Source organism: Melospiza georgiana, chromosome 1 (genome assembly GCF_028018845.1).
Source record: "Melospiza georgiana isolate bMelGeo1 chromosome 1, bMelGeo1.pri, whole genome shotgun sequence".
Classification (NCBI taxonomy): Eukaryota; Metazoa; Chordata; class Aves; order Passeriformes; family Passerellidae; genus Melospiza; species Melospiza georgiana.
Window position 1 is genome coordinate 98,704,095 of NC_080430.1, and position 470,102 is coordinate 99,174,196.

The following is a 470,102-nucleotide window of genomic DNA, read 5'->3' on the forward strand; positions in this document are numbered from 1 at the left end:
AGCTAATTAATTTGTAAAGAGAGACCTGTTGGCACTGGAAGCAGTATTCACATTCATCAGATACAGCCTTCTTATTAAAAGAGCTGTTGAACTGCTTAAGGCTGGCTGACCCTCTCTACACCTGTCTAATCCAGGTGTCTTCCAGTGTCTGTGGAGAATATTTGCCTAATGGAAACAAGATAATTTCAGGGCATATTTTTGTGACAAATGTCTCAGAGATAAGTATACATCTGCTTCCTTCTGGTGATGCCTTAGGTTTTAGCTTTTATATTTTTCAGATTCTGTACTGCTTTAGTGTGTGGTTCTGAGCTTTATACTAAGGGATGGTAAGATCTCTTCATAGAGTAGGTAGACAAAACAATTCCTTCTCTAGCTTGGGACCAAGGACAACCAACCCAAATTTCAGGCCCAAGAGCATAAACAACATGAACTGAAGGGAGAAAAACAAGAAGGATGGGACTTCATAAGCTAAAGCTATAATTGGACAATTAACACCCATATGCTAAAGGACCAGAACTTATAAAAGTCTGACCGGTTGTGACTGGTTTTGTGACGATTGTAGCTGTGACGATTTTGGTTCATCTTGGGTGTAGCCCTGGCTGGGCTCTTGTACTGCCCAGGGTGTATCCACTGAGGCCTTTTAATAAACACCTACTTTATTCTTTAATTCCATCTAGCCTCTGTTCTAGATCAGCCTTCACAAGGCATCACAGGCAGTGAACAAAGCAATTGGCAGATACTGGGACACTCTCTCCTCTGCTCCTGACAACAGCAATGGGAAGGTATATATAGCCAGGTGGCCTTTTTGCTGCATCCTAAATCCAATAGACAGGAATTAAATTCCTAAAAAGCTGCAAGCAAGAAAAAGAAAAATGAACAAATCATAAAGCAAATGCAAACTAAAAAACAATAAGACAAAAAACCTTCCAAAATGTCATCATACAAGGAAATGCAGATTTCTGTTCCACAAAGTGAAGAAGAGAAACACTGTCTAAGAAAAACAGTGCTAGCTCTCCCAGTGGCCACCATTACATTATTCATTAAAATGTCAGTGTATTCTTCCTCACTAAATATAGGGGTTTGGAACATTTAAATACTATCTGTAAACAGAATGACTTTTTAATGAAAAAATTAAAATTAAAACATCATATAGTTTTATCACTGTTTCATCCAAATATGCATATTTTACATGAAATTTGCTACAAGTTATAGACAAATGTGTGAACTAAGATGGTGAAGAATTCAGTACTGAATAAAAATATTTTTAGCCCAGCATGTGTCATATATCTCGTATCTTTAGGATACTATTAATAAAATGTTCCTATATGAAACAAAAAAAGGCATTGGCAAAGATCAAAAAACCATAATTTTTTGTCATTTACACTTTGAAAACCAATTCATTGATAATAGCAGAAAGCTTTCCACATTTTCCTGCTCATGAATACTTCAGATTATTAACATCCCTTAAAAGTGCCTATATTTGTAAAGAAATCCTTGGACAATGCATGCCATCAAACAATTGACTCCTTTAGGCAGCCCTGGAAAAATTAGAGTTAAAAGAAGGTGTAAATCAGAGACAGGTGAAGACAGGCTTAGTGGAAATATTTTCCTTGTATTACTTATACAGACATGTATACATAAATAATAATAAAATTTAAATAAATATATATATAAGCCTATAGTGCTGATGAAACACAGCTGCTAGGTTAGTTTTGCCTTTTTAAGCAGCATTGATAACAAAGCTTCAGTGTTCTAACATATGACCTCTTCTTCACTGAGTGCAAATGAAGTTTCTGTGGTTTACATTTACCATGTTAACCTGGTGAAATTATGATCAGAAAAAAAAATGTAGTAAAAATGACAGGTTGGCAGCTCTGCTGGGTGTCATTCTATCAATGTCTCATTTATTCTTCCAGGCTGCACATGGCAGTACAGTGACAGGGTGCATTCAGCTACCTGCAAATGAGCCCATTTCCCCTCTGCTCCCTGTCATTCATTGCCTACTGCCACTGAGGCCTGCAGAGACTTCATCTTGCTAATCATCAGCTCTGTGGTTAATTCTGGAGGCAGAATACAGTCCATCTACCTCACTGCTTGGCAGCTATTCTGGCTTAGCTGTGTGACATTAGCTAAAACTTATTTTTGTCAGTTCACTAAGAAAATATCACTAGGTGAAGGCATGCATATGGTTACATTTTCAAACTGACTTCTGAAAAACATTCTCAGGATATTTGGAAAAATGCCTGTTTCAAAGACAGAACTGAAGATTAGTACAGAAAATAGGTTTTCTGCATACACTATACAAGTGCTACAGGTGAACTTGAGTGTGATGGCTTTGAAAAAATGCTTGCAGGGTCCAAAAAAAATCTAAGTGTTGCCACTCAAAACACACCAGCAGACAGTCTTCAATTTTTAGCAATTCAAAATTCAAAGGCAGATATGAGGCTGAATAGGAAAACATGTAGGGAATAAAACTGAATGACAATTATATAAAACTGAAATTGACAATTATATAAAAAAAGTTATATCAATTTACAGATGAAATTATCAGCAACAAATATCTTTAAGATCTGCAGTCATTAAAAAATGTACATATTTTCCCAAGACTCTTTAGTTATCTTAACAAGCTCTGAAAGCTTGCCAAAAAATTGAGAAGTCTCACATTGTTCATGATACTGTCCAAGAACATTCAGGCAATTACAGCTCTTGCAGATGTCATGATGTCAGATTTGTGGGCAATGACAAGCCATGTGATTTTCTGCTGCCTTCACAAACACCAACTGATCAATGTGCAGTATTAATCTCCAAAAGTTTCTGTGCCTGTATAAAAGCATGCAGTAACAAATGAAACTGCAACAGCAATACTTAGAGTCTGTCAAAAAATGGTATTGCATATACCTAGAGTCCAAGATCCAGTTTCAAAGCCTAGAAAAATCACATGAGAAATCTAGAAATCAAATCTGTGTTAGGGAAAATATTTATGAGTCTATAGAAAGTTATTAAAAATAAGTCTAAATCTGCAATCCATGCATATACCACTTCAAAACTGTGTTTAAGATAGAAATACGAATATTTTTATAATTTTTATGATCTTGATTACAGAAGTTTTTCCCAGTATATTTCTTTTGAATTGATCATAAGATAGAGAGCATCTAACGCCATTGTCAAATATTTCAACGGATGACTATTGTGTTTTCAACAGTTTTTCAAAAGCTAGAGAAGTTGAGAACGTAAAGTATATAATTCCAACTGCATCTTCAGTCACATCACTGCTGTTTGAGTATTTCTTTTGAGAAATTGTGCCTTACTCAAGCCAGGACACAATTTACACTACAATAGTTGCTCCAGTAATTTTCTCCCTCCTGTCATTTCTGCCTGATGTGAATTCAAAGCGTTCAAAGCACGCAAGCCCCATGCATGAAGAGAAGGCCACCTCTCTTTTGTGTGATGAGAACCATAATTTTGAGAAATGTGGTAGATTCTTGAAAAGACAAGAATCTTGGTTGGAAACAGAATCTCATTTCCTCTTTCTTTGGCACCATTTTTGGTTATTTATTAGGTCTAAAGGAAGAATAACATTAGAAAAAAGCACTAAATGTGAGGCAGTAAGCACTGCACTCTTTTTCTTCTGAAGTTAAATACACAGAATAATGGCCAAACTTGTGAAAGTGACTAGGTGGCTGTGATGTGTAGGGTAATGACATGAGTTTGCAAAACTCACTTTCTGAAGTAAATAAAGAGTATTACTTATCTTGTGGATACTATTATTGCTAATTAACAGTGATAACATTCAAAATTATATTGAGCTTTATTAATGTCACCCAAAGTTTTTGCAAGTCCATAAATTAATGATACAAAATGACTACTCCATAAGCATTTTAAGAAATTATTTCCTGTTTTGACTGAGTCTTAGCAATTTAATTACAGTTACATCAGAATAAAAACAAAATGTCATAATGTGGGCTAAAATGTGAACGTCTTCCAGATCCAAAACCTTATTACTTAAATGTTTTTTTCCTTTGCAGTGATGTACAGCATTAGTATTAGTAGAAAAGAGTAACCTCTATGAAAACATTAGTTCTCCAGAATATACTGTTTCCCAGAACAGTAGAGCATCTTCAGATGTTTAATATTATCCAAGCAATAAACTACAAAAGCAGGTCCCTTTAGAATAAACTGTCTTTATGAAGTAAGCGCAGTAAACCATGTGGTAAATTAGATAAAAGTAGTAAAGTACCTTGATACAAACTAAAATGCTAGATATTTTAATCACATCAAAGATTTTATCAGTGGTTTATTAATTTTAAATGACATAACCATAAACTTGTTCATAAAAAGGAAAATATATGCGGCAATTATGTGCCCTGAGCCAAAACTCCTGTGCAATGCACTGTGCCCTCAAGTGAAGCAAAGCAGTTATGTGCATTAGGCATTGCATTGCCAGCTCCTTCTGTGAAGTGGATGCAGATTCAATTCATGGTCATTTAATCCAGCCTTTTCATTTTGGGGAAAAAAAAACCCAAACAAACAAACCTAACCAAACCAAACCAAACAAAAAAAAAAAAAAAAAAAAAAAAAAACCCAAAAAAAACAAAACAAAACAAAACAAAACAAAACAAAACAAAAAACCCCCCAAGACATGCCAATTCTTATTACCTGTGAAAAGGTAATTAAAAATCAGATGAGAGTAAGAAATGCCTTTCCAGGGGCACTGATATTGTTGCCCCCATGTGATGACCACAGCCACTGCTGGGGCAGAGCTGCTTTTCCCTGTCTGAGTGCCCTGTCCTGCCCAGAGACCACAGCCCCTGCCTCGGTGGGTCAGTGGGAACATCCCTGCCTGTGCTTCCCATGTCTATGGGCTATTCTCCATTAATTTGCCTAACCTGTTGGTTTTGGCTTTCCTGGTATGGTCGGCACCGATAACCTCCTCTGCCAACAAATTCTGCAAGTTCACCTGTAAAAATGTGTTTTTATAGGTTTTAAACAAACAACACAGAAGAAAGATTTTCGTTTTGCAGTTTATGGTAGACATTTATATTGATATTGACTGACTCACCAAATACAATAATCTGTATGAAAATAAATTATATAACTAGTATTTAGATGTAACTGCTTTTTCTGCACCACTCTATGAGTCAATTGCATATCTGCATATGCAATTTAGCACAGAAGATAGATCCAGTTAAAGGGAATATTAAACAGGAAAACAGAGAAATTAGCCTCACTAGGGAAGAAAATATAAACACTAAATTAATAATATCATAAATGAGCTTCCAAATTTGCATCTGCTCTGCTGCAATTACAAACATTTGTAACACGATTTCAATTCGCTGTTTTGTACCTGACGAAGAAGCAGTAAAATTCAGGAATTTACATCAAAGTATCTGTTGAGATCGTGTCACAAACTTTAAGATAATGCAATAATTGCATGCTATTTCAAAAGAAAAAAAAAGGGTTATACATGTGTCTTCACTGGCATTAAAAGAGAACCTTTACAAAACTGCTATCATCCTACTAATTTCAGGAACTTGGTAGTCAGTTAAAGCAATGAACACACAGCTACTTGTATACGTCCAGGTTGTCTTTACTGTGCATGTGCAATAGTTCCACTACTGCATATATATGTAACTAATAGTTGGAGTTTTGTTTGTGGGTTTTTGTTGTTGTTTTGTTTTTTTGTTTGCTTTTTAAAATTTCAGATGTATTTTTTTTATACTTACTCATCAGTAAATATAGAAAATATATACATTGTTTTACCGATAGTAGCAAGTGAACAGAAAAGGATGAGAAAGCTTGGGGTGAGAGCAAGCAAGGTGGGCCTTCAGGGCAAGAAATGATAATTTTAAATGGACTGAAACAAATTGAGAGGCAGATTGAGAAAAGATTAACATACAAAGATAGTTTTCTTATGTGGGGAAGATCTCATCTCAACTCTCTTGTCCATTTCTACCCCCTCCCATTCCCAATACTCTGATCTCTTTGCTTTCTCTCCTTCCTTTTGGCAACCTTCTTTCAGCTGGCACGTGACAAGATTAATTTTAACTATAGCAGTCAGTGGTGTTGTGGTGTTTGGGCATCATAGTCCCTATCTGGTGTTCCTATCAGAGAGGTACTGGGAATTTACGGGGTTTTTTGCATCTGACATGCCCTGATGTTTCTTTGTCCGATTGCTGCTCCAGATAGGTGAAAAGCTAGACAGCAGGAAATTCCCAGGGAATTGGAAGTTGCAACAGTTAAGCTCAGAAGTACAATAAAGATATTATCGCTAATGGTATCAAGTCCCTGTCAGATAGAGCCTTTGATATGTTGATCTTCAGAGAACTTGTGGAATGTAAAAGGACAGAAGTCAGAGCAGTAAAGAAGAAAAAATATGTTATGAATAGACAGCTTTGAAAAAAGGATGCAGAGATGATAAGACTTCATCCTGTAATGAATGAGTCACAGAAATAATAAATAAAAAGAAGACTGAAAACTTCTTAAAAAAAACTCAGAAAAAGTTTTTTCAAGCTCCTCTCTCTGTATGACATTTGAAATAAGGGAAATTTAAAATTACAGCGCATCTTATATTGAAAGTGCTAAGAGATGGTTTTTGTAAAAGAACCTCTACAAAACTGTGAGAATTACATTTGTGCACCTGCAGTCACACACATAGATGCACATCAATATCCACGGCGTGTCCACCTTTCATCAGTTTACTGGGATGGAACCCATCGGACACAGAGAATATAAAAATTAAAAAAAAAATTATTTGAATTATAGAAATCAAGCTTGTGAGGAGTCAGTAGGCAGCTCTTTAAAGTTCATCTTATGCAGAGTGCAGTAAGGAAAGAACAAGGGACAATGTAAATGAGACCAGTGACTAATTTTCCCACTGGTGGAACTCCTACACATTTTAACTGCAGATCAGTAAGAATACACTTGGAAGAAAAGATACCCATGTTAAATAATGCCAATGGAGAGGAAAAAGTCCAACTGGCTTCAGAAGCAGTTATGGGAATATACAAGCTAAAGGGAACAAGCAGGTAAGAGGGAAAGCAGAGCTGCTAGCATTAGTCTAAAACAGGAGATGCAGACAGAGGGATTCAGTGTTCCCAGTAATGAGAGACCAATCTTCCTCTATTTATGTTGTCTTATAATGCCAGCAATAATTACTGAGCCCATCCTCCCCTTCTTTTCATTTTTAATAGCCAGTAAACTTTTTTTGTCTCTGTGTGTGATTTAGTTACTATTTTATGGGGATATTCACTTTTCCCTTAATATATCACCCTTCTATTTATAAAAATTAAAATATTTAAATTGAATATCAGTCTTGAGCCATGATAGCATAAAATGTATTGCCCCAGCTGATACAGCAGACCCCTGGATCAGTTTTGGGTAAACAATCATCTCTTTTCTGGTCTAAAACAAGAACAGCAAAACTGAAGCTGCTTTTCAAAGTTAGGAATATTTCTTAAAGATTAACCAAATTAGGCCATCATTTAAGAAAAACTGACCAAAATGGCTACAATTACAGTGCAGGAGTATACTGGCAATGGAGAGTGCTTGTGTCTCCTCTATATAACGTTTTGTAGCCACAAACACCAACATTGAAGACAGTGTAAGAAAGCTTTTGTTCAACGTAGATTGGCCATATTTAAGAGGTAAGAAGGACCCAGATTGAACACTCCCATAGAGGTGAACTATGTAGCTCTTCCTCCTGAAGAAATGTTTTTATTTTGGGAAATGCCTGCTCCCTTAATTCCTTCTTCTTGCTGCAGAAATGAGATACTAATCCATTTTATTATTATCACAAGTATTACATGGGGTCACACAAACTTCCCACCAGTCCTATTTGAGGAAATGTGAGTAGCCCAGTGTGCATCTGGTTAGAGCTCTTCATATTTCATTGAACAAGTGTATCGTGCACAGCTAAAAGGAATTTTTACTTAGTAAGTGATGCTTCTCATGTAATTGCTCTTGATGGATCCATGCAAGCTCAGCCTCCTGTGCTAAACAAACCCCTGTTGCAGCAATCACAGTGCATTTATAATTAGCTTAATAAAGTCCCTTTGTTATATTGTTCTGCAGATAGAAATACCGTCCTGCAAAATGACAGACGGTTTTGAGTTGCAATTAAGAATTTAGCAAAATCTTGATAGAGCAGATGGAGGACATTAATATGAGTTTACTATGAAAGAGCAGCACAGGGATGGTGACCACATGGAGAAACAATTAGCCATAAACTCAGAGGGCAGTGACATATATCCTTTGGAAAGCATTTGCATGTGCTGCACTGCACCTTTACATTTTTGTTGGGTGCTGATAAAAATGTAGTTTATTGTGCAATACATGGCACAACTCCCCCCGCTCTCATGACTATTATAAGGCCATCTTCTTTTGTGAACCTGCAGTTATGTACAAAAAAATTCACAAGCATATACACACAATGTCTATCATTTGTCCAGCTATCATCAATTTATTTTTTTCAACTATGATGACAAACACAAATTTTCAAAAATAAGATCAGCCCTCAGATCAGCTGAGCAACAATGTACATCCATCTTTAGTATGTGCTTAAGAAATTCCTTTGTGAAATAGCCTCGCATTATAGACAAAGCAATGTAGTCCTAGAGTCTAAGTTACATAAAATAGAGAACCCAAACCCTCTAATGATTAACCTCCCACTTCACCCTCTCATCACTTTGTTTTACACGAGTCAGCAAGAGCTATTTCCAGAGTGCCGGCAGACACATCAAAGTGGCATCAGCAAACACTCCATTATCACTCTAAATGTAAATTGTAAAACAGAACAATGGTTTGGGTTGGAAGGAACCTTAAATACCATCTAGTTCCAACCTCACTGCCATGGGCAGGGCACCTTCTACCAGAACAGGTTCCTCAAAGCCCCATCCAGCCTGAACCTGAACACTTCCAGGGATGGGACATCCAGACATCCACATAATCTCTGGACAACCTGTTCAGTGTCTCATCACCCTCACAGTAAAGAATTCCCTCCTAACATTTAACCTAAACCCACCATCTTTCAGTTAGAACTCATTCTCCCTTGCCCGGTCACTACACGCGCTTGCACAAAGTCCCTCGCTATCTTTCTAGCAGTATCCTTCCGTACTGGGATGAATAAGTCATTCCCTGGCGCAGCTCAAGGCTATGTCCCCTCATCCTGTCATTGGTTAGTTGCCGGAGAGGAGAGGCGGGTCCCACCCGGCTACTCCCCCCGCAGGAAGGCGCAGACACTGCGAGCTTCGGTTCCCTCTGCCGCCCCCCGCCGCCATCCCGCCCCGCAGGCCCGGCGCCCGCGGCGGGGCGGGAGGCGCGGGGCCTCATGGGAACTGTAGTTCTCTGTGCTCCCGCCGGCGGGCCGCGGGGCGATGAGAGTTCCCGGCGTGCTTCGCGCGCAGCGCCGGGCGGCGGGCCCGGGGCGGAAGCGGGCGGACTACATTTCCCGAGGTGCTCGTCGGGCGGCTCCGGCCGGGCGGGCCGGCGCGGCGGTTGAATGCGGCGGGCGGAGCGGCGCGATGGAGCTGGCGGCGCTCGTCAGGAAGCTCGGTAATGATGGCTCCTCTCCCTCCCGGGCCCGCCGCCTGCGGCCCAGCGCCGCTCTGCGGGAGCCCGGCCGCCCCTGCCCGGCCTCCGCCGTCCCTCGCCGCTCGTCTGCCTGCTGCTATTCCACTCCGCTCCCCGCGGCAGGCGCGGAGGGGGCGGCGGCGGCGGCAGCGCTGCCCTGGGGGGACACTCTTCCATAAGGAAATGCCAAAGGCTTCCCCTTCGAACACGGTGCCTTTCCATTCAGGGGGCTTGGGTGGCTTTTTGTTCGGTTGGTGACTTTGAGGCAGCTTTACCCGCCACATACTCTGGTAGAAGTTCCGCTACGAGGTTAAATCCATAGAGGCGCGTTTGGCACCGGATTGTGTCAGTATATCTTATTAATGTCTCACTGCTTTATAACCATGCAAACACTTGCTGAGGTTGTCGCTGGTGACTGCTAATCGTATTTGTCTTCCTGGTAGGCATGATACTGGCAGCTTGTGAGCTGGCTGTTTTTCACTGCCTCTCTGGCAGCGTTCTGTTGATCCAAATAAGAAAAAAGTTATGTCAAATAATTTTATGGGTTTCTTAATCACTTTTTTTTGGGGCAGGTCATGAACTGACAGAGATAAGAGAGCGATCTTTGAAGGCTATTCTGTTTAAACTTGACCACAACTTGATTTCCTATGCTGATCTGGTCCACGAGAAAGCGCTTTTTCGTAACCTTTTGGAGTGGTTCAATTTCCCAGTCGTACCAATAAAAGAGGAAGTGTTAAATTTTGTGAACAGTTTGATCAAGGTATGACATACTAACATTCATTTATTTTTAAACTGTATGTTTTTAGAATACTGAAGCTAAATAAAGCTGGATATTACTTGACTTTGTATCTCCATGTGACGAGATTTTCAGAGTGTCTTACAAAGACAGCAATAATGCAGCCACTGTGTGTAGACCAAAATGATAACAATTTCAGCGACTTCAAATGGGTGAGAGAACTGAGAAAAATAATTTTCTCTGGGTTTCTGCTTCAATTTCTCAGCTTCTTCAGTTTCTTATCTAGTGCTTAATTTTTAACTCGGAGCATGATTTGCAGCTAAGCATTTGCATTGTTCCTGGAAAGTAAGGATTTGAACATTGTTGAAACTAATTTGAGAAAATGTTACAGAAACTTTAGATCGCTCCGATTTTTACATGCTTGTGTTTTAATCACTAAACTGCAACTATGCAGAGTTAAAAAACCACCTATCCTTGATACTGACAGACAGATGTCAGGGTTTAACCCCAGCCAGCAGCCAAGCCCCATACAACTGCTTGCTCACACCCCACCACCGGCACTAGGTGGGGAGAGAATGGGATGGGTAAAAGGGAGAAGACTCATGGATTGAGACAAAGGCGGTTTCGTAGGAAAAGCAGAAGCTGCACGCACAAGCAAAGCAAAGCAAGGGATTCATTCACCACTTCCCATGGGCAGGCAGGAGTTCAGCCATCCCCAGGGGAGCGCAGCACCCTCACACGGAATAGTGACTTGAGAAGACAAATACCATCACTCCAAATGTCCCCCCTTCCTCTTCATTTCACCACCTTTGTAAACTGAGTGTGCTGTTGGAACTAGATGATCTTTAAGGTCCCTTCCAACCCAGGCCTTTTTGTGATTCTATTGTATGGAATATCCCTCTGGTCCTGGCTGTGTCTCCTTCCAAACTCCCCTGTACTCCCAGATCCCTTGTCAGGACAGCAAGAAAGCCTTTGGTTCTGTGTAAGCCCTGCTTAGCAGTAACAAAAATATCTCTTTATTATCAACCCTGTGTTCAGCACAAGTCCAAAACACATCCCTGTGCCAGCCACTGAGAAGAAAATTATCTCTACCTCAGCACATTGGTCTAAATGAATAAAGGCAAAATATAACATAAGGATTTAAATTATTTTCTGTCTCCCCCCTACTCCTCTCCATTTTCTGCACCCATCCAGACTCTTCAAACTAACTTTGTCAGTTATTTGTCTTAATGTAGCATCCAGCTGCTGCCCAGAAAATGGTTGGAATTGGTGCAGTGGAATTCTTCTCTCAGCTTCGCTCTGATGTGGATCCAAATTTGCAGGCCATAATTGATGGGATTGTGGACAGACTGTTCTTTCTTTCTTCTGAACTCCCTTCTGGTTCTTCAGTATGTTATCAAGCTCAGTCTCAGCCTTCAGTAGATCAACCAGGTAAATTACCTCTTTTGAACTGTAATTTATTTTATATTAAAATAAAGCAAATGAAAAGACTGTGAGAAGCTGATGTTTTCAGGCATAGAAGGCGAACTACTCCTGAGAGATCAGTGAAGTGTGTGCTAATCAGATTCTGCCAGAGACAGAATGTGACCTTAGCTAAATCACCTGGTGGCATTCCTGTAATGGAATTCCATATCCATTTCCTCAGTGTAAAATATCTGTTTTCTATAATGTACAAAGAGCATGACACAACTTCCAAGGAGAGCTTTATGGCAGCAAGTCTGTAGCAACTTCAAATAAATCTGTAATTTAGCCAGTATGCTTTGCTGCTGTTCTTTGTATATTGGGCTCTAGCTTGGAAAGCAATTTAAGTCCTATGAGAAAAAAAAAAGAAAAAGTAAAAAACAATAGTTGATCCTAATAGAATGATTTTTTGCAACTACAGTAGCTGTATGCTCTATGTACTTGGTATTGGATAAGCATTTGTCATAGAAGAATACATAAACTTTCTTTAAAATGTCACATTATGTGTGAAGTGCATCTGTTACCTAGCTCATTATCTGTCTGTTATAATGATTTACATTTCCTCCTAGATGTAGTCTAACCCATTTGGTTCTCCTCTTCTGCCTTAAAAATTTTGGAACAGAGTTTGAAGGAGAAAATTACATATCATATTATATTACCTCCTGCTTATTGTGGGAAAGACAGTGCTGTTACACAGTGTGTGTAGCACTAATGACCACACCCCTGTCCCTCATCTCTGCAGTCACAGAGATAAAAGCAATTTTTTGGTGGTTTCTGCACCTCTCTAATGCTTGGAGATTTAGTTCACTAGACTTATGTGCCTGGTGATTAATTTTTAATATTTTTTCCCTCCTATGCCCACACAGGGGCAAAATTTTACTTATTGTTTCTACTCTATGGAGAAGAATAGTCTTCTACATGTACATTCTTAAATTATATCTTTCTGAAACTACTCAGTTGAGTTACTTATACTGTAAATTGTATGCATGTGTGTATGGAATAATCCTTATGCTTTCTAGCAGGAGTGTTGTATTTTTCTTTCTGTTTCAACTTAAGTTACTGGAAAAAATGACTATAAACTAATAACCTGGCATTATCTAGTTTTATCCTTTGAACCAAATATTATGGTCTGGAGAGATTGCTTTTACTGTTAACATTTCTTGTGTATTTTTTTATACAGTTTGCATATGAATGACATGAGGCAAAATACATTTATACAAGAGGGCAGCTTTCTAGGTGACCTAAGAAGACAGAGTTTGGTAGAAAAAGATTTTAAGTAATTAATTTAAAAAGTTAATTTTATTACTACCGAGGTAGATTAAAGGAAAGCCATTTATTTGGATGTCAGTTCTCCATCAGGCTGTGTAATTGTTTTTGCTATTGTTTGGGTGGTGTGCTAGTTAGTATAAAAAAATGGAGAAAAACGAATATGATTTAAAAAAAACCCAAACATTGGCACACTCTTTTTACTCAATTTTTGTGATCATCTGAGACCATTTTATCCTATTAAGGAAACTGCTTTAAAACTCAAGGGCAAGGGGGAAAAGCATGAAAATATATTGAGGAGTTTTTTGTTTGTGTGCATTTTTTAAACTTACCCCTTTTTTTTTTTATTTTAGTTCTGCCTCAAGAGGAATTATTCACTGGATATTTTTGTCAAAGTAGAAGTCATCTGCGACAGTTAGAAATATCTCCCAAAAGAACAATTGGTATGTGTAGTTATAAAAGAATATGTTAATTACAGAAAGAACTTAGAGTTGTAATTTAGATGGAATTCCATTACAGATGTGGATAGCAAAATTGGCTCTTCTTTTTCCATTTGTTACTCTGTGAAATCTTAACACCACAGAAGCTACAATTATAATGCTTATAAAAATGACATTCATCTTAATAGATATTTCCCTTTTCCAGAAAATAGTGTAGCTCTTTGGAATATTTAAAGTACATTAGAAAGTGCTACAATTTTAAAAATTATTTAAGTTGCCACAGTTTTCCAGATGATCTGTGTTTCATAATCAGAAGTGGCTTAAAGGATTAAGTACATTTTATTTCAAAAAAACTTAGTCTGAAATACCTTTCTACTTTTTAGAAAACTGGTTTAGGTGCTAGGAGAGTCTTTGCTTTGTATTTAAATGAAAACCAGTGTTATGCTTTGATTTTTTTTTTTTTTTGTCAAATGATATGGAGTGTTTCACTGACAACTGCAGATCAATAATACTTTGGCAAGTCTTTGCCCATACCAGTATACTAGTAGCAGCTCACAGGAGAGTTTCTTACTCAAAATACACTATGGTGCTGAGATCTAGATTTTAAAATGTGGCTTTGAAGTTACTGTAGGTAAATCACCAGTTGAGTTTTTAGTAGTGGATCAACTATCTTAGGAATTGCACAATAATTATGACAACCTTTTAAGTTAGAAATAGCTTTAAAGATATTTTCATTACAAAGTTATTATGTGTCATAATTTTGTAAGAAAAATAATTTCTTCTGCTTGAAGAGTATAATTCACCATGAGGTGAATTTTCCATTTTTAGAGATCATGCTAATGGATAAAATATTCTTTATAGCAGATAAAAAAATTATGATTTTATTGAAAGCATGATGTGGCAGATTGAGTATCCTTCCACTAATATGTTCATTATTTGGTAAAGCTTTCTTCAATAAACATATTTCATTAGGATTTGGTATGACCTTAGTGATGTTTTGGTATTTCTGAAAAGTCTAGAAGATTTGAGTTTGTGCAAGCCTGTGCTTACTAAAAGATATCTCTGTATAAGATAGTATATTGTTTATAGGTCTTTTATTTTGCCTTGAATGTACACAATATAATATTTCTATCAAATATATTTCAAGACATCCGCTCTGTTTTTTTTGCAGTGAAATGTTTGAAATTTTCCACCTTTCCTTGGCTAACTCTGACTTCAACAGATAGACATGTTCTTTCATCAAATGAAAGGTGCAGTAATCGAAACATTACAATTTGCTTGTAGTTTTTCAGGATTAATGGCAATAAGTTTCTGTCCTCCTGCATCATGAGGTTGTTCATGTAAATAGCCCAATAAGCTTATTTTTGATAAATGGTCATAAAATCTAAGCTGAAGCTGGGCAGTATCACTCTCCATTTTTTGTGTTTAAATCAGTGTCTTTGGGTCTTTTGTTCATGACACTTCAGTCTGTATTTTAAATTTGTTAAGTGGATCAAAGATTTCTTTCAGCTAATAATAGAACAAGCTGAAATAAAATAATTATTTGCTCTACCCCCATGACCAGTTGGTAGGAAAATCCCTACTTTCAGTAGTAGCTTTAGGCCAATAAGTTTAGGTACAGGGCCTTATCCAAGCATTGAGTCATTCCAACTGTCTTTCTGCAGTGACTTTTTTTTTTTCTTTAATTTAGAAAAAGTGTTCGAAGTGCCCCAAGGGAGAGTTCTGTAGTTGGGATTCCTTATGAGTTTTCACAGAACTCTGATAGAGTTCTAGCATCGTTTTTTTTGTGTGTGTTTGTTTTTTCCTTTTGAAAGATCTCTGAAGCTGGAGAACCTGTTTAATATTTAATTTCCTTTATGCTGGAGTATAGAAGAGGAGCACAGATTTGTAACACTGGACATATTTGATTTTTTACAGTGATTTCAGAAACAGTGGTTTCTGAAACAATTGGAAAACGTGAAATAGACTGTCCTGAAGATTCTTATAATTTACTAATGTTCATCTTAGAGAATAGCTAATAAATTTCTCCCTTTTATGGAATTTCCCACTTATGTAATGCAAGTGCTTTGAAGTTATACATGAACCTTAGTAATGAAAGAAACTTTCTTACTGGTATGAGTTATATTATTTGCTATGTACCACTGAGATAATCACTAGCTTCACAGGGAATTTCCAGTAGTTCTTATTTTAATTTCAAATTCAGAATCAATAAAGTTATTTCTCTTCTTGTAACCAAATTTTACTTGTGGGAATTGAGTTTGTTCTTTGTTGTATATATAGCTAAGGAATAATTCAACTGAAAAAATGATATGACAATAGAATTACAGAGATTTTTTTCTTTAGATTCTTCAGTGTTGTGATGATAACTTTCTTGTAAAGACTTGTTCAGACTAATAATTACTGGTTGGTTTTCTTTTCATTTTAATACATATTTAAATATGAACTTGTAGCTCTTTGAGAAGTAACAACCAAAGTTTAATTTGGAGTACATGTGAGCTTCTTCAGGATGTGATTATGCAAGATTTTCCTGCAGAGATCTTCCTTCAAAGGCCAAAGATTGTACAGGCAAGAATTCACATAAAGTTTTTATTGGTATAAGCGGTGCCAAGGATGAATTGATGCAAATGATTCAATTTGCATCAATTTTGTTTTAAACAAAATAGTTAAACAGAAGTACCTTCATGCTAACTCCAGGTGCACAGGAAAGGGACATTGTCTATATATTGCAGTTTTAAAGTTTTTTGCTTCTAACAATGTATATTGTAATCACTAATTAAGTATTTTCTGAAGGAATACTTTGTTTCTTCTGAATAAGATAATTTGTGTGGCTGTTGTCTGCACACCCTCTAATGGGCTCCCATAATGAAAGTGGTGACTTTATTGGAAATATCATGTGAAACTTGGCTTCTTCCTTAGGCCTGGTAGTCTTGCATTCAGTAATGAAACAGTGATTGAGCCTATTTATTCTTTGCTGTGATTTTGAATAACACTTGGAAACATTTTCAAACTATATTTAGTGTAAGACTTGCTGGCATGGTTGTTCATGATGATGATTAATGTTCAGGTCTTGATGTTGGTGGTTTTGTCTTTGCAGAGCCTTTTGTCTCTTCTAAACTTGGCTTTTGGAGGAGATGGGAGACACCAGTTGGCTTTGCAGGCTGTGTCATGCTTGCAACAGCTCTGCATCTTTTTGAGAACTAGGCTTAACTTCCATAGAGATCCAAGTTTTTCTTCCTCAGAGCAAGGTAGGTATTTGTAAGTATTTGAGATACTGTTGGTTTTACTACAGATAAGATTGTGTAAAAAGACAGAAAAAACCAAAACCAGAACCTTATGGCAAATGTAATCTTGTGAAATTGTTTTGGTGTTCTGTGCTATTAATATTAATTTAAAAACTTGGAGTACTTGCATTGTTTTAAAGTACTTATTCAGTTTTACTTTCCTGTGATTCCCCATTAATCAACTTCTCCCAGTATCCAATTGTTTGTATGTCAGCAGGGGAGGGATTTTTTAACTAAAACTAAATTAAATCTGTAAAATAAAAGTGGGCAAAGTTTCAGAAAAGCTTTCAAGTTATTAGTACTTAACAATGTAGTTGCTAATTTCATAAGCTCTGTGAACTTTTTTTTTATACTGATGGCTAAAAATACTTTAATCATTGTTTTTAATCTTGCAGTCATGAGGGCTGCTTCACAATGCTCTTAATGCTTAAATGTTGTAGCTTTAATGGTGTAGATTACTTATAATGTTCTTCTTGTTTCTATTCTGTCATCTGAATTGAGTCAAAGCTTTGTTTCTGTAAATTGGTAGTCTGGTTCTCTTCATAAGATTGCCCCTATATTTGGTGTCTTAATAAATGGTACTGGCTGTTAATTCAGTTATAACATCAAGTCCAATAGCCTTACCCAGACACTGTGTTTCTATTCTTCAAATTCAAGATTTATGATTCAGCTGGAATCTTCAATGGTGTTTGCCTTGGAATTTGGTTTCCAAACTCTGCTACATGCAAGTGATCTAGGTCATCAGTATTTACGTGGTGTCTTCTTCCATATCCTGCCTTAGTTACTTTTACTGTTTACAACCTAGTATCTTTCAGAATTAATGGATACTTTTAAGGGAAAATGTGTTCTTTGTGTTACATAAAGGCACAGCTTCCCAGAATTCATCTATATCTTACTGTCAAGAAGCAAGGGGTGCTCCTGGCTCTCAGAATCCCTCACCTGGAAGCAGCAGTCCTCGGCCCTCTGTGATTGGACGGACAGTTCAGCGTCCCAGAGGAGATGGCCAAGATTGGGATGCAGTGTCTTCTAGGTGAATGAAACAGGAAATAACTTACACTTCAGTTAAAAACATTTTAATGGAGGATTATATTATCAGCTCCTTGTCAGTATGTGAATTGATGCAATGGTTTTGGTAACTTGTGAAGATTCAAACCATGTTTATGAATTAAACTTTTCTTGAAGTGGTGTTCAGAATGCATAAAAACATTGTCATGTTTTGTACCCAACCACCATTTTAAACAAAGTCTCTTCCTATCAACTGTTATTGCTTGTGCATGTATTTGTAAGACACAGAAGAGCATATATTCAGTCTATTGCTGGAGAGTCAGGGATTTTTCTTTTTTTCAGCAGATGACCTCATAAGTTCTTTTAAGTGGAATGGCCATTCTGTAGGTAACAGTATATAGTATTGTCAAAAATGCTATGCTGTATAAAGATTTCTATTGAAGTCTTTAAAATTTGTTGTTAAATGTGACAACAAATTTCAATTCTATAATATTTGTGTAAATATTTGACTCTTATAAGAAATTATAAATAATCTGTATACCCTCAAAATGTAGAAGTTTTTGTGTGTTTTGTTGCTTGTGTTTGCCCAACTTAAAGACTTAAAGCTGCTGTTCAAGTACCAATGTCTTCTAGTATGTGGGATTTTGAAAGTCCTTGTAAATCTGTGTTGTTGTTGGTAGTTCATTTGAGTCTCTGTGATGTATGTATGGGCTTAGTGATTGAATACCTCCTAGGTATTCAAATAGCTGTGGTGAGAATAGCTCAATTGTAAATACATCTTGACAGTCATATTAAAAAGTTACTTTTATTGAAGTCTAATATATTGATTTTTATCAGGTAACTAATATGGCACTGCCAATGCATTCCAGGCTTTATGCCTTCTAGGCCCTGGCCATTTTCTGAAGCTGGACAGTTAACAGTTTAATAGCAGCTGGTGTATATTGTGTAAGAGAGTGATGGCCTGGCTGTCAGTCAAGAAATGAAAGCTGCATAAGAGTAAGTACCAGTTCAGGCAGTGATGAGACTTCTAGAAGCGAGGAAGTGCTAGCTAATAGAGTCAATTTAGGAGCTGTTTATGACTGCACACCTTTATCTTCTTGCATCCTGAGTGCTGCAGTAGACCTGCTCACTGCCCACGAATCTCATTTCTTACAAAGCTATAATTTAGCCCAGAGGTAGCATAAAGAACAGCATGATGTTGAATAGAAGATATGATAGAGAGAAGTGACAGTAGTGTTGTTTGGACATTTCTGATTTTGATAAGGAAGAGCTGCTTTTAGTGAATCTTGTCTTTTCTTATATTATTGTTATGTAAATTTGTTTATTGCTATTTATTTGTATATTGTTATTCTATATGTAACTCTTCTTTTCCTTCTTCTTTAATCTTGAGACTCTTCAATCTATCTGTTTGTCTGTTTCAAATTCTGCCTGGAAACTTAACCTTTCCTCTTCTGAATTGTTTTTGTGATTGATACCTCTCCTTCATTTTCCTCTGGTAAGTTCAGCCAAACCCAAACTACGTATTGGTGAACTCTTCTGTTTTGATTGTAGCTTTTCTGTTGACTTCTTAATCAGTCAGGATTTAACTTCTTATACATTTTTACATCTTTTACATTTCATTAGACAATAGAATGTAACACAGTCATACTACAGCTTCTTAGGCTTGTTTAAAAATAAAAAAGGGAACCAACCAAAACCCAGTTATTAGTCATACAGGTTTTTAAAGGATATCAAGATTGCTAAATATTGTTTGGGATAAGAAAACTTTAAAAATATGTTCTGATTTTTATTAATTATAATGCTGATAGTGGAATTGGATTATTTTTAAAAATTAATACGGTTATGAACTATATACTGTTCATAATATATGAACCATATATACTACATTTAATGATATATTCATATACCATACAAATTTTTCTTAATTTAAAAAATGTCTATAATTTAATAGCATTCCATATACTTTGTAGTATATACTTGATTACATTTAAGGCTTTTTTGGACAAGGAAATACTTCCTGTTTTACAGTGGATGTGGTAGTCCAAAGGAGTAAACAGAGCTCATACTTCTTAATTTTCTTTCTAAGGATTCTTGTGGCTGGCTATATAGAATGGATTTAATATAGTAAGTATAATTCAGGCTGAAATTTGATTTAATAACTTGTATTGCTTCAAGCAACTGATAGATTTTGTTAAAAAAAAAAAAAAAGAAAAAATAATTTCGAATCAACTGATATTTCTCATGTGATATTGTGTTCGTTGCATGTGTATTTCTTCCAGTATACAGTGCTAAGTGATTTTGAAGATGATTGCCAAAACATTTGGCATTCACTTGTGATGCTACCTGTTCTGACATTTAAAAAACCAATGAAATGAAATCTCCCTCTTCTTGCAACACTGGTAGATAGCAGAGAAAGTTTGGGATGGGAGGAAGGATATGCTTAAGGCAGGAGTCATGAAAACACTAAATACTGGTTGTAACAGCTGTACATATATGTTTTCTCTTTGCAAGAGTTAATTATGTTACTTTTTTTTAAATTTCTGTTTTAAGTGGAAACAGTACTCAAGCAAATGCAAACTCCAGAGTCTCTCTGCATTCCCCATTTGACGTAGGACATACTGACTTACCAGATATTGAAAATGAGGACACTTTGGAATTACAGATGAAGCAGCTTAGCCTTCCTCAGTTCTGTGTTTCCATCTTGGAAAATGCAATACCTCTTCTAAGAACAGGTAAGAAAGTTTTGAGTTAGGTGTTTAACTTGCATATCTTTCCCATCCTTAATACAAGATACTCTTGAGAAGTTGGTCAATGAGGTGACTACCTCAAATAAATAAGGCACAGGTGATTACTGGTGTGCTGTGGCTGGTTGCAACACATCTTTTCTGGATATCTGTTCAGGTCACAAAGCTTGAATCTTCTGATTGATTTCCAGAATTGCTGCAGAAGTTTTAAGTGTTTTTTACTGACAGTGGCAGGAAATCAGTGTTTGGTGGAAAAATGGTGTGTCAGGGTAAAATGTCATTCAGGAAGATGGAAAAATAACCACTTTTAACCAGAGGCGTTCTCCAAAGGATCTGTTTAAGCATAGAGTTTTCCTCCTGTTCAAGAACTAATAAACAAAAATTCTGGTGAAAGGCTTGTTTTTATTCTTACAAATGCAGTAACAAGTGGTTTAAGGAACATAAGTAATGTTAGTCTAATTGCAAATTTTATTTTATAGAGGTTCTAAATTGCAAAGCCCTTCTGGAGGACAATCTTTTTGCTCCAAGGTTGTCTAAAATGGTATTTAGCTGTAAAATGTAATGTAATTCAATATAGGTATTGTTAAATGTGGTCAGGGTTTCAAATATAGGAGCTGGAAATGTGCATCTCTCTATGGCTAGAGTACTAAAAGCTAGAGGCTTCAACTTATAAAAATTCTATGAAATGTGTATGAAAATTATTTAATTCTTTTTGTTTTGTTATAAACCAACTAAAATGAATTAAAGTTTTGTTTTCCCCTTTCATAATAATGGTGTTTAAGTATTAATTAGTCACAAGCACATTCATGACTTCTAGCATCTTTTATTTATAATGTAAAACTGCAGAAAATGTATTTTCTATCTTTTCGATTTCTGGTGCCTGTCACTTCAAATCTGCAGAGTTTAAAGACAGTTTTTCTACATTTCAAGGTTCTTTCTTTCAATCTTATAATAGAATTAAAATAGTTTTACTTTCTGGAAAGGTGAACTTTGTTTATCTTCCCCTTAGGTTTTTTACACTTCTTAAACTCTCCTTGGTGATATTTCTTCATTCTTCCACTATGCTGTAATGAGACACAGATTGTAGAGAAGCTAATATTTTTATCCTGTTCCTGTTGATCTGAAAGCCTGTGATCTGGAGGCACACTGTGAGACAGTGTGATATTGTGAGACAGTAACACACAGTTTCTCATGTGGTTATATTTTTCAGTTGTTATCTTTAGTGAAATCAACAGGCGTTTTTATGAACGTTATTATCAACTTCTATGGTATAGTGTAGATTTTAATCTAGATGTTTCAATTACTGGGTAAAGGGAAAACCAGTAAGCTTATTGTAAAATTTGCTGCCTTTTATTTTGCAAAATGATGTGTATTTTAGTTAAGCTTAAATTCTGTTCCTTGTGGAGATGTTCATTGAAATTTTTCTTCCTTTGTGCTGATCTGCCTTGTAAGTCATTACAGAAATCAGTAGTAGTGTTGGGCTTGTTTTGGTTTTGTGGGGGTCGTTTTGGGGTTTTTTGCGGGATTTTTGGTTAAAATGGAGAGATTTATTAAGTTAAATTGGCCTAAAGCCAATGGAAAACAGAACTTCTGTGAGAAAAGTAAAACCAAGCTTTCAAAAAGACTGTGCCATTTTCTGTCATTTCTCACCCAAAGCAGGTCACTGAAGCTACAAATTGCAGAAGCTGTGGTCATTATCACTACACATCTAGTCACATACAGAGATAATTTTTTTTTTCTCAAATATATCAACAAGATTTCTGCAGTGTGTAAAATTTACAAGAGATAGAAAAATCCACAAAGAAATTAATGCTAAATTATAACAAACAACTAGAACTTTATCTTTTTTAAACAGATTTTGTTTTGAGCATTTTGAAGGATGCAGAATTTTTATCTTAGTTAAAAGATACATTGAAAATTCAATGCTGTTGTGTGAAATCCATCTATGATTTTAAATAGAAACATAGCATCAACAAGTAACTAAGCCAACAGTTGCACTACATTGATTACTTAAGGGAAACTGTCACCGTATGGTTCCTTAAGATGTCAGACAGTTTTGGCATCTTCACTTGTGTGAGGTTGAAAATATTTGGTCTGGCTCCAGATATTCTGCCTTGTTCTTCATAAAATCTTCTAGCTCCTGTTTTCTCATTATCTGGGTACATTAGGAGGAGGTTTATATTAGCAGTAAATGTAGGCTGTAGATTTCTAAGCTCAGGCCAAGCTTCTTTGTGGCCACATATTCAAGCTTAAGATTGTACAAAGGATAAAAGTTACTAATGGACCAGATTAGCCTTGTTATTAAGAGACACTCAGAAGAAGAAATGAAAATTAATAAATACCAGCCTACAAGCAAAGGGGAAACTGTTACAGAGAATTGTGCAAGTAGCTCAAGTGGGTCTTCATCTCTCTGTTTTTTAAAAGATCTCAAACAAAATAATCTTTGAAGGAAGTCACTCCTATACCAAAAATGCAGATCAATGGCAATAGGTAATATATACAGAAGATTTGTAACACTGCTGTCTGGATGGGGGAAATTAGTGACTTTATTATGAACTTTAAAAAAGTTCAGTAATCAGATTTACAGCTGTAGTAAAGTTCACGATTGTTTTCTTAAATAATTTTGCAATAGGTTTTAAGGAAATTCATATTTTTTTCTAAGTATACAATTGTTTTAATCTGTTGTGACTTTGGCTAGTTGTTTTCTTCTCTGATTCAGAGCTATTAGTTGTTGAGGATAGTTAGCATTAGTTATGTAGAAGCATATAGGAAAATTAAAATACCAGAATTCCATGTGGCAAATAATCTCTTGTTTACAGTGGTGTCTTCTGAATATCAAAACATAATATTTTGTCTATATTTGAATTTATCCTCTCATTTGTGTAGGCAGTAGGAGAGTGACAATGGAAGTTCTTGAATTGCTTGTTGATAACATGTCCCTTATTGGTGATGCTATTTCTGAAAATGTTTGGGAGGATGACAGCCTTTTTGCATTGGAATTGGTAAGATTCTTCAGGTTTTGATCAGCCATATTTGTCTCCTTTGAGAAGCTTCTGACACCTTCTGCAGCAATTCATGTAGCTAAGCTTCTGCTGAGCTGTGCATTTGAAAATTTTAAGTAGTTTTTTACTAGTTCTATCGATGACACTTTTTAAAATGTAAGATCTTTTACCAGACAATACTTGGAGTTTCACCTCAAGACAATAAGCAGCCATTGAGAGAAACACATGTAGGGGAAGGGAAACTGAGGGAAAAGCACTGACTACAAATGTTGGACACCAATTTGATGTACATAACAACTTCCCCTTTCTTTACTCATTATAAACTATCTGTTTAAAATTAGGGAGATAACTGTCCAGATCAGTACTGGAATTCTAAGATACGTGCTATCCATTTCCTACACATTTCCCTGCACAAATTTCAGATATCTTAAAAATGTTGCTTAGCTGGGAAAGAAAGGAGAGGCCTTTTTGGCCCAGAAGAGATTCAAAGCATTAAGGTGCTGTTAACTAAATATTTTAAGTTGCTGAGCACAGTTGAGAGTTGTTATATGAATTGTAAAATTAGTGAAAACAGATAAAATTATTATGACTTGCTCTTTTGAAGAGCAAGTAAAAGCTGAAGCATAAGCTGGCATGGCTCAGGCATGTAACAAACATACCAGAGTTGCAGACTGAAACTTGTTTGAAGACTTGAATTAAATGTGCTCTTAAATGCACTTGACTTATTAGAATTCGTGGAAAATACCACTGAATATGCAACAATAACAGCTGCAATATTAATTAATAAAAATATTGCTTTAGGCTGTCCTGTTCTCTATTTTATAATTGTTAATATTTGAATTCGTAAGACCTATTGGTGAATAAGAATTTTTTCTTTTAATTTAATCTTCCAGTCTGTGAAAATCTATTATAATTGATCAGCATCACATCAGTGCTGAAGATTACTTGCAGAACGTTTAATCTCAGAAGCTTAATATCTCTTCATCTACTTGTATTATGATCTGAATCAGTATATTTCATTGCTCATAAATATGTTTACCATACTGATTATTATTAGTAGGATAATGTTTGTTTCCAGGCTACTAATAAACAAACCCCTTCAAATAAGGTGGGTAATAGTACACAGTTATATTGATTTTTTTAAAATAGGGGAGAGAATGAAAAATGTTTTGCTGTTTCCTTTGGAAATCAATAGGGATAAAGACCTCATTGATGTTTTCAAAGTTACTGTGAATTGGTTTGGGAAGGGTTTTTTTTTTTAATTTTAAGGTAAAGCTTTATTATCAGGTACAAAACAGGACTTAATATTTCCTTATTAAGACTGAACTTCAAAACAGGTAAAATTTCAGAAGGTAAGAAGTGTAGTGAGCAGAAATAAAGGTGGTTGGGGGAGAGAGAAAAGTGGGAGAGGAAAGGGGAAAGAGCAACCAGGAATGGGTAATTATTGAGCAAAGTATTCAGAGCTAATAGTGAAAGTTGGCTGAGGTCCAGGACTAATGCATAGGTGACAAATACATTTCTATGTATTTTGCAGCATTTATGCAGTTTTAGCTTATGTGGCATAATTGTGCTGATGATGCTGCAGGTGCTGTGTAAACACTGTAAATAAACAGTGGTGTTTCATTTTTTTCTAATTATTGTATTTCTGATTTTGTTTTCAGAGAGACAAATTGCTTCTGGTCTTGGGTTTGCTTGGAGAAACTATATTATATCACAAAAGCAATATAAGTGCAGAACAGCCTAAGGTGATGCTGGTGCATCACAGAATGACATTTATTAGTATTTCACTCTTCACTGTTAGGTTGCTCCAAGTACTTCTCCCTGTAGAAAAGGTATGTCATCACTAATTATGAGTGATTGTCTCTTGGTTTTGCATTTTAAGAGGGCAGTAAGAGATTCTTTCCTCAGGGATGAATACTGAGAAAATAGGCCCTTGGACAGAGAAATTAATCTGATTTTCACTGGGTGAGATATGATCACAGATGGCAACTTTGTCCATTTTTCAGTTACCAGTGTATTCTGCAGATTACAAATCTTAAAAAAAAAAAGAAAACAGAACATTTTTAATACAGTTTTTAAATGAATTTTTGAAATTCAGTATTCTTTTTCCTCCCGTAGTGTTTTTTGCTGATGTGATGTATGGTTTGCAAGGCTTTGCTGCCCCCTGCTTTTTTGTAGTATGCATGCAAGTAAGAGTAGCATTATCTAACATGTAAAAATCATCACTCTTATTCTGATGGAATGTAGTAATCAATTACATTTTGTAAATTGGAGGGATTTTAACTATTCTTTGCTTCCAGTGCTCTTTTAAAATTCTGTTGTAGCTCTTGCAGTTCAGGGTTTTTTGTTGTTTTTTTAGTGGGGAGGTTTTTGTTTCTTTTAATTTCAGTTGTGTTGTGGTGTGCTGTGCCTTTTTCCAATACAGTTGGGAAGGTCTGATGAAGCTTTTGTGAGATGGAAGGTGTTAGATGTGTAAACCTGAATCAGTTTTAATTTTTTGGACCAGTTTTTAGTGGAATGTAGATTTTTCTAGACATTAGTTAATCAGATTAGAAGATTAATTTTCAGTTACAGGGTTTTTGTCACAAATATTAAGCCTTGTACCTGAAAATAAGTGTAGATATACAAATCTAATGACTTTTCATAGTTTTTGTCTTTTATGTTCTTGTGTACCTAATGCAGTTTCCATTCTGTGTATAACAGTTCGAACAAAGTTACTGTATTTGAGGTCAAAATATAAGTTGAAAGCAGGTACACTTGCAATTAAAAATAAAAGAAAAAACCAAAAACAACAAGAAAATCCCAGTCCTTAGTTTGCAATATGACCATGTGGAATTGTAGACAGCTTTTTTAAATACAGAAATAATTGTGGTTTGTGTACTCTCTTGCCATCTCGTGGTCAGACAGTGAATTAACTCCAGCCAGCAGTGTGCCGTGCCTGGATCATACACAACTTTTGTGACTGGCTGCAGGTCTGATATTAGGAGTGACATCTAAATAGCTATCACTTTTAATGAAGAAAAAACAGTTCTTCAGATAAAACTCATTTAATGAAATGTGTTTTCCAAGTTTTAAGTAGCAGCAATGATGATTGGACTTGTTGAATGACTGGAAGTGCTATTGTTGGTTTTACTGTATTTTCAGGCTGTTATTCTGACAGTTGCTTTCTTTTTCAAAGGCGAGTAAAGTTACGCAAAAGAGTTTGCTGAATGCTTTGTTCCTTCTCTCACTGGATATGTCATTCTCCTTGGAATACCCAAGCATGCATGAATCCATTGCAGCCTATCTGGAGCAGATGAGTACTGAGAACTACAGTATTTATAAGCAAGTTTCAGAAGCTGCATATTCGATTGAATGCACTTGTAGCTTTATGGTTGAAGTTCATAAGGAGGTGTGAAACTTTATTATATAAAATATTTCCTATAGTCAAATTTCTTTGTTTTCTCTAGTAAAAATTCAAGTCTAACATAGCAGAGGAAGATCCCCAAGTATAAGTATTCTGTATGATGCAAGGGGTAGTTAATTTATATTTATTTTCATTAATACTAGTCATGGTGTTGGTAAAAAATCTTATCTGAAGTGAAAACAAAGAAATAAACAATTGGAAATGGGCACGGCACCTTTTATGGGCAAAGAAAGAAACAGCAGCAAATACTCTGCTTGTTTGTACAAACAAATGCATATATATCAATATGTGTCTTGACATATAATACATGTTTATTCATATAATACACTAATTATTTTATATCTATTGAAATATATAGTGGGGGTTGTATGTATGTTGTCCAGGAGTAAAATATATGATTCAGAAAATTTTAAATCCCCCCAAGTACTTTGGCAATTGAAGCTTTAATAAACAACTACTAGACTGGCTGAGGTTTGTATTTCACTTTGTTATGAAGACAACTGCTTTATTAGTTAAGAGATTCTAGCACAGTATTGAAATATTCTTCTCCATTATCCAAATGGATAAGCAATTTTGCACAATAGTGGTTCCATTGATACTGATACAAATGAATAACATACAGAATATAAATATAGTGCTGTCTTAAATCAGAATTAATCTGTCCTTTGTCTAGACAGGTTCTGAAGTTAATAGAAGCAATACTTTGCTCAGAAAATGCTCTTTACAATGAAATTGACTCCATCAAATTTAAATGGCTCATGTTTAATGTATTTGGTAACCATTATGATGAAGACATAGGTACTCAAACTAAAAAAAAAATCTAACTTGTTTATTAACAGTGGTATGTTTAAAGTTTAATAGTTAAATCTTTTATTATGCTTCTTTCACATAAAATGCATTTTGATTAAAAAATAGTAATTTGAATAGCGTTAAAGTGTTCATGCACTGAAATGTTAGACACATTATTCCTATTGAGTTTAATAGAAGTTTATTTGGACTCAGCAGCTGAAGGGCTTTCAGCTCCCCAGACGAGGGAGCTAAATTTTTTTTTGTTGGAATGCATTGGATTAGTTACTTATAAACTTCTCTGTGAAAGACTGAACAAAAACCTACTTAGTATTCAATTATGATAAATTTGGAAATATTATGCAGTAAAACTGAATGCTTTAAATTTTACTAATTTTGTTAGTTTTGTTCTTTCTCTTCATTTTACTTCACAGGGGGACAAGAATCTTTCTGAATTACTAGAATTGGCAGATCAGGCTTTGAGTAGTCTACCCTTCCACCTACACTTTCCCTTGCTTCAAGAATGCATTCACATATGCTCCAATATGTGAGTATATTACTATTTAAAACTCTGCTTGAGAAAATGTGATTTTTCTTTCTTTTTTTTGAGGATAAAGTTTCTCAAATAGGAGCTCACTTCTCTATTCCTTGTAGGAACAATTATTTTCTTTTTGCCATTGAATGGGCTGATTTGTGCCATTCTGTGGTGGTTTTCTTGAAAACAATTTCACTTGCTAAAAAGTTAATTGTATTCTATGTACAAGCTTTTATGATTTTGTGTGTAAAGTATGTGATTTATAAGGAAGCTATCTCAAACACTTTGAATTGTCTTTCAGTTTTCTTGAAAATCCTTTGCCTTGAGTATATTTGTATCGTTTACTTTTATTTTACTTTCAGAAATCCTAAAGGACTTCCTTTATTGTAGGTGCTTTATATTGCAACATGGCATCTCATTTATTAAACAGCCTATTTTTATTGCTTTTGCAATTTTTCCATGTCTCTAGTTAGAGAATATGTTACCTTATGGTGCCTGAAAAAGTTCTTGAAGAACAAAAATTTAATTATATACTGATTCAGAACTTGACTTTAGGGATTTTTTTCCAAAGGAGACTGCATTTGAGAGCTGTCCAGTAAATGTTCTAAATGATGAAATGTATAAATGTTTTTCAATGTTCTAATACTTTTAGAATTTATCATTGTTTGGTTGATGTTTCAGGCAATAGTAAATTAAATTTTTTAATTTAATTTGATATCAATTCCCTTCACGGTAGTGAGATGGACTTTAACCTCTATACTGAAAAAATTCTAAAACCACAGGTGTTTTTTATAATCAGATATATGGTCAAATATGTCTACTGAAGCTCAATAGAATTTTGTGTTTTCAGATGAACATCAATGTATTCTGGGCTCTTAATTTTGATGAGAGAGTTTTGAAAAACTGTGATCTTTGATTACCTACATGTTTAAAAGAATAAAAATAAAAATATGCAGACACAAAGACTGATACTATGATTTTGGCAAATACGTCATCATCTCTGAAATTTTTACTGTTTTTCAGAATGTATACCATTACAGGAAGTATTTTTCAGAGATTATAATGAAATGTAACAAGAAAATTTCTGTAGGCATCTTTAGGTACTGTGAAATAAATTGGTTTAATTAACTATTTTTCATTTTTAGTTGGAAGTCTGCTGAAGCCAACTCATTGCTTCAGGTGGAGAGTCAGAAGTTGCTTCTCCATCTATTGTCTCATCCTTTGTTGAATATAAAAGCTGAAGCCTATCACTGCTGTTTGGAAGTGGTTAAGGTTTGAATTAATGCTTACTTAACACTCTTGGTGTTGCACTCAATAATGCATGTTATATGGTTTTGTAATTAAAACCTTTTTTAATACAAATTCTCTTTACTGTGTTATATGCTGAAAAATCCGTGTAAGCCTGGGCTTGCAGTTTGCTGTTACATTCTTGGTATTAAATCTACTTGTTTAGGTTAGACTTCAGGTACTGCACTTAAAAATGATATGTAAAGAACATATAAATCCTTATATATAGTCCTAATATTGTTTGTTGTTTTGTTTTCCTTAGGGTTTTTTCCCTGTTCTGGAGCTGTATTTTGTGTATCTTGTTTCGTTTTTTTTTACATAGGTATTTTGTCATGGCCTTAGTTTTTTGTAATGATAGTCCAAGAGATAAAGACCATGAACTTCCTTGAAGTATGGCATGAACTTCCTAAAGATGTGGCTGTACCCTATGCTGGGAATGGCAATGTCGTATTTATCATTTTGGGTATTCCCTAATATTGGCTCACAAAATAAAAATTATTTTTGTATTTTGATGTAATACTTGAATGAAACTTTAATTTCCTATAACAGATATAATCTATACCTAGTGTGCTTGTAGCACAATCCACAAATGTATAAATATGCCAGAGCTAGTCTCTCTAAAAAAACCCTATCTCCACTGAATGGCACTTGTCTCTTTTTGCAAAATTTTAGCAGCCTGTTTTACATTTTTCTTATTTTAATCTAATGCCAAACATTGTCTTATTTAATGTAATATACAAGTTTTCAAATTTATTTTCACAATTATTCAAAATCAAAATTATTTTCTATTTCTTAGTCCTGTGTAGTAACAGGAGTTTTCAATCAGTGATCCAAACAGATTGTGTTTGTTCCAGGGCTGTCACGTTTAGATTTCAAAACTAGTCTTCCAAAGTGCGTGGAAAAAGTCTTTTACTGCATGACAACTTCAGTCTGTCTATAAAACAAGATGTGGTAGTGGAGACTGACTTGAATTTATAACTAACCAACTTTATTTTTACTGAAGGACTGTCTAGGCATCCATAATATTGCGAAGCCCGTGAAGTCAGTCTGCCAGGGAGTGCATTTTCTTCTGCACCCTAAAGTGTTGTATGAAATCTGCACGTTTGGCCTTCAGGAAGATAAGAGTGAGGTACGATGTTTGCTGGCTGTGTTTGTAAGTTGGTGTGCGCGCAGAGTAGGTGTTGATATTCTCCATAATGGTCTAATGCTTACCTGAAGTTTTGACCAAATATGGTCTCTTGCATACAGAAAAGCTACGCAGATAATAAGGTTGTAGTAAATGGAAGGATTTTTTTAATACAATTAATTCAGAGACAAGATAATATTACGTGAATAGGATGCTATTAACTGTAATAAAGACCAATGAAAAATGAAATAAGATTTTTTTTACTTTTTCCTGTAATATTCAGCCCTAGTAAAATGTGTGCATGATGAAAAAGTGCGTATGGTGCTTCACATTTATGGGAAAAATGAACTTTGAAGTCTCAAGTTTTGTAAAAGTGGAGTAACCTCTGAAATAGCTGAGGAACAAAAAGACACTTTAAATCTGCAAGTCTTTGCTGTGAAATTGTATTTCACCCCCACAAACATCTGTGTTTAAAAATAGTTACCGGAGCATTATAGAACCATTCTATAATGTTGTAGAATAGGACCAAATTTCCGTTGAGTTCATTTATATGCATGACTGCTTAACATATGTCCACTAGCCTTTAGAGCTAAGTAGGGAGTTCTGAGAGGACAATAAAGTTACTTATGTTTTTTATGACAACTCCTTTATAGCTGATCTATAACATCCCTACAGTCAGAAAGAACATTGACTACCAAATTATTTATGTTTTTAGCTTCTTTTCTGGAATGAGATTTTTTTAAATTCAGTACTATGCACAGTTCTGTTTAAAATTGATTTTTTTAGATGTGAGCATTTTAAAGAGAGAAATAAAATGTCTTTGAGAATGTATGTTATGTTTATGCTTTGAATGTAATTTATCTTCTGCAAGGAAGGCACTTATTTTGGCTACTATATTGGATATGTTATTAAAAAGACTGGGAGTTTTCTATATTAGTGGTTGTTCAAGCAAAAGAAATTGATTTCAATTGATACTGAATTAAAAGAATCAGAGCTAGTGCCTATTTACAAATTTGTCACATTTTGTTTTCTACCTTATAGTGCATTTTTATTATATTTCTAACAAAATAGATAAAGAACATAATATCCAAATATTTTTTAATTTATATTACTTCTTGCTGTATAACTGCTGCTTAAGTGTTCATAAAGTATCAGTTCAATCTTTTAGACATTGAGAAAAAAATTGACAAGAACCTTGTATTTCAAGTTAGGCTTGATATTTGCTATATGATTCTATAAAGCCAGTCTTTCTCTAAAGATAGGCTAGAGCGATATTACTAAAGCCTGTCCTTGTTGCCTGGGGTGAGAGGATTTTTAGCTCTGGCAAAAAATGCAGGGTTTTAGCTGCTGAAGGTAGGTGTTTTCACACTAATATATAAGAGTTAATTCTGATAAGCTGGGCTTTTTTCCTGTGTTCCCATTGCATTAATAATCTTAGCTTGTAAATACTCTAATATTACATGTTATGTAGATTATATACTGGATACGTTAATGCAGTGTAAGCGCTGTATCATATGGCTTTTCTGGTTTTGATAGAGAACTTCAGATGAGTTATGATACAGCTTGAAATATTCAGTAGCCTTTTTAGTTTGATTCTTTGCTTTAGGAAAGTGAATTGGCCACATAACAGGCTTTAAGTCTCTTGCCTTTCTGTGTCTTCAGAAGCATATCATAGACTGGGAATAAAATGCCCCCGAAAGGCAAGGTCAGGAAAGAAAAGAAACAGAATTTCTTTTACCTGCAGGATACAGGGACTGATGGGTGTAGAAGTTTTAAGTAATGATTTATTTTATTTCAGAAAAGACAAACCAGAGTTCTAAGGAGAAAATGATTATGTGCTTTTTAGGCATAACTATTTGTGTGTTTTCACTTTGAGGCTTTTCGAACCACTTAATATGGAGTTGAACTGATAATTTAAGTGTAGCATTCTGCAGTAGTAATATTTTTTCTTTGAGACATTTTTGTATAACATTTCCAATTTTAGCATTGACAAACTGACTTAGACACATTGGTGGTTGCATTAATCATTTGTTTTTTTTGTTATTGAGCAGGTCAACTCTACAGCCAAGGCCATTCTAATACATCTGTTGCAAGGACGGTTAATGATGGAAGTATTGACTTGGAACAAATTTATTGAGGCTCTCTGTCCTGTAATTCCTGTTTTACAGGTACTTCTAAGTGCTTTAATCTGAATTTGATGTATGCAGTCATGTATATCAGGTCAAGTAGCAGATGGAAAATAGATAAACAGTAGCATACCTACAGATTTGTTCTATTGGGTGTCAAATGGAGAAATGTTTTATAGGTGTCCTAATATCAGTAAAGTTTGTTAGTACATTGAATCTGTAGACACATTTTAGCCTGGTATTACTTGTGCATGAAATTTGAAATGTTGTAGCATAAATGAGCCAGTACTGGCTGGGGCTTAAAAGGTTTGAAGAAATGAGGGCATAATGCAAGTACAGATTAAAGCATTCCTAATTACTGAAATGTCCCCCGTGTCTTAAATTTGAAAACTGTAGCTTCTCTTTAATAATAGTTTTCTGACCAAATACACACAAAATAGCAATCAGCCTAAGCTATTTTTTTAGTATATTTAGATACTGGGTTTTGGTGGTTTTGTTTCCAATATTATAGAAGTATCCCTTAAGCTTTAATCTTTATATTTCCAGCAATGTACAGATTTGATTTTCATTATTTTTACTCTCAACTTGATCTAAATTGAACTTTTGCCTTTCTCAGTTGGATTTTCAGCATAATTGCTTCATCTGGATTCTTTACTGTTCTTCTACTAGTACTTGGAATTTCCTTAATGTGATCTGCCCTTAGTCTTCCAGATTAGATATTTTGCTGTGTTTGCCTGGTCTCTGTTTTTTTGCCTTATTTCTCTCTTAGTTAATTAATTCAAGTATACCTTTTGTCTTCATTTTCCCCAAAAAATCACACTCAATAATTATACCAACTTCCTTGTTTCCCTGCTGTGTGTTCATTAATTGCCTGCACCTCAGTATTACCCTAAGTTGCAAAAGTAGCTTGTATAACTTTATTCTGTATGCTAGTTGCACAAAAATCAAGGCAGAAATGGGGAGAAATTGCAAATAAGACGGGCCTTGAAATAGATGGCTCAGAAAGAAAAAATATGTAGAGGAAATACACTGAGAATTTGAACGAGAAGGGAGAAGGGTTATTTCAGCACTTTCTCAACCCATCATTAGAGCTTTTTTATGTTATGTGCATATATATCTTACAAATGATTGATATTCAAGATTAAATAGTTAATAGATTTAATAGGGGATTTAATATAAGATGTAGGCTAAATGTGTGAGAAATTTTTGTGAGTAGAATTTCCCTCTGTTCCGTAGCCTATAGTGGCTTTGTGCAATAGATACCAGAGTAGGGTATGCCAGAGGACTGTGTTTACCAGATGCATATAAAATGCATTGTATTTTGCTCTACTTGCAAAATGTTTGCAATATCATTACTTGATATAACTCATTCCCTTTTGTCTGTGTATGCAAATGCTTTGCTGAAGATCTGAAAATAGATAGAATGTAATGTTTTAAAATAACTTCCTTATAGGGACTAAATTTTGTTTATTGAAATGGAAACTGGCCTTACAGAGCAGAATCATGTTAGTAGATTTAATGGTGAAGCTTTGAGTCAAAGCACCTCTGAACCATGTAAAGAAATCTTTAATTTATATGAAGGATCATTTATTTTTAATTTTTTTTTCACAGAGGAATAATAATCTGCAAAATTTGAATGTTTTCTTAAAAATAACTGCATAGTTCTTTAATGTTGCTTCTTCTGCACCCTCCCTTAGACCCTAAAATGGAATTAATTACCTTGTCTACTTTGCTAAGTTAATAAGTGGATTTTTATAATTCTGGAAAATTTTGTTTGTTTTTTGTTTCACTTAGGGTTATGCTGACACAAAAGATACTTTAGGTAAATGCATCCTCTCTTTGAGTGAAACAACCTGTGACAAAGGAGAGGGCATTCTCCCAGGAACTCCCAGACTGCAGGCTGCTCTGCGCCTTCTCTTCTCAAAAAAGCAGCTGTAAGTAATGCTTTGAAGCTTTTCAGCACATCTCCTCATCTTGATGACAGTAATGTCTTCTCCTAAATGTTATGCTGTGTCTTGATTTGAAAGGTTAATTAATCAAGTCTGAATTGAATTACACCCCACATTAACTTTTAAAACAAATCAATTTCTAACTATAGTGCTCAAATTTTCCAGTATGAGTGCTTTATATATTTACTTGAAGTATTTTTTCATTTAGGGTTCGTTCTGTAGCTGCTAAACATTTAGCATTCCATGTTCTTAATGAGGAAGGGGCAAACCTGAAACGCCCGTGCCTGAATGGTAATGTCCTTTCCAGCATTTCAAACTTATTTATTATAGAGGGAGCTATGGAGCTAAAATTGGATGATAAAATGAACTCAATAATTAAGGTTAGTAAACTCTTTCTAAATTTTGCTCTTCTACCTGTCCAGTCTCTGAGTTTCCACTTTCAGAAGGTTGCAATATTTCATACAAATTGCCTTGCTTCATAAAAAGAAGTCTGTTGATGTATTCTTTCTGTGTGCACTCAAACAGAAGTTCTTGTGCTACCATTTGCAACACTAAGAAAAAAAATCATTCCTTTTTTTCTTCTCTGCAGAAAAGATTTGATTGCAGAGAATCAGGCGTAGTCTGTTCATAGCAATTTCATTCTGCGTAGATAGTCTGATTTTTTTTTCTAGATTTTTTTCTAGATTTTTTTTCCCCACAAAACCAATTTTTACTAAAACAGGAACAAATAATTTGTAATATGAAATATTTTAAAACAGATCGCAAACTTATGTCTGTGTTTACTTAATATTTCTGCTGTTGCAAATTGTAAAGCAAATCATGAGTGTATGACTCAAGGAAATACCTCGCTTCTTTTTTCTTTCTGATTTCTCATCTCCCTTTTATTCTCCTTTCTTCATTCCCCTCAATACTTTCAGATTAACAATATGATAAGCAAATTCTTAGATGCTTGACTCTATTGCCATTAAAAAGTCAGTCCCCTTTAAAGCATGTTCTAGCATTTCTGTTTAGTCTCAAAATTTTGTCGTCCTACATAAATTGGGCATTATTTGTTAGAAGTCTGCAGCTATGATGCACTAGAAACTGCTTGGTTTTCACATTCCACAGAAGTTATTAGAGATTTGTTTTAAAAAGATTGTAACCTAATCCATTCCTCTTACATGTATGTAGGATCTAATCAAATACATTCTAATAAAGAATTAATGTATTTTTTCTTTTCTGCTTCCTGTTAGGAAATTTGGCTGGTTTCCTTGTTTCATGGTAGCATACTGGATGCAAATCTAATCTTGTTTTACTTTTAGGCAGAAACTGTTGAAAAGCTGTATGATATTTTGACTTCTGATGCTGTTGACCTAGTTTTACGGAAGTCTGCAGCTGAGCAGCTGGTTGTTATTTTAGAAGGTAAAATTCTTCAGAAAATTTGTATTCATGTGCTGGTCATTTGGGAGCTTGAAGTTCTGTGAGGTTGTCTGTATGCTTGTGCTAAGGGTCCTTTTTGTAATTTTTATTTTATTAATTTTGGTAAAAAGAAATGATTAATTGCAACGCAAGTAAGCCATCTTAGAGCATTATTTGACTTGGTGCATAACTGTTGAGTTTCAAAGACAGCTTGATGTCTTTATATACTCAAACTCTTATTCAATAATGTTTTCTCCAAGGAATTTGGATTCTAATGAGAGCACGTAAGTTCTTTACCATGGGAGGGTGAAATCTTGGATAATATTAAAAATACTGTTGGAAAAATTGCCACAAAAATGAGGAAGTGTACTTTATCTGATATAATATATGTAGTTATGACTGCAAAAAATTTCAGATGTTTCAAAATTGAAACAAAGCATAGGATGAAATTGTGAATAAAAAATACAGTTTTATCAGGACAAGTTTCATATGAAGGATCACTTTTTAGCTATTAAAAAACAAACAAACCAACCCAACCAATTTTTGCTGTTTATGTTATTGAATATTCTTAAACCAGCTACTCTACAGGGTGATATCAGTGGAAAATACTCTCATGGTGATTAAGTAAATACCATTTTCAATTCCATATTATACTGTTAAAGTGTTTTAAAATATTTGAAGTGATATCCTTGTTTGACTAAAATTGAATTACAGTGGGATTACTGTAATTTTTCAGTGTAAAATTCTTGTGGGAATTTATGGAATATATTTAAGAATGTGTTGTTCAAGAGGCTCCTATAGTCAGGTAAAAATACTTTGAGAAGGCTTGCCTTGCTAGAGATCTATGTTACTGTTGATTGATTGGCAATATTAGAAACTTACTGTAGATAGCAAAAAGTTTGTACTCTTATTAAACAATATTGATATTAAGCATTTTTATATTAAATTTGTGTGAAACCAATCATTCTTGCTATCTTTTGCTTTTCCTACAGATACCAAAATGCATGGCATTCTGAAAAAGTTAGGTGTGATAGAAAAGATATTGGCCTACCTTAATGAGTGTGTACATGTGGATGGCAAGGTAAAAGTATTGTTAGAGGGTCTTGTGCAAGCATTGCACAGTGTGACAGCAACAGAGTCTGCCTTTTTCTAGACTTGCAACACTGGTCTCTGTGCATTAATGCTGCACTGAATACAAGTGGTTAATAACAATTATAATTAAAATGTGTATTTTGTTCTAGTTTTGATAATACTAAGATTCTCTTAGTGGGAGAAGATTGGTTTCCCTACCTGTGAGAAAACATATCCAGAGAATTGTGTACAGTGAGGTTCTGGAATGTACCAGAACTTCCCTGAAAGCTTTCTCAGTAGAGTGTTACTAAGCTTTCTTAACAAAAGAAGGTTAATGACCATTAAAAAGCAAAATGTTATGTATAATTGTCTCTAAACTTAAATTCTGAAGCAAATTATAATTAAAAATGAAATGTAATTGCATGATGTCCTATTGTAAACAATTCAGATTAAATTTCAGGTATAAATAAGTTTCTGACCAATAGAAGATCACTTCACCAGGGAGGGTCTCTTGGTGTAGATGATGGAGCTTTCTGTTTTTGTAATATATGGGTAATCTGATGCTTGATTTTTATTTTTTTTCTGGAATTTATTCTTTGAAATCCTTTCATGCAAGCACATTTAAACTATAGTAGGTGCTCAATGTGTAACTTTAGTGGATAAAGTTTTTTGGCTTCTTGCATAGTATAGTTACTGCATTCCAGCAGTTAAAACCTTGAGGTTTTTTAAGAAATCATGAGAATTTTTGTGTAGTAATGACTTTTTTTCCAAAAATGTTCTATAGAAAAGAGCTGCTTGATATTTAGTGGACTTCCTTTTTTCTTTTGGTCAAACTAATGAAAATTACTTCTTCAGAAATAGCAGTTTCTTCCCCCAGATTATCAGTATCTAAGATTATCTCTATAGCATTAAAGAATATTTTGTCTAATTTATGATTTCTTGTATAGAAGTACTTCAGTAAACTGCTCTAATACAGTTGAAGAAATTGAAATATTGGGTTCCTCAGGTTTCTGAATGTTGGGTTGGTGGTTTTTTTATGTCAGTTTTATTGTACCTTCTTTAGAGAGAGAAAGTAATGCAACTGTTGTTTTGGTTTGGGTAGTGAGTAGATATTGCTCAGTAATAAAGAAGGACAAGCATGGGAAATATATTGCCCTGAGCAGATTCTTCATAATCCAGTAAGGGTCTAGGGTGAACTTTATAAAGGGCTAAAAATAGTATTTAAAAGTTTAAGTTAATCCAGGAAGGCTCAGGCAACAACTCTCTAGGGCCTGTGGCATTAGGACACTGTCCTGAGGGAATCTAGTCCAGATCCTTGGTTCTCCCCTTGAATGATTTTTTTAAAATTTAATCATAAAATCGATATCAAAGAAAAAAAAAAATCTTACAGGTTCTTAGAAAAGTGGCCATTGAGGAAAGAAAATAAAAGAAGTAGTAGAAATAAAAATCAGCATCTAAATAAGGCTTTATATATAACTGTGCAAAAGATATTTTTTCCATACTAAATAATTAGCGGCTTTCATTCATGTGGAATGAAAATAAAATGTATTTATTGATGCTGTTTGCAAAACAAATTTTAAAGACAGAAGCTTATAGGCAAAGTAATGATACTGTGAAAGAAATACTCTTCTCATTCTTAGGAGCTCTGACTTTGGTTGTATTTTTGGCCGTTGTTAGTACTTTAACTTTTAGGAAACTGCTTTCCATTCTTAGGATCTGACTAACTGGGACCCAGAAAATTAGTGTGATATAATAAAATATTTGCATTTGTTTTAAATTAATAAACTTAGATGGTTGTAAATACCTGGTGTTTTTTTAAATCCTTCAGCTTACATATATACTTCTTAAAATTGTGTAATTTGAAAGCAAATGTTATAATTCTGTTATGAAGCCAGCGACCAATAAAATTACCATCAATTAATAATAAAATGAATCAACAAGTAAATATTTTTTTAAGAATATGAGATTGTCATCTAGCTGAAGTGTGCTTGTCTAAGGAAGTTCTAGGCTTCTCTTTCACAAATGATGGAATATATTGCTTGATAGTGGGACAGTCTGTGTTAATTGTATCATTATAAATTATACTGATAGTTGTATTTATTCAGTCTTTTTCTCTGTTCCTGTAGCTTATGGAATCCTTAGTGGTACCATGTCTGATACTCCTACGCAAAATTGTGTGTGCTGACCCAGCTGTTCGCCTGTCCCTAGCACAGCAACCTTCTCTACTGCTTTTGCTGTTCAGAGGTGAGAATTGTGTTTCCACTGTAATACCCCTGTCAAAAGATGGTTAGATACCTTCTTAAATACCTTCTTAAGAACTTTGGATCACTTCATGGTATCAGATTCTGATATTTAAAACAGAAATAACTGTGTGCTAGTTTTCCCATATTGTGGCATGTGTTGAAAGTGTTGGCAGGAAACTGTGGAAAGCAGTTACTTTTAACTAGCGTTCTTCTATGTATTATTAGTTATCAGTTTTTTCTAACATGTTTTTAAATTTCTTTATTCAGTTTCCCTGATACTCCAAAGTGATCGTGCTGTTTTAATTGAAGCTGCAGTATTGCTTTGTCTTCTGTTGTTTGATGAAGTAGCAAGAACAGAAACATGGTATGAAAATCCACTTATTCAATAGCATATTGTCTAGACAAATTTTAAGTTTTTAATAGAAATAAATTTTTATATATCTGCAGACGAGTTATGCCCCAATTTTTATAGATACAAAATTGCATACTTATAGTCCAGATTGTTTCAATAACTGAGTTACATGCTCTGGAGGCTTACATGGCATATTTTTGCACTCTGTGTCACAGACATCTTTTGTGAAAAATCCTTTCTTTAGGATTTTTCCCCTTTCTGAGAAGCTGTGTCCTCAGCAACAAAATGTAAACAATGGTTATCTGCTGCTGTGGAATGCAACAGGAGGATCTGTGATTGGTCTGGGGTGGATGTTTGAATTTACTGACCACTCACTGCAGAGCTGTTCTTGCTTTCTGCCTGGACACAGAACTTTGTTATTCATTCCTTCCTTTTCTGTTCTTAGCTTAGCAAGTTTCTGAGAGCTTTTCTCTCTATTCCTATTAGCATAGTAATAATGTAATATATAGCATAAAATAATAAATCAAGCCTTCTGAACATAAGGTCAACATTCTCGCCTCTCTCTTCACCCTGAAAAATCCTTGCAAGCCCTGTAACATTTTGAATACCTTAGTGTTAATTTTATTTTTCAAAAAACCTTGATTGGTCTGTAATCCATCTTTTCCATGAATGGATACTACACAAATCAAATATCTAGCTGTAGACATGGTTTTTTAACTTAATTAGAATTCTTGTATTTACTTTTGCTTTTAACTGTTGCAATTGTCTTTAAAGCAACAGACCTCAGCTTACAGTATTTTATCATTTAAAAGCTGCATGTGTGTGCAAAAATGTGCTTTTAGAATTCACATATGTGAAATATACTGAAAATACTTATAATGTGTGGTTTTTCTCTAACAGAAAAAAGGAAACAAGTATGTGGAGTTTTTAATGTACAGTACATCTTCAATAAGCATTCCATATGTGTGTGATTTAAGAAATATCTTAATATTGGATAATTATGAAGAAATACTGTTTATTAATACAAATTATTCACCAATGGGTTACTTAAAGATTTGGCTAAAGAGAGAAATAAGGAAATAACGTGTGTAGAACTAGGAGAAAATAAAATCTTAAAATAGAGCATAATAATTATGACTTAATCTCTTGCAGGGCTGATGGCATAACCAGTAATAATACTGAAGCACCTGCCTTCAGTTTACCTGTTGCTGTTGTTAGAAGGTAAATGTGGGTGCTGGCTGGTTAGTTGGGTCATTGGTTTTGGTTGTTTTACAGTTAACTGCTGATTTCCATTTGCTGTCCTTCCTGAAGTATGGAAGTGGTAGAATGAAGGGAAGCCTTGATCAAAGCATTTTTATGATGATGAAATCAGTGTTTTTAAATAGGGAATTTTTTTCTCCATGTCTTTGTTCTCTGTAAAAGAGTTTCAAAAACTTTATTTGCAAACTTACAAGCTGATCATAATAGAGCATTTAATTTAAAAATGAGCAAACAAATAAATTCTCACCAACCACTTTCAAAAAAATTGTTATTGTTATTTGTGTATTTTTAGGTACCATCTCCCAGTCAGGATCACTGCTCATCATGTAGTAAGCCCTAATACTGTCGTGGTGCCATTGTCTTCTGAGTGCTTGGCTATGAAACCTGTGGCAGATATGCTTAAGATGGCTTGGAATCTGTCATGGTACCATGGCATTGAAAATCTACTGCAGCTGGTAAATTATGAGAAGGAAACAGAAACGTGAGACATTTTATCTTTCATTTTAAGTCCCAATATATCTCAATTAAATTAGTGTTTCATGAAGTTTAAATAGCTTTTCAACTTCAAACAGCAGTTCAAGCTGTTACTTGTTTGAGAATGCTGTCATTTAAATGTAAAGGATCACATCCCAAGAGGATGAAGGTATGTTGTCACAGCTAATGTTTTACCTAAATTGCATTTTTACATGAAGTCTGGAACTTGATCTAACTTTTATTGATAGTCAGGCTAATTCCAAACAATTTTAAATGAGCTCTGTGGCTGTTTTTCTTTATAGTCATTAGTGTTTCTTCGGGAACTGACATGTTTTTCGTACTATGTAGACCCCCAGCTATAAAGTTCCATGACTTTCTCTTGTTTTTTTTTGAAGGTTTAGATTTTAAATAAATATTCTTCTTAATGGTAATATTAAGAATTAGTATTTAGGTGTCATTTTTCCAAAGAACTCAAAACAGCTCATGATTTACATGCCATGGCGTTGTTTTTGGTTTTGTTTTAATTTTTTGTTTGATTTGGTTTTTTTTAAGGATTAGCCAAGAAAGAATTGGCTAACAAAAATGATGCTTTAAGTCAATTTCTGTTTTATCTTCTCAGTTAAGCAGGAAGGGGAAGAAGTCAGCACTCTCTGAAACAGTTTGTAAAGATACTGTCTGTTAATAATTTTTCTCTATGCCTTTTCAGATTTTTAGACTCGCTAAAACTTTCCTCAGAAGACATTCTTATATTGAAAATAACTCACACAAACTATGGACTGCAGGATTGTCTTAGTTTGATCATTCAGGCAGCATCCCACAGGGATGTTAGAACTGCTCTCACTAGGCTTAGCTTCTATGTCCTGAATGACAGACTTGCATTAAAATGCAGTTCTGGGCCTTGTGGAGCAGCTTTGAAAAGCTTTGTTTGGCAGAAGGCAATGAACAGGTAAGCTATTGACTACAATAATCTGTTAAAGGTTGTTAAACTAAAATGCTAACATTTGTACTTTTTGTATTTTAAATTTAGGGAATTGGTTGTCAATGCATCTCTGATTCTGATATATATACATATCTATATATATATATACACACACACACATCTATCTACCTATCTATTATATATCTATATATTTGTATATTATATATATATATCTGGACTGACAGGAACCTTAGGCAGGTCAACAAGGGGAAGTGCAGAGTCCTGCACCTGGGGAAGAGCAAGCCCATGCCTCTGGGGTGAGCCAAGCTGGAAAGCAAACTTGCAGACAAGGGCCTGGGGGTCCTGTGGGACATCATGGTGAAAATGAACCAGCAGTTTGGTTTGCAGTAAAAAAGGCAAATGTTATCCTGGGCTGCTTTAGGGGCAGTGTTATCAGCAAGTTGAGGCAGGTGATCCTTCTGTTCCATTCAGCACTGGTGTGGAGCTCTGGGTATTTTGGACTTGCCAGTATAAGAGAGAATCATATGGAGCACACATACTGGAGAGAGTCCGATGAAGAACCATAAAGATGATGGAAGACTGGAATATCTTTCCTTTGAGTAAAAGATGAGAGGACTAGGACTGATAAATGTGGAGGGAAGAATACTCAGAGTGAGGATCTTATCAATGTGTACAAGACCCAGAGGAGAAGCTGGGGCCCGACTCTTTCCAGTGGTGTCCAGTGAGAGAAGGAATGGCCACAAACTGAAACACAAGAGAATTCCTGTGAATGTCAGGAAGCACTTTTTTACTGTGAAGGTGACCAAACACAGACACTGGTTGCCCATAGAGCATCTCTGTCCTTGGAGTTACTCAAAAGATTCCTGGACACTGTCCTGAGCAGCCAGCTGCATGTGTCCCTTCGTAAGCAGGGTGGCATGAACAGGTGACCTCTGCAAGTCCCTTGCAATCTCAAAGATTATGTGATCTTCCAATTTATATAAACAAAGCCATCAATTATTTAAAATTCTATATTTCAAATAAGGGCTACTTGAAATGCATAGGTAAACGTTGCTATTATTTTCAAATGCTAATATTTAATAGATAATTAACTTTTTATTTCCTATGTGACCCTGCTCAGATTTCTCCACAGTTTACTAAACAGAATACCATTATTAACATATGTAAATAGATTTAAAATTTGCATAACTACTTCGCATAACAATAAAAACATTAACAGTATATTGTATATATTTGTGTATCATGGGCCAATACTGTGCCATATTTGCTATATATGTAATATACATATTTACTCCATATAATTTAACATTTGCAGTTATAATTTAACTCCAGTCCTATTAGCCTGAGATTTTAAATATTCTTTTATAAAGGTGCAAGTATGAAAGCTTTTATTTGTATTGCAGGTTTCTACAAGTGCTTCCAGCTTCAGTGGAGGATGAAAAGCTTTTAGTAGATGTCCTAAGATTTTTAAACAAATTGCTTAGAGAGCAGAAATCAAATCTGGAGTCAGACCATCTCAAGTGGATCTTGAAATCATTGCTTAAAAATGTAAGAATGGCGTTGTGTATATACTTGTATGATTTGATTGACCACATAATTGTACTTGCACACACGTGTGCGTTCCTGCAGAGCTGCATGAGGGTGTGCTTAGCTACCCAGCTGTGAATGTATTACCTCTGTAACATGGAAGAGCATCCATTGTCTTACAAAGGTGTACTGTGTTAAATACACTCTGCATGCACTTGCATTTTCCCATTTGCAAATACAGTCTTAGCGTTTGTGGAAAAATGTTTGTAGACTTAATTTCAATTACTTATAAGACTACAGGTACTTCAATTTATATTGCTACCTTGGAAATCTATAAATTGTTTTAAGTATGACCCATTCAATACATTAATATAAAACCTTAAAGCCATTTGATATGAAGTCTTTCAAGCAGCTAAGAAGTCCAAAATGCAGCCTGAACTAATTTTGTTACTATGTTTTCTGGTTTTTTGTGATCTGTTTTTTATTGCTGGCTATTGCTGTATTACTTTTGAGTTTTCTTTCATCCTTCATAATACACTGTATTCTTAATGCCAGGATATTTGAAAGGCCTTAGCAGTAGATTCTTTTATGGCATTTAGTAGATTCAAGATTCAAGTTAGTGGTAGGATTATAGGAATTATAAGAATTTTTCTCTAAACTTTTTGCAGTTGCTTCTTACTTAAGTAATCATGGAATTTCTGGTTTATAATCTGTGTGATTTGCATTTTCTCAACAGAAAAAAATTTGCTTTAATGAAGGCATTAAAAGAGGATTTAAACAATGCATTATGTGACTGTATTTTTTATTCTTTTCTTTTAGCAGCCAAAATCCCTTACGGGCCTTCTGGTGCGACCAGAATCCCAAGTGCAGGATGAAATGGATGAAACACAGGCTGCTGTCAGGCAGCGACTGGATAAAGAACTCATTCGTCTTTGTAACCTCTTGTTAGTTTGTTCCATGTCTGTGACTGACAGGTACAGTGCAAATGGACCTGCCTCTGTCATTTTGACCAGGCATCATAGCACCTATTGCTGCTGAATTTTGGTCACAATTTGAATGTTGTTACATCATGGCCCAATTGCTCTGAACCATGAATATACACTCTAGAAATGAAAATCAACATTGGATATTCCTTTTGATTGTAAAATCAGGAAATTAACCAGGAAATTTGAAAGAGAATGTGCTAGTGGTCACTTTGCAAATGGATAATTAAATTGATTGTATGGAGGAGATTTCGCTGCTGCAAATTTGCATGAGCAAATGGTGACTTCATTGATTTTGTAGCATGTATTTATAGCAAAGTAAAGCATTGAAATAATGGAAATAGCAATAAATGCTTATTTTCATTGAACTCCTTTTTGGACTATTTGCAACAGCTACTTTTAGCATGAAGCTCCAACCTTTTTCTGTCAATTGAGCAAATACAGAAATTTAAATTATTTTTTCTTCAAATTTCTCATAAAACTTTTCGCACACTAAATCTCTCCATCCAAATGTATCTTAAGAGCTAATAAAATTTCACTTTAAGATAATATTTGATTGTTTAGTGTCACAATATACCTTTGTATATATTGTGAAAGTATTTTCAAAATGATATCTTATTCATTATTTCCACTTGGTTGGTTTTTCTAAAAGCTTTGACAGTGGGAAAAAGGCATATTATAGAAATCCGTGCTAGTTATGTATCTCTCACTCCTGTTTGTTTTTTTTTTTATGTACTTAATTGCAGATTTATTGTTTTTTACAGGAAATGTTTTAAACTTGTCTCTTGAATCAGAATGAACATAAGTGTAACAGGCCATACATTTAAGAGTTGGACTTGATAATCCTTGTTGGTCTCTTCCAATTTAGAATATTCGAGACACTGTGTGATTCTGGAACTACTGAGTTTTACAGCTCTTCTCAATGTGTCATCCATTGTCCTCAAGCTCTTGCTCTTTGTTTACCATGTTCCTTAATAATGAGTTATATATCATTTGTCTTTTTTAGTTAAGCTACTTCATTGTAATCAGATGCAATGTTTTCAGAACCAAGGAAAAGCTAGAAATGTCAAATTTGATTTCATATTACTCTTTACATAATGTAATATTAAGTAATTGAGATGCTGAGCCTCACAGGCTAACAGTAAGAAGAATCATCCATTGGCCTTTTTCAAAATGATTCTTTGTAGCAGCTTCATATTGATGGTTCATCTGTTTTGTTTTTTACAATTAAACCAGAGAGAGCTTGGAACTTGCTGGCTCATTCAGAACAGAGCTGGCTCTGAAGCTGCTTCAATGCTTAAGGCTAACAGATGCACCACATTTTTATGGACTCCCATCACTGGAGAGAACATTACAAGGAATGGTTCATGTTACTGCACTTCCAGGCTGGAGTACCTATTCTGCTGCAGTTGATCCTGTCACAATTTGTAAGAAATATTTAACAGGTCTTCTTGAGGTGAGTAGCTTAGGCTCTTACTTAGCTTTTGGTTTGAATGCTGGTAAAAAATTGTATAATTACTGATACTATGCTTTTTACAGTGTACTTTTAGTGAATGTTGTCAGTAGCCATAGGTGTGGGAAAGGTGGTTTTTCCTGCTAAGTAAATAGGAATGATATGGAGACTAGATTGAGTGATGTGTGTCTGTAGTTGTGAAGATTGGTTGTATTGCATGTGCTTTCATCATTGGTTTAAGAGGTAATACAAAGTGACTGTAGTTTTAAGCAAGATAAAAAATACATGTGGTGTTTTTAATAACTGAAACTCCAAGAGGAAAAATCCAAGATAACTTCCCCCCGGCAAAATCCACATATGAAAGGTGGTCTGGGAGAAGATTAGATTGTTGGGTAGGTTGTTAACACAGAGAAAGCCAAAAAGAGGTAATTGAAGCTGCTGCAGTTGTTTGAAAGACAGAATTTAATTCTTATTTTCAGTGTTCTTCTATGTTTTCCAAGTGCCTGGATGTGTTAGACAGTTCGCTTTTGCTCCTAAAACAATGTCTTTTGAAAACTCCAGTCTTCTGAAAAGGAAAAGCATAATGCTGTCTTTCTGTTTAACAGAATTAGCATATTCAGTAGTACACTTTTAAAAGTTTTTAGTTCAAATACCAATGCATCTTATGAAGAAAAGATAAAGTGTTTTAGGGGCCTTAACTTACCAAGGTTTCTTGAGTAGAAGGAAATAAACATTTTAGACCTGTTTGATTAGATGAGATCTGTCATTTGAAGTGTAGACTAAAAATGCCACTAAGGTTATAGATGTTGTCATGCAAATGAAAGAATATTACTGGAACAATTAATAATAAGTATTATGGCATGCAATGAACTTGTGTGTGTAAGCTCTTGTTCAGAAGAATTAGGCAGTTTTATTTGGCCTAAATATGAAAGTAAATGTGTGTTTCTTTTGGAGAAGAATGGAGAAAGTGGGTATTAAAAAAAACTTATGTAGGCTGGGATACTGAAAGGAAGAACAAGAGCAAAAATGCAGAGGTTTAAATCACTGTGTTTTTGTGGAGAAAAATAAATCTAGAAGTGTATCTTCTAAAGTGATAATTTTTTTAAAAAGTACTTTGGGGCATATTTTTTTGAAAGCAGTATGCCTTTTAATATGTCTGGTTACTTATTTGGTCAGACTGTTTATTTTATGTTAGGATCCACTGACCTTTATTTCTGTTTATTAGCATTTGATATAGAAAACTGATAAATTTCTTCAAATCACAATGAAGTATATAAATGACACTTTCTCTTGAACACTGAATTTTGAAATGAAAGTTTATTTTTAATTCCAAACATAGCAAAAGAAAACCTGGGTACAATAAATGAACTGTCAGCTCCTTGAAAAGAAACTTTCAGGTTCTATTCAACTTAGAGCTTACTGTTAAACTTGACTATATTTTTCATTTGAATAAATCAAAAACTACAGTTGTTCAGAAATTTAAACATATAGGAACCCATGACATGACCAAATGACTCTAAAATAAAGAAATTCTTACAATTCAACTAGAAATCTATCAACTTTCATAAGTTTAAATTATGATTTAGTGTGTAAGACAGTTTGTACTCTGTTTGTGTGCTTTTTACAGTAAAGCTGTTATGAACTTGTTCCCCCACTCTTAGGTCATCTCATCATTTTATGTTGAGTGGGGGGGAAATGCCATGTCCTTCATGGGAAAAGGTGTGACAAAAAGCACAGTCCTTTGCTTGCTTCACTTGTCTCACGAAATGATGGCTCAAGCCAAGGATATGGTGAGTGCATTCCAGTTGTCCTTATCACTGGTGAGGGCTATGCACAGAGATTTTAACTGCTGAAGTTCAAAGATAACTTTCTGTCATGGTTTAGGAATGGTCCTCTCCAACTCAGAGTTTAGTCCTGCTAAAACCAGACCAACTTTTCCTTCCCTTTCAACTAGACAAAAGACAAAAAAACCCACATTGATCTCATTTGGTCTATAGTCTTAGATAAATGTACAGGATAGACTATAGTATACAAAATGAAATTGGTTTGTAAATAATTCCGTGGATTTTGAAAGGCCTTCTTTCAGAATAAGTGTCATTTCCTTTTTATAAAAAAATGAAGCATTGGGATTTTCTATAGGATGAATAAATTTAGAAATTTATAAAATCATTATTTCTTCAGTCTCACAGACAACAGGCTTTCTAACCCATGTTTAAACATTTATGTACATAGGATTTTCACAATTTGTGTGTGTATATATATGAAAGAATATGTACATACATAGAAAAAGGATTGCCAGATAAAAGGAGCTATCATTATATACTAGCAAAATTCATATTGTGCTTTGTGTTCATGTACATGTTTGAGGGCTAAATTTGTCAGTTTAGTAGGATAGCCTTTATCATGAAGGAGTTGAAGCAAATTCAACAATTAAGTATTATTTTAAAGAATTAAAATCCAGTCTTCCTAATATCTGTGATAGCCACAAATGAAAACCTTTATGATCAAGCATGCTTGTAACTAGAAATTGCAGTATACCTGCTTCTCAAATTCCAGGTGTCTCTTTCTTCAGCTCGCTACTCCTTTTTCAAGATACTAGGTACTGGAAGAGTTTATTAAAATTGGGAGGGGACAGAGCTTTAAGTACACTGCAGGGAGACAGCAGGCTCCAAAGACTTCAATCATAAATGCATAGATGAAGGTGTGGACTTGATTTTTTTAGTATCATTGCTAGCATAATGATAAATTTTATTTTCTTGTGTTTCTAAGTCATACTCTGTGTTTATGGCAATTTTACTGTTGAGACTGTACTAATAATTTTTAGTCTCAAAGAAATTTTAAAACCTGGCTGTTGTTTACAATCATGTGATTTAGTGTCAAATCCTTATGGAAAGACAAATACAAAATTATCCTTCCTCTGTGTAATTAGAGTTACATCAAGCTGTTTTAGTAGTTGTTGGTAGCTCACACTGTTACTACACTGGTATGGATTGAAAGATTTATAAAATAATTTCTTAATTTGTTTTCTGTTTTCTAATCAGGACTGGATATCTCTTTGGTCATTGCCATATGATAGTGGTGAAGAACAAGTTCTGTCTCATCTAGGTCTGGCATGGCTGGTTCCTTTATGGGTAGATAGAGATCCTGAGGTTTGTTACTGTGGTATTAACTTCATATCTTATTTTGACCCTTAAACATTAGAAAATTTTTGATTAATTAATGTATTTAATAGTAGAACTGCTGTTCCGAATTATTTAAAATGTTACTAACTCTATCCTAAATAGCAGTAATAATACAGTAGGGAGAGTGTTTCCATATAAACATCATCTAAGAAATCCTTCCTTATATCTTGTGTCTTGTGCTTTCATTAGTCACTCACTATCATGATTCATTGGCAGTTTTCCTTGTCATTGCTGTAACTTAGCTGCAAAGCAGAAGCATTTACATGATCTAAAAATTCAGAGCAAATGTATTTAATGGAATCTGTTAAATTATGAGTTTGCTAAATGGACTTATTTTCAAGTGGTAAAATATGAAAAATATTAAAGACTATCTTGCTTAGTTATGAATACTTAAAAATAATTTTGTTTATTCACTTTGCAAATAAACACAAAGTGAATTTAGTTGTGATTGTGAGTAGAGAGCAAGAGAAATATAGGAAATGAGGTTGTTACTTTTGAAATTGTTCCCTTAAGCTCCAGATTGAGTTGATACAACTTAAAAATAAAAAAAGTATTGCTAATTACTGTAAGAAATACCACTTTTTGTTGTGCTTGTCTGTACTAGGTCAGATTTACAGCACTTGGAATAGGATCAGCTCTTACATCTCTTGAAATGGGATGTATTGCCTTAGCAGAAAGCTGCCAGAATATTTCAGGAGGCCTGTGGGGAACGGTGATAAACATCCTTCTGGATCAATCGGAATGTAGCATGGTTCGCAGGGAGGTATGTTTCTTGTGTCCTTCTGCTGTTGCAGATTGTCAATTTGTAGATTTTGATTATGGAGAAAAAAGATTTTTTATTTTTTATTGTATATATCTATTATCTGACGTTTCACAGCATCTGCTGCTTTGTAAGTTAAACGCTACCTGATTAATATAAATGTTTAGCTGCTTATTTAGGAATTGCATAAGAAGGAGCAAATACAGATTACTTATTTCAGAACAGAAATGTCATAAACAATACAAGTGAACTCATAAAAACTTCTAAAGCTTACTCAGTAAGATAAATAAGTTGCTAAAGCGTAACTAATCAGCCTGATTTTAATCGCTGCTTTGTAACATTTATGAATGTTTTGGTACAAACTCATCACCTGATCTGCAGTAAATATGTGTTCATTGCAGACATGAAATATCTAATTTATCTAGGCACTAAGGTTTACAGGTGAGAACTGAAGGTCTGTACTATGGTAGAACTACACATAGCATTGCATATTGATGAATTTAAGATCTGTACATTTTATTTGCGATTTTTTACAGCTCTAGTTATAAAGTTTTCCTTCTGTTCTAATCAATAAGAAATAAAAGCTCTGACACTTGGTGACTTGTTTTTTTCCCAGCTCTACTGCTTAACTAATTTTATTTTCCAAAGTAATATTTGAAATTGTCTCAAAATGCCTTTGATAATATGTCCTTCGTTATTTTATTTAACTCCAAATTATTGTCTCTTAATGATATTCTCTTAAAATTCACATCATTGACAAAAGATTGACAAGATATAAGAAAGGGAATTTCAGTCCGTACACAGACATGTGAAGTGTGTGTAATATAAGTTAGAAAAACAAACATGCTGTGTATTTATAAAAAGGAAAAATATATCAAACACGTCTCTGTCCTAATGGGTTCACCACATTGTCCCAATTATTTTTTAATAATTAAAAACCCCAAAACATAAGGACAATGTAGTGACTAATTATAAACAATTATCTAGGTTTTTCTGTTCAGGAATTTTTGCCCTAGTACTTGTAATGCTTGTTCTGTAAAATTGACTGTGCTGGAAGAGTGATGAAAGTATTTTATAAATAAATTTGTTTCCTTGTGGTTTCCATCCCATCTTTTCCTTGTCTTTTTTTATACCAGCCAGCTCTTGGCCCATGCTCTAATGACATCTCTTGTAAGAGAAGTTTGAGGGCTTTGAAGTTATATCCTTCTAATTATTTTTCCCAGCATGAACATGAGAATTCTGTGTATTTCAACATATATCTGAAGCAGTGGAATAATATGGAGACAGTGCTCTTCAATCTGATGTGGCTTTTTGAACTGTGATGGCTAGATGGCAATATTGATGCTTTTAATTTCTTTCAGGCTGCTTTTATTCTACAAAATCTGCTTGTGATTCCAATCCCTACAGAAGACATGAAAGATTGCATTTGGCAAGTGAGTGACTATTAAAGTGGATAACAAAAGTCGTGGTGTTGCAGAGAAATGTCATTCAATAAGAAAAGTTGTGTCAGAATGCCTGTATAATATGAACTTAAAAATTACATGTCTAAGGTTACATTTTGGAAAGAGAAATAAATGAATAGACAAACTTCTCTCAAACTTTCAGCAAGCTCAATAAAACAACCAAATTTAGATTACATATATGTTGCATTTCATGAATGTATCTTTGGGTTGCTAGGACACTTGCTTATTTATATGGTATATCGTTAATGCTTTAGGATAGTAATTGATAATTTATTTTACTCAAACTTGAAATGCAGGTAAAAGATGATTTGAGGTGCATGAGGAAGAGGAAATTCTGTTAATGTGATGTTTATGAAATGTTTTGACAGAAACATGAAGCAGTTTGTCACTTAGGTCAATTTAAATGCTTCTTGAAGACAACCACTTTCTCAAAGCAAAGGGAACTCTAGACTGGGTTGCTCGGGGCTGTTTCCAGTTGGATTTTGAGTTTCTCCAAGAATGGAGACTCCACAGTCTCTCTGGACAACTTGTTCTCATGTTTGCCTACCCTCAGAGAGTTTTTTTCCTTAGGCTGAAATAGAATTTCCTTTATTTTAATTTTTGCTCAATGCCTTTTCTTCTGTCACTGAATACCAGTGAGAGGAGTCTATCTCTCTACCTTCTCTTATCAGATATTTTTTAAATTGATAAGATGCCCTGGAGACTTTTACAGTTCTGTTCTTGAGTCAGTCATCTTATTTTACTCTCAGCAAGTCTGGTTCATTGCACATCAGGATATTTAGGATATTAGCTTGCAATTTTTAAATTTTTTTGTGACCTTCATATCTGTTTTTAATGTCTGTCTTGTTCCTTTCAGTGTTTGAGATTACCTATATGGGAACAGTGTATATTAGTTTTTGAAGAAATTTGCAGACGCAGCAATATTATTTTTAATCTGTTCCTTTCTGCAAAAGATCAAGTTAGTGCTGAAAGGTATTCCAGCTGTTTTACTAGGATAAGTTATCTATGATTCAGCTGCACCCAAAATTGATTATGCTATTTCTTGGAGTCGAATTGTACAGAATGTCTCATCTTTTCTTTACATGTAATCATAAAAGAAGATGTGGAAGCAATTTTACAAATCTGGCCCTTGTTTCAGTCTTACTACTTCTAATTTATCAATATAAACAGTACTTGTCTAAATTCATAATAGTAGGGGATAACAACAGGGCAGCCATTGTAGCTTGTCAATATAGACTCTATTAAAAGTTGCTTTTTAGCCTTTTATAAAAAAATTCAATTACTATGGTGAGGTGACAAAAATTGAATCCAGTTGCACAATTCTGGATGAATTCCAGTGCAATTAAGAGAAGCTTTGAGTCAATGTGATTCTTATTAAGAACTGCATTTAATGGAAATTGCTCATCACTTAAAAAGCGTTCATGCTGAAAGATGTTATCAAACAACACTTCATGGTTACTGGTAAATTAAAACTGTTCAAAAGAAAAACAACAATTAAAACTGTAACATACCACCAGGATAAAATTTTATATTTCAGAGTAACTTTTTTCCTTTGTACTGAACAACGTGTTTTGTCTGTTTCCTTTAGAGCCAGGAAGAAAAGGAGAGCTATTAAATGGATCTTGGTGAATAGTAGGAATACAGTGCTATAGCCAAATTAGAACATTACTATTTTATTCCTTAGGCATATAGGACTGGGAAAAAAAAGTAGAAATAGAGTTTGCGGGCCAGTATCTTCATGAGAATGTCTCTAGTGTTACTTTTGTCTAGTTGATCTGCTTTATAATATTTCATTTTGCTATGTTACTTAAAAAATTTCCTACGCTGCTCTTTAGTCATGAGTCAAGCCAGCCTGTGTAAAGCAGTCTAAGAGTGCAGCAGACTGTGTTGTATAAAGATTGCTGAAGTCAGAGCACTCTGTCAATGTAATTGATGAGTAACTCTTTCAAGGCCCCCCATTGTACAGTAAAGTATCTGGCATGGCTTTTGAAACTGGCAAAGACAATCCTGGGCAGTAAAATTTGGAATAAATTTCTCAGCATTTCCTAAGTTTGCACTTGTCATAGTCAATACAGTCACTGTTGCTGACAGTGTATGAGTAGAGTTTTATAATTCATCATAAATAGTTTACTTGAAATGCTGCATTCTGCCTCAAACTGTTCATCATATCTCATTCTCCACTAGCTGATGTAAAAGGCAAGTAGTGAAAGTAGTTTTTGTATTACAGAAACCAAATAGAATGAGAGTAACGATCTAAAATTTTGGTGATAGCTTCTCTTGTAATACAAGATAGTATTACTTATATTTACTTATTACTTATAGTATTACTTATTACTTATAGTATTACTTCTACTGTATCTGGTTTTTGATTTCATTTTTTTTTATTGGGAAATAAACTTCTATCCAGTGTAAATGAAGGGTTTGAGGGAGAGTTCATTGAGGATAAATAGTGTTTTTAAGTTACTTATTTTCAGTTGATCCAGTTTGATTCTGCTCTCTCCTGACTGCCAAAGGAAGTTTATAATTAGCACTGAAAGTTTTTCTTTCCATAATTTTAACTAATTTATTTTTGAACTACTGCAGGATGCCCTCTAAAACTGCCTTTCTCAATGTAATTGATTTGAATTTTTGAGTTCTTCTGCCTTCTTTGCTTTTCTAATTTTTATGGTCAGTCTAAACCAGATTATGTGTAGCTTAATAAAACTTTTTGGGTTTTGTGTTAACATGGAAAACTCTGAAGAAATGTTTAACAAAGGTAGTCAACCTAAGCTGTTTATTTGAAATATGACTACAATCCATTGTCTTAAGGTATAAATCCACTGCTCTAGCAAGTTTTCCTTGATGTCAGTATTTAAAAAGAAATAATTGAAAACCATAATTCAAAGAGAATTGATTTTGGTTATGTCTTGTTTTCTACAGTATCTTTTTTCACAGAAGATTGACATAGCTAGATGTAGTATAATGACGGTATACTTTAGGGCAGGAGGACTTTTTCAGGATATTTAGTCTTATCTAAGTGTTGTTTTTGCCTAAGGAAAACTTTTTCATTGCTTAGTACCTGTAAGTAGAAATAAATGAGACATGAAAATCGTAAAGTCTGGTACATTTACTGTCTTGATGCCACTCATTTACAGCTTTTCATGAGTTCTTACTTAACTGTTAGCACACTTATCAGGACACTAATAACTGTTTGATTTTGCAAAGTCATGACAGCTTTTGTAAAATATAATGATTTAGCTCAACGTTAAAATCTTAATTTCATTTTTGGAATTTATTAGTTACAGCCTGTAAACCAGTGTACACACATATACACAGCATTAGCCCTAGTTAGGGTGGATTTTTCTGACAGTTCATTCTATATAAAACATTTCTTTAAAGTAATGATGTCTGTGAATTTAATGTCTTCAGGGTCCTTGTGTGCATGATGAAGAATCTGGCCTCTCTCAGACAGGAATACCTGCCCTTAAAGCCCTTTTGTATCACTGCCAGTTCTATGAACATGTGAATCAGATGGTGAAACACTGTTACCTGGGATGTTACATGTTCGATTTGAGTTCTTACAAGGAAGACAAGCTCAGCGTAGAAAAAGGTGGTGTAACTGGTAAGTGATGTTGATGTCATCTTCTGGTGCTTGAAGCCTACTTAGAGTGTTGTTTTGAGTAACTTACCTCCAGTAATTCTGTTCCCCTCTATATAAGAGGGAAACATAATGTATATAAACCCTGTACTTAAATGTGTTGTGAAGTCAAAAGATTGCTGTGAGGATTTAAGTAGATAAGTCTCTAATTTAACATAGCTCAGAAAAGGTTCTGGGCTGTTATTTACATCTTCAGAAAGTTGAAAATGGAAAAGACGTAATTGGTTCTGCAGTAAATTTTCTTGCAAAATATTGGGGATAAAATACTTTTAACAATTTCCACTTTATGACATCCAGTCAACTTTCATACAAGGAAAATTTGGGAAAAATAAATAGATTAACTTTACTTAGATTCCTGTTTCTTCATGTGTTCAGCTTCAAAGTTACATGAGTAGGAATGGACTCTAATAATCTGCATTCTAAGACATTCAGATATATAATTTAATTCCTAGACTGATGAAATGTAATACTCAGATTGAGGTATTATTTGTATGTTTTTAACCTGTATTCCCTTGGAATATCTCAGCTCTAACTTTTATATTTACTAACAATTTATTGAACAATATTTCTAAGGCTCACTGTGATGCATTGTGGAGACACGTTTCCTTGTCCAAATATATCTGATGATTGTAACTTTAGAAAGCTAGGGGATTTTTCAGAGATCAATTAGTAAAAGCTGTCACAGGGCAGAAAATTAATGAGTGGGTTTTTTTCCTTTTCTTACCTATTTATGTGGGCCTAAGTTTCCATATTTCCATCTTTTAAGGCTGCTGATTTAAATAGTTCTTTTTAAGTCTGTGTCATGAGTGAAGAGGGAGCTTCAGACCAAGTTGTTTAGAGAAGCCCTGCCACTGAGTCCCAAGGTGCAGGAAGGACCCCTTTGCTCTTTAAATGTCTTCTTAGAGAGGAACCTGTCTGCAGCTGGATTCAAACCTAGACCCAGACTTTTTCAGTGGTTTAAATCTAAGGAATTGTAGAGATGTGTTTCAGCCTTTGTCTGACTTTATGTTGTGAGATTAAGGGTTGCAAACCAGATATATTTATATAAAAATGAATGACTTACTATGATAAACAACTAGATAAAAAGATTGTAATCAGAATTATTTACTACACAGTATAGAAGGTAAAACTGCTAGTGTAGTATAATGTACTATATGAAAGGAATTATGTTAAAGCAACTATATTAAAGCTGGCAAAAAAGAAACAATTATTAATAAGAGATTGACAGTACTCACCCATGAGAGTTTAAAGTGATTGACTGTCAATCATATGTCTCAGGCCAGCTGGGCCTTAGGATTTTTAGATAACAAGTGGCAGACATGATAAAGTATCCTTCAACTCTCTATCAGGATGTTTAACTTTTGGGGTTGATGAGTCAGGCTGGTTTAGTATAATTCAACACCGAAAGCAGCATGACACCCCCTCTCAGTTCACCACTTAGAGCTTTGCAAATTTATGTATTGTTTGAGTTGTTTTGCACATTCCAGGCTGAGCATCCTGCTGGATTCTGCATTTGATAAAGCTTTTCCAGAGGCATGAACAGAAGAGAAATGTTACTTCCCCAGCTAAGTTATGACTTTATGACAGACCCAAGGAAAAGGAGCATTCTTAGTTAACTAACTGAGAGAAATACCTTACCATACACAAAATTCCAGCCATAAAAATCCTCAGTTTCTTCAGTATCTGCTTTATTTTATCTATAAGTGTAATTTTTCAATCCAACCCATTTTGCTGCTCCCATGGTTCTCATATGTGCCTTTTGGTAGTTCTGTGAGCTCCTGCAATGTCGTATCTAATAGTAACTGAAAATGTAGAATGGTAAAACTTTTCAGTGAGCAATTGAGATAGATTTTATTCAGAGTTTGCAAAGCAAAGCCAGAAAATGCAGTATTTCAGGAATAGGAAATAATATTTTTGTTTCTTTAGAAAGGGGAAAATAGGACCTAAAGCTTATTAGGTTTTTCCCTATGTAATTTTCTCATATTTTTTAGGAATGTATAAAAGTCATCTTCAATGTAATGTTAAAAATAAGATCATTAGTTCAGTTTAGTAATTACTGAGGATATATATAGGACATCTACTTTTGTAGGTTTGCACTCACAAACGGTGTAGTCTAACTTTATTCCTTGTTATTTTCTTTTCTAAATATATGACAGCTTCAAAAGTATTACTGACAGATTTGTGCTATAACATTTTTGGCACTTTTTATTCTGAAACAGATTGACTTAGTAATTCTGCCTTTGTTGTGTTTATGAATATGGGTCCTCTTGAAACGAGTTCTCTTAAAATGCGAATTTGAAGTTTTTTCAAGAGAAGGATATCAGTTTATTATGTGTTCTTTGAGACCCTAGTATAGTGCTTCAATACTTTTGTACTCTTGTGTTTTAACTGAAATGAAACTAAAATGTTTAAAATGACTGAAGGCTATGCAACTGCAGTTTGAGTGAAGTGTATTTTTTTCTAGACTACTTTGTTTCACTGAAAATCTTTTATTTCTATTTATTCGGGTAATTTGATTTGTAAGATTTCATAGATACAATGTGTGAAAACTTGTGTTCTGAGATCTTCAGAAGGATAGATGTGCTTGGCAATTTTTTCACTGAAACAGTCCTTTAAAAAGCTTGTTGCAGTAATTTTGATTCTTTTTTTTTTTTTTTTTTCCCTATAGATTTTGATGATTCTCTCAATCTTTGGAAGGCTCCACCTAGTCAGAGAAAATCTTCACATTCTCACTCAACATCTGAAACTATGGTAACTTGAAGAGTAATTATTAATTTTAAATATAAAGTTGTTTGTGAACTGCTTTCAAGAAAATTAGCGCTCTTAAAATTGTTAAAAAAAAACTCTGGCAAAACTCAAAACCTGAACTCAATCAGAAATTAGCTGTGAAATTAAGTTGAAATTTACTCCAATGTAGCTTTAATATGCTGCAAAAACCCTTTTGTGATTCTTAACCTGAGCAAAAATAAATAAGGCAGCTTGCCTTGACTAGCTAAATGCATAAGGCTGTATTGAATTCTCTAGCTTCCCACAACAAGGCATATTCTCTAGAGATTACTGTGTAATTGGCTTTATTGACAAAATGCAGTTGTCTCCATTTCTGGTTGTCACTTCTGTTGCTTTTATCCAAATTGTCTGTTCAGAGTGAACCTGTGTTTACACAACACGGCTACAGAACTGGATCAATCAAAGCCACATAAATACATTGGGTATTCTGGGCCATAATAAACCCTGGATTCTGAAAATGCTTTTGTAGAAGTTAAAAGTGGCACAAGTGCTTGCAGACGTGGGAAACTGAAAGCAGGTGACTGCTTAAAAAATTGTTTCTGACTATGGCAATGAAAAGCTGTACACGTGTGCCATCTTTGATGGCAAATGCAGGAGGCAAAATTGAAAGACATTCTTTCAGTTCTAGAGTAGATTTGTAATATTAGTTCAGGCTGTGGAGAAAGCTTTTGTAACATTCATTAGTTACCTGATAAAAATCATGTATTTTTTGAAGATTGCAGTATAGATCCAAGAAAACTGACATGTTGCACTGAACATGAAGCTTTAGTTTCATATTCAAAATTAATTTCATTTATGAATGACCATCTGATATATTACTGAATCCAGAATATCATTGTTTAGAAATTTCTTTTCTCCTAAACATATGCATGTGTGGATTTGACAAAGGCTGATAAATCACAAGATCCTATATTTTTTTCTTGACAAAAATTTCTCTGCCTAATTTTGCTGTGAAACATAGTAAAAATAAAAACTGAAAAACTAGTATTAAAATTTTGTCTCAAAAGTATTACACAAGTATAATTTCCATGTTCTTGTGATTCTCTGTTATAAATTTATTCCTGTCTAGTACTGATAATGCTATCTTCCATGTTTTTAATAAATGAGGAAAAAGTGCACTTTAGTTGTAAACTTATTTCTCATTTTCAGAAATTTTATTAATTAATTTTATTTTCATTAATGAAGAACAACAACCCCCCAGCCCCTTAGGGTTATTTTATAAACAAATATTCAAATTTGAAGATCAAAACTAAAATAAATGAAAGTGCATGTAAATCAGGAAGTATATGCAAACATGATTGCTCCTTAAAAACTATTTACATAAGAATCTCAGATTTTTAAAAAGCAGTTGTTCCTAGATCACTTTTTACTGAATAAATTGAGTGCCTCTTACTTAGAGGAGTGAAAGTTGACCAAATTTCATCTTGTTTTGTTCACATTACTTGAAGACAAAGTTAAACTGCAGCAATTCTTATCAGGGTTTGGTGTCTAATATACTTAAAATTGTGCTTGAGTTTTTATGAAGAATTGGAAAAGTTCATAGCGTTAAATTTCTTAAGCTTCAGTAGTTAAAAAAACGAAAAAAAAAATTTGGAATCTACTAGATCAAATCAATGTATCATATTTTTTATATGTAAAGTGGCAACATAGTTTACGCAAAGACTTTAGCTCTACTATTCCATTCACCAGACACACAAGTAATTATGAACAGTGGAAGGTACAGGGTAGTACTAAGCTACACTAATTTATATCAGTCTTCCACATATTGTAGACTTCATACTTGCTAAGATTAGGCTCTTACAGCTAACCATGTGAGTTTTATAGAAGTTTGTGTTTTGTTTTGTTTTTCTTCTTTCCCTGACATGTACGAAGATTCTTAGTCCCACTAAGACTTTGATTGTCACTTCTGGAAGTTAGTTTAATTTCCCTTTGTCCTTCAGTCCTTCATGGGCATTTTTAGCAGCTGTAAACTTCATTTAGTTTTTTTTATTTACTGAGTTTCTTACCTTTAAAAAATGCCAGTGCTGACAAGACGTCTTGAAAATTTCCAAGCTGCAAGATGTAGAGATCTGATGTTCCAACGCCACTATAAATTAGGAGAAGAAAGGTGGATGAGCGTAACTTTGATGGAGGCTGATTGTAAACTCTATTTCAGAGAGCAGTTAGCTAAGTGTGTATCTAGTGAAATTAGGAAATCATTCTGAAAACTTGTCCTGAAATCTCAAGCATTTGTAATTTACTCCTACATTACTTCAAACTTTTGGGTCACAGTTTGGCCCAATTTCTGTTTCGATGTATGAATAAAGAAATATGTTTGTGAAGTCATTACAAAAAAAATTTGTAGAAGTTTATTGCTCTATGTTGGATGTTGATGGTGCCGGGAAGATCCTGTTACTCCAAGGCCACCAGATGGCGTGCTTTCCCCATCACAGATGGAAAGGAATCTGCAGGTCTCACTGAAGGGTCAAATGTGTTTTAGGGTGTGTGGCACAGATTTGATGAAAACACCCAGAAATACTTGAGAAAAAGCAATCAAACCAAGTAGATTGTTTCTATTGAAAACTCTTCTCTCCTGTTTTAATAACATTAAAAATTTGATCTAGATATGTCCATATTGTTTCCTATTCCTGACATTCTCTGAGATTTCATGTAGCCAGTTCTTTATTTGAGCTGTCTGCTATCATGAGCTGATTTCACATAGAGCCATATGACCGTAACTGAAAGTTGCAGCTAAATTACTTTTTGGCTTTATCTTTTTTCCTCCATCCCCAATTATTTTTTCCAAGTTTGCAGAAATAAAATTGTTAAAATTAAAAAGAGAGTCAGAAATTTTACAGAAACCATAAGTAAAGTTTTGTTTGTTTTATAGAGTAAAGAATTGTCATGTAGGGATGAAAAAATCAATGTTCTGGTGTAATAGAAAAGACAGCAGAACTGGATTGTCTGTACTATGTTAACTCACATGCACTGTATTTTTTTATCTTTAATATCCCAGTGGATTACAGATTTTTGTCAAATTTATCTTTATTTTTCTGTGAACTGGAATGTGGATACTGCAAAAAGCCTATCATTCTGAGATTATTAATAATCTTGGTCTTTTATGGAATAAATAGTTTAAATGTTAACTCAGGTTATCATTAGAGAAGACAAATTCTTACTCTTGTTTTAACCAACATGTTTGGTTTGTGTTTCATAGATATGGTAAGAGATCACCCATTTGCATGGAATTCCCGACTTGCTTTACATTGCATAAATATGCTAGGGTTGTTCTGTGTCCAGGATATCTTAGCAAAATGAGCAGTTAGTTAAAAACTTGAGCTAAAAATGATGTGGGTTATAGATCTACAGACATCTCTTAGACAGCTTTAAGTCACGGCCATTCTTTCCTATGAAATCATCTTTGCTATTTTCTATAAAAATGTGTGCTTTATTTTCTGGAACTGTGGTTACCAGAGTGTTATACAGTTAAGTGATTTAAACCTTTGAAAAGGGAACTGAATAGAATTAATCACTGCAAGCCTATTAAGGCAATGCCAGAGGGATTTTTGTACTAGAGGTTAAGAAAAGACCTTTTATTCCTATCTAGTAGATAAATGGCAAAACCCTCACATTTCTCCTGTGTTTCCACTCTGACAATTTTTGTATTCTTTTGAATTAGTTCTAATCTGCACTTGTCGTCTCCCTCTCCACACACACAGAACCTTTTCCCCTATTACATCCCCTTCCAAAGTTTCACTGTTCAGCTGCACAATGCTTCATTGCTCCCAGGAACAATATGGTAGCAGTAGTAAATATCCTTTACTAAATACTGTGTGCTAAACTTGTAGTTCATCCTTATCAAAGGTGACTTAGACAAGTGGCAATATCTTTTCTTTTTTTTCCCTGGAAGGCGGAATAGTGTGGAAACAACTTCATTGTATTACTGTATATTTTCTGTTATGACAGAAAATTTTGGTGTTTAACCTATTTCCCACTGTGATGCAATTAACAATAAATGTTCCATCAGTGCAGGAAGATGATATTTTTCTAACCAGCTAAAGCTTTTGCTGCCTTTTTTTTTTTTATGTAACTGAGAACTATTTATTTTCTTGACCAAAGTATTTAGAGAGTCTTAGAAGATAGAGAAAGAACAGTTGTATCAGAGGTAACTGATACTTTTTGCTAATATGTGAAAGGCTGTATAATTCATAATTATATCTGTAAGATGACTCTCAATGTAGTTAATATAGTTACTTGTTTCATAAAAACCATATGGAATGATAGAAATTGCATTTTGGGTTTGGATTATTTAAGGAAAAGTGGTCTGGTTTTTCTCACCTATTAGAATGCTTGGAATTGATGTGTAGTGCTGAAAAAATGCAGAATTTGCCATGTGTCATGATAGATTAGCTTAATATAAATAATGGATTTTGGTAATTATTTAAATTAGCAAGCATAGAACTTCAAGTAACTTTTTTTAAATTGGCAAATATGCTTTTTAGTTGTGCAATCAAAATAGGATTTGAATTTCAATCACTCAGTACAGCTTGGTACTGCATTTTGCTAATAAGAAAATAATTTAGCCAAGCATTTTCCTAGTGTTTATGGGATCCAAGCTCTCTGTGTTTTGGACACTATGTGCTCTATATTTTGGACACTCTATGTGCTTACTCTCTGAGTTCTATGTGCTCCCTGTGTTTTGGACACACCCCCAGATCTCACTGTACCTTGTTTTATGTGTTACAATAATCCTCTGACTTTTCTTGAGGAATGACTGAGCAGATTTAAGAAGAAAGACTCGTGGTTGTAGGATGAACAATAGTGGAACCAGAGGAAAATGTGGGAGAAGAGGAAGTGTACAACATGGTGGTTGCAAAGATACAATGGCTAGGAACAGAGTGATCTGTGATTTCCTTCCCTGCACCTTTTTGTCTGTTAAATCACTTTTAACATTTCCTTGTGTAAAAATATATTCCAACTGTTGGAAACCTTTGAGATATTTCAGTCTTCCTTAGAAAGCTCACTGTGAGGAAAATTCTAATAACACCCTTCCAGTTCTGACTCTGTTGGGATTTCATTGGATTCTCCTACATTCTGTATTCTCTGCTTTATGTAGTTATACTCTTGAAGAAAACTGTCTGATGTGACTATTGCATCTAGAAAATAAAAACCAGAAGTGAAAGAGTGACTTAACATGATAGATACTTGTCCTGTGCTCTGAAACAAGTTACAGGTCTTCTTGTGTCACAAAAGCACATAATTTAGGTGGATTCTGGGTCTTCTGATCTCAGGCTTGTGGTTTTAAACACAGTAGCAAGAGCATTAGGAGCTTTTGAAAACACACAAAATTCATAATGTGAATAGTGCAAAATGGGTAGGAGGAGCATGGTATTCTGTCAGTAAAGTTATCTACTGTCATTTAAACATCTCATAGCTACACTATGAAATGAATACATTTAAGGATCACAGGATTAAGGTTAAGAGAAGTACCCAGAGTTCAAAAGACTCAGGGATATCAACTTTGACTGATGACAAATGCACTTGTGATATTTTTATCTGAGTGTGTCCTGGTACAAAGGGACAAGTGCTGATGTTCTCAGTAGAGCAAATAGTCCATGAAAAATTTGAGTTTAAATGCTTCAGTAATGTCTTTCTATCTTTATCCAAATGTAGGTTGAATCAATGATATGGATGAAAAAGAAGGATGAAGAGAAGGAATTTCCAGTAACATGGGCATTGATCAGTTCTTGACTGAAATCTTTCAGACCGTTCATATTGCCCGTCTTTTAATAGTTTCAATTATAGGGGTTTTTATCATATATATACACACACATAGTGGATAAAATCTAATCAAATTTATTTTGAACAGTAATATGTCCATTGTATTTGACTTCGTTGGTTATGATGTGTTTTTCTCCCTTCCTAAGCAGAATATAAATAAAAGACTAGTCTGTAAAAGCTGGAATCAACTGGTTTCCTTTTTATGGCTTTCTAGGTTCTGTCTGCATCACCATCACTGGGGAGCGTTACTGAGCGTCAGGCAGCAGTTCCAGGCTCAGCCAGTTTTATTCCCGAAGCTGTGGTTGATCGGCTTACGGCACAAGGTAAGTCAGGCTTGAGTCTTGTACCTGATGTAAATCCAGTGTGTTCACCTGCCCATATTTCAGTGTTTGTCCATGCTGTGCATTGTACAGCTTGCATGTTGCTGGAGCAGTTGATGTTTCTAGTGGTTGTTTTAGCAGACAAATATTAAACACTTCCTTTCATATGAAATTTGACAGAAGCAAGTGAAAATGGCAGCGCTTGAAATGTAACTCAAGACTTAGGTTCTCTTCCTGGCATCTAGTCGTGCTTTCAACACATCATGGTAGAGCTGCCATAGACATACATAGGAGTGTGTATGCACATACATGCACAAAGATCTGTATATAATTCTCTTTATATGTAGAAGCATAAGAATTAATATAATATAAAATATATTTATAATCATGGATGTAGAGAGAGCTGTGTACAAATAAAAATATTTTTCTTTTCAAGAAAGTACTGGTAATTTGTGTCTTTCCAAATTTGCTAGTTATCTTAATTTAATGCCTGGTGGAGGGAGCATTTTATTTGGGAACTATTTCCTGTATCTGATTTAATCTTTTGTTTTTTTGGGTTTTTTTTGCCATTCATTCCTGAATATACAATTTAAATATAGAGAGGACTTGGATGTTTTATGAAAAATACAAATAAACTTGGTTTATATAATGACTGTAATTTAATATTTTTGTTGTTTTGGGTTTTTTTTTTATTCAACACACTTTAGGTCAAAGTGATACAACCATAACAGAATCTCCAAGTCAACATGATGCTCCCATGTCTGCTGGTCTATCTAAACAGCGTGCTGTAGTCACACCTGCCCTTTTGTCAGCTGTTTGCAGCCTTCTGCACAATCTGCTGGTTGTCATGCCAAAAGATACTGGAATTGCCCTTCAACAAACACATTTGCTAACAACTCTCAGCAGGTATGAGATCAATAACTGTTGAACTACAAACAAGGTGTAGCAATAGAGGCTTAAAAAATCTTCAAAGGAGATCTACCCATGTTTCTTACTAAAACTATTAAACTTATTGGTCACGTCTTGCTCGTGAAATGTTCAATTTTTTTTTAATAAAAAAATACAATCAATTGAAGAAATGAATCAGAATTACTTCTTTTTTTTTTTTTTTTTCGTAGAATAGGTAGTCATATTGGTGATTCCATTTGTGGTGTATGTCTTGTATAGGACTACTGTGTTCCTCTCATGATGTTTTAGGGTTTTGTCAGGTATTTGCAATTGCATATCATTTCAGCTCATTTTGTTTTTCTTCTTTGAATTGTATCAAATATTTTGAAGAGGAGCCAAGGATTTTCACGCTAAAAGAGAGTAAATAGAACGTGCCAAATTTGGATGATGAATCCTAGTATTTTACTTCCTTTTAAAAGGAAGAACCACTTCAAAGAAGTCTTCAGATTGTATGCCATGTTTCCATTTCCATTGTAGCCAATTCTTTTGTCCTTAAAAAATGTTTGGAACTCCTGAAGTGTAGCATGAAAAATTAGTTCATTTTTTGGTAAAAATTTTCAAGAGCATTTGAAGTTGCTTTTCATAGTGCAATTAATAGAAAAAACGAAACACAGACAAACAAACATAAAACCCCAACAACCCTGGTGTGAGTACAGCTTATATTATTACAGAGCTGTTTATTCTTCTAGAGGAAAGAAAATAAGAAATCAAATAGAAAAAATTGATTTTTGCCAGTGCAGTAGCAGCTATTGGAATTTATATTAGTCTAGCTATTTTGAAACAATGTACTGCTGCTATAGATGCCATTGCACTAGACTACTTTAAAATAGTGGAGTTTAGCAGTAAGAGCATCTTACCTTATTTCTAGTTGGTTTATTTATATTATTCTCTTCTATGGAATGTTAAGTTAATAGACTGTTTAATTACTTAACCATATTTCTAACCAATATATTTTGTTTTAGTCTTGTTAGTACTAATCTGGTTGAAAGATACATCTTGGAACTGAAAGCTCCATTGGGTCATCAATGTCATATGGAACATGTAAAAGCTCAGGTCAGAGAAGCATTTGTTACTTCCTATTTTTTTTAAGTTATGAATTCATTTATGTTAGCATAATTTATCTTCATTAACATAGTCCAGACACACTGTTATAGGCCACATTCATGTGAATCTTTGTGCTTTTGACAAAGCTTAAGTGAAAATAAACTATTTTATTCAACCCAGAAGAATTAATTTCTGTGTTAGGATTGTAATTGGAATGACCAAACTGAAAATGAATTGTCTTTTCAAAGTATAAGTTAAATTTAGGCATTGAAGAAATTATGTAATAGAATTTTTTTGTATGTTACTGAAGTATGAGCCAGATATAGTTACTGACACATTGGATATTTATCTGTAACACATCTGGCTGCATTGCTTTGTCTCTGATCCTGCAGACACTTACATAGTTCTCAGCTGATTTGATGTATGCAAACCATATAGGGTTGCTGCTGATAGAACTACCTTTTTATCAAATTTAATTCTGTATATACAATGTATAGAATATGCTGTTTCATGCCACAACCATTTTGTATCTTCTGCTGCTCTGAGTTCAGATTTACTTGGAAGTAAATTACTCTTCTAATTAAAGAAATGTGTTTCTGCAGAAAATTTATGAGAATAAATAAATAAATAAATATGTCAGCTTCTGTTTCTAGGAAGACACATGTATTCTTCAGTATTAATGACCATTTTTGTCTTTTCCTTTGTGACCATCCAATGAGTATGCTGCTGTAAATGTAGCAAGAATCATGACCTTCTCACAAGGAACTTTTGCTTTGCAACTAGAAAATTGATTGCACATATGTGTTTCCAGTCTAGGGATTCTGTTTCATCTTCTACAGTAAAAATTGAGAGAATTTTAAATTCATGTTCTATTATTTAAATGGTTTTTATTAAAACATTATGAATCAGTTAAATTAATGTGAGTAAACTTAAAATAATGTGGAAGGTATAAATATATAGCTTTATTTCATATCTTTCTACAAATATTTAACAGGTCTTGTTACTACTTCAGTACTTGTCATCTGTGTCCAGGCTTCTAAAATCATGTTTATTGGTGGACTCTGATCTTGTAAGCCAGGATGAACTGCTGAAACCTCTCTTAGGGAATACCTTCAGGATTCTCACCATACGTCCCAAAGCTGGCTTAGGTAATGAAGTACTTTGTTTCCTTTATAACCAGACTGAGGCAGGTCTTCATTTAGGTACCACCTTGAGGCAAATGGACAGGCGTGGTCAGGCTCAGCTTTCCAGGTCTGTACATATTTTTAAGTGGTTTGATTTTTTCCTGTGTTATCTTTTCAGATCCTGAGTTAACGTCTGTACTTCATGAGACGTGGGTAGACTCTTTCAGCCTCGTAGCTACATTACTGTGGAAAAATGGCCAGATATCTTTTCCATCTGTGACAGCAGCTCTTGCAAATCACTGTACAGCAATAATTGGTAATGACTATTCCTGCATGTGTTTTTTTTCCTAGCAACTAATAAACAAATAGAAAAGAGAGTCATTACTTTTAGATGCTGTTAAGTATTTACTAATGAGATACCCACAATGAAAACCAATGTGTTCAAAGCTTGACTGACTTGCTTTGTTTTCTTCACATGTATGGATGAATGATTTTAGTTGTAAACCTTAACCAAATGTGGCATTTGTTAAATGATCCATTAGCACTTAATTTTTACCCCTTCTTTCTTTTTAAATATCTTGCATAAAAGGAAAGCAAAGTTTTGAGGGGAGATAAGAGATATAGAAATCCAAGATTATTATACAGGAGTTTGTTTTGTGCATTTTAATTATTCTCAGTTAGGCAAAATTCTGTGACATGCTTCAATAATGAAGTATGAACACAGTCCAGACAAGCTTGTGCATGTTAAGAGATCTACTGAACCGAAATCCAATTGCAAATAAAGCAGCTAATGCATACTGTTGGTTTTATGATGTATGCTGTTGATAAAATAAGGAGAGTTCAAAAAATTGCTGGACAAATAAGGGATTTGAGTGAAATGGAGATTGCTTTTTTTGTTTTATAGTCAAATGAATGCAGAGCAATTAATTCACTCAACCATTATAAAACTCAAACTTTTCTTTCTTAGATTATTTTGAAGACTTATAAGATGCATAGAATTTGTAGAATTCCTTGTACGGTGCACAGTATAACTGCTTCTGGGTTCATGTGCTTTCTTTGATAAGTCTTTCTGTGTTCTAAAGTATACTTGAGCTTTATTCATAATGAAATGTAAAAATTTTCATTTTTTTAACCTTTTAGATACCATTTCTGATTGTATTCATCTGTCTACCACATATCCTGCTTTATATGTGGCTAGTTTACAGTTCCTCTCTGTCCTTTTGAATGAGGAAGGAAGAAAACAGCTCCAGGATAAACAGAGTGTGTGTCAAAATCCAACTATTAGCTTTCTTCTGGATCACACTGAAGAATGCCAGGCATCAGTAACTCAGCTTACTGCTTTAATTATTCAGGTATTTGAAATTTGACAGTGTGATTGTAGGATATACTTTTGCATTTTTTATTCTTTTACTTCCTTTATATTTAATCCTTCTCTTATTTACAGGTTGGTAGAAGTAAGCAAATTATATGTGAAATTTGTGTCTTATTTTCCCTCCAACTTAGTTCTTTTACCTATATTCTGTAATTTATGTGCAGATTGTCACTGTAATAATCATAGCGATCTATGATTAGAAGTGTAGTTTTTTTTCTGAATGATGCACATTATATAAAATGTCACTTATGATTTCTGTTGTTCTGAAGTCATTGCCTTACAACTATTTTTAGGAAGTATCTTATTACTATTTTACTATGTAAAGCATATTTTTTTGACATTAATTGGTTGTATATTGGATGGTGTGAGCAAAAGATTGCTCTCTTGGTATTCATCTCCTCTCTTCCTGTGGATGCTGAATTCTTGTTGAATAACCTTACTCCTACCAAGACTTGTCCTGGTATCTGTCACAAGCTTTGTGCTTCTTTCCTGCTCTGCTGCAGCACTGTGGCTCTATTGTATCTATTGGGGCATGGTGCTCTGTCCACTGAGAACCTGCTGTTTTCCAGGGAGGAAAAACTTCCCAGTAGGATCTTTCTTGGTCACTCTACAGGCCACCTACTCAGAATTCTCTATGTCTTTGGCAACTAACTTCAGATAATTTCAGGACACAGTGTTTTCCTGTGAGGACATGATTTTCAGGGACTCAAGCAAAACAGGGACATTTTGTTCAAATCCCATAGTTTGCTAAATATCCTGTTGGGTTTTTGTATTAATGCTTGCATATGTGCCTGGAACAAAACTTCTTGGCTCTGGCACAAAAAGTATGGTTGCATAAGAGTATGTCTGATAAAGACATGTTGTAACATTCCTCTGATTTCATACAAGTGTACATAGCTGCTTATCAATCCGTGCCAGGGGACCGTTCTTGTGCTGAGAGCAGAAGTTGATACAATGAAAAATGAACTGCAGCCAGTCAATGAAAGAACATTAGACATAGTTTGAGTATTGTAAGAGACATCAGCTTTTAACATGCTTTTTAACTCTTCAGAGATGTAGATGGACATTGCATTTTGTTCATAAAAGAGTTCAAAAGATAGCCTATGCTCTCTGGGTCCTTCCAGGGCTGCTATGATCTCCTGGAAAGGATAACAGAATTAGGAAAGAACCACCTTCAGTTTCTTAGGTCAAAGTGCATGTATTTATTTACACCCCCTTACAGTGATCATTGAGAGGACAGTGGGATGAGCCCATGGGATGTAAAGTAACGTATTGAAACAACAAACACCTAAACAAAACTGCCATTAAAAATGCAAAAAACAACCCAAAAGATTCTGGACTTTCTTCAGGAGAAGCACTTTTAAAGAGAAGCAGTCGAGCAAATAATTGGCTAACATAGAAAGGGAAGAGAGACTTTTCAAACAAACAGTCATCTCCATTAATCATCTTAAATACATGAAATCTCCAGAATAGCTGATATATGCAGTGGCAAATGCTAATTTAATACCCAGTGTACAGGTGTGAATATTAGTAGACCAGGTCTCAACTTGGAATTCATTATCACATACAAGAAATCTAGTAAGTGCACATGCTGACTTTGAAAGGCTTTGGTTGTTTTGTGTATGCAAATGCTAATCTTTGTGTATGTGTGCTTAAGATTGAAATAAAATTAAGAAGGAAATCATAATCTATATAAATCTATATATAGTCTCTCAAATTTTGGCCCTCACATTTTTTTCCTAGATACAAACCTTACAGTATACTAGAAAGACTGTGATCTCCCCTGCAACTAAATTAGAGTAGGTGAAGACTAACATAGCCAGATTTATGGGACATCTTAAATTTATTATGCAACATAATTTCAAAAAAATAATTCAGTATCTACTCTCATTTTAATGCTTTCATTATATTTTAAAACTATAGAATCTTTTGACACGAGGCATTATAAATTTCTAGAGTTATTTTTTCCATTCAACTGGTAGTTAATTATTAATTAATTCTTAATTACTTGTGCTCCCTATGCTTGACATAAATTTTCTTTTTTTATTATGAACTGCAGTTCTTTATGGCAGTGTAAGAAAAAATGCATAAAGGAGCATGCTTCAAGAAAGAACAGAATTTTGCTAGTGTTCAAGATAAAATTTAGAAAATAGTAAGATGAAATTAAAACTTTTGAAAAAGATACAGATATAAGACAACTCACCTTAATTATTGGACCAGTTCTAATCTGCCACATAATACTTACAGGAAAATACCCAAGAGGTTGATAGGAAAACACGTTTTCTGTTTCTAAGGTATAAATGAATATTAAGAAAAAGTAAAAACATTTAGAAATTTATTAGGGCCAAAGCCTTTGAATGGGTAAGTCACAAATCTTCATCTTAGGCTATGCAAGATTGCTGGAATTCAAAATTTTTTTCTTTCCTGGCTTGTGTCAATTAGTTTAAACTTTAAGCATTTATTCAAACATCTAAATTTTTTAATTTGAAAAGAAACCATCTCCTGTCAGAACAGAAAAACAGTTAATTTACTTCAAACATTCTTGTAATGCTGTTAGATTTGAGATTTCACCAGATCTAATAAAAATTGTTGTAGTCTAAATGTAAGTTTCTTTTTTGTTGGTTATAAACACAGAACTCAGTCCATGCTTTGGTGCTTTTATTTGGTGTCAGTTTTCCTTATCAATGAAGGGTTGGGATTTTTCTAATTATTAACTTACTATTCTATATCCTTTGACATTCTCACCCCTAGTTACTGTGAACAGTTCAATAAATTATGACCTTAGAGCATACATTGATATTTTATTGGAAATTAAAATTTGAAAAAATTATTAGTCCATTAATACATGGTGTATGTGGAATTAAAATTTGTGAGATATGGATAGGTACTCATGAGATTTCTGTCTGAAGTATTAAGGTTTGCTTAAGATGTTGTATTTTTGGCTAGCTTCAAAATATGTTTTTCTCTTTACTATGATCCAGCAACTATTCTTATTTTCCAGTATTTTTCTGATTGCAATGGATGGTATTTTCTATTATCTTGGATGCCAGAACTGGCATGGTGTTTTAGGGAAAATTGCTGGATAGATAAAATTCTGTAGCGGATAATATATGAAGCACAGAGTGCTCCTTGTCTTACAACAACTATCTTGTTATATGACTCCAAATAAATATTCCTTTAAAAACAGAGATTATACTTAGGTTATTAGAAATATGGTGATGCTCACAAAGGCCTCGCAATAAGACAAGCTGCCATTTTTCAGTGGTTAGTAAAAGTATCTAAAATAACTGTCAGTGATTTTTTTTGGAAGTAATTTCACTGTATTTAATCTCTTCATCATTATTGTGTAGAAGGAAAGGGAGATTGCACTAAAGACATATCAGTGAGTTGTCTGCACTACCAGGCCTATTCCTGAATATCAGGAAAACAATGGAATGCCAGGATTTGGAATCTAGGCCTTAGAAAAGTAGAATGGTAAGAAAAGAATAAGAGGCGTGGGCTTAGGAGAAAAAGAAGAAAGATTGAATTTTAAAAAAATTAGTTTAAAAAAAAACCAAAACACTTTGCAGACTGATTATAAACATGAATATAGGGAGGGAGAACTCTGTTTAGAAATATAGCGATAAATCATCCAAATGAAAATATAGATTCTGACAATCTATTTATAGCTGTGAATGCTGCTTTTAATATGGTCACTTCTTCATTCAGTAATGAAATTGCATTTTTGTAGGACTGTGAAAGAAAATCTTCAAAGGATGTGCTGAAAGAAGTTGCTACAAATGCACTGTTATCACTGTTAGCTGTCAGTAAAAATGCCCAGAAATGTGCTTTGGAAGGTGAGCATTTCAAAATGTATGTTTAATTATATTTCAATCAAATGCTTGCAGGTGTTTTACATATAACCTATAGATTGTAATTTTTTTTTCAAAGCAGAAAACCTAGGTTTCAGTGGCAGGGTTGTTTTGGATTTTTTTTTTCAGATTTTCACTAAGAAATCGTATTAATAATTAAAGTTTCAGCTGCAGATGAAATATTATGTTATAGCCAGTTTAAAACCCTGTGGTGAAGTCACAGGTCTGTGTTGGAATAAGAAGAGACCTCTTAGCTTTTAACTACTAATGGTATATTCATCCATTAGAAACTGGAGGTTTTTCACTGGCAGTATCTTCCAATACTTGTGTTGGTGAAAGTATACCCTGTGTTTTTAGTTCTGGCTGTCCCTGAACAAGAGGAGACTTCTTTTTCTCAGCTTTGTTCTTCCCTGATTCTTTGGTCCCATTTTACAGTTTAAGTAGGACGTTCTTCCCTTCAGAGTAGTAAACCAGCTTCTAATCACAGGCTTCTTGTGCCCTCTAGAACATGGGAGAACGGTGAATTTGCATTTCTCATGCATCATGTGTTTTATGCCTTTTGATTTGTCCAAGTGCACTTTGTCTTGGGTGCTTTCCTGTTTTTTCCACTCTGTAACCTACACTGACATTGATAGCTTAGACAGATCTGTGCAATGTCTGATCCCAATAGTGATAGAAAACTCAACTTCAGGTCTTACCTTTTCTGCTCTTTCTTTGTGTGTATTTGTGTGTATTTTTTTGTGTGTATTTCTTTGAGTGTATTTGTTCTGTACTCAGCCCTTACTACAATCAGGCCATTTCTTCTGTTGATGACTTACTAGATCATCTAAGTTCCAGCTTCCTGTGGAGGCACTTCCACTGCAGGAAGTGCATCATTCTGTGCTAGAGCAGCATCAAGTTGTGCTTGCTGTTGTGCAGACAGACCTTAGAAAAGAGGAAGGCAGCTTCTGGGGCTCAAAGCAGTGTTTTAAAGATACCTGCAGCTCTAGCATCACCTGTGTAGTTCTTAAAGACTGCTTTGAGTTAAAAATGCAAAGTCCTATACCTCAAAAGTACAGCAGTAGAGGCTGACTGGAGAGCTGAAAAGAGGGCCTGGTAGGGAGCAAACTGAATGTGTGAAGGCTAACAGCATCCTGGGCTGTATTAACAGGAACACAGCCATTAGATCAAGGGAGAAAGTTTCTTTCCTCTACTTACCACTTGTTAGACTAAATCTAGAATAGTGCATCCAGTTTGGATCCAGTACAACAAATGTCAGCAAACGTGAACGCGTTCCCCAGAGGGCCATCAGGGTGATTGTGTTCACTTGTCATTAGAGAAGAAGCTGATAGAGTTGACTTATGTTCTACCTGGAGAAAAGAAGGCTTTGGGAGGGCCTATGAGCTTTTGAAGAAGTTGGAGATGGGTTTCTTACAGCAGTGCATGGTATAGGAGGATGGAAAGAATGAGCATAAATTGAACCATGAGTGTCAAACTGCCTGTAAATAAACATTTGCCCTTTGAAGGCACTAAAGCACTGCTAGACATAGTCTGCTGTCTCTGTCTTTGGACATTTTCAAGACGGTGCAGGCTAAAGCTGCAGGCAAACCTTGCCTGCTTAGAGCTTGCTCTGCTTTGAGGAGAAGGTTGGGTATATGACCTGGAGGCCATCTCTTCCAACTTGAATTATCCCATTATCATGGAATCATAGAATGCATTGGGAAGGGCCTTTAAAGGCCATCTAGGTCACGCCCCCCCTGCAATAATCAGGGACAGTTTCAATTTTGTCAGGTTACTCAGAGCCCTATCCAACCTGTTTCCGGGGTTGGGGCTTCCACCATCTCTCTGTACAACCTGTTCCACTGTTTTACCATCCTCATTGTAAAAAAGTTTCTTCCTCACATTTAGTCTGTCCTCTATTAGTTTAAAACCATTACCCCTTAAAAATAGGCCTCACTAAAATGTTTGTCTCCATCTTTCTTAAGCTTTTCCTTTTAAATTGAAGGCTGCAACCAGGTTTTCCTGGACCATTCTTGTCTCCAGGCTGAGCAATCCCAACTCTCTCAGCCTGTCCTCATAGATGTATCAGATCACTCTCAGTATTATTTTGATCTGCCTCTGGACTCGCTCCAACGGGTCTTTTCTCTGCTGGGGACCTCAGAGCTGGCTGCAGTGTTGCAGGTAGGGTCTCACCAGAGCAGAGCAGAGGGGCAGAATTTTCTCCCTTGCCCTTCTGGCCACTCTGCTTTGGATGCAGTCCATGATACACTTGGTGTTCTAGACTGTGAACTCACATTGCCTGGCCATGTCCAACCTTTCATTCACCAGTGCCCTGATTACATCTTGGCAGGGCTGTTCTCAATGTTTTTATCTCCCAGTCTGTATTGATAGTTGGGATTGTCCCAACCCAAGTGCAGCACCTTGCACATGACCTTGTTGAACCTCATGAGGTCCATCTGGACCTTGAGCTTGTCTAGGTCCCTCTGGGTGGCATCTGAAACCTCAGATGTGTCAATTGCCCTGTTCAGTTTGGTGACACCTGCAAATTTGCTGCAGATACACTCAATCCCACTATGTTATTGATGAAGACATGAAACACTATTGGTCCCAATATGGGTCCCTGAGGGACACCACTTGTCACCACTCTCCATCTGGACATTCATCCATTGACTGCTACCCCCTAGGTGTGACCATCTAACCAATTCCTCATCCACTATGCAGTCCACCTGTCAATTACATAACTCCAATTTGGAAGGGTGTTGTAAAGGACCATGTCAAAATCCTTACAGATGCCCAGACAATATCTGTAGCTCTTACCTTCTCCACTTACATAATCACTCCATCGTCTTGTAGTGACTTAAAGACTCTAGATCCAAAGAAAAGACCCTAACTCTACGTTTTGCCCTTAAGGTCACATGAGTGGTTGCTTTGCTTTGTCTCACAAAGGATGCAGCAAATCTGCTGTTGTTAGGGAAAAGTTGGATAAAATAAATTGGTGCTTTAATCTCTTGAAGTTTCTCACTTTTAAGCAGTATCATTGAAGATATCCTGAAGAGTTATTATTTATTATCTGCTCCACCCAAATCATCTTCCCCTCTCAATCTTACCAGTCCTTCCTTTGGGCATTCCTCTCATGGGACTTTGTTGCAAGAGGCCTCAAATGTATTCTTGCTTCTTGAGAGCATTCAGGTAGATGCACTTAATCTCAGCAAGCGTTTGCTACTTCCTGATATCAAGTAGAGAACAAGAAGATCATTGCCAGAAGGATACTTTGGTTTTTAATATAACATTTTTGATTGTGAATTATAAATGTAATTATAAATGTTTTTTGTCTTCCAGCTGACCTGATAGACAGCTGTATAGAAAACATGAAGCACATCCACGCACAGCTGAATTTGGATTCCCTAAAGCCTGGGAAAGCACAGAGAAGAAAGGTAGCTATAAAACCAGAACACTGATAGGATAAGGCACTCCCCAGCTTTCTTTTGTTTGTTTTTCTTGAGGCAGATAGTGCTTGCCTGTGTCCTGGATGAGACAAAAGTAAATGACAGCTTGTAGTGGATCCAGATACTGGAGCTTCTATAAAATTCAATGATGTTAGAACTTCTACCAACTTAATTATCTCACACACTCTTCCACCCAGAGGTCTCACTAGTCTCAACTACCTTTTCCAACACAGAGATGACTGCTACTTCAGGAATGTCAGACATAAAATCGCCTTGGTTCATACTTTGCAGCTGCCCAGCCCAGCTGGTTGTTCACTGGACAAAGCCCCTGGGCATGTCCTGGTAGTTTTTTTCCATGCCTCTCTCTGTTCCTCAGGATCTTCTCCCATTTGCCAGATTGTTCCTCCAACTAGGATCTTCATATTCTTCTTTTTGAGCCCATTTCTTTCTGTGAGGGACAATCTTTTTTGAGGAATTCTTTTTTCCACTAACTTTTCTGTCCAGAACTCCAAGTTTCCATTTGCCTAAACTCAGTAGTCTACATGGAAGTACAACATGATCAGCCTCTGAATTACTGGTTTTGTTTCATGTCTTTTCATGAATTGTAGGATTCAGGATTTCCTACTTTTAGTCCAGGTTATCAGAATAAGCAACTAGTCCGTCCTGGCTGAAAGCAGCAAATAGCAGGCTGATTGAGAGTTCAGAATTCACTTTCAGACATCCACTCACATACGCATCTCATCCTTTTGTAATCTGTCATATTTGTAATTCATTATATTTGTCTTATAGCAATATCAGAGTATTGTTTTCAAACTTAGTTGGACTTTCAGTCTTGACTTTATGGCCCTATCTAACACAGCTAATTTTCTCCATCTTGTTTCCACAATAATATTTTTTTGTTTTCCTAAGCTGTTTTTTTCAGTGTCTTTCAACCAGTGCTAGCTATGTTGGTTTTGTCTGTTCTTGCATCAGTCAATCTCCCTCCCATCCCAAAACTAGTTCCATTCTGCTTGTGCATCTAAATAATAGCTTTTTTACTTTCCTATTATCTGGCTTTCAGTATTATTTTTTTTCTCTTCTCCTTCAGAGTTGGTCTGGACATCTCAGATTCTGTCATCAGACTCAATTGTCCCTGATTTTTTAGCTTCTTTTCAATTTTGGGTCTTTTTAACCTCCTACTTGTGGTTCTTCCACTGCCTGCATTCCCAGTAGTTTCTCTCCATTCACAGTTTATTTATTTAGCTTTTGTTTTTCAACCTGCCTTCCAGTTCTTCCAGGCTCTCATGTCACCCAAGTCTTCTTTACCACATATAGACATAAATTATGTCTTGCCATGATACAACAATTTCATAAGATTTTTGTTGCAATTTGCATGGTCTTTTGCCACTTTCATCTAAGAGAATTAATAAAATACAGGCAGTAACCTCTGCTGTCAAGTTTGATATCTTGTCCACTCCCACATAAATCAGAAATTGCTTGTAGGGTATTTCTGCATTGCTTCAGCTAAATAGTATTTTTCTCTGAGGTTTTGATACAGACATTAGCCTTGATTTGTGAGAGTATGAAATTGTGCTTTATAACAATGAGCTCTTAAAAAAATTTGAGTTTGACCTTGAGATTTGAATGAAATTGGAGGAAAGAAGCCTCTGAGAAAGTTCAGAAAAGCATCTTATGTTTAATTGAAAATTCTTTGAAAGATTGGCAAAATATTTTGTGACAGATTTCCTGCTTAGCTGGGACTGTAGGTTGTTGCATCATATGTAAGTGTGCTGTTCATCATGTGGTACATAATGACAGTTTCATGTGGGGGACACTGAGACATTGCTCTCGTGGTAGATTTAGCAGATCATTCACAAAACTGTCACTTCATCTACTTCAGAGCGCAACTCTGAGAGGAAAGTTCTTTTCTTTTCTCCTTTCTCTGACTCTTAACTATTGGGAAAAGTGTGTTTACCTAGCTTCATTCTCAGGTCAGCTGAGGTGTTTTACTTGATATTCCTTTTCTTTCACAATAATTAGTGTGATGCTAATAAAGAGCATGAAAAGTATTTAGAAGTAGTCAAACTTTCAAAAATCATGTCAAAATATTATTGTAGTAAAAAGCAAGATATCCTGAAATAAATACATCTAAACAATGCTATTGATGCAATCCATAACTTTTTTCAACCTCTTAGAAGTTTGTACACTAAATATGAGTTGTAGCTTGTAGCATTTTAATACTATTTTACTTATTAACTAAATTAATACATAGAGAATTCCTTGAAAGAATTCTTGTCTTAAGAGTCTTGTCTTAGTGTTAGCATTTTATTTGACTAGTGGTGAGACAATCCAGTTATAAAATATATTTGTAATAATGACTTGTATATTTCTTCCTGATCTACTACACCTGGCTTTCATTAACCTTTTTGCAGTGGGCTGTACTGCAGAGTACTTCATCTCTAAATGGCATCAAACACATGATTTATGATGTGTAAGCACATCATTATTTATAAGCATGCATTGTTTCTTCACCTTGTCTGAGATTAAGTATGAGTCCTATTTTACGTTTTTGTTCCTTTATGCTTGATAAGACAGGAATAGTATCCTGTGGTGAACAAGCTTGTTGAAATTTGGTAACCTTTCAGAAGTGGTTTAGTATGTCGCCCTTAAAGGAGTTAGGGCAGCCATCACTGCCCTGTAGTGTCACAGCTCTGTCAAGAAGGTAGATTCTTAGATTCTTTGTTCACTTGTAACTTGAATCTCAGGGTAGCACCTCGCTGTCCGAAGGTCTGTGTTTATTTTTGTAATAGTCTTATCAGGTTGGAAGTTATTTATAGCTTCTATATTTATAGTTAAGGATAGGAAATTAAGATCCTGGGAATATAAGGATGGATTGGCCTGACCTGCTGTAGAGATCACAGAATAGTCTGAGTTGGAAGGGTCTCCCAAGGATCATCAAATCCAGTTCTTAAATGAATGTCCATATAGAGGTCAAACCCACAACCTTAACATTATTAGCACCATGCTTCAACTGAGCTCATCTCAGAGTCTGAAAGACAGAGCTAATTTAACCTTGTTTTCATCCAAGGAACAAAAAGAAATTCTTCTAGGGAATGATTCATTTGACTTGTTTTAGACGTGTGCTTTAGGATGGAACAAATACTCAGGAAGGTTCCACCTGTTCTTTATTAGTTGTAAGAGAAATGGAGCTCAACCGTACAGATTTCTGCTTTTGGTCACATTGGTGCCCTTAGAAATAGTTTCTGTGGGTTATGAAGAGAGATAAGGATAATAGGTTACTGGTTATAAATGTCTTTAGTAAATGTGCTTGAAGCTAGCTGAGATGAATTCTACGTGAAATCAGAAGAAAAGTGCTGAGCAGATGTGACCCAAACACTGATACCTTAGATTTGCACTTCTTCTTTTGAAATATCTTTCCTCCTTGTACAAAATTCATTCTGTCTTACATTGATGATCTTCAATTATTTTTCCCTGGATAGGAGGATTACCTTATCAAGGAGTTAAGGTGTTCGATGCAGCTCCTTAGAAACTGCCTCTTTCAAAATGAAGAATGCAAAGTAAGTATTTTTATACTGAAGTAATATGAACACATTTAGTTACTGAATGAAGATATTTTTTTTTTACTGCTTTGAAGTTATTTGCAAGCTGGCTAAATTTAAACTTTATATTAATGGCAAGAAATACTTCTTCATTATTATTATTCCCACTTCCTAAGAATACTTCACATATCTATTAGGAACTTAGTGTTCATGTGGAAACATCGTCTCCCAATGGTTTCAGATGGCTGTTATCTTTTATATCCACTTCTGCTTTTTGTAAGTCAATAATTATAATTTTCAAAGCATACAACATGAAAAATGGATGGGGAGAAAAGTGTGGGGCCACCAGAAAGGTGCATGGAGATACATTTCAGATCTTAGAAATTTATTTCCTCTCTGTACCTTTTTTGCCTTTCTGAAAGACAGGAAAACCCCAAAACCACCCCAACAAAACAAGCAAAACAAAATAAAATCTAAAAAATAATTTGCTATTTATTTTTCTTTATCTGAATGAAATTGTACTAATCCTCCAAAAGACAATTTTGTTTTCATGTCTGTGTATTATAAAATAATTTTTCTTGTCAAAATCTGGAAAATCTTTTCATTTTATTCTTGTGGTTTTTTCCTCTGTTCTTTTCAATTTCTTTTCAACTTCCATTCTACCTACTTGTTTTTTCCATGGGGAAAATACTACATTACTTGTTTTCACTCTATCCTGTGTTTGTTCTTTCTGATCACTGCTCTTCCTCTTTCTTATTGCTGATACCATTCACACATTTATTTCCACTTTCCCAGTTTAATTTTTCTTGGCATTCTGTTACTTGTGCTGTTTATACGACTTGGGATACTTTTAGCAAATGCAGTGGTAAAAGTACAAGATTTCCTGACTTACCAGGAGTACCCCTTTTCCAGGGCATGTATACAGAACACTTGGGGCTGAATAAGGCATATTCCTGAAGTCCCCATAACTTGGTTGTGCCATAACCACAGCTAAGATTATTGTGGAAAGTTTTTCTGTTTTTGATCAGGATCTGCAGAAAGAATTGCTTGGAGGATTGAAGGAGGTTGATAACTGAAGATTTCTATCATTTGCTCTGTATACAACTGCACTCTTGTATTTCCATGCTTTTTGAATTCCAATAATTACTTTAGAAGGAGTTGAATAAAACTTTAGAGAGCTCTTGAAAAAGAACACTTGGAATGAATAAAACTTTACTTTTGTTTGCATATCTTTCAGTAATTAAGATATGTGCTGGTTTGTACTGGCGTAGAGTTAAATTCATTGGTGGTTGAAATGATGGTGTCGGTTCTCTGTACAGTCTTTTAAACCATAAGATAAAAATATGGTTTTCTCATTGTACATTTCATTTTCAAAGGACTGATTGCATTTGAAATTCTTCCTCATATTGTTGTAGATGGCAGCACTCAAAGCTCATCTTGTTCCTGTTCTGCATTCTCTGTGGCCGTGGTTTTTAGCAGATGATTCCTCAATGGAAATAGCTCTGCATTTGCTTTGTGTCTACACTGCAAACTATCCTGCAGGTATGAAAGTCACTATGTGGTGGAATACATCAAAGTATTTTACCAGAATAATTAAGACAGAAAAGCTTAATAAAGGGAAAAGAATGTTTATTGCTACCGTGAGAGGAAAGTAAAAGCACTGCTCCATCAAAGCCCATCAAGAGTTTTGATTTTAATACATTCCAGACTTTTGTTCAGATCTGGTCCAAGCTGTTGAGTTTAGCAAGAGTGCAATTGTACTAAAGGATTAAATAGCATTTAATTCAAACCATTACGTTTGAAGGTTTTGCTGGATGTCCTGCCAAACTGAGTAACATACTATAGAAGTACTATTCTAGGAATTCTTTAATAGAGAACAGTGTATCAGCACTTTGTATGGGTTGTACATCAATCCTTATTGAGAATAATTCTGGTTTTGAAATAGTCAATCAAATTCAATTTTGTATTAAGTTTCTTCAGTTTATTTATGCCTTGGACTCAGTAGCTTGCATTTGTATATTTTTCATAAGAAATCTCCTTTTAATTTGATCAAACCTTTTATTTCCATTGATAATTATCCCCACTACTAGAAGCCTGAACTTTCTTCTAGCATGGATTTTTTTCTTTCCTTATCCTAGTTATTTAGATTTAGCAAATCATAAATAATGATTTGCAAGTAGTTTAAAGAGACACAAAAGTGTCTGTTCCTTTCTCCCTGTCAGGATACCATAACTGTTAAAATAAATAGTTAATGGTTAAAATATGACTATTTTTTAAAGTTAATGTTTCCAGACCTTAAATGAACTTGCAATTACTTTTTTCGTAAAGAATTTCTTTAATATGGGCTGAAGAAGTGGATTAGTCAGCTACAGAGTGAAAAATAAAAATGTACTGTCCTGTCCACGTGCAAGAAATCAAGCTGACGTGACTCTAGGCTGCAGTTCTATTTTCCTTGCTGATAAGAGCACGTGCTCTCTGATCAATCATGTTTTTTCCTTCTATTGGGAATAGCTGGCTTATGGGGTGTCCCAAATTTACCTACTCTGAACTGGTTAACCACTCCTCTTCAGTGTAGTCAGAGAAATGCATGTAAATATTTGTCACAGTTAAACATTGTTTCATTTTTGTTTACTTTTGCTGTGTAAGAAATTACCTGTTGTTGCTGATGGCCAGTGCCACTAAAGAAAAGCACATATATCTATATTTGTGCAGAAGGCATTTATCTGTACTGGGTCAGGCTGTTCCCTGCTGCTGTAATAATTCAAACTTGTAGCTCTGTAGCACAGGATTGTGCATTCTTCTGTTGTACAATGTAGTGACAGCTGCAGACAGCGCTTATATTTCTCAGAAAAATATTCTAAGAAATTCATATTAATCCTTTCAAATTATACAGAGACCTCTTTTTCTGAGACAGTTTCAGAGGATCCCTTCAGATTCAACCTCCAAATACTTGTATAATTAGATATATGTTCTGGCTTTTAAAGAGACTTTCTGAGATGGAGCAATAGCTTCTATTTAACAGTAGAATCACCTCTTACATTCTAGAACAATAGAACAGTAGACTCCTATTCCACTAAAGTGCTACATTCAGCCACAATTCTATTCATAGCATGTCTGATTGACTTCATTGGGGTTCAAAGAAAAGATACCTAGCAAATCCTTTGAAAAGTTCCATCTCAGTGTTTGAGCAGTTGCACTGTTCTTACTATAGATTTTGCTTTTAAATACATATCTGCATTTCTAATATGATAAATGTCTCATTGCTTTAAGGTTGTGCTTCACTTTGTTGGGCCAGTGGTGGACAATCATCACTTCCCTCTGCACGAAGTGCAGCTGGCAATTCATTAATGCATTCCATCTTGAAATTGGCTTCTCATGTGTCAAATGATAACAGCCCAGTTCAGCAGGTGGTCTTTTGTCTAATATCTAACCTTGCTCTGTCTCATGACTGTAAAGGCATTATTCAGAAGGTAAGTAAATGGTTACCTGTATTTTAGCAATGGATGCAGTTTCCTTTCTCATGAACACTCATATTTTAATATGGAGTGTCCTGTGATCATATAGACATGCATCTGTGGGAATCAAATCCATTGTGTCTTCTCAGTTGTCATACTGTTCCCTAAGAGCAGAGTGTAATTCAGTCATATTCATAGTCTAGACAATTTTTGCTACAGCTTTTTGTAAGTTCTCTGTTTCAGTGGGTTGTACCATTTTTAATACCCACATATATTGATAGCAATCACTAGTGGATCAAGCAAGTGAGTATGCTGTAGAACAAACTGCATGTGAATGATCAAGAAATTAAACATTGTGTGAATCATTAGGTATGCTCTGGAAACATAACCTTTGTAAAAGTTCTAAGAAAAAAAGCAATGATTGGATGTTGGATAAAAAGCTATTCTTAGTACACAAACGTATGTAATGTCTTTTCCTTTTTATATGTTGTATATAGAATGATCCTTACTCTGTTTTATGAAATGTGCTTTGAAAAATCTGTTTCCTTTAAACTTTGATCATTTAAATAAATTCAAACCTTGAGAAAGTCAACTGTAGTACTGATGTGATAAGATGAGCTAACTCAGTAGAAATTATAAAAAGTGAGTTTATTTCTAGCAACTTTTGTAGTAGTTGATTAATTGCAAAAATTTGTTTTGATCTCCATTAACAATGTTCTGGTCTTGGACCTAATTACCTGTTAGAAATGCAGGGAGAAATAAATCTTTTTGGGATGCTAATTATGAAAAGCACAGTCATACCATTGCAAAGTTGCTAATACTCAAACTTTTTGAAAGAAACAGAGTTTGAGATCTCTTCTGTAGTAGCTGTTGTATTCTGAGAATTGTTGTTGCTTTTATGCTCTTCAGAGTTTCACTCTAGTGGGATAGTACTTCCTTCTCTCTCTTGGGCTCTGCTTTCATAAGTGTAAGCAATGCTGAATAACCAATTCCCTCTGTGAAAATTAAATTACCAATGTTATATTCACATGAAGAAAACCACAATGAGTTTGTATGCTGGGTTGCTTGCTTTCAACCAGATGCTTGTGTATATTGTCAAGATTCAGTGAGCCTGGGAATATTTAGTAAAGGACTTTTTCATTAGAGGAATTAATGTCAGAACGCCTCCCTCTTGCAACAGGGGAATTGATTTTCATCTTCTCACAATCTCCTTAAAGTGGAGGCGAAGATGAGATAGTTTATGTCATATCAATGCACAGTTCTTTTTCTTAAAAGCTTACAAAAATAGAGGACATTGCTCTGGCTGGCAGTGAAGGGAGGAGTGGTGCTGTAGGTTCTTACAAGTCACTTCCAACTCAAGACATCCTGTGATTCCTTTAACATTTTTCAGTAGGATGCAATAATAAGTAAGGAATCAAGTATGCATTAACAATAGTGCATTGATTCACTTAAAATGTCACTAGCTTATTTTTGGGTAGAAACAATGAGTGCAAAGCAAAAAGCTTATGTAGTGTGGGAATTAGTCTTTAAAGAAGTATATTGTGTTGGATCAACTTTTATATATCTACACTGCATATTATTATAGAAGAAACTGTATGTTACCATACCAACTTTTTAACCATGCAGCAGATTCTTTTTCTATGTAATTTTTTTCAAAAATTGTTGACTTATAATAGGTTGCCTTTAATGTATAAATTTAATAATGCTAGGTCAAGTATGTGGATTGGAAGGTCAGACAACAGCAAACAAGCCATGGAATACTATAAATTCTGAAACCCTTTTTCTTCCTTCTAACAGAGTAACTTCCTGCAGAACTTTTTATCTCTTTCATTGCCAAAAGGAAGTAATAAAAATTCTGGTAATGTGTCTACTCTCTGGCTAAAGCTGCTACTGAACATATCTTTTGGAGAAGATGGACAACAGATGGTTATGAAGATAAATGGCTTTTTAGACCAGATCATTGAAATGTGTAAATACAAGCACAAAAGCAGCCAATATCTAGCACTTCTTATTCTACATAACATATGTTTTAGTCCAGCTAATAAACCGAAGATATTAGGTAATGGTAAGTATCTGAAGGGTGTGCAAACTGTTTTTCTCTGAGAATATCATGGCTTCCAGAAGACTACATTTTCATGGTAGTTTGGGTTACTGACCAAGAACTCAATGTTGTATCTTAGAGGAGCATTTTTTTAAAAAAAATTAATTTTTAGAATTGCAGAATACATATTTTGGCAGAGAGACAATTACAGTAATACATAATAAAAGGAAAACCAAATAAATAGTTTTCAAAAGCAAATCAAGATTCGTTATTAGGCAGATCATTTGGATATAATAACCAATTATGAATGAAAGGATTTTTGCAGTTTTCTCAAACTGCTAGTTTTTCAGGGAGGGTTGAAGGATTCTTTGTATCTGTCCATTTGAAGTAATTGACGTTCCTATCTTTCAACTAGACAAAACTTTGTTAGCTTATGCAAATAATCAATGTTGAGACAAACTATTTTATATCCTGTCATGTACAAAAAATGTTTATGATAGTGATAAAGTTGTGTCATGGCATATATATTTAATGTAACAATATGTTCAGAACTTTTTTTTGGTTGTTTGTAGAAGGTATGTTTCCTTGCCTCATTTAATTGCAGAGAGAATGCTTCTGTCTTTGTTTCAAATTCTCAGCAGGTTTTCCATAGTGTCCATGCTTTTTATTTTTCTTAAGATTTGGATTTACTGCCTTAATTAAATATACATTATTGACTTACATAATCTATGAATTTTTGTTGTGAAGTGAAGAAGCAAAGTGGAAGAGTTTGGCTTCAGAGCAATTCTACAAAATTAAAGCACCTAAAGTGAGGTGGCAAATATTTTTCATTGGTTGCAAATCATGTGCATAATAAGTATGAAGGGAAATAAAAAAGTCTTAATATCCATCCTGATGTGGCTCTAATTGTGGCTACTGGGAGTTATAAAACAGTTTCACAGTTTACTTAGTCCCTTAGCATAGCTGATAGCTATACATAATGTTAATGTTTTATTACTGGTGGCTTAACTTTGTAGCATTACTTGGTTTTGTTTTGCTATATTGTTTTTAACACTTCTTTCAATGTACTGTGCTGATTTTATGAGCATATTGAAATTTAATCGATAATAAAGTTTCTGTAATTCCTCTGCCATACCAGTACTAGTCATAAAAATAAGTATACTCCAAGCATCAATCTACTGAGGCATGTAAATATATTTGCATTGCTCTTGATTATATTTTCTAGATGCATTTGGTTTCATGTTTTTTTATTTGTCTCATTAGATCAAGCAATTGCAGTACTGTCTGCCTGTTTGGAAAGTAACAGTCCTGCTGTTCAGAGAATAGGAGCAGCTTCGCTTTGGGCTTTGCTTCACAACTATCAGAAGGTTAGTATTTAAGAAATCTGTGAAAAAACTGTAATGTTATACTTTTATGCTGTAAACAATACAGTAATCTCTAAGTAAATAATCATAAAGTTTACAATAGTCATTCTGTTTTATTTTGATTGCATAGCTGCCGAGGCTGAGAGATTAAAGAACATGGTATAGAAGCAGTTTGTCCTTCGTAATTTGTGACTTCTTATATAAATGCAGTCTATATGGTGATACAGTTATATTAATTCTAAAAATTCCTACATCTCATGATCTGATAAATTATTGTAATTTTTTAAACTTTGCTATTAAGGAGCGATCATGTGGGCAAGAAATCTCATTGTGTTTTGTGTGTTTGTGTGTACTACAGGCAAAAGTAACTTTGAAGAATCCATCCATAAGGAGAAGAATAGATGAAGCTTATTCTTTAGTGAAGAAAAGTAGGTCTTATTTCTACTTAATGCCAATTCTTAATTTTTCCATCATTAAAGCATTTCAGTTTATATCATCACAGTAAGTTTTTGTTGTGCTACAAGTTTTTGAAAGGATACTTTTTCCCTAAAATCACAATTAGCAATGTGGCTTATAGTTAGGCATCTTATAAATAGAGATGGAGAAAAATGCCTTAGGTGAACACCTTAGATAATTACCAAGGTTAGTTTTGAAGTATAGGTCTGATCATGCTTGCAATAAAGAGCCTTTTCACAGTCCAGTTGTGTGAATCTTTAAATCTTAAATTTAGTGATAAGAAAAATTGTTCTTTTAGCAATGACTTTGCCTAACTGTGCTCAGCCTCAGGATTCTCTCTTGAGCCACACAGAGATGGGATCAGAACAGAGCAGTGTTCCCACATTAAAGCATTCTGGCATGGGTTAGTGATATTCTGAAAGCTTCACATTTTTGCTTAAGTAACTGAACATAGCTCTTGTTTGAATGGCTGCAGTACAATAGATTCAGCTGAAGAACATTCAGTATGGAAAGTGTTCAAACACTGATCTGGAGCTTCAGTAGCTAATAATGGGTTTATTGGTTGTTAGTCACATCAAGTTAGTCTAATCTTGAAAGGACATGATAATGTCTTTTTAAGCTAATGAGCTTTCCTACTAATTTAAATTGTTCTGGATGTACTCAAATAAGTTTATTGATTAAGGGGCTTATCATACAAGGTTTCCATAGTATTTGCATAACATATTTGCCACAGACTTTCTCTCTACATTGACCATTGTTGGTATCCTAATAAGGAGGAGGTGTATTTTTGATATAACATCTCATAATTTTTCCTTAGAATAAAATTAATTAATTTTGAGAATGTACTGTAGTTTCAAATTCAGCCATTACTTAGTCAACCCTTAAACATAACAGTACAACATTTCATATACTGATAATATATTAACAAGTTTGTATTGTTCCTTACAGCAGAACTACCACGGATCAGAGACTTTGCTACCTTGTTGAATCAACAAGGTAGAAATATGTACCTTTTACAGATTAGCACCTCATAACATTAATACCCATTTATTTATGTACTGCTGTAGAACATGAAGGCCCAGACTGAACTATTGATTTTTAATTCAATAAAAATTTACGTATCAAAATAAGGAATAGAAAAGATTTTATGCAACTGTCATTATTATGGTTTATAGTTCTGTAATATGTCATCAATATTGTCACTAAAACATTCCTGCATTAAGGATCCCAACTAGTCTGTGCTTGTAAAACTTTGATCACTTGACAGTGATAATTGGGCTAAAATGGTAGGTTGTTATTCTGAGTACACGTGGGGAAATATTTCAACATGGCTATTGTTATTTTACTTTTTCTGCTTTGTCATACCCAAGAGTAAAACCAAAACAGATTTTGCAACATAAAGTAAAAGTATGTGATTTGTTACTCATTAATACAGAGGTTAAGGTCATAAACCAGTATGAGTTCTTGCAAAGCATTTAATGCAATCTTTGGAAAAGTAATTGTGTATTAAGAATCAACTAGAAATTCAAATCTTGGGGGTTTTTTTTCCTTTCAGGTTCTCCCCAGCCAGAAGAAAATGAACTACATGCCTACCATTTAAAATGCTTAGAGAATATAGTGCAGCTTCTTGATTGTTAATGGTCATCAGTCAACTTCTCATGTTGAAATTGAATAGCTTGTTCAATGAGAGCCTGAAATTTGAAGAAAGCACTTCTGATTCACAGATTTGTGACAGCAGCAGATTTGCTGTGGAAGAAATTTATGAAGCCTTTGAGGAAGGAGTTCATCTCTTTGAACCAAAGAAATTGCACTGTTTCTGGTTCAAACTGTTTGTACTGTAATCCCAATGGGAAATTATAATTATGCTACTATGTAAAGTATGTACACAGAAGAAGGAATGTACAGGGGAAAAGATTTGAAAAATGAGTAATTTTCTTAAATTATGCATTGAAATTGTTACTGTACAGTGTTAGAATTTCTGGTTTGGATTGTTCTTAATAAAGGGGTTTTTAACTGAGATCAGCATTTGCTGTGAGTGAAGTGGAATTTTTAAGATTGCAGGTGTGCAGAGTGTATGCTCAGATTAAAAACTGAAAATGGTGGCAATTGTGGTGTGTTATACATATTAAATGCAGAACAGCAAGGTGTGTGTTGTGGTTTTGAAGAAGATTTCAGTTCAAATTGCTGCATGTTTTTTAAGATGCTAACAATTGAAAAAGAGCTCAATTGCTGATATTAGAGGTGACAGTTATGCTAACATAGCAGTTTTTTCAGGATATGGGGTGTGTGCATCCGTTTTAGTTACATTACAACAACGTAGAAAATATTTGAGTCAAAATCTGTTGGTTTCTAAAGACTTGGAATCTTTTGCTTGGGGCAAATTCTGCCCTCTCTTCCCCCCCACTATTATCCAGGCCTGTGTGGCCTTTGAAGTGCTACTGTGTAACTATTGCTCCAACTTTTTCAGTATTCTATGCTGAAAGAGATTGAGGGAAAAAAAATACATTGCTCTCTGAGCACTACTGTTTTTCTGGCCGTGCTTATGGAATACCTAACAGGATGTTCTAATTTCCCTCAACACTTAAAGCTTTTATTTTATGTCAGAGTCAGATAGAAGGGAGCTAATTCAAAGCAAAACCCAAATAACATCTCTAAGAATTATAGCAAGGCCATGTCTACCTGTAATTAGTCTTTTCTTCTTAACCAGGTGATGAAAGTATTTTCTGCTGACAGAGGGGATTGTGGTTTATTTGTTTAGCAGTGCTTGTAAATTATGTGTGACTGGATATAATTCAGCTGACCATAAGTGTGATGCTTATGGCTGGGTTGTCATTACTAGAAATGTAATTATTGGCTTATCTCCCATCCCTCCACCAAACAAAGAGCAAGCATGGACCACCAAAACTTGATTCTTTTCCACTTACTGTGTTGTGTAATTACTGTATTTTGCTAGGCAGTTGTTAAATGCTGTCATGCCCATCCCATGGTATTTATTGTAGAACACTCAGCTGCAGGGCAGGAGACAGCTCTGCAAGTCAGCATTTGCTGACTGGGCTTGGAAGTGTGAGGTCTTTTTCCCTCAGACTACCAAGTGCTAAGTCTCTTCAGAGACTTGTGTTTCAGCATACTCACCCCAATGCTCTTTCTCATAAATCAGTCACTAAGTCAAAGTGCAGATTGTTTGCCATTTTTTCTGTTTCAAAAGGACAAAAAATGAGAGCATTCAATGCCAAATGAATTCTAACGAAAGTAACCATTCTTGCAAGGATGGCAAGATCTCATTCAAAGCATGGATACACATGGATCTCATGAGGAGAATGAGGGCTGCAGTTTCATGACTTCCATGAAGTGCAAGTACAATATAATAAGGCCATAGAAGATCTGGATGCTTGTTTTCTATTAAACATTTCTATTTTACTAAGCTGTGCTTGTTCTTGAAGAAACTATTCACATTGAAAAATCTGGGCAAATTGCTAATACATTTGTTGTTACAGTAAACCTTAGTGCTGTGCTTATCCCAAAATGAGTTATTTTCTCAGTATTCTGCAACAATTTATAGTTGTGGGAAGCAATTGTAGCAATGTCATAAGCAAATACTTATATTTGATGTTGCTATTCTGGAAAATCAAAGCAATTTTTAAACTCTGAGGGCTAAAATCTATATTCATATTGGGAATAAGCTTTCTTCCTTCAAGATTAAGGAAAGGGCTTTATGTCTTTATTTAAAGGACAGCACTTCCTTCCATCAAATTTTCTCTTGAAAACTGGGAGCATAGTGGCTGCATCCTGCCTTCCTGCACGTTAACAAAGTGAGTTATAAAATGTAAATTACTCTATATTTCCTATTCACTGGCACTTAGACTACCATAAATAGCCTCACAATAACCTTTAGTCCTAATTGATTTCATGAAAAAGGATTTACATATTTAGACTTCATTCACAGTTAATTTCCAAGTTTTGGAGATCCATCTATCTTGAAGGATGGGGTATTTGTCATGTTTGTGTTTTCAAAGAAAATTAAACCCTTAAATACCTTCAAATTCTAAGAACTGTAAAATAATTTTTTATCTTACAGAGGAAAGTGCAATTAAAGTGGAGATGGATTTCCTGAATAAGCTACAGAATTTAAAAGGCAATATTCAACTTTCATCTAGTTTCCCTAATAAAAGGCACAGCTATGCAAGCTAGGAGTCTCTTGAAAATCCTTATCCAAGAGAATTCAATTACCATTTGTGCTAACTGCAGATATATCATGCTCTTACTTGGTTGCTTTATCTTTTATGATAAGCTTGTAATCAAGAAAGAAGTTATTAAATTCAAAAGAGGTAAGCGCATAAAATCCACTAATAATCAGGCTTTCAGATTCTTTTTTAAGATGGATGTGTCATCTAGTGCATGTTCGAAACTTCCACAGAAATAATTTTCACTTAAGAGGTATAATATTGTAGATTAAGCTTAAATAATTTCGTTTTGATTGTGTGTGTTCATGCAAATAGAGGCATTTAGTCATGACTTACTGATGAAGTTTTCAAACCTTTCAGTAATAGGTTCTCAAGCCTACTTGAAAATCCTCAGGAAAAATACTTCATTTATGAGAAAGGGACTATTTTTTGCTCTTCCAGCAATTTGGACTTGCGGATTCTCCTCACTCAGCAACTGTGCATCCCTGGATGATGTTTTTCATTGATTCCCCTCCATACCAAACTTGCAAATTACAGCAATTATGGGCTTGTGGCAGCAGTACTGGCCAGACTGGGGAGGGGAGTTTTCTATACTTGAGACTTCAGCCCAGCTTTTTTTAAGGCTTTCCCTTCACAGTAAAGTAGAAGCTCTGTGACAGCTTCTAAAATCTGCTTTTCCTTCAGAGAAATGTTTTAATGTCTTCCAGGGGAGAAAAAACTGGTTAGCAGCCACACAAGGGTTGCTGTCCACTGGGGATTCTGAGGCTACTCCCCATTTCACTTGAGTTTTCTTCTGGTTCAACTCTCCAAGGTGGCTCCTAAAGTAATCACTTACAGCTCCACTGCTGAGACAGCAGGCGTGCTGCCATTGCTTTAGGATAGAGAAGGAGTTGTGGTAAATACAATTTCACAACCCTGCAGTCCTTGTAGGCTCCTCTTTTGGCTCCTGGGTTGCCCTATGGAAGATGTGCACTCTACATTTATCACCTCATCATCATCAACTTTTTGTGATTACCTAACTTCATTCAGGACTTCTGTGTGGTCTCTGAGCTTCCTAAGATCTGATTAGTCTCCCTGTGTTGTAACCCATGAGGGTTTGGCCCCACTATTGAGGGTTAGTGTGTGCCCTCTGGCCTCCATTCCAGCTGTTCTTGGGCACATCTTTATTTTTATAGCTGGTATTTTAGGTGCTGAACATTAGGTAGTAGGGATTTTATAATTAAGTTTGGTATTCAGGGTTTGGTTTCCTCCACTCCTCCTCCAATCAGCCACCACAGCCTTTAAAAAAAATTTAAAAATTTGAAAAACTGGTTGCATTTTCACTGGAAGAAAAGAATTCTTACAGCACCCACTTTCATGCATCCAAAATGGAGTCTCAGTCTGTGTTGAATTTACAGCCAACCTATAGGCTTAGGCTCACAAATGTCCTCATTCCTCATAAACAAAACACATAGACCTGCTTTGAATGGTCAGTCTGGATGTTGTGTCATCATTCCAGCTTCTTGATTGCTTGCCAACAGGCCTATAAATAAATTTGTATGTTGTTAGATCCCAGTCCTTAGCATTTACTATGTACATGTAAGTCTGCTAGGCAGAGCACAGGATGGCAATTCCCAGTGCTTCACATACAGTAGGCAATACATGATTTAGTGCACATATGTGACTTGCAAATTTCCACTGTTGTTGCAGATCTTTCTTTAAAAACTCAGTTTTAGTAATGCTTTCTAATTGAGAATATCTTCAGAATACTGACCTGGAGTTCAAATACAAATGAGGTCAGCAGCAACAGGGGGAATGTGTTTAAACCCAAAGCACTGTCCCTCACCAAAATATCCTTCACTAACCCTAAGTGGCAGTGCAGAGCTTCAGAGAGATGGAGCAGAACAGGAGATGGGGAGGATGTCCTCAGCCTGTGGCCTCTATCTTAAACATGCTGGGAGTTACAGGCTTACCTGTGTCTGTGTTTTAGATCCAGGGGGTAATAAAATGCATGTTATCGGGAGCTTTCTGGCCAATCTAGATATGTCTGCTAACTGAGTTTAACAACAAGGTAATAATTCCTCAGTTTATTTTCTGTGTTATGCTGCATCACAGGCTGCCACTGACTTCAGACACCAGTTAGTTATCTGAACAAAAAACCCCAACAAAACAAACAAATGAACCCAAAAATAACTCCTTTGAGAGGATACATTGTCATCTGTCATTGTCACCTTGACGTCTAGGTGAGTTGACTCTCAACTGGAGCAACACCAATCAATGTGCAAGTGTCAGCATAGTAGTGCTCATCACATAAATAAAAGCTTAGTCTTGTGGGCAAGCTCAAAATTATTACTCTTCTGAGGTGGATTTCACCAAATCAGGATAAGGAAAATTGTCTTTCTTCTTGCTTTCCATTCTAGGACTCTGTAACTGAGGATTTGCAGAAGGACTTTCTCGCATTGCTGTGGCAGCTGGAGAGTGACTCACTCCTTCTCAGCCAGAGTTTTTCTTGCCCATTAGGATATTTTTCCAGAAAGATGTCTTTCACAGTTGAGCAACAGTACCTGAATAAAAACTTTTAGTTGCTTCCAATTAAAACTACTTTATCTAAACTTCAGAGCCTTCCTGAATCTGGAATTTGGTGAATGGGGGTTGCACTGCATTGATCTTCAGAGGTCTCTTCCAACCCTAGCAATTTCATGATTCTGTGAGTCCTGTAGGTCTACTAACAGGCTTTAGTGCCTATATGATTAAATGCTCTGCAATTTCAAAGTTTTTCATAAATGGCAAATAACTGTGAAGTTTCAAGGGCTAACACAAGCCCTGCTCTTGCTGGTAGCAGCAGTGTTACTGGAATTGTCTTTTTTTCTGAAAGTTTTGGTGAGATTTTTCATCTGTTTGTGTAAATTAAGACATCAGCTCCTCATTAGTCCACAGCTCAGGAGACTGTTCCTTAGAACCTCTGGTGTTGCTGCTTCATGCCTGCAAGATGTACCATTTCCAGCATTAAAAATAAGTTTAAAAAAGGAATATTAAATTCACCTGCATGCTGGTATCTGACCTAATAACTGCTACTCTGGAGTGAAAAATCTTGCATTGTCCAAAATTATTCTGCAATAATTAAAGGTTGGCAAAGAATCCCTGAAAAAAATGCTTATTAATAAAAGAGAAGGAGTGGAGCCGTACAGCAGGAGGTTTTGCCAGCAGCTGGCACAGCCTGTGGGGAGCTTTTGGGGTTCTGTGCAGCCTGTGGCTGTCTCTCTGTCTCAGGAGATTTATAGGAGAAAAATTCTCTCTGCTCACTTTGGGTGTTTGTTGACAGTAATTTGCCATTGTATTGTTTCTATTTATTACATTTATAATATAATAGCAGCAGTCTTCCCTCTCTATTTTGAATAAAACATTTTTACACAGTTTTATGGGGCAATATGATTGAGGTGTCACAAGAACACCTTAAATTCTGTTTTTAAAGCTAACTTTCTTAGCAACAGAAATTTGCATACTGTAAAAATAAAATGATAAAAAAAAATGTAGCACAGCAAGCACTGGATTATAAGGATTTGTATTCTTCTACTGAGTCTCTATGTGGTTAAACATGCAGTTTAACATTGTGAGATTTCTCCAATATGCTTTTCAAAATATAGTATGACAAACAGTGAGCATGGAACTTTTTATTTTTTTGGAAGTAACAACAACTGATTTTAAGAAGCAAATGACCATAAAAATCAATAAAAAAATCTAACTTTATGCGGTGTTCGACTAGGCCCCAGCAGGGGAAACATTATTGTATGGACAAAGTCACTAGGGAATATAGCTGGAATTGAGGTCAAAATGTAATCACCCAGAACACAGCTCTTTGGGATGGATTATTTTATTCTCTCTCTGGAATGAAATACCTTTTAATGGTAACAAATCTCGTTATCCTGTGCTGAGAGTGTATTTGCCATAATGTATTAGAAGAAAGATCCTTAACAGCCTACGCACTTTTTCATATGATTATCCAAAATGTTCCATGCTTTCTCTCCAACGTGCTATAATAACTTTCTTTTCAGTTAGAGACAAAATGGCCACTTGGAAGGAGTGGTAGGTAGTAAGTGCTAAACTAAGTGTTTGAAATCTAACTAAAACTGAACATCTAAAGAAACAGAAAAGAAGTGGTAAGGGAGAAAAAGAGAGAAAAAGAAAGATTAAAACAGGTAAAATAGCCTGGTACTGTAGAAAATCAGTTCAAAGGGCCATAGCTATAAACACCTGTGAAAACAGCAGTTCCCTGTGCTGTCATAGCTTGTTTGAATTTCAATTATTTAATTGTTTTTAATTCTTTTTTTTTTTGGTGTTTAGCAACAACCTAAGAGATGTTCCACTGCCGCTGTTCTAGAAACTTTTGTAAGCTCTTATGGTGGTTTTTTTTTTTTTTTAAATATCAGTGTAACATTATTGATAATGCCATTCTTACAAATGTACCACAAAGAGGTGGCTTCCATGTGTGTGTTCAACTTCTTATACATGAATGAAACAGTGAGACAGGCTGGCTCCTCATGGCTGGTTCTGTCTTGTCATCAGTGCATGTTATTGCTGCATTCCAAAGAAGTTCATTTCTTCATACAGAAATCCCCCCTCCCCCACCAGAAGAGGTATAATCTATGTTTTGGTGAAGTCATTGGAAATTCTTGGTAATGTTAAGGGCAAGATTTCTTTTAGTTTCATTTAATTTTGATTCCTGGTATTTTCCTTGCATATGTCAGTACACCAACCATGACAGCCTTTTTTCAAATGCAGTAGAAGGTCATGTAAGTGTCAGAAATTTCTGTTAGCAGAAGTAATTAATACTGTCAAAATCTTTTCAGAAAAGAAAACTGAGCTATTTAAGATGCTTTTAGTGCTACTCTTCCTGTACAAAGAAAGACTAATATCAGAATGCCAGAAAATTGTGTCTGTGTTCTCAGAAGTACTTATTCACCATTTGCTGAATTCATTCAGCAGCCATTTTCTATATATTATTTTATATGTATACATTTGAAGCAGTAGAATTTCTGCTTCACTGAAAGGGGGACACATATGCATTCGTCTCAGACTTGGTAAAAAATGAAGTTGATTCAGTTGTGTAAAAAAAGGTCCATGGAGACTGAGAAATAATGTCCAGGAAATATCATTTACTGTTCTCTACAACAGAAACAAACAAAACAGTACACAAAACTTTCAATCCCAGAAATCCAGGAACAAAATTCAGCTATAAAAACACAGTGTATCTTTCATTTTATGTTTTGAAAAATAACAAAACAAAATAGTAATTCTGTATAGTTAAGTTTCCCATTATAAAAGGGATATGGTTTGCAATGGATACAAACGCTGATGCAAGTAAGCTGAAAAATGCAATTTTGATCTTGGACCTCTGGATCTGGGATGTTAATTTGAATAAACCAAATACCTGGATATGTGTGATTAACAGCCTAACGTGCATGAAGAGCCCTCTCCCATAAGATATTTAGGAATTAACTGCCTGCTAAGTCAAGGTCTCTGGTTATTTCTGATCAAACTAAATGCAGACAACCAGCTCTTTAAAACTATCCTAGCAAGGTTTACCTCAGATTATCTGTTGAAATTCCTGTCTGTCTAATGCATCAGATTATTCTGGTAAGCCTTTGAACACTCACACATCATAAATTCAGATCACTACCTTTTAAAATAAATCTCTTTCACTTTAATAAAAAACCCCACAAAATCCACTAAAAATAGAAAGATGAAATTGTACAAAAAGAAATATCTACAATTTTTCCACTTTGAGTGATTCAAAATCACAGACTCATTTAGGCTGGAGAATACCTCCAAATCATCAAGCCCAGCCTCTGACCCATCACCATGCTGTCGATTTGACCGTGGCAAGTAAGTGCCATGTCCAGCCAGTTCTTGAACACTTCCTGAGATGGTGACTCCACCACTTCCCTGGGCCATTTGTTCCAATGCTTAATAAGCTTTTCCATGAAGAAATTCTTCCTAATATCCAACCTGAACCTCCCCTGCTGCCGTTTGAGGCCATGTCCTCTCATCCTGTCACTTGTTACCTGGGAGAAGGGGACGACCCCCACCTGGCTGCACCCTCCCTCCAGGCAGCTGTAGGGAGTGATAAGGGCTCCCCTGAGCCTCCTTTTCTCCAGGATAAACACACACAGCTCTCTCAGCCTCTCCTTGTTTTGTTTAGTCTCTAGAAGTCCTGTGTGTTGTATTTAAACTGACAGGAGTTTCACACAAAATTTCAACTAAGGGGAGTTCAATTCAACCATCAAAACAAGAGCATAATACATTTGACTGATGGCAGCATCAATATGTTAGGATAGTCATGTTGGGATAGTTGATAAGCATTTTTTTGAGCAGAGATGCCACTTCACAGGCATTGTAGGATTCCTATGGATCGTAGATGTAATTTCAAAAAAATCTGTCACAGATCAGTGCCTCTTGTTGTGAACATACCAGTGAAACAAAAGATCTATGCAGTCACAGTAATTCAATTTAAAAGTTAAATCTGCCTAAAATAACTTGTGATGATTTTTCAAGGGGTGCTCTGAAGCCCTATAGATGTAATTAAACTTTCAGCTTCTTAGAAATCGGTGAACAAAATTACAGGCTAAATTTTGGAAAATCAAGAAAAATCTCTGATATTCCTTCTCAAACTGAAGACACTAATTGAGCATATGACTCACCACAGCTTTATGTCAGTATAAATATCATTGATTTCTTTGGAACTACATTAGCATAAAACAGATGTAATGTGTTGCAGTGGATAAGGCAGGAGTTTATGGCGAAATTATGCCACTTCTACTAAAACAAATGATTGCAGCAGATATTCCTTGGCTCCATTTATTCACAGTTGACTGTGATACCTTTCTTGTAAAAGCTCTACTGTTTTGTTTGGCTTTGTCTAAACAAATGAAGTTCTGCAAAGCAACAACATGCATAAGAAATATCTGTTCTAGGTTTTAGTAGGAAAGGGAATATTACTTGAGGATTGTTATTTAGCAGTGTTTTGGGGGTGGAAAGATAAAGAAAAAGCCCAAACTAAAGCCAAAAATATCCAGTTTAATTCATTATGATACAACACAATTTTGATTTCTTCTTTGGATTTTGTTGTTGTTTTTTTTCATTTAATTGCATACATAAAGATTTGGTAGGATATAGTTTTTTTTACATACTTTCTGTGTTGTTCTTAAACCCTTTCCACGGTTTAGACTGGGCAGCATTTAGTTCATGATTCATTCAAAAGTTTCCTAGCAAATGTTTTTTTTTTGTTTTCTGTTTTGAATATCTCTAAGCAGGACAGTTTTAGGAGGAGAGTTCACTTGTTTGTTCTGAAGAATGCCTTTTTCAAGGAGCAGCTTGAGTGGTTGGCTTTGTACCTCTTCCAACATTTAAAGCCAGTCTAAAATGAAAAAGTGGAAAAGAAAGAAGTGGCCATGCATTCTGCCAGGGCATTTGTCTGGAAACCAGGATATTTGTGTTTGGCATTTGGTGTTTGGGGTGGTCTTATTTGCTTTTCATTTTCTCTTTGTGTGTGTGTGTGTGTGTGTAGAGGGGAGATTTTAGATAGCATTGTCTGCTTGAGTTGATCTTGTAGGGAGATGGGCACTATCAGAAAATGATTAACTGTCACTTTGCTGTTTACCAAGCTTTTTCCCAATAAAGGTCCACAAAAAGGGCTTAAGAAAAAGAAGATGCATGAGATAACTTTGCTAGAAAGGTAACTTTTCAGGTCCTGGATGCATCAACAAAAAATAGTTAAGGATGCCATATAGGAAAGATGCATTTTTTGCTCTCTTTAACTTTCTGCCTCAATTTTGAAGGCCATTTAAAAACTCATAAGCTGCTTTGCCTTATAAAAGTTAGAGGTCTTTCTTGGAGAAATTTCTGAGCTGAGAACATCCTATAATTAAGGATAGCCTCAACCTTAAGTGAACTGCCTCGGCAGGAAGTTTTCACATTCAGGATGTGTTTGAGGGCATTGTTTAGGAAACAGCTCTGTAAGCCTCTGCCAGAAAGAGAAAAAGATCCAGCAACGTTCATTTCCTTAAACAGACCTTTAACAGGGCTTTTTAGTAGCATGATGGACATAGAAAGAAGAGTTGAACTAGGAAAAGAATAATTCAGGAAAAATAATAGGTGTACGAGGATGGCTGTACTCTGAAACAGAAAGTTCCATTTCCTGTACCAAAACCAGATTTTTGTGAGAACCTTGAAGCCTTTCTGCTTTGATTTTTCTTTCATTAAAATTAAACTTTCATGTCTCTGCAAAAAAAATCACCTTTTGCAAACTAATAAAATGAGAGATTTCAGCAGGAATACAAAAATTCTAGTGGAAGAGATAAACATAGTCAACTATGCAGAATTAGTATATTAAATACTTTGAGACCCAAATGTACTTTACTTTCTACTGTGAATTAGGTTTTTTCATGTTTTTCAAATGTTTTCTTTCATGTTATTACTGGATAGAAATTCTTAGACTACTTTTCAACAGATTTTGAATAAAAATCCAGTACTATCTTCCTATTACAAAAATAGAGAAGTTCATAAAATCTTTCTAAGGAAATTTCTGATACCTTATTGAACTAATCAGTAGCAAACATTTATAGCCAAGATCATTGAAGAGAAAAGGCTTAGACTGAAGAAAAATTGTTATGATCATTTTTAACATTAAGCAATAATGTAAATAAAAATATAAACAAAGTAAATTAAGAGGATATTTTATTTGATTGTTTTGTTGGGGTTTTCTCTCTCTTTTCTAAGTAGATCAACTTGGTTTTGTTAATTGTCTTCACAAGTATCTTCACTTTTCCATCCTATTTTTAACTTTTGTTTTATATAAATGCAGAGGAACAATCTGAATGGCTGCTTTAAGGGTTTCTCCTTCACACTCAGACACATGAACTTCCCTCAAGTTCAACAACTCCTCACAGGCAGACACTCCAGCCATGAACACATCAAAGGAATCTTACTTACACATTGAATTTGAAAGTTCCATGAACTTCCTTATCTTTTACCAACACACCTTTCACTCAAGAATTGGTAGCAGTAGTGATTCATAGTGTTCAAAACTTGCTCAGCAGTGGTGCTTCTTCCTCTGCTCAAATCAGACCTTTATACCATTGGTACATCTCACCACTAGCCATCTGTCACTAAATGTATCTTTCACAGGTTCAGATGACAGTCATTACACACATATAATCTCCCTGGAAAAGCTGGGAAAATGCTCTTCTCTTAGTGCCCTCCAACTTTGACATCACAGTGCCATGGGTTAACCCCATCCTGGAGCTCATCCCCACACAAGCCCTTGCTCACTCCCCAGCCAGTGGGATCAGGGAGAGAATTGGAAGGCTAGAAAAGCTGGAAAACTCATGGATTGAGTTGAGAGAATTCAATAGGAGAAGCAACAGATGTGTATGTGAGCAAAGGAAATCAAGGAGTCCATTCCCCACTTCCCATAGCTGGTGTGTTCAGCCATCTCCAGGAGCATTGGGTCTGGAGATGGAGGCAGTTCTTCCACAGCAGCACTCACAGTGCTCTGAGGGACTGAGGGCGTCTCCACCCAGCAAGGCACACCCTCTGGATAGATGTCTGGGGATACCTGGGACTGTGGGCTACCTGCTGTGACAGGAGCTAGGGATGGCACAAAGGGGCTGCTCTTGTCTGAGTGCCACCTCAGACCTGGGGGAGCTGCACTGGTGAGCATTTGCAGCTGAGTTGCTTGCCTCTCTTGTACACTTTTGCTATTAATATTGTTACTGCTACTGTTTGTTTTCTTATCTCATTGCTGGTTCCAGTAAACTGTTCTTACCTCAACCCGTGATCTTCACCTCTTGTGCCTCCAATTCTCCTCTCCAGCCCAATGCAGGGCAGGAGCAGATGAGAACACTAAATTGAAGAATGCATTCCTGAACACTAAATGGGAGAATACATTCCTAAACCACAACACTGACACATTGAGGTATTCAGTGTTATGTTAGGATGAATAGCCAAAAATATAAGTAATTTTCCAGTTCCAAAAATGCAGAAGTATCGACATTTATTTAAGATTCCTGAATTCATATCTTCTTGCAAATGTGGGTTTGTTTTTTTTTTTTTTTTGGTTGAAGCATATTATCATAAAACTATGATTTATATAACATTACCTCTTGCAGGCCAGTATGTTTAGGAATAAAAATATTATTGAGAAGATAAGCAGGTAGATTCTATTTTCTTTACTTTTCTACATTTGGAAAAGTCTTTAAGATTCAATTTTTTCCCTCTCTGAATCATCTTTATCAAGATATCCCCAAAATGTGACCATATTTAATTTTCAAATATTTTATTTCTCTTTGTAGGAATGTTTTTTGTCCATTTAATTTCTCCTTTGAGATGAAAGAATACATACTGAAGAACCCTATCCCTTATCTTACTGAATATGGCATGCCTATAGATTAATCCTGTTTGGGGTGTTTGATTGTTCAATTAAATTAGATGCAGAATAGAAAAAAAGCAAATTGAATTATTGTGCCTTTATCCATCTGCACCACTCAGCCATCCCACTTAAAGGAACAGAGAATGCTGCATGGAAAAACATTTTTCTTGACTGTGGACTCTCCTCCACAGAGAAAAAGGAACATCCCTTGTCACTGAATTTTTGCTCTGGGTTAGTTAACCTGGCTTCTGCAGGGTCAGAGCTAAACTCCAGGGGTGCTCACAGCAGGTGTGAAATTGCTAAATCCTCCCTCCTCCCAGCCCACTCGCTTCATTGCCTTCACTGAAAAGTCAGTGCAACTAAAGAGCCTTTTTGTCCTGGACATTTTCCAGCTGGTCATATTTGCTGGTAAGGAAATGGTAGCTGGGGTGGTTTGTTCCCCTTCTGGGTGTCTCCTACTTCACTGCTCTCAAGGCCTTTCTTTCTGGTGGTAACATTCTTCCGCAAGAATATTCTCCACTCTTTCTGCATTATTGCTACAGGCCTATCTGTTAAATCTTAAATACTAATGAATCATTAAAAAGGGTATTAACATATTTGCTGGCCTTATATGTGTCTCTTATTCTTCACAGTTTTATAGCAATTTCTATTAAAAACCTCATTACAGAGATTATTGTGACATGCTTTGAAACAGCAACATTCATTACATATTATCTATGGATTGGAATTTGGGAAATTAATGCACCAGGAAATGAAATTACTCACCCAGGGTCTCTGAAGATGTGTGTTCAACTCATGATTAAAATCCAAGCTGTAGATCTGCATTGTTTGCTGCACAATCTTTTTTGCTTTTCCTCTTTTTTTCTTTAAACCACATCAGTTTTACATTTAGCTGGAAAATTCCACTGTGCTGCTTTTGTTGTCAAACGATAATTGGCATTTAGCCAATTACTTTAGTTAAATGTGGCTTGTTTGAGAGCATTCCCTTCCTCTACTTGGGAGTTCAAAGCATGGAGAGAAAATGGGATAACTGGGAGAGAAGAGCCAGGCTGTGGGGAAGGATGGGCAGAGAAATGGAGAGGCAGAGACCAAAGAAGTGCTCAGGTGATGGAGTGACTGTGAGATGTGCTGCTGCTGCTGTGAGTCTTGTATCCACAAATGGTCAGAGTGACATGGATTTCCCAGCCTTTCAGTTTGGGTGGGGTAGGGAGAAAAGAGGGATAGAGGGAAGGGAGGAATGAAGAGAGGCTGTGAGAGGCTGCACATTGGGTTTTTCCTTACATTACCTGCTCTGGTGTGCCCACTGCCCAGGTGGGTAGTGTGGAAATGGTAGATATTCATTATCATAGGCACACCCTCTGTAAAAATATGATGTTTTATGTGTCTACTTCCAAACTGCATGAGTGGAATCAACTCTGACAGTGCTCACAGCGTTCTGGTTTGTGTCTTGCAGATGTGTTGCCCTTGTCTCTCCAGGGGACTTGTCCTGGTGTCCAGAGGGGACTTCAATTGCAGCCTTTAGCGGGGAGACCCAGCAATGCCCTGCCTACAGGGTATTTTTTTTATCAGGTACAATGAGGGATCCTGTCCTTGGGGCCAGCTGCCCAAGAATTCTTGACATTTTCAGTAATTTTTGTCTGTTGTAGAGCAAGTAAATGTCCTTAGACATAAACATATAATCAATACTTAGTCATCACAAGGAGTTAGAAATTTATTTCTTAACTTCTGTTTTCCTTTCAGTGCCAGATGGAGAGAAATGAACAAGAAATTCAGAGCAATAAAATTGCAATTTTGTATATAGACAGATAAGTGAAGAATAATTTTCATTTAAGGGAATATGTCTTTATTTTGGAGATATCCTGAATATATCTTAGCTTCGGTTTGAGGAAACAGATGTGTGGAAAAAATTCATTTGTAATAATAATCGTAAAGAAATTAACATATGCTTATATTTTTCATTCCACTTTAGATTTTGTGGAACACCACTCATCTGTAAACTACTATGTGCACATGTATTATTGCATAAAGAATAATATTTCAGGTTAGAGATGTACTTTCTTTTTTTTGCCTCTTCTGCAACTGCAATGTGAGAACTGCTAGGCAGAAGGTTGAAGATTTAAATGTGGGATCCATATAGTTCCAATGTAGCAGATTTAAAGACTGTAATGCCACAGAGCATCCAGGAATCTGACCAATTTGACTCATAAATCCTTTCAAATACAAAATCTGCAGTATAGTATCTGAAGCGTCCCATTTCCTGCTTTTCTTATCAGTAATGCTTCTGTGTTTCCTGAGACAAGCTAAATGTAAGTTAATCTTTTGATCTGTTTGAAAAGATAACTTTGTCATGCAAATAAAATGAGGCTCAGTCTCCAGTTCTATTCTCATCCATTTAGATTTTTATACTGAGCATCAAAGTGACTACTGACTATCTAGGTGTACCTTGTGAATCCAGATTTTGGATTGCCCATGACAATTTCAATTGCTCAATTAAAATGTTAAGTAAGTATTACTCTTAGGAAATAGGAAAATGCTTTAAAAAATTGTGTCCTATTATAAGACTTTATTAATCCTCAAAGCCTGCACCGCTGTGAAGTTCCAGCACTTGAGGAAATTCCCAAAATATTGAAGTAACTGCAATAAAAACAATATACAAATGAAGAAACAAAGTCTGTAGCAATTTTAATGAGGAGGTGGTTGTGTTAAAAATAATTTGGAAAACTAAGCTCAGGAGGTTAACAAAATATTTTGCATAACATATTTTTCTGTATTTAAGAATTTTTTTTTATTTGTAACATATCTGGTGAATCTGTGAGTGTGGTGAGGCACAGGAGTAGTTTTCCCTGAAAAGTTGTGGAAGTCCCATCCCTGTAAATGTTCAAAGACAGGTTGGATGAGGCACTGAGCAACCTGGTCTAGTGGAAGGTGCCCCTGGCCGTGGCACGTGGGTCAGAACCAGATGGTCTTTAAGGTCCCTTCCAGCCCAAAGCTTTGCATGATTCTGTGGTTCTATGATTCTATGAATTCAAAGTATACCACTTCCTCATAAAACAGAATCCCAATCCTGTTTAGGGGACTACAGTCTCTGCCACAATTTCACTTACTACAACAGTGGACATGATTTCCCACACAGGGAAAAACAGAAAATCACTTGCAAAAGCAAATAAAATCACAAGAAAAGAAAAAAGGAAAAAAAAAAAGTCAAGGTTTATTGACATCTCACACTGAAATTTAGATTTCTTCTTCCCCACAGAGTCACTCTCTGTAAGAAGAAAATTTTAAAAATACTTGAAATTTCTGTGAAAATTGTTGCAGATAACAAGAAGACAAGAATCATGTCAGCTTAAGAGATTGAGAACAGTAACCTTTATAAGTATTTTCTAAATTTTGACAAAAAGATACATTACTAATCATATATTTATATAAGTATATTCCCTTTTATTTGTTTCTAAACGTAAATTCAGGTAGTACAGCTTTTTGAGTTAAGAAGTTGTATAGAGTAGAATTTCCTCATTCATCATTTGGTGGATTCTGTTTGTTGGTGAGGTCAAGCAGAAATAAGTGTACCTACAACAATGTGGAATTACAGTTGCAAAATGGAGTAATTGGAAAAACTGAAAATTGTAGAATCATTTAGGCTGGAAAAGAACTGTATGTTGTATCACCATAAAAGATGCCCAGTTTTGTACAGATAAATATATGCACATTTTGATTTCCAGTCAGGTTGTTGTGGAAGGTGTTTTGAGCAGCTGTGATGACGAGTCCTTCTCTAGCTATGTGCAGGCTATTATTCACCTGAAATATTAACTTCTGTTGTCAGCTTTTGTTCAAATTGCACTTATTTATTCATTGGAGAATTTTAATGGGACGATTCAAGGTTACTTTTGACTTCAAATTAGTCATATTGTTCCAATTTCAAGCAGCTCCATAAAAATGTGGTTTGCCGAAGTGCAAAAATACTTGCAGTTGTCCCAGGAAAAATCCATTAAAAATGTAAGAGTGAGGCTTGTTTTGACAAATTTCAACATGAGTCATGAATACTCAGGATTCTTACACCTTTGAACACGAATTTTCAAGCTGCATAATTTTGATCCCAAAATAATACCTCATGACATATTATCACAAATAAATCCTCCGACCTTAAGATGTTACTTTTTATAACTAGTCACCAATTTATGACCTATAGGAACTGTCTTATCTTCTCTTTAGATTATTTTAATCCCTGAGGAATAGATAAATGTTGAACTGTGGTGTCTGAAAAAAAATCCCAGTTCATTTTGGATACATAGCCTGGAAAATTTGTGTTTTCTTCTGGTGATAAACCCTGAAAATCCCTGCTTCATCAGTTATTACAGTATCCATGCATATTGCAATAGATTCATTGGCAATGAAAACTTTATTCTGAGATTGATTTTGGTGGGAATTTAGACAATTTCTGATGCAACTGCACCGAGGCCTCTAACTTGGTGTTTCTCAGAACGTGAAAGTAAGAAGCACATGGTGTTTTTCATATTCCAAAAGTGCAAAGAACCTGTCAGGGGGGCACTAGATGTGCAGAGATTGAATAAAATCATGTCACTCTGTAGTCACTGATTCCACATTCTTTGAAAGGGACTACACAGTTCATTTTACTATTGGCCTGCAGCTTTGTGGAAGTAAGGTTGCTTTCTTATTCCCAATTTGCATCTTTTTTTTTATATCATATCACAGCAGATATAATCAAAATTCACTTGTGGAGCTTGGACAAATTTTAACAGTTCAGTGACATTCACAAATTAAAAGTAATAATAATTTGTAGGTTTTGGGGGTTTTTTCAGCAAATTTTTTTTGCAGTGTTTTGCTTGTAGTGGTACCAAAGTTTTTCTGGGTTTCTCTATGAATCTAATTTTCAGTTATGTTAATACTGAAACTGAATTTCTGTGTGTGCTTTAGCCAACATGGAAGCATAGTTTGCAGATTCATCTGCAAAACTTACTGAGAAAGTGAAAATGCAGTGCATGTATATATAAAAAAAAAAAGCTGTGATAATCCAGACATCCTGGATGAAACTTAATGTAACTCTTAGAGAAAATACAGCTGTCTTGAGTCCAATCTATGGCATACATATCAAAGACAAATACAATGGAAGAATTTATTTTGAAAATAATGCCCTTCATCAAGAGCACTTTGGAAGATGATGGTCTCCATTATAACAAACATTTTCTCCATTCTAACTAATCCAGATGGAGTTTTGAAAAAGGTAATTGAAACTACTCAGGTCATCAAATATCTCATTTTCTTAAAATTTCAGATATATGCAAGACAGAAATCTATGCCAATTCAGGGAGCATCTGGTATTGCAACTTTTTCTTTAAGAGATTTTTTTTTTAAATTGGAAAAGGGAAGAAGGAAGAAAAAGATCTCTCTATGCCCATGTACTTTCTGTGTAGCTGTCCATGTACTTTCCAAAAACCCTGTAATTACCTAACCACTCATCCCATTTGGTTTCCCTTTCACTCCTATGACTAAGACGAGAAAGAACTCTTTTCTAGTAATTTTCCATGCATGCCCAATCAACATGGGTCAGCTGAAAACTGAAAACTTAGAAGAATCATTATGTACATATGACAGAATAGCCTTCAAAAGATAAGCAGTTGGTCTTATTGTTTGGTTGATTTGGTAGCCAGAATGTAGAAAAATTATACTCCTCTTTCCCAATCTCCTGAGTGAAAAGAGATGCCATTCAACATTTGATTGTATTTCCCAGCTAGGAAATAAAAGACCAAAAGGAAATTTCAGTTCCTAGCATTTGAAAGGCAGGCAAAACAGATCTCTCTTTTGGTTCAACCCCACCTGACTTCTGGCAGTGCAAAGCCCTTATACACAATGGGTCCATTTTCTATATAATTCTGGAAGTTAGGTGCAGTAGAGATGTGGAAGTCCTTGTGGTCTTTTTTCTGGCCAAGGCAGCACTGATACCACTGTTTGTTCCTGGATGTCTCTGCTGGAGTTAATCTCAAATGATGCAAGAAACAAGGCAGTCACCTTCACGTGGGATGTCCACTCTTCTGTCCAGCACCTCTATTAGGCAATCACCTTACAGATTTGAGTACCCTGTAACTCACACAAAAAGTGGATTTAATAGCAGAGGTAAGGTTTTTTTTTGAAATTATTCTGTAGGGTTCAGTATTCTCAGCATGGGGGATTTCTCTCCTGGTTTGAGCACACTAAAAATGAAACCTTAATCAACAGCAAACCCCTCATGTTTCAAGTATGTCTATTTAAATCAACTACAAAGGTAGGCAATGATTTTGAATAGAAATTAATCCTTTTCCATTTAAAGAATCAAGATGTCTGAGAACAATCCTGTTCAGCTCCTGGTAGATATGTATAAGCATGATCTGATCTGAGGAAAATGGAGTGTATTTCCAGTGAAGATAAATACTGCAGCTTTAATCTACACGGCAAATTACATGTGTTATTAAAACATGTTATTACATATGTTATTAAATATGTAACATTGTTACATATTATTACATATTAATATGTAATAATATTACATATGTTACATTACATATTAAATGTAATAACATACATTACATATGTTATTAAAATACTCTAGAGAATATATTTATTTATGAAGTAGTCATAATAGAACTGTTTTCAGTTCAGTTAAAGTCAGACTTTATCTTACTTTACCAGCACCTTTGTCAGTACCAAGTATTTTAACTCCTGGACAACATGTTGCTGAGACTAAATAAGCAGTAAAATTCACATCCATGTAGACAGTATTTTAGCTTGCTGCTGACACCAGATGCCTATTTTTTCTTGTCTTCCAGACTGTAAAATTAGGACATTGATGCTCATCTTTAAAGTGTTTTTTTTTTTTTTCTGCACCAAGGTAAAAGTATTGAGAAAGCTGAGTGTTAGTCTCATATTTTACTGTATTTAATCTTGTTCTAAAAGATTTGCATAAAAATAATTGGGGTCCTGGTATATTAAATGCTTTTTAAGGTATGTTTTTTTCATAGAATAAAGCAATCTGGCAAACATTTAAGAATGATCCTTTTATAGGTAATTAAACTTTTTTTCCAATTACAGTGTGGTTTTTCTTGTTTGGACTTATACGTTGATTATTGATTCCCAATAGAAATTACTTTTCTAAAAGCATTAATTTATCTACAGTCCCCCAGACAAATAAACAACTCACTGCAAAATCCATTTCTTCTTCTTCAGTTAATCAACAAAAATTTAATAGACTAATTTCTTTTTCTTGTGAATTGCATGGTGTCTAATGCTTTGTAATTCATGCTTTTAGTTTAAATATTGATTGGCTGAGCTAAAGTTGTGAAGTGTGTGCCTGAAAAAGCATGCAACTTTGTGTGTAACTTTTTCATATATTCAAGATGAAACTTAAGCTTGCTCTGTGAATTGGCACAGTGAAGTTAAGTAGGTATTATTAAGGTTTTTGTGTCAATCAAAACTGAAGCCAGGTTTATAATTTAAATCATGCCAGCAAGGCATTGAAAATTGTTAGGATTTATTTATAATGACCTGTTACTGTTGGACACAGAGACATTCTTGCACCAACTTAGGCAGGTAACTATGCCATGGAGGAATCTGCAGTGCAAACTTCAACAAAAGCTGACAGCAGACTATAGATGTAGAATATATGATTGGCTTCCAAAATTTCCATTGAAAGGAAATAGCAAAAATAAATGAAATAATGCCATATGGCATTATGCTCATGATGGAGATTTCTTAACTAGACTAAATGTGAAATGTTCTTCACATGTCAATCATATCTGCTGGCATTTACATAAATTTGAATAAAGTATCTTGGGTTAACTTTTACTGTCTTGCAAAACAATGAATGTTTCTGCACTCAGTCTGTTCCAAGTTGCTCTAATGCTTCATTCCTGGTAATCAACAGAGTTCATGAGTCTGATTCTGCTTTCCCATGTTCTTTGTATAATTTTTAAAAGTTCTAATGCAAAGTGAGTAAATTTAGCGTGAGTCTGAGTAAAGATTTCAAGCTGCATCCAGTGGTGACAGCAGTGCCACTAAATCCAGAAACTCATGTGGTAACAAAACTCTGACACTACAAGATCAAGATGTTAAAAAAGGTTGGGGATCACGACTTTCTTTTCAAAACAAAAACAGAAACAGAAGAAAGAAATCAGGTTTTTGAAAAACATTTAGCACGTTTTTCTTAGTATTTTGACAATATCTCTATTTTTCTTTAGAGTAAAGGTGTCTTCATAAAAAGAATGTCCATGGTGGTTGCACTCTTTCATGTGGAGTAAAGATATATTGAATGAATAAGAGACCACAACAGATTTCTAGTGTCTGAGGTTTCAAAATAGTACTGGAGAAACTCTCCTTAGGACTCTTCTTGTGGCTCAGTCTCTGGTCACAGAACAGCAATTCATCCCACCATGGTCTTGGTGGGGTGAACACAGCTCTTTTTCAATCAAGGACAAAAGTGAGGGAAAACAAAGAAAAATGATGGCAGAACTGGCATAAGGACCTGAGATCCTAGGAGACACAGGACTGTAACTCTCATTACAGAGATCTCTTGATGCACTGTCCTCCTTGTTGGTAGATGGAAGACCCTAGAATTGGTGATAAATCACCACTTATATAAAATTTTTTTGGTGCAATAATTCTAGTGATGGAATTTTTATTTTTTTTTTACTAAATATGGTCTTAACCTATTCCTGGAGATTTATCAGAATATATAATAAAATCACAGACGTATATTGTTCCTTTTGCCATGAGTTTTGGCTGAAGGTTTCCTATGGAATTTGTGAAATAGGTGAGAGAGAACTCTTGCAGACTGCACAGTGTTATCCATGCTTTCTTTATGCCCAGTGACTGAAGCAGTTACTGAAACAGACTGACAGAAAAGAAATAATATTCAGGATATTATATCAGAAACTTGACAGGTTATGTAGCTACAGGATATTCTTACATGTGGATGCAGTGTTGAAATCCTGTTCCATAAAGGAAGAACTTGAGAGTTCGTGCTGCCTCTTTTACACATGAATGTATGGGTAAAGAACACTTTAGTTATCCCACAGGAAGATACTTGCCAGCTGGGTGAATCTGAGGCTTCTGGGTTTTTTTTTCTTTTTCCTCCTTGCAGAGTGAGCATACATTCAACAGTTTTCAGAACTGAATTCAAGGGACCTTTTTTTATCTTCAATGTTCCCACATTATATGAGTCACAAATCCTCCTGCACTAAGCAGACAAAACACTTACTTTCAGAGAAAAATTCTTTACATATTTTCTAAGATACACTGATTATGTAAGCATAGTCAGTATCTTTATTCCATCATTCTTAATGAACAGTTTAAAAGTGATCTATAGTTTCTTAGGTACAATGCTTAGGGATGTATGTCTGAAGACTGATTTCAAGTTCAGTACAAAATGTGAGGAGCAGAGATTGAAGTCACTGTTAAGAGAAGAAGCATTGCAATTGAAGACATCACACAGGAATCATTGATCATTGAAGAGATGTTAATTCATGCACTTGTTGACTGGAAGAAAAGGTATTTGAAGCTGCAGATGTTGAAACTTTAATTTTTTTTAAATTTCAAATGGAAGAGAGCAGTGCACTGGGACAGTCCATTGGACGGGGCTGTATGGAGGTACATCTTATACTTTTCATCCCAGGTGACCGCTCAAAACACAATAAACAACAGTGACATTTCACCAGTTGCCAGACACGTATCTAACAGCAGCAAAGCAGCAGCGGGAATTCCGGCAATCCTTCTTTCTTTTGTTTTAAACTATTAACTTTTGCAAAGAGAGGTATACAGTGAAAAAATATATCTACAGTCTTTAGAACATAAAAAGGAGACATTGAGTGACTTTAATTTATAAAAGCGTTGGAAGAAGTATTGGGAAATTTCCTTTATTCTTTATATGATGTGCATTGTCTTTTTCTGATTTGTCCGGTATTTGATTACCTTTGTCCACTTGAGGTATGGATGCATTTATTTACTTTATCCTTTTCCAGACCTGTCCTTAATCCTTTGGTTCTTTTCTGCTCTGTTAAAGTCATCAGTGCAAAAGTCACTCATCTGTGATGGTTTTTTTAAAAGTACGAATAAAGTATCAATTTACAGAAAAAGAGTTTAAGGAATTATTCTGGCCAGGAAATTCAGGTTTTGTCATGTCATCTACATATCTGCCTTAAAGATCTTTGTTGTTTTTCAGCTGTACTTGACTTCATGGAGCATTATAATGAGGGTGTATAAACAGAAAAGCTAAGACGTCAACAGACAAATATTGGGTTTAAAAAATGATTTCCATCAATATCTGTGCATCTAGAACTTAAGAATTTTCAAACCTGAAGCGTATTCCTGTCTTGTTCCCAATCTGGCAAAATAAATTAGTGATAATTTGCATGCAAAATGTCTTCCAGGTCCAGGGCTCTGTTGGACTTGACAGATATATTTTAAGCTCCCTGTACAGAAACTACGCAAAACTTTCTTCCTCTTGCACTCTCATATCTGTGATGATACATTATGCGCCATTACTGCTTGGTTAGAACTTCCTATTGTCATTGCCCATAATGATAATCTTACTCTTTTCTACCTTGCCCTTATTGAAAGCATGAAGATTTTCTTTGTCAGCTGCTGCTCAGTGCAATAATTTTCCCATTTCCAGACCACGGCATTAATGCCTCCTACACAACCACAAACTATCCTCTGACTCATGCTACCTTGAGAAGTGCTGGTAAGTTCATCTGGCTTCATGTGCTTCACACATCCTTCCAGAACCTCTTGGCCTTATTAATAGTTAGCTCTCTAGGCTGCATTGCTTCAAAATGCAGTAGGCCCTGAGCTATAAGTTTTAAAGTTTTCAAGTTTTCATTGAAGTGTAATTGGAATGTTGATTATTTCAAATTCAACAGAAGCAGAAATGATTGAACAATTTGCAAAGAGCTTTGTGATGCAGAACTCAGTCAGCTAAAACTGAATCAGAAATCTTGAAATGGACCATGAGCAAATTTGCAATACAAATATAACTTGAAATATAAAAGATAATAAACATCATTAGAGAGATCATAAACTGATATTGATCTACTATGCACCATGCCTTTGCTACACATCTAGATAGAAAGTTGGAAGTCTTCAGTAGTGAAAAATTATATGATATATAAACTAATTAAAAACTGTCCTTTATGGTAGAACAGTGTTGCATGTTTATTTACATTAAAACAAATGAAGTTATAATTACCTGGAATATTTTTGTCCTGTGTTTGTGTTTGCCTTTTCAGAACTGTTAATTTTAACAAGAATTTCTATATATTTGGAAAACTATGTTTATTTTCTCAGGAATTTTATTTTGGTTAGGTGTTAAAATAGTGTTAGTTTGACCCTGAAATTTCCATGCTATGCTCCGAGTAGAATCAGAAAAAAATATTTAGATGTAGTGGCTTTTATATCCACAGTGTGAATTAATCAGACTTGCATAATTCCTTGGGTTTTTTTGTTGGTTTTTGGGGGACTGGGGGATGGGGTCTCCCCCTTTTTTTTTTTTTTTTTCCCTGTTTTTTAATTGGGAATTGCCGGGTTTGGGGTTTTGTTTTTTTTAATTTGTGGGTGAATTGTTGTTTCTGTCAATCAGTGAAAACGGACCATTTTCTCAGGGGATGTGTTTTGCTAGGAACTCAGAATAAGAATGGAAGTTCATTAATAGAGTATTTAAATGCCAGATGTACCATGAAGTACTCCAAATTTTTAAATAGAGTGATCAACCTCTTCTGTGATAGCAGAGACAGAGCTTTTCTATTCTTGGCTAGCGTGATGATATCCATGCCACTCAGCACTTACTTCTATATTAATGCTCTTCTGCCTGCCAAAAGCAGCACGTTGCATAGCTTTTTTTCAAGTCCCTATTCACCTGAAATAACTTGCTTTCTATTTATCTCTGTCTCAATTTAGAATGTGATTCATAGGTCTACAGTGAGAAATTATCAGACTTTTAAAGCACATGGAAGCAATAAGTAATCCTGAGGGACCTTCTTTCTTTGGCTCTTAGATGCTGAGCTCCCCAGAGCCAGAATTATCTCTGTATCTTACACGGTGTCAGCCACATTGTCAGCACCTAATTAGAAAGCAAGAAGATGGAGACAAGTGAGGATGCCTTTTTCACACTTCTGCTGTGATTATTGACCTGTTAAATGCTGCTTTTCTTACTTTTTATCTTTTATGATGAACTAAAGATTGGATGCCCCTTCGCTATAAAATGCTAAAAAGAAAGAAACCAAGCCCTGTTGGGAGTACAAGAGATATTTCCTCTTCCTTTCTGATGGAAAAGCTTAGATCAAAAGCAGTTCTAGAATTGTGGAAAACTTAGGCTGGAAGAGATGTTTCAAATTAATTTCATCCATCTCTGCCTTCTGAGGCAGGAGAAGCATATTCTTAATGTGTCTGAGAAATTCCCACATTGGAAATGGATGCATAAAATTCTTGTGAGGTCATACTACAGCATGTAACCAGCCTTACAAGGAGTTTTTTTTTCTCATTGTATCTAACCTAGATATCTCTTGGTTAATAGTGGCTTTATTAATTGCAGTTCTCTGAAAAAAAAAAAAAAAAAGGAAGAAAGTGTCATGTTCATTTTTTCGCCCAGAGAAGTTGTGGATGTCCCATCTCTGGAAATGTTCAATGCCAGGCTGGAAGGAGCTCTGAGCTACTCGGGTCAGTGGAATTTGTCTCTGCCCACTGCAAGGGGGCTGGAATTAAACCATTTTTAAGGTCTTTTCCTACCCAAGACTTTTATGATTCTATGCTTCTGTGATACCTCTGCACTAAACAAACACAATTCTTTCAGCTTTTCTTCTCAGTTCATGATTCTAAATTTAATCAGTTCTTGATCTCATCTGAATTTTCTCCCATTTGTGTAAAACCTTATTTTAAAAAGATAAATAGTATGAACTATAATAGTATGTAATACTCCATCTAAGGTCCTACCACTTCTAAAGGAAGCAGAAAAATGTCTCCTTTGTCTTGTATGTAACTCTCTGTTGACATACCTGAGAAAATTTTTCTTTTGGAAACAGAAAACTTGATAACATTTTCAATATTATCTGGCTAGCAGTCAGAGAATCTAGATCCTTTTGTTCATCTCTGGGGAGGTTTTTGAACTTTTTTTTTTTCCTTTTCTTCTTTTTAATTCTTAACGTTTTGAACATACAGTTAGTTACCAAGAATAATGATGCTATTAGGTACTCTTGGTTACTTTGTTTGCATTGGAATGCGTTAAGGAAAAAAACTTTTGCATTGGGCTGTGTTAAGGAAAATTTTAGTATTCAGTGAAGTGAAAGGTGAAAGCTGAAGTGAAAGGTGTGCAATTATATGGACAAGAAACACCTTGAAAGAAAGAAAACAGGGTACAAGGGTGACCATTCTGATTATCCCTACACAGGCAGGGAAATGCCAAGGGGGCACAAGTGGAATCTAATGGGTTAAACACTTTTTTTGAGGGCAAGTATTCTGCTACCTCTGTAAGTCAAAGATACTTCATCTTGTCAGCTACTCTTCCATAATTTTATGCCACTGCAGCCACCACTTGGAAATTCAATTTAAATAAAGTATGGTATTATGTCTACTATCCAGCATAACTGCTGTGACACCCAGTAGCTAAATCCAGATCCAAGAGTTTTGTAACTTTGTTTTTTGTTTCCCACATAGTAAATGTGATGGATGAAATTTTGAGATAATGCAATTTGGAAATCATCACAGGATGGAATTGCATGGGAAAGTAGAAAGTCTACAGTGACAGCTTTAAAGTATTCACAATTAAGGAGATAGTTTTGTCTAGGACAGATGGAATAATATTTTATTTGGGGAAATACAAGTTAACTTATTGAATTAACACAGGCCGACAAAAAGCAGAAGATAAAAGGAATTAAAGATTCAGATTTTTAAACTTCCAAATACTCTAAAGGAAATCACTAACAGGTGATTACTATTTAATGTCTGAAATGTTCCTATCTGCAAAAGCTTCTGCAGCTGCATATATTCCTAATGATGAATCTTTCTTTCCGCTAGCCTGTAAGACAGGAATAGAATTTATAATTTAATATGGACAAAAAGAAATGTGAAGAAAACTTTTGGTAAAAAATACTGATGATATATTGATTTTTTTCTGTTTTCCTACCAGGTGCCAAGCTGCATAACAAACTTATAATGAAACAAATTAGGTATTTCTTTCTTCACCAATATTTTTTCAGCCCACAAAACAAGACATTCAAAGGATCAGAGAAGTGAGACAGCAAATTCCCCATAGTGTTCTCATGCTACACTCCTGTCATGTAACACTTCTGGGGCTGGGCAGCTTGGGTTTGTGCCTGTCCTTGGCACCTTTGTACCCTTTGCCTTGGCACCCGTGGCTTTCACTCTTGAGAAACGCTGGTTCCAATGGTCACCCTTAGGATCCAGCCTGATTTTTCACGCCCCTTGCCTTCCCCTCTCCCCTGCCTGTTTTCTTCTCCGTGGCTTCAGCTGTGCCACGCTCTGCTCTGCCTGTTGGACACCCCTGAAGAGCCTTGTGGCAGGCGTGAGTAGCTGGGCACAAATGCACATGCACACACACACAGACACAGACAGACAGACACACACAGACGCACAGACACGCACACACGTGCAGGCTGTGACATGCAGTGTCTCAGCACAGCATTTCTCTCCCTTCTGCCCCTGTGAGACAGCACAGCTGATCAACAGTAGGTGAAGGCTGAGCACAGTGTCCTGCCTGTGTTAACTCCTGTCCGCCCCTTTAACTCCTGCTGCTGGTAAAATTCTCTTCATCCCGAACCAATGGAATTCCTGGATGGGGTGAAAGTCTGGAAATCTGACCTCTCAGATCTTCAAGACCCCTCTGTAGGTAAATCTTGTCATAGTGCTCTATATGATTTCAACAAATGACTTCTTCCCCCAGCAACCAAATTCTCCTTGCTGGAAGTTCATAACTGTTTATACCTCAAGAGAGAATGATTTTCTCATTCTTATTAGAACTCTACTTTCTCCCTCCCTCTCTTTGACTTCTCCCTATCCTTGCACTCTAGGTAACTAAAGTTCAGCTTACAACAGGAAAAAATCAACAAAAATAGAATATATACAAACAACTGCAGCAGGCAGGTGAATTACAATTGTGTGCTCAATGTTTAGTGTATAATGCAGAATTAATAATTTGTACACAAAGAATCACCAAAGTTTTCACAATATAATTTAAGATCTATTTAAAAGGATGTTATGGTGGTTTAACAGGAAGTAGGAAAACAGATGTTTTAATGATATAGGACTATAAATACTTTTATTTCAACTTTCATTATTTGAACAGCTGTTATTAGTAAAGTGCATTCTTCAAACACAACAGTACTGCTGGTTTCTGGTCTAATTGTAGAACTGGTGTCAGTAGCTCATTAAAACTGAAAAAAAAAGAGGCAAACCCGTGTTTTTAGAAACTTAACAAAATCATGTAGTATGTGCTAATACAGTTGGAAGACATTAGTTTAGGAGCTAAATATAAGGCATTATTTAGTCTATTCAGGAAGGGTGAAAGGGTCACTCAAACTGTTTTCTCTTCTGAAAATTGATTTACATGATAAATAAGGAGCCCCAGAGAAAGTTTGGCTTCCTAAAATTTTAAGCCTCCTTTTTGTGTGCAATTATTTTATTTTGTCACTGCTCATTACAAGCAGAGGAAGAAAACTGTGTTTGTGTGTGGAGCTTCAGCAAACTGAGTGGGACCTGGGAACCTCTCTCGGCTGTAGACCTGAGATGGCTTTGCAGTTTTGAAAAGTTTACTGAGGTCATTAGTTATTCCTGATAGAGAGCATTACTTTTTAAGGGAATGAAAGAATCTCTGAAGAAACAATATCAATTGATACTATCAGAGGCCAAAACAACAACAACAAGAAACTAAACAAAAACAAAACCCCGAAGCAAACAAAAATAAAGTGGACATGAAAAAACTGAGAAAGTCTGAAAATCTCTATCAATGAATGGGGACTAAACTTTCACATAAGACTTATTTTGACTTCTAAATGTTTGTAGCAAGGGTGGGAGGGGATGGGGAGAAATTATACCATTATTTTATTATTCCTTCAGAAGATTTTCTTGACTTCAACTATTTCCCTGCTGCAGAATTTCAGTTCAGTTGCTTGATTTTTTAAATCTCGGAGAGTTCCTTTACACTCTTCTATGTGTCTATATTCCTGATATTTTCTTTCCAAGAAAAACATTGAAAGATAATGCATTCTAAAAATATGAAATCTTGGGTTTTTTTTTTTTCTCCTTTAAATACCTTATATCAGATAGTCATAGGCAAAGTTATGGTGAGATAGCATGCTGCCAAAAGAGGTTGGTGGAGGATAACAAGCATGTGAGCACTTCCCTTCTAAGGAGAGGCCCATGGACCTATCCTGAGCGCTGTCACCTCCTCCTACTTTCTGTTCAGGAAGCGAGATGGTGTGACCATGGGCAGAGCAGACAGCAGTGGCAGTGTCTGGCATGAGCAGCAGGGAGGCAGAGTCTATTTTTATCAGATGCAAGGATAAATTTTTATTTAACATTTCTGCAAAGCTCACACGTGGCGTGTCACCCGGAGCCGTGCGTGTGCAGGGGTGAAGGAGGGTGGGTGTGCTTTATTCCCGTAGAAGGGTTTCTGGGAGAGGGAGGTTTTCATCCCACACACACCAGGCTGAAAGCAAAGAAACTGTGTTTAGAAAGGTGCTAAATAAAGTAAGTGATTGAACAGAGGAGAAGGAGGATGAAAGAACTATGCTGAAGCTGCTGTCAAAATAAAATGGGACAATTGCTTAAAACAAAAGCCTGAAATACTGTAGGGTACTTAGAAGATTTAATTAGAACTACGTAGGCCTGATTTGCCATTTTTTGTACCTTATATAATCATATAAATTGTTCAAGGTATCATATGGTAATAAGGGGAGATATTTACATTATTCATCAAGATAGAAAATACATTAATATTGCTACACATATTCAAATAAAATATATATGCAAACAAATAAAGAAACAACAAAAAAAGTCATGGTGTCTTTCTATCATGTTTGAAAACGGTCATGATAGAATGTAGAGCAGCCAAGAATCTCTAAACTTTATATTTTAATTTGGCTGTTTGTACCTTGTTCTCATTATTAATATACCATTTATTATTTGTATGCTTGCAAGTTATACAGTTGTATCAAGATTTCTACATGGAAAATCCTCACTGAATTTGCAAGGCCACCTTAGCTTTGTAATCTACCTGTTATAGTGTATTACAATGTTGTAGCATTATATACTATCAAGCAAGTGGGATATATTGTTCAGGAAATATAACACAGGATAATTTTAACACAGAATAAATTTTAAGACAGAAGGAATTTTCATCTGTTTGGTGGAAATGTTTCATCTCTTTGTTCCCAGTTGACCATATGTGCAATGTACAATTTTCTAGCAAATACATGGCAAAGCAGCTGGGAAGAAGGCAGGTTGTTGTAAGGTCCTATCATTTGGGTCAGGGGGAAGTGCTCTGGAAGGTGGGAGGTAGCATCATCATACACAAAATTTCCTGTTTTGCATGTTCACATAGGAGAAACACCTGGAGTTCAGGGTGACGCTGTAATGAAACAATTAAGACAGGGAGGATGTTCGCAGGAGAACATGGGGAGATGTCAATGCTCCTGAGGGGAATGTGGGCAGCAGCAAGGCTTGCTCTATTGGTGGAAAACCAGAGCGAAGACTGCACAATGAAGGGCAAGCCTTCTTTGGCAAGAATATTGGTTTATTGTAAATCCTGCTGGAAGTTAGTGGTCTGAGAAAAAGATCTGACCTTTAAGAATATAGTGTTTCAGGGAGAGGATGGGTTTTGATCACTTTTTCATTTATCCCTCTTCCCTAGCAAATCTGAATGAATCTGCTGATCTGTATCTGCAAGGCATGTAAAAAAATTACCTGATTTAATGTAGTGAATTTTGAGGGAATGCACTTTAAGGAACCTATTTTGTAAGTGTAGAGTCCCATCAAAGCAGTCATTCAGTTTAATTTGAATAATACTTAGACTTTCATAAGTAAATTCTTGCTGGAATTTGCATGATAACTTAAATGATTATCCAGCCTTTGCAGTCAACTTCAGTAATAGAAATTTAGCTGTCTTTGGCAAGCTGTGTAAAGAGTTAATTAGCTTCACCGTGTTATACCTTCTGTTTGGTTTAGTGAATTTATCTCTCTTCTGTCCTTGGCTGTCATTAACTTTCAGTCTCCTTGATTGCAGTCTACATGGATCTTCAAGTTCTTCATTAATTATTTTAGGTAAACTCATTAGACAGTGTTCCTTTTGTCTTTCTACATTTCAACATTTTAATCATATTTCAGGTCTCCAAAGGCAGAGGGAATGTAATTTTTCTGTGCTGTATTCCATTGATAAAAAATTGCAGGCTAGACTTTTTCACTCTCTGTTTCACAGAGACTGAGAAGCTCTCTGAAGTACAGACTCCCACAATGGAGTCTCCATCCTGTCAATATAAACGGAATCACTTATTCCTAGGTAGCCTACTTACCTTCCAGTTGTTGCCACGGAGAGAGACAAACACATTAAAAATATATTATAGTGACTTTTTACTTAAAAACATCTAATGTAAAGAAATCTCATTTAAGAACTTGAAAGATTGATCCTTTTACAGTGTAAGAAAAACAGTGTGATCATTAGTCTTTTCCAACATTAAAGTCTGAAGCAAGGTGACAGTGCTCATCCTAGATTATGGGATACAGAAATTACAAAGCTGACTTTAGAGATCAAATGGCTCTGAATGTCAGAGAAATTGACAATCTTTCTATTGCAGACTTTTATACGTTTTTTTTTTCTTAAGTAGAAAACAGTAAATTATATTAATAAAAACAATAACTCAAAGGGATTTCAGTCAAAATTATTTAAGATATATCTATGGTTTCTATGTGGTTGAAGTCTTGAATTTGTCTGGAAGTCTTCTCTCATACCACAGACAGACAGACAGACAGACAGACAGACAGACAGACAGACCATACAGACTTTTTCCCAAATAGAGTGTATGAATAGATAAGTTTTTGGTCTTTTGTAATTTAGGTGGTGTGAGTTTTGTGAATGGGAGAATTGCAGCTCTTAGGCTGGAATGTCTTTTAACATAACTTACTAATGCATGTCCTGAGGGTCACATCAAACCATTTTCTTATTATAATTAGCATGAAAGAAGAACAAGATTACACTAAGTTTAATCAGATTGGCCCCATAATTTATGCTGCTGAATATTTGCTGAAACTGTTAACAGAACATTCATGTGCTCAAAGTTTACAGAAATAGCCTTCTTGCAATGTCATCACAGACTCAGAGTTCCATAAAGACTGTTTTGTCTAAACGTGCTCAAAAATAAAGTCATAGATAGGTATAAATTATATTTTTCAGCATTTCAAATTATTTCAATATCATTCTGCTGTAAGTCAATTCCATTAATATTTTCTGTACTAGAGTTGTGGATACTAAACTTCCCTTGAATTAATTATAAGTAGGCTTTTTGCTGGTTTTGTGTTTTTCAACAGATGCTTTTGAAGTGTCTGAGAAACAAAATAATCCCATGTTTACCAAGCCAGGAGGAAATGTTGCTTTTACTTGCCCTGATAAAATTGGAGATTCAGTGCAGCAAGTGATGTGGGAAAGGATTAAAGCAGATTGGGTAGATTTTGTCATTCTGTGCAACTCATCAAGAAAGCAAACTTTTTTTGCCTTAGATTTCAAAGAATGTACACCAGTGGATTGCTCTGATCAGGAAAACTCCAGGTTTGTCTTTCAAAACATTACAGCCTCTGACTTTGTGATATACTTCCGTGTAGCTGCTGGGAGAAACAAAAACTATATGATGAATTTTACTGTGGCTGGTAAGTACAGGAGAAAATGGTAAATGTTTTCAAAATAGGACCTTCTGAGGCCTTAGCACTTTTAAACAAATAAAATAACTCTTAGTAACAAGTGAGAATTTATTTAAATACCACATTCCAATTAGCAGCATCTAAAAGATAGCAAATTTAACAATAAATCTTATTTTCTCGAAAATAAGCTGGGTTTAAGCTTGTCTCAGGACTTCAGACCTGTTTGTGAGAAACTGGTTTGATATTAACAATCATAGAATAGAATAGAATAGAATAGAATAGAATAGAATAGAATAGAATAGAATAGAATAGAATAGAATAGAATAGAATAGAATAGAATAATGGAATTATTTAGACTGGTAAAGACCTCCAGGATCATCAAGCCCAAACTTTGACTGGGCACCATCTTGTGAACTAAATCAGTCCTGTTGTTTCTTGAACACCTCCAGGGACAGTGGCTTCATTGCCTGCCTGGGCAGACTGCTTCAATGTCTGACCACCTTTTGCTGCTGTCCGACCAGAACATCTGGGCTAAACAACCCCAGTTCCTTCAGCTGCTCCTCGTGTGACTTACAAGAAGGAGATGCTTTGGAAGGGGAGCCTGAGCTTGCAGGAGGAGATGGACATTCTCCCAAAGAAGGCTCAAGGAGAATTCTCCATCAGCACATTGTACTGCAGGGCCTTGGGGATGAGACCTGTCCTCCAACAAAGGCAAAAACCACACTCACAGTCGTATTTGTCATGTGGAAATTTGTGAACTGGGCTCCACCTTATTCAGGTGAGCGGTTTCCTCATAGAGAGCTGAGAAACTCCCTAGGTTTTACTGTTGCTATTTTCACAGCTTGCTTATAGTGGGACCTACATGTCCCAACACATGGACACTTGAAATTTCTGAAACTCTGGATTTCATTCCAGATTTACTTCTGTTTTTTGTTATGACCCCCCCACCAAAAAAAAAAAAAAAAAAAAAAAAAAAAGACTTGGTTTTGCTTCTTCTCTCATTTTGATTCTCTTCTCATTTTGAACACCTAATCCTTGCGCCACCCCAGACCTTCTTCTGTTGCAGCATTTGGTCCAGTTTTTATTGCTCTGTCCTTGTTCCTGGTGATACATGAGTGTTTGGCAGTGCTGTGGCATGGTCTAAAACTCCAGAATATGTTTAAAGTCTGATATGGTTAATTGAGAAGAGGAGAATATGCTTGGAAAAAAACCCATGATGACCTGCTTTACTTTGAATACTTGCCCACAAAAATCCATGAAAATGAGCAGAATGTGATAAAAATACAGGAAACAGGACAAAAAGTCCTCACCTCTAACAATTTTAAACATTCAAATTTCAAAATTTTGACTATATTGATGTAATCAAGCATGTGTTATTTGTGGAACAATAGAAATATTTCCTTCTTACTCCCAAGTGCAGTACTTCTAACACCAAATTGAAAACATATAGTTGCAAAAAATACAGTAACCTTCAGAATGATCAGTTCTACCGACACAAAATATTTCTTCTCCAAAAGTAGAGAGTTTAGTTTCCATGCTTCTTATTCTCTTGAAACAAATTCAGTTTCTGATTTTATTCCTAGCAACAGTTGCGTAGTTGTGGCTGTTTATTGGAGAAAAGAATATGAAAACATTGAAGAATATGAAGTACAATATGATTCAGAAAACACTCTATTGTATTCCTTTTAAGCCTTCACCCTGTATCATTAAGTGCATTTTGTTGAGTCTTCATTAATTTCAAAGAAAGTGAAATATCAAGGATTTCCTATTATTTCTCTTCAACATTTGGAACTTTTTCATAAGATACAATCAATATTTTTTGAGTGATACGGAAAAAACAGTAAGTGGAGAGAAACAGCAGGTCAAGCATGAGCTCCCACTGCACCCTGTGGCTCAATGAAGTCTCTCACAAACTCATGAGTGACTTGCTCTGCTTGATCCAACAGTTGTGGCTAGAATTAAACAAACTGCTGCCAGAAACTTGCTGCACAATTTTTTTTTTTTTTTTTTTTTTTTTTTTTTTTTTTTTTTTGTGTATGTTCTACCAGTTCAATCATGTCATTTTCTTTGGCTTAGCATTACAGCTAAGCCACGCTCCAGCTCGGATTTTCTACCAAACTCTTCCAACGCTTTAAGCCTGTTGGTGTGATTCTGCATGGGTGAAGCGATTCTTCTCGCCTTATCCAGTTCCAGAGTTATTTTGAAGTACTGAGCCTAGAAGGTGGGAGGAGAGCAGGAGAGCTGCTGTTTAGGTTTTAGGTTGAGAGAGTAAGAAAAAAGATAAGAACCTCTCTTTTTTTTTTTTTTTTTTTTTTTTAAGCTGTTGCTGAGAGGAGCTCAAGAACTTTTGAAGAGCAGGAATCTTAGGTGAAAGCCTGTATTAAGAGCATAGGATTATTTTCAGAAGAGCTGGCAGTCCAAAAACTGCTGATTCTGAGAGGTGGTATGGTAGAAAGAAGCAGCTTGCTTCTTGGCTAGAGGTGAATGAATTTTTGCAAAGAAAACAGCATGGGATTCTTGTTAAGAAATAAGGGAGAGAGGAAGGAATAGATATTCAAGCATAATGAAAACAGTTCTTGTAGTTGTATCAGTAAAAGTCAGCAAGCTGCATTTAATGCTTTTGAATGTTAGTGAAAATTAAACCATGAGATTAATTCAGTGTCACTAAGTTTATCCACTCTATCCCACTAAATATTGTGACTGTTGTTTTCCAGAAACAGGAACTTACCGGTTAAATTGGACTTCTGCAAGTATTTTTTGACCTCAAAACCTGGAACATTTAAAGCAATGTATTTGTAAAGTAGTGTAGTTCTTGTTGGATGACTCTTACAGAAACAGCTGAATATTACATATTTATACAATGTGTTCAAGAGATTTTGGATTAATTCTTCACCATATCTCTCCTTCTAAAAATTCTTTCAATTTGGAGATCAGTCACGACACCAGATTCCACATCTGAACCCATTTTCTGTGTTTTTCTTACTATGATTTTCCTTTGAGACAGTCTTTGAAGAAAGGAAACAGACTTGCAATCCACATATTGTTTTGGTAGGTGATTGGGAAAGAATGGGACATGTCATATGAAAAGTCTGAAAAATTAGCAGGGCTGAAAAAGAAGTACTTATTCCCTCCTGAAGACACAGACATTTCCAGAGATTTAATTTTTTTTTTTTGTAGCAATTTCTCTTAGGCAAAGTAAAACAGAAAGGTGCTTTTGTGTGGTGCCACTAGATCTGAAGAATGTGTTAGTGGTTGTATTTACATGCATGTTTAAAGGGTTACATTACAGTTTGTGCTAGGCCTTTCACCAGCTTTGTTGCCCTCCTCTGGACACATTCAAATACCTCCACCTACTTTTATATTTTTGAGACCCAGAACTGCACATAGTGCTCCGGGTGAGATCACACCATGGCTGAATACAGTAGCGTAATCTTCATCAGCATCCAGATGAAAAGCAGAGACTTGTACTGTCTCTGGGGTTTATCATATGTTCCCTGAGAGCTGGAAAGCGACAGCAGTGCTTCTGGGCAACAGGAAACAGGCAGAAAATAAGAACTGCAGTGAGGGGTGAGGAGAACCAGGATAGGAGTGAAATTATCTTCTTTCTTCCTTCATGAAGTCATTGAGTATGAATACTAGGTATCAAATCATCTCTGTGGGTCTCCACTCAATAAACCACCATTCCCTGGGCTCGAATGCATTCATGCTGGATTTCTGCCTTTCAGCTATGGGGAAAACTATTTCAGTGATGCCCAGTTAGGATACCATACATGCCAGTCCAGCAAGGCATGTGACAAAATACATGAAGGTCTTGGCAGAGCAGTTTGAATCTCTTGCAAAGACAGATCTCTGGCCCATCAGTGCTTCCTCCTCAAAAACCAAAGTTAGTGCACTGAAGGTTGAAATGTGTCCTGCAAAAAAATTTCCCAAACTTGCAGAGAAATACTAATACTTGACAGAAATTGTACTGATGCTGAAAATATACTTAATAACCTCCTGTCAGCATAATACCTTTGTTGAGAACATAAGAACTAAAGAGACATATGACAAGCCTCTGACATGTTTCTGCAAAATCTTGACTGGGATGTTAAAGTCAGTAATTACAAAAGGTTTTGTGTAGTTAAAGAAAACAAATGCCTAAGGGAGGTTTTGCTCACTTCAAATGAGAAAAGGAACATGGGTTTCAGTTGTTGTTAGTTAAAAGAAAAAGAATCTAATGATTTTTCTCATCCATATTTAACGGCAACTGATAATCTCAGCTCTCAAACTCATTAACTCAGAGATTATAGCCATGACCTGATAAAACTGAAGGTGAAACTTCAGAAAAAAATGAAGTCTGGAGCAGTTAAACTGAAGGGTGGGGATGCTGCTGAAATCTGCAACTTTATCCAGTCACCCATCCTTGATGACAATCAAATAAAATATTTAAATTCTTTTCCCTTGTTACTTCTAGGATTTTTTTATTTTTTTTTTTATATTACTGTAAGTACTCCCTGGCACAGACAGCGGCTTTCTCTGGTGGGTAGCATAACAGCTGGTCAAAAAAGGCATTATAATTTTTCCTGAATTTGGAGGTAGGTATTATGAACCATTCTGTCATTTAAAGTACTCATGAGCTGAAGACATTCTGCAGTAGAGTGATTTCATACATGGTGATAACACAAAAGTTGTTGGTTTGTGTTATCAGGCAGCCTTCTCTATAGTGTCACATGCCTTCACTAGTATAAACTTCTGAGAAAATTTTCTTTCTTTGTTCTTTCCAGTAAAATAGCATTGGATTCAAGGATAAGACTCTTCTGTAATCAGTATTTTTTGTTATCCTTTCCAATGAACACATTAATACAAAAGAGACATACCTGAGCCAGTCTCATGTGGAATTCAGGACAGCCAGATAAGAAGATGTGAACCTTTCTGATCCCTGAGAGGAAAGCCATCTGGTGATGGCTCAGCAGCTGGTTGGCTGGGATTAGTGTCATTAGTGGCACTGATTGCTTTCCTTTGCCTGTGAACTAAGCACATAACTTGTCCACCCCAATGGAAGCACTTCGGGGTAGCTGTGGTTTCACTGTAGAGTGAGCAGAACATTAAAGAGAGATGTTAGCTCCTATTCACCAATGAACAGCTGAGAGTTTGAGCTGTGGATTACCTGTGTGACTTTGATAATATTACCTCTGTTCTTTTCTCCAATGCTTTTCACCTAAAAAATAAGTATTACCTCACCACAGACTTGAGCACTATAAAAATAAATCGGCTTATACCTCGAAGCCATTTTCTTGTCTGTCTTTACCTTTAGTTATTACAGGTTGTTATTTAGTTTCATTTGAAGATATGACTCCATTCCAAAGAAATCAATGCATTTCAAGCACAGTTACTATAAGTTTAACTTTTCCTGCCTAGGTTGCAGTTTTCAAAGAAAGCCTTTTTACTTGGGCTAGGACAAATGGGGCAGGTTTCCTGATATCCGTCATCAAGGCAGGTACAATACCAGGTGATTAAAAAAAGGTGGATGATAACAGGAGAAATTTTTGTGAAATTTTTTTGTTAAAAACAGATTTTTTTTTTTAATTGGAGCAGAAAATAACTGATACCATTGCATGCAGTATTGAACAGAAAATCCCTTGAGCATTGAGATGATCTTCCTGATACTCTGAAAAATAACTCGCTGCCCATGGAAATACTGAATGATTTTTTGGTGTCTCCTATGGAACAGCCTATACAATCACAGAAGCACAGGGCTGAGTTGGAAGAAACCACAGTGGGTCAACTGGTTCAACCTCCCCACTCAAGCAGGGTCATCCTGGAGCACATGGCAGAGGACTGTGAATGTGCTGGAGACTGGAGTCCAGTGAGGGAGACTCCACAGCCTCTCTGAGCAATCTGTCCCAGTGTTTGGGCACCCACACAGTAAGTAAGTTCTTCCTCATATTCAGGTGGATCTTGCTGTGCATAAGTTTCTGCCTATTGCCTCTTGTTCTATTGCTTAACACCACTGAGAAAAGCCTGGATTCATTAATCTTCTTGGCAGAAACTTGTCAGAAGATTAACCCTCCCTTCAGATACTTACAGGTTGGACTTGATGATCTCAAAGGCTTTTCCCAACCTAGCTGATTGTGTGATTCCATGACGTTGATGATGTCTCCTCTCAGTCATCTCTTCTCGAGGCTGAACAGGCCCAGCTTCCCCAGCCTTTCCTCATAAGAGGGACTCTCCAGCTCCTTGATCTCCTTTGTTGCCCTGTGCTGGCCCCACACCAGGAGCTCCATGTCTCTCTTTCACTGAGGAGCCCAGAGCTGGACATAGCACTACAAAAGTGGCCTCACTAGGGCTGAGTAGAGGGGTGGGATCACTTCCTCGACCTGCTGGAATGCTCTTCCTAGTGCACCCCAGGACCCCCTTGGCCTTCTTGGCCAAAAGATCACACTTGTTGACCACAAGGGCACTGCTGGCTCATGGACAGCTTGCTCTCCCCCAGGACCCCCATGTCCTTCTCTCAGAGTTGCTTTCCAGCACATCAGCCCCAGCCTGTACTGGTGTGTTGAGCTATTTCTCTCCAGGTGCAGGACCCTGCATTTGCCCTCATGGAATTCCAGACAGTTCTCTGCCCGTCTCTCCAACCCACTGAGGTCCTTCTGTAGGGCAGCTTTCAGACAACCCTCTGGCGTATCAGCCACTCCTCACAGCTTTGTGTTAGCCAAGAACATTGTCTTAAGTAGATTGAGAACTTTCACTAACCATATACTGAGTAATTTATGTATGAACTGCTTTCTCACTGGGGAGGGAAGGAAACAGAAGAGGATTATAAAAAGTATAGCTATTTTTTTTTTCATATCACTGTGCTGTGTTCACTCACCTTTGGTCATCCGAGTCACAACTTTGTTAAGAGCTGCTTCAGCATAACAAAGGCATTTTAGAAATGAGGAAATTGCTGTAAAGTCTGAATATTGAGCATGAGCTGTCATGGAATAGTGTCTTTATATAATCATTGATTTTTCAGCTTAGTTTGTAACAAAAAGTTCATGCTGATTTATATTTTTACAAATTACCAATTCTATTTATTGAAATCATATTTTAGCAGCTTGGGATCACAAATGGTTTATTACCTACCTAGCTGAAAGGATTTCTGCTGCTGTTTTGGTGTTAGATTTCCTACTGATCTTCTGCATCACCACTGCTTATCACAAAAAAGTGAGTAACAAATCAATTTGCATAATACACGGAAGCAGGTAAGGATGGATGTGTTAACAGCTCATCCTACTATCCCACTCAGAACCAGCAAAAAAAAGGTATACATAAAAAATTGAATTTTCTCACCAATATTTTAAACTTGAAAAAAACTTATCACTTCTAGAGCCTTTAAAAAAGTGACATTTACTGGGGTTTTTTTTCCTTTTTTCACATTGGGAAAACAAATGGCTTACTCAAGTTCCTTTGTCAGCTAAATGCTTACTGTGGTATTAGCTGAAACAACATGTTAAGGGTGATTTGTCAGGAACAACATCAAGATAGGCATTGTTATTCCTATTTTGTGTACAGAAGACAGGTGATATCTTCAAGTTTCCTACATCTTCTAGCATTTTTTGTCCTCTGATTTAATGCTCGAGATTTCCAGCTGGATCCAAATTAATGGTTTAAACCATTATCTAAGTTTGCTGTATTCCCTGCCAAATATCTCTAGTAGTCTGATCAAGAATCTCTCTTCTTCCAAAGAAAAAAATAGTGAGCAGAACATGTATTCCTTCCCCTAACACAATATATGATGCTGCTGGAATTTCGGGCAACATATTAGGGTTTCCCCAAAGCAAAGGGCTTTTCAGGCTTTTATGATACAGTGCTAATCTCATGCATGTTGCAGCTTGCAAGCCTACCTGGAATTTTATTGTATTTATTGGTTTCAGTGGGAAAGTAAGCAACATCAGCATTATATTGGAATTAGACATTTTAGACTATACTATCATGTATGGTGCAGTTTCCTCCACTATGTTTCTGACTAAATGTATGTCTTCAGAAAGAAGAGGAGGATCACAGATGCTTTATTGAAAGTATTGTACTCAGATCTGGGTAAGGTCACCTGTTGAGATGGAGCTTTCTCATGGTTTGCCCTGTGTATTTATTAAGCTCTTTCTCTTCTGTGTCTATTCTTTATATCCCCTGAATCTTATAGTCTAATCTTAAACTATATAGACAGGAAAAATTGAAGATTTTAAAATATGATTACTGCTATTCATTATTTTTTGATGAATACCCCTTAATGCTTTACAACTACATTTAGAGACTACTCTGGTCTATGTTATTAACAAATTACCTCTTTTGTTTTGATAGCCTTTTTATTAATTGTGTCTTTGTTTTTTTCCTCAAGTCATCATTTGTAAAAGTAAGGCAAAAAATCACATTGTATGATGCTCTTTGTCTTATATGTTTTTTCCAGTTCTTCTTCACTACAATTCTTTAGGATAGATGTTTTAGTGCATCTCTTTTTTTTTTTTTTTTTTGTGTGTATTGTAGTGTAGCAGTCTATGTTTTGGAACACTGAGTCTTTTTTTTCCCCCTTTAATAATCCTATTCAAGTCCTAAAGTTTAGAAGTGGAAATTTCACTGCTTCTGTCTTGTCCCTTCACACCCTTAACTGGGGGTGTGTTTAGGGAAGTGAGTGTTTCATGGTGGATGTGAGAACCCATTTTCACAGTGGATGTGACACTCTGCCTTTCCACCTCTCTCCTCTCAGATCTCACTCCTGTATGATCCAGTGATAATGTCACTGTCAATGTCACTGTCAATATGTCCTGATAAAGCTGATTTCTCTCATTCTGACTGTTGGGTCACTGTTTGTCCTGGGATGAAGTTCTTCCTAGAGTGGCCATAGGTTAAGGACTGCTCTTTTCCTTCAGAAACCACCTTTCCTCCATACCAGTTCTGTATGTAAAATTTAGTTGTCTTAATGAAATGACTTATTCTTAGTATAGTCAATAGCTTCAGAATAATTCATGTTTTAAGATGGGTGTAGGAGAGACTGCGTCAGTACCTGAGAAGTGTGTGTGAGGGGAAGGGGGAATTTCACTGGTGCTTTATCAGGGGCCAGATGTGAGACAGCTGGGAAGCATATTCAAGCTGCAACTCCTTTTTTCATATGGCTTGGATCTGAAATGTATTCACAGAAAACAAGACAAAACCCCATTTTTATTGATGGTTTCATACTTCTGAATAATAAATCAGCATCTGAAGAAAAATTCTTCTGCTTTTTCAAAGCGGTAGCTGCTTTGAGAGAAGTCCTTCAACTTTTTTTTTTCTTTTTTTTTTCTTTTTTTTTCTTTTTTCTTTTTCTTCCTTTTAATGTTCTTCTAGCCTCCTTCTAACAGTTATGGAAGATCCAATTTTCATGGCTTACAGAGCAGAGAAAGAAGAGGAGAAGAATCATCACTCAGGCAGACAGAGGAGATTTATGTCAACTGCAAAAATGTCTCAAACAAACATAAGAAAAGATCATTAAGTTCTTTCTTAAGAATGAAGCAATCAAAGCATAGGCCTTTTATTTACAGAATAGACTTTATTTTCTCTGTGCTGGCGAGAAGTGGAAGGTCAAACTGGCTGTGCTGGTACGGCCTGAGCTGCTTCGGCAGGACAGTGACGAGATCCTGGATGTGCTGGTGTTGTATTGCAGCCTGCAGAGTTACCCTATCCCTTAATTCATGTGCAGGATTAGAGACTATTTGTCCTTCTGTAATAGAAACACTTTTTCCTAGTAGGTGGACTCTTAAGGATCAATTGTAGAACAGCTCTAATATGCAGAATGGAGCTGCATATGTTTACATAAAGTTAATTTGGTCTGAGAAATCTATGTGTATGAGAAGCCCATGCGACAGGGTGAGAAAGAAAATGTGTTTGATGTTGTCTATGTTCATGGTTTTTGCATCTCAAATTGAGAGCTCTATGGAATAATAAATACCCATGATTTTCCACACAGGAGGTGTTATTTTGCTGCCGGGCAAACAGTGCTATTCAGCTGACAAAAGCAAATGTATCAGGGCTCCTTGAACCTAGATTTAAAAGTATGAACAGCAGCTTGGTATCTGACAGCTTTGTGGTTTTACAGGCTTTTGCCACTCACCACAGCAATTTCAGTGTTTTCTTTTTGGGGATGCAATTGGAGCGTAGTCCCTGCTCTCCTCCCCGACACCTTCACCCCCTCATTCCCCCCCATGCCCACAAGAAAACAAAACAGGAAGACTCTGTCACTGTCAGGTTATATTTAATAATTTATTATAAGGTTTTAGTTGCGCAAAAAATAAATGAGAACATGGAAGGTATATGAGCAAATGGTGCAAAGCAGAAGAAAGCATGACTGAGAACATTTACAAAACAATACACATACATATGTGGTTGTATGTCTGCATACGTATATATTCTGCTGAAACCTACAAAAGAAATCACACAGAAATTGAACAAACAGACAAAAAAATAAATCCTTAAACAAACAGAACTAGAAGGCAGACCTGAGAATTAGGATCTATGCATCTTTTGGCCTTTTACAAATCTGCTGAATTACTGAGGACAGAATCCCAGTAAATGAAGGTGTTACCATGACAGCTGATAATCACGTCAGCAAACTGTGTGCCTGGCTCACCTATACCTGATTCCACTTTTCTCTTGAAGCATATGTAAAAATGTTGCTGGATACAGTGTTTGGCATTTTTATCTGGGTTTTATTTTGAAAGAGGTTAGTGGTTCCTACAAATCAGGTACTGGTTCTGCTTGGCTGGCTAGGAAGAGCATCACAGCCTGACAGCAAAAAGCACATTTTGCACAGCCTTCCCCAGTGGAAAGCTTTCTTCACGTGCACAGGAAAATAGGGACCTAGTTTCTTCTGAGAATAACATGGACACAAGGCTTTTCTTCACTATCTGAGCAATAATAGCATCATGTGGTTATCCTACACTTCAGCTGAAAATCTAAAGTCCTAAACTAAAGTGTCCTTTCAACTTAAGTTGTTTACAATGTCATATACCATTAAAAACATCTTGTTTTGGTTTTCTGTACTCCTGAACAAGGACACCTTGCCATGGATGTTCGTTTTTTTTTTAAATTTCACTTGCTGAAGGTTTTCAGATATACAAATGCTTGAATGTGAAATTGATGAGGATACACAGAACTGTACTACTAACAAGTTGGTTTATTTCCTGAGTTATCAAATGTCATAGCAGATAATTCTAAGTTGTGCACAGCCTTACAGATGAAACCTTGTAGCATTGGGTCATTTCTTATGGTCCCCCTGATAATGAAAATCCAAAAATAACAATGTAATGGACTTGATTACACAGAAGGTCTCATTTGGAGAGACAAATTGGAGATACACAAACATCCATAGGCTGAGAAGATGGTATTGTTTTACTGCTTTTAGAGACCATCAGAATACATCCCTGCTTTACTGAGGGTAAAAAAAGGGAGAGGTTGAGGTTAAAAATCTGGAATATCAGATTGTTTTGATTATTTGTGGTACTGCCCTTTTTTAATTTCTCTCTTGGTACTTTCAGCTTGTCTTTTTGAAAAAATTGCTTATTTTTGAGATTTGAAGACAAAACAAAATCTATAGTGCACTCCTTTGCAGGTATGTAATCTGTTTTAATTCAAATTCTGTAAACATATTAGTTCTACCAGTAGGATAATCCACAGGGAAAATCACATCACACATAGCATAATAAGAAAAATATGTTATTTTTTTTTCAAAAAACAATCTCAAAACAACAGCTTCATTTTTGCACCATAGTAATATCAGTGAACAGCAGCTGAACAAGTGACAAATTAAAACCACAAAGAAAACAACCCCAAACTTATCAATATTCTTATTGGTTTAAAAACTAGCAAGCTACACAAAAGAGAAACTTCCAAAAGCTCAATTTGAAATGCAATATTAGAACTCTTTAAATATTTTATGAGTCTGGCAGGTTGGGACCCAATATTTGTTGTTTGGATTATGTAAATAGACTTTCCAGTGTAAACAAACCATTGTTTATTGCTGCTTAGTTTCAATATTTCCCATAGATTTGTCCTTTCCTTTTGGAATTTTAAAAAATTCTTTTGAATAAACTCCATCAATTGTAATTTGGAAATTTTATGTTGAACAGTTACTGTGCTATTTCAAGCTGTATCACTTGCTCAAATAGTTAAGAGGGAAGAAAAAAGAATCAATGAAGCAAAATGACACAACCATGGATAGCAACCAGCTCAGCATACCATCTAAACTGTAAAATAGTTCTGTGGGTTTTTTAAGGTCTTAGAAACTTTGCTGAAAGGAAATAAATGTAGTAAAATATCTTGTCATTAAAGAACTGAGTTTTGAATACCTTGAAGGGTATTCTAGGGTAACTACCATCTGTGTGACTTGAAAATGAATATATGAGATTAAAGAGAAGTAAAACCTTTTCCATAATAATAAAAATAATCTTTTTCATTGGGTCAGAAAGGGAAATGTTTAAATTTAATGTTCAAAAGAATATTCAATGATCAATAGTACAACTAAGTCTTTCAAGGGTGTAAACTCACATCTCTTTGAAAAAGACTTCTCAATGTAGGAAAGGCAGTCACCAGAGTTTGAATCAACAGGACAAAAAGAAACTCACAGTCTATGAAAGAAGGTGGAAGTTAGAACCTGTTATTTTCTTTATTCATTTCAGACAGATTCCTTTACCTTAAAGAACTTCTCTGACTGTAATATGTTCATGATACTGCTCCTTCTGCTCTCCCATGGCAGTGAGTGTTGGGGTAAAACAGTGATTCAGTGCGGAAACAGGCTGTTCTAAGGGCTGGACCCACCAAGGAACACAAGAAGCTGGACACCCTCTCCTCTGGCAGGGTAGTTCAGCAATTAAACTTCTTTATGACCTCCACCTGACCTAAATTCCCACCCACCTTCTCTCTTAGGCACACCTAAATGTTTTGGAGAATGTCAGAAATAGCAAGTTCTAACTATACTGTGCAACTCAACCACCTGCCTCCGCTCCAGGTCTTATCCCAGGACTAGGGGACAGGAGGAGAGGACCAAGGAAACACAGCAGGCAGAACAGGTAAAGTATAGCTGCTACCAGCATTTGCTAGCTTACTCCTGACAGTTCCACATAAGAAACCTTACCTCAGAAAAAGGAAAAATTTAATATTCAGAGGATTGTTCAGATGATTGATCTCACTATTGGTTTCATTTCTGGGGGTGTTTGTTTTGTTTTGTTTGTTTGTGTGCTTTTTTGTGTTTTGTTTTTAATGGATGATTATTTTTATTATTGTAATCATAAAGATATCAGGGCACCAGGACTCTGGTTTTTCAAATTTACTTTTAAATCTTATGTGCACTATGCTCCTTTAAATATGCTCTGTTACAGAGCTCTGTGAAAGCCCAAATCAATGGTATTTATTTACAGAAGCTGAAACTCTGCCTCAGTGAGTACTCCCTAGTGCAATTTCCTTCAAAGCTGAGATGCTCAATAGGAGTTAATCCTCTGAACAGCTTTGTAAGTCTGACACTAAAGGTTATTTCCAAAACCAGCCCGTCTGTCTACAAGATAGGTGCTAAAATGTTCTTTTAGGCTGCAGACCCCAGGAGTAGAAGCTGTTTGCCAAGCTCTCAGACTGTTTTGTTCAAGGTGTAAGCAAGGCAACATAAAAGTTATTTCCCAAACACACACATTCCTGGAGAACCTTGTTGGGCTGTAGCACAAGGCTCACCTTCACAGCTGTGCCTGGCTGGGCTGTGGTGTCAGGGCAAGTGTGGGCTCAGGGCGAGCACTGCTCCTTTGATATCTCAGGCAAATAGTTCCACCCTCAGGCCAGACACCAACAGTGGTCTTCCAAACACTAAACTGGACCAGGCTTTTCACTGCCACCTGAAATGCTGGCTCATCCAGCATCCTTCCTGCCAAATTGCTCAGGAAATGGGAGACCCTTCCCAGTTCTCTCCCAGCCTGCCTCAGACAAGTAAGCACTCTCTCTCCCCTGCCCTCTGAAGCTGGGCTCCTACACAGAAACAACTCATATTTTTAGGATGAAGAAGAGCCTGCAGAGCTTGGGAGGACACTCTTCTACCAAGAGGGTCCTTGTCTCTGCTTTTGTCCCTACCTTTTTTTATGTTGTTGGTCTTTTCTAATCCTACAGTGCATTGAGAGTCATGAGAAGAGTATGAGAGAGACAAGCATCTGGATAACCATGGGATAAACGAGTGACGAGTTTGCCTACATTTCCTTTAAATCAGGGGAGTCTCAGGAACTGTGACATAGCCTCAGCTGTGTGTCAGATACTGCTGGGGCAGGCTGCCACCATGCCTCAGGCCTGACTAGTGCCACTGCTCTGACTGATTTCTTGGCCCTGATAAGGCTTGATTTATAAAGCTGCAGATTTACCTTACTATCTGTGCTACAGTCTTATATATCCCTACATATAACTTAGGATATAATGTTTGAGCTAGAAATATCAAAGGAAATGTACAAAGCTATCTAACACACATTTCAAAAGATTATTTCTACACTACCCAAATTTTTAGCCTGTATAGTTAGATAAAATAATTAATATGAATTACTAGCCATGGCTGACACATTTCTTCTAACCTTATGCTTACTTAAAAAGACAACTTTGTAATTTTACAAAAAAAGCATCTCAGTGGTTCTAAAGGGTATTTAACACCTGTCTTAACAGTTTATTCAATTAGATTGTTACACTAAATAATTAATTTCTAGCATTAACCAGTAAATTTTATAAAATTATTTAAGTGATCAATAGCTTATCATACTAAGATATGAACAAAAGCACAGTATCTTTCTTTTTTCTTCAATACTTTTATCTGTTTGTGCTGATGTCTATATGTGTATTTGAAAAGAGGAATGTATGTTAGAAATATTTGCATGTATTAAAATTAATCTCTTTTACTACTCCTTTTTCCCTCTGAAATAAAACTGTCTTAAGCAGACATTTATTATTTTCTTTGAAATGTCTATAATTTACCCAACAATGTTAGAATGGGAGGAACCTTCCTACAGAACTCTGTCAGAACATTTTGAAATTAGAAGAAAAAAGGTTGAGCACCTCTGTATGTATTTTTGTGGATCATAAAGGAAGATATCACACAGATCACACAGAACTCAATGAGCCGTGAAATACTCTAAATTATACTTTTGACAATACCTGGCTGCAGTGAGCTCCACAAAGCTGTGTGATAACATTGGTAGTGCATTGTGCAAAATACTGTTTTTTCCTATATTGCATAACGGGTGTCAGGCAGACTGGTACTCTGTTCTTCCAGCCAGGGTAGGGAAAATGAGCCCATCATGCTTTGTAAAGAATGCAGGGTAGAGCTGTGAATCAGACTGAGCACAGGACATTGTTTCCAGCTCCTGATGAAGGAGAAATTGAACGCCATGGGGAAGAGTTTTGTGCTCAACATGACCCACTGCTGTGTGCATGTTTGCCAATTTCTCCTAATCTTTTTAAAGATTACAGAATCTGGTTTTATTTTTGTTGGTTTCTTACCACATTCTTCACTTCCTTTCATAAATTTCTCTTCCTTTTTATAGTGATGATTTTCAAAGAAATAAAAGGTTAGCATGTATCATTCTTCAGTAAGAAGTCATAACACTAATTTTTTTCATATATTTTCTGTTTTTCCTTGCAACCATCTCAAATTGGAACAATTTCAAAAAAGCAGTTCTGGATATCTCCTGCCACAGCTGATCATCTATGAAAACTCAGGAAATGCAACAATTAACATCCACAAGGAAAATTTTATTTTATGTCATTTATTCTGTTTGAAGTATTGGAGCAGTGATGAGAGTAAATGTTTAACTGAAACCCTTATTTTGGTTATTGGTATGGAATTGCCAAACCAGCCAATTAATTTTGTGCTATTTTCTATCCCATTCTGACTTGCTATCATACAATTTTTAAAAAGATTGAAAACAATGCGTCAGCTGATTAAAAATTAACTTCATTCATGTCAAATATTCTCACTGGAAAAAATCTACTGTAAAATATATTAATGCACTTGACAATCTCAGGATTGTAAGAGAATGTAGTAAATCTGTTGAACCTCATGAAGATTTCTACATCAAAGCCACAAAAAACCCCAATGAAATTAATTCTTTGGGACTTTAAATGTGATGTTTAAAGATATCAACTTTTTCCTATTAGAGAACCTATTACTTTCTGAGTTTGCATTCAGCTTAAAAGGAAATATTGTCTCCATTACAGCTAGCAATATTCATAAAAATATGGACATTGTCAAATGCTTTAATTATATTTAATAATACTTAAACCTCAGTTACTTTCATATGTGTTTTAATTGTGTCTGTAAAAATCTGTTGAGCTGCATAAGCTTGTAAAAATCCTTGCAAAGTGAAACTTCCATTTTCTTCAACAGCACCACTTTGCCAACAGATACTAATATTTACGTTTCTAAGCACAATGTAATTTAAATAATTGCTGAATACACAGGACCTTCACCCATCACCTTTTACTGTCTTTTAAGGACCTGAACAGGGAGATAAACTTCTTGTTACAACAAAGGAGTCAATATTCTTTGAGGTTTTTTCCATTCCACCATAAGCTTATCCTTGTTTCCAATATACCTCACCTTTTTATCTAAAATAAAAAGTGACAAGCATTTATTTGTAATATCAAGAATGAACCCTGCACACTTCATGTAGAGCGAGATTTTATAACTGCAGAATTCACATATCCAGCCCTTAGATTTTAAAATTGTGTCACTACAGTGGTGTTGCACAGTCATTATCTTCTACTTACAAAACACAGGCAGGCATTTTGACCAATTCTCTGTGGTTAAAACTGTAAAATTCTAGTATATCCTGTTGTGTAATAAGTGTGTTTGGACAGAGTCACAAGTATTTGAATGATGTATGGAAAAATGAAATTTTCCAGTGCTATTGGATCTATTCTCGTAATCAAAGATCAACTTTTCACACTTTTTCCACTGTTCACTCCATTCCACGTGTGGATAAAAGCCACACTTACTCCTTTGTAGTAGGTATAAAAAAGAGCCAAAATACCCTGATGTTAAACACTAAAGCAGAGATTAATTGGAACTCATTACTCCTTCCTTTTTAGTATTTTGTAAATAATTCTATTTTTTATGCTAAAATGCACAGCCATTCAGGACAGTTATATTTTCTAATGGAAAACCACCCTGCAGTTTCTAGGTTAGCAGATGAAAACCAGCACATGTGGCTGGTGGGCTAAGTCTGGGTAGAGGTTTATACGCTGCAAGCTGATGGTCTTTGTCTGTTCTAGAGATCAAATATCTCAAAAAACCCCACTCCTCACAGTATTGCCTTTTAGACTGGAAAGCTGAGCAAGCATGAAGTTAATTCCTTTTCTGATAAATGCAGTACATAGATATGATTAACGATTGACCTTTTTTTCTCTTTGCCGTAAGCAGGTAAGGGTTGTCACAGATCGCCTGCACTTTAGCAACTTCTAAATAAATGGGTGCCTGAAGGCTGTATTTTGTACTTAAATTATTGCTATAGAGAGCACTTTAAAACACTTTTGCCCTCAGACATTCAATTTCAACCCTTCTTCCAGCAAAGTCTTATTAACTTAGAACAAAACTTGATTATAGTTTTCTGCATCCCAACAGGATTTCTATACATGTGTTGTGGAATGAAGTATTTTACCGAAATGTCACGGTAGACTTTTGACAAAACAAAAGAGAGCAGCTATTGTCAATATCTCAACACACTCCTTTGGTTTGTCAATACATTTTCAAGTTTTACTTGTAGCTTTTGTGGAACCAAAAAAGAAGAAAACAAGCGCAGCAAAACCTCCCAAAGACAGAACTTGATACATGTGACCATGTATCTGACACAAAAAGTAATGTCTGAATATTTACTCAGTAAAATAGCAAAGTCCCTGCTACAAGAGATTCTCCTTTCTTTTTCACATGGGCAGATGAAATTGTTTCAAAGGAGTGTACTCACAGATAGTTTAAACTATAAATAATGACATGTGGCTGTTTAAAAGATGGGACTATTCAAGTTCCTTAGCACCATTTGATGATTTATTAGCAGTCTCTTTCAATTTCACCTTTTCTGCACCAAGTGACTTCAAAATCAAAAGTACCAGCATGCATCAATCTATAATATTCACAGTAAAGATATATTAGTAACTATATTTAGTAATGCCATGTGTTATTGGTTCATAGGGGTGAATATATTGTTATCAAAGGGTGATTTCAAAAAAAATGTAAATCATGGTTACAATTATATTTTCATATCACATCCTCTGAAACAGAAATAAAAGCAGAAGCTTTATTTCTTTTATTTTATCACGTACTAACGCTGTTCCACTTGTACCAGCTGTACCTGGTTACCACTGAAGACATTTTGTTGCCCTCCATCCCTTTACAGCTCATTAGCTGAAAACAGAGAGCAACTCTGGGGTCAGGAGTAGTCTGTGTGCCTTGCACAGGAGGAAAGCCGAGACTGGAACAGGGTCCCATGGGGTCCCTGGGTCTATTTAAAGGCCACTGTAGTCTCTAGGCAGGCAGCTCTACCACGTGTTCCAAAAGAGAGTTTTCCTTCTGGAGGAAGCACAAGGAGCTGTACAAAGTAGTCTCAGTGGCCATCGCTTAGGTTATCAACAGGCATGTGCCAGGAATTAAAGCAATTCCATGAGAACAGAATTTTCTGGCACACTGCTGTGACAGTGTCTGCCTGGTTCTCGTGGAGCTTTTCTGAGGAACATTTGTGGAAGCTGTGTGAATACATCAGTGTTACAGTGATATCATCTGCTGTTCTGGAGTGGCACTAATGGCAGCATCCACTGGCTCTGAATACTTTTGTGCTTCAGGTTACCAGCTGTCTTAGACTGTGTTACAGTACATTGTAAAGTTGCATCCTCATTTTCCAATCCTAGTGTGCTTGTGTTTGGTCTCTGTAAGAAATAGGTTCCCAACAGGTCAGATTTGCTATAGATTGGTTGTGTTCTGCAGCTTTGTTCAATTTTCTGTGTATTGTATGAGACCCCACAGGTATTTTATGAATGTGAGTTGAGAGGATTGTTGCATTATGCAATGAAAGCAAAATATTTAGTAAAACTCACATATATGGCCATATATATAGCCAAAACTGCTATAATTCTCCCTTCCATCCCTTTCTTGGTGTGTTTTCTTTGAAAATAGCATCTACGTTTTCATTAACTTGAAAATATTCAGGTACTGCATAGGAAGACAAAGCCACAGACAGCAACTGCTCCCCAGTAAAAAAGAACATTATATAGATCTTATGCTTTTTATAGAAATACTAGTTGAAGTACTAGGTTAAAGTGTTTCTAGTTGAAGTACTAGGCTGAGGATTTAGATAGGTTATTAAAGTATATGGACACTGGAACTATAAAGCATATTCTCCTGTTTTGCCTTTTCCCCACTTTTGGGCTATATAGAATGACTGGTATTTAAGTCATGAGGAAGAAATTTACATGGACTTGAAAAATGCATTGAAACTGTAGAACATATTGAAAACTTAATTTAAGGAGTTTCAAAGAAAATATATTTAATTTTAGGGCAAGTGGAAGAATCCCAGTTGCAAAGGAATAAAAATAATTGACCGTTTCCCCAAAAGGCAAATATTTGGCAAAGCTGCACTGAGTAACAGAATTACATCATCATCATTTTGTATCAAATTTCACATTTAAAGTTTGCAAATTGGAAAATTTCCCTAAGCAAAATGTCAACTGAATCTTTTTCTTAAGTGGAAGTGTGAATGAAGCTTCCTTGATGGGTACAGCTCTGAGAGCACCCTAGGTACAGTGCCCTGACAGCGTGGGAGAGCAGTTTTTCATTTCAGCTCATCAAAATACTCTCTGCAGGGAGCCATTCTATTCCTGAGTATGGCAGCACTGTGAGAAGGAAAAGAGGTAGTGAATGAGACAAGGAAAAACAGAAAAAACAAATAAAGGTGATTGTGGTGGGGTAGAACTGTTTCATTGAAGTGGATTGCAAAGCTTTTTTATTCAGCAGCCGTTCACTGAAAGATGTAAGTCTGCAAGGTCTCTTAGCCAGGAAAATGGTTGGAGAAAAGCTGACCATACTGTATCAGTAAATGTTTAATCAAAAGCAGAAGTTTCTTCCATACCTTTTAATACATATATATATAATGTGCATATATAAAACAACCCAACAGCACTTTTCCCGTTAAATTATAGTACATAAAACCGATTGTTTCATTGGAAAAGAGTCTATGTGTCTCCTCCTTGATACATTTCCTCAACCTGTCCTGAGAAACAACCAATGAACTGAATTCCTCTGGTAATCATGGCAATAGTTTCACACTGGGAACAGAACACAAGGCTCCTCAGATCATACAAGAGGGCAAATTTTTCTCCTCACAATTTCAAACATTTCAGGGCATCACAAGAATTACATAAATATTTGATAGCAGTTACAAAAATCTAAATGTTCAGGATAGATAAAATTCATTCCCCACCTACAGGTATGCCTTCCAACTTATTCCCTCATTACTGATTACAAACATCTACTACAGTTCGTTTTTTAAAGACGTCTTCCAAAGACAGAAAATCTCCATTGAGAGGTACTCATCCTCCTTTTGAGAGTAAACAGATGCTTGACACATGATCATACAAGATACAATGTGCATCTAGAACAGAAATCTGAGAAGGAAACACACAAAATCAAAGTAACGCTGACCAGAAAGACAAGACCAGAGCTCAGCTCTACCATGTCTGGCCCAGCTGTGGCACGGGCAGTTGCCAGCTGGGCAAGTGCCCACTTTTTTTGTTTGAGGAACAGTTTTCCCACTTTTTAAAGTTAGGCTTGCAGGGATGGCTACCTAAATAATTTACAAAAAAGAGGATTTTGCAGCAGTTCTGAGGACTAGACTGTGCTGCTGATAGGGATGTTCACAGCTCTTAGGGGCATGGTGAAAATTGCACGTGTAAGGGATGAATTTGTGCCCCAGGAAATTTAAGATTAGAGCTGGACCAGGCAATAACCTTACCTTGATGCACCAAACCCTATTCCCAACAAAACATATCAGCCTGCTGCTGCAGTATTTGTGGATGCCTGGCTCAAAAAACACCCAACCACCCTCTAGGGCAGTGGGTGAACCCACTTGGATCTGGAGTGACCCTCACAGCACGGATGCCACATCTTGAGTAGGTGACATTTCAGTGCCTCCAGCGGGAGTTGCAGGCTGTGGCAAGGACCGACAGAGGTTGTGGGTGAAGACAGGCTGTCCTGCTGGTGGGGGCGGGAAGGAAGGCCCCCAGTGTCAAACGTGCCATTGCAGTGGAGCCCCAGAAGGGACCTTCTCCGGTCATGCAGAAACCTTCACACCAACCAACACAGTTTCATTTGTTTCCACCACTTTCTTACAACACAGACGCGTCCCCCCTTCCTCCCTCCCCCCAACCCCCCAACCCCCTCCTTTCTGAACATATCGACAAAAGGAACGGCAAAATAAATAAATAAAGACTTAGCCTCTGCTTCGGGGCAGCCGCCTCTCCAGGGTCCCGCATCGGCGGCGCCCCGGCTGGAGCTGCTCGGCGTCAGTGTTCACGGCAAATGGCGGGTGCAGAGGGGGCCGGCGGCGCCCCGGCCCTGGCGGGAGGCTCCAGGCTCAGCTGTCCATGTGCAGCCCCCAGCTGTCATTGCACCAGCCCCGAGCCGTAGCTGAAGGTGTAGCTGCTGGCCAGCGACAGCGGCTGCTGGTGCTCCTCGGCCTGCTCCGACGGGTAGCTGGGAAAGGTCTGCGCCCGGGACACCTTCGCTGAGCCGAGGCTGTGACCTGGAGCGGGGAGAGACATGAACACACGGGATCTAAGCGGGCTTTGAAGCTTTTCACCTCCAGTGGATTAGCTTCCTACTGTCCCACGGTGTCCGGAGAGCAGAGTTGCTTCATTGGGTCCTTTTGGGGCTGCAGAAGAGTGTATTCCCTGTGGCTAAGGGCACAGGTGGCTGACAGATTCCCAGCCAAGGCAAAAGGCCCCAGACCCAACCCAGATGTAATTTAGGGTGACAATTACTATGTCACAGACATCTTTTCATAAAAATCCTTTCTTTAGGATTTTTCCCCTTCTGGGAAGCTGAGGCCCCAGAAGAAGAATGTAAACAGTGGTTATCTGCTGCTGTGGAACGCAACAGGTGCACCTGTGATTGGCCCATGTTGGATGTGTACAATTAAGGGCCAATCAAGGACCGAGCTCTCTCTGGGACAGAATCAGAGAGAGCTCCCTTGTTATTCATTCTTTTCTATTCTTAGCTTAGCAAGCTTCTGAGAACTTTCTCTCTATTCTTTTTAGTATAGTTATAATGTAATATATATCGTAGACTAATAAATCAAGCCTTCTGAACATGAGGTCAACATTCTTGCCTCTCTCTTCACCCTGAAGATCCTTGCAAGCCCTGTAACATTACTATTTCAAACTTCAGTGTCGTATTTGTGCATTTTCTACTTAATAAGTCTTAGTGATGTCAGTTATGGCTCAGAAATAACTAGTGCACATCTTTTTTACCTGAAGCGCTTCCCATGAAGGTAATGCCAGGGGTTTCAAAGGGATTAGTTCCACAAATCCCACTTCATTTACTTACTGTCCTTTGAACATGATGCCAGTTTGTCAGGTATGCACAGCACCACTGTAATTCCAAAAGGAACTGGCAGTGGGATGCGGTGCACATGGCAGAATAGTGTTTAGGAGGAGGATGTGCCAGGAGGTGCTCTTTTCCAGATGGCCTTGTGAATCTCATATAACCATTGCTTTAATCAGCAAGATGGGAAACCACATGTGAAAAGCCAGTGATGAAACTCAGGTAACTCTGATGACTCAATTCTGTAACCTGATTATTTTCCTAACTTATATTTCCTTTTGAAATTGTAATTTAATAAGTAACAAAGATAAAATTTCCGAAATGCGTATCTTCATGCAATTTTTTGTTGTTTTTGTTTTTGGAAATGTATATTGAAACTTGAATTTAAAATGGTTTGGCATAATGCTTTAAAAACTATCTTAATACACTTACTACCTGTAAGAATGCAAAATCATATTTTTATGCCAACCACAGAGATATTAAAGAATAGCTGCAATGGTATAGACTCAAATACTAAAGAATTCAGCTCATGCTGACACGTTTCAGAACAATTAGCAGCTGGCCCAGTAGTGCTGGAACCAAGGATGATGTTCACCAGACTTGGGAGAACATTTCCTCACTTGCATTTGGAAAAGTTTGATCATAACACATTACTGACTTCTTCATGAAAAACTCCATGGCTCCCCCTGAACATGATACTATCAGACCAATGCTGGGACCAAGAGAGAAAAAAATCCAAGTGAATGAAAAATAGAATAGAAGGTACACCTTAGTGACACTGAAGACAGTAAAACCATAATGTGAATTCCCAGTGGCATTTTAATGATCATAAAATCAGTTTCAAAGCACAAGCAAGAAGGATGAATTTTTTATGTGTATTTTTCTTCTTTATTCATGGGGTTAAATTGACATTGGCTACCAAAACTTGGCTGAGATGAAAGGTTTAAATGTTTTCTGCTTCAAGAAGCTTTTGCATCAAACTGAACTAAAACTTATGGTGACTGTGAGCTCTGAGCTACACAGTAGCTGATAATGTTTGTGAATAGTCTTAAAGGTTTTATTGCTTTAACCAACTTTCAATCATGATATTATATAAGGCCTTTATTAGTTTTTTACTTTTATTTGGGATTACATCACAATAGCTGTCACTTTATTTCTTAATCTAATGCAAACCTAAACATGAGAAGACGAATTATTCTAGATTTTAATTTTTTGTTGCAAATCTGCCTCATTTCCTTCTCAGGATGTAAGATCTTGCTTTCCCTTTACCCAGAAGCACAATTATATGTCTTTTAAATGTCATAAGAGGCTGCTAAACCAGGCACATGATTTCCATGTAAAATTTGTCTCTTTCCTACTAACAAAGATAAATAAAGTATGTCAAGGTATAACTTTCCTTCATTTTCTTAATGCATTTTATCCAAAGAGCATAAAACAATCCCTGTGACAATGAGCACTTAGTAAAGAGACTTACTAACCACAGAATTCCTAAACTCAGGCCTATTTGCATCATCTGCTGTATCTTGTATAATTGTATACACTTTTGTACAATAGTGTAGCTTTAATGCAGGGATGAAGAGTGTCCCTACTACACTAATTTCTAGCCACAGAATTTAGGCAATGTCCTAGGAATGCAGAAGATGAATTTGAATCTATGAGAGTTAAAAAGGAAATTAAATTCAGGTCTTTCATTTCCAAAAGCCAACACATCCCTTGCTGTTCTGTAAAGGAAAATTTGTAGATGCTAAATGTCACAACAGGGCTAGTTTTTGCCATTCGGTAGCCAAAGAGTTTAAGGAGGAGAGTTCTTCTCTCCTAACTGCTAGGATATGTAGTGAAATAGAAGAGAGACAGATTGAAAAGATTAAGGCACATTTAACAGAGCCAAGAGGTTTAAGATGTCTGGTTGAGGTTCAAGCTGAACAGTATGACATCAATCTATGAAAATAATAGCAAAAAAAATAGAGGACATTGGCTCAAATGAAATGGGAGAGCTACGGGTAATGGAAAAGTTACGAGTTTGGAAAGAATGGATCTAGGCAATATATTTACTTTCAAATTATATTTAAAAAAAACCAAAACTAATTAGCTTTGTTAATATACTTTAATAAATGAATAAGAAAATGATGGTGGCAAAATAATAAAATAGTCCAGAAGATTCCAAGTTGACTTAAGACTGCTAAGTAGTAAATTTCCAAAATTTAGGGCACTTTTAAGCTTTTTGTTAAAATTCAGCATATCACATACTGGAAATTCTATATTATAATAGATCCTTTTATTTTCATTCTCAAATATTATTTTAAGGTTCATACAGCTGATCAGTCTTATGGAGCCCTAGGTACTGCAGTGTCTCCAAAGTTACAATTTATGTCAGCAGTAAGGATTTTGAAACCAAAGATACAGGTAAAGTTTTTGCAGGGAAGGATTAAAGTTCCACAGCTTTCTAAGTTTCCTGCTTCAGTCACATTTGGGCCTTAAAAGGTTAAGAGAGAAGAAGAAGAATAAGAATACTGTTTGTGGATTTTGCAGCTCTTTGGTACCACAGCTGCTTTTAAGAACACAAAACTAACTCTTCCCTGCAATTCTTCTGAAGTCAGCACAAGATGAATTTGATTCACACAGATTTTATGACCTGAACATACCAATGGAGCTGGGAGAGGTTTTTTCCCCCATGGCTTACAGAGGAAAAGTTGGGTTTTTTTCTGTTCCAGGACAAGACCTTGGAAACATAAGTATTATTCAGCCTGCTTCATCCTTTATTCAAATTTACTCTCAGGATTATAGAATGCAATGAAGCTGCAGTCCAAAGCAATTAGGTATGAATGATCCATCAAGAAAATTTAATGTAACCCATTAAATTACATTAAATTAGATTTTTCCTGATCTTAATTATGTTGGAAGCAGAGGAAGTATACACAAGGATCTTATTTCATGGCATGGTGCTTATTTATAACAATTCTTTGGAGGAAAAACCCAATGGTTTCCTAGTAACAGCAGTGACTGATGTACATATAAGTAGATCGATCACAACTTCTGAGAAAAAACTTGCAGTACTAAGCTAAATGAAAGGAAAAAAAAAAGAAGTGAAGAGATCCAGGGATAAGCTTTAAAAGCTCCCTTACTGCTGCTTATTGGGAGATGATTCTGTTTTAGATTCAGAATTCAAATTCTTAACCAGAAGGCAGGTGCCAACCATTTTTCTTTTCTAAATGAAATAAAGGTCACTCTTTTACTTTCAAATACAAGAATTCAAGGGATTCTGATCTGATGTTCATTGGCTAAAGCACTCATCTCTGATGTACAAGTCCTGTGTTAAAATTCCCCTCTGCCTGTGGGTAAGGTTCAACATTACACTTTCTGTGGAAAACCAGCTGAAAGCATTCCCTTTCTGCTCTGTGCTGGCACTGCTGCTCACTGTCCCTCAGTTGAGCCATTGAGACCGCAAAGCTGCTTTGCAGACAGAAGCACTTTGGTCATCTGGTTTGCAAGAGCCCCACAAATCTCTGTGCTGGCAAAGCTGAGGAACAGCAACAAGCAGCCAGGGGAAGAGATGGCAGGTTTTTTCTGAGGCTGGTTTCCCTGCCAGATGGTTTGTTTGGCAAATGATGACCCGTGAGCAATGTGCCACCATGGCCACCAGACTGCTCACAGCTCTGATGCAGGAGCACTTTTGAAACCCCATGACTGATCTTCTCCCATCCAAGATCTAATCTAATCTAAGTTTATGTTTCTGCAGTACAGTGATTAAAAATTAATAGAACCAGAGGCTGCTGTGTTTCAGCTTCTGTTGCAGGCCTTTAATTACTTTATATGAGATAGCCATTAGGTAAAAATAAAGACATTTGCAGCTGCACAGCAAGCTTTCATCTGGGATTTCTTAACCTCTGAACAGATGACTTTACAAACAAAAGGATGTACTTCTAATGCATTTCTATTTTTCTGAGTAAGAGTAACAAATTTGTTTTTGAAAATAAAATTTTGTATTTCCATTTCTAAGATTATGAGCACAAAATTGAAGTCATTAAATTAAAGCCAATTGGATATCTTTATTAGTATTTTGTTTTGTATTTGGGAGTCCCTGAGACTTCACGATTCTAAGACTTCTGCAATTGCCACAGATGTCTCTATAAATGCTACGGAAAAACCTGTGCTCAAAAGAAATTTCTATGGATCAATCAGTGCAAGCTAAGAATAAATAAAGTGAATCAATTGCTCCATTGTAAAGCAGTTGTTTCTTTTTAGAAATATTAATTGGAAAATTCTATTGTTCACAATAAACAGAACACCCTGGGAAGCAGGGAAACAGAGACAGATGAGATTTTATCATTGCAAAACAGGATAGTGCAAGAAGGTGGAAAAAACCCAATTAGCTAACAGATGTTTCAAGAATGAAACATTAGTAAGAAGGAGTTAGCTCTGCGTTGTTTCCTCACACAATTCTCATTGGACTAAACACAACTCTTGAGCCAGAAAAGTTCCCAAAACTAGTACCAGTCTTTAATCTAGATGTGTATTCTCCAAGGACTTTCCCAACAGCAGTGAAAGCTCCTATTTATGCCAGAGGAGGCCCAGAGATTGTACTGAGGATATTGTTTGAATGGGGAAGCTTGTCTCAAAGTGCTTCAGCCTCTGATATTCTTTGCAGCATTTTTGTTAGGACACAGGACAGAGTGGGAAAGGCACTGTAGCTATGCACTGAAATCCCACTAGGGAAAATTAAACTCTTACTGAAAAGAATTAAATTTTTATGCTGCTTATTTCAGATGGAAGCTTTTATCCTCTAAGAGCTTTTGTTGCAAAGAAAGAGACTTCATATTTTATTCTGGATAAAGAAAAAAATTTCTCCAAAAAACCCCTCTACTTCGGTCTCAAATCAGTTAAGTGGCTATTATTGCATCAAAAAGGATACTTTCATTTAAGGCAGAAAATAAATGATTGCTGCTATCCTATTTATAAATTGATACTGGTTAAAATTCTGCCAAGTCTCTGTATTGAATATACAGTGTCTTCTATTGAGCTACTGATGACAAAGCAGCTTTTCCTTTTCTGCTCTTTGATGATTGGAATAACTAAAGCAAAGTTTCATAGCAGGACAAACTGCTACAAAGCAAAACATTTATTTTGCAGTAATGATGCAGTTGGATTGGAAGGGCATTAATTGGTACAGCAATTATTATGCTGTCACTCACAAAAAGATGCAATGGAAGGCAGCAGATGGAAACTAAAAAACAGCATAAACTACATTACAGCATATTGATTTCCATATACTTATTGAAAGTGAAACTGTGGGCCTGCTTCAGCTCCAAATAAAGAAAAACAAATTTTCCTTTGAATTTAACTGCAGTTGGAATAAAAACTCCAGGGAATACAGCTGGGCTCCAACTTTCATGTATTCTAAAATAATTTTGGATTTAATTCCATCAGATACATATATCTTTCTGAAGGGAGAAAGAATATCAAAAACCTACTCTTTGGGACAGATTTTTAAGAAAATGGTTTAGTTTGTTTATTATAAATGCTTTTGAAGAAAACTAATTTAAATTGAGAATAAAATACATAGGAAATATACGAAAAGAATGAATGGCAAACTCTTACCCTCTCCCCCTTCAAAATATTTATTTTCCATTCTTAATTGAAAAATAGTTTCATTTTCCTCAGAATTTGAAATAAAAATAGTAACTTTTAAACTGCACAGCATCAAGATTAGTAAGTACCAGAGCAGATACATATTTGTTACAGAGCCATATCACTTTCCAGAACTGGAAGACTATTATTTCACTTAAAAGTCTTTGGCATTGTCATTAAGTCCTCCTCTAGAAAAGAAGGAGCTTTACTTATGCATGCAGAAGAGACTGCAGGATTGCCAGTTTAAGACCAGCACATTTACAATATGCTGATTTTCAACATTCCAATTTTGGCACAAAAATGCTGGAGTTTTGTGAAGACCATGTCTACATGTCAATATTTTGAAACCCAGAAAAATTGTTTCAATACCTACAATGTGAATTACTTGTAAATATTATGCACAGGAAAAACAAGCATTATTTCATCTGTATCCCTATCTAAAATAGCAGCTATTTAAAAGCAGTATCTTGAAAGGTGTAATTAAAGCCAGTGTATTGGCTGAAGGCCAGGTTGGCTTAATTGCTGCTGTGTTTTTTCTAGGAAGTGTCTTGCTGTCCTGTGGCACTTAACCTGTGAATCACCTACTTAGACTATCTCAAGTTGATGTAGCTCCTGTGGTAGAAATATTAGAACATCAATCACATCTTTCTCAAGAATGAGTAGGTTTATCTTGCTCTCTACTTTTAATTGGTTTCCATTAAGATTTTTTTTCCCCTAATAATGCTTTTAGGTGTGTTTATAAAGGGAGGAGACATATATAAATCCCCACCACCTAACATCTCCACCCAACGCAGGGAAAAGAAAATTATTTACACATCTCACATTACCCAATAGCCTCTTCCATTTTTGCTCATGTTTCTGCTGCCAAAATCTGACACATATTTGGAAAAAGTGATCTATTTTACATATGATATCCCTTTGACTGGTGCTCTTCTACTTATTATCTATAACTGTAGGCCTGTGTGCCTGAACTTCAAGGAGATTAAGTAAAAGAAATTGGAGCAGCAATTTTTGTAGTTCTGTGCTCTGAGCCAATGTGCAGGTAAGCATAACAAGCTTGTAGTTAGCTTTCTTATATTGTCTTCCATACAAAGACCACACCAGTCCTTGCAGAGATTAATTCATTTTGTCTTTGCAGCTTTTTGCACTTGTGCTAATGTTGGAGTACTAAACCAGCCCCCTCTCACCCTCTGTCCTGAGTCCAGCTCTTTAACTATGCCAACACAGTCGAAAATGGTTCAATCATGTTCCCACTTGACATGAAATTAGGCTAAGGTCCAAATTTGCTACAAAACAAACATCATTTTCCAGCTGAAGACTCTCAAAAAGAAGGATTTCTTAGCTTGGTTTCATGGATTCCATAGAAGAGAAACTCTGCAGTGATAATTTGAATTTTTAGTTTATTGATTTAAAAGTATTTTTCAGGGAACCCTGATAGCCTGGCATTGAGCAGGCTCATCTTGCAACCCAAACCATTCTGTAATACAATGAAATACTTTATTCTCAGTAATTTTACTTGTGACAGAAAAAAATCCCCTATTAAAAAAAAAAAATCAATTAAAGAAAGTGTTGAGCTGTTCTTCCTGACTTGCACTAAGTTAGGAGAGTTGCAGGTTCCTCTGAACCATTACCCAGATGATCCAAAATTTGTGTGTATGGAGAAGTTACCGTGGTCAAGGATTTTGTTTTGTACTGAAAGACACAGGCATCACGACCTTGAGGAAAAGCTTTTGAGAGGAAATGTGGGCAGTTTAGCAATGAAATGTATCAAAATGCCAGCAAGTTAATTAACAGCAAATAAAATCTTGAATGAGTGCCCTAACAAAGCTACCTGAAAAGGCTGAGTACTTTGTCCAAGGTGGCCTAATTCATTCTTTAAACCACAGGTTCAGTCAACCAGAAACTAATATAAAACCTAATATAAAACATCTCCACATAAGCTGTAAAATCAAGGTTCATAATGAGAATACTGGCTGTTTCTCAACTTGTGCCTGTGCCAAGTAAATTTATTTCATTCACCACAAAAGTAAACAAAGACTAGGCATTTTTATACATAATGCATATAGTTTCACTTTCCTATTCAAGCTCAAAACTCAATGAACTTTTAAACAGAAACTTCACAAAGCAGACTTCACAAATACATACATAATGTATGTATTACCTATGTGTATTGGTAATACTAAGGGAAAAAAAAAAAGGTAGAGGAGAAATTTCTGCAAGTGACAATTTCCTTCACTCCACGGAACATTTGAATGAGATCCAATTGCAAAATGCAAGAAATAACAAGAAAATAATGCTCTGATCCTAAGTGCATATGGGAAAGCTAAAGTAGGGGGAAGAGATAACAGCTAGGGGAAACTCCAACAAGGAAATTATTAAAGTCTTTATTTTATCTCATTGAGACATAACAAATCAAAAAAAGAAAATACTCTGAAAAATTAACCTGCTCCTGGAATAATTGAAAAGCAGGAAGAATATAAAGCTAGTAAAAAAACCCCAAATGTGAAGGATAGATAAAATTGTGTGAATCGAATTACTTTTTCTTAAATAGTTTTCTGCAATATCTAAGTAAGTAGAGCTCCACACTTGGCTATCTGCTTTTGACTCCTGGGTAGAGCATGAAGTCATTATGACTGCCAACTGATGGTAGATGTCTGGGCAGAAACTGGAGTATAATTTATTTTACATCTTTGCAATGTACATATACCAGAATAATTTAAAGCTGGTAACTATGTATGTACTGTCATCATCCCGGTTTACCAGTTTGTTATCTCGGTGCTCATTTTTCCCTTCCTCAAAATGTTGTGTTTTTATTACAGCCAAACTAAATGCCCCTTCAAAAGAGAGATTTTATCAGATAGATTGTTAAAAAAAATCAATGCCTAAATTTATCACTGATGTAACAGAAAGTATCTTACTGAAAAATTCAACGTAAAAATGCAAATTTATACATTGCATATCACTTTGATGATAGGAATATGTCACTGTTAAATATTTATTGCATTTCAAATCATGTTGACATTTCCCCTTGGATACACTATTCCAGAAAACTCTATACAGGCCTGATGAAATTCCACTGATACTACAGAGATGGAGTGAAGCAGTGAAATTCTAATTTAATATTAGAATATCTAAAGCAAAATGAAGGAAAAAATTACATCAATGAAAAGTGTGTAGTGTGGAGACAGTATACTCCTTTGAAAAGGGGGTACTATTGCAGGTACTATTGATTGATCAGTACTGTTTAATCTTGTGGCTGTCATAATTCTGCTGATCTTTATATTGACCAATATTTCCTGGCCTGGTAGTATTTTCATTATAAACACTCCAGTCACAAAGATTTATCACTAGCCTATAAAAAATATTGCCATAAAATGAAACTCAGCTCATGAGGTCAGAGAACACAGTCAGAGAGCAAATTTGTCCTGACAGCATGGAGGGAATATGTTTTTCACCGCAATTTATGTAAGTAAAATACAGCCTTGATTGGAAAAAAAAAAAAAAAATAGAGAAAAATTGGCAGGTAGTATAGCTTGCATTGCTTAACACAGGGAAAAATGGGGATAAAGGATTTATGCCAGCTGAGGTGGATATCTATTCTACAAAAACTATATTTAAAAGACAATTTCATTATGTGAGCAGAACATGACAACAAATACATCTAAAACAAAGTCTAAGACATGCAGGTGGTACATCTGAGCCCTTCCTTTTGCACTCCCAGCCAGTTTCTTTGCACACCTGAAGAGCCAGGGAGATAGGGAGATTAATGTTAGCAAAACTAACCCTTATCAAAAAGAAGACACAAAAAAGGGAAATCAAATTGCAAAACATGTTTTGTGAATGTTTGGTTTCCACTGTGGAGTCAGATCTGCTCCACTTCTGGGCAGTTCAGAGAGGCAGGAAATGGATCTGAGATGTAACAGGACCATCATTTTAGCATCAGCTGTGCCTGAGATTACCTCAGCAAATGGTTGCACTGCAGATCCAGTCCTGTTTGAGCCATGCTAGAGCTTCTCACTGCACAAAGCAGCAGAATTCATCATCTGCTTTTGATCATTTTCCTCTACCTCTGCCATAAAACTCAGTCACCCCATTAGTGTGCTTCCATTGAAGGAAGTTCCCTGAGGACAAAGTGCCATTCAAACTGTAGACAATGTTGTCCAAGAACAGGAAAAAGTCTTGGACTCTGGTAAAATGCCTTTCCTTCAAGGAACTTGGTATTTATGTTGTAACACAGGGAGTTAGCCTTGCTTGTGTGTATTTTGCTGGGAATAGAAGGAGGAGGTTGGCTTGTGGGAGATAAAAAACACCTTTCCCAGTTTGATAAAATGAGATATTTAAACTGACTAAAGATTTTCCTTTTTTTTTTTCTGCCACCAATGAGAAAAATTCAGAGAAGTTCTCACATTAATATATGCAGGGATGGAACACAGCTTTCATAACTTCTACCTTTCCCCTTTCACTTTTTTACCCATATATTAAAAACATTTAATAAACCATTTGTTATTCAGATTTGGGGTCTCTGTGAAATAATTTTCTATGAAATTGTCCTTAGAAGTACTCTCTAGAAGACATTAATGTTATTTCAAGCTGCAACTAGATAGTAATAGTAGAGGCCATGTAAAAGTGAAATACTGTATTAGCTGATAATTAGCTCCCTGGAAATATTAAAAAGTTTCCTGAAACACTTGAAGGCAGGAAGTCATGCCTCTCCACCAATACTAAAGGAGAAATTAATTTTTTTTTTTTTAAGTGCAATTTGAAATTATAGACTGTCCTTAATAAGACTTGAGACAGCAGGCATAGTACACAAAAAATACAGAAATGGATTTTATGACACGCATTTGAGGTATATTTTGAGGTGTTTGGTAGTAGCCACTGCAAGTGGCTGGACAGTTTATGAAATGGATGGAATAAAGGAAAGGTTTCTGTCTGTACTGACTGCAGCAGCACTCTCAGTTCTTTTGTTCCTTGCAGAGATTGCATATATAAAATATGTGGCAATAAGGCAGTTCACAGAGACGAAACAAATTATTTTTCTCTATAATTTATTCTCTAAAATAAAGAAGTTTATTGATTTTTACATTATATAAGTTTAATTGGAATAAAGTAGATGTCTAAAACATCAATGAAGCACTCAGGAAAGTTAATCCATTTTTCATGACTCTATAAATAATTTCTTCTAGCTGTAAAAGCCTTCAATTACCCACCAGGAAATCAAAAACAATGGCTCTAATTCACTGAGGGATGCAAGTGATGTTATTTTGCCTTTTTTTTTTCCCTGAAAGGGAATTCACTGTGATTCAGTGTGAACAAACTGTGCCATTTTTATCACACTTGTATAACAGCAGAGGAAATGAGTGGAGGTAAATCTGGTAAGGAATTGAAGGAACTTGATCTGCTTGTTTCTGAAGATGGGAGGAGTCCCTTTTCCTTTTTCAGACAACAGAAGAAACAACTTAAACCAATGCACTTCCTTCCACATCCATATCACCCAACAACAAGCAAATAAACAGAATATGAAAATCAATGATAATAGTAAAAAGCACAGAAAATACTACCCACATGTCTTCCCTGGAAGATTATTATTAAAATTGTAAATATTCTGTCCTGTGTTTTGCTTTTATCCATTCCTTAGCTGAGGATGGTTTTTTGTTAGCATTCCTTATGTGGCCTCTCAAATCACAGAAGCTGTTTGAGCAGCTCAGCAGCAGTCCCTTCAAAAGATTTCCTTAATTCCAGCTGCTGGGAAAAGAGTCCTGACAAACCCAGTGGAACGATCTGCTGAAGCAGGAAGGGGTAGAGAACTACCACCTCCTAAATGACATTCATCCCGTCCTCTCCCACTGCCTGGTAGTTAAGTGTTACTAAAGCAAGGCAGGAAATGACAAGGAAGCATGCCCACAGCACAAGACAATAAGCAGCAATCATATCAGAACATGGCATGTACAAAGCAATTACACTTCCTGCAGACATTTGGAAAAAAGAGTGTGACATTAAAGGAAGGCACTTTACTGATGGCAATTTTGCCATTGGCTTTAACTGGAAAGAACTGTAACACAGATTTTAAATTCATTATGAATGTCTGCAGCTGTAGCACACAGGTAAGAGATGCTGAGGTGAACAAAGAGGAATTAATCTCTCAGAAGGGTTGAATGTTACAGATATGGGGGGTTGGTAGCAGTTTAGCTAACAGCAAGATGGATAGCATGGAGCCATCAGCAATAGAAGGGAAAGAAAAATAATATAGAGGATCCACTTCACAGTTCCTGAATGAAATCTCTGGAATTTTTTACATGTGGCTACACCATCCAGTGCTCCAGTCATTTTCAGCTATTGGTGGTCACACAGAGGCATGTGAAATCCAGAAACTGCAGCTCAGACACAAAAGAGATTCAAACCAGCTTCTGCCACCACGGCTTGCTGCCTTCTGTGCTATTATTTTCCCTTTCAGTGCCTATTATAGCAGAGCAGCACATAATGTGGAAGCATACAGTACGAGACAGGATTCCTGAGTTACGGCACTACTTCTCCATGAACACTGCAAAAATTATTACCTTGCATGTAAATTTTTAGGTTTACTAGTACAGCTCTAAAAGGAGGGAAGTGAATAATGGAATACAAGTAGCTTTCTGTCTGGACAAAAAAATGTGAATTGAGAGAGCTGAAAATCAGCTGTGATTTAAAAGGAAGTTAAAGTATGAATTCAGCAGAAATGACAACTCTGCCCGTACCATACCTGGTGAAACATGATCTCACAATTTTACACTAAGGCAAAATGGCAGCTTGCAAAACTGTGTTGTATGAGGTACCAGCTTAAGGTTGTAAGAGTAAAGCCAAAATAAAATTATACATATATATTCTCTATTTTAAGAGTACAATTTAAAGGGAAACAACTAATAAAACAAATTTAAACAATAAAACCAAACAAATAAAAAAATAAAAAACTCAACAAATAAAAAAATCCCAACCCCTCTAAAAAAACAATTTCATAAAGCAAATGACTTTTACCAGTTTTTCCAATTTATGTCTTTATAATGTATCCTCCGTGGAGCAATAATAATTAAAAATTAGAAATTGTGAGGACTTTTACTCATTACTTTTTATACAGAACAAACCAGTAATGTGTATTCCTTAGCTCAGTCCTCAGGCTGAGGTGTGAGATAACTCTTATAGAACAGGTATGCTATTAACAAAATATAGATGGGTATTTATTCCACAACCAGAAAAAGAACTAAAACCTTTCATGTTATAGCTCACACCAGTGATGACTGCACTATCGTGATTATTCAGGACACTGATTCTGCATCACAAAATCACCATATTTACATCCTATTGCTAGAACTTGCAGTTAAAATAATTTTCTTTATATAGTGTTGCAGCTGCAGACATGAGCACCACTAAAACACAGAAGAGGGAGCGTTCTGTGATTCTTGGAGAGCTTTGCCGCTCCCATGATCTTTGCATTCTTTTAAGGTTTTATATTTTCCTTCATAAGTGGGAGAATGGGATCCAGTTAGTTATTTCCACTTACGTCTCTTTGCAATGAATATTTAATGAAACACAGCAATAGCTACAGAAGCCTCTAAAGCAGCTCATAAATTGAGGTACTACCTCAAAATGTCTGCCAGTCATTACAACAATATCTGGCTTTATAAATGCACTTTGAAAAAACAAAATGAAACAAGCATTTTTTGCCTTTTGAGAATTACGGTATACTAACAAAGGAAATTTTTTGGGATGTGAAATCTCTCTGTCCATTTACCTTAGAGGATAATCTGGAACTGAATTTAAAATGAGACTGAGGAGCTATCTAAATTTTAGAAGATATTCAGACCTGCTTCTGAGGGCTGTGAACCATATGCTTTGTGCCTATAAATGTGCTTCTCAGACAATACCATGGGATTTCCAAAGAAGCAATGAGTAAGGGGAAATCCAATTTTTATGTCTTTGGTAGAATGACTAAATAGCAATGACTCAGGTAACTGGACCATCATGATCCATTACAGAGCCATCCTATCCCTACTAAATTGTTACTTTAAGAGCAAAAATGAGAAAACATTAGCAGCAAGGAACACAAAATGCAGTGTTGCTGTTTGTACTGACATGCTATTATTTGTCTTCATTTTAATAATTAATTGCCTTGAAAAAGCAGCAGAGGTGTATTAAAACATCTTGAATTTCCTCCTCCCCAAAAGCAAAGAAAAAGAGGAAAGAAGAGAAGAGAGAGAAAAGAGAAGAAAATAAAGAAAAGAAAAGAAAAGAAAAGAAAAGAAAAGAAAAGAAAAGAAAAGAAAAGAAAAGAAAAGAAAAGAAAAGAAAAGAAAAGAAAAGAAAAGAAAAGAAAAGAAAAAAGAAAAGAAAAGAAAACTGAAAAACCTCTGCATGCTGTTTTATGCGACAGCACCTTTGCAGGAAGTGGGCTGGGGGAAAAGGAAGCTTTACCTTAGTATTTTAACTTTGAACTGAGTAAAATAGGCAAATAGCATTCTTTCTAAGTTTAAGAACAGTGGCACCATCTGAGAGAAAGCTTTTCCTCCTTTCCTCAAAGTAGAATTCAGTTTTTGATTTACTGAGCATCACCTTTTGATCAAAGACTTTACATCTACTGTAGTCACTTCTGTGATTTCACACAAAATCCTTTCCAGTTCTTTTGATGCCCTATTTTTGCCTAACAAGAGCCTAATATGCACATATCTTTAACTTACCAACTAGAAGCTATGAAACCAGTGAGAATAATTTCAAATTATGATCAATATGAAATCACTAAGACGGTCTGCCCCTTGCTCAATCCACCTGTGATGTAGGAGGAATAGGGCTGGGAGGATTCCAGCTTTCTAATCTTTCTGCCTGGGATGCCATGCAGAGGGTAAAGCTCTCTTTTCATTATTCTGCAGTAACAGCAATCACTGTGCTGCCTGCTTTGTGCTCAAAGGCAAAAGCACATGGATGGAGTGCAGTCCTTTTCCAGTCACAAAAGGGAGCACCTCTTCAAACAGAGCCTCTCTTATTTTCCTCCCATTAGCATCACCTTGTAATGGCTCTAACTCCTGCCTAACTAGAACCAACTGGAAAGCAGAGTTATTACAGTAGGACTTGTCTGCAAATTAAATGATATTAAATGCGCATTTCCAAAGAGAGGTAGAATTTGTGACGATTTTTTCAAATCATGATGGCTGATATAAAGCATTTATTCAAATTTTGTTTCCTGTGTCTCCCTCAATTCTGCTATTTAATTTATTTTTGTCCTATATGCAACATTTATTATTATATATTGGCTTAGGAAGTTGGTTTTCTTTTTAGAAAAACCTAAACAGCAAATAACAAAGCAACCGAACCACCTACCCCCCGCAAATATTATTTGCAGATGACAGTCTTTTTACAAATCTTTTTATTTGATAAATAATAAAAAGACATATTTTTAAAATATTGAGAAATAATAATTTTAATATTAAATTAAAGTATTATTTTATTAAAAAATTAAATATTGTCAAGCAATAGATGGTGCAAAACTTTTTGATTGGAAGATCAGATAAAAAATTTCAAAGGCTTCCTACAACCCCCATTTCCATATCATGTTTTTTAAGTTCATCAGCAATATCATGCATAAATATTTTTCATTAAGCATCACAGAGTGCTTTACAGAAAATGCAAGATCTAATGTCACTAATCTTAAAAAAGCTGTAGTAGATTTTTAATGTTTTTGAACATTTTCATTATTTTTTACCACAGAAGGTAGGATTTATTTCTTTGTTGGATTATTTCATATACCTAGACTGTCTCAAGTAAAAAAAAAACCCTCTCTCTTCCTCTACTATGTGTTCCTCAAGAGCCCATACATTTAAAAGGGGACTTGATAAAAAAGGATGCTTTATAGAGCATAAACTAAATATTATTGAGGGAAATGAAGAGAAGTATATGGAAGGATAGCAAGCTGTGACACACCGTTAACCATTGTATCACCTGTAATGTGTCTTGCTGGACTCCTTTGGCTGTTTACCTGTCTTAGAAACTCTAAATAAATCCATTTTTTTAAACTGGTGCTTTATCAGCTGGAATACGATTGCTGCTTAAAAGATTTTAATATCTCAGCTTCATTTATCACAGCTGCTGTCATGTCACAGCACTTAGCAGAACATCCTACTGTCATATGAGAAGTTAGCACACCTGCTGAAAACTGTGAATATTAATTGACTGTATCACAATGCAAGTTTTTTCATGTACCAGAAAAGTGTAAAATTTGGATATAAAGCATCTGGATGAGAACGACCTGGTCTGACCTAAAAACTGGAATTTTTTTTCCCCCAAGAGATTTAATTTCCTGATAAAACAATACTCCATTATATTTCACATTCAGTTGCACTTTTTTTCAGACTGAGTTTTGCTGAGAAATAATTAGCCAAAATCCCTCTCTTGTTTAAACATTCTTGATGCACTGAATTACATTTTTTTCCTCCCACCACCAAAACAACACTGAAGCAGAGCACAGCTTTTAGTGCACCCAGGCATCACTCCGAGCTCCATCACTGTCCAGATATCAGCTGCAGACACATGAATTCACCTCCTTCAGGGGGATTGGTCCTGAATGCCACCAAAATGACTCTGTGCTTTGAAAGAAAAAGCTGATTGAGGTCCCAGTGCCTTGGTCTACCCCTATGGAGAGAGTCCCTGTAAGATCTATGTGTGGGTCCTAGTTACTCCAAATGAGCTACAGCTGCAAAGTCCTTAGTTGGGCAGCAGCTGTAGCTCGTGAAGGTAACTGGAATAAATAGGGGCGGGTCGAGAGCCTAGGAGGAGCCCTTGAGAAGACAAGAAGAACAGCTTGGTATAGTATGGGACTTGAGAAATATGAATACAACAAGAATACAACATCTGGTGACCCCGACGTGATGAAGAATACACAGCCACAAGGAACATCTAGAGAAGGTATGGGACCCCTGATATGAAGAGAGGACAGCTGAGAGCTGTGGCAGCCAGAGAGCTGGGACTTTAGAATATAATATGCCCTTTGAATCAAGGAGCTGTAACAGCAGAAAGCTGTGAGAATATGGCCTTTGAGGAAAAGAGCCTTGGAACATCTAGGGATTTGTATGTGTTCAATGTATCTATGTATGTATCCAAGACAGCTGAGAGCTGTGGCAGCCTGAGAGCTGGGGCTGTATGTGTATTGTAATTGTAGAATTATTAAAAGAAAAAGGGGGAAATATGGAGAGAGTCCCTGTAAGATCTATGTCTTAGATAAGTGGGTCCTTATGGAGAGAGTCCCTGTAAGATCTATGTGTGGGTCCTAGTTACTCCAAATGAGCTACAGCTGCAAAGTCCTTAGTTGGGCAGCAGCTGTTGCTTGTGAAGGTAACTGGAATAAATAGGGATGGGTCGAGAGCCCAGGAGGGGTCCCTGCGAAGACACATGAAGAACTGTGCTGTAGAGAAGAACAGCTTGGTACAGTATGGGACTTGAGAAATATGAATACAAGAAGAATACAACACACCCCCAGGGGTGGCTCAGAGCCTCAGGGTTCTGCAGCCACACCTCGTGTGTCCTGGGGTCTCTTGTGCGCAGTGTCACAGCCAAGTGCGGGGCCAACAGCATAAAAACCCTCCTCAGCCTCATTCAGTAATTGGGGATCTGGCTGCAGCTTCCCAGAGCTGCAGCCAGCTTTCCTTACACTGCCCACTGCCCAGATAATTGGTGTGACATTTCATTTCTCCCTTCGCCAGGAGAAGACTCGGGCAGAAAGTTCTCTCTCCCAGCCCGTGCCTGCGGCCCTGAGGAAAAAGGGCAATTATGTGTTGTGATTCAGAGGCTGACACCTTTTCCAGGCTGGTCAAGAGCAACCTTCCCCTTCTCTATCACCCTGCTGACAACGAGGCACGATAGAAAAAGAGACCGAATGTGTTTCCTGCAAATTCATGCTGTTAGGTAGTTATATGCAGGAAAAAAACCTGCCAGTTGGATAATTAGGGATGATGCCTGTGGTGCTTTTCCTTCCTGCCCATTTTGATGCCTAAGCAGAATTTCTTGCCAAATACGTGGTCCGTAGGTTTAACTGTTTCAGATAAACCAGTGGATTAATACTGACCTTCCAGATTAAAAACTGTAGCTCTGTTTGCTGTTTCTCCCTTTGTCATTTTTGCTCTTTGTTAGTCCTTGGGGAATGGGACAATTTATATCACTGCATTTCAGTTTCATATTTTGGTTTATATCTTGAATTTCTGGAAAGTTTTCATCTCTCACTTTAGGAGAATCTTTATATTCGAATAAAAATGTAAAGGACTACAGAAATTCTGAAAACAGAGTTAAAATATGAAACACAAAAAGTTATTTTAACCTTGTACATTAGATTTAAGTCACAATAAGATTTGTTGGATGTGAAACTGCCATAGTATTCCTTTTTTTAGCATTCACTGGCTGCAACAGAAAAAAAAAGATATCTTCAACAAGACAACAGATTCAAGTAAGAAACATAGGAAAATTGTTCAATTGTTCCAACTGAACATTTTTACAGTCAAGACATCATAAGAGTGATGTGATGAAATTAAATAAATAAGTAGAAGTTAAGGAGTACCAACTTTATGGGAGGTGCTGCAGTATTGTCTTTCACACACAGCTTCCCTCAAATAAAGAAAGAAGAAATAAGGGGAAAGGCTTTACCCTGTAAGCTACTATAAAATGTACACAGACAAGCTACAGTAACCAGAGGGCAGCCTGGCACTTTCCACCATGGTAAATGTTCTGTTTTATAAATATTTATATATCTATAAGCTGGCTATAGTCAGATTCTCCAAAGCTCATAAACAGAACAGCAACAAACATGGCAGCTAAGCTATTTCCAAGTGAAACAAATTGAGAGCATCTCAGAATAAAAAGAAAGATCAATAGGAAATGCCTCCAGGGTTTAAAACAGCATAGCCTCATTTAAAGCCTTGATTTTCTTTATTGTTGCAGGTATCTGTAAGAACAGATGGCTTCCAAAAGATGTGTTTCCATTTAGGCATCAGCCATACTGTATTTATGAGAATGCATAGTCACAAGACATATGCCACCTGGCTTTGAGCTGTGACTCGTTCAGCTGCAGAACTGTATCAGGTGAAAACCTTTTACAACACTGAAGAGGTTGCTGGAATTTTGTAGGAGTAACAGTCCTGCAGTTTGAAGCATTCTACCCTGTTTCAGAAACGGATAACTATACCTGATATTGTGTTCAGAAGAAAGAGTAAGTGGTTCTTGTAGATTGAGGAAGAAGTTTGTAACTTGGTTCTCATTGACAAAGACCAGGGGAAAAAAAATCTCACAATCCATATAGGCAGTGAGAAGAAATTAGCTCATAAGCTCATAATATCTAGTTCTGAAGTCTCATCTCTAACCACATATCTAATGCACGATCCATAAAAGTTACTTCTTTCCTTCTGAAAGCATATACTTGAAACGCAAATGTAAGAGACTGCAAAAGCTCTGAAAACAAAGTTTAAAAATTGACCACACAGAGATATTTTAACCTATACATCGGGGTTGGCGTTCAGTCACAAGATTTGTTGGATGTGAAATTGCCATAGTAGTCCTTCTACCACAGCTCAGCACCTGCTCAGTTGCTTATTGCTATTCTTTATATCTTATGGTTATCTTCATTATATACAGAAAAGCTGTAATTGCATTTTAAAGCCACGTTCTCTCCTTTCTGTCATAAGTTTTGAACGATCTTTGTGTCACATATTAGTTCTGTTTGAGTCCTGGCAAAGAGCGGAAGGTGGCAGAGAATGAATCAAAGACTTCTTTTTGCATTAATCCATTCAGGGGCAGATACACAATTTCTAAGGGCTGAGGCACAGACAGCTACATGAAGTAGCTGCAAGATAAGTTACGGATGGATATGACCACACTGGTGACAGAAAGTAGCAAAAAGAGGAAAAGTGACCTGTTATTTTAGTCCCAAAATAAGGTGCCAACAAGGCTTTCTCCCCTCTCCTGCCCAATGCTCCTTGCTGGGAATCCTGCAATCACAGCCAATGTATGGTTTTGGAACTATTTAATGTAGGAAAAGAAGTTTTTAAATTCCTATATTGTAATGAAAGCTTAAATTTGATGACACGTTTAGACAAGCACAGGATTTCACCTCTGTCTATCCCACATACTGAGTGCTACGGCTTACAGAGTCAAGGAAAGCAAACTGGTGGGGAAAACAAAGCAAGATGGAAGGGTTAAATTCAATAAAAAATATCTTTTGCTTATCAAAGAGTGAAGAGTTATCCTTCCATCTGAAACAGCTAGAAATAATTTTTTTTTTTTTTTATATCTAGCTCATTTGTTCTGGTTAATTTCTGCAGTCTTGCAAAAGATTTCTGCCTAATATGACTGTGAAATTTAACAAATCACAGCTCAAAAGGGGGAAGATGTGTCAAGTACATTTAACAATGACATTTCTTGTCATTGTTAAATGTACTTGACCACATTCAGAAGTGAAGAATGTTTTCACTTTAGAAATACTTGAAAACATACTTCTTCAGTTGCTTAGCTTGCAGGAAAAGTGTAAACAGTGTTTTGAGATTCAGCAGAGATATTTCTAGCCATTCTAAAACAAACAAACAAAAAAGGCCAAACCCTAACTTGTTTCTATTTTGATACCAAAGTAAATGTACAGACAGCCTACATGGAGTTTAATGGATCAGTTATTGACAAGGTGATTTGCTTTGACTGATCAGTTGTATAGGCAGGTCTTGGCAGCCTCTGGACTTGGAATTTATTTCTAGATATATCATACAAGTAATATTCAAGGAATTCGATAACATCTTCCCAAGAGAGGTGTACATATTATTAAACAGTTGTGTTATTATACAGAAATTATTTTATTTTTTTCCTCAGTATTCTCCCTATGAGCTGGGAAAAGCTCCAAGATATATTAGTAAAGAACACAGAAAAAATCCACTATTGAAGGGCATTTCTCTTTAAATGCAGGAAGACTTTTAAAAAGAAATTAAACTGTATCTTCAAACTCTTTATTTACAAAATGTTCATTTATTTGCCCAGACTTCCAGCACATACAACAACTATTGCATATATATCTCACACTGATGTATCTTGTGGGAATTTTCACTTCAGAAATTGAGGTGAGCAGTCACCTGTATTTCACACAACCCACTGAATGCAAAGAAGCACCGTTTATTCACTCAGCTACTACATGCTCAGACTACTAGTGTAGGTGCAGAAGTTTGTGTTCATAACAACAGCATCAGCTGGACTCAATGCTGCCCTTCCATCAGGAACAGGCTAGGGAGAATGGTATATTTGAAATAATTCTGGAAATTTCACCAGGGGGAAAAAGTACATTCACCAGGGAAAAAAATTATACATCTGTGTGCTAAATCTATGCCATTGCAGTACCTTGGTGCAGCTGGCAGCTGCCCAGGGATCCAGTTTAATGAAGATTCCCTCAACACAGAAAGGAATAGAACAGGGAACTTTTTACTCTTTCCTGGCCAGCTCTGCTGGTTCAGGGAAGAGACAGTGCACTGACAGTGCTACAATTCAAGCTGCCATTTTCCTGACAGGTTAAATAGTGAGCATGCTCAAAGATTTGTGATGATGCAGAAAGAATATTTGCCATTTACTCATGTGCTAATTCCCAAAATGCTGGTCACTGCCTTGATGAAAAAACAAAGGGCTTGCACATGCTTTATTTCTGTGTCCCCTCCATTCCAAATCAGCCCTTTTGGTGGCATTACATTTACCAGCTCTAACTCAGACAAACTGAAATTGCATGGGAGTACTGTTTCCTGCTGTAGGATTGTTTTAAAGGCAGCAGATGATGTGCTCCAACTTCTGCTTATGTCAAGGATACTTTCAGATCCTCTCATTGTGTTGATTGATCCTCTCAGTGTTGTACTAAACAGCAAATCTTAGTTGCCTGGGTCTGAAGCCACACCATGTTAAGTTGGATCCAATAAAAAAAAAATTAGGTCTAGAAAGTGTTCCTTTTTTTTCTCACATGACAGAGTATTCCAATTTAAAATATGTTTATGTTTCTAGGACACACTCTCTCAACCAGGTGTATGTAGATTTGTCCACCATGCATAGTCCCACAAAGATGTTAAAAAGCCTGAAAGTGCACTGAATAAGGAAGACATTTAAACCTACTTTTCTAGTATTAATATTATTTATATATATATTAATATTTATATATTAGTTACATCATTTTCTAGTATTAATAATGAGCAGTATGGCCATATGACTTCAGGTATTGCATAAAAGTACAGACTGACAGCATAACAATAACATTCTACTCTACCATTAAACAAGCAAGAAGAACCATTAGAAGGAATTGTGTAATTGGAAAGTAATGAATGGTAGCATAGATGTTTTCCCCCTACATGCTTTGCCTTAGAATAACTCTGAAGCAGGAGCACCGTATGGCTACACATACAAACAAAATGTTACAACAGTGACACTGTCTGCTAACAGTGTGGAAATTTAAAAAACCCCAAACATTTAGCAATTCATGTGAGAACTTCACAACAACTAAAAGAAATCTAATACTAAGAAATTAAAATTATCACTTTTATGCTCTGTTTTTCTGAACTTAAACCAAAACATACATTTGGATTTAGACTTAACAAACTGTAGAAGAAAGAAATTTTTAAACTTCTGAAGGTTTCAGTAGCAAATTAATGTCTCCACCCTGCTGTTATGCTAAAATTATGGAAAAGGAACCCAGCACTGTAGGTTTAATTTTGCCAAGGAAATAACAGATCTCCAACTGTCAGGACTACATGCAGAACTATGATAAGCCTGCTCTAAGAAATGCTTAACTTCATGTAAAAATGCACAGTAAATAATTTCTTCAGGAAAAAGGAATTTGTGCTGCACTTTAGACCATCACTGTGCAAAGAGAAGAAGAAAAGTACAAAGATGCACATCGGAAAGTAATTCTGAACCCTAAAAATATGTACAGACATGAGAAACAGCCCATCTCAACAGATACTCCTGTTCCAATTAGCTGAATGGCCTGGATGGAATTTTGTTAGACCAGTAACACTGGTTAAAACTTTTCTCCTCTGTCACAACATTTTAGCAAGAACAACCTGGCTCCTCTTATAGAGTAGCCTTGCGCTAAAGAATTCTTTTGAAGTTTCCTCTCATCACTGGAAAGGGGCAGAGAGAAAAAATTATTTGTATGCACTCATCACCACACGTTTTTTTCCAGCATCCTAGACAGACAAATCCAATCAAGTTCATGAATTAGTCTGATTAATAATGATTCATATGGAATCAAAGTAGAAGTTGTAGAAGTTTCTGCACTGCAGTATTTCTACTGCTATGTGATAGATCTAATTTGTGCTTTGTAAATGTATTTGTGTACACTTACACACACACAAATCTGCTGTTTTCCCCCTGGCTTATCCAATCCAGTTTTATTTTAAGGACCTAGTGCCTAATGGCAATAAGGTATGTCTGGCAGATTATTTAGGTCACTTATCTTTTTCTTTAACTGTGTCAAGGGATGCACCTAAGTAGTTCTTGTAACTGTTGTGGTTTCTGACCACAGAATGGCATTTGATCTACAAGCCAATTTTACCAATTTAGGCTTCAGAAACTGTTTCAGACATTGTTCTGGTGGCTAAGATATTTGACATTACTTAGGACCCTGCCTTACTGATGGGAGGAAAGGAAACAACTAACACTTATTTAATAATGCTCTGGTAGAGGGCTGAGACCAGCTGAGCTGATGAGAAGGAAGATAAAATCTCTGAGAAAAATATAACCCTCTTAAATGTGAGAATGAATAGTCTACCCCATTGCTAGCAAAAGTAATATGATAAACTATAGACTAAGAAGTTACACTGATCCTGCATTTTCAAATGTTCATCTTATTGCACTTCTACACCTCTGATAGAGGTTCTTCCTTCTTATTCCATCAAAAATCCTCAGAATTTCCACCCAAAGTATGCATATTCAGGTCTGACCTAATACTGGCCTTTTTCCATTCACAGAAAATGTGGGCTCCTGAGGGCAAGAAATATTTTCTTGCTATGACAGATACTTCTTTGCAATTCAATGGCAATAGTGACAATAAATACAGCTCTTAAAGTCCTTTAATTGTAGTCCGTAGCTACATACTGAGCGTGGGACAGTGAAACTAGAATGCCTCCTGGAGGTGTTCAGATAATTTCAGCTAAAATGTACTTTTTTTTGAAATAACTCATATCTACTGGTCTCATGGTGAAGGGAGAATGTCCTTGTCCTTTAGATAAAACCTATGTGCCACTTTTTTTAGCCAATTCAGCAGTATAATCAGACTTAGTGATAAAAACTGATGTTCTCATCATATGTACCCTCCATATTTTTGTCTGAAACCACAGAGATGTTGATGACAGGTTATGACTTTATGACATATGCGAATTTACTGTATCATCTTACTGTAAGCTCATATTTAGAATGACAGAAATGCAAATAAAGTAAAATAATTAACTGTTTCTTGCATGGCTATTTGATGTAAACACCAAAAAAAATTTATGCTTAACATGAAGAAAAGGGTAAATGTTAAGATAAAATTTGCACATAAATGAGCATGACTATTCCCACCTTCATTCACACTTTTATCTGAGTACTTTTCTATTTCCTCTTTAAAAGGTTTGAATGTACTGTGACAGTTCTAAGGTTTGTCTTTTTTATGTTTATGCAAGTCTCTTTACCTGAATTTTCCTACACAGCAGTGGCCTTTGCTAACACAGTGAACAGAATTATAATTCTATAATGCATTATATTTATACTACCAGGAAATTACGGATTATATTGGTGGACCATGTGTCTAAATTGATAGTGAGGACATATTTTGGAGGTCAGTATGGCTTTTTCTCCTTTTTGCTTGGAAATTTCAAGTGAAAAGCAAAATAATGGAAGTATTTAAACCAAAGCTGATTAATGATCCAGATGTTCACTAAAATCTATGCGTGTGATCTAATCCTTTAAGAATGATTACAGATAAGGTAATTTGTTCACAGACACAGTTAGTTGCTCTTGTCTGATAATAGTGCTTAATCTCCTTGGCATGTTAAATGCCATCCTGAAAATAACAAAGCGGTTATCACCAGAAAATATACTAACAGAAGATGAACTATATCCATCTGTACAAAGGGCCAAAATTGGTTTTGATTGCTGTTGCTAGAAGAAATGCAAGATAAAAAAATGTGAATGAAATCAAAGCAAAATTATACGGGGCCACTCATATATGTACTCTCTTATGTCAACAAACAACAAAATGATGCAATATAACATAAGTCTGGTCAAAACCAGATGCAGAATTGAGTTAGTTTATGCATGCACTGTAAGAAAATAAGGTTTTGAGCCGATATATATACACAAAGTTTTCCAAGTTAAAGAGCAGTTTTGAGTAAACCATCTTAAAATTTATTAAATTAGTTTTATTTTTAAAATTAATAAATGAAATTTGAGTCAAGCAATCAAATGGTATAAATAAAAAAAAAAGTTTGCCTAGATTTTTTTTCTCTAAAATAAAACATTTTAGAAAAGTAATATATCATAATTCATCGCTATCTCAGAACATCAGATCAATTAATTAAGGTCTCCCAAACAATAAGGAAATTTAAAATTCTAATTTACTGGAATAGATACCACAATAGTTTTTAATACTCAAAACCTTCTATCAAAATGGATCAATTTAAGAATGTCTTAAAAAAGCCAATTTCTTCTTTGGGCACCATCAATATTATATACAAATATTAAAAAACTACTTAATATTTAGATAATGGATATAAAATCTATTTAGACAATAGATATGAAATCAATATCTCTGATGTTCTTACTTTTCCTAAAATCTACACATATTCTCTAGAATATGTTTTCTGTTTTCATCAATTTTGGTTTGTGGAGCTGTTAAATTAAATTTCCCATGTTTCAGTACACAGATACCATTTTTCTGGATGCCTTGCACATACAGATAGATTTGACAGATAAAATGCCTCACCATTGTTCTTGCCAGAAGGCAGAACATACGTTTCTGTTCCTTCCATCCTGGAAAAGGCTATATTATTGTCACTACAGTGCTTTTATTAACATTCCAGGGCAGAGAACAAGATGCTTCAAATTTTTTTTTTTGAGCCACGATAAAACAGAACCTCATCTTCTTCCCTCTTTATTTTCCATAGGATTGGAAGAGTCTATGATATTAAACGCACTTCCTCCTCTAGGTGAAATAAATAAAAGACTATATAGCCCTGCTATAGTGTCATCAAAAAGTAAAGTTGCTCATTGCTAGTACCTATAAGATAACCTGCAGATACAATGTACTGTTTTTAAGTGATTGATATTCAGAAGAAGGAAGAGTTTAATAATTTCCTCTTTCTCCTAAAATGCTCAAGCTCAAGACCAAACTGAAACTCTCAAGCCATGAAAATACAGCAAGTATTTAATACAAGTTTAAATCCTGGCACACAGCTTTAGTGGGAGGGACACACTTCAATACTGATTATTCACTTTTTGAAAAGTGAACTTTCCTGATAAGAATCTCAGATAACATCCTTTCTCTCCCACCCTCCCACCCTCAGGTATCTCTTATTTTTTTGTCTATTTCTGGCTTCTTGAAAGGAAACAGATTTTCAAGTAAAGTGATGAAATTGAGATTTCGCATTAGTGAAAGAAGTGTGAATAGTAAAAATGAAACAGCAAAACCATTAATATTAACCATTTTCTGAGGATGCAGGATAAGAAATTAAATAATAATAATTTGCTTGACTTCATAATCAGATATTAGTAATGTTTAATGAATAACACCTTTTATCTCAGTCATGCGCAAAAAAATAAATTGGCGGTATTGTACAATATTTTTCCAAATCATCTTGTTTTCTCAGTGAGGTAAAAAAATTAATTGCAGAGATAAAATATATATTCCAAAAAATTTCCATGGGACCATATATACCACTCTCTTCCATAATACAAGAAATTGTTTTATGTCTGTGCCAGTTCAGTGATCCTGCTTCACAACATAAGCTTAGAGAACTGAGAGAGTTTATCACAGAAATCCCTTATTAGAAAAAAAAAAATCCCACAAAATTTTTTAAATGTTCAAATCTTCCTGGACATGATCTGTAAAAAACACTCCATAAATATGGGTATCTGGATCTACTCACGTTGTTTTATGAAGTCTTTGCTGAGACACACGGTCTCAAGAAGGACTGAGAGCTGTGCTGCAATATTTAAAGTTTTCCTGCACTAGCAATTCTCATAGCTGGTGTGAATTCTGGGCACTTATCTGCTTTCCCAGGAGTCACACCTCCAGCTTGCATGAAGGGCTATAATCATATCAGTATCAGTGCTGACTTCTATTTAAGGGCTTCAAGCTTCCAGAGCCCCAAGGAAACAAACCCCCTGCAATATTGAGCAGGCAGTAATCTGCATCTGGAAGGAAGACTGACTGATTTAGGCCAATTTAAACATCAGATTGGTTCAGAGCCAGGATCCAATTGCATTTTTATTCCAAAACTTGTGTGTTGGTTCTTGCATCCCTGCTGGAGGTCTCGCTGCTGAACACTGACCCGAGCCCCACAGCTGCCACAGCAAGGAGAAAAATTCAAAATGGAGATTTGGGTCATGGTGCCACTGAGGCGCAGATGCACCTGTTGATCCCACAGACTGAATCTAGATCAGGCCTCCTAATATGGGCTTGTTTACAGTGAGCAGGTAAGAACACAGCAGGGTGGTCGTGCTAGCCTTGAACTTGGCATTATGCCAGAAACTGGAGACCCGACAATGCCTGATTCGCTATAATGTCCAAAGGATACCTCATTTGGCGTAAAGTTTGCCCTAACAAAGCTACCTATAAAAATATTTTGAACACATGCGAACTATTTTAATGAGCATGTCGCAGCTCAGCATTCTGAATCACAGAGCCATGGCATTTCTTTTTAAGCAGTGGCACTTTCAGACTGGACTTACTGTTTCATCACAATTGCTCTATTCCATGCATCAAGATCATCATAAGGAAACAAGGCAACATTTTAATCAGGACTACTACTACTTATAATATATTATATGTCTGTATTATGCATCCAAATTCATGCAGGGATTTTTCTCCTTTTACAAATGAGCAAGCAAAAAATCCCAGACAAAAAATCTTTCATTGAAATAGAACTTGAAGATATGAAGTCTTTCAACTTAACAACACTCATTAACACTACTGAATGTGGACTGCTAGGCAGACTTTCTTCTTGCCCTTCATTTCACTTTTCAGTGTACTGATGGTTATAGTGAATATAAAATACCAGAATTGTTTATCACCTTATGGAAAACTTGTAAAAGGCACCTAAATTTTGGTATAATGGTGCAATAGTGTGTAACCATAATTCTTCCATTGTGACCATCCAGGCCAGAAACTGTTCCTTCATGTCTTTGTGCCCAAAGTCTCTGTCCTCAGGAAAGAAGCTTCCAGTTATCATGTGGCAGCAAATGTGTTTATTGCACTTTCCAAAGACACTAGATTTAGTGGACAGCAAACACCAGTGATACTGTTTTGCACACAGATCTAACATCAACATTAAAAAACGAAGTCACAGCTTGGGATAAAAAAATCTGCTAAGCAAAGGAAACTTTAGAATGATAACAATTATCTTCAAATGAAAACTACTTTAACACATTAAAATGGTAAATATGAACCACTGAATTTATGATATTAATTCATAAGTACAGAATAATAACTGTGGTGAAATAAACACTTTTGATATCTTATGTAGGGTAGGCAGAAAATATATATCTCTTCAGCAAAAACACTTGGAGGTCTCTTTGGCAAAGCCATGCTGACCTAAAACAGATTGGGATCTGGCACTCATTTTTCTCTGACACATAATCAGGAATGCTGGACCTAATTGTCACCAACATTTGTGTATCAGAGGCCCCTGAATGATAGGGAATAATAATCTTGTATGATCTACAAGAAATGAAAAAAATATTACACAGGCAAGAATTGAGAAAAATTTTAACAGAAATATAATGTTCATTGGGCAACTCAAAAAAGAGAAATGTGTCACACAGACAGTGTAAGGAGATTTACAAGATGATGTACATGGTCATGTGCTTTACAAAATAAAAATATGGGATAATTTGATAGGTAGCATGGCTTTCTGCTTAAGTCCAATTTTGATTGAATAATATTTTTTGATCTAATACACATTTTTGTGAAGAAAAACTGTTTTTTTCCTCACATAACTCCTAGATGTGAGTTATTAAAGTTTGCAGACATTTAAAACTGAATATATAATTTACAAGATATATAATGAGCACATGCAGGGTTTAGCACATTTAGACGTATTTCAGGTACAAGTTTAGAAGAGATTTCACGTTGAAATAACATCTTTGTTACATAGTTGATACAAATATATTGTGTAGTAATATATGAAACTCAAATCTTATCTATGATTATATATTTGTGATCCACACCATATTTTTAAAGGTTTTCAAGGTTTAAAAAATCCTGTTAGCAGGATTTTTGTATGACCTTATTGTATAAGATAGATGTTTGGGGAAATCTATAATGAGTGGTACACATATCAATGAGCTTTGTATTCAGTTTCTGTTAGTAAAACTCCCAACAATCCCCCACCTCCACCTCCAACTGTAACTATCTGGAAAAGCAGAAAGTCCTCTAAATAAATATGTCAGCAAAATGCATAGAAGTATTTCCATTTCAGACAAAATGCTATGAACTAATTCTGAATAACTTTGTCCCAGAAAAAAATCCCTTGAAAAGTAACTCTGGATTGATGGTTTTAGTGGCTACTTAAGGAAACAACAAATTTCAAAGAGTAGGTACATAAACTGCATCATCTTGGTTGAAGACCAATGCTTGGCTGCCAGATGAGAGCTGTCACAATAATTGCCAGATTTCAATGATTCCTTCCCAGGTAGGTGAAAACTGCAAGTGCTGTTCAAACAGCCAGACAGTGAGTCATGCTGCCTCAAAGTATAAGGTAATTTACTCCTCTGAGGTCAGCAAAAACAGGGTTCAAAGCTGATTCTATCTATCACTTCAGGATGAAAAACAGCTTCAAGCAGCAGCTCAGAGAGTTTGGCGTTAGAGCTCCTACTGACGAGGGGCTGCTTTCAGGGAGATAAGGGCATCATGACTCCCCTACTGTTGAGCCTGGATATTGCTTTACTGCCAGTCTAAAGGTATAAACCCATTCTCTAGCTATTAGTCTATACTGCAGTGCTGTATGTTGGGGCAATTTCATGCTGTGTGATGGCACTGAGGAGGCTTTATTAAACCATTTAACCATTTCCACAGCTGCAATGATATTGTCAATTTTTTTTCTTGTCTAACCTCACTGGCGTAAAAAAATAAGACAAAGAAATGTCTTTCATAAAGATAATTTTTAAGGCCAAACCAAATGTGCAAATACTGTATCACATAAAATTCACTGAGATCTATAACTATTAGGATAAATATTGACTTCCATCAAAAAGGCTCTACATAATTACATGGGCCACTGAAGAAATGCTCAGAGGTGAGGATTTGGTTTATGCTATAGTGCTTGTGGACATGAGATATAGAGGGAGGTTGTCATCCTGTAAGGTCTGCAGAATTTGGCTGTTTTTTTTAGGAGCGAGGATGACTTGGCAATAGCTGAGGACCAATGCCTTAACAACAAATTAACTTCTCTTTCTTGTCTAGTTAGGAGGGTTTTCTTTAACATCTTGCATGGTTTTGAATATATAAATAAAAAAATGGGCAAGCATCTTATATTCATAGCAATGATAGTATTCTATTTCTCTGCACATTTTCCCATTTGACAGTACCTATGCACTAGCATGTCATTCATGTCCCTGGCAAGATTCCTATTTACTGCAACATTAGCAAAAAACAAGTCACACTACGAAGACAGAAGCTTAAATTGTCTCCCTCTTCGGTGTTTTACTGCATGATAAACACCATTTAAAAATATATGACTGATTTCTCCATTTCTGTACAAGATTTGAAGTACAACTAAGGTAATAAGAATATGTTAAGAGGGATCTTGAACTGTTCTCTACATTTCTTCAGTCATAAGACACCTTGGTGCTGGTCCAGTCCATGAGCATAAGATGGAGAACTTCTCTGCTTTGAAATGCTGGTCAGGGAATCAGGTTTATAAAAAAGCTCAAGAAAAATTCCTTTTTCTCATTCTTATACTAGATGAAGAGAAGATCTATGGCCTAGAAGTTACAGGAATTTTGCAGCCATAGGCATTGTGAAGAGATCTTCTCATTGGTATCCTGGAGAGTCAAAATGACTAGCTCATGAAAACCAGTATTTATTACGAGTGAAGAATCACACACTGGTACAGATAATGTCTGGCATTTGCTGTCCATGACCCTGTTCCCAGCCCTTCTCCCTGTTTATTTGTTAAAATTGGGTTGTATTAGTTGACACATGGTGACAGGAGAAAAGACTCTCCAGAAACAGCTTGACATTTAAACCAAAACACACGCTTGATCAGAGGCAATTTTTTTTATAAGAGGCATGAAAGGGATGAAAAACTGCTGAGTTATGTCTCAGAATTAAATACCTGCTCTGATGAATGGGGAGTAATGAGACAGTTGACAAGACTGAATGAAATACATTTCCATTTCCTAACCCAGAGCAGGTTATCTTTTCCATCATAAAACGCCTATGACATTAAATGTTTGGTGATGATAGAACTTTCACCTCATAAAGAGAAGCCCTGCAAACCTTCTGAGATGTCCTGGAACAGCATAACAATAACAGATAAAAATAAGTGGCCACAACCTGTCAACAACCAATCATTTAAATTGATGCATTTACAACAATTACAATGAGAACTGGATTTTTAAAATTAAAAGGTTCAACACATGTAAACTGTCTCTGAAACAAATTTTCAGCAACACCATTACTTGTGATTATTCCCAAAACCTGGGATGTCCACATATTAAAAGAAGAAATAGAAAGCACATTTGGATACCTGCATTCCTGGTTTGATGCCTTCAGCTCACAATCAAGAAACTAGGAAATCTGACAATCTCCCATCAGAAACTACAGCATACAGAAGCTTAATAAGAAAACCAAACCTCATTCCTATTTTAGTAAAAAAGACAGGCAAGTATATGGAGACACAGGTGCTACACTGGCTTATGTGTATCAGTACTTAGGAAGAAAAGATTTTGTTATCTATTTATACAGATGTAAGGAAAAGTGGCAAAATGAGGTAAAAATGAAAACTTGCTTCCTGCAGTTTTCACTAACTTCCATGGAAAAGATCCATACCCAGTAATGACAACTTTACAGAATTTCAGTAGAGAAAAGAATAAGGCTCTTAGTTTAAATGCTTAATTAGTGAAATGAAAAAACAATGAGCAGTGTTGTAAGCCATGAGAAGGGAATTTTTCTTGGAAGCTGAAACCAAACAGCTGATAAAACTCCTATTTTAATTACATTTAATTCAGGAAACATAAAAAGTGGTATAGCTGTAGCTAACTAGCCATGTGTCTTTTTCAGGTTGAAAACACAGCTTTGCACGATTCTCAGCTAAATATTCAAGAGATAAAGTAGATTATTTACCCAAGTGCATGATAATAGTGAATATAAGCAAGTGGCACCAATTCAGCTCATATCAAGCAGCTTTGGAAAATCCTGCACTGGCTCTATTAGGCTGAACAGAGTTTGGAGAGAAAAAAAAAGAATTATTTCTACCTTTCTTGCCATCCTGGCTGAGGATGAAAGCACAAGTGGCAGACAGAAGATGTGTGCTTAGAGCCAATCAACACACCCAGGATAGAACAGCCTCTGAGGCAAAAAGCTGTGCCCCATCACCACAGGCTGCTGGTTCCCTTCATTTCCTTGTGCTGGGCTGAGCACAGGGGAGCAGACAGGACACTGCTGGGAGCACGACCACACCAGCCATGCTGTGTCACACTCACTACAGCCAGCTCAGAGAAAATACCAATGGCACTGTATCTCTGCATGCAAACTTGACCTACCAGCAATAACATCAATAGTTGAGCCATTAAAGGGAGTAGTAGGAATCTTATCATTTTATCCTCACCCTGTTTTGATATTTATCATGTAAATTCCAGAGTATGCAACTCTGGTTTCTATCAAGTCCTTTATCTCTTATCTCTCTCCAAATCTGGTATTTTTTTTAATTCCATGTAGTTTATAACAGAATATTTAATTTGTTAAACTCAATGAAATGAACCTTTCATTTAAATCACTCCCCAAAAGGAAACTTCAAAGAATTTTGAAGGATAAACTAGTATCCAGCAGCTAAACAGCCAACTTGCTTCTAGTATTTAAACATAGAACTGCAAGGAGCTGCAGACTTCAGTTTTTGAAAAGATAAACTTTTTACTTTGGTGGAATCTTGCTAACTCTGCATTGGCAGGACATTTCCTTTGTTATTCATAGTTCTTACTTCTGTGAAATTTATCTTAGTTTCTTACAATGTATCATTTTGATCAAATAAAAAGTTGGCAGGATATAAAAATTCACCAAGATGAAAAGGCTTTTTATAACAAATAGAAAATGAAAGACATTCTAAGATTTTTGAACAATTTTTTTGTCTCTACTGAATAATACTATGATTTTTAATCAGTTCTGCAGGGCTCAAATGCACTATAGAGTTATAAAGAGCATATTCTTATGGCTTGATTAAACTGAACATACTGAGTAGGGCGTTCATTGCGATTAAATTGGCCTTACCAAGAAAATAAATAGGTCTGTACTAGCAACAGACCATATGCCATGTGCCACAAATGTTGTCACCACAATTTTTTGTTCGTTAGTGAAATAAGTGACATGTAAAAGAAAATCCTATAGAAACATAAGGTCAAGGTATTTGAGATCTTATGATGCCCCTTCTATAAAAATATGTATTTTAAACTTCATAACAACCAAACAAGAGTAAGGTCAACGTTATGTCAATTTAAGCCAGCCCTTAATTATAAATTTATGGGTTCCTATTTTATGTCATACAGTTTATAATGTGAAGGGAGGATCTTTTTTCCACTGACAGCAGAACACAATAAATTGCACTTGACATCTTTGGGCCTGGATTCTTTCCTTGCTGCAGCTGGCAAAGCTGGGATTATTAACATTCCCCCATTCTTCCTGTTTCACAGACTACTTTCAAGTTTACATTGTTTCTGGTTTATAACATATTTTATGAACATGTTCTATTGAAGAGTCAATTTCAATAATTTCTTTACTTTCTGTAAAAATATATAATGAAAGAAACATAAGTATAAACTGTTCCTGCAAAGAAATACTAAAGAGAACATATCTTTTTGCCAAGGTGTTTTTTTCACAAGCTTTCAGGGTTCCCCTCACCCCAAGTTGTCTTAAAGGGGGTTTAATCATTCATGATTTTGAGTAATAATTTGAGTGATTTGTCAGCATAAAAGTATTTCAATTTGTTTGAAATTAAAAAAATGAACTGACAATCTTTTTGACTCTAACCATGATAACATACTTAACACGAAATCAGATAGTCATAGCTAAAGCAGTCCAGATTTATTGGTGAAACAATTTATATAGAAAAAAAGCAATTTTCACAAAATTGATCTTTGACAAGTATTTCAATTTTCTCTTTGATCTAACGGTGCAAACCTTTCTTCTTCAGACAACGCAGTACCAGCTGAGAGCATCCATGGAGCTGGTTGTGCCAATTCTCCCAGTGCACACATTCAATGAAAATTGCACTGCAGCTCTCATGGCACACTGCAGGTCCTTGAATCGTACAATACAGCAGAGAGATCAAATAATGTAGCATAACTGTAATGAGTCTCAGGCAAAGCCAGAGTGAAGATTCCTGGTGTCACTGACGTAAAGCTGGGGGCAAAGCTTCATCTGCTTCTCACACTGAGTGAGAAGCTATTGTCATCACATACTTATGAAGTCATCAAGCTAAGACATAAGAAGAGATTTATAGCTAAGAATCTGTGTAGTTTGCACTGAAGAACTTCCATTTGTTGGGTTTTGGAGGGGAGAGGAGGCAATCAGCCAATATTTAATTGCTCTCCTTACACCATTTGGGCTTTTAGTTTTAAGTCAAGAGTACACTGACTTCTGTGCTTTCTGGTGTGGCACAGAACAACTCCATTGACAAGTGATCTCACTGAAGGACCATCTCCTGAGAGAAAGGGCACCAAAGTATTTGGCTTAAATGAAGCCAGGAGGTCTGAATTTGACAGCGAAATATGCTTTGTTAATCGTATTTGGCTTCCCACCTTCCTCTATTTTTCATGGCTCATAATTGAAACAACCTCTTAACTCAGCAATGATTTATCAGAATGAATGGGAATATGTCAAGATACTCTTTAGAGCTTGTCAGTAATGCTCTTGGTTAGAGGCAGCAATCACTGTTGAGCAAAATGAAGTTCTTTACTGGTTTCTGAGTAAGACATATCCCACTTCCAATAAGCCATTTTAAAATCAGCCTAGTGATGCACTACTCAGCACAGAAATTCAAAGCTCAAAAGGAAAGGATCAAATCTACTGCATAAGACTTGAGAAGACACGTAATACAGTCATTTTAAATAATGTAGCTCTTATGCAGTTTCTACTCAGTAAGTATCTTGTTCCAGGTGTCCTTCATTCATATCTCAAACTTTATAGGCTTCATTTACTAATGTGAAGGTCCTGATGCGATTCAGCGAAGGAAATGGGAATGTGGAAGGCTATAAAACATTTCAGCTTTAGCCACTGGTAGACACTTACTGAAAAATTACTGAGTGATCAGGTTTATATAACAGATATATTCTAACATTTTGTGTTATTCACATTGCTCAGGCACCAAGATTAGATGGGGAAATGGATTCCATACTCTATTGCTGGGCATATGAACAAACAATGGAAATGCCAAAATGACGAATGCTCTCCCATTCATTTTACATACTTTAATTTGCAGAAAGCTGCAGAAGCCAACATCAGAATTTCCTGCAGGATTAGCTTAAGGAAGGTTGAACAGGATGATTCAAACCCCTCTAAATATTTAGCAACTTGAATATTCTCTGATTATTTTTAGTGACATATCAGAGATTCTACTTTGAAAAGGAAAACTGTGTAGATGGGTTTTTTGTATGTGACTTTGTCTCCCTTTTACGCACAACACCTTTTAGCTGACCAGATAAAGACTAGATGTTTTCCTGCTTAAAATATATTAAAAAAAAAAAAAAAAAGAAAGAAGAAAAAAGGGTGAGTTCTCACCTAACAAGCCCAAAAGACAATGTGCATTGCAGACCTGCTTACCAAGGCCACAGAGGGATCACAGCTTCCCTCCATTTTGGTTTGCAGAACCAACCTTATGTTTCTTGCATCTTTATTGTGACATACAAAAGGTAATTGTATATTAACAGCAAAATTCCTTCAGACTTCATCAGGGCCATTTTTTATTTCTGTCTGCTAATGAGTTTGGCATGTGCTTACAAGCTGAAGTCCTATTTGTTCAAAGATGATAGTTTTATTTCTCAAAATTCCTCACTACGTTTATAAATCTGACTCTTAGTGGGTTTCTTAATATTTTTCCATGTAATTTAACTACTTTGCTATGGGTTTACAACATACGATGGCAATAATTTTTGACAGAGCAAATAAAATTCATTATAAGCAAACTGTGATAAGCAATACTGTGAAAAAAAATGTGGAAAAAATGTGGGGAAAAACCCCCAACCCTTTAGTGTTCTCTTTTTGGAAGAAACAGGTAAGATGTTACTGGTGTAATTCTTATACAAATATGTGCTCTTTCACATAAGCACTCTCATGGAATGAGTAGCACTGCCTTCATGGGTAGGTGTTCATTATTTAGAGTATGGATAGCAAAATCCAAGTCCAAAAAATGAGGACAAACCATATCAAACACAACAGGAGTGACTGAAAGCATTTCTTAATTTTGAATTTCTTGGAGAAAGGCCAGGCTGTAATTAGATTTTCTGAACATAATTTCCTCAGGGATTTCAATAACTGCAATACAAAAAGCTAATTAATGTTTCAATACCAAAATTCTATTTGGCCTTATTTATATAATAATACACAAACTGACTGTGTTTAACATTTGTATCATCCAAACTCTAAAGGGCAAGGACTAGAGTTCTTCAGATAGATGAAAATTCAGTCTGCAACCTTTTTTTTTTTTTTTCATTTTAAACAAATTAAAAGCCCTAAATGGAAAATAAATAAAAAAACCAAACCAAACCAAACAAAAAAAAAAAAAAAAAAAAAAAAAAGATGAATTCTCCTTGATATCTTTTGTTGCATAAGAACTCACGTGTTCTGTTTGTCAATTTTAAATATCCTGTGTAACATGTGTTAAATTTTTTGGTAGGTATAAACAATAAACACTGAATTACAAGTAAACACACAAGGTATTTTTTACATGCCTAGATGGCTCTTATATTTTTTCCTTCTTAATCAAGATTTCAGTTAATAAGGTTGCTCTTGGCTTCTCATTTTCATCAATTTTTAGATCTTGATGTATGATAGCATAACATATCAATGAATGCTTATCTTATGTTGGGCTCAAATTTTTTTAGAGCTGTCAATCATTTATGAAAACGTACAATTCATGTATGTCACACTCATGTATGCAGCAAAATGGTGTAGAGGTCTTTTTCTTCTGCTATTTAAATTATTCTTTGATAACAAATATTAAAGGACACTATTAATTTCTAAACTGCAATTAAAGGCAAACTTGGATTATCAATAGAAACTATCCCGTCTCATTTGATAATATTTTGTGCAACCTGTGTTACTTTAGCTCTATTATTCTATGTATTAATTTCTACACTTCTTTACATGTAAGTATTTTCATGGGCTAATGGAGCATAATAGACCCAACACTCATTTATTGTAGGGCCTTTTTTCATCTGAAATGTAGTTTTTAAAAACCAAAAATCACAAAACCCACTACCTTCTTACACCATAGCATATTCATTATCAGATCAACACACACTACTAATTAAGTTAAATTTGACTGCTAAATAACTCCCAAAGAGCCAATTTATCTAAGGTAGTATGAGCACATATTCATTTCTCCTTATACATCACCGGCTGCTATTAATTAAATTCCAGTCACCTCAGACTGCAAGTTTGAAGTAATTGCCACTGTGGAAGCCCTTGTGCTTAGCAGTGAGCCTGGCTACTACTACTGACACTGACAGTCACCTGGATTCAGGCAGACATCACTCTGTTTATTTCACTTCAGAGTTTGTGAGATGTTTACAAGTATGTGGGGAATTTTCAGATTTGTTTCCTGAGTGTTCAAAGCTTTGTTGTAGATGCCCATGAAGTGCAGAGCTGAGAACATTGTGTGTCCCATTCTCTGAAGAGAACGTCTCCTCTCTGAAGGCGCGAGGCACCTTTGGAAGCTCAGAGGAGATTCTGGCAGCAGCAGGTGATGCTTCCCTCTGCACCAGCTCCTCTCAGCTGGCTGCTCTGCCAAGGTGAGGGCTGAAGTGATGCTTGCAATCTGCTTCCTTGCTGCCCACCTTCCACCCACATCTGCAGAGCTCCTGTGGGCTGATGCTTTGACAGCCCTGCAGTTGCAAAGGCTGTCGGAATGACAAGGTGCGAGGAGGAAAAGGTGTGCTTTGCACCCGCTTCACTTTCTGCACAAACTCATTGTTTTTGATTAGTAATTGCAGCAAATTCACTGTTTTTAATTAGTAATTGCAGCAGAAGGTTCAAAGAGATTTTCATTACAGATAGTGAATGGTAGTCTTGCGTGGAAAAGTTTTGCAACCAGAGTCTTCTGGATGCACTTCCTTGCCCACGGGAAAGGCTGAATCAGTCTCTCCTGAAATTAACTACATTTTCTCAGGCTTCAGTCATCATACTACATGTAGGAAAAATGAAAATCTTAAGTTCTGAAATATTTATTAGCCCCACATTTCAGTGGAAATGTGAATAAAATCTGCATACTTCCTGAAAGAAAAATTCTTACATTTTTAATCATACACTTCCAGTATGTTGAATCCTGCACAGCTTGGTGGTATAGATATTTTAATTGTTACTTTAAAGTTTTGCTTTCCTTTATTTTGAAGGCCATTTATAAGGCAGAAAAAATTTTGAGAGTGAATATAACACATTTACTGTCTTGCTAATGAAGAAAAGACACATCAAGAACACAAGAAGAAGAAATCTAACATCTCTACAAATAAACTTCTTTTTTGCATTCTTATTGTGTCCATTAAAAAACATTAGTGATGTGATGAATATATGTAGGGTGAGGTACAAGTATAATTTTTTTCACAAACAGCCTCTGAAAGATTATTTTCTTTTTTCCATTACTGGTATTTAAATGTAAGACTAAAAACATGATTAAAAATTAACTTCGCTCTATGGAGAATGATGGGAAACAAATGCTTGTACCCTTTAATGACTCACCCACTGAAGGCACAGTTCACCTGCTGATTTTATGTGATAATTCACAAAACAAAGCATTTAATGTCCTTCATCTATATACTGAATTTCACTTATTTTAATGAAAATATGTACTGTGTCCTTGCATTTGGTACTCTTGTTTGCAAGCAGTTTGTAACCTCCTATCTAAATGTAAATTGTTTATGCGAACAGGTTATTAAGAAAGAACTAAAACGAAATCCTTAAGGCCTTTAGAAATAATACAAAGCAATATATTTACAAAAGGCTATTTTTAAAAGGTCTACATTTTAAATATAACAATAATTTTATTTTCTTATAAGATACAAATAAATTTCAGCTTAAGAGCAGTGAATCATCATCATCAAGTTATGCTAATTATAGCATTTGAAAGCTTTAGCAAATCTAAACATATGAAAGAAAACCATAGACAGAAGATGATTTGTTGAAGGTCTGTAAGTAAGTTGAGTCAACAGTTCACATATATGATTTGCCAAGCAAATTCACCAAGAATAGCTCTTCTTCCTAGAATTACTCTGTTTTAATCTTGCAACTCATATAGCCACTTTATGTAGATTTAATTAGGCACCCTGAGGTTGCCCAAATACTTGCCCCATCTCATTGGTAGAAAATACTAAAACAACCTGACATTCATTAGCTACTGAGAAGCTACATTGAGCTGAATTTTCTATCCAACTTTATGTGGTGATTCTAGAAATAATTTTCACCATTTGTTTACAAAATGACTAAAAGAAACCTATTTTATGTAAATTTGGGGATCCTGCTGAGGTTCCTGACAATTGATAAAATGAAATGGAGAGAAAATAACCAGTGCAAATAAAAAGCAATTTGCATGAATTCTGGTGAAATTGAAAGAAGCTAATGGAGATGGCATTATAAGCAACTTGCCTTGTAAACTGTAGATTTCTCCAACGCTGTTCTGCCGGGTGATGTGATGCCAATATGCACTACGAGGAAGGGAGATCGACTTGGATAAAGTCATTGGTTCAGACAGACTGGTCTGGAGCTGAAAGCCAAAGCAAACATAAATGGAAGGTCACACATAAGCATCCTTGATTAATAATCTCAAAACTGTCAATTGAATCTATGTTGTCATGCACATACCATTTTCTAAACTACCACAGGTTTTCCACTATTATTTAAACTGTGTTACAAGCATCAGCGCAGTGAATGCTCAGGAAAAAGCTGCAAAAGTGAATCTGGGTCTATGGGTTCACTAGCAGAGGTTAATATTAGGACATCAGAATATGTCCCTATTTTTCTACAGCTATTCTTCTTGCTGCCAGGGTTTTGTTATGTTCTTCTTTATGAAAACGATGGATTAACATATGCCTGAATTCTAAAATCCCTCTGCAATGACATTTCCTTTTGGTCATTTAGCCTGCATATTGGATTGAATACCCAGAAAGATGCTAAGAGAGAATCTGAGACAACAAGCAGAGAATTAGCAATGGAGAGTCATTAATCTCCTAATCCTCCTTTGAAGGGGAGGTGTCTCATCACCAGTAGCAGGCTCAGCTTCAAGAGCAGATTTTCCTGGTCTGGGAGACTTTATGTGACTGAAATTGGGAATTGCATGGTAAGTGTCCCTGTGACCAAGAGCTACAGCACAGAAACCTGACAGAGGGAATGTCAACTTTATTAAAGAGATCTCTGTCTCCAACAAACTATTGATGTGAGTGAAAGACAAGGCAACACTACAGAAAAAAAAGAAAGATGAAGGACTGTGCATTCTGGCAACCTCTTTGGATATTCCTGTTAAGCCTTGTGTGTCTAGAAGAAAAGAGAATGCACCTGCAAATATTTTGTATCTCTGGCTTTACAGAATTTAAAATGTGATCAATAATTTTTGGGATCGAACAAATCACCATAACATTGCAAGCATAATTTTTTCAGAGGATGTCTGAAAATATCAATACTGAAGGATCAATTAGGTCTGAATATTTAGAATGAAAAATCTCTTAGTTTCAGGGGAGGCACCAGGATGGTACTCTCAGAGGGTGTGCCTAGAAACTCATGCAGAGAGTTCAGCTCCAGAGCAGAAGGCATTCAAGGTTTGGATAATTTACTGCAGGTTTAGTCATTAGTTCTTAGGGATTCCTCATTGAGAATCATAATGCCAAATTTAAAAAAGTCCTTTTTAACTGTACAAACTCATATTATTCTGTAATTTAAACCTCTTCCTTCCCCCAAAATATATTTAGAGACAACATCCACCCAAAGATCTAAAATGATTTAAATTTTGAGTATTAACACAAACTGATGCATGGAATATATTTTGCTTCAGATCAATCTGCTGTAGTTACTTCTGTTGTTGTTTTCTTGAGAACTGCCATCAAAATAACTCCCAGTATACAGCTAATGTCTTTTCTGCTCATTTACAGCCAAGTATTACATTTCAATTGTCAGTGGTGCAGATCATCACTAGAAGCTATTTGATATGAGGTAAAGAGCTTGCAGAAACAGTTCATTAAAAAAGAAGTCTGAAAGCCTTATCACAAGAATTCCAACTTTAGGGAGGCTTAGGGGTTTACATTTTATTGATATACAGAATTTCCTTTATTGTAGAGATCAGGACAGTAACAAACCCTCTATACTATTTTACCATGTTTGTATAGCAAGAGTAACAAGAGTAAATTTGCCAAAGAGCAAAATTATATAAAATAATCTTTAAAATTTAGTTTACCAATTATTTATTAATAATTTAATGACTCAAAAGGTAAATTAAAGGCAAAGCATTTTCTTAGTATGCATTCTGAAATAAATAATTCCAGTAAATAGAACCACTTTGACTGCAGTTTATTATCTCAAAGCTAAATCCACAGACTGAATGGAATATGTGACTAAATGTATCATCATTCCTGATCTGAGTTGATTAGCTCCTGCCTCATCTGACCAATAGTGATGTAGAATGTATTTGCACACATTAGAGATTTAGGAGAATTAAAAAAAAAAATCTCTTCTCATTATAAAATAAGGTAAGAACTGCTTTAGTGCAGAAGACTGCACTGAAAGCATTCACAATACTTTGTTTCCTCAGATTCTCTAGCTAAGGAAGAACTTCTGATATCACCTTTTGGGTAAGAATTGTCACCATATGCTAACTGCAATAAGACCAGATGAACCATATTTCTCTGGGGACTCCATAGAGAAAAAAATGCAATTTCTAGTTTATTACTCATAAAAAACCCCCAACTTTAAAATAAAATATCAATTTTGTTTTTCATTTGCAACTTTAAAACAGAAACATAAACCTTTGGATTTGAAGATATACCATATAAGGGATGGTAATATTAATTTATCCATGGAGTTATTTTTACTGAATAGTAGACTACCATCAGGTATAATTTTTCTTTTAATCTGTTTTATCCACATAAATTCACATTGTTGATCAAATGTAATTGACAATGACAGAATGCTTACTTCTACAAACTGCTGTTAGTAAAAATATTTCTCTGTTCAAAGAAAATTGAATAATATATTGACTGAAACCCATTTTCTCTGGAGAACATTTTATATGTTACATTGTGGGTGTTTCAGATAAAAAAACTTGAAAACGAAAGTAAAGAAAATACATAAAAACATCCATATTATCAAATGTTCATATACTACTAGATTGCTCTTTTTTATATTAATAATTAAAAGCTAAACTGACATTTAAAGTACAGAGATCTACTCTTTCAGAATCCCTGACTCCCAGTTGTAAATTAAATTCTGGTAGCTAATGAAGTTAAACTAGAAAAACAAAACAAACAAACCACTTGTAAATCAGGGAAGATTTACAAAACTGTCTAACTGTTAAAAAATTAGATGCTTAGGTTCAAGACCTCTGGTGTTCCAGACCAGTGAAAGAGAACACATTTATAAGTTCAGAGACTTCGTCCTCCATGCCCTTCCCTTTTGTCTTTTTACTATGCCTCATTAAAAACCAACTGGCACTCCACACTTTTTTTGAAGCAGCTAATGCAAACACAGAACTTTTCACTGTTGAAAATCAAGTAAATACCTTTAAATTTTCTTATTTTCTCAAAGCAGGTAGATCATTCTGCACAGATTTATTACTGTCCGTCATTTAACAGAAATGTAATGGCTAAAAATGTATTTAAAATTATTTCACCTATCTCATTAAGTCTGTTTACCATGCAGAAAATTACAACATCTCTGGGTCTGGATTTGTTCTTACATAACAGACCAATATTCAGCTGTTGTTTGCAACACCAACACATTTTTCTCAGGAGCTGGCAAAACAGGCTCAGATGCATAAGCATCAACTGTACAGAAAGGGCCCATCATGACAGAGGCAGCAAAGACACATAGAAGTAAACATTTCTATTTGGGAATGAATTTGAGATGATTCTGCTGCTCTACTTCACTGTGGTGAGATCCCACCCGGAGTACTGTGTCCAGCTCTGGGGTCTGTAGCACAAAGACAGGAATTTGCTGGAGCACATCCAGAGATGGGACTCAAAAATGATCAGAGGGCTGGAACGCCTCTCCTGTGACAAGAAACTGAGAGAACTGGGGTTCAGACTGGAGATGTTCAGGGACAAAGCTTCAGGGAAACCTTATTGTGGCCTTTCAGTACTTTACAGGGCCCAAATGAAAAATAGGGCAGACTTTTCAGCAGGGCCTGTTGTAACAGGACAAGGAGTGAGGGTTTTAAATTAAAAGAGGGTAAATTTAAATTGGACATGAAGAAGGAATTTTTTGTGATGGGGGTGGTAAAACACTGGCATTGGTTGCCTCGAGAGGTTTTGGATGCCTCATCCCTGGACACACTCAAGGTCAGATTGGACTGGGCTCTGAGCAACCAGGTCTAGTTGAAGATGTTCCTTCTCATTGTAGGGGGTTGGACAGATGGCCATTAAAGGTCCCTTCCAACCCAAAGCATTCCCTGATTTCACTGAGGGTTCTTTTGCTGTGTCACATCTCTGTTCTGGTCTTGATAGAGGAAAGCAAGAGCAATATACCAAATTAAACATGAATCTAGAATGATTTAGCTACAAATATTTCTCAAATCTAATGTGACCTCCTTCAGGAAATAAAAAACATAACCTAGACTTTTTTCCCCAGTTTATGAGGTAGAAAGTGAGAACAGAACTAGAACTTAGGTAAAAAGTAGAAATGCACACATGAAAACCATATTAACTCAGGGAATTTTGTGGTAGGAATATAAAAACCACAATTATTACTGAAGCATTTTTGTTACCTGATGGGAAACATGCAGTAGTTAGAGTTCATCCATTTCCCCCAGAATCTGTCTGATAAAATACCCTTCACACAGTGAACGTTACATTTCTTTGCTGCATCCAAATCTAATATCCAAAGCCATAATATCCAAAATATTGAGCTCTATGAAGTTTTTGCTTTTCCAGCGACAACTTTATTATTCTTACAGGTCTATTTGATTAAAATAGAAATTATAAAAAAAGAAAGAAGCCTATTAATGTGTCACTGTAAGAAGTTTCCCATATTTTTCATTATTGCTCTTTTATGAAAGTCTTAAATAGTAAATTTTCTTTTAATTCCCATAGGCCATCTCCATTGACTTCAATAGATTTGTTACTCTGATACCAATAATGAATACAATTCCAAAAATGGAGCCTGTTAACTGTATTAGGGTTCTGAGCTTTGATCTTTTTAGCATATTATTCTCTCTGTTTTATTTTTTTCATTAAAAAGTCAAAACACTGAAGGTGACAGAAAATACATTTGGCTTGAGGAGACAAACTGAGCAATTTATAGTTCATTCCATATTTTTTTTTTAGTCTGCAATAAGGACAGTTTGCTTTTTACAGATATGTTCAGAAAATAGGTTAGTTTATTATGGATAAAACCCTCTGTCTCATTTCAAATTCTCATTAGTGTCTTTAAACAAATAGCAAGAGAACTAGGTCACAGAAGACTAACGAGAGTAGTAGTCTAGAAATATGAATCTAATATCATTATTTAGATTTTTTTTTTCTTTCTAACTCCAAAGAAGGTTACTTTGTGTTATGCCTTGAAGAGAACGAGGGTTTAAGAAATATATTTCACCTCACAAGTGTCAATTAGCTGGCAAAGAGTTTTCTCATTTTCTTATCATGACCAAAAAAAGGGTATCATGTTTGTCTTTTTTGCAAAAGCAGCAACGGTTGTCCTGGATTCAACTTTTATACTATGACACATAGATCTATTTTACAAAAAACAGTTTTCATCCAGTACTGTAAAGCAGACTGTTTCTTCATCAGCACAGGTTTGCCCAGGTTTCTTTTTAAATCAATTCTCCTGCTCCAAACAATTTTCCAATTTGTCATTTTGAATTCTGTCTCTTCATTGATCCACTTCCACATCGTTATAAATGTAAGATATGGAAGTAAAATGACTAGACTGAGCCTTGATCCTTCTTTGAAAATATTTAATAAAACTTGATGCAGATACAGTCCTATGAAACAGCAGTGAGAAAATTCTTTCCTTTGGTGATGTGTTACTAGTACTCTTTGGTTACAATTTTTCTGTAGCCCTTTTTTCACAATCATTTAGCTTGCTTAGAACGTAGTTATGTTCATTTTTATATATGTTGCTTGGACTGTGTTAATTATTTAAATATGTCAACTATTATATAATAATTTATAGGTATCAGCATACTATTTATTTGCTATGCACTGATTTATATTTATTTTCACAGTTTTATCCAACTTGCTGCTCCTGACAGAACACATAATATTGGCAAATCCCCCACCAATATATGACCTCACAAGTCTCCTGGAAAAGTTTTTTCTTTTATTTTTTCTTTCCTCTGAAAGAAGCTCATAATAGATCAATGTTGCCAGACAGAAGGGACTGAAGTTGGAGGAAAATTAGATACATTTTACAGCATGTTGGGATTATATTTGTTGAATGTCAGTAAGGTGTGTGTCTTCACCTATATTCCATCACAAAATTGTGGGTTTCTTCCTTTTGTGAAAGAAGTTTCCTGGAAACTATAATAATTAGTGTGAGGGTAGAAGCTCAGATTCTTACATTTTTCAAAGGTTTGAGCCATTTTACTATAAATAAGAAATACATTATCCATTTTTCATTGCATAAAATAATTCACTAATAACATGGGAGATAATGCCAACATGGAAAGAGCTGAGACTATTTCAAGCCTGGCTATACTGCAGGTCTCAGTAGAAACAAACACAACTGAGCTAATGTCTTCAAGAAATACATGTATGTATACATATATATATGTGCATGGTAGAGAATCCAGTTTTGCACAGAAGTTATTTGCAGATATTGATTGTCCTTTCTGTTGCCATGAAATAGGAGCCAGCTATGTATGCCTGCAGCCCAGAATGCCAGCCACACCTGAGCCAGCAGGTTGAGGGAAGTGATTCTCCCTCTCTTCTGCCTCGTGAGACCCCACATGGGGCACTGCATCCAGCCCTAAGAGCCCCAGCACAAAAAAGAGAGGGATCTGTCAGAGCAGGTGCAGAGGGGGCCATGAAGATAAGCAGATAATCAGAGAGAAGGAGCACCTCTGCTGTGAAGACAGGCTGAGAGAGCTGGGGTTGTTCAGCCTGGAGCAGGGAGGGTTTTATCTCATCAATGTTTGTAAATACCTGATGGGAGAGGGCAAACAAGACAGACCCGGGCTATTTACAGTGGTGCCCAGTGACAGAACCAGGGACAACGTGCAGAAACTGAAACACAGGAGATTCCTGCTGAACATCAGGAAACACCTTTGCTATGAGTTTGAATAAGCACTGGCACAGATTTCCCAGGAAGGTTGTGCAGTCTTTCACATTGCAGACATTCAAAAGACATTGGGACATGTTGCTAGAAATCCAGCTTTGGTGGCACTGCTTGAGCTAGGGAGGTTGGACAAGAGATCCCTTCCATCCTCAACCAGTCTGTGAGTGTCATTTCTAAAATTACAGAGAAGGTTTTCCTGAATAGGGAGAGTCCCAGATCTGTCTTCTGAACAGTGCAAGGATAAGTCAGTTGAGGCGGAAAAGAACAAACTGAAATGCATCAGTTAGAGAGATCAAAGAAGGAGGCCCTCAACAAAAACTTGTCTTCTTCATTTGGAGCAAATGTTTTCTGGGTAATTCAGCCTGAGAGTTATGGAGTTCCAGAAGTGGCTCTTTCATGAGGTTTGTCAAGCCAGGGCTAAAAATAGTGAGGCTTGCTATCAGTGCTGACATACAAGTCCTTCCTCTGTCCTCATTCCCCTGTCTGTTTTTCACTCTCCTTGCTCTGCTGAGTATTCCTCCTTCTTACAAAGCTACTAGAATCTGACCTCAGCCTGAAATGCTCTGGCAAAGTCTTCAAAGTACGAGATTTTTTTCATGGAATTACTTGCCAAAAGATATGACATATTTTAAACAGATATTTGGGACACTTGAAATCTCAGTGTTTTACTTGGGAGTACTGTAAGGACAACCCTTCTGACCTCATAGAAGTTTGCTTCAGAACTGGTGTGGTGGAAGCCATGGTATGAAAAATGTCTCTCTCTAGCATGTGGCAAGAAAGGTGAAATAGGGATGAACACAGACTGTCCTCAGTTGGGAGAACCCCAATTGAATAAATTTGGGGCTGAAAACCGGATTTCTAAAAAATGCTGCAATCTATATTCACTGTTTCCCACACAGTTATTTGGCTTCCATTATTTCTGATAAAGCAAATCACTTTGACCTCTTGAGATTTCTCAAGAAGTTTTTCTTCTATTGTCTAAAACAAATCAGTAGTTTCCAATTATATGTATTTGTGGAAATCACATTTCTTTTAGCTTCTTCATTTCGGTATACAGAAATTACTGACCGATGAATTTTAATAAAATGACAAAAAGACAATTTTCCGAATACTTTCTGAAACTGTAATCATTAATAACTTTTCATGAATATTCCTCATTAAACTTACCAGTGCATGACTCCAGTATTCAGCAACACACATAGTCTGGCTGACCTCTACTTCCTCACATTTTCAGAAGTTAGTTTTATATGTCATACAAAGACATTTCAATTAAAAACAAGAAATACCAAACCTAGACTGCATTAAAATTACTACTGTGTGGTAAAGTCTTCTCAGATAACTCATCAAAATCTTCCAAAAAACATGGTTCCTTCCTTTTAACTATTTACTTTTAGACATTTGAAATGCATCTTGAATCACACTTACTGGGGCTAGTTATATATATGCAATACACATGAATGTAAATTATTAAGTTTTAGCTTTGAAACATATTGTATTTTTGAGGGGGGTGAGAGGGAGGCATATGCCTGCACATATGAACACACATTAATTTAATTTAAGAAAGCCTATTAATTAACAATTAAATATTTACTTCAGGAGGTGCATGGCCTTTAATGAGTTTTTTACAGATCTAAAATCAACTGAGAAGCTGGTATATAAAAATAAAGGGCTATTCCTTCCCACTGTGTGTCCTTGCACACAGGCACCACACCATGATCATGTATATGCATAGATACAGCCAGAGATTTCTTGACATTGTTCTTTTAAAACTGAAATAAGTGATCATTAAAAAGCAATGCATACACTTCTAAATAAAAATATATCAAGTATATTTGGAAGTATTTGGGTTTTTTTGGCCCAGAAACAACTTGTAGTGAGAGACATGATTATCTGAATTGCAATTCAAACTTCTGCTTATAAAAGAAGCCAGTGAAATTTTTGCTTCCTTACTGATGTGTATTTACTAATATAGCAAAAGTAGCTGCAAGACAGGAATTCAGTTTAGAAGGTGGGAGACAGAGAAATGTTCACAGATTGCTTTATCTTTCCATATACTTGCATCAGCCCAATAAATCCTGACATTAGCAACCTTTCTTCCCCTGATTTCATTTTCAGACAAAAACCAGGTGTTTGTTTTTTCTTTCTGCTGGCAAAAGTTGCTTGGCTCAGTAGAAGTTGTACATACATGCCCACATGCCATGTAACTCAAGTCTTTTCAAATCCATAGTTGTTATTTAATGAAACAATCCTTTGCCTGTTTCAGCTTCACAAAACAAAGGAAATAGAATTATACCCGTTGTCATGGAAATCTGTAACTCCATTGCTTTTTTTCCTTGTAAAACAAAACGTATGGAAAACTGAACACCAGACAATATGTGGGAACACATCACAGAAATACCATCTTTTTACAAAGGATTCTACAAAATCTCAGGTAGTAACAATTGCAACTTTTACCACTATATTCTACAAGGAAATGTTTAAGATAATGAAGAGAAGAACTTTTGCTGATTTATCAATGGGTTTTGAATCACAAAGACTGTAGAGATGTGCATTCAACAGCCAGTCATACGAAACCATATGAATCTTGCCTGGCAGCAGTCTTTATGGAAATGGATTCTGACAGACTGAATATGCTATGAGACTAGCAGCTTTTACCCTGAGACAGTCATAAGAAACAGAGAAATGGATGCTTCTGCCATAGCACAGAAAATCTTCATTAATTCCTTGCTGCTGAACGCTGCAGAACTGAAATATTTTTGAAAAACCTACTTCTGCAGCTGAGATGGAACAATACTTCATTACATTTAACATCTTCATCACCAGCGTGGGCAGTGGGACAGAATCGACTCTTAGAAAATTTGGGGATGGCATCGAACCTGGGGGAATAGTCAAACACCCAGACAGGAGGACTTCTATTCAGAGGGATTTCAGCAAAGCAGAGGGAAAGGCTGACAGGACTGTCATGAAATTCAGCAATGAGAGATGTCAATGCTGCAACTGGGCCAGGTCAAATGCACACAAGCACAGTCTGGGGACTGACTTTATAGATAAAAACTTTGCCAAAAAAGGAACTAGCTGTCCTGGTGATAATGAGAATGACCAGAGCATCTATGAAGTGATGGAGGCTATGGATGACACACTGGACCACATTAGCAAAAGCATGGTAAATACAACCAGAGAAGTCACATTTTCCCCCTGTTTGGCAATTGAGAAACTACATCTGGAAGTTTAGCTATGTTCACAAAATCTTCAGGGCCCAGGCACAAGAGGAATATCAAACTGGAGAGAGCCTGGCAAAGAACCTCTAAGAAGCACAACATGATCAGTGACGCTGGATTAAAAGTCTAATGTTTAGTCACCGTGAGAAAGCAAAGGCTAAAATAAATCTAAACCCATTTTTTTCTATCTCTTCTGAAAAATATGTTGCAAAGAAGACTGTTATCAGAGATGCACAGTGAAAGGACAAGAGTCAAGAGGTCACAGGCTGTGGCAAGGGAAATTTGAGACAAACTTAAGGAAAAAAATCCTTTACAGTGTGAACAGCCAAGTGCTGGAATGAGCTCCCATAATCTGCATCATTGGGGGTATTCAAAACTTGACTTGCTAAGACCCTGGCTAACTTTATCTAGTTCTGATGCTATACCTGCTTTGAACAGGCAAGTAGGTGAGCTGACCACCCTTCCAATGCCAGTATTTTTGATCCTATATTCAATGGATTTGAAAATTTGAGAGCCAATGAGGTGCCCAGTGCCATCGAGCCAAAATGACATTCTGCTGACTGTGGTATTCACACATCTTTGTTTAACTCAGCCACTGTGGTCAGTGAAATAATGTCAAACCAACAGCACAGGTCTACAGTCTCTACTACTGCCTAACAATTCTCCTCAAGTAGATGCCTGCATAGTTGATAAATAAAAACCCTTAGCATGGCTGTTATATAAGACATCAGTAGCATAAGAACAACAACCCACAGCTGAGAGAAAACCAAACTCTATCTGGATAGGCTCTAAATAAATCTAATAAATACATATTGAAAGCCTGCATGTACTTGCAGTATAGGAAAGTTTCTGCATATCAGATATGGCCTCTTTAGATGCTCAGTATCTCTTGTCTTCAGTCTAAACATAATCAGAGAGATCATAAATAATTTTCATGTTAAAATCCTTGTAATCTTTATAAAATAAACAGAAGTGGAGAAAAACCACAAAATTAAGAGATATTGTGAACCTCACCTAATTTTTGTCCTACCAACAAGTACCTGATGAGGCAAAGCACAAAAAGCACAGGAGGGAATTACAAAGTAACTTTAGAGCTGTTATGAGAATTTTTGATCCCTTCTCAGATTATTACTTTTTATAATTCCCCTATTCTCTGAAAAGCACGGTGCGCCTCTGTAAATCATTGATAAAAAGTTTTCTATTAATCAGAGACAAAGCCTTGACTATTCCCTTGAGTGATATAAAGAACTCCTAAACAGAGTTACTGCAACAGAGGAAGGCCTTGCTTGACAAGAGACACAAAATGATGATATAATTCAAAAGACTGATGAAAACCATGTGAAAAATACCTTTTTCAGAAGATCATTCTTCTGCGAATAAGCAACTGACTATGATTCAGGGTTTGTTATGTTATTGTTTTGTTTTTGTGCTGTGCCTAGCATACAGCTGATTATTCTATGACCTTGGGCAATTCATATACAGCTGAGTTTGGCCTTAATCTTTCTGTGCCTCATTTTACTCATTACTATTAATATTATAATAATACCTGTCTCCTGAGAGCACTGGATAACTTCATCAGCTATTATTTTTGCTAATAATAATAGAAGCTCTATAGTTGCTGCGTTTTATAAGAAACAGTTTTCTGAAAATAGCAGATATGAGATTAGTACTAAATTAAGCCCCCTGGTGAGGTGGTTTGAGGATTATTTTTTAGTAATACTTCATTCAACTTAACCTGCTTCTCTGTTGAGAAAGTTCAATGACATGAACCTACCAGCACAGTTACACAAGTGAGCTTGTTTAAAGGCACAAAATACAAAAGAAAATTTCCCTTCCATATTAAATGCTTCTCTAAAGTTAGTTAAGGGGAGGGCTGGGTTTCAGTCAGATGTGCAACAACCACCACATAATTACAGCAGCTATTCCTAATTTATAGCTCATATCACCCACAGCTTTTAGCAATCAAAACTGCTAAACGAATCATCAATTTTGTTTAGAGAAAAGTTCTTTGGCTCTTCATTTCCTGCATTACTGGAAACAAATATAAATTTTAGCCTGATAGTGTCTTTCTATCTACTTTGTTATCTCTATAAACATGCAATATTTTGTAAAGCACAAGAAAAGTGGAAAAAAAATTACAAATTTGCTCATGTCACTAACCTTCAAATCCTCTTATATTCAAATGCAGCTTTGTAAAGATGAAATAAATTATATCTGACTTTTAAGAAATAGTTCTTTAAAAAGAGCCCATAAATGCAGATAGGTGGCTACAGGGATTTTTAAAGTGCTTACACGCTAAATTCTCAGGAGGGTTTGCATCTTTGGATATCTCACTATGAAAACATCTTTGCCCTGTTGCATTCAAACAAGCTAACCAGATTGTGGTGACCTCAATGGAAATGTTCACAGTGCAGCCCCAGCTGCATGCAAACACGTAACTGAGGTGAACAGAACAGGGAAAACACTGTTCATAGGTTTCATGTATGCAGCTTCAGGATGCATTCATGGGATGGAGCAGGCTCCATGCAGATAAAAAATTGTATCATCTCACTTGTAAGACACCTTTGTAAAGCTTTTCATACAAACTTTGGCTGAGCTCACAGTTTATATTAGCAGGAAGGCAGATTTCAATCTGAGTCTTAGGCAGCATGATGGACAAATAGTTAAAAGAACATGGTGAAAGCATACAAAATATTCCAGAAATTTTTAAGGAGAAAAGAACAAGAGTAATTTCTTGGTAAGGATGCCCACCCATGTGCTAAGGTACTTGGGGTATAGTCCATAGGAGATATTTAAAATACCTTTTTGCATTCAAGATCATCCAGCTCTATAGCTATGCATTAGAGAAATTTAAAAATTGTGTCAGACAAAGGAAGAATTTAATTTTCCCCATCATATTTTGAATGAAAACCCTCATGATTACTACCATTTCAAAAACATTCAAAACTCCAGGGCAAGTTAAGTTTCCAAATGGCAAAACAGCATTTAAATTACATCACCAGCTACCAAAATATTTGACACACTCTTATGTAAGGATTTCCCAGCTCTGCTCTCACACCTACCCACGCCACTTACCTACACACCCCACAAACCTTTATGTTGTCTGCAGTGTTTTTGACATGAGGAACAGCTTTGTCCCACCCCCACCACTTTGTAGGAGCAGCTGCACAAACCCTTCGTTGCCATAGTAAAGATTTTCCCTTTTCTGTGGTTTCATTCAAACACAGAGCAAAGACCCAGGAATGCCAAAAACCTACAGAGTTCCTGGGAAAATCTGGACTTTACACCTCTTGCTGACTGCAAGGTGCCATATAGAGGCACAATGAAACCCTGCAGTTCACAGAGGAAGAGGGGTAAAAAATGTCTTGACGCGGTAAGGAAAGGATGAATGGGAGACTAGTGGCTGTGAAAGTTTGCATTTCTTAGTGGGATGAGGTATTTTCTTTTAGAAAGTGAATGACACCTTCTGCATAGTTTTTGAATGCTGCTGCACTATTTGGATATGACTAGTAGCCCCTGAAAAAATGCCAATGAAATAAGTCTAGATTCAAGATAATGCTTTCTTTAAAATCAGAAAGTAAAAGCAGTCCAGTTGAAAGAATCATTAACTATCATCCAGTCTGAATATCCACAAATTTCCCGCTTTCTTATGAAGTGGTAAATGTTGAAAATAGACCTGCAATGCAAGTTTTGGGATTACTTCATCTGAGCACACACAGTTTTCTGAGTCTAAAAGTTAACAAAGAGTCCGGAAAAAATTCGAAAAAAAATTCTCATAGAAATCAGAGTAAAGAAAAATGGCATTATGTACTTAATGAACCAAGAATCCTATAGAAAATTACCACTACCTGTGGGAATTTGGTTTATGAAACTAAAACCAAAATGTACACAGATTCTGACTTATGAGGAAAAAAAACCAAAACAAGTTCAAAATTCCTGGTGCTGTTAATCTTGGCAAAATTTATTGATAGCCGCAGACAGATTGACCACTGGAGAATCCACTGTGTCAGGGGAGGCTTAGACTGGACACTAGGGAGCATTTCTTTTCTGGGAGAATGGTCAAACATTAGAACAGGCTTCCTAGAGAAGGACTCCATACCTCAAGATGGTCAATCTTTAACAGGCATTTGGATAATGACCACAAAATTGTGCTTTAACTTTCGGTCAGCCCTGAAGTGACCAGGCAGTGGAACTATGTGACCATTGTAGATCCTTTCCAATAGAAATATCCTATCCTATCCTATCCTATCCTATCCTATCCTATCCTATCCTATCCTATCCTATCCTATCCTATCCTATCCCATCCCATCCCATCCCAATACAGATATAAGCTTCACAGCACCCATGCAAACCAAGTAAGCACCTCACCATCTCTGTTTTGCAATAAAGCAGCCAGGTTTTACAGGGTTATAAAATCTCTAGGCACACATTATACAGCAACACCCATACATAGTTTCAGATGGCAAGTACAGAACAATATTCAGCTAAGTATGCATGAATAGCTGACCTGAGGCTATGCTTTAGCTTGCATAAAGTACATGAGTTCATGAATCATCATATGCATTCAGAATCTCAGTACTTGAGCTTACATATAAATTGGAAAGAGAAGAAAACATACTAAGAGACCAATGTGTCATGGCATGGGATAATCTTTGGATGAGCTGTAAAATTTTATTCTCCTGTTTCTCCTTCAGGAATTGAATCAACTTAAAAAGACTTAGGCAGAATTACAACATAAAAGAACTTCGTTATACAAAGTAAATTACAGTGGTGAAATTAAGCCCAAAAGATATATAAAATGTATTTAGCTAAATGTTTCATATATTTATTGGGTCAGCAGCATCCACTACTATCTCTCTGAAATTCCCCTACTTTACAACTTGAAATAGTAGGTGATAGGCACACCATTGCAAAAAGACATCAATAAAAACTGTAAACCAGTCAATGCTCAGAAGATGCAGTGGCAAAAGTCGAACACTTCAAATTGAAACCATCATGTTAAAATTTAGAATATTTGATGTGTCTGTTAATATTTGATCCTGTAATGTTTGATGAGTATGCATTTAGCTTGTGACCAGGTTTGAAACACATAAAGAGAGTACAGACTTACAGGACAAAGAAAAATTAAAAGTTCATTAACTAACTCATGCTGTTATTTCTTTCAGCCTCACAGGGTTTTTTTCCCTGTTTCTAAGACAATTTGCATTAATATTTTAAACTCTATTTACATTTTCATTAATACTCTGACAATACTGATTTATATTTATCAGACCAGTCTTGCGAAATACCCTCCTCACACTGTTCCTTATAAGAAAAATGAAATTACTCTCAGTCTTATTTTTTAACTACCTTTCTCTTCTAACACCTTCCTAAGCCCATTTCATTACCTGATATTTGTCTTCTTTGGTAGATTCATTATTTCCCTGCTAATAATGTATTTTAAAGATATAATACATAAACTCCTTGATATTATCTTCTTTTTTAATAACAGAAATCTATCATGATGACTCTTTCACTTATATTAAGTTGAATTTTAAAGACAAGACTTGTAAATAATGAGAATAGAAATATACCGAGGCAGTGTTTCATAAGGGTGTTTATCTTCTGGGAAATGTTAAAAAGATCACAATCTAAAATGGCTTTTAGCTCTGCTGTCTAAAGTAAAATAAATGTTATAGGAAAGTTCCAAAGATAATAAGTTATGAAACTTGGGCCATCATAATTTATTCCTGCATTTACACTTCCGTCTTACTGATGTTTGATTAAGTTCAGCTGGCTAACATCAACTTTAGTGCTATCTTATTTAGGCTTATTGTTTTACATATTGTAAATTTTTATTCTTTTGCAAATACACAATAAATTTTACTGGCAGCTCTTGAAAGAAGTAATTTGTAGAGCTACAAGTGTATAAGTGTTTCCTCAGAATTCCTCCCTCATATGTGTAGTCCTAACACAGGAAATCTACAGATCTTAACCTGCCATTTTTTACCCTTCAACAACAGTGAGGGCAGAAGCTACATTAGAAGTGTTTTCAGTGGAAGTTAAATGGCAGAAGATCAAAGCTGGCATTAGAAAGGAAAATTAGAGATTAAAATTCCAATGCCATGTTGTCATCCTGGTGTAGAGGTTAGACAGACAAGTGCTGCTGAGAACAAATGCTCATATGCTCATGTGTAAAAACCATCTGAATACCAATTCTTTAAAAAAAGATCACCAAACCCAACATCACCTCCTGATAGCAAAGAGGAGGATACTCAGCCTTCTTTTAGATGAAGCATTTATGGGGGACGAATTATTGTTTTTCTTTCTCTCCTTAGCACAGGACAACTGAGAAGATCCAATGGTTTGCTGCTGACTCTGTAAGCCAGTTCAGTTCGGTAAGCCTGAAGAAGCCTGCCCCTTTTAGGCAGGTGTTTGGGCTTTTTTGCTTTTTTGTTGGTTTCTTTTTTTTTTTTTTTTGCCAAACTAGTAAACTGAATTGGCTCAGTCAGATAAGCACCTAGGTTAAGAGAAAGGAAGTGGAAGGAGCTTGCAGTCCAGTCTGGGGACTGGGGAGGGGTGATGGAGCTGGCTGTTAGACACCCAGACATGCATCTTCCAGGCTCAACATCGGACTGCAGCCACTGGGGGGATACAGGTCATTCCCGAGGCTAACACTTTTTCTTTTTTGCACGGTAATTTCAAGACCAACAGACTTCTAAATGCTACAAAGGAAAAAAATCCAAAATTAAACAAACAAGGAGTCAGAGGGCAGAAAGGGGGAGGGACAGAGGAAAAAAACAGGAGGTTTGTTCAGGTGACAAAAGGAAAGTAACTGACACTCTCATGTGGGTAACACAACAGCACAAAATAAAAGCATTTAAGAGAAAGACTGTCATTGTTCTTTTAAATTTGTCATCTTGGAACTAAAATCACTAAAACCCACTGCAATATCACTCTCTCTCCCACAAAAAACCCTACAAAACAGAATTATCATCTGTATTACAGTGATCCATTGAAAAAGCGAAGATTGAAAAAAATGAATATGCAGGTAACATTTCCCTGAAAATAATTTAAGTACTATCATTGAACCATATTTTTTTTTTGTCCCAAACAAAGCAAGCACAAAGCACTATCGCTCTGCCAATGCGACATTTCAAATTCAATTAAGAAAACCACCTGAGCTAAATTAGATCAATGTCAACTTTGCTGAATTTTTGGAATAAAATCCAGTCTGCTTTGATCTCAGCAAAACCAATAACCAGCTCAAATCCACACCCATGCCAGTGACTACTGATCTCATATTTCAGGTCTTTCTTCCAGTGTTATAATTCGAAAGGAAAATGGGCAGAAGATGAAAGTGTGCACATGACTGCCTGCTTAAACTGGCTTGGCTTCTCCTGCTAGAGGTGACAAAGAGGCAGATTTGGTACTGTACAAGCTGCCACAGAACATTTTTGCTTCCAGCCCATGCACTTTCAAAGGTAATGGGAAGAATTAGTTTTCTTCTCATGTCTCTCTCTTATTAACAGTTATCCAGCATGTTGCTTGGCCCTAGCAAAAGATTTTTTAGCATAAAAATGAATTTATTATTTAGCATTCTGAAACAATTTTTGATGGAGGGACTTCCATAAATAGAGCAAATGTGTCCTGTGGCTCAGGCACAGGCCATACCTAAATACCTGCATTTGCCTAAAGGCAATACCTTTATTCTTCTACCACAATTTGTTTCTGGGCTTTTTTTTTGTGTGTGTTTTTTATTTTGGTTTTTTTGGGCTATTTTTGTATTCTCATGGTGATGTACTTTGTATATTTACTTCAAAAGGTAATCATAATCTATATAGTTTATCGAGGTTTCTCTAGTAAAAAAAAATCACTTTAATTTCTTTTATAATCTGTATTCATTTTTTATACTAGATTATACTACTTTTTTTTAGACTAGATATTATTATCTGGTCAAAATTAAATGAAACTTCAGTGTATTCATTACTTAAAACCTATTAACATTCAGGACAGAATATAAATATTTACAGGAGTATTAGATCTAATGATTGGAAGGATGAAGTAATGATTACTGTTGCATATCTTTTCTTTTTCTGACTTGTACAATAATGGATATAGCATTCGCCTTTATTTTTAAAAAAATTCTCATATATATATATACACACACACGTCTATGTCTATGTCTATGTCTATGTCTATGTCTGTGTCTATGTCTGTCTATGTCTATGATATATCTATATCTATATCTATATCTATATCTATATCTATATCTATATCTATATCTATATCTATATCTATATCTATATCTATATGCAATTTAATTCAACACTGTTAAGCTTGAGCTGTTTGTTACAGAAAGGGCCAGGAAAGAGCAAAATTCCCCAAGTGTAGATCTATAGATAAAAAAGATCAAATGTCAATCTTTAGGAAGACCCACTAAATCCCTGATTTAAAATATTCTTTTGCTTGTATTTCAATTTCAGATCTTATGGAAAAAATACACATAGGTGTTTGGTGAAATTGTTGAAATTAGCTACAAAAACACTCGATAAATGGAATGTAACATGTACTTAGTCTATTTGACATTTTAGTTTTTGTTTCTAATATGAATAAAACTCAAGTGTTGCAGATGACACAGATGATCCCTGAAATGTTCAGCCCCCTACCAGTCAGAAGCAGCAGAGTTTCCAATTCCAAACTAACATTAGTTTAGTAGCTGAAGCATAAAATCAACAGGTTTTCCAGCCTCTTTTACACAGCAGCCTCTGTGAGCCTCTCCTGATCTCCGTGTGCAATCACAGCACAGCCTTGTCCAGGAGACAAGCGCATCGCTCACGGTGTGGCTGATGAGTCATTGCTGCTTCTCAGCCCGCTCGCGCTCGGAGCTGGATATTGCGTACCATATGGCCACAGCCCTCATAAATATGGTTTCAAGGAAGTCATCTGATGGCAGAATGGAAATGGCTTTGTAAAGCAGCAGAGCTGCTAATTGATGGGTGGAAGAGCTGAAAGTGATGGTTCTGTAAAAGGAAAATCTTGTATGATCCTGGTCTAAGCATTTATTATGGCAGCATGAAAATGTTCTAATTTCTGTTACTGGTGTAGACACTTTAAAAGCAAACACATTTTAAATAATGATGCATTTTTCCTGCTTTTCCCCCCTTATTCAATCATTTTCTGCCCAGCAGAATGCAGTGGTTTTTTGCCAGCAGATCTACTTCTTCAAATTGTCTTCCATTTATTCTACCTTGTGCTGGACTTTCCAGCAATTGCGCCTTATTAATCTTGATTGTAAATTCTCCTCTTCCTGCGTTTCCTGTCCAAACTTTGTGCACCTCCACTATTGTGCACCTCCACAGGCTCCTACTTTGTCTAATTTTATGGAAAAATCCAACTTCTTTTTTCATAAAGAACCAAAACCAGGCTTTTTTATGGCTTCCCAGTTCAGGTTCTCCTTACAGACGTGGAAAGTCTGAGAGGAACATTCAACACAGCAGACTTTTGACATGGAAATCTAATTCTTTTTCTAGTTTATTTTTCAATGAATAAGGAAAATTGTGTCTCTGCCCACAGTGGGTGAAGTTGGCACTAGATGATCTTCAAGGCCTACTTCCATCCCTTAACATTGTCTGATTGGTTCTCTGACTTCTCTGAGGAGTAATTAAGACAAGTTGAACACTGGGGGTCTTAGGTTGGTCCTTGCAAGAGCTTTGTCTCAGCAGAGTGAGAAAGGTATTTTGACACTCGTGGAGTGTGGGGATAGATCCATATAAATCATGTTTGCATGACTGGAGACACACACAGTGTGGATAAGGAAAAGAAGGAAATGCCACAATTAACCTGAAATTTCTGTCTACGGAAGAAGAAATGCAGAGACTCATGGTCATCTCAGAAGAAAAGCATGCAGACTAGGCTCCCTGGCCTGAAAGTCAATTTCCCAGAGCAACCATTAAAGATTATTTCTACTTCTAAGCAAACAGGGAAAGCTTTTCTCTTGCTGTCTTAAAAGATTTCTAAATTTTTCCGCAGTAGTCACTTAAACACAACTTGTGCAAACTGAAAATTCTGAACACAAAATAATAAAATAGCTCCATTTGAACTCAACTGCATTGCTACTTATAATGTAGAAATTATAAAATAATTTCTTTCAGGGGTTAAGAAAAAACAAAACATGTCTTCTGTCACCTAGAAGTGTTTATACTGGGTTTTATTCCACTTGTGAGGTCATGAGGAGCAATTAAAAATCATTCATTGGTAGTCAACACAATAGCTAAAGGTTTAATCTTTAAGTAACAGAGCCCCAATTTCAGAGAAGGTGACTATGGATCTCTTGTCTAATGGTATCCCCTCATCCAAAAAACCATCTACAAAAGAACATTGTACAGAACCAACCAAGGATCCCCAGCCATGAAAGTACATAAATCTGAAAGTCTGTTTTGTCTTAGCAACACAGCTGATACTATCGTTACAGCTGAATTCACTGACTTTGGTTTATTACCAATTTTTATAAGTTTAAAGACTTTTGGTAGAAGGACCTTACCCTTGCCTTCTGCTCCATTTCCATCATTAATCTTTCATGCTGCTCAGCTATTGCCAGTGTTGCAGAATGGACCTTCTGATATATCATTTCTCCTTCTCGTGTTTGAAAGGTGAACAGCCCTTCTCCTGTGTCACACATCCTGCAGGGAGATTTAAGCAGAATGGAAAGAAAACAATGAGTATTGTGTAATTTTATCTAACTATTATAAAAAGTGCATACCTTACAGTAGCAAATGCCAACTTTAGAGAGGTAGTTAAGCTCTGAAATTCCAAACACCAAACATCTGCAGTTATTTTTAGCATTGGAGAAAAACATATTCCAAGAGATGGGCAGAACTTCATTAACATATTTTTTAAATTCAATTTTAATCATCATCTGGATAGTGAAAAAGAAGCTTTAGCATGGAATAAAAGCTTGAGGTAATAGAGTCAGATATTTCTGTCATTTTTTCAAAATGTCTGCACCAGTAAGTGTGAGCTAAATTTAATTATCTTAACCAATTGATGCCATAAATACATAGCACATTGTGACTTTGAAAAGCTGACAATTTAAGAGAACACTGATCAACTAAAAATGCCGTTATGGTTAATCACTACAAAGATGATGCATTGAAAGACAGCATTAAAAGGGTTAAATTATTACTACCTCTGTCAGTATATTTATGTGAGGCAGCATCCAAAGTTATCCTGATAATAACAAAAGCCATTCAGTCCATGTGAGAATAAGAACAGTTGTAAAAGAAGATTAAATAATGAAAAAAAACCCCATCCAGAAAGAAAATTTACTTTCTTGTTTTAAGGGAGCAACTGCTGTTATCCTCATCTGTGATATCACTGCAGCATTATTCAGAGAAAGAAGAATGGTACACAGTAAATACAATGACAAAAACGTCTGGGAAATAGAGGAAATAGGAGTAAGAAATAATGTTAGATTGCTGTGTGACCATTATTTGGAGGATGTACATGCTGTTAACCAGTGGTGCAATGCAATGTATTTATATTAGTAGTTCCATTATATTATCAGCATCTGATTTACATATTTTTTATAGACTACTTGCAGTTTCAGAAATGGAATTTCAAAAATCCTTTTTATTTGGTCTGATACCTCCTGTAAAGATTTTCAGTTATCTGTGACAGAAAAATGTTAACTTGAGTCACTGATGCATAACATGCATCAACAATAGAGAGATTTTAATTTGCCTTAAAACATCAGATTCCGTTATTGTTTTGGACATTTACATTAGTTTTAAAGAAACCAAATTTTGTTAATATCCCAGCTCCTGCAGCATGGTCCCATAAAGCCCAAAACTTACAGAATTAAAAAAAAAAAAAATTAGAAAAATGTGTCCCAAATAGTTCAAGATTCAAATGGGTTTTTAAATATTATCTTTAGAATTTGCATCCCATATTCTGTATGATTATTCATGCATTAAATTTTAACAAAAAAATTCCCATCAAATGAACATACAGATCTATATTACTTTAATTAAATAATAATTTAAATATATGTCCTAGTATATTACGTGCACACACAATTATACTGCAGCTTTTTGAAAATACAGTACTTTATTTCATAAGACTTATCTTTTTGTCAAATTAGGATACTGCTTCCTAAACAATTTCATTTAAAAAGTTATCTGAATGAGGCTGTTGTGCTATATATGGGATTGCTGAGAGTTTAGCAGTTGCTTCTGATTTCAAGGTTGATCAGTGAAAAAAAACCTTATTAACGCTTAAAAATCTTTTCCTGTTCACTGGAGGAGACATGCTACTGTGAGCCTTGTACAAAGAATTTATGCATGTCTGTGTTTGGGAAGAACAGAAAGTATCGGAGGCAGAAACAGTAAACAGAGGTGTTTCTGAAAAATACCTGGTGAAAATACTTGGTAATGATCAGCTAAGATATTGAAAACAAAATTCACAGTCTTAAGAATACATGATTAACAATATTATCCATAGTTCTGGAATAATACCAGTTTTCTTCATTGAAAAATAGAAATAAAATAAAATCCATTTTATAGATAAGTATTATTTAATCAGTGTTAATGTGATGTGCTAATTAAGGGATTTAAAAAAGAGCTTTTTGTATTAAATTCCAATGGAGATCAAGATCCCTGCTGTAAACATTTAAGACATATTATATCCTTAGACAGAGTCCTCCAAAGAGCTTCTGGTGGAAATAAAATGTCCCCAGAGTTTTGTGGCATTATGGCAACAGCCTTTCAGATCCCTCAGGGCATCATATAGCCAGTACTCTGCTTTTGTGTAAAGAGATCTTAATAAAATTCAAACAGCGTGAAATGGAAAGTCTGGAAAAAAGGATGGGGTTTCAGAAACTGAAGGAAAATAGGAAAATATGATCTTTTTGTTGGTTTCAGAGGATGAAAAATCCTACAGAGATAAAAACAAGGAAATGGGGGAAAAAACAGGCAATGGGGCATGATTAACATTGATGGACTTAGCTGCCTGTTTTCACCACGCAAACCCCAACCAACCCCTGCCTGCCAGAGCAGGGTCTGTCCCTGGCTGAGGCACCAGTACGGGCTGTGGCACTGCCACCTCACCCCTGCACAGCGCACTGCCCTGCCTGCCAGCCTCAGCTGTGCTGGACATGTCACACCTGGGCTGGAAAGCCATTGCCAGCAGCCGCCCCGTGAGGGCTTCCCTGGCTGGTGATGGATGGTCTGCACACAGCTGCTCAAAACTGGAGGTGAAGGAGAATTGTGGGCATCATTTTTTAGAGTGCTGAATTCCCCTAGCTCGACTTGAAGTTTAACAGGACTCAATGCCCCAAAGAATTAAGTAGTTGTTACTTGGCACATCTGAACCAAGAGAAAGCAGCAAAAATTGTTAGCATGAAACTTTCTTTCTTCCATTTAAACTTCTTACGAATTATCTGTCTCTCAAGGAGATGAATCCCTTTGCCGTAGTAAGGTTCTCCTGTTCATCTCCTCAGAGCATTGCTCCATTACTCTGAAGTAAAGTGAAAATCTGAGTTTAGACCTTCTAGTCTAGTCTAGTCCAGGCTAGTCCCATCTATTTTTCTGTTCTATTCTATTCCAGCTATAAACCAAGATGAGTAGCCTCATTAGGGTTAGGTTCAGTCTTTCCTGAACAAGGAAACATAGACTACAATAGAAGCACTCCTAAGAATGATGAAGATGGGGACAGGGAAAGGTTGCTCTCTGAAGCTTAAGGGTTTTGCCATAAAAGCAAAACCTTTACATATCTGGCCAACAGGAACAGATAAGCCCATGAGCTGAAACAAGACTTGTCTTGTTCTATTTATAGTCCGAACAAAGTCAGTAGGACAAAAAGCTATTATCTCTATGGCCCTTCTAGATGGCAGATAACTGTCCCTATAAAGCTCCAATTTAGGAGGTTTGGCCTTGCTAATGTCTTGTTAATTATGCTCAAAGCATACATGGTTAATCAATTAATAACCAATTTAATAATTTTTATAACTTTTAAATTTATAATTTTTATAACTTTTACATGCCCTAAAATCACTTTCAAGGAAAGACAGGACAAAGGTCTGGGCCTCCTTTTTCCTGGTACTGTCACAGTTAAGAAGTACAGTCCTACCAACTTGGTATGACCTTCACTGTCAGAAAAATGTCACTGATTTTGTATATTTCAAGTTTTTTATGAAAGACTTGCAGTCTGCGGGTGCTTGAAAAATGCAGATCTATTTCTGTGTTTTTCAACTTTGAAACAGAGATGTCATTAACCTATGCTTTAAGATATTTAAGGATTCAATGCATTAAAATGCATGAAGTGCTTTAACTGAAATAGGAAAGTGCATTTTTTTTCATACATTATTACAGAATGATATAACTGGACAGACAGTGACACCACTAGATAAACAGTTCTGCAAATAATTGCAATTTTAAAAATTTTTTAAAAACTGCAGCAGCTTTTTCAACTATCACCATCAGCAGATCTGGCTCAAGAACCAGGAGAGAAAACAGAGAGGAATGTGTGAGCTCAGCTTTTGGCCTAGGACAAGCTGGATTCAGAGATCAGCAGTGAAAGTTCTTGCTTTAATTGAAGGTAGAATTTCTGTTCAAGTCATAGAGCTTTTCCCATGACTATTGCCAGACATTTTTCAAAATGTCCCAAATTCATACAATGGTTTCCCACTGCCTTTGCTCACTATGCAATTTCTGCCTTTTAGATAAGAATCAATGCTGTATATTAACCATGTAGAATTCCCTTCAAAAACGAAACTTCATTGACTTCACTGCCATTTATAAAAAGTACTTTTTCCCAGATAGAAGTTCACGCTGTCATGTCACTGGTGAAATATCTTGAAAGTTTAACATTGCAGTATTCATCAACTGCATGAGAAGACAAGAATTTGACGTATCAGCTTCACTATTTCCATTAGGGGTAAAATTTATTTTCACAAAAATGAAGTTTGTATGAAAACTGAAATGCCCAGAAAAATTATTCCCTTGTTTTAAAATAAAAGATAACTTACAATTGTAAGTAGAAAAAACTTTAGCTCTTCATATATCTACATTTAATTTTTAATGAATTTTAATGATTCCTTTTTATCAACAAATAATTTAGGATTAAAGAAATAATGGCTGATTTATATACTCAAAAGTGTATTGAATTGCATACAAATAACTAAAAAGAGGTAATCATCCTCAAACAGAAACTGAAAATACATCATAAAAAAGTCTATTATTAATGACTAATTGCTACTAATAACTATAAATATTAATAACTAATAGGTAAAAAATATCTATCTTGCTTTAGCATTTCCAGTTCTTGAAATAGAAATAGACTTTAAATTCTTAAATGAGAACAGATCATGAGTACGTAATGTCCAGTACCAGACTGGATGTAATTGTTGTTGCATATTCCACAGCTAGAGTTTGAAAAATGGTTTCATTAAAAGAGTGGAGCTGTTTACTCAGACACTTCAAGGCCCAAAAATTAAGTTAATAAAATTACAGAATCACATAATTCTTAGAATTGGAAGGGACCTCTGGAAATCATGTAGACCAATTCACCCTTCCAAGGCAGGGTCACCAACAGCAGGTAACAGAGGAACTTGTCCTGGTGAGTTTTAAACGTCTCCAGAGAGAGAGACTCCATGACCTCCCTGGGCAGCCTGTTCCAGTTCTCTGCCACCCTCAATGTAAAGAAGTTCTTCTTCATGCTGAAGTGAAACTTTCTACATTTCAGTTTATGGCCATTTGCTCCTTGTCCTGTCACTGGGCACCACTGAAAAGAATCTGGCACCATCCTCTTGGCACTCGCCTTGGAGGTGTTTATATGTATTGATGAGAACGCCTCTCATTCTTCTCTTCTCCAGACTAAGTAGGCCCAGCTCCCACAGTCTCCCCTCATAAAAGAAATGCTCCAGACCCCAGATCATCTCTTGACCTCTGCTGGACCCTCTCCAGTATCTCCTTGTTTTTCTTGTACCTCGGAGCCCAGAACTGGGCACAGCACTGCAGATGTGGCCTGGCTAGGGCTGAGCAGGGGGGGAGGATCAGCTCCCTCAGCCTGCTGGCCACACTCTTCCCAAAGCACCCCAGGGTCCCATTGTCCCTCCTGGCCACAAGGGCACTGCTGGCTCATGGCCAGCTTGTCACCCAGCAGGACTCCCAGGTCCTTCTCTGCAGAGCTGCTCTCCAGCAGGTCAGCCCCAGCCTGCCCTGGTACTTGGGGTTATTCCTGCCCAGGCACAGGACCCTGCACTTGCCCTTGTGCAACCTCATTTGGTTTCTCTCCACCCAGCTCTCCAGCCTATCCAGGTCCCACTTAATGGCAGCAGAGCCTCCAGCTGTATCAGCCACTCCCCCAGGTTTGTATCATCATCATCATCATCATCATCATCATCATCATCATCATCATCATCAACATGCTGGGGGTACCTTCTCTCCATTTGTCCAGGTCATTGATACACAAGCTGAATTAGGCCAGACCCAGAATTGATCCCTGGCCAATGCCACTGACTGCAGGACTCCAGCTGGGCTCTACTCCACTGATCATGACCTCTGAGCTCTGCCTTGATCCACCTCACAAGTGCTTGGCTAGGTAATGCTCATTTCCTCTATGCCAAGGAAGCCAGTCAGATGGCACATACCGGCCAGGACGGTTACTTCTAAGATGAGTAATAAATAAAAGTCAGCCTTTCTTTAAAGCCTTGAAGCTGTGGCTGTCAGTCATGAAAAAGAACTAATTAGTATGCACTATCTAACTCTGAACTGAGACACTTATTTCTTGTGCTGCTACAGCTTTGATTTTTTAAAAAGTGGTGGAAACTAGCAATTTTGCCTCCAATTTAATTAGATTATCAGTGGAGACACAAAAACACTATCTCTCTTGTGGATATCTAACTTTTGTTCTTTCCTTGTTTGTTGTTATCTTAACTTGAGCTAAGCCATTTTGACAGAAATCCTGTTTCTTCTTTGTGTGCAAGGACGATACACACAGCATACACTAAAGACAGGCCAGCTAAGCAGCAGACCTCACTATAAAATGAATGCAAAGCTTCCCTGAGGGTCCAAATTCTTTGCTCATTCCAGCCTTCAACACATACTAGCTTGCTTCCTGCCAAAGTTGGGCTTTTCTGAGAAAACAAAACAAAACAAAAAGGAAGGAAAGCAAATAAACTCTTTGTGGCAAGAGCATATTTAGATAAAAAGCTCCCTTTATGCCTAGGAACGCTTATCAAGACAACTGAAAAAGAAACTATGCATGTTTTTATGAAATTGTAAGTCAACTTCTATGTTGAAAGGATAGAAAAACAAAGGCAGAAAAAAGGAAATTCTTATAAAAATTTCTAACTTGCTATCGAACAGGCAAAAAAGGGATACTTTGCAGGGGGAATCCAGAGGAAACAAAGGTATCTTCATGTATGGGACCTAGGAAATTTCTATGGGTGAAGCACAGAGAAGACAACTAACAGAAAATGTGCACAAAGTGTAAATGATCCAGGTATGCAACTCTGGCAGCAGACATGTTCAGAAAGACTCAAAGCTGAGACAAGGTTGGTGAAAGCAGGGAAATAGTCCTGTGAAAAATCTGTGTTTGGGAAATGAAGATCACCAAGGTGAAGCGCAGAAATGGTGCAAAGTGCAACATCCAGAAGGAGTAAACAGAGAATCTGAGTGTGCTCTGTTAAACATTCCCTGTGGGAATAAAGAGTTAAACTGCCATGCCTTGCTGTCAGCATTTTAGAGTTTTATCTGGAATGTCAAAAGGATAACCTAAAAATTTTATGATCTGAGAAGCAAATAATGAAAATATTTTGATATATGAGATGTCTGCCTGCCCCCCTTAATCATGGTTATTTACCAGGAAGAATATACAACAAGAAAGCAATTATGCATGCTATCTACTAATTGCTAGCCACAGACATTCCTCCATGACACTTATTGTCATGTTTTTGCACTTAAGCTGAGGTGGGAAACTTCACACTGCACTTGAATATGCTTGAATATCCTCGAATTTGGCCTGAGTTAATACCGGGAAGTTTGAATATTATCAGACCTCTGATATGGCTCAGTAACTTGATCATGGAGCTTAACCCCAAAGATTTGTTCAAGGTCAGATCTCGTGCTTCTTGAGTCATCCACAGTGTTTTCAACTAAATGCACTAAGGGATCTCCACACTATCAGTGTAACTTTCCTACTAAGGCCATTTATAGAAACATTTTGAAATTCTGCAAAGGAAAACATTCACAGATGGAGTGGAAATGATTGATGATGATTTGCTGCCAGGTAGGTGGAACTCCACCACTCAGAGGAATCCAGCAGTCTTTCTCTAATATTACCTAGAGGATCTTAATGCATTCCAAGTTGGAAATCTTTTAAAGACCTTATATGCAGCCATGGTAACAAAAATCTTATGCACTAGTCTGATGAATACACTGCTAGTCTTTCTGAGCAGAGATGTGATATCCTAAAAATTTTCCCTGTTATAGGGAGACTTATAGGGGGACTCATTTTGTGAGTGAATAGCATTTTTTTCATTCTAAGATTATTTATTTTTCTGCCTAAACCAGAAACCATTTAAGTCGTATAATATACCAGAAACAAAAATTTTCTTATGAAAACCTTTTTTCTTTGTTATAAGGACATATAGGACACATTTCTCTACAGTACTGGTGGTAATTATGCCTCTTGGGATACTTTTTCTTTCATTGACTCTGCTGCCTCTACAGCCACCATCTCTGTGATGCCCCATGTGAGAGCACATTTAGACCACTGGGGCATACGAGGGTTACCAGCCCATTTCTGCATGCCAGATATTTCCACTTTTTGCTTAATGGAAGTGCAGAAAGTGGGCTGTGACTTTGTCTGGACTACATCAATGATTCTCCACTAGCACTATAAACCTCAATTTTATTTCCACAGGGTTTACCCCTGTCTATCATAGAACATGGCGGAAAAATATATACTTTAGTTTTTTTCCTGAGTTTCAGTTTTGATAAGAAGAAGGATTCAATCTGGGGCTTATTTCAGACAATTTTTATTTGGTTGCTACCAAGCCATCCATACTATTATTGTTAAAACGTTCCTGTTTATATTAATTACTTTGATATATGAGAATAAAATTAGCTAGTGCTGAAGAGTTAAAGATAGTAAATAATTCTCAATGCTGGTTACAGTATAAAAAGCAGCAAACCGGACTCGAAGTCAGGCATAAGAGGTGGAATGTGGAGATTGACATGCAATTATGAAATATGTCCATATGCAATAGCAAACATGCTGTGCAGAGGCTCTGTTTTCTATTTCCCAGATCCTGGAAACCAAGCTGTGGTGTGAAGCCAGGTGTCCACCAAGGCTGCTCTATCACTTCTCAGCTGGACAGGGGAGAGAAAATATGAGGAAAGGTGTCTGAGTTGAGATAAGGACAGGGAGAGATCAGTCACCAGTTACTGTCACAGCCAAAGCAGACTCATCTCAGGGAGGATATTTGAATTTCTTGCCAATCAAATCAGAACAGGCTAATGAGAAGTAAACCCAAATCTTAAGAATATCATCCACCCACTCCTTCTTCTTTCCTGGGCTTAATTTTATTCCTGACTCTCTACCTTCTTCCCTCCAATGGCGCACAGAGGGATAGGGAAAGGAGACAGCTGTCCATTCATTGTTTCTGCCCCTCCCCTCCTCCTCAGTGGGAGGACTCCCCAAACTCTTTCCCTGCTCCAGCAGGGGATCTCTCCCACAGGAGACAGCCCTCCATGACCTTATGTTACATAAGTCTGTCCCACAGGCTGCAGCCTTCACAAACTGCTCTGGCATAGATACCTTCCAGAGGGTTGTCCTTCAGGAGCAGACTGCTCCAATGTGGGTCCCCAACGGGACCAAAGGTCCCTCCAGCCAACCTGTTCCAGCATGGGCTCTTCTCTCCATGAGCCCACAGGTCCCTGCCAAGAGCCTACTCCAGTCCAGGCTTCCCACGGGGTACAGCCTCCTTTGGCATCTATCTGCTGCACTGTGGGATCCTCCATGGGCTGCAGGTGGATCTCTGCTCCGCCATGGACTTCCACAGCCTGCAGGGGCACAGCTGCCTCACCACAGACTGCACCACTGCCCGCGAATCCCAGCTCCATGCCTGGAGCACCCCCTGCCCCTCCTTCCCACTGCCTTTGGTGTCTGCAGGGCTGTATCTCACATATTCTGACTCCTCTCTCTGGCTGCAGTCGCAGTTCTTCAGGGTTTCTTTCCCTGCTTCACAAATCCATTATCCCAGAGGGCTGCCACTGTCCGTGATGGGCTCAGCCTTGGTCAGCAGCAGCTGTGTCTGGGAGCTGCCTGGCACTGGCTCTGTCAGACATGGGGGAAGCTTCTGGCAGCCACCTCTGTAGTCCCCTGGCTACCAAAGCCTTGTCACACACGCCCAGGACACCCAATGCCAAGACATTGTTCCTAACTACTAGAAGCAATACTCTGGAGTCCAAGAAGTAGAAACCAAATCATTTACCATAACAATATTTTTTGTCTCTTCCTGCTTTATGGACTACTTTCATAAAACGTGACCTAGATGTTTTGGTGGGGGCAACTGAACTATGCTGTTAGTGCTTCCATCACCTCTAAGTAAGAAATATTCTAAGTTGCACATGCAAATTACTTTCTTGCATTAGTATTCAGTTCATATTAGTTAAGAAATCAGTGCATGCAATTAATGCATATGTATATATAAAACAACCCACTTTATAGAGACTTTTGACACTGCAACATTTTCTTTAAAGAAAAAGTCACACTTATTAAAAGGAAGAGAAGATAATAAAGCCAATTGTTGACATGTTTTTAAATATACAACACATTTGCATTTTTCACAGTTTATGTAATAGAACAGACATGAAAATGCTGTTAGATAATTAGCTCTGTTAATTTGAAGAGCTCAGGTTTTGTTGGCAATGATGAAATACTATTTAACACTACTAATGAATACTATTTAACTACTGGACTAGCATCTATTCTTGCCAGCTTTGTGAAAGATAAACCAAGAGCTCATATATTACTATTTTCATTTTAGTACAGAAGGAGCAGTTATTGCTGGCTGTACAACAAACCAATGTAAAACACTGGTCTGATAAAGAGTTTGAAAGACTACCATAAGCTAAATTTGTCTGACTAAACCTTTTCACTCATCATGGTTTGGCTATTATTTTTCCTCTCACTTTTGAACAAGAAAGATACAAGTTCCAAGTGCTGGAATCTGGGATCATATGCAAGTACAGATATTTCTACAGGACTTCTGCAATCCTGTTAAGAGCTATTCTTCCCCAACAAAGACAAATATCCCATACCAATACTATTCAGTTTCTTTCTGTGTCTTTAGGAGCAGTACACAGGGGAAACAGCATTTAATCTACATTAATACTCTTGACTTTGCCAAATATAAAATGTAAAATATAAAACCCAAATAGGGCCATTACTGGTTAAAATAAATTATAGTGTGATAGTACAGGAGCCCTGTGGCAGCACATCACTACTTGCTATAAGAAAAGCAATAAAACTTAGTGACCCAAGATCTTTATTTTCTCCCTTTTTATTTGTTCTTTTGGAGCCCTCCAGGACTGTTATCTTCAGGACTATTCCTCGCTCAGGGTGCTGGGGATGGAAATTCTGTCAGATAATACTCCCTAGAGTCTGCATTAATTCTGAACACAATGAGATATAATTCTGGAGTTAACTCAATCCTCTCTCAGAAAGGAACTGTTGTTTTAAGAAGACATTTGCCAGCTAACAGATGTTAGAACAGTATCAGCTAAGGATCAAATTTGCATAGGTATATCTGTTAATTTTATTTCATCTTTGAGAAACTTGAGATATTTAGAAGCTGTGATCCTGCACGTAATATTTGGAATACCTGGTGATGCTCAACTTAAAGTTAAAAAAGGTGGTCACCTCCAACTTCACCCATTCTGTGATCCTGTGATTCCAATCCTGTAATAATCCCCAGTTTTGCATCTGCACATACCTCTAAGTAGAATACCAAGAATTTAACATTTGAAATCATCTACAAATGCATTTGTTCTATAATGTCTCACTGATTTTTATCTGTGGATTAAATGGTATTTGAAACAAACTGCCTTCTGTGATGCAGGCAGATGCTGTGTTTGTGCCATTTTATTTTGACAGCCAGCATGCAAAGTAGGTACTTCCTGATCAAAGTATATCCACATAAGGAGAGAAAGAAAAATTTCTGGAGGGCTGAACAGGAATGAACTAATGCAATTAATGTTTTTGATTGATGAATAATAGCAGAAAAATAGAAGTAAAAATCATGAAGGAACTAATACAGAGCCACGTTTAGAGCCATAGAAACAGGGAAAAAAGATGAAGTAGTCACAGGCATAATTTTAACATGCATCCAAAACATCAATTTTCCCAGTTTATGAAGAATGAATGCTGCATTCTCTCATTTCAAAAGTGGGACACAAAAAGTGTGAAGAAATGATGAAAGGAGCACCCTGAGCATTCTATGTTGAGTTTTTTGAGTATTTCAGAATAAGCACTTCAAGCGTTCCTCCCACCACTTCCCCATTTAAATGCACCATCAAGAGTGATTTCAGCCATTAAAGCATTTATGGTCAGTCATTTCTCTGAAGCTTTCAGCACATTGTGATTTTATTGTGGTGGGGATTTAAGCACTGCTGTTCTTCTCTCAATGTCAGTCCACCTGCAAGGTATGAAAGATGCTCCTTTGACCATTGTGTCCATAGAGAAATTTTCAGAAAGTCAAATGCAAATATTATGGGCACACACGGCTGTCCGCTCACCATGCTATGTACATACACTAATGAGTAATTAACATATGCTAATGACATCCAAGGACTCATCAACACTAGTCTCAGAAGTGGTAGGTTGTCAGCTCCAGCAGCAGTGACCCCAGGGGCAGGCAATAGCACCAGGTATGAGACAAGGCAGGGATTTGTTTAGAAAACCCAAACCTGTATCTGTCAGCCACTGAATTAGAATTGAAGATCTTGGCTGAAGGCTGTGGTTCTGGCCTGAACTTTAGCTAGACATGTACGCTGACACCAGTGGTCAAATAATGCCTTCAGTGGGAAACTGAGTGTGCAGTAACATCAAAAAGTAATCACAGAAAATGCACAACCCCCATCACAAGCATTAAAAATTCACTGAACTTGCACCGACGTGCTATGTGTGGTATTTAATTTAGTGAGGAAACATGACTTCACTCCCACCTGCTTTAACTTTTCCTCTTTGACACAAGCCAGGCAGAAGTGAAGCGGACAGATTTTCCCTGTTCTCTCAATTGCAAACAGCAGCAATTCTGTTATGGATCAAACAACTCCCGCTGCATTCGCCTGGCATCTCTGACTCCAAGTTTGATTGTGTATAAGACATTCTTGTGCTAGTCCTTTCCAGCAGTGGAAAAACTCTCTGTAAGGTTTTCTCATTAGCCTGATAGCTAAAATCAATTTTAGTTTGTGTTCAGGTAAGTGGCAGCATGATAACATCTTGAGAACCCTCGAAATATTTCATATCTTCAAAATAGTTCTATAAAATTTTGTTCCATAAAAACAGGGACTTCTTACAATTACACAGGTAAGTGGGAAGGAAAAGGTATAAGTGGATAAAAGAGGTGTAGAAACAAAGAAATGGAAGAAGATAGTCCTGCAAAAGAAAATCATCACAAATAATCACATAGCTTAGATCATACTGGAAAAGGACAGGAAAAGAATATGAAAAGATAAAAAAAAAAAAGCAAAAAGCATTATTTACAGTTTATAGTTACATACTTTGGGCTCCCTACATATTTTCCTATAGTATCACATATAATATCTCCTGTCTAAAACTTTATGGAATGCAATGGCCATATTCTGACATTTTGATAAATGTCCATTTTCATATGATTAATATCAATCAGTTATGCTGATTAGATTCTTTTTGTTAAGTATCTACTATGAGCCCTGTATGAAACTACTGATTGGCTAAAGACATATTATACGCTATCTTCAGTGAGGATTTTGCTTAAACTGAAGAGGTTTAAGCAAGAATGACAAGAACTGTGGTCATTGTGCTCACATTCCACCATTTAATATTCCCCCAGACCAGTTCTCTGCAGAGCACTGAGGTACTATTAATTGTCAAGAAATGCACCTTAACGTGTCTGCCAGAAAAGGGGAAAAACAAAGACTGAAAAACAAATTTGGGATAGTATAATCTAAAAGTATGAAATCCATCTTGTCTAATGCATAAAATTTTTGAGCACAGCATGCCTGCTCTCTGCCAAGGGAACCTGGGGCATTGTTTGTAAGCAAAATGAAAAAAGCAATCATCCTTTGCCGTGAAAAAAAAATACTAACAAGCTTCTTTTACACTGGAGTTTACTTGTCTAGTTCAATATTCCAGAGTTTAGGCTTCTGCTGTTCTACACTGACTTAGCAATACTTTTTAAAGAAATTTGTAACATGGAACTGCTCAGAACACTGGAATGTGCCAATCCCTTCTGTCCACGATTCTGTATGCCAGATTTAAGAACCTCATGAACTATAGATGCAATACCTGCCACTTCACCAAAAATTTATATACAGTTATCCAAACAGAAATCAGTATTGGGGGCAAAAGAGAAGGAGTAAAAACCCCTGATGTGCAGAATGATACATAATGTATATTTGTGGTTCTTATGTAGCAAAAGGTGACCTTGCCTTTCCCAGACACTTACATATAATAGCAAGGGCATGTTTGTGGCAATTCCACATATGCCATTAAAACCATTTTGAATATCCTTGGAAACACTGGAAAAGTCTTTTACAGTATTTCCACATTTTGTCAATCTGGAACATTTATATTATAGGTATTCTTTATATCACAGATAGAATCTTAGACTCCAGATGAATGCTAATATACATTTTAATTTTTTGTATATTGCTATTTCTGCTTTTATTTCACTGATGGTGCCTTTTACCAGCTTTTGACACTACTTCCACGTGCACAGAACACTTTTTCTTGGCTGTCCTCCATTTCATCTGTGCTTCTAAAGCTGAGAGCTAATCATACATTTCTTCTTTTTTTTTTTTCCTTCCGCTCTGAGAAATTGGTCTCATGGGCTTTAAAGAAGCATCCGGTAAAAAAGGCAAAGTACCTGTGAAATGAAGTATTTGAGGTTGTTTTGTCAACATCTGCTAATGACAAACACTTATCCTGGACAATGTCTTCTTGCTACTTTTGCTCATATCTTCCCCACTTTGTGATTAGATACTGCTCCTTAAATGATACACATTTCCAAACCCAGCTACCTTCTGGGTTTTTTTAAAGAAGTCTCTCCCGATCAAGTTCTGTCTAACCAGTCAATTTAATTACCACACTCCTATTTCCTATTCCACATGCTTAGCCCCTTGTGCCATCCCCACATACTTTCCCTTCCATTTTCACCAATCTCTTCAGTTTCTCTTGGTCCCAGCAAGCTCTTTGTTTTATTGCACTTTGTTCTCTGATGGCAGTAGCAGTATCTTAGATGAGCAGAGATACACATGATCAAGCCTTCCTATCATTAAATAAAGGGTTGGCACACTCATCTGAAAGAATTTCAGGGTTTTCCACTGAATCATCCCCAGGACTATATAGTTTTCTGCCCTGAATCCCATTCCTGACCCTAAATGATACTTATGGTAAGCCAGTTTCAAATGTTTTTGAGTTTTTAAGCATTGCATACTAATAAATGCAATAAGTGATGATAATTTATATTTACCTTTATAATCAAGCTGATGAAATTTCAGCCATATCAGGTAAATAAAATCCCTCCTGGCACTCATCTCAAAATGTTGTTTTCGGAAAGTGTACCAGGAACCATTTAAAGTAGCATTTTAAAGAGGGGATATTTTTAAAGTTGGGCAGAGAATTATTAAAAAAAATAGTAAAGAAATGTGAAAATTTGCTTAGATATACTGGTTCAAGCAAGCCATGCGAATACAATGTTATATTTGACTTTTTGGCCACTGACAGGATAATCAACTAGATGAAAGATTTCAGTGAATTACAGCACTGACTGAGTTTTCTTCCAAAAAGCCAGAAAGATCAAATGATGTTTGGAGCAGCCGAGATTGAGAGATTCCATTAGATGGTACTTCTCCCTCCCCTCTTTCTAATAAGATGGAAGCTTTTTAGAAAATATGTGACAAATGACCACTCACAGCTGAAATAAATCACACAGCACAGAGTACAGCATTATTAATAGTGCAATAATAGTAATAACTTACTGTGATAGCAAAGAAGTACCATTAAGAGGGACACAGCAGCTAATAGCATTTCCTCTACAGGGGCTAAGGGGCAAACCTTCCTTTGGTACCTTATAAATAAGTGGAAGATTAAAGGAGCCGGTGGGACCAAATAGCCTGATTTTTCCAGAATGCTACTGAGTAGGCACTGCCTGTAAAGTGCTCTCCATCTCCCCTATGTGACAATATTTTAATAGTTCTTTAGTTAATTTAAATTAGAGTGAGAGGACATTTAGTTGCAATGAAAGACTTGAGGGGGTATAAAATATGGTAATGCTAGGAGGGCTGTGACATGGTTTTCAATTATTAGCCTTGTTTTCTCCTCAGCAAAGTGCTGTGTGAAAAAAATCCTTGAAATTTAGCACGTGCATTTGTATTCAGGCACTACTTAAAAATTAAAACAATTAATCATGAATGGTCAATTGCATAGCTCTTTCAGGTCTTCATATTTAGTTATATATATATTTTGGGAAAAAAACATTTATGTTATTTTACACACTATTAAAATATTTCTCTATGTGTGTGTGTGTATTTGTCTTAGTAGTAAAAGTTCAAGACAGTAAATTGGATTTCACTAATGGTGAAACTATTGGGAAGAGGTAAAGAATATATGTTATCAGAATTATTTACCATGCATTGAAGGTTTTAATGAAAACATCCTAGTTATTCACCAGTTCAAGAAAATTGTCTGGTTTGCAAACTAATGTTGTCTCCATTTGTGTTTTTTTTTTTCAATATTATTTTCTTGGTTTTGATTATCAATAGCTTTTTGCAGAAAAGCAGATTTTTTCTAAACAATAACATAATGAATGAAATTAATAATTAATTAATAAATAGATGAAAATATTATTTTCATGATTATTGATTGGTTTTAAAAGCAAAAAAATGTAAAAAAAACCTGCACCAATTTAAAGAAAATGTTAGTCACCTCCACAGTTACTGATACATTCCAATGCACTCTTGGATGCCATGAGATCACAAATACCATAAGTATGGTGGGAAATGTGTGTAAATATAACTTACATACATATAAAACTCTTATTGTTAAGGACATTCAACTTACTAATGAAAAGTTAGCAGGCAACTATTGAAAAAAAGAATCACCGTGGAAATTTCTAAGCTAGAATTTCTGCTCTCACACAATTACTATGTCTGGAACACAGAAGTATTTCTGGAACTGCTATTCATCTGTGACTGACAGTAATGGCCAAAACCACTCTACTGACCTCTTTTGGAAGCAAAGAAGTTACTGGGTACCCACATTTGCCAGAAATGCATCTTAATAAAGAAAAACAAAAAGATGCCAATAGGTATTTTATAGAATAATAGAATATGCTGAGTTGGGAGGGATCCATCAGGATCATAGAGCCCATCTCCTGGCCCTGCACAGGACTCGCCATGTGCCTGAGAGCACGATCCAAACTCTTCTTGAACTCTGTCAGCCTTGGTGCTGTGACCACTCCCCTGGGGAGCCTGCTCCAGCACCCTCAAGGAGAAAATCCTTTTCCTGATATCTAACTTAATCCTCTCCTGACTCAGTTTCATCCTTTCTTTGAGTCCTGTGACTGGTCATGAGAGTGAAGAGATCAGCACCTGTCCCTTCTCTTCCCACTGTGAGGATGTTGTAGATGCAAGGAGTCTCCCCTCAGTTTCCCCAAGGCTGAACAGACCAAGTGGCCTCAGCTGCTACTTAGAAGTGAGGTATTATTCTGAGAACAATGAATCGACACTTCCTGAAAGAACTGGAGGAATTAGGAAGATATTAGGCAAAACCTTCCAAAACCAGCTTTCTCAGTTCAAGAGTAGTGAAAAACAGTCAAGCTACACTCAACGTGGTTTCATTGTAATGAAGACTCAAGCCTGAGAGAAGAATAAAACATCCACTGCAACTGCTTTTGCATGTGATATACAAGAGACAACTGTTCAACACTAAAATGCCTTTAGAATAAACCTATGTGCCAGCAGAGGAACCAGAGTTCCTGACACAAACATATAAAACCATGCCCCTTTATGCTTCTGCAATGCTCCATGTGTGCATGTGCAAGCACGGGTTTGCACAGGTCCCTACATATTCATGAACAAGGCTCTTTTGTTGTGCAAATCCCAGCTTCTGCATTTTGATTACTTCCTTCTATGTCTGTACAGTACACAGCCCTGGCATAATGGAAATTTCAAACCTCCTCCTCAACTGATGATCCTACATTCATAAGCTTTGGAGAAAAGAAGGATTTATTTGTCCTTAGCATTCTTGCTGGCTACGTGGTTCTCCGTGCAAAACGTGGTCTTCTGGATTGCCCTTTGTGAAGCGTTTAACACTCTTCCACTGATGGTATAGATAATTAGGCATCAAGTTTCAGCATTTTTAATTAGTTCATGCAAATAGCCTTGCTGGGGGAGAGATGCAACAGTATTTCAGTGCTAAACCAGACAGTTTTATTGTAAATGGCATCTATATATTAAATGAAGAATGTTGCAAAATCTATTAGTATTTTGTATTTAAAAGCTTTTGAGTTTTCACATCAATTTCTTTTTTTTTTTACTAAATTGTTTTGGGTTTCAAATCTGAGTAATTTTAGCCCTCCTGTATTTTCTGGTAAGAAGTTAAAGATTATTATGCCTCTTGGAGATAAAAGGACCTGCTGCTGGGATGTTTCAAGTTATCCAGACCTGCCATATGAGATTAATTATTGCTGTTGCTGACAGTGTAATTCAAAGGTTAAAATGCAGAGTTGAAACAATAAGCGAATCCTAATGTGATTAAGAACGTATGAATTATTTTGTCTGCTTCTTCTGCACTCATACATTACACAGCAATAACCTTGTTAGCCATACTCAGCTTCAGGAATATTAATCCAACAATGCAAACCTACAGGAGAGCATAGGTATGAAAAAGAGACTATAAGAATATGGTAAGTAAATAAATCTTTTGGGCTCACACATGGATGGAGAACCTCCTGAAAGCTAAATGGTGGCTGGTCTCAAAATATTTTCAAACAAGCCTTAATTTGACTATGAGGTGACTGAGTTATGACGGGAGAAAGCAAATTAGGCACTACAGCTGAAAGGCACAAATCATGCAATGCCAAGATCATAGGAGGAACTTAACATGCTGTCTGCTAATACATAAGTCAAATACAACACCATTCTTATTGATTCCATTAAAAAGCTTTGCAGCATTTCAAATAAACAAATGGTATTGGACAGCTGGTGATCAGCTGACAACTCCCACTGATCCCTCTGTGATCTGCAAATATAACCCACTTCTACAGACACCTCAGAGATGTTGGCTTTCCTTCTCAGCTGCACGTCTGCTGTGGTCACTGGACAAAATTTGGGTGATTGCTTTTCTAACTGCATCTCTTTCACTCAGTACAAATTCATAAGAAAATCGCTTGGACAATGCTGAATTCATTAGCTAGTGAAGTGCTCATTGCTATCAATTTAGTATTTATAAATTTATTTGTTATTATGCTACACAATGTCATCTATGAATCTTGGTCCTCTGTCCTAAGAGTCACTGACTTTTCAATCTATTTCTGTTAAAAAAGGAAATTCCCTCAATATAGTTCTTTTTAAGATGTCATTGTTTTTCTCATAAAAATTATCTTTCAGTGAAGTGAAATGGATCAGGCACTCTTTGTCAGTTGGAAAAAATCTTTTGTATGTTTGTATATCATGAGCAATTTTCAAAAAAGGGTTTAAAAAAGCAGAATGCTTTAGAAGGTACAATGCAACCCTTTCTCCTCTCTGCTTCCCATAGTCAATTATATGATGAAGAATTTAATTGCTATGTGAGTTTTGATGGAACTTGCTCTGACTTATCAATGCTGGAGCAGTCTGAGAGGAGCCTGTGCAGAGAGAAAATGCAATGAGCACTTTATAAATCACTTACAATGAGCTATATTAGCTTCTGGTAGCAAAAGAGTTCTTAGATTAGGTACCAAGATCAAAAGCAGAGTAAGGGTCCTGTAGATGAGTTAAACACTCAACTCCTTTTTAAGTAGGGTTAAAGTGAATCAAATGACTAACACAGAGCTTATTCCAGGTCAAGAATTTGGCAAGAGGCAAACTGAGAGTTGGAATGGAAAAAAGTAGGAATGGAACCACAATTACAACATATTACAGTATAGCCTTGGCACTGCTAAGTAACAGGAACTAATCAAACCTTTTCAGTGCTAAGAAATGCCACTTTCCCTAAAACGAGAGCTGCGTCATTACTGAGAAGAAAGCCAGGGTAGGATTCATAAAAGAGATTAATGGTTCTTTTTCAAGAAAGTTTTTTATTTTCAGATTTTAGAGATATATGCCACTTGTGGAAAGGATATGAGAAAGAAGTGAAGGGACCATGAGGAAACATAAAACCACAGAAAATTTATATCATGGGTAATTTGGCTTTTTGAAAATATCACAAAGGTGTAAAAGAAGGAAAAGATCCTAGCAAGCTTAACTATTTAATGTGTGGGATACTGAGAGCTCTGAGCTAATGTTTATGTGAAATGATAAATTATCTACTGGAGCTGCACAAGTGTTCATACTGCTGCTCTACCCAAAATGACTCACAAATTCTATCACAAGCTTATGATTTTTAATGATATTTAGAATGATTTAAAATATATGATTTATAATTCCATCATAAACCCAGGATAGATAAACTTAATCCACTATATAGATAATCCACCAGCAATCAGGAATTGCAGGTTTGTGTTCAGGGAGGTACAGGCATGTACAGGAGTGTATGAAGTCCCACGATAGCTGTCTCACAAGGCAAATGCATAAGGGGCCTCCTCCCACATAAAGAAAAAAGAGCATGTTAACTGTGACTGAGCTTTAAGGGTTAATTGACTAATACATTTCATATTAACACCAAAAATCACCACAGAGGACTGACAGACAAATGAAACATTTCAGTCAGATGTAGTGCCTGAAGGAAACAGTGAACTTTCTGCTTCAGATAACCCTAGCATCTGTGTATGTACCACAGAGAAAATGAATATATCAGTCTCGGGAAAAAAAATCTGAGAAATTCTCATGTCGCCACTGTGTAATGCTTGAGCTTAATATTTTTCTTAACCAAAGAAACAGATTCCAGATCTTAGAAGTGATAGAGAAGACCATATTTCATTAAATTTTCTCTGATGAACAAAAAAAACTAAATCAAAGGCAAATAAAGAAGGAATAGTTTAGTGTGGTTCAATGAGTCTCTTTGAATGCACAGCATGAATTACTTGGAAATACTTGAAATTGTTTAAATTTCAACATCTTGTCTACAAAGTAAAAGAAAATGTATTTCAGAAAAAGGAGTATGTAATAGATTTGCAGCTCCTTCTGCTCTCAAAAATCCAAGAAAAAAACCTTCTGCCTCAAAGTCTCTGCTGGAAACTCACAGAATTTGACAAATTTTGGCTGGAGCTTCCACAGCCCATCTCCTCATTTTCTCACCCTGCTTAACTCAACTTCAGCTTTTTCTTTTTTCATATTTCTAGCCAGTTAATACACTTGACCAGACAGCTTCCATACATAGAAAATAATGTAAAAGACAAAATTACAGTAAAGTGAAAGAAAAAACACTTCAAAATGAACAAGGAGTCCATATGCGCCTAAATTTCTCTGTGTCTCAATTCTGAATTCTTGGGAGTATCCTCTTATAATCCTAAAAAGATGCCTCAGACAACTTGTTTTGCCAAAAGGAAAGCTTGGACAACTGCCTTTTGTAGTTACCAGAGAGTGGAATTTAAACATTGTTTATGGCCTTTATTATGGTAAGAATTTTTTCTTTTTAATGGTGATTGTTTGGCTTACAGCATCACCAAAATGAATCCTGTAATTTGGACAAGAGACTGAAAAGGATGTCTTCACACCTGATCGGGACTATGAAACGTTTCCCCTGTAGCTGTTTTACTACTTTTCTGGCACGTTTCTTAAACTGCATGTACTTAATGCAATCCCCTGCAAATTAAGAGCAACTTCATGTGGACAGTCAGGGTGGGCAGCTCCGTAAGGACACACCTCCCCTTTCAGAGGCTTAACATCAGAGACAGTCAAAGGCTAATTTAACCCCTGTACATGGAGCAGCACCTCTAAAAGTTTGAAGAGAAGTAAGTGCCCCCATGCAGGTCAACTCCACAGTGCCTCCAATGTGTCCAATATCCAAAATAATGAGAACGAGGTGTCTGAACACATTATATACATCCATAAACTAAGGAAATCCTGTGAATCATTGATGATTAAACATTAAAACTCCTGTTGTGGTTTAATCCCAGCTGTCAACAAAGTATCACACAACCATTTTCTCACTCCCCCGCTGGAATGGGGGAGAGAAGCGGAAGGGCAAAAGTGAGGAAAGTCAGTGGAATAGGTAAAGTAAAACCTTGTGCACATGCAAAATGTCACAAGGAATTAATTCACCACTTCCCATGGGCAGACAGGTGTTCAACCATTCCCAGGAAAACTTCTCTCAACCACACATAGCAACAATGACTTGGGAAGACAAACACCAAAAGTCCCCCCAGTTCCTTCTCCTCCCCCCTGCTTTATGTGCTCAGCACAATGCCATACGCTATAGGATTGTCCCTTGGGTCACTTGTGTCAGCTGTCCCAGCTGTGTCCCCTCCCAGCTCCTTGTGCACCCCCTGCTTGCTGGTGGGGTGGGGTGAGGAGCAGAAAAGTCCTTTACTCTGTGAAAGCTCTGCTCAATAACAACTGAAACACCCCTGGGTTACCAACCTGTGCTCAGCACAAATCCCAAACCCAGCCCCATAACAGCTGCTGTGAAGAAAATTAACCTTTCCAAAACCAGCACAACTCCCAGATCCAGAACAAGACTGGTTAGTTGGAAAGCCTTGATGTTCAAAAGGTAAAAGCTATGCTCTTACCTCATGTGCTCTGATCCATTTACTGTGTTAGATAAACAGCATTAATCCACACAAAGCTATTGTAGTGCCTAATGGAGTTGTGAATGACTGTTTTCTGATAGGTGAAGAGATTTCATGGGATTAGCCCTAATCAGGTACTTCAGGTAATGAGAATCTCTCCATCCAGCATTGAACAAAGCCACACAAAATGGTTTTCCCCATATCTCAGCAGGGTTTGGATAGACAAAAAGACAGATTAAGGAAATGTCTGAGCAAGGAATACTTTCATTGCTTCAATAAATAATAAAAAAATCAGGACAAGTCTAACTTCATAGACAGTGCAAGGTACATATTTACTCCAATTCAGTGCAAAACCATACAGAAAAATCTGGCAGATTAAAATAATCTGAGTTCATTCCTCCCATGTTTTAGACATTCTTCAAATTGTGTAGTCATTGCATTTCATTAGATAAGTGGGCAGTTCACTTTTATACATCCAAGTTCATATTCTATTTAAATGAAAAGCAATATATTTATTAAAATATAAATTTGTCAAAAAGCTTAATTCTGATCAATTTATTTAACACAGTATTTCTTTGTGAATACGTCCATTTATGTTATTGAAGGGATTTATTTTCTCAAACAAAGTAATACCAAAATATATAAAACCGAGCTTCTAATGTTCATGCAAACCTCATACACATATACTGGATATCTGCTAAAACATACTAAAACATAATAACCTATTCAAAAATATTTCCTTTAAAGGAATTGCCTACATTTAATATTTAAGCCTTAGGGAAAAATTAAAGCAACAAAATTTTTACTGCATAACATTCTCATAAAACATGGATGAGTGCTTCACCTCTGATAAAACAACATGCATCAGGAATTTATTGTATTAAGGTACTAGCAGATCAGGGAACAAAGCAAATCATGTTCAGAAAGAGGAGAAAGATGATTTGTTGATTAAAAAATAAAGTAAAACCCCAAGCAAATCAACAACAGATTTTAAAATGAGTGCTATTATAGCCCTCTATAGCCTTCAGATGTTATTGAAGATACCAACTTTTCTCTAGCCCTATTTTTTTTACCTCTATGCATTTTCAAATCAGATAGACAAAGTACTCCCAAGCAAGCAAAAAGGGAGGAATCAGATCAAAGACAATAAAGCATGACAGATAAAGGCAGAGCTATCTCATAATAATAAAACACAGGAAAACAATCCACTTTTCATCAGGTCATGTGGTTCATGGACTGTAGGAGCAGATGATATTCAGATACTAGCATGGAATTATAATACTGTAGGAGGCTTGAAATGGAATTAAAATACTGTAGGAGGCTTGAAATGCTAATTCATGCTAAAATTGTGTATTTGAATAGGCCCCTCAGCTTAATCATTGAAATCAAGTTGAAACATGGGTCAACTTTTGCTATTTAAAAAAAAAAAATTAAATAAAAAACTCCAGTGATGTCTTCATGTGAACTCATCACAGAAAACTAACAGAGAATCAAAATGGTCTAGTGACAGCATTCTCGATATACAAATTACTGGTAAAAAGGTAACTCTCAGCTATAGTAATGGCAAAGGAATTTTGGCCATTATGCCCTTAGACAGTAGGGGATCCATGGTTTTGTTTCTGATCACAAACTGTACTTTTGTGAATATTTGTTAATAGTATTGAATAAGTAAACATCAAAAGCATATGAAGATTTTTTTTTAACATATCAGTGTGTCTAGCCCAGGAGTGTAGAGATACCTGTAATTTGTAAACAAGAGATTGTTTCAAACATCAGGCTCCTCATAAAGGAGTATGGATGACCCATAAAAAAACCCAAACCAAACCATAAAAAAATAGTCTAGAACCATAAAATACAAGTTGAAACACCACCAGAGGGAGAGTTAAATGCAGAATTATTTTTGTGCAAAAATGGTGAAATGGCAGTGAACCTAATGGCAAGATATGAAATGCATTAAAGAGAGACAAAACAGAGCTCTATGGAAATTTAAAACTGATCTGAAGATGGAAATGGCAATGAGGAATAAAAGTGCAGGCAGGAAAAGAAGCTACCCTTTTTATTGGTTCACAATGTTCTCTGCATTCCTGCTGGCAATTATACTCTAGGGTGGCAATCAGTCATCAGGAACATCCGAAAAGAGTAATATCCACTGTAATGGAAGCTATTCCATTCATACTTGTGTGATGAGCCTTTTCCATGATCCAGAATTAATTTCTTCTACATCAAAAGTACTCAAATCATACCACCACTAGTGTTTAAGCACAGTGAGACTGATAAACCTTAAGAATGACATTTCAATCACAGTTAAATAAAAGTCAGAGGGAGCTTAAGCTCATTTTTAATATGAGACATATTAACGTTTATTTCAAACACTGGCCTGGATATATTGAAAAGGAATATTCAGCAAAGGGAAGACTATGGAGAGGCCATGTATTTTGTCTTGCTTTATAAGGAGAGGCATATTTAATTTATCAGACTGCTTATTAAAAAAAAAACAAAACCAACCCATTGTTCATTTATTCCTTTTTTTCGCATCTCCTTAGCTCTTACCTTCCAGACTCAAATGTAAACCACGTTGAGTCACGTCCATATCTCCTCAAAGAGCTCAGAGGCCACATGACCAGCTTGACCTTGGCATTGTGGATGTCCCAGAGATAGATGTTTTCATGTGTGATCTGCATTGTACATTCCCCATAGATATCTAAATTTGGTGTAGGCATAAGGTATACATTGAATCGTTCTGGAAAAAAGCACAAAGACATCGCAGGTTAAAGTAAGATTTTATGGGAAATAAAAATGGAAATAAAAATGAAATAAATGAATAAAACTGGAAAAAAAAATAAAAATAAGGTCTTTATTTCTGATGATGCAGAAATCAAAGCCAAATTTTTGGCTTTAACAGAGGTGAGGATCCACTTTTTTACCCTCACACTAAGGTCCATGAGTCTTTACAAATCAAAATTCACAATAATGAGAACTCTGACAGAGACTCCTCTCTCAAAGAATAGAACTAAAGGTATCCTCAAAAAATATGTATGTGCAGCCATCGCCTCTTGGAAAAGCTGTCCTTGAAATTGCAAATCCAAGTTTACTTGTTGAAGCTTGTAAATAATTATATTCCTTGCATTCAGTTTCTGTTTATTTGCCAAAGTAATTCATATTTTCAAAATTAATAACAATTTTAATCATCTGTTGCTTTCTTGAAACATCTGATTCAATATGATATATTATTATGGTCATGACATCAATCACTGTCAGCTGCACTTTGCTTGCAAAGTGCACTTATTGCAGTAGGAGGTCAAGGGCATTAATAATTTTCTGAAGTGCCTGAATTGCATGGGATTTAATAAGCAATGCAAAAAAAATTCATAAAAAAAACCAGGAAAAAAAACAAAACAGGAAAAAACAAAAACCAAGGTGATGTAAAACACCATTAACTCATATGGTCATATGGAAGGAAGTAAATTTTATTAGAAAGAAATTTAAATACAAATGCAATTTTCTTTGAAGAATAACTAATGTTCCTATGAGTTGTTTCTACAAAGGATGAAAATCTCAGTTAAATTTCTGGTTGTACAGTTGGACGTGCCAGCCTATATTTTAACACTACATGCATTGCAATATTAGGGCTTAACAGCATCATATGGGAGAAAGTGCAGTACACTCACAACTTTCCTGTCACAGTTTTTTCATCTTTGAAATGGGTAAAAATGCAAAATGTCAATTCTATTGCCTGAAGGTATTGACAAAAAAAGGTAAGAACAATTCAAAGTATGAGCATGAGCAGTGCTTATTCAATAACAATATTAGGAAAATGTTCTTTAGAGGGACAACTGATAGGAAATTTGCTTCCAATTACTTGATAAAGTAAAAAGGGTTAAAGGGCAAAAAGGGTGGATTAAACATTTTTAATCCACCATTAGAACTGTCCTAAAATTAGGAAGGAATTTAAATTTAAGTGAGAGAAATTTACTGCAACACTCAAAATTAGCTTCTCATTCTGTTTGAAATTCAGTATCATAGGCATTGTGTCTCTAATTTTTAAACATTTGATATATGTATATGTTTCTGACAAAACAGTTAAAATATTGCAAGAGAGTTGATATAAAATATGTTATGAGTGTGTGTGAGTTTATGTGTGTGAAAAAAGTGGCAAAAGTTTGAGGAATTAGAGAAAGCAAGGAACTGCTGGCTGAGCAATAAAAATTGCTGCATAACTATAAGTAAACTTGTCATCCCTAATGTTGTTCTGTTTCAGTCAATTTAATTTTGTCCTATTAATGGCTCCCCAATTTATTCATTCAGTCACAACCTCTTCTCCCAGGCCCAAGTTCTCATTAGTCACACTAATGGGTTTTAGCCCTAAAAGTTTAATTTTATGACTAGGATCCCATGTGTGAAACCCCAGACATTTTGTGAAAGCCTTGTGACACACGGCACAAGTAGATTAGCAGAGGCTGCTGAGATCCCTGAGGAGAATTCCCCCAAATGCTCAGAGGAGTGCATGGGGCAGGGGTGTAATGTAATGCCTTCCAAACTAAATGGAAGGACTCACACTTGGGAGTAGTGGGTCAAAGACCAAATTGGGAAGGGAATGGTGGTGAACAAGATAACTTTCACTTTGCACTTCAATTATATATATGTGTGTGTATGTATGTGTATGCACCCTTTCAGTATCCATATGTCATTGGGATCATCAAGCAGAAATTCCTCACAGGTTTTCAGTGTACTTTTATCATGTATTAGACTGCAGCTTTGCATTGCTGTGCTGTCAGTTATTGCCACTTCCCTCCTCTATTTGAAGGAAAGATGCAGTAACTGGCCTGTCAGCTCTTTCTCTCTTGCATGACACGAAATAACACAGTGTATCCATGGGGGATGGGGTTACTATGTGAGAATGAAAATCTCTCTCTTTCCCCATCTTCACCGACAGAATGCCTCAGACAGCAGAGAAAATGAAAAGGTACAATTATTTTTTGAAGTTAACATTAAACTGCTGTGTGGAAGACACAAAATATTTCAACTTGCTTTAGATGTTACCAGGTTAGTCATGAAATGCTCAACTTCTCTGATGTGTTTGAGGATATTCTTGCATGAAGGGCATTCAGGACATATGGTATCCTCAAACTGTCAGGAGACATTTGCTGACTTTGCATGGGAGGTCAGTGTCTAAGGTGAGATGTCAGGGATTAAAGGAAGTATGTCTGATTAAAGTGAACATCAGCTGCAGGGCAAAACGTAGCACCCTTGGAACTGAATCAAATTGGCAAGAAAAACAAGTACACAAACATATGTGCTGGAGAAGATTGAGGATGGATAGATTTGCTTTTGGAGCAAAACCCATACTTTTGAATAATGGGCAGCTGAGGACATGGAAAGGTGGAGGTACTATTAAATGGTTTTATTAATTAACATGCAGGGTCGAATTTTTCCATTCCAGAAAATATTTGAGCAGGTATCTAGCTAATAGCAATACAGTCATTCCATCTTTAGTGGCATGTTTTGCCCTTACATTTATCCAGGCAAAAACAAACACTCATCATAGGCCAGATTTGGGAATCCCAGCTGAATTCTGACACCAAATCTTCTGAATGACATTGAATAGGTTATTTTGCTTCTCTTTGGTTCAGATACCATCTGCATATGAGTAGGATGAGATAATAACAGTCCATTGGCTAGTAAAACTAAGCAAATAGAAGTTAATAAGGGGCCCAGAAAGTAGGGAGATGGAAGAAACCAAACAAGATGCAATGTTGTTTGACAAGGTAAGACTGGGACTGAACAGGCACAATTCCTCAGCATTCAGGATTCCTATCCTCCTCCCTTCCCTAAACAGGTGAGAGCAAAGTTCAGGGAGTAGGGGAGCCAGGATGAGAAAAAAATGCTGATATATTGCTACACTTATTATTTCACTCAATGTGACTGCTCTTTCCCATCTCCTTGAATAAGCAGACCAATGCTTCATCATACACTTAGTGCAGGTAAAGGTGTTTAGCATTTGGGCTTTGGCAAGAATACGACATTTAATAATGCTTTCCAGGGCATAGGAGCACAAGAGTCTTTATGAAAATGAGCATATTGACTGAGACAGAGACTTGGCAGCAACTCCAAAATGCTCTTGGCCTTCCAGCTGTACTGGGGGAGCAAAATGATGGGAGCCCAGTGATCCTGATGCTGCCATTTTATCACTGGATTCCTTTGGTTAAACCATCCCAGCTGGAAAACCGACCAGATGACATTGCAATCTTGCAATCCAGATGCTTGGTTTCATTTCAGCTTTAACGATGGGTAAAAAATTACTTCTAGAAGGTGACAGTCAGGTTGGTGGCACCTATATAAATAAGTAGAGGATTTGAAAGCAAATATTCAATTTATATGTGAAAGAAACTCCTCCACCAGTGAGACTTCTCCTGCTGAGCAACTGTGGCTAATTTTCAGGTGGAAAGAGAGCTTAAAGTCTGGAAGGTGCAGCATTTTGTGTTAATTCAAATCTCAGGGCTATTAGAATGTTTCCCTTCTGCTGTATGCAGTGAGGAACAAGGATTTCAGAAGAAATACTTTTTTTCCCTTTGCTTATAAATATTCTGCTTTGCATTCATTAAAAATGTAAGCATATCAATAAAAATAAAAAGGCAGGTAAATACTTCAAATTGTTTCAGTGGTAAGTAGTAAGGTAGAGAAGAATCTGAAGTCTCACTGGATTAACATTAAAACTGAAAACATCTTGCTTTTCTGAATAAAACTGTGTTTCATTTATTTTAAAAAAAGCCAAAAAACAAACCTATTGTATAAAAATGGATTAAGGATAACAGAAGACGAATAAAAATACATGCAAAGTGCTTTTATGTATTAAATTACAGATATTCTACAGACCCTAGAAAATGCCCTAAAACAAGTCAGCTCAGTGAATGTAATTACAAAGTCTCTATGCTTTGGCTGTCGTTTGTAATCTCAATATGTAACACAAAGAAATGCCTCATAATCCTCTTCTGAGGATTGAAGGACGTTGTTCACTATGAAAAGCTCCATTTTTACTAACAAGAATTAATGACTTTCTTGCAATTAAAATCCAGGAAGCAAGACTGCTGCTCCTGTGGAATGTTTTTAAATAAAAAAGGAAGGTAAAGCAAATGAAAGAACAAAAACCTTACAAAGGAAGTAATTTTATTAAATACTAATTTAAATATTAGGCAAGGAGGAAAAGCAAAAATTGAATTATCTTTCAAACTTTTCCAGACTTTGAAAATAAAAATTATGTTTATCATGGAGTAATTTTTTTTTTAAATAAAGCCTCAAAACACATAATTAAAAAGCCTCATATTGGTATCACAGGATTGAGTTAGGAGTAAATAAGATATAGCAGCAAAGGATGGATCTGGCCGTTTCTTCAGTTTAAAAATTTGCATTTTAACATTTGCCCATTTTCTTCAAGTTTTACATCAAGTTTACAAGTAAAGTTTAATAGAAAATGGTTTAGTACAAGAAAAGTTTAATAGAAAATTATTTAGTATGAGTATTCAACTATTTTAGTGCTATTTAGTATTTAAAACGGATAGAAATAGAATCTTCATCAAACAGATGCACCTGCTCCTAAAAAGTGAATTGATTAATAGTCTACACATACTGCTTTTTTAACCAACATTATCTGGAATAGTCTGATTTCTTTTTCACATTAAATATAGTCTGTTATTGTATAGTGTCCATTTGGATGACATTTTTCAAATTACTTCATTTTATAAAGAATGAAAATAGTGACACATTGGACACACTATCCATTATGAGAATGGAGAAATTCTAGATATGACATCACCTGGGGAGATAAAAATTAAAAAGAACCCCAAAACTCCAAAATTTGTTTTTGTCATTATGTTTTGGGGTGTATTGCAAATGCTTCCAAATGCATTGAGAGCTGGAAAGGGAGCTTCCAGTTCTTCCAAATGAAGTCAACACTCTACATTCACAACTTCTTCATCTAGCAGCAGCTTGAAAAACCTAAGGATTATGAAATGTGCATGAAAGAATCACAACATGTTGCTTAGAAGACTTGTCAACAGTGTAAGCAGATCCAACTCAGTCCAGATTTTCTTTCATGGAGTTATAACTGTGCATTATTATTTGTCTTATGATTGCATATAAAGCTTCACTGCCATTATACTAAATAAATTACCTGAATAGGTACATACTAAATAAATTACCTGAATAAGTATATACTAAATAAATTACCGGAAGTGAGGCCTCTACTGCTTTTGCTTTCAAACTATATTTTAATTCTTTAGCAAATAATCTAAAGGAAAATTCATAAAGGCTAGAGATCATGTTCAGTGTGAAAAGAAATTTGAACAGAAACCAGGTTGCTGCTATAGGGCTGAGGTACACCAACAAATCACTTAGATTTGCAGGAGAGAGTAGGTAAAATGGTTGGAGAGCAACAGAAGCTTCATTTCACATCTCAATTTAATTGGAATTTGTGCATCATTCCAAGCTAAGCAGCCATTAGTTGTGAGCCTTAAATTTCAAATGAAAACCACCTAATAGTCATTTTCTGCAGCAGAGTTTACGCAGCAAGACTTGAGGTAATACTTTGGAAAGCGATAATGGAGCTGAAATCCAGTGAGAAGCTTCGTGTTACTGATGTGCTTTGCACAAAAGTAGCTTAGATGTCTTCTCTATCCTTCCTACAAGACACAGCAGCACAGCCCTCTGCTATAAGCAGAGTAGCTCTACAATTTGCCTCATTTTGCTGTCACCACTGCGGAACTGCTCAGTGCTGGAAGCTCAAACAACAGCTCAACTACGCTGAAACAGATCCCACTGGCGCTTACTGACCACCCCAGGGCTATAAAAGAACGCCTCTTTCAGGTTTAGATTTGTGTTTCTTTAGATTTCTACTGCCATGTGGCAGAACTGCCTTGTGACTGTACAGCCCTTGCACACCAAACAACAGTTTTGCCAGCCTCTGGAGCAAATGTTTTTTGCAAAGCATGTTGTTGCGTTTCTGCCAAAGAGAATCGGCTGTCTTCCCTTCTCAAATCTAAAGCTCATCTCAGAAGGACCTCAAGAGCGAGACTGGGGGAATAAACAGGCTCAGAAATAATAAAAAGAGGAATTAAACAAATGAGAGAAACCATGCATATTTTCTTTACCAAATATTTTCTGAAATTTAATTATTTGTGTACAAAAATACAAGTAGCATGCAACAATTTTAGTGGGCATATACAATAACAATTCTGAAACATTATTTCAAATGTTGTACATTGAGGGTAGTGGCTTTGGTGGTCACATACAGGAAAAAAAACTACAAATCTACCCATCAGAAAGCTGGGATTTCTTTTGAGAGAGAGCCAATTTATTTATCTGATATGTTTGGTGAGTACCCTTCCGCCATTAAAATGTCCTTTAAGAACAAGATTGGGCAAGTAGTTGAACACATGAAGAGCACTGCATATTAGAAATATTATCTCTTGGAAAAGGTAAAGCAGTTCATGAAAAAAACCCTCACCTTATTAGGTTAGTTTTTCTAGTCCAAAGAGGTATCTTTACCAAATTTTACACATTTCAGAAAATCTTTAGTGAAAATTGACCATTTGAAAAAACCTCAGTGGAATGGGATGCAATTAATGCTTAATACACCTGTTCTTTTGGGATTCATGCATTAGCACCTCTTATATCACAGACATCTGAACAGTATGACACCATTAGTCAATGTCTCTTAGCCTTTAAAAGTAAAAAAAAAAAATCCAAAACTGAAAACCCATTAGCACTATAATATTTATTACAATCTGTGGTCTTGCTCAAACAGTAAGAGACATCTTTTTTTCAGTGATCTGAAAGAAAGCCTTTGTATGGGTAAGGCAACAGAACTTGCATAAAACTGGATGCTGAGGCTGTGAGACTCTGTTACATGTTTTATACACTGTATTCTCACATCTCTGTTTAAAGTAAGCATTAATAAATTGACTAACTTGAGAGGAATTCTATGAAGTTGACACACTCACAATATGTTTTGAAGAAATGACATTCAAAGGTACTACACTGGTATTCAGTTTTTATATAACACATAAAAATAAAAATTATCCAGAGAGTGACACAGATGTCATTTTCACAAAGAGCCAGATTTTAGACGCTTCATACACATAGCCATTGTCCATGAATTTTCAATTGTAAAATTAACTTTGACCTTTCAGTTTTAGGTCAACAAAAGCTCAACAAGAACATTTATAAGCAAAAGCTCAGTTGACTTTCAAAAGTTTTTGAGGCATCTTTTGAACTACCTACTGTTTTTGATAGCATGTGTGTAAAAGCTGTGTATGGGGAAAATGTGCAAGAAAATAAACTAAAAATCTGAAATTATGCCACCCAAATCACCAAATGATTCCACCCTGGAACTAGTCACCTTCTCAATAACACTGTCATGTGGGGAATGACACTGCCAGGTTTGCAGGATAGGATAACCTGTGTAAACTGAAGGAATGGTTCCATTCAACTGAAGAAATCTGCTGCAGGAATTTGAGTGCAACTGCAGGTTCTTACAGCATAGATAAATTTAACAAAATGTCAAATTTCATACCTATAGTAAGAATCTCTGCACTTTTTCCTCCTTCCAAGTTGATTAAAAGACATCCACAACAGAATTTGTTTTGCCTCTGAACAAGACAACTTTGAATTTCAAACATGCTTATTAAAATGCAAAGTTGTGCATCAAGGGGATGAGGAAGGATGAGGATAGGTATCAGAATTACTTGTTTGAGATACTGTAACTAATGATTTAGCAGAGCATGCTCGTCAAATATTGGATTATATGTATTCAGTCACTTGTTTTAAAAGAATACAGCTAATGATACCCTCCATGCATTATTATTCATGTGATTTGTACAACAAATACATGCTTTGCCCCTTTGTTTCCTTTCATTTATTTACTTAGAACAATAAAGATGCTAATTATGTTCATATATGCTGGTTGGTAACACTGCAATTAATTTCTAGACTAAGGCAATTGAATCAAGACTAGTTCATACAACAGAACTAATATATGCCTACCGGAGATCATGTGTGTCTAACTGGATCTCTTTCAGGAACATGATAAAATGTAATATTTTCCATCTATGTCCAAAAGCTGCTGGAGATGAATGACATGAATTCACTGCAGAAAGAGCTTGACGAATTTCAAACTATTTTTCTGTTCACATCCCAGGCTTTTTGACGAGGTTTATTTCCTTTCACATTTGTGAAAGACCTCCACCTGTTCACACAGTTCTCTCTTCAGAAGCATGCAGATGAGTTTTACACCTATAGCCTATGAACATATAGCAGATGGGGTGCTTTGAGTGCTGTCTGATCATTATCACTTTCCTACATTAGTAGCTCTCCCTTTGTTAAGCAGTTTGAGACTACAAATTGAATTCTGTGTGTCATAGCAGGTAAACAACTTTATGAACATTTGAACTTCTTTTAAATCCCATTTCAACACATCTACTTTTTGAACAGAATTCCTTAAAGATTTCTGTATATTTCATGCTGCGTGCTATTAGGTTCAGAGAAATAATATAATGAGTATAGTGCCGTATATTCTATAATTTAATTACGTAATTTTGTTTATAATGATACTCGGCTTGATATTTTATGACCATTGAGGCAGTGTGTGTTATTACTTTGTTGAAAGCTATTGGATCTTATAGAAGCATCAAGACAGTAATAATCATTGAGAGCTGTAATTTAGGGAGGACTAAATGAGCACATTTTGTGTTGCCCTCGTGTTCATTAATAGGAATTAAATGACAGGGTAATCATAGATTTTCTTTTGTTATTGCCTATTCCATCCACTAGCATTCTTCCTGTGCATGTGTCTAATCCAAATAGCCTTTAGATGAAGACTTACAACTCAGGCTTAGTGCTGACTAACATCTGTCACTGCCCTTTTCACCCATATTTGACAGCATTTAGATGATCCTGACTTCAGTATTCTAGACAGGTAGGACTTTAAAGCAAATATGTGTTTTGTATCCAAATTGCTGTTGGTATGTTCATCGCTGCCCTTAAAAAGCTGCCAAACAACAGCTGCTGCTTTATTCCTCTGAATAGAAGCCATCATTTCCAGAAACAGAAGGGTCATGGCCATCATTTCCCATGACAGGGAAATCTGAACACAATGAAGACACAAAGTCACTCTATATGTATTATGTGGCATGGAATTTAATAATCTTTATTTTAAAAAATAATATAAATAGGCTTGAGCTTCTTGAGCTTCAAAAGCACATCCAAATGTTTATTTACTAATGATGCGCTTCCAGCTACCAGCAAAAGTCCTCACAACAACAGGCACAAGAAAAGATGAAATGGAATATCACCTAAGAGCGGATCTAGGAGTAAATAAAAAGTTACTTACCATTTTGTTCTCTCTGGACTCCAGCAGCAAGCAAATCTGGCTCTCCAAGACTTATATCATTGAGCCTGGCCCCTAGACATTCCATGCAAAGATGTTTGCACCACTCCTCTGCCTCTAGCTCTGAGGAAACAGAAAGAAATTCATTCATGTTGATGTTTAAAAAAAAAAAGAAAATAAAAAGGTGTAAAGTTAAATCAATACTTTCTTACTGACAAGGTTTATCACAATATGTTTGTGTTGAAATGTGAGTTATTAGCATAAAGTCCCACAATAATTTCTTTGCCTCAATTTATGAACTTTTGACAAGGGTTACACTATTGGGACTGCATCTCCCATCCTCAAATTTGAGGATAGGAGGTGGAGCTAACAAAGAAGAGGAATAGTGAATTTTCAAGGCAGTCTATTTCTAGTGGGCCCTCTTGAAAGAAAAAATGCAATTTAGAAAAACTTCATATATAATAGCTGAATTATTCTTTACTGCATTCTAGACAAGTCTGAACTCTTAAGGTAATTTCTTTTTCTAAAGGCGCTAAAGCATTTTTCTAAGAGCAAAGGAAAAATAGTTATAAAACGCTCTTCAAATGCCAAACTTCTCTCTCTCTGCTGTAGTGAAAGACTATGCCTGCCAAGGTATTCTGAATAGTTAATTTCTTCAGTTCTGTTCACCTTCTTTTGGTCTCAGGGCAACTTGGGCATTAGCTGAAACATTTATAAGAAGATTCAAAATCTCCCAGTCCTTTCTGAGTTGACTCTCCCATTGACACAATATGAGAGCTCTGCATCTGCCAGTCCACCAAAATGTGGATTCCCCAAGGCACAATTCCCACACACAACACAACATCCTCCAATTCAACTTCAGCTTCATCTTATCCACTTCACAAATGTAACACTGTGAAATCCCTGGCATCGGTCAAACATGTATCATCCCAAATTGGAGCTAACACAGTGTGAAACAGCAACCAAGAAAAATCATGCAACGACCCTGACTGTCTTTTATTTGCAGGAAAGACTTCACCTAAGGGAGAGTTCCTGGAGAGCAGGCTCAGCACCATGCACTCACTGAGCATCCATGGTCACAATCAGAGTCTATCTGATCATATTCAACTGTGAGGGATTCCAGTAATCTAGAAATGCTTGCATTAAACTGCCAGTTTTTCCAGTCCTTTTACTGGGGACATTAGGAAAATAATTTTGTGACAATCTCTCCAATGTACTGCTGAAACTGGGAGAGAGAAAAATTCTGCATGCAAGCCCCAAAGCAGTTAGTGATGATGAATCATTGGAATTAGTGAGATTTTTTTATGAGATAAACTCCTCTAAGCCTAATTGGTACAGTCCTCAAATCCTTGCCTGGTAAGACATAGATCTCATAGAAACATTTGCTGGACAAGAAAGGGAGACAGGCACACAGTTCCAGGTCTCCAAGAACCTTTGGACACTCTCTTTTGTTCAGAGTCTTGAATAATCCAGAAACAGATCCATACAGTTCCTGAGTTATTCTGGCTATCAGCTGACTAAGTTCCCAGTCAGTCAAACAGCTGAAATAACAGAGCCTATTTTGGAATTTTTGAGAACCAAATATAGTTGTTGTCACAAGATTTTGGGGGTGCTTCTTCAGAGTGTTGTGAGGAAAGTGGTGTCCCTTAACCCTTCCTGCTTTTTTGCAGTCTTTGTCTTAGGACACTGATTCCCAAAGTTGGTCTTCTCATAACATCCTCACCTTCTAGTGGTAAGAAACAGAACATTATGTCAGTAACAGACAGATGACATTTAGCTTCAGAGGTGAAAAGAAAATACTGAGGTAACAGGACATTGGTTTTTCAACATTGCTATGGATGCATCCTCCCTGATGGAAGTAAGGAGAGGATAGGCTTATCTCTAGATGGCACTAAAATTTTACAGCTTTTAAAAGAAAGAAGATGAGTTTGTTCAAACACCTACTTCCAAAATTATTCTACTCATACATGAAGCAATTTCCCGTCTATCTTCCCTTCCCCTCTTTCAGCATTTGCCATTTCCTTGGATACTTGTGAGGTCTTTTGAACTGAAGCCACGCCTTATAAATCCCACTTTCCCATGGAGAGGGCTTCATGCCAGGGACATAGATGACAGAACTGGACCCCAAGCCACACTGCCCTATTCTGGCAGCATGTGGATGGGGCATGGGAGAGGGCACCAGCACACAGGTAAGAGAGTTCAGGTGCCATTGAGTCACCCAACATCTGCTTCCAGTTATAGATAAAGGCAGGGCAGTCAATGGGTGAAGATGGTAGCACAAAGGTGACAGTGCAAATCTCAGCAAGTGCTCCCATGGGGTTTTTTGGCTTCTATTCTGCCTCAACTGTGTCACAGAACAATATATATGCTGACAGAATGCATAGCTCTATATAAAGCCTGCAATTTTTCCTGGAGTGTGGCCAGGATATAACATTTTATGTATTTTACAAAATCTTCATTTTATTATTTTTTTCCATTATGCTTGCACCCAGACTGAAAGGGCTTGTACTGTTAATGTAGAATGAGATGATAGTAAACAAACATTTATCTAACCTTTCTAATATTATAAATATCTGAGAAGAAAGTGAAACACACTGGTAATCCCATAAATCCAGTTTAACATCAATATATATTCAAAAGAGGACTCCTGTAAAAGCTGCAAATTCAACTTATATGTATTCTCACACCAAAGTACCAGTAGATGTTTTTGGAAACAAACAAACAAATGAAGTGCTCTAGGAAGCTGTTTCTTCTATGTGTCCTTGTTTTGTCTCCACAATCTACTTACTAATTTTTTTTACAGGAACATCTAGGTCTTGAAAGTTTGGATGCAGAAACCTCCTTTCAGAGTGTTCAGCTGGCAGTTTATTTCAAGCTGCTGCCTTATTGCTGCCAGACACTGATGACTGGGCCCAGATTAGACCATTCTCCAACTGCCATACAGAAGAAACTTATCTTGGTACGAGCGTTATAAGATCATGGCTATATTTTGCAAAGTGTAGGCTCTGGCATGCATTGTACTGCTGCATAACTCAAAATTTCTGTCTTACAGAAATGATTGACTTGATGCTATGGGAAATATAGTTTCAATGCAGAACTGAAATATCTGCCCACAGAACTGTGAGGATTTGTGTCTGCTGTCAGAAGAATCATTGTTATCTACAAATGTGTCTTGAAGGTCATGGGTATGAAGGTAGTGTATGAGTTAGTCCTGCCTAATGCATTCTGATAGCTATTGCTTACTTGCAGGGAATTGCCTTCAACCTTTTCCTTGATGGACATGTGAAACTTTTTTTTTAGGAGCAGGTGAGTTACTTTTCAAAACCAAACCCTTGATTCTCCTTTCACCATGTACATCAATAAAGCAACCTACCATTCTTTTGTAAAATGTCAATGGAATATCTTGTGTCTCTGGGTAACAAATTAAATACTATTTATGATACAAAAAATTATTTACTATAATTTACAGCAAATAAATGTGTCATGACAGCAATCTTTAAGAATGCCATGTCAGAAAACAGAGACATCTCAGTTACTTCTTTATTTTGATTACATGCATATACTGAAATGGATGAAATATTACAGTGGAACCAAGTAATAAAAAAGTGTCAGCAAAATTGTCCTCTTTAATGCATGTAGATTAGATTTATTGGTGGCAAATGCAGAGTTTTTAGTCGTAACTGGTACTTGTCACTGAAAAATTTATTTTCTTCTTAAGATAACTGAATTCCTGGACTGAATGATAAATTGTAAAGCATGCTTTCACAGCTATAAATAAAATCAAAATACCTGCATTTTTGTCTTTACTGTTATTTAATTATAAAATTCTACAATGCAAATCTCATGAGCTGAGATAAAATGCAAAGAGATGGGCGACCTTAAATAGGCACTGTTTACTGCACGAGAAACATTACTGGGAACAAATTTGTAAACTTGCTACTCAACTTGCTATTGGCAATGTTTTCCTGCAGCTGATCTGAGTTCTAGGTGGTGCCTGAGGCTATGTGTCATTTCTGCTTCAGCTCTCAGGTGATTACAGTGGTGCTGCTGTACCTAGTCTGACCACTGTCTTGGACATAGGTGACACCACAGGATACAATAGCAATGATGAAATAATGTCAGCAAATTGTGCTAGAGGTAGGAATTTGTCATAGTAAAAGTGTTCTTCTGCTACTTACACTTTAAAAGAAATCACTGTACACAACATTCTCTACCGAGAGGGGGTAAGTGGCAATGAAACATAAAATGGGCGCATTTCAAGTGCGCTGTCCACAGAAACCCTCTAGATCTCTTTCTATCTGGCCTCCAGATCCTCTAGATCTCTAAGGCTAGAGGAGAGATTGTTATCACACTCCTAACTTAGGAAGAATTTTGTGTGTGGACTTAACCAAACACCTTCTGAATCCTGGTAACTTCATGTTCTTTCACATTTTCCTTGTGTTCACATGGCACAATCCTACAGCAGCATTCCATCTCCCACCACCACAAGCTGCCAGCACAGCTGGACACCTCTAGGCTGAGATAAAGCCCTGAAGTGCTGACCCCTCCTGCTCAGTCCAGTGCCCGACATTCTGGGAGATCCACTCCATCACTATAAGCATCAGTTTATTGAATTTGTAAATAATAGGGCTCAGTTTATATGCACCTCCTAGGGACATGCCTCTTCCCCTTCTCATGCAGCCCACAGAAAGTGATGTGGTTAAGACTTAAGGCTGGAAATAGCATGTGTACTATATTAGAGGGGGATGACAAACATAGCCCTTGTGCAAATTAAAAAACCTCACCCACATCTTCATGTTTTACCTGATGTCAAACAGTATAAATCTGATGTTAGTTTCTTATTTTCTGGAACATTTTTATGTATTTTCTGTACAAATTGTTTAGCTCTTCCTTCTCAATGATGTCTATAAGAGGCATAAATCCAACTAAATATTGTTACCCTGAATGAAACTGGAGGATCTTTGCTGGCTAGATTAGTAGGCTGGAGACCTGATATTCTCTACCAAGAAAGAAAGATGATACTGAAAAATGTGGCAGTTTATCTCTTCTAAAAATCACTCAGGCTTAATTAGAAGTTAATAAGAAAAAATATTATAGAATTCCCACAGGACTGATGTGCTATTATACTGTACCACATAAAATATATGAAGTAACTTAATCTTATTTTTTTCATTAGCAAATAATACTATTGCCTGCAGGCATGTAATTTCTTATCAAAATCAATAATACCTTAAAAACATCTATCCTTTATCAGGATATAGATCATCCTTTGATGATTTGAAAATAATTTGATTTTATAAATATTTAAATATGTTATCTAACCATGACTCTGTTACTTCGGGTACTTTTACTTGAGCACATCACACACACCCAAACACAGATACAAATCTAAAGCAATGTGGCTATTTCATATCTTTGCCCAGAGGAACAGAGGGATAGAGCTTATTTTGTATAATAATGTATTACTGATTAACACTGCCTAAGCATGAATTTGGCAAATTTTCATTAAGTGATAGCTGGGAAGCAAAGAAGGGGACACACATTCTATTTATTTTCAAAGAAGAGAAAATCACTCTGTATGTGGACTTAAACTTGTTTTTAAGTAGAAAGGAACAGAGACAATGAGCTGCAACTCTGAGAGCAACTAGTTTATTAAAATTATTTTTTATTTGAAGGTATTTTATGACATGTGGGACTCATATATAGAATTTTTCCTCGTGTTTCAAATAATAATACTACTTCTAAGGAAACTTTCTCGTATTTTTCTTGAATGGTGACTATTGAATATTTCACCTGGAGTAAAGTATTTTGCTATTACTTAAGTGTAAATCATTGAACCACAAGACAAAGGAAAGTTATATATGGAAAACCACATACACTGTTAAATGATATTAACGCACTGAAAATGCTACATATTCTGGCAGTATAAACATGTTAAAGGAAGCCTGAAAATGTTCTTTGGGAATACTCTTGGTGAGTCAAGTTCCTAAAAAACTTGCCATTTCCACATTTTAATACAATGACACCCTTACTGTTGAATGAATAACAGCTATTAAAAATCATACATATTTTTGATTATACCATTAGTTTGAATGGTATAATTTTTCATTTGAGCATTATTTTTTTTCCTTGAACAAATACTGAAAATGCATTATTCAAGATAAATGAAAATTACAGAATATGAACATACTCTGTAACTTTATACTTTATCCATTGGTACATTTTGCTAATGCACTTTTTTTTAAGTGAGGGAAGATAAGTACTATACAAAAAAAATACAAGAAGAAACTTTCTCAATTATTTGCTATTTTAAACTTGAGTTGGCATAAGGGCAGTACAGTTAATTGCAATAATTACCAAAGGACATTTATTAGCTTTTAAAACATTTTTGCCATGCTTATCTGGAGATGCAAGATTTATCAAGAACGGGATTCTGATAATTAATCTAATTATGTACTTGTGTTTGCAAATAGCCAGCTGTATATGTCTGTATTTATTAAGATATATCAAAGCTGACATTTTCATGAAAAAACCCCATTTGTTTCTGCAGGTCTGATAAGAAGTTTCATATAACCAGCACTCAGCTACTAGTCTGTCTATTGTCCTGTCTATAATATAAACATGCACAGTGTTAAGTCAATAATTTTGAAGGCAAAAAAAGTATTTTAAAAGATTTGTCATATTGATGTAACTGTCCATTAAACTCTTGTCCATTAAAGCAGCAAGAAGCAAAGTTCTCCATGTGCAATGCTGCTTGAGAAAGTAGTTTTCATACAGAAACAGAACTCTGACAACTTGTTTGAAAAATGCAGAGTATATGGGAAAATTAATAGGCTACAAGGACGGAATTTCCTTTGCTCCATACTACTGCTAATGTAACTATAGGAAATTTGTCTTCCTTCTTTTTCTCCATGAAAATGGCAATTTCTGCTATTAAAAAGAAGTGTATGTCACCTTAGTCTGTGATTAGTCCTACAGAAATGAATGATGCCATTCCAGGAAGAAAATGTGATTCAGTGGATAAATTAGTCCTTGGGGGTAGATTTAATAAGTATCCTTAAAAATTATGTATTCTACTTCACGCTGGAGACTAGTGGCTCTCATTATACCACAAATGTTTATCAAGTGTTAGTAAGTCCAACAGACCAACAGTGAGCCAACATCATTACCCAAAAATATGCCTGGCAAAATTACACTCTCAATTTAAACTTTCTTTAACTTTCAAACTTTCTTTAAAGTGGAAAGAAAGAATTATGAAAACCTGCCTAAACATAGAAGAAACATTTACATTCTGTCTGAAACTAATGGGCCAGTAACAAGAATCTGACATGGGAATTATACAGTTCCCTAGGACTGTCAATTCATACCTGTTTCAACTGTTATTAACGTTAAATTGCAATGGCATGAAAGTGAAATAACCTCAGGCAGCATGTCAGTAGTGGGAAGGGCATAAACACCATCAGTCAAGTGTCCAAAAAAGGGTCTGTCACCAGGAACATAACACAAAGTGGATGCTTTCACATCAACTTTTGCTGCTACCCCATTACTGGCAGTCAGCAATAGCCCTTTTCTATCTTAAAAATTGGTAGTATTTCAGATTTAGTCTACTCCCACAGCATTTTTATTCCTCTTGGGAAAGGTATAGTGCTGGTTTTTAAATGAATGGGAAATTTAATACCTTCTGTGCAAATGTAAAGTATGCCTCCTTTCCATTTTCAAGAGTTTATGTTATGGTCTAGTAAAAGAATCCAATACCCAAATAAACAGCTACAAATCCTAGGGTTCATTTCACTTTTCTTTTTCAATACGTTAAATATCCAGTTTTATTTTTGAAGTACTGGCAAATTTTGTCACTTGTAGATCAGAAATATTGTTAGATTAGATAAATAATTTTAAGAGTATTAGTTTCCTTTACAAAATCAATGTGGAAAGGACTATTTTCAATAAACAGAAGAAAAACTGCATACTATTTCCACTACATGCTTCATTGCCCTTATGCCTTTGAACATATGACTTTCACTCCAGCCATCTGAATATCTTCTGCATTAAATCAGTAGGAGCAGACAGTAAGTAACACACTTGGATGTTTTTGCAATCTCCCTTTTCTTTGGCCAAAAACACCTAATTAAAGCAAGACCTCAAGCTATGAATACTTAAGATTCATTAAAAGTTGTGCAATTTTGGTTGAGCACAGAGGGCAGTGTTATTGTTGCCCTCTTCTAATGTAAAGAGGTTAGGAATTTGTTCCTGCACGGTACTATACATGACTTTCATAATAACAAACCTCTTGAAAGAATACCTTTTTTTCTTTCTGCGTCCAATAAATGCAAAAATTTTCCCCCAAACTCTATTGTTTTGAAGATGTGAGTCCTTGCTACTATACCAGTCAAGAAGGTTTTTATGGCATTGGAAGTGTAAAGAAACTCATTGAAAGCAATTACTGACTGAATTCATCTGTAAGATCATAATGCAGTATGTGCTCTACTTGATTCTCAGTTGCATAAAACTTCACTCTGAGGCAGAACAAAGTATTAGCTCAAAATGACTCTGTGTCTTCCACTTTATTCTTGGGGGTTTTTAATGTGGTGTTACTGCAAAGAAATAAATCTTAAAAGTTCATAGTCTGGAGTTAGTACCAAAGGAAATATAATTAGAAAAGTCTTTCTCAAATTTCACATCTACAGAATTTAAACCCAAAGGGGATTACTTCTTCATTATCAATTTCTTACTCTCATTTTAAACTTGTAGCTTTTATTCCCAGTATAAAGTGGAGTTTTACATTTGATACATGTAAATATTATTTAAATTAGAGAATATTTAATGAAAAGAGACATTCTTTGAATGTTTATGAAAGTTCAGGCTTTCCAATCAGGTAAAACATCCTGTAAACAACAGTCTTCTAAAAAAAATTGTATCTGAAATATTTTTGATTATTGGGCTTTTACTATATACCACTGAGATCTCTACATCATGATCAATAAGAGACACAAATGACTACCTGAGAAGATACAGTTCCTTGAAGCTGAAACTCATAATCCATACTTTCATTATGTTAATAGGACATTTTTTCTTTTTTAATTCAGTAGACTTCTAAGATTCAGAACAGAAAAACCATGTTGCTGAACCAGAAAAACAGTAAATAGATCCATCTTCAATTATGTGTCGTTTTTCTCCAAGAAAATAAGTTGTGATGAATGCAATCTTACAGAAAGCACCAAGATTAAAATCATTGGAAACTTCAAGAGCTCTGCTGAAATGGTTTAAGGCATGTTAACTGGAGACTTACAGATGAAAGATCGTTTTATTTAAAATCTTTCATCTTTATTTAAGGGTAAACAACTCACCATGAAAGTATAAAAACTGTTTAAATTTAATATTTTGATCCGTACAAACCAAGAACTGCAGCAAAAGATTAGGATTTAGGTTTGTAAATCAGAGGGGCTGATTACAGTGAGAAACAGCATTTACAGAAGATGTAGCTGTAATTAATGCACCGCCGACTATCAGCTTACTTGTGAAGTGAATTTTAGGCACACACACAACTAGAGGGGAGGGGAAGGGTTATCCTTTCCTTTAAAGAGGAGATGAAGTCACACACTGGCAAAGACTGGTCTTCTGTGCTCCTTACTGAGACTCTAAGCAAAAGATTCCAATTTTTCATGACTTAGGTTAAATTCAAATCCGTGCCTGCTACCTTTTAGTGGAGAAAGCAATCCAGAAAATTCTACAGAGAAATGAGTTTTAATGGTAGGGATGAGAAAATTGATCACTGTCATTTGAAGAGGAGTTACTCAGCACCATCAGCACATTTAACTGATGGGCAAAATTATAATTCTTATGCTGCCATATGCCTTTCCTATTTTCTGCATTAATGATTTTAAATGAGAAAATGGCTGACTGAAATGTTGTTCTTCCTTCTGCTTGGAGTGGCCTCCTCCAAAGTTCCACTGCCTTAAAAAAAAGAAAAAAAGTGCCTCTTGATTTTGTGGTGAGTGTGAGCAGGGGTTTATTAATTTAATCAAAACAAATAAGTATGACTTTAGGGGGTTTTTTCCTGGATCACAGTGTTACAATGAGATTATAATAACAAGCAAGTAATAAAGAGCAACTATATACATAATTCTGTCCTTTTTTTTTTGTTCTTGAATTGGATAAAGGCAGGAAGACAATTATTATTCTTTACATTTTCACAATAAAACCTAACATGTACCTTTGCATAGAATCATGATAACATATATAATTAAGGAATCAGTTTCCATGCCCAAAACTAGTATTGCAATATAATAGATTGAAGCATGATTGAAAAAAAACTTGTTATACAAATGACAGTGACATTTTGGAGAAGTAACGCTTTACTGAGCCAGAAAGAGAGAAATCTTTTCTTTTTACATCAGAAAAAAATGACAACTTCATTTACTCCCTTGATTTGATACCTCATGAAGCCCAAAGTTTATATCCATAAATACATGTATAAGGTTTATAAGTACAAACTCCCAAATCTGAATAAAGATTTTTACAAATATGCTACCTAGAGTTATAAATCTCTGGTTTTTCCATCATGACCTCCACTAAAGAAAGCATTCATAATACTCTTTAGAATTCAAAATAGCCTTCATCAACATACATACAAATTTTCACAAGCTGTCAGCTATTTGATTCACAAAGGAGATTATAATTATAGCTGTGACAACCTTAAAAAAATAAAATTACTTAAAATCTCATAATTCATGGGCTACCACCATTTTCTTAACTTAGCAAGCATGCAGTTACAAACTGCCTATAAAGTAAATCAACATAATAACATGCAGAAACATACAGCTCTCCTTCCAACTTCTTCCTCCTCACTTTTCTCCTACCATGATCATAGACTTTATAAATTAGCCTTTAGATATTAAGATGTTAGGTCTTTTCACTTAGATTGCTGTCTTACAATATATATTCTTATTATAATCATGTCTACATTTTAATTAAAATTACACATATTGATAGGATATGAACCCAAGGATATATCCAGACATCGAGAAATGCATAGCAGGGCATTGTATTTGAAGGACTAGTTCATGACACATATGATTTTTAGAGTTTCTTTCCAGCTGGTTCTTAACCATAGTAAACTATATCTTCATCTAAATCATATTTGTACAGACAAATAATACACACTTCCCAGAAATAATAAACTCTTCCCAGAAAAAAACAGGATGATTGTCAATATGAAATGCCATATGAGAAGAAAACTATTTATACCTAGCACACCCTGAAAATATTGTCAGACAAACATAAGGTAGGGCTTAGGTACATATCTGAATATTGCTGATTTCTACCTTATTGCTGGTGAGGATGATGATACAGCAGCAAGGGCAGCATTTATTAGCAGGACAGTGCTGCTATATTCAGTGACATATGCTAGGAGCACTGCTTCTTGCACCACACAGATGTCATGGACTTTTAGTTGTACGAAACTTGGAAAAGATTCACAGTCACTGAGCAGCAACATTTTGGAATTACATTGGCTTTTTCAGTTTTCTGCATTAATTCATTTCCATTACTAGAGAAACAAGCAGAGATAAATGTCAGGCTGTCTATTTAATTCCATTCTTATTTTTTCAGCAAGGTGATTGCAAGCTATAGCAAGGTTTAGGCTAACCTCCTTAAACATTTGAACAAACCATCCTAATATTGTTGATGTTTAAAATATAAAGCAGAAGCTATATAGTAAGATATTTTGCCATTCTAACTGGATTCATTTCTATAGGAACATACTTAACACACACCTGTCTTCCTAGACAGGTTAAACCAATTATTTAGAGGCTTATCTATTAGCACATTCAAATTATCTTTAATTTTACATTTATTAGACATAGTTATTTCATAAATCCACAGCAAATTCTCTGATTTGATTATTTGAATTTCTAGGTCCAGTCAAAATTGACAGTAACAGATGTAACAGATGTAATATTGACTTCATGTTTTATTTATATGGAATATGAACTTCAGACACAGGATTCATTTTTTTCCCCCTTGAAACTGAAACCAAATGCTAAACTACTGAGAGGTTTGGCCAGTGAATAACTTTGTAAAGAGACAGCCAAATTCACACTATCACTGAGCGAGTACCATTCTGAAATGGAGTTGGTTGTTTTCCAACAGCACTCCAAAGGGCTACCTTTGGGGGATACCTTATAAAGTACTTCCCATTTATGAAACAGAGATAATTTATTTTAGTGAGCCATTGTTCTTATTTAGAAAGTGTTAAATGGTCTTAATTCCCTTTTCCACTTCACTAATTCTAAGCTTGCTTAATTTTTCTGGTAGCCAATAAGATTATGATTTTGTCCTAAATATAGGAATATTTTAAAATATGTCCAGTTTATAGACAAATTATTATTTATAATTGATCAGTTAATATTATTTCATTATTAGAAAAATAACAATAATATATATGTATTTTAACTTTAAAACTATACAGATTTTTAAGGAAAGGCTTCGGTACAAAAACAAACAAGGAACTTTATATCAGTTTTTTAACTTTGTCTTACATGATCATGAAAATGCAGGCTAAATACTCCTTAATGCTATCCAATAAAATCATAGTCTCACAAGAGCTACTAGAAATATTATGTTGCTGGATTTTAAAAAAATTCATTGCAAAATTAAGTCCACATACAGATCCTTTTTTCTTGAAAAAATAAGAAATCTCCCACATTTTCAAAATGTACAGCTGTCCTGAAAATTAATAGATCTAATGTTCTATCCTTAAGAAGCAGATCAAGATTCCTCATCATTCCAGTTAATATGGAGGTTTCACTTCAAAGCTCTAATCTTCATAAGACATTAGAGGACTAGTACATGTCATATAAACTTTATTGAATATGAATCTTAACCCCCTAACATATGCCAGAACACTATATGAATGTGTTAGTAATATACTTGGACACATTTGGAATTATTTGCATTACTTTTGTGAACAGAATTGTCGATTTTGACTTCACCATGGAATGAAGTGAGGGATCGGTCAATTTGAATTAAGAAATAAAGAACTCCATCTAATATGAAGCAACTTTAAACCTGCTTGATTCGTAGTAGAAACCGCGACAATAGATGGTCAACAAAACCCATCAAACAGCATTGCAAGCTTGATCCACCAAACACCTGCAAAACTCAAACCCAATATGATGTTTATTTTGTCTTCTGGAACACTTACAAATTGATAAAAACTGAATCTAAAGCAAAATGCAAAAAAGTCCTCAAACACGCATTTTCTCTATTATTATATAAATTTTTCATACCAATTGTAGCTGTTTCAGCAGGGGGGGAAATTAATATATTTGTCATCATTAACACCTTACTTGCCTTATTTTCACATTAATACACTATTTGATAAGTTTGAAAACAAAATGAGAAACCGAGCTAACTAAATGACTACACGCTCAAAGGCAACAACAGCTTCTCTATGAATGTTTGCCACTGAATAATTTCAGTTTTAACCTCAGATTTTGCAAGAAAGATTTAGAAGCAGTTTGAAGCAGTTGAAATAATCTAAAACTTTAAATGGAGACCTGCTTTAGAAAAGGTATTGGAAAAATGAAAGCTGTTTTTAAAGCAAACAGGATAATTTATCTCTATGGATTTTGAAAACATTGTATGAATGTACTTGAACTGCAATTACAGAAAACACACTCCTATTTTCCTCCTTCATTGTAATCTTCTTATAGAGAAGATTGAATTGCATTAAATGCCATACTGATTTAAAGAAAAGCAACATATTTGGGGCACTTTTTAAAGCCCTTTAAAACTACATTAAGCACCAATTATGACTGATACATTGGGATTATTTAATTAAACTTCTTTGCACAACTGTAGCACAATTTGCTTCTTGGCCTTATTTAAAATAAGAACTCCAAGAATTTAAGGTTGAATATCCCAAATTGACTCATACAGTAAAATTAATACAGGAAATAATTTTTATTTATTTACCAGGGAAAAGGACAAATCCTGTCTGAGAAATTTATTGCTGTCTTGCTTGGAACTGACACCCAGGATCATCATTTACTGTAAAGAGAGGAATCTCAGCTGTCTGGGAATACACTAGTTAGTAACTGGAATATCTGCAATTGGTGTACTGGTGATTCATTTGCATATCTACCATATCCATGGCAGTCTTTTAAAATATAGAAGTGTACAACTTGAATTATTGAAATTTGGAGTTATTTCTTCTTAAAATTAATTTACTTATGTTCTTAAAAGTAAGTCATAGTTTAATATGTTTTCCCCTTAAATATTGGCAGAGAGATTAAAAAACTGAATGGGCTGTGACAATGCATTAAGCAGCTTTGCTCTGCAGGTGTAAAAACTGGGACAGCTCTAGAAAAATCTTACAAGAGTCACATAAAACCTTGTCTTTGCCTACCACTACATACCTGCAGCAGTCCAACACATGGTTCAGTCTTAAAATTGCTTTGGTTCTCAACAAGTAGACAGCAGTGAAATGCCAATGTACAGGCTTTACTGATCACCCTGGCTGCAGTGGCCATTCTGAGTGCTCAACAGCCCATGGGGCTGTGCTAATGCTGACACCACTTGAGATTGAGGCAAGCTCTCAAAATCTTATGAAGATGAGGGACAGTGAACACCGAATGCTTACCTTTATTTTGTTTGCTTATGGTCTGGTTTGATTTTTTTGAATGTACGCAAATTTTCCCAAGGTTTCCATGCCTAGACTCTATGTGAAATAGAATATCCAAAGCTGAATACATGGTCAAGTGCACATAAGTAGCACACAAAAATTTCTGTGCTCTTTTACACACACTAGTCTTCTCAGGTTGCTTTTATTCAGTGACAGAAGTGTTTCAAAAGACCTGAAACAGTTAACCTGCCAACAGCCCCATATACTTTACACAACATAAGTAGCCAAATGTAATGCAAGCTGAATAGTGACAGAGAATGAAAAATAGATTGTGTGTTTTAGGTTTGGAGCAGTAAATTATCATGTTCTTCACTGAACTCTCCCCAGGCTCAGCCAACCATACATCATTTGTCAATACTTCAAACTCAATCTATAAATTAAAGCCATGATTTTTGTGCTGTCACTAAATGTATGCTGTTCTCAGGAGAGGTCAGAAACTGCAGAAATCATCTAATTTTATGAGTTGATACATATTCACAAATCCCAGGAGATCTGACCTATATTCCATGTAGATGATCAGAAGTCTTTTTATCTCAGCTGATACCTGGATTCCACTCCAGTGTTAGCAAACTTGTGGACATCAAATGGGGTTTTACACAAATCCTGCAGGGAAAGGAGTAGAAATATGCCCAAACACAATAGCTATGAGTTAAGTAATTGTATCTTTTATTAGCTTTAGAGAAATTTTTAAGTGGAAAAAAAAAAGTGGAAAAAAGGAAGCAGTCTAGAATTTCACCACCTATGTATGTCTCCACTGGCATATTAGTATCAAGTCAGTAAGGGCCCATACCAGTAGTTTCCAAAAGAGAAGACTGGGAGACAGAGTGAGTGATAACCTAAGTAAACAGGTACATTAAAAACCTGACAGCCTTAGTACTGCTAGTCTCAATAATAAAAAAAAAAGAAGGAATGATGGAAGGCAGGAGAAGAAAAGAAAAAGAAAAAGAAAAAGAAAAAGAAAAAGAAAAGAAAAGAAAAGAAAAGAAAAGAAAAGAAAAGAAAAGAAAAGAAAAGAAAAGAAAAGAAAAGAGAAAAGAAAAGAAAAGAAAAGAAAAGAAAAGAAAAGAAAAGAAAAGAAAAGAAAAGAAAAGAAAAGAAAAGAGAAAAGAAAAGAAAATGAGAGAAAGAGAGAAAGAAAGGAAAGAAAGAGTCATACAGTAGCATTATCTTAGACTTGCCAACAATTTCTTGATACAGTAATATTTTTTACATACGTATTGGGTTTATATGGCAAGATTTTGGTAGTGAGGTGTGTTGGAGAAGTGGTTTCTGTAAGAAAACAGCACAATCTGCCCTAATGTTGAACAGAGAAAATTCCAGCCAGCTCCAAGGCAGACTTGCTTCCAGCCAAAGCTGAGCCCATCACCAATGGTAGTCCCTGTGTGAAAAGACATTTAAGGAATGGTAATGTATGATAGGAAAGAGAACATGAGAGAAACAGCCCTGCAGACACCAATGTGAAAGAAGGATTGGGAGGATGTGCTCCACATTCCAGAGCAGACCCCTGCAGAGACAAAATATTATGAATTGACTGCAATCTTCATTCCCCATCCCCTTGTGCTGCTCAGGGAGCAGCCAGGAGTTAAGTTGAGTCTGTGAAGGAAGAGGCCGCGAAACATCTGAAAAATGTTTTCAGATCTTTTTTTTTTTTGCTTTTCACTATCCTACTCGGTTGCTAGTTAGCCCAAGTCTGTTTTGCCTGTTTTGTTACCTCACAAACAACTCCCTGTACTTACCTTGACTCATTAACTTTTTATTGTGTCTTCTCCCCCTGTCCTGCTGAGTTGTGGAAGTGAGAGAGCAGCTTAGTGGGCACAGCCAGCCAAGGTCAAATCACTACAATATGACCACATATCTTCTGTGTTCTAGATATGAATATTGGAAACAGAGGCAGTGCAGATTTCTTTTACCAGACACTACAGCCTGGATATTGCCACTGAACATGCCCTGCCTCCTTGCAGGTCTGTCATCATGTTTCCCAGTAAGAGCAGGCAATGATGTTTTTGTATTGACTCTGCTGCAAACCAGATGAGAAGCACAGGGAATTTACAAAGACCTGACGTTTTCCTAACATAAAGCTGCACTATTTGCCGACTAGAGCTGGCTTGCAGCCAAGTCTGGTTATATCTAGGCATGAAGACATAACCAAAAAAATAATTCTTTATTGACTCTTCTCATCATCAGGCAATGAAAATTACAGCCTTTGCAGATGACACACCTTAACGAGGTGCTAACATTTCTGCACAGTTTTAAGGGATAAGTCTCAAGACAAGTGATGATTTGCTCTAAAATGTGTTATTCTTAGAGCTGGTTGAGACTTTTCTGAGTAAATCCAGATGCATCAAGACCTAAATGCACTGTCAGAAAACAACCCATCTGCCTGTCTGCCTGGCAGGCTGCTGAAGAATCCACAATTTCAGCATCAGGTGCAGTAGTATCATGTTAATGGGGGTCAGAAGCCTAAAGGCTGGGGAAGAATAACTACTCTGATGATCCAGCTTTGAAGTCCTTCCTGAATTTTTAAGGAAAACGTTTTGTTTGAATTTCCCTTTAACAGGAACATTTTAAAAAATCAATTTTTAAATTGCAGTCTTCAGAACACAGGAAGTTATAGATTTGAGAGTATACAAATATACACTATTACATTTTGCAGTGATGGGTGCTAGAAAGTATCAGTCTAGGAAAGAAATTGAATCCATTTGTTCTGACTTTACAAAAAAAACGCGTACTTAAAATACTAACTCTCATTCACGTTTTTTCCCAAGTACCTACTACAGCAGAGGCCCTTATAACAAATTATTCAATTAAAGAACACCACATGTATAATGCATGGGACAGACTAACCAAGATGGAAAAGATAGGTTTTTGTTCTACCTTCATCTAGACACACTATGCCATTCTCTTTTCAACTTGACATAAAACTCCTGATATACTTTTGTTTCTTTTAATTATGTCAAAAAACCCTAAAGAGGCAAGGCACAATCCACCAGGAAATGGCTTCAAGTTGCACCAGGGGAGGTTTAGATTAGATATTGGGAAAAATTTCTTCACTGAAATGGTGATAAAGCAGTGGAATATGCTACCCAGGGAAACAGTGGAATCACCATCCCTGCAACTTCAAATGTGCTCTTTGTTAAGAATTCACTACTATGATCAGCCTAATAAAATCAGATTAAGGTACCTAAAAGCCTGAATGGCATGCGGAGATAGCAACCTTAACTACAGTGATGATGGCAAAATTCCTTTATAAAATCCCACAGCCTTTTATGTTGTGGAAAGTAAGAAATTACCTTGCTTCATGTACAGAAACGAACACTTACTGTAGTCTGTTCTACAAACATCAGTGTTTAACATGGATGTAAAGTGAAGACATAAAACTTGCTTGTAGACTTCATCGTTATCAAGCACAATGTGTTGTTTCATGGCATGACTCCATATTACAACCACATACATGGATATTTTAGCAAAATTATATTCTATATCCACATATATATCTATAGTAAATGTTTAATATAGAGAAAAGTTCTCTGCCTGAGATTTTTTCCAGACTTTGACACATTCATTTGTCATCCAGTTAATGAAGTTATCCCAGTCCTTCATCTGCAAACTACCAATTACAACTCAGAATATGAGGAAATTTTATGCACAAAACTCATCAAGATTCTCTGCCTGTTTTCTGTAATCCTTTAATTATTGCATGTGAATGCCTTTTGGCAGTGTAGAGCAGGCCAGTATTTTTAAAAACCAGGTGCAGATAGCATGAAGGCATGTTAAAATAGGTCGTGTCTTATTGCTTTACCTTCTAATAAAATGTGTTTACAAGAGAGGAAGTACATTTGGACTTTCACACTTACAACATGATTAAAAATTATTCTAACTTAATTTATGGCATGAATTATACAAAACAGTCTCCATATCTTTGTTTCATAGGACCAGAAGCTATTTATGGCACAGTACTTTTATCAAAACCACCAAGAATCTCAAAATGAGATCAGAAAGAAATCCTGTTGTACAGAGATATACAACATACTAGCAATTTTAGATTTCAGTTTAGGGTAAACAGCCAGAGGCGAAGGAAAACTTCTTTTTTTTTTTTTTTTTGCCAAACGTTAGACCATGTTGTTCTGCATTTTAATGGGCTTCTGTCATCTCACTGACATGTACTTTGTTCTAGTATAAAGCATAGAGCTTCCAGATACTAAAATGTTCATTGATTTTTAACAGCTTACAACCCCCTCTCTAAAGTACAATAATCCAAACCAACAAGTGAGCAACTTTCTATTAAAGACTGACAAACCAACAACTAAGACACTTTCTATTAAAGTCCAACAAGCTATTCCACAACTTCACATGCCTGAAATCCTAGACTTCAGCATCACTAACCCACCTCTATTCCATGCTTACTTGGAAGGGCAACTGTATGTTGAACTTCCAGGGCAGAGGCTTTGACACTCATGCATTTCTCCTAGTCACTCTAAATTCATTGTTCAAGATGGTGCTGACCTTGCACCATCTATCAGATGAAGCTGAAATCTTCTTGATCTCTTCTCTTTGTCTTCTGATCTTGCTGAGTTTCTGCAGGCAGGAAGATTTTTTTCCTGATTTTTTTACTCTCAAGAAGTTCTACATGCACTCTAAAATAGATAACTCATCATTATCTTAGCTATCTTCTTTTTCTTTTGTTCTTATGGGAACAGTTTATATTTAATATAGATTTCAATACCTTCAAGTAAAACTGTGATAAGGAAAGCACTTAATAGTGTCTATGCTTCAATATATTTGTCCAGGACAAATGAATAATACTTCTCTATCTAGGATCATAGAATGGCTTGGGTGGTCAGTAGCCACCAGGGTCCTCATTTCCACCTTTTGGGAAGATGGATACAATATTTCTCTACTCCCCCAGTCACCTGGAACTGACTCAACTGTCATGAATTTCCAATTATGGAGAGCACCTATCCAGACCCACTATGTTAGACATTATGAATAATGAGTCTCCAGGCAAGTTTACAGTATGTGAACAGCAAGGGCAACTGAATCCTTATCACCTCTGTAGTTTACACAACAACATAATCAGAGAATCATAATTTAGAGAACCAAAACAAATTTCAGTCTCCAAAGGTTTTGACTTTCAAAGTCTAAACTTTGGGGTTTTAGACTTTCAAAGTCTAAACTTTAGGGTTTCCCAAAGACTGCAGTCTTCGAACAAGTTTACCTTTCCCAATTCCTGCATTTAGAAATGTTACAGCTTTCCTACTTAGTTTGTCACAGCACCTGTGCATGCTCCTGCTGAAAATTAAACTTAATTCCTTCCTGCCCCACATTTGCCGTATAAACTGAGAATGCAGCAGCATTCCTAGCTCAGGGTCCTACGTGGAAGAAGTGCTGAAAAGATGATGACCATTTTGTGTGTCTACTGTTTTCAAATTTAGCATTCTACTAAAAAAAGATGAAAATATGAGTTTGTCTTCCCAAAATATCATTTAAATAATTTTAGAACTAAGTGTGCAGTCAATTAACAACCTAGAAGTGACTGAAAAGGATGGAAAGCAACAGTGTAGAACCTGATCTATCAACAGCTATGTCCTGAAGATGGAGCACAATTTCCTGCATTCATTCCATTTGCCAGTAATACATATTACCAGTATGTGTCAGAAAATTGTAATACTGTAGTTCAGACAGAAAACCAAGAAAAATGAGGATCAACTGGCAACCAAGAGCAATGAGAGGCAGAATCCAAATACTTCAACTTTATATATGTTAAAGTCAGAGCAGAGATGCCTATTTACAGGCAAAATTAAAAAAAAAAAAAAAAGAAACTAAAACTCATCAATACTGAAAAGGAAACTATTTGCCCAGAACAAAAGGACAGGCATTCTAAGTAAATTTTAGCATTACCATGACTCAGACTGAATTTTGCCCTGAAAGTGGATAGTGTTTCAAAAATTGTGATAAAAAAGGGAGAATGTAAGAATCAAGAGCAACATATTCAACTTCATGAAATGCCTGTCTTTTCACTCATTTTTAGATCTCAGACAATGTGTTACATATGGAAGTGAGAGCATGCATCTGATCTCCAATGAGCCATATGCTTTCTGGAGAGTGCAGGTTCCTTTCTCTCTCTCTATAAACAAACAAAACCAGAAAATAGAAAACCTGAGGCCCCAGGTTTATTGTCATAAATTTTCATATAACAATCCCTGACATGTTAAAAGTGAAATATCCCATGTTTTAGAATAGTTTGGACTACTTGGGTTTATTTTTCTGCATCCAAAATGTGAACTCTATATTCTTCTTTCCACTGCCCAAACAGTATTTAGGATGCTGTTCTCCACTTTCACTGCCTCCATGATCCTGGAGCTTCAAAGTCACAAAAATAACAGCAAAAACGGGAACTTCAATCTGGTTATTTTAAAATATCAATAACAATTCTATTTTTAAGCTTTATTTTTAAAGCTTACATAGCCATATGTATTGTTCGTTATAACAGCAAGTATGAGCACTGATGCTTCATCTCAAAGTTTCACAGTAATTTAAATGCAAAACCTCCAGGCCAAAGGATACAGTAATATGAATTGCATCTAATACTCCACTGATATCTGTTGAGCTCTTTCAGCACATAGTGGTTTTACTTGTGAAAACTATCAAGGAGAAAAAGCCCAACTCATGATCAGTAATAATTTGCTAATTGTCCAAAAGCTTTTTCAGTAAAAACATGAAATGAACTTGTTCCTTTTGAAATGATACCACCACTGTATTTTTTTTAAGAAAAGAAAGCAACACTAACAAATGGTGAAAACAGATTTAAAAAGAAAAATACATACAAATCTAGAAAAAACACACATTGCCACTTGACACCAACAGACTTTCAATTTCAACTAAGTAAAATTTCGGAGAGTTGTGACAAAACTTTTTTGGAAAATTATGACAAAACTTGATTATCACAGTTTGACTGCACTCAAAAGAAGCTGAAACACAAGAATACAGAAGAAAAACATATACCTGTTTACCTGTTTATGTTGCAGGTGTATAAAAGAGTTTTATCAAGGCAACCATCACAGAAGCAAGACATTCAAGATATAAAAATGGTGAATTGAGCCAAAACAACCACATGAATGCATAAACCCCTAAACCAAAAATTTCAAATAAAGTAATTGATAGACACTTTGCAATAACCCAACTCTATTTTCCCCAGGACTTGAATAGCAAAAGTTTTAAGGAAAAGCCAAAGTATAACCTCTTAAAAATAATGAGGATGTTTCTTGGTTGTAATGACTCTAGAGCTGCAGTTCACGCATGCCTGGGAAGAAAGAAATCCCTTCAATTAATGTACTTCTATACAGAGTGGGGCATTGTGCTGAAGAGAACACAGACAAAGGCCAGTATCTCAGGGGGTGTCTGCTTTGCTTAACAGTGGCAGTTTTAAGATTTCTCTTAATTTTTCTCCCTATGTCACAAATATGATTTTGCCCCTTATGTCACAACTCATTCTATTCTCAAATCACCAGAATCACCTCTCAGCTCTATTTGTCTTTCTTATTCCTATCTCCATAATATTTTTAACTCCCCTCATATTATTTTTTTGTTTTTATTTTTTAAGAACTAGATTTAAAAATTAATCAGTTTTCATCACATTCTGTCATTTAGACTTCAGAATAGATTTTACACAAACCTGTGCTGGAGGGGCCACTACGCATAAAATGCCCAGGGATTGGTATCACTCAGTATTTTGCTGTGATCACTAAAGGAAAAATCAAGCCCCCATATGGTCTGTCCCTGACTAGTGCAAATCAGAAAGAGCCTTCCTTAAAAGCTAGCTATTATTCAGGCACAATCATCATCATGCCAGCATCTTCCAAAACGGCACCATAAAATTCTAGATTAAATCACTACTCATGCCCTCCAATTTCATTTTATTGCTGGTCCTGCACAGCCACCATTGCTCACTGCATCACATCTAGAAGTTTTGTGAGCGTTTAAAGGGCATTTCAGAGCACCTGTCTCAGTTCAGACACTTGTCTTACAGTCACATTACAGATACCAGGTTTGAAGGAAGAAAGGCATCTTAACAGATACATGGATCCAGGCAGGGCTGTAACTACAAAACATGTGACAGCACACTACCTGAAGGAAACTCAACAATAACAAAAGGTCCCCAACCAAACAAGATCCAACCCAACAATATTTTTAGGAAAGGTATCAAGGAAAGTCAGCATGTCAAACCCAGCAGCTGGAATCCAGAGCTAAAATATCTTCTCCACTTCTTGATTATACACTTCAGAATGAAGAGAAAACCCCCCACAATTTCATAATTCTTAATAATAAAAAAAACCCCAAAACAACAACACACAAATTTCCTTAAAGGCAGTAACTTTCAGACAATATTCAGAAAGGCTCAAATAGAGATCATGGCATGTTCCTTGTTAGGGCACCAGCAATTTCCCATGGTTTGAAGAAGAATTCCCACGCTTTAAAGTCTGTTGTAGGTTCACTGAGTTATAGACTACTTTTCATGTTAGTTAATCAGTCCTGACTTCTCATTAGTTTACTTCCACTGAAACAATTCTCATGGTAACGGAGAATTTTAAAACGTTGCTTGCTAATCACCAAAGTCACAAGTTTCTGCCCCTTAGAGAAGATGTCAGAAACAGATATAGTAACAGCAAGAAGCTTTCCTTTCTTCCTGAAGAGGGATAATTCTTCTTTAAAGACTTGTTATCCCATGCTTTTATTCAGGGAACTGTAGTATATGAGATTGATTTGCCTTCAAAATATTTCAATAGGGCTTCAGAAGGGAGCACATTTCTACAGCTGTTGTAGATGTTGGGAGCACTGGTGGTAGTGATGGGTAGGTGATAACAAAAGCATATGCAGGAGTCTGATTTGTTTTTCTGTAGAATGTTGTCATAGGCAAATGAAGATTACCAACAAGTAGATGCATCTCAGATTACTAATTCACTGAAATTCTAATGGAAATACAGGGGTTACAGCCCATCCAGAGCTCAGATTTGCCAGTAGCTGCCTTGAAGATAATAAGCAAGATGAGGGACTAAAAGCTGCAGGAGCTTAGGAAAAAACCACAGGCTCTGAGCCAGCACACCCAGTGGGCTGGTATCACAGCTCTCAGGCTCTCTGTGGAGAGCTAAAGTGTTCTGCATCTTTAGAGACCTATTTTAAAACAGAATAGTATTTTATTGTGCCTAATTCCACAATTAAGAAAGCTATGTGCCAGAAAAATGTGCTGCTTTTTGGCACTTTAAGACTGCACAGAGGAGAAGGCATCAGCTCATGATGTCAAAACCAAAATGATACCTTTATTTAAAATCATTTTATGGTACAACACTGACAAAACCTCTCCCTCACATTGTTCAGTCCCTAAAATCAACTCAGCTTTGAGTATTCCTTTCTCCTTTTCTCCAAAAAATTCTTGACTCTATGCTCAGCAGATCTTTTGCAATGGGTTTAATGTTACTCTCCTTACTCTCCTTCCATCTGCCCCTGGAAGTCAAGATGATAAGAAACAAGGCATCTGCTTCTGTATATTCAGAGACTTCATGGTAGAAAAATTTCCACATTATGAAACTCTGGAGTCCTAAAAAATTCAAGGTCAAGCAGTTATGATTCTGGAAGATTTTTGCCTTGAGTCAAAACCACTTGAGAGTTTTTTTGACACTGAAGCCACCAGAAAGAAGAGGGATTAGTAAAGTTATTGTGTTAACCAAAGAAGTGGCAAGAAGATTTGCCAAAATAAACACCATTGTGTGTACATCACTATACACTGTGAGGCTGTAAAAATCTATGCATTTTTCCATATAAACCAGTGCCACTAAACAAGAGAAGGAAAGGAACCCATTTTAAATAAGAAGCAAGTTCTTCAAACATTCCTTAAATTTTGTTTAGTTTCATAGAGGAAAGCCAAGTACTTGGCACATTTCAACAGCAGTAAAAATGGTAACAGTTCCCTGTGAGAAGACAGAATTCACTGTGGAAATGACTTGGGAACTAAATTTGTTTTTGGACCCTATCTTCCTAGTTCAGAAAACAAAAGATTTGGAGTTAAAGAGAGTCAGATTTTAGTGAAACAAAACTGTGTATCTTTCTCATCTCATAGATGTGATGCAGTCTATACTGCTTAGACAGACTGAAGGCATGGAGAAAGGCAAACTAATTGAAACTCCACTATGCTCACAGCCAACATTTGTAGTCATTCAGAAACAGCCAGGTATTTGATGCTTTTATAGCTCAATCTTCTCTGTATTCTCAGATCACATAAGCAATAAGATCCTCTGAAATATTTTTTCTCCAGGCTGAATAAGCCCTCAGCCTCTCTTATTATATCGTGCTCCTGACTCTTGGTGCCCCACCCTGGGTTCACTCCTGTATGTCAATATTGTGCTGCATGCTCAAAACTGGACATGGCAGTCTAGATGTGGTCCTATAAGTGTTGAATAAAAAGGAAGGATCACTTTCCAGTATCTGCTGTGAAGAGCCTTACTAATGCTGTCCAGGAAGTGTTGTGCACCACGACCTCAGAGCCTTTTCAGTAGATCTGCTTCCCAACAGCTGGCACCAAGCCTGCCTTATGGCTGGGATTACCATAAACCAGGGCAAAGAGCTTTTTTTCTTGCTGAACTTCACAAGGTTTTTGGAAGCCCATTTCTCCAGCCTGTCCAGGTCCCTCTGACAGCAGTCCTGCCTCCCCAAATTGGGTCACCCCTGCCTGGTGTCACTTGCTAACCAGATGAGAGTAACCTCACCATATCATGCAGATTATCAATGAAGACCTTGAATGGTATTGGTCCCAGCACTGACTCTAGGGATCCACTACATCCTTGCTGCAAGCTTGGCTTCACAACCTTGGTTTTTTAAGTCTGGCCTATTTTCTGTCCACTTTATAGTGTCGTTGTTCACCCCATGTCCCACCAGTTTTCGGGGCTATGGAGGAAGCTACAGAGGGCATCAAAGACCATTACAATTAAGGTGTATAAGAATCACTACCTTTCTTTTGCTAGACACCTAATCATGGCAAACATGATTTGCATATGGGAAGTATTTTTCTCTTCTCCCATTCACCTTGCTGTCCTTCATGTCTTTACATGTGATTTGCTCCAGCAGTGTTCTCAGGGACTGAGGTGAGCTGGCTGGATCCTCCTTCTTGTCATTCTTGACAATCAAGCTCCACTAACTTTTGTATGAAATCCAGGTGATTTAAATCATGCCTCACTATGCCTTCCCCTGCCATGGATACTTCATCAAGTTCAGGGGCTTAGGGACCTGGAAGGCCTGAGGACAAGCCTTGCAAGTGAAAACCACAGTATAAAAGGTACCTTAGCCTTTCTCATGACCCTTGTCACTATGTCGACCGTTCCAGCAAGCAATAGGGCCACGCTTACTTGGCCTTTATTTTTCTCCTGGTGTACTTTAAGAAACCTTTTCTATCTTGCACTTCCCTGAGCTGGAGCTTGGTGAACTCCATTCCCATGTAAATAGACAAAGCCTCTGTATCCCTCCCAAGGAGTCAGTCTCTGCTTCACTGTAGGTTTTCTTGTGTGTGTTTGAGCGAGTCAGGAGCTCCACATCCATTCATACTCATCTCCTGTAAAGCTTGTCTTCTGAGAATGGGGAAAACAGTTCTTGTGCTCAGAGGATGCTGTCCTTGCAGATTGTATAGCTCTCCTGGGCTCCTTTGCCCTTCAAGGATCCACAGGATGCTGCCAAGCATGTCCCTGAACAAACATCTCCCCTCATCACACTATTGATCATCTGTGTCAAGAAGTTTTCTTCAATCTGTTTCAGAAATCTGGATTGCTTGTGTTCAGCCTTATTGGCCTTGCAGTAGTTACTGCTGAGGTTAAAGTCACCCAGGAACACCAATGCCTGGGACTATAAGGCTTTTCCACCTGCCCCGAGATTGCTTCATCTGCCTTCTCCTGTTGATGAGAAGGTCTAGAGCAGACACCTGCTACATCACCTATCCTGGTCTGAACTTTGTTCTTGTCCACAAGCTCTCCACTTGTTTGACACTTCACCCAGTGTTCTGTCCACTCAAAACACACTTCTGTATAGAGCATAAAGGGAGAGCATCTCATACTGACACCCTGCTAGCACCTTATGGTACTACATGTGCCTTGCATTTACAACTGGGTTCAAGGTTAAGAAGAATGGGATGAGTGGGCCAGACATGCTGAACTTCCTTAGGTTTGTCCCTTCTTTGGTGAAAGAATTCTGAAGTCATGACTTGCTCTCACTCTTTTCAAATATACCTGAGCCACAGTAATTCCAGGGAAGGAACAAGATCTCATTAGGAAAGAAGGGCATGCATAGGCAAATGGAAAAAATTTCCATAGGACTGACTTCAGTGCTGTTGGAATATAATTAAAATGTTTTTATTCAATTATTAATCATAATACAGAGTCACTATCAATTCTCCAGATTAGAGTTCAAAATCTTTAATGTGGGCTACTTATCTAATGATCGCTTAAACCAATTGTAGACAGACAGATTTTCTATGTGTGTCACTAAACTTAAAATAATTAACAAAAAAAAGTCTATCTTTCATGATGGAATATACATATTGCTGTTTGCAATATCTGATCTAAAAGCTACATAATTCATGACCTTGCACACCTTTAACCTCCTCCACATTTCTCAGATTTTGTTTCACTGTATTTAATTTATTATTTAAATTGTACATGATGCAATGTTTATATGATAATATTGATAAAGAATCATAGAATATCTAGAGTTGGAAGGGATTCCCAAGGATCATAGAGTTCAACTCCTAGCCCTGCACAAGACAGTGCCAAGAGTCGCACCATGTGCCCAAAAATATCTTCCAAATGCTTCTTGAACTCTGTCAGGCTGGTGCAGTCATCACTTCCCTGCAGAGCCTTTTCCAGAGCTAAACTACCCTCAGGATGAAGAACCTTTCCTTAATTCCAACCTAAAATCCATTGACACAACTTCAGGCCATTCCCTGGGGTCCTGTCACTGATCACCACAGAGAAGAGATCAGTGTCTGCATCTCCTCTTCCCCTCAAAAGGAAGTTGCAGACTCCAGTGAAGTCTCTCCTCTGTTTCCTCTTCTCCAGACCAACTAACTTCAGTCACTCCTCATATAGATTTTCTTCTAGGCCTTTCACCATATATACATAATATTACATATATATTTAAAAAAACCAAAACCAACATATATATATATATAGTATTATCTATATAAACGTTTACAATGTAAAGTTTCAAATATGTCACTAAAAAGGCACGAACTTTATAATTAAAGAATTTCCCACGCTTTTGAAAAACTTTTTTTTCTGTTAAAATATACCCAAAATATAGCCTAGGACACAGATGTGTGCAATTGTACTTTCAAATGAAAATAGTGCACTTTAATTGTGCAGTGCTCAGTGTCTCACAAGTAACTGCCTGCCATTGTGTACTCTAATGTTCTATGCTAGTCTAGTCATTATGCTATGGAGTCATTCAAACCACTGACTGCTTGACACCCTGCTTTAAAATATCCTGAGGTTTTAGCTGGTATTTGCTACTTATTTGCAATGGCATGATAATTATTAGTTTAGTAACTGCCTATAGCGAATCTTGTTAAAAAAAGAATGCTTCACATCTTGACTTAATAACATCTTACAGGTTATTTTTTACTAGGATTTACAAGTTTAGCTGGAAACCTCCAGTCTTTAAACCATCTGCATGCAAAGAAAAATAATGGAAAAAAGAGCTCTGTAACACCCCTAACACCTCTCATCATATATTAAAAAAACCTTATTGAACCCCAAAAGACCTGAACCCCAAACTCCAAAGTTTTTTGTTTACCACAAATTTCTTTAAGGTAAGAATTTCTATTTGGCATTGTGAGTTAATTCATGTGAGCCAGACTTTGATGTGTAACTTGATTTCTTCAAGCTAGAGATGAAGCACCAATTACTTACCTGACTCACACGCAAATGTCTTTGATGTCTCATCATGAAAGATAATTGCCACTGCATGCTTCTTTGTCTCTCGAGGCAATCTGGTTATATTTTTGATATTGTGCAGCTCAGTTACCTTAAAATGAAGAAAAGTATTTTAGACCAGTGCATAAATAGTACAAACAAAAATATTAACCTTAACTGCTCAATTCTTACTATAAACTGTTTTTTTCCTGTCCTAGTTTCAGCCAGGACAGGGTTAATTTTTCACAGCAAGCAGGAGAAGTGTGTGGCAAGGCCCAGATGTTATTCCACTCCACCTCACTCATTGCCAGGGGCAGGAGTAAGGAACTCTCTCTTCTTCCACTGGGGAGAAAGCCTGGTGGGGAAGAGCCGGATATTGTTGCAGGCTTTTCCATGTAAATTGTTTCTTTGCGCTGCTGGTACTGTTCATTTTTCTGTCTCATTGCTGTTTCTAGTAAATCATTCTTATCTCAGCCCATGATTTTCAGCTTTTGTGCCTCCAATTCTCAGCTCCATTCCAAAGGAGTGCGAAGGGGAGGGGAAGGGGGAGTGAGTGAGCAGCCAGTCTGGTTTTGAGTCTTGGTGGGAGAACTAAACTGGGGAGTACCATTACTAAACCCCTAGGTTATTTATATTTATAAGCTTGATAGTTCGTTAAAAAACACATATAAATAGGTAGAGTCTTAAGTTGCAAAACTTAACTCTAATAACTCTATTTCTCTAATAGATTTCCACAAAATTCGGTTTCCTTAATAAGTCCTACATGGAAATAGTTTACAATGACATCAACTCAGCCTTGGGATTTTGTATAATCTATTTTTCAATTTCTATACTCATACAACTTGGATCAGTTTCAGAATCTGCATCAAATAGAAAACCTAATTTTGGAAGAACAGTGCTTCATTAGTTAAGGAAGGTAACTCAAGTAATACGTCAAATAGCATCGCTACATTTGTAAGGGGAGATCCTTATGTGTCTTTAAAATCTATCTGTCATCCTCAAAAGAAGTCAAACTTTCATTTTATTTTCTAAATATTTGAAAAGCTTATCAACAATAAAATACTCTTGCAGCAAATTTACAACATAAAAAATTCAATCTATTTCCATTTTCTTTTGATGCATGTATGTAACTACAATTAACAGAAATGGAAGAAAAATATGTTATTCCAACCTGGTGGCCCAGCCTATACTAAACTGATTAACACTTCATATTCTGAAATATTTTTCTCAGTTTCTTGGAACTCTGGGCAAACTTTATCTGGTTAGAGTTAGGTTTTCTCAGGCAGGACATTTGCCTGAGGCAGAAATAATTTCCAGAAAAATGTCAACCACATAAGTTTGGACTTCTATGACTACAGAAAAAATGGACTGAATGTAGGTGGGGTTTTTTTGTTTGTTTTGTTTTGTAATTGTTATGCTTCTGGTGCACAGTTCCAGCATTCCTTTTCACATGCTGAAAATAATTTTAAAGCAAAGGAGATTTTATACGCTGCAGTTCCAAAAAAATGGAATACGTTGTGGCAAAGACATTTCAATAAAATATTGATTAGCAGAGGAGCAGTGAAAGGCATCAAGACAACAAAAGGCACTGAGACAAAGCATGAAGAGGAATGTGTTGTGTGCTGATGAACTTGGGACCAGTTGAAGACTGCTCTAGAGTCTGTCTTGACAGCCTTCAGCAAAACTCACTCCAGTTTGTCAAAGTCTTTGTTGTAACAGGTGGGCCAAAATGGATGTGGTATTATAAACATGGTCTAATGTGTGCTAAACTGAGGAGAATAATTCTCTGCACTGACTGGCCATGGTTCTGCCCATACAGCCCATGGAGCTTTGCTAGCTGAGGCACCAAGATCCAGGGCCCTACCTTCAGGCCACTCCCAGCTTGCCAATGCCAAATCTTTGCCATCACAGGGGCTCTTCTATCCCCAGGCTGGCACCTGGTTCTTGCTCCTATTCAATTTAACAAAGTCCATGTCAGCCCATTCGTCCAGCTCATTCAGGCTGCTGAAAAGGCAGCTTGACTACCAAAAGCCTATCAACTGATCCTTCCCAATTTGCTCTCTGCACATTGGTGCAGCTCCCTTATTTCCTCCATGTCCCTGATAACAATATCAAGAAAGGTCCCAGTACAGACCGCAGCATTTCCACACTTGCTACAGCCCTCCAAGCAGGTAACCACACTGACCATGTTAATAACCAACATAACCACATAATAACCAACCCATTAACCACAGCTTTCTGGGTCTGACTAGCTGACCATCTTTACATGATCTAGACATCCACCTGCATAAATAATATTGTCCCAACTTCAATTTGAGAATGTCATGGGAGAAAATGTGGAAAGCCTTGCTAAAGATCTTCTCATAACATATTGTAGATGGTGATTGTACTGGTCAGGCATGACTTATCCTTGATAAATCCATGCTGCCTTTCACAAATATTATATTTACTCCATAGTTCTTCCTATAGGCTTAAGTAAGACTGTCAGAAATTCTCCAGGTTGACCTTTGGTTGACTGCCAAATTCTCTGTATTCTCCAGGTTGACCTCTTGACCTTTTTTTAGACACAGGTGCATTTACCTCACCATTTGGCTCCTAATCCTTTATAATTTTAACTTTTGTCATGCATTTTCAGGGCTTTGTAAGATTCCATGTATTGTACTACTTTTTGGCTTGGGTAAAAGAGAAGGGGTGAATACCACAAATATCTCTGTCCCATTAAAGAAGTTACTGAAATATCTGCTGATTTTCCTTGATCCACGCATGGTAAATGAACTAATGTGTGAGAGAGCTCTTGCAATCTCGCAGAAATCCCCCAAAAGAGAAGAAAGAAAGCATTTTTAGGCAGAGGAGAGAGCAGACTCTAGAATTCAAAACCTGAGGGAACAATACCAAATCCATAAGTCATTGCTGAATTTTGAAGATACAGAATGTCCCAAAGTCAGGGGTACAGATCTACTAGTCTTGCTAAAGACAAGGTACAGATCTACTAGTCTTGACAGGGTACAGATCTTCTAGTCTTGCTAAATAAGAAGATATAAGAACAAAATATTTAAGATTATTTAGGACACGAAAAAGTTCAGGTTATTATTAAAAAAAATTTTAAAAATAGCTGGTGGTGCAATAGGAAAGGGAAAACACTGATACGAGGAAAAAGCTCCAGTGATTCTTACACAAGCACTTAATAAAGAAAGTGACATTTTCACATGTGTGTGTGCATGTGTGACACTGCACACTATGCAGATAAAAGTGCCTTAATACTTGCTGTACTTAAAAGGGAAAACTTCTCTCTCTGGAATAGCAGAAAAGGAAAAAGAATTGCTTTGAATAGTGACAACAAGGCATATTAAGCCTTCTTCTAGTCTCTGTTATATAGTAGAGATCTATTCTTTTTTCATAATACTTGAGGTTTACAAATTACTGAAAGATCCTGCAATGCTTATAAGATAAGATAATAATGATAATAGAGCCAAAAATCTTACATTCCTGGCACTAAAGCTACAAAATTTTGATAGTAATTTATGTTTGAAACATAAATACAGACATACCTGAGCACACACAAGTGGCTATTTGTAAAGATGTTTTTTTGAGTAATCTCATTGATCAGTACATTAATCCTGCCTTGTTTAATATAGTCACATATGCAACATCCATCACATACACAATATCTTAAGAATATTGTCAGTAAAAAATGTACATACAACAGAATTCTTTTTATTTGCTGGTGGGAATTTAATGCCTGAAAGAGACAATGAAAACACTGCCAAATTCTTATGTGCTGCTTTTTCGTACCCATATGAGAGATTAAGTTGAACAATATGCAAGGCAAGTGAAGAAAAATAGTCCCCATGCAGGAAAAAAGGGTATTTGTTTTAAACACATTTCGATTTTTCTTTGTCTCTGAAATCTCTAGACAGCACAGAACTTCTTGTAACTTCAATGTGACAAAGCTACATTTAATTGCCTCTTCCAAACTCCCTGACTTTTACCTTCTTTCTTTAAGACAAACTTTTTGAGCCATTTGTAGTCTCACACAGGAATCATATTCCTCTTGTCAACACCTTTCCACAAAAAATGGACCTATTTGAAACTATTTTGAGATATTGTGAGACACTTATGTTCTTGTCAAATACTTCAGTGGTTTAACATGCGTGGCCAAAGCATTTCTGCCAGGTAAGTGTTTTTTTCTTCAAAAATCATATCTTTCTCATTGGAATGCTTTGCTTTACAAGAACTGAAGGAAATAATTTTAGCTACAACATTTTGAGGACATAGGAATCTTATAAAGATTTTAAGAAGTATAATTTTACTGGGCAAGCTAACAGAAAAAGAAATGAGAACACTTTGGGAACACAAATTTACACTAACAACTAGAAAGGCCATATTATCAAATAAGCCCCTCAGTATTTCTATTGCTTATATAATTTTCAATATCAGATAGAGATGAATATTTGCTTCAATGATCATCTTTTCAAATTGTACTGTATGCTTCCCTCCATGCTCAGAGTAGAAAGATAGAGGCAAAACTGTGAAAGTCTATCCTCCCATTGATAGAGAATTAAGTTAATGAAATTCTGAATTCTGGATTTAATGCCAATTAAGCATGAGTCATTTCTCTACTTGCTGAACATGTGCCATTAAAAAAACACCTGAGAGTATATTATCTTGTGTGAAGGAAAAGATGAACTTTGCCTTGGAAACAGATTGCTTTATCTCAGGGATTTTTAAAACTGTGGCTTAAATTTTATCTAGTATTTAAAAAAAGAAAAAAGAAAAAAGAAGCATTTTTAAAAGGGAAAAGTATCAAAGCTACTGAAAAGGCAAATAGAAAACTTATAAAAATCATGCTACTTTGAAATAATTTAATACATCACTTAGCAGATTTTAAGAATGTCTTAAAAGACTAATAAAATTTTTTAAAAGTACAAAAAGTCCCCATTTTTTGAGTAGTACATTAGGTAGATCTACTTTTTTTAGCAAGGAGCATTATACCAAAATTTGCTCCCTGTGGTATAGTAATGGACTTGTTTACAAAATTCAGTCTAATACACTGAAAATATTTTTGTTCTTCACAACAACAAAATATCATTCTGAAACTACCTAGACCATTGTTAATCTTGCATCAGTAAGAGAAACATAAAAAAGGAAAAAGTTTTCTGTGCCATTACATATGTAACACCTAGACAATAGTCTCACCTAGACATTCAGTGTGGGATTATACTTCACCTAAAACTGTGTTAACTCTGAAAACAACTCAAACCAACAAAAACTTTGTAAATCACTTTTCCTATTTTCTCCAATTGTAACTGTCTAGAACAATATTAATTTCAACAATGAATAAAATCCCTAATATTGCCTCCTTAGTGAGCAAACTTGCAAATAGATTTTTTCTGATTTTTTTATCCTTTGATTTCTTCCAATAGGTGAAATAAATCCTTTTTTTTTTTTTAATTAAGTTATGATTATGTAGTGTACAAATTTCCACTACCATCAGCATGTTAACTTAGACTTTCTTTTCTCTACTAGACATTTAGTGCTTTTCTCCATATGTTGCTCACTGTGGTATGTGCTAGGGACTCTTAGCACCTGGACCATTTCTCAGTTCTCCTACTCCTCATCAATAATTCCTGCTTCATTTGTCCATCACTCAGCAGCCCACACACACATTTCCTAGTTTGATTTTTTTTCTATTTCTTGATTTTTTTGTATCAGTCATTAAAACCAGTTTTGCATTTGTTCTAGAAAGACAATTTAACACTGATTGATGAAAAAAATCAAGAGTTACTAAGCTTACATGTTACCAAAATTTGACAAGGTTTCTTTTTTTCTTTTAGATTATTCTTTCATCTATTAAACAGGTTTTTTCTTTCTTTGTGGAGGGGGGATGGGGCTTGACATAGCTGCATCAGAGGCATCCAAGTTGTCTACTTCTCAATAATATTTGATAAAAGGACATAGCCTTGAAGGGCTGCTAGGTAGGATAACTTCTAGGATTGGTAAAGGCATAATCTCACTCCTGCAAAATTATACTAGGCTAGACTTGCATCAGGGCCTCAAGGCTACACATCAGTGTTGGTTACTGTAACTTGGTTCCTCTCACGGCCAGGAATTTGCTTCATCTCAAAGATTCCTTATCAGCACAGATGAAAAGAAACACACTTGATCTGGAAACACTACTTTTGGATGTTTGGATTGTTCACCAAAATGTAAGACTTTCTAACAGATACATCAAGCACTGAACAAGAAGGTGAAAGAACCTATAATAAGGTTTCTGACACTATTGCTCATATATCTTGATCACTCATTAATCATTTAAATATTGATTCAAGTAATGCAATGCACTTCCTCTCATCCTTATTGTTTTTCTTTATCTTGGTCTGGAAATAAGCCCAAAACTTTAACTTGTTTTGTGTTGGTGTAATATCTTATCTGGAAGAAAATCACATTCAGAGCTTCTACTTCCTTCCTTTAGTTAATGTGACATAGGAATAATAAAGTCCATAACTATCAGCATCTTGTAAATACTGTCTAGCCGCATCTGGGTGGATCAACCATCAAAAAAAAAAAACCCAAAAAACAACCCAGCATAGAGCAGTGCATCAACCTTAAACACAAAAGAAGAAACTGCAAAGGACTTCTCTGAAAGAACCAACAGTTAACAAATCTCATGCTATACCGTAAAAAAGACAAGAGGATCAGAGGAAGTATTTAGCTTATGCCCTCCCTTTGAAAAAAAATAAAATCTTCATTTCCTTGAAGTCTTAGGATAGTAATATTTAACCTGAGAGGTTCACAGAAAATTCAAGTCACCTTTCTGCATGAAGATCCTAAATTTGTCACTAATACCAAATACCTTCAATTCCCTACTCCCTACCAGAATGAGCAAGCAGTTTCAGAAGCCAGGGGACTGAGTTAGAAGAAATACTAAACAATTGGTCTGTTTCAGTTTTAGTGCATGTCTGTGCCAAGAGACTAGGCAACCATCTGAAAAGCATCCTGATAGATTTCAGAAGTCTAACTCCACTTGTCTCTAGCTACACCAACTGTAATTTAATTCCAGAAAAGCCATGCTGCAGATATCTACTAAATAATTCAAGTGTAGGAAAACTACTAATATAAGAAAGCCTTTGGTGCCATGTAGCCATAGCAGGATACACAGGTATAGGCTGATGATCAAGGAAATTATTTAGGACTGTTATATGTAAAATAAAATCTCTGAACAGCACACACAGGTCAGTTACATCTGTCTAGCCAGAAAAGATCAGATAATAGATTTCTCGTAAGAAACTTCCGGTCTCTCTAAAACACTGTAGTCCTTGCCTGTCAACCTTAAGTCTTCTTTTTGAAAGAGCATTTTTTATCCAGGTAAATAACAGGAAATAATTACAAGATCACAATTTCATTATACTATCAAAATATTTTATATTATGAAACTGTTACTGTCAATGCATCTTAAAACACCTATAATTTAAAATGTTTGGGTGTTTTGTTATCATTTCAGTATCTTAGTTATATTCTTAGATATGAAAAGATATTAAATTCCAAAATACACTTAATTTAAACAAAGGCTTATATTAACTGAGATGCATTGCTTCTAAACAGTATTTATGTATTTTTCTTCTTTTCTGATTACTTTCTTTGGAACTATGTTTATTTCTTTCAAAGAGGAAGGATTTTAGGAAAAATTCAATACACTTTCTCTTTAATTTATAACACTTCATTATTGACAAACACTGAACATTTTTTGTTTGCTTCTTGTACTAAAAATCTGTTCTAGTCATGCAGCTGAAGATGTAGGATTTCCTTTTGCATTACATGGATTTGTAGACTGTACATATATAACACATTGTGGGGTCTGGTTCTCAAATTGTACATTTAAATAGATAAGTCTTCCACAATTACAGAAATATTACTTCCAAATCACTTATTATATCTGCATCTCTACAAAAATTACAATTCCACGGTAAATAAGAAAGGAGGTCCAAAAGAGATGAAAACCACAAAAACCATGAATAAAACCTTAAGTGCCCCATTCTGGGTTATATCTTATTTGAATTCTTCCAAACATGTGCCTCCCATATAAAACTGGGAGGGAAATGATTCTGCAATTCCATCTACTGAATGTTATTTCCACTGTGCAGAGTCCTGGAAATTGCCTGGGCAGAAGAAAAGGTCTGAATTTACATAAATGGGTTTCTGTTTTGCATTGCACAGTACCTTCCTGTCATTTAAGTTCTAACTAGAAAAAATAGAAGCAGAAGAGAAAGCTATAAAATGCAATCATTTATCCTCTTATTTCCTAATAATGGCCCACATACGACCATCTGTTGTGTAATACCACGCAAGCAGTAGCGTGACAGAGCAAAAGCCATCACAGGGACAAGGAGCAGGGACTCCAGTGAGGGATGCCCAGACAGTAAAGAACCACCCCAAACCAGAAACAGCATGGCAACAATAAGAGAGTGATATAAAAAGCAAGGGCCATGGCAACTATCACAGCAAGAAAAGCGCAAAGGAGGCACCAATATGCTGCTCCAGTCTGCAAAAGGAGAACACAAGATGTTGGCTCAGTACAGATCAGAGGACCACAGAGAGGATCTCAAAGCATCTAAACATCTGCCTCCAGCTCAGCTTTCAGTGCCACTATCTGCAGCTAGCAGTGGCTTCTTTGACACTGCTAAATCCAATTGCCACAGAGTAGAAGTTTTGTTACAGCTTTGGATGGAGCTGGATGTGATTTGGGCTCTTAAGAAAAGGCAGTGTGCTGCCTGAAAAGCATTAAAACCTTTGAGACTGGGGAAATGGCTGCATTAACAGAAGCACAGGCCATAAATCAAGGAAAGTGACTTTTCTTTTATTTTTTTTACTCAGTATTCATTAGATCACATTTCTAATATCCTGCCCAGTTTTGGGACTCCAATGAAAAAGTGACTCCAATGACAAAGTGAGTTCAGCAGAGGCTCCCCAGGACAGCCAGAGCTGCACCTCTTGCCCTGTGGGGTGCAGAGGTTGAAGGAAGAGGCTGCTCCATCCTGCAGCAGGGTTGGCTCTGGGAGCATCTAACTGCAGTGCCCCCAGTGCCAGCAGGGAGATTATTGAGGAGACAGAGCCAGGCTCATCACAGCTGTGCCTGCGGGGAGGAAAATGAGCAATGGGCATAAACTGAGACAAGAGATGTTCAGGCTGCATATGAGAAGTGATGTTCCCACCATGAAGACAGCACAGCAGTGGGACAGGCAGCCCAGGGAGGCTCTGCAATCTCCATCCTTGGAGACTCAACTGGACACTGCCCTGTGCAACCACGTTTGCTCAGACCTTGGACCTCGGACGTGACTCTGCTGTGAGCAGGAGCTGGACAAGAAAACTCTTCATAAGAAATAACTTCTAAATCTAAGAAAGGGATGCTAATAGACCTGCAAGGATATTTGCACCTTTGTGAGTTTGGATAAACCCTTATGGTATTAGGCCATTCAGAGTATTTAAGATGAAACACATTTCCACAACATCAGCATATATTGCACAAAACCAGCAACAGGACAAGGAGATGCAAGAGAACAGGACTTAAGGTTAAAATGTACTAAGAGGCAGAAAAAAAGGAAAAAAAAAAACCTATTTAATGAAAGAATAGCAAATCTTAAAGCATAAGATTACAAGAGAAACATAATAAGGGAGAAAAGAAATCCCAAGATCAGAGAAGTGAAAGAAAGGATCATAAAAGAGCAAAAACAATTCAGAATGAGAACAGAAGAGTTTTCCCCATAACTGCATGTGGATTTACCCTTGGAAAAGGAGTCGTTATGGTAACAACACTCTCCAGGACTATTGCCAAAGAGTGGCATATCAACCTCCACATTATGCCTCTAGGGCAGGTCTCCAGCTGCTATTTCAGAAGAGTAAGTTTTTAAGAAACTTCTACCAAGTAAATGTTCATTCCTCTAAGTACTGAAAGGAAAACACATCTATAACAACAGTAAGAATCTTGTCTGTTAACTGAAAAAGTACATCATAAAAATAAAAAAAAAAAAAAACCAAAACACAAAACTGGGCAGAATAAATGAATATATTTAAAATAAATCAGGCTAAGTATAAGGCAATAATGCCAGGGCAAAAAAGAAAACTTTGATGGGAAGAAATATGTGTAGATCTGATAGTAGTACGATGATGAATAATTCCTTCTTATCCTCCAGATAAAATTGAGATTTAAAAAAATGCATGTTTGTATTTTTCAGCATTTTTAGAAAACCTAGATGACATTATGTAAATTTAGACTGAATACAAAATAAAATAATGATTTTAATTTCTCCAAATTTAAATAAATGGAAGAGAAATAAAAATTATTACTATTTACAACTGTAGTGGGTTGACCACTGGCCAAACTCCAGTGCACTCATGAAAATCTTTTACTCATCTTCCTCTGCTTTAACTGAAGCAGAGGAGGGGAAAAATCCAGTTAAAATAAAGCTCATGGGGTTGAGATTAGGATTAGGAGAAGGGGAAAGCAGGCTCAAAATTTTAAAGGGTATAAAGAAAACTTCTCTCCATTCTTTAAGTTTTAACTATTTCTAAGTATTAGAACATCTGACTTTCATATGGGCTACAGCCTGGTACCCAGTTTCATGGTGTGCTATAACTGATCACTCACCACATAAGCAGTTACAAACTCTTAATTTCGTCTCAATGAACTCTAAAAAAATTAAGGATGGAAAACAATCTTCCTCTGACTTTTTTAATGCTACTTTAAATGCTAAATTGATTGACAGGGTTGGTAAATCAAACCAACCAGTGCAGAGTAAGCATAATAAAGTGATATCAGCTGCCTTTACTAGGCAAAGATGTAGGGATTTTTCCAAGCCAAGTTACTTTCTCTCAAGCCGTGCTGCTGTAATGCTGTCAGGATTGAGCTGCTGCCTAACCCATAAAATCAACCAGCCTGCTGGGATTATTCTGGTTCTGGCTGGTAGCCTGGTGTTTGAAAGTGATAGTCGAAATCTGATCAGTTCATGTGCACATCGACCTATTCCCTTAACAAACATTTTAATTAGGATTTTAAAATCCTACATACCGAAAAAAATGCATTCACAGTTCATGGCGTAATTGTACAGACAGTCATTGGCAGAACAAAAATCCCAGTTCTCCTCAATCCCATTTCCTTGCTATCCTAAAGATCCTTTGAAATATGTTTTCCAATCTAACCTTTCATTTTGAAGAGCAATCTGAATACCAGGCTACTGTGCATTCATTAAATTAAAAGGGGAAAAATACAGCCTTCTGTAAAAGTGAGTGCTAACAAAATTTAAACTAATGCCTTAATACTAAAACAACACAAATTTTCTAATTTGCAACCCAGGTGCACACTTGAAAAATAACATTGTGCTACAGAGAGATGGCAGAGGGGGAAGATGATTCACAACTGAAATAAAATAGGTTTCACAATTATCCTTTCAAATTTCAGCTGCAATTAAAAAAAATGCTTTCAATATCAAACTTCCTGCCAGAGTTAGTAGGCGTGCAAACCATATTTATGCAGTATTTCACTAGGAACACTAGATCATTAGATGAGTGCTAATATCCTTGTGGGGTGAATAAAATACACTGGACACTTAGAAACTGTTTTCAGTTTTCAGAGTTTTCAATTTTGACATTCCCAAAGTACATGATTATGTCCAGATCTGCTCTATTTTTGACCCAAAGGTATTGGTTAATTAAAAGGAATATGTTACTGGTCTTTGAGTGGAAAGAAAAGGAGGAAGGTACTTTTCCAAAACTTCCTTTACATTTTCCTCTCATTTACTTAAATCAGCTGGCTTGCATAAGTTTCCAAAATTATCTTGTCAGATCAGCTCAATTAAAAATAAGTGTTTATTAACATAGACTAAATTTGAAAACAAATCACTTACATGCAGTAATCACTTGAACGCAGTAAGTAATGTGTATATACAATTCTTCCTGCTGAACTGCAAGTTCAAACCCTAACCACAAAATCTCTCACTGCACTGACAAACTGGGTCAGGAGTGTTGGAGGATCCAAGCAACCACAGGCTTTCCATGCACATCAATTATTGTGCCTGTATCTATGCTGTACGTGATGCCAGTGGCCGAGCCCCAGGTGTAATTCCTCATCCTATCTGTTTCAATCTGTGCAAGCCTTTAATTTCAGCTGCAGCTCCCTTTAGGCAGGTCTTGAAACCATGGGGGAGGCTGGGGTCAGAAGCAGGTGACAAAGGCTGGCTTACCTCTAACATGACACAGGGGGAAAAAATCCCAGCTGAGAACAAACTCATGATGCAGATTTTAAGGACCTCTAAAATGCTGAGTATCTGCTGAACTATCAAGAGATATAGTAAAAAAAAAAAAAAAATTACATTATCCAGGAAAAGAGACATCTTTTTCTTTGCAGTCCTTATTCTTGGCTTTCTCACCATATTCCAAAGGGGAGAAACACACACACAAGCACAGGACTCAGCTGGGGGCTTGGATGCACTGCTGGCCATGGACAGCAGCAAGTGCTGCAAGCCCATGTGTGCTCATCTATAAGCACAACCACAGACATATCCACTAGCTGACTATCCTGGCTTGTCTTGTGTCTAGAAAGCATTATTACTTACACACCCAGCACAAAAGTAGTACTATTTAGAACAACTTTCCCCTCCGTTGATTTTTAAAGGTTGTAAATATGCCTCAGTGTCCATAAAAATAACTCCCATCTCAATCAAACAATGCCAAAAGTGGCATTTTGATGCTGATCTTAAATATAAACATCTATGTTAGAGCCATTTCAGGTATTTTTGAGGAAGTATTAACTGAAGTAGTCCCCCTATGAGATTCCTCATCAGAAAAATGCATCAACTAGATGCAAAATTACCAGGTATAGAGGAAAATTAATGAGTTTAGTTAAATCTAAATTCAGACCATGTCTGTACACGTGTGTGTGCACATACATTCAAAGTGGTCCAGACATCTCTGGGAGAAAAAGGTCAAAGAGAGAAAAATGCCATAGAGAGAAACTGAGGTAAAAGAAAATTGCAAGAGTGAAGTGATTTGCACGAGAAGAAAAGGAATTATTCTAAGCAGAAATGTAACCCTTCTTTTAGGATTATTTTAAAATAGTTTTGATTTTTTACAAACTTTAAAAAATGTTTTCATTTTATTTTTTTCTAAAATTAACTGAAGTTTGTTATCTGATAATTTGAAAATTCTTTTAGCTTAATTGTCATTTGGGATAAATTAATTTTGAGTATCTATTATGACAATTACACACAGCTACATTTTCAACTCTAATGCATTTTTAATAACCTTCATCAGCCAGTGATTTGAATTTCAAATTTCCCTCTATGAAGAAGTAAAAATTAGATAGTTTTGTGCTAATTTTCATAATAAATTGCTCTTTATTTACATTGCAAAGCCTCCCTTACTCCAAGTAAACCATAACCTTAAATGAAACTTAGTACTCATAACACTTATTACATTTCATCTCCCTTTATTAATAGAAAACAAATTACAGAGACAAACCTGTTGGCCCTCCCTCATACACCATAACCTTCAGTTTGTACCTGTCTGCTTCCTTTTATAGTGACTGCAGAATAGTCCATGCCTCTTCCCATTTCCACAGCAATATGGTAAACATTCCCCAGCAACACAGACACATAATTCTGAGTAGCTTCAAGGGAAGATGTTGTCATTAGGAAAAAAAAAAATCCTCAGATAACATATTTTTTTACTGGTGTTGTAATAAAATGCAGTCTAGATAATTAGGTCTTTAACTTTCATCATGAACTTTTATTATTTATGTAGTATACCTACTTTCTACACTTGAATGGTGAAAATAGATTCACAAAGTATTGGAAAAAAATACAAATGCAGAGTCAAGTGCTGAAGGCTAGGAAAGGAAGATCTCAATGTTTGATTGCTAGTTCCATAGGCCTAGTTTACCATTTTCCTATTGTTTATGGCAGTGGGCCCCACTGGGTCTGACTTGTGGCCTTCCTACCCTGTATCTTATGACAAATATCTTTATGTTTATTGGTACCTATTCTACACTTATTATGATACAAATTGTCATAAATATATGATTGCATTTGATTTTCCATCACTATTTTTCACCACAGTCAGAATAAATGGTCAATACCATTCTGCTAAGCAGAGGCTCTTTAAATTTGCTGGACTGTCATAAATTCATAATGTTTTTCTGACTTAGTGGTATGATCTGACTTCTCTAGGTTCTTCTGTAATGGTCATCACACAATCATATTTCACAAAGATAGTTTCAAAAATATTAATTTTCTTTTACAACTTCCTTGCTTCTGAGATGTGTGGATTATATTGGCAGGGAAGAAACAAGGAATTGCATGGTGAAAGCAAAAGAAAGTAAAAAAAGTCCTTTAAACTTTTGGTTTGAATTCAAGATATCCAGATTTCGCTTTTCACTTGCATTGAAAAGGGGATTTTGGTTAGTGCAAATCTCCACAGCAAGCCCAGCTGTTTTATATTCTAGCTCAATTCTTTCTTCTTGATTTCTCCCCCAAGGACCAATAAGGACCTGCTTCAGAGACCTCAATTCCAGTCTCTCCCCTCCTAAGTGCCTCTCCCCCAGCTTCATCAGGGTCTCTGCTACTGAAACCCTCTCTTCCAAACACACGCTCCTCCTGTTGTGGAACTGGCCTCTCCTGGGCCGTGTCTGAGAAGTGAATATCTCCCAGCTGCTGGAACAAATGAGGTAGTGCTATTGGAGAGCAATTTACTTGGGTGTAAAAACCTGAACAATCTCTCCTTGCTTTCTGTTAATGTGCATCTGCCCTGCTGCACAGACTTTTTTTACCAGGTACAGTCGAGCTGAAGTGACAGACCATGTCCATGCTCTTTGCTTGCTTGTTCACCTCCCTCTCATTGTTGGGATTGCTATCTCTGCACCAGTCTCCCTGGCTTTGTGCAGTCAATTAAAATAGATTTATTACTTTTAGTAATATATATTTTCTTCAAAATCTCCCCATCCCATTCTTCACTTCAGCATTTCTCATAGCAATTATTTGAGCAGCCAGCTTTCCATCGACCTTGGAGTGTCTCACAGCTTTCTAAAGGATAAGGTGCTTCATAGAGTGCCAGAACATTTATTCCTTTATTTCTCTCCCACATTCTAACATTTTGTCTATTTCTTCTCTTAAGTTTTAATTCAACCATTTTCCTTTTCATGTGACCAAGTGCCAGAGGAGATACATACAGAGAATGGCTCCATGATCTCACCTCAAACACCTGTCCCTGTACTAGTCTATAAAAATGATAAGTAGTTTTTACAATGAATACCAGTCTTTAGCCCTGAATGAACTGAGGGAAACATATTCCATTACTCAAGAGAGAAAATTATCTGAATTTCCATCACATTCAAAATTTTACAGATGACACAAAACATTTTAGCTGTCAAAGTCAGAAGTCCTTTCAAAACATATGCACAAAATACAGGTTTTCAAGGCCTTGAACTTTGCCAAAACACGGCTAGGTTTCCACGGCAAAATCAGAATATACATAGCTGACACACAGACCATCATATCCTCTACTATAAACAATAACTAGAGCAGTTTAAAGCAAAGTTCTCCTGAGAGTGTTTTAAGAGACACTAGAAAGATTAAGTATATTTTTTCCACCACTCAAATAAACTCAGGAGAAGGCAAGACCAGTTTGACACAATGCACGAGCACAGAGTTATACCAAGAACTATAGTAGCAACTTTAGTGACATAAACTTCATAGGTCACAGAAAAGTCTGTGTTGGATGGAAACCCTGGAGATCATCTGGTCCATCTTGAGTGCAGGCTCTTCAATTAGGTTACAAAAGGCCTAGCCAAGCTAGGTCTTCAAGATTTCCAGTGTGGAAATACTGACCTCTCTGCTTAGCCTGCTCTCATGTTTAGTTGTTCTAAATATCAGTTGGCTATTCGTTTTTTATGCCTTGTATCAAGCTGATTTCCCCTGAAACAACCTCTGCCATTGCCTCTTGTCCTTCCCCTGAGAACACCTCAGCCACCCTATCAAAATTGGAAGGCTGTGATTAGATGCCCACAGGCCTTCTTTTCTCACTAGTGCAAATCTTGTTCCTTCAGTCTTGCCTCAGGTTCTCCAACCTCCAACTTCCTCACTGACGCTCTCTGGAGATTTCTTCCTGTCTTTAACAGAGCAGTGAGGGGACCAGAATCAGACACAATATTACAGGTCAGGCTCAGTGTGCTCTGAGTCCTCATGCTGCTGCCCATCCTCCTGCTGAGGTTTTCCAGGACATGGTTTGCTTCATTGCTGCCACACAGCTGCTCAGCTCACTGCCCAATGGGATCCTCAGGGCCTTTGCAGCAGAGCTGCACTCCAGACAATTAGTTCCCAGCCTCTTCTATGCTTTAGTAATCAGGCTGCAGGCACAGGACTTCTTGTTTAGCTTTCTAGAGGTCACAGAGCATCCAGCCCTGGAGATATTAAAAAAACAACTGGACATGGCCACGAGCAATGTGATCTGACTGACGCTGCTTTGAGCAGAGGATTGAACTAGATGGGTTCCACAGGTCCTGAATTGTTCTGTAGTCCGATAACATTTTACATTTGGTTTAACATTATATATTTTTTTACATTATATATTTTTTGTCCTCCAGCTGAAATGTTTAAACATTGCTCCCCTACCCAGTATAACTTTTTCCAAGTAATACATTCAGTCTTCCAGCTTCATTTAATACTTAATATAATGGGAATATATTATTCTATTTAAATAGCTGATTTGTAAGATCAGACTGTCCCTTTTGCTGCAAAACTGTACATACAAACTCAGCTATTACTACGAATTTTCTGTATTACACTGTACATGGCTCTTCATATAAGAACCACCCCTAACAAGTCTTGGTGTTGCTTTGTGTTACAAGTAAAGATTATCCTTAATTTTCCTACTATTATTTCCTTCCTTGATAATCAGATTCAGCCACTGATGCCACTTTTGAGGAATTCAACACCACATGTTGACACTTACTTAACCTGCGAATTTACACTTCAAATGAATACATTGTGACTTAAATGTTTAGATGGATGAATGGATACAGGAAGGGACTAGTAGGATCACTTATGCATTTTAGGTCCATATTTGTAGGATTTAAGGTCCTGTCAGCATGCTCAACTTGTAGATTTCTTCATTACATTGTTAAGGAAAGAAGATGTTATTGCCTTGATATAAACTTTGTAAAAAATTATTTTATTTGTTTGTATGCTGCCCTTTGATGTGCTCAGACTCTATTAACGGCTTTATTACCAGCACAGCTCCAATTATTCCTGCAATTTGCTTTCTGGTACACAGAATGCTAGCTTTGAACAACCATGTTGTTCAAATACTCCTATATTTTAAGAGGCATCTGATAATTACTGCAAATCTTTTTGTTTGGTGACAGAACTGTAGCTATTTTGCTAACAGTTATTCATTTAAATAGGGTTCATTTTAATTTCATTGGCTGAGTAATAGCAGCCTATGGAAGCAATGTCCTTCATAACCTTCCCATATCAGCCACATGATTTTGCTACAAGATATTACTTGAAAGTGGTGTAAACAAATATCTGAAGATAATTACATGTCAAAATGTGGAAAAATAGAGATATGATTTTCAGGAATATTTAGTTACCTCCGCTGTGGAAGACTTGGCAAAATACGGATGTAAAAACTACACAAAGTATGTTTGGGCACCTCTTTCAATCTCAAAGAGCAAAGAATTAAAAAAAAAAACTGTTAAATTTCTAATTATTTGCAGATAAAAAACTTAAAATATATTATTCAAAACTAACATAATCACACACACACACTCATTGAGATCATTAGAAAATACTACACTGAGATCAGTATTTTGAATTTTTTGAAAGAAGTTCTGGGAAAAAAAAATTACCATCATTAATAAGGGAAGAAGAGGGGAAGGAAAAAGTGTTCTAAATCTGGGGTGGTTTTCAAAACAAACAACATCTGTGAATGTGACCAGATCTTCATAAGGTATTCCTGTTTAGCTTTCATCAAATATGATTTTTTGAGTGAATTTAACTAGATGAGAAATTAAAGACTTATTGAGGAACTATAGATAACTAACTAATAGTAGAAGCAGAATGGTCAGCAGAGAAAAACCAGGCAGGTTTTAATTTGAGATTGTGAAAAACAGAGAACATAACAATTATACCAAGAAAAAAAAACTGCAGAAGGGGAATTCAAATATTTAAATTTATTGGTAAATCAAGTGTCTTAACATATCATAAAAAGCACAAGAATTAGGCCCAGCACATTACATTTTGGTGGCTGACCACCTTTTTTTTCCAGAACACCTTTACAGCTGAGAAACCACGCAATATTATGAGAAATAGTAGTAACATGCCAGATTGTAGAAGTCTGCAAGAAGGAAACTTGCACAACTTCTGCTTTGTAGTGAACATGAGCAACATAAGAATCTCAAATACTCCACAGCAAAGCAGAACTCTTGGGCTAAACTAGAATAAAAGTAGAGCAGCTCACATTTCTTTAGCAATAAGAATCTTTATTTAGGCAACTTGGCAATGACTAGAGAACATGAAGGAAAAAAACAAACCAGAACAACCCAAAGGCAACTAAGTGGAAATAATGAGAGAGAAGTTCTTATGATTATGATTATTATAGTATATATATAGCTACCATATACAAGCATTTTTATTTTTCATGTCAGGGCTGTAATTACATTTGAGAATTGTGGGAGCTAGCACCTATACGACTGTGGCAAAATTCAGTGGTTTTCAAAGCAATCAGGAAGTCACTTATCCTGAATAAGCACCTCATGATTTAAGGTCATCTCAGTTAGAGACCAGGAACTGTGCTGTAGAATAAATATCTCATTGCTCCTGCATTCTGTGTGTTACTGCACAAAGAGAACCTGTCCCATCCTTCCTCCAACCAAACAGGACTGTCTGAGTGTGCAAACATGCACACAGGAGACATTAATGCCAAGAAGTGTTCAAGATGCTGCTGCAGCTGGTACAAGAACTTGCTATAAATCACTGGAATTGCATTCCGCAAGTTTCTTCAGGACAATCGAACTATGAAATGAAATTGTAGGGTATCTACCATTGTGTGGCCCTGGTCACAAATTTAATCCAGTAAACTACAGTTAGAAGGCTACTGCTGTTCTTTTTCTTGATTATTATCTATTTTTGTGGACACATATTATATAATGTGCTTAACACCATCTGTCCCATACACATTTTTGAGTATCAGAAGTTGTTGCTAAAATGTTTTGCAATTTATTTCCTTTTGCACTTGCAGATTTATATAAAGCACATAATAATCGAGCATAATGACAGGAAAAACAAATAACATAAATCTAAAAACCTTACCCTACTTTAATCTTGCTAACTTAAAACTCAAAACCTTGGAGATAGCTGTTGTTTACACAATCTTAACAGAGCAATCTCTCATATTGGGAGGGATTAAATCAGTAAGTCTTGATCTCTATGCCAGATGTCAGCTATTTATTTATTTGAAGGGTAAGCACACTAACACTGACAGATTAAAGCTTGTCTTGCTCCAAGACAGCTACATCTTGTCAGGGACTGACCCAACCCCCAACACCTTCACTTCATATTAAGGCTGTTTAGCTTATAAGTGAAGAAGAAGCATGCATGAATGGAACTGGACATTTTGCAAGGAATGGAAGAATCCTTATCTGTTGATTCCCATTTTGGTATTTATGGATTACCATTAGTAATTCAGTTATATCATCCTTAAGTGGCATTTGGGCTCTTGAGTAATTCTGTTCTCTGTGTAGCTGGGCTTGAAGTACCCATGATCAAGTTTATAACACAAAGATATGTCTGCAGAACCCCTCCTCACATACCTACACCAGAGCATGTCACTTTTCTCTACAGTAAACCCCAATGTGAAAGTGTTCATTTCTACTCTCTTTCTTGCACATTTGCTTCATGCTCTGGGGTCTTTGGCAAGGTTTTTGATCCTGATGGGTCAGAATCTATAATGGTTAGTTGCTCTTCAAGCTCTACTTTGCTCTTTCTAATTCTGCTTTGACAATTAATTGGCCAACTGTGTAATGCTTTTCCTAGTTCATTTGGATACAGTCCAGGTTTGGACGTTTGATCTCTCATTTCTAGTAATCTTCATGTTGATTTGCTGCAATGCTCCTGAAAGCCACTCCAAATGGATTAAAGGCACTGGTACTGCCTGATCAGTATGTCTCCAAAGCATGAAAAATTCACTTTTAATATACCTTTTATCTTCTATTACAGAAGTAAAAAATCTTTTTTTATTTTTGTTTTAAGTTGGTAAAGCTGTGGTGTCTGTTTTTGGTCATTTCTGATAATGCAGGGGTGGCTACCCACCCTTGGCATGGATGCAGAGCTATTGCTATCTTGTCCCCTCTTTGGAGGGAGCAATGGGAGTCAACACAGCTGTTCTGCACAACCTCCACAATGAATGTTCAAGGGAAAACAGAACAGCAAAGCCATAAACTTACCTGAGCAAGACTGAAATGGTCTAAATTTACAGTAATGAGAAGTTTTAATTTGATGCCAGAAACTGCAAGGAACAGATGAGGTCACGTTTTGGCTAACAAATGTAATATGCACTGCTGCTGTTAGGAGGCACTTGTCTAGGACTAAGGTCATTACTGTTATTTATAGTAAGAAAATTACTAGCAAAAAAAACCAACACCAAAGCAATGCACAACAGCAATTTACAGAATTATAGAATAGCAAATAAACCCATAAATAGTATGGATACTTGGGAGGGGATGGAGGGGTGGGGAGGAAAATCAATTTTTTTAAGAGGACAGCTTTTTTACTCATTAATGACTATTTCTTTAGCATATGTAAACCAGAAAATCTCTATTTTTAATTATCTTAACTTTGTGTTACCAGTTCTGGGTTTTTTCCTTTGTTTAGCCCCTTCTATAAATCATATTGCCTAGTACACAAGTGTATTACATAAGTATAGGAAATATATATACACTCATCTTGGTCAGTTATTTTTAAGAGGAATTTCATTTGAGCCTCATTTCAAGCTCAAACATGGAAAAGTGGAGACCTTGATGAGTTACTTATTTTGGGGTACTGTTTGTCCTGAATATCGATTTGAACACAGATAAATCAAAGATATTAAGTTTTGGCATATTCCCACTTAACATGCAAAACTTTTCTTCTATATCTCTGCATAGAAAAGCAAAAAAAAAAAAAAATTGCGCAATACCATCTAACTCTGTGCTACTCCTAGGCCTTCTCCCAGGGTAACCCAGACAGATATGAAAGTCTGAAGGACAAAAGTTGCTAGAGAACCAGTGCAGTGTGAGTACCCCTCTACACCAACCTCTTCTAATACTTACAAAGAATTTATATAGGGGAAAGGATCTCAGGGTTGATATATACAGACTTATATGAATATTAGCAAATAAACAGAGCCTTTTGTCCCTTTATGCATGTTGTCTTTCATAAGGAGGCAGGCTTGCAACTTCTATTTTAATCTTTCTTTAAAAGTACTAAGTCTCAGTTCTTCAATATTTAATACTTTTTTCATTGATGCTCAGTTTTCAGAGTTAATCTTCAACTTTTTATACCATATAGCCTCTTTATATTTTGTGAGTGAGAAAGGAAATTGAGAATTTCAAGACAGGGCTAATAGTTTGCACTGACTAGAGATAAATATGCATATTGAACAACTTCAGAATATAATGAACCAATAAAGAGCTCTAGAAAAGAAAGAAAGAAAATCAGGGTATTTTCATCCAAGATCAACAATCAAATAACTATATTTGATCCTGTAACAACCTGCACTGTTCTCTCAATAGTCAAGCTTGACTATTCACAACCCATGCACATCTACTTCACTGCTATTTTATTTATCAGAATGGAGGCAAGTGAGGAGAACAATCACTATGAAAATAATATAATAAAATATCCTTGGGAAAAAAATCAAGCCAGAGAATAAGATTCTGGGTTTCTATTTTGTGATAATATACCTTCAGAAATGATTTCATGGCTTTATTTGAAAAATGGATATAATCCAAGTGAAGAGATACAATTCCTCTTTCTCTGCACCCAGAAACACATTATCCTTTTAAATAGGAAAGAGTATCCATTTCTTTTTCTTTTCTTCCTTTCCTCACAGAGGAGAAAAAGACGGGGAAAAACAGATAGCAAAGGGTAACACCCCTCCTTTCCATTTGCAAATGGTGACTCTTCCATCAATACTACAATATGCAGCTACATTGGTATCAACATTATTTTTCTAGCTTCTCAAATAATTTCTGCATGTCATATTCTTTTTCTACAATGATGACAGTTGAAAGGCAACATATACAGTCTTTCTGAGTCCTTCAACACATTGAGTATGCTATAGGCATAACAGGCTCAAAAAAGAATGAAAAGAAAACAACACAAAAAACTTCCCCAAAGCCTTGCAAAAGAGTTGTGGCTGCATCAGAAGCCCATGTTGGAGCAGGCTCCTGGCCTGTGGACACATGGAGAGAGGAACTTATGCCGGAGATGGCTAGCTGTGAGGACTTGTGTCCCCACAGGGGGACCCATGCTAGAGCAGTCTGGCTACTGGAACTGAAAGGGCAATTTGTAGTTTTATGGTAAAAACGTCACACCGGCCTTTGAGAGATCCAGGACTGCATTCACACTTTCTCACTGCTTGCTGTGTGGCCATTGCTTAAGTCATCCTTATGTTTCAACTTGACAGGTTTAATGGAATATCTAACATTGATATGTCATAAAGCCAACAGTGACTTGATAGAAGGCAATGGTACAAGCACAGATCCCCACCTTGTTTTAGGATTAGGCAGCATGAGGTCTACTGACAGACTTGGGGGGGCTGATAACAGTAACTTATGGGACAGAAAGAAGAACTCATGCTCAAATATCTTGCTTCCCATCACAGAAGTGTGAGTGACAGAGAAAGCAGGGAGTACCTCATTCAGCGAATCCTGACTTTTTACTGCTAAAAATGTTTTTGTTGACACAGCTTGTAAATCTTGAGTTCTAGGAAGAACCTTACACATTTGTCTCATAAAAACTGAGGCATTTAGCATTTCCAGAATTTGTGTAATACTTAGCTAACAATTATTGATTGAACATTTGAATAGGTAGCCAACTTTACACATTTCCAAACTATGACTCTTTAACTAAAAAACCATCATTTTGTCGCTTCAAATACATTGAGGGTTTTGTGCTCATCTGGAAAAAAAAACAGTGTGATATCTCACCTGCATCACTGAGACTTATGGATGTTTTACTCTGCTTTATTGCCAGGATTAGGTTTTCAGCAAGGCTAACACTGTATTGTTTGCAAACCAGACATAGCAAGAACACACTCTTCCCAAGGAAGAGTGGTAAACAGGCAATGCTTCAGTTCACAAGAGAGGCATTACTTACCTTGTGGAAGTTCCTGAAATATGCTGCCTTCTCGTCTGGAAATTTTTCTAGTCTCCTGGGTCCTTTACTGGAAGCCTTCTTGAAAACCAACCAACAACGCCTAAAAATCTGTGAACAAAATCAATGGATTCTATTAGTTTTTCTTTAAAGGCAGACAGTATTACAAATGCATTCAGTTACAAAACTGACTTAGGAAGGTCTTTTAAAATGACAGTGTTTTATCTTAAGAGTAAAATTTGCAGTTCAAAGAGAAGCTGATTAATGATAATCCTCTAGACTATATTATGCAAGTAAGAGATTAGATATCAATCTAGTTTTATAATCTATGACAGCAGTTTACTTCATTCTTCTCTCCAGTACTTGGACAGCTCAATAAACAATACCATATGCAATTTTATGTTATTAATTCAAGGATACATTGAAAAAAGTCCCAAACCCAATATCACCCAATGATTCCACTGGCCATACATGAAGAGCCTTAATTCAGTACAAATTCTACAAAATTTAATGACACAGCACAAGAAATACAGTACTGTTAAATTTGGATCAACCATACCTCCCATTACCAAAAAACTAAGTAATTAAAAACCCAAGGAAATTAGAGCAGGAAGTTTTCCCCTCAGTCTGCTGTCTAAACTGAATAGAAGCAGAAAATGTAGTGTCATTAAAATAATTAGGCTTAATTAACCATATTATGACATAATACTGCTGACACTATCCTGTTGCCACTATCTAAGATGAATGTTATCAGTCAAAGTAAGTGAATTCTTTTAAAACCCTACCATTGGGCTACAGTATCAATATGTTTAATTATGAAGACTTTTAGAAGAATACATGGTATATAATTAAATTCCCTGCCAGTACATGTATTGCAAAGTGTAGAATTTTCAGACTTTTTCTACTAAGGTTGTAAAGTGGCAACTGTACAACTGTGCTTTCTATCTCAGAAATTACTTCACCTATCCTGAGGGAAAGCAAAGACAATATCATATTTCCTGAAAAAAAAATGACATTACACTTTGGGACATCATAAACCATCTTTATTAGATAGTACTTTCTTCAAATAACATCTTGGCAGTGTTGCAACTTGACTTTACCAAAACTACAGCACTGCTCCCACAGCTATTCCTTGATTAAACATATTAGCTCAACACAATTTTGTGGTGTGAAAAGCTCCACACACAAAGATATAGAATATTCACACTATTTTGACCTTACTAAAAAACAACAGTACCAACTGTCTGAAAGGGGGATATTTATTTATTTAATAAAAGTGTCACTTTTAATAATACTTCTGGCTCTTCTGGGATCCTGGGTGTTTTTAGTCTATGTGTAGTTTCAGTTCATTTCTCTTCCTCTGAGGAAAGTCTTTTCCTATGAAGTGCTTTATCAAGGTGAACACAACTATCTTAATTTCAAATGTTTTCTTGATTCCCTAATTTTCATTATATGCCTTTAATGTCTTACAGTCCTCAAAAAATTCTCTTTAGAAAAGCCAGACCAACCCAAGTCCTCATCTTGGTGGTGGGTTTTAGCATGGTCATGGAATCTGCATTTTGCAGATGACCTGAATTTTTGACAGCTGGTGACAATGAAACTGATAATTTGTGTTGAGTAACAGAAGGTTTTCAAAGGTTGGTGGACGGTTTTGTTTGGTTGGTTTTTTTTCTTTGTTTGTTCATGGTTTTTGAAATATATTTTTATATGTGTATATATGGGAGAGTCATATTTTGTTGCAAGGAGAAGTATCAGTTAGATCCAGTACATTAGAAATACTCCTAAAAAAAAGTAAACTATACATCCTAGTCATGGAGTCAGATCTCTCCCTGTGAGGATGAGAACATTGTCTAGATCAAAGGTCATCTAATGCATACTCCAAAGCACTTCCCTTAGTGACAAATGAGCAGGTTCAGACAAATGATGGCTTCAGTCTTTTTGTCACTGGATATCAATTTGGGACACTGTGAAAGTGAGTTTGAGGTTTTGTAGATAAGTTGATGAAATTCTAGAGGAACGGTTTGACCTCCTTATTACTGGGAACTGCTATCAAATACCAGGGTTTGATGTTAGTTGTCTTTAAGGATGCTCATCAGCCTTCTCACACATTACAGAACCGAGATGAATTCAAAGGCTTCAGCACACAGATTGCAGGAATGAACAGCCTTTGCTTTTAGAGAACACTGAATAGCAAGAGGAGAGAAACACAAGTTTGTCCTTTAGACTGCAATTGGTTCAATTTATTGGCATCTGTTTTTTCCAGACCTTTAAGAAGAGGAGAGATCTGAAGAATGAAAAGGCCCAAAGAGGACTCCTGATATTCTATGTACTTATGCCAAGATACATCCTTGCATTTGGATTTTATTTTTGCAACCTAATTTTTAAACTGGTATAAACATGTACAGTTCCATTGCATTTCAGCAGCATTTTACCTTATTATGCCAACAGACACTTTGTATCTTAGTGCTTGAAAAAGCATTAGCATATGAATTTACCTATAAATATGAATAAATAGGTGCAGATGTGAGCACACAGCAAACAAACATTTGCCTTTCATAAGGCACCTCATTGTTATACAGAAGCCTACTCAATTATTCACGAACTGTGAGATACTCTTTTATCCCTGGCCTACTTTAGGATGCCATTGGCTGTAATCAAAACTTCTGAAAGACTTCTAAAGTCCTCAGATAATTGGGTAAGCCATTGTGAGAGAAATCAGCATCAGCCCTTCCAGAACTGAGAGAATTAGAACCACTTGCTGTGTTGTCTCCATAATACTCAGTATTTCCTGTGAGACTGTTTTCCACATGTGCTTATTGAAGAAATGCCAAATATTTGATCATTTAATCAGGGTTACATCCTCGGATGAGTTCTCAACTATTCAACAAATATGATTTTAAAATTTTGTATCAAGGGCTAACAACACAAAGTCTGCCCCATGCTATTGCATTTTTTACTGGAGAAATTCAGGAAGATGGCATTAAGTACATGCTGGATTTAGGTTTTCTTTTATTATTGTATCAGTTAGAAAAAACTTGTTCATTACAATCTTGAGAAGGACTCTATTGAAATTACCTGCAGAGCCTTACACATAGCTGAACCTCTTTAAACAACATCCTTTCTATCTCAGTTTTACAAGATGGGCAAAGCACAAAAAAAAATATTCTTCCAGATTCTATTACCCAGGATGTTGTGCAATTACGTATCAGTAAGCCATGGCAATAACTCAGCACACTTGTGGTCTGGTGAGAACTGATTAGGTTGCCCCTTGTGATAGCACATGGGAATGATTTTGATTACAATGTACGAGCTCGAAGGGGAGAGGAGCCTCTGTCCTCACAATGGACCCTGAGCAGCCTCATCTTGTTACTGAGAGGATTCCAGAACCTGGAACAACATTACCTTATCACTCTCCCCTCAAATGATTTCTGAAATCTTTCCAGTCAGAAATTTGACTTCTAATGCTGATACATTTCTATTAATCTTCAGAGATCCTTTCTTTAATATTCTACTTGAAACACTACAACAGATCAATTACTTAGGAAATCTGTGCATAATCTTATTTTGATACTTTTTCTTCTGCTTAATATAGTACACAGCTCAGCTCACATTTGCAGCATGATCATATTTTTTAATATTCTTGACTAATATATGCAAAAATTTGGCCTCTGAATGGGCCATTACTTTTCATGATCACATCATACAATTCTGTGTTATTCTGCCATGGCTGTTCATAACAAATCCATTAAAATATATATTGCAGGAAACCCACTGGCTATTTATTTTTCAGAAAGAAGGAAATATTTTCCTCTTTTCTAAAATAATTTAAAATAATTGGTTTATAGTGGAAATGTTATGTATGATTTTCAATTTTCCAGATATTTCTAAGGCTTTTTCCTAGCGATTTACAATAAATGCTTTTGAGATTCACATTTCTTTCTATCCACAGCTGTAGCAAATAAAGTTTTCCCAGTCATCACTAATATTTAGAAAAGGGACTTTTACTGACAACTTTCTACACATTACTTCAGAAATTTCACACTCAAACAACCCAACAGAAAACAGAAACAACAAAAAAAATCCCCAATGCTTTTTTTTAAATAAAGTCACAACACTATAAGCTTTTTTTCCAAATCACTTTAGATGCTGTGCAATCTCTCTGCACCTATCCAAAGGACAGTACAAATGGCAGCTTTCTTGGGTATATTGGAAAACCATCTAATTTTCTGCCACTAGCTGTAGAAACATTTGTCTCGAGAGAGAAACAGCAATGAGTCAGCTCCTAATTACTAACAGAAACCATCACTGACCAGGACAGGCACTGAAGCATCACTCATGGAGCTTTTTGCTGCCATAACCTATCAAATTTTCTCCCAGGAAGACAACAACATAATAATATTCCGTTCAGCATTTACATCTCATTATCTGCAGGAAAGGCTAGTTGATTTCTCATCCCTGACTTGCCATGTGCATTCTCTCCTGTTTGACAAGACAACATCTGCAGTATATGCATTAAAAACACCAGAATATGAATGTGTTCATGTTTACCTGACTAGTTATCTCCATTAAAAATGAATATTTCTATGGGGTATGTGAGAGAAATGCAGTTTGCTGAGAGATTAAAAAATGTAGTCACAACTTAAAAATATGGCATTCATAATGAGAAAAATAAAAATAGTTGTCACAGTAAAGTCATATTTAACCACTGTTTTGACACCCACCATTTCTTGATTCTGTGCATAATTTGGCTAAGGGAAAGGAGACAAGAGGTGACACCTTACTGCTTCAGTGAAACTACACTTGTCACACATTCAAGTAAAACTTAGGAGAAAATGAAACAGTTATTATCTATAAAAAGGCCCAGGAGGAAAATGGGGATCTATACCTCAGCCCAAAGAACAAGTTACAGGATCTAAGCTATTGCTGAGTCAATTCAACAGAACAGAAAAAGCCTGAGCTACAAACCAAAACAGCTCATGGTTGCAATCCACTTACCTGAGCTACCAACATTTGAACAGCTCTGATTTTGCTGTCTACCTTTTTGACAATAGAAATGAAATACAGTTCCCAGTGCACTAATTGGGTGCATTTTGGGTGGCAAATTTGGATTCCTATGAAGAAGCAAGAGAGGCAGGAGCACCGCTGCAGAGCACTGAGCTCCCGAATTAGCACAGAGGGTGCAGAGTGGCAGGGAATTGAGGCCAGCTCCTGCTCCTTTACACACTGCTGGGAACTCTCCTTTCTCCCAGCAGCAGGGCAGAGATACACCACAGCCATCTGATATCCAGCACCCAAACAGGAGGGGCCAAATGGATCCATTGCTGTGCTCAGAAGCAAGAGCTTACCTGCTCCTGCAAGCAGTTCTGGGATGTGGGGCTGAGACTTTACCACAAGACACAATAAGCCTGGGTAGTTTCAATTTTTAGTTGCAATTTTTTTTTGAGTCAAACTCTCCACCTCCTCTTGGCTACTTCAACATATTTTCTTCAAATGTTACCAAACTATCTATCACAAAGCAACCACAGTAAAAGAAAAGCTGTTTAAGCTGTCAAGTCAGGATTAAAGAAATCCCACAAATATATACCAGAAAAAAAGACTAGTAGTGTTTCCAATGAGAAATACTGTCTGAAGGTATGCTGTGAATGCTATCCAGCAGGGAAACATTCCTCATATATGATAACCTTGCATATACCCTTGAGCTTCATTTCATCATCCAAATTACAGAGAAAGGTTAAACTTCTAGTTTACAGAGCTTGGGGCATGACCTTCTGCAACAATACAAGTAGGTGTTCGATAATTTTAGTATCATAGTTCAAATCCTAAAATTTCTGATAGCACTTTTTATTACTAATATTTTGCACATTGCAAATCTGCTGGCATTTAAAGTTAGGAATTGAAGAAATAAAGAAACATCTGCTACAAACTGTTTCATCTAAGATTAGATCAATCCTTGTGGGCTTGATTGCAGTCTGACAATTAGGATGGTTAGAGAGAGATGATTAGGGACAATTCACCCAGTTATAGTATACACACGTCATCTTCTTGCTGCCATAACATGCCATTATAGATTCATATAGATGCTTATAATATACTATAATTTATGGTGTTATAGTCACAGGCTATACATGTAATCTATAAAAGGATTTATTTTATTATTAGGGATTTATGTGAAATCAAAGTACACCATAGCAATTTTCCAACTATTCCTCCACTAGCTAAACTACTCTGTGCATCATGCAAACATTTTAGTTATGGAATCTGAGGGCTTTTTATTTTTATGTGCTTAAAAGAGAGCAGAGGATACATATCTGAACAGATCTGCACTTTGTATTCCCGAGAAAAGTGTTAAATGACTCCATCAATCCTTAAGCACCCCTAGCTTAAAACCTCACCACTGTTGCTTTGTTCTGAAGAACCATCAGAGCAATTCAGGGGCAGAAGGACAGCCTACACAAATAACACACTCTGACTCCACAGCAGTCTGCAGGTCAGCAGAATTTATAACTTACATCTGAATGGATCTTACGGTTACTTAAAAAAATCAGTTCTAGTAGCCATTTATTTTGGCTTTCTGCATCTCTGACTCAGTTTTGGCAAGACTAACTGCAGTGATCCTTTTGGAGGAAAACTAATACTGCTCACTTCATGTTTGGCCTCTGAGTTGATGACAAAAAAATGTCCTCAAAACCAGAAGAAAAAAAATTTAGTTTCAAGGGTTGTAGCACACATCCAGCAGAAAAATCCCAGAGCTTGCGATATTTTTTTAAGAAATTATTATGCTCAAGAAATGTCAAGCATTTCACTGAGCTTAAGCTGAATGTGCAGCACCTGCTTAGGAATAATTATGTACCCATGTATGTTGATATCTCCTCCTACACGTACTTTTCTCAATGTAATCAGAAAAAAATACCAGCAGAGAAAGTTATGGTTTTGCAATATTTTAATATTAAGTTTGAGTAAGTTCTCAAACTGAACTGGAGTAGTTACCTTCCTTAACTCATCTGAAGGTTGTTTTTTTTAGTGGAAATCTCACTTTAAAAAAATGTTTTACCTAATTAGTTACAAGTAAACATGCCCACTTGAATTTTAAAAATCACAAAGAATGGCTTGATATACTGCAATACAAAGCAATATTTAGAGAAGAAAACTAGGATTCCTTTATTTTTACTACTCTAAATACATATACAAATAATAGAAATATCACTATCTTTCTTCCACTGATGAGCTTATTAAGCTGAAACATGGTATGTTTTACACATATTTTGTAGACAATCATCACTTCTTGAAAAAATTAAAGGTATTTATTGTACCACCAAGGGAACATAATGCTGAGAAACAAACAAGTTATTGAGATAGAACTCTTATTTATGTCTCTTGAAAACAAAATTCAGACTATTACACACAAATTGAAATAACACACACTGAAAGATGGTATCGATCACCTCAGATCCTCAGTGCTTTATGTTAGGAAGGGATTTGTGAAAGTAAGTGTTAAAAAATCAAACACGTGCAACTGAGTACCTTAAAATGAAGCAGAGCTTCAGAATAAAATAGAATCACAGACATCTGTTCTATACTACCAAGGGGGAAAAACTCAAATAATTTTTACAGCTCCAATTTAGAGGGTTACAAGCTCAAATTTATCTTCAGAATCCAAAATTATTCCTCAGGTTTACATCAGCTAGATTTTCTAACACATCATGGAATTGTAGAGCAGCTTGGGTTGGAAGGGACCTTAAAGATCACCTAATTCCAACCCACTCCTCACACACACCCCATGGGGGCAGGGACCCCTCCAACCAGACCAGCTTTCTCAAAGCACTGTCCAACCCGGCACTGAACACCTCCAGGGATGGAGCACCCACAACGCTTCTGTCATCGTGCCTCACCATCCTCACAATAAAGAATTTCTTCCTAATATCTAATCTAAACCTACTCTCTTTCAGTTTAAAGCCACTGCCCCTTGTCCTATCATTGCATGTCCTTGTAAGAAGTCCTGCTCCGTCTCTCTTGAAGGCCCTCTTGAACTCTTTAGGTACTGGAAGGTTCTCTAAGAGTCTCCCCAGAACCGTCTCTCCTTCAGGCTGAGTAACCTGAACTCTCAGCCTGTCTTCATAGGAGGGTGCTCCAGCCCTCTGATCATTTATATTTTCTCTATATTATTGCAGAGAAACTCTGCAATAACTTAGCAAAGGCATCAAAGTGCTCAGGATGCTGTTGTTTTCACTGGTAAAATAAGTGAAAAATTTGCTTTGCATGGGATTTAACATAGCTGAGCACAGCACTAAGTCTGAAGCATTTTTTGTAAAGAAAAAACGACGAGAGCTGACTGTTAGCACCACTGTATATTTATGTAGGAGTATAATTTCTAACAGCAATTGATCCTTAGAGAAGAATAGGAAAGTTAGAGCCTTTTATTCTTTGGCACATTTTGTCATTTCAGCATATCTTTAGAAAACCTTGCAAACCCAGCCTCACTGATGTAAATAGGTGAAAGCTCACTGAAATTTGTAAATGACTCTAATAAATGCCTGGTCACTCCCCCTGGCATGAAGTGTGCGCATCATGTTTATACAGGGAGACTAAAGAATATACAAATTCCAGTGTAGAAGAAAAGCTCTTCAAACATATTTTGATACACTGTACCACAGAACAGGAACATATTTTAAAAATGGCATTTATCTATGGCATATTCAATAAACCTGTGAAATACCAGGTTGCATGACTCAGTTGTGTTGGTTTCCTACAAACCAAATTCATCTTTTTTTTTTTTTTTAATGTAGTTAGATATTCCACTTTGAATCTGCTTTAAGTACTGTGACATGGTCACTAGATTTTATGGAGAAATTAATCTTAGAGAGAAAATAAGGTGTTCTGCAAAATGAAGGCTGCAGCAGGGTTTGAGTAAGACCATACAAATAGAAATATTCCAGAGGATGTTTAATTCCAGTGCTGTTTTTCTGGCATTTGATCACCTGCATCACTGTAACCTATAGGTTACATCTCCTCCTGACAAAGAATCATAGTTGTAAGAGATGCTGTCATGCCCCAAAGACCTTCATTATTTCTTATGTTTAAATTAACTGAAGGGGAGGAAGATGAATTCACAGCTGGTGGTAAGTGGAAACAGTTAAAAGCTCTGAGTTAGCAAGAATACTGTGACAGAAATTAAATGGATATTAAAATGGAGTCATTCACTGAAATTTCCTGCAATATTTAGGCACAGAATTACCTTGAAGTAGAAAACAAAACAAAACAAATAAATAGAAATCAAACCAAACACCCAACAAAACCCCAGCCAGGACTTGCTCTGGATGTTGTAACTTTCAGACAAATGCAGACAGAAGGATACATATTTCAAACTTTGCTTGATTTCTATAAGTGATTTGCTTTCTGCCACTGTTGTGCTACGTATTTCCAGAAAATCTCTGCTTAAAGACGTTACCAATTTGCTATTACAATGCATCACTACTGTAATGAATAAAGACGTAATCCAGAACAAGAAAAGGATGAGAAAACAAATGCTTTTACACACAACTAAGAGGATTTGGAAGAAAAAGCTATAGCCCTTAGCTCTTGTAAATACCAACACCAGTTCTGTTCAGCTTTTGTTGCAACAGCAAATTTTTAACAGATAAAGACAGCTTTTACTCAAAGAAAAATAGCATGAAATATCTTCCCTCAGAGCACAAATGCAGCTGGTATGTTACATTCCCAGACAGCATGTCCTGTGGGGAAATAGCTACTACAGGGGATTAGGAACCACGCTCTTATTACCCCAGGGAAATAAAACAGAGGAAAAGCAGATGGTTTCTAAACCCAAACTTCCTAAATCCAAAAGACCACTCTGAATTCCCTGCTATAATTCCCTGTACCTGTGATGGGTCTCCAAAAAGTCTGCCCTGAATAGTTTGAGAGATTCACCCAAAAGGCATTCAGGTGAATGCACAAAAGCCATGCTTTAATGTGCTTTGGCTCAGACCCAAACTGGTAACACTCAAGGTCTCGTAGACCAAATATGAATTTCTTTGTTAAAGGAGTTATGGTCATCCCACTAAGCTAATATTATCTAAGAGGAAAAAACCCTCTCAAAACAAGTTTCCCATCCCTCCCCCTACTTTCACTGATTATCACCAGCATTCCAGAGCTTGCAGGAGATAAGACTGTCCTTCTACAACTATTTCCCATGGGCAGAAGAAAATTATTAGTCTACCCAACTGATGCTATTTAATTTATAGTCTCATCAGCCACTTAGAAATAGAAAGCACATTGATTTTCTGTGCCCTGGGGACCACCTGAGGGCACGAGTGGCTGGAAGGAGAGAAAAAAACCAAAAAAGTTGTACCATTTCTGGTCAAATTTAACAGAGTATAAACATCTAGAATGTTGGTTCAAGAGTACCTAGCACAAGTACCTTTTCTCACTTGCAGCATCAGAAGTGCATACAGGAGAAGAGCAGAAGGATGTGTCGCTCCCTTCTCACTCCCTGACACTGCTGGGATGGACTCAGAGGGAAGATGTGAAGCTGTAATGTGCACTCTAATATAGAAGAGAAGCAGGGTGGTAATGCTGTGTGCTTACTAGTGTTAATTCTACCAGAAGCAACATCTGGTTTTGCAGTAATAATTTCTATCTTAGTTCTGAAGTCCTAGTAAGAGTTTGACTAAAAACATAGGTAGCTTGTTACAGATACAGCTTTGTTATATAGTGACAGTAGTGAGCAAACTCCCAAACCACAGCTAGTCAGCTTCTTGTTAAGCAATTTTCCATGTAAAAAGTCAGCAGAAAGATATGGTTACAATATAAAATATGCAGATTTTATGGAAAATACCCAGTAGGTTTAATAGAATGATTACCTTTATTAATAACCACTCTGAGTAAGAACATGCTATGAATCATGAACTACAAAAAAAAATTGCCAAATTCTGTATGATACAGAATTCTCTAAGTTGAGATACTGTGAGAGAACGGACTAACAACTTTATTATATTTTTTAGTATTAGAACAGCTAAAGAAGCAAAGTATTATGACCGACCCTTAGCATCCTCAAGAATTTATGTCTATGGTTGCTTTTGAATAGGTCACCACAGTTGCTCTGTTACACATCAAGAGTCCACAGAAAGTGCACCCTCTTGACTGATTTTATTTAGAACAAAGTCATGGTGAGAACTCCCAAATTATTTTTAATACCTTAGAATTAAAGTTTCTGATTTGAAGGTGGCGTAGGGAGGAGAGACAAGGAAGTTTTCAGTGTAAAATTGAATATAAGCATTGAAAATCTCAGTCATCCTCACTGAACAATTCAGAGTTTGAGAGTTGTTTTGTATTAGGTATATATTTACGTTATCTATATATCAGATAATACATGCTGACAGCAGCAGATAAATTCTGTCTCTGCATGTTAACCAACATATACTAGGGCCATTCCCCAATAGATGTATATCATAAATAGGTTTCTAAAATCAGTTATATTTCAGTATCTCAGAAATTAATCCAAGCAGCTCTTTGTATGTGATCATTAAAACTCCTGCCTCGATACAGACAGGTCTAAGTCCAGCACTGCAGAACAGCAATTGCTACACATTCCTTTTTGCTTTAAAGTGTGCACTTAAATGACCCTTGCATATGAACCAAAAGTTAGGTAAGAGTTGGGCATAGATGTATGAGAGAAAATGTGCAAGTCACTGAGCCCTGCCTCCTCCAGCTGCAGAGAGCCACGCAATAGGTGCCTGCTACTCCTTCTGTACTCATCACACAATTTATATCTAAGTAGATATTTGACGTGTGACAGTTTTTCTTCTTGTCCTTATGGTACTGGCTCACTAAGAAATAATTTCCTTTCTGAGGAGACACAGGGAGAGAAAATACTGGACATTTCACATTCTTTGTATTTTCTCTCCCTGTGACTCCTCATATAGTATGAGGAGTATATCACACTCATGATTCTTTTTCATAGCTGCTCAGTGGCTAATACATAGCCACCATGCTTTGGAGAGAGTTTTTGTGGTTAATTGGGATTTAATTTATGAACCTTGACCCAGAGCAAATTCTAATTGTTGCAGCTAACATCTGCATGAATGTAATTTTGCCTTTTACTCCAAATCACTTGTTATAGTACATTCCATTACTGGGTATTGTATTTTTAACATACAAGGAATCTATCAGCAGAGAGCTGTATAGGTGAAGACCTGTTAGATCCATGCAGCATTCACCAGGGAACTCACAGCATCAGGTCTCAGCAAGACAGCCACTGTGACACTCAGCAGATGAGGACGCTGCACCATCTTACTTTTTGATGGCAGAGGCTTTTGTTCCATTTTTCTTTAGGAGGATCTAACTCTACTCTTCTCAGCACACAATATGTAATTCTTCCTTTGGCTCATCTACCTTTCAAATTAACAACTCCCTGGTTCCTATTGTTTTCCCTATGGTCTCCTTAAGTCTGCCCTGCTGGACATTTAAATATCTTTCAATAATCACTTCAAATTAGTCTTGCTTTATGATAGATTTAAGCCCGAAGACTTCATAAATTAATAAAATATTACATAAACAGAGAAGGCGTATAATTGGAAGATCAGCCCTATTTACAGTGATTTTTTTTAACTTGTTCACAGAATTCTACCTCTCTCTATGGTTACATTTCTGCTGCTATTTCTATTGTTGCATACAACAGGAATTCCTTTCTTCTATGAAGTGTCCCCATTCTTTTATTATTAGCAGCACAGCAACTGAAGAATATTATTAGCATTAGTAATTGTCTCACAGGATATGTTCCACCTGATACACTGTGCAATGCCATAGAAGAGTCTGTCTGATTCTTTCTACATACACTGCTGAAGTTTCCTATTCTTAATCATTAGCAAACATCATCCTACAATACTTGATTTAGTGCAATGTGCTTTAAAATATTTTGTAGATCTTTTTGATGTTCCTATCCTTGTTTCTGAAGGCTGAAGAAACTAAAATGTAGTTTTTAATGGTACAAGCATTGGAGGACAAGAGGTCTATGGGGATTTTCATTATTTCAAAGTTTGGTCTTTGTGGAAAGTAATATCAGAGTTCACTACATGGTTTTCATATCTTATTTATGTGAAACTTTTCCAGATATCTTTTGCAGATGAAGGGCTTGCTCAAAAGGGAGTGAGAACAATATTCTCCCTGACCACAGGCAGAAAACAGAAGAAAAGAGAGCAATGGTCCATTTCACAAAACTGAGCCAAGCTTGGCTTCAAAATACTGTCATTAAGTTGAGTGGCCAGAATTGCTCTTAACGGGTCTGCATAAATATTTTCCTGGATTCTTATCAGATTTTTCTTTTTTGATCACTGCTAACAAAAAATTCACAACCAAAACATAGTACAACATTAGGAAAAAAATGTTTCTACAAGATATACCTATACAGATCAATATTCTAGAGCTGATTTTTGGGACAAATTCTCTCTATAGGCACAGTATTATTAATATTTTAGAAACATTAGAATTTCTCTGACAGAACTCACACCAAGTAGTCCACTTATATTCAGCTTGTCTTTCTGTGATCTTCAGCATCCAGAAATTTTAAGAAGGCCACATATTTTTTATTTTAATCTTTAGTTCTAGAAGTCTTAAGGTCAATTCTAATTAAAATTGAAGTTATGTAATCCCACCTAGGACTAACTAACTAATTTTGCCTAGGACTAACTAGAATATTTTTAATTGGTTAAGATAATGGTTTATTTTCTGGCACAAACTTTGGACCCTGTTCTCTTCTTTGTTTTGAGTGTCTTACTGCTTATTTACAATGGGATTACTTTAAAAGAGAAGTTATAAGTTCTGTTCCTTTTTCCCATGCCTATAAACAGAAAAGACTTATTAAAGTATATGTCTTTGCTGGTTTTTTTCAGGAAAAGCAAGGCAAAATATAAAAATAAAAATCCCTCAGTGACCATAAGCTAATTCAGTAACACAATACAACCCATATTTAATTCCTGTAAGGTTGAGCATGTTGTGTCTTTCTACTTGTCACTGATCTTTTTAACAACACTACACCACTTCTCCAGAGATTCGAGTCAATTATATAAGTGGGTGTTTGTTCTAAAAATACACCCACGATTAAATGTCTCAGTGTGTGTGTCTATACCTTTATACACACCTTTATACATAAGTTTACTGGGGGGAATGTACACCCTGAAAATGAAAGTACAGTACAAGTCAAAATTCAAATAATTTAACTCATTTATAGGCACTTCAAGAGGAAAATTAATTAGCACAGAGAATTTAAATGAAGTATTTGTTATTAAAAAAACATAAGAACCTTCAAGCATTGCTGGCGGAAGTTCTTAATTTCTAGAGCAGTACTCCCCAGTTTTTGATACAGGTGATTAGATTTTCTTAGAGCTGTCATATGAGATGGTACATGTGTTTTAAGAGAGTGCTTACATTAAAAGATCTATTTTAGTATCCTTTTCATTACTGATGCAGAGAATTCATGCAAACTGTGAACAGCAAAACTTCATGTGATGGCTGAGATTATTTTAAAACCACATACCAGTAGTTAACAGTCCCAGTCTGGGGTGTTGGACTAGCTGACCTCCTTGATCCTATGAATAAGTGAATTAGTGACTAAATTCAACATACATGCTCAAATTTCCTCTTAGAATTATCATTTTCTCTGCAAGGAATTTCTGAGAGAAAAAACCTGGAGATCTCTTTCCCTAAACACACAGCCTTTTTCTTCTTCTCAGTACTGCCCTCTGTTATTTTTAAAACTGGAATTCATTGAGCTGAAGCAAAATTGGTCCACAGAGCCTATGAGAGGTTTTTCCACTTACACACCCTGAAAGCATGGTTCTCAAGCAAAGGCAGTTGTCTATCAAGGACTACTTTCTGAAACTCTAGAAAGCATTAATACAGTGTGCTTTTCCCTTAATTTTCTCCTTCCACTTCCTTAGTCTTCTCTTCCCATTTCCCCTCCCCACTTTTTACGTTGGTATATAAAAGCAATATAAACTTTTCATCACATTTTCGAAAAAGCAATTTAGGATGAGGTCTCTTTCTCCACTCTTTCTCAACTTTCTCCCTTCCAAATAAAGGATTTCCTAAAAAGCTTATATATTGTTAACTTTAGTGAAAGCAAGGGTCATTTAACAATGGTTTTGGTCCACTATATAGAGGTAAAATATGATTACAATGTCTCAGGGCTAAGGTTCAGTAATTCCTACAGAAAAGTTTAGTGCTCCTTTGTCTGAAGCAAGAATATGCATTTTCTTTTAATCCATCAGGATTTATGACTCTGAGTTGCGTAATCCCCTGCCCTCATCTCTTCAGTCAAAACATAGCAGAGATCAAAACATGCATGCAGATGTCAGGCTCTGAACAAAAGCTGAATAGAAATTAGACTGCAAACACTGTAATGGTGGTTTCCATTCTTCTGAAATTATGAAGGACAGAAATAACCCTGTATCTGGGTTCACGCTATTGTAAAAATGTGTGCTTTTATTTTCCACTACACAATGTACTCTTTGTTCACAAGTTTTTGAAGTTTTGATCACATCATGAAGACATCTGTACCATGAAGCTTTTGGAGAAGTCCAGAATTTGTACCTTTTACTACCAATCTAGGATAACCAGTATCCTGCACAGATTAAGTAAGACAATTTTCTAAAATTTTAGAGAAGAAACAGTATATGACCAACATATAAGACTTTAAATTAAGGTGGGTTTTTTTCTGTAATGGTACCTGGCTCCTCTTTTTCACATCAGGTTTTAAGTTCTGCCACTGCTGCAACAGTGGTTTTGATGGCAGCATCCATCATAAAATGATATCACAACCTAGGCAAGAGGGACCACAGGCCCAAATCAACTGCTTTCAGACAACTTCAAAAACATATTTAACACCTTGCAAACTACAAAGGACATTGTCAAAATTTCAATGATCTTAAAATCTTTTTCTGTTATATTTTACACATTTTCATTACCAACCCAGGAGTCCTAAGTGTCTGCGACTGGTGTAATTCCACAGATGTAAATTACTGCTTAAATGGAAAATGGAATTTACTACCAAGCATTCCAAAAATCTGATTTTCTGCACATCATCTGCAATTAATGCTAGCTGAATGAACAGGGCAAACACTTCTTTGTGATGACACCTAGGATGAATAACTAGACTTTATGTCTTTCAATTCTTATCTAAACAATTACAAGTACTGCTGAAGACAGAACAGGTTGCTTCAACCTACTGACATGTAGTCAGATACACCAGAAGCAATAAAAAAGTTTAAAAAAAAAATCAATTTTCAAATCCCAATAGTAGATTCTTTGAAAAAAATATGATAGTGGTAAATATATAAATAAAGTGAAATTTACTGTCCTTGTCATGTTACCTTGCTTCTTTTCTCTTGCTGCGGTATTCACCACACCCCAGGGAAGCAACGATTCACTACTAAATACAAACTCAAAAAATAATTTGATTTCTGAGAATTGGAAGGAAAGGAGAAATAAATTTCTCTCTCATGTCACTGAAGAACCATTTTTTCAGATAGAATGAAACAATTAGCATTTAGTCGCCAAAGGAGACTCCTCGATAGTCAAAATCTGAAAACAAGGGAATTTTACCAGTGAAAATGGCAGCTGTGATTTAAAAGCTCACACTTCAGTTGTCTCATTTATGAGCAAGAATTTCACCTCTGCACCTGAAACTTTGCACCTATTCAAGCAGCAATGACTAAAACACGGAAGAAAAAGAGAGGTCCAAGAAAGGACAACCTCTAAAAATCACTCATCTCATACATGAATGGTCCTGTTCAGACCCAAAGGACAGATATTTCCTGTTTTGCAGTAAAACAAGTGGAGTGGGATAATCCTTCCAAACCCAGTAAAATAAATGTCTGACAGAACCTTTTCCCCTGCATGTACACACAGATACCCAACCAGAAACTTCAACATGATTCCTGACAGTTCCTTCATCACTTAGCATGTTAATTTATTGGATTTAGTAAAAAGACTTTGCTTATAGCTTACTAGAGGACAATATCCTGTTTCAGGGATACTGAAAATGTAGGTGTCATGGTTTAACCCAGCAGGTAGCTAAACACCCCACACCTGCACGCTCACTGTCCCCTGCCAGCAGGATGGGGGAGAAAATTGGGGGATTGGGGGGAAAAAAGTAATATTTGTGGGTTTAGATAGCAACAGTTAAATAGGATAGAAATGGAAGAGAAAACAAGAGGAACAAAAATTTGAGAAGTTAGTTAGAGCACACTAAACAAATGATGCACAATGCAATTGCTCACACAATGCAATTACTCACCCACCACCCATTGGCCAATGCTCAGCCAGTTCCCCAGCAGTGGTCCTCAGTCAGCTTTATCCCTGGCTTATATACCCAGCATGATGCCATAAAATATGGAAATCTCTCTGGTCAGTTGGGGTCAGCTCTCCTGCGTGTGCCCCTCACAAATTCGTGTGCATCCCCACCCTCCTTGCTGGCGGGGTGGCGTGAGGAGCAAAGGCCTTAACGGTGTGTAAACACTGCTCAGCAAAACCCACAACATCCACGTGTTATTAACACTGTTCTCATTCTAAATCTAAAACCCAGCACTGTATCAGCTACTAGGAAGAAAATTAACTCTATCCCAGGTGAAACCAGGACAGCAGAACAACAGAGTATTTATGTAAGGTCTGCTGTAATTTGACATCTATGATGGGCACCCTAATTCCTGGGCTGAAATAGGTTTGTGTCCAACCAGATTGAATCAGGCACAGAACCTGAAGCTCTCAAAATTTAGGCCACTGCTTTACGGATCAGCCATAGGGAAAAAAATATCTGAATGCCATGGTGTATTAAAAACACCTCAATTAACTCATGGTTAATATTTGGTGTAATTTATTTTTTTTCCCTGTATAGAAACAGTATCCTAGAGATTTCTCTCTCATTTATATCTCCACATTGGATCTGGCAATGAAGCATAAACTGGTGGTATCACATCTATTTCCATGGTAACACACCAATTTCCCAAGCACCGTCATGGCTTCTACTGTTACTGAAAGCTGAGAGAAAAGCAAGGCTGAGGAAATGTTTGTCAAGCATTCAAACATGGAGCTAGATTCAAGTACCTTCTTAAAGTGGATCAAACTATCTTCAGCTAGAATACTGACACAAATACTTACAAACAAACCAACAAATCCTTGGGATTTTGCTGGGGTTTGTGTTGCTTTGGTTTGTTTGTTTGGTTTGGTTTTTTTAATCAATCATAACATCAAAGTTCCTTAGTTATTTCCAGTAAATCTCAAACAGTGAATGGATGTATACTTCACAACAGACACTTGATTTCAATGTCCATTCCCATTCCTTATACCATTTGTATGAAAACACAAATTATCTAAATTAAGGATGAGCTCTTCACATGCCTTACCACAGCAGTACTCAATAGAAAGCTTTTAGAGGATAGAGAAATACAATGTACACTACGTTTCGGACACAAAGTTGATTGAAAATGTTTTGCCTACTGCCACCATTTATTACTTACTAAACAACACTAATAGTAAATTCATATTCACAACAGCATAGGTTTCACTACTGGTTAACAAACAAAAAAGCTCTGGAAAAAAGCTTCCATATTAGTAATGGTCATAATTCATAAAGAGAAAACAAGCAAAAAAAGCACTTCATAGAGTGTTTTTTAGCAAGATACAGAACTCTGATGAAATTTTAGAATATTTTTTTCCAAGAATGCCCACAGAGTATATTTCTCAGAACAGATCTTAAAGCTGACAAAAGAAATAATTTGACTACAAACTGTTATGCCTTCAATACAGCCAAGCCAATTAGTCACTCTGCTTCAATCAGAGAATTTCAAATGTATTGTACATTGACAAGCTGCCTACACAATAGCAGCCTTGTGATAGGAAAGTAAAAAGCAAAAGGAAGAAAAATTAATAACACATTGAACACATGCTCTGTCTTCCACAGTGTCCTTATCTTTGACAGAACTGCTCTGAATCAAACCTCCATGCTTTTCTTGTTCTTCACTCACATCTTAACAACTCCAGCTCACCCACATACCCCAAGAGCCAGCATCAGCTTTTTTCTCAAATCCTGTAACCCTTTCAGGCATTCACAACAGAAATCTCGAGTTTTGATAGACTTTTGCAAGAGCCAAATGTTTCTAGTGGCACCCAGCCAGTTCATCTTAAACAGCCATCCCACACCTAGAGGATTTAATAAACTGCTGTGGCTAGAGGAAAGACCTATATTATAAGATGGTTCTATAATCAAATTAGGGTATTTCAGAATGGAGTCAGAAGAAGGCTAAAGAACAGCATGGATCATCTTCCAGTATTATGTATCCCACAAACTCCTGATTAGTTCTTTGATTCACAGTGTCTGGTATCTACCTGTGTGGAGAAAAAGAGAACTGGTATGATGGCTGAAGTGTTTTGAGATGCTGGTAGGTGATAATTTACAACCCTTGTTTTATCTGATAGCGATGGAACCACAACAAAAACTTTATGTGAAGCTAAAATTTATTTTTAACTTATCAGAAACATGTCTGCAAGAGATCTGAGCTGTGTTATGAATCTACTTGTTTATTGCACCCTTCCTATTCCGCTTATCTGCTGAGCCCTACTTCACCCCATCATCTCAGCCTCCTATTTCTTCCAGTTTCACTGAACTAAGAACTTGCTCCATTTCATGACTTGCACCCAGGCCCATATTTCAGACTTGCATTCAAGGTCCAAAATTTACCAGCTCATCCTTACTTATTTCCAATGCATTTCCTGTCCAGGAAAGCAATGAGCAGCTGTCCCCCCTTTCTTAATTGAATTATCTAGTCCTTAGAACCTCCCTCCTTTCAGACTGCACAAATCACCACAGCACCCTTTAATAATGTACACTGTGCAGTGAAATTTTTAAGAAGAGTGTTTACCTAAGAGGTTACAGCAATACTGTCAAAGGACTAATGTTTCCAACCATTTGACTGTAAATCCATAATCTCTAACCTTTTCCTATTCTGTCTCACTTTAACAACACAGTGCTATTTCTGCTTTTTATTTGCAGGCTTTTAGAAAATTACCTTCCACAGGAGGGGGCCTAGCAAGTTTTGTTGATGTGAGGTAATTTCAGAGAATTAAAGAGAAGAGTAATAGTTCACTTTTCACTTAGGTCTCTGTACAGAGGATTGATTGAGGTAACCTCACTAACATGAGATGTCTCTTTTATTGACTATCAATTATTTCAGTAATTTCTATGCGGGCTGAAAGACTCGGGGTTAGGAAAATGTATACAGCTTCCTTAATGTACTTTGAGAAAAAACAGTGCAAAAACTGCTCAGCCAAATAGCCTTCTAGGAGAAGAGTCTACACTGCAGCTGAGAAGAAAAGGGATGAAATTTTCTTGTGGTACTGGTCCAGACTCCACAGCAGCTGCCACTCCCCCCATCACACAATGCATGCAAACCACTGGCTGCAGAAGGCTGAAGGCCTGTCATGCTCCATATCTATTTTCTGATTGCACACTTTTCTCATGAGACTAAACCAACTCTTTGCCAAGCCCTTGTGTCACATAATTTCTTCCTGGCAAATGGGTAGAATTGCATTTGTCCTTTCTTTTGTTGTATCTTTGCTGTCTGTTGAACATATAGGAAAAGGCATGCTTGCTTTTATTGTCTCGTACATTTGTTGCTGTTATAGCACTAGATTTAATTTTCTATTTTAGAACATTCAACACTGGGAACAGTAAATGTAAAAAAATAGCAGTAAAATCTTCAAAAATTAGCTTTGGTTGTGCCTCAAAACTATACAAAGGCTCAAATATTCAGCTGCTATAGATGCAATTGTAAATGTTCATTCATGTTCTTCTTTTTTATTTGTCTAAGATATCCCTGATCCAACAGCTGTGGTCACCCAACAGCCTGAGAAGGAAGTTAGTATTAGGTTGCTAGAGCAAAGTAATAACTTTATGCAAAATGATTCTCACTGTTCATTTTTCTAAAGAGCAAAATCATTAAAAGTGCAGCATAATGCTCTGTAATTATAATCTAAGTCATTTCCCCTGTTAAAAATACATTCTAATTGCTTTAAGTGAAAACACATCATTATAACTTCCCTTGAAAGGGGAACTAATAAATAGATTAGTAAAATCCTACAGTCAGTACATTAAATCATGTTTGTTCATTCAGCTGAGACTGGAACATGTAAAGTAGATCTTCTTATGGAAAGACACAATTAGGGAGAATGGCTGGCTCACGGGATTAGCCAAAGGATTTTGAGTTTTCCACATCTAGCTTGGTGGTGTGAATCCTCTCCAGCTTGATGTTGACTGAAGCTTATTACCATCTGCTCCCTGATCAGTGCCCTACATAAATTGAATTTGTTGTCTTTGCCTAATTCCAAGCTCACAGGTGTCCAGTATTACAGCAACTGTCAGTAATTAGCACACCTTTAAGCAATGTCAGCAAAGATGCAGAAGATTTAAAAAATACAACAGAGATGCTTATGTAATTTGGTATAAGAGGTCTACCCAAGCCATGCTTTGAGAAGAGAAAGGATGGTGGAATTATCCCTACTTTTCACTGTGCTTCTGCCAAATCACTGAATATGGATGATTACATGCCTGCATAAAACTTTAAATCTCTAATTTCAATAGATCTAAAAATCCCAAGGAAGTAAAAAGGCAATACCATTTTTTAAACTCTGAAAGCTTGTTTTCTTATCTTAAAGGGGGATTTTAACAGTTAAACTATAGTTACTATATGGCTGTACTCAGAATCTGAGACAACCATTTTGGTGTGTACAAAAAATTATTGCAGTTTCTATAATTCTTACAGCAGCTGCACAGGCAACCACTATAAGAAGGAAGACAATAACAAGGAGAGTTACAAATTAAATTAACCAGATTTCTTACTATTAACCTTTGAGTGAACAGGCCTGCGAGTGAACAGGCCTGCTGCCTTTGGTCACCTCAGTTATTGCAGATATATCTTTGTTTTGTGAAATAAGCACTAACTTATGCAAAGAGCAAACAAGAAAAGTGTTGTAGTTTCAAAATAGGTAAAAACTGGAGTTTCTTTAAGTTATATAAAGATAGTTTTGAAGTAAACAACTGGAAATCTCTCACTTTCTCTCATAGACATTCAGAATTAATTCCCACTGGTGATGAGCTGCTTATGCTGCATTTTGGTTGCATTTCAGGTTGCTACCATTTTCTCCAAAGGTCAGAATCTTACATTGCCTTTCATGTGACTCCCCCAGAAACATGTATCTATTTGTGAAACTGAACTTTGTATTATGAGAGATGAATTTTGAAAAGGAAATGCAGGACAGGAAAAAAAACCAAATTAAATATTTCTTTCCATGCCTAACACAACAACTTTTTTTAAATCAATTTTTTAAATAGAAACAATCAATTTACAGCAATTCTTTATTCCTTATACAAACATAATTCCTATAAGAACTGTATTTCTTTAAAACTAATATTAGGAGAAACTTTCCAGCTGACCTCTAATTGTTGTGTCTGTCAGCTCCATAAATGTCTCCATTTAAGCATTTAATTTCAGTAGTCTTTTATAAAGTAAACAAGCAAACAAAACCAGCCAGATTTGAAATATAATTTTTTTCCAAGTACTAAATTTGAAGTTTTTCTTGGGTTTTCATATAGGTTTTAAATATTCAAACTATTCAGTAGTTTTCCTTTTGTCTCTTGCATAAGGATGTGATTTTTATTTTTGCATTATCTCCATTTAAATCAACTTTCCATTTATTCCAGAAGAACACAATCAAGACCTTATTGTTTGTATGCAGAGAAAACCCTCTAAGAATGGGTTAGAAACCCTGAAGCCTTCTAAGAAAGGTTGACCCTCCAAGAGTTTTATTCTACCGAGCTTGTGAGTGTGGTTTCCTAAAGAAAAGGAAGGAAAAGCCAAGCTTCATTTTTCTGAAGCATTAATAGGAATCATTGTGTTCTTCAGATCCATGTCCCTCTTTGGATGATAAATGACAACTATTAGGACTCTGGTTTATCATGACACAAGCCACAAATCTCTTCACTGAAAAGTGAAAAATGCAGATTTTTCAGGACAGGACAAAGAATGACTGTGCCAAGTTCTGTGAGAGTCCAGTCCAGAAACTGGCACCACGTTTCCTACATATTTTTAAAATATAATTTAAAATAATAAAAAATGTGCACAATGAAAAAAATTATGTATATATGTAGAAAGTAAAATACAGCAAAGGAGCTGTTGACTTCCTGCATTTGAAATGACTTACTCTGTCTTGTGAAACTTAGGTCCAGATGAAACAAAAATATTGAGTACTTGTTCACAACAGACAAGCCTTGTGGAAGAATACACAGAATTTATAGTTCACTGGGTATCTTTTACAAAGAATCAGCAAAACAAAGACAACATCAAGGAAAAATGACTATGTAAATTCTACTGGCTTTTAGTCGGGCATCTAATTAGTCAAAATGAAAAGTAGAGATGGCAACCCGATTACTTCATCAATTTGATTTACTCTGACCTGGGGTAGCTTCTGCATATTTTACACGTCACCTCCACAGCAGAAGGTTTATCTCATCCACAGCACTCGGTGTTCACAGACACTCCTTCTCCTGCTGTTGCTGCATAAAGGGATTCTGCCGTCTATTTCCCTGCTTCCCTTTGACACATGGTTAGCAATATACTAAGTATCAAGTTAATAATGTTGAACAATTTCAATACCTGAAAAAGTATCTATATTTCCTATTTCCTCTCAGACAATGGAACTCGGGAAGCCATAGAGAAGGTCCCTGTCAATTTCATCACTCAGTCTATCTAGCTACCTCATTCTTCTCATATACATATATTTGCATACAGAACCTCTTGACAGACATAAGCAGCCTCCATTTAGCTTCAGTGAGATTGACTGTAAAAAGCAGCTAGAGCTGTGCAAATATCTGCTGACTCAAACTTTCACCTAAAATACAAGAAAATGTCATGGCAGAAGCAATTCATGCTTCAACCTGCTGTAATTGTAGGGCAGAATCCATCTCCATGCAGAAAGCTGACAGTTCAAGACTCTTTGGTCTCACTTTGACAAGCGTTTTGGAATGTTAAGCTCTTGCACAGACTTTCATTGCAGTTCTTCATAGCACAGAATTCCACTCTTGGTCTGAAGAACTGTATACATTTGTATAAAGTTATTTATGCCTAACAGGCTTTGTAAACTTTGTAGTGCAGTATTTATATCCTTAAAAAAACCTTGAAAACTGAAAGATAACAAAATACTTAGAAGACACTCACAGTGCTAACAAAACAGCGTGTAATTTAATGAGAGATTCTATCTGCTAAGTATTATATTACTGTGCTGGTTTTGACTGGTACAAAGATAATTCTCTTCACAGTTGCTGCTATGGGTCTGTGTTTTGGATTTGTGCTGCAAACAGTCGATGTTCTCATTCCAGTTGAGCATCACTTACACAGAGTCACTGCCTCTCCTGCTCCTCAGCCCATCCCACCAGTGAGGCAGCTGGGGTGCACAAGGAGCTGGGAGAGAACACAGGACAGGTGATCCCAGCTGACCCAAGGGACATTCCAGACCATATGGTGTCATGCTCAGCATACAGAGCTGGCAGAAGAATGAGGAACAGGGAACAGAGATGTTTGGAGTGTCTCTGTCTTCCCCAGCAACCATTATGTGTCATGGGGCCCTGGTTTCAGGGGATGGCTGAACACCTGCCTGTCCATGGGGTGCTCTGAATTCATCCCTTGTTTTGGTTTGCTTGCCCTCACTGCTTTTGCTTTGCCTACTAAAGTATTTTTATCTCAATCCACGGGTTTCTGCACTTTTACCCTTCTGATTCTCTCCCTCATCCCACTGGGAAAAGTGTGTGCATGGTTGTGTGTGGCTTAGCTGCTGGCTGGTGCTAAACCAGGACAATTATAAATTGTATTCCATCAGGGAAGGTTTAATTACATATTTTCTTACAGTTTAATTATACTGGTGAGATGAAGTATTATAATTAAGATAGAGCACGTTCATGATTAAGAAGACACAAATTATTTAGTAGTTAGCAAATATTCAAACATTGCTGTAAACAAGGTACTTCTAAATGAAGATTGAAAAGAAAAAAACTAAAATCTATGATAAGACAGCATTACACAATGGATTTGACTAACATCTTCAATCAGATTTCATCTTAAAATACAGATGATAAAACAGTTTGTATCAAAACTGAAATGCTTTTAATATAGAATTTTTAATTGTATCTGATTCTAACACATTTTTACCTGTATTTTGAAATGTTGGCCTGTATTTTGAAAAAAACACAGAGTTCTAGAAAATTTACAAAGAAATCTCAACAGCTGCACCAAAGATGGAGGTTTTGTTTATGCTCATTATGATAAAGTAAAACAGGAAAGAGAGAGAAATCATGAAGAACTTCCATAGTCAAAGCTATTTTTTTATAAATAAATTTAGTATTGTATGCTAATATTTTGACAGGTTTGAGTATCATCCAGGCATATCCATCCTGAGTTGTAAGGAAAATATATATGGGTCAATATAAGTAGGTTGGAATAGGTGCCTCAGCTTTTATTTTTAAAGCAATTGAGTTTGGCTTGTGCAAAATAGTTTTCAAATAGAAAAATTACATTCTGCATTGTAAGAGGCCACTGGCTTGCCTTTGCTTTGTGATTAAATGGCACAGGCACCACTATAATGAGGCAGTCTATCAAAGTCTTCTACCTGGTTGTTTACACTCTATGAGGCTGTATGAATGAAGGATTTAAAAGTTTTCATTAAGTCCTTGGCTGCTGTGCATGCACAAACACAAAGCCAATTATTTTAAAGCTACACAGGATTTTACTTGTTTTATCTTTCTTGAGAGCATGATTGCCGCTGCTTATTGCTTCACTGAACAATAGAAACAGGGACAAAATTCCTGTCTTTTGAGTAGTCTGCTACAATTACATTATTTATACATAAAATATATTCTCATGTGTAGGCATCAGCACCTGAATTTGAATTTTGAATTGGCATAGTGAATTTGGGTGTGCAAGAAATTTTTATTGGAATTACACAGATATTTCATTTAATTATTAGCTGGCTGAATATATACATTCCTGTACCCTATTTCTCTTATCTAAACCATTTCTTCTTGGGGGGAGAAAATCTTACTTTTTTTTTTTATCTGAAGAAAAGAGTTTACAATAGACCTATCTAAAAACATAACTTTTTCAGCTAATTCATTATACCATCATTTAGAGAAAATAAGAATATTCTATCTATCTAAACGACAGATTTATGGTTACTATCTTTACTTGAGACACTGAATTTGCATTAATTTCTTATGCAACAGATGAATGTAATTCGATTAGGAGGGCACAAAATTTATACTGAACCCATATTTATTCATTCATCTTAGAGGATGAAAGTAGCGACCCATTCTCTTTAAAAAGAATAGAAAGATTTATTTGACTTGTAAAGTTTTCTGCCAATTTTTTCCAGTTCTAACGAGATAAGAAGTTTGAACTTTGATATAGGCATACAGCTCATGTCATTAATGCATTTTAATGTCCCTGTAATGAAACTGCATTTCAGAAGAAATGAGGTGCATGACTAAAGAGCATATAGAGCTACTTCACATTATAACACAGGGAGAAGATAACACACACACTAAAATACAAGGGCGATTTACCTAAGTATAATTGTCCATATTTAATTAATTTTTAGTATATTTTTGGATTTCCAAAAGACTTTTGATGCTGATTATTAAGGAAATGGGGAAATTGCAGCACAGAAACACATCAGTTAACACAAGTCTGGAAATCAGGAACATCTATTTTAGGAAAAGAGGGGCTTCAAGCCTTAGCACAGTGTAGAGAGTTCTCTAAAAACACCTGCTCGGTCCTCAGCAGCTGTCAGAAGAGTAAATCAAGTGCTAAGGTTGGTCACAAAAGCAACAAAGAAAAATGGAGAGCATTTTTGTGCCACTATGACCATGATTTACCCACACTTGAGCTCAGGCCACCTTTCATTCCTCTCAAAGAGGGAGAATAGGAAGGGTCAGGGAGGAAAAAGTATGAAACATCTCATGTCAGAGCAGCAAAAAGGCCTCTTCAGCCTGGAGAAGAGGTGGAGAGGCCAGCAGAGAAGGTGAATGAAGCACAGATGTCTTAGATCAAAAAACAACGTGGTGTGAGAGAGCTGGGGGGTAAATTATTAACCAACTCTCCTAATAGATGAACTGAGGGTCTGGAAAGAGGAGGGCAAGATACAGATTCAAACAAGTCACAGGAGATGGTTTGTTTGGCAGTGGGTAGGAAACCATGGATACATTTTTGGCAAAGAGTATTGCAGATGCAAATATAGCAGTGGACTCAGGAAAGGCTGGACAGATGCTGGGAGAGGGATCTGTTAGGAACCACCAAGCAGAGAAACCATGGAAAGCTCATGGGTGAGAAATCACTGGAAGCTGGGACACTGATTGGGAAAAACAACTGAGGTAGATGCACTTGTATTCTTATGACCCGTAAAACACCTTCTGTTTGTAAACTGGGTCAGTCTCAAACAGTTGCTTCTCTGCTCTTGGCAAAAGTCTTGAAAGGGACATTAAAACAAAATGAAAACTTCAGGCTTTGTATTAAGTCAAGATTTGTAGCACAACATCTGACAAAACAGTGGCTGAGTTTTGCGTCCATGACAATTCAAAAGAAGCAGCATCCCATTTTCTGCAGTAATTTATTTTTTTTCTTCAAATGCCTTCTTGTGCTAAACGTTGCCTTTTGCAGAATTTGACAAGACTGAAGGCAATGACATCGAAAGGAGAGAATGCAAACATGCAGAAATATCTTTCTTCACTGACTAGCCTCCCTTTTGCAAGTTGCTGAGGAATACCACTGCATACTGTGCATTCTCAACTGAAAGCCAGTGACAACCCTTTATCACTTTCCTGTAGGTAAATGGCTTTGTTTTTAATTCTTCTGACATCAAAAAATAAATTATCATTCCCGACACTGCCTCATCTTACAAATCTATTCATATATCTTTTAAAAACAAGCTGGAAGGCATAGCAAATATAAGGCAACATCAGACCGTAAAAAATAAAAGCAAACGCCATCAGCAACATCAACATAAGTAAACAAAACCATATAATTTTTAAAAAAATACTATTAAAATCAGATCCAAGTAAGTACCTAGTTTCCAACTGAAATTCTTGATTGCAATGAGTGCATATATCCACATCTATGACTTAAAAAATCATGTAAGCCTCCTAGTCCTAAAACAAATAAACTGACCAAAAAGTACTAAAATACAGTGACTAAAAGGCTGTTTCTAAACAAGTTAGACAAACATTAGGGAATTCCTTGGAACACCTGATCCTACAGAGTCACTGGACATATGCAAGACAAACCCTCAAGGCCCATTCCAGTTTCCAACAGGAAAAAAAAAGTAACAATTCTGTGGACAGAAGTACACCTTTTTCTTGCTTATAATTAAGGAAGAACAAAATATAGGAACTGTTCTTTGCTGTTATCATATTTGATTGTGTAGATACTGGGACACCTACCATACAGGAGATCCATGACTGGATCTTCAAAGAAAAGTTTTCTTCAGGATACTGTAACAGAAAATCTAGCTATAGACTTTTTTAGAAGATAAAAGGGTGGTTTTTGTTTTGGAAGTATTTGAAATGCTTTTTCCAACTAAACATTGCTAAGCTATGTTTCTGAATAACCCTTCAATTGACAAGGACTATTCTTATGCTACAGTTTTCTTTTCTGAGCCCTTATGGCCACTCCTCAGTCAGCATATTTTGGAACCCAGTCTGAGCAATCCAAGCCTCTCAAGGGAAAGCAAATGAAACTAACTCTAAAATTTGGCATTTCACTGCAGAAGCCAGAGATGAAATTATACTTTTCCATTGTTTAGAAAAATTCCCAATTTAGCCTTCAAAAACATGCTACAGTAGAAGTCTCAACCTTAATTCACAAATTCAAACATGCCGACTTGCTACAAGCTGATGCAAGGCACATTTGAAAATCTCCTTGTAAATCAGGAAAAGAAAAAGAGTGTTAAGTGCTTGGTGGAAATGTCAAAGGAAAAAGGACAAAGTAAAAATGAAACAACAGGATATTTTTTACAGGAAAACAAAGCAAATAATCTGATTCTTTTTTTTGCTATCATTTATCACTGTATTGTTGATGTTGCTATGCACATTAAAATTGTAAGCCTGCCTGTATGACAAACTCTTCTTCAGCTGACTATACCACCTAAATTAAAAAAACCCACCAAAATTGGCATTTGTGACAGATAGAATATTATACCTCTGCATCTTCTATTTTTATTCCAGCTGGAAATATTGTTAGTGAAACTTTGCTACACTCACTGTAACCTTTGAGGCTATTTCCAATGTCTTCCATGAAACAAAACCACATGACATATTTGATTTGGTGAGGAAAGAAGAAAAAGTGTGTAGCAGTAAGAATTTCCTAGCATATTTTATCCTATAACCTTTACTACAAGTTTTTCTTTCTTAGCCTACAGTGTCATTAAAAGTGTGATTCTGAATGTAAGCTTCTCTATGGTGCCCTTGGACGCCAACTTGTCAACGTCTGCATGAAGGATATTGTAAATTTCTTTTACTTCTGGTTTGTGGTTTGTTTGCTCTGGTTTTATTAACAGATGGCAAACAACTCACGTGGGTCAATTTCGTGCACGAACTTCTATAAAATAATGTTCCAAGAAATTTGGCACAATATTACTTCAATTGTGAAATTGGAAAGTCAATTAGCTTAGGGCTTCACAAGCTTAGTGTTGGCAGAAATTCACAGCATGAAATGAGCAGCATCAGCAAAACTGCAGTTTGTGAATTGATTGAGAAAGTTTTCATTACTAACAGCTAAAGTTAAGGACAAGCATGAGTGACCAGTCACAAATTTCCATTAACAATAGCATCCTGAAAAATATCATTAACAACACATGGAATAAAACATTAGTGAGCTGACAGCCCATGAGAAAACAGAAAAACAGTACCTCATTACTGTTACTGTATTTAATGCAGAAAGCTGGTATTCATACACTGGTTACATACAAAATAACCTGAAAGAAAATCCTATAGATAGTTTAAACCTCTTTCCAGGAACATGAAGGTGATAAAAAACAGATTGGAAAACAGTAAGGCAAAAAGCTTTTTTTTTCAATGAAATCATAATTTTCATGGATATTTCCCTAACTTCATGTGCAAAGTGCAGACAGTGTGCATATAGATATGCATACATATATATATATATATATATATACATTTATATGCGTGTGTGTGTGTGTGTGTGTGTATTATAACTAATGCAGATTATTTGAACAATGATAGTGCTGATACCTAAAAGTTGTGACTAGAAATGTGACTACTTTAAAGTTCAGGAGAAAATTACAGAAAAAAACCCACTGTGCATCTTCTTAAAATACAAATTGCCAGCAATTAATCCTAGAAAATATCCACAGTGAAAAAAAAAAAAAACCAGCAAAAATTACACTTTCAATCTTTTATAATGTGTTTTCCGTCATCTAGAAAGCAAAACGTGTTGATTCATGCAAATTTGAAATTTTAAGACTTTTGAAAAAGGGGATTTTATGTGCAACACATATATTATGAGGGAACGTTCATGCAAGGAAGCTGACATTTTGCTATTTGTTTCTTCTAGGTTGAGAATGCTACCACTGAATGCATTAACAAAATAGTGATTACCTAAAACAAATAAAAACTCACAATAACAAAGTGATTAGAAATGACAAAAATCTTTCTTGGAGAGCAAAAAAAAAAAGGTCATGATTCTTCCAAACTATAAGAGATGCTATGTAAGTTTCTCTCAGCTAATGAAGGCAATATGTTACCTTTTTGCTGAAATTATCCAGGAAGACAAATGAATACATATTCATATAACAAAATTCACTGCAATTAGGACTATTTTTAGCAAAGAAGCCCAGATTCTGTACAGGTAACCTGTTAGTGTCTATATAACAAATTGTTTGTTAACCAGGTGCTGTGAGTTTTGTCTGTTTATGAGACACAGGAAGTACAGCAGCAACTGGGGAGACGACTTGGCTTGCCTTGGCTTGGCCAGCAAACCTTACTAATTTTCACAGGATACAAAGGAGAAAAATTAAATGTCAAAAATGTCTCAGAACTTCCTCTGGCATTCTTTGAAACTAAGCATGTATTTGCATGCTTATTTAGTGCTGAATTATTAATTACTGTTCATGTACTTTATTTTTCAAAGATTCCTCACTCCATGTCTGAAGAGAGGAATTCATACCTGTGGAGTTATATCTTGTTCCAAATTAGTCTCTCATCTTCCCAAAGCTCCTATTTGCTGTAGTTTGAGCTTAGTGATATTGAGGTAATTGATTGGATGACACATAAAAGCCAGAATAAAATCAGGAACTAGGTTTCTCCCTTTGATCTTGGTGGTTCCAGGTTAGGAAATCTCCATGTATTCAATCTGCACTTCCTATAAGCAGGAATTTGTTTTTATTTCAAGGGTGCATTAATAGAAATAAAAGCAGAAACATAGATGTGGGATCTAGATCTCCAGTAAAAAGGAAATGAGAGAAATGGAAAGGGATAGTGAATCTGTTTGGGTTTTAAGGAGCTGGAGCTCATTCTGTGAGCAAATGGTATCACAAGTTATCTGAAAAGGAGGTATTTGAGCAATGATCTCTCAATGTCTCAGTGGAAAGAGGAAAAGAAGCACAATTACCTATCACAGGCAATCTCTTTTCTCGGTAAAAAATAATGACTTCTTTTTTTTAAGGAAATAGACTTTCAACATGACACCTCTGAGGTGACAGCATTAAAAAAGAATTCAAATTAATTAAGTCATTAAAAATGAGGACACTGAAATGGTAGGCAACTAGGAAATTGTGTTTAAAATAATTAGTTGAATACATTCTACTATAAAAATGAAAAAACTACATAGGAGGTGATATATGGTGTTCTAATGAAGAAACAAGATAATTGAGGTTAATAAAACATTAACACAGTAGCATTCACTTCAAATGTATCAGCTATGTATGTAAGTATCTAAATTAGTAAACAAATTAAATGGAGATGTTTAAAGTCTTTTAAAGCATGATTTAAATTTTCATAAACACTATCATAAAACATAAGTTTGAATATGTATGACACATGAAGGACCAAATGAAACCTGGCTTTTTAACAGTTAGAAACTGGCAGAAATAATTTTTACAATGCTTTCTTTAAAAAGTGAAATCTGTATACAACTAAGGAAAACAGAGATGAAGCATAAATTTTAACATGTTAAATGTAAAGTCAGGTCAAAGAACATTTTGAGACATAAAAATCTTGAAAAACAAGAGTATCTGGTGCTAGTGGGAGCCTGCAGGGCCAAAAGATTATCAGCATGTAAAAGAAATGCTCAAAGAACATAAGGCTGTAAAGGAAAAAAACAAAACAAGCAATTAAATTAATTCTTTGCATCAATCTACCAAGGAGCTTGAGTGACATCTAAACCACTGTTTTGGTTTTGGTTGGGTTTTCCCTGGCATCAAATAAGTGGCTTTCTCAGTGAAAGCATTAGTAAAAGAGGCTTTGGAAAGTAATCAATAAAATGAATAAAAAAAGATTACTACAACACAAGAGCAGTTAAACAAGAGCTGAACAACTCAAATGCAAATTCCAAAGATTAGGTAAAGTGAATGAATTAGCCTTTAAACTGGCCCTATTTCTCGTGCAATAAGTAGGAATTCTGACCAAAAAAATGTTTTTTAAGAGACTGGATATGGACTCTGGAAATATAGAGCAGTAAGCCTGGCTGCAATACCACTCAAATTAGTCAAAAACAAAAGAAAAACCAGACTGAATAGGAAAGGAATAAGTATTGTAAAATTGTGAAATGTCAGCGTAGCTTTTGGAACCAGAGTTACTGCTTCTCAGAAAAGACATGCTGCAGTAGAAATGTATGGAGAAGGCAAAGAATAGATACCAAAAATATATAGCAGATTCTGTAATGGCATTGACTAAAACAATGGAAATGCCTCAGTCTGGAAAAGGCATGCCTGAGGAGATTGTGCAAGCACATATAATCATGACTGCCATGATGGACAGGGAAGAGATGGACAGGGAATAAGTGCTCACTGTTTCATGATGCAAAAAATTTGCATGAGAAGAAACTTTTGCAGTAAATAAAATAATAAAGGATATCCTTCATGTCCTTAAAAATAGTTTTGTGGAACTTACTGCTCTAGCAATAAGTACCACATGTAAATGTAGACAAACTCAGAAAGGAAATGCTTACAAGGGAATAGCACTTATGACCCTACTAATTAATTCCTTAGGTCAGGAAACACTGAATATTACAACCCAAGGAAAGGAGTATCATTCTGAATTTGCTGCAGTGTTTTACTGATAACAATATAGCAGTCCTCTACTAATTTCACTGGACATTGAGTTGGAGAGACATACAGCCATTACAGAAAACACATTTCAGAACAGTACCCCACCATCCTCCTCCCGAGCATCCATTTCCTTTGCCATTTCTGGTCTTTATTTAGCCATTTCTAATACATCTATATATTATATTAATTTTAAATATCTTCATTGACTCCTTCAGGATTTTGAGTCTTCTTATATGAAATTCTGAACAGAAAACCTGAGTAAAAAGAAACCACTGAAGCTTCTTCTACTAATCTCATACTCTAACGTCCACACTGAAATTTTCCACCAACATTTTCCTACATGCAACTGTTGGATCACATGAATAAAAAAGATCAGTTAGCCTTCACAAGTGTTGTGCTGGAAACCAGAGGTTTCTAAGGGCTCCTGAATCCAGAAATACAGCCAGAAAGGATAAATTCTGAATGAGGACTCAGTCTCACAACTTGGAAAAGAAACTTCAGCTTCATTTTCAAGTACTGAGCGTGATTCACTCTCTGTCCCTTTTGAAGGCTTCATGAGGTGAAAGACAGCTAGACAGAGAAGCATTTCTACAAAGCATGACCTAGCATTTCATTGGAAGCTCTTTTCTTTCCTCCTGGAAAATATGAAGAAAGAAGTCATTATTTGATTCCTTTGGCTGGTCAATAATGCTCCTTTTATGTAGCCTGAGTATAGACATCTGTGGATTAATATGGTGTCTCTGAGGAAAATATGTTGAATCCTTAAAGCATCTATGCTGGCAGAAAGTAAATCTTCTATGAGCAAAGTATCTGAAAACAATCACATCAGTACTGTTTAAGGGTTTAATTTTTGATGGTTTTGGGGGGCTTTTTGAGAATATGGTCAGATTTCATAATATTGTGATTCCTAGAGATTATACCTGATAAAAAGTTCTACTCTACTCTCACATCAGGTGCCAAAAATATGTAATAGTTAGTGTCACAAAAAATGGATGCTCTGAACTTCTTATAAAAAAGAAATTTACTTTCAAAAAGGTATGTTCACTTGCTCTTGCTCCACAGTTCTAGTATGGCCGCCTTGGAATGGGTGCAAAGCACAAAAGTCTTGAGAAAGCAAATAGTTACTTCAGATGTTAATATCTTACATATTCAAATGAAATGCCCTAATAAACATTAAGACTGAGAAAAAAATAGCTTTGGGATTCAAGCCTCAAATCTGCAAAAACTGTGATGAAATTGTGTTTTCCTTTCTCTCTCATTAGTTTCAAATGGAGAGAATCATTGATGGTTTCATACATTTTTCTATTTTTAAATTTGCTTTAACCAAACACAAGAGAAAACAGATCCAGCTCCCTGCAGGGAGTATAAATATTTCTGTTCCTAATATTATTCTAAGGCTGTGTTTTCAGGTTAAGATGCCCTTGGCAACAAAACTAGTTTTAGGTGCCCCTGGCTCCAACCATTTATTTGTGACCTCTACCTCAGTGCACAGCTGGTGCCAGAACACAAGAATATTTGTTTGTGGAACCAGATTTTAAGCCTTATAATAAATCATTTTGGCTGGCAAGAGAAAGTGGAGGGCTACTGTACTTATTTATTATTTATGTATTGCTCAAGCAGGATTAGCTCCCTCGGCCGTCTCTCAGGTGGCACAACTAAATGGCTGCTGTACTGCCTTCTGAGGAGGAAAACACAGGGAAGGTATAAAATCAGGGAGGCTTTCTGACCAAAATCAACAAGGCACCGACCCATTTCTATCATCAATCCACAGCCACAGATTCCTGCACAGCCATTTAATTACCAATTTATCAGTTCCCTCCCAGTCATCTCCCTTCCTTTTGCATAGTATTGAAGACTGTTTTATAGTGGCAGAGAATACAGAGGTCTTACTAACAAATATATCTATTCTGCTGTTTTAGAATTCAAAAAGAGGTATAGGGGTGACCATCTAAAAGAAAATAGTTACTACTGCTACAATGAACTATTAATTTCTTTTTCTGAAGAAATGTGTGAAAATAGCTCAGAGTGTATTTGCATAACACTAAGCCACAAAACAAAAAGCTCAAAAGCAAGACACTATAAGAAACAGTTCTTTTAGAAATCTGTAGAAAATTAAGAAAGGACATGATTCAGATGCACAAGCAGGAACTTTGTAAAATTCATAAATACCTCTTCCACTGTGAGCAGTCTGGCCTCTGATTTTGTGACTAGTATATAATTGAGGAAAACAGGGATAGTGTTATGACACAATTTTAATGATCATAGAAGTAGAAATAAGACAGAGAGAAAGTGAAATTCTCAAGGGTATTCCAGATTATAGGTAAAAATTATCTATTCTTTTGCAGTACTTTTTCTGTGTACTCTCTGCCATGTGAAACCCTTACAGGAACACCATGTGGATTAAGGAGAAGAAAAAAGAATTGGAACTCTTTCTGTTTCTCCTTCCTGAAGGCATTTAAAGTAAACTATTAAGAATTCCATGGCTAAAATATCCCAGATTAGTAAAGCAGGATGTGAGAGGAGGCTTCTGAATTTTTAGGACAGACAAATCTGGGAAAATCATTTTTGAACTAAGTCAATTAATGCAATCCAAAGACAAGTCTCTAATTCTTTATGGCATCGAGAGTGTTTAGCATGAATTAAGACTTCGAGTAATTACCTAGCTAGTCCCTGAGCTACGCTTGAGGCAAAAAAGAAATGTTAGATAGTTTGCTTTCTCCTGAAGTTGTTTTGTATTACAAACTCAAATAACATAAGCCTTTCTTTTTGTCATGTGTTGGCCATAAATAATACTTGTTAAAAAATCTGATTTGGAGACTTCAAAAAAGCTGCAAAATAGAAAACAGAACATTCAAAATCAGTCTGGCCACACTCACTAAATGGCAGTTTGACAAATCTCCCCATGTCATTCCCTGAAACAATTCAACAAAAAAGTATCCCATGACAGCAAAGCAGAGAGAAATACAATTGGACTACTTTGTCTAGCTATTTTTGAGTAGGGATGGGTAGTATCTACTGATTTTTTTGTTTATGTTCAACTGAAAATCAGTCAGCTATTTTGGAAGTCTTCTAGAGCTGTTTCCCACCATTTTAGGGTACAAGCAAAAAGCATCTATTCACGGACCAGCTTTCCCACGAGACAGTAACAAGGTGGGATGACAAGGTGCACAGTAGAAAACACCCTGGCAGTTTTCTGTTTTGATGAAGTTTCCTGCTATGACTCAGAGCAGCATGAGGCTATTACTCACATCCCACTCCTGTGAGGAGCAAACAGGGGAGACAAACCTCAGCTGCACTTGCAGATCTGTTATAGTCCCAGGCACGCTGCTTTGCTCCATCATGCTCTGACAGTCCCACCTGCCCATGAAAACACCAGAACAGAGCAGCAAGGCCACTCACAAGAAAGATACATTGCTGCATCTGAGCAGAAAAAATCTATTACAGAGAAGTGTCTTGCTGTAGGATGGGGATTCTTAGTCCAAGCCAGGTATAGCAGTCATCTTAAATCAGGTGACTCCTATATGTCAGCTAAAATAAGTTTGGGGAAAAAAACCCCAAAATCCCAGTATAAGAACTACAGCAAATGGTCAGCACAAGGCTGCACTCACCCATGAAATCTGAGAATCTGAAATTCAGAACAGGAGATTCTATACATAATAAAACATTACAATATTGCCTTACAACTTGAAATGCATGTGTTTGGAGCTGGGTGTCCAAAATCCTAAACTGCAAGGAAGACAAGCTTGCAGCTAATGGTATGGTATATCTATCTACCAATAGATAACTAGGTGCTTCTCCTTAAACTCTGGATTTGTGACCACAGCTACTTACATCAGACCTTTTTCATACATTAAAAAAAATCAGATTGTTAATAAACTTTACTGTGACCCACTACTGCTCAGGACATAGGGACCCCTGAAGAAAGCTATTCAGTGGGCACTTAAGAGAAGAACTAGTGGCCTTTTTATGAAATATGGGATAATGTAATGTATCTCAGACCCAGTGAGACATAATTCAGTTTTATCAACTGCAGAAGGGAATCCCGCTGATCATCTCCATCTAACATTATTTTTCACTCCATCTGACAGTAAGAGAGGAATGTGCTGTAAGTAACATACATTTTTTTATTTCCTAACCACTCCATGACTAAGAAAGTGATATAAGCAGAATTTTCTTGTGAGATATGAAGTTCTGTCCTTATTCTGTTAGTGAACTTTGGCAACATTCTAGCAATGTTAAAATGTCCCCTATGATATTCAGGACCTTTTCCAAATTGGGTTGTTATTTATGTCATTAAGAAAATTTATCTTTCAGCTTATCTGCCGCAGTGAGAGCACTGTACACTAATAGAATTTGTCTTTTTTTCATTTAGTGCTACTGCCAGGTAAGTAATTTGCGGGTCTTGTCTCCAAAGAAAAGGAGGACAAATACTCTGGGTTTTCACATGTGATGTTCCTCTTTTCTTTTACAGTCAAATTAAGAATAAAAGTAACAAGCTTGTTACAGGCAGACCTGCTCTGCAGCTGGTGGTAAAATTGATACAGCCATTTTAAGCATAGCTCAGGCACATAGCTCAGAAGATGAGATGAAAGATGGGAAGTTAGTAACAACAGCCATTCCATCTACAGAACAGATTTTCATCCAAACAACTAAATGCTTGCACATTTTAAAACCAAATTAAACACTGGAAGACAGATATGTAGGGATAGCATTGGAAAGACAAAACCACACATTTTAATGTAACAGACCAGTGAGTTTTCATTGCTTTTTATTTTATGGCTTTTATTTTGTCTCTGAATGTTACATGATAACAAAGACTGATTAGCTGGGCAGCCATTAACTCCTTTAGAAGTGATGGGATTTATAACAGCAGCAAAGCTGCCAGTTTCCTCTTCTGTCTCTTGGGTAATTAGAGAATAACTGTCTTCCAGATGTGCTGGCAGTAACACTCTATCAGTCTCTCTGTCTTAAATTCTTTTCCTCAATTCAGTAATTTTTATGCTAAAAAGGAAGAATTATATTGTTTAGAAATGATAAAAATACAGTCCGAATTTGGACTCTATACTGAAAAATAATCTACAGACACAGTTTTCTATGACACAGAAAAGTTGGACTGTTGTTGTCTTTGTACTGTGCACCAAAACTATGCAAATAAAACTCTCTAGAAGCCAAAACAGTAGGCCAGAACAAATGTATTCTGGGACATTTCCAAGTTGGCTAGAGCTGATATTCATCTGATACTTCAGTGTCACTCTACTTCAGCCCACTGGTTGAACATCTTCTGAGGTACAAATTTCAACACTGAAATGTAGACAGAGAAAGATAGATCCATTTAGCGACAAATCCCCTCCTCCCTTTATTTTCAAGTGGTTTTCTAGCTCTTGTATATTGCCATATATTTTTGCTGAGTGTTCACATTCCTAGCCCTGGGGGCAACCAGCTGAACATTTAATTATATGAAGTGCCACCACTCTCTTCAAAAAAGCTATCTGTTTGAGGAACTCTGCTGTCTCCCTGAATATGGGCAATTTCACAAGATCACAAACCATTCTAATTCTAGGTAACTAGAATTTAGCTTTCACACAAATCTATATAAATAAGGTTTTGTTAAATATATATTTTATTAAATATGAACCATTCCTCAATACACACTTTCCAAATGACCTAAAGGTTTTTTGTGCTGTCCCACTCCAAAGTGCTGGTCTCAGCTCTATGTCACTGCAATTTTAAAATTTTATCAAATCTTTATAGAATAAAATATGTAAAAAAATATTTCTGGAAAAAATATGTGGTTTGCTCTCACAGTCCCTCAGATGCTGTAAGCTGACAGCAAAATATACTGCTGTAAATCATTGTACTGCAGCCACCACTGTGGTCTAGCAACGAAGGTCAGTGAGGAAGTTCCCATTCAGGTTCATGCCAGAATGTGCATTCACATTGTATCAGAGATTTCACAGTTATTTAAAATGACTACATTATAAACTTTGTTAAGGGCTATCAAACCATATTTGCTTTCTTCAATTCTTTCAAAGTAAGTTTGCACATTTAATTTTTTTTTATACATGATCCTATTACAGTCCTTTATATTGTTTAAAATACATCTCCAGTTAAAAAAAAAAAATCAAATTCTAATCATACATTACAAGGTATTTGCAGTAGCACACTGCATTGCAAGTCTAATACGCATGTTTTCTACTTCATTTAGGTCACCAGCAAACTTCTTTGGAAGTTTGGATCTATAACAATTCCAAGGACTTTTAATTCATTACATATTCCCTGAAACACTGTTTTAATAATTTACTTCCCTGAATTATTTTGCCTTCATTTGCAGTTTGAATACTGTGTTCAGTTTTGGGCCCCTTCCTACAAGAAAGACCTTGAGGTGCTGGAGTGTATGCAGAGGAGGGCAATGGGGCTGGGGAAGGGTCTGGAGCACAAGTCCTGTGCAGAACAACAGGGGAAGTTTGGGTTATTTAGCCTGGAGAAAAGGAGGATCAGGAGAGAACTTATTGCTCTACAACTACCTGAAAGCAAGGTGGGGATCAGTTTCTGCTACCAAGTAATAAGCGATAGAAGAGGAGATGGCCCCAAGTTATATCATACAAGGTTTAAATTGGATATTAGGAAAAAAATCCACCAAAAGTGTTGTGAAGCACTGGAACCAACTGCCCAGGGAAGCAGCTGAGTCATCATCCCTGAAGGGATTTAAAAGACCTTCATCAAACTAGATGTGGCGCTCAGGGACATGTTTTAGAGGTGTACTTGGCATTTTATGATTGTAGGATTCTGCAAGTTTTCCTCACTTATGAGACAGTATGAAAAGCATTATGAAAGTCTAAACAAGATATCAGCTACTTCTTGTACAACAGCAGCACCCACCAACACAAGAACTGTATCACTCTATCACTGAAACCACACAATTTTGATAGAGATAACATGATAACAAATAGACATTAGTAACAAGTAGTTATGAATGTACCTTGTCTCCATCTATGAGAAATCTCTTAATGACCCTATGATATTTGTAGACTGAATGACCCTAGATTAACTGCAGAATAATAAGGAAATGTCTTAATGGCACAGTAATAATAAATGTAATGCTATCAGGAAGCTACATCTCACAGGCTTCTGAAGAAAAAAACAGAAACTGTCTTAAAAGATACAAAATAGTAACACAAGACAGGAGAAACCTTGAAAGCATAATGTCTAATGGCATCAATGCAAATTATAAAAGATTAGTTACTGAGAAGTGCAAAGCAAGGTTATTTAAGGTATAATTAAAGCATGTACAGAACTGTGTAACAAACTAGTGCAGCTGCTTGTGATTGACAGCCTAAACAGAAATGCCTTTAGATTGCATAAAGCTAAAAACCCCCATCTGTTTACAAAGGAAACTTCAGAATCAGTTATAGAGAACTGATCACTCTAATATCCTGAACTGATACACAGGTGCAGTAAGTTTTAACCAATTATTATTATATATATCTGCATATCTGCTTGTGTGTGTCTGGTACCCCAACTTGGTGGTAACTTGGATGCAATACACTAAGTTATACCCAAATATGCTTCATAAAATATATGCTAAAACAAATCAGAATATAATTCATAAATATTTATAATGTTGAAGGGAGAGAATGCTTCTTCTGAAAATATGCTAATGACCTGCAGTATCATGCAACTACAGCAGCAAACATAGCTGGATTTCTCTCAGAAAGTATAACTTATTTATATAATAAAATGAATTAACTGAGCATTTCTTCCATATCAGCAGTTCTCTTGTTGCATTTTTGGCAACTCCAATTTCATTATGAAACACATTTTATTTTACTCATACCTTATTAATCCTGACAGAGTAGCTAGTGAAAACAGTGCACCAAATCAACCTAAAGTCTGATAGCAAGACCACCTTAGCTTCAAAAAGATAAAAGCAGAGCCAATGAAACAATGTTTGTCTCATAACCTCAGTCCTTCATAATCAAAGTGTAGCATATTACAATGAAGAAGAAAAAAGTATGTTCAGATTAGTATCACTATTATGCATATTTTTCAACTATTATTCAGAGAAAGTTCTGGGCTGTGAGGTATCATTCAAATGCGATTCAATTTTCAAAGATAACTATAACATGAGTAATAAGAGAAATAGAACTGTTTATGCAACAGAGCTCAAACACTCCAAATAAAACAGAGTTATTTTATTTAATATAAAGTGTTGGAAAGAATATTCACACAATACTCAGCTCAAACTATGCCAAGGGTCCTCTACCACTACAGACTGAATGGTGGAAGGAATAAGCATTATGATCATTTTTTCACAAATGCCAGTTAAGATCAACAGTTTTTTGGAGATTAGAATTCACTTATATTGTTGAAACTATGTAAACTTTAGAAAATAAGTACACATAGAAAATCTCGTTAATCTTCTAAAAATCTTCAAATCATATTATACTTTTTCTCCCACGATTTTCCTGAAGCCTGTCATACATTTCTGAACAGTTCTTGAATTTCTTACTTTTCTTCTAAAACACCATATCCACAGGACTGTCACCTACTAAAATAAAATTATCCAACAAATTGATGTATGTCAATTATAAGTATTGCAACATTAGGTCTTCCATATGTGTTTAGATTCCTGCTTCTTTTAATACCTGTTTTCATAGCAATAGTTATCTCAATGAAAAAGGCTACATAAAATGTTTGTGCTACTAGAAATTTTCCAACCTCAAGAAAGGAAATAAAAGATAAACAGAGAAAGAAAACCATCCAAATAAATACCACACAGTCTTTTCAGATACAAAATCTGATAGAAATATTGCCTTGAAAATACAGAAGATAAATTACTGCTCCTTAAATCCACAATGGCTTTCTAAATTTTGGCAGAAAAATGATTCTATCATGAGTAAATGCCAATTAACTATTTTCACTAATGAAATTATTTCTAGAATAGCAGCACCCCAAGACAGAAATCCATAATTCTATCTGATAACAAAGTGGGCATCAGTATGACACCATGCAGAGGAAAACCATTTTCTTTTTCCTGTTACTTTAAACTCCTATATTTCATTTAGTCATACTCCCCCACCTTCAAAAAATGAACAAACAAAAAGTTAGGCAATTATATAGAAATAAAACTGCACGTGCAATCTTAAACTTCCATCCTTGTGCACACATATTATGAAAAAGGTTTACACCGTTTCATGTTCTACTCTGAACTTTCAGGCTCCCTGGTTTTTGTCTCACTACCATTCTTCTTGTCTATTTAACCTATTCCTAAAGCTTTCAAAGTACAAAGCAAGGCTCACTACACACCAGTGCTAATCTCTCAATTGGGAAAGCCTCCCAGTTTCTTTCTTTTTTTCTGCAATTTCTTTCTGTTTGTTATCCTCCTTCTTCCCAGAACCCCTCTTGCTCACATTCCTCTTCATCCTCCTGTTTCATCACTCCAGCTCCTTGTTTCAAGGTCTTCTACAAACTTCAGATGGTCTACCTATGACCTCTCTGCAGTTCTGTCAGAAATGCTTCCAGTAGCAAATGTACACCTAAAAATATGAAGGCAAAAGAGTTTCTCATATTATTAGCCTTGAACACATCTCCTTAAACTCAGTAATCTGACAGTTTGCTTGTTTTAGTGCAGCTGAACAAGTTTTTCCTTCAACAATCCTTTCCAAAAGGCTGAACCAAAAATGTTGAAAAAAGTCATTCAAAGTAAGGGTTAAATTCTAGACTGATTAATATTACAAAAATATATTAAAAAATACTATAGGCCACAAATATTTAAAACCAATTTTTGTAATGAGAAACGTCAGAAAATCTTTGAAATGCTAATAAAGTAAACTAGAATTGATGAAAAACTGTGTCTGTATAATACAATGTTCTGATACTTTGCAGGTGCAAAGTTCGTGAATTATTTAAAAATTAATAACTTCATTTATTGATTACCACACTTTATTTATTTTCCAGCAACTTGGATCTTTTCAAAGCAGACCACCAGTGACTGCACAGAAAGTTTCACTTGAGAAAAAAAATCTCAAATTTGCACCCAGTTTTTGATTCTGCTAAAAGCATTCGGTAAGTGGTGTTGCTTCACTCATTCAGAGCCAACATAAAAAATGCTTTGCTGTTCATAATTCCATAATCACTTGTCTGCATATTTGTAGGAGTTTGAAAGGTTTATTTCTCTTCAAAGAAAATTCTTACTACAGGCCTAGCTAAATTAAAAATAAAATTGAAATAATATTTATATCTGCCCTTTAACAACACAAGTTTAATTCAAATCACATGCAATCTTTTTGAATTTCTTGATAAGTCTTTGATTAAACTAAACAATTTGTGTTTCTTTCCAAAGGCAAAAGCAAGCGTTCAAAAATTATGATAAATTGAAGTAAGTATAAAAATATAAACTACATACTAGGCCAGATTACCTTCCTTCAGCAGTGGAGAAAATGGCTTTGTAATACATTTTTAACAGAGGGACCCTGAAATGCTGGATTGTTTTGCTTTGTTTGGCCAATGTTCGATATGGCTCTGTGCTCAAGTCAGGCTCAACTGTTTCCTAAAAATATATATTCACACATCAGACAGTAGGTAGTCAGGTGTCAGTCTGTACTCTCTTGACAAAATGGAGCAAATATAGCTTAAGCCTGAAGCAAAAGCCTGGATAAAATAATGAACCATGAAAGTTTATGAATACAATCGTTATGTACTAGAGATCAATATTTCCTACTTTTCTAAATTAAATGATATCTTGAGATACTGTCTCCCTGAACGGAAAGATATAGCACATCTTTCCTCTTCTACCAAAACAAACTCAAAATTTTATTCTGGCTCCATATCTGTTTAACCATAATGCAGAGGAAATAATGGAGTAGCCAAAGTTCCTGATCTCTTAAACTGTACACACAAGGAATTAGACACTAATTATCTGCCACAAATTTTTAAATCGCTTTGAGTATAAGGTTAAATTATTTTAATAAGGATCTCTATTAATTTCCTTCTGTGTTCTTTTTTGCATAATTTCTGTTCACAGGAATAGCAGAAAAAAATCTACCTACCTAAGGCATTCCTTTTGTAAGACCTTTTACCATCACACTTTTAATTGAGAAACTCTTTTTGAAAAATATATCAAAGTAAAACTGAACAGCCTGTGCAATTAATAAAGACATCTCTCTGCTAAACAATACACTTGTTAGACTTCCTCCTTGTAATGCTAATCCCAATCAGTATTTTGATGCAAAATTCTATTACTTTGGTTTTCTTGTAACAAGGAATAAATCTGTTTGCTCCACAGAAATATCTGAATAAAGGAATTATAGAAGATGCTAAGCTCTCAAGGCAATGTTTAAAAAAGCTATTCAAACAAAGAACTAATACAGAAGCTTTTAAAAGTTTTCTAGTTCAATAAACCATCAACCTTGCAAAAGGCAACACAGGTACATTAAATACAGGCCCTCATTTTATGGGTATCTGGTTTGCAGTATTTTCCACTTTCTCTCTTTAAAATTTTCTGTAGGGAAAACACAGTTTGGTTTGTAGCTAAAGAACAGACTTTCTAAAAACTGAGCTGTTCCTAAAGAACCTGTTTCTATGGCAGAAGAGGTCTTCAGCATTTTGTAGCTACTTAAAGCTTTAAAATCAAGGCTTGGGACATTAAATAACCATTCAGAAGGAGTACTGTGCATTATCCCTCCAACATATTCCTTTTTTTACTAGTGAAAAATGTTTCATTTAAAACCACATGCTCTCCTTTCAAGACAATGCTTTCAGAGATGCTAGCTATATCTTTCCACCTGGCAAATATAAAACAGGAAAATCAATAGCAAAATAGTAAAAAGGATGTTATGCTTTGTTTTAAAGCTCGGTAATTTTTTCCATACTGGAGAAGGGTTGTATTCAAGTCACTTTGCCTTTGCAGAACTTGGAGACTCAAACATAATGGAAATGCCAATTTCTGGGGCCTGTGTGTAAGTTATTTTGACTCACGTATTCTCTTTACTGCTTGTAGAGTCCATGTGGTACATCCAATATCCACTCAATCAACAGAAGAGCAATTTAATACCTTTGTTATCAGAAGTTCTGTATGTAATAAAAACCACCCTCTATAGTGTCTCTATATTTATAAACATGGGGTTTTTTCCACTGAGGCATCGTAAGGCCTTAGCTTACTTATGTTATGGGAATTAAATTATTATATTTTCTACTTGGATATATCAAATAGCTTGGACATAAGATGTATTGCCTTGGTATCTTCTGAGATAGTATGTGTAGAAGTAATGAGTATTAGGGAAATTAATCCCCTTTATTTCTCAACAATTAATTCATTTTATTGGAATTTCTTGGGGTTTTTGCCATTCCATACTCATCCTTCACTTCCCAAGTCAAAAATTTCATCCTCTTGAACTTTCAGATATTCAAGGATCATGTCTGCAGCAATCCAACAGCATCACAGACAGTTTTACTTAGACTATGAAAAAGCCGTTTAAAGAGGTGTAAACAAAAAAGGAAAAATATTACAGTTCAAAATATTAAATATTTCCATGTGCTTTTTACCTTCACCTCTTAAGACAACTCTTAAGGAACATCAATGTCCAGGAAGACTTCATAGTTCAACTCATCTTTAAATCAGTCTAGAACAGGGAACAGTAGAAGAGATTTTGGACTGACAAAAATTCATTGACACTTTCTGTCACAGACAAAACTGCATGGACAATTTTTTTCCTCTCCAGAGTAATACTGTGGGAAAGCTTCTGAGGGAAGTCAATGCAAACATGTCCTTGTGAGTCCATAGAAGGTGATTATTATAACGTTTTTCTAATTTTAAATACTCTTAGATGAGTATTTCAAATTACACCATGACTCCAAGTGCCCATTGCAGGAACAAGCAGCATTTCACACAACTTTTGGAACAGTGAATTTTAAAGAAAGACGTTCACAACTCATTGTCGTTTCCTTCATAAATTTACGGCATCTCAATTTGTGATGGCCTAGAAATTTTAACATTTAATCCTGAGATGCTATTTAAAGCATTTTGTAATTAAAGGAGATTTAAAAGACCTTCTATGAGCACAGAGGTTAATATTGTCCCATCTTTTACAAATGAAAAGCTATCCACCCTAGTCTAATTCAATATACAGAATTGAAATCAATGAGAGTTCTATATAAAGAGCAAGGGTGGAGAATGATACAAAATGTCAAGAGCTTCTATTTATAGGTACTGAAATTCTAACAAAAAAGAAAAAAAAGAAAAAAGAGAAAGTTAGGTTTGAAGGGAACTGATCCTTTTGAAGTAAAAAATCTTACTGTATAAACATAACCATGCAAACGCAGAAACTCTGCTCAATGTCTTAGGCATTGTCCTTGAAACTCCTTTTTTAAATGTTTAGAATTTGAAAAGGATCTCATTTCATTTGACCTTCCATAGACCATAAACTGCAAAACTTCCAGAAACTGATACTATATTTTCCTTTTATGAAGGAGCAGAGACTTGTATTAAACTCAAGCTGAATAACTCATATTGTTTATGCGTGCTCCTGTAGCAGTACCTGAGGTAAAATAATAATCTAATACACTTCTTAAAAATTACTTAAGTAGCTCTTAATGATACATTTCTTCTGGTAGTAAAATATTCTCTCCATCCACATGAGATGGATGTGTCTTCACATCAATCTTCAGCCTTTTCCCTTGAGTTTGGGACATGGACATAGCTAAAATTACACTTTCTAATTGAACTCAAGCTTAGTTTGCAGCAACGCCCCTTCATTGCCATTGGTAATGTAAATCAATCAGCGCTATAGTGTAATGACTATAAAAGAAGAAAAGACCAGACTGCTACTGAGAGATATTTCTGCATGACTAATAAACTAGTAAACTTACAATGTAAATAATAATTGAGAAATAAAAGTTTAAAACAACGAAAAGGCATTAGAACTGTAGAAACATGATAATTTTGCCCTTTCTGTTGAAGTCAGAAAAGATGAACAGCAGATACCAGTTTATATTAATATGCTTACAACAGAGGAAACTGTATCCCTAAATGCCGCTATACCATTTTGTTATCTTTTCATTGCCTCTGAAATCTGCTATATTTTTCTTAGACATATAAAAACATATTTTTTCAGATTTACTATGGAGATACTGCTATTTCATATTTATTGCTGGAGGTACACTGCAGTTCTTCACAGACTTTCAAATTCTTCCCTAAATATCTAGGGTCAGATTCCATAAAACAAAAATAGATGAACTTCACCCTAAACATTAAACCATTTTCTCAACAGTAATTATTTTTCTGCTACACACTTTGGTCAGCTGAGTTCTAGGAACCACAAACTAACTCCTTCTTGGCTAGGCTTTGTGAAGAACTAATACACACACAGACACGTGACCTAAAACAAATGTGTTATGCTGCATGAATCCCTACTGCAATCTCCTTTTAGGTACAAAAAGGCCGCTATGAGGTCTTCCTGAAGCTTCTCTTCTCCAGACTGAACAACTCCAACTCTGACTGATTTTTTATGGGACAGGAGCTACAATCCCTGGCTTTCTGACTCTCCTCTGGACCTGCTCCAGCTGGTCAATGTCCTTCTTGTGTTTGAGCCCCAGAGCTGGATGCAGCACTCCAGGTGGGTCTCACAAGAGCAGAGCAGAGAGGCAGAATCACCTCTCTTGCCCTGTTGAGTGTGCTCCTCTTGATGCAGGATGCAGTTGGCTTTCTGGGCTGTGAGAGCACATTGCTGGCCCACGTCCAGCTTCTCATCTACCAAGTCCTGTTCTTCAGGCCTGCTCACAGCTTTAGACAGACAAAAAGCAGGTTCAGGGCAGTCTGCAGAACTGGATGACTTTTAGCGCTCCTTTGCTGTCGTTGGTTGGTGGGAATCCATAAATTTTAATTGTCCTATACTGCTCTGTGATACTCTTACTCCAACTGGTGACAGTGGCAGAGCAATTTACCGAATGTATATAAATGCTCTGAGCAAAGAGCCAGAAATTTTCTGCTAGGGATCATCACCTAGGCTAAAATTTTTTAAACTTCAGAATCCTGAAGCAACTGTCCTTATTCTATTTCTCATACAGAGGAACATGTGAAGTGAGCCGTAAGGTCTGGAAAATTACACCTGCATGATGTATAAAAAATATACACAAACACAAAGGATACCTAACCATTATAAGTTGTCACCATTTCTTTCTCCAGACCCAGCTACAGTCCCCCCTCACCCTAGCCAACCCTCACTCCAAACCTCTGGTTGTGTACCAATGATGCAAGGTACAAACAGCTGACTAAATTTAGCTGCAATTATAGCCCGAAGTAGGGTTATTAATTATGAGTAGGTCAAGGGTTTAAGGAAGTAAATGCCAGCACAGGAGGGTTTCATATCTCGTGTCATCCACATCAGTGCTGACAGTATAGGAAATACACACAGGAGCCATGAAGAACCTTTCCAGGGATTTGCAGGTACCAACTATTCCTCTCCAAAATCTGTCTGACTGGTCAACAAAGACATAGAAATGGTGAGCACACTACTGCTTAAACTAAGAACTCAGTAGGTCCTACCTCTCTCTTATGTATCAGGTAAGAAAGTATTGCTTTACATATTCAAGTTATGTATATCCTGACTGCAGAACTTCTTTGCATAAACAATAAGACCCAAAACAATCTCCACTACAGTTAAATTTTTTGGCTGCATGAATAATATTTGGCTGATAATAGCTTGGGATAAATTTCATATGGTTTTATTTGGCAAAGGAAAATATGTTGAGAATTTTATCTATAATGTTATCTCCTTTGTTTAAAAATTTATGGTTTTAAGCTGTTTGACACAGGCTACAATGCAGAACTGCTCCTGAATTTTAGGATGTCAAATGATGATAGTTTATACTTTATGTAAAGAAGGTGTTCTATTATCTACAGCTGGCTGAGACAGTGACTTTCATCCTAGCAGATTTTAGACTGAGAGCATATAAAGTATACTTTCCTGCCTCCTAGCTCCAGAAATGCAACACACCTGGGCATGAAGCTACCAACCCTCAGGAATATATAACACTTTCACAAGAGAGCAAGAAATACAGAAATACAAGAAACTGAAAATATACCACATCCCCACACTCGCTGCACACAGGACATAAAGTCCTTTCTCATTTACAAGGTCATAAATAAATTAGGTCTTGGACATCAGGGGAATATATAAAGCAGTGGGACAAAGGACCAAGGTCAAAAGTTTTGTTTCTCACACATAATGGATTCTCTATGTAGGTATATAAACTGCTAAAGGAAGTGGGTTCATTAGAACAAGTATGATACAAGTCTGGAATTAATTATGGGATACAAAAAGGAATGAACTTGTCATCATTTTCTCTTTGTAATTCTTTACTCATGCTTCTTCTGGAACCTAAAGCAACTGGAAAAAAATATTAAAAAGTCTGAAAATTTTTGAGTGGTTGTCAGATAATGAATGAACTACAGGAGGCGGCACATGCCCTAAATAAAAGGACCTAAGAACCTACGCAGGATACTTTGGTGCTCTTGGTGACAGGTTCTCCCAGCTCTTTCAGGTTTGTGAGCTCACTTAATGAGGTCACTCTGTATGAGACAGACAGTGGAGCCCTCACTGTGCTGTTCCTGTACATGGTTATCAACAGAAGGAATGTGCCAGCACAACTGAAAATATCACATTTTAAAGACTGGCCTGAAGAAATGAGAGTTTTAAGGAAGAGATATGTTTTTAGATTAAGACAACCTGCATTTCCTACAAAACACTGAAAATATATATCCCTTCTTATCTATACACAAGACTGAGCTTGGTCATTTTAGTTGCCCTTTCTTGTTAACAGATGGACAGAAAACCATTGATCTAAACAAAGTAAACTGTCAATAAGGCACGACAGCTATTTTTTAAAATCTTATGTTATTGATAAAACTAAACTTAATCCCTTGTCAAATTTATTTTATGACAATGAGCTTCTGACACAGCCTTTCTAACCTTTCATCTTTAGTTCTTCCATATGCAAACCCAAACCACATGCTAAAATACACACTTGTAATGAAGAAAACCTGTGGCGATCAATCAGAGGGAAAACAAAACCATAAAATATGCAACAAAAATCAGCATGACACAAAGATGACAGATCATAATTTAGCATTTGTTGTGTTTCCTGGGAGCTTACACAGGTCTGTTTTTATTTAATTATCACAAGAGGTAATAAAGTTAGAGGCATACCAATGGGGAACAGGTCATTACTGAGAGTTGTTAACTTCTTAATATAATCCACTGCTCTTTTAATCACTCAGCAACTAAATTAATTAGCTGTTAAAGGTTAGAAAACTTTTCCCCAAACCTAAGCAGAGTAAATAATTTCTTTCTTATATTCCACATTCTAGACACATTATAAATAAATTGATTTTATTTGAAATTATAATAAACTATTCTTTTCAATTACTGTATAAACACTTGATACGAATGTAACCTGAAAAGATAAAGTATCAGGTACATGATAAATATAACTTTTTCCCATACAAATACAAAATCAGTCACCTTTTCAGTACCTATGAATTCTGTCAAGTAAAGATATAAGTAAAGATATGACATGAAATTTTCATTATAAGTACTCAAGGACCTCCAAGCCACAACTCAAGACTCTTATGTGTCTTGTATGAAAAGCAACTTATACCAATGGCTACCAGCATCCTGGTAGACAAATAAGACAGTAACCAAGATTATTTTCTTTGAGAGAATGTGCATAAAAATTTATGTATAAAAATAGTCTTAAAATAAAAAGGAATTAGCTGCCTCACACAGCAGAGTAAGAGTGCAGAGGTATTGAATCAGATATAGCTTGTAGATACAGTCATACACAAAATTACATAAATGTCAAGGATTACTTGCACAAGATACGTTTCTGCATTAAATTTCTCATTCCCCCATTGTCACTTGTTCCCACCTTACTGTCATGTTTAACACCTACTTCTCCTTCCTTCTCCTAAACTCCTACACACTCATACACAAAGATTCTTTCATTCCTATCAACTATTTAGTCCATATGTCCAAGACATTTTTAAGAACAGACAGTAGTTTTGGATAAGACTGGTTACTTAGAAAACAACACTTTCTTTACTGTGCTACTCAAACAATTGTATTTTTTCAATTTTTCTAGTACTGAACCTGATAGCATGTGTTATTACAGGCTAAGAATGCATCAAGTGCAACACACTGTACAGTTCTGATACAGCATTTGATATATATGCATATATATAACCAGATAAAATCCAATAGCTGAAATAAAGCTAAGCCTCACTGTGAAGTTATAATTTACGCTCTGATTCAGACTTTCTCTGTATATGTTATTTTAAATAATTAACTACACATATGAGTCAGAAATTGGGTTTAAGTCCAGTAGATGTCTCACAAAGAAGTCAATATATTTTTACTCAGGTTTTACATTACAAGTTGGTAACTCCGTGGTCTTCTGTCCACTGGTAAACCTAATTATTTTTCACAGAGCTGAATCCTCTCTAGAAGACAAAGATATCTGAAAACACTACATTTCTCTTATTAAGAAACAGATAAACATAGGCTTTTATTAGAAGAAAAACTTTTTAAAGAATAGTATGGATGATATTATGAAATATCAAGTGGACTTCTCTAACCTTCCCATTAAATCAGTTTTAAATATAAATTCTGAATTGAATCTGAAATTTGTTTAAAAACGTGTCTACTGTCAGCTTTTTATAGAATTAGTTTCAGGGAACAGATGGACATTTGAATATCTTCTTAAAAATGTGTATTTATGTAAGACTTTTCATAGAGAAAAAAAAGGCTGCATTTAGAGAAAATATCCAACAGGAAGGTAAAAGAAAAATCCAAAAGGAGGACTGGAATGTTTCAGGCTATGTTTTAAGGATTAACAAAGTATCTGTAACTGAAGATACCACCAAGCAAATACTGTGGGTAAAGCTAATTTTTGCAAACATGCAGGAAGATCCACACACCTGAAGTATTCCTTGCCAGTTCCTCAGGATTTAGTTTACCTTAATCTGCTTCCAATTTACCAGTCATATTGAAAATACAAAATGTATGTCCTCACTTCATGTTCTTAGACATGAATATTTATTGGCAGTTCTCTTTTTTATGGTGGTAAATGTTGAAATTTAGGTGTTAGATCACATTTTTTCGTATTGTTGAAATTTTTTGGAGGTGATTTATAAAAAAATCCATTTTTAATGACTTATAAAACTAGTTATATCAAGAACATAATGGACTTCTTCAAATTTCAAGTATGCTTATGTACAAAATAATTATTGCCTAAATTCTGCTCCTGCAATGTGCTGGCCAAAAAAGCAAAATTATTATAACAATAGAGATTGGAATAAAATAAAATGCAGAGCTCAAATCTTTACAATAAAATTAATTTCTTCGCTGCCTTTTGCACAACACAATTCTCTTATATTCACTGTGTACTTCATTTTTCCTTTCCTTTATCTTTGCATTTTTATCTGCCTTTGTAAGCTAAAGAATGAACACTTCTAATACAGTGAATTATACATTTTCAAAGAGATTAAGCATGAATAATGAAAAAAAAAAAGAACACATAAAGCCAGTTACTTTTGACCTTACTCAGTCCAGATTTAAAAACATGACTGTGCTGACTAACACTGCATTGCTGAAGGTCAGCAAGATCTAATGCCTGACTGTACTGAGAAACAAATGAAACCATTCATTGTAAGCTGCCATGAACAAGCGATAGCAAATACTTCAAACAGAAGTAATGGAAAACAGTGCAGAATGAGCAAAGATATCTGCAGAAATAAAGCAACTTTTAAGGGGTTGCAACTTTTTCATGTACCTCCAACCACCATCACTTCTATGTGATGTACATCTCCATTCACACCATGCAAACGTGTTACTTATTACCTACTGCTGTTAAGTTCTCTTCATTTCAGATATGATTCTAAAAATGGTACATGACATTCCATTTATTAGTTCTTCTAACAAGGTGTGCTTTGTCTGGGATTAAGTTAATTTTCCTCACTGCAGCCTGCATGATGCTGTGTTCTGGATTTATAGCCAAACACAGCAATGTTTTGGCCATTCTTGGAACAGTGTTTGCCAATGTTTTCTCTTCTGACTACCTTGACTCTGTCTCCAGCATGGGACGGCAAGAAGCTGGGAGGGAAAACAGCCTGGAACAGCTGACCCGAATTAGCCATACCATGTAACATAATGTTCAGCAAGAACTGAGACAGAGAAGGGATTGCCTCCAAATGCGGCGCATGCTTGGTCACCAGCTGGAAAACAGTCTGCTTGTAAGAGGTTATTTCTTTGAATTGGTTTCCCCCTTTTTTTCATCAGTTAATTTGTCTTTATCCAAGGAGTGTATTTTTCAGTTTCATTTTTCTTATTCTTTCCCCTAACCTGCTGGGTGGGGAGAGTGAGTGAGTGGCTTTGTGGGTACCTGGCTGCTGGTTAGGGCCAACTCATTACACAAAGCTACGTAAATGTAGCTTTCAGTTCAAACTGTATTTTTATACTTAATGTAAAACATCAGACCTCTCTTAAGAGAACCTTCTGCTACTCCACAGAGCCCACAGTGACATGCTCTCCTGTATTATATGGCTCTTACCACACTCTGTTTGCAGAACAGAGCTGAAAATCACATAACAATTGTACAGCACAAATTTCCATGCAACCAACAGCACTGTGCTTTTCATATCCAAGGATATTAGTAACTTGACTGCAAAATCATTTCTTAAGAACTCTGTCACCTCTCCTTCCTTCAATGATATCATTAAAGCACATCAGCCCTTCTTTCTCTCAGTGACACATTATATGGACAAGATAAACACCACATCTTTAAAAACCACATCAGTGAATGGCGTTAGCTGTTCAGTAAGTGTCACAAAATTGAAGTTTGCAGTAACCAGATGATTATCAGCTGTCCTTTTGTGTTTGTTTATTGTGTGGTGTTTTTTCTACCCTACCATCTCATCTGACACTATAATTACTCTTGTACATGAATTCAGAGAACATAGACAAAATTTCAGTATCCTAAGACACAGAGGTTTCATTACCATATATGTGGAATGCCTGCATCATTTGGAAACAGGCAAGACATCAGAGCTCTGCAAGGCCAAACTTAGTACACCAGGCTACGTTTTATCCCAACAAACAAAATGCTCCTGAAGAAAAATGCAATACAAGAAAACATTAAATGAAAAATGCATTAATAAGAACATCAATAGAAACTGGCTAAGAGAAATTCAAAAGAGAATGAAAAATTTGTTCCTAATCTCCAAGGGGAAGAAACATCAAAAAAAGCCAGTGAGGCATGATATAGTACCAACTCTAGAAAATCAGTTAACATCAATATTTAAACCAAAACAAAGCTTTCAATAATTTACCTGTCTGAGGCACATGTCCCCTTATATATCTGCCATTAACAACTGTTCATCTAACAGTAAAAATCCCTCTACTGCTATTGTCTGTATGTTTTTTTTAATTAATAAAATACAAAAGTCACTTTCAAGGGAAGGCAGGGGAGGCATTGTAGATTTCAATACAGTTTTCCAAAAGGAGCTTGAACTACTTGTCTTGAAATGTAGTTCAGCTTAACCAGAAGAGTATTACAGACGACTGCTTTTATTCCAATAAAGTTGCAGCAAATAAGTCCACCAAACAATACCATTTCTTTTATGAATAAAATATTTTCTGGGAAAAAGCAACTCTCCCAGGATTTCACCACCCTCCAAATGAAACTCCAGGAGTTCACCACCCTCCTATAAAATTCCAGCTATAACTCCAGCTAAGACACACAAAAATTAAATATATATATATATATAAATGCTTTTAAAACTATAATTGTTGAAAATCTCAGTTTTCCTATGATTACCTATATTCTTTCCCAGATGACAGTAATAATTGTCATTAAGGCTATTTAAAACCATAACTTAGATTATGCCTTTTTAGCTTTATTTCCATAAAGAAATAAACTACTTGGATGTTCTATCTGTCATTTTCTATTTTTAGACATTTGATCCCACAAAAAGTAACTGTCCTAACTAAAATACTTATTTATCTAGAAAATTAGGGGGAAGGTTATAAATATATTTTCTGCACAGAAGAAACCTAAAACAAGTTATTACTACACAAGAAGCTACCTGATCATATTTGCAGAAATATCTTGCAGAAAGAAAAAGGAGTTTAATTTTTCTTTAAATCCACTCCCTCTGTGTGTTAGGCAACTTTCAGGTGAGGTCAGTTTCCACCTAGATCTGAACTACACTAATTTCCTGAAGTACTGCTTTAGGGCAGGATATATATAGTGCAGTGGCTATGCTACAAAAAGAAATTGGCAACTTCTGCTTCAATCTAATAAAAGTGACCTGAGCATGTCTCATAAATCTAGCTTTCCCAAGGTAAAAAAGGAAGCAATTTTAATTTCTGAAACCTTTGGACTAAAGTTCTACTGGACATAAGAGAGCATGAGAATTCACACAAAGGAGCTGTGAAAAGGGATAGTGCAAATCACAATTCTGCATGAAGACCCTTAGTCCTACACAACCTCTGCTTTAGTAATGTGAGGCAACTTTTAATGTGGCCTCCGGAATAACATGATTAACAGTGATCTTTTCTTATGGCAAATGCTAGATTTTCTGAAAAACAGCTGATCACCAAAAATACAAAGGAGCAGTGATCTCTATGTGCAGGATGCTCAGTAACCTAAGAAAGGAAAATGGAGCACACCACTGGCAACTCCAAAGGCCACTGAAGGAAAACAATGAGATGGTTGTCCATGATGAAGACACCCACTGAAGCAGGTAAACAAGGAAAATCTCACCAGGAAGCCATGTTCATTAAATGTGGGTCATCAGGGTGTACGACTTTTTACAAAAGAATTTGGGAATAAAGCAGAGAAAATATTTGATATTCCAGATGTTTAGGGACAGGATCAAAGATAAGCAAAAAGAGGGATCAAGATGGATCTGGGAGGGATAAAAATGGGAAAATAGAAAAGGACAGAGGTTGGTTGCATGTAAAGGGGTTGCTCAGCACATGTCTGAACCTTGTGCTACACCATGGCCCACCCTATCTGATGACTATGTGTGGGTGCACCCTCAGCTCTGAGCATGCACGTGTGGGAGCCAGTGAACTTCAAGCTGGATTCATCTGCAAGCACAGGGTGAGGTCTGAGTGCCAGAAACTCAAGTGGGACCGTGAATGTTAGGGGCTCACAGGTCCAAGAGCTGCAAGTGGGGAGACTGAGGTTCTAGGAGTCATCTACAGCATAGGTAAAGAGTCTAAAACCAGGTACAGGAGAGCAGAGACTTGTAATGTCCTGTGCACATGTTGCTCAACAGCTCCTCCTTATGTTGCTGTCCTGGCAACATAAATAAAAATACGACTGGGGCAGAAGAACATCTATGCAGGCGAACAACGAAATGTTAAGTGCAACCAAAGCAGGGTGTTTCAATGCAGCAGTATGTGTGTTCGTGAGGATGAAGTTATTCAGATATTCTACCGTGGTGCCATTCACTCTGGATAGAGAGAAAAAATTACAAGCAATGGTAGTTATGTCAGGGTCTTGCTAAAAATTAAATTTGGATAAATATGTTATCTAACTGCATTTCTAGTCATTCTAATCAAATGACTCACCAAATAAAATACCCTGCTATATTCAATTACAAAAGTTAGTTTTCTTTGCTTACTTCTCTAGTGTCTTCAGTAATCATTAATAACCCTACTGGAAATGGCTGAGGTTTACTCTTTTGCCAATGAGTTCTACAAGTGTCACGACTTACAATGGAAAACTTCCGTTTTCATAAGAAATCACAATTTTTCTTTTAGAAAACTGTTCCAAGTCACCTAAAAACATCCTACCCGCAACTCAAACCATCCTGAAGCCAGAGTTAACAGGTTTTTCAGTCTAGAACTAGCCTGGTGAGGTGATATAGATATCAAAGCTTTCAAATTCAACTCAGAAATACATTTAGATATCTCAAAACCTCAGGAACAACCTAGAAATCCTGGAAAACCTAGATACCAGGTCTTCGTTTTGATGAAGATGCTCTTTAGATAAAACTCCCAGACACTTGGATTTAAGAATGTGTAGAATTTTCAAGAAGAGAGAGGGTCTCAAAAGCCTACTTACAAGTTTGAAATGAAACATTTTTTTCTATATATAAACTTCTAGAATTTCAATTCTGCAGAAAATGCCAGCTGCTCCTTCCACTACAGATTTTTTTTTTTTTTCTCTTCCTATTAGTTTCTGGTTTGGAGTACTGAGCAGCACTTTCCTTTCAAACTCTGGGGAAATAGAAATCTCTGTAAAGTATGATACTTGCTGATATACCCCTGAAGATAAAATTAGACTGCGAATCTCCTGAAATATTTTCCACAGCTCTTTGAAAAATTGCTTAAAAATGCATTAAGTATATGTAAATTCATAAACACATACACCATGTCTATTCACATAAACACATATGATAGGTACACATTTTTGTCCAATGGCTTGTGACTGATCCACTGGAATGATTCTATTCCTCTGCTTTGGCTACGTCCTAAAACTTTCATTACCTCCTCCCCTCCTTCATCTGATACAAATATGTGGTCTTAGAGTGAAAAGTTAAACTTCTGTGCATTTGTGTTTGATTATGGTAATAGTTGCAAATACACAGATTGAAGAATTTTTTTTCTCAGTGGCTAACGCAGAAGAGTGCTGTGTACCTCCATCTGTCACTGACATGAAATGTGACCTTTTTAGATATAGTTTCTTCATCTGTAAAATGAAAATTGTATTAACCTACTGTACATCAGAACATTAATTTAATTAAGGCTTTGGGGAAACAAAGCTTAGAAACAGATGAAAAGCACTTACAAGTAAAAGTAATATAACTGCTACAAATCAAAAGATATTTGGAATAAATATATTAATCCAACTGTTTTTAACATCAGGATTCATGCAGAAAAGGGATATGAAATTCCTATTGATTATTCCAATCTTTTTCTTAAAACATCTGGTGATTTCTTGCACTTTTGGCACTGATACTTCCATAACTGTATCCTGAATAATACTGACTATTTGTAGTAGCTGCATAGCTAAATAAATACATAAATAAGAAGAAGCAAAGAGATCAAAGCCTCATACAGAAGTAGGCCTTCTGTTTATGACTTTCTAATAATTTCCGCAGCAACATGTGGCAGTCTCATAAACACAGACATCATGAAATCATGACATCTTGGGTTTGAATAAAAGCCACAGTCCAGAAGTGGAAATGCTAATAAAACCTAACAGAAACATCCATAAAACCTGCTAAAATAATTAAAGGCCACTTAAAAAATCTCTAACCAGTTTTGGACAAGCTCTTAAAGATTACTTCCACTTGGAGAAATACCACTGCATTCGTACCAATCCGTGGTTTTCACACTCATATAGCACACATTACACAAATGTTAAAGGATGATCTCTAAGTTTCTGACAGGTATTATTTCCATTATTAGAGTCCATTATTGCTATTACATTTATTTCCCAGGTTAATAAAAATAATTATGATTTATTTTAATATTGAGCAATACAAAAATCCAAAAATTATGATAATATATTCTGAAAAATGTCCCTGGAAGGCTCTTCAGAAGAAACAAAGTCAAATTAACATAACACAATAAATTAAAATTATAGTTAGATAGTAATGTATTATTTACATCCTGAAGAAGAGCACCTTGAACCCATATATATAGATTCTTAAACTGTTGCTTCTCTCACTGCAATTATCATATTCCCTTTGTTACAGTCTCTTTTTACTTCCACTTAAATTTCACCGTAGTTTGTGTTTTGAATTTTAAAGCATATGTTTGCAAGCATATGAAGAAAAACTGTCACAAACAACAACAACAGAGTCTGGGTCTCATGCTTCAGAAAGCATGAAAAAAATTACCTCCACCTTGGAAAGCAGTCCAGATTGTAAATATACAAATAGCATCTAAATTTTTCAGAACAACTATGAAACATATACCTGCTTGTGCATTTGTACATGCTGTTGGTTGACTACATGTCTAATAGTAAAAAAAAATTAACAATCCAAGTTGAAGGAGCATTCGTTTTTTAACAGGGCTCTCTACTTCAACAAATTTTTGATGTGGAATTGGTGGGCTTACTACAGGATCTACTGAACAGATCTAACAGTGGAAACCTGTCTGGCAGATTCAGCCATTTGGACCTTTCCATGATGAAGAAGGAGGTGACAATGACTACTGCAGAAAAAATGTAATACTTAGTTCCTCAAGATATTTAGACCAATGAATCACTTTAAATTATTTACATACCCAAAAAATTAAAATTAGTATTTTCACAAAAAATATAGGTAGGATTTGTCCTTTATTTTACAACTCAGTTTCTCAGTTATTTGTCAATATTTTAATTATGCTTTTTATAACTTAGTCTAGAACATTTCCCAGTATAATACTTTCAACTGATTTTCCTCTTAGTCTGAATGACATCTACTGTGTTAATTACTATCTGAATCCAAAAGGGGAAAAGGGAAAGGCGAATAGGGAGGGAAACGTAAAAATATGAGTCAGTAACTTTAGTAAAGTTTTAATCATCAGTTTAAAATTGAAAATTCAAGAGGTAGAAAAGATAATAAATAAAAAATGTTCTAGCACTATCACACAATAATTAATGTGGGCATGCAGTAACTAAACCAAATTTCTTGAGATGCCCTAAGGCAGGCAAAAAGTAATCCCCAATATCCTTTGATCCATTTTGTGAAAGTTTTACTGTGCTTTTAGAGCAGAACTTAAACTTGTGCTCTGCTGCACAAGTAAAATCCAGAAGTCAAAATGCAGGATCTCTTACCCCAGGTAAGCATTAATTAAAATTTTTGAAATAAAAAATAACCAGGCGATCAACACCAAGACAACTTCAGACACTGCCACCCTGCTGAATTTATAGCTACACACAACTCTGAGCAGGAGTAAGAATGAAGCCTCAATTCATCACACAGCTTCAACAATAACACATTTCTTATATCATCACTGCCCTGGTTTTAGATTTCTTAAACCATTGCTTCTTCAGGAACTGGAACTGAGTGCTTTTTTCTGCCCAACCAATCTAGCCCCTTCAGTTCCACAACGTACTGGACTGAAACCTCACTGTCCCAATTCCCTTTGGCTTTGTCTGGTTTTGGAAGTACTCAGCAGAGCATGAAAAGTGTTCCTTCTCTCACAGAGCCAACTTCCCACAAAGAGTGATTATTTTGTTTGCTAGGTACATTTCTTATGACAGTTTTATGTTTCCATATACAAATTATAATAACATATTTTTCCAGAAGTATCTACAAAGGATAATGAGGGTAAATGATTACAAACTTCATACACTTTTATTGGGAACCTCAGAACCACTGCTTGGCACAGGTTTATTACTCTGACCAATGCTGAGATGTTTTACCAGAGGTATGCATCTGTTGATGATCTCAATGTAAGGCTTATCATCACTCCTTTGCTAAAATATACATCCCTGTTTAGGAAAAAAACCCAAAGTACCTATTGGTCTATTCAGAAGCATCAAATTGCTTCCATTATTTACCTGCAATTGTGTACAAAACAACGAAGACAGCTAAGTATGAGTCACACTAATCATATAAAGAGGATAATACTTGCAGCAGTAATGAGACATATGATAAGGAACAATAGGAATTGTGATTTTACTTGGGAAAAAATCTAATAAAAAAGTCTCTCAGAATTAAATTATAGTCTATTACATAGCACAGAGCTTTTCAAAATTGCAAAACTGCTGTCTTTATTTTATTATTCACCCTGAACTAGCAGCTCTCATAAACTTTCCAAATTCAATTGCTCCTACCCCAGCCCAATCTTCCCATCCAATTTGCATTAATCCAATCACAGCACTGAGTGGTTCCCTTGTGAGAATGCAGGCCCTTAAAAGAAAAGACTAGATGTATTTAAAGTACTTAACAAAGGCATCCCACTTTCCTTAAGGAAATAAAATTAACAATCTAGAAAACTTTATATGGTGAAATTTTAGTGACTATCTCTATATTTGTGTGTTTGAAGTCAGTAGACTTGCTATTAATAGATTAGTCACATAAACAGTCACATCAGCATTCTTGTTCAAAACTCCTATAGGTTTCTAGCAACCCATGAACCAAGACAAACCATAAACAGCAATGCAAAATCAGCTAAGCCTCCAAAGAAAGAACATACACGAAAGTACCTGGGGATGGGAACAGCCTCAGACAAAGAAAATGCACAAGGATACTATCCTGACACACAGCAAGAGAAGCTGCAGCTGCAGCTTTCTGAGGCATGCTGCACCTCAAAACCCCACAGCACTGAACTTCATCCTCAGGACCAAGTCTGACACATGTGGTCAAGAATGACAGAGGCAATCACTGAGTTTTCTTCTCCCTTCATTCACTAATTCAATGCACTTGTATAATAAGTAGAGCTTGTGCTAGAATTTCCAAAAAGTGCAAGCATGTCCTTTTCAAGCAGGCAGAAGTCAAACTCAGGAAAAAAGTGTGACGTGGTAGGTAGTCTCATTAAAGGTTCCCTTTCAAACCCAAGGGTTTAGAGTATCTCTGAATGTAAAGCAGCCGCATGTTCTGCTGGACTTAGAGTTCTCCAGGCTACCCATGGGTCAGATCACACTTTGGAATATGTAAAGAAGGATGAATAAACTTCCAGAACTGGCTTTTCACACATTTAGCTTAAGTATTCAACCTTTTCATATTATGCTGTTTTCTTGAGAGCACAGAAATCATGAAGAGTAGTAGTAAAGTGAGAAAAGGCAGGAGACACTACAGACATCACAAAATTGACATCATCTTGATTGTACCCGTAGTTAGGTTGCTATCTAATACAGGCTAAAAAGCTTTCATTGCTCCTTTCCAAGACAAATACCAGAGGAAGAAGAGACACTAAATCTTACTGAATTAAGTTTCTTTTTATCCTGACTTTGCATTGTGAATTGGAATGGCCTTTCACTCAGCCATCAACAATGGCCTTCATTATGAATTCAATTTAATTGAATTCAATTTAATTGTGAAAGAAAAATGATTGTTTTTATTTGCTGCCTTGTTTCCATGATATAAATTCCTGGAACCAGTTAATACTTGTAATGAGAGCATCCCTCTGTTAGTACTTAACCTACTGACTTAAACCCGCTCACGTGCCTGTACTGTCATCCTCATGAGTGCTCCAGCAGAGAACATGTTGTGTAAGCAAAGCAGCAACCCTGGACTGATTCAGCCTCTAAATTCTTTATACAATTACCACACAAAAAATAGAGCTTGTATAAACCTAAAATCTCAGGAGAATTTTAGCTTTTTTAAAAGCATATTTCAATTCCATGTAACAAATCCCTTGAAGTCTTGGAGAAATGTAAAAACAAATCAACTGGGACAAGATGAAAGAATATATGAAGTGATAATATGCAAAATATAGTCAGTATATGTGGTCCAAGAAAATGTCCATATAGTTTGAAAAAAGTCTCCAACATGTTTTCTGTCTTCTAGGTGAGTAATTAATATTTCTGCCATTTCTGTTGTTTCTTGCTACTGAAATAATTTGGTGATGAATAACTGATGTGCTCAGGGTCAGGTATCATACCTGAGTGGAAAAATTATAAACATTATATTAGTATTAGTATTAGTATTTTATTTCTTTTTAGTTTTAAATCCTGCAGACAGAAGGACATTTACTGTACTATATACTTAAATAAATATGAAATTTCATGAGAAATAATAGCCCACCGTTGAATTTATCCTAAAAAGTCCATTAGTCCTTTAATGCCAAAAATTCTTTTATTCCTACCTAATTGCCTACAGAGCAAAAAAATAGTCTCAAGAAGAGAATGGGGGGGAAAAAGCTAATTATCTTGAAGTGATTCAAAGGGTCTTGTTCTTGGCAAATTTTTTCCTTGGTACAGCCATTAGAATTCCTGATAATGTGAGGAATGAACAACATTTAATTATTACTGTAACAAGAAACATGTAGAAGAGAAGTAAGGAAGCACTCAGCCAAGTATCACATTCCTATGTGAGTTAGAGAAGCAACAAGTTCTAAAAATCAGAAGCTTTGAATAATACTTTTTCTTTCCCTACTACATTTACTTTCTGTCTCACAGTCTTATTAACAATATTTCATCTAGGATTTCACGATCACCCAGTATTACCTTCTGCATCCTTGACACCTACCTGGGATTTCCTAAGCAATACCTGCAGAGGAGCATCTCAGAACTGTGACCCACATTTCTACGGGATCTGGGATGTTGTACTTCAGAGGTATCCATCTCCAGTTCTTCATTGTACATTTCCAAATTTACTCGAGCTCCTGACAGGTGATTTACCCACCTCAACTGAATGCAAGTAGCTCAGTGAGAAGAACAGAGGATTGAATATTCAGATCTTTTCAGCCTAAACCTGGGCAATCATGTATCATTCTATGTCTCCAGGGACGATAAACAGAACTTACAATTTCACATTTTGCAAGAAACCTTTATGGAAACGAACAGCCAAGAAAAAATGCATCTGCCTTAAAAGAAAAAATAACCACTTTAGTATGTTAGTATAACTCCAAGTATTTTCAGTGATCATATATACATATGATCTACCACCTAGGATAAACCACTGATTAATAATCAAACTGGTTTTTCCCTTCCTTTGGAAGGCTTCTAGTGACCTGTAAAAGACAGCAGTTTGTCATTCCAGGTCACAACTACATCATGGTCCAGGTCTACTGGTATTAAACACAATTCTTACTGTAAGCCATTTTGACAATAGTCCTTTCAAAAAGAAAAACAAAAACAGGACAAAACAAAACACCAAACCCAAAAGCCTCCTCTAAATCAAAGAGCTTAGTTGAGAGAAATAATCCATTTGCAAACTCAGATAGAAATGTACACATGGAATGATTAAAAAAAATTTGGACCTATCAGTATTTGGGTAACAAGAATCTAACTTCCATAAAACTCACACACCCAATTAGATAAATTAATATTAGCTGAATTTACTTGAAACTTCCCACCTTTTGGAGGCCTTCCTAATCAGAATTACCATAGTTCAGAACTCATATCTCAAAACAGAAAATGGTTGTCTCTGGATTAGGCCAAACATAATTTTTACAATTCATTTTTCAGCTGCTAAGCTCCACATAATTGGCTAAAGTTGTTAACTACATTTTTAATTCTAACAGATGTTCTTCAAAAATATGAGAAGGGAAGGGTTGCAATCAAGTGAAAGATAAATTATTCTGTTCACAAAGTTTAGGTATCTGTGCAAACTGGTTGTATACTTCTCATATGAATGAGTATGCTTGGTGTGGGAAGAGCTCTTCAAAATCAGCTTCTAAGGAGCCAGCTGGAAAGAAATAAATGATCAAGCAAATTAAAACCAGGCAATAGTGTCACTCAACCCTCTGGTTTCAGAGAACTTACAGCACATGATTTTTAATGGCTTGGTTTCCTTGGCAAAATAATGAAATAATTGTTCAGGTCCCCAAGAGATCCATGATTTTTAATACCTAAAAGCTTTTAAATCTGCATTTGTTGAATTATACACAGATTTTAGGACATCATAATCTTTGAGGATTAATCACATAATACCTAGCATAAAATGTTCCACAAATATACTGAAACACAGGCATGACAATTCATGGAGTGTTTAAATAAAAAACAAGACTGCACTAAGCTGTGAGGAGGAAAGGCTTTCCATCATTTAAGCTAATACACTGAATAAACACTTCAAAAAATAACCTTGGCATAAGTAATAAAGCAGGCGCTAATTTTATAAAAATGTTCTTGAGAAGCTGTGGCGGTGGTCACAGGGGTTTTCAGGTGAGGGAAGAGATGAGAATGTTGACTCCATGTTCAGAAGGCTTGATTTATCATTTTATGATATACATTACATTAAAACTACACTAAAAAGAATAGAAGGAAAAGTTTCATCTCAGAAGGCTAGCTAAGCTAAGAATAGAAAGGAAAAGAATGAAAACAAAGGTCTGTGGCTCGGACAGAGAGAGACCCAGCTCTGCCATGACTGGTCACTAATTCTAAACATCCACACGAGACCAATCACGGATCCACCTGTTGCATTCCACAGCAGCAGATAACCATTGTTTACATTTTGTTTCTGAAGCCTCTCAGCTTCTCAGAAGGAAAAATCCTAAGAAGGGATTTTTAATGAAAAGATGTCTGCAACAGTTCTTGAGAAGTGGAGACTGTAAATTCTCACTTAAGCGTCCTCCACAATCACATATCCAAATCTCAGGAAATGTCAGAACCAAAACACGCCATGTATGATGACACAGCATCCACACTCAAAGTCCTGCATCCCTTCTGTGTGAAGGGTTTGCATGTGCCCCCAGTGCCATTTGCTGCACGCTTATTTCAGTGAAACAAGCGACGGCCGCTGCCTCAACCAACGGCGCCAGCAGAGCGGGACTCAGGGCCACCCTGTGACATCGTGCAGAACCCCACACAAGGGGCTGCACAGCCACCAGCTACTCAGGAAGTAAGAAGCTGTAGGGTCTACTCCACACAGATATCAGAATAAGGCTTCTATAGAGCAAAATAAGAAGTTATTTTATGATTGAAAGCAAGATATATCCCCTGTCTCAAATCTGCGTGATGTATTACGGTAAATGAGGAAGGATTATAGACTTACTGAAAGTGCTTAAAAAATCAATCAAATTTTTCAAGATGTAAAGTTATGACACAAGAAAGTGTCCATTAAGGCAGGGAAAAATTTAAAAATCATTGATTTCTGGGGAGTTAGGATCAATCTTCTTGAGTATGAAATTGAGTGTGCAACCTTCACCCAAGGGGCAAGCAATCTCTTTAACCTCACCTAAGGGACAACAATTCCACCTCGCTTCCGAAATAAGAAAGAATTGTTTTTACTCGTGAACCTGCTGTTTTCCTAATGATGACAGCTTGCTTTTTCTCTGCCCAGCTTTACAGTCCTGAGTTAAGTGAAGATCAGAAATGAATGATCACTGTACTCACCAGTGCAAAGGAAGGATAAGGAATTCTACGATTTATCCTGCCACAGAGGTGCTAAAAGAGAAGCAACGCTGGCACTATCTTTCTCAAGAACATGACGGTCACATTAAGATCAGTCCGCCACACAGGAAGTGTCATTCAAGTCCTCCATCAACTGGAAGAAGACATTACCCTTATACCTATGAATCATAATGAAAGGGCAAGCTGTGCTTCAGAAAAAAAAAAAAATCGTTTTTCTTACAGTCATCCCCTGATTCATAACAAGCCCATCAATTTTGTGCTTCCTAAAGGCACTCTCAGACACCCATTGTTACTACGCCACATCTTTTCCCCAGTAACTTGTTCAGGAGAGACACTTTTGAAGAAAAGAAATGGCAGAGAGAAAAGGAATTGGGAAACATGACAGTATTTGATCTTGAAAGACTGCTGTATAAGTACTGCTCATTGATCATTAAGAATGGGAAGTACTTAGTAATATTGAGATGTAATGACATTCATAATTTCTTCTGTAAAGGAAATTCTGGTTTAAAATGAAGAACAATCCTACACTCTGATAGTAAGTATATTGATAAGCATTATTGACTACACCAGGGAATTGAAATGGATTTGGGTTTGTAAGGCTCCATCCCTTTTCCAACAGTTCATCCTGCCATTTGCAAAGACATGCAATTCCACTTATTTTTTGAATAATTTTTTGATTTAAAATTAATGTTCTGAGGCCGTCAAGAAGTGTCATAAAACATTTCAAAGCCAGCAGAATGATATAATTTTTATGCAGTGAGCCCTGTAGCACTGCATTTCATCTGTCACGATGATATCTTAATATTTCATAAATGTTCTTCCTTATTTTATGAATTTCAGGCAGTAATATAAAAAGCAGTCTGAGTAAAAAGAGTATTTGTTGAATAACATGTTTCCCTGGCACATGCAAGGGGACTTACTGAATCAAATCCTGCAGAATTATTCAAATGTTTGTCTGCATTGTTTATATTCTCCAATTCCAACAAATTTTCCTCTTAAAATCAATTCATTCAGGTTTCTACTTTTATAGACATCCATCTGATAAACATGAAAGTTAAGCTCACGCTTTAAAACAAATAATTTTATGTTCATTCCAATTCAGAACCACAAGAATTTTAGGACTGTGTTTAATTTTCACATTCAAATCAAGGGTCTTGGCTTTCTGACCACAGTAACTTTATTTGGCAACTGTAATTTGAGGTAGAATACTGTGCATTATCACAGAAACTAGTTGTTAGGCTTGGTTGAAGAGGTGTTAGGTTCACTGGAAATGTTTGTTAGCTTGTTAGTTTTGTTTTATTTTTTTTTACTCTGTAATTAACTGCAAAGTTTTTAAAGACACAGTATAAGACGAGACCCTAGTTAAAAGCAGAACAAAAAAAACTGTCTGAAGCTTCTTCCACTAATGCAGAGACCGTAACTAAGATAATTGTTTGTGTGCTGCTTAAAATGATGGAGTTGCCTGAACTTTGTGCCTAGATATTAGACAGATGCTGTTATTCCCAGCTTTAATTTATACTTTCTCTGATGTTTTGCAGTTAATCAAACCAACATTAGATATTTCTGTTAAAATAATTTACTTTTAATCTTATTATATATTATAAATCTTACTTTTGTGTTTGCTTTTTTCCCTACAGAAGAGACTTGCTATATTTATGCTACCTTAAAAGAGGTTTGGAACAACAAAAACATCGCCACAAAAGTAATTTTATAATCTGTACGTATAGAATTCAATAGAAACTGAAGCACAGACTGTTTCCGAGCACAATGTCAGATTTTTTTTTTCTTTATTTTTTTGGGCAACTTTTTATAACAAAATAATGGCAGCATTCTCTGTTCTTAGGCAAAGAGCATTTTCCCTTTCTATACACATTCAGTGTCTTGGAGCTTATTCACTCTAGCTCCCAAACACTACAGAGAAAAATCATAATGCATAATATTTCAACTGTGAACCTTGTAGCCTATCACAGATTGCATTTGAAACCTTTCATCAATACTATTATTAAATATTTTGTTACTATCAGTTACTTTCCTTTTGTAATCTCATTGCCTTCTGCAAACATATTTCTGCTACTATTCCTCAGTTTGCCCTCTAACAATGAAGCAAATGACATGGAAAAGTTTGTTTTGTTGAGTAACGTATCTATTGTCCAGAATAAGTACAAATTGCAAATGATGAGCAATTACTAAACTCCAGGAGTTCAAAACTGGAATTCTGCTTTAGGCTTATATATAAAATATTGCACCATTAAATAATTAGATCACTGAAACGAAATAATTAGAGTCATAATGCTGTAACTTTTATCACTGTATGCATAGCTGGATTTCTACATACTACAGGAAGTGTAACTTAAGTCCTAAGCTATGTAAATAACCTAGATTGTATTTTCTGAAAGGAAAAACACATTTATAAAGTGAAAATGTATAAATGCTTAGTATCTAGCACACCTGAAATTGTATTGTCCTAATACTAGGACTAGAATAAACCATTAAACAGGGCTGAAATACTTTGTCTAACCATGACACAAGTGGCATAATCCCCTAAGAAGATTTTTCTCCCCAGGAGGATAAATTTTAATTGCATTTTTTGTCAGTACAAAAAGTTATGAAAAACAATTTGTAGTTATAAAAGCACTATAGCCTTCTATAGTAGAAGATGTCCATTACCAAATGTGACTAGTGGACCAGACTCTTGGCAGTCATGAATGATAGAATTTAATTTCACAACTAAAAAAAAAAATCCAACATATTATATCACTGATTAGCATATGCACCTCTTCATTAAAAGGGATTGAGTTTGCCCTATCATAGTACCTTTATTCACTGAATTTTAAATGCTTAAGTTTGGACATGAAAATCTGCACTTCTAATTAAAGATGTGCAGAGGGTTTAAGTGAGCCAGGCACTCAGGATTTTTGATATAAGGTTCATACTCTAAGTACAGGTCCTAATTGTGTTAAAGACAAAAGGCATGTTATGTGGTTTTTGGCTGACATCATCTCCATTTTACCAATGAAAAATAAAATGGAAAGGTGAACTCTAGTGATCTTACACATCGTGAGCAAGGCATAAAGTGGGCCACAATGGCTTCAGGATAACTTCTGGAGTAACTGTAGAGGAAAACAGAAATAAAATGATACAGAGTTCTGGTAAAGAAGGAATGAAATCAGTTAAAGAATCACTGAGAAATCAGGATAAAACAAAAAAAAAGGAGTGAGAAAGTAAGTCAGACTTGCTAGAGAAGTTCTACACCACTCTCATAAAAAGTCACCCTTAAAATAACCTACTTTTATTAGTATTGAGGCAACTAATTTCATATGAAATAGTAGTATATTAAATTGAACCTCAAGTGTGAAGATGATAGTTTGATTCCCGTTCTTCTGTCAGCATCTTTACTCTTCTCAGGGCACCTTACCCATGCTAAAAAAAAAAGATTCAGTGTCATGTGAATGCATAACCAAAGAAAAATTTCTCCAATTTTTGCAAGAAAAATTATACGTTCAGCTATTGATACAGTTGCTATCAATGTAAGACCTACTCTCCCACCTTCAAAGCACACCTTGATGACATTAATCCAGAATTATTTCATCTGCAGCCAGGGATAAGCTTAACATAATGGAATCTTTCTGAAGTCAGGTTGATTAAAACAGCCCTATGAATGCTAACCAAGCTAAAAATAGGCGCTAAATTATTTTAATCTTGTTATTGAATAGTAACAAGACATCACAAAATGAAACCAATTTATATTATACAAATTGGTTTCTCTGCTCTAAAAGATCTCGGGAAATGGCAGGGCATTTCATTATGGGTGTGAAGGAAGGAAAAGAGTTGCAACACTTGAAGACTTGTTTCATACAACTGTGCTTTTCACATAAAAACAGGTTTTAAAAGATTCTGAGCAAACACATCCTATAGATCTTAGAATTTGGGTTAGACCCTCTTGAAAAACCTGAAGAAAAAGTGAGATTTAACCCAAAAGAACGTGAAGTCTCAATAGCTTTGTATGTCTGGGCTCAGCCACCCCTGTTGAAAGCAGTGCAGAGGATTGCCTGCTACTTGAAACATGACATGCACATGCTTAGGAATTATGTCTGGCAGATAAACACATCATCACATCCAGCCTGCACTGGCACCCTCAGCACAGAGCTCCCTGCCCAATTCACAGCCTGATGCCATGAGGACAGTGGGCATCACTCCCTGCAGCCTCAGGTATGTGGGAATGTGAAACGATGCACACAACAGCTCTATAACAATGACAGTGTAAGAACAAACACACAGACAGAAATGCTCCCCAAAAATGAGCCTTTCCCCATCTGACTGCCATTCTCCTTGCAGCATGACCTGCTCAGTTCCAAGGCAAAGCTCCTAACATACAGACACACAAAGAGGTTATTTACTGCAGGACTTGCTGCTGAGCCACGCTGTACTACACACAACACATATAACCAGTATGTAAAACATTTTCCAGCATAACAGTTTGTGCAAGCAATCTTTGAATGCTGCTGCTGTAGGACCTTTAAATGTCTGTCAGGGAAGGGATGGCCAAGCTCTCTCAAACCAGGAAGATTTTTAGTTATCCTGTGCAAAATTCTCCATGCAGCCTCATGGTCACCAAATCTGTTGTACAGGAAGAACAACCTCTATCCCTTCCTGTATGGTTTCTGCAGGACCACTAGCAGTGGCCTGGCATTAATTGTACATTGGGAGTCTTCCTCATATTGCATCATATGTAAAATGAAAGACACCTTTGTCCTCTCAGTGCTTTGCCACCTATGTGCTTGGATATGTACTGAAGTCAGCTCAGCTCTCCTTTAATGCCAGTGTGTTAGACTCGTTTACTTATAAGAAAAGGATAGTGAAATAGTATAAACAACCAGAAATAGTGTATAAAACCAGGTTCTGACATAAGATTGTACTGCATCATTTCATAAGCTTCAAGGAAAATACCCACAAAACAATTCCATATAGGGGACACATTTCAGGAGCACTTGTCTTCCAAGAATTTAAAGCACCGATAATACAAGAGAGTTGCAGGCCAATACTGCATAAAATTACTCAAAGGCCTTTCAGACATAAAATTGTGAAGCTGTTTTATCTAAAGGCCAGGAAATGCCTGAGGTCTCTATACTCCTCAAGTAAATGCAGAAAAATTTTGAATCCAGGCCTACAAGTGTACAGCACATATTCACATAATTGTCAGTCTTAAACCCGCATAATTCAATTTCTCACAGTGTTATACAGTAAGTTCTCAGATTCCAGTTTCTGTGAGAAGATAACCACATATGATCCCATTTTTGATGGAAAGATTAAAGACTGCATAACATAAGGAAGGAAAATCCTATCTTATGTAAGATAAAAATAGCTTAAAATCCCACAGACTGAAATCAAGATTTTCCTTTTATATTGGGATCTGACTCTAAGCTACCAATACTGTCATTCCTGTCATTCCAGAGGTGATCTCTCAATAGAAGTCCTGAGAAACACTACAAAAGCATGCATGGAGGAAGAAGCTTCTGTCATAGTACATATCATAATAACTTCAAATCAGTATGAAGCCTTGCTATTCATTGACTGACAATTCAGAAATACTTTAGATAGGTGAAGTTCTTACTATGTGGCTTATGCATGGCCTTCTAAGCAGAGTTGCAGAGACCTATCTTAGGGAATTTTTCAAATAAATTAAATTGCATTCAACTATTTGTCTAAAGCATTTTTGGTGAAATTAAATATATTCCTTTACTTGACTCCTGCTCCTTTGTCATCTCTTTCACAATCTAGATGCATAGCTATTATAGGAAGTAACTTTAGAATTTAGACAAAAATGTCAGGTAACAACTCTATCTAATGGTACTATTATTCACACAGGTAATTTATCTTTTTTTATTTTTGCAACAAAAAATTATTATTTTTAACTCAACTGCAACAAGGAGTTGTAAATGCCAAACATAGCCCTTTAATTACTACAATTATTTATGCTTCTGTCAGAAATTACATAACACAATTGAAAGAAGTATTCATTTAATAAATCAGCATTTTATTCAGGTAAGAAAGGCCACAGACTATAAGGTAAAAGGATAAAATGGCTTTTATGTTCACGAGCGTAAATGCATGTTTGGTTGTGCAACAACATCTCCAACAACGTTACCAGCAAAGAGAAACATTCAGCTAATACACCCTAAATTAAGGCATCATGAAATCTGTCTAGCAACTTAAAGAGGGAGGACTACAAAGACAACCGACTTACACAGTGCTTGAACTGGTGTGAAAAACAGTGAAAGTTTTGAGGATGTCTGCACTTACATACCTTCTCAAAACAAGCTGGGCTTTTAATGCTGTGTTCAATCAACCTCCTGCTTGCTTTTCCATCAGGGTAGCATCATTGCATAAACACACAATCAAAAAAAAAAAAAAAAGAAGAATGAATTTTGCTGAGCAGCCACATTAACTACATGAGAGGGCACTGATTCTCAATGCCATAAATAAGACTGTTACTCTTATCACATGTTTCTGCACTTTACAAATAAAGAGTTTGGCATTCTTTCACTCTGCATGGGCTGTCTTCTCACTCGGCACTTAGTTTTGCATCAGTTCCACTCGCTGGAAGCTTCTTATTCAGATTTAATCTATACTGATGATTATTACCAAGACAACAAGCAGAAAAGGGAGTGTGAAATATGAACACAGAGCTTGCAAAAGATTATTCTCATCACTGATGAGACAAGAATCACATAGCAGAAAATCAAACCATGGAACTTCCTGTGCCATGAAAAGGCTCTTAAATGTCTGATTGGAGAAACTAGTTAGCAAAAACTGTCCAAAGAGAGGAAACACATTTGAATCTAACACTGCTCAGAAAGCAGCATGTGAGAGTTTCCCAAGGACTGATAAGCTCTGGAGACCAATTGTCCCACTGAGCCTGCAGGAGCTGCTACACCCCTGATGCTGGCAGGCTTGCTAGAAGGACAAGGCACACAGGCACACACAAACATCAGCAAGGTGTTGCACAGCTCATGCCACCCAAGAAGGAGCTCCTGGTGCTCACAGACAAGGTTACAGCATCATTTGCAGACCTGATAAATGAACAGCCCCCTGAAGCTCTTCCTCAATACCCAACTAGAAGCCCCTCCAGGCATGCCTGCACAGTCTCCTGCTTCTGAGTACATTGCCTTACTGAATAAAGCCAGAAATACTGGTTGTGATTTGTGTATCACCTCAAGTACTACTTCTAATATGAAAAAGAGAATTTACAACGCTGACAAAGAGGTAGTATGATGGCTGTTTGCAGAGATGAAACCAAGAGAAACATTATCTTAATTGTCTGCAGTTTTCAAGGCCTCCAGTAGAGAAGATATTAGCTAAGAGCAAAGCTTGAGCAGTGTGCTGGCATTAACTGGGCTCCAAAGAAAATGGTCATACTGCCAAATGTAATTTTTCCAGCTGCCAAACCTTGATAAGTCCAAAGTCCTGTGACCTTGGATAGAAATTAAATCTTGGGAGACTCATGGGTAGATTTCCACGAGGGAAAAGATGAAGAACAGAGGTAAGTAGGGACAGGACAAGAGGAAATGGCCTCAAGCCATGCCAGGAAAGGCTCAGGTGGAACATTATGGAGAATTTTTTCAGAGAAAGCATTGTCAAGCACTGGAAAGGGCTGACAGGGAAGAAGTAGGGTCACCATTCCTGGGAGCACTAAAGAACCAACTGGACATGGCACTTGTTGCTATGGGTTAGTTCACATTGTGGTGTTTAGTAAAAAGTTGGATTTGATGATCTTGGAAGTCTTTTCCAACTTAATAATTCTTTGATTCTATAAAATGAAAGGAGATTATGTTGACAGAAGCTGCTTTTGTGGGGCAAACAAAAGCAGGAAAGAAATTTTTTAGAGTTTTGATTACTGGAATTGAAGTAAGCTGCTGACTCAACAGCACTGACAGCAGATGTGTAAAAGAAAGAGGTTCAGAGAGTTTGAGAGAGCAAAACACAAATTGTAGCTGGTTTTTCTCTATTATTCATCATAGATGACTGTTGAATTGCCTTAATGTAGGTAGTAAAGGGCCAACTGAAGCCTGGAACTAAAATATGAACCTATCTTCCCTAATCTTTCCCTTTTACGTTTATCCTGACCATATATGATTAGCATCCCTGAACTGCATGATCCCAGGCTTGCTTTATCTTCTCTGAAAACGATATCTGACATCATATGTTTAGCTGTGTTTCCAAATGTGACCAGTCAAGTGCCTGAAATTTTACAGGGTTTTCTTTCCAGTTACATCAATAATACATTAGTAACCACTGCAGTTGTGAGAAAGGAAATTCAAAAGGCAGATCTAGCCAAACATTTAAAATTTAATGACTGTATTGCAACATGTGTGCAGCTTATATATTATCCTGTTAGAACATGCTGTCATATTAGTGTGCAGTTAAAACAGCCCCATGGTAAGGAATCAGGTAGGACCTTTTCTCCTGCAGCAAAATCCCTCCTACACAAGACTACCAAGTATTGCAGGCTTAAAGTCCCATTATAACAAGAGTAACAATGCTGGAAACTAGAAGCTGCAATTTTAGCTATCTAGCTTATATTCCTTTATTCCTCATTTAGAACATGTTTTTCATACATTATATTGCTGTTTCTAAAGTTTCCTTCATTTGCTCATTCCAACAGCTATTTCTGTTTCACCACATCTATTTTCTGCTTGTCCAGCACTGTCTGAAATCTCTCTCCAGAGCAGCGACATTGTATTGAGAAAGAGAGTGAATCAAGTTAATAGCCATGCTTTCTACATTTATGATGCATCAAAGAATTGTAAGTGGAAAATGCAACTACGGAAACAAACTGTTTCTTCATTTCAGCCTTTTTTTCTTCTTCTTTTTTAATTTTTTTTTCTTCCTAGACTGCATGCCTTGGTCCACAGAAATTTTGGAAAAATTCTCTTGGAGTAGTAGAACTCCTACTTGCTGAAATCAGATCAGATGTCTGCCCTAAAACCAGACATGACAGAAAAGAATATAAGTTATTATTCATTCTGTTTGGCTTATACAAATGACAACAGCAAACAGAAGAATATACTGGACAAGAACTCACAAGAAAGTTTTTTAAAGGAATTGAGGAATCCAACTGGAATAGAGGTATGAAAATATAAATTTTTTCATTCTTATTAAATCTTTCATTACCATTATTATTATATTCAAATTAATCTATTTTGTCCACTGCTTTTTAAAGCAGGAAATTCTCTTTAGTCCAAGATATTTTGCTGAAACATATACATACAAAGTAGTAAATGAGTACAGGATGCCCTAGGATATGACTGTCAATCACAGGAGTGCAACACTTAAGTAAAATTAGCACCTGAAATATCTGCATTGTATGTGTTAACCACGAGCTTTCTTCTTAATTTACATGCAAAAAAAAAAAAAAAAGTTATCAAGAACCTCCTTCATTGGCAAACATCTTAACTACTTACTCAAATCACTCAAACACCCTCAATCAAATGCAAACACCATGACCAGAAACTGACTAGCTTGGTAGAGCCCTCTACTGATTACAGAGAGGAAAGGAATAATAACAAACTATTTATCTCACCACTGATTTCAGATTAGACAAATACATAAGTATCAATTACTAACAAAGGCAATTTTCTATTTGAAATTTGTTTACTTCTGGTAAAGCAAATAAAAGTTCTGGACAGCTAAAGTCGAATAACAGACCAAACTGTGGAATTATTATTGTAGAATATAAAGCAAATAATAATGTCCATTAACACACAATTTTAATGTGCATTAGACTATAAACTTTATGTTTCAAAACTCTGATTTGCTATTTACACAGAATATTGGAATTACCACCTCTCTCATCATTGCGGTAGGCAGAAAAAATACCATCATGTTTGTGCTAATATATTCTATAGAAAGATAAAAACAAGTCACATTTTATTCTTCTGAAACTTTGTCCTACAAATTTTAATTCTGCATCACAATTTATAAGGGGAAGAAGGTATCCCAGAAAAGAATTGGAACAGGAGATAAAACAAAAACTTTCTTGACCATTGACAGTAAAGCACTATACAGGAATTAGCACAAGCGGGATTTAGTTCATAAAGTTCATGCAGGAAATGCTATTTCAAAATTACTGGTAGAAAATTAAAGACAGAACTGTAATATAATATTGCCAACACTCACATCCAGATTACGTGCAAGATTTAATATGTCTAAAATGTTACCTAGTTCAAGAATGTATTAGTTTATTTCCCACTTTATCTTAGTAAAAACTTACTATCTTATATTGTTTGTTTCACACTTCAGTGAGGTGAAAGGAAAGGCAGAGAAAAGCTCATGACTTGCTGCCACTGGTATTTGACAGAAGACCCTTTTCTATGCTAAGGGAGTAGATAGATGCATATCTGTAACTTTCTTGGCAACAGAAAGGAAAGAAAGTGATATATTTTTTCCTTTCTCTTTGGTTTTTTGTTGGGTATTTTTTTCTGTTTTTTAGGGGGCTTTTTTTCTATTTTTGGTTTGGGTTTTGGTGGGTGATTTTTTGTTTGTTTGTTTTTTGGTTTTGTTTTTTTTTTTAAACCCCACCCACAAGGAAGCACACAGCTTTGGAGTTAAAGAGACAACAGATCTGTGCTACTGAAAATGATTTTGCATTTTCCATAACTCTTCTTGGAATACATTGCTATTCAAATTTTAGTAAAACTAACAGGATTTCGATAGATTTTGCTGCATCTGTGGGTAACAGAACATCAGCAGACATTAGTGGATTCTGAATCAGATTGCTTAAAGAACGAAGTGCTACCCATTCCATGGATATCCACACAAGTCTGCCAAACAGCCTGGCAAGAAGGTCGTTCTTGTGAGCCAGACTTGCAAACCCCCAAGGTTTTTAAAACCAGCAGAAAGATACAGCCCTTGTTGCCTTGGACTTGGGAGCAACTCTCACATCTGCATAGATAAGTTTTAAGCACGGCCTCACTGATGGTAGGTTTGTTTTGTCTATCAGCCTTTCAAGGCTGAAACTACTGAACCAACAAGGACTACTACAGAAGTGCAGAGCCCTGAGGAAACTCAAAACCAACCTGTCTTGTTATGTGTCTAAACAGTTTTAAAGCTGTTTTATTATGTATCTAAACCACTATGTAATACAAGTCTTAATATTTTATACTGTCATAGATCCACATGGAGTTACAACTCACTTAACTGAATACGGTTTGAAACAAAATTGGTATAAGGAGTAGAGAAAATTTACAATCATAATTAATGTATGTTTGACACAATTTCCATTTAAGCTGCAGAAAAAAATTAATATAATGCTAATTGCTATTAGTTTTCTCAGTACACTTGATGAACATGATGTTTCTCATCTCCTGAACATTAATAAATATTGGATTAAAGCACTGTGCTAAGGTACTTCCAATATCTGCTTTTTTATACACATGCAGATGCACATTTTATGAACTGTGTGAGATGCTTGGAGAATACACTCTAGATACAGTATGTCCATAACAGTTTTAAATAGATCCTAATCATATGCAAGCACAAAATCTCTTGGAATACTGTCACATTTTTCAAACATGAAAGAAAAAACTCATTAGGAGCTCACAGCAGCATCTGCTTTTCACTCAGCTAGCATCTTACACTTTCCTCTGCTCTAAGCTATGCATGCAGTATACAAAAACATGCTAAGACACAAAATAATGGCACTTACAGAGTGTTATGTTAAGTACAAAACACATTTCCATTTACTTTCCCTTTTAGCTTTTAGGACATAAACAGCCATATAACATCACAACTTGGTATTTTTATTACTACTCCATAAACTCAAATACCAGTAACAATGATTTTTAACTTAATAGTTCAGAAATGAAACAGCAGGTTAGTAGCTCAAAAGGCCATTGAATTATAGTGTAGTAATAATGTTAAAAATGTAAGGATATCTCAGTTCAAGAACTAAAGGTCTTAATGTTTAAATACAATGGCCCTTCATCTATTCAGAACAGAGCAACATCACGTAAATCAGGGAGGTGAACACTATCACTTCAACTATAGGCTTATTTCAGCACTAGCTGTATGACACAAAGTTTTTCTTGCTTTTCTGCTCAAAGAAAGGCCTTTCAGGAGTCTCAAAGGACAAATCTAATGATTCCACGTGCTGAGATACCTCGTTGTCATTTGGTGCTTCAGAAAAGCCTGCTGTTTGTCCTCACACTCTTCACGCAAGTGTGACTGTTTCTCTCTAGTTAACAAATTTTAGCTTGCATTAAACCTTATCAGTAAACATGGCAGTACTGCAAAATCAGCAATTAAGGCCTCAATAGCTTCCACCAATTAGGGCTGTTGTGTGCCAAGAGCTACAGCAGAGACAGATTGTGTGCTGGGTTTATTAACTCATTCTTTTTGCAATGGAACAGCTAAGTGCCTCTTTTCTGGCCACATTAAAGTACATATAGTTGTTTTACAGTGACATACGCCTCTGCCTTCAAAAACAAAAACAAACCCCCCAGAAGGCTGTGAATTTTTCATTTGAGAGCCTTCATATCTATACTGAAGGGACTACTATCTCTATAAGTGAGATATAATCTAGCATGGCTATACCTGTTGCTATGCAGGCAGCACTTCTTTTATTGAACCATTTAAATGAAATTGGTTTTCCACTTCTGCACCCTCATTACTCATCATTGGTCCCAAAAAAAACCTGTACTGATGGGGACATCATTCAAATGAGTGACCACTTCTTCATCAGTGTGGAGGGAGAAAGGAACTGTTATAATCAAGCTTCAGAAATCCATTTGCATAGACAGGATGGCAGAAATGAATGATGGATATAGGTTGAGAGAAATCTTTCAGTGAAAAAAAAAAAAACCGCCATGAGACTTTGAAGGATAGGTTTAACATCTCAGATGTTGGAGTGTAAGCTCTTTCAGGCAGGGACCACAATGCTGTTAGGCATTTCTGTTCTCCCCAGCACAGTTCCACAATGATTAATTTGCACTGCAGCACTAGAAATCATGAACAATTATAAGCCGTGGTTTTCCAAAGTGCTGCATACCTTCAGCAACTTTTTACTTAAATGCAGATAAAGAGGCAGACCTACAAAGAAACTCTGTTATTAAAGTCAAGATTTCCTTCAACAAGAGAACGTGCATTTAAGTCTAAATGTTAGAAAATGTCATTCACTGCATCTGTTAAGGATAACTGGAATGCAATATTAACAGCAATGCACATAACGGAGTCCATTTAATACGATCATTAATATTTCAGACCGATTTTGAAACTGAAGAAAAAAGAAGAAACCAAGATGCATATGTAACAAAATTTATATTTCATGAACCTTAATTGCTGTAACTAGGGCACAGGGATTAAAGGCCTATGCCTAAGGCATCTGGTCCTGAGGACAAAATATTACACAAGCATTTCAATTTTTGGGTTCAGAAATTGAGTTTTTTAACCCTCCTGATTCTGAAGAAAAGCTGAGGCATGAAATCTGAACAAATCCCATTTACATGGGATGCAGTCCTAAAACTACCTGCCTACCTGGGAAAAGAATTTTGAAGATGAGGATCTGCTCTGCCCAGCTTAGGTTTTGATAGCACTTGCTGGTTGACAGAATTTTATGAAATTGCTGTAACAAAGGACTGACCGAATGAAGCTTGGTCAAAGCACTGCTACGGTGAGCCCCGAGGCTGGTGTGTGATACCTGCAAACACACACCCTTTCAGAGACACTTGCACAGTCTAGGGAAGGTCTGGCCCTCTTTACCAGAGGTCTTTCCTCTGTATTTGTTTATAAAGTCACTGCAAGCCTAACTTAATGAATAAACAGTAGTGACAAAAATCAAGAATCTCTTGGTAATTATGTATTGCTAGTTGAGCTTCCATTCTCACTATTTCAGTCACGATCATCTTAATGGCTATGCAGTCAGCTCTGCTTTGTTTTATAGCTCTCTAAAGCTGACTTCAAAGGGTGGCTAGCAGCATTTCCCATTTCAGATCTCCTGCTTAACTCATTTCATCTTTTGTGCATTCGGCTCAGCCCTGAGCACCAGCGACAGTGACGCTGTGCCACCACTGCAGGTTAGCTCAGGTCAGCAAAATCAATTTCATTTACAACTTCTTACGATTTCCTAAACTTAAAAGCTCGGCATGTACAGAAGAACACTGTATTCCTTCATATGCTTCTCTACCCACAAGCAGATATTTGGCCCATTAGTTCAGTCCCTTTTAATCAGTACAAGTAAATCGAGTAAGTATTGTTTGTTTAAATGAGAATGGGTATATATTCTTTCCTGTAACTTCGAAATTACAGAAAGGAAAACTGTTAGTTTTGCTATCTGAAGATCAATTAGTTATCCTGGTCTAGGAAATGTTTCAGGTAAGCCAGAGGTGGAAGAAAGAAAGAATTCTGAAGAATTGAACAAGAGGCACCACCTCGCTAGTTTTAAATTCCATTTCATTCAGATTGCAGCACAGGATAGATTCATCTTGAATATTCTTTTTTTTTAAGCGAAATGACTCTAAGCCATAAAATAATATTATACAGAAACACAACACAAAGTACTGATTTTCCATTTCAGAGAAGAGAGAAAAAAAAATCCAGGCAAAAATTATTTTTCTGACATCCAGAATTCTGGAAAATACACTTCCAAAACCATTTTGAAACATATTTAACCTCAGGTTCTCTTGGGACATACAATGCATTATGTTATAATCAAGTCAAAATCATGTCAAAAATATTTACAAGTAGCATTTACTTTTCCAGTTTCTCCTTCAGTTCAAAAAATCCCAAAGCAATACATCTAAACACCATAGGTATATTATTGTATAAAGGCTGCTACAGCAAAGTTTATCCTCAAATAAATGCACTATGAGGTCCACCAGTATAAATTTTCCTCTCATTGGCCATAAATCTCATATAAATCTATTCCATAGCTGCTCCACAGATTCCTCCTTACCTCTCACTGTGAGGTTTCCATTTTCAATGTACCTCAGATTCCTAATTCCGATAGTTTAGCCAATGTTCTCTGCCAGCTGCTAAGCTGTTACCATTAGTTACAGCTCCCTTTCATGATTTGTAAGCATTATCTTCATCCCAAATGATTAGGAAATGTCTGAAAAGAGTCATCTCTAATGATACACTACAAGCATTCAGACCTAATTCTTCAAAATAACCTGAACCTTCTGAAACGGCCGTGACTCCGCAATATTCCATTTGGCCCCTGGGTCTTGGACAACTCCTGTAATGTGTATTAGCTTATATTCCAGAAAGAGAGCCTTTGCATTAATGTCTCTACTTCACCTTTAAAAAACTGCAGTCTTCTTCTTTATTAAGACCTCTGGGACCATAAAATAATTCTATTCTTGTTTTTCTGCAACAACATCAGACTACAGCAGACTGCTTCCTTCCTTGCACTTATTTCTTCTGCTATATTTTTTAAAAATATTTATAAATTTACCACATCACATGTCATTACTGGGAATCACAGCTGTCAGAGATTCTGGTCCATTGGGGAAGATAGATCTCAGGATTTTTCACTCTGCTTTTTGCAAAACTAATTTTCACTAATTCTCACCAGCCAAAATTTATCTACAAATGCAGATTTAGTGCTGAGAAACTTTTTGTCTGTTGCACAGCTTTCCCAGTAAAAAACATTTGATCTTACAACACGTCAGAAGAAAATAAAGATGTGCTTACATTGAGCAGTGAGATCTAGTCAAGGTAACTATTATCTACACCTGAAACAGATGATCAAATTCATCTACATGCTCACACTTGGAGCCAAAAGTAGCTTCCTTTCTCTTATTTTTCCTTTAGATGATTCTACATTAGAATTTTCACTATCAAAAAAACCCCAGACATCCAGATTATTCAGTAATTGGAAAAATGTAACATGATGAGGGAACTCAACTTCATTTAATACATCATCATCTACGTGTGTTGATAATGAAAAAGGTTCAACAAATAATCTTAGCAAAGGCTACCCACTACATCTTCAACCTTTTTCTTTAAGCTATGACACACTGAAGAAGATACCAATCTTTCAGTGATCTCAAAATTATTCCTTTTGTGCAGGAAAAAAATACTTTTTTTGTTATAGGCAAACCAGTACCCTGACAATATTGAATGCTACAAATCTTCTGGAAGCTTTCAGTATAGTATTACTATTATGGGCAAACCATAATTTGACTTTTCTCTTTTTTTCTTTTTTTTTTGGAACCTTATATATTTCCTCTGAATAATTGCTTCTGTAGCGCTCTTTTATTGCACATATTGTGGAGGTAGAATTCCTCGAGAAACAATGCATTTTGTATCTGTAGGCTCTGTGAGGGGACTCAACTGCTCCACCCTACAACCTGCACTAAGTCCCACAGACCTTCCTCTGTAGGACCGTACAAATACATATTCCCCCTGCTGGGCTCCTAGATGTTATGGGTAAAACATACAACTTAAGGCTAAGTAGTAGCAATTCGTAGCAGAATGCTTCACATAAGCCTACAGAGTAAGGAGTTTCTAACTTTTTTTGTGGAAGAATATGCCTTTTATAAAATTTGGAGATGAGGCAAGCGATGTCATCTCAAAACCTGGCCAGTAAGACACTGCACTAGGAAAGGAAAACAATGTCGCAGTAACATCTTTAACCCAACCCCTGCTTTAAAATAGGGTTGTTACTCTATGTGCCATGTATTTGACAAAGACAGCTTTTCTGAATGGCCGAGGCCAGAAATTTACACTCACAACTGCAGACGAGCAACCCAAGCAGTTATGAAATTGTCTCACGCACCATCCTCAGCTTTCAGGATTGTTCTGCCAAGTAAGATGTGAACAATTCTACCTTAAACATTTCAATATCCACTTTAAAAAGTGAAGTTCTCCACTTCAATTTTGTTCTTTAATTTTTTTCTCAGGGCAAAAGAAACATAGGGCCTATCGAAGTTACCAACTTCAGACGTCTAGCATTCCTATTCCTGACACTTGTTTCTAAGAAGAACACTGAAAACTGATGAGCAGTATTTTCTATCAGTAAGATCTGGGTAGAAAATGCACAACATTTTCCTTCTTTATATAAAAAAATCTAAAAAAAATTACAGAACAAATCCTGACTGTAAAAAAAAAAAAAAAAAATCCATAGAAGAATTAAATGAAACACAACCAAAAGTTTCCTTTCAACCAAAAACTCTTCAAATCATATTAAAACAGACAGCGACCCTGCCTGAGAGAGGTTGGATCAGGTGACCTCCAGAGATCCCTTTCAACCTCAGCCATTCCACAGTTATGAAATTCAAAAATCAAACCCGAAGTATGAATTATTCTGGTGTTCTCTATAGAGTTGTAGCATCTAAAAATATTTTGACCACAGTCAGCATTAGCCAACATATTAATTTTAAAGAACTTAACATGAGTTTATATTTGAGACAAACGAAATAAAGAAATCATGGGTGAGAAGAGATTATACTAATTGTAAAAACAGAAAAGTTAAGCTCAGAAACATTTCCCATTTACACTAAAAGCACTCACTATGCTGGTATAAGGGGCTTTAACACAGCTTTAGATTTAATTTTTGTAGTGTACAGTGGGCTTAGTATAATTGAGAATAAGGCTGGAATGAATCAAAGTGCTCAAGATAACAAAAGACTAAAATTTAACTTTTCTAATACTGAGTCCAACATATCAGTACAAAGATTTTTGTCTTCTCGAGAGAGGTTATTTCATCCACAGTGCAAAAAGCTCTAGAATTCATTCTGTAGCTTAAGATACTAGAATTACAGAAAATAAAACTCAGCAAAATATCTTTTATTTTAATAACCTTGCTACAGCTATGAAAATTAACCTCCACCCTTTGCTATTAGGGAATTTATTGTCATACTTTTATATATATATTATACACATCATACACCTTATTATCATCATACCAATCTAGCAATTAATAATTGAACACGTCAACTTCAGTTAAAATGAAGCTTCCTCTTCTTTTTAGGCACCGTACAAAGCCAATAATTATGACCACTCATTCAGAAAACTCCTTTGTATTCTTGATTTATAAGATTTTATGAACTCTTTTTCTCTTTGCAGGAAAAAAAGTATTTGCATGAGGAATGAGAATATACAATTCACTCTGAGGGCAGGGTACCACAGAGCAAGACTGTCTCATACAAAGAAAAAGACCAGGGATAAACAAAGAGTAATGCAAGTACCAAGGGTTTCTTTCTCAGAAATGGCAGTAATTTGGTTCTACAGCAGTGACAGCCTTTCAATATTAAACTTTGCTATTAGTTCTTTTTGCCATGAGCAGGTAGGGGAAATATGCCAAAGAGCCCTTCCTCCAGCAGACACAGTGTAACTTTTCCCTCCAGGTCCAGTCAATGCTGCGCGCTCCTAATTCCTCACTGACGTGTTAATGAATACAACCTTTCCAAAGTTCAGCCCAGATAAGCTGGAGATGATGAGGGACATTTTGGCAACTGAACAACAGAGAGAAAGAAGATCAATCTTTTAAAAGATTTACACACTTCCCTTAATTATCTTCCTAATTTATGTGCATCTTAAGTGAACAGTAATTCCTGTGAGGCTCCATTTGCATGGGCTTGTAACCTCTCAGTATGACAGCGATGCCATGTTTCACACACTGCAATTGTTAAAAAGTGTCAGAATGTGGAAGACTTATTTTGCAGGGGAGATCACTTTTGAGAAGAAGCATATTTCATAGCTACCTTACAAAAGGCTTTTTTTTCCCCTTAATCTCTAAGTAGACTTCAAAATTAACATTCATCTCCAAAACTCTTTCCAAGAAGGCTATCCTACCCTATCCTAGCCAGTAAGAGCACTCCTGGAGACAGCAGATTCAATTCTGATGCCAGCTGCAAATCTCACTGTTTGGAACTCTCTTGACTTGCACAAGGTTTTCAGATATAGTGGTTTATGAGCTGTATCTATCAATCACACAGATTTTCTTCCTCGGACATGATGTGTGAACATGTTTTCTGAATACTAAAATAAACATTAATTGAAAGTAAGCATTTATGTGCCCAAGTGTCAAGACAGTTACTGCACACACTCTACTCTCACTAAAATCTTTTTTTTAAGTTTGCAATTTTGTCCTACCACATAAACTTTCTTCACAATAGAAAAAGATTTCCTTGTTTTTCTTTATTGATTTTCTTCAAGAAATTTCATAGTATGTAGAGTTGAAGTCTGTATTTTTTCCAGAAAAAAATGTCAATCAAACTGTAATTCATTACAATAATACAGCAAATCATTTTGAATCTTAGAGTTGCACTGCAAGTTGCAAGATTAAAAACAAAAATTGCAGTGCAACATTTGCAATTATTATTTCAAATATTGTATACATGAAAGGCTACAGTACACAGTAAAAAGACCCACTTTTTGGTTCAATAACACATTATTAATTTAAAGAACAGAGAGGGATATAATTTAGCATCCATACATGTAAAATATTGCTTGCTTTCAACAAAGAGAATATTTTACACTGCTTGCTCAGACTGAATGGAAGTATATTAACTACATCATGACATTTGTGAAAAGCCATTCAGCTAGCTGATCTTTCACATAACCTAAAACAAAAGACAAACTTTCCAGGGTAACGTAGACCCCAAAACCTTTATTTTAATTTTATTATTTTTAAAAAGAGCATTTCACAGCACGTCTTTTTTAAAATGTCTCATTGGTATCTATCTAAAACATATGCTCTATACAGAGCCACATATATAAACATATAACAACTGACTCACATACGCTGTTGCCTGAATATGTTGTTGCCAGGCAACAGCTATAAAGCATTTTGCACTGCTTGCAAAAATCTGAATGAATGATTCGAAGAGAGATTATTTCTAAAAAACTAGGAAGAAAACTCACTACTGGAATTACATGAATAATTCCTTGTATATTTCAAGGACTCATAGAGCATGTTCCTTCCACAATTACCAATTTCAGAAAGGACAATTCCTTTGAGTAGGATTTGAAAGGCATTTTACAACAAGGAAATTCGTGTTCTATGCATGTGGCTAATGTTCCCACGTGGACACTGAAGCAAAGCCACCAAAGTTAATGGGTTCCTTAAATTGACTTCAGGGTCTTTTCGCTGGGTCTTTTCATCACGTTGTAATGTCCATTATAAGACAAAAATGACAGATTCCTAAATGAAAAACAGAAGTCCTTGCAGGAGATACAACAAATTCTCAATAAAATTTTACCATCTCACAATATGCAAGTGAGAGTCTGTACAAACACTTCTTTGTGTAATCTTCACATAGCTAATGTGTAATCTCACTGAGGCCAATGGCATTACACACAAGAGTAAAAATAGAAACATCTATAATCCATTGATAACATGGATGTGATATGCTATCTACAAAAGGGAACTATTTGACTCTACGTAAGTGCCATCCATTACAAAATTACTAGCCCTTTGGCTATCACACTTCTTGGGAATGAAGAGGTGGAAAAGCACATCAAGAAAATAACTGGGAAGCACAGCCAACTTCAAAGTTCTTACCACAAACCTGACCCACAAGTTGCTTTAACACAAACATTAGCATAAAAAGTTGCGGGACTTTTTGTCCTTGTTTACCATGGCTGCAAGATATTTCTTTCAACTTCCTGTACAATAGGCTTAATCAATAAAAACTGGTCAGAAGCTCAAGACGATTGTTCTTTCCATAATGACCAAATTGGAAATCCATGTATTTTCCTTTTAATTCTTCAAATCCATTCACATAACTGTAGCAAGAGGAATGAAAGGAGTAATTATTGGTATTTTAAATGATACTTTCAGTATTAAGTAGCAAACGTGACTAGCTTCTTTAATGGATTACACTGAAATCCTTTTAATTCCATATCTCAGGTTGCCTTGAACTATGGTGAAAAAGAAACTCCTTTATAAGGAAGGAATCTGTGATCTAAATCCTGTCCATCTGGAGCTTTATAAAAATTAAATGAATTTATTATAAATAGGAAGTAAGGGTTTATAGTTTCATTCAAATTATTTTCATACTTCAAGATGCAACTCAGTTTTTATCACCAGTCAGGATGTGGTTATACAAATGACAGTCTTGGTGCTTACAATCAGGCTGAACACCTTTCCAATAGATAATAATATAAAACAATCTATGGAGAGGTTATCCATTCCAGGTGCACTACTTGTTTGTACTTTTCCATGTGTTTGTTTGTTTCTTTGTATATGCTGTGGCAACTCAAAGAAACAGAAGAACCTTTACTTTGCACTCTGTATTCATCATGACCCACTTGCTGAGCCAGTGTGATCAATCAATGTAATTTCAAATCCAAGAAATTTTGCAGGTCCCTTTTCTTTCTTCACCCAAAATATACACAATATCAATTGAACGTTAGGATTTTGTAAGGCACATCCTGCAATATTTCAAGAGGAGCAAAACTGCAATCAGTGGTTCGTAGTCAAAGCATTGTTAGTCCTGATTGATTTAAGACGGGGTTAACTGCAGAAGGAGAAACACTGTGTTCATTTACAGAAAAGGTATCTGTAATGATCTAAAAGTATGGTTAAAAACAGGAGGAGGTTATATGGTAAAACTTCTAATTTGGTGACTAAGAGCAACCTATTATTTATTACTCAGTCAAGACTGACTGGCAGGTACAATTTTCTCTTTGGATAGATGTACTAGAGTATAAACTGAAGCACCCAGAAAATAATTACACTTAGTATGTGGAAACATGGAAAAATTAGTAATTATTAATAAACAGAGTGAAAATTTCCAAGAGATAGGATTCTTTCATTCTATGGCTGAGGCATGACAAAAAAAAAAAAAAAAAAAAAAAGAAGACAAAAACAAACAAACAATAAGATTATGACTTCAAAGGTTGATATGGGTCAAAACAAAGTGACACAATGTTTGTTCATTTTTAATTAGACTTCCTAATGTGACATCAAATTGGTTTTTTTTCTAAGAAACAGCACTTCAGCAAGGCATGAAATCCTCACAGCTTAGTTTATTAGGAGGCAACAAAGGGATTCCAATCTGCTACAAGAAAGTTTCAGCCTATAAGCACAGCCAGTGCAGTACAAAATTGTGTCATATGAATTTTAATGTGACACAAGTATGAAAGATTCCGAAAGAACAAAGGCAGCACAGTCCTGCTCCACACTACACAAATGACCTATTCTGATTTGAACAGCACACCACATTACAATCAAATTTATTTCAAAGAAGGGTCACACAGATCAAATGTAATGGCTGCTAGAATGAGTCTTTCCTTTATGTAGTATTAGAGAAAAGCAAAATATCAAACAATGTGGGAATGCCAGGGCACTGAAAAGAAAGGCATATGTGGGCTGCAGGGAAACAGATTTTATAAAGATTTTAATTACAGTCATCCTCAATGACTACAGTTTCTAAGTTTCAAAGACACCGTGATACCTTGATGAAGACGTGACAAGTACACATGACCTTGCCGACTGCAAAGCCTTGAACAGATATGTGACATTTCAAGGCACCAGAGAAAAGTTTCATGTACAGTTCATGCCTAACAAAAGTAAGGAGACAGACTAAGTGTTCAGACTGGCTGGATGGCTCTTTGTGGCCTGACATCTCCATGGCAGGAACCATGGTACTGCCAGAGTCAGAATACAGCAACAGAGAGGCTGGTAAACACCTCCTCAGCTGACTCTCCAACCTTACAACAAAAGCAACCTTAGCATCATAAAGGTATCATCATAAAGGTATGAGCACTTCTTGAAAACACTGGACTGTCAGAAGAATATACCATTCCATTTTACTTATTAATGAATTTCTGTAAACAAGCATGTGAGGGTTACAGTGAAAAGCAGGCAAAATAAAAGTTAATGAACAAGTATCACTAAACAAAAAAGTAAGGACAAATTCTTGTAGTTGTTCTTGCCATGTATTTCCATGATTTAGGCATCATTTTTGTCTTCAAATCCCTTTTCTGAACAGAATCAATTACTGACAGGAAACCAGCTTGAGTCCTGACTTCATGAGTACGATGAATAGAATTTGAAGGTATGTGGGGAGTAGGCAGAAAGGGTAACAAGTACTTACAGCAAGGTATAGGTGTAAAACATCAGAAGTAAACATCCTTCTTCTTAAAAAAAATCATAAAGATTTCTATTTTACAATTAGATGAAGATTTACTACTTGGGTTTCTGTACATTAAATTCTTAAAGAAGTAAATTCTACCAGAAAGGTCTCCCCAAATGAAAGCTTGTTGTTGTGGGTTTTTTTCAATAAAATATAAATATACTATTGAAATATCTTCCATCTGATTCCTAGCCAGGGCTCCTTCAGTCACAAAACAAAACAGAATAAAAGCTGAATTGGAAAAATTTCCACAACGAACTGGCTACAAGCCTAAAGGTTAGAATTAGTTTTATTGCCCAAGTCTAGCACTAAAATTGGTATCAGACACCTCAGCTCTCCAAGTTTTAATCAATCTGCTTTTCAGGAGACTTTGAAATATTCAAAGAATGTAGACTATTATGCCCAAAAAAACCTACCCAGTAACTTCCAGTGTGTAAGAATGAAACATAACATAGCAAGAGATAAAATTCTATTGCCATGTTTAAAAATTATCTTAGCTTTAATTCCCAGAACCTATAGCTCTCTTCCCTCTTCTAAGTATTTTTGTATTTTTGGAGGTTAGAAATATTCATTTGCTAGCAGACATTTATACCCCTGAAAACTGATGTATTCACCTACATAATGACGGCTCCAGTGCAAGTCATTAAGGTTTGAACTTGGAGACAGACATAAAGGAAAAAAAGACAAACCTTTAATGTTTCACTGGGTGAATAAAAATTGCATTAATTTAGATATTCAGTCACAAGAATCCAATTAGCTATGGATATATACACACATATTCATACCTTTCAACCATCACATTCATTTGAATTTTGACACTATTTTCTATAAAATATAATCCCTTTTAAATTGTATTTAATAGATTTATTCAGATGTGCATTTCCATATGTCATATTTAAGCTTATACTACCACCTGCCTGAGGCTGTATAGTCTGAATTGTCACCCTCTCACACTTCAGCAGGAGAAAATCCTCCACAGACACCATATGAACTATTTCCCTTCTGCTTAGTGTAGAGGTACAATAATCATTATGACAATGGAAAGCATCTATGCAAAAAAAGTTTTATGTGTCTCCCTTAAAAAAAATCAGATATCTCCAAAACAAAATATTCAAGCCACATAAGACATTCTGCAATGAAATATCGCTCTCTTCACAATTTTTTTACACAGGTCAGCAAGTATCATCCAAGATTACTGCAATATGAACTCTACATTTGTTGCACGTATGACATAGACATAGATATATAAAAGTATTTGCATACATAGAGATATGCATATACATAATTTCACACTTAAAGGACACTTGAGATGGCTTCAAAGCCAGATTTGCAAAGCAAATAGACTAACTCTGCTTCCAACTACTAACATCAAGGTGATGGGATACCATCATCTCTCCGCTTTGTGTTGGGCCCATCCAATAACACTGCTGAGCAGGAGAAAAACCGACCAGCAAAGGTTAAGCAGAGGACTGCCAGAAACAAACTGAGGCTTAGAAATTGCTTCTTCAGATAAGATTAATGCACAGAGTGACTTTGGGGCTGCAAAATCATCAAGAGCATCCATTCTCTTTGAATTTACACCATCTCTCAAACATTTGTAGTTGAGGCTATTAAGGGATTGAACCAAACTTCTCTGGGCTCTTTTGAAATTAACAGCCCTGCCAAGTCACCAAAGTGCTCCAAAGGTCAACTCATGATTAGTGTCCCACCATCCTGCACACTGTGTCTGCAAGCAACGCACAGCATCTGGGGGGGAAGGGAGAGAGCGGGAGGAGGAGATAAATATTAGCACTGTGATAAGCTCCCAGAGCACGGCTCGGAGGAGGAGGGCAGATTTCACATGGTCCCTGCTGTTACGATTTGGGGAAGCAGGGACCACCTCCCTGGAAGGGAGAGCTGGTAGAGACCCTGCACTTTTCTGCACACCTGAAGGAAACCCGAAAGAGCGAACACAAAGAACCTCAGACCTCCTCCCAGCCTGCGGCCAACAGGCACCTGGACCTTTCAGGATTACTGGCAACATCAGCAGATGTGCAAGCAAGGATTCCTGTTCGCTCACAAAGGGTAGGAGACAGCCCAAACCGATGATTCCCGGCACCGACTGAAGTTTAGAAAATCCTGACCTCTGCACACACTCTGCTCCAACTTCACTGCCTTTTCAAGATTTGCTGCACCCCTTCGGAGAAAAGTGCCCATGGCCAATCTGACAGCACACGCGGTGTCCCTGAGCATCCCGGTGGGCACTGCGAACAGCCACCCCCACCTAAGAGACTGCCCCTAGTTTTAATCACTGCCAGCCTCTCTATCTGCCTTTAGGCTCATGAGGCTGTCACCCCGCTGCCTCCCGGTCCATCCCCGGAGCTGCAGGAGCTGCAGGCTCCCATTCCCCAGTCCCCCGTGCCCTAGGGCAGAGCACCATCGCACCTCCACGCCTGCTTTTCTCTGTTTACTCTGTTATTCCGGTATCAGCAGAGTGTTTTCTGACCCTGCCCTCATTGAAAACATGCCCCTCCGAAATGGGAGCGATAGAGAAAGGGAGAATCTGTACACAAAGTTTACAGCTCCTGCTTGCGCCTTCCCAAGCCCTTGCCGGAGGCAGCAAGGCGAGGGACCGGGGAGCGCAGGGACGGCCAAAGGGGAGCGCCAGCCCTGGGCTGGGGCACTCCAGGAGCGCTGGGGCACGGGGCGCAGCTCTCCGCGGACAGTGACCCTGGCGGGCGATCGCTGAGAGGGAAGGGAGGAGCGGCGCCTTCCCGGAGAGGGGAGCAGCCGGCTCCCTCCGAGGCGCAATGGCAGCGCTCCCCACCGACCCCTCCGGAGCCGGGAGCCAAGTCCAAGCCCCGGCAGCGGCACCAGCACCAGCAGAAGCACCAGCGGCACCAGCGGCACCAGAGGCAGCCCCAGCAGCAGCCCCAGCAGCCCCGGCAGCAGCAGCAGGTCGCCGCGCCCCATGCTGGCGGCCCCGGCCCGGGGCACCACCGCCCCCCAGGCCAGCGAGGCGATGCCCAGCGCCTCGCCCCCACCCCGGGCAGGGCCGGCGAAGGGAAAAAGAACTCACCCCCAGCTTCCTGCTGCGGATTTTTACGTAGCCCTGCTTGACTATATCGTTAAAGTTGGAGGCCATGGCAAGCGCTGTCTGCTTCCTCCCGTCCGCACCCGGAGTCCTCCTCCTCCTCCTCCTCCTCCGCCGCCGCCGCTGCCGTCGCCTTCTCCTCCTCCTCTCCCGGGCCCTCCCGGGTGCCGCCGGCCGCTGGTTCCAGAGGCGCTTCTGGCATCCAGGCAGCGGCAGCCGCCGCGCTCCGCTCCGCTCCGCCCGCGCCCCGCTCCGCCCGCGGCCGCTCCGCTTCCCTCCGCACCGCCCCGCCGGGCGGGTGGCGGCCGCTCCGCCCCGCTCCGCTCTCGGCCGCCCCTCGCCGCCCCGCTCCGCCGCCGCCGCCCCTCGCCCAGCTCGCTCCGCTCCGCTCCGCCCGGCGGCGGCTCGGCGGCTGCCCGCGCCCAGGGCCGGCAGCGGGGCGGGGCGCAGCGGGGACACCGCCCCCGGCGCCGGCGCTGCCCGCGGGGCCCGGGAGGGGCGGGGGCGCCTCGGCCCGGCGGAGCCCGGGCACGGCACGGGGAGCACGGACGGGGCTCTCCTCGGGCGCCCCGGTGTTGCCCGCTTTTCTCCAGGCTGGCGGGTGGCATCCCGGCTCCGGTGGCAGATCCCTTCGGGAACACGGCCCGGGAGGGCATCCTTCAGCCTCGTGCGTTCGGGAAGCCGCCTAGACAGACTCCCATCAGCAAACGCGGAACTGTTGTGTCAGTGCAACAAACTTAATGAAACAATATCTAAGCTACAGAAGTGAAGGAAGAAAAAAACCAACAAAGGCACAAATCCATCTGAAGTTGAAAAATTAGTTGTCACGCACAGGCTCTTCTTAGTGGTGACCATGTGTTTAATTACTACTCACTGTGGTGGACCTAGCAGAAGAATGACTTCTGAAGAAAATATAATGTTTAGGAGACATTAGAAAGGGAAAGAAACCAGAGTAAAGTGTATTTGATTTAGTTGCACGTAAAGTAGAAATGGACAAGAATGTATCCAAGTTGCTTGAGAAAGACAAACTACAGATATATGGGGTTGACGAGATAGTGCATGACTATCGTTTCATAAAATTGTGCTCAATTAAACTTCTTCTGTGGAAAATGTTTGATTGGTATGATAAGCTTAACGAAAGTTTAGTGTGCTCTTTTGCTAGATATCTACATTCTACTACACCGATGCCCTGAAATTTTCTGAAACAGGAATTTGCAGTATGTGGTGTGCTGCAGGCTGGAGTGAGAGAGCATAGTTCTGTAGTTGAAAGCTTGTTAGATTTATTTCTGATTTTCAAAATCAACATACAACATTAAAGATTAGCCTTGCAGCAAATAGGAAAGATACAATCTAGAAAAATTATTACAGTGCTTGGGTGATGGAATTGTGAGGATAAACATTGTAACTTTATAAAACTACCTGCAGTACTGTGTCCAGCTCTTGGGTCCTTAGCATAGAAAAGACATGGATCTATTAGGGACCAGAGGAGGGCCATGAACACAGTCAGAGGGATGGAAAAATCTCTCCTATGAGGAAAGGCTGAGACAGCTGGGGTTGTTCAGCCTGGAGTAGAGAAGGCTTCAGGGTGACCTTGTAGCACTCTTCCAGTACCCAAAGGGTACCACTGGGTACAAAATTATTTTTGCTTGTCCACTATCAGCTGGGTAGGGTATCCCATTTAAAACTAACAAAACAAAATAGAATCTTTACATCATGATCTTGCATCTTCATTGACTGCTTTTAGATTTACGTTCAAGTCCAATGTGTGTGAAAATTACAAGACTATGCCAAGAGAATTCCCCTTCCCAAGAATAACCATTATTTGCTCCCAGTCTTTTTTCCTTAATTTAATAGAAATTAGTGAAGCACGTGGAAGGTTACCTATCCATTTATTTTCTAGCAACTCAGTTCCCAATTATGCAAATTTTTGAACAACTGCTAGGAATAGAGACTCTGCATTATTTTTATCCAAACAAAAATTTCTATATAATTATGCATTTTTAAATAGAAGATAAGCTCATCTGAAGAAATAGAGAAAAATACTTAGCCTATATATAATTGTGGCTTCCTTGGTATTTCTAGTGAAATGTCAAAAGGATGAGTTTGAACTACTTTTGGGCAGAATATTTCTTCCTCCTTAATTTCTTTTTTAAAGATATGTCAAGTCAGAATATTCAGTGATTTTTAGGGAGAAAACTGGGATATGCCTATGAGAGAATTCTTTCAAGACACCTTACCACATATTAAACAAAAGCTTTGTTCAAGATGAGACTAGTGATTGTTTAAAGTACAGAAAGCTCTTGAAGGATCAAAAAGGAGAGGAACATTTCCTTTCAATTGCCAACCAGAAAAGTACATAATCCTATTCAATTAACTGACAAAAAGACATTTTCCTTACAGATTAACCCTGAATGATTTGTAAGTTTGTAGAACTGGTTTCACATGCAGTCCCTGCCCCCTCTGCAGCACCTCTCAGCTACACAAAAATGGAATTGTAGGATCTGAGAAAAATTATATGTGTTCTCAAACAGAGATAGAACTAATGCAAACTAATGCAATTTTTTTTTAGTACAATTTCTCTGTTTGTCATTCAGAAAGAGCATCAGTTTCAGATCACACAGCATTCCTAGGCACTCTTTAGTTTTACAATTTCTGCAGTAAGGAGACAGCAGAATTTGTGTCACCTCCCTAACATGCATGTCTTGTCAGAACTCTACAGTGGAAAATTTCTTGCCAATGAACTGAAGACAGTGCTACATTTCCAAAGGTAATCGTCCATTTATTCTTAAGTATATTGTTTTATCATATAACAAAAATGGAAAATTGTTTTGATTTATAATAAACATATAGCTAATAGTAATTTTCAACAGATTTTTCTCCAATTTTTTTTCTGTATTTTTCTCTAAAATCGATGTATGAATTGCATTGTTATTATCTGTTTTATTACAACAAAATACTACAAAAATACAATAAAGGATAAGGAAAATGAGTGTAAAATACAAAGCATTTTCATTCCACAGTCTCCAGAGTGTAAATTAGCCAGCCTGAGCTTATAAAATGATCAGTCTGATATTTATTTTCAGCTGCTTTGTATAGCACCAGACAGAATAATCAAACATTCATTTGCATATGAGTCCCATGGGCAGCTTGGGGCACAAATGCATAGCAAGGCCACTCTGAATCACAGGAATACAGACAAACTCTCTTGTTGCTTCCCCACAAAAACCCTCTTGTGTTCACATGACATGCATACATTGTATTTGCTGAGAAAGTCACAACTTACAAAGGAAGATTCCTCAAAGCAGTCATGCCAATGCTCTGTCTCTTCAGAAATCTCAGCAAGTCAAGTGGTCTCAGAAACTCAACAGGTACAGCTCAGTGGGCAGTGTCAGGGAAGACAGAGTATGATTCCTTCTGAAGAGTACATTGCCATGAATAAATGCCTTATATATTTGCAAAAATATTATGGCTTTCATATGGCTGCTAGTGTGAAATCATCATTTGGAAAGGGAAATGATTCAGCAGGTAATCAAGTCACAAATTATTTCAAGCAGAGAAGTTAATTTCTGATCTACCTAACATAAGTGCAATCAAATCTAATACTATTTTGGACAGACAATATGTATTGCTGTTTGCCTCTGACAGAAAGTAATTAATTTGAATGAAATTATCTTCACTTGTGCTTACTTGACAAAAAGAATACATTTAGGCAGTATATATTTTAAATCTGAAATGGTATGTCCACTGTTTGTGGATGATTCACATTCATGAATCATTTTCCAGTGATGGTTTTCAGTGTTTGAAGTTTCCAGCCAGGGTGGACTTCTTCCACTTTTCAAAGAGGAGCACGGAGAGGTCCTCTCAATCTCTAGCTATTTCTCCCTCTACTTCCCTGACCAAATACCAGCTGAGACTAAAGGAAAAGCTCTGGTTAAAAGTTTATCAGAGAATGGCACTTAGTATTTATTCAAGACACCTGATAAAAAGCATGTTCTTACCTAAAGGCTGTTTCCAATCTAAAATAAACAGTCATTTTTATTATGATAATAGAAATTTGCATAGGCAATGCCAAGAAAGAAACATTAGCTAATGTATTATTAATGTGTTGAAAGCCTACCTTCAGCTAGGCTTCAGACAATTATTTTGCTCCAGCCATAAATCACATACTAACCAGAGTCCTTTGTGAACTAGCATGAAATATAAATCATGTAGATAGACAATATTAAAAAACTATTGTTTTCCATGGGCATTGTAAAAAGCAAAGCCATTAGTTCCTGCATGAAACCACATACATATTTATTACTGGCTTTCTATCCAGTCCAATAGTAACTGGTTTTTTTTCCCCCAACTACAGGGTAGGTATCTAGGTTTGTATCTTACCCTGTTGCTCCCAACCTGTGCCAGAAAGGTAAATTTTAAAAAGTGTCATCTCCTCGTTTATAGAGTAACATATTATAGCTGATTAGTCTGGTTTTGGAGATCAGAAAAGGGAATATTTTCATCTCTGCTTTTCTATCAGAGGGCGAGTAAGAGTCAAAATCTCTGCTCCTCCAAGACTCTGACTTTGGACACCAATCATAATTTATGCTTTTGTCGCTTTGCCCCAAACCAAGAAGTGCTGTGGGTGTGACTGGGGGCCCCTGTGACTGTGCAGGCAAACCATCTTTATCTTGGCAGATGTGCTCTCTCAGAGGTAACTCTACCAGCCAGAGGCATTACTTTCCTCAGATATCTGCCTCAGTCTGGTTTTGGAGAGCAGTGATATTAGAGGAATTTGTATACTGACTTTATCATAAAAGGCTTAGGCTGATATATTTGACCATGAAGTGTAATTATCCAAGAGAAAGGTGCTGAGTTTCTGCTTGTGGAGAAATAATGTTTCAAATAATGTATCAAATTAAGGCAGCTAAATCTTAAGCAACCCATTAGACCTAATCCCCTTGCAAACAAATATAGCTATAAAAACATTAATTTTCTGAGTGGCTTCTGCCAATTTCTAAGCATGAAACATGGTGAATAGCACATAAGCTTTCTATTTAAAATAATATGTTTGGCATTTTACCTAAAATACTCCAATAATCGTCAGAAAGAGCTCCATGAAAACTTTTAGGGAATGAAATCCCATATTGTGTAAAAAATACTATTTTCCATTATAATTATCTTAAAAGACTTGAAGGTTAAAACTTAGCTAAGTGCACTTAAGGCTTAAGACAAACTTGAATTCTAATTCATCCAAGTTTTCTAGCATGTCTGCCATGGGAAGTCCTGCATTAAAAATATTCCACCTATTTACTACCTTTATTTGTGTTTCATATGGGTTTCTAGTCTATAAACAGTCAGAGTTACAGTCTGTTAATGAAAATAAATGCAGTAGATCAAAAGCTACCAAATGCATTCTAAGCAAGTTCTCTTCCTACTATCCCTCCTGTCTTATAGGGAAGTTATTATATTTGGTTTTCCTATCTGGTTTTCCACCAATTCTATCCTCTCAGGCAGCATTTCAACCTGGTCTTGTGATAGAGTCTTCAAAAATTTCATTGCAAGCTAAACCTTGTGATATTGAGAATGAATGGAGAAAAGAGGTCTATTCACTTTATTTTAATGGAAAGAACAATCTTTTACAAATGTGTGCACAGAAATATGCACAAGGGGAAAAAAAAGCAGCCTACACCAAGAATGTGGAAATAAAGAAGTAGGATAGAAATGTTAGTGGAAGAACCTTAAGAACAAGGAGAAAAGGGAGTGACACAAGGAAGTGTCTCAGTGCCAAATTTCACGGTCTAGGTCTTCCAAAACGCAAGTGAAAGCTAGGACAGTATATCTTGGTATATCTTAGCATATTTTTGTATTAGAGTTGACCCGTCCATTCCCCTTCTTACCCATTTCTGTGAGAGAAGACAGCAAGAGCCTGAGAAAATAGGAGGAAGATAGATCTGACTTAAATTCAAAGGAGACTTCAGCTTGACCTAACAAAAACAGGGGTGAAATCCAGCCAAACTTCTGAGGAACAAAATGTGACTATTCTTAAATATAGCCTTCATCACAAATTTTGTCACCTTATTCTTTTTCTGTATTTTTGCTGTATTGTTGCAGCTCCGTGTTTTAAGGAAACTGTTCTTATAGCTTTCAATTTTGTCTATTGAGAAGGCTGACTTTGGTGGTGATATGCAAACTAATATATTTCGTTATGACAGCTGTGGTGGGTCTTTTGTTAAGACACAGGACTTCAAATGTTTTATTATCCAGCTTTTACCCACAGTGCTCCAAAATATCCAAACATGTGCCTCCATTTGTAACTCTCAACCAGCTGGGAGGTGCCAGTGTGGAGATCTGAGAGAAAGAAGTTTACCAGAGTTGTGGAGGAAAGATTTGGATGTGCAGGAAGGTCCTGGGAAACATGTCTAAGTAGGGACCATCCTTGAGAACATGCACAGGATCCTTATGCAGCTTGACACAGCCATGCAGGCTGACCAGTCTGGTGGGAGTAAGAGAAATTGAAAGGTGGGTAGCAGCTTAGAAATTCTGTGAAAACTGATATCAGGTGAAGAACATAGACTGTGTCTTGTCCTATCAGTAAGGGAAGGCAAATAAATGTTCAACTATCACACACTCAGCATTGCTGTTATCTTCCAGTCAATCCTTTTGATCACACTTCTGGACTATACACAGTGTGAGGTTCCTATGTCCAGATGGGTAAGATGTAATTACTGAGGCCAGGATGTCTAATAGAGGAGAAAAAAATCACAGATTTCTAGCAGTTCAGATTCACTGGTTTTGTTCACAAAATGGTTTATTTAAAATCCACCTGCACTGACCAGCCCCTAACACTGCAAGCAGCCTCTGCAGCAGAGAAAGGTGTCTGGATGCTTTTCCAGGTATTCACAGCTTTCCCTACTTCAAAGAGTGGTCTTGGTGGCTATCACATATTTCAGAATACTGCAGTATTAGTGGCAGTGGAGAAGGCAAACCTCTGCCTCAGCATCACACCTCACATTATTTATGTTACCACAAAATGCACTGAAGCTTTTTGGAGCAGGATGAGACACCCCCTTCAGCTGAGTGTACAAACCTTTGTTGGTTTGAGAACATTCTGGGTAACCATGCCCCAAACCTGTGCATACTCCACTGTTGTATGAGTGTGTCTGGACTGACTCTAGCAAATAGATGTCAGATTTGCAGAGACATTCTGTGGTTGCTGTCAGTAACTTTCACAGGACAAGACTGGGACTCACAGAAGTATGAGATTATAGGGAGGTCTAACTTTTGTGGGAATAGCCCAGGATTATAATCTGGGGATTATACAGCATTTACATAATCCTGAACATGGCTGTGCCTTCAAATCCAGAGAGAAACCAAGCATCACTCTTTTGAAGTCTGCAGAAATCATGATTGCAGCCTGCATTTTCCCTGGGCTGACACTGGCTTGTTCAGCTCTGCACAACCCCAGCAATTCCAGCTTGGGTCCTTTGCGTGGGTAGGTGGGGAGTGGCAGGAGGGAAAATCTATTTCAGTCTTCACAGCCATGTGCTTTGCCACTGGAAGTGGAGCTGTTTTTAATGTGTTACCAAATCGTCATTCCTCACCCTCCATTGCCTGCAATGTCAGGTAGAGTAGGCGGTAGGCACTCCTTCAGGGAATGCACAGTGTAAAACATAAATATTTCCCTACTTATCTTCAATCACATGTGTGTATGATTTCACCACTTCATCTTACCTGAATACCTTTGCAGAATGGTTCAATATTAACATCACAGACTTTCTGTAACTCTTTAGAAGTACCATGACATTGTGTACACGGCTAATTCCCAATCCTTTCTCCTTTAAGGTTAACACTTATTACTATTTTATTGTAGTTAATATATTTTTCTTCCCTGTATAGTGCAATTTAATCTGCAGATTGAGAAAATAGAAAATCGATGGACATTATTTAAAAAAATGGAATTTACAGATTTTTTCTAGGTCAAATAGTTCAAAAAAGGCTTTTCAGATGAGATAATTTTTCTCTGAAAAATTGCTCTCTTATCACATTTGAAAGAAAGAAAATTGTGACATTTTAGAATGAATGAGAAAATCTTCTTTGGCATGCATTCATTTGCTTCTAAATGTGCATGTTAGGATGTGTTCATGCACAAATAAATATAGGGTCCAAAGTGTAAGTTATAATAGAATTGTTATCTGCTCTCTTGCCCTAGCAGTGCAATAAAGCTCTTGTGTATGTCTGTAAAATGGAGTTAAACATTTTATGAATGTTTAAATATCATCCAGGAATCCATCAGCATCTGACTTATTTGACTGCAATTTTTTTGTTGTTTTTTTTTATACCTTCAATTTAGTTATACAGACCTGGGCAGCTAGCTCATTCTTTTGTTCCAAACATAGCAATTTTAAAGGAGTACTCTCCACAAACCTACCAGTTTGAAGCACTAAATGTATTTTCAGACAACAGTAATAATTTGATAGAAGCTTCTGGGTTGACCATTTGTGACTGTCAATTTGTGAATTCTATTACTTGCCTATCATCTTTTATTAGAAGGTGATTTTAATGTTTGCTCTTTGCTGTCTGTATTTTTCTTTCTTTTTTTTTGGCTACAAATAATCCTAGTTTTACCTTTTAAATATGACAGACTATTTTAGTCAGGAACCTGCATTATTATTTATTTCCAAGTTGAGATAATTGCAACTGTTACACAATTTCCAGTAGTTATTATCTTTATTGAAAACTGAGATTATTTTCTTCCTCCTATCTGAAATTCATATTCTAAGACCAGCACTTTCTGGAATTACTCCTTTTCTGGAAGGCATTTTTAGCTAGAAAATATTTATTAATTAAAGTTTGATACTCTTTTATAGTCTCCGAGTTGTTAATTTTAAACATACAGAAGAAGCTTGCTGCAAATAGCATATTTCTTTCATCCTCTGTGAAGGTCATGGCAGTTTGAAATGACAACAAGCACGGTGGTGGTTAGGCATCTGCCAAGATTAAAAAGAAGGGGAACTTAAAACAAGGCTTTTGAATTACATCACTCTTGATCTTTTCCCAGAATTCAGTAAATAGATGTTAATAGTGGGTATGAGATTGTAGGGGATGTTTTCAGAGCCTGGTGGACAGTAGAACAACCCTAAATGTGGGTGACATAATAACCTTAACACCTAGATGACTTTACATTAAAAAGATCCCAATTAATTCTTCATAGCTTGGCTGATTCCATTCCTGACTGGCCACACTAAGATTATTAAGGAAAGCCACAGCAGAAATCAAGTGAAAAATTCAACATTCTCCCTCCTTAGAATCTGAAAAGTTGTTTGTTTACCTTCTGTGCTTTAACAGAGACCAGAAGAGAGGGTCATATAACCCCCATTTTGGTGAAACCTTTGAAGCAAGACCTTCAAACTCATGCAGTGTATCCTTTATATCTTATTTAATATTCCTTTTGTAAGAGTATTATTTAATACATTAAGCTATCAATTTTACTTGCTACACACAGGCACAAAAATATTAACTATAGATCAGCTTTGATTGTAATGGCTTTACTATTATTACAGCTAAGTCTTGCAGTTCCCTTCCAATTAAAAACATATCTCACAACCAATAACATTTTATCTTTGGCAAAATACTATGTTTTGGGATTTTTTTTAAATTTTAAACTTAACCAACAAATTCACTGCTATTTATTCTAAGGGAGTCTGGTACTCAGAATAGTTTCGATAGATATCTGTGCTTACAGAAAATTACCTTCTAGTAATAAAACATCATAGACATCTGAAACCAAATCTTCCCTGCTCTGCAATATGAAAACTTCTAATTTAGGTGCACAGTAGGTAATTGATAAAGGCAGGTTTTACACACTTTATTCACTCCAACACCATGCTCTTATTGTCATCATACCATCCCAACCAATGAAGAGCAATGGAAAACGAACTCTCTTTTTCACTCCTACCCTATTTAAAGGAAAATCAGTGAAATAATTTTGTTTACTGCTTACTATTAGAAGCAATGATTTTTTTTTTTTTTTTAATGAAGAAAGGTGAAAGATAGCATCTTGACTGAGCCCAATAGAAGCAGCCAGAGATGAAGAAGTCATCGGCAGTCCTAGGAAACTTCATGCCTCTGCATAGAGCTGGGTCAGTGCAGAAGTGAGAAATACATAGTCTGTTCTTCAGCATTCCCTTACAGAACAAATGACATTAGGTTTTCATGAAGAAAGTACACGTAATTGCATGACATAGGAATGCCAGTTGAAAACTATAAAAATATAAAACCTACTTATGTATCATCAAAAAGATGTACAGTGCTACATGAAGCTAAGAAGAAAAACTCACCATTTCAAAATCATCCTGGAGATATGCTCATGCTCTGGAGAGAGTGACCATAAGTTTTAATTGCTGGCATTTTTCATTCTAGGCTTTCTAAATCAGGGAATGTCTAGCAAGTGTTCAGGGGCTCTGTGACATTGGGTCAAACTCTAAAAAAAGGTAACAGAGGATCTCCTCTGAACACTCCCAAAAATTACTTAAGACCATTGACGTGTAACTAGCCAGGTTTTCAGAAAACTTAAATAGAGATCCTCATAGCAACAAAAAAAAAAAAAAAAATCAAACCTTTGCTAGGATGTAGTCACAGCGTGGTGTCAGAGGAAGGAATCTCTTCACACTCTCCTGTTTTCTTATAAGGCATAAGCAGTTTGGGTTTTGCAAAGGACTGAATGGTCAGGTCCAACATATGAACTAGCTCTTTTACTAGTTTTTCTCTAATCTTGTAAAAAAGTATAAGCTGGCTTTCTTCTTTTTATTGCATTTATTTTATGGTTTCTTCAAATTTTTTCCTTCTAATTAACGGTTATATAATGCTTTTACATAATTTTCCTGATGCATTTTAAGCAACCTATGTACTTAAGTATAGATTTATATGTGTGTGTATATTTATATGTATTAACACCTTCCTAAGGATCACATCTCACTACAGCTCAGCCATACAGCAGCAGGTGAAAATCTCTCTCTCTCCGTTCCACAGCAGTTACAAAGCCCTGTAGTGCTCTGCCATACCTCTTTCTAATAAAGCTGTGCAGCTGGAGGCCTATTCTGCTGTCACCGGTGTGTATGAATGCATTTGGGTTTTGAGAGGGTCTAATGTATAACTTACGAAAAGATAATTCCACTTACATGCTGAAAAATGTGCAGTCCCGCATTTGTGTCCTATGTGGGAAGCTACTGAGGATTTTTGCCTCATAAATTTCCCTTTAGGTGATGGGATTTTTTTGCCTTGCATGTTTGCATAAGAAATAAACCTATTTTAAAGGGATGCTTTGAGAAAGAAAGACCAAACAGGACTTCTTTTAATCTATTGGCACTATTTTTTTCAGCTTTTCAATGCTTTTTTACTTGTAAGGTGATTTTTAATAGTGAATGACATATTCTTTCTTGTGTCAAGGCCTGAGTTCAGAAAATCTTTTCCTGAATATTATAATAGTAGCTTGTTAGAGCTTATATATTCAAAATGTCTGATGCTTTCCAATTTGAAGTTTTTCAAAATGTCCACATTTCTGCTATTTGCTGCAGACTGGGGAGCATGAAGGGAGGAAATCCGTGAAGCTGACAAGACTGAATTTTCTCTTTTTGTGGAATCACATTCACTTTTGACTGAAGGTACAAAGAAAAGAAATGTGTCTTCTCTCAACTTGTGTTTTTCAGGAAAAAATCTTGGCTGCATGCTAAATTCACCCTGGCACATTCCCAGGCCAGGTTTATACTGCTGCTAAGCAATGCAGAAAGCAGCCACACCAGGCTGCCTGGAAGTACCCCATTACTGCAAAGGCAGGGGAAGGAAGAGAATTGAGAGGTGGATTTGGAGATGACAGAATTCAGATTGATTACACATTCCTCAAGCCACCTCTTTCCTGAAGTGCTTGGTAGTGCAGCCTTCAGTTCCTTGGCACGCTGTGGATTTTCATAGGGGGTTTTTGATTGTCCTTGGACTATGTGCAATGACAGGGAGTTGTACCTTGCCTTAACTTTCAAACATTTCACTCTGTAACCTGAAGAACACGGGGCTGATACAGAGCAAATGAATGCAAACATTGGCTTATGGTCACATTTTTAACAAGGCTTTGAAAAGGAGCTCAGAACCTGTGCATGAGATACTGGTGCAAAATAATTCAATTACAATTTAAATTTTTTTTCAGCATTTCCCCCCTTTATAGTTTTATTGCTTTATAGCTCTATAGTCTATACTACTGCTAAGATTTTTTCCAGTCATATTTTCCATGAAAAAGCATTCCAGAAACTTCTGTTTCCAGTTTTTACCCCAGTGTGAAGAGAGAACAAAAGCCCTCTATTATTCTTCCAAAAATCCATGTGCAAAGGAAGTCAACAGGATATTAAAGCATGCATAAGAAATAGAAAAATTTCTTCTGAGACCTAGGGATTTGGGTAAAAAGTTGAGTTTTTAAGAGCTTCAGTTCATTCTCTACTGCATCCATTCTAGACTGCATTTACTTTAACCTCTGCCTAATTTTGAGAAGATCAAAGCATGAACATTAATTACCCTGCTGCATAATTCAATTGAGCATTACTTTGGAAGTTTTTTTAGCATGTACTGAACTTACTAGTGTGAAAGAAGTGACCTAAAATCCTAATTTAAATATGTCATTGGTCAGTTTAAACATAGCATAAGACTCCCTGAAGTAACATGAAGGAATGTGAAAACAGAAGACTTCTTAATTTGACTTCTTTTGTGTCTCTTACACGTTACATGTTTTGACTTTAATACTGTCCTAGCCTTGAACAAAGTGAAACTTGCACCAACCAGCAGTGTAGGTTAATATTAGCTAAGCAGTAGTACAAGAAATCACAAAAATGGGCATGGACTTTCATGTTCAAGGCCTAAAACTTTTCATTTCTCAAGGTGAATGGTCAGAACAGAACAATTCACCTTTTAAGAATTTATTAAAAATTTATAACAAACCTTAAGAACTTTTTAAATGCAAATTTGGCAGACAGCTCTGCTCTCTGTTCATTATATCTGATTTTAAAGCTTTTATTCAGATGCAATACCCATTTACTATGATAATTCAATATTATTTCCTACAGAGAGAGTAATGCAAGAAAGTGTTATTAGAAGTTTTGATAAAAATAAGCAAATTTTCTGATTATTTATTTTAAATATAGAAATAACACTTTGGTGGAAAAAGTCTCTTAAGAATAACTACTGCACTTTTCACAATACAAAACTTGTAACAAAAGGGTTATAGCCAAAATAATGAAATTTTAAAAACAACTAATCTTTTAAAATGTTGACATTTTTTACTTTTAATCTGCTCCATCAATAGCAAGCTGGGAAAAAAAAAAACCACCAAACAAAACAATCAACCAACCAAACAAACAAAAAACCACTTTGTTCCAAAGATTTTCCAGTCTTTCAGGTTTAGCCCCAATGGAGCATGATGCGCTCTTCATACTAAGGAAGATTGAGAAAATGATACTTTGATATGTAAACTGAGTAGACCCTAACCAACAAAACAATGTTAAATCTAGACTTTCCAGACCTTGGACACAACCCTTCCAGTCTGTTGGATAAGAACTGCTATTTAATTTTTTGGAGGTTGGGGTGAGAAAAAAGAGAATAACTGAAATAGCATTAAATTGATTCGTTAATTGAGCAACTTGGATATGGATTCATTCTTATTTTTGTCTGGCATAGCTTATATTCATAGTAGCCTGCCAAGAACCGCAGGAATAAGCATTTATAATACAAAAATAAGAGTGTTTATTTTCTTAATAAGAACAAACTATGACTTCTTTATTTAAATGTTTGTATGTAGATAACACAATTGGATTGGTCTCTTTCAGATTACTGCACCCATTTAACATCCCTTTTAACATTTGGAGGTGAAGGGATCTTGCAATGACTTAAATCTGAAGTGGTGGAGGCAGACCTGAAAAGCTCCCTGATAGTGCCACTAAGGGGTACATTGTGGTGGAGCTGAAGAGAGCAAGAACAGAAAAGTAAGTAGATGGAAGAAAAAGAGACATGCAAACTGCAATAGAGTGTATTGTCTAGAAAGTATTCAGAATATAATCTCAGAAGAAGTGAAAATCAGTACCATCTCACCACACCCTCAGAGAACCCACATTTCAAATTTGTCCAAAAAAACAAGAAAAAGAGAGAGTTAACTCTCAGTGAGTGTGAAGTCCATCTAGAGCAGAAAAGGCACATGGAACTGCTGCAGTGGAGATGTACTCTCTGTCAGGTGTTACTGTGTTCAGACTCATCAGATATTCACACAAGCAGTGAGTGCCAAGGTAACCAGAGACTCTCAACAAACCAACATGGAATGAGAACTAAGCAGAAATTTTAATAATATTAATGGTTTTGCAAAGACTTCAGCAGAAGCATGCAATAAGTATACCATTATCTACTGTGTTGGATGCACATTTTGGGTGCTGCATTTCTTTGAATGGCAATTTGGTTTTGTTTCAAGAACAGTCCATGATGCCAGAATATCTATGACAAGAAGAATGGGACTTTGCCCATAATTTGATGACAAAGACACAGGAAAAAAGAAATTGCGTGGAGAAGGAGGTTTACTGGGAGTACTGACTAAAGCTGCTTTGGAAAGCCAAGTGTATTTCTGAGAGAAGTTGATAAGAATTGAATGTAATTCTCTCTTTCTCATTGGACCATCTTCTGTAAATTTCTTCATGTAACTCAGCTACAGACAAACTGTCCTGGAGAAAAGGATTTAATGTGTGCCTATAGGATAAGAGCAGTGGCAGATTATGAGAGAACCTATGTGATTGCCTGACTGACTGGCACAACTGGAGAAAGTATTTGCCTTAAAAGAATACATGCTAATAATTTTTTTTGCTGTGAAAGAGGAGCAAGGGAAGAGGGGAGAGTGGTTGAAGGGGAAAGATGAAAATGCCTTCTCTTTAATTATTTTTCTCTATGTTTTTTTTTTTTTTTTTTTAGTTCTGTTTGGACCAATAGGACTTAGATACCCCCTGGCATATCTGTTTATGTATTGTCTATTCCAAGTGCATTATACAAGTAATTTAAATATTTTAGACAGAAAGATTATCCACAAGACACTTTCTAGAAGAATCTTGAAGAAAAGTATCCGTGGGTAAACCACAGATTTAAATAAAATAATTGATGGGTTTTTTTTAGTTCAGAGGCCAAACAAAAGCAAAAAGAAAGGGACGAGGGAGAAATCTGCTTTGAGTGAAATGAAGTAGGAAATTGCAATCAAAGGGATGGAATTGCCCAGTGGGAAGGCTAGACTGTAGGCAGACATGTTACATACTGACCCTTCACAGCATTCCAAAATAAAATATAAAATGAATTCTGTCTTTACACGAAGAAGCAGTACAGGAATAAAAACAAAAAAAAAGAAAAAAACAACCCAACAAGTTATAGGAGAAACATCTGAAATTTACTACATTTTGCAGGTCCCGAATGTGGTTTGTTCTGTTGTTGGTGATGAGGTTTGGGAGTATTTTATTGTAAAAATGAAACTACATTTTCCTTTAGAGGAAGTAGTTATTTTCTTCTTTCAGAAGAAAGTTTTAGGCAGCATTCTCTTACACAATTCAGAAACATATTATCCTGGTGTTGAAAAGTTACAATCGGAGTCTCTGAAATCATCTCATTCACATCCCTGCCCGCTCTTTTTGTTAAAACTCAATACAGGTTCAACTTTTATCAGCTCACAAAGGTGGTGTAAAATGTGAACAGCACACTGAGCTACCACCGTAGTGCTGAAGGTATTCAAAAGTGAAAAAGCAAGAGTGTGCTACTTTTTGTATGGACACGCCTCAATCACTGTCGTCCTCCTCCACAACTGAGAGCAAAGGAGCACCACATATTTCAAGGGTGCTTCCTACAGCACCATTCATGCCACCAGACTCCATTAAGAACATTTGTAACTCATTCCCTGTAGGGAAGTCATGTACAATGTTACTCAAAATCTCCATGTAGGAAAATGGATTAATTAATATTTTTGCTTTGACATCGTACTCATCTGCAAGATCTATTCCATTCCAAGGTTACTGAGTGGTCTTCTATTAAGATTCTCAGCCTTTTACTGGTAGCTGAAGTAAATAATTCCTAATTAAGAAAAGCATAAAGAACAGTGTGAACCAACAATACTGTTTGATCATATGAGAGCTTTCTGGCAAATGAAGGGATTTTTGTCATTGTATGTCCCAGATGACTTTATTTTAAACATCAATGATAATCTAGTGTTGTACCAACAGCTTTGAATAACTAACTACTCTTAGAGTCCTCTAGGAAATTTGTACTTTTTGCTTTCTAGCTTTCTGCAGCATTCAGTCTGGGCAGTCTCTTTGGTCTGCATGCACCTCTGTACTCTGCATGCTTAGGGAGCCTTATCCCCTGTCTCATTCCCTATTGCTGTATTAAAGATCTCACACAGGGCTCCTTTTTTTCATTAAGAAAACTCAGCCAAACCTGCAGGAGACTCAGAAAACCTATACAGCTTGCCCTCTCCTCTAGTCTCTGAATAAGCAGAACTCATATCAGGTTGTTCTTCATAGATAGCTTCATAAACACATTAAAAACATAAGAAATATTGCTCTACATAGGACATAGCCCTCACACTTATACTATTGTAGCCTCCTAGTACTGTGCCTGTCAGTACAACCTCAGAGCTTATAAAAAATTGTCTAGAAAACAACTGAGAGAAGTTACTTTACACTGATCCCTGATCACCACTAAAGAAAAGGCTGTCTCTTGCAATTGCATGCATGTCCTTCAGTAAAATAGTCTCTCTAAAGACAGATAATGTCAGTGAAGAGGCTGAGAAGGGTTAGTAATGGGCATGCAAAATTAAGTCAAGCTCTTAAAATTCCACCATTTTCTGATGCAGGAATCTACTAAAAGAAGAGTTAGGAAAGGCAGTTATATTGGCCCCCTGAGTATTCTGTGAGGTGTATTCTGCTTTAAAAAATTACCTTTTCTTTTAATTGTAAAGAATTTAAATGAATAGATGTATAGTTGCCTTTCAAGCATAGTGTTATCTGAGTACATCCTCATACACTTTAATCTCCAAAGCAACAGGCTGCAGAAACTCTCAATTTTGTGTGTAAAAACAATAGTGCTAATTAGTACTGTTTCAAAGACCAAAAAATTTTTATTAATCACTTTCTGAGGAGCACATTCACTCCATTATATATCTAACTGCAGTGTTAAGACACAATGTCTGCTTTACCAAATTGTTTATATAGGCCTCCAGAGCATTCATAGGTTCAAGACTTGGTCCCAGAAGTATATTAAGCCCTAAGTAAATCTTTCCTTTCATTCTCAAACTGTTATAAATAGATATTGTACTTTGTGCCATTTAAATTTTGGAAAAAAATATGAATTATATATTTTGAACAGAATAGACAGAATTATAGAGGGAGCAAATGACAAGTGACGTCATAAATACTTTTTCTATAAATTTTCATTGTTTCTTAATATATTTTATTTGTTTTTTCACTCCAAACTCTTAGTCCTGTACTTTTCCACCTGCTGAGAGGCTCTGAGGGTTTTTTAAGCTTAGCAACTAGGCTATTTTTTCTCAGAAATTTTGTTAAAATAAAAACAGCTTCTGGAATTCACAGTAAATGCTTTGTCATTGACCTTGAAAGTACTTTGGCAAGCAAGGGATTTCTATGCTTTGCCAAAAAAGTAATGGCGATAGCAGAAATTTTGTCACAGTTGAAACTAAAATAGTTACTCCACTGTGTTGTTGGTAGCTTCACCTATCAGTATCCCCAATGGCAATATTGTATTTCAGGTGTCAACTGACAGGCATTTAATGTTGGAAGAATAGGGATTTTAGAGAAACAACATCACAAGGCCATATAATAATGGAAACCTAATGCTTAGAAATCCTTATTTTTGTCATGTTTCTTATAGTTCTGAGACCAAATAGTGCAGGGTGCTTGAAAATACCTTTTATTTTCCTAAATTAAGAAAACTGAATATAATCAAGCTTATTTCAGTACAATTAAATATTTTAGTCATCAATCTCAGGCATGCTTTGAACTAAATAAGAGCTATAAATGAATTCTTATTTTCCACAAAAAGGTTTTAGCTTTGTTTTGTTTTTTTTTGTTTTTTTTTTTTTCCCTCCTTATGGGTATAAATCTTATGGAAGAAAAAGGCATACTATCCAAGAGTTAAACCAGAAGAAAGCTGTTTTACAGAGCTCTCTAAGCAATTTAGGTTGGGTTAGTCATGATTTTTGGCCTGAAATCCTTTGCTACAAACAAAACAAGTTTTGAGGCCATACAGTGTGAGTGATGGGCCTTATTTATATTTAAGGAAATTGAACTTGTCTTCTATGCTTGAAACCCTCAATCACATATTTACGTTTGCAAACAGCATAGGGAAAGATTTTGACACCCTTTTGCAGGTGTGAGTCCAAACTTCTCAGGACTGATAACCCACCTGTGCATCAGGTGACATGACACATCCCTGTCAGTGGAGTGAGGTTACCTGGCGCTTCCAAGGGCTGGTGCTGTAATGAGCATTTCAGCAGGTAACTTCTGTGCCCGTGGCGATTCAGCATGGAAAATCTGTCTCCCTGCACAAAGGAGCTATATCTCTGAGTTTTTTCCTGCTTGGGAAACAGAAGAGACCATTTTAGTGAAGGCTCTTCTATGAACTGCACAGACAGAAGTTCTCTTGAGTAAAGAATCATGCTGAAGAAGAAACGTAAGCTTTCCCACATGGCAAGACCTTGAAACTGGAGCAGAGGGAGATGCCCCAGCTCCCCAGAGCGAAGTGCTGGAGTCATGACTCAGGGGCAGCTCTGAAGCAGCTGAGAAGGCTCCATCTCAGGCTGCAGAGAGTGCCACAGCCTGGAGCCACTCCCTGAGGACAGCGGGGACAACACCTGTGGGAGATGCGCTCAGGTCCATCTGCCCAGCCTAGTGGAGGAGCTGAGAGATGAAGTAGAAAGACTGAAAAGGATTAGGGACTCTGAGGAGGAGAGTGACTGCTGGAGCCACACTCTACCATGCCTAAGAGAAACTCATTTTCCATCTGCTTCACGAGAAGCAATGGATCCTCTCGCCTTTCAGCACCAGGCAGAAAGGGGGGACCTTGAGAGATGGAGGGGAATGAAACCTGGCGTCTGCTTGGGTTACCAGGTGCGTCCCTTTCCAACCCACCTCACATCCACAAGTGAGTTTATGCAGTAGGTGCCAGGCCCTGGAATCTGAGGACCAGGGAAATGAGAATGTGGCTGAATCTCTGTTTGGTTTGGAAGGGTCACCTATGGCAGAACAGCCAGCTCCTGCATCACAGCATCCTCAGTTAAGGCAAAAAGAAGGGAATAGCCATAGCTGACTGCCTTCTGAGGCAAGCAGAGATCCCAGTATGCCAAGCAGGTCCAGTCCATGGGGAGGTGTGCTGCCTTCCTGGGGTCTGGGTAAAGGGACATCACCAAGAAATGTCCCAGCCTGTTATGGCCACTGATTATGACCTGCCACTTCTTTTCCAGGTGGGCAGCATCAAGAAGGCTTTGAACAATCAAGGGGATCTCAGGGCCTTGGGACTTGGCTGAGGGCCCTGGAGCACATGTTGTGTTCTCTTCTGAACTGCCAATGGCCATTTCACATTTTGACACCGCAGCTTCTGTTAAAAGCCAGTTTTCAAGAGTCATCAGAGATTCAAAGAAATGGCTTGTCATGCTCACATATACAGCACAGGGTTATTCTTCCCTCTATCAAATAAAAATGAAAATATTTTTTTTTTGTGAGAACAAACATTTTTAATACTATACAGATGAAAACTAGTTGAAAAATAAGAACTTTTTTATTTCCCATTTTGTCTTCAACATTTTATATGTTTTATTTTTCTTCTATAAAACAGTAAGTGACAAAGAATTCAGTTGGTATAATACAAAATTTCTGTAATGCAGTCATTAACTGTTACATTTTGGGAGCAAAATACTGCTAATTCAGCCTGTTCTGATTTCAGGCTATTGATTTAGAAATAAAACTAAATGTATCACATTAGCATGAGAAGCCTTCTAAATATATAGCCAGCTATAGCTGACAACTAAATCAAGAAAGAGGGAAGGGAAGGGAAGGGAAGGGAAGGGAAGGGAAGGGAAGGGAAGGGAAGGGAAGGGAAGGGAAGGGAAGGGAAGGGAAGGGAAGGGAAGGGAAGGGAAGGGAAGGGAAGGGAAGGGAAGGGAAGGGAAGGGAAGGGAAGGGAAGGGAAGGGAAGGGAAGGGAAGGGAAGGGAAGGGAAGGGAAGGGAAGGGAAGGGAAGGGAAGGGAAGGGAAGGGAAGGGAAGGGAAGGGAAGGGAAGGGAAGGGAAGGGAAGGGAAGGGAAGGGAAGGGAAGGCCTATACTATTCAGCCAAATCTGGTGGATCAGAGACAAGTGAACAGACCTGTCACATATGACTGAACACCTTAGGAATCCAGGATAGGCATTTCTAATGAGTTTTATATGACTCCATAACTGAGTTTTCTATGGTCCATAACTTCTCTGAACAACCTCCTTTTCCATACTCCATTATTCCTGTCCCTCACATCCATCTGGAACCTCCCTTGCTGGAATTTAGACTTCTTGTTTCTTGGCCTTTGGCTACTGACAGCAGTAGTCTTTTCAGCAATGTTTTATGCAGGAGGAGATGGTTGCATCTCCATTAGATTATTTTTCAGACCAAATATCTCCAGTTCACTGAAAAGCCTGCTTCACAGAGCATGCTCAGAGCTCTATAGCATATAACCATGACTTCCTTTGTCTCTCCCTCTCAGGCACCACTTTCCTTGAACTGGAATCCTGATGTTAGGATGTGGGTACATCTTCTCCATCATCTTCCTCAGATGTAAAGCATATTTTCCTTTCTCTGTGGCCATATCATTCTTTGTGTTTCCAAGGAAGACCTATACATACTTGTCCTTTTTTACATACTGGTTCATAGAGGTTTGTGATCCTGTATCCAGATTTTTACTGGTAATCCCCATGGTATCTTTATGCAGCTGCTTTGTGTTCATCATAAACCACTGTCCTTGTCCCTACTCAGGACTGTCTTTTCTTTCTACCAGTCAAGATTGGTATTTTTATTTGATCTCTTTTTTTTTTTTTTTTTTGCTTTAGTCCATCTTTTCTTGCTGACAGCTTTGAATTTCATAAATAAAATTCAGTACAACAATAAAAATAATTAAATCTAATTGCTAACAGAAAATCATTCTGTTGCTCTACATACACTCAGTCTGTAGGCATCAATTTAGCTGCCTTTGGAAGAAATTTATTTCAAGATTTTTTTCTATTTTAAGAAAGTACATAATTTAACAGATGGAATGAACTTTTCCCCTAAAGCTTTTCTTAATTTCAAAGAGAAAAGTTATTCAGAAATATTAATAACACTTTTTTGTCTCATTTTTTTCCTCTCCTGTTTCTTTTGTGTCCTCAGTGCAGCATAAATAATAAAATTCTGGAAACTTCTAGCAGTACTTTTGCCATTACTTGTGTGTTCATGCAGCTGTGTTAAATAAGAGCAATGATTTTGCATAATCTATATTTTTATTGTACTTTTGAATTGTTCAATGTCATATCTACTTTGTGTCCAGCTACCCTTTCTCTCACACCGAAGCAGGTAAAAATGCCAAATGGGAATCATGAGATATCTTTCTTGGTACTACTGAAATTTCCTGCAGTTGTAGATTTTTATAAGTCCTGTCTCGATAATGGCTAAAGCTTCATAAAGAGAATCAGGAAATGTATTCTTGCACCACAGAACTATGTCTCTTACTAAAACATGACATAGTTGTGATAGAACATTAACTTGTCACTGACCTTGGAACTCACAGACTAGTTGACAAAATGAACAAGCAGAAAAGCAAGGAGCAGATTTCCCATAAGATCCATTGCGCAGACTACCATTTTCAGTATCCCTGGTGAATCAAAATATGAATGAATGTGGCTTCCCCTGGATTGTTTTCTACTGCAATGTGCTGAAACTGACATTAGCACTAAATTTTTGGTTCATTCAAACTGATCCTATTCTACAAAGAAAAAAACTAAAATCTTGCCTGAGAAATTATGGCAGATGATGCATCTGTAAACTTATTAAGAAACAAGCTATTATCTTAAAAGGTTTATTTTACTTTATAATATGGATAAACATATAATTACTGCAGAATTCAGCAGTAGGCAATCAGATGTTATCTTCAGATTAATGGGTAATTATCCACTTAAAGTGGTTAAATACTTCAAAACTCTAATGCCCAGGTAATTGCACCCTTTATATTATGACAACACTGTATCTTTGCTGGTAAATGCAGAGCCACAGATTAACTATTGAGAGAAGTGTGTGACATGGCTAAAGGAGTATTAGCACCTTCTGGTGCAGTAGATGTGATTCACGTCCTGAGACAGCAGCAGCTGCTTATCTTTACAAAGCAGCTGCTGTCACTGACATGGCTCTTGTCAAGCCATCCTCTATCAAACACATATGTGTGTGTGAGTGAATGCATACAAACTCATAGATGTACATGCTCTCACACACACTCAAAAGGCATACAGATATACACAAGAGTTTGCCTATTTCTTGCCAAATGATGGGAAAAATCGTCCCTTAAGAACAGTCTGTGATATGTTACTTTTAGTTCTAGATAAGCAGGTGCCAAATATTGCTGTATAAGACTAATAAGTGATATTTGTTTGATCTTGTCTCTACTGAGCAGTATTTTTGGCAGTTTTCTAACAGGCTAAGATACTGCACTACACATATGTGATACTTCTCCCAGTTTGTCTTGAAACTTTAATCCTCTTATTTTGGTTTAGGCTTTGATTTGTCTTTGAATCACTTTTTGTTTGCTTAATTGCTAGGGGATTTAAGCAGCTGGTATTCTACTACACCATAGAATCATAGAATGATTTCTTTTGCATGCCCTTGCAAGAAGTTGCATTCAGGTCTACCCTCTAAAGTACCAAAATGTTGCAAAGACATCTCACCAAAGCCTTCTTCAGAGCTATGATCATCTTACCACTGCTTTTCTGGAATCACTGCAACATGCCCAGGTCTTTCTTGGCTGAGGACCTCAGAGCTGGAGCAGTACTCCAAAGGAGGACTCGTAAGAGCAGAGTAGGGGAGCAGAATCACCTCCTCAATCTGCTGATCACACTGCTTTTGATGCAGCCTAGGATACAATTGTCTTTCGGGGCTGTGCCCAGAAATTTCTTTTCCCATTAGGCCAGGTACAAAAAAATACCTTTGAAAAACTGGCATGTTTTATTGACTGTGTCTGTGGTGAATCAAAGGCTGATCTCAATCAGTCACAGACCAGGGTATTTTGGCAGTGTGATGCCCTCAGTAGAGGTTAGTGCCTGGGGTCTGTACATGCACCCATCCCTGGTGTGCTGCCACACAATGCTCCCTCAGGATGGTGTACAAGCTCAGAGCAGCTGCCATCTCTGGGGACCTGCCTGGTGCTGAGAGCAGGATGTTCATGGTGTTCCATGATGCAGGGGCACCAGAGCACCCTGCATGTTAGAGCCCTATGGTCCCCCTCATTTTATTTGAAATCAAGGCACTGATACTTTCAAGACATGGAAATTAGTAACCAGTTCCAATGCTTTTTCCTCACAGAACCACAGTATCACAGAATAAACCTGGTCTGGAAGGGATGCTCAAGGATCATCAAGTCCAACTCCTAGCCTTGCAAAGGACTACCCCAGCAGTCACACTGCATACCTGAGAGCATTGTCCAAACACTTCTTGAACTCTGTGGGCTTGGTGCTGTGATCACTTCCTTAGGAACAAGGGAGCCTCTTCCAGCACCCAGCAACCATCAGGGTGAAGAGCCTTTTTTCTAATATCCAACCTAAACCTTCCCTTAAAGAACTTCAGGCCATTCCCTTGGGTCTTGTCACTGGACACCACAGAGATCAGTGCCTGTCCCTCCTGTTCCCCTCACAAAGAAGCCATAGACTGCAGTGAGGTCTGTCCTCAGACTTCTCTTCTCCAGGCTGAACAGACCAAGTGACATCAACCACTCCTCATCCAGCTTCCCCTCAAGACCCTTCAGCATATTTGTTGCCCTCCTTTGGACACTCTCTAGTAGTTTAATGTCTCATATTGCAGTGCCCAAACCTGCCCCCAGCACTCGAGTGCCGTGGTGCCGGATTCCTTCAGCCCGGCCAGCTCCCGACGCCAACAGCACGGGTGGGCTGCCCCCAGAAAGCTGTCTGATCCGGGGCGCAGCTGCAGGGAACGGCGGCTCTACCACTCAGGTGGACTGCAGACTGTGCCAAGGGCAGGGACAAGGATCAGGGAGAGGCCCTCTGTATGGTTTGCAAAGAAGTTTATTTCTAGAGGTTCAGTGACAGAAAATGTAGACTCAACAGCATACATCAGATTATAAGGGAGAGGAGGTCCCAGGGAAGGATACAGAGGATACAGTCTTTGACCAATTGGGAGAAATTAGGGGTGGAACACAAGACGGGGGCGGGGGGGGGGAAAATGTTTAAACCAATAGGGGACTGCAGGGGAGGAGAATAATTTAAACAAACCTTTTTTTTCAAAGGATACAAAATTGATAGGGAAGTTTCTAGAAAAAGAGGCAGGTTTATGGAGGAATTGACAGTCAACAGGAGGAGGAACAGGGAACAGAGGGGCAGTTCTTTGGAGAGATGGACAGCTAGGGCAAAACCAATAACACAGGGAGAAAGGGAACAATCCACCAATAATAAAATATGCTATAACAGCACAAAATAAGAAAGATTACAAAACTGATTGCTAGAAATGCATTACAATTAAAAACCACACAATGCTACACTCGAGGTGAGGCTGCCCAAGTGCAGAGCAGAGCAGGACATTCCCCTCCCTTGCCCGGCTGGTGATGCTGTGCCTGATGTCCCCCAGGACAGGGTTTGCCCTCCTGGCTGCCAGGGCACTGCTGACTCAGGTTCAACTTGCCATCAACCAGAACGCCCAGGTCCCTTTCCACAGTGCTGGTTTCCAGCCTCTTGTTCTTCAGTCTCTCAGAGTTTCCCCATCCCAAGTGCAGAATTGGGCACTTGCCCTTGTTAAACTTCATACAGGTGGTGATTGCCCAGCCCTCTAATTTGCTGAGATTTCTCTAGAGGACCTCTCTGCCTTTAAGGGAGTCTACAGCTCCCCTCAGTTTTGTGGCAGGGCTCATGATGGAGATAATTTTCATCTAGCTCTTTGTTTGCATTCTATTGTTCTGCTTTGTAGATGAATAGCAAAAATTTTAATTTCTGTTTAAATATCTCAGTATCAATATTTGGCTGAGAAGCAGTACACAGATATCTGCTCAAATCAGAAATATACATTTCCTCTTCACCAAAGGGAAATCATACTTGACCAATCTAATAGCCTTCTATGATGCAATGGCCGGATGGGTTGAGGAGGGAGAGCAGTGGATGTTGCCTACCTTGGCTTTTGACACTGTCCATAACATCCTCATAGGTAAGCTCAGAAAATGTGGGTTGAATGAACAGTGAATCAAGACCTGGCTGCATGGCAGAGCTCAGAGGTCATGATCAGTGGAGTAGAGCCCAGCTGGAGGCCTGCAGTCCATGACATCGCCCAGGGATCAATTCTGGGTCTGGCCTAATTCAGCTTGTGTATCAATGACCTGGACAAATGGAGAGAAGGTACCCCCAGCATGTTGATGATGATGATGATACAAACCTGGGGGAGTGGCTGATACAGCTGGAGGCTCTGCTGCCATTAAGTGGGACCTGGATAGGCTGGAGAGCTGGGTGGAGGGAAACCAAATGAGGTTGCACAAGGGCAAGTGCAGGGTCCTGTGCCTGGGCAGGAATAACCCCAAGTACCAGGGCAGGCTGGGGCTGACCTGCTGGAGAGCAGCTCTGCAGAGAAGGACCTGGGAGTCCTGCTGGGTGACCAGCTGGCCATGAGCCAGCAGTGCCCTTGTGGCCAGGAGGGACAATGGGACCCTGGGGTGCTTTGGGAAATGTGTGGCCTGCAGGCAGAGGGAGCTGATCCTCCCCCCCTGCTCAGCCCTAGCCAGGCCACATCTGGAGTGCTGTGCCCAGTTCTGGGCTCCTCAGTACAGGAAAGACAAGGAGCTACTGGAGAGGGTCACTAAGATGATGAGGGGTCTGGAGCATCTCTCTTATAGGGAGAAACTGTGACGACAGGGCCTGTTTGGTCTGAAAATGACAAGTCTGAGAGGGGTTTGCATTTATGCATATAAATATCGCAGAGGTGGGTGCCAAGAAGATGGTGTCAGAGTCTTTTCAGTGGTGCCCAGTGACAGGATAAGAAGCAAAGGGCCATAAACTAAAGCACAAGAAGTTACACCTCAGCATGAGGAAGAACTTCTTCACACTGACTGTGGCAGAGCTGGGCTGGTTGGGGCTGCCCAGGGAGATTGTGGAGTCTCCCCTCGGAGACATTCACAACCCACCTCGACACGTTCCTGTGTAATGTGCTCCAGGTGACCCTGCCTTGCCTGGGGGCTTGCACTAGAAGATCCTCAGAGGTCCCTTCCAAGATTAACAATTCTGTGACTCTGTGATTTTTTCCAAATCTTTTATCAGTTCAAGAGAGATTTATTTCCCCAGACACCTATTTCTATTAGAAGAACCAAAGTTACAGAAGATGCTTTATGGATCCAAGCAACATATCAAATCTGTTTAACTAAGATTTTTCTTTATAGCCATAATATTGTTTATTGCACCACTCAAAGCTCTTGCTAGAAATATTTGTTCCTATTAATGTCTCAATTTATTCAGTAGAAATAGGATATTGAGATTAAAGAAAATCTGATGAGTTTTGCTTTCCATCAAAAGCAAACTTTTCCATTGACTTAGTCTTATTTTCTGCATCTGAGTTGAAAAATAAAAGTTTTTTGATATCTCTTGTCCTAAATTCTCTGGCTTCCCTCACTTTTTATTCAGACAGATAATTTCCACAGTTGTTTCTCCCTCCTGACAATTTTTCCCCACATTCTTTACTCAGCTCCCTCAGCAAGACATTCTTCAATGGCCAAAGCTTTCCACTAATTTAATTTTTTTTCTTTTTGTCTCTCCCTTATCCATGACAGTGAAATTGCTGATGGTTCTTCAATCTGATGTGCACACAGAACTTAATTTCAGGGTCTTTCAGATGCTTTGCAGCTTTTATGGGTAAGCAAAACTAGTTTAAGTCCAGCTCTGTGGCTCTGCAATCTGTCTACAAGCCACTCCTCAGGCATATGACTAGTTTAAATCTCATTTTAAATTCTTCCTCAGTTCTCCTCATAAATTCTCTAAGATGGTTTCAGATACTCTTTTAGGTTTCTCTCCTTTGGGAAGATTTTATCAATATTTGGACAGTTTTAGTCTTGTGAAATGTTATCTGTTTTATAAATGAAGTAAAAGCTTCACAGTACCTTCCACACAAACACTCTCCCTCCAACTAGATGAAAGCAGTCACAAACTTACTTTTCTATAAACAAGGAAAAATAGGTGCCAGAGGTTTTACATTACTTTTTAATCTAAATTATCTGCACAAATCACTCAGTAAAGCAGGTCACAAAAGAACACGTAATCCAAAGTCTGCTCAGGAATGTAAGCAGATGTGGGCTTAAATGAGGACATTGCATATTTCCTCACACTGAAACATGAGAATTTATTGGTATTTCAGCACGAGACATATTGATACTAACCTTTCATCTATTTTTTTTACTTGCTGTATTTTGAGAATAGGCTTATATGGTGAAACTAGTAACCCACCAGAGAATTAATTGCCCTGGAGACTCCTGAATTTTATGAACTATCTGCTTTAGAGGAAGTTTAATAATATGAAATTTTAAGAACTAGAGAATGCATTTCAAATAAAAAGAGATTTACATTGTATTCTGAATGTTAACATTAATATTCCAGGTTTAAAGCACAGGTTTACTTTTAAGTGCTGGTATTATTTCAGATGCTGCATTTGCATAAAAGCTATTGATTCATTGTCTTTGACTTCTACAGTAATATGAACTGGACTATTAACTCATTTAATATGTTTCATAAAATCATATCTAACAATTCAATATATTTATCAATTCCACTGGTGAATGTACACTAACAAATATGACACATAGGCTTGGTTTCAGAGATGCAATTATGAATGCATTTCAACTTCTGCAGCAGCCTTCAGAAACCACTGCTTTACACTTAGCCGTGAGATATATATACATATATATATATGTGTGTGTGTGTGTGTGTATATTACACACAGTGGTGACCTATTTGTATAGGTCTTGGGCTAGAATTTATTACTCCACATAAGAGCTTTTGAGAATTTAATAAGGTTTCAGGGAGATTAGCATTGCATCTATTTATTTAAATTTTTTATTAATTGAAAAATCTAATTTAATGAAAAAAGTTATGACAGAATCAGATATTATGTAGGACTGGTGATGATGATGATGAGTTTCTCCAAATTCTACAGATAGTCAAAGTATTAACTAATGCATCTATTTATTTTTGGCTTACAGAAAAAAAACCCACAAGGTCTGCTTTGCCTTTAACTATTTATGGTCTTTCAGTTATCATTACTTTGGAGCTATTCTGAAGTGATCTTTCTGAAGGGCTTAATTGGGAATTTTTAGAAGCTCCCTACTTATCATGATACTGGTTCTGCATTTATGGTATCTTTATTCCTCCCTACTGCTGCCACTGTTGTGAGCTTATTGCTGAAATAGTAATTCATTCATTAAGTAAAAACATGAGGAACCTACTATTGTCTCATCATAGTTATTAGGGGCTATAAAATTCAGTATTCCCTAGCCCATTGTGAACTATGGCTGGCTTAAGCACAGGAGGTTGGTGTATAGGTGACCCTGCTTGAACAGCAGGTTTGAACTAGAGGGCCTCCAGAGCTCCCTTCCAGCATCAAACAGTCCATGATGGTTCTGCCATGCATGCATTTTTGATACTATGCTCTAGCACTAGCTTTGCTCCTGCTTTAAAATCTGAGCCAATATTAGCTTTCATCTAAGTATGAATCACAGGCAAAAAATACAAAACTATGCCCTTTATATTCCTTCCATTTTCTACGGAGAGACTAAGAAATGCTGTGAGAAAAAACACTTCAGAGTTCATAATCTGATGATACATGTGGCTGAACTTCCCTTTGGACTGTGAAACTTTTAAATTGAACTATGAGTAATCGAAATAGTTTGCTAGACCAAATCACCATTTCTAATGAAGTTCCAGTTTGAGAAGAAGGAACATGGAGAAACAGAACTAATTTCCAGGCTGCAAGTTACTCCAAACAAATTGCATCCTTCAAATTAATCTTGAAATATGTTCAAGTTCACTGAATAGTGAAAGCTAATGAGACAAGGAATAATTTTGTCCCATAGAAATAGTTTGTTAGAATAAATTAGGGCTAGCCTTTTCAGCTCATACTTAGAAGACATATATTATTATATGAAAAAAAGGGAAATCTGGACCATTTCTTATTAATTAATCTGATTAAAAATTTGGATTTTTCTGCTCTGAAATAAATTTAAACACTTCAACATTTATTTTTGTCCTAAATAGTATTGAATTTTGTCATTGTCCACACAATTCCAAAAATATAAGCATCAAATATTGAGATATCCATTTCATATAAGCGTACAAAGCCAGATATATGTTTTCTTTAATTTCTAGGATTAAAAAAAATGGTTGCCTTCACTTAATGCGCTGAAATTTTTCTACCACTGGTAAGATAAATTCAGGCATGTCATTTTGTATGTTTCTTTTTCCTCAGGAGATGAGGCTACCTGATGAAAATGCCACAAATTAACATTTAGCTCAACCAAAGGCAAGACCAGTGTGTCACAGAAAATACATTTCAAATGCAAATATTAGCTCAGAGAAGAGCCTGGAAACGTGAGACAGAAGCTGGGGTGCTGTGGCATTCAGGGATTCACTGACAAATTTCCATTTGATTAACTCTAGCATATTCAAATTAAAAAATAAAATGTCCTAAACAAAGTTAACCTTATCAAAAATTAAAGAAAGTAAAAGACTGAAGAGGGGTAGAAAAAGTATTAAAAGAAGGTAATAAAGCATTGAGATGTTATTTTCTAAGACTTTGGAGCAAGTCAAACATAGGGTAAAAAGATAATTCTACCTTTTGATTTTCAGTTGAGTTTACTTTTTCGCTCAGTTCAAATGACTCTTTAACATGAACTTCATACAGCTTCAAGTTAATTAACTGCATCTTATTGCAAGTGAAGTCAACATTTCAATGCAACATTATAGACTGATTACCATTCGAAGGAAAACTGACATTCTCTGCATAATTGGAAGCAGCTCAGCTCTCATATAGAAAGCAACTTCCAGTTTTATTAATATTGCTTGAAGTAATCAACAGTACAACGAGGAATATAGAACACCCCCCACCCCAAAATCTGGCCATTAAAAAAGTGAAGACTGACACATCATTTGCACTGTATAAAAAGTACAAACTGATGCAGAATGTATCCAAATTCAACTTTTGGACTGCATGTTGCATACCACACGGTTTGTCCTATTATCCATAACAATTTTTGGGGATAGCTGTAGTCCAGGCCTCAAAAGTGATCCTGTTCATGTTTTCTTCCCAGCCCCAAATTTTCCCATGCCTTCTTCTTGTTCAGATACAGAAGATTATGAATTTAGCCATTTGACAAGCCTGAGTACTTAAATTCTGGATGAAACTGTAAATAGTAAATTTATAGATATGCTCATGTGAAGTCCAGAATGCTTTTGTTCTACTGCTGATGGATGCACTTCTATTCTAACTTTCTAGTGATTGGCCAGAACCATAGCCTTACATTTAATATATAATTCCACCAAAACCCGACATGTAATATATAATTCTACTTTTGTATTGATTACTTGCATTGATGATTATTTGGGTTATACGCAGTTAAGTGGGTGAATAAACCTTTACAGAAGCAAGACTGCAGAAGGCGTGCTGAAGTAAGTATGATTTGAATGTAATAACCACAATATCCAGAGATTGCTAAAAAGAGGACCACACCTCTGCCCTTCTAAAGTATTTACAAATGGAAATCCCACCTTTTTATTAAAATAATTTCAGAATAATATTTCTTTGTACTTGTTTCTCCATGAACACTTAGAGGGAGTAAAGATTCTCTCAAAAATGAACTCTTTCTTTAAAGTATTAGCTTTCTCTTTCCAACATAGGCAAGTTGACAAAAATACAGCAAGGGACAGTAAAAATACTAATGAACTATAATAAAACCACTGACTGTATTCAAAGACAACAGGACGATGACATTTTATAATATGAATTTTGCTATTTGATGACTGGGGTACAGGTTTTCCATACTTTTACAAAAACAGCTCCAGGGCACTTAAATTACAATGTATCATGATTGATTGAGATTAATCATCGCTGTTGTTATAAATCTATCATAACAGATTTTGAATTCTAATTTTGTCTTAGTTACAGAAGACCAGTTTAATGAAGTTATAATTTATGCTTAATTTAGCGATATTTTCATTTTACAGTCTTTCAGTTCATGGAATAACATAGAGGGAAAAAATTCAATGACTGAACAGTTTGCAATGATAGTCAATTAATTTTTTTTTTTCTTCTCTTTACTCATGAATTTGTTAGAGCATAATGTAACAGTCTCCATAGATTTTTCTATCAATATTAGTGCTACCAATCCAAACCACATAAAATATTTTCTCTCTTCAAATTTAAAAAAATTTCTAATCTGAAAATTTTAATCTAAGTCACAGATCTAAACTCTTTTGACCTCACTGCTTAAAACTTGCTATATGAGAGAGTGGAGAACTTCAAATATTGTAAAGGAAATAAACTCTTCTAAATTGTAAATTGTTTAATTGCTTATGATTACAATTGGTTATGATTACAATTGCTTGTTCAAGGAGGAGTAAACAATATAGGCCCTTGCTCCTTGTAGCATAAGGAAACCATGTGCTATGTGGCAAATGTCAGTAAACACTTGATCTTTTTATTGTTTCACCAGAAAAAACCATATTAATCTCAAAGCTACCTTTCCATTACAACTTCCTGGAGAAGAGGAATGGAGTGCCTGAAGAGAGCTGGGATAGTGAAGTGACATCTCTTGAGACTTTGCCCTTATACTTCCAACAATGAGTCCAAAGAGCAAATAAGAGGAAGACTCCAAAGTTTGTTTCCAAAACATGTTGTTTCTTATGAGCTCTTGAGGAAACAAACTTACCTTTCTACATTGAATCTGTGAAGTGAAAAACAGGAAGGTTTAAGCAACTCAATGGTCATGAAATACACACACCTCTGATTTTGACATTATTTGTGCAAGCCATCGATACTCTACACATTTCTGGAGTCTGTGATGATCATGGAATTAAGTTGGAAAAGACCTCCAAGATCATTGATTCCAACCATTAACCCAACACTCTCAAGTCCACCACTAAATCACGTCCCTAAATACCAAGTCCACACATCTTTTAAATACTTCCAGGGATGCTGACTCCACAGCTTCACTGGACAGCTGGTTTCAGTGCTTGACAACCCTCTCTTTTTTATATTTTTCCTAATATCCAATCAAAACCTCTCCTGGTGCAACTTGAGACCATTCTGTCTTGTCCTGTCTCCCCCTGCCTGGGAGAAGAGACCTCTCTACAGCCTTGTTTCAGGTAATTTTTGAGAGCAGTAAGATCTCCCCCAGTCCTCCTTTTCTCCATGCTAAACAGCATCCTTAGCCACTTCTCATAAAATTTGTGCACCAGACCTTTCACAACCTTTGTTGCCCTTTCCTAGACAGAATTCAGCACCTCAATATCTTTCTTGTAGCCAGGAGTCCAAAACTGTGCTCTGTGCTCAAGGCATGACTTCACCAGTGCCAAGTACAGAGGCTGATCACTTCCCCAGTCCTGCTGGCCACCCAGTTTCTGATACAGGCCAGGATGCCATTGGCCTTCTTGGCCACCTGGACACACGGCTGGCTCATGCTCAGGTGGCTGTCAGCCATCATCCCCAGGTCCTTCTCTGCCAGGTTATTTTCCAGACATTCTGTCCCCAGACTGTAGTGCTGCATGGGGTTGTTGTGACCCACGTGCAGAACCCAGCACTTGTTTTTGACCCTCACATGATTGGCCTCAGCCCATTGATCCAGCCTGTCCAGATCCCTCTGTAAACTCTTTCTGCCCTCCAGCATATCAAGACTCCTACCCAAGTTGGTGTCACTAACAAAGGATGCCCTTTAATATGGGGCAGACTTCTCTAAGTGGGTTTAGGCTGCATATTGGGCTTTCTGTTCTTTTCAGAAGGAAGTTTCTTATGAAAGTGAGCCATTTAATTTTCTTTATTGAGTCATTATGACTCAATGCCTAGGCCAACTTAACCTCAGTGACCCCTCCATGCTAAATGTACCATCAGTTCTTTGGTTCCACTTGCAGAGCCACATACCTACAATGCAAGGGCACCTGAATGGTCACTGGAGAGATACGCGTGCTGCAGTGGGAAGGAGCTTGTCACCATTGCCCCTTGTGATGGGAAGGAACTTGTCACTGCTGGCCCCCGTCCCTTCAGTCACTCGCTGTGTTCAGCCAGGCAATGGGAAAACTGGGAGTCTTCATATCACACATCCTGTCTGTCTCTGGGATGTGTCCCAGGGAAAGCAGGGTCTGGTTTAGAAGTCTCTTTATCTCTCTCTCACTGCTTGATAGCCCTCCTCGTACTCAGCCACTCCCTGAACTCCTACAGCAGTGCTCACTGCTGCCAGCTGAGTCTCTCCCTGCCAGGTTATCCTTTGCTTTTATTGCTACTCATTACCTACTTCCTAATCCATAGTTAAAGAATCAACCTGATGATTCCCAGAAAATCTGTGAGTAGGAGTTGACTGGTGCATGGTCATAATTTTTCCTGTCAATTTGTCTCAAATCTTAAAGAAATCCTTGGAAATAACTTTTACAATTTTGGGAGAATAACCTATTCACCAGAGAGGTCAGGTATTTAATCTTTGCTCAGGGTTTATCAACAAAGTAAACCAAGTTTAATATTGTCACTCTGAGAAATAAAATGTTGAATTAATTTTGTGTTCCTTTTCCCATTTAATTATTGATTATTTTCAGTTCCTGATTTCCTTTCTCTAATCTTTGAAATGAGAATTTAATATTTTAATGTGCCCTTGTCTTAAAGCATTTTTCATTTTTTCCACATAAAAATAATTATATAATGAACAAGCAATGATTTTGTCAAAGTGTAATGCAACATAAATCTTTTTAACATACCTTTTCAGAGGAAAAATGGAAAAATGTTGGTCTAAACAAAAATTTTTAAAGTGCAATTAATCTTTTGTGTACATAGAAGAAATTTATTGTGTATATATATATATATATATATATATATATACACACAAATTTTTATTTTTATTTTTTAGGTAGGGGAGGAAAATATTCTGGTCTAATTATTATGAATATATACTGTAGGCTGGAAAATAACTTACCAGAATTACATGCTTTACTTTCTCTTGATATTAGATCCAAAGATAAATAGTCTGGCATTAGAGGTTTCATGTTTGTTTTGTTCTGGTTTTACTGTTAAATATTCAGCAAGCGAGCAGAATTCTGTTTGAGAATGAACTCTTAAGGATTTTCAAATATAAACATAAACTTTCTGCTATTGGCATTGAAAACTGAGAGGACATTCTGCTCCCACTTTATGAGATTCAGTGACTGTGATTTGCAGGACAGAACGGAGGTGAGGGAACTGGGAATTTTGGGAAGCTAAATGCTCTAATTTATTCATTATCTAATGCTTTTACTCTGCTAATGAGCTCTTCACATTAGTCCTTCCTCTCGAGCTTCCTGTTCACCACCAACTAAACAACACTGCATATAGACAGCTCTGAAGATGTTGAGAGTCATTTAAGACATAAATCTTATTTCAGTCCAAATTCAGGTCTTCTTACAGCAAAAAATATATTTTGTAGTGATGAAGTAGGGACCAAACCTTATGATGGCCAGAAGATGGCTGTCTGTTGTATAATCCTAGGAACCAAACACTGTAATGAGCTCAGTTGGCCTCTGGATGGCACGATACCGTCACACTAAAAAGGACAAAAATCTTTTCCCAATCAGTTAAAAAATAGCTTGAAGAAAATGTGCCGAGAATGAATTCTAAGTTGGGCGGTCAAGTTATATTTTACATGATACCCTAGAATATTACAGACATATTCTATATTTGTCATTCTTTCATAATTGGAAATGTTAAATATTTTTTTTATTTTTGTAGACCAGAAAGAGCCACCAGCCACTAGTGCTTACGAGCTTAGATTCAATCCACTTTAAATATTGCTCTTCTTTTGTATACTGTTGGCCAACATTATATTACACTGGACTTTCAAGCTAGTCCTAGATAACATTGCACTGTGTCTAAACCCAGGAGAATAATTTAAGGATGCTAGTACTGTGCTCTATGGACATAGCTCATTGATGATGTGACTGGAGAATCTTTTCTTCTAACAAAGGAAACTTCTCTATGAGAATACTAGACCCTTAAACGTTTTTCTTTTTTCGTATCCAGTATTTAAATACATATTTCATCCTAGCTCTCTTTCTAGGTGAATTAATGTCATATACTCCTCGAAATAAATCCAGTTTCTGCATCTCCATGGAAATGTGCATTTGCAACAACATCATCAGGTGATTTACTTAGGTTTTTTGTATCATATTAAAATTACAGTATGTTGCTATTATTAATTCAATGCAGCTGCTTTTAAAGGCAGAAGACCTTTCTCTCACATCTGGTAATAAATAAATGTTTTACTGCTTTGGTAGAGGTGTACAACTATTTTGACTTCTAAAGATATATAAGCTTGAGGTAGCGAAAAGCTGTGGGCCATTATGAAAATGAGTTGGATGCTTTAATTTCAGCAAATCATATAACTTGGATGTCAGGAACTGGAAGGATTTTAGTAGCTCTACAATTTGTAGGCTCTGATATAAATCTGGATAACTATTGCTCTGTTATTTAGGTTTGCCTTCTAAATCTTACTGTAAATCTTTCAAAACTGGCTTTTATTTGTGATTTATAAATTTGGAAAGAGGTGGTTTAACTACGCAGCAGACACTGTCTCAGGTTCCTATGGGCCGTACTACCGAGCAAGGCTAGAAATGTGTGACTTTTGTTCTAAGTGCCATGCATGAGGTGAATGATCTGGTAGTATTTCTGTGGCAGGCAGAGCACTAGTGAAAGGTATAAAATCACCAGGAAAGTATATATAATCTCTGTTCCTTGGGTAGTTCTTCTGAAACCAGGGGAAAATTAGACAAGGGGACAAAGGGCCCAGTGATATTGCTTTCTAAGTTTACAGAACCATGCAAGCACAGAGAAAACACCAGTTATTTTCTTGTCAGGTGACTAGTGGACTACGGTACCTGCCTGTATTTGAGTCACTCCTCCCATTTGCCTTGTTCACCTTTTTTCTGGATCTCTATTTATCCTGATCTTCTTCCTGTATCTGCTGTGAATTCAAGAGAGACACAGTATTGCAGACCAGAAGAAGAATTTCTTCTCTATGGAAATTATAATTTTTCAAATAATCAGTTAGAAATTCCCCCACAAGAACAGTTCTGCTCTCACTGTGGAGTGCTCTGGCTGTCCAAAGGCTTTGACATGTATCTCCAAAAGCAAGCTGAGTTGCTTTTCAGCAGGATACCTATTCCAGCCACTTACATGGGTCCTTGTCAGCCAAAAATCACATCATCATCATCTTGCTAAAATTTCTCATGGATCCATTTGTTTGCCAAACTGTAATTTTATAACTTTGGATGATGATGTGTCAACTTCATAAATTGCAATTAAGAGTATTTATTACTCTGCATTTCTCACTGGTTCTGCACGTTTTCTTACAAATTAGGGTAAAGTCAAACAAACTTGAATGGAACATTCCTTATTCCCGTGAATGTTATCAAAATACAATATTAGTTCACAACACTATAATGTAATCAATCGTCATGCAAAATGCATGAAAAGATTTAATGTATTACAAAGATAATGCATATATAGGTATTGAACAGTTAGATACTGAAAAATCAATGTAATTTTTTTTCTTTAAAGAGAGCAACTTTTTTACAAATTGAATATTAAACTAATCAGAATAATTACAGAAATGCGGTATTTTTATATATGATATTATAATTTTCAAATGCCTTATAATAATTCTACTGTTAGTCCTCTAGTCATATTTTTGTTGTCCTTTTGAAAAGTCTGCCAGACTTTCATTTATAATAATAATTCTTTTGCCATAATTTAAAAAGAAGATAAAGATAATAACACAGTCAACTGGAAACAAACTGGACTGTCTGATTGTGCTCTGCTCAGCAAAGTTGTTTACTTTTTTCCTTAGTCCTTCTGTAGTCAATCCTACGGCATTGACTGCAACCAATTAATCACTTCAATGATGTGACTTGGGCAGAGTAAAATGAAAAGTGTGTATGAAATTCATGCTTTGTGTTCACACTGTTCAGTGCCTCTAGTGACCTCTAAAACTGGTTTATTATGCCCATAATTGTTGCTCAGTTTGCCCCAGATCTATTTTGAGCACAATGAAGTAACCTTGCGCTCTAATTACTGTTTCTATTTTGCACATTTTGTACTTGGTATTTTAAAAAAAAATCTAAGGTGGCCCATTGTTTCTATTTGTGCTCAAGAAACTGCTGACAGAATTTTCCCTCTCTTCCATTATAAGAGGTTACTTTCTTCAGTGTCTTTGCAAAGACACACTGACTCTATCAGTGTGTGATATCTAAGTTGCTGTCATGTTTCAAAAGGTTCTTGTTGTCTGTTTGAAACTCACCTTGTTACTAGTACCTTCCAACAGCAACATCAACATAGAATCAAAATTCCAGTGAGTATAAACATCCACTAAAATGGCTTTGAGTGATTTTTAATAGCAAAAAGTAGAATCAGTAGAAAATCTCTTATGTTCAAAACTGGCTGAAGATGATTTGGATCATATATACAACACTTACATTCCTATAAAAGTAATCCCAGAAGGTGAAAAAACCCCTTCATTTACAAAAACATCAGTTAAAATTTCTTCAGGAAGGAAAATTTCATTCAGGATCTAAGGTTGGGAAACAGATTTCTATCTTAGTTGGACAGGTCGAAGCTTCCCACTAAAAAGAAGAGGAACAAAAAAGAAATAGGCTTTGATGTTGTGCAAAAGCATTTGCTGATGGAGACAATTTTTCACTTAGATTAATTGCAGTGGGATCAAAGTTTGATGTGTGGCACATGGTGATAACCTTTGTCTGTGTTATCACTGATAAAGCATTCAGCATTCACTTATTCTAAATACTCATCAGATGTGCTATTGATGCTATTATCCTGAAACATATTTAGCAGCATTTTAGGGTTTTTTTTCCCTCTCACACAAATAAAGCCTGTCTCACCACTTTTTTTGCAGCTGTGGAAGAATTGCCTGAATGAGTTTCTCATCACAATAACTATGAGGATCAAAACCGACCAGATGGTTCTTTCAGGCTCCTTAGGCAAATAAGATATACCATACTAGGGATATCCATTCTATAAAGTCAGTTTTACAGATAGACATTTGACAGCTCTGCTCTCATTCAGAGCTGGCTAGGAGCCACTTTACTTTCTTTAACCTAGCACTGACAAGGTTTGGAAATTCCACATTCACAGCCAGCCTGTGGAAAGGGGCCTATATGTGAAACTGGCACTAAAGAATTTTCACAAATATGTCCATTCTTGAGATAAATGCTTCTGAAGCACCATCCAAATCCTTCAAACCTAAGGAGCCTCACCGAGTGGACATGCTGGAACTGGAGAGGAAGCTGACTGACAATGTCAGGAAAATGTAATGACAGTTTTATTAACTCCTTCGAGAGGCTTAAAATTCTGTTGGTTGCGTGGCTCAACAACCTGATATTTCTAACTAGATCCAACATCCAAATTAGTCATATTCTGAGCTAGAGGGTCTCAAAGATCTCTTTAAACCTAAATTTTTCTACAGATCCATGATTAAATGATTTGGTAAGCTTAAAAATTCTGTGTTTCAGCAAGATTCTGTGAAGCTTTTTCTGAGTGTCTTTGGAGGAACTATTTATGTAAGAAGTTCTGATAATAAAATTTCATGTCTTAAATAGGTGGTAGAATTTAGGCCCAGACTGCTCTTTGCTTGAGGCTGCAGACAGAAACAATTAGGCTGGAAAAGATCTCTGAGATCATGAAGTCCAAATTTGACAGAACAGGACAACTAGACCGTGGCACTAGGACCGTGCCACATCCAGTCTTTTCTTGAGCCCCCCCAGGAATGGTGGCTCCACCATCTTTCTGGGCAATAATCCAATATCTAAGCACCCTTTCTGTGAAAAAATTCCTCCTAATGTCCAACACGAACCTGCCCTGGTGCAGCTTAAGTCTATGTCCTTTCATCCTGTTGCTGGTTGCCTGGGAGAAGAGGCTGGTACCCAACCCTCCTTTCAGGCAGTTGTAGAGAGTGAAAAGATCATCCCTGAGCCTCCTTTTTTTCTAGGCTAGACACCCCCAGCTCCTTCAGCCACTCATCATAGGACTTGTGATCCAGACCCTTCACCAGCCTTGTTGCCCTTCTCTGAACATGTGGACGCCTCTTCAACACTTCTAGAGAGGGTGACTCCACCACCATGCTTGCCAACTTTTTCCAAAGCCCAACCACTCTTTCAATGAAAATAAATTCTAAATAGAACCTGAACCTCCCCTTATGCAACTTAGAGCCATTTCCTCTCATCCTTTCATGTGAGACATGGTGAAAGACACCAGCCCCCATCTCACAACAACCTTTTTTCAGGAAGTCTAGAATAGATTCTTCTTCTGTGGTTAACAGATGTTAAAATAGAATGAGTAACCTGGACTAGTGGAAGGTGTCCCTGCCATTGGCAGGGGCTTAGAACTAGATGATCCTTAAGGTTTCTTTCAGCTCATGCCATTCTGTGATTCCATGATTCTCGTTCCATGGAAAAGACCTGAATAATTTAGACTGGGCTTTGAAATGTTTAATTCACAGATAAAGTCTGGTTCACTGTTAAATGAATTTGTAATTTAGAAACATAAGTATTAGTATGAAATTCATGTTGCTCAATCATTGAAGCTTTTGAAGGTGTTTCAGATGGTTTACGAATTGTTCCAGACATTTCAGCTGGAGTCGTGTAAATTAACTAGGCAATTAAATTTCTTATCACTGTATGTTGATTGTGGTGATACAGGTTGTTAACTCAAAGCCTGGTTACCAGGAAACCTATACTAACACTCTCTTCTTCTAAGATAATTCATAGTGTATTAGCCAAGCATAGAATTTTGTCCCAGTTCTGTTGTAAAAAACATCCTTTTTTCTCTCAGCATTGTACAAATTCTAGTAAATTTCTTCACTCTGGAGCCAACTTTCATTTTGTTAGCTACTTTGATCTGTGTCAAAGAACAAAGAAGGCTTTGTAAATGTAAAGATGAGGAGAGTTTTTCCGGTTTTCTGAGACCAAATGGAATAATATTGCTGCTCTAGTTATTCGTTGCTGGGAATTGATTGTCCTCAATAATCATGAATAGCAAACTTTTTACTCATACTTGGGTAAACATCAGCTTTTTAGTTTTTGAGGAAAAATTTGTCAGATCACTTTTCTCAGAAAATGTCAATTTATCACAATCAAATTCAGTGATGGGAGAACACACTTGTTATCCAGCTAAATGCAAAAAAAATCCCCAAAAAACTTGAAAACTTTATTTTGATATCTTCAGATTAATCGTAGTCTAGTTTTTGAGATGAAAAAAAATTATCCCCTGATGCTTACTTAATACCCCAACTTCATTAAATTAAAATAGTACTTTAAGTAATTTTAAAAATTGATCTTTAGAAATTATCTCCATTGTTTCAAAAAATACTTCATGTAATTTATTGCTGGGTAGATAATTTGCAAATTTTAAGAGAATAAAATTTATCTGCTTAATCTTTTCTCCTAAACAGTTAGCTTTAATGCCTTAAACTGTAGTAAATGTCTTAAATATCTTACAATATTAACAACTTCCCAGCTTCTTTAATCTAAATAAAGAATAGTTTTATACTAAGAATGCATGAATCTACTTCTTAAAAATGTCACCACGATGAATTTTTCCCATTAAAATGTTTCAGGCATGCCTGAAAAGAAATAATTGGCAACATTAACTGCTTTCACAAGGATAAAAATAATCTTTAATTCAAGGAAGCGAAATCAATTTCTTCAAAAATTTGAAAGGATCACAGACATTAAAAATAAGGAAATTTGCTTTGCTATTCTTGTCTAATTTGGTGGTTAAACCAAAAAGCTGTGAAATGGAATATTTCTGCTATTTTTGACTGGCTTCTTTTTGTGCATTGTAATGAAATCAATGAGCAAATGTGAATTAGCTTTCTGCTTCAGGTTCTACTAAAATAGAAAACAGGTGATTATTTAGGGCTTTGTTCCTGCAGAGTGCTCAGTTTCTTCTTAAATCCCAGGAGTCACTGATAACATTTATGTAGTGTATATAAAGCATACAAGCCTTAAATCCTCAGCTCAGCTGGAATGACTGTGGGTATCACTCAGGTTCTTCTCTGGCTGGCTGTAACAATGATGGATGACTTACAGGACTAGGATAGATATGCCCATGTCGACTTCTGGTTTTAGGACTGAGACTGAGAGACACCTTTTGAATTTTACTAACGGTTCAGTTGTTGTACACATAATCAATAATTCTCCTACTCTTCACTGACCATAACATTCTGTTAGCTCTTTAATGCAGCAACATGAACTCTATCTCCTTTACTTTTATCAAACCACTTTCTGTCAAAATATGTAATTTACAATGTCAGCAAAGTTTTTTTATTATTTCTTGACATTATTTCTTGGAACAGTGGTCTCTTGCTTCTTTCTCAGTATCTGCTGTTATTCCTATGACTAGTGCCACTGTATCTCGGTATGTCATAGATTATTGACACGGGCTGCATAGCTGCTGGTAGGATACAGATCAGGACTTGGTGCTTTGATTTGTTTTAATTTTTTTTAAAAAAAGATGATGTAGTATTTTTTTCCTTCAGTGATTTCCACTGTCATTTCTACTATAACTGATGAGCTGACTTCAGAACTAATGAAAGCTCATCTAGCCAGCAAGCAATTAACTCCGTGATTGCCTAATCTGAATGAAGCGCAAGAATGTTCTAATACTCTACAGCGCAAACTGCTTTCTAATGAGGTAGTAATCTATTCCTAAAAATGGTCTGTTCTGCATGCTCCCTGGTACTTATTTCTTGTTTGTAGAAGATAAAAATAGCAAGAACATTAGTTTTGATGGATCCATAATTGCTTAGAGGCAATTCACTTTGTAGTACCACTGTGAATTCAAGAGCAGAGTAATAAAAAATTTATAAACACGGCACGAATCTGGCCTTATCTGTGGAGGTCAACTGCTTCTTTGTAATCTTCTAATTGAACTTGAATAATTCCTTCCAAAAATGGCCAGTGAACAGACAAAAACAAGCTGGCAGTCTGGAAAAATAGGCGTCAGAAGTTTAGGGACTTGGTCACCTCTGATGTTTGCATCACGCTGATGCCAATACCATGGTGGACTAACGAGTGATGGCATGAGTGACAGAGCAGAACACAGGTGGTGGCACAAGGAACAAGCAGTGGGGGGTAACTGTTTCCATGCAACACATTTTCTCTCTTTAGTTGTATGCTGACATACTGAATTGACAGAGATGATGTTAAATAGTTCAGTAGACTTTCTTTGCATTGAACATTTGTGGTATTTTTGGGGTCTCTCATTGTGGGGAGGAAAGATGAATCTGACTCCATATGCTTAGAAGGCTAGTTTATTATTCTATTCTATTCTATTCTATTCTATTCTATTCTATTCTATTCTATTCTATTCTATTCTATTCTATTCTATTCTATTCTATTTCTATTTTAGAATGCTATACTAAAACTATACTAAAGAATAAAGAAAGGATACAGATAGAAGGCTAAAAGATAATAATGAAAAACTTGTGACTTTCTCCAGAGCCTCAACACAGCTGGCTGTGACTGGTCATTAAGTTAAAACAATTAAACAATTCACATGAAACCAATGAAACAATGCCCAGTTGGTAAACAATGTCCAAACCACATTCCAAGGCAGAAAAACACAGGAGAAGCGAATCAGATAATTATTGTTTTCATTTTTCTCTGTGTATTCTCAGCTTCCCAGGAGAAGAAATCCTGGTGAAGGGATTTTTCAAAAAATATGATGGCAACGAACATTCAAGTAGACCTCATCTAGAGATGCTGAGGATCCAGAACTGAGAACAAGGCTTGGAGAGATCTTTATAAAGGACAATGACCTTGCTGCTCAACCTCACCAAGGCAGAGCAGAAAACAAATGTAGGGAGCCATTAATACAAGCTATATCGTTGGACAGAAGGATTAGGAGTTAAAGTGGGCATGATATTAGACAGTATAAGTCCAGGAAGGCACAGGTGAGCAGCTTAGAGTGCAGGTAGGTTGAAGGACAATTGGGGTGCCTAGATAAAGACAAGAGATTTTGTTATATGCTTATGGGGTGGTGGTGAGTTGTGGAGGTTGTGGTGGTGAGGAATAAGGGAAAGACAAGACTGAGGGAAGTGAGGGGAAGGAGAGAAGGGAAAGGGGTAATAGATTTGTTGGAGAAAATTTACCCAAAGCCTACAGCTTTGCAACAGTTGTGAGTACAACCTTGTAGTAGGTAGAAATATCCCCTTGCTAGAGAAATTCAGAGAAAAGCAAAGGTTAGAGCTGGTCTTAGCCTCCCATCTGGGAAGAGATGACTGCAGCCCAAAAATGACAGGTAACAGCAGATAAAGAGCTTGAGTAGACAACATGGGCAACCCATAGCAACCATGCTGTTAGAAAGTCTGCTCTCTGAAGAAATTTTAAAATGCCAGGCAGGTGAGAATAAGGACATAAAATAAGTATATGTAGGCATCACAGAAAAAACCCCAAAACAATAGTACTTCTGTTTGCTTGAATATTGTCTGCTGTATTCTGAACAGTAGAAGGTCTGAACAAGACTGATACTGAGCTTGTATGACTGTGTGTTTGCACACACATATGATGACTATGTTCACAGAAAAAAAATACAAAATTAAGTATTAATTGTTACAAAGGACAGAAAAAGTCACAACACATGGAGCATGCTACTCTTTCTTAGCCCAAATTTAATTGAAAAAGAAGTGTGTAGAAAGTAATGGCTGAAAGCATGAGAAGGACATCATTCCTGGTTTCCCGATTGTCTTGCCACAGACATGGTTAAATGGTAATGAAGAAGGATCACAGAAGTGGCACTTATGCTCTAGTAAATTAAGGAATGAGACATTTTATATTGTTGTGATTTTTACTTTTCATTGGAAAGAAACACATTATTGTGACTTATTATTTCATATGAAAAATTTAATATTTATGGATATGCATCACAGATCACTTCAAAAATACAGTTAATTTCTGTTTTACATTTTGAATGTAATGTGTTTACTTTTGACAAAGATGTTTTATGCTGTTTAAGTCAGTTTAATTTTCTCTTTATTCAGATGTTCTTGTGAAATGGTTGAAGCATCTCAGAATCTTTACAGAAGAAATTCAGTGTTTCAACTCAATTTTTAAGATGAAATGACACCTAGTTCTTTATCCAGACTTCTGAAAATATTCATTTAGCAGTAAAAATTCAGCAAGATGACATAACTGCCAGACTTCTCTCTGTGATGCATGAGTTTTCTGTTTGATGCTGCCAAATAAACATAACGAGCAAAGTGGCTCATTAGAATTTTCATCACCACCTAGCACCGAAATAGAGTGAATTCTGTTCAGTGAAAATGCAGTTGGCTTTATTGCACTTTTCAGCATCGAGGAAGCAGAGAGAGGAACAAAAGATTCCTATTAAGAGCACACAGATAATCTGCAGTTCTATTAAGAGATTAGGCTCCTTGAAACTCAGCAAAATTGCTTCTGAGACTCTGCAACTCAGTGCTTTACGTATACTGCCATCTGGCTCAGCACTGTAAGCACAGGAAGAACTGAAGTAGTGTGCTCTCTTACAAGGATAGGGATTTGTGCTTTTTCATGTAGCATTTATTTTCTGTCGAAAAGTTAGTGGTTCAAAACGAGAAATTCAGTTTTAAAATATGGGTGCCTTAATGGGTTTTTAGAATCTCTCACTTAGGATTGGATTCAAAGACCATTAAAATCAATACAAGGGCTGACTCTCACTGACATTGATAGGCTTCACAGCTCATCTTTGTATCTATACTCAGCTTCAAAGTGTTTCTCAATGAAAGAGGTTTTTTTTCTTCTTATGTTTTCAGACAGGTACTGGAGCTATATGCTTTTCCAGAAGCTTTTTCGTAAAGAAGTTTCTATGTAATGAGTCCTATAGAAGTGTACTCGCCAATGATAATATTACATTCACAAATTATGACATTCTTGGGATTACCAGAAGTGGTTAGTCCCCATTAAATGCTGAGATAGACTTGAATGACTTTGGTACCATTTACTAATAAACAGTATTGAAATATTATTGTATTACTATTATATGGTGATGGGAAATCATTTGATAATATTACTGCTCTAAGAAATATGTTGGTATTTCGTATGCATTTCTGCTTCCAGTGTGAGAACTCTTTAGACAGTCTGTCATTTTCATGCACAGATGATGGGTGATATCAGAGTGGCTGACTTCCTGCAAAGTTCAACCTTGGCCATCTGAGAATTTTATGGGAGACTAGGTGGCTTAAAGCTATTTCAGTCTGTGACTATTCCTCTTAGACCAGAAAAGGGTAATTTTATGGGGTTGCTTTTCAGAGTTAACCTGCATCATCTTTGTGAGAAACTAGCATGAAAAGATTTTGACAGTATATGATTAATGTCATGGGCTGAAGAAACAAATCAAAATGTGATTTTGCCACTGCTCATTGTGCCACATTTTAAACGAAGAATGCCAAGTGTAATAAACTGTTATTTTGTTGCTGGATGAAGGTTGCAGAAGGCCACTGTGTCATCACTATTAAATTTATCAACCAGGGTTCTGCAGGTGGACATTAAATCTCTTGTAATGTCAGCGTGAAACATCCATGATCTAATTGGCTTGACTGCAGACACTCCATGTAGCTGCAACTTGGAAAGAAAGGTCAGAATTCAAAGAACAGATGGCAACTGGCTAAAGTAATTAAGTGCTGAAAATCCAGTGCTTCTTTACACACTTTGCACAGAATGTTTAATCGGAAGTTTGACCAATGAAAGCAGGAACTCAGCATTTTTTCTCCTTTTCTAACTCCAGGAATTCAATTTCTACTAGAAATCTAGCATTAAATGAAAATGAATATAAATTTATAGCATTAAAAAAACATTGAACATATTTAGAAAATCTCCTGAATAAGTCAAGAATCTTGATCGGCAAAAAGCAACCATTTTAATTTAGAATGTTGTTTTCATTATGCAAAATGTTCCTGCAGGGAATAGCAGAGATGGAAAATGAATTATTCTGTTATCATTTGTCCTTAGCACCTTGTTCCTCTGTTCAAATACAACAGATTATGGTTCTAGTTATAGCCACATAGTCAGCAAAATAAATTGTCAAATTACTGAGAGAGGAACTAAGTCAGGATAATTTAAATCAAAATCTCTATGACCACAATATATCTTAAAACACCAGGGACAATTGGTCATGTTAACACATTGCTTTGGGCAAAATGGCCTTAACATGGGTAAGTTTACTTAATTTAATTTACTGGCAATTAATGCAATGTTTCTTTATTGATTCAACTATAAAAAAGACATAGTCTGTTCAATAAATATTTAGGAAGCCTCTTTCATCCCCATTTCCACAGGTTCAACTCCCATTATTTTTGCTGGATTTTATACTTGAGCCTCCCCCCAGGACCCACTCACTCAGGGGTGTTTCTGTCCCAGCATGGATTATCCACAGCCAAGGTGGGTACATATTAGACATGATATAGTGCTGTTCACAGTGACTTCGAGAAAGCTCAGTTTCCACAAGAGGTTTTCAAACAACATTTTTTATTAAAAAAAAGAACGTTGAAAGGGCAGCTTGCTGCACAGTTTTGAGCAGGAGCATACAATTTACTCCTTATAGTTTAGATGCTCCTATCATGCAGCCCCTGGCCTACCATTGTCCTGTGATTAATGAAGTGGAAGGCAGAGAGAACAGTGTGAGACAGCAATTAATGGTTGCTAAAAAATGCAGGCATGCAGGTTTCATAACACCAAATAAACAAAGCTGTTCAGACTGCACTAATTTGCATTAGAAGTTTTGAGGTAGATTTTTACCAGAGATCAATGTATGGCTTTTCTGCTATGACAAATATGGATTTATCATATGCATTTCAAGGCAGTGTATAGTCACAATCAAACACACCTGACTGACTCACAAAACCTCAGCAACAGGAAAATTTCAAACTCACATTGGTTTTGTGAAGATGTAACAAAGGGTATCAGATATTCTGATGACTAATCACTTTGTGTAAATCCATAAGGATTGCACAAATATACAAGACATCTTTTTTTCATGCTTGAGGTTATAAACCTGTGTTCTGTAATGAGTTCTGTATTTTTTATATTTGTTTTGGATTTGGTAGTCTATTAAAAAGCTAACTTAAGTTTTTAAACCCTAAACTTCAGCACAAAAATTGATCAAATTCTTGCAACTTCAAAACCTTTGAGTCTTTTCTTTATAGCTGTTACTCCCTATTGAGAAAGGGAGCATGCATGAACCAAATTCTCATCCCTTTTTCTCTGTTGCTTCTACTCCTGAAATGAAAGAAAAACAAAAGAGGATGTGAGAAAGTGGGCATGCAGGAATTTGATAGTTTATGTTATTTTATACTGCATCAATGGGTTTATAGTTATTGCTCACACTCAGCTGAGAGTGATTCCTGATTACCTTATGCCTAAGGGGTGCAGTTCTTGCCTTTTTTACCCTAGTGGATGGCATTGCTTGATCCAACAAATTACTGTGCACCAAATACAGATTCATTATAGTTGATCTGTAGATAACTTTCTGTTTGTACATTGAGGCTCAAGGACATTTCAGCTGATACTTTTGGTTTACTATGACTTCACTTATCAACACATAAACCCCCACAGTCTTGCCAAAACATTGCTGAAAACTTGGAGAGCTCTACAAAACTCAAAAATGTCTCAAAAATTACAGGGAGCAAAGAAGTCAGTTTGTTTCATACTAAAAACCTATCAGTAACCTCTCATAACACCTAAACTGTGAACTACAGACTTTGACAGACAATTCTTATGGTTCATTCACAGCTTTTGCTCTTCTTGACATAATCTTACTCAACTTCTTTTAGGTGAGAAATGAGAATTGTTTACTCTTGGAATCTCACTGAAGCTTAACAGTTTAAAAATAACAAAATGTTCTTTACTTTTTAAATTAAATTAGAAAAAATGAACACTTAGAAGCAACATTTTGTCTTTTCAATCAATCAGTCACAGTCTCTGGCACATTTTGCATGAACATACTTCACACCTCTTTTATTACTTGACTGTGTCTGTCCTTTCTGAAGCTATGTTTTCTTGACGGTGAATACAATCTATCAGTATCATAAGCATCATGAGGAATATGAGAGTCATTCTTGGAATAAAATACATAGGAAAATCAGTCTTCAAATAAGGTTTATAAAGAAGCCAATGATACTAGGTATAACCAGACTACAATTAGAAACTTCAGTATTCTCTCCAGTCACAGAATCAGTTTAATCCTTTTCTGGTTATAATTATTATCCTAGTCCTTTGGGCCAAATCTTGCAATGAGGCACTTTTAGGATACATTCACAGTTCTGCAAAACATAATTAACTGGAAGGAGAGAAAATGAAAAACGTGTGAATATGGAACAGAGGAAAGACTTAGCAACTGCTATGATCTAATTCTGTGGTTCAGAATCTACTGTGAAGTGTCCAAGTGACATGGTAAATATGAAATTATAAAATTGAATGGAAAGAACCAATTATTTGGTGCCCCAGTATACTGGCTCTTATATTACTCTACTGATCACCACTTCTTCCTCAAAGCTACGTGGCCCATAAGGTGGGTGCAACGGGTGGCAAATTTCTTCTGTGGGACACTGATCTTTGATATAAGGTAATTAAATTTATTTCTGGGACAGGCCATTTTCAAAATTCATGAATCAGTATTGCTCCACTGAAATCGGTAGAATAATGCTGCTTTGCATAAGTTCCCTCTCCCTAATCTTATCTTTTTCTATGGAATTCTTCATGTTGAATGCATTAGACAAACATTTTATTAATTGGACTCATGTATGTTGAAACCCAAGCATATGGAAATAAACAGAAAGCCTGTCAATGACATTCATTCTCTTAGAAAGAAATCCAAGACTAAAGGAGAAAAAATTTCATAAGTATACTTTTCCATAGGAACACACATGCTGTTGTTTTGGTTTTGCTTGGTCCTGTAGATAAAGTACTTCTGAAGAAGGATTATAGACCAAATTGTTGAAATCCTGATAAGAAGAGATTACCAAATGGTCTTGAATTGTCAGACAGAAGGTATGGAGAAGAGACAGCTTTAAACAAGTTTGGAGAGCAGAGGTAGAAGCTGGGCAAAGAAAAATATGAATAGCAGAAGTGTAATGTGAGAAAATGTAAAAAGAAGAAAAAGAGGAAGAAAAAGTCATTATATTATACTTTTAGACTGTCAGATGGGAGGACTCTTCAGATAGAAGAATACCACAATGCCACTGCCGAAGGAATGAGATAGAGCAGAGTCACAGTCTCAGCTAGGCTGGAAAAGACCTTTGCAATATTCAAGTCCAGCCTATGCCCAACACCACCTTGTCAACTTGAGGGCTGTCCTGGACTGCCTACTCAGACGCAGCTGAGATTCCAGACCTCCTTGAGCTAAACTAAGGTAAAACAACACCAAACAATCATTTAAAAGTTTTTATTTATGGTACAATGTTTGAAAACTCGTGATACATTCAACAGCCTGTGGCAGCAACAATTTAAACATTTCTGAACAGCCTATGGAGTAAATCTCAAAAGAGAGAAAGAGAGAGAGAGAGAGAAAGAGAGAGAGAGAGAAAGAGAGAGAGAGAGAGGAAGGGAGGAAGGAAAGGAGGGAGGGGGGAAGGAAGTGGCGGAAGGAAGTGGCGGAAGGAAGGAAGGAAGTGGCGGAAGGAAGTGGCGGAAGGAAGGAAGGGAGGAAGGAAGGGAGGGAGGAAGGAAGGAAGGAAGTGGCGGAAGGAAGGAAGGAAGGAAGGAAGTGGCGGAAGGAAGGAAGGAAGTGGCGGAAGGAAGGAAGGAAGGAAGGAAGGAAGGAAGGAAGGAAGGAAGGAAGGAAGGAAGGAAGGAAGGAAGGAAGGAAGGAAGGAAGGAAGGAAGGAAGGAAGGAAGGAAGGAAGGAAGGAAGGAAGGAAGAAAGGAAGAGAGGAAGAGAGAGAGAAAGAGAGAAAGAGAGAAAGAAAGAAAGAAAGAAAGAAAGAAAGAAAGAAAGAAAGAAAGAAAGAAAGAAAGAAAGAAAGAAAGAAAGAAAGAAAGAAAGAAAGAAAGAAAGAAAGAAAGAAAGAAAGAAAGAAAGAAAGAAAGAAAGAAAGAAAGAAAGAAAGAGAATATTCAGGTCACACAGGGTTCCAAAGCCATCCCTGGTCCAGTTCCTCCCAATGGTGGGTACCTCCACAGCCCTTCTCAGCTGTGCTATTTACAGACTTGCCCTCATGCAGGTGCATCTTCTTATTCTCAAACTTTTCAGAAGGGACTTGGAGGGTCTCATGATTTCAGTCCCTCTCCCAAAAATAGACTCAAATGCACTGTTGTCTCAAACTTGTTTTTAGCTATAGTTACCCAAGATAAGGAAGCTGGTCCCAGAAAAGTGACGTCCTGCCTCCGCAAGATGCTCTTTTCAAACCATACCTTATCTCGTTGGCATGGTAACATTCTCTTCTGCCAGTCTTTGAGATATTAAGGGTTTCAGGTTTGCATTAACTATTTCAGGCTTTCATTCTCTCACACCACCCCACGGCTCAAACAGTCAGTTGAATACTATTAATATTTCCATAAAACACTCATTTTAGAAAATGTTCAGTTTGAGTTTTGATCAGCCTTGTAAAGGAACACATTCCTGTTTGCCATCCATAATAAATGAAATAGCATTAGACCTGACAGTGGAATGCAATGACACATCTTCCAGGGGGTTTTGCAACAGACCTTTTGAAGAAAGGTAGTTATTACTTTCAGCATGCATAAATGCTTCAGGTTTCTGTATCGATGTCATATACTATTTCTACAGGGTATTACTCTTGAACTTTGTAATGGACTGGAGGCAGTTTCACCTTTAATGATTTATGAACTGATGGGATTGTTGCCTTAAATGTTCTGTTGTCTGCACCTATAAACACTTAAATCACTGCATTGTCTTAGACTTTTTAGTGACTTGTGAATGCTGCTGTAAAATAGCCCTTATAGCACAATATATCACAGGAAGGTTACACTGTAACTGCTTCTGTGATTTGTTCTCCACTTCTGAAGAGCTCCAAACTGTCTGCACATCACAGGCAGAGAAATCCCAGAACAGAGACAAACTCATTCTGGTCTCAGGTGCATTGCAGCCAGGAGTTGCCTTTACACAGCTTTTTATGTTTCCTTAGGGGCATTGGGAATGGTTTTCCAAACTGCTGTCTGACTGATGCCTCTCACACAAACTATGGTTTGATTCAGGAAAGCTTAAGGCAAACGTCCCTTATTCAAGGCTTCTATGAAAGGAAAGTCAGTGCAGGTAGCTAGACCAGCCTACGGTCTGAGAACAGGGAAGTGAGAGTGCATTTAGGTACTCCAGAGAAGTGCAGATACTTAATACTGGAAAGTGCATTAAATACCTTTCAAAAGTTATTTTGCGACGTGAAGCCTTGCCTAAAGTTCCCATGAAAGAGTATTTTTTTTTTCCCTTTTCAACCTTGTGTGAAGTTCTTTTTCTATGTAAATGCTACATTGCATAAGCATTAAAAAGACTGATGGCAGAAACCCAGAAAAACAGATCTTTGCATAGAGCAATTGTTTTTCTATTGCTGAGGTAGAAAATCAATAGTGCATCAAATCTGCTTTGTTCTTGAATCATTAAGGGCTTTGGTTCCAGATGGGTACATAAAAAAATTACTTACCTCAGCTTGCATGTATATGTTACAAAGAAAAAACCCCAACCATTTTAACAAGCCTCCACTGTAAAGTATGTTCATTTTCTACATTATACAGATCAAATCTAATCTAACCCCAGAAACACTGTTTCATTTTCCATCAGGAATTTGCCCATTTAACAGTGGCATATAATCTGCTATTTATGATTGAAACACTGTTTTTTCTATCATCATTGCACACTTTAAAATTTACATGATTATAGTAGAGACACTGAGAAGGCTATCCTTAATTTTTTCCAATGCTTCTCCAATGCTTTCATAAATATGTCAGATGGAGGGACAGAGAATGTAATAGAGAGGCTAGGGTGTTGTAAAACTGAAACTTGATTTTAAATTCATGAGTCTGTGTCCAATTGCTAAAATGTCTGTTTTTATCACCTTGGTTAATTCATGGCTGATTTGAAACATCTAACTGGATTTGAATTGTCCAAAGTTATGTACCTGATCTTTAATGAATAGGCCAGTTCACTGTCCTAAACTGGGAACTCTGCTGAAGGGACTTATATTTCCAGTCACCACTGTAAGTCTGATCCTAATGCAAAAGTTTTAGTTTTGAAAAAAAGGCCTAAATATTTGGCTTCTTGTGAATATTTTGTACTTTATTTCTATTGAAACTTAACAGCCATTCTCACCAGTGCTTCTGGTAGTGCTTTTCAACACCCTCAAGCAAACTTGCTGAAGGAATTTGCCTCCTGGCTGAGAAGACAGTAGGGGTTTTTTTTTATCACATTAGCTGTAGCAAGGGCAACAAGATGGGATCTACATCTTGTCTTTTCCAACTGAGACATAAATTTCATTTTCTTACAGACATTCTGTCGGTACTGTTACTCTGCAGTAACAAAATCAGATGTATGCTCTCAGGTCACGCAGCTCTATTTATGCACTACTTGCAATAATAGAGAACACAGTTAGAATTGACTTACCCCTAACATAATCTGCCCAGCAAATGATCTTCCTGCTGGGTACTCTATCTTTCACATTTCCTGTGATTTAGTGTACAGCAAAGAAAATTATGGTTAGGTTTGCATTCAGACTTCACGCTACAACTTCCAAAGGGTAAAAGGGCTATTGTCCAAGTGAGCAGCGAGAAATTAGTAATCTGACATTTTATTTTGTGTGTTTGGGTCATCACTTGCTTCTCAGAAACCCTTGTATCCCATTTGAAAAATCTGTTTTTATAAGAAATCCATATTCTTATGCATGATACTTTACTGCATCTTAAAGCCTAGGATTTGCAGACACTACAGCTAGTAATGAATAATTGGGAAAGCCAGTCTGTGTGAGAAAATACAAACACACTTGCAGAAAGGTGAACAAACACATGGGGAGGAGAGGATGGGTCACCACAGGGCATTATGTGAAGGAAGCCTGGGGATGGAGCTGTAAAACCCTTCCGCTGAGAATTTTTATAGCTATGTTTATGAAATGTGAATGTTTATTTTTATGAAAAAACCCTCCCCTCAAATATACACATCTAGCCATAGTTTCTGATTCCCACTTAATTCTTTCTGAAAGTTGAAATTCTCACTAAGATACCCAAAAATCTTCAGACACACTTAAGATGCTGTTTTCCTTCTTCCCATCCCTTACTCCTCTCCGCTGCTGGCAAATCCAGCCTGCTCTAATGATGTTATTAAAATGAAAACAATTGGATGAAGGAATAAAAATTATGAAGGCATGTATTTGGTTAATGCTCCAGAGAATAGTGCTAGGGGGTGTGCAGTCAGGTCTACTTTTAGTATTTGGATAAATGCCTCTCTTGACAAAGATCACAAATTTTCATGAACATCTCATCTTTACTTTTTTTCTAGGAATAAATTAGTGAAATACAATGGAAGTTACCAGTCTAAGGACACTCAGAACAAGAGATCTTGATTAATAAGCAAATCTTGCAGTAATTTAAAACACAGGGAAAAGGGTATCAGAGAAGTATAGAAACAGAAGAGAAGTCTGGACTGCCAAATAAAAATTTATTTGTATATATTAGTGGATATAGGTCAGTTGGTGCGTAGACATAGAAGAGGGTTACACATGTGCATGTAACAAAGACTTTAGATTGAGCCTTCAAGTAACTCAGAATAGAGTCTCATGAATCACTACTGTGTCTGACACATAGGAATTGACATGTCTGTGAAAATACTGTCAGCAATTGTAGCTGAACATGGGCACAACTAATAAAATTATCAAATAAATACTTCACCCTTGGAAAATGAAACAATACAAAGGTTTTTTCCCCTGATACTGAGAATCAGAAAAACGTTTTTGCTTGAGTTGGGAACTGATTAACTTTATGGGCAGTGAAAAAATCCTGTGATTAAAGATAACTTAACATTTTAAAAATAAATTTTTAACCGAAAGATAGAGACATAACTCAGGTGTCATGCATCAAGGTTAAAGGCAGCAGTTGATTTCTCCATAAAAGGGAATGAAAATTGCATATCTATGATTCAGCACAAGGAACTGGAGTAGAACCGATTGAAGTTGGACCACAGGACAAAGACAGACCAAATGACAATGTAGAGGAAAAATTTTAGGAAACAGGAATGCTTATTTCCCTATGCTGAAAGTACAGCAGGAAGATCAAAAGAGACTCAATACTTGCACAGATAGAGGATGCAGAAATTTCCAGTGAAATGGAAGATAATTGTAGCATGTTTGCAATCTCTCTCATGATCCTCAGGGTGGGTAAAGGACTCTCTCATAACTCTCAAGAAAACTAAGATGCCATTCATTCAACTGTTATTCCAACTGGGTGCACGTAGTCTGTCAGTAAGAAAGACAGGAAACAAGAGATGTTATCCCTTTGTGTAGCAATTAACACACAGCAGTGTCACACAGTGCTGACAATACTTAATTGTCATACAGGGCCAGAATATTCTCAGTGCAAGGGAAAAAGATGATCAATAATAATTCAAGTATGCAATGCGTTGCTTTGGAAAACAGTTCAGGTGTGAATGATACAATGGCATCAGCTCCTAGGAGGAGCAATGCTTGTAAGGAAAAAAGAATTTATTTCCACACTCTCTGTAATGCCTGATCATCTAATCATAATTAGGATCACAAGGTACATGCACTCCAGACATGCAGATGTAAGCCATTGGAATGAAGATGGAACTGTGCATGCAAATGACTGCCTTTGATTCTGAGAGTCCTGAGGAGGAGCTGTGACATGAAATAGAGATGAGGAAATACATGACTGCTTACAGGTCTATCATGTAGTTAGCTTTAACTCTAGCATCTCTTCTTACATGTGTATGAAGTAGGAGTCACAAGTAGGCACCAAAACGAATAAAGATTAATCACATTTTGAATAATTTTTCCTTGAAATAACAAAGACAAATGTCATTGGACCTTATACTCTCGTACAAGAAATCAAATGAACTGCAAGTAAAAGTCAATGATTCCCTTTAATAATTTGCAAACTTAGAATGTGGTATTTTCACCACATCTGAAGAAGCATGCTGGACTAAGATGTGCAATGACTGTTCAAGAATTTATGTTCAACCATATATATGAATAACAAAAGGTGTTCAACAGAAGAAGACAGTTTCATTGCAGTGCATAATATTAAAATCTTTTGAAGATAACAAGTTTTCTAAGGAAACATTGAAAAGATAAAAAAAAATTTATATACATAAGTGTGTGTTTATGTAAGTATAATGATGAGGCAGAATGTTAAAGAAATAAAATTTCAGAAATTATGCTGGAGGAATGAATATGTTCACAGCAATAGAGAACACTGTATAAGAACTCAGAAATAAATATCAGTGGGCCAGGATGAAACATATAGTCTGCTCTGAGTTCTAGCTGCTGCTTAACTAGGAAAAGATCTCAATGCTGTTAGTGAAGGAGAAAGGGCAGGCAAGGTACAGATATTTCTGGACTGGACTATCTTTCTAATGAGAATATAAAACTTTCACTACTCCTTGACTAATAAGCACACCCAAGTTGTATATTAATAACCTTTATTGCTCAGAAGAAAAATCTCATTCTTCATGGAAGACTGGCCATTTTGAAAATGGTCGACAGACTTTTTAATCTATACTCCAGTTGACTTTCATTTCAGTGAGTAATATAAATGACATTGAAAAGCAAAACTTGCTGCTTAATAAGATAAAACAAGCATACCACATCTTCCCATCTTCCTAATTTCTCAGAATAGATAAATTTCAAATTCATTTATGTTATTTGGAGAATTCACAGATTTGAATGTTTTTATAAATGGTGGCAAGATTTCCTCAAAAATGTTTTTGTTATTCAAAATAATTGAGCAGTTTTGCTTACTTTGCAGCACAGAAACCAATTTCAGAAGAATGTTTTCACAGTAATTATGAGTTGTGATAAGGAAAATAATTGCCATAGAAAGGAGTTAGGTTAGAATTAAACATTGAAAAGAATCAATTTGATCTGTTGAGCAACTTCTTGGGGTCAGAGAAGCAACTGCAATATTTGAATGGAGGAAATGCTCCAATATTGCTGATACTTTGTGCACTCTGGGCTCTGAATTGTAACCTCAGATTTCAAAGTGATGGATGCCACCTCCTTTGCTCCATATCACTGCATGTTATGCTGCTTATACACCCATAAAGAGGTGGTGTTAGATTCCAAAAAGTATTACTCTGCTCAGAGTTGGAATGAAGGTAATAAAATACCCTCCTGGGAGGAAGAAGCAAATGGAAAGATGCAGACATACTGAATACTTTTAGGACTGAAGTTCAGGACCCAGCAAAAAGGAACAGAATGACATGGAAAATATCCATGACATGGAAAATATCTACAGACTCCAAAAGTATTGTACTTATTCATTATTGTGCATTCCAAGGAATTACCTATTTTGTATGCACAAATCATAATTTACTTGCATTGATGGTATGACTTGTGTTTGGTGCTTTCCCAACCTCAACTACCTCACTTACTTAAAGGAGACTTAGATGAACAGCAATTGAATATGAATGTACTTTGTTAACAACATTCATTTCCATCCCTTCCTTTCAAGAAGATTACTTTACAGTTTGACATCATGAGCAGGGTACTCTCAGAGTCTGTGACAATGGTGTTTTGTGAAGCATCCACTTTTGAATTGGATCCACTTATTCTCTTGTAGTTTGATTAGAACTATTGGATTTAGGTTCTTTCCTAAAGTTAGTAGTCTCACTCTAGTAATATTATAGATTTGAAAGGGAGGACCTTTTAATTTTACATAGATCTGTATCATCTTCTCTAGTCTATGCAACACCTCCACGAAGTGATTTCCCATTAAAATCATAACTGCCCACACAGCTACATTTTATCAACTGTCCAGTATTTTTTCCAGCAAAATTCCTGTATCTTTGCTTTATTTCCATTGGTGTACACTTACATGTTTATTTCACTTTGATCTTCAGGTCACAGTATTTTGATTAAGTGACTTCCTCTCTAAGCCCTTTCAGTTTATTTCAGAACTGAAATAAAAAACAAAAGCTAAATAAAACATTCCAAACAACTTAAACCAAATACTTTTTTATGTCTTGAAAAAAATAATCCCAAACTTTTTAAACTTCTGTTAATTTCTATCTTTTTTATTGGATATTTATTTTATTAGCATCAAACCAGTCTTTAAAACTTTTTCAATTTTCCTTTTGCCTTTCAATTCTTATCAATTAATTAACAAAATAATTTTCATTTCTATGTGAGGTTTACATTGTTAGTCTCTAATTTTATAGAATGATAGAATTGTTTGGGTTGGAAGAGACATTAATGAACACTCATGGACAGGGACATCTCCCATTAGACCAGTTTCTCAATATCCCATTGAATCTGGCATTGAACACTGACAGTGATGGAGAACACACAACTTTTGTGGGCAGGTTTTTCCAGTACTTTACCACCCTCACAGAAAAGAATTTCTTCCTAACATCCAATCTAAATTTCCCCACATTCAATTTCTACCCATTACTCCTTGTCCTAGCACTACAATTCCTGATAAAGAGTCCCTCTCTGGCTTACCTGCAAACCCCTCCAGATACCAGAAGGTTTCTGTGAGCTCTCCATGTAACCTCTGCTGAGTTACCTCCAACCCCAAAAAGAAATGGAGAAAGGAGTGTGTGGGTTGCAGGTGTTACACTGTCTGATTATGTGTATTTCTGGAGTATCAGCAACAAAGCCCATTGAAAATAGCACACCTAGGGATTGTTGTCACTGCGAGATAATTTTTGTAAGACCCAAATCTACAAATTAGCCATTCAAACTTGCCATTTTTATTTATCTTCTCTCTTAACTCTGAGTTCAATAGCTTTCCTTTTGTATTTCAGATGATGTTTAACCTAGATGAGTTACCTGCTGTACATAAACAGCACTTTCCTTTTTTTCCCATGCAATTGATTTTATGATCAAGAGAAGTATGATAACTGAGCACATGGCTATGTGCTTTCACTACAGTTCTCTGTAGTGAACCAAAATGATAGTCTAGTTTATATACTGTTAATATTTCTAATGAGGTATTCATTAATATTCTAAAGTCATTATCCAACGCTTTAACCATTTTGACATTAATTAAATTTATAACCACACAAAGCCTGTGGCATCCTGTACCTTTCATAGTCAATCTTCATCTCAGATTGCATAGCAAATGGAAGACAAGGAGATGCTACACAGGCTGTAATATCACTTATATAAAAGGTAGCATACTGACTTCTAAAGCACTGAATTAATGTTTTAATTATGATAAAACATTAATAACTTTCTCTTGTTGGATTTGATAGTGTTAATACACAAATTTCATTTCTGTCCTTGACAAATGATAATGGATTTTCTCCAAAGGCCAATTAGCATTTAACAACAATTAAGTGAAAAAGGTATGTAATGATCCTGATGGAATGAAACTACTTGTTACAGGCACTTCAGAGGACAAATTGATATATGCTTGTCTGAAAATGTTAAAGAAAATTTCCAGCTCCTCTCTTTCTCACCAAAACTTATTTTTATTCCAAACAAATGCTCATTTTTCTAGTGATTGGCATAATTTCACAAATTTATATCATACACAAAAATTGCATACACAGTAGAGGAACAGTCATTTTTTTTCAAAGTCCAGCTGTTTTCCACTGAGTACACAGATTATTAGACAGGCTAATACATCCCAATCTGTTCTTTTTTTCCTTTTTTTTTTTTCTTCCTCGAGGTAATGAATCATGTAGCATTTTATTTATCAATTGACAATGACAAAACACAAGTGCAAAGAACATGTACCCTAAACTGGAAGAATTCGGGTGTAGCATTGTTGTGAGTATTATATGTGGAAGCTAATATACCTGTAAGAGCATAAATATTTAATAAAATTGAAGGTCATTTTTAAGACAAGTGAGATGCTGTGTCTGCTAATTACTCTGGGCTGGTCATATGTGTGTCTCTTTGGCAGGAGTAAAAGTCAGGTCACTGTGAAGAGCTCTGAAATTCCACTCCTCTCTTATTTGCATTGGACATCTGCTAGACATTTTTAGGATTTAATCAATAAACTTTCAATTCCTTCTTGTTCACATCACAGGTCATAATGACCTTTTACAGAAGCTAAATGTCACTTGATTTCTCTCCATATTTTGGAGAGATAAACGTAGAATTATGAGGGAATGTTTTTCCAAAGATGAGAAAAGAGAAAATGTCTAAAGTAGAAATAACAAATAAAATTTCCTAGTGGCCTTTAGGTGATAGCTTTCATGCATTATTCTAAATATATTTTAATTATGTTTTTAACAATCCCATAGTCTTGCATACAAGATGAAATGCCAATGAAAATCACAACTACTTTATATGTGCATATTGAGACACTGTTAAATTCGATAATTGGCCACTGAGCACCAAAATCTGACTTTTAATCTTGTGTAACAATTGTTTTCATTGCCTTCAATGTTCTTTTCATTTTTTGCTGGCCTTTATTCTTAATTCAGTAAGGATTTGTATGAGTAGCTCCCAAGAATGTTATTAGGAATTACAAGAATGATTCTCATGCAACAGGATGAATACGTATCCTTAAAAGTCATTATCCTCCAAAATAAACAAGCTGAAATAGTCTGTTAATAGCAAGTATAATAATGACAGGTTGGCTCTGAATGGTAGGAGTAAAATTTTATGAATACTAAGAAGTATATTTTGAAGTACCACTCTGTGTTATTCAGAGCCAGATGTTTAAGTAGCTATCCTAAACTGTATATTCAGCAGAAAAGAGTTCAATTCTGCTAAACTAAATATTTAAATAAAGTATAATTCAGGTGAAATTATGTTTGGCATAATGAAAATATAGCACAATAATTTCCTGATAAGTTTGCCTTTTTTGCACCTTATAGGATCCCTCTGCAACATAGAGTACAGAGACAAATGCACTGTGATATGGATAAGTGGCATCATTCGACCATCAGGTCCTCATATGTTCATATGTCATGTTTAGATTTTATTATTAAATTAAAAAAATTCTTATAGAAAACCCGACATATCTGCACTATTTGGATAATAACTATCATAATGTAAAGATTACAGTGTATAAATTTTCATTTAGGAACTAATATGCATGTGTTGATAAGAGGCATATTTCATTAAGTGCAGTCATTAAAAATGCTTCGACATGCCCAGCACAATAATTCTTTTTTGTTTGCTTGTTTTGTTTAAGACAAAAGAATCAGAAGTATGAAAAGAAACTGAATTCCAGTATTTATTTACTAATAAAAAGTTCTGATTTTCCATTACAGATAAAGAGAGATGACATTTGCAGGATGCAAAATGTTCAGATAGCAAGCAATTAAGTGCAAAGAATGTGTACTTTAATTAAGGATACTCCTTTCAGTGAGGAAAAAATGAAAGTTCAAATCTCTTGTGAGGGGATAACAGCACAGGCAGGCATTCAGCAATGGTAAAGATCCTGTTGTGGTCATTGCAGTAGTATAAAATGAGTATAAACTGACATAAAAAGACTGAGGCACAAAATGTGCATTAAGCTACTGAGTCCACCAGGCTGAATTAATTTTCACTTTTTGTCTCTCCAGCATTTATGGCACCTTGGCAATCATTTTAAATTCCCCAGAGATATCAGATACTGATCAAAACATCTGTGATATCCTTTGCTTTTCCATTTATCTATGCAGGTATGTATGTATGTATATTCTTTCTATTTGGAGCAAAGGTGTGTGAAAGTACAGGGTCAAATGTTCTGTCTTTGGTAATTTATGTTTTCCTGCAAGCTGGGCTGTAAAATGAGCATTACAACTGTTTGATTAACTGCTATGTTAAAACTATTCAGCCTGGAAAGGAAAAAGCAGAAACAAAATCTTAATCTTTTGACTTCAGAAGGAAATGAGAGTCTTTCTCAGAAGGACTGGGCAAGATGTGTGCTGTTAAAGGAACAAGGAAATAATTCTCTGTCATCCAAACCTTATTTCTGTACTCTGGAGGATGTTTCATGTGAACAAATGAGTGGGGACAGAGACTGCTAGTCATTTATTTATCTGTAGGATCTGATGTAAGGAGTAAATAATCTGATGAATGATGTACTGTATTTATCTTTCAACTTACTCAGCACAATGTCGCCTTTTCTTACCTGCAACTGCTTGACTACTTGTTGAATAAAGGCTTTTGCTGTCTATACAGCAGCAATTGAAGTACTTGCCTCCTGTGTGGCTGCTTCTTGAACAATAAATGAACTGCAGTTGCATCTGAAGAAAGAAACTCTTATATCAGGAAATGTTCAGAGAAACATAACACTATTGAGAGCTGGAAAGGATGTGAATGAGTTTTTACAATAGGATTAGATTTATGGTGACATGTCACTAATTTTAAAGCTATGGGTTTATCTATTTTTCTGATTTTGATAACTATTTTTCAGTCATAGTTTGTCTACCTCAATGTTAACAACACTGCAAATTGAGCTTCCAGAATTTTAATAAATTGTCACATAGCTGGAGTGAGTAGCATTTAGAGCAGAAAGCTGTTAACAGTGGGATGAATATGGTGTTGAGAAAGAGTGCTAACTTTCCCATCACTGAGGTGATGTCAATGACTAATACTTTGAGACAAATTCAATTATCAGTTCTAAACCAAACTCCCTTAAAAGGACATATGGAAAATTAGAGTTGAAACCTGGGAAAAACCCTAAGACCTTTTTTATAACTAGAAAGGTAAGTGACTAGTCTTTAATAGAGTTAATCACAGAAATTTTTTGTAATTTATTACTGCAAGAGCAGCAGCTGAGGTTAAATATATTTATAATGTATGGTACTAGAAGAATAAGACTTTTTCACCTCTTCTGAACAAGCAAATTAATACTAATGCTGTGTCAAATTTGAAATTTGTGTTGCCATTGTAAATGAGATCTAAAACATACTCTAAAGAATTTTAATTTTAGTAAAGAGAAGAATCATTTCAATGATCATCAATTTTATTGCTTCTTAATTCTTGCCTGCATAAAAAAACCCTAAACACAACTTTATGATAGAAGAAAGGAGACATCTTTTTAACCTCTGGAGCTTAAAATCATAAATTTGGGGATTTTAAAGAAATTTTAGGCCTTACTCAATTTCAGCAAGTCTTAATATGATGCTATTACAGTTAAAACCAAGAACATTAGTGTATCTAGTTTAGCTGGTCTGCAGCTAGCTATGGAAAATGGCCAAGAATAAAAGAACCTGGGAGTGCTGATTGGCAGCTGGCTGGGTCTCATGGACATATTTTATGAAAAATGCTTTTGTTAGGATCTTTTTTCCTGAGAAGCTGAGAATCCTTTCCTTTCCTTGCTAGCCTTCTAATGAAATCTTTTCTTCTATTCTATTAGTATAGTTTTAATATAATATATACCATAAAATAATAAATCAGCCTTCTGAAACATGGAGTCAAGATTCTCATGTCTAGCCATGTCAGGGTTGCCTGCAAATTCAACATTTGGCGAGCCCTGAGTAAGGAACATTGCCACAGCTGAGCATGAGCCAGCGTGTGCCCAGGTGGCCCAGAAGGTCAATGGCATCCTTGGATCACCAATAGTGGGGCCAGCAGAACTGGGGAAGTGATGGTTCCCCGATGCCAGCACTGGTGAGGCCACACCTCAAATCCTGTGTTCAGTTTTGGGCCACCTAATTCAGGGATGACATTGCTGGAGCAAGCCTAGAGAAGGGCAACAAAACTGGTGGTGGGTCTAGAGGGTAAGTGTAATGAGGAGCAGCTGAGGGAGCTGGGCTTGGGAAAGCTTAGAAAAGGTAGTTGGATGCTTCAAAAGTTTTCATGGAAATTGAGATTTCTTCTTGAACTGTGTAAATGGATGTACATATTAGCTAAGAACACTACTGTAAAACATTACTAGCTCCACTGAGCCACTTGGTATGATTGTGAGCAATACTATCACAATGATAGTCAAACAAGAAAAAAATGGTAATTACCTTAATACCTTGGATATAGAGACATAACCCTAGAAACGTTTTAAACCTGAGGAATGGGTATCCATCTAGTCATTCTATGAAATAATTATTTCATTTTCAACTCGACCATTACTCTACTGATTGTTGCTCATTTAGCAACCTCCTTTCTAGGTCAATCATTGTAAGCATAGAGTTTAGCACTAGGAGCTAGACACATTGTTGTCTGTGACACTCCTTTAGTGAACATTGTGCCAGAAAATAAGTATTTCTGAGCCTGGACAGTTTATTATGAAGTTGTGACAAATTCTCATTCATATTTCCCAGCAGGGATCAGTTGGAAGATCAGGGAAAGCAGTGGCACTAGCATCAGCATCTTAGGAACTGCATCTTAGGAACTGCATCTTAGTCACACTTACAGAGGTGTTTGGAATAGTGGGTGTTGTGTTTCCTGGTTTGACAGTAGTTTGCCAGCACTGTCCTGAGGGAATGCTTACAATCCAGTATTGTTTTTCAATCACAGCCTTCTAACGACAACTTGGAAAAGAATAACTAAATTTAGACTCCTCTATTATATTCAGCTCTGCAATATTTAATTTATCCTTATCACAGTCTGGTGCATGGAGCAAACACTTCCATTATATTGATAGGAAAGCACAACACTGCCAATTTCCTGTGAACTGCTGGCTGGAAAAGAGCAATTGTGTCTTGTTTACAGTGGTCACCCTTTTTGGAGCTTGGAGGTCTCTTTGAAGTCAAGGAGACCTACAAGCCTTTAACCTGGAGAAAATTATTGCCTCTGGGATATTCAATATAAAGGCTATCTTCCTCTAAGATGGAGTCAAGCTCTGAAATTTGAATCCAGATTTCAGCCATTTGCTCTCAGTTATGAGGGGAACAGAACAGAAACAGAAACAAAGAATGCAAAAATGTATGGATCAATTTTGTTGGTCTCATTTAGATACAAGAAAAAAATCCAGAGAAATCCAAACCAATATATTTTGAAGAACTATTCAAAAAACTAGTATTTTTCAAAGAAAATATATTTTTGTTGAAAACTTTTTAAAAGCTCCAATTATTTAATTTCCAGTGTTTTATTATGTGATTTTATGTGGCACTTCTTTATAAATTCTGCGCAGCAGAAATACTTTTATCTTTTTCACTGGTGAATATATATTCAAAGGTGTTTATATAGGAAAAATAAAGTGGTTTAGAAAACAACTGCTTTCTGAGTATCAAAAAATAAAAATTGAACATATTTTTAAAAAGGCTTAAAATATGCATTTGAACAGATAACTACACATGTATACTAGGAGTCAAAATTGACTTTGGTCCTGGATAAATGTGAATTCTTTTGTCATGTACCATAAGACTGATACTGGGATGCAACATCGATGTGCTCCTTAGGCTAAGGCTGCATGTCCAAAGTTAGACTGACAGAAATAGGAAAATCAGCAGGAAAGAGTAGTGCCAGGGCTTTCTGGGAGCATTTGGATGCTGAACTGCAGACCAGTATATCCTAGGCTAGCAAAGTTTGACTTTTCCAGACTAAGCTTGGGATACAAGAGCAAGTGAACTGGAATGTAAATTTCTAGGTAGCAAATGGGAAGAAAGACACTGAATATAAATGATGAGAGAGAATGTAGACAGATATTGCAATGAGCAATCTGCTCACTTCAGTATAAAGATGCAAATAAGTGGGCTAAAGGGAATGCAAGAAAGCTTTTTTGGGAAAAGTAAAGAGGAGAGCTTATTGGCTTGTGCTTTCATGCTGTGGGATATTTATTGTGAAAACAATACATTAGTAGTCTATTCAGAACCTGTCTACTCGTAACTTTAATCACTCTGTTGTTCATATGATACTGAAGGGGAGAAAAAAATTAACATTTGTGAAAGGAGTGTAATGCATGTTCATGTACTTAATATAAAATGTGCAGTTCCAGATTTAAGGGAAATGGAGGCACTCAGATTTACAGTACACCGGCTTAAGATATATTTGAAGGAATCTGACACCTGTTAAAGACAAAAAATATACAGCCAGTCATCTGCAGCTCATGTCTTGTTCAACTTTTGAGCAAAGAGTCAGAACAATTTTTTTCTTGTGAGCAAAGGTAGTGTTTTAAAGAGTTTTGAACGGTGATGTAGGGACCACTGCTATTACTGTCAATAGTGTTGTCATGGCATGTACTTCATGCTGTCCATAGACTGTAGAACTGGAACCTAAATTGCACTTTTCTGTGTTTTCATAGTTCAGACAGGACCATCTGAAGACTATCAGGAAAAGATTTGATGAAGTAAAAGGCAGCAACACTGACCTGTTTTATTAGATGCTGTCTTCTAATACTAAAAATCCAGAAGGCTTTCCAAATTAAGCAATATGACCTTGTAGGAAACTAAATTTCCTGCCTATTCATCCAAAATCCTATTGGAATTCAGGCTGAAAACCAATTTGCAGATACCTACTAAATAGGTATGCAGTGTTGATTGGCTCTCTAAGACTTGTTTTCACACCACAGCACAGTTCTTCTGGTTAATTCTTTGCAAACATTTTTTCATCAGTGCTTTATAAATGAAAATAAATAGATATGTATTTATATAAAAGCATGTATTAAATCTTTCTGAACCAACATTTTATTTTATCACATCACAACAGTGAAAATATCTACAAAAAGAAACATGCTGTAAAAAAGGAGTAATTCAAAGGGGGAAAAAACCCCCAGCCCTGATTTCTTCAAGGCATTGTATAAACCATGCAAAACACTGGATAGGAAAGGTAAGCTTCGACTTGGTCCTAGAAGTGAAAGCTCTGCAGGTCTGTCAAGACAGTACATGAGGAAGAAGTAGATCAAGGGAATTTGTCTATTTGCATTTACATCAGCTCTTTAGAATCTGTTGTTTTTGTTAAAGTTGGTTGCAGCATCTGACTGAACAAAATTATGAATCCTTTCTAGTTCTGCTGAAAAAAATTGAGGCCCTTGGGACCTTATGTCAGCGCAAAAAGTGTTGTAAGTGGCTTTAGATCTCCTTCTTGATTTCTGTTTCAGTGTTTCTCTTCTTTCAGTTCCAACTTAAATTTAAAATTTCCATTCTTGGAGTAACCAGTACTTTTGAGTGCTAGCAAGTAGGATGAGAGTGGAGGGGAGGGGAAGAGAGAGGAAGGAAGGAGAAGAATAGAACTGTTGACAAACTTATATACCTGACAGTAATTCATGAGGATAAGGGGCTTTACCTGCAATTTTTTCAAATTAAAAACATTAAGGAAGTTCTAAACCAGTGGAAAAAACCTGCTAAATTATATCATGAGCATGGTAACTGGTCTCCTTCTCAACGAACTCAAAAGATACCATTGGCTGTGGGCAGTATTGGTGTCCACTGTGAACCAAGCCAGTCTGTTCCTGTATAGAGATCAGCATACATGGGAATGTTGTTTTTGTTCTTCCTATTCAGAAATTTTTCTTCAGGGCATAAGAAAATTCTGTACCTCAGTGATGTGAAGTAAGCCTCAAGGCCAAAGTGTCACCTTCAGCCTTTTAAAACTTTCTTTGAGAACTTAAAAAAAAAAAAATAAAAGAAAATGTTTGATTTGCAGCCAAGTGTTCTGACACTGCACAGTAGCACTGAGATGAACTGCAGAATGTTCAGTCAGTGTTCAGCAAGGGTTGGGAGTTCAAAAAGGTACTGGTGCTAGGGGATGCAAAGGCAGATGACTGAATATTTTTGTGGATATTAATTTTTATTTGTTTACATATATACAGATACCTACTTACATGTATCTGCATATATAGTGCTTTAAAAATAAACAACCCAGCAATATTTATTCAGATTAATTACTGTAAGGAAGAAAAAAAAATAATCTGATTCTAAAATATCAAAGATTAAGAAAAATGCATGCAGATTTCTCTCTATGAATTGGACTTACCACTCATGGTAATCACAAAGAGATAAACAGCAGCTCTATGGTGCACAGGTCTTCACACACCAAATTTTGAGATAGTTTCTCAAAAGCTTCAAGGTATAGAGTCGTACTTTTATAATCTCTGGTGGACAATAGCTCTGTATTTCATAGAATATGCTGAGATGCAAGGCACCAATCAGAATCACCGAGTCCAACTCCTGGCACCGCACAGGTCGCCCAAGAATCACACTGTGCGCCTGAGAGCATTGTCCAAATGCTCCTTGAACTCTGTCAGCCTGGTGCTGTGGCCACTTCCCTGGGGAGCCTGTTCCAGTGCCCAACCACCCTCTGGGTGGAAAATTGTTTCCTCATATCCAACCTAATTCTCCTCCAAGTCATCTTCATGCCATTTCCTCAGGTCCTGTCACCAGTCATGAGAGGGAAGAGATGAGTGCCTGCTCCTCCTCTTCCCCTCCTGAGGAAGCTGTAGCTGCAATGAGATCTGCCCTCAGTCTCCTCTTCTCCAGACTGAACAGTGCAAGTGACCTCAGCAGCCCCTCATGTGGCTTCCCCTCAGAGCCCACACCACCCTCAAGGGCCTCCTCTGGATGCTCTCTAGTAGCTTCATCTCTTTCCAAAACTGTGGTACCCAAAACTGCACACAGGACTCAACAGAACATTTACTCTACATCCCTTTAAAATTGGAGAAACTTGTTTTGGTGAAACTCCCTAAAAAAGAGGAGCTTTATCCTTTTTTCCTTTCCTGGAAGGAAATTAATAAAGTCAGTCTTTTAGACAGCAGATTTTAAAACAGGAAGATCTAATGCAAGGAGTCTTAAGTTTGCAGCACAAAGAGGTATTGCTGAAGAGAGCCCACAGCAGGTAGGAAAACTCATAAGTGACAGCAGGGACTTTCTAAAGGATTTGTTGAAGTTTGTACTAGTAAAGTTCATCAAAACTTTCTACTCTTTCTTCCCTTAGTTTGAATTTTCATGTCTTAATTTAAATTCTAATAGAGATTGTATCCATTGCTTAATTATGTAATTTCGTTGTGGGGATTTCAGTACGAGGAAGAAGGAAAAACACATTCATCCCAAAAATTCCAGCTGACCTTTTTTAGTCAACACATATCTTAACTATTTACATGAATCTGTGACTGCCAAAAAAAAAAAGTTTTAAATTTTCTAATCTCCCCTACACTACCTTTCTAGCCATATTCTTGTACTAGGAACCATCAGTACTATCTTTGCCCTTCTCCCTGTTCTTGCTCTAGTTAGTATAATGGTATGCAAATGATATAAAGATGGCCTCAGAAATATTCAGGAACAGCAATTATTTTGGGTACTTGAAATTAAGGAAGAAAAATATACTTGCAGCTAAACCATGATGTGCCCCTTTGTGTTTATACCAAAAATAACCTTTCTACAGTGAAATGATTAATTCTGGGTTGCATGGAAGGTTCTGATATTCCGGTATGGAAAGTAGCTTACAGAACAGCTAACAAGGATACTAAAACATTTAATTCCTGAGTCTATATTTGACATACACTCAACATTGCTGAAGAAATCTACAATTTAATTTGCATAGGAATATCATATTTTCAATACTAAATTTTAAAAATCTGAAAAATCAAATGTGGGTCATTAGAAAAAACATTAGCCATATGGTAATAGTAGATACAATGCTATTTTTCTCCATTCACAAGCATTTTAGTTCTCACTTTAAAATTTCACATCTACAGATGGAAGAAAAAAACCCTCATTGTTTTCTGGGCTAGAATAAGATTACAGATGATCAGGATAAAAAGGATTAAAGGGAATAAAGGTCTTTCAGGAGAGTCTGTTCTCTGACCACTGGGACAAAATGTCAATATTAATGAAAAGAAATTATATTCCTTTACAAATTTAATGGCACTGGACTTGGAGAAGTTAACACTTTAAAGCAGACATTGAGGGCTTAATGATTAAATCATTTTTCTTAAGTAACAGTCTTGCTCTAGGGATGAGGTTGGAGCTGAAAACAAGAAGGAAAAAACATTTGAGCTTGCAGTTTTCTAATTCTTTATGCTATTTATTTGTTTTATGTTTAAGTCTGGCTTCCTGCCACACGAAAAAAAGAAATATGGTAGTTATCAGTAGCTTGAGAGCTACGAGAGTACATACCATCTATTGCAGGGCAGTCAAAGTGACAAGAATGTGGTAGCCTGCCAGAGGGTGAAAGGAAAGGAAGGCGACACTAAGAAGATAGTGAATTAAAGAACATACGAGGGGAGGAAAAATGGTAGAAAGGTTAATGTGGGTTCAGCACAGTGTCAGAAATCAAGTCAAAAGGCTAAACAGTGAGTTCGCTACCAAAAAATGAAATCCAGTAGCAAGCTAGGTAATTGAATTAAACTTAGGTATTAGAAACTAAGGGATATTGTGCTACTCAAAACATTTGGGAAGGGATCCACAATTGGAGCTGGATAACCAGCTAACCAAGGCTATTTTAGCTGATCAGTCAGCTGTAGGGCAGTCAAACTTTCAAAGAAAAATAAGAAGAAATCTATGAGGTATCAACGATCCATAGAACAGGTCCTACCTGGCTGGCAGACCAGGTAGCCACCTAGGAGAGCAAAATATTGAGGGCAGCAAATAGTCTAGTGACCATTTATTGTGCCAGTGGAGATTCTCTTGTGTGAATGTCTTCCAGATTGCCCAGCAAAAGTGGCAGCAAGAGTGTGAAGTAGATGTCCCTGGTTTCAAGCAGATATCATTACTAAAATCAGAGATTACTTTTTCTGAAATGGGAGGAAAGGTGCTTAAATGACTCATAAAAAGTAGAGATGAGAATTATTCTCCTAAATCCATTTGGTATGTCACAGCTGTACATGTGTGTACATGTGTGCCTAAACATGTGCAAGTGTGTGCATGTCCCTGGTTTTGGTTTGTGTGCTTAGTTAGTTATTTTTTAACAAGAGCTACTCTGATGCCAGATCCTTGCTTATGGAAAGGATTGTGCTTGTCCGAGTCCTCTGCTCTCTCATAAGTGCAGTCATCCTCAACACTTTTCAGACCTCTCAGTGACCTTGGAATCAGAAAATACAGGCTGCATTAAAGCATTTAGGTTTTTGCATCCCACTATTAAGTGTAAAAACCCCTGCTGTTTCCATATGCTGCAGCTTTGGAATTTGGAAATTTTATATGCAATGATTACGTTCAGAAATGTTTCGGGTTCTAATTCTTTCCTATGTACTATATTTCTTATTTTCATAGCTGTATGAGAGAAATTGCCCTTCATGTTTGAAAATTAGTTTCTAAAATTTTATTTCAACTTTTATTTTTGCTGCCCTATTTTATTTTATTCCAAGTTCCATATTAGGCCTTTTGCATTATTTCAGATCAGAGACAGAATTTCTGGCTTTCTGAAATAGACTTGAACTATTTCTGCAGTAGTTTGTTGAAGATAATTGCAATAATTTTAATTTAAATCTCATAGATTATAGAAAAAATACTTAATATTCTGTTTATCTTATACTCTGTCTTTATCAGAAGCAAACTAACCAGGAATAAGCAGAGGCATCTCTTATGTTGACATTTGTTTGTCAAATGACAGCTACATTGATCATGTCCATCAAATTGTTTCTCCTCACTAAGTCTTTGAAGATTTTTGTGAAGAATTACAAGTTTAGGCCACATCTTCTTTCCGGACCAATTCTACAGTTTGCACAATTAAATTAAGTAAACATGAAAGACAATTGCTTAAAAGAAAAAAAAAACCACATTATTTTGAGAAAGAAATTGGAAGAAACAACAGCTCTTATCTGTCATCAAAACTGTCAGTTTGATGCACAAAGAGAAAGCAAATGCTTCAGTGCTGCAGTAATGACCTTCAACATTATTTCTTTGAACTGTGAGCACTGCCTTTCTGAAACACTGTCCTTTGCTTCCCCGCTGTAGAGGAAAAGAAAAGAAGATAAATAATGTCTGAATACTTAACTAATGCATGTTCAAAATTGATAAGGCAAATAAATACATGATTTTTTTTCCCTCTTTTCCTGTGCTGTGCACATTTAGGTCTCTTTAGCAAAAAGGAAGCTCTTTCTTTCCTTAAAGAAGATTGATATTGTATAAAAAATATAGTTTGGAAAGATACAGGTTTATGTAAAATTTAAACATAGCAATCAGTTAAGGATAGAAAAAGAAGTATAGGAAGTGTATATTTGATGAAAGGAATTTATAAGATCTATCTTTTATATACAAGGCAATAATATATAAGAGTAATAACTGAGAATAAAGTAAGAATATTAAGTACAAACACTAGAAAATCATCATATTCTGTGAAAAGATCATTGAGGGTTTTTTCCCTACCTATTCTTTTTATTTTCTTTTCTAACTAGAATACTGTGTGCTGAAGCATATTTCATGCAGAAATGTTTTCTAAATTATGTGGTTTTTGTATGCACCGATGTGCATACTGTGTTAATATTTGCTGTCATGGAAAGAAAAATTCAACTTCTCTTTTTTTTTCCCCAGCTGTCAGATTGATTATGACATCACTGTGTTTCATTATATGAGAAGAGATTTCTCAGAGTGAGTGAAAGCATCTGAAACCTATCTTCAGTGGTATAAATATGTCTAACTGTTTTATTCTTTTTTTTGAAAGATGAATTCATTTTAATACAATTTTCTCCCTCCTCTTTTGAGTTCTTCACCATTGGCAGACCTTTATACATGATCAATTGGAATTAATTTCTAATTCATTGCACTTTGTCCTATTCAAGGAGGAGCTTTTAATCAGAAATTATATCAAAGATCCTCTCACAGGTGCTGCTAACAAGCCTTACAAGTTTGTTGCATCCTAGAGGCTGGTCTAAATGGTGCTGGGTTCTGAAAAAACCTTTCTGATGGCACACACGCTGGCCAGACTCCCTGTGAAACCAGTTGGAGTGATTCTGCTGATTTAGGGAGCTGGAGCATTGTTGGAGACTATAAACAGCAATTTGCTGATTTTGCAAAAGTTTTCTGCTTTGGTTGCTTTTATGGAAGCTAATGAAAATGTCTCTGCTAACATCCAAATAACTAGGCTAATGGTCCCTGGGTTGGGAAACATAACCCAACTGAATATGGATCATGTCAAACCCAGCAAAAGTCTAGTGGAAGAAGTATTGCCAAATGCAATATGTAATGGTTAACAAGAAAAAATACAGGCCAAAAGAAGATAATTTATCTGAAATCATAGAAATCCTTAAAGAGCTTTAGAAATAAGACATAAAATATGTCCTGCCTGAAATTCATGGGCCTTGAAATGACATCAAGAAAAAAAGAAAAAGTTAAAATCAAAATGCAAATCAAAACATATCTAGTTGAAACACAAAAAAACCCCATAGAAATCAAAATCAACAGTGAGATCCGAATACAAATGTGAACCCCAAACTCTCAGTTAATTCATTAATTTGGGTAAAAGGACAGAGGGCAGCATTGTGAGCAGGTGCAGGATGGGAAAATATCTATGGCATAATTTTAACAAAACCTATTCTCCCTGGAAAGTTATTGAAATTATTTCAAGCCCAATATCATCTCTAGCAGAAAAGGTTCTAGCTAAAAAGAGAGAATAATAGCACTGGTGTTCTTTAATTATCAAGAAATGTTTTACCACACTTGAAACAATTTTGAGTAGACTATCAGTTGTGGATGTCAAAAGATGTATATATAGTTACCTAAAAAGCCAGGTCAATATATTTACCTAAGACTGAAAGAAGAATACTATCACCATTCTGTGCATCTTAATGCTGTCATTTGAGTTAATTTCTAACTATTTTATAAGCACTTGGGCTCACATGTAATATTTAAATTATTATGTAATAATGCATTAACAGTTTTGTTGCTGCTAATCCCATTCTCCCTTAATAAACTACAAACCCAGCTCACTGCTTTCCTTCTCTTTTATGCCTTGTCTCCTTTGAAAACAGTGGATGGGTCTTCACCTTTAAGTGATACCAGATCAAGTTATGAAGTAGATGGATAGTCTTAAATGATGATAATATAAATGTAAGTTTTTACAGACAAACACCTTTTTTTTCTCAAATAACAGTCATTTCATTCTGATTTGTATGTCTAAAGAATCCAAAAAGACAAACTATCAAATGCATATAATCTTCGTAATTGCTACATATTTCACAATCTTTCTTATTTACTCCAGACTAATCCTTTGATGTGTGAAAACAGAGGAACAAGAATCTTTAGGTAGTATCACAAAACTTCAAATATTTGCCATTGGACAAGAAAGCTGAAAAAACCCCCATAGTTTCTGCAAATCACTATCTCTTTTTTTTCTTTTTTGCCTTTTTTTTTTTTTTTTTTTTTTTTTTTTGGTGTTAATGTGTCTAAAAAACATACAGCAAAAAAAATAAGCTCCATAGACCTACCAACATTCAGGATTATTTCTCTGATGAAAACATTATTATCCTTAAAATTCATTTTTGCATCTCTCCTAGCAATCTGTCTGTCTCTTTACATCTTAATTTTATTTAGCAAACAATATAGTTCACTATAATTGCAACTTCATCAACAACAACATGGCTTTTCCATTTCAAAGCAAATGTTCATTACATTCTAACCAGTTATTTCTTTCACAGATATTTGTAAAAACCTGTGATTTTGCTGTCTAATATAATGACAGCCTGTTTTTCTTTTCCTTCATGTGGGAAAGGATTTTATTAGGTTTATGGGTTTTTGTTTTATTTAGGTTGAATTTGTGCCCCCTGAGGTTTGTATTTCGTTTGGAATAATGATATAGTAGCACACAAACCTCAGCATTAGCTGACAGACATAAAAACCATAGAAATACTATAGACTCAGCCTCAATCAGTAATTCTCTCACTGATCACTGTATTCTTCGAGTTTGAAAATCAACCCAAGTTTTATATTGAAGATCTCATAAGGTTTTGTTCAAAGACTTCAATACAGAGAATAAAAAAAATACAGGGAATGTTTTAGGATCCCATGAAGAAAAAGCTAACACAAGCTCTTGGCAAAAGAACTTGACTTTGAGAAACTGGCTGACATTAGAAGCAATAATTCTTTTCAGGTGCTCGCTTTTATTCTAGGCTTGTTCAGCTTCAGAAGACAACAAATCTTTCTGAATTTCTTACCAGAAAAACTATTATGCTGTTGCCTTTTTCCCAGTTTGGAAATGAAACTTGAGATAATTTTAATAATGAGGTAATAGTATGAAAGGGGATCTTTATTTTATCTTCAGGAGCAGTTATGGAAAGATGTCCACAAAAGCCCCCCCCACCATCCTCCAGGGTGAGTATATTTTATAGGTTTTAGGAAATTAGAATAAGTTATAAAAAGCACCAATTAGGAGAACAAGTGGTGATGAAATTACCCCCCAGGTCAAGCCCTTTCTCTGAAGCCCCCCTCCAGCACTAGTTGTACTTTGTCCATGAGGATGTGTCTCCAAGAGTTGTTCTCATTCTCAGCCTTGGCTCCCAGGAAGGCCAAGACAGCCCTGGGGCCTTGTGCCCCCTGGGGCTTGGAGCTCTGGAATTTGTTTTGTCTTCCTGCTTAAGGAAAAGCCATGGAAAACTACTGAGGAAACTAGTCAGTAATACAATAGACTACAGAGCTACAAATATATGTGTGAAGAATACAGAGAACACATAAAAGAGAAAAAGGCAAAACCTAAATGGCATCAGTGCATCTCTCAGCCCTGGCAGTGAATTATTTAACAGATTTCCCAGTTAGATTTAATTGTCTTTCATTCTTTACCAAAGTACTATGACTACAAATTCAGTCAAACATTTTCCTATTTGTAAGGGTAAACAGAGATACTACTTTTCTTCTTAGTAATAAGAATCTAATTTAGAAAAGCTTTTGAAGAAAATTTAATTGAGATCCTGGTGAGGATATAGAGCAATAAGACATAGAAAAGCTGAAAATGGATTTCAGGTACTTTAAAACCGGGAGTTTAAAACTCCATATCAGTAGTTACCAAACTTGGAAGACTTAAAAATATCTTTAGGGCCATAAGTTTTACCTTACAGTAAACTTCATATTTTATCTTTGCCTGTTGTGAAGAAAGAGGTTCTACTGCAGGCTGAGCTATCTGTTGTGCCAGCCTGAACCATATTTAGGAATTTAGCTCTGAAAGGCTATTTTTGAAAGATGTTCATAGAAGTTGGAAAGAAGGGCCTCCCTGTGTTCAAGACCCTGGTAGATCAGGATTTATTTCTGCAGGGAACAGCTTACTAGTGCTTTTCTTTTTCTTTCTTAAGCACCTTTTATACATGCACACAGGCATGCAGGCATAAATACATACTTACATATGTATGTTGTACATATGAATATGTATATATATTCATTTATATACAATATAAATAGATGAGATGCCAAACTAACATTCTGTATTTAAAAAGTAGGAAATTATTTAAGTATCCCACCTTTTGAGGTGCTACTACTTTAGGCCCTTCTCAGTTGGTTTCCAGAGATTATTAAGTATCTCTAACTATAAATTTGATATTATGTTTCTTTATCAGATGTATTATTTTTATAATTGAGCTGTTGTATTTTCAGAGCCTTCAACTACAGAACAAAATCTTACCATGTTTCTATATGTGCTTGTATTTGACTTCCAGGGTTCCACTCACAAAGAATAAACAGATACATTCCAAATGTAGGTCCCTATAGCTCCATATTAATATATACCTGTACTATAAAGTTATATTTTCTAGGAATATAGGCAATAATTTTCACATCACTCCTGATAGCTTGTGGAGAAAATAGGAAATTAATATCAAATGTAGGTATATTTTATATAGCAATTGTTTTGCAAAAAATTATTGCTATTGGCATTAGTCAAGAGCAAAAACATTCCTGAGAGAAAAAAAAAATAGCAAAGATAACTGGAGAGGAGGAAAGGTTTAATGAGTGCCTTATTTCAGCTGCTGCAAAGTTGCAGGCAATTACAAATATTTACAGCTCCAAGTTTGGGCAATGGTGTATTAAACTAAAACCACTGAGAACAGGACTGGATCCCAGTTCTAGCTGCTTTGTGTGACTTAAACACAGCTAGTAGAAAGTTGCTCTAAAAACACATTTTAGGTTATAACTGAAGTATACAATTATGCTGTACAGACCTTTTATTCAAGAGGCAGTGACAGCTCTAATGTTTTTCAGCTAATAGGAATTAGAGATTTTTACAATAGATGTGTGTGGTTTTGTATGTGTTTGCATGTGCACAGCAAGGAGAATATTTAAAGAAAAACTATTGCATGCAACAAGAGTTTAAATCATTAAAGACAATACCAGCAGGAAAAGAATATCAGGTTTTAATACTTTGGAAGTAAAAACAATTAGATCACCATTACCTTACTGTTTTCTCCCATGCACTGTTTTTAGGCTTGGCCTGGATTGTCATATGTTCATCCCTGACACCTTGGCCGTAGCCAGAAAATTCCTGAGTGATGGCTACCGTGCAGTCACAAAAAATGCAAGAACTTTGCAATTTACTAATCCTGATTTTTACCAATTTACTAATCCTGATTTTTAAGTCTGAAAAACCCAGTTCTTTGTGATTGTCATAAGGAGGGCTGTAGCATCCAGTTGCATAATAGGCTTATGCCACTCATCCCATGTTCAAAATCATAGGACAGCTGGGATGCTGGAATCTTCTAACTTTCCACTTCGTCCTCTTTTCATCCTCATGCTTAGTCATCCCATGCCCTCCTCTCTAACTTTGAGTATAACCAGAACACACCCTCCCACCCTTAAAATACAGCTCTGTAAGAGGGTGATGGACTCAGTCAGGCAGGCAACATGTGCTCTGTGCTTAGCAGGAGGGAAATAAGGCCCAAGGAGTCGTAGAAGTGCGTGCATGCGTGTGTGTGTGTGTGTGTGTGTGTGTGTGTGCGTGCGTGCGTGTGTGTGTGTGTGTGTGTGTGTGCAACTCTTACTGTCCTGAGAAGTCAAGCCACCTGATTTCATGAGGTTCAGTCATGAACCTCACGAAGTTCAACAAGTCCAAGTGCAAGGCGCTGCAGCTGAATTGAGTTAATCCGAGACTGGGAGAACTCACTGGGACCAGTCCTGTGGAGAAGCACTTAGGGGGTTCTCGTGGATGAAGACATGGACATGAGTCAACAGTTTGCACTCACAGCCCAGAAATCCAAACACTTCCTAGGTTACAACAAATGCAGGGTGGGCAGCAGGTCGAGAGATTCTGCCCCTCTGCTCTGCTCTCACAAGACCCCAGCTGGAGTGCTGCATCCAGCTCTGGGATACTTCCCACGAGAAAGGCATGATCCTGATAGAGCAGGTCCAGGGAGGCTGTCAAGATGATCAGAGGGCTGGAACACCTATGCTATGGAGACATGCTGAGAGATATGAGGTTGTTCAGTCTGGAAAAGAAAAGGCTTTGGGGAGACCTCATTGAATCTTTTCAGTACCTTAAGGGGGCTTCTGAAAAGTGTAGAGACTTTTACATGGCCAGATAGAGGTGACAGGACAAGGCGCAATGGCTTTAAACTGAAAGATTAATATTTAGATTTGGATTAAATATTGGGTAGAAGTTCTGTACTCAGAGGGTGGTGAGGCACAGGAATAAGTTGCTCAGAGAAGCTGTGGATGTTCTATCCCTGTCAATGTTCAAGGCCAGGTTGGATGAGGAGCATGAGCAACCTGATCTGGTGAATGGCATCCCTACACCTGGCAGGAGGGCTGGAACTAGGTGATCTTTAACGTTCCTTCCAATCCTAACCTTTCTATATGATCCTATGTATAAAGTAAGAGCTACCTCAAAAAAATCTGGCAGGGTAATGGCCAAATAAACTGGTGATATAAATTGGCTGTAATCTTCCACTGGCAAGGGTATCTCAATTCCCCAGGAGTGTCCCAGCCACTAGACTGCAGCATATTGAAGACAAGGTGAAGGAAAGGATTTGTCTTCTTATGAAGAAAAATTGTGCCTGTTATTTTATGTGAAATATTTTCTCTCAATTATATCACCCTGAGTGCTCCTGAAGAGGAGGATGAATCATCAAAGATGTTTTATTCTTAAATCTTCCCCAGAAGAAATAAGCCAAAGGGTTGAAAATGTGCCTACACAAAGTAGGATAGAGCTCTCTAAAGCTGAGCTTCTAAGTCACTTACATGTCTTGAACAATTTTCTTTGGATCATCTTTCTTTCAGAGTCAAAAGAGTATTGATAATTCATAATACTGAGAAATGTAGCCCTATATTTCTAATTGTTCTAATGGCATAATTATTAGGATATTTTTAAGTATCTCTGCTTGGCTGAGAATTTTTTGTCTTTTTATATTTTAAGTGTCTAGTTGGTGCCTTAAGTTTTAGCTTTCATATTTTTAGATTCTGTACTGCCCTAGTGTGTGACTCTGAACTTCATATAAAGTGTTAGCAAGTTCTCTTCACGGGGTAGTTAGACAAAATAATCCTTTTCCAGCCTGAGGACCAAGGACACCACTGCAGCTTTAGGCTCAAGAAGCCTAAACAACAGCAAATTGAGGAAATCAATCTGAGCAGACTGAGACTTCATAATCTGAAGCTGTAATTGGCCAATTAACCCCAATATGCAAATGGACCAAAACTCATAGAAGTGTGAAAACTCATGACTGATCATCCATCTTGCATCCATCTTGTGTCCATCTCGGGCCAAGCCACAGCTGGGCTCTTGTGCTGCCCAAGATGTATCCTTTGAAGGCCTTTTAATGAATACCTGCTTTATTCCTTTGGTTCTGTCCAGCCTCTGTTCCAGGTCAGCCTCTCTATGCATCAAAGTATTTACATAGGGTATAGTTATCAACAAACTAGATAGGGGGGATAATGCTTGCTGTACATAACAGACTAAGGTGAGTTACTGATTGATGCAATGCATTTTATCTTATAGATATTTATAAAATGGTGCCCTCAATCAGATTTTTGTAGTCTTTACCTATTAGAGTTTTCCCTCCTGTGTAATCTTTGTGATGACAGTGCATGGTCCACAAAGCCATTGTTAATAAATAACATGGTGATTTCAAATATTCTGTTCACTTCATCTCAATTGTCTCAAAGGTCTTTCCTCCTTCATAATCGGAACTATGAGATTTGGATAATTGCAGAAAAGTAACTGAGAAAGAGAAATACATTGATTAATGTAAATCCCTGTACTTTGACTGACTAATAGTAGCTGCCTGCATGTCAGACTATGGGAATTTACATAGTCTGCTAAGTTGCCAAGATAGAACTGTTCTATCATTATGCAAATATAAGTGCAAGAAAATGACTGACTGAGATACAAGTACACACACTAAGCTGCAATGGTGAATCAGTCAAAACTGCAGCAGCATTCCTGGATTCTTACTAGCTGAAACATTTCCAATTTTGAAGCAATAGTGCTGGGATAGTTAAAATATGCAGAAATATAGACTAGGAAGGGAGGAACAGAGCCTGAAACAGATGTCAGTGACTTTCCTGAGAGATAATTTTCTGTCACTATTCCTATTGCAAAATGAAGATAACATTTGTTCACCTTATAAAGATGCCTGGGTTCTTAAACTAGTAATGAGCTCTGAGACTCTTAAATGAAAGAAAGAAGCTGGAAGTCTTAGGTGCTATAACAAAGATTATTAGCACTAGGAATGTGTTAAATTTGCAGTTATTTTATTCATCCTTGCACTAAAGTTTTTATCTGAGGAAAACTATTTTCGTGACATTTGTAAATCGTGGAATTTTGGCTATGTTTTGAACTTATTAATTCTGGTATAAATATTATGGTATGGACCAAAGTGTATCATAGCAATGAGACCTTTCTTATTCTTTACTCATATCCTGTTTAAAGCATATTAAACGGTATGTTAAACTTTACTATGTAGACTAGATATTCTAATTATAAATGAGACCCTGCTCATCTCAGATGAAATCATGTGCTAACTATTGCTAAGGTGATGTCAAACCTGTTATACATGAGATAATGATGGATTCTAGGAAAGGAATAATTGTGTTGACCACTGTATGAGATTTTCCTGACATTTAAACAAAATTGTCATAGTATAAGTCTGCTGTTTGAGAATACATAAAAAATATTGACTATTAATTAGGCTACATGATTCAGCATAAAGTTTCCTGGCATCTAGACTACAGGACTTTAGGGAATCTCAGTCTTTGGGAGATTCTTCCCTCATCTATTTCCTTGTTTCAGCAGCAGAAAGCTCATAAAATCTCCTTGGACATATTAGCAAACACTGAAGGAACCACTTACGGAAAACTGTGGAGAAACACTATGGTTTCTGCCATTTACATCGTTAACATCCTATACTTTAAGTCAGACTTGCTCTGCTTTTCTCTATCCACTTTTCAAAACAGCAATCATGATTTCACTGCCAGGAGCTATAAAATAGCACAATTAATTTTTCTTTGCTAGAATTGTTGTCCTATGCTGCACTCTACGGGGTCTTCTCACACTTTGTATCTGCATAGTCTCAGTTTATAGGCTTCTAATTGTGAAAGGATTTCCTCTTCTAAGGAAGAAACATTATCTGAGCTCACCAAGAGGAGAGGGAAAGGGATAGAAATGAGGAGAACCGAAGGTCTGTCTGTGCATCACGGCACCCATGAAATGCAGTTGGGTGGATCCTGTTGCTGCTGTTTGTCAATGCCATGTCTACTCCAGGTCAAAGCTGTCAAGTATTTGGCTGTCAACATGACTCTTTGCTTTCCTGTGGCTTGTTACTTGAAAATGACAGACCAAACAAGGCATTACTGCAAGCAGCACTCACAACTGTGAAATGTTGGTGTGTTGTGCTACCAAGAATACTTCAAAAAGCAGCAGCAGAACCTGGAGTCACTTACCAGTGATTCTTCCTCCAAAGGCCTTCGTCTAAAATTCACGTGGTGATGTCAGGGCTTTAAACAGTGTTCTTTTTCAGCTGAAGTATTAGCAGATGGAAATGATAAGGACATTTAGACTTCAAGGTTGATTTTTTCCCATTCTGTGAAATGAAAAGATGTAGCCATATGCGTAACGATGAGAGAAATTATCACTAATAATTTCAGAAAGCAAATGTGTGAGGACATCATGTGAAAGTGAGGGTGGCAGTAGACTGAAAGCAAGATTAGAGGATAAAATGTTGAATATAAAAGGTTTAATTCCTTGTCATATGTCTGTCTTTTCCATGTTGCTGGCCAGGGTAAGCTACATGAAATAGAGACCATAAAAAATAGGGCACTTCAATTATTAACTTCCCATTCTGGAGTGTTGCAATAGCCAAAACTGCAATTACAATATTAACACATTTGAAAAAAACCCCTTATGCTGAAATATCTCTTCACAACTTTTATTTTCTAAGATATACTGGTGGTAGGATGATATAAGAAAAAAAATACAACTGCAGACATTGAAATTCAGTGATATTTTAATCTGAATTCCATTGATAATTTAATCTGAATAACACAGTCAGAAATTATATCATCTGCAGAAACCTTCAAAGATATGATTCTGGCATGCTGAAGTAAGCCAACTGGATTGTTAAATGTTAATTTTTAAATAATATGATGTTTCACATTTGTAGACTTTTTAGTTTGTTTCTTTTTTTATTTGGTATTGAAGAAATATATACCCCTATGATTACTTTTATAAATACGTATCTGCAAGTAAGAATATGATAAATAAATGAATTCGAAATTATCTAAAGCAGGGTACAGTTCTAAAATACCTTTCAAATTCTTGCTTCTTTTCTTACTTGTTATTTTTTAAGTTCAGTGTTGACCCTCTTCTCTCATATCTGCTTTTGGATTTGGAAAACATGGAGAGAGAGTATAAGAAGATGCTGTGTTTTGGGTAAAACCACAACATTTTTCACATATATTTGTCACTTCGTCTCTTCAAAACAGCATTCAATGCATGGTGAATAATGTTAGGGCAGTGAACCATTGAAAGCCTTCCTTGTGATGGAGACAGCTTTTCCTAACAGTATATTAGATTCATTCTGACACAAAAGAAGAAAAAGCAATTTTATTGTCCTTTATTCTCACACATCACGGTGATACAAAAATATTTGTGAGAGAGTTGTCACAGGCATATTTCCTTTTTTGATGGCAAGATGAAGTAATAACCACAGTAATTTAATAAATAGTGATACACAGTATTCTGATCTACAGCTCAGTTAACAGCAACATATAGATAGACAATAGGGAATTTTTAGACAAGCAGGTTGAAGATCAGGGAACTGTACTCAGTCCATAGGTTGAACTAGAGGGAAGAGAGAGTAGACAGCAGAGAAATGGCTAGGCAGAAATAAAACCAAGGAAATTTTTTAGGACACTCAGCTGGGATAATTGCTATAGACATGTGAGAGCAGCCTTCTTCGACACAGCGTGGTTGTAAACAGTTTTGAAGCCAGAAACATTATGTTCCTGACAGTGATGTAACTGGAAAGTTTCTATGCCATATTTTTTAGAGCTGCAAATCTGAGTACAGAGGTCTTCAAATAAGTGCTGTGTGAGAGAAAGAGTTGTTTTGTATTAGCACTTTTGTGAAATGAAAGTTTGCCCCACAGGCAAAATGTAATTGGCATCTTTCATATAACCAGGACCACTCTTTCTCTGGCTAGCACAATCCATCATGCCTGCTATTGATCATTCTTTAAAACAAGGAGTAGCAGTAGCAATCCAATGTCCTACCTTCCAACATCTAGGAGACAAACTGATGGCTTGATGAAATTAAAGCACAATTTAGGCCTATATTCTGGCAGAGACTCACTGGTTTGGCAGTGCATTCCCTTTGTTCCTGCAAAAATGCATGTAAATTTTACTACTCTAAGCAGCTAACATGTTTAACTTAGATGGCTGGGGTTCTGAGCAACCTAGTCTAGTGAAAGGTGTCCCTGCCCATGGCAGGAAGGTTAGAGCTATGTGATCTTTAAGGTCCTTTCCAACATAAATCACTCTGATTCTATGAAACATTGCTAAAGGACCAATTCATATGGTGTTTCATCATTCTTCAGTTGCTACTCCTCTCATCATATCCCTAGGAAAGCTCAAGAGAATTTTTAGTAACTCAAGTAATAACTAAGATTTTTTCATAAAGATAGATGATGGAAGTTTGCTTGGTATCTCTGTGTTGACATCTTCAGATCAAAAGGGAAACATATTTTTATGTAGTATTTTTAGGAGGCAATACAAAATAGTACAATCTTCGCTTCTTTGTTCTTTGATGGAAAGGAACAAAAGGATAAGAATTTCTGGAAAAAATGGTGCTTCTCAATCAAGGAGATATTTATTGCATGCTAGAAAAAAAAAAAACAAACAAACAAAACCCAAACACTACAATTTACTGCATTTTTAATGCCACTGAAATAAAGGTAGAGGATGTAAAATGTTCCCATTTGTTTATGCCAATAAAAAGCTGAAAATGCTAGGAGAATTACCTTCAAAGTCTTTGTCAATTTTAAGAGACTTTATGAAAGCAATATGTCATCATTTTGGTACTGAGACATCTATTTCATGCTGCAAAAAGTCAATTGTCATAAATGGGAATCTGCATGTGAATTCACACCCTCCTGACACTGAGCAAGGTCTGATTTTTTATCTCCTAACCTCCTGTTTTTCAACGAGTTTTATAACTGTGGAATTCAGATCATTCAGCTTACTTGTCCTAACCAAAACTAATTTTATATTTCTATGTAGTCATAACAGAAATAAACAAGACTATGACTTAATTAAATAAATGTCATGGAAGAGATCTGGCATTACATGTTTAAGGAAGGTCAGATTTATAATTGAAATTTATTAGATAATTTTAATAGTTTCAAGGGACTGAAGCAGTCTTCATAATCAGTATAATTTCAACTTAAGAAACAATAAACTGAGGCCTACCAGGGGAGTAATTCCAACTGGCAAATATTACAGATACTTGCTTTATGCATTCTATGAGATTCTTTATTAATATACAGGCTTCACCTGAATAATTTCTAAAAAAACCCTCATATTATTTCTGTCAGGAATTGTCACTTTAACAGTTAAACCTTGCCAGCAGTTTAATCCTATTTAATTCATGTAGCAGAGACAATGTCTCCTGCTTCCTGCCTTGAAAATGCTATCCCTCTTCATTGGGATTTTCAGAAAAGAGTTCATTTACAGGGCAGAGAGGGAAGCATTAACTTCTGCAGGTTTCAAACATTTTGCATGGTCATGCCAAAAGTAAATAAGGAATATTGATATTGTCTCCTAAGGTCCTGGGAGTTAAAAGAGAATTATATTACAAAACCCTAATGCAAATCAGGCTTCATACAGATTGCTGTAATGGAGAAATACTATATTACTGCAGCTGAAGACATGTTCCACAAATGAATGTAGCACATGAAATACAAATCAATTTTCCATCTCCTCTTAAATCCTAGAAGCTTGAGAGTATTTCAGAAATCAATCTAGGATCAGCTCTCTCTCTCTGGAGAGAATTATTTCCTATCAGGGGAACACTGAACTCTAATAGAAGGTGAAAAGGATATAATACTGTCGTTCTCCCTGATTTATGGTTTTATCATTAAATAAAACAGACAACAGTGTAGGATTACTGGCACTTCTATATTGCAGTTTTCATCATGCTACCAGCAGAGGCTTGGCCAGAGAGATGCTCAGGCAGCCCTGAGGTGTTGCCCTGACTCTGAGTGGAAGAAAACTGAATACAGATCTGAGGGATAGTGTGGGCCTCTGGCTGCATGTGATGCCTCTCATTGTCCACAAAATCCTCTGCAAGTTGCCCCGACCTGATACATTTAGAGAGATGTTGCATTTTGACTAAGAGCCCCTGAGGAAGTGACTGCAAGCTGCTGTGCAGCCTGTTACATCTGCATCCCCACCCTGGGACTGCAATCAACAGCCCACAGGCTGCCCCAACCTGCAGAGCACTCAGGCCCTTAAATGATGGGAATGGCTTCAAATGGCACAGGATGGGTTTAGATTGGCTCTTAGGAAGACATTCCTTACTGTGACCTGGTGAGACACTGGAAAAGGTTGCCCAGAGAAGGTGTGGATTCCTCATATCCCCGGAAGTGTTCAAGGCCAGGTTAAATGGGGCTTTGAGAAACACGGTCTAGTGGAAGGTGTCCCTACTTATGGCATCAGGGTTGGAACTAGAGGATATTTAAAGGTCCTTCCAACCTGAGCCATTCTATGCTTCTATGATTCTGTGAAAACCATGTTCAGGCTTGTTGTGGTCTCTGTCATGCCATGCTTAGAAACTTAGAGGTCCTGTACAGAGGTAAGCAGATAATTTTTGCACATGAAAACTGCCCAAATATTTATGATGCATGTAATTTTAACTTTTAAAGCATATGTACTCTGCAGAATTTTCCATTCTTATGAGTAATCACCTGGCTTTAAAAAGCAGACAGTTCTGAGTAATAAACACAACTTCACCATGTAATACAAAATAAATACATCCATTTACAATTGAAATAAATATAATAATTTTAGGTAATATAAACTGAAGGGTTTTGAATTTATGATAGACATAATTAAGAAAAAGAAACACCAAGAAGATGCTCAAAAAAATAACACTGGTACATTTAAAAGCTTCCTATTTTCATAGAGTGTTTTACACCTCATTTTAAAGA

General features: G+C 36.4%; 3 protein-coding genes across 8 annotated transcripts; 2 read left to right on the plus strand and 1 right to left on the minus strand.

Moving 5' to 3' along the window:
• The first annotated feature begins 9,510 nt into the window (after positions 1-9,510).
• Positions 9,511-89,095, plus strand: RTTN (rotatin). 6 transcript variants are annotated; one of them, XM_058039723.1, is made up of 49 exons: positions 9,511-9,549; positions 10,140-10,327; positions 11,539-11,734; positions 13,384-13,473; positions 14,642-14,720; positions 15,921-16,035; positions 16,565-16,715; positions 17,616-17,781; positions 20,307-20,488; positions 23,387-23,502; positions 25,164-25,334; positions 26,681-26,893; positions 28,129-28,241; positions 29,375-29,501; positions 30,520-30,645; positions 32,694-32,810; positions 34,563-34,702; positions 34,926-35,097; positions 36,019-36,118; positions 37,108-37,196; positions 39,313-39,430; positions 39,697-39,793; positions 40,934-41,002; positions 41,334-41,522; positions 42,222-42,461; positions 43,859-44,003; positions 44,802-44,956; positions 46,202-46,421; positions 48,080-48,208; positions 49,460-49,567; positions 50,205-50,363; positions 51,722-51,793; positions 55,232-55,424; positions 58,129-58,211; positions 64,222-64,330; positions 65,035-65,233; positions 66,238-66,328; positions 67,314-67,467; positions 67,622-67,759; positions 68,584-68,795; positions 72,546-72,651; positions 75,985-76,079; positions 79,571-79,648; positions 81,046-81,172; positions 82,901-83,100; positions 84,883-85,150; positions 86,390-86,493; positions 86,849-86,918; positions 88,502-89,095. In XM_058039723.1, exons 1-49 carry the CDS (start codon positions 9,519-9,521, stop codon positions 88,582-88,584), a joined length of 6,693 nt encoding a protein of 2,230 aa, XP_057895706.1. In that variant the 5' UTR covers positions 9,511-9,518; the 3' UTR covers positions 88,585-89,095. The 6 variants fall into 6 exon arrangements, with proteins under 6 accessions (XP_057895706.1, XP_057895664.1, XP_057895671.1 ...); XM_058039715.1 differs by lacking the exons at positions 9,511-9,549; positions 10,140-10,327; positions 11,539-11,734; ... (2 more) ...; positions 15,921-16,035; positions 16,565-16,715 and adding exons at positions 18,102-18,139; positions 19,147-19,251 and having other exon boundaries at positions 17,715-17,781; XM_058039681.1 differs by lacking the exons at positions 9,511-9,549; positions 10,140-10,327; positions 11,539-11,734; ... (1 more) ...; positions 14,642-14,720; positions 15,921-16,035 and having other exon boundaries at positions 16,534-16,715; positions 44,805-44,956.
• Positions 89,096-106,469: 17,374 nt separating this feature from the next.
• Positions 106,470-131,527, plus strand: CD226 (CD226 molecule). The gene is given in 6 exon segments (XM_058024037.1): positions 106,470-106,675; positions 106,677-106,719; positions 106,721-106,788; positions 121,097-121,440; positions 128,504-128,616; positions 130,771-131,527. Coding segments are annotated over 6 exon segments (1,200 nt in total). The 3' UTR covers positions 131,197-131,527.
• Positions 131,528-132,575: 1,048 nt separating this feature from the next.
• DOK6 (docking protein 6) lies at positions 132,576-384,285 on the minus strand. The gene is made up of 8 exons (XM_058020153.1): positions 384,027-384,285; positions 291,504-291,611; positions 268,099-268,213; positions 239,476-239,595; positions 229,644-229,833; positions 204,498-204,636; positions 183,927-184,044; positions 132,576-143,219 (listed from the first exon to the last, which is right to left on the minus strand). The coding sequence occupies exons 1-8, from the start codon at positions 384,090-384,092 to the stop codon at positions 143,080-143,082; spliced, it is 996 nt and encodes a 331-aa protein (XP_057876136.1). The 5' UTR covers positions 384,093-384,285; the 3' UTR covers positions 132,576-143,079.
• Positions 384,286-470,102: the final 85,817 nt, after the last annotated feature.

Coding starts and splice junctions, on each gene's coding strand:
- RTTN (XM_058039723.1), top strand. CDS start 9,519: ATGGAGCTGGCGGCGCTCGTCAGGAAGCTCG. Junction 9,550..10,139: donor GGCGCTCGTCAGGAAGCTCG/GTAATGATGGCT, acceptor TTTTTGGGGCAG/GTCATGAACTGACAGAGATA. Junction 17,782..20,306: donor TGGGATGCAGTGTCTTCTAG/GTGAATGAAACA, acceptor TTCTGTTTTAAG/TGGAAACAGTACTCAAGCAA.
- DOK6 (XM_058020153.1), bottom strand. CDS start 384,092: ATGGCCTCCAACTTTAACGATATAGTCAAGCAGGGCTACGTAAAAATC. Junction 268,214..291,503: donor ATTTCAGGAACTTCCACAAG/GTAAGTAATGCC, acceptor CTTCATTTTAAG/GTAACTGAGCTGCACAATAT. Junction 239,596..268,098: donor GACATTTGCGTGTGAGTCAG/GTAAGTAATTGG, acceptor CTGTTTCCTCAG/AGCTAGAGGCAGAGGAGTGG.